The sequence below is a fragment of the Leucopleurus acutus genome, assembly GCF_964270905.1.
Source record: "Leucopleurus acutus genome assembly, chromosome: 4".
NCBI lineage: Eukaryota > Metazoa > Chordata > Mammalia > Artiodactyla > Delphinidae > Leucopleurus > Leucopleurus acutus.
The window spans coordinates 47103309-47680024 of record NC_139146.1 but is presented as its reverse complement, the minus strand read 5'-3'; the positions used below and the strand labels follow the sequence as shown (position 1 = coordinate 47680024).

The 576716-nt window shown below is 37.5% G+C and overlaps 3 protein-coding genes and 1 pseudogene across 11 annotated transcripts in view; 1 reads left to right on the top strand and 3 right to left on the bottom strand.

The window, feature by feature from the left end:
- KCNIP4 (potassium voltage-gated channel interacting protein 4) overlaps positions 1-65676 on the top strand; it is a gene marked incomplete at both ends in the record, with an annotated part of 1207446 nt that extends 1141770 nt beyond the window's left edge. For all 6 annotated transcript variants that reach the window (XM_082837584.1, XM_082837580.1, XM_082837583.1 and 3 more), the window contains 6 exons: positions 32347-32416; positions 40301-40371; positions 60866-60973; positions 63084-63188; positions 63825-63887; positions 65629-65676. In XM_082837584.1, coding sequence (XP_082693710.1) covers positions 32347-32416; positions 40301-40371; positions 60866-60973; positions 63084-63188; positions 63825-63887; positions 65629-65676 — 465 coding nt within the window. The remainder of the gene's footprint in view (positions 1-32346; positions 32417-40300; positions 40372-60865; positions 60974-63083; positions 63189-63824; positions 63888-65628) is intronic.
- Positions 65677-67607: 1931 nt separating this feature from the next.
- On the bottom strand, positions 67608-82992 carry PACRGL (parkin coregulated like; the record flags this gene model as incomplete). The annotated part of the gene is made up of 9 exons (XM_082837864.1): positions 67608-67676; positions 68442-68539; positions 71387-71467; positions 75024-75131; positions 75606-75740; positions 78482-78572; positions 80245-80312; positions 82676-82824; positions 82941-82992. The coding sequence occupies 8 exons, from the start codon at positions 82990-82992 to the stop codon at positions 68483-68485; spliced, it is 741 nt and encodes a 246-aa protein (XP_082693990.1). The 3' UTR covers positions 67608-67676; positions 68442-68482.
- Positions 82993-141229: 58237 nt separating this feature from the next.
- Positions 141230-522695, bottom strand: SLIT2 (slit guidance ligand 2; the record flags this gene model as incomplete). 3 transcript variants are annotated; one of them, XM_082837578.1, is made up of 38 exons in its annotated part: positions 141230-141471; positions 142563-142774; positions 142985-143276; positions 148424-148578; positions 160573-160703; positions 162286-162526; positions 162636-162773; positions 167504-167597; positions 179461-179487; positions 183680-183819; positions 185078-185175; positions 185310-185434; positions 202925-203088; positions 205832-205903; positions 208661-208732; positions 209436-209507; positions 212153-212221; positions 215358-215490; positions 216395-216561; positions 218116-218259; positions 222233-222376; positions 223958-224032; positions 226940-227090; positions 230616-230639; positions 231606-231769; positions 231882-232025; positions 235815-235886; positions 243659-243730; positions 244227-244298; positions 262748-262886; positions 264887-265050; positions 267574-267645; positions 273215-273286; positions 285196-285267; positions 507760-507831; positions 518482-518553; positions 519718-519789; positions 522517-522695. In XM_082837578.1, the coding sequence occupies 38 exons, from the start codon at positions 522693-522695 to the stop codon at positions 141230-141232; spliced, it is 4620 nt and encodes a 1539-aa protein (XP_082693704.1). The 3 variants fall into 3 exon arrangements, with proteins under 3 accessions (XP_082693704.1, XP_082693702.1, XP_082693703.1); XM_082837576.1 differs by lacking the exon at positions 179461-179487; XM_082837577.1 differs by lacking the exons at positions 179461-179487; positions 230616-230639.
- On the bottom strand, positions 367828-368589 carry LOC309960716 (POU domain, class 5, transcription factor 1-like; annotated as a pseudogene). Its single transcript has one exon. The product of its transcript is annotated as a POU domain, class 5, transcription factor 1-like (transcript).
- Positions 522696-576716: the final 54021 nt, after the last annotated feature.

Sequence of the window (576716 nt, the reverse complement as noted above, 5' to 3'; positions counted from 1 at the left end):
CACAGTCATTGCTCTCCATTCTTTATGTGGAACCAGGTTTCTATTGATACCAATTTTCTTCTGCTTGATTGACTTCCTTCAACAGTTCCTACAGTACAGGTATGCTGTTGCTGAAATCTTTCTTCTCTTAATGTCTAACAATGTCTTTATTTTGCCTTTTGAATTGAAAGAGACTTTCACTGGATAAAGAATCCTAAGTTGACATTTTTTTTTTCTTCCAGGATTTTAAAGATTTTGCTCTATTGTCTTCTAACTGGCATTGTTTATGATGAGAAATCTCTGCCATCATCACAGTCATTCCTGTGTATATAACATGCCTTTTTTCCTCTGGCCCCCAAGCGTAAGAATTTTTACAAACAGAAGAATTGAGAATGAGGTAGATTTAGTTTCCAACCCAGTAAGTTCTGGTCTCTCCTTTTCCTCCCTAAATTCTGTTTGCAAAATAAACCATCTTATTTGACTGATCTCTCTCTTTCCTTCCTCCACCTTAGCCAGCTAAAAAGGAATCTGAATGGCACTTGCAATATTTTTCCTATAAACCCACTTGCCAAGTTCCATATGTTCCTTAGAGGCATTCTCTCTCCTCCATTGTTACTGCAGGTGACATTTTTCTTATTTCTCTATCAGCTAAAGCAGGTTGTTATTGCTTTTTCAGCTTCTATTAATAGTTTGTTCACCATTTTTCCACAGTCTGCTGTTTCTTCACTGCTTTTCCACCTTCCACCTGCTGCCTGGTCCAAAAGCAAATGTCACATATTTTACGTCTTGTTACAGCAGCACCCCACCTCTAGGTGCCAATTTCTACATGTCAGCTGTTGCTGTGTAACAAACCACCCTAATGTTAGGAGCTAACCACAGCATGCATTTATTTAGCTCATGATTTTGTGAGTCACCTGAGCAATGCTGCTCTTAATGGCTCAGCTGACATCTGCATTGCTCATTCATGCATATATGTCAGCTGGAACCTGGAAGATCTAGGATGGTGTCTCATAAATGTCCAATGGTTGGCAGGCTTTCAGCCAAGAAAACTAGCCTGTACTTCTTCACTTGACAGTAGTAGCAGATGTCCCGAGAGTAGCAGAAGAGGGCAAAGCTCAGTGCACTAGCACTTCTCAAGCATGTACTTACAGCAGCTTTGTGATTGGCCACAGAAAGTCACATGACAGAGCCAGCATAGTTGTGAAAGGGACTCCTGAAGGTCATGGGTTTAGGAAGAAGAGGAATTTCTGGCCAGTTTTTGCAATCTAGTACTTATGGTTAGTGCTACTTTGAAGTCATAAATTTGTTTTTCTACATCATCTTTAAAAAGTTTATTTTGCCTTCACCTGTCTTTCTTTAATCTGTGGTGTTCATTCCCTTGTTTCTTTTATATTTGTTATCTAAGACAGATTTTAAATATATGAATTCTGGCTCTGTTAGAAATTTTTTAGATTATAGAAATGGTACAAACCTAACAAAATACTGGCAATATTTACGGACTATTGTGATTCTTGAGCTACTGTAGTAGTGTTTTAGCAAACGAGTTTTATTTTTTATTCACATAATGTTGGTTTATAACATTACATTTTTATGCGTACAACATTATATTTCTAGTTCTGCATACACTACAGTGTGCTCACCACCAAAAATTTAGTTTCTATCCATCACTGTACAGATAATCCCTTTACCTGTTTTACCCTCCGCCCTCCTCTCCTTCCCCTCTGGTAACCACTACTCTATTCTCTGCATCTACATGTTTTTATTTGGTTTAGTTTGCTCATTTTTTTTGTTTGATTGTTTGTTTGTTATATTCCACATATAAGTGAAGACATACGGCACTTGTCTTTCTCTGAATAACTTTGTGTGGAATAAATGATTGTGTAACAAAAGAATCAAAGAAAGAAGGGAAGAAAGTAGGAAAAATAAAGGGGAGAAGGAAGGGAAAAGAAAAGGAAGGAGGAATTTTTCCTTAATAATTCAAAGTACTTCTAGAGTGAGAGTTCCAATCTTATAGAATAAGTCATCCTAAATTTGACCACTCAAGTCAATAATAATAATATAACTACAGACTTAAAGAATATTATTTCCCATCACCACATGTACAACTGAAGAAGAAGAGAATTTTAAACCTGACAATCTTGTATTTCTTCGATTTTTGTCTTTTATAGACATGCGTGGTTTAGTGGAACACATTTGGGCTGAGAGTGATATTATGAGCATTTTATTCCTGCTCTGTCAAAATATGACCTTGAACAGATCACTTGGCATCCCTTGCCTCAGGTTGCTCAGATTAAAAATGAGACACTTGAGCACAATGAGCCTTTCTAACTCAAGCAAACTAATGTTCTGGGAATAATGATCAGTTATTTAGTTATCGAATTGCACAGGAATTAAGGATTCTATTTTGGGGTGACTAAAATAAAAATAATGAAACCATTTAAGAGAGAGAGACCTTTGTACTGTTTTACGACACTAGTGTTTGAATGTGAGTTTTATCACCTACTAAATGTAAAGAGTGAAATGATAATTACTATGATAATGATGCCTTGGAGTGTCCCCTGATATGTACTACAGGGCGAGGAACAAGAGCTGGACCTGTCTTTCTCACAGTTGTATTCCCCCAGTACCCAGCTCAGTGCCAGATAAATGGTAGGGACTCAAAAACAGTGTTAATGACATAGATCCTTTGTGGTTTCCAAATAATAGCACTCGGACTCTTTTAATTATCAGATAATGTAAGGAATTGAGGTATCTGAATTGCAATTATTACGGAATCTTATTGTCATAAAATCATCAATATTTACTCATATTGACATTCTGTATTTCTCTCTGCCTAATTCATGGTAGACCTAGAGCTTCTAGTTCAGTGTTCTACCACACTTTACTTCTCAAAGAAGTTCATCATATAATGTAATTATTAGGCCACAACAAGATGTCAATTCAAATTGTTCACCTATTCATTTATATGTGCCTGGTTTACAGTAGGGGTTTAATAGAGATTTGTTGAATAGATTTGATTTGAATAAGAACAGCTGTGATATTGTTATTTCTTAAAATTTCAAATGTTCTTGTAGATTAATTTGTTTTGTTTCACTGTTTTGTTTTTGTTTTCGTTTGCATTGTCTCGGCATCCTGCTGGGTTTTGAAATAATTCTCTGAAGCTAAAACCCTCTGTTAGTGAAAATAACGTTCATAAAATAAACTAATATATCATTTCTTGTGCCTGGGGTTAGAGATTGAAACAATAACTAAGAAAAATATGAACTCTCCCTCACTCATTTGATTGTTATCTCCTGAAGCACCAAAACACACCAACAAGAGAAACAAGGGACTACATTTATCCCTTTGTAACCATCCTACAAAGAACAAAAAGCAGGGAGAAAATACCATTGTGGTATAGATGAGGATATTTTGGAGTATGTGTAATAAAAACTAATTCTAGGTAATTTTTTAAGACCATATTTTTTAGAGCAGTTTAAGGTTCACAACAAAATTGAAAGGAAGTTACGGAGATTCGCTATATATCCCAACCCCACACATGCAGAGCCTCCTCCATTATCAGCATCACTCACAAGAATGGTACATTTCTTCCCAAGGATAAACCTAAAGTGACACATGGTAATCACTCAAAGTCCATTGTTTATTTTAGGGTTCACTTTGGCATTATACACTGTATGGGTTTGGACTACTGTAGAATAACATATCCATCATTGTAATATCATATAGGGTATTTTCACTGCCCTAAAAATTCTCTGTGCTCTGCCTATTAATCCACCCCCCCACCTTCACCTTTAGCAATAGCTGATTGTTTTACTGTCTCCATAGTTTTTGCCTTTTTCAAAATGTCATATAGTTCAAGTCATACAATATATAGCCTTCTCAGTTGGCTTCTTTCACTTAGTAATATGCATTTAAGATTCCTCCATGTCTTTTCATGGCTTGACAGATCATTTATTTTTAGCATTGAATGATATTCCATTGTCTGGATGTACCACAGTTTATTTATCTATTCACCTACTGAAGAGTATCTTCGTGGCTTCCAAGTTTTGGCAATTATGGATAAGGCATCTGTGTGCAGATTTTTGTGTGGATGTAACAATTCAACTCCTTCAGGTATATACCAAGAAGCATGATTGCTGGATGGTATGGTAAGAGTATGTTTACTTTTGTCTTCCAAAATGACTGTACCATTTTGCATTCTCACTAGCAGTGAATGAACATTGTTATTGCTCCACCGGCATTTGGTGTTGTCAGTGCTCCAGATTGTGTTCATATTAATAGGTATATAGCGATATCCCATTGCCATTTTAATTTGCATTTCCCTGGTGACACATAATGTAAGCCCGTTTTCATCTGTTTATTTGCCATCTGTATATCTTCTTTGATGAAGTGTCTGTGAGGTCTTTGGCCCACTTTTTAATCAGATTCTTTTCTTATCGTTGAGCTTTAAGGATTTTTTTTTTTGTATATTTTAGGTAACAGTTCTTTTACAGATGTAACTTTTGCAATTTTTTCTCCCAGTCTTTGGATTGTCTTCTAATTCTTTTGACATTGTCATTTGCAGAAGTTTTTAATTTTAATGAGGTCCAGCTTACCAAATATTTATTGTATGGATTGTGTCTTTGGCGTTGTATCTAAAAAGACGTCACCATACCCAAGATCATCTATGGGTTTTTGCCTATGTTTTTCTGGGAGTTTTACATTTTTGTGTTTCAGTTTTGGGACTATGATCCATTTTGAGTTAGTTTTTGTGAGAGTGTAAGGTCTGTGTCTAGATTCTTTTTTTTTTTTTTTTTTGCATGTGTATGTCCAGTTTTTACAGTACCATTTTTTAAAGTGACTGTATCTGCTCCAGTGTATTGCCTTTGCTCCTGTCAAAGAGCAGTTGATTCTATTTATGTGGGCCTATTTTGGGGCTCACTATTCTGTTCCGTTGGTCTATTTGTCTGTTCTTTCACCAATACAGCCCTGTTTTGATTACTGTAGCTCCATACTAAGTCTTGAGGTAGGGTGGCATCAGTCTTCTAACTTTGTTCTTTTCCTTCCTGTTGGCTATTCTGGGTCCTTTTCCTTCCCATATAAACTTTAGGATCAGTTTGTCGATATTCATAAAATAACTTTGCTGGGATTTTGATTGGGATTGCTTTCAATCTATGGATACAGGTGGCAAGAACTGACATCTTGACAATATTGAATTATCCTTTCCATGAACAAGGAATGTTTCTCCATTTGTTTAGTTATTTTTTGATTTCATTCATCAGAGTTTTATATTTTTCCTCATTTAGAACTTGTACATATTTTGCTAGATTTATACCTAAATATTTCATTTTGGGGGTGCCAATGTAAATGATATGTTTTTAATTTCAATTTTCACTTTTTCATCATTGGTATATAGAAAAGCAATTGACTTTCGTATATTAATCTTGCATCCTGCAACCTTGGAACTAATCGCTTATTAGTTCCAAGAATTTTTTGGTTGATTCTTTCAGTTTTTGTACATGATCATGTCATCTGAGAACAAAGATAGTTTTATGCCTTCTTTTCCACTCTGTTTCCTTTTCTTGCCTTATTGAACAATTTCTCATCCTTATGGCACAATTCAAAGTATCTTAAATTAAAATTTTAGAAGTTTTATGGGCTCACATAACTGGGGTAGAGAAATAATTAGAGCATCAGGCACAACTGGATCAGGGCTCTAATAATATCATTAGGATTATCTTTTCTGTTCTCTCTTTGTCAGTCCTGATAGCTCTAGCAAGGAAGGATCTGGCTTTAGTCACATGACATACCTGAACTAATCACTGTGGCCTGGGAGATGGAGAATTGTTCTTAGATAAGCTTGCAACAGTGAGTTAGCCCGGTGGCCAGGGGATATGGTAGGTACTGAGACTGAGAGCCCCAGCAGTATCATGTGTTATGGGGGACTGACCCTTCCTAAAGCAAGGAAGAGAGGAGAATAAAACAGCCACAGGAAGCTAAAGTCGGTGTATCTCATGCTGTCACTTTCAGAATCACTATATCATACTCATTTAAGACTTTGATCCCTGAATTTAAAATCTTCTTGATTCACTGGCCTGCAAGCAATATCCATGAAGCTGACCTCACAGGCACCCACCTGTCCTAACAGGCACCCACCTCCAGTGATTTTTGACTTTTTAAATGCCATTATTTTCTTCTCCACTCAACTTTTCACTTCGATGGGCATAACTTGAACCTTATCTTTACCTGACAATGTGCAACTCCTGAAGTCTTCAATTAGTTTCACCTTTTTGACCACAACTTTCCATCTGTTCCATTGTCTTGGGTCCTATCTCCTACTATATCCTGCTCATTGACTTTACAAACCAGAGCTTTACTACCACCAGCCCTTCCTTTGTCTCCCCAGGTTCATATTCCTCTGGGCTTGTATACCTTGGATCACTCAATACACCTCTTGAGCATCCCTACTCCCTTACTCTTGTTGTATGATCATACTTGTATCAATTTCCTAGGGCTGCTGTAACAAAATACCACAAAATGCATAGCTAACAACAGACATTTTTCTCTCACAGTCTGAGGCCAGCAGTTTGAAATCAGTAACACTGAGCCAAAATCGTGGTGTTGGCAGGGCTATGCTCTCTCCAGAGGCTCTGGGAGAAGATTTAATGCTTGCCTCTTCCAGTTCCTGGTGGGTGCCAGCCTACCTCGGCTTGGGACTGCATCACCCGATTTTTAAGACCAGCATCTTCAACGTTCTCTCAGCTTCATCTTCACATTGCCGCCTCCTCTACATGTGTGTCAAATCTCTCTGCCTCTCTTTTTACAAGGACACTTGTAATGGCATTTAGGGCCCACCTGGATAATCTCTCTATCTCAAGAGCCTTAAATTAACCACACCTGCAAAATATAAGGTAATATTCACAGTTTCCAGGGATTAGGGTGTGAATGTCTTTGGGGGGGGCATTTTTTTGCCTATCACAATACCCACGTGGCAAAAATCCAACTCAGCCAACAGTCTTCTCTCTTCACTCTTCTACTACTTGCCTAACCGTCACTATTTATTTACAATGTTCACACGCAAGCTGACAGTCTCATTACTTTTCCATGATCAAATATCTCTTCCTCTACGCTTCACTTCAGTTAGAACTATACATCCTGCAAAGCTCTCCTGATTCCATCAGTAAATGCATATGCAGAAACATCTTTGCTCCCACAGAGAGTTATGAACAGAGGGATTTTGTCTCTCTTCATCAGTCGCCACCACATCCTCAGTTCCCAGATCAAGGTCTAAAGCGTAGTTGGCACTTGATTTAGGTTTATTTACTGATTTATTCTTTCCAGTGTAAAACAAAAGGTTGGTCAATTTCCCCTGTGTTCTTAATCCCATTCCCTCTGATATCTTGCTCCCTCTTTACCTATAGCTGTAATTTCTCCCCATCCTCTCTCTCCTGGCTGCTTCCCTATATCCTCTAAACCTATTCAAGTCTCTTTCACCCTTAAAAAATGCAGAAGATTTCTGGAATATTTTCAGAAGATTGTATAGGGACCAAACAATTCAAGACTCCTCATCTCCCAACAAAAATAACAAAAACAGAGAAAACATGAGGCAAAGCTACCATCATTAACTCCAAACATTAATCTCTTTCTGGGAAGCACTAAGATTAACAGCAGATGAACCAGAGAATGAAAATATCTGTGAAATACTGAGGAAAACATGCATTGCTTTTCCTTCAGTATGTGGCAAGAACATAAAGCCTGTAGCTTTATGCCTCACTAAAGAGAGTACAAATTATCACAAACTTATATAGCATGAATTTTGAAGAGGATCTCTTGCTGATGGGAATAATGCCTTCACCATACTTACAAATAAATTTCTTGAATATCTATGAGCTCTAAAAATGAAAAAGTGCAGATATAAATGAAGAGTAAAAGTAGTAGAGTTTTGTGATTTGATGATTCTTTTCTATGCCTGGAATATTTTTGAGAAGTCAAGATTTTTATGTGTTAAATAAATAAATATGCACTATGTAATATATTACAACAGATAAGCAGAGAAGAATACGAGTTAGAGTACTTCGGTTTTAGGGTAAACATATCCACACAGGCATTAGCTACATCTAATAGCTTGCCAGTCTTCTAACCCTCCAGTGCCTCAGATGCTAGTGCCTCAGGTAATATCATGGAGGTCTTATTAGCCCTTTCAACAGTATAGAGATCCAGCCTAATCCACTGCACCATGTACGGGTATGCACTGTAGAAATTAGCATCGTCATTATTATTAATCATTAGCTAAAGCAAAGAAAGATGCAGAAGGAACGCCTACTTACAAATTATATAATCCTGAGTTATTTACATTGTAATCCACAGTAATGTGAATTTGTTCTGTGTGTTTGGTTTTTTTCTGTATTGGGAGATGGGAGCAGGAGACTTCATGTCTCAGCTATGCTGAAACTCTTGTTCAGCTGAAATAAATTTACACAAGGCAAAGAACCTAATAGCTGATCAGTGGAAAGATTGATCAAGGCAAGGGCAAGACCATGTCTCTTTTGCCCCTTCTGTCTGTTCAGCTTGCAGCGAAGAGCCTGGTACAGAGTAGATGCTAAATAATTATGTGTTGAAAAAATACTATATCAGAGTTAGAAATTCAGCCCTGGTAGGACAAAAAGAAAACGGCCATATTGATTATGTATAATATGATTGGGACTTTTGCTGGGCACTTTAGGTAAATTATGTTAATTCTCTCCAGAGCCCTGTAAGGCACGTATATTATCCCCATCATATGACTGGTAAAGACCTAGATCCTTAACCCATCTAGCAGGCCTTGAACTAACTTTTTCTGAGACTATCACTTCTGGCACATTTGTCATCTCTTTAGTCCTTGAACAAATCCCAGGCTATGTACGGGCCCTTGGCTTCTACCCCGGCTCTTGCTAACTTCTACTCATCCTTCAGGTCTCTGTGTGAAAGTCATTTAAGTGGGACTTCCTCAGGTAGGTCTCCTGTACTTCCTTTGTAGCATTTATCACAACCCTAAATGATTATCTGTGCAGCTCTTCGTTTTATGTGTACCTTCTCTGATAAGCCTCTAAGCTCCCCATGGGGGGGCTTCATCTGTCTTGTTGATTATTTTATCCCCAGCACTTATTACAGTCTCTGACATATACTATATTTTCAAAAATATGTGATGAATAAATGAATGATGGGAAAAGTCAGGATCACAGAAGTTAAGTCATTTATTCAAAGTCCCACAACTAGTAAGTAATACGAGTGGATTTTAAGCCAGGGACATCAAATTCCAAAAGCTATATCCTAGAGCAACTAAGAAAATGGAAGATTGGCTTGGGATTATAAAAAACCCTTTGAGATGAATAAGCAGATGGCATTCAATAAAGATAAATTTAATATCCTTGATAAAGGTGAAAAAAACAACAAAACCTAAAAAGATTCGTAATGAATATCCCCACCATTATACAAATAATCCCTGTCATAGTTAATGCCAAGTATCACACTAAACACTATATATGGGTTATCCTTTTTTAAGCCTTATAATAACCCCAAGATAGGTATTATCATTATTTCTGTTTTACGGAGGATTTAAAACTTTCCCCAATAAATAACCGAACAAGCAGAGCCCCCATGTACTTAAAAGCAAATTTATAAGATTTTCATACTCAAACTTTAGAATTTTTGTGGCTGTCTTGTTTGTTTACTTGTTTCCTTAGGCCTACAACCTACAGATTTTTGGTGACTAAAATTAAGGGCCGCCCAACTGCCTAAAAAGAGATGGCAGTTTTAGGCTGACTTACTCCAACTATAATATCCAGAAAGGAGACAGTCTCTGGGTCCCTTTCCCTGAAATAGTTAATTTTGTTTCTACCTAATTTGGGAACAAGAGCTCTCCTGCCACGTTTCATAAAGAGAAAACATCTTTCTGGAGAGAAATCTACTCCAACTTGCCCCAAGCTTAGGGAAAGAACTGCCGAAGTGTATGAACTAGAAATGGAATTTCTAGCGATCGTGGGGGACACTGCTGCCCCCTTGTGCCTCAACACTGTAATGAAACACTCGGAGAATGAGGCCGCGCGTCCCGCGGGTCCCCCAAGCTCCAGAGGGCCATGTGATGTGCTCTACGACTGACAGTTAACAGGCCGAGGTCTTTGGGGCCACTCCGCCGCCTTGGGAGCCTGGAAACAGTACAGGTCGAGACACACTGTCCTCTCAGGCAGCTTTTGTGACCCTGGCTAATTGCCCCCCCACTTTTAAAAATTTTTTTATTTTATATTGGAGTATCGTTGATTAACAATCTTGTGTTGGTTTCTGGTGTACAGCAAAGTGCTTCAGTTATACATACACATGTATCTATTTAGGTTATTACAGAATATTGAGCGGAGTTTCCTGTGCTAGGACAAGGACAGTAGGCCCTTGTTGGTATCTTTTTTTTTTTTTATTTTTTTTATGTTCCCATATGTCTTCCCTCTTGCGTCTCCGTCCCTCCCACCCTCCCTATCCCACCCCTCCAGGCTGTCACAAAGCACCGAGCCAATATCCCTGTGCCGTGCGGCTGCTTCCCACTAGCTATCTACCTTACTACGTTTGTTAGTGTGTATATGCCCATGACTCTCTCTCGCCCTGTCTCAGCTCACCCTTCCCCCTCCCCATATCCTCAAGTCCGTTCTCTAGGAGGTCTGCGTCTTTATTCTTGCCTTACCCCTAGGTTCTTCATGACATTTTTTTCCTTAAATTCCATATATATGTGTTAGCATACGGTATTTGTCTTTTTCTTTCTGACTTACTTCACTCTGTATGACAGACTCTAGGTCTATCCACCTCATTACAAATAGCTCAATTTCGTTTCTTTTTATGGCTGAGTAATATTCCATTGTATATATGTGCCACATCTTCTTTATCCATTCATCCGATGATGGGCACTTAGGTTGTTTCCATCTCCGGGCTATTGTAAATAGAGCTGCAATGAACATTTTGGTACATGACTCTTTGAATTTTGGGTTTCTCAGGGTATATGCCCAGTAGTGGGATTGCTGGGTCATATGGTAGTTCTATTTGTAGTTTTTTAAGGAACCTCCATACTGTTCTCCATAGTGGCTGAACCAATTCACATTCCCACCAGCAGTGCAAGAGTGTTCCCTTTTCTCCACACCCTCTCCAGCATTTATTGTTTCTAGATTTTTTCATGATGGCCATTCTGACTGGTGTGAGATGATATCTCATTGTAGTTTTGATTTGCATTTCTTTAGTGATTAATGATGTTGAGCATTCTTTCATGTGTTTGTTGGCAGTCTGTATATCTTCTTTGGAGAAATGTCTATTTAGGTCTTCTGCCCATTTTTGGATTGGGTTGTTTGTTTTCTTGTTATTGAGCTGCATGAGCTGCTTGTAAATTTTGGAGATTAATCCTTTGTCAGTTGCTTCATTTGCAAATATTTTCTCCCATTCTGAGGGTTGTCTTTTGGTCTTGTTTATGGTTTCCTTTGCTGTGCAAAAGCTTTGAAGTTTCATTAGGTCCCATTTGTCTATTTTTGTTTTTATTTCCATTACTCTAGGAGGTGGGTCAGAAAGGATCTTGCTGTGATTTATGTCATAGAGTGTTCTGCCTATGTTTTCCTCTAAGAGTTTGATAGTTTCTGGCCTTACATTTAGGTCTTTAATCCATTTTGAGCTTATTTTTGTGTATGGTGTTAGGGAGTGATCTAATCTCACACTTTTACATGTACCTGTCCAGTTTTCCCAGCACCACTTATTGAAGAGGCTGTCCTTTCTCCACTGTACATTACTGCTACCTTTATCAAAGATAAGGTGTCCATATGTGCATGGGTTTATCTCTGGGCTTTCTATCCTGTTCCATTGATCTATCTTTCTGTTTTTGTGCCAGTACCATACCGTCTTGATAACTGTAGCTTTGTAGTATAGTCTGAAGTCAGGGAGCCTGATTCCTCCAGTTCCTTTTTTCGTTCTCAAGATTGCTTTGGCTATTCGGGGTCTTTTGTGTTTCCATACAAATTGCAAAATTTTTTGTTCTAGTTCTGTGAAAAATGCCAGTGGTAGTTTGATAGGGATTGCATTGAATCTATAGATTGCTTTGGGTAGTAGAGTCATTTTCACGATATTGATTCTTCCAATCCAAGAACATGGTATATCTCTCCATCTATTTGTATCATCTTTAATTTCTTTCATCAGTGTCTTATAATTTTCTGCATACAGGTCTTTTGTCTCCTTAGGTAGGTTTATTCCTAGATATTTTATTCTTTTTGTTGCAGTGGTAAATGGGAGTGTTTTCTCGATTTCACTTTCAGATTTTTCATCATTAGTATAGAGGAATGCCAGAGATTTCTGTGCATTAATTTTGTATCCTGCCACTTTACCCAATTCATTGATTAGCTCTAGTAGTTTTCTGGTAGCATCTTTAGGGTTCTCTATGTATAGGATCATGTCATCTGCAAACAGTGACAGCTTTATTTCTTCTTTTCCGATTTGGATTCCTTTTATTTCCTTTTCTTCTCTGATTGCTGTGGCTAAAACTTCCAAAACTATGTTGAATAAGAGTGGTGAGAGTGGGCAACCTTGTCTTGTTCCTGATCTTAGTGGAAATGCTTTCAGTTTTTCACTATTGAGGATGATGTTTGCTGTGGGCTTGTCATATATGGCCTTTATTATGTTGAGGAAAGTTCCTCTATGCCTACTTTCTGCAGGGTTTTTATCATAAATGGGTGTTGAATTTTGTCAAAAGCTTTCTCTGCATCTATTGAGATGATCATATGGTTTTTCTCCTTCAATTTGTTAATATGGCTTATCACATTGATAGATTTGCGTATATTGAAGAATCCTTGCATTCCTGGAATAAACCCCACTTGATCATGGTGTATGATCCTTTTAATGTGCTGTTGGATTCTGTTTGCTAGTATTTTGTTGAGGAGTTTTGCATCTATGTTCATCAGTGATATTGGCCTGTAGTTTTCTTTCTTTGTGACATCCTTGTCTGGTTTTGGTATCAAGGTGATGGTGGCCTCGTAGAAGGAGTTTGGGAGTGTTCCTCCCTCTGCTATATTTTGGAAGAGTTTGAGAAGGATAGGTGTTAGCTCTTCTCTAAATGTTTGATAGAATTCGCCTGGGAAGCCATCTGGTCCTGGGCTTTTGTTTGTTGGAAGATGTTTAATTACAGTTTCAATTTCAGTGCTTGTGATTGGTCTGTTCATATTTTCTATTTCTTCCTGATTCAGTCTTGGCAGGTTGTGCATTTCTAAGAATTTGTCCATTTCTTCCAGATTGTCCATTTTATTGGCATAGAGTTGCTTGTAGTAATCTCTCATGATCTCTTTTATTTCTGCAGTGTCAGTTGTTACCTCTCCTTTTTCATTTCTAATTCTATTGATTTGAGTCTTCTCCCTTTTTTTCTTGATGAGTCTGGCTAGTGGTTTATCTATTTTGTTTATCTTCTCAAAGAACCAGCTTTTAGTTTTATTGATCTTTGCTATTGTTTCCTTCATTTCTTTTTCATTTATTTCTGATCTGATTTTTATGATTTCTTTCCTTCTGCTAGCTTTGGGGTTTTTTTGTTCTTCTTTCTCTAATTGCTTGAGGTGCAAGGTTAGGTTGTTTCTTCGAGATGTTTCCTGCTTCTTAAGGTGGGCTTGTATTGCTATAAACTTCCCCCTTAGAACTGCTTTTGCTGCATCCCACAGGTTTTGGGTCGTTGTGTCTCCATTGTCATTTGTTTCTAGGTATTTTTTGATTTCCTCTTTGATTTCTTCAGTGATCACTTCATTATTAAGTAGTGTATTGTTTAGCCTCCATGTGTTTGTATTTTTTACAGATGTTTTCCTGTAATTGATATCTAGTCTCATGGCGTTGTGGTCAGAAAAGATACTTGATACAATTTCAATTTTCTTAAATTTACCAAGGCTTGATTTGTGACCTAAGATATGATCTATCCTGGAGAATGTTCCATGAGCACTTGAGAAAAATGTGTACTCTGTTGTTTTTGGATGGAGTGTCCTATAAATATCAATTAAGTCCATCTTGTTTAATGTATCATTTAAAGCTTGTGTTTCCTTATTTATTTTCATTTTGGATGATCTGTCCATGGGTGAAAGTGGGGTGTTTAAGTCCCCTACTATGAATGTGTTACTGTCGATTTCCCCTTTTATGGCTGTTAGTATTTGCCTTATGTATTGAGGTGCTCCTATGTTGGGTGCATAAATATTTACAATTGTTATATCTTCTTCTTGGATCGATCCCTTGATCATTATGTAGTGTCCTTCTTTGTCTCTTTTAATACTCCTTATTTTAAAGTCTATTTTGTCTGATATGAGAATTGCTACTCCAGCTTTCTTTTGGTTTCCATTTGCATGGAATATCTTTTTCCATCCCCTTACTTTCAGTCTGTATGTGTCTCTAGGTCTGAAGTGGGTCTCTTGTAGACAGCATATATAAGGGTCTTGTTTTTGTATCCATTCAGCTAATCTGTGTCTTTTGGTGGGAGCATTTAGTCCATTTACATTTAAGGTAATTATCGATATGTATGTTCCTATTCCCATTTTCTAAATTGTTTTGGGTTCGTTATTATAGGTCTTTTCCTTCTCTTGTGTTTCTTGCCTAGAGAAGATCCTTTAGCATTTGTTGTAAAGCTGGTTTGGTGGTGCTGAACTCTCTCAGCTTTTGCTTGTCTGTAAAGGTTTTAATTTCTCCATCAAATCTGAATGAGATCCTTGCTGGGTAGAGTAGTCTTGGCTGCAGGTTTTTCTCCTTCATCACTTTCAGTATGTCCTGCCACTCCCTTCTGGCTTGTAGGGTTTCTGCTGAGAGATCAGCTGTTAACCTTATGGGGATTCCCTTATGTGTTATTTGTTGTTTTTTCCTTGCTGCTTTTAATATGCTTTCTTTGTATTTAATTTTTGACAGTTTGATTAATATGTGTCTTGGCGTATTTCTCCTTGGATTTATCCTGTATGGGACTCTCTGTGCTTCCTGGACTTGATTAACTATTTCCTTTCCCATATTAGGGAAGTTTTCAACTATAATCTCTTCAAATATTTTCTCAGTCCCTTTCTTTTTCTCTTCTTCTTCTGGAACCCCTATAATTCGAATGTTGGTGCATTTAATGTTGTCCCAGAGGTCTCTGAGACTGTCCTCAGTTCTTTTCATTCTTTTTTCTTTATTCTGCTCTGCAGTAGTTATTTCCACTATTTTATCTTCCAGGTCACTTATCCGTTCTTCTGCCTCAGTTATTCTGCTATTGATCCCATCTAGAGTACTTTTAATTTCATTTATTGTGTTGTTCATCGTTGCTTGTTTCATCTTTAGTTCTTCTAGGTCCTTGTTAATTGATTCTTGCATTTTGTCCATTCTATTGTCCATTCTATCTCCAAGATTTCGGATCAACCTTACTATCATTATTCTGAATTCTCTTTCAGGTAGACTGCCTATTTCCTCTTCATTTGTTAGGTCTGGTGCATTTTTATCTTGCTCCTTTATCTGCTGTGTGTTTTTCTGTCTTCTCATTTTGCTTATCTTACTGTGTTTGGGGTCTCCTTTTTGCAGGCTGCAGGTTCGTAGTTCCTCCTGTTTTTGATGTCTGTCTCCAGTGGCTAAGGTTGGTTCAGTGGGTTGTGTAGGCTTCCTGGTGGAGGGGACTAGTGCCTGTGTTGTGGTGGATGAGGCTGGATCTTGTCTCTCTAGTGGGCAGGTTCACGTCTGGTGGTGTGTTTTGGGGTGTCTGTGGCCTTATTATGATTTTAGGCAGCCTCTCTGCTCATGGGTGGGGTTGTGTTCCTGTTTTGCTAGTTGTTTGGCATAGGTTTTCCAGCACTGTGGCTTGCTGGTCGTTGAGTGAAGCTGGGTGCTGGTGTTAAGATGGAGGTCTCTGGGAGATTTTCGCCATTTGATATTATGTGGAGCTGGGAGGTCTCTTGTTGACCAGTGTCCTGAAGTTGGCTCTCCTACCTCAGAGGCAGAGCCCTGCCTCCTGGCTGGAGCACCAAGAGCTTTTCATCCACACGGCTCAGGATAAAAGGGAGAAAAAGTAGAGGGAATTAGTAGAAGTATGAGGAAAGAAAGAAGGAAAGGAGGGTAGGAAGGAAGGAAGAAAGAAAGAAAGAAGCAAAGAAGGAAAGAAGGCAAGAAGGAAAGAAAGGAGGGAGGGAGGGAGGAAGGAAGGAAGGAGGGAAAGAAGGAAAAAAGACGGAAAGAAAGAAGATACAGTAAAAATAAAATAAAGTATAATAAAGTTATTGAATTAAAAAATTCTTATTTAGAAAAAAAAAAGGGACGGATAGAACCTTAGGACAAATGTTGGAAGCAAAGCTATACAGACAAAATCTTACACAGAAGCATACACATACACCCTCACTAAAAGAGGTAAATGGGGAAAAATCATAAATCTTGCTGTCAGAGACCACCTCCTCAATTTGGGATGATTCGTTGTCTAAAGGAGGGAAGGAAGGACGGAAAGAAAGAAAGAAAGAAAGAAATAAAGAAAGAAAGAAAGAAAGAAAGAAAGAAAGAAAGAAAGAAAAGTATAATAACGTTATTAAAATTAATTATTAAGAAAAAAAATTTTTTAAAAAACATGGACGGATAGAACCCTAGGACAAATGGTGGAAGCAAGACTATACAGACAAGATCTCACACAGAAGCATACACATACACATTCACAAAAAGAGGAAAGGGGAAAAAATCATAGATCTTGCTCCTAAAGTCCACTTCCTTAATTTGGGATGATTGGTTGTCTATTCAGGTATTCCATAGATGCAGGGTACATCAAGTTGATTGTGGAGCTTTAATCCGTTGCTTCTGAGGCTGCTGGGAGAGATTTCCCTTTCTCTTCTTTGTTCTCACAGCTCCCAGGGCTAAGCTTTGGATTTGGCCCTGCCACTGCGTGTAGATCGCTGGAGGGCGTCTGTTTTTTGCTCAGACAGGATGGGGTTAAAAGAGCCGCTGACTGGGGGCTCTGGCGCACTCAGGCCGGCGGGGACGGAGGGGCACAGAGTGCGGGGCGGGCCTGCGGTGGCAAAGGCCGGCGTGACTTTGCACCAGCCTGAGGCGCGCTGTGCGCTGTCCCGGGGAAGTTGTCCCTGGATCCCGGGAACCTGGCAGTGGCGGGCTGCACAGGCTCCGCGGAAGAGGGGTGTGGAGAGTGACCTGTGCTCGCACACAGGCCCCTTGGTGGCGGCAGCAGCAGCCTTAACGTCTCCCGCCTGCCTCTGGGGTCCGTGCTTTTAGCCGCGGTTTGCGCGCGTCTCTGGATTCCGCGCTTTCAGCCGCGGCTCGCGCCCGTCTCTGGATTCCGCGCTTTCAGCCGCGGCTCGCGCCCGTCTCTGGGGTCCGCGCTTTCAGCTGCGGCTCGCGCCCGTCTCTGGGGTTCGCGCTTTTAGCCGCGGCTCGCGCCCGTCTCTGGAGTTCCTTTAAGCAGCGTTCTTAAACCCCTCTCCTCACGCCCCAGGAAACAAAGAGGGAAGGAAAAGAGTCCTGCCTCTTCGGCAGGTGCAGACTTTTCCCCGGACTCCCTCCCGGCTAGCTGTGGTGCACCAACCCCTTCAGGCTATGTTCAAGCCGCCAACCCCAGTCCTCTCCCTGCGCTCCGGCCTCAGCTCGCAGCCCCGCCCACCCCGGCGGGTGAGCAGACAAGCCTCTCGGGCTGGTGAGTGCCGGTCGGCACCGATCCTCTGTGCGGGAATCTCCCCGCTTTGCCCTCCGCACCCGTTGCTGTGCACTCCTCCGCGGCTTCGAAGCTCCCCCCTCCCGGTATCTATTTTAAAGATAGCAGTATGTATGCATCAGTCCCAAACTCCCAATCTATCTTTCCCCCCAGGGGGTCACCCCTCCTCACTGGTGACCATGAATTTTTTCGCTAAGTCTGTGAGCCTGTTTCTGTTTCGTAAATAAGTTCATTTATATCATTTTTTTTAGATTCCGCATATAAGCAATATCATGATATCTGTCTTTCTCTGTCTGACTTACTTCACTTAGTATGATAATCTCCAGGTCCATCCATGTTGCTGAAAATGGCATTATTTCATTCTTTTTTTATGGCTGAGTAGTATTCCATTATATATATGTACCACGTCTTCTTTATCCATTAATCCGTCAATGGACATTAACCTTGCTTTCATGTCTGGCTGTTGTTGTCCCCTTTAGAGAAGAACATCTGAAGAATCACCAGAAGGCAGTGGGTAGAAACTTCTCTAGTATTTGCAACAAAGGGAAGTTCATTAAAGAGAATAAACATTCCTTTGACTTACAGCTAAGCTTCAGAGACTCAGGGCTGCTCCTGAAATTGTAACTTGATGAGAGGCAACTATGTGAGAAAGGGACAGAGCATTCCTTTCTCAGAACTGATAATAAGAAAGTAGAGGTAAATAAATCTGTAATAAAATGTGTTTAGAGCTGGACTGACCATGTCTTCCCCCTCCCTCACGAAAGCCAATGACCAGAGGACTTGAACTGCTACCCTACATCTCACCTGTGACATTTGAATTCGTTTATGAAAAGCAGTTTGATTTTTCATGCTGCTTTGCCCCCATGGGTTTTAATATGATATGTATTTGTGTGAATATTTGAATAATACCCTTCTCCCTGATGGACTGTAAACTCCAAATGGATGGGGACTGTGCTTGGTGGTTTAGGAATCTTTGTTGAATCATTGATTAATGATTTTTTGGTGAATTAATAGGGATGAAAAATATTGGGATAATTAGTTCTCTATTCGTTTATTTTTCTTTTCTATAGTTACACTTGCTTTTCAGAGATGGCAGGTTTGTAAGGTATAAAGGCTTTATAGTCAAACTCAGGTTCAGATCTCTCCTGCTGCCTAATATCTGTCTGATCTTGGGGAAGTTTCTTAAACTCCTCTGAGCTCATTTGTTATATACCATGTGAGAAAATATCTACCTCCTCTACTTGTTATGAGAATTTAATGATTACATGTATCTCCTACACCATCAGGCTCAGTGTCCAGCAGACCACAGGTGAACATTAAACATTACTTCTGTTAATCCTCCAACCTCTACACTCCTTCACAGCTTCTTTGGATATACCTTAGAATGGGTTTTTCAAATATCTGGACCTAGGCAAATCAAATCAACCCCGTACATGCACATATCACTGTAATCTCTAGCTTATTCTTCTGGGTCTGGTAGAACTTCCACTAAATTTGTCAGCAACCAATAAAGAGAACTCATTTTCATTTCCCCGTTCTGTAGAGAGATGTAATAAAATGACAAAAGGTTATTGCTTATGTTAAAGTGTCTTTGACTGCAAAGAACTGAAAACCAATAAATAAAAACAGCTTACAGAATGAGGAAAATGTATATTCTCACATAAGAAGTCAAGAGACAACAGACACAATGAAGTCATCAAAGAGCCAGAATCCAGCCAATTTGGTAGGTGGGGAAAATTAGACTGAAAGAGTATATGGTTATTGCAAAGCTTCAGAAAATAGATTCTCTTACAATTGTGTTTATGTCTGTACACGTACATGAATAGCATCTTAGTGTTTTATTCTTTGATTGAAAAATTACGTTTTTTTTTGTTTGTTTGTTTTTTTGTGGTACACGGGCCTGTCACTGCCGTGGCCTCTCCTACTGCGGAGCACAGGCTCTGGACGCGCAGGCTCAGCGGCCATGGCTCACGGGCCCAGCCGCTCCGCGGCATGTGGGATCTTCCTGGACCAGGGCACAAACCGGTGTCCCCTGCATCGGCAGGCAGACTCTCAACCACTGCGCCACCAGGGAAGCCCATGATTTTTTAAGTAGATTTTTTGTTGAGGTTTTTTGTTTTTTCCAATATCATTAGGCTGATGGCATGCCAATTTGAAAGTGATCTAATCAATTCATAAAATCTGCCTAATGACCTTGGTGATATAGAGCAGAAATAAATAAGGACAGGGCACACCTCAGCATATGGAATACTGTTCATAGCATTCATTAAAAAAATATTCAGTTTTGCAGTCTCAGCTGGTCTTGTACACGGCTGAGCACAGCCTCGGCAGGATATATTCCTTCCAAATCTGGTTAAACTAGGACTGCAAGTAGTATAGTTGCTAGTTGTGGTGAAAATAGTACAGTATTTGTACAAGTCTGAAGAGTTTCTATTGTTTGATATACTGTAAATGTAACTATAGAAAAGACTGTTAAACAGAAACTGCTATGAAAACCAAAGTCAGCCCATACTGAGACAAAGCAGATGTGGTAGGCAGATAGCTAAGATGACCCACCCAAGACTCCTGTCTCCCGGTTATTCAGCTAAACATTAATCCAGGTATTGCTGTGGAGAAATTTTGCAGATGTAATTGAAGTCCCAAATCAGTTGAACTTAAAGTGGAGAGACCCTTATTAGTCTGATCTATTCACATGAGCCCTTTAAATGATAAGGGAAGTAGAATGAATCAGTGGGTAAGAGGGACTCAATACACCTTTGCTGATTTGAAGATGGAGGAACTTATGTGAAAAGAATGCTGACAGAGGCCACTGGCTAATAGCCTGCAAGGTAACAGGGACCTCAGTCCTACAACCAAAAGGAACTGAATTCTGCCAAAGATCTGAATGAGCTTGGAAGAGGTTTACAAAGTCCAGGTGAGAACCAGAGTCAGCCAACATTTTGTGTGTGAGCCCCTGAGTGGAGAACACAGCCAAGCCATGACAGACTCTTTCCCCTCAGAACTGTGAGGTAATAAGCTTGTGTTGTTTTAAGTCACCAAGTTTGTGGTATTGTTTGTTGTACAGCAATTGAAAACTGTACACAGACCAGCTCTCTGGGCACTTCTGTCTTTTATTTCCTCAAACGATTTTTTGAGTACCTGTAGAATTTACTCATGTTGGAAGCAACACAATGAGTCGACCAATTGAACCCTTTTTTTGTATAAAGTTGGGAAAATCCTTTTTTGAATACTCTTTGAATCAAATAACTCTACATGCATTCCAATAAAGGCTCAGGACTTGGACCAGATCCTGGGAAGCCTTTTCCTGCAAAATATGGGCAATTTCATTTTGCAGAATCAACGTGACTTGAAAAGAGAATGTTAAAAGAAATCAACATTTGTCTAATTCTTAGAATAGTCCTAGGATCTTTATATACATAATGTCAATGAGTTACCATTTCTTCACTATAAAATGCTGTTACTTTTCACATTTTATAGACTGAGACTCAGAAACCTGGGACATTTCAATGACTTCTTTGTTAGTACAGCTGAAACCGGAGCCTATTTTTTGGTGTTTTGGGTTTTTTGTTTCGGCTGTAAATCTCACATAATATTTCCCTCTTCCACACAGTTAGAGAGTAGAGCTGGAGATGAGGAGAAAATGTGCCTTGTGCCTTAGATTTCTTCTTCATCCTGGGTGACGGTGGGGCCTCGTGGGGCTGAGGATGTGCCTGCATCTCCACGCTTTAGCAGCTGAGTCGAATCTTGATTATCACCCAGCACTCATCTCTTTTCCAATATTAAGTAGGAAAGTCTTTCTCCCCCTTTTTTTTCCAATCTGAAATTCATATTTAACCACTTTGGCCTCATTTTGGCCCCAAGGAGTATATTCAGGGAATACAGAAGGTTCTTAATGCAAATTTTGGAAGCAGCAAAATATCTAATGTGTTGGTTGTATCCAGTTTTTTTTTTCTTTTTCATTATCTATTTTAATTTTCATTTGTTTTATTTCCCTGTGATGTCAGTATTTCTTAGAGGTTATTTTACAGATGAGGAAACAGACTAAGAGAGAATAAATGACTTGCTAAGAGTTCAAACACCTGGGAATATTGGAACAAAAATTTAAAGCTAGTTTTAGTTCTTAGTGATCAGGTTGTATGCTCTGAAAACTGAAGGGCTAATCTTATCATTCTGAAATGAGTTTTTAACAGCCTAAATGTTGAATACGGTAAGGTTTTTAAAATTTGTGTTGAACTAATAAGTGTTTTCTCTTGACCCTGGTGGTCTCCCCTTAATTTTTGTGATTATATTTATGATAAGCAGTCATGAGGTTTGGGAAGTGGAACCAAGATTTTGACCTCAAAAGTCCAGGGACAGAGAGGTATTTAAGACAAAGTGGTGACCTTGAATAATACAGCACAAGGCATCAAAAATTTTCCCTCAGCACAACTGGATAGAAGAGAACAGAAGAATTACAGAGAAAAAAAATTGTTTTGGAGTGCAAGGAGTTCTAAAAACTTGCACACAAGTTTTAAAGGAAACTGCCAGATCGAGTTTATTTTCTAGTTTCTTAAAAGCTAAGCATTGTTTCTGTATTTATTCATTCAAGATAAACATTTTTAATACTCTGTTGTGAACCCTGCTGGGCTCTATAAAAATCAGTCCCTGCCTTCAAGGTATTTACCAAGTCTAAAGGGAGAAGTGGAGTCCACAAACAGAATCTAGTGATGAGAGCAGTACAGTTCATGGCATTGCACCATGTAAATTTTGAAAATTCTCCTCCAACTGTAGAATACCAAGTCATCTTTAAATTGTCATGCTACTAGGAGAGTGACTTTCCAGAGCAGCCCCAGTTTCAAACGAGGGAAGTGGAGAATGGAAATTTAATTTAAAAGAATCTATGCTTTTCCAATTGGATTACATATTAAACAGGGTGGAATAATATGTGAAGACAGTCATACTTCCCAATGATACGTCTCTGAGAATGAAAGTCTCCATCCATCATCTTTATTGTATCAGTGAATTCACTTCATCTACCTTTCGAAAGTCATCCTTGCTGGAGGTGGTGGGGTGTTTTGTTTTCACAATTTAATCAACTAAGTAATGGGAAATATTTTTTTAAATCTCAAAGGATAAAAAGTTGTCTTGCCTATGAAATAATTATATTATAACTCAGCTTGATATGTTCACATCTTGAAAACTAAGCAAATAAAAGCCACTTTCTCAAATGTTAAATATATACAAACAATTATGATACATCTGTAGCATAAAACACAGTCAGACAAAAATACAACTTGTTTAATCATCCTCCCATAAAGAGACCTTTTATCTGATCTGGGGGCACTCCAGACACCAGAATCTTAACTATAATAATTAGATGGAGTCCATGTGGTAATTTGAAAGTAGTTTTAAGTTATGACTTTGTAAAGTAGTAAGTAATTAATAGACAGTTGGATTCATACTCAAAATGAGAACTTAATAGCTTATGATTAAATTCACTTAAGTATAAACAAATATATACATATATTACATAAACAGTTGAGTTCTCAGATGAATTTCAAATATGTCTTCGAGCATGCCACTCTCTGCAACTCTCAATGTGTTCACAAACCCCAAAACTCTCTGAACTTGTCCTTTGGGGGTTTGGGAGGTTTCATGGCATAAACATGGTTGATTAAATCATTAGCCATTGGTGATTGAATTCAATCTCCAGACCCTTTCCCCTTCCTGGAGGTCAGGGGGTGGGACTGAAAGTTCCAACGCTCTAATCACCTGGTTGGCTCCTCTGGCAACCAGCCCCCATCCTTGAGTGGGGTCCAAAAGTCACCTCATCAACATAAAAAGAGATAACTTTATCTCTCTCATGGTTTTAGGAGCTCTGTGCTAGAAATGGGGACTCAGACCAAACATATATTTCTTATTATAAATCACAATATTACAGTGTCACTTCTACTTCCCATTCATTGGGCAGTTTGACACATGGTTCCAGCAAACCATTAAGGACCCATGAAACACAATCTTCCCATGGGTTTGGAAGCAGGAAGAATTTGTTGATAAAAAATCCTAAAGACACACACCTGAAATCCTCTTCTTGTCCAATTCATCAGGTTCCCTTTCGGTGTATCTCATGGGTTATTGCTGCATGTTCTTCTAAGTGTCCAAGATGCTTTCTGGTCTCTGCTTATGAACTCGTACCCAGCTCGCTTTAAGTGTGGTCTGTAACAATTGTACTGCTTAAGAAGGTAACTTCCTCTAAGATGGCCAACTTACCTGCCATCTATTTTTGCCAGAAGAATGGATGCTCTTCTTATTTGGGGAGTGATGTGAGTCTCCCTCGTTTTCTTCTCTGGTCTGAGTGCCCAGTGTCCAGTCTTTGTGTTCCCTTTTTGTTCCGCCCACAGTCTGCTGTGCTACTTATCAAAGATGTCAGTCTACTTCCTTTGTCAGAAAGAATAACTGAAAAAACAGTCTCTGGATGAAACATGGATGTCATTACATTTCTGTGGGTAGAAACCTTAGGTTTTCAACTTAAGCACCTCACAACCATTGTCATGTATGCCTTCCTTGGCAGCAGGAGTAGGTGTGAGAGTTGATGAAAAACATAGATGCTTAAAAGATGTGACATTTTAGATATCATAAAAGGGTTCCCAAGGAGTTATTTATTTCACAAGGACTTTTACTTTTTCCCCATGATATTTTTGTACCATAATTCCGTTGATTCCTGAAGAGGTATCTCTAAATGTTTAATAATTGTTCTGAACCTGAGGAGATGGTATACACCGAACAGAATCATTTATGGGAAGAGGAGATTTCAGCCAGTGGAGTAGTGGACAAATATTAGCATGAAAATACATCTGTAACCATTTCTAGAGCATATCACTGTAACCATTTCTAGAGCATTCCACCAGAGTTCTGACAACTTTCAAGGAAATGCTGAAAGGCTTTCTTAAGAGGTAAAAGTATAGGAACTCACAGTGCACCTCAGAAAATAATTTCTGTAGCAATTTGCTATGCATACGTGGATCTCCCTTCAAAGCACCATTCCCAACACTTTTCATGGACTACTTTATTTCTAATGTACTCATCTAAGCATTAGTAGGGAAAACTTTTCCTTAAATTAATGAATAAAAAGTCTCCTGGGTTTCTACTGACATTTATTTCCAGTATGGTAGCCTTTATTCTTCTCAGCTGTCATTTACAACTGCAGTATTCCCCTGCCTTTGAGGGTAAACTCTGATGATATTAGAGAGAGCAGATTCAATTTATAAAACTAGAGGAGGAGGCATAACTCATATCTGTTTTATAGGCTCATTGCATTATATCAGACCGGTACTCTACTGGGTTCAACTGCTTTGATGAATACCATTTAACCTTGGTATAGCCATGTTGAGGTTACAGCAACTCTCTGTATCATGGAGTTCTGCTTACCAAATTCTAGATTATTAACATTATACTAACAGCTCATATTTAATGAGCAAATACGGTGCACAAAGAAGAGGACTAAGATAATAACATAACGTGCATTATCTTACTAATTCTCATAACACACCTCTGGTGTCAATAGTTATCCCCGTGTTACAGAGGAGAACAATAGGACTTAGATGAAACAATTTGAAGCTATGCAGCTTTTAAGCAGAGGTTCAATGCAGTCCTTCTACTTCACTCCAGAGCCCAGGAGCATAAGCATTTCACTAAATTATTCTAAATGCTTCCTGGCAGAATGATACCAGCTATTGTATGGACATGAGGGTGTTTGCAATGTCCACACATCAGCCTAGACATCAGGAAACACAGACACAAGGTAAGGCTCAGCAGCCCACTGTGTGGTTTATGGCAATTCCTGTAACCTCAACCTCAGTCTCCTTGTTTTTAAAATGAAGCCATTGGACTGGATTACAGGTATTCCCCGCTTTTCAAAAGTTCTCTTTATGAAAGACCTGTATTAGTACCTGTTTTCCCTAATCAAAAGAAGTCTGAAGAGGATTTTTCACTTTTATATAAAAAGGAGAAAAGTGAAAATAACATTCAGCGTTCATTTTGCAGCTAACTGATATAGAGGCTGCACACCTCAATCATAAAGGAACACCACCAATCTCCTTCCCTAAGAAGAACTACACTTTGCATCTCAGCATTGAGCCTCCATGGTTGTTTTTTTAAAATAGATCTTTACTGGAATATAATTGCTTCACAATACTGTGTCATTTTCTGTTGCACAACAAAGCAAATCAGCCATATGCATACATATATCTCCATATCCCCTCCCTCTTGAGTCTCCCTCTCACTCCCTATCTCGCCCCTCTAGGTCGTTACAAAGCACGGAGCAGATCTCCTTGTGCTATGCAGCTGCTTCCCACCAGCCAACTATTTTACATTCAGTAGTGTGTATATGTCGATGCTTCCCTCACTTTTCCCCAGCTTCCCCCTCCCACCCCATGTCCTCAAGTCCATTCTCTATGTCTACCTCTTTATTCCTGCCCTGCAACTAGGTTCATCAGTATCTTTTTTTTTTTTCGATTCCATATATATGTGTTAGCATACAGTATTTGTTTTTCTCTTTCTGACTTACTTGACTCTGTATGACAGACTCTAGGTCCATTTACCTCACTACAAATAACTTAATTTCATTTCTTTTTATGGCTGAGTAATATCCCACTGTCTGTCTGTGAGCATCTCTGCTTTATCTCAACTTATTTTCTGCACACATTAGCAAGGTGTGTCCTAGGTAATTGCTTCTGTGTTTTCTGCCATTTCAGCTTACAGAAGGTTTCATAGGAGCACTCTGCTTTTGGAGAGCAGGGGAAACCTGTATCTCTAAGGTTGCTTAAACACTCAAGTTTCCTGACTCTGTGATCAATAGACTAGGCTCTGCCATTTTATAATTATGAGAACGTGGGTAGTTTCTCCCTAACAGTTTGCTTATGTAAAATGGAGGTAATGCTAGCATCTGTCCATTCACATGAGAAAATCCATGTAAAGCATTTAACACAATGTATTAACTTATCATCATCATCATCATCATCATGCTAATTATTATTATAAAAATCTCTTTTATTAATACTGATATTAGTAGCAGCAAAGTAATCATAGAACATTTACAACTGATCTTGTAAAGATCATAACCCTACCTAAGGGAGCTGAGAAGAACACATCTACAAGGCCCCAAAGGGCAAGCGTCTCTTCACCACTTGACAAAAGTATGGCAGTTACGTGCTGAGAAAATCTCATTCCACATTCATTGCATCCTGATCATATCATTGCAAAGGGTTTAAGAAGCACTAAAGGAAACTCGCTGGTCATAACAGATACATTTTTTTTTAAGTTTTAAAATTTTTTTCTTAATCAATATCCCCAGTTTGGGTTGAAAAGTCTTCCTTTTGCACATGGCTCTCTCCAACACAGCCATGATGGGTGGCTTTGGAGGCAAACAATGTTGTGCACCAGAAGGCCACTTTCTCAGTCCTGATGGAGAAAAAGATGATAATCCAGAAGGCTAACATTGCAATGAATGGAGTCAGGGAGGTCGATTCCACTAATCTTTAAATTCCATAAAAGCAAAAATAAAATTAAAAAAAAATCCACTTCTGTTTCTTTGTTGCCCAGAACAGTGCTCGATGCACAGAAGGCACTATATAACTATTTGTTCAAAGAATAAACACATGTATGCCTCTGAAAACAATGTGATGCCAACAGGTTTCTTCATTTTAATCTCTGCAAGCTTCATTTTCCTCACCTCAGGGTTAGTGAAAATGTTAGAAGAGATGATGTATGTAAGAAGGCATTGAATGTACACTCATTAAACAGCTATGGTGATGTGGTCCAGCAGCCTGCCATCAAAGCATCCTTGTCTGCATGAAAAACTTGCACATCTGGAGGGATCTGGGCAAATGCCTTGATGTCCTCTGATAATTTTCAGAATGATGATTAGATTCATGAGGAAAGCAAATTACTGTTGCTTGTTCATGGGATTTGGTGAGTGTCAAATTACCATGTGACTCTGGTCAGCAGCCCCTCTCAATGTGAAACTTTCTCATAAACAAGTGGTGGTAGCACATATGGGTACAGCCTTTCTGGAAATCAATGTGACTGTGCATTATGAAGAGCCTAACAGAGTTTAAGCCCTTTGGTCTTGTGAGTCTCCTTCTGGGATTAGTTATAAAGAAAGAACCACAGGTGCAATCACAGATACATGCACTAGAATGTTAACTACATTGTTATTCCTATGTAGTTCAAAAATATGCTGAAGTCCCCTAAATATCCAACAATATGACAAGTGCAATGGACACATTCTTATGCAGCCATTAATAATGATGACATGGAAAATGCTCAGGATATTTTGTTACAGAAAGAAAAAAGAAGATGCAATACTATATTCTTACATTATTCTAATTTTATTTGTACAGCATATTAATACATGCTTAGAGAGAAGACTAAAATAGTTTTACAGTAGCATAATTAAGGGTAATCTTTATTTATTTTTTTCTATAGACAACATATATTCATGAAATGATCACTTGCTAATAATCAGATGAAATGTCATTAGAAAATATAATATAGAAGACATAAAACTTATAGAAGGTTATAGTAACTTCTCAAAGTATATACGAGTGAAGCTTTCCCCACTCTCTCTAAAGCTGGGAATTCTACTGCTTCTTGGGTTCTTCCTCTTAGAGTAAAGAAATCCTAATTAACAAATTCATACTTAGATATCTAGGCCTTACTGCACTTGTTTATTTGAAAATGTCATCCTTTAAAAATGACTCCAGGGGAAATGAAAAGAATTTATATGGCTAAGTGATGTGATGATGGTTCTATTAAAGCATCAGTGGGAGAACTATTTCAGAGCACAGACATTTGGAGCATTTTCAAATAAGGCTCTGAGACAGACACTGCTAACGGTTCACCAAGTTTGTGTTCTTATCTTCTTCCTGGGCGCATGAGCCTTCTCTTGTGGTTTGGGGTGGACATATTAAGTGATTTCTCACCAAAAATATAAGAGTGGAAAGGATATGTACCACCTTAAGACCTGGTCCATAAACACCTTTAATGCTCACTCTTCAATGTCTTTTTCTCCTTCAGATTAAATGATCACATAGACGCCACATGACGATGGCCAAGCTTTCACTAGCCTCTGTCCCTTAAGAACTCTGATCTGTTCCCCACCCTCCAAGACTGTTGGATAAGCAAGAAATATACTACATTCTTTTAAATTTATATATATTTAAGTTATATATTTGGGAGCATGTTTGTTACAGCAGCAAGAGTTAACCTAACACAGCCACATCTTTTATGGTATACACTTAGCTGTACGCAGGGCCTCGTCAAATTCATTCTTAATGGAGAGGTGGAGATACCGCTTTTGTGCAGAAATGACTTCACAAAACTGGTGAGGGAAGAGTTAGAGAATAGATCATTCATACCATTTTGTAAATCACTAGAGTCTTAAAAAATCGGATTAATTTTTTTTTACCTGAAGGTAGTAAAATGAATTGCTTTCCCATAAGAACTCTTTAGAATAAATAAAAGATCACCATTCTATGGACTGTTATTTTTGTGTGTTCTTTTACGTTGCTTCTGACCTTTCTTGTTCTATTTGGATGTAGGTCCATGACGGCACAACATTTAACTTGTTTATTGCTGCTGCCTTGTTTCCCAGAAAAGTTCTTAGAATAATAAACATACAGTATGCATGGGTTAAAGATGTAAGTTAATGTAATAAATATAAGACGGATAAAGACAGATTCACTTGATGAGACTTACCACCCTAAAACTTGACCAGAAATTTTTGTCTTTTTAATTTTAAAAAAATATTTGTATTTATTTATTTATTTATTTTTAGGGCTGCGTTGGGCCTTAGTTGTGGCATCCAGGATCTTTCATTGCGTGCGCGGGCTCTTTGTTGTGGTGCACAGGTTCCAGAGCACATGGGCTCTGTAGTTATAGCATGCAGGCTCTTTAGTTGAGGTGCGAGAGCTCAGTAGTTGTGGCGCATGGGCTTAGTTGCTCCACAGCATGTGGGATCTTAGTTCTCCAACCAGGGATCAAACCCACGTCCCCTATATTGGAAGGCAGATTCTTTACCACTGGACCACCAGGGAAGTCCCTGACCAGGAGTTTTTAGTTGGCAGAGAATGGATTTCATTTGACACAGACATGTGATTAAACATAAAGCAAACATATGAGGCCATCAATTTCTGAATTTCATTTCACATTATAAGATATATCTATCAAATACATCTAGAGATTAGAGACAACTGACAAGTTTCCTGGCTGCAGGTGTCCGTTCATTTCCCATCTTTGTCTCTGGCTAGAATCATTTGAACTCCAAGGCAAGTTTCCAGCTTTGACCTTGCACAAATTCACCACCTGATGGCAGACAGCCATCTATTTGTTCTCGCCTTCCTATCCCCAGCAGATGGCTCAGAGATAAATAGCCAATAAATCACAATTTCCATGCATGAGAGGGTCCAACTACAAAGTGCTTATTTGCTTTTAAAATTGGTTCTGTTGCTGCCAACTAGACAGAGTCATTTAGTCAAAACTTTTGAGTGATGAGCTATCTACATGCCATCTTCTTTCCTTTTGGAGTTGTAGCTGTTGATTGTTCATTTGCTTATGTATTAGTCAGGATTTGCCAGAGAAATAAAAACCAATAGATGTGTATATATACAGAAAGTAATTTGTTTTAAGCAATTGGCTCACATGATTGTGAAGACTTAAAATCTGATGGAGGAGAGAGACAGACTGGAGACTCAGGAACTCAGGAAGGAATTGCAGTTCAAGTCCAAAGGCAGTCTGCTGTAGAACCAAGAAGAACCAATGTTGCATGTTAGCTCCCAAGGCAATGTGCTGGAGAATTCCCTTTTGCTCTGGAGAGATTAGCATTTTGTTCTAGTTAGGTCTTCAACTGATTGGGTGAGGCCCACCCATATTATGGAGGGTAATCTCTTTTACTCAAAATCCACCAACTTAAATGTAAATCTCATTCAAAAACACCCTATAGAAAGATCCAGAATAATGTTTGACCAAATAATTGGGCATTGTGGCCCAGAGAAGTTGACATGTAAAATTAACCATCATAATTTGCTTGCTTGCTTTTTTCCTAATTTGTTGTTGGCTGTCATTTTTTGCTCCAGTCCTCTTAGGTCCTTGGGGTCATTATTTCCACAGGGCTTATTTCATTCAAAACCTTGTGATGATCTGGAAAGTTCCAAGCTCACATTCTAGCTCTCCCACTGGCTAGCTGAGTAACAAGGCACTTTACCACATAGCCTAGTTCTTCCTCAGTGAATAGAGATTCCTAAGTCATAGGTTTATTATAATGATCAAATGGGGAAAATCCACATTGATGAGCTCTGTAAACACAAGTTCACATTGAAACTACTATTCGAAACTGTGTTTATATATCAAAGGTACTACCTTTCAAACCAACAAAGGAAAAAACAGAAAATTCCTCATGTGAAGCACATTATAGTTGTGAATAACTGGCTCATTAGAATAAAGAAAGATCAAATTAATACATCAAGTTTATTCATGAAGGGACAATGATTTTAAGAGTTAAGAAAAGCTTTAAAGACCACAAATGATTTTTGAAGATCCCAGTAACAGTGTCAAATTTAAAGTATACAGAATATTCATGTCTAAAGGCAGGGAAATGGGGTCCTGTGAGAACTGAAGCAAGGGAGCTCAGGTAAGATGCACCTGTTCACAAGAAGCTACTCAGAAGAAATGGATAGAACTTATCACTTCCCTACTTTCAGTGTACGATTAACGTCCCACATGTGGTTTGATGTTGGATTATTTTGTGATTGTCAGTCTCCACTGCTCAAGGAGTGTCTCCAGTTCAGAATCCTGACCAGATTGTTCTTGCAACTCCAAAGAGTGAAAGCGTTTTTGCGCTTACCTCAGTCTCAAGTCCACTTACTTAGTCCTGATTTCGGCATCAAGGCAGACCTTTTCTAACATTTTAGATTGCAGCTCCTTTTACAGAAAATGCCCAGTCTCAGAGGGGTACCTTTACCCTCTGGTCCCACCAAGTCAGTAGTCCAACATTAGTGGAGTTCCCAAGGTCAATATCCTTTAGTCTTAAATAACTCCAACCATGGGACAAAGGTGGGAATTCATTATGTTCAGGCCTGTTTCTTTTCAAACCTTCCTCTCCAGAAATTCAACAGATCTTCAGGTCCTGCCTTACTCAGAGTTACTTATTACTAACAATGTTATCATTCAGTCCTACAATCTGTTAACAGAAATTAGTAACTATTTCTGTTTGAGACTTGTTGGGCCACCTTATACCCAAAGGGAGCACAGCATTTTCTCATTGAACTAAAGATTATGGGGGTCCAGCACATCTCCAGAGGATACAGCACCAAGACCCAGCAAAGACCACATCAGAAGCATCTTGCAATGTCCTTGATATATGAAAAACAAAGTAATGTTTTCCTACCTCGTTGATAATATACATACATGTTCTTAAAAACAGCAGTGTGTTTTTTTTAACGTGTCAGACCAGCTTTGATGCTGATACTAGGCAAAGATTTTTACAACAGCAACTTTTTTTTCAGTCTGTGAGAACTGGAACAAAGCGAAGTTTATAGTGTGCTTTTTTTCTTTTTGTGATAATGGGTGGATGGGGAACTTTCCTGCTGCAGCTTTGCACGGTAGGCAGTTCTATTTCAAATGGGCAAAAAATCAGTTTTATGAACACTTTGCTCATATTGCCTCTCTACCACTTTCTCTAGGAATGCCCCAGCGGGGTTGTTAACGAAGACACCTTCAAAGAGATTTACTCGCAGTTCTTTCCACAGGGAGGTAAGTACAAATGTGGACCAGTGAATTCTACTCTCAGTTAGAATTATGCTTGCAATCTTGAGTTTGGTTTAATCTTTCATGGCATGACTCTACATTTTTCATCTTTATGTCAGAGAATTAATACACAGTGTGCAGTGCATACGATTCTCAATACATCATAAAAGTGAGCTACTTACAGATTATCAAATACCCTAGCGTTCGCTCTTTAGCTTAATGCAAGCAGTATTACTGTGTGCTTGATACCACATCTCTCAAAGGCGCGGTGCTTTCTAACTATGATGGGTGAGTCCTGGATATGCCACAGAGCTTTCACATGCATTATACGTCTCATTCTCCCAACTCTCAAAATTAGGACAAATGGAATTATCCTCAATTTTCGGATCTGAAATCCAGGGCTTAGAGAAGCTAAATGTTTTGCTCAGAGTCACACATCCACTAAGTGGCAGATCTAGGTTAGAACCCAGATTTTTCTGTAACCTCATCTAATATTCTTTCTGCTCTTCCTCTCTCAGGAACTCTCCACTATCACCCCTACCCCTGCATCTAAGAAAATTAATACCACCCTAGACATTATTTTAATTGGAAAGAAAACAAGGAACGCATAATGATAATACATACCTGTTAGAGATGAGTGAGAGAGATATTTGCCACTGGACCTTATAGTCTCTCCTTCAATCACTCAGCAGGATGCCCAGCTCAAACTTGTCCTGCAGCCGGCTCTGTGTCCAGCTGTGTATTAGGTGCTGATGATGTAAGAGGGGTGAGATGTGGTACCTGCCCCAAAGAATGTTAGAGTCTAGAGTAGCAGATGAACAATGTCAACATAAAAAAATAAATGTGAGGATAGGGGTTAAAAATATAGTATTATAAAAGCACAAGGTAGGCACAATTAGACAAGCTGAACAACAGGGAGGAAATAAAAAAAGTCTATCCAGATAAATTGAGCCTGAGCTGAAGTAGCCACCTTTCATCACGTATCTAATACGTGTCTGGCCTTGGCATGTGTTACCCATCACCTCCCAACAACCCGAGTTATGGTTCTCCCTTTCTAATGAATGTGGAAACTAAGGTGCAGAGAAATTCATCCATTTCTTTGCCATCATCTTTTCACTTCAATTCCACTTAAAAGATCCACCATTATCTGATGCCAAAATAACTGCTGTGGTCTCTGAACTAAGTCTCCCTGATTCCACCCCTCTTCTCCACTCCCCAGCCATGCTGTATTTTCAACATGAGCCAGAGTAATCCTGGCAAAATGTAAGCCAGGTCGTCTCACTGCTCTGCACAGAATCTTCCATCCACTCAGAGCATAAGGCAAGGTCACCGTCTCCTGTTCTATCTCTGCCTCGGCCTTCACTGACCCTCCCCTTCACTCACCTCATTCCAGAGGTCCTGGCCTCTTGCCCTTCCTCCAGCACAGCAGTCCTGCTGCTGCCTCTGGGCCTTTGTTTTTTTATTTTATTTTTTTATTTTTTATTTTTGGCCGTGCAGCATGTGGGATCTTAGTTCCCCACCCAGGGATTGAACCCACACACCCTGCAGTGGAAGCTTGTAGTCTTACCACTGGACCACCAGGGAAGTCCTATCTCTGGGCCTTTGAATTCACTCGTTATTCTCTCTGCCTGGAATTCTTTTCTCCCGAATATCCATCTCAATATCTCACCACCTCTGCTTTTATTCAAATGCCACCTTCGCAGTGAGGCTTCCTCTGGCCACCCTGGCTTAAATGACAACCCCTACATATCCCCCAGGCCTTTTCTGTATGTTTCTCTTTAGCTCTCAAGAGCATCTAATAATATATATTTCATTTGTTTGTGTTGTTGCTTACTGTCTCTTTTTCCACTAGAATGTCATCTCCAAGGGAACGGAAGTTTTTGTCTGCTTTGCTCACTGCTGTGTCCACAGGTCGTGGAACAGTGAGTGACAAGGAGTTGCTCTAGATACTCACTGCAAAACAGGGTGAATGCATGGATGAACGAATGACATCCACCTCACCATGGGATAATATCTGTAAAAGGCACTTTGAATGTATACAACACTTAAATATTAATTATTTCATACAAAAATTAGATTCACTTTTGGCTTTAGATATTTAATAGGTTGAATTTGAAGTTGAAATTGAAAATTTCAATTTTGGGCATGGATTATCAAACTAGAAAGTTTCACTTAAGATGGACTTTTCAAAGAATTAAATTAGAATTCGGAGAAAACACAGGGTGACCCACTGTTACATGAATTTGGATACATCATAGGTGACAACTTCCCCAACCCCATCTCATTAATAACAGCCCACAGACAGGTATTGGTCATAGGGTCTGATGCCAGGATTGTAAGGATCCTTTGTCTGAATTGATAAGGAATTTAGAATATCATTTGTTTAACACATATTTCTAAATTATTAAAAACCATGGAATTTTTTAAAAGAATGTTTACTATAAACTAAGTGTCTGACAATATATTGATAGGCATTAATATCAAAGCACTTAGCACAAATGGAGGGTGCAGTGGTTAAGAATCCGCCTGCCAATGCAGGGGACATGGGTTCAAGCCCTGGTCCGGGAAGATCCCACATGCCGCAGAGCAGCTAAGCCCGTGCACCACAACTACTGAGCCTGCGCTCTAGAGCCCGTGCTCTGCAACAAGAGAAGACACCGCAATGAGAAGCCCACACACCGTGAGGAAGAGTAGCCCCGGCTCGCCGCAACTAGAGAAAGCCCGCACACAGCAACGAAAACCCAACAGAGCCAAAAATAAATAAGTAAATAAATAAAAATTAAAAAAAAAAAAACACTTAGCACAAATGGAAATCTTTTATTTTTTGATTATCTCAAATGAAAGTTATTACATGCTACAAATTGGATACAACTTCACATTAAAATTTTATCCTCATCTGAAAAATAACATTTCAACATTAGAGAACATCTACTTAAGCACAATCCTTTGCAAGGGATTCTTGTTACAAAGTCCAAAGGGATTTGTGGAAAGATCACTTTTGCACTCTTAAAACTTCATTGATTATTCCTGTTAATTGAATGCATAAATCTAAAAGCAGCCAGCATTACTGAAGGAAATGAAATATTTTTAAAAATGATGACTTGCAATTTTAAAAATTAATATCACGCATGCAAATTGTATCTTGCAGTGCCGCTAGAAAAGGGAAAATGTCCTAAGGAGGAATGTATTCTCCGATGGCAGGCAAATCCATGTTATGGCCATCCTCACATTTCTGTGTAGTCATTTATTTAGGTTGATGGCCTGAAAGCAACAGATGTCTCTCATTATGAGTCGTAACAATGATGGGTCCATAAATCACAATGTCTCACAGTTTCCTCCAGGAAGGTTCTTTGTCTTATTGCCAGAACCTTCTGCAATTTGTACTGTGTCAGGCTCTTTAGTTTTCTCTATTTCTTAGCAAGATGGTTTACCAAGCACGACTTGTTTGGAGTTCTGGATGTCAGCACAGCTGGACTGAACAGAATCTTCCTGTTTGTAAGGGATAAAGTATGTCTCCTATAAAACAAGCCGAGAGGAAATGGCTTGTTTGTGCCATTACCTGTATCATTACAGCAATGCTTTTCTTTTTTTTTTTTTTCTTCGGTACGCGGGCCTCTCACTGTTGTGGCCTCTACCGTGGCGGAGCACAGGCTCCAGACGCGCAGGCTCAGCGGCCATGGCTCACGGGCCCAGCCGCTCCGCGGCATGTGGGATCTTCCCAGACCGGGGCACGAACCCGTGTCTCCTGCATCGGCAGGCGGACTCTCAACCACTGCGCCACCAGGGAAGCCCAGCAATGCTTTTCAGTGCCACGTACAGGGGAAACCTTAGCTTAGAAACTCTTAGCTCACCAGGCATTTTTAAAGCTCATGAAAATTCCAATTTCCTGGGCTACTCCTGCTTCTGTTGTAGGAATTTTGCATTTGCTTTGACTATACAAGGCACCTGATAAACAGCTACTGAAGGAACGAATCAATGAGCTTCAGTCAGAAGAATCTAAGTCAACAAATATTTATCGAACAATCACTGCGTTCAAGACACTTGAGGCACTTAGATGAGCTCTATGGACATAAAGGTTTAAATTTTTTTTCCAAATAACTCCACCCACTGAATATCCTTCTCATGCGCAGACAATATTTCTAGGAATTTTCAGGGTGATTTAGAGAGAACATAAACAGAGACTACCACTCATGTATGTGAACCTGCCTTACTGTAGTAACATTGCCATGAATTGTATATTCAAATACATTAATCTAAGTCTGTACCTTTTGCCTGAATTCAGGTGGGAGTAGGGGATTTGTGGTGGAAGAAAGAAATCAACCAGACTGATTTCAACCACAGACCTGGAACATGATAATCAAGTGTATTTGTTTAAATATTCTGAAATGCATGTGTATCAATGGCCTTTTCAACCAAGGGATTAGTTGGTATCATCACTGTGTCATAATTGGGTTAAAGACACTGAACTAAGTCAAGAGTCCTGAGTTAACAGATAGACTCTCTGCCCCCACGAAAATGTGTGACTCAAATAGCTTATTTCTCTGGGCCTCAGGTTGTTCCTTCACCAGATGTGGAACAGAAGAATCCTCATGTTTTCCTTCTGTTCTAACATCCTTTATTTCTAAGAGTTAGTGTTGGAATGTCTTGATTTCATTACCAACTCTACCGTTAACTAACTAGGTGACCATAACGACATCCCTAACATTACCTACACCCACTTCCCGCCTTTGTTAAATGTAGATAAATAGCTAAATGGTATCCAAGATCACTTCCTGTCTTAAGACTCCACAAATGTTGTCCCCTAACTGTAAAATTTCAACACTTAATTTTCAGCTTCACAAGTAAAATTACAGGAAACTGAGCAAAGTCATCAATATGATACTCAGTAACTGTTTTTGTTATATGGAAGGAATTATGGTCAAAGAAGACTGTCAGCTCATATGGGAAGAGCAGAAACCATTGCCATTTCTTTTGAGCCCTGAACTGTACTGAAATCTAGAATCCAGGATGCCAGTTATTCATCCTTTTAGCAAATATTTACTGAGTATTTAAGAAGAGCACAGTCAGATGAAATCAGACCAAGATGGTTTTGTGGACAGTTTCCTTTTTCTCTACAGAATCCACCTCTGTGCCCAGTCAGACACTTCCAACGCCTTATCTCCTTTCTCTCACCCCATCAAAGCTAGTAGCATCATTCCCCTTCTTTAAAATCTTTCACTGTCTCCAGATGTCTACTGAAGAAATCCAAACTCTGTCAGAAACTCAGTACCATTCATGATATAATTGTACTGGTTTGCACTGAGCATGAAGTTCCATTAGGTTAGAACTTCAGTCACTTAGATACACAATTGAGAGTTCACAAAATATAGAAATGTTTTCAGGTGAACTGTATTAATCTGTAAAAAAATATTTGATCACATTTATTTAATAATGATAGCTAATAATTAGTGAACATTTAATATTTGCCTAGGACTGTTCTAAGAACTTTGGGTATAGTACCTCATTTAATCTCCTTATGATGACTCTCTGAAGTACATATTGTTATGATTTTGTAGCTGAAGAAACTGAGTCACAGAGAGGTTAAACAACACACCCAAGGTCACACGGTTAATAGTTGGTAGAGCTGAGATTCAAATTCGGGCAATCTGACTCCACTACTGTATTAGCAACCTCTCTCCGCCTGGTATATGTAGGTTAGAAAACTGGCTTCACTTCCAGGAAACTTGCCAAGGTACATTTAGAGGAAAAAGACGTCCTCTGAACCACATTAGGGAAAACCTTGAGAGTGTGTGTCCCCTGTGTCAAGCTTTAAACTAGAACAACCTCATCTGAGAAGGATGGTAATTATTGTATGCCTACATTATCTTGTGTTTTAAGTTTTTAAAAGTTGCCAACATCGTTTGTTCTGAGCCATTATTCACGGTGAGTTCTGCTTGCTAAGGCAAAGGCACTTACTCTTACTGTATAAATAAAGTAACAAGAGACCTGCTTAATGAAGCTCATTTTAAAATATGCAAAATCCCTTATTTTTTCTTCCCTGAAAATAAGTTTAGCATACCATCTGTCAGCTTATTTCTCCATAGGGCACTAAATAGTTCAAGAAGTCTATGTAAAAGTACTGTTGAGAGCAAAACAACTTTGCAAAGAGAAATAGACTGACAATTCTTGATAAATCTATATGGAACTTCCCAACAATCTCACTAAATTGATTGTAGTCAAAACCCTGGTTTCATACCCAAAAGGGCTTCTTCCTGTGACCAATAAACACAAGATAGACATCCACTCTACAAACAACAGTTTTACGTACCGTTAAGGCCCGATTGTGGTGCCTGTTTGGCTCATTGTAAACAGTGTTATTAATTCATACGTTTAAAAATAAGTGGTTCCTCACATCATATTTCAAGATAAGAGGTGAAAGAAAGTACCACCACCATTTTGAGAAACTGAGTATACAATTTACCTTGTGAAATATATGGCCTGCAACACAGTTAACCATTGGGGTGAGGCATTCAGGGAAGACAGTCCATACATAGGCCATGGATGCTTGAGAGCTAGGAGAGAAGTTTGCATGACCTCTGACCTCTCTCTTATTTGGGGAGAGCTATTCTCTACTCCTGCTTCTATGACTTACTTTCTTGACAGTCTTCAAAAAGCAATTCATAAAGTAAAAGGCGAACAGAAGTTTTGCTAAATCCCAGTAAAAATAAAGGTTAAAAGATAAAATAGAAATAGATGAGGTTTTAAAAAGAAGATATAAGGCTAGAGCCAATGAGCTAAAAGGTTATAATTTTTTAATATAAAAAAGGTTACAATAAAAGGCTAAAACCCATGAGATGAAACATTTAAAAGAATCACGTCAATTTGATCAAGGGTCAAGCACAGAAGCACTTAAAAATGAAAACTGTGCACTAAGAAAAGAAAACAATAAGAAAAATACATATACTTTAAAAATATAAAGGCAGAAATTTCAGAGATTAGGGAGACAAAGGAGAAAAATGGAAGGAAAGAAAAATTAGAGGGAAATAACCTACTTGAAGCAAACTCAGAGGAAGTGTTAGATTTCAGAGAACTTCAGTGTCATTAGGTACCATCGTGTGGCACTGGGACAAGAGAGCTGTCCAAAGCTGTCTACCATTGCCCAGAGCCTCTAATCCCATCCAGGACCCAGGCAAAGCAGGAGCTCCTCACTGCTTTCAACTGGGAACCTTTAGGACCACACAATCCACTTTCAACATGGCCTCAGAAACTTCCCAAATCACCCTGGTTTCCACTTCATCAGGCAGCCTTACTGGCTATGGGCTAGCTTAGCTTTTTGGTCAGAAAGACCTAAGTTATATTCCACTCTACTCCTTATGGACTGTGTGACTTTGGGCAAATTTCTCAACTTCTCTGAGTCCGTTTCTCAACTTCTCTGAGTCCTGATATCCTTATCTGGGTTGTAAAATGATGAACAAACTAATAATAACAACACCAATAATAGCAATTCATCTGTGCCTCATTATTAGTATTTTTATTATGTTACTTCTTCTAGAGATAGTCCCTGCCAAGCACTATGCGATTTCCAGATGCATCTTGTTAATCCTCACACCCACCTATGGTAACATTACTCATCCCAGGGTCAGTAACATCACCTAAGTCTCCCATGTGTTCAGAGCATTTCCAGCCAGAAACTTAGAGAGCTTCTGTCACCAATGGCCTCTGTAGGTAACTCACACCTATGAATCTCAAATTACAATCCTCTATGGAGAGAAGGTGGGCAGCTGAGAAGAAAGCACAAGTCAAAGGAGGTAGAGTAGATTTTCCTAGATAGAAAGAGGCTTGGGACATGCTATACAAATCCTTTGTAGGATAATGAAATGCTAACTTATTATTTTATTTTCAACATTTCAGACTCTACCACATACGCACATTTTCTGTTCAATGCATTTGATACGGACCACAATGGAGCTGTAAGTTTTGAGGTAAGTCTTAGATTTTTTTTTTTTTTTTTAATATGCTTTGACTTTAGACACATTGAAAGGGATTTAGTGCTTCTAAGGTGAAAATTTGAGTTTGGTGGTGTAATTTTTTTTTTTTTTTTTTTTTGCTTTTTGAGCCTTTTATTCCTTTATTATTATTATTATTATTATTGTAATAAGAACATTCAACAAGAGTAGGCATCCTTGCCCTGCTCCTAATCCTAGAAGGAAAGGTTTCTAGTTTTCTCCATTGAAAGGTTTCTGTTTTTCTCCACTGTGATGTTAGCTATGGACTTTTCATGTATGGCCTTTATTATGTAGAGATGCTTTCCTTCTTTTCCTAGTTGACAGTATATATCATGAAAGGGTATTGAATTTGTCAATAGATGCTTTTTCTGCATCTATTGAGATGATCATATGATTTGTACCCTTAATTCTGTCAGTGTGGTGTATCACATTAATTGATTTTCATATGTTGATTCAGCTTTCCATCCCAGGGATAAATTCTGCTTGGTCATGGTGCATGATCTTTTTAATGTGCTGTTGGATTTGGTTTACTAGTGTTTCGTTGAGGATTTTTGCATCTATGTTTATCAGGAATATTGGCCTGTAGTTTTCTTGTGATGTCTTTGTCTGGCTTTGGCACCAGGGTAATGCTGACCTCATTTGGAAGTATTCCTTCCACATGAATTCTTTGAAAGAGTTTGAAAAGCATTGGTGTTAGTTCTTTAAATGTTTGGGAGAATTCACCAGTGAAGACATCTGCTGCTGGGCTTTTCTTTGTTGGGAGGTTTTTGATTACTGAGTCAATCTCCTAGTTATAGGTCTGTTCAGACTTTCTGTTTCTTCATGATTCAATCTTGGTAAGTTGTGTGTGTGTATCTAGGAATTTATCCACTTTTTCTTTAGGTTATCCAATCTGTGGGCACAGAATTTTTCATAGTAGTCTCTTATGATTCTTTTTATTTCTGTAACATGAGTTACAATATTTCCTCTTTCAGTTCTGATTTATTTATTTATTTGAGTCTTCTCTCTTTTTTTCTTAGTCCAGCTAAGGGTTTGTCAATTTTGTCTATCTTTTCAAAACACTGACTCTTGGTTTCATTGATTTTTTTTCTATTCTCTATTTTATTTATTTCTGCTCTAATTTTTGTTATTTCCTCTTTCTAATTTAAGCTTAGTTTGTGCTTTCTCTGTCTCTTTGAGGGATAAAGTTACATTGCTTATTTGAGACATCTCTCCTTTTTTTAATGTAGGCATCTATTGTTATAAACTTCTCTCTTAGTACTGCCTGATAATTTTTGAGGAGAGGAAAGAAAAAGCCTAAGAACAGTTACTTTCCCTCATTGTATTGTCAAGAAGCTGCTCTTATCTTTCAAAATAAGTGCGAATGACAGCACACATTGAGTTTGCTTTCTAGTACTTTCTATGTGTTTATACAAGAAAAGTGCATTTTCCCAACTGCATGACAGCAAACCCAGAAAGCAAACAATTTAATTAGTATTTACTGGCATCCACTGTGGGCCTGTTACTGTGGTAGGCCTTGGAAATACAAAGCTGATAAAAACCCTGCTCTCGAAGGTCCGTAAGTGAGAGATAGAAGAAAGAAATTAAATATAACAAAATGCTACATTCACCACACTGACAATTTTATAAGGAAATCCCTTTTCAAATTATGTACTTCAAGTGATTTGTATTTAATTTTGTTCATAAAATACTACATGTAAGCATCAGTAAGATGAAATATGTCTCGAGTATTCACATAGCTAAATACATTATTTATTTATAATAGAATAATAATAAATAAAATATATTTTATTTATATTTATATATTTATTACATTTACTTATATATTATGTATTGTTTTGTTTTATTATGTATATTTTATTTATATTACATGGGTAGAATGTGTAAATCATCTATTTGCTTATATTCTGAATGGCTGTGCTTTGTCTCCAGGGGGTAGAATTATTATCACTCTTTAATATATGTGTGGTATTGTGATTTATAATAAGAAATATATATCCAAGAAAAGAAATATATATTTGGTCTTAGTCCCCAGTTTCTGACAAAGAACTCCTAACACATTGGGTTTTAAGTGAGGAGAACAACAAAGATGTCTTTTGTTATGTTAATGAGGTGAATTTTGAACCTCAGCTGGAGGTGGGGGCTGGTTGCCAGGAGAACCAACCACTTGATTATAGAGAGTTGGAACTTTCAGTCCCTCCGTCCTGTCCTCCTGAGAGGGGAGAGGAGCTAGAGACTGAGTTCAATCACCAATGGCCGATGATTTAATTAATCATGCCTCTGTAATGAAGCCTCCTTAAAAACCCAAAAGGACAGGATTCAGAGAGCTTCCCAGTTGGTGAACACCTGGAGATTCAGGGAGAGCTGGGGGCTCTGAGAGGGCATGGAAGCTCAAGCCCTTTCCCCATGCCTTGCCCTGTGCATCTCTTCCACTTGGATGTTCCTGAGATATATCCTCTTACAAAAAACAAGTAATCTAGTAAGTAAATGTTTCCCTGAGTTCTGTGAGCTGCTCTAGCAAAGTCATTGAACCCTAGAAAAGGTTTGTTGGAACCTCCATTGGTCAGAAGCACAGGTGACAACCTATACTTGCAAGTAGCATCTGAAGCTGGGGGCTGGGAGGGGGCAATGATGTATCTGGCTCTGTCTCCAGGTAGAAAAAGTATCAGCGTTAAGTTCAATTATAAGACACACATCTGGTGTTGGAGATAACTTGATGGTGTGAGGAAATCCCCACTCACACACTGGAATTGGGGGCAGAATTGTCACTGTTTATAATGGGAACCAGATAACTTAGAGGGTATGCATATTTAGGATTGGGAAGGGTGCATCTTACACATGAGCAGAAATTTCAGTGAGTGCCAGGATAAAGGAAAGCAGATGATGGTGTGGAATCAACAAGGAAGGGCACTGGTGGGGCTGTATCAGGGAAGCCTGTCCATGGACTTGATGAACTAGGTCTGAAGGACAAGCTGGAGATGCTCAAGAGAATAATGGCTCAGGATGGGAAGCAGTGGGAGTGAGGCAGAGGCCTGGGAATGAAGAGAAAGCATTTGTAAACCACCTAGAAGGTGGAATACAAAAGAGGAGGGTGACAGGAAAGCTGTGTAAGGAGGAGGAGGACAGATCCTCACACATCTGAGGCAGGATGCTAAGGAGGCTGAATTATCTTGCAGGAGGTGAGGCGCCCTTGGAGAATTTTCAGCGGGGAAGTTAAGGTATCAGGGCTGTGTTCCTAGAAACAAGTCCATTTAGCAGCTATTTATCCAAGAGTCCAGACAGGAGCTGATGTCAGCCCGAACTACAGTTAAGGCATTGGAGAGGAGGAGACAAGTTCAAGAGATATTAAAATTAAATTGGTAGACTTACATTTCAACACTTTGTGGAGTCAGGATGACAAAAGGGAGGTGCAGCCTGCTGAGAGGTCATTCAGTTTGGCCCTGGGGCAGAGTGACCAGGGCAGCAAAGTGCTTCCTCACACATACTAGATGCTCATAGAGATTGAGCGCTACTAAAATGAAGATTCTGGGCCAGGAAACTCAATGTGTCATCTCACAACTTAACCGAGAAATATCACCGGGAAAATAGGAGGAGAAGCTGGCAGTGGTCAAGGCGAGGGCAGTTGGGTCGACTCCGATGTGGCAGCAGCAGTTAGTGGGGAAGACGTGAGATTGTCATAGGTACCAGTCCCCTGTAATGTTTCTTCCGATTTGGCAGCCTATGAACAATATCGTATTAGTGTCTGCTGCACTTTACCAACAAGATTAATTCCAGCACCGGTCTTAGTTTAGCCATAACATAAAAGTCAAACATTCCAGTTCACCTAATACAATCTTTCATAGCTAGTTTGAGTAAGACAAAGACTGCTAGTGATTTCATTACTTGAACTTCCTTAATGTATCAGAAACGTTCCATCAATTACTTGTAGCACATTGTATCCAATTTCACATGTAAATTTATTCTGGTGTTAATGATATGGAACCATGCATAATGTTGCTATTGTAATACGTAACATTCGTCACAGTAATTGTGATGAATGCTGGTTAAAATTTGGGAAATTAGTTATAATGGCTATATACTATAAGCATGTTGGTAAAAAAACTGTTTTCTTTAAAGACAAACCAATGGTTAAATTAATAAATGTTAAATCAAAATTAAAACTAAGTTATTGTAGTTATGTTTCTAAATTGATTACCTACCTGAAAAGTCTCTAGAAAACAGAGATGATTAGGCAGTGAACATATTTGGGGTAACAATAGCATCTTGAGAGGCACAGCAGAGACCATCCGGATTCTGAGATAAAGGGAAATGGAAGTTTCCTACTTAATTTGCTTAATTCCAAAGGGTAGAGTGAGTAAGACAGGAGGGGCCCTGGATCCAGATATTACTGGATCTAAAACCCCTTCACCACCAAGTGGCTGTGAGACCCTGGGCTGAGTAGTTCAACCCTCTGGGCTTAGTGTTCATCTCTGCGAATCATCAGCAAGCAAAGCTACTTCATAGGGTAAAGGAAGGATGACAAAGTGATGTCAGTTAGGGGCTTGGCTGAGTACCCAGCACCAAATATGTCCTCAGTATTTATTAGATGTTAACCACAGTGGTTTCTACAAGGGAGATATATATATATATTTTTTAACATCTTTATTTGGGTATAATTGCTTTACAATGGTGTGTTAGTTTCTGCTTTATAACAAAGTGAATCAGTTATACATATACATATGTTCCCATATCTCTTCCCTCTTGCGTCTCCCTCCCTCCCACCCTCCTTCTCCCACCCCTCCAGGCGGTCACAAAGCACTGAGCCAATATCCCTGTGCCATGTGGCTGCTTCCCACTAGCTATCTACCTTACGTTTGTTAGTGTATATATGTCCATGCCTCTCTCTCGCCCTGTCACAGCTCACCCTTCCCCCTCCCCATATCCTCAAGTCCGTTCTCCAGTAGGTCTGTGTCTTTATTCCTGTCTTACCCCTAGGTTCTTCATGACATTTTTTTTTCTTAAATTTCATATATATGTGTTAGCATACGGTATTTGTCTTTTTCTTTCTGACTTACTTCACTCTGTATGACAGACTCTAGGTCTATCCACCTCATTACAAATAGCTCAACTTCGCTTCTTTTTATAGCTGAGTAATATTCCATTGTATATATGTGCCACGTCTTCTTTATCCATTCATCTTATGATGGGCACTTAGCTTGTTTCCATCTCCGGGCTATTGTAAATAGAGCTGCAATGAACATTTTGGTACATGACTCTTTGAATTTTGGGTTTCTCAGGGTATATGCCCAGTAGTGGGATTGCTGGGTCATATGGTAGTTCTATTTGTAGTTTTTTAAGGAACCTCCATACTGTTCTCCATAGTGGCTGAACCAATTCACATTCCCACCAGCAGTGCAAGAGTGTTCCCTTTTCTCCACACCCTCTCCAGCATTTATTGTTTCTAGATTTTTTGATGATGGCCATTCTGACTGGTGTGAGATGATATCTCATCGTAGTTTTGATTTGCATTTTTCTAATGATTAATGATGTTGAGCATTCTTTCATGTGTTTGTTGGCAGTCTGTATATCTTCTTTGGAGAAATGTCTATTTAGGTCTTCTGCCCATTTTTGGATTGGGTTGTTTGTTTTCTTGTTATTGAGCTGCATGAGCTGCTTGTAAATTTTGGAGATTAATCCTTTGTCAGTTGCTTCATTTGCAAATATTTTCTCCAATTCTGAGGGTTGTCTTTTGGTCTTGTTTATGGTTTCCTTTGCTGTGCAAAAGCTTTGAAGTTTCATTAGGTCCCATTTGATTATTTTTGTTTTTATTTCCATTTCTCTAGGAGGTGGGTCAGAAAGGATCTTGCTGTGATTTATGTCATAGAGTGTTCTGCCTGTTTTCCTCTAAGAGTTTGATAGTTTCTGGCCTTACATTTAGGTCTTTAATCCATTTTGAGCTTATTTTTGTGTATGGTGTTAGGGAGTGACCTAATCTCATAATTTTACATGTATCTGTCCAGTTTTCCCAGCACCACTTATTGAAGAGGCTGTCCTTTCTCCACTGTATATTCCTGCCACCTTTATCAAAGATAAGGTGTCCATATGTGCGTGGGTTTATCTCTGGGCTTTCTATCCTGTTCCATTGATCTTTCTGTTTTTGTGCCAGTGCCATACGGTCTTGATTACTGTAGCCTTTGTAGTATAGCCTGAAGTCAGGGAGCCTGCTTCCTCCAACTCCATTTTTCGTTCTCAATATTGCTTTGGCTATTCGGGGTCTTTTGTGTTTCCATACAAATTGCGAAATTTTTTCTTCTAGTTCTGTGAAAAATGCCAGTGGTAGTTTGATAGGGATTGCATTGAATCTATAGATTGCTTTGGGTAGTAGAGTCATTTTCTCAATGTTGATTCTTCCAATCCAAGAACATTGTATATCTCTCCATCTATTTGTATCATCTTTAATTTCTTTCATCAGTGTCTTATAATTTTCTGCATACAGGTCTTTTGTCTCCTTAGGTAGGTTTATTCCTAGATAGTTTATTCTTTTTGTTGCAATGGTAAATGGGAGTGTTTTCTTGATTTTACTTTCAGATTTTTCATCATTAGTATATAGGAATGCCAGAGATTTCTGTGCATTAATTTTGTATCCTGCCACTTTACCCAATTCATTGATTAGCTCTAGTAGTTTTCTGGTAGCATCTTTAGGATTCTCTATGTATAGTATCATATCATCTGCAAACAGTGACAGCTTTACTTCTTCTTTTCCAATTTGGATTCCTTTTATTTCCTTTTCTTCTCTGATTGCTGTGGCTAAAACTTCCAAAACTATGTTGAATAAGAGTGGTGAGAGTGGGCAACCTTGTCTTATTCCTGATCTTAGTGGAAATGCTTGCAGTTTTTCACCATTGAGGATGATGTTTGCTGTGGGCTTGTCATATATGGCCTTTATTATGTTGAGGAAAGTTCCCTCTATGCCTACTTTCTGCAGGGTTTTTATCATAAATGGGTGTTGAATTTTGTCAAAAGCTTTCTCTGCATCTATTGAGATGATCATATGGTTTTTCTCCTTCAGTTTGTTAATATGATTTATCACATTGATAGATTTGAAGAATCCTTGCATTCCTGGAATAAACCCCACTTGATCATGGTGTATGATCCTTTTAATGTGCTGTTGGATTCTGTTTGCTAGTATTTTGTTGAGGAGTTTTGCATCTATGTTCATCAGTGATATTGGCCTGTAGTTTTCTTTCTTTGTGACATCCTTGTCTGGTTTTGGTATCAAGGTGATGGTGGCCTTGTAGAAGGAGTTTGGGAGTGTTCCTCCCTCTGCTATATTTTGGAAGAGTTTGAGCAGGATAGGTGTTAGCTCTTCTCTAAATGTTTGATAGAATTCGCCTGTGAAGCCATCTGGTCCTGGGCTTTTGTTTGTTGGAAGATTTTTAATCACAGTTTCAATTTCAGTGCTCGTGATTTGTCTGTTCATAATTTCTATTTCTTCCTGATTCAGTCTTGGCAGGTTGTGCATTTCTAAGAATTTGTCCATTTCTTCCAGATTGTCCATTTTATTGGCATAGAGTTGCTTGTAATAATCTCTCATGATCTTTTTTATTTCTGCAGTGTCAGTTGTTACTTCTCCTTTTTCATTTCTAATCCTATTGATTTGAGTCTTCTCCCCTTTTTTGTTGATGAGTCTGGCTAGTGGTTTATCTATTTTGTTTATCTTCTCAAAGAACCAGCTTCTAGTTTTATTGATCTTTGCTATTGTTTCCTTCATTTCTTTTTCATTTATTTCTGATCTGATTTTTATGATTTCTTTCCTTCTGCTAGCTTTGGGGTTTTTTTGTTCTTCTTTCTCTAATTGCTTGAGGTGCAAGGTTAGGTTGTTTATTCGAGATGTTTCCTGCTTCTTAAGGTAGGCTTGTATTGCTATAAACTTCCCCCTACAAGGGAGATTTTTCTAATGAAGCCAGTTAAGAATGACATTGGTCATCTTATTACATAGTGATCTTATAACACTGATAACATTCAAGCACAGGCCAGATGATTGCTCTGTGATGCTGTGAAAGATTGCTCTGCATCTGATTATAAAACAAGCACTTAATGTGTGTCAATCACTGTACTAAGTGTGTAAAAATAACATTAACAATAGTAATAGCTACACACAATAATACCAGCTGACCCTTGTTTAGCACTCATTATGAGTCAGGCATTGGGCTGAATGAATTACGTATAGTAACTTGTCATTTTAGCAGATGAGGAAAGAGATTCACAGAGAAGTTAAGCAACCTGCCCAAGGTCACACAGCTAGAAAGTAGGAGAGCCAGGATTCAAACCCAAGCAGTCTGGCCCAGAATGCATCTCTTAGCAACTGTGCTATCCTGCCTGTGAGGAATATGTAAGTCCCCAGTCCCTCATCTGAAATCCTTGGAGTCAGCTGAGTTTCATTCAGAGTCTTGCAGATTTTACAAACGTAATGCTGTGCCTATACTCTGTATTATTTAATGTCTCCTGCAGGGTCTGCAGTATGCTATCATCAAGGGTGTAACATTTGTTCAGTAAAACTATGATAAACAATAAATATGGCAGAGAGCACTACTGATCCAATGTCCACGTGCTCTGCTCTATGATCACATGATTAGGCCGTATTCCCAGCCTCTCCTGCAGCTAGGTGGCACCAGGACTGAGTTTTGACCACTGGGAGATTAGTGGAAGTGACCACATCTCCTTCCTCTGTCTTCCCATCTATGGAGACTGTGAGGTTACATATTTCAGTTTGCCTTCCAGCAAAGTAGGAAGAGGCTGGATCTCTGCATGACTACATGGAATGGAACCCCATCCCCACTCGTATTTCACTGTGTGTGAGTGGTAAATAAGCTTATACTGTGTCAAGCTACTACGATTTGGAAGTATTAAAATAGCTTTTAATGTCTTCTGATTAATGTGATCGATGGATAGATAATGGATAGTAGATGATAAAGGATAGAGATGATAGATATAGATAGATAGATGATAGATAGATAGATATTAGAATACTTTCATGCCATTTCAGTTCAGGTTTTGGCATCAAATGAGTTTTGGCACCAAAATTCACCACTTCCCCTGTCTTCCTGGTAAAGGTTTTTCTTTTTCAGTTTACAAAAGCATTTTTGGATGGGGGTGGTAAGTTGCAGATAAAAAATAAAGGACCTGTATTACTTGCCACGTATTAGAGATGAGGAATTACAAACTTAGGTTAAGTGACTTGTCCAAAGTCATATAGTTAGTGAATGGCAGAACTAGGATTGAACCCCAGCTCTACCTAAGTCTCTAAAACCTATTGGTTTTAACCAGGGGTCATCAAACTTTTCTGTAAAGGACCAAACTGTAAATATTTTTGGCTTTGCAGGCCATATAGTCTTCATTCTACCAACTCAGTTCTGCTGTTGTAGACAAAAGCAACCACAGACAAATCCGAAATAAGTGACCATGGCTGTGTTTCAATAAAGCTTTATTAACAAAAACACATGGTGGGCCGTATTTGAGCCCTGGACCATAGTTTTCCAACCCCCACTCCTAACCCTCACAATAGATTGCCTCCTGCAGAGGGAGATACTGAAGCACTATGTTTGCTGGAAGACATCTGAGATGGTCTTCTATGATTTGATTACTGAGTATTATCACCAATGGTTACAATTACCACTCAGTAATTCATCCCACGCAGTGATTACTGAATGACCCAATTGCTGACTGCAAAAGCAACCCTGAACTTTTAGCACCAATAGTTACCTTTTCTAGAATATTACCATCAGAGCAGTGCACTCCTCTGAGTACATCCCTAATGGCAAGTTTACTTGAACTGTTGAGTCTGAAAATGTATTCTTCCTTTGGAACAATTCTGGAATAGCTATCCCTGCTTACTACAGGTAACTGATGATTGACAGCAGGACTGCCGCAGTCCAGAGCTTTAAGAAAACACCATTCACTGACAATTCAATTATGACAGAATGAAATGTGAGTGGTACCCTGGGAGGCATTATAAACCCCCCAAAATAATCCCTTTGTCATTCACAGTGATGAGAAAAAATGGTTTTTTTCTCCCCAAATATCAATTATGGTTACAGGAAAACTTTCCTTCTAGGATGAGTCATTTCTGTCAAGTAAAATAGCTATTTTCTTTTCAGATGTCAGGCATCAAGGGGAATTATTTAGGCAATGTTACCAATAGGTATAGAATTCCATTTTGTTAGATTAAATCATTAAGTTTTATTATATCTCTCAACACACACACACACACACACACACACACACACACTTACACATCCTGTCCACATAATTCTCCTCTTCTTTTCTTGTGCCCATTCCAGGAGCTTTGCCCTTTGGCAAAGTAAAGGGAAAGGTAGCTGAGATGTCCTTTCATTTCGTTCCTTCATTTAACAAATATTTTTTGGACTTCCCTGGCGGGCCAGTGGTTAAGAAAACGTGCTTCCACTGCGGGGGTGCGGTTTCGATCCCTGGTCTGGGAACTAAGATCCCATATGCAGCACAGGGTGGCAAAAAATAAATTAAAAAAATATATATATATATATATTCAAGGTGCTGGGGATACAACAGTGAACAAAAGACACAAATTTTTGTCCTTATGGAGCTGACATTCCCCCATTTTCATGACTAATTTTTGTAGAATCCAACAATTCTTGCCATAAAGGTTCTTTAACCTGGGCCTCACCCATGCATTTCTATTGATTCCCAAGGACTGTGGCCATGCTGCATGTGTCCTAGTTTTTGCTTGTCACCCTGTCCTTCTGGCCTGCTCCGTCCTTATAGTCTTTGTGGGGTATCCAGCTCCTCCAGCCATGGCTGCCCTTGTCCACATTCCTGTGGCCCCCAAGGGCAAGTTCTTTGAATCCCTCTTATCATACACTGAAATGTTTAATGAAAGTTGGGGTAGCAGAAGATTATTACAAGAGGGACAAGAGAAAAAGCATCCAATAAATATCTCTATCTGCTTCAAAAGTCTGAAGGTCAGGTCCCTCTTTTTATAAATCATCTTTTAAATAAACTTTTTATTTTAGACCAGTTTTACATTTACAGAAAAACTGCAAAGACAGTACAGAGAGTTCCCATACACCTCACACCCAGTTTCCTGTTATTCACATCACGCATTAATATGGTAAACTTGTTACAATTAATGGACTAATGTTGATACACTATTATTAACTAAAGTCCATGCTTTATTCCGATTTTCTTAGTTTTTACCAAAAGCCTTTCTTCTGTTCCAGAATTCTATTAGGATCTTACATTACCTTCACTCACCATGTCCCCTTAAGCTCCTTTTGGCTGTGACAGTTTCTCAAATTGTCCTTGTTTTGATAACCTTGACAGTTTTGAGGAGTTTTGGTCAGGTGTTTTGCAGAATGTCCCTCAGTTGGGATTTGTTTGATGTTTTTTCTCATGATTGGAATAGGGATATGTGTTTTGAGGAGGAAGACCACAGAGGTAAGGTGCTTTTACTATTACATAACAAGAGTCCATAGTATCAACATGATTTATGACCGTTTGACGTAAAACTTGATCACCTGGTTGAAGTAGTGCTGGTAATTTCTTTACTGTAAAGTTATGCTTTTATCCCTCTTTCCAAACCATACTCTTTGGAAGGAAGTTATGCACAGATCACACTTACAGATTGGGAGTTATGCTCCGACTCCTTAAGGGTAGAGTATACACATAGTTGATTTGGAATTCTTCTCTTCCAAAGAAGAGAAGGATTTGTCTCTTCTCCTCCATTTATGAATGTATTCCAGCAGTGATTCATATCAGTGTGGACTAATGGACATATATTTTATACTTGAGTTATAGTTCAATATTTTATCTTTTTGCTTAAATTGTTCCAGCTGGGCCACTGGAAGCTCTTTCAGTTGGCTTCAACATGGCCCCATCATTGTGGTTGTTTATTTTTTTGTTTTGTTTTGTTTCTTTCTTTGCTCATTCCTTACTTTTGGACACTACAAGATGCTCCAGCCTCATCTTCTGTTTTTTCTGACCTGGTCCTAGAATTTTTCAGTCTCCTCTTTTAACACTCCAATCTCCAAGGAGGTGCCAGAAATCTCTTCTCATCTGAAAGAGCACATGCTTGTGAGTCAGAAGGCTCGATCCAAACTCTACCATTTCTAGCTGGGATACCTGGGGCAGGTTCCTCAATCTCTCTGGGCTTGAATTTCCTCAATGTAAAATGGAAATAATAAGGATAGATATCTCACAAGCTCGTTGTCAGATTAAATGATGAATCTAAAGAGTTTAGAAAATGGTCTGGCACAATTAATATGCTCAGTAATGTTAGTGATCCTGTATAACAACTGGTCAGTCTCTCTCAGAGAACTGGTATCAATTTCTCTCTGTCTCTGTCTCTCTTGCTCACTCTATTTTCTTCTGTTTCCTGGGCATCTAACTGTTGGGATTCTTCTTCAGCTGATCTTATCTTCTTATTCTGTTCCTAGTCACACATGTATTCACATACTGACTCACTTTCCCTTTTTAAAAGCTAAGGCCATTTTCTAATTCATTTATGCATGTCATTTCATGGCAAGAATTATGAATTCCTGGTACCTCCAAATGTTCTGCAAATGTTATTAGTAAAATTGCAATCACCGTGAGTCACTGTTTCATATCACCATACAATTATGTCCTATAGTATCAGAAAAAAGAGATGTAGCATTTGTTTATATCATACTTTTCTGTGTAACCACAGCCCATTGCTTCAGTTCTAGACAAAATGAGAGCCTGGGCTTTGAGTCAGAGTTCTGGGTTCAGTTTCCAGCTCTAATTCTCATTGGCTGCATCCCTTGCCTCAGTCACGTATTTTCTCTGAGCCTCCATCTTTAATATAAGGACGACAATACCTATTCGCTATGGTTATGTGAGGCTGACATAAAGTAATGCATAGAAATTGCCTAATACCAAGCCCCACACACTTATCGATAAACTGTCCTCATTACTACTAATAAATTTCAGTGTTCCCAGAGCCCTTTAACCCAGGAATTCCACATCTTTCCTTAGGAAATAAGTCAGAATGATGGGAAATAGTTGGAGAAAAGTATTTACTATAGCGTCATGTACAATAAAGAAAAATTTAAATTAATACACATATATACATTTATTTAACCATTAAATAAATTAGATATAATTTAAATAAATTAGAATATATTCATAAGACAAAGCAGTGTTTCACACTCGAGATTGCAGTGATTACCAGGTGGTAAAATTGATTTAGACATTAATGACAAGAGTATTAAAAAATTAATAGAAGAGAAATGGAAATAGACTAATAACTTTAGTTTCTGGTGTATGATTTTGTGTGTGTGTGTGTGTGTGTGTATGTGTGCGTGCTTGCTTAAGTACTAGGCTGCCATTTAAATTGTAATTCTTATTGTGGTTTGGGGTCCAAAGTGTCCAAAATTCATTGTGCTAGTATTATTAGATTAGACCATATGAAACTATCGTATGAAATTCTTGGCAAACATGATAAAAAATATGGGCAATTTCATACAGTTAAACCTACTTTGTAGTTATTTAAATGATGTCACAGTGAATTGTCAGTGATATTGGAAAATGCTTGTAATTTAAGTGAAATAAATATAATTTTATATATAATATATGGCTTGTACTATAAGTATATGCCAAAGTATGCATTAAAAAAGAGTGGGAATATTCAATGTGAACAGGTGATAGGATTATGTGTGATTGCAACTTTCTTCTATAGTTTTCTGTATTTTTTACCTACATCAAGCATGATATTTACATATACATTTATTATATATTTGTGATTTTTGTTTAAAATTTATTTAATTTTTAATGGCCTTCAGGGAGATCAAACCACTTTCCTCTAGCTTAATGTGGCTGGTTTCATCTTTTAAGATATTAAATTACTTAACTAGAATTGTATATCAATCAAGGTAAGTATTTTATCTCTTTCACCTGATAAAATTAGGCTACAAATCTTGGGAAATATACATTTTTCCTTTTTAGACATGTTGATATCTTTTATTAGTTCCAAACAAAAATGCAAACTTTAGGTAGTACCTGAAATTGTATCCTTCAACCACTATGGAAGTTTAACTCCAGTCAAGGGAGGTCATATCAGAGAAAATAAACAACTTTAAAAATTTTCCTAAAAATGTAAAAGCAAGCATAAAGTAAGAAATATACTAAACACATGTATGACTTTCCAGGCCTTACCTGGGTCCAGTCATGTATACCATCTAGATGGTCTCAATAACACATACTCTCTCAAGGCTGGGTCTTTGATGCAGCTCCTAGTGTGGGAATGGTGGGCAGAATGTATGTAACCAGCACTAAGGCACCAATTAAAGGTTTGGTCGATAAACAGAGCTAACTATAGAACAAGACTAGGTTATTATAGGGTCATTTCTCTATGCCTTTTTCCTTCTATTGCCTTTATCATAAGATATTAGAAACCAGAATTCAGTACCAATCCCCATCTATCAGTTTTGTACATTAGGGAACAGATGTAACCTTTCACAGACAAAAGTAAGGTGATTGTGAAAAGTACTCTTGAGAGTTGTTTGGTTTTTTTTTAGCCTTGTAACTCCTGCTTGACAGATTTCAATTACCATTCAGAAAAGCATGGAGCAAGAACAGTACAAGATACCTTGAGTCTTTCATTTTCCTTTTGCACAAATAGTTATTTCCTGTTCTGAAATAACTGTTTATTGATATCATCCTGCAAGATGGTATATTAAAAGAGAGAGGGGTGTTCAAGGTTCATAGCTATCTTTCAATGTATGCAGTTTCAGGATACATAGTATTTAAGAGAAAGATGGGAATTAGATGTCAGCTTGTGAATCAGGGTACTTTTGTTCACAAATAATAGAAAATCATACACTAACAAAACGATATGACTGTATTGGCGATTAAGAAGTCCAGGGGCTTCCCTGGTGGTGCAGTGGTTAAGAATCTGCCTGCCAATGCAGGGGACACGGGTTCGATCCCTGGTCCGGGAAGATCCCACATGCCGCGGAGCAACTAAGCCCGCAAGCCTGCACTTGAGCCTGCACTCTAGAGCCTGCGAGCCACAACTACTGAGCCCACGTGCTACAACTACTGAAGCCTGTGCGCCTAGAGCCCGTGCTCCACAACAAGAGAAGCCACCACAATAAGAAGCCCGTGCACCGCAATGAAGAGTAGCCCCCACTCACCGCAACTACAGAAAGCCCGCACGCAGCAACAAAGACACAACGCAGCCAAAAAGAAATAAATAAAATAAATAAATTTAAAAAAAAAAAGAAAAAAAAGAATAAGAAGTCCAGAGATAGGTCTGGCTGCAACCTAAGAGTGGGCTCCCTCGTGGTTACAAGAAGATGCCAGCAGCTCCTGAGCTCCAGGCTTGATTTTTCCCCAGGCAGGAAAGAAAAAGCATCTCTGTCATACCCCTTCCTAGCAGAAGTCCTGAAAAATCACTCATGTAGACTGGGTTCAGTTGCAGGCCAACCACAGATCCAATTGCCTTGACCAAAGGAATAAAAGGTGCTTCCTGATTTTGCCCAGGGCATGGCTCCATCACTAGAGCCACAGATGGAGTGCGCTTCCACAGAATTGGATGGAGCACCAAATGGAAATAGGGGCCAACTAGGGAGGCAAACAACAAAAGTCCACACATGACTTCAAATCTCCCATTGTTGCTCTGGCCTATTCTGCTTGGTGATGGGGCCAATGCCAGTGGTGGTTCTTGCAGGCCAGTGGTTCTCGAAGTGTGATCCCTGGACCAGCAGTATCGGCATCTCCTTGGAATTTATTAGAAATGTAAATTCTTGAGCCACACCCAGACCTAATGAATCAGGAACTCTGGGGTGGGACCCAGCAAGCTGTTTTAGCAAGCCCTCCAGGTGATTCTGCAGCAATCTACATCGTGAAAACCAATGCTCTAAGCATATCTTCATGGATGTTGTGTCCAGCCTCTCTTTTCAGCTAAAGCCATATAACTATTACTTTGTGATTTGAAGTGACAGGTAAGGATTATATTGATAACCATCCACCTCATCTGGCTTTTCAAAATTGTCCAGCAATCCTTCTCTGGTAAGCCTACCTTCCCATGCTCTGCAGTGACTATTTTATACCTTCCAAAAAAGCCAAAGCTTATATAGTTTGCAAGTTGTATACTACACAACTCCAAGGAGGGTCATTACCTCTTATATACAGTATATTATATACTACAGGTTTAAATATGTTACAACAATTTTCCAGCAGATGGCAGAAAAATACTTTGAGGGAGCTGCAGCTTCCCGTAATTTGCACAAGTCACCTTATTGTCCAGGAGCAGAGCTGCCTCCTTCTCTCTCCTCAAACCTTCAGTTCTTATCCTTTCCACCATGTCCTTCACTCCCAAGCAGACAACACCCATTAAAGGTCTCAGATGAGGACTCGTTCATCTTCCCACCGCTTCTCAGCTGTGGGCATCTGCATGGTGTTCTCCTTCTTCCTTCTGTATTAGCTGAGGAAATGTGCCTCCTCCCTTCCCAGGGCAGACCACCTCCATCTCTCCCACCATCGCAGGAGTAGTCCATTTCTCTCTCTCTCTCTGCCTTTTTCTCTCTCACACACACACATCTTTAGTATTTTCCTCTTTTTAGATTCGTCCCTTCAGTGTTCAAAGTGCTTATCTTCAAAACTCTCTTCTGTGATCCTGTCCTCCTCTTCAGATATAGCCCTGTCCCTCTGTCTTCACATGCAGCCATGGTTGGTGAATTTTCTAACAGTCTCTATCACTCTTTGCTCCCTCCCCTCCACTGAAGCTTCTCCCTTTAGTCACTGGTGACCTCCATGTTGCTGACTCAGTAAGCTCTTTTCATTCCCCAGCAGATTGGTATCAAGATGAACCATCCTTTCCTAGTGAAATGCTTTCTTCTCTTGACCTCTCTTACCTCCTGAGAAACTTATTTTCAAGATTTGTTGCCTGCGTCTCTTCTTTTCTCTGCCTACTAAGGAATTCTTGTGGCCTCCTTTATAACAGCAACGGAAGGATTAAAATACCTAGAAATAAATATAACTAAGAAATGTGAAAGAACAACTTGGAAAAAACAAAAGGCCTTAAAATGTATTAGAGTTTGGTGTGCTGAATAAAGACCCACCAAAAATGTCCACATCTTAATGTCCGGACGTAGGATGTGTTATCTTTCATGGTAAAGGAGGTTTTCTGCAGGTGTGATTAAGGATCTTGAGATGGGGAGGTCACCTTGGATTATCTGGATGGGCCCAATGTAATCCCAAGGGTCCCTGTAAGAGGGAGGCAGGAAGATCAGGGTAGCAAAGAGGAGATACTACAATAGGAGGTTGGAGTACTGTGTTTTGAAAATGGAGGAAAGGGCCACAAGCCAATCAATGCAAGTGGCCTCTAGAAGCTGAAAAAAGCAAGAGAACAAATTCTATCCCTAGATCCACTGGGGAGACTGCAGCTCTGCCTCCAACTTGATTTCAGCCCAGTAAAACCCATTTCAGACTTCTGATTTACAGATCTGGAGGATAATAAACAAGTATTATTTTAATCCTCCAAATCTGTGGTAGTTTGTTATAGCAGCAAGAGGAAACTAACATACTCAATGACAAAAATGACCTGGACAAGGGAAAGGTTTCTTATTGTCTTGAATAGGAAGACTCATCAACAGGTAGTTGTCAGTTCTGCCCAAGTTGATCTGTAAATTTACCTCCAGCTCAATAAACATCCCAATAGGGGTCAGGTGGAATACTTAAATAAGGAAAAATGGAAAGAAAATAGCTGAAAAAGAAGGGTTAAGAGGAAATAGCTCTTACAGCTATTAAAATTACTAAAATGTTTTAATAATTAAAACAATGTAGTAGAGGTGCTTAGATAAACAGATATACTATGAAATAAAACATAAGTTCCAGAAATATAAATACATAAAAGAATTAAGGATATGATAAATCTTGCATCTCAAATCAGTGGGTAACAAATAATATTGTGAAACCAGACAGCTATCTAAAAACAATGGGTAAATTCCAAATGGAATAAAGATTTAAATGTAACAACGTAAACCTTAAAAGTACTAGAACAAAAACATGAGAGTATCCTTTTATAACTTCAGAATGGGAGAGGTCTTTTCAATATGACAGAAACCAAAAAATATAAAGTAAAAGGCTGACAAAATCTAGAATATAAAGATAAAAAGATGCCTACTTTACAAAAATCAACATAATAAAAATTGAAAGAAATGATAAACTGGGAAACAATACTTGAAGATATATCCCAGACAAGGGCTAATTTCACTAATATGTGAAGAGTTTCTATAAATCAAGACATTTGGAAAAAATGCTCAAATTTATTCATAATAAATACAAATTTTAAGTAATCTGAGAAAGAAATATTAACCTTTAAGATTGAAAAAGATAAAAAATTTGATGGCATATAGTATTGACAAGCTATACTATTCTCATATACAGATTTTGAGAGGGAAATTTGGGGCAAAATTTGAAAATAACTATAAAATTTACCAATGTTCAAATCCTTTGACCCAGCAATTCCACTTCTAGGAACTCATCCTACAGATATACTTGTTCAAAATGTAAGTTATGTATGTATAAGGTCACTCTTTGTGGCTTTGTTTTTAATAAGATTGGAAATCTTTAAATATTCATCAATGGGAGATTAGTTAAATAAACTATGATATATTCATACATATGCAACAGTGAAAAAGATTGGAGTTATCTCCAAGATTTATTGCTAAGTTAAAAATAAAATAAAGTACAGAACAGCCTGTTAGACTATCATTTGTGTAAATAAATATGCCTTACACTTGTATATGCACAAAAATTCTTTGGAAGTGAATACAAGAAGCTACTAACGCCAGTTGTCTAGGGGAAAGAAATAGGGTGACTAGGGTCCAAGAATGGGAGGCATACTTTTTATCAGTAATCTTATATATTTAAAATTTTTGAACTACATGAATGTCACCCATTAAAAAAAAAAAAGCATTTAAAGAAATTAAGACAGGAAAACAATTATAAAATGTTGGAATGTAAAAATGTAGAGAGAATACAAATTCACCCAGAGGCCACTTCTGCATTTCCCTTTGTTACAGGGAAGAACAAAATCTGACTACATGTTGGATCTGTTTCTTTTACTTTAGCCTTTGCTTCCCCGTTGCTTTTGTTCACTAAAAGGATACTGTCCATACATAATGGCCTGCCTCGGTGAACACTGCCCCTCTGCCTGAATGGTAAACCAAAGTGCCTTTGTTCAGGGAAGCATCCTGACCCTGTCCACCTGTGAATGGCTTCAAGAAAAGAAGAAATTAACACATCCCCTCCCTGAGGCTGGCCATTCCAGGAGATAGTTGCAAGACTCATGGCCTTTTTACTTTACTTCCTCACTTCCTCCCTCTCTCTGTTCTATAAAAGAAACTGGCATCCAGACCCTGATAAGATGGTCTTTCTGAGACACTAGTCTGCCATCTTCTCGGTCTGCTGGCTTTCCGAATAAAGTCATATTCCTTGCCTCAACACCTCGTCTCAAGATTTACTGTCCTGTCCTGCGGGGAGCAGAGAAAGCTTGGACTTGGTAACACCTTCTGCTCTTTCATTCCTACCTAACTACAGATTGTCAGTTCTATGTGAGATCAGAATTCACCATATTGTAATGTTAACCCTGCCTACAGAACAACAAATATATATGAATTTGATCAAGTTAATCTGGTTTGCCTGCCGTTCAGTCATATCAGCCTAACAGTGATACTGACTGAGGTTTCCATTTACTTGGACAAACACATAGCCGATGCCCTTGCCAGACACTGTTATAAACAGCTTAACTCTTTTAATCCTCATAAAAAATTTAAGAAGTAGATACTAACATATCCCTTCTACAGATATGAAAATAGAGGCAAAAGGATGGTAAGTTGTCTGAGGACAGAGCTATCAGATGAAACAGCTGGAATTTGAATTCAGGCAGCCTGGCTTTCAGCTCCATTCTCTTAACTTCTGCCCCCATGCATATTATAACTTGATTTCTAAATAAAGCCTTCAATTGGCCTATATCTTAAGGACAGCCCATATTTCTTGTTAGCAGATCTTGTTCATGGGAACTGTGTTATGTATGTGCTTGTATTTTTAAAGTTACAATGTTATTAGATTATTTTCAGTAAAAGAATTGTGTGCACTTGTAGTGGAAAGTAATACCACTTATACACATGCGTCTTGTTGTTTGGGTGTCTGTTCTGACACAATTTCCAGTTCCAAGGTTGATTTAAGTCACAGTTTCCAATTAGAAAGTAAGAATATTAAACCTAAGGAGTGGTTTATGCCCACAAAAAATCTCTGGAAAAAAAGATAATCAGGAACACATGGACCATTTTGCTATAAATAAATGGTTCAAAATCCAGAGGGTTGTAACCCTTGCTTCCATCATTTGACAGAGAATTATATTAGAGTTTGTGTTTTACTTTTCTTTTTTAGAAATGTCATATCAAATTATATTCTTATTTTTATTTTTTAGGATTTCATCAAGGGTCTTTCCATTTTGCTCCGGGGGACAGTACAAGAAAAACTCAACTGGGCATTTAATTTGTATGACATAAATAAAGATGGCTACATCACTAAAGAAGTAAGAAATGCCTCACCAACACAGCTAGCTTTCAGACCATTTTCATTTTTTCACTTCAAAATGTTAAACAATCGCAATTATTATTTTAGAACCACTTTTTCAGGAAGTCTAAAATATTTTCTGTAGTGCTGGGGAAATATTCTGATGAAAAATTTGGAATGCTAGAAATAGTTTATGGTTAATCTTCAAAGTAAATACAAAACATAGAAGGAGGGCTTCCCTGGTGGCACAGTGGTTGAGAGTCCACCTGCCGATGCAGGGGACAAGAGTTCGTGCCCCGGTCTGGGAAGATCCCACATGCTGTGGAGTGGCTAGGCCCGTGAGCCATGGCCGCTGAGCCTGCGCGTCCAGAGCCTGTGCTCCGCAACGGGAGAGGCCACAACAGTGAGAGGCCCGCGTACCACAGAAAAAAAAAAAAAACAAAAAAACATAGAAGGATTACATCCTGATTTCCTAATAGCATTTTAATGAATACTGTACATGGAATAAAGATAGTAGTTGGAATCAAATAGGAAGAAAATATATCCACACGTTAGAATACTTGGCCTGTAACCTTTTTTCTATCATATAATGTGGTCCATATGGAAACAGATGCAATTTTAAAATCGTGTGGATTATGTAGTGACTTGTACTGTGTGGGAAATGACCTGATGTGATAGTGGAGCCCCAAATAAACTCCCACGTGGGCTATCTAAAAAAGAAGCCTCACAGACCAAATCCAGATGCTCATATCAAGTGGTTTAATAAATTAATTTAAAACACAGCAAGAAGCAAGGGGGGGCGGGATGGGGTAAGATAACAAATTTAGGATGGAGTGGAGGTAGGGTTGAAAGACCACATTACCTGAAGCCTGGATGTGGTTCAATGTCCATATGTCCTCTTTCTCTCACTAGCTTTCCCCCGAGTTGAGTTTTGAGCATTGGGCTCTTCAAATAGAAGGTATCTTGGGTCAATGACATCAACTTGCTCTATTGAAGACACAGGGACAAGTTCACCTGACCACAGTTACAATGTGACAATTAACCTGATCAATGGCCATGGGTTTTATTTGTTGAGCAGAAGACACATGGGGCCAGATGGGTCTCACAAATGGGTGGCTGAATTAAGACCTCATGAGTATTAAGTATTCAGGTATATCGAGCATATCTCCTGGATACTTAGTGTCTCTTGTATATTTAGTACACAATAAACATTTAGTACTCAGGTGCCTCCAGGATATTAGGTATCTCTTGGTCCTTTGATCCCTTTCTATCCCTTTCTATGTTTAACATAAACATGCTGTTCTTACCATTTACACCCAACACATCACATGAATTCTATGTCAAACAAACTTCTATGCTCAAAACATCTTAAAGGCCTTCACGTAAAATTTACAAACTACAAACTGCTTTATCATTTAAAATGGAATTGAATACTCTCAGAAGTAAATATATATTACGTCCATATTATCGACTTAATCCATACTCTTCTGTGGAAACTTCGATATGAAGGAAACAAGTGTAAACAATAAGTCTGAATGTCTAGGTTAACTAGATATTATTTTCACTAAGATTGAAAATTACAAATCAAAAACTAGATTTTAATTTAAAAAATTAAAATTTCGAAGTGTTTCCATGGTCATATTTTGACTAATCTACATGTGTGACTTTAGTTAAAGCCACAGTAGGAAAAACACAATGAAAACCCTAATGAGCTTTGAGACTTATCAGTTTTAGTATAATTCTCATGATATGGAGTTTATTTTATTCTCAATAAACAGAAATTGATAATCAACATATAAAATATATAATAACTCAATAAAGCAAAGATAGCCAATGTGAAGTCTAGAGAAGTCCAAACATTAAACCAGAATGTTTCCTTCCTGATCATGTTAGATACATGGGAATTTCATTCATTTTGAAACCAAGATTCGACTTGATTCTTACATTGATTCTGCTGCTTTTAAGGCATAAGGCCATTGGCTTTTCCTCTGGGACAGCCAAGACATTTAATGAAGAATCAAAGAAAAATAAAAAATTTGAAATTGAGTAGGGATAATCTGTCAAGGCTTCTCGGAGTGGTTTATTTTCACATTGCATGAGGCTTCATGTGACTGCCTTTTCCTTTTCAGGAAATGCTTGATATAATGAAAGCGATATACGATATGATGGGTAAATGCACATATCCTGTCCTCAAAGAAGATGCTCCCAGACAACACGTTGAAACATTTTTCCAGGTAGGAATGCAATAGAAGTCAGAGAGGAAGTGAAATTAAGAGCAAATTTCCTGATGTTTGCAAAGCATCATGATGATTCAAAAGAAGGTAAAGGAAAATAATTTTTACTGAAAGAGACAAAACTATAGAATATTTACCATCATACTAATTTAGTAATTTTGGTTTTGAATTTATAATATTGATAACTCCACTTATTGAACACTCACCATATCCTGGATAGAACACCAAGCAATTGCCATGTCTCATATGTTTTGGGGTGTTTGTTTTCATTCATTTCTCACAAGCCCCTATGAGGTTATTTATAAATCCTCATTAGCCCCATCTCACAGATGAGAAAACCAAGGCTCTGAAAGTTTCACCAAGTTGCCTGAAGTCTGTCATAGCTGGAGGGCAGGATTTTACTAGAACAGAGTGACTCTAGATCTATACCACATTCTATTGAAAAGGCAACAGCCTAAAATCAGTCAGCCACGACTCTTATCACTAAGAAGCTACTAGTTTGTGCTCTGAAGCAGTTCCTCCCCATAAAATAAGCAGCTGGGCTTTCTTTTCATCAGCTTCAGCTTGTTCAGTTCAGGGTGAGGGTATCAAGGGGTAAGTCTGAGCAAATTTTTTCGTTCTTTTCTTCCTGAACAGAAAATGGACAAAAATAAAGATGGAGTCGTTACCATAGATGAATTCATCGAAAGTTGCCAAAAAGTAAGTAACGATAGTAAAGGAACTATCCCTTTTGCTTCCTTAACAGCTGAACTTGGTCCTGCCAGCCAGCCACCATGAACTGAGCAAAGTATAAAGATCATATGCCTAAGATCACCACTTCTACATAGCTGAGATGAATAAGCCTACCACTGTGAAAACAATCACCAATTTGCACATTCAGTTCATCAGCATTCATTGTCTATCCCAAGGCAGGCTATGAGGGAAGCCCTGGAGAGATGAAGGCTGCACATGTGTGTTTTTGCTCTTCAGATCCTTTAGAATATTCATCACTGAGGATAAAACATATGTGAGACTTGAATTGTTCTTTCCCCAGAACTAGCATATAACATGTAACTTGTCTACCATATCCTCCATAGATTTAGAATTCCAGTACAGCCAAGAGTGTATCACTGGCCAAACTTATATCCGATTTCTAAAAGAAACATCATTGCTTCAATGTATGTGGACAACAGATGTCTTTGGCTGAACCAGTAATGGTCTTCAGTCACAAAATTAAACAGCAGAAAATTCTCCCTGAGGAAAAGTCCATGTGGTTCTCCACCATTTGGTGGCAGACCAGTATTAGCATACCTAGAGTTATTTGACTTGACGTGGGTAGAATCACGATTAAGAATTTTTAAAATAATTATGGAGACAGGACTTCCCTGGTGGCGCAGTTGTTGAGAGTCCGCCTGCCGATGCAGGGGACACGGGTTCGTGCCCCGGTCTGGGAAGATCCCAGTGCTGCGGAGCGGCTGGGCCCGTGAGCCATGGCCACTGAGCCTGCGCGTCCGGAGCCTGTGCTCCGCAACAGGAGAGGCCACAACAGTGAGAGGCCCGTGTGCCGCAAAAAAAAAAAGAAAAAAAAAATTATGGAGACAAAGAAGTTTGCTGGTGCTTTAGTTTTTCTCATTATTTTCAATTTGATATACTTTCCCTTTCCTGATGCCTGCCTTTTTCTCAACTCACATTTCAATGTGACGGTCTTTGAATGAACTTAGTGATATCAGCCTACTTAATGGTGGTATTGTTACTTGGCATCTAGTAGTGGAAGTCATCATTAGTTCTGCTACTATTTTCCACTGCTATAAACAGTCACAATCTCCCAAGTGCCCCTATCCTGCCCTAAGTCTGTCCCCCTAAGTTTCTAAGGAACATGCTAAACTGCAGACACTGGGCAATGGTTTCTCACAAACAATCCTTTCTCTGGCATTGAGAGACCATTCATTTTTAAAGGTTCCCAAAGTCCACACAGATTTAGCCCTAACAGACTCAGAAAGAGAGGTGTAATTACTGCAAACCTGTCTCCTAAACCCCAACCTCCAATCTTTATGAAGTTGGCTCTTAGCTCACACACAAACCCTGTATCCTTCCATGTGTACAAGTCTCTGTGATTTGGCGGGCGGTTACCTAAAATGCCACAGTTTGCATTGCTCGCTTTGATTATGCTCTGCGCCTCTCCAGTTTCCATGCTGGCATTCTATTAATAATTTGAGAAATAGCCCCTCTTTAACACCGAGTCAGAGTTAAATAAAGTGTTTAAAGCCTAGCAGACTCAACAAAATGGGCTCTCCATACTTATCTGTGTGGAAAATGGGTAGAAGAGTATTTACATTTGCAGACCCCTAGTATCTGAACATTTGGCATAGGCATTGGTGGAGGGTGGCAGTACTTAGAGGCAAAACAGTGCACTTTCCTTTGCCGATATGGTGAACTTAATTCCACGTTTCCTCCCTTACAGGATGAAAACATCATGCGCTCCATGCAGCTCTTTGAAAATGTGATCTAACTTGTCGAATGCGTCCTCAATCAGACAAATGTGAACGATTCTATCACACAAAGCTGGAGCTACCACTTTTAGCATAGATTGCTCAGCTTTACACTGAGGCATATTATGCAAACAAGCTTTGTTTAATATAAAGCAATCCCCAAAAGATTTGAGTTTTCCATTTATAAATCTGCATCCTTCTCATAATGCCACTGAGTTCATGGGATGTTCTAAGTCAGTTCATACCTGTGAATATTCAAAAGTAACAGGATCTGGCATATAGTTTTATTGATTCTTTAGCCACGGGATTATTGAGGCTTTCACAGTATCGGTGATTTTAAAATATCTGTGTTTTTTGCTATTCATTTGTATGTATTCAGCCCCAGGATTTTAAATGGTTTTCTGACATACTGGCATCTGCACTTAATTTCCAGATATTAGTTTTCATATTTGTATGCTGTAATTCCATTTATACTTTAAGTAAACAAAACAAGGTTACTACAATTGGAAAAAAACAAACAAACACACAGTCCCAGTTTCTCTGGATTTGCTTCCTTCTGTTAAAGACATTCATTTACCTGGCATTTTTTTATAACATGAAACGAGTCAGTTTATCACCAGATGTCAGCATATGCCTAATAAAGCTTATTTAATAAGCATTTCTTAATTTTTCATAATACATATTACAGCCAAGGTCTACATGATGTATGTAATTTTGGATTTGTTCAGTCCTACAGGTTGACTGTTATGTCACTAAGTGGAAGTCCAAGAAGGTGTGAAACAAAGCGAGGATGTCCACAGGCTTAGCAAAGGGTCAGGACATCTGTCATCCAGTATGTGGCAATGCTTAGCAACAAGTAATCCTTAACTGCATTCAAGGCCTATTCCATCCTCTTTCCTGACTCCCTCATGGCACCTTTACATTAGATGCCATTTAGGGACAAACAAACCTTTGCTACCCTAATGCCTACCAAGAACAAACAGCAAGCAGAATTCACTTTGAAAGCACCAGTGATTCCATTATATCGAGAACTATAATATCAAAATTTAATAGAAAAGGAATATAAGTGCTAAGCAACTCATCTGGATTGTATTATGATTTAGCTCATCATAAAACTCCAATAATTCAGATTATTTTTAATGATCTTCTTAAGCCAAAATTGTAAAGTTGCCACAATATTACTAAAGATACACACACCTTCCCTGTTTGTTTTGCAGAAATATCACAAAGACCAAGAGGCTAGAGTAGGAGGAAATTTGCAACTGTCTTTGCAACAATAAATCAGGTATCTATTCTGGTGTAGAGATAGGATGTTGAAAGCTGCCCTGCTATCACCAGTGTAGAAATTAAGAGTAGTACAATACATGTACACTGAACTTGGCCATCACGTGTTTGTGTAAATTCAATGTGCACATTTTGTATTTCAAAAAGAAAAAATAAAAGAAAATAAAATGTTTATAACTCTACTGTCTATGTTACAGGTCTTTATTGCAATAAATTTTATAATTACTAGATTAAAAACGTTACATTTTTCTTATGGCATTTTTCTAAAAGGTAGAGATCTTGGTCTTTGGGTGGAGCTAAGTGCAAGGATAGAGGAGTCAGGGCAAGGCCAGTGGGCAGGCAGGCCTGTGAGCAGATGCGACCTGAGGATGTGACTAGACACTTGAGGACAGAGTGTGCCAGCCAGGGGACCAGGAATGATAGGAGCTCTGAGGGAGGAGGAGCATTTCTGCTGTTAACACTCTTCAGAAACTCCTCCTATTTTAAGTTACATCCGTGAGACTGGATCTGAAATGAGAATTACAAAGAGATCACTCTTGGTACCTGAGGATGGAGCAAAGAAAGGGTGTTCTCCGAGGCTTCTGGGACAGAATATTGCTGCCCCTAATCTCCAGCCCTTCAGAAGTCTGTTAGCCTTGGATTTGGTGTGGCCAGCCGGGTCCCTAACGGCGCTCTTCCTGCCCAGATGTTTCTCTCCCTCTACTCCTTTCCCTGTAGAATGATCCAGAATCAGCTTCTGTAACATCAACATTCAGAGCTACACTTGTAACTTACGTTTTAAAAGCTTTTTCAACTGAATTAATTGTTAAACATAAGCAAGCACAACAAAATCACTGAATACATGTAAGACTTTTAAGATTTTAATTTCTGAGTATCTTCATGTACTGAATATCAGTATTTTCAGACTATGAATTACAAAAATAACATTTACTTAAATTAATACCTAAAGTTTAGGTAGTTTTAATGATTTGTAATAAACAACCATACTTATAAGAGAACTTACACATTAAAAAGTTTTTTCTTAAAACTAGAATACTCAAAATTATTTCCAAGCATTCTACATTATAAAATACATATTTACAAACAATAATTAACAGTGAATTCACAAATGTTTGTCCACTATTTGAAATTTTCATAGACTTGATAAATATAAAACCCGGAAATGGCAAAATGTCTAAAAGTAAGTGCATAGCTACACACGAACTGTATAAATGTTATATATAAAAGGCACTAGAAAATATATACAAACACATCCATTGTAAACCAAATAACTTGCTCACACAAACCATAAAAAATATGAAAAAATAAACCCCACGAGATTGTACTATTATAGAACTTATTTTTTAATAGTTTTCCATCAACCACTCTTTTTTTTTAATGAATAACTTGTACTATGATTCAGTGGAATTGTGTATACTCATCTAAAGCCAGGAATAATGAAGGGTGGTTGTGATTTACAAAAGAATAAAGTGAAGTGAATCTGAAAAGGTTCCGTGCATACCCGTGGTCAGCGTTTAACACCTGTCACCAGGGCTAGTTTCTTCAGCAGTATATGGAGCAATAGGTTGGAATTTTAGATTTGATGATGATAAGGCTTCCCTGTCAACAGAAAAAAATTTAGCCTCATTAGTATCATGCAGGGTTCCCCTAAGAGGTACTACATTTGCAGGAGCATGCCTAAAAAAGTATTCAAAACTCCAAACACAAAATGGGATAGGAGCAGAATGATGGAAACAGAACTTTTTTTATGAGTTAAATAAAATATACGTTGTCTCTTTTTGTGGTTTAAAAATATTTAACTAGAAAAATAGTTAGGAACCAGACTACCAGTGCTTGAATCCAGCTTCTGCCAGTCACTTCACTGGCAAATCTGGGGCTAATTACTTCTCTGCATCTCAGTTTCTAGCTCTTTACGGGGGGGATAACAACAAAAATCCACCTCTGAGGGATGTAGCGAAGATTAAATGAGTTTAATGTCTAAAATATACTCAGTAGAGTACCTCTCATGTAGTAAGTTCTTACTTGCTCGATAAAGATCAGGATGTATATATGTATGTATTTTTTTCAAGACTAATGTGTATATTGTTTAAAAAGAAAATTAGGGCTTCCCTGGTGGCGCAGTGGTTGAGAGTCTGCCTGCTGATGCAGGGGACACGGGTTCGTGCCCCGGTCCGGGAAGATCCCACATGCCGCGGAGCGGCTGGGCCCGGGAGCCATGGCCGCTGAGCCTGTGCATCCAGAGCCTGTGCTACACAACGGGAGAGGCCACAACAGTGAGAGGCCCGCGTACCGCCAAAAAAAAAAGAAAATTAAATCAGGCTGAGAATGAACCAATTTCAGTTTAAGGCAGATAGCAAACTGATTAGTTCTAAAAAATGACACTGGCTGTCTGTAACTGATATTTTAGTTTCTCTAGAAGTTGAGTCTTTTCATCATTGTGATACACATGAGCCTTAAGAAATGAGAAACTATAATATTGAGAAGAATCTCTCATAAAGACTCATCTCCAATATTTAAAGAAAGAGAAAGATGTAAACATTTAAGTTTTTAGAAAGGAAAGAACATCATTAATTTCATGATGGATTATAAAGTACCTAAAGCAAGCACAATAATAATTAAGCCAAGGGGAAGTCTTTGATATGTGATTGAAACTTCCTGTTGCAATTACATTAATTATTACTAAAATATTATGTAGGACATTAGAAGGGGGAACAAGAAGAGCAAAAGTATGAGGGAATAAACAACACTTAATAGTCCTTATAACTTCAAAATCTTTTTAAATTCTGTATTAGCATGATTAAAAACTAATGAGATTGAGTGGCAATAAGAGAACTTCCTTGCTAGCTATCACTGGGACCCTTGGATTGGTCACCTACATCCTCAGTATTCCCCCTCCAAATCCTAGTGTGCTATTTCTAACCTGTATTTACTCAAAAACTATCCCCTCCTCCACACACACCCCCAAGAAATCTAACCTGCTGGGCCCACCCCTTTCTAATCGCCCATGTCCCATACCTGCACAGGACGTGTGAAAACCATCTGGGGAGAGTTTCAGATTGAAAAGCCTTGCCATGTTATTTAGCATGTGTTTATTTGCATTTCACAGAGAGGAAAGGGCGAATTATTTCACATTCCAATTCTCAGAACAACACATCTGTAAGCAAGAAGAATCTCCTTTCTGCTGGGAAGGGACACTGGATTGACTGCGGGATGATTCTGTGCATCTCAACAAGGTGTCAGAAGGCTAACCCTCCGCCTAGACCCACACACAACAAAGAAATTCATCATCTAGTAGCCCAGGGACTGACTTCCTCCTCATAAACTTTATTCTAGGCATTCATCACGAAAAGAATATAATCAGTTTTAAAAGTCACTGAAATTGGTCAAATTAAGTAATTTAGGCAATGCTTAAACTCAAACATCTGCCGTTTTAAGATTGTATCGATCACGCAAATTTTCTTTATAATCAAATACCTAGAGTGTAACTCAGTTCTACAATGTTAAGATAATCACATGCAACTCTATCATTAAGATCTGATTAAATGTAATCTCCAAAACATGGTGGAATTACTGCATTATGGAAATATTTCCAAGACTAGATTATTTGAACACTTCTTTCAAGTGATGAAAATTCAATTAACCCAGTTATTTCACAACACACAGACAGTAATGCAATCCCCCACGGCTCTGCACCTTCTTGCAAGTTAGACTAGTCAGCTGAATCATTCCTCTGTGTGCATGTGAGCATGTTCGAGCGAGCACACATGCCTTCCAGAGAGAACAACGCAGCCACCTGGGAACCTCATTTCAATCTTCGATTATGGGCAGATTGTAAATTTTTCAGACAGAGAAGATGGCAAATGAAAGGAAAAATAACACTTTTTCTTCAACGAGTTAAGTTAATCCTTTTGTTTTCTTAATTTCCCAAGGGTCAAAGCAAAAACATACAAAATACAACCAAAATTTAAAAAAACGTACAGCTGTACTACACAGAGTGTGGTACAGTAAGCACGGTGCAGTGCACAGGCCCTATGTTAACCTGGGTCTGAATCCTCGTGCTTATAAACTGTGTGACCTACTGTATAGCACAGGGAACTACACTCAATATTTTATAATAACCTATAAGGGAAAAGCACCTGAAAAAGAATATGTACACACACACACACACACACACACGCACACACATATATGTATAACTGAATCACTGTGCTGTACACCTGAAACTAACACAACATTGTAAATCAACTATACTTCAATTAAGAAAGACAAAACAAAACTGTGTAACCTCGGCAAGACAGAAACTCTGAGCTCTAAAATGAGAATAATAATATCAACTCCATGTGGTTACTTGAGCCTGAAGTGAGACAATATATGTTATTCAGTCAATTTCATAGTACAACTGAAATGTTTAAAAAGTATGATTTATGGGGAATAATGCTCACTTACACTTCCACCATGCTGCTCCAGCTTCTGTAATGCAGTGGTGATTGGTTCTTTGAATTTCTTATCCCTTAGTCTCCTGGAAAGCTTTTCAAATAAGATTAAGGGAATGAAATGATTTGAAAACGTAACACTATTCACTATAAACATAAGTAAAACTTCACTAATAGGCTAACTAGAAATAATACCATTGAGTCTTTACTGTATAGTAAGTACATAAACCCCGCTTAATTTGTTTTAGATTTCAAGGCCTCTTTTAGGAAACATCTCATTTAAATTTACATATAATAGACACCACTGTATTTGTTTAAAAAAATGGATTTCTATTATCTGAAACAATACCAACCCTACAAAATCTACTACAGTACTAGCATACTGTAAGTTTTCCAGAGTAAGTTTTCTAAGAAATTGTATACATTCCCATTCTGTAATTTGCAAGAGCATCTGCAGGACTACGATGGAAAGCTAAGCTTCTAAAACACACGTGTTTCCTACAGTTAAAAAAGGAAGAGACCACAGAACAGAGCATTTACATGAATAACTCAGTTAACAGTGGCAGGCAAAAGAATCAGACTAAAAACCACAAGACCACCTATCACTCCCAGCTATGTCCTGAAGGGGCCTCCTTGGACAGGTGGAGCTCTGGCTAAGAAGGGAGAGAGCACAGGTGAGCGAGAACAAGAGCAAAGAGGGAAACGGCGCAATTCAGGCCCTCAGGCACAACTCATAACTGTGTTCTCCCACCAAGTGTCTGCAACACTCACCCAAAGACCTAAACATTTCAGCTACAGCAGGACTTGCTCACGGCTCCACCTTTTGGGGATAAAAATGGAGCCCAGGCAAGAATTCCTCATTGATCAAACACATAAAGCCCCTGTCCTAGAGTAGGTTTCTGGTTCTTCCTCTTCCCAGATCTGTGAGTAACCCCGGCATACTTCCCACCACTGAGCACTGAGGAATGGGTCCTTTCAGCAGGTCATCAAAGGTTAGGGAGGGTCAGAAGAGACACCCAGAAAGATTAAAAATGTGAGAAAAGCAACTCTAAAAGAGAGGACAGGCTGGGCTTATCAACATCCTGGGGATGAGCAGAAAAGGCACCTCTTATAGATCTTAAGTTTGCTTTCTTCGAGACCATGTTCTCAGGCATGGGAGTGCAGGACAAACAATGAACCACCACCATCAGAACCACCACAGATGCCCATTTACAAAGTACAGATTCTTGGTCCCACCCCATAAATTGCTGTATCAGAATCGCAGGACAAAGGCCCAGGTTCTGCACTTTTAGCAAGATTCCCAGGTGATTTCTTTCTTTCTTCCTTCAAGTTTGAGGATCACTGTCCTAGGGTCAGTGGACAGTCTCTCAGAGTTGAAGCTCAGAAAGGATATGACTTATTTCACATATGAAGAAAATCAGTTGTATATAGGTTCAGTAACTTGTTTTGAAATTCTTTTTCTGGAAGACGAGTCCTTTCTTAAAATAAACACCTAACGTAGAAGTTTATGAGACATGAAAGTGGAGCCTTTCTGGCTGAAGGGGGTGGTGGATGAGGGGAGGGGAGGGAGCATCTAGCGCCTCAGTGGTCCTCATGGTATGTAGCTAACAGACCAGGGACAAACCTCCACATGTCCTGTTTCCAAGGATCTCTCCTCTGTGGAATCCCACTGGGGTGTGAAGCCCAGTGTGGTAGCTAGGTCTCCCCAAAGTGTTGCCGCCCCATGAAGGGAAGAGGTCCTTTCAGTCAGTCCTTGTCTTAGGAAAAGCAGAGCTGTGAGGAGGAATGTGACTGACCAAAGATTAATGCTACCGTCCCTTAAAAAAAAAAGAAAATAGTTTAACTGTTGATCTGGTCTTCTCCCTCCGCCAACACTGGGCAGGAATGGGAGGCTGTTTAGGAAGCTCAACTTCCAGTTGGGGGAAGGATCCTTTTATCTCCATGTCACTTCCTCTTCACCTCATCCTAATTCTCTCAGAGGACGTCCTTGCTACTTATTTCTCCCCCAAACAAAAACCAACCTCCACAAGGACAGGGGGCATATCTGGTTTTGTTCAGCATTATATTCCCTGTGCCTCACATGATACCTGACACAAAATGGGAAGGCAGAGAACAGCAGATTTATGTTGAACTGCTGAATGTTTGAACGAAGCAATCAATCTACAATGAGTCATTCTACATATTACTGTGAAATTCCTGTAGCTAGTCAGCCACAACCCAACCTGCTGACCTGAGGGTGATAAGCAAGGATCTGCCAGGATTCTCCTCCTTCTGTCCTGAGACTCCCCATATGTTAACATTTGAGAGTCTGGTCTCACTCTGTCTTCTCCCCACCAGACCCATGGTGGGACTTTATCTCCTACCATTTCTAACCACAGCACCCCTACTTGCACCACCACCCCTTCTTTCCATAGGCTTAGCCAGGTGGCTCCTGGGGTGTATTAGTCTATCTGCAGAATAAGAAGTTAAAAATACACTTCTAGGATCTCTCAGGTGGATGGGTCCAAGAAAAAAGTGGAACTATGATCAACATAGATGTCTCTGCTCTGAACTACAGAAGGATGCATGCAGAGAAATTCTAGCTACAGCTTATCCCAGCCAGGACTTTAATCTTTCTTTCAGTGTGTGCAGTAAAGGATTAACTCTGCATAAAGAAAGGCTTGGTCCTTGCCCCTGGCTCCTGGATGGAAACCTTGAAGCTCTTGGAAGGTCCTTCCAGATAAGAATGTCTTTGTTTACCTGGGGCCTTGGGCCACACCAGATAGTCAATGCTAACAACAGTGATTTAAGTGGGGGCCCCGGGCCACAAAGTATCAGCTCAACTTCTAGAGGCTGGAGACCAAGGTCAACCAGGCAGGCAGGCGGTGATGCCATGTGACAAACTTCTAATGAGAACCCTGGACACCCAGGCTCAGGTGAGCTTCCCGTGCTGGCAATACTCCATGCATCATGCCAGACGTCACTGCTGGAAAATGCAAGCACTGGCCACACAGCTCCACTGGGAGAGGACAACTGAAGCTCCACACCTGGTCTCTCTCAGCCCTGCTCCATGCACCTCCTCCCTTGGCCGACTTCAATCTGTATCCTTTCACTGTAATAAACTGCAACACTGAATAACAGCTTCTCTGAGTTCCATGAGTCCTTTCAGCAAGTTGTTCAACCTAAGGGTGGTCTTGGGGACCACTTGAACTGCAGAGTGCCCCAATATAAGTTTGTGATATGGTTAAACTACTCCTAACAGGAAAATGTCTCATCCTGAATGCTACAGACCCACTAAAAAACTTACAATGTGAAACAAAGAAAAAGATGAAGAACATCACTTTGACAATATCCAATTCCACAAGAATACGTATAAGCTCTGCTTATAATTCATAGCCAGTCCACATAGCCATGAAGTCCTCACACTTCATTAATTTTTGTCCATTCAACTTCTGCTTACTTTGATTACAACTCTAAATTTGCTCATGTGGCTGCTTTCCATGTCCACTAGTAAAAATATTTTATGAACAACTAGGTCTGACGTCTATATTTTTTGGTTAGGATGATAAGGTTTTCTTAATGTTTTGAATCATTTTAATGATTAATTTGAAGCCATTACATCAGGAAGAGATACATATACACAATCCCTACCTAATCTTTTCAGTACTTACACTTGTAAGCAGATGTTTCAGATGGTCATTTAGAGAAGGGCCAACAACGACACTTAACTGTACCAGAGCATTCAATCCTCTTTCAAACACTTCATCATCCAAGTGGACCTGGGGAGGGTTGGGTGGTTAGGGGGGCACAGGCAAGGACAGAAAGAGGGGAGAAGGCAGGATGGGTGAGGAGAAAGGGCAAGCAGGTAGAGAAAAAGAGATTGAACATTCAGTCCTAGAAGATAGTCAACCAAACCCAGAATTTAAAACATAACCTTTAGTACAGGACATCCAGAAGCAAAATCCAAATTTGGCTTGACTGAAACATTAATTAAAATATGTTGTAGCCTACAGAAAGACTGATTTGAGGTTCATTATTTTCTCTAATTACTCAAGATGTCCCTTTTTACCTTTAGTACATCCTCCCAAGGTGTCTTCCAGGAAGTAATCATCTGGCCCTGAATAACAGTGGCCTAATTCTGCACACACATCAAAATCACAGGTAAAGAACAAATTTGCATATAATTTGAAAGAAAAAAAGACATGAAATATTCTAAATGTACCACAGAAAGTCTAAAGGAATAAAGGACATACCAGAGCTGCCTTCAGCACAGGAATCAGTCTAGGAAGCAAAGGCACAGCTTTTTCAAGAGCACCTGTGACCAAAAGTAATTCTCTAAAACCCTCCTTTGACACAAAGGTGTATGGATGTTTAGTCTCCCTCAGACCCTGCCAAAACAAAGACAAAAACATGATTTACTACCCATTTAGTGATGCTAATACCAAAAAAATTAATCCTTACTTGTGTAAGTAAAAATCAAGTTTTATTATTCCTATTTGTGAAATATAATTTCAGTAATTACAATTTCAATTAAACTAAGAAATCGTGGAACACAGGACATACATGAGGCAGGAGGGATCTCTAACCAAGAAAAGAAGGAAAGGAAAAGAAAAAGAATAAGAAAAAAATAAAAGGAACAGGAAAAATCAAAGGAGAAGCAAGGAAAAGTAAAAGAAATAAAGAAAAGAAAACAGAAAAAAGAGAAAGGAGAACAGGTGGGAGAGGAAAGAAATAAAAAGAAATAAAGAGAAGGAAAAAAAACCTCACTAGAGACTAAAAACATGTTGTATATACTCCCAAACACTGCCTGAAATCAGAGCAAATTAGTCTAAAATGTATGTTAATAAACTCTACCTTATGAATGCAAAATTACTGGACCCTTATCTTAAAGGTGATTTTGCAACTTGTTTAATGACTTTCTAAAATATTATATTTCCTTCATATTTAAATACTAAGACAAACCTTATACTATGTCTAAAATGCATTGTAAGATATCAAATGCCATTTTTAACATCAGAATGTCAAACAAAAATATGAAAAAAAACCCACTGTAAATCATTTCTTACTATGCCTTTCACCCCAAATGCATTAGGAACAATTAGACAGTAGTCTTTTGATGTAACTGATCACTTTGAGTCAGGATAAAATAGGTACCTTTTTTGAAAAGATAAAACAAAGAAAGAAATCTAGAGGGGTGGGATAGGGAGGGTGGGAGGGATACGCAAGAGAGAGGAGATATGGGGATATATGTTTATGTATAACTGATTCGCTTTGTTATACAGCAGAAACTAACACACCACTGTAAAGCAATTATACTCCAATAAAGATGTTAAAAAAAAAAAGAAAGAAAGCAATGGCAACATTCCCTCAGTTTGACTAATTATTATTTGGAATAACTATAACCAGCTGCAGGGTCAGGCCTAAAAATACTAATTTTCAAACAATTTGTCCTTGAGACCAAACTATCTGCTTCCAAACGGTGATGAAGCACTTCTCCTAGATGCTGTCATGCTTTTGAAAACTATGATGCCAATCACACCAGCACCATTTTGGAACACAGGTTCTATGGTGTTAGGAGCACCCCTATCCTTTTCATTTTAGAGATGAGGAATCTCAGGTCAAGAGGTGAAATGGATTTAAATAGTGCTGGTTCTGTCACTATTTCCTCATTATTAAATGAGTGGAGTTTACCCAGTACACAAATAAAAGCATTGGTGTTTGGAAAACGGGTATTTAAAAGACTGACTTTATGAGGTCTAAACTAAACTCAGAGTCCCTTTGGGGACTCCCCAAGTTAAAGCACTCCCCGTTCCTTGTGATTAGCTACAGTATGTTTGTAAAGGTATCACTATAGTTTTGATTCATCTAAAATATTGTTTGCTACCATATATAAAAAGTTTAAAAAAGAACTAATGAAATATTAGAACATCTTTAGTTTTCAATACCAAGTTTAAGAGACTAATTAAAATTTAATTTCAAAATAGGCTACCCATAAAAATATACTGCTTATTACACCAAAATACCTTCGGCAAGTTGAGGTACAAATTAAGAAAAGCTGAGACCTAAGAAAATTCGGCAGTCTTCAGTAGTAACTGTTATGTCCATTTAAAAGAGTAAGTATACTTGGAAAACTAAAGGAGGAACTAGAAATTCTAAGGATTCACTATAATTAAGAAATCTCAATCAGCACAATTATCTACTTTTCTGTTTTGGCACCACCTGGCCCTCCCTACTAGTTTTATAGGAAAAGCAAATGTTTCTTTAAATGAAGAAAAAAAGCTTGAGTTTTTTCTGTGTTGTATTTTATTTAGATTACTTATTACTGTATGACTTATCCTAGAGGCACTGCCTATTCAGATTAATACCATCGAAGCTCTTGCTGTCGTTCTTAACATCAACAACAACAAAAATGATCCTTAACTCTTAAAGAAGACAAGTATCTCAAAGGTTAAGTACAACTGGTTAATTCACTTCTCAACTTCTGACTCTAACTCTATACATTTATAAATAATAAAATTCACAGGAGATATCACTGACTCTCTTCAAGCTAATACTATGCCAACTGTTTTCCTGACACAGATGTTAAATAATATAAAGGAACCTATCAGCAGTTTTTCTAAAATCCTCTACAAAAACCATCTCCATGATATTCTACTTAAAATGTACCAGTAGGCAAAAGCCCAGAGAATTCTCCCAAAGAACATTAGGTAGGTAATATCAGTTCCCTAAGAAACATATCATATTAAAGGTGCCTGCTTCTATAAAGAAAGACCAATCAGTAATTGTTATCTGATGCAATATAAGTTCAAATCAGTGATATTCTTCTGATTTGACTAATTCAATTTGATTCCAAGAACTTTTTTTTAAATTAAATATGAATATTTTATCCACTTATCTATAAATACCTGTGCAGATTTCATGTTTCATGTTTAATTTCATGTTTATAAAGCTGTTTAAACAGTTTAATAAACATATACCAATCATAATTAGTTCCTAAGGGAACGTGGTGCTTTAATACTGTTGTTTGGCTTTTATTTCAAAAGTATTTACTGATGAGTTACAAAATAACATTTAACACAATTTAAAAAATTTGTTTTCCATAAACATTTAGGAAGGATAGAGTATTTACCTCAGCTAAAGTAATAAGAAGAGGATCAAATGGAAGCTTTTCAGGAGGACACTCCCACTGTAACCTGTGTTTTACTGAACCATGGACCAATCTAAAATATAAAAGGCAGTGCATGTAACAAGGACAACATATATTAAGCAGTGATTATCTAACATATACATATTCTTTCTAGAACATAATCATATTAGAATTATTTTGTAACATGTAGGAATACTATGACCTTAAATGATGTTACAAAGGCATCTTATAAAGCAATAATTATATATTTATAATCCTACAAATTCCTACTCTTTTAGCAAAATTGTTTGGTGGCAAAACTAAACTCCACATTTGTTTAGCCTACAATTCTGGAGTTCCAGCATGTTGCTATTTGTGTCTTAATGCAAATGTTACAGTTGATATGTTTCAGTTATAATTATAACCAAATAATATAGACAAAACTATAGCAAACCTACCACAAAACATGCAAACAAAATGTGATAATTAGAAACAATGATTTTTTAATAAGTAACATTATTTTTCAGATGTAAATCATTTAACCCTAACATGAATAATCTAAAGGCAAGCCAGGTTTTATCCCTGTTAAAGAGAAGAAAACTGAGGCCAGGAAGGTGCAATGGCCCATGCAGGGTAACAAAGAGGCAGCCCCTTGAATTAAAGTCACTGCTGCTGCTGCTTTTTTTCTTTTTAACAGCCTTTATTGAGACATAACCAACACATAATAAAATGGACACTGTTATACAGTATAGAATTTGGTAAGTTTTGATGTATGAATACACCCATGGAACCATCATCACACTCATGACCGTGAACTTATTCAACACACTCAACTGTTACTTCACGCTCCTTTTGTAATGTTCTCAACTTGACACCTTCTTTTCATAATAGCAAGAAGCCTCGGCAAGACTGTTTTTATATTTTTAGCAATAATAAGTTCTCAGAGTGGGGAGGGGGTATAAGACCCTTAAAATAGAGTTTCAATTCAGAATGCAAATACAAAATAATAACAACAATAAATTAAAGAATGCTTCCTGAGCTTATTTTTCACTCCTAGCCCTCCAAATCTGAAAATACCACTAAAAACTACATTTCTTTAACTTTAGAACAACAAAAAGAATGTTTTGATTATTCTTTCCACAATGAAAACAAAATTTTCTATCATCTATAACAGGCTAAAACTGGTTATACTTAGAAGAAATTAATGTTTCTCAATAGTGAAATCTTAAAATGATATCACTCTATTAGTAACCTGCATCGTCTGCTTTAAAATAGTTTTGATCTCTATCCAAGAGGGCTACAAGAACTGCATCAAAAGTAAACAAAAACAGCTATATTACTCATTAATAAGTATAATTTCAATAAATACAATTGTAAATCTTTGATTTTTGAAGTATAATTAAAAAAATAATGAAACAATTTCATTAAATTGTCAACTTCCAGTTCACGAACAAAAAAGGATTATTTATTTGAAATTCGCCCAAGCCTATGAATGCTTAAATTGTTTTAGAAACTGGTTCATTCAATTTCTTAAATTATTTGGTGGTTTACTGTACATCTATCAGTAATTCTATTTTGGAATTAAAATGATTTTCTTCAACAATGTCCCAGGATCTATACCACTCCAACAGCCAAAGTATGAATAAGTCACCATTATTTCAACCTCCCTAGTAAATAAATTTTTCAAAACTTTAAACTGAAAACTGTATTGATTTTACTCAATTATTTTGAATAATATAGTCAATTATAACTTGTACTGATTTTACCTGCAAGGAACACCTCCCTTAGAGTAAATAGCTGCAAATGCAGAAGGGGCTCGTGACTGTTCACCAAACTGAAATAAAAAATGACAAGAATACAATAAATATTACTATCACCTCCACTTTGTGATACCTAATCAACTTCAATCCTGTTGCGGTCAGAGGCAGATGGACACCCTGACTTCCAAGCCACCACGCTCATATCAAGTACAACATCATTCTACTCAGAAAAATGGCTAAGAAAAATGATCAATCCTCTCAATACTGAAACCACAACCACAAACGCATTTTGTATATTTCCTTTTACCCTTAACTTGTTTCAGAAGGTTTGAAGGTAGCTGAAACCATATATAAAATAAATATACTATAGATAAATATTTTTAAATATAAATACTATAAACAAATACAATAAAGATAATAACATCTTTCCACCCCTTCTGCACTGTGACCTTTCAAAGTGAGGACTAAATGGAGAAAAGGTGTACAGGGAAAGTATAATGTGTTTTCAACCTCCCACACATCTCCTACTTCTCCTCCACTCAAATATGCACGGTCTTGGATGGTCAGAGAACCTGTAATTTCTCCAATCTGGTTTTGTGCTTCAATAAAAATCAGTCTTAGGATGAACAGGAGTGACAGAGTTGAAGACAGAGCAAGACTCTCACAAACACATGCCCAGATGTGTCTGCTTAGATATATAACTTCACAACTTTCAGTTTTTCTATATAATTATTTTATGACTAAATTAATTCTATATGCACTCTCAAAGATAATTTAAAAGATGATCAATCACAACAGTTAAACAATCGCAGCATACGTAATTTCAATGTAAGTGATCAGAGGCTTAAGAATTTAGGCACAGAAAGTAAATATTTTACCACATGGTACTTTGAACATAATCAAATGAAACACAGCTGTCTAAATTACAAAATATAAACTTACTAATCTATTTGAAAGATACAACTAGCTAAAAAAACTTTTTAAAGTCACATTCAGTAATTTTAAAATGTACATAAAAGTCTAAGTTTAGAACGAACCCTTTTTCCTCTGGAAAAACACATATGTTTTAAGTAAAAATACATAAATGACATTTCATTAAAATATAATATTATAATAAAAGATTAATTTACAAAGCTCAACCTATGTTCTGTGTGACAATTCACAGCAATACTAACATTTCATTTATCTAATTATAATTCCTGCTAAGAAAAATGTAAGTCTTAAAAACTGTGTATAGATCAGTGAGTTCTCAAAAAGTGAATATACCTGTGTACCAACACTCAGGCGGAAAACCTGAATGTTACCGGTGCCTCTTTCCAACCCCTTCCCACCTTTTCTCCCAAAGGTAACCACTATCCCGACTTCCAACTGATTTGCTTTGGATCAGGAGTTTTTACATATCTTAGACACGGTCTTTTCTAATATACCCTATTCTCAAGTCAAATCGTTAAATTATTTCCCAAAGCTTTTCTTAATTTTTAATAAAATTTAGACTAGGGCCACTAACTATTACTAAAGTTTTTCTTTAAAGAAAGGGAGAAAATTGAAGTGTCACCATAAACTCCCTCAACGAAACATGAGAAAAGGAAGCAAGAGCACAGAGATATCAGGGCATTTTTCACGTGTTTGATTTCCTTGACACTGCAAATTACAGAAAGAAGTGAAGGAACATAGAAGCTTAAACTATTTTCCATTTTCCTTTCATAAAGTCAGAAAATCTCCCTCTTCCCTTGGATAGTTCATTGTATCCTTACTTAAGTATCTGCCATATTTTACCTGCCATCAAAGTCCATGTCTCAGCCACTCTCATAATCCCCTTTAAAGGCTGAAACCATTATCATCTTACCCTATGTAAGGCTGGGCCAGACACCATCTGGTGTTGGAGCACAAATGTGTTCACTTTTTGGATAAACTGATCTAGAAACTTACAATTACCCACGTTTATGTACATGAATCTTATGTTTGCTAAATGTGATTAAATTGCTGTGAGAAGGCAAAAGAAAACTAGGGCTGTAGTTAAGAATTCTAGTGGAGCTCATTTATAGATGATAGACAAATGGTCAGAGACTTTATGCAACTATAGAAGCATGTAATTCATCCTATGGCAATTGAATACAAGTTTACTCATTGATATTAGGAAGTACAATAACCATAGTAAAGTAAAAAAAAAAGAAAGCTGATAATGCAATTTATTTTATACTCTACAATACTCATCCATGAATGTGGTAGGATATACCAAAGCTGGTTTTTACTTTACACTGTCTCACTTCCACACTCACATCATTATCTCCATTCTTCATCATGATTACCATATGCCTTCCTTCACCACTAGCTTAAAACTAACAAAGAAAAGAACTTGGGATAACATTCAGAATGGCTCAATAAAATGTCTACTACTTCGGAAATCTACTGAGTCAGGAATCTCTTTGGTACCTACAGGGTTAATTGTTTTAGGGTTAAGTTTATCACTTGGTCGAGGATGTCTTGCAGATTCTGGAGAACTGGCTGACGAGGAGGATTTCCTTTGTTGAACTGTAGTCCTATGTTTTATTTGTGCACTTGATGATGTCCTTTGATCACAGTTATCTGGAAGAAACAGAATGTCAACAAGGAAGAGGTGAAAGCTCATCCTGCATCCATCAGTATAACAGAATGTGTCATTAACAAAATTTACCTCTTCATTTAAAAGCAACATTCTGTACCTGTCACTCTGTTTCTTAACTGTACGCCTCTATGGCACTCGGATTTCTGCATTGCTTCTCTTTTGCTCCTGCAGTCAAATGAAACTTGATTTCAACTTTTTTGGGGAGAAGGATTCATTAACAATATAAAGACCAAACAGAACAGAGTAGGAAATGCAGTAAAAGAGCCACAAAATAGGTATGGTATGGAACAAAATACCTGAAAGACCAATAAGAACATATGAAATTATATCAACTTCAATATCGATAACAGTAAACTAAAAACCATCTGTAAGAAAGTAAGATGTATAAAAATATGCATTTTTCCATTCAAACAGTCAAAATATACGTTTAGAAACTCAATTGTAATCCTCTGGCTATATTCAGAAAATGCAGACCAGATTTCTGGAAAAAGTGGCTGGCATGTCCCATATTGTCTTCACCTTCTCTGGCCTCCATATTTCCAAAGTTCCAAATGTTAACATCTGCATAACAAGTCCTACTTTTCCAGTGACAAAATGAACTCTCCTACTAAATGTACCATAAGTTCCCTAAATTGAACGTAACGAAAACTGAAGTTATCACACTGAAGTTATGAACCTCTTGTTAATTCAAGGTACAACCAGTTTTCTGGTCCCTCAGGCTGAAAAATTTAGGATCTCTGTTGTCTCCTTTTCTTCCGTTTCCTACACTCAACCCTACAGATGTGATCAGTGTGGTGTGACAAGGTAGGAGCTTTGGGCTCAGATCTGAGTCTGCATCTCATCTCTACCAATTATATGTTTAAGAATTTAAGCAGATTATTTAATCTCTCTGAGCCTTGACTTCTTGACCTATGAAAATGGGGGAAATAATACAAACCTATCAAGGCTGCTATTGAAGGTTAAATAAGGTAATATATAAAGTTGCTTATCCAGTGAATGGTAGTTCACTTCTCCCTCTTTCACAATTCCCTCTTTTCTGCTAATGGGAGAGCTCTCATTCATAGCCCTTGATTTCCTGCCTAATCAAATTATTTCAAGGACTCTTCCACCACAACACTCAGACTCACACACTCAACTGCCTGCTGGTATTTCTAGGTCTAGCTCCAATCCCAAGTGCCATGTAGCCTTTCCTGATCTTCTGTTTCTCAAATGTCCACATCCACAGCACTCTGATTTATGCACTGCTTCCTTCTTCTTATTTCTATCCGATTACTCCATTCCCCCATATATATGACACTGCAATTATTCTTCCATTAGAGCACTTCCCACTTTAAGTCTTTAATTATTTTTCTAAAAGATCTGTAAGATCTTCTCTTAAGGCAACACAGGTGAAGTCTTCTTCCACTTCCAAATGACAGCTTTTCAAATATTTGAAGACATGGGTCATAACTCCTTAGTTTTCTCTTCTTCAGGATAAATGCTGATGCCTTCTTAAATGAGTACTAACATGAGATTATTTTAATTCACTTGACAAATTAGAAATCTTCACAAGGACAAAGCTCCATGTAGTAACATTCAGCCCCCAAATATTTCAAATACGATGTGACCAAAGTACCTTGTAAAGATAAACTAAATGTTAAGATTATTTCTGTACACAGAATAATTTTAAATTTCAACGTTCTTGATTTAATACACTGATCTAATTTTCTCATCCTACTACCAGCAGATGAGTTACTTCCCAATATTACACTTCACATTCATCCCCAAGGCATTTTCTAGAAATATGGTAATTAGTTCATTAAATTTGTCAGATAATATTCTAAGATAAGCTAAGGCAGGCTTTAATTACGTCAACCTAATACTGCACTTCAGTGATTATTCAACAAGTATTTACTGTTGCACCTGGTCTCTGTTTTGAGAACTCCTGATGGGGAACAATATGATCTAAGTTTCTGTTTAATAAAAAAAAAAATCTGTGTCAAGGAAACTTGAGTTTCCTCAAGTCTATAACTGGGGATAATTACAGTAACTAGCTACTCTAAAAGTAGATGAAGACTTTAGAAAAGTGGTTGGCACATAGTAAATACTATATGAGTTTAGCTATTGTCATTTTCTTTATAATGGTACAAAATGTTTTTAGTATTACTAATAATAGTGGGGGTCAATGTAACTAAATTATGTCTTCTCCTTTTTGAAAAAATTGGTTTAATACTTGTGCTATCAATTTGAAGACCTGATTTAAATTCAGTTTTTTTTTTCTGGTTGTAAATTGTAATAGCTGTCATATCTGAAAAAGATGCATCACAAAGATACCTACTTACAAACAGAAAAATAGCATTGTTCACCACGTCAAATCATGATGCACATTTTTCAATATTACCTTCCAATTCTGCAAAAGTTGTTGTTAGAATGACTCAATTTCTATCTATCTCCTTTTATGTCACATAGCTGCTTCTGTAAGGCACTAACACGAAAGTGCTACGTTATATTTTGAATACATTCAAAAAGCCACTGAAACTCTTCACTTGAAAAACATGTTAGAAAGTTGAGCTTCCAAAGGTTTTAAGTATACAGGACAGTTTTTATGTGTAATACAATTATGTAATTTTCAGCAACAGTATCAAAACATACACACACACACTGATGCAAATATTTCTCTGTCCACTTCCAAAACACCCTGTTAGCTTCTTTCCAAAACACCCTGTTAGCTTCTTTCCAAAACAATTAGTTTTTCAGTTACTGTTAACAGTATCACCCTTTACTTTACAGACAAATGAAGTGCACTCAATTTTTAAAAATAATATCCACCTCGCAGCATATCACTGACAGCAAACCCAGAGCATAAGTTGTTTGTAAAGGAAAAAAAGCTTAATTCATCTTACGCTAAATTTTGAGTGCTTTTTGGTTAAATAACATGTGGGGGGGTGATATAAAGGGTTAATGGTGGGAGGAAGTGAAAAAGTAAGAACTATTTTGTGTTCTAAATATTGCAACAGACACCCCTCAATCTTTTACAAAACAATATATAAATCCTAAATAGACACTAAAATCCATAAATCCACTTAACCCCATCACCTAAACTATGTCACAGTATCAGAGAGCAAACAAACCAAGGAGGGCCCCCACTGTGGACCCCTCATTTTTACCTTAGGTTTCCTTAGATGCTGCAGGTCATCTACAAGGGATTATAGGCATCTGGGTCAATGCCAGGAAAGCGTACTCTTTTTTCATTGTTTTGGACAGTTCATATAACCTATTTCTTTTCCCACATGCATCTTCTTCTCGCACTTGGCTTTGAGACCACTACACTAAACTATCTGGCAAATTCTCAGAGGCAGAGGCCACTTTTTTTTTCCCTACTCTCTAATCTGGTGTTTGGGAAGTACCAAAAGTGTAATAGGAGCCCCACAAAAGAAGATGAGCTCCATCTCTAAAACTCCTTCAAATTCCAAAGAACAGCGACACAGCCCAATATTCACCTATCCCAATCCTTTTCACCATAAAGTACTATAAATCCAAAGAGCCAGTATTAAGGGTCTTAATATCTTTCCATTTTCCTAGCCTCTCCGCCTCCAACACCACACATTTCCAAATACCTAAGACCAGTTCAGAGCCGGGATGTTGTCAAAGTTAGAAAATGAGAAGGACATGGAGAGGAAAAAATGGAGAGAAAGCTGGGGTTTTTTTTGTTTTTTTAAGAAGGTCGGGGAGAGTGGGAGAAAGGCGGCCAGTTTCAAATAAGGCCGACAAGGCAACTCTCGGTCAAAGCCCGACCAGGAAGGGCGAGCTCTTGGCGCTCAACATCTCCAGGCTCCTTAGCAACGTGGTTCGGCGGCCATAGCAACAGGCCAGAGAGGACGTCTCCTGTTCCGAGAGAATGCGGGCGGCACCACGGATTCCCGCACCTGCGCCGGTCACGGCTCCAAAGACCCGTTCCTACCGCGCCTCTCTCTCGCCGCGGTCTGTACACCAGCCGCCACCCCACGTGGGGCTTTTGCCCAGCGCCCGCCGGGCCAACAGCTACAGATCCCGCCACCAGCCGCTGGGGACCCGGAAATGAGGTTTCGCAGCATTCCCGGATCTCGCGGCGCCGTGCAGTGACATCAGACGCACGCCGCGTCCGCTAAGCCAATAGCAGGGAGATCGCAGAGGCTCGCCAGGCGGGAAAGGGTTGCTTTGGCAACGAGGCGCTGGGTGTTGAAAGGGAAGCTCGCGAGTTAGGAGCTCTGTCTCCGGGGACAAAGGGGCTCCTGGTGGAGGGTATTTTAGGAACAATAGAGCCAAGGAGCAGAGGAGAGCACAGGTTCCTTGTACCTGCGCCGCACCCACTCCGCAGTCCGTGTATTTAACTCGTACGTTTTTCTCGCACACTCTTAACTCGATGTTCTCCAAGTATCTTGCCCTAAACCCTCTGAGAGCTGAGGACCACCGTGAACTCCCGCCCCAGACTCTTCTGCGGAGAGAGCCCTCTGCCTGCCCATCTGTGGAATTTCCTTCCTGTCATATCTTACTATATGCTGTTGCAGTCAACTACATAATACATCCATATATTTTTTTAAAGTGTGTTTTTGTACTCCAGATTATTTTTAATAAAACGGATACTGCAGGAAAATGCGTGTACCCTGGCAATTGCAACCAAAAGCAGTAAAAAACCCAAGCCCTTTCAGACCTGTCCACTGTGTTCCTTTCTAGTGTCCTCTTCTGTTGTCAAGCTATGGTCTTAACTTTTCGCTCAGGTAATAGCTAACTAGACAGTTGGCATCGTCTGAACACTGCAGGCAGTGTAATCCTTCCCTGCCCTTGTAGCGCCATTCTTTGTACCTGAATTGCTGCCTCAGAAGCATCTTCACTAGGCTGTGAGTTTCTTCAGGACAAGGACTGTACCTTTTTCCATTTTGTTTCTCCAGCTTCTAGCACAGAGTGCGGACTCAGGAAATACTCTTTAAATAAATGCAATGAACGAATGAATTCCATGTGTATCTAATTTCTCTAATGTTCTGTGAACCTTGCATACAAGTCTATCTTAACTTCTAAATTTTATTATATTGTATTTACCTATCTTCTCCACTAGACTGAAATTGTTTCCATTACTTTTCTATCTCCAATATCTAGCCCAATGCATGTTTAAGTAATTTTTTAAGAAAAAAAATCCTATTTCTTAGCTATTATCACCTTATAATCTCTCTTCTCCAGTTTCTCCAAGACTTATTGTATCACCTTCTCCCCTTCTTCACTCCTAGCCTCTACAATGGCAGACTTGGCAGCACCTAGCTCATGACCTTTTAGCCCCTCTGCCTGGAGAGTAAGAATAATCCGTGTTCAATACTACAGAGAAGTGAAGAGCACATGTTCTGAAGTTAGGCTGTGTAGGTTGGAAACCCAGCTCCTTTGCTTCTCAGCTGTGAGGTCTTCTGCAAGTCATTTAACCCCTCTTAGCCTTAATTTCCTCATCATAACAGGGTTCTTGTAAGACTTTCTACTTCATTTTAGAAAAATTAAAAAAACAACAACAGAAAAAACAGGTCCACTGGCTTTGTGACTTGGTCTGGATATTATGCAGTAAATGGTGGATACTTTCTTGGACATAGTAATTTGAGAAGGCTGTGAGACATCCAGGTGTAGTTGCCCAGAAGGCAGATATGCCCATCTAGAGTGGAGGGGCAAGAGCTGGGTGAGCTGTGGATTTTAAAGTCATCAGCACATATGTTACAGACCAGGGTTCTTGGCCTCCTTAATCAATAGAAATTGATAAGAGGCCAGACAAGAAATTCACACAAGTCTTTGCTGGGGTTCCTGCTGCAGCAGGAGGGAGCGAGAACATGTAACAGTTTCCCTTGCTCACTCCCTGAGGGGAGTGAACTTGTTCCTTACACAGGGTGAGGGTAAGGGGTGGGTCTGATGGGGCAGGGGTAGTTTAGATGGCCTGTCCATCCCCCTTGGTTGGTGCTGTGTGGGTTTTTGGTCTTTTTGTATCTCGTTGTCCATAATTTGCCCCAACTGTGCACACATGCAGTTATTTTTAGTCCCTTACAGTTTCTCTGTATTTTGTTGCTGGAGGAGACATTTGTCCAGGTGCAAGCACTGCAGCAAAGGGTCCCAGGCGCCAGGTCCCAGCCTGTCTCATATACACAGTAAGTGAGGCTATAGGAGTAGATGAGGTGCTCCAGGGAGAGCGTGCAGTGTGTGAGAAACAGAGAGCTGGTAGTGAACTTCTGTCTCCTAATTCTGTCCTGGTTCCAAGGTTTAATTTTTCAAGGTTCTTTTTTTGGAGAGAGAGAGGGAGAAGGGGAGGAAGGCTGACCTATGTGTTCAGCAATATGGCAAATAATATAAAAAGACAGAATGTGCCATATATATCTCCCCTGTGTCCCTACAGATTTACTCTATACCCTTCTCCACCCTGCTGTATACTCTGGAAAGCTGATCTGTGTGGCCTGGCATCAGCAAAGCCCCCATGCCCTGTGGGTTGCATTTGGGACCATTCGGAGGGTGGGGAGGGCAAGTAATGATTGGGGATGATTAGTTGGTCTGTAATTTGTACAAAAAGGAACAGAGTTTCTTTAAAGTAATTAAGACAAGCCAATAATACCTCTGATATTTTCTTTAAAATGCTTGGTGACTAAATACATGTAGTTAAGAAAAATTCACAAGCGAAATATGAATCAAAAGACACTGTCTCTTTGCACTCAGATCTGGACCTTGACTCTGAATTATGACTTATTTTTCCAAATCTTCCAAATAATGACTGATCATTGAACTTGGTTTTGGAAACTTCAAAGCCAAAAATTTGACTTTTGTCAGTTTCTTTTTATGATGACATCCCCCTTCCTGAGGCAATAAGCATAAAATACTATAGCTGAAGATATTACATTTTTTATTATATTAGTTTATAACCCATTTTGGGATCTTTTATAGGATATTTTTTGTTCCAAGGTGCAAGTCAGGATAATATACCATGTAAAGAGTTTTTCATCCCACTTAGTTCAAATATAGCCTATTAAATTGAAGGCTAGAGATAGACAGGAAAGGAATGGGTTTCTCATATGTCTGTTAGAAAGTAGAAAATTAACCACAATTAAATCAGTTCATTAAGTCCTAGGTAATTAAATCTTGTTCTGCTGATCTTGGGTTAATGATTCTTCTTTCATAAAATCATTTGCAACAGGGCTAAAAGAAATGGAAAGCCTTAGCTTTCTCTACCCTCTGACAGGTGTCCGTGGTGATGATGTCAGGTTATAATGGAAAACCTGTTCACACCACTTCATTCTCTATAACGTCAATGGTTAAGACTATCTGGTACAGTCTTTTGCTGAGGCAATTGTTTTGTTTGTTTGGTTTGGACTTTTGACTTAATTTCTGATCCGTGGCTTGTGGAGGTATCTTTATGTTCTTGCTACTCATGGTGTGGTTCTCAGGTCATCATCATCATCATCATCATCATCATCATCATCATCTAGGCGCTCGTGAGAAATAAAGAATCTCAGGCCCCACCCCAGGTCTACTGAATCAGACTTTGCATTTCACCAAGATTCCCCAGATGAGGAAATGTACTTTACAGCTTAAAAAGCATTGATTTAGGCACGGGTGAGGGAGAAGCAGAAACTGCCTCTTGATGATATTAAAAGTGTTTCCTCTTAAAGTATTATAAAACCCACAACACTGGAGTGAAGGAGAATGGAAATCTTCACTGAGGTACAATGCATAATAATTTTATAGTGATTTAGTCAAATATTACACTGAGGGTAAGAACATATTATGAACATTCAGGCTGTTATAGGTTGAATTTTATCCCGTCAAAATGTATATGTTGAAATACTAACCCCCAGTACCTCAGAATGTGATCATATTTGGAAATAGGGTTGTTGAAGATGTAATTATTTGAGAGGAGGTCAGACTGGAGTAAGGTGGGCCCCTAATCCAATATGTCTGGTGTCCTTATAAAAAGAGGAAATTTGGACACAGATATACACACAAGGAGAACACCACGTGAAGATGAAGGTAGAGACTGGGTGGTTCAGCAGAAGCCAAGAAACACCAAAGATTTCTAGCAAACTACTAGAAGCTAGGAGAGAGGCATGGAACAGATTCTCCCTCAAGGCCTCAGAAAGACCCACCCTGCTGACACCTTGATTTCACACTTAGAGCCTCCAGAGCCATGAGACAATAAATTCCTATTGCTTTGAGCTAGCGAGTTTGCTATGGCAGTCCTCCCAAGCTAATACAAGAGCATAGAAGAATCCTCAGAGCCCTCCAGTTCATTCTATAATGTGTATATGATTGTCTTCTGCCGAAGAGTTATATTAAACCTGGAAACAAAATATTTCTTTTGGAAAAAACAAATCAATTTGTTGACAAGTATGCCAGTCTTTGCACATATGAACTTAAGTTGGCTTCTATGCAGACTGAGAGTAACACAATTGCTGAAAGATGTTTATATTGACAACATTTTGGAATTATATGTGTATAATTAACCCAGAAGGAGTTGAGACTCTCTTTTTGTTTTGTTAATTTTTTTTTGTACTCTGGTGTTGACCTAATTAAAAATCTGGAGATGCTAACTTTTTTCTTGTATCTTCCTTACTAACATGAGAAAGCAAACACTTGGTGTTGCCCAAAGCTGTCAAGAAAACCCCCAAATAGTTTAGGTATAAAAGACATACTAACAGTTATATTTTGTCTGTGGGACCTGAATTCAGCAAAGATTTTTTTGTTTGTTTGTTTGTTTTTGCGGTACACGGGCCTCTCACTGTTGTGGCCTCTCCCATTGCGAGCACAGGCTCCGGACGCGCAGGCTCAGCGGCCATGGCTCACGGGCCCAGCCGCTCCGCGGCATGTGGGATCTTCCCGGACCGGGGCACGAACCGGTGTCCCCTGCATTGGCAGGCAGACTCTCAACCACTGCGCCACCAGGGAAGCTGGAGCAAAGGAGATTTTTAAAAGAATTGTCAAAAGAGGCAAGATGAGAATAAAATTTATAAGAATGTAAATATAAAAAGTGACTGTAGGCTTGGATCAGAGTGATAACATTTAAAATCAACACAGCAGCAAATAATAATTAAGAAGTCTAAACTTTTCAAAAGTAAACCTTTACTGAAATAGATTACAGATCATGAAAAAAAATGCACGAAAGACAACAGGCTCTTGAGTGAAAATATTATGTGATATAAAAATGTTATTATCCAGACAAAGCACACAGAAGGCACAGAATAAATTATGCTGTTTCTTCCTAAAAGCAGACTGTATGATCAAAGTGCACATTTATCTACCCAATAAATAATTGTTGGATTAAGTAACTAATAGTTTCATTGGGAAAGAAAATAAAAACACTGCTCACTTAACTGTAGGGCTGTTTCTTGAATCTGGTTGTAGTTTGAGGGGCCAGAAAAGGCTCTATTTGGTTGGTTGGTTGAAACATGCGCCAAAAAGTGGCCTACAGTAGATGCAGTTGAAATGCCAGAATGGCCTTGTTATACTGCAGCAGAAAGTATCCAAAGGCTTAGGGATATTGGAACATTAGAGTGAATTTACCATGGGAGACCTGCTCACCTGGCCTTAAGAGGGTGGTGGAAGCCACTAGGCCAGGTGGAAGGTAGTTTTCTCCATAACTTAGAGAAATAAATTTGTGAGGAGAGCCCAGCATCCTTGAAGAGTTCTGTGGTCACTCTTTGTAGGTCAGAAATTAGAGTGGAAACTGCTGCCACTAAAGTTGGGTCCCTAAATATAATGGGGATAAAATGGAGCTCAGGGTGGCAGAGACTATGTGTCCACATTTAATCACCAAAGATAAGGTGGGTGTGGTTGCCATGTGGACATTAGAGTCAAAGCAGTAATGAGAATAGTCTGACTCACAGAGACCTATGGCACTGGCTGTTGATGATGGTGCTCCTAGCAGAACATATTCTTACAGCTCTGTATAAGTGGACGTGTCTATAGGTCAAGTGAACAGAAACTTAACTTGAATCACCAGTACCGAGAGAGTAACAGCCCCTCGACAAATTCCCAAGCTTGAGGAAGTTTCCAGACGCAGAACCCCTCGGATGAAAGGGTGGATGAATCCTCTTGCAAAGATCTAAACTGTTAGTCTCTCTCCAAGTCTTCTCCCAAAGAGACCTGTGGCCTTTTACCAGGGTGACTGAAAAGTCACTGGGGAAAAAGAAATAATCATACTTCTCAAAGAATACTGGATGCTGGCTCTGAACTGAATTGATTCCAGGAGAGCCAAATGTCACTGTGTTCCACCAGGTCAGAGTAAGGGCTTATAGAGGTCAGGTGATCAATGCAGTTTTAGCTCGGATCTGCCCATGGTGGCCCCAATGAATCTCCCAAACCATTATTGCTTATTTCTCCAATACGGGAATGCATGATTAGAATAGACATACTCAGACACTGACAGAATTTTCACACTCATTCTCTGACCTGTGGAGAGAAGGCTATTATAGTAGAAAAGGCCAAGTAGAAGCCACTAGAACAGCCTCTACCTAGGAAAATAGTAAAGCATAATCAGTACCACATTCCTGGAGGAATGGCAGAGATTAATGCCACCATCGAGGACTTAAATTATGTAGCGGTGATGGTTCTCACCACATCCTCATTCAATTCACCTATGTGGCCTGTGCGGAAAACAGATGGATCTTGGAGAAAGTGGGTTATCATATACTTAACCAGGTGGTGATTCCTATTGTCCTATTGTAGTTGCTAGGCCAGAAATAGTTTCATTGCTTGAGGACATAAACACATCCCGGGGTTTGCAGCTTTTGATCTGGCAAATGCTCTTTTCTCCACATCTGTCCATAGGCCCGCCAGAAGCAGTTTGCTTTTAGCTGGCCAAGTCAGCAATACACCTTCACTGTCGTATACCAGGGATATATCAACTCTCCAGCCCTCTGTCATAATTTAGTCTACAAGAACCTTGATCACCTTTCCCTTCCACAAGGTATCACACTGATCTATTACACTGATATCATTATACTGATTGGACCTAATGAACAAAAAGTAGCAAACTACTTTAAGCTTATTGGGAAGGCATTTGCTTGTCAGAGTGCAGGAAATTAACCTAAATAAAATGCACGGGCCTTCTACGTCTGTGAAATTTCTAGGGATTCAGTAGCATGGGACATGTCGAGATATTCCTTCTAAGGTAAAGAGTAAGTTGTATCTAACCCCTCTTACAACCCCAAAATAGGCACAATGCCCACTGGGCCTCTTTGCATTTTGAAGGCAGCTTATTTGTCATTTGCATGTGTTACTCTAAACCATTTACTGAGTGAACTGAAAAGCTGCGAGTTTTGAGTGGGGCCCAGAACAAGAGAAGGCTCTGCAACTGGTCCAGGCTGCCTTGTAGGCCATTCTGCTACTTGGGCCACATGATCTCACAGATCCAATGTGCTTGAAGTGTTGGTGCCAAATAAAGGTGCTGTTTAGAACCTCTGACCTAAAGCAATCATTCGATTGATGTGAATAATAAGCAGGTTTTAAAACTTTTCCAAATTCTCCCTTATTCTTTATTTTTCCCTCTGCACACTTCACCTGATGCGATGGTTCATCTTGTCTCTCTACTTGGCTGGGCCACAATATCTATGTGTATGGCCAACCAGTATTCTGGGTGTTTCTGTAAAGATGATTTTGGATGAGATTAACATTTATATTAGTGGACTTTGAGTAAAGCAGATTGCTCTCTATAATGTGGGTGGGCCTCGTCCAATCAGTTGAAGGCCCCAGTAGAATAGAAGAATGACCTCCCCTGAGCAAGAGGAAATTCTGTGGTCAACAGTCTTTGGACTTGAACTGCAACATGGATCTCTCCAGCCTGCTAGTCCACCCAGCAGATTTTAATCTTGCTAGTCTCCAAAACTGCGTCAGCCAAGTTCTTAAAATAAATATTTCTATATATTAACACATCCTGTGCGTTCTGTCTCTTTGGAGAATAATACAGTAGATTTCTCCATGCTGTGGAGTAATTTCTAGTTGCCCAACAGAGCAGCTTTGAAAAGCATTACCAAAGATCTGTAAAATAGTTACTCTGTGATCCAAATCTCTAGCTCTCAACTCCACAAACTCAAAAATACTTGCTGTGTGTTGAGAGGCACTGGTCGAATATCATCCCTAGATCCCACATTGGTTTAAAGAAAGAGATCAGTGCTGGAATAAATTGAGTAAGTTCAAAGAACAGAGTGAAGACAAATAACCAAGTTAGCTTCATCAGTGATGTCTATATATTTTCTAATTAACGTCAAATACATTTAGGATGAAACTTTCTTGAATAGCTGTCTTGGCTGAGAAGATAACCAGATAATTGATAAATCTTGGGTCTACTGTTTGCTCCACATAATCTTACCTGACTTGCTATGGTTGAGCTATGAATAGTGGAGTTAAAATAAATTTAAATTTAATGTGTTTATTATACATTAGAACTTTTATTCAAATTTTTTAAAGAATGAAAATATTTTAAAATACTAGATGGTGGGATGAATTGGGAGATTGGGATTGACATATATACACTAATATGTATAAAATGGATAACTAATAAGAACCTGCTGTATAAAAAGTAAATAAAATTTTTAAAAATTTAAAAAATAAAATAAAATACTAGATAAAATACCACCAGCATTTATTCATTTCTCTAGTATGCTGCAGGGAAAGGAAGATCCAAAAACGCTGATTAAATTTTAACTTTTAGACACTAGATGGTGCTGACTAACCATCTCTCTCTTTCTCTCTCTCATTTTTTTGCCTTCATAGCCTTCAACCCCAGTTAATGTTTTCTATTGTCAGCTGGCAAACTGAAGAGAGGAAGAAATATAAAGGCTATTTACTGAAAATGTTGAACAAGATAGAGGTTTATTAATGGAGAACCAAACACATATTGTAATTCAGTTGCTGGCAAAATTATTTTCTTTATTGTCATATATCTGTATGGTTAAAAGCAGGAAATAAGACCAGCACTGAAAGGTGGACAAAAAATATGGTCTGGCTAAGTGCAATCAGCATTGACTGGCAGTGCTTATCTTGACCAAATAATGTGGAGGGAAATGACTGTAACATAATACATCCGCGGAGCAGCTTTGAAAAACTGTTTTTGACCACACATAATAGACCATTTGCCTTTTCATCATTCCTGCACCCAAGAACACTAGTAGGGCTTGCAAATGTTAGAAAAGATTCTTTCTCTGGAGAACTTAACCTGAAAGTAAAGAGAAAAGGTCCCTGTAAGAAATTTTCTTGGAGGCTCAGTATTTGACTTGTATCACTGCTTGGCCCTTTGGATTCTATTTACCACTAGTCTTGTCTAGCCTGTATAAATCATTCAGTGTGGTTTATAATGTTCTTTCAGTGATGGTCTGATTACAAAGTAGAGCTAAGATTAGAAATCAAGTGAGACATGAATAATACTACCTACTAGTTTTAAAAACATTTTCAGAGGCAAAATTCTGAAGTTAAAATGCTCCAAGATCTTTGATAAGATACATGGTGAAGACTTGCAGAATATCAATAATGAAGCAATCCAAAGAACATTGTAGGCCTTCCTCCCTGAAAGCCTAGACTAGGGAATATTAAAAATCACAAATGTTGAGCAAGGTATTTTTGGGCCTTAAAAACATGTTGAAGCAGCAAGGGAAGAAAGTATTAACGTTCAATAGAGTGCTTCTCCAAAGGGAAAGAGGCAATAAACAAGGTTAAATTTAACAGCATCTGAAGTATTTATCAGCAATTTTAGAGACAGGCTAAGGAAGATCACCTTTAACAGCCAAAGTTAGCATAATGGTCCTAATCAGGGCAGCCCCCAGCCCTTCAGCCTTCTTCCTGCTTCCTTTCAGGGCTGGAGTCAATCTATTACCAAGGTTGTTGCTCCAGAATCAAACCCATGTGCCTCCCTCAAACAGAAACCAACTACTCTTAGCAAAGTTTCGGGAGGAAGTTGCAAAGAGAAAAAACAAGAACATGTTAGAACCAGCTGGGCCCAAGATGGCAGGAGATTCCACTTCCAGTAGATCCTGAGCCTCACTATACACTCATTGTAATACATTAGCATATGCTAAATGACACACCCACCAGCACCATGACAGTTGACAATTGCCATGACAACAACCGGTACAGCCCATCCTAGGACTGAAAAAGAGAGCTGCAACTATTCCAGGTCCAAACCATGCCCCAGTACTCAGATAACTCATGAATATTCTTCCCATTCTTTCCAAATCCCTCCCTTTTACTTCTACCCTCTTCTATATTTGCTGTCTCCTCTCAAATTGGGTTGAGAAGTTGATTTGCAAACTAGGTTCCAGCTCCTCCATTCTTTGGCCATTGAATAGAGCTCATGCTGTTCCAGTCTCAGTATCGGTTTCCTTATTGGCTGTGTAAGTTGGAAAAAGAACCTCCCTGGCTGAGACAGGGGGGTCTTGGGACGGGCTAGGACCCTGGCACAGGTCTGGTCGACCAGTTTGGTAACAAATACTCAGGATATCTGGGGAGCCAAACTTTCAAAATATGTTAGGGGACTGTAATCCTCCAGGGCACAGCCCCATCCTATTTTTATTTATGAATAAGCATTTCTGAGGCTTCCTTCTCTTCAGAGTGATGAACTCACAGCCCTCTTTGAGGTCACGATGAAGGATATAAGTATATACACATTGGGTGCTGTTCTCCAGATGCCAAGTCTCTCTCCAGGTAGTAATTAGGAAGGAGTTTTACAGAACATTTACTAATGGTGCCCTGGGAGTCTGAAAGAGTTAATTTCTCTCTTTAGACAAGTACTACCAAAGGGTTACTTCTGGGAGGAAATCTATTTTATTCTGTTCATAAAAGAGACGGAGCTGCAAGCTGAAGTGCGGTGGGGGCAGACGTGCATTGTTAATAGCTTTAAAAACAGAAAAGAAGAGGATTCAAGGGACCTCAATAAATCAAAGAAAAGACCTTTTAAAAATAGTGATAAGCGCCAGATGGCACACATAGAAATCAATACTCTGAGTCCTTTAGGGACTGGTTTAATTGTTTCAGGTCCCATGTAGCATCTGACACAGAGATTTGCACTTAGTGGGTGCCTAGTTAATATTTTCTGAATTAGATTGAATTGGGCACAAGTACACACACACACACACACACACACACACATACACACACACACACACACACATACACAGGGCTGGTAATCAGAAGAACACAAGCTGAAAACTTTGCTAATGCTACAATCTTATCTGATGTGGACAAGTAATATTCCAGCTATAGTTACTTAATTTCCAGGACATTTGTATTCAATTTTAAACATAACAATTTAAAACTTGAGTCTGGGATTAAATGAAGTAATTCAGAAAAATAACAATAGCATTATGTTAAAGGCATCATTGTATTCATTCATTCATTCACTTCATAAACATTTTGTGTTGAGACAGGTAACAGGCTGCCTCTGACTTGGAGAAGTTTACATTAGCACAGTGAATGATTCTTCTGAAGCACATCCATGTACAAGGCATTCTCTGAAGCGGGCTGGAGTAGGCTCCAAGGACCTCCAATGTAAAATAATAGCCTTCCTACGCGGGTTCCGTGGCTCTGACTCAACTTCAAACTTCCCTTCCACACCCTCCTGTGTAATGCTGGAGCTGGGCCTCTGCGGACTACATTTTCCCTGCGCCCCCTGGCTCCCTGTTAAAGTCTGCCAATAGAGGACGCTAGAGAGCAGCAGCGGTAAAGAGGAGACTCGCCCCTTTTGCTTGGTTTGCTGTTCATGTCAGTGTCAGGCCAGCTCAGCAGCTGGTTTCAGTGAACAGACTGCTTCCATATTTTCAGAAGCAGCCTCACCACATCCCTCAGAGACACTGTCCCCAGTGAGCCAGTCACCCCCAGCTCCCCCCAGACTTAATCCCAGCCCCTTAGGCACCAACAGCAGCCAGTGGTCCACCTCCTCAGTGGCCTGGATCCCACCTCCACTGGCCTCTTTTCTAAGTTTCCCGGTTCTAGTCACTCCATCCTGTTCCCTTTGCTCCCCCAGCCCGGGGGTAGCAGCAGCTTCCTAAAGTTCTATCCCTATGTGACCTCAGTATCCTCTCTTCATTTTTATAGGCTTTGTTGTTCTCCTACACTCTGTCAACCCATTCTCTGTATGACATTTTCGCTGTTAAAATTGCTGGTGTGTTTTCTGTTTTCCTAACCAGACCCAGACTAACATCCTCTTCTGATCATTTGTTAACACCTGATACATTAGTGATCTTCTTATTCATTGTCCCCTACATTCCATTTGAATATAAGTTCCTTCAGAGAAGAGAATTTGTATTTGCTTTCCTACTGAATCCCCAGCTCTTCTACTTAGTAAGCCCTCAATACACATTTGTTGAATGAACAAATAAATGGATGAAGAATGCTGAATCCATGAATGCATGCGTGAATGAATGAAACAGCGATGGCTATTACCAGTCTACTGCTTTCATCCCCCTACTCTCCACTACCTTATCCCATTCCCATCCATGTCACTCTGTTACCTTTCCTAGACTAAATTCAGCTTTTACTGCCACCCCCCATGCTAGTTGGTCCAGAATAAAACTATCAATATTGGATAATTTAGGTCAGTGTTTCTCAACTGACCTCCCCAAGGGACATTTGGCAGTGTCTGGAGAGGTTTTAGGTCGTCATGACTGGGAGATGAGGGCCTTTTGGCATCTAATGGGTAGAGGCCAGGGATGCTGCTACACATTGAACAAGACAGCCCTCCCCCCCAACAAAGAATTATCTGGGCCAAAATCTCATGAATACTGCTATTTAGAACCCCTGGTTTAGCATTAACCTGTTTAGAAGCAAGGGATTCTTCAGATAATCTTTTTAGGCACCTTTTGATATTGTGAATTTATTTCTTCATCTATACAAGGCCAAGTGTTCTCAATGAAAAAAGATACAGCTGGCTTGATCATGGTCAAAGACCCAGATTGTTTGTTTGTTTGTTTGTTTTTAATGACATCTGGAATTCTGTAGACAGAATATCCAGGTGACTGGCTCTTTGGCTGGACTCTTTTTAGAGCTATAGAGACTGAACCTACAATTAAAAGGGGGTAGTGATGTGATAGCTGGGGAGGGGGGCAGCAGGTTGTTTATGAAAGTGCATAAGAAATGTTTAAAAGAATAGAGTGTCGGGCTTCCCTGGTGGCGCAGTGGTTGAGAGTCCGCCTGCCGGTGCAGGGGACACGGGTTTGTGCCCCGGTCCGGGAAGATCCCACATGCCACGGAGCAGCTAGGCCCGTGAGCCACGGCCGCTGAGCCTGCACGTCCGGAGCCTGTGCTCCGCAACGGGAGAGGCCGCAACAGTGAGAGGCCCGCGTACCGCAAAGAAAAAAAAAAAAAAAAAAAGAATAGTGTCTTATTTACATTAATTCAAATCCCATAATGATAATAATTATAAAAACCAGCTGTTTTTTCCCAAATGATCCAGAGAGTAGCCATTAACTGGAGACACAGAGTTTAAAAGTGACATAAATCACTTGGGTATTTGCATTTTGAAGGTCATTTCGGATAAACCAGGTGGTTTCCTCCTGGACTTCAATTATCAAAATCTATTTTCTTAAAAAAAAATTGACCCACTTGGGTAATTGCTATTCTGATGAACTCCAACCCTAAGCTTCTTCCTCGACTCCCACAGTTCCCTGAGCAATTTCACTCTATCATCTTAGCTACCAAAATATCCAAGAGGCATATTTCTCTTCTCCATGTATGGCAGTAATCCCATCTAATACATCAAATGGAATACAAAGTACTATGTGACTATCATAAATTTTCCCAGCACAATTCCCAGAGTCATTACTTAGTGTCATCCTCTTTCCAAACTAGACTTACTAACTTTTTAGTAAACACATTTGAGACTTCATCCTTATTTAACATCCTTAAATTATAACTCCACTAATCAGATAATTAAATATGGTCATTAAAAGGACATTTAGTTGGGTTCACATACATGCTGCTAAAATTGCAGTTGTTTAAAGCCATTAAAGATAGCATATGCCAGAGTACCTGTGAAGCCTGCCAGATAAAATAGAGTTGTCCAGTTAAATATCAGATAAACAACACCTTTTTCCAATATAAGTATGTCCCACGCAATATGTGAGACTTACTTGTACTAAAAATTTTGTGGTTTATATGAAATGCAAGGTTAACTGGGTGTCCTATATTTTAGTTTGCTAATCTGACAATCCTAGTGCTTGTTTGCCAAGGGTTTACATCTCTGTAAGTGCCTGTAATACAGAATTCATTCTAAGTGATATTAGTAAGAATACTTTCTTTTTATGTGATTCATGGACACTTCTTCTAATGAGGGGATACTCATAAATCCATAGGAATGTTTATGTCACTGAAAATAATGCAGTCATAAATTCTAGTTTCAAATTATGGAACCACAATATCCTGAAAACAGGATCTGTGATACCAACCATTTGCAAAGAACATATTTGCTGTTTCCTTTATGCTTGATTGCAACTAAACTCGGTCCTCCTCTCCCTCCTTAATCACAATTCCATGGAGAAAACCCAGTGATTCCCCTTTTGCTTGATGATCAGTGGACATGGCATGTGAAGAAAATAACTCCTTAGCCATGTCACATATGGTCATCAAACAAGACTCAGGCTCAGCTGACCTGATTACCTGAGTTTTCTCCTGATTAATTCTGAATGACATAGAGAAATCAATCATGAAGACAGCCAAAATAATCATCAAGTCAGTTGATTCAGTTATATAAACTTGACCTTAACCTCCTCCTCTCAACCTATGCTCATTTCCAAGAGATTTCAACAGATTTGAGAAAAAAATAAAAGTTATGGAGGTAATGTTTTTCTCAGAACATGCCATCTGACAAACGATAATTTTAACTGATTCCATTAAACACAATTTACTAGCTTTAGGAATCCTTTTGTTTTACCTTTTCCTTTCCTTTACACTAAGTGAGAACACACACTATAAAATCTTAATCATATAAGACGTCTGCTCTGAATTGAATACTATACACTAGGTAATGCAGCCCCAAATTTTCAACCCAAAATAAAAAGAATTACTTCTGACAATATACTGGTGATTTCTATTAGTGAAAAAAATATATTATTAAAAAAATAAAGTTAAATGGTTTGCCTTCCTAAATCTCAGGGCACGCTGATAATAGAAGGTTCTTCTCTCCTAGGTGAAAATTCTGCCAGTCCTTCCTAATATAGACGTAAATATCTTCTTACTTTAAAATTTCAAAGGTTAAATTCCTAACTACCACATATTCATTAACTACTACATAATGATTGAAAGCCTTTTGTGTAAAAGATATTGTTACAGGACATGAGGTTGTCGACACTAAAATGAGGGGAAAGAAAAGGAAGAAGCCAAGTTCTACTGTAAAAACCAAATGCATCAATAACCATAGTAAGGAAGTTTAAAAGAAAAGCCAAAGGGAAGATTTAAATAATTATATCTAAGAGTCAAAGAAGTCTCCTGGAAGTACTGTATAATGTAAGTTTTGAAGGACAAATATCAGCTTGTCACCTGAACCAAGAGAACAAGTATATACCCATGACAAAGAAAAAAAAACAAAACAGAAAACGAAGACAAAACAAGAAACAGCATCTGCATCATAGAGGAAGTGATGCATTGGGAAAGTCCAGGTATTTTAAGAGGTTTGAGCACCAAGGTGAAGAAAAGAGTATGAGTGAAGCTACAGAAGTGAGAAAGGTGGTGACACTTCCCTTTGAAATGATGGATCATCTAAGAGAATCCAGGGACTGAGCTGTCAAAGGGAGCAGATTGGCTCATTGGAGTCCATGGAATGGTCCCCAACTGTTGTGAAAGTGAAAGGAGAACTAGAAGCATCTACAGAGAGGAACAAAGAACCCAGAGCATTCCAGGGGGATCAGAAACTTTGAAAGATAGGACGTTTGCTCTGTGACATTGGGACATCATTCATTCATTCACCCACCATTTATTAAGTAGCTGCTATGTGCCAGCACTGGGCTCAGTGTTCAAAGTGGAAGACAATTAAAATGCTTCTCCTATTATTTGTTTCCTATTGATGCTTTAACAAATTACCACGAACGTTGACTTAAAGCAACATAAATATATTAACTCACAGTTCTGGAGGTTGGAAGTCCATATGTGTCCCATAGGACTATAATCAAGGTGTTGGCAGGCTGCATTTCTCTCTGAAGGCTTGAAGGAAAAATACTTTCTTGCTTTTTCCATCTTCTAGAGGCCAACTTCTTTCCTTGGCTTCTGGTTTCCATATTCATCTTCAAAGCCAACAATGGCCAGTCAGATTTCTCTCATGTTACATCACTTTAAACAGAGAATCCTGCCTCCTTCTTTCATTTTTAAGGACCCCTGTAATTTCACTGGGCCCACCTGGATAATCCAGACTCCTCTTCCCATTTCAATGTCAGCTGATTAGCAAATTTAATTTTATCTGCAACCTTAATGCCCCCTTGCAATAAAACATAACATATTCACAGATTCCAGGAATTAGGACGTGAACATCTTTGAATGGGGAGGCATTATTCTGCTTACCACGCTCATCTTGGAAGTTTATGGTCTAACACCAAAAGACTGTGGTGAGATGTACCACCAACAGAAGCCACAAGGCAGGCTTGGGGAAAGGAAAACACATTTTCCATCACCTGGTCTGTGATCAGGGCAGAATGCAAAGCCCAATCAACTCAAGGTCAAATGAGGTCAAAGCCAAGCACCGACACCTTGTAGATTTACTGGAATTGAGAAGCAGACATTTTGTTTTATTTAGGATATCCCCTGTTGGAGATGGAATAGCCTGGTAAAACTACAGGAGAATATTCATCATTAAATAGAATAGGAATAAAAGACCAAGCAAGTGTGATGATCTTTTCCAGGTGGTATAAACAGTGAACTCTCAGTGGACAATGTTTTCCTGTTGCTAGGCCGACTAGCTGTGGTGGCCGAGTTGTTTATCTTTAAGAAAACATACCTATATCTTTTTTCTTGACAACTACAATATAATCTGTCTGGGAGTTGTTCATCATTTAAGAAAGGGTAAAAAAAGTCCTCTCCCAGAAAGTGTTCGAATCCATGAGCCGAAATGATGATAACATCATGAGAGGTATCATAATTTATCTGGAGCATGTAAATCACCAGGGGCCCCCTCTGAGTATACTCACTAAAATGATGAATAGCTCTGTGAGCTGTAAGATCAACCCTGAGGAATTCACCAGCCAGCATTTGACAGGAGAGCTGCCTCCCAGTCTCTCCCTGTTGGGAAGAAGAAATGACTTAACAGATTCGAAAATCCAGTTTCTTAACCACTTGTTAAAATGTTCAATTTAAGATTTTACCCACAAAGGCAAAGTTTGGAAAGGGGTGAACAATTATCCCAGGACACTGACCAAAATTTAAGATGGTATGGGTATTGCTGGCTTGCCAAACGTTTTTTTTCAACTGATATTATTCTGATATGTCTCAGCTGGCTCTCACTTTGCCAGTGTAACTAGTCTTATAGCCAAAAGATCCTGCATTTTCCAAAACAGGAGGCTTCTAATGTGTTTTCTACTGCCGTTGCTGCCTCTGATGCAAAGTAGAAGTGAAAATGTTGGAAAAAGGGAAATATCGTTTTGTGTGTTAGAAAACCTAACATTTATAGTAAAACATCAATAGATAATAGTATATTGAAGTTTTCACTGTGTTACTCTGTATACATGTAGATGATATAATTCTTTTTAGTTTTGGCAGCTCTTATGGGCTGCATGTTTGTGTCTCTCTAAATTCCTATGTTGAAGCTCTAACCCTCAATGTGATGATATTTGCAGTAGAACACTTGGGCTATAATTAGGATTAGACGAGGTCATGAGGATGGGGCCCTCATGATGGGATTAGTGCCCTTATAAAAACAGAAAGAAAGAGAAATATCTGTCTCTTTCTCTTAACACAAATGCACAGAGGAATGGCCATGTGAACACACAGCAAGAAGGTGGCTGTCTACAAGCCAGAAAATGAGCCCTCACCATGAACCAGATCTTCTGACACTTTGATCTTGGACTTTCTCAGTTCCAGAACAGTGAGAAATAAATGTCTGTTGTTTAAGCCACCCAGTCTATGGTATTTTTGTTATAGTAGTCCAAGCTGGCCAAGACAGTAATTTAAGAGTAAGAAATATTAATTTTCACAATGCATGTATCATCTGTCAGAGTTCTTTGAATATTGAGAGCACTGAATATTATTAAAAATAATGAATGATAATGGTGATAATAAGATACATGGTCTGGGTGCTTATTCTGTGTCAGGTACCAGGTTAAATACATTACATATTTTATCTCATTTAATTCTTACAGAAACCATGTGTGGTAGGTATTATTATCTATCCACATTATAGCTAAGGAATTAAAGTTTGAAGAATTGAAATTGACTTGTTCAAAGTCTCTCAGCTAGGAAACTGCAGACCTGGGATGTGAACCCTCATGTGCTTGACTCCACAGTGAGAATCTTAATCTGTGCTAACCTAACTGTATTAGTTTCCTAGGGTTTCCATAACAAATTATCTCAAACTGGTAGCTTAAAACAAGAGAAAGTTATTTTGCCACAGTTCTGGAGACTAGAACCAAGGTGTCAGGAGGGCCACACTCCCTCTGAATGCTCTAAGGAAGAATATCTCTTTGCCTCTTTTTACCTTCTGGTGGGTCCCATCAACCCTTGGCTCTCCTTTTCTTGTAGACCGATGAGTCAATCTATGCCTCCATCTTCACATCGCCTACTTCCATGCATCTTTCTGTTTGTCCCCTCCTGTTTACATAAGGACACCACTCATTGGATTAAAGGCCCACCCTAGTCTAGTATGATCTTATCTTAACTAATTAAGTCTGCAAAGACTCTATTTCTTAATAAGGTTACATTCTGAGGTCTGGGTAGACATGAATTTGGGGGAGAATACTATTCAATCTGCTACACTATTTTTTTCATCTCATCTTCTTCCACTCCCTGACCTGAGCATCCTCCTTTCTTGACAGGACTGTTAGTGATCTTCCTTACTCACTATGCACATTTCTCTTCTTACCCTTTATTCACACTATTATCCCTGCTAAAATTGTGCCTTCTGCTCATTCATACAGACGTACCTTCAAGCAGCAGCTTTAAATCTAACCCTATCATGAGATGCTTTTTTCTTATCTATGTCACTTAGTTGGTCCAAATCCTAAGTTGCTTCTAGAGATTTATGTATCTGATATTTTATTGCTGTTGAAGCCTCACATTGCTATTTAGAATTTCAAGTCTCTACCATGGGCTTGTTTGCTTCTTGGGATCTATGCCTGTTGGACATCACTCCTTGGTGTTTACCCTGTTCCTTAGCATGGTACCCAATTGAGCCAATAGTACATGTACAATGAACATTTGTTGGATGGCTAGATAGAGGGATGGGTGGATGGTTCTTGTGACCTCTCATCAATAGTACACCATCTCCAAGTTGCTTTTCTATTAACAAAGAAGAGTGAGTCACATGCATTAGGTTGGGCCCAGCATGTAAGAGGCATTGCAGACATGTGCATTCCCTTCCTTGGTAGGTTCTGGGACTATAAAGAAGAAAACAGCCTGCTAGGATGGAGTGCAAAATTCAAATGTTCTGGTTTGGGTGACCAAGGAAAGAGAGCTGAGTGAGAAAGAACAGTGTCTGAAGAGCCATGCCATGACTTCACTCATATATTTACTGACCATATATCTAATGACAGCCCTTAGTTAGCTGACAGCTTGCTCTCTCCTAAGACAACTCTTCAGAGCTTGTAACTCTTATCTTTAAGAACAGGGTCACCTTTATTAAGACAAAACACAAGACTCTATAGCTTTTAGAAAAGTGGGACAAGTTAGGTTATGGTTGTTGAAAAAGCAAGCCCAGGATGTATGCTTTTGTGGGGGGACTCCTTATAGTCACCCTCCATAAGGAGGACCCTGGTCCTTGTATAGAACTCTGGATGTGACATCAGCACAGCTCCTGGCCACGGTTTATCTTTGCAAAAGTAAAGGAGGCTGGCGTTTTCAACACTGTGTTCACTAAATTCTAAGGGATATAAGCAAGACAGAAATTTAAGGGAAAGGGGGAGGGATGAGGAAAGTAGAAAGAAGGTGGGGCAATGAGGAAAAGGAAAGGGAAGAAGAAGGGATAAGCTGCTTAAAAGTTTCTACAACTGCAGCGCACTGCAGGTGGGGCCGCGTGGTAGGTGCCCCACAGGCTTTTGGGATGGGTCTGCCAGAATGCTGGGCTCTGCCATCCCCTCTACCTAGGCTCTGTCCACTGGACCAGGTCTTTTGCAGCCACCTTGCCTTATTTCTCCCTCACAGCTCCCTTTCTGCCCACATCCTGTGCATGCCATCTTTGTTTCTACTCCCTGGGAGTCAAGTATCTGCATCAGCTCAAAATTCCTTCCAACAAGTTCAAAAGGCCACAGGCTCTTTAATTTTTGAACGTGGGCTGCTCCTTTTTGTTTCTGTTCCTAACTCCAGGAATCTCACCTGGAGCTTACTGACAGCACCATGGTACCTGTCAAGGTAATTGTGGTGGAGGGTGACCTCATTCAGGTGTGTCTGGCCTCATTCAGGTGTGAATGAATCAGTGGCTTCACTGATTCATTCAACTATCCCGAATAAAGGCTTTTTCTTGGTCTTGACAACATAAAGTCAAATAAGATGAATTTGGGATCTCAAGGTATTTACAGTGTAGGACGCAGAGTTAAGTTAGTAATTATAGGGAAGAGTGTAAATTTTGAGAAGAAGGCATGCACTAGGCGTTCAAGTACCAAAAAAGGGATTGATCTAAATTATTCTGGAGACATGGGGTTATGGAACACTTCTCAAAGGATGTGAACTCCTTATCCAGAACCTTCCATACTATGATCAGAACTTCCCTATATAAGAACCAATATTCTGGGGTGGAGGACCTTCAAGATGGCGTGGGAGTAAGATGTGGAGATCACCTTCCTCCCCATAAATACATCTACATGTGGAACAACTCCTACAGAACACCTACTGAACTCTGGCAGAAGACCTCCAACTTCCCAAAGGCAAGAAACTCCCCATGCACCTGGGTAGGGCAAAAGAAAAAGGAAAAAACAGAGACAAAAGAATAGGGACGGGATCTGCACCAGTGGGAGGGAGCTGTGGAGGAGGAAATGTTTCCACACACTAGAAAGCCCCTTCACTGGTGGAGACGGGGGGTGGGCAGGGGGAAAGCTTCAGGGACACGGAGGAGAGCACAGCAATAGGGGTGCAGAGGGCAAAGCGGAGAGATTCCCACACAGAGGATCGGCGCCAACCAGCACTCACCAGCCTGAGAGGCTTGTCTGCTCACCCACCAGGGTGGGTGGGGGCTGGGAGCTGAGGCTTGGGCTTCTGAGGTCAGATCCCAAGGAGAGGACTGGGGTTGGCTGCATGAACACAGCCTGAAGGGGGCTAGTGTGCCACAGCTAGCCGGAGAGAGTCCAGGAGAAAGTCTGGAACTGCCTAAGAGGCAAGAGACCATTGTTTCAGGATGCGCAAGGAGAGGGGATTCAGAGCACCACCTAAATGAGCTCCAGAGACGGGTGCAAGCCGTGGCTATCAGTGTGGGCACAGAGATGGTCATGAAACGCTAAGGCTGCTGCTGCAGCCACCAAGAAGCCTGTGTGCAAGCATAGGTCACTATCCACACCTCCCCTCCCGGGAACCTTGCAGCCAGCCACTGCCAGGGTCCCGTGATCTAGGGACAACTTCCCTGGGAGAACACACGGCGCACCTCAGGCTGTTGCAATGTCACAACAGCCTCTGCCACCACAGGCTCGCCCCGCATTCCATACCTTTACCTCTCCTCTGGCCTGAGTGAGCCAGAGCCCCCTAATCAGTCACTCCTTTAACCCCTTCCTGTCTGGGTGATGAAAAGACACCAGAGGGCAACCTACAAGAATAGGTGGGGCCACATCCAAAGCTGAACCCCAGGAGCTGTGCGAACACAGAAGAGAAAGGGAAATTTCTCCCAGAAGCCTCAGGAGCAGCAGATTAAATTCCACAATCAACTTGATGTACCCTGAATCTGTGGAATAACTGAATAGACAACAAATCATCCCAAAATTGAGGCGGTGGGCTTTGGGAGCAACTGTAGACTTAGGGTTTGCTTTCTGCATCTTATTTATTTCTGGTGTTGTGTTTATCTCAGTTTAGTATTTAGAGCTTATTATCATTGGTAGATTTGTTTGTTGATTTGGTTGCTCTCTTCCTTTTATATATATATATTTTTTTCCTTTTTCTCTTTTTGTGAGTGAATATGTGTATGTTTCTTTGTGTGATTTTTGTCTGTATAGGTTTGCTTTTACCATTTACTCAAGGGTTCTGTCTGTCTGTTTTTTGTTTTGTTTTGTTTTTTAGCACAGTTTTTAGTTCTGGTTATCATTAGTGGATTTGTTTTTTGGTTTGCTTTCTCTCTTCTTTCTTTTTCTTTATTACTTTTTAATTTTTTTATTTTAATAATTTTTTATTTCAATAACATACTTTTCTTTTCTTTCTTTCTTTCTTTTTTAAAAAATTTTTCCCTTCTATTCTGAGCCACGTGGCTGACAGGACCTTGGTGCTCTGGCCAGGTGTCAGGCCTGAGCCTCTGAGGTGGGAGAGCCAAATTCAGGACACTGGTCCACCAGAGACCTCCCGACCCCACGTAACATCAATGGGCAAGAGCTCTCCCAGAGATCTCCATCTCAATGCTAAAACCCAGCTCCACTCAATGACCAGCAAGCTCCAGTGCTGGAACCCCATGCCAAACAACTAGCAAGACAGGAACACATGCCACCCATTAGCAGAGAGGCTGCCTAAAATCATAATGAGTTCACAGACACCCTGAAACATACCAATGGACATGGTCCTGCCAGGCAGAAAGACAAGATCCAGCCTTGTCCACTAGAACACAGGCATCAGTCCCCTCTACCAGGAAGCTTACACAACCCATTGAACCAACATTACCCACTGGGGGCAGACACCAAAAACAATGGAAATTATGAACCTGCAGCCTGTGAAAAGGAGAACCCAAAAACAGCAAGTTAAGCAAAATGAGAAGACAGAGAAATACACAACAGATGAAGGAGCAAGGTAAAAACCCAAGAGATCAAACAAATGAAGAGGAAATAGGCAGTCTACCTGAAAAAGAATTCAGAGTAATGATAGTAAAGATGATTCAAAATCTTGGAAATAGAATGGAGAAAATACAAGAAACATTTAACAAGGAACTAGAAGAACTAAAGAGAAAACAAACAATGATGAACAACACAATAAATAAAATTAAAAATTCTCTAGAAGGAATCAATAGCAGGATAACTGTGGCACAAGAATGGATAAGTGACCTGGAAGATAAAATAATGGAAATAACTATTGCAGAGCAGAATAAAGAAAATAGAATGAAAAGAATTGAGGACAGCATCAGAGACCACTGGGACAACATTAAATGCACCAACATTCGAATTATAGGGGTCACAGGAAAATAAGAGGAAAAGAAAGGGACTGAGAAAATATTTGAAGAGATTATAGTTGAAAATTTCCCTAATATGGGAAAGGAAATAGTCAATCAAGTCCAGGAAACACAGAGAGTCCCATACAGGATAAATCCAAGAGAAACATGCCAAGACATATATTAATCAAACTATCAAAAATTAAATACAAAGAAAAAATATTAAAAGCAGCAAGGGAAAAGCAACAAACAACATACAAGGGAATCCCCATAAGGTTAACAGCTGACCTTTCAGCAGAAACTCTGCAAGCCAGAAGGCTATGGCAGGACATATTTAGAGTGATGAAAAGGAAAAACCTACAACCATGATTACTCTACCCAGCAAGGATCTCATTCAGATTCGACACAGAAATTAAAACCTTTACAGACAAACAAAAGCTAAGAGAATTTAGCACCACAAAACCAGCTTTACAACAAATGCTAAAGGAATTTCTCTAGGCAGGAAACACAAGAGAAGGAAAAGCTGGTACAATAAAAAACCCCAAACAATTAAGATAATGGTAACAGGAACATACATATCAATAACTACCTTAAATGTAAATGGATTAAATGCTCCAACCAAAAGACATAGACTGGCTGAATGGATACAAAAACAAGACCTGTATATATGCTATTTACAAGAGACCCACTTGAGACCTAGGGACACATACAGTCTGAAAGTGAGGGGATAGGAAAATATATTCCATGCAAATGGAAATCAAAAGAAAGCTAGAGTAGTAACCCTCATATCAGACAAAATAGACTTTAAAAGAAAGACTATTACAAGAGACAATGAAGGACACTACATAATGATCAAGGGATCAATCCAAGAAGAAGATATAACAACTGTAAATATTTATGCACCCAACAGAGGAGCACCTCAATACATAAGGCAAATACTAACAGCCATAAAAGGGGAAATCGACAGTAACACATTCATAGTAGGGGACTTTAACACCCCACTTTCACCAATGGACAGATCATCTAAAATGAAAATAAATAAGGAAACACAGACTTTAAATATTACAATAAACAAGATGGACTTCATTGATATTTATAGGACATTCCATCCACAAAGAACAGAATACACATTCTTCTCAAGTGCTCATGGAACATTCTCCAGGATAGATCATATCTTGGGTCACAAATCAAGCTTTGGTAAGTTTAAGAAAATTGAAATCATATCAAGTATCTTTTCTAACCACAACACTATGAGATTAGATATCAATTACAGAAAAAAATCTGTAAAAAATACAAACACATAGAGGCTAAACAATACACTACTAAATAACCAAGAGATCACTGAAGAAATCAAAGAGGAAATCAAAAAATACCTAGAAACAAATGACAATTAAAACAGGACGATGCAAAAACTTTGGGATGCAGCAAAAGTGGTTCTAAGAGGGAAGTTTACAGCAATAGACTCCTACCTCAAGAAACAAGAAAAATCTCAAATAAATAACCAAACCTTAAACCTAAAGCTATTAGAGAAAGAAGAACAAAAAAACCCCAAACTTAGCAGAAGGAAAGAAATCATAAAGATCAGATCAGAAATAAATGAAAAAGAAATGAAGGAGGGGCTTCCCTGGTGGCGCAGTGGTTGGGAGTCTGCGTGCCGATGCAGGGGACACAGGTTCGTGCCCCAGTCCGGGAGGATCCCATGTGCTGCGGAGCAGCTGGGCCCGTGAGCCATGGCTGCTGAGCCTGTGCGTCCGGAGCCTGTGCTCCGCAGTGGGAGAGGCCGCAGTGGTGAGAGGCCCATGTACCGCAAAAAGAAAAAAAAAAAAGAGAGAAACTGAGCTGGAGGAATCAGGGTCCCTGACTTCAGACTATACTACAAAGCTACAGTAATCAAGACAGTATGGTACTGGCACAAAAACAGAAATATAAATCAATGGAACAGGATAGAAATACCAGAGATAAACCCACACATATATGGTCACCTTATCCTTGGTAAAGGAGGCAAGAATATACAATGGAGAAAAGACAGCCTCCTCAATAAGTGGTGCTGGGAAAACGGGACAGCTACATATAAAAGAATGAAACTAGAACACTTCCTAACACCATACACAAAAATAAACTCAAAATGGATTAAACACCCAAATATAAGTCCAGACACTGTAAAATTCTTAGAGGAAAACATAGGCAGAACACTCTATGACATAAATCAGAGCAAGGTCCTTATTGACCCATCTCCTAGAGAAATGGAAATAAAAACAAAAATAAACAAATGGGACCTAATGAAACTTAAAAGCTTTTGCACAGCAAAGGAAACATAAACAAGGCGAAAAGACAACCTTCAGAATGGGAGAAAATATTTGCAAACGAAGCAACTGACAAAGGATTAATCTCCAAAATATACAAGCAGCTCATGCAGCTCAATATCAAAAAAACAAACAACTCAATCCAAATCGACATTTCTCCAAAGAAGATATAAAGATTTCCAACAAACACATGAAAGGATGTTCAACATCAGTAATCATTAGAGAAATGAAAATGAAAACTACAATGAGGTATGACCTCACATCAGTCAGAATAGCTATCATCAAAAATTCTACAAACAGGGCTTCCCTGGTGGCGCAGTGGTTGAGAGTCCGCCTGCCGATGCAGGGGACACAGGTTCGTGCCCCGGTCCGGGAGGATCCCACGTGCCGCGGAGCGGCTGGGCCCTTGAGCCATGGCCGCTGGGCCTGCGCGTCTGGAGCCTGTGCTCCGCAACGGGAGAGGCCACAACAGTGAGAGGCCCGCGTTCCGCAAAAAAATAAATAAATAAATAAATTCTACAAACAATAAATGCTGGAGAGGGTGTGGAGAAAAGGGTACCCTCTTACACTGTTGGTGGGAATCTAAATTGATACAGCCACTATGGAGAACAGTATGGACGTTCCTTAAAGAATTAAAAATAGAACTACCATACCACCCAGCAATCTCTCTACTGGGCATATACTCTGAGAAAAACAGAATTCAAAAAAGTCATGTACCACAATGTTCATTGCAGCTCTATTTACAATAGCCAGGACATGGAAGCAACCTAAATGTCCATCGACAGATGAATGGATAAAGAAGATATGGCGCATATATACAATGGAGTATTACTCAGCCATGAAAGAAATGAAATTGAGTTATTTGTAGTGAGGTGGATGGACCTAGTGTTTGTCATACAGAGTGAAGTAAGTCAGAAAGAGAAAAACAAATACTGTATGCTAACACATATATATGGAATGTAAAAAAAAAAAAGTGGATAGCTAGTGGGGAGCAGCCACATAGCACATGGAGATCAGCTCAGTGCTCTGTGACCACCTAGAGGGGTGGGAGGGAGATGCCAAAGGGAGGGGATATGAGGATATGTATACGTATCGCGGATTCACTTTGTTATAGAGCAGAAACTAACACACCATTGTAAAGCAATTATACTCCCATAAAGAGTTAAAAAAAAGAACCAGTATTCTTTCAGCAGAAATTATACTCAAGCACCTTAAAAAGCAACTTTTTGATAAGTTCATTGTATGTGTCTCACACAGAGTAAGTTAGAGGGATGTGTCTCTAGCACCTGAGTCCCTGGGTTGTTTCTTTGGGAAATCAGACAAACTCTAGGAATATCTATTAATTTACCAGACTGCCATAACAAAGTATCTCAGACTGGGTGGCTTAAACAACAGCAATGTATTTTTTCACAGTTCTACAGGAGGCTGAAAATCCAAGATCAAGGGGTCAACAGGGTCGGTTTCTTCTGAGGCCTCTCTCCTTGGCTTGAAGATGGCCATCTTCTCCTGGTGTCTTCACATGGTCTTCCCTCTGTAACAGTCTGTGTCCAAATTTCCCCTTTATATAATGAAACCAGCCATATTCGTTTAGGTCCCACCCAAATGAATTCATGTTAACTTATTGACCCCTTTAAAGGCCCTATCCCTTAGGACAGTCACATTCTGAGGCTAGGACTTCACCATGTGAATATCGCATGGTGGACACAATTCACCCCAACACAGGGTGATTGAGGAGGTGTGGACTTCAGAGCCAGATCAACATGGGTTCAAATCTCAGCTCAAACTGTGTGATCTCAGGGAGTCACCTCCACACTCTGGCCTCCACAATGTCCATTAGGAAGGAGAATGAAAGACTTTGCAAGGGGTGAGTTGCACTTTGAGCTGGTGCCTGGCAAAGAGCAGCTCCTTGATAAATGGTAGCTATTCCATTGTTAAGGCTCCATGTCACCCAAGATAGTTGATGATGCTTCTCTGGACAGCAGATCCTTCTTCCTCCCCTGCTAAGTTTCCTGTAACTGGAGGACCTTGAGAAAAATGTCTGCCCAGCAGATTCCCACCCCTCCTACAAGGACAGTTGGGACAATGGGAAATTTTCTGGTTTCTCTTTTGTCTTAGGTCCAGAGACTGACCCTGGACTTTGTGAACCTCTCCTTGACTCTCACTGGAAATAAGAAAAAAAGCGAGAGAAGACTGTGGTCTTTTCCTTCCCGTAATATAATGGAGTCTGTTTCCTTGGGGTTTGGCAGAAAGAAGTGCTGGTGGCAACATGACAGGGTCATGCCCTCTTGCCCATGGTTGCTGTTCCAATGAAAGCCCCCCTTAAACACAGACTGGGGCCGTGGGGAGCCCACAATACAACCTGTCACCAGGCAGTCCTGGGAAACACAAATCACGTTTTAGAATAAAACAAACAAACACCAGCCTTTGAATACTTTCACGCCCAAGGTCATCTGTGTCACCCACATGGCCTGCAGGACCCCAGAGAAATATAAAACCAGACATCAGCCCTTTGATCTTGCACCTTCTATGGAACGTTTTAATCATTTAACCATGAAGTCCCTCCACTTCACTTATGCAGGCCTATATATAAAATGACTTTGGTCTGGCTGACACTTTACTGCCTCCGAGATCAAAGATTGAAGCAAATACCAAATTCAGCCAGGATAATTCTTAGGCTTTCCCCCAGCACATTCCTCCTCCACCTCTTAGAAGCACTTTTCTCTCAAGGACAGAAAGGGGAGAATTGGGATGCTGGTGGACACAAAAAAAGGCTTCATGAGGCTTTAAGGAGCCCATTAGGATGAGAGGCAAAGTGGTGGCCAGTGGAGGATGCCGGGATCGACATCTAGAACAGAATCCAATTTAAAAGTTAAAAATGTGGGTGGGAGGAAAAAAGAAAGAAATATGTTTTCAAAGGAATTTTGAGAGAGGCCTCCTGTTTAAGAAATCAGGACATAGCTGTGAGATTAATTAGATCTATGGGAGCCAGCACTGAATCTCCTAGACTCAGGCTTGCTGTCTAACCTAATCACCTGCTACTCGTATGATATACGAGGCTGTCATTCTCAGGAATAAATGCACACATTCCCAAGCATGTGTGCATTGGTGAGTGGATACGGGGATAAAACGGTGGTTCCCAGTGTTTTACCATAAAGGAAGAGTTGAAAATGATCATTTGTGGGGAGTCTACTGTGTCTCGGGCCAGTGCTAGGCATTTTACATATTATCTCAATTTTCATCATCACTAACCCTGGGGAAGGCACAGGATATTATGAGCATTCTCAGAGGATGAACCCAAACCTCAGAGCCATTCAAAAGCTTGCTTATGGTCAGACAGAGACTCCAAAACCCCAGCTCTTTAATAGCACCCACTTGTCATGGCTCACTTGTGTAATTTTTCACCCTTGGGCTTCATTGCGTGAGAGATTTGCTCCACTCTACACCCACAAATAATTTATTTTCCTGATTTCAAATACAGACGTTTATAACTGCTGATCATAGCTTTTGGTCAGCATGAGCTAACCAGTGTCAGGACACTGAGCTCATAAATTCCCAATCAAAAGGGAAGAAAGTGCAGACTCATTGCCAGAAAATAAATTGTACTGTCCTGAAAGATTGAAAATAATCATAACTCTTTATTAAGTACTTTTTATATGCCAGTCGTGCTGCTGGGCATCTTATTTATCTTATCATTAATTTTTTCCAGGTCCTGTGACATAGACATTTTTATCTCCATTCTGCAGATTCAGAACCAAAGACTCAAAAAGGGGAAAAAAAAACTTCCTCAGTCTTCCTCAGCTGGTAACTTGGATTTGAATCTCAAATCCCTTTCACACAGTTTCTGGATCTTTATTAATTATCTTGTTAGGATATTGGTGTTTGAGAATCCAGACTGGGAAGAGTTTGATGTAGGAAATACTATTAGAGCATTAAAGAAAAAGTCATATTTTTAAAAGGTCTTCCAAAACTTGCCAGATAAAGAGACCTCTCTGAATACTGTGGTCTTGACCTGAATGTGTACGTCCAGTGGATTTCCGACTTGGGAGGCTCTAATGAAGCCAGCAGCAACACACTTAATGGGCTGTTAGGTTTAATTCTTATTTCATCTTGAAAGTATTTCCTAATGCTGGTCCCAATAGAAAAAGACAATGGGTTACTTAGAAGCTTTTAAAAATAACTGGCTCTAAATACTGTCAAACTAAGCGAAAGAAAAATTACAGAAGAGCAAAGTAAAATAGGCTTTCAATCCAATTCTGAGATGGGTCGAGAAACTGAAGATACATGTAGAGTCCAAATGGGCAGGGTTGAGCCACCATCATCATGTGAAGCAAAGTGGAAAGTTTGAGGTGAGGTCTGGAAAGGAAGAGACCGTGTCTGTGTGGCTTGGGGATTGTGGTCCAAAGAGCTGGAGAGAGGAAGAATACCCCCTGCACCATGTCATCCTTGATAGCACATGTGGCTGGCACTAGGATTAAAAGTACTGAATGGACTAAAAGATGATGTCTATGCGGTCAGTGGGACAACTTATTTGACCAGGAATTCTGAAAAATAGGATGATGGTTTAGGGTTATGATTCAGGAGGAAACCAGTGAGCAGAGGTGGTTCCAATACAGTAACCAAAGCATTAGGTGAGGATGCTCTCACATGTTCCGATTGGGTTTGGAATCTCCCTTCTGAGTAGCTATCTCCAAAAAAATATTCGCTTTCAGCATAAACACCCCACAAAGGGAATGAGAGAGAATCACTGATAATAATAGTTAATATTTATTGAATGTTTAGTAAGTGCTTACTTTAAGTACTCCATACAGTGTAAGTCATTTTACCCTTGAAACAATGGTTAAAGGTGGGTGCTCTTCACAAGTGAGGCACTAGGGGTTGATTTGACTTGCCCAAGGTCGCACAGTGGATGTATGCAGGAGCTGGGGTTTTGAAAATCAGACACCGGACATCAGAGGTTACCCACCAACTGCCATATTACAATGGCTCCCACTGCATATTAAAGCAGTGATGTATTCAGATTGCTTCTGTTCAATTGCATTCCCTCCAACAGATGGGGGCATTTCACTCCAGGGTGAGGAAGGGAATTAAATATTCCCTTATCATAATGTTTAATTTTTCCCTGGTGTGGAGTCTCTTTTCTAAAACAAAAACTTCAGAGATATTAGCATAGTCCCAATATCATGACTACGTGATTGCCTTAAAGGAATAATGTTAGCTAAATTTGAGCAAACATTTGATCTCTCTGGCGAGAAGCTGCCCCAGGGATAAATAAACTGGAGGCACAGCAGCCGGGACAAAGCAGTTGAGCCTTTAAGGAGAACCCTTAAGGAGAAGCAAGTAACCTTCTGAGAGCACCTACTGTGCACAAGCACTCAGATTGGGCTACTACCCACATTAATAGAGATGCCATCTACTCCATCCATCCACCCCCTGAGGAAAACAGAACTGGGACGGCATCATCGTTCCCTATAACTCAGCTGTATTTGACCCTGGTGGTATTTGAACATGAACACTGTAATTTACTCAATTATTGGCATCCTTTCCACTTATCATAGTGCCTCCCAAAGGCAAGGGAAACTTGGAAAATGAAAACCTTACAGGCTCTGGTCAGAGTATATAACCTTGGTAGCCTGCCCTGCAATTCTCATCAAAAGATGAACTGTGACAAAAAATAAATTCAGTATTCATGGATGATTAACTAAAACAGAGGATTTTTTATCATTTAAGTTAAAAAACATTTTGAGCCTATTTGACCAATATAGGTATATTCATTTATTAATAGATGATATGCATGTAGTACTAGGAAAATATATACTTTGTGAAACAAATAGAAACAGAATAGGATGGGTAAAAATAAATGTAGATGAAAGTTGCAATATTTTCTTCCCTTGCCCCTTGGATTGTTTTTGCACACATCCTGGGGCGTTTGTACCCCCTTTGGGTGAACAAAGACATTAAGGATGTGTTCACTCATCCTGTGGATCTTTGAATGTTGTTCCCGGGTCAAGTTAAATAATTAGAATACTGCTTACTTGGATTTTATTTTGTTGATCCTGATGGAATTGGGTATTTTGGCTTTTTTTCCCCCAAATTTGGTTTTGGTAGTATGCCCCTGAGGGAAATTATGTCAATAAGAGATGGTTCTAGAATATTTGTTATTCATTTGAGGTCTTTGGTTGAGAATGTGACCCACTTCCTAAACCATTGTCCTTTCCCTAAAATATCTCTCAATCTTCAGTGTCAGGAAATTCTGGGTTTCTCCAGACAGCTGATTCATGTTCTGCACATGGGCTGTTATTATGTTTCCCATTATTTTGGCCACTAATTTTCTCAGAATTTAATGTGCCAGCCTCTAATTACCATTTTTCAAAGCTTTAAGACAGTCACGTATTAAATACTTTGACTTTCTCTTGTTAGCCAAACCTCATCTCACCGTACTCTCCTTTATTTTTCTTATTAGGAAAATCACATCAGACGAGCTACTATTCATTGAGCTCGTACTATTTACCAGGCGTATTTGGGGCGGGGGAGGGTGCTTTATGTGCATTATGTATCTGTAATAATTACCCAGTAAAGCAAATACTATTCTACACAGTTTACAGATAAGGAAAACCAGATTTATTTGCTCCAAAACTAGTATTCTCTTCCCACTTTTGTCCTAGGTATAATTAGGTAAACTACCTCGAGTCCATTTTTGAAACGGAGGCTTATAAACCAACAAGTCAATGAGGATAAGCTGAACAGCTCCCAAATGCTAAACGTGTGTGTATAAACAGTCGTGGGGGATCTAGATAAACAAAAAAAATCTCTTTTCAAATCCCTCTTCTGATATTCTTAGATCAATTGCAGTGTCAATTGCCTGATGTTGGAGAGACTGGCAACCTGTTTCACAAACTCATTTCTTCTTTTTTTCAGGAAACAGCGAGTCCTTTTCCCAGACCCATTGAAGTCAGGTGTGGCCACGATCTTTGTTCTGGTCAATGGGAGGCCATCAGAAGTGACAGGCAGTGCTTCCAAAGCAGGCACTTAAAACTCTCCCTGACAACGTTCGCTTCCCTCCTCCCAGGGAGATACAGATTATCACCACAGTCTCGTTGACCGTGGCAGAGCCACAGGGTGGAAGGGATCTGGGTCCTTGACTGTCACTTGGAGGAGAACTCCATGCCCACGAAGAACACCCTTTTTCATTTTATTTGAGTGAGAAATTAACTTCTATTTTTGAAAGCTTTTGAGATTTGGGGTTATTTGTTATAGTTGCCAATTTCCTTTTCTATAAATTGGGGTATCAATAATATTTCTTCCGCAAGGTTATTGTAGAGACTAAATGAGACAATGCATGTAAACATGATATCTGGGATATAGCAGGTGTTCCATTAGTTACTGTAATTATTGGGATGATTATCATGTAACCCAAGTGATGTCAAGTTATGGAGCCTTCTGAATAGCCCTCCTCTTTTCAAGAATTCTAGCCTCCTCTCAAGATTGCTAAGTGTCCCTAGGGGAAATACGGTTTCCTGATAATTGTCTGTCGTAGATTTCTTCCTGATTACTTCCGGCCACACCCTTACTTCACTCTCTGGTGCCTTAGCCTCCTTAGTTTGCCTTGTTCCACATTTATTCAGAAGTCAGTGCTAACACGGAGCTGATGGGTACTGCTGGAAACCTGAGGACAGAGTAAGTAAAGGGATCACAACACAAGAAAGCAAATTTAAGTTGGCTGCTGGACTTCATTTCTCTGCAAGTTTCTCAGCCAGGTTCCATCTCACAGGTTTCCTTTGGGCCATTTATATCTCTAGAACCCTGTGAGCAGCCCACTCAAATCAGAGTCACCTCTCCTTCCAGTTCCTTCCCAGACCTCCACAGCAAAGTCTAGAAGTATCTTAATAATAATCACAAATCTCTCAGAACAGAAAAGTCCACAACAACCAGAACCACTACTTCCCTGGTCCACCCTCCCAGCCTCTCAGATGATTCAATAATTAACACTGTCATTTGTAGTATTTGCATAACAGTTTATCATCAAAGTGCAGGGTGAGACACTAGACCCCTGAGGTACATGAGCATGACAGAAGGATTTGCCAAACTGACCCCTTCTAGGAAAAAAGGAAAGAAAAACTTGGCTTCTACTCTTAGAGTCATAAGCAAATTCCATGTACCTTCAGAATCTTCCTTTTGTCCTTCTGTCCAGCCTTCCTTGCATTCCTCCAGCTCTTCTGTTCTGCTTGACTCAGAACTTTGGCACAAACTATCAGCCTAAACAGTTCATCAGATTTTAACAGAACTCTTTGTCTTTCAAACCAAAGGCTGCTTCCTCCCTTAAGAAACCCAAAACAGCTTTCTCAATCTGTCCAGGTTCTGGGAATCCTCTATAGTTACCAGCCTGTTATTCACAGAATTTACCATTACCTAGACCAGTGCTCTCCTATAGGATTTTCCATAATGGTGGGGATGTTCTTCATCTGCACTGTCCAATATGGTAGCCACAAGTCACATGTGGCTGTGAAGCACTTGAAACATGCAGTTTTTAATATCCTATATATTCCCTCATTAACTAATATGTTAAGTAAAATCTTTGTCACATGTTCATTTTATATTTATATGAAAGATTTGCATTTACCTTTTTGAAAATTATACTGTAGCTGTAATGAACGGTCTACAGTGAATTCATCAAAAATGCTCCTCCTTGGAAACTCATGTCACCCTTAAATCTGGACCATTGTAACAAATGCTTATAACATTCTGAAGTCAACACAGACAGCAATGGAGACTTGAAGTGAATCCCAGGTATCACATTATCTAATTGAGCCAGCACTTGAATAGACAAGGAGTGATAGTTATCATTCTTTCTTTTTTCTTTTTAAGCAAAAGACTTCTATATGTATACGAAGCCCCAATAAAGGGATATAGAAGGAAACAAAAGTGAGACTTCCCTCACTAAAGTTTCAAGGGTGGGGTGGTGTGTTGGAGGCCTACTTTTTCAGCCTCTTTCACATTCCACCTCCACCCCCTTTGCCACCTTAAAGATTCTAACAGCCAATTCCATTGTGTGGGTATGGGCAGGGGCTGGGACAAAGAAGGGGGATGGTGGGGGGGAGAAGGATACCACACCACCAAGCAATTCTGCAACCTCAGCTGGGTGTCCAACAATTCAACTCAATTCTGACACTATCTATGTAGAAATAGCATCAGACCCCATGGGCTAAGGGCTCAGTCTCACAAGACTGCCCCCACCCACCCACCCTGCTTCAGATGTCAGTTGCAAGTCCAGATTGTCACTGGTGATCAAATGGCTGTGAATCAGAGGTTCCCATGAGCCCCTCCTTGAGTTTGATTAACTTGCTAGAATGGCTCACAGAACTCAGGAAACCTATTTATTCACCAGATTACTGGTTTATTACAAAGGATATTAAAGGATGCAATCAACAGTCAGATGAAAAGAAGCAAAGGAGAAGGTATGGGGAAAGGGCACGTGTCTTCTACTCCCTCTCCCAGCTTGCCATTCTCTCCAGTCTCCACATATTCACCAACCCAGAAACTCTCCAAATGCCACCCCTGTGGGTTTTATGGAGGCTGCATTACATAAGCATGATTGATTCAATCACTGGCCTTGGCAATTGATTCAACCTCCAGCCCCTCTCCCCTCCCTGGATATCAGGGGGTGGGATTGAAAGTTGGACTTTCAGATCACATGGTTGGTTTTCCTGGGAACCAGCCTCCATCCTTAGGTGGGCTTCTAAAATGACATCATTAACATAACAAAAGACACCTTTATGGCTCTCACCACTTAGGAAATTCCAAGGGTTTTAGGAGCTCTATGCTAGGAATAAATATGTATACATATTCACAATCACAGGCTCACACACCGCCATAGCCACAGTTTAAAAACTACTGACCTGTATTAACCTGTGGGTCCCTACTCAGTATCTCCTACCCACACTCCTAAACTTCTTTTACTTTTCCTTGTGTTCTCAAATCAGCCCAGATATTGTTATTGCCACTTCCCTCATTTATCACACACCTTTGAAAGTCTACCATACGTAAAGCACTGAGCTAAATAGTTTTGGCAATATAAACAGAAATCAGATGTAAAACCTGGCTTTACTACATTGATCCTCTAGAATGGGGGATGACGTTGTACATTAATAAGAGCACAGGAAAGAAGAAAGTGGTTGAAGTTGCTGGGAAATGACACATTATCCTTGTATTTCTCTTCTATATTTTTGGTTTCTGTGGAAGCTTTCTAGGCTAGGAACAGAAGAGTGATGGCAAGGGCATGTTGGAGGCTCTGTGTCTCTGATCTGGGAAAGTACAAGCATCTTAAATATAATCATAAAATAAAAGCCAACACTTGAAGAAAACTTGCTTGGGTGCCAGGAACTGTTCTAAGCACTTCAGGTGTTTTAATCAGTAATCTCACAATGACCCGCCGGGATGGCAGCTGATCTTTTTCTTCAGTTTACAAATGAGAAAACTGAAGTGCAGAGAGCTTGACACGTGCCCAAGGTCACAATTTCAGCATGGGAAGGCCTGGGATTTGAACCCTGGCTGGGTAGCTTTTGACCTGCTTCACAGTTCCATTTCTTACTATGGAAATGATCCTCTGATTAAATTTCTATTTTTTATCAAATACGTTGATTATCACAATTGACAAATATTTTTATCACTTACCCCATGCCAGACATTGAGCATATCACAGAGAAAAAAATACCCTTGGCTCTCACAGAACTGGTCTGAAAAGGAGAAAGACAAACTTTCAGCTCTAATTAACTAATGCAGTATTACAAGTACTACAGTAAGAGTACATGAGAATTATGAGAAATAGCTAATTTTTATATCCATAGTGATTAAGTAGTTTACAAAGCTCTTTCACATGCTAGATCCCTTTCAATATTTATATGGAAGAAAACAGCAATGAGGTAGGAAGGGCATGGATTAATATTCCTATATAATGAGATAAAGAATCATTTATTCAACAGAATTCATCTTTTGAAGGACATTGGATTTTGGGAAGGAAAGAGACTGATTTAGAAGATGAGTCAAAGAAAGGGCCTGGATATGGGGGGAAACAGTTTTGCTTCAAAGAAGCATTTGCATTCTCTTCTGGGGATGGAGCAAGAGAGGGAGAGGGAGGTAGGGAGGAAGAAGAGAAAATGGGTGGGAAATGCTGGGGGGAGTGGAGAGGGAGATCACTAAAGGCCAGTTCTGTAATGTAACCTTCTCTTTCGAGCCCTGGTATCCATGGCAAAGTGTCCTTCAAACAGAGTTTCCAACTACAGACTCCAGTTCATATACTATTAACCCTTATTTTGAATTATAAAACTATAAACAGTCAGTGAACAAAATATGGAAAATGCATGCTGGTATAAAATAGGTCCATTAGCCAAATGATCACTTTTTACATTTTACTGTTTTTTCTTCCTACGTTTATCTTCTCATGTTATAGTTCAAAATTAGGGTAATACTGCTTATGTTATTCTGTTGCCTGATTTTTTCACTTAAGATGTTGTGAACTTTTCCCTAAATGTCTCAATATCATCTGAATATTTGTTTTCCTCCAGAGTAAATCTTCCCTTTGTATACCTTGGCCTTTCACAAAGCATCCTCACTTTGTTTCCTCACTGAGCTTCAGGACAACCTCTTTGACTTGGGAGGGGCAGCTATTCTCCCCTAGCCTAAATGATGAAGAAATCTAGACTGTGGCTGAGAGGTTAGCTCAGTACTCCATGGTATTGCTGTCTGGCCAAGCCAGCTTCGGGGGGCCTTACGCTGACACTAGCCACCCCACGCAAGTGCATGCCCTAGATAGCAGCCCACAGAGTCACAAGCAAATCAAAGTTCCTGATGTGACTTCTCCAACAGCCCTTGTGAGCAAGTCTTCCCCTTGTCCATCCCTTAGATGGAACCCCCCCCCGTGGAGTTTAACAAAATTTGTTCTTTTTGGTTTGAATCAACCAATCTGGCCTTAGCCCTGGAACCCCAGTGCACTTTACCCATGGACCCTAATAAAGGTATGTGCCCCAGGTCCTGCCCCTCTCTGCCTGCACCCTGCTTTGGCCATGTACCTTGTGGACACTCGTAGCATGCTGTATTCTTCCTCCTGGACCTGTGAGTAATAAATTTCTCTCTTTCAGTTTCTCTTGTGATCTGTTGTTGAATGCAGAAAACATCTGCCACCCTGTGCCCCACTTAGCAAATGTTAATTTAACAAAGTCATTACATCTGTTCAGGTTGAACACTTGCCTAAGGGTAATAGAAGGTCAATAAGAGAAAACAAGCAAGCTGGGGTATCTCCTCAAGTTGTTTGAAAACTTGTGTATGAGTGTGTCCATCTAGGATACATATCTAGATAGTTTATACAGAATCCACAGCTCAGTATGGTGGCACACAGCACACAGAAATTTCCAGCCCTACTTGCTGGAAAAGGCTGTAAAAGAAAAATTTTGCCTGGACATTTGTTAAAAATGGCAAGGAAGACTTTATTCAAGACTATTGCAATAGGGGAGAGAGATAGAATGCAACTCCAGATATAACAGGAGCAAGCGGGGATTTATAGCCAATGGACAGAGTGAGGAATTGAATGGAAAATTACCAAGAGGAAATTTGTTAGTATTAGTGGAGGTGATGGTGGTGGTAAGAGGGACCTAATTAGAGATCAAGGATTTGGGACGAGGAGCTTAACTGACTATTAAGGGTGGGGGATTCTTTTTTTTAGGACTTACCTTGGAATTTATTTATTAATATGTTAATATTTTATTTTTTATAATTTCTATTGGAGTGTAGTTGATTTACAATGCTGTGTTAGTTTCAGCAAAGTGAATCAGTTATACGTATACATATATCAACTCTTTTTAAGATTCTTTTTGCATATAGGCCATTACAGAGTATTGAGTAGAGTTCCCTTTGCTATACATTCCTAATTCATTATCTATTTTATGTATAGTAGTGTGTATACGTCAATCCCAATCTCCCAATTTATCCCTCCCCAATCCCTTTCCCACCTGGTGACCATAAGTTTGTTTTCTACATCTGTGATTCTATTTCTGTTTTGTGAATAAGTTCATTTGTACCATTTTTTAGATTCCACATATAAGTGATAGCATATGATATTTGTCTTTCTCTGTCTGACTTACTTCACTGAGTATGACAATTTCTAGGCCCATCCGTGTTGCTGCAAATGGCATTATTTCGTTCTTTTTTGTGGCTGAGTAATATCCCATTGTATATACGTGCCACATCTTCTTTATCCATTCATCTGTCGATGGACATTTAGGTTGCTTCCATGTGTTGGCTATTGTAAACAGTGCTTCAGTGAACATTGGGGTGCATGTATTTTTTCGAATTATGGTTTTTTTCCAGATATTTGCCCAGGAGTGGGATTGCTGGTAGCTCTATTTTTAGATTTTTAAAGAACCTCCACAGTGTTCTCCATAGTGGCTGTACCAATTAACATTCCCACCAACAGTGTAGGAGGGTTCCCTTTTCTCCACACCCTCTCCATCATTTATTGTTTGTAGATTTTTTGATAATGGCCATTCTGACCAAGGGGGAGGTGGGGGTGGGACTCTTGATAAACTGGCTTTGCAGGATTCTTTGCTAAAACTGAGATCAGCTCAAAAAGGAAGGGACCTAGCTAAGGAGAAGACTCAGAGGAGCCTGACTGAAGGTTGGCCAAAGAAGGAGTCTTTATTATGGCCATTGCCATGAGGTCCTAATGGCTCCTGGACTCTCCTTGCTTTTCTCCACCTGAGATTGTGGCTTTTCTCCGTTTCCACATGCCTTTCTCTTGGAAACAGAGAAGTCTGCAACCTGGAATGATCACTTCCCTGCTGGCTGTTCCATTTGTCCTGGGCTGGTTGAAGGCCAGAGGAAAGAGGATTAGCAGAAGGAGAGTGGGTCTGCAGATGGTTGATGGTGGTCAGGGAGAGGGGAAGATTAACTGGAAATTTACTCATATGGTATAAATTTTTTCTGAGAAAATACTTCCTGAGTTCTAAATATCAGGGAATTTACTCCACAGAGTTCAGAGCTGCCTTCCTGCTCCCAGGATATCTCCTTAGTGAAAATGCAGAGTCTGTGCAGTGATTCTGTGAACCTTTTTCCATGCAAAGTCCTATTATGTTTGCATGAATATTTATACAAAGTCATAGCCCAGGAGAGAAAACTGTTAATGTCCTGTAGGTCTAGACACTTTGTGTAGGTAATGGTAAAAATCAGTATTCTGGTCTCATTTGGGGACCATTACCATGACGTTAAAATTCAAGATATATCAATTTCCCAGCAGCCTGAGTGTAGACACAAAGTCTTTGGGTGATTAATGATTAGGATCCCTTAAGAGTGAGCTGTGAAGGCGCCAGACAAAATAGAATTAAAATGTTGCATGTTACCTAACCTTCCCTCAGGTGGCTCAGAAACTCCCTGAACACTTGTCATTTGTTGCATCCTCTTAAAAGTCCGTTGCATTTTCAAATATCTGAAGGCTTAGTGAGAATCTTGATTGAGGTAGAGTTTGTTTTATTTCTTTTTCCCAAATGATGATTGCCTTTTAGATGATGCGCCATTATTTCCACGGGTTTTTGTTTCCCAACAGGAAAATATGGGTACAAATACTTATACCATAAGAATGCTGTAAGAATGAATAAAATTATATGAACCTCCTAGTAAAGAGCCTAGCATATAGTAGACCCTCCATAATGGTAGACGTTGTAGTCGTTATTATGTGTGAGGGACATTTATTTTGGTCTATCCAGAACCTAGTTCCTATAATTGGAGCCAGTTCCTGTAGTTCTTACAACGTCTCTAATTTTCTTTGGGGTTCCATTCCTCCCCAACTCTGAGTTTAAGTGGTTCAGATCATGCCGAGAAGATCATACCTTAGCAAACAGAAATGATAATGACTATTCATTATTCACAAGAACTCTACTAGGTGCCAGTCACTGTTCTAAGCACTGTCATGGATTGTCTCATTTACTATCTGCAACCACCGCACGAAGGAATGCATGATGAAGACAAGGTGCTATTACCTAGGACCCCAGAATATTGTGGCTTAAAAGACACAGAAGCTGATTTTTCTCTCTCCTGTAATAGTTCTGATTAATGGGTCCAGGCTGGCTGGGTCAGCTCTGCTCTATGTGGCCATTCAGAGACCCAGTTCCTTCCATCTGTATTTCTCAGTCATTCTCAGTGCACTCTTCTCATCTGCGTGGTCAAAGCTGGATGTCTGCCATGTTTGTATTTCAGCTGTCTAGATGGGAATAAAGAGCATGGAGAGGATATGCCCAATACCTTAATTCCCAGGTCTGAAAGAGGCTCACATCCTCTCACTACATTCCGTTAGTCAGAACTTCTTCACATGGACATAGTTAAAACCAAGGGAAGCTGGGAAATGCAGTCTAGCTGGGAGCAAGTCACTTCTATGAGTGAATAAAAGAGTTGACTTCAACAGGCACTAGGTATTATAAGCATTAGAGGAAATATAGATAATACAGGTAAATGGTTATTCACTCAGTTTTATGGGGTGGGACAGGCTAAGAGAGATTATATCACCACAGGGCATTCTGTCTGTATATCCACAGACATAAATCTACTCGACAGTTCCTGTACCACTTTCCTGGAATCTCTGAGAGAGATTTCCAGCCATGGGAATAGAGTTGGATAGCTCATAGAGTCAAAGGTCCCAGAGTGAGCATCAATCAATTAGGGGCAAGGGTTAGTGGTTACCCAATACTCTCTATCCCTCCATGGCACTGTTCTGAGATGTGGTCCACAGAGTCAGAGGGACTCCAGTGTGACTTTCAATTGTCCACAGCAGTAACCTGTGATGAACACATCCTTTATCATCTTTCTGGCATTCTTTCTCTCACTCCTCTCTTTTCTCATATGCTTCATGGGATTACCTCCTAAATAAACTGCTTGCATCTAAGTTTCTTCTCAACTTCTATGTTTGGGCACTGAAACTAAGAAATTCACACAGTTAATAAATGGGGAACCAGATGTGAACTTGGCTGGCTCTATCCAGACCTGCCCTCTTAACGACCTCTCAAAACTTTCCCAAAATCCTGAGCAGGAGACCTGTATCTCACTCATCGTTTTATCTCCTGACAGTGGGTACAATGCCTGATATATACAGGGGCAGGGAAAGGAAGACAGATGGTTCAGCCCGGAATGTGAGCTTTCTGTGTGACAGGCATGGTGCTAGTTACTTTACCCACCTTATTTCATTTAATCTTTTTATTATTATTATTATTTCATTTCATCTTGCTTTGTATCCACAGGTACATCTTTGGATCTCCAGAACTCAGCATAGTGCTTGGCCCAAAGTATATGCTCAGCAAATGAGCAGTGAAGGACTACATTGAATGGATTAATTAATTACTCCTAATGAAAAAAGTGCTATTATTACCTCAATTTTTTCAGATAAAGAAACTTACATTTAAAAAAATTAATAGCATTTCAAAATGACACCTAGAAAGGAGCACGTGGAGGAATAAATTGTGATGCTTTTTGTGTATTTGTTGTAAACTTGACTCTATGTTAAGAGTTTCACTTACACTAACTTAGTTAATCCTCACACTGATTCTGTGATGGAGGATGTAAGTGTATTTTCCAGATGAGGAATTGCGGGTCAGAGAGCCTAAACAACAAACACAAGATCACTCAGCTAATAAGAGATAAAGCTTCAATTTGAAGCCAGATCTGTTCATCTCCAACTTCTCTGTCTTTTCCACTATAATAATCATAAGTAATAACTGCAAACATTTAATTACTTACTAATTAAATAATTATTTCACTGTGCTAAGTGCCTTCATTTTTTTCTCATACTCCTCCTAGTGGTCATGTGTTAAACCTCTAATGATTGTTAACTTTTTTTTTTTAACATCTTTATTGGAGTATAATTGCTTTGCAATGGTGTGTTAGTTTCTGCTTTGTAAAAAAGTGAATCAGTTATACATACACATGTTCCCATATCTCTTCCCTCTTGCGTCTCCCTCCCTCCCACCCTCCCTATCCCACCCTTCTAGGTGGTCACAAAGCACCGAGCTGATCTCCCTGTGCTATGCAGCTGCTTCCCACTAGCTATCTATTTTACGTTTGGTAGTGTATACATGTCCATGCCTCTCACTTTGTCCCAGCTTGCCCTTCCCCCTCCCCGTATCCTCAAGTCCATTCTCTAGTAGGTCTGTGTCTTTATTCCTGTCTTACCCCTAGGTTTTCATGACTTTTTTTTTTTTCTTAGATTCCATATATATGTGTTAGCATACGGTATTTGTTTTTCTCTTTCTGACTTACTTCACTCTGTATGACAGACTCTAGGTCCATCCACCTCACTACAAATAACTCAATTAATTTTCTTTTTATGGCTGAGTAATATTCCATTATATATATGTGCTACATCTTCTTTATCCATTCATCTGTTGATGGACACTTAGGTTGCTTCCATGTCCTGGCTATTGTAAATAGAGCTGCAATGAACATTTTGGTACATGACTCTTTTTGAATTATGGTTTTCTCAGGGTATATGCCCAGTAGTGATATCATTGGGATGATATCTCATTGTAGTTTTGATTTGCATTTCTCTAGTGATTAATGATGTTGAGCATTCTTTCATGTGTTTGTTGGCAATCTGTATATCTTCTTTGGAGAAATGTCTATTTAGGTCTTCTGCCCATTTTTGGATTGGGTTTTTTGTTTTTTTGTTATTGAGCTGCATGAGCTGCTTGTAAATTTTGGAGATTAATCCTTTGTCAGTTGCTTCATTTGCAAATATTTTCTCCCATTCTGAGGGTTGTCTTTTCGTCTTGTTTATGTTTTCCTTTGCTGTGCAAAAGCTTTTAAGTTTCATTAAGTCCCATTTGTTTATTATTGTTTTTATTTCCATTTCTCTAGGAGGTGGGTCAGAAAGGATCTTGCTGTGATTTATGTCATAGTGTGTTCTGCCTATGTTTTCCTCTAAGAGTTTGATAGTGTCCGGCCTTACATTTAGGTCTTTAATCCATTTTTAGTTTATTTTTGTGTATGGTGTTAGGGAGTGTTCTAATTTCATACTTGTACATGTACCTGTCCAGTTTTCCCAGCACCAGCTAAGTGCCCTTTTCATGCCTAACTCATTCAGTCCTTGTAACAATCCTACGAGGTAGGTACTATAATTACCCCCAATTTTCCATTGAGCCAACACACTACCTCTAGTTTACTAACGTTGAACTGAACAATCTCACCCCTTGGAGGATTCATTACCACTGTCTTCTAACTTCCACTGCTGTCAATGAGAAGTATGCTTTCAATAAAATTGTGAATAATTAAGTACCTTGTAGATAATCTGTTTTCCTCTGGCTCACTGCCTTTAGGATCTTATTATCTTTGGTGTTCTGCAGTTTGGTTGTAATTATTAAGTTAATTTCTGTTTATTTATCTTGCCTCAGCTTTGCTGCATTTCCTGAATCAAAGGAATCATATTTTTGATCCATTCTGGAAAATCCTTAAACATTATCTCTTTTAATATTTGCTCTCATCAATTCATTCTATTTTATTTTTCCTGAAAACTTGAGTAGATATGTTAAACTTTCTCATACTATCATCATTTTATCATTACCTCCCCCCCCCTTCCCCATATTTCCATCTCTTTGTCCCTTTATACTGCATTATAGGAATTTTCTTCAAATCTATTTTCTGGTTCATCGATTCTCTTTTCAATTGTATCTGTTATGTTGTTTAATTCATATTGGTGCTTAATTTCAACAGCTATCTTTTTCATACTTCTTTGGTTCTTTCTAAAACCTACCTTGTCTTATTCCTGGCACATATTTTAATTTCTGATTATTTCTTTAAATATTTTAGATATGCTTTTCCTATATTTTATATATGATAATTCAAATATATGAATACTAAGTGGATTTAATTCTCCTGATTCTTGTTCCTGTTAACCCTATCTATGGTGGCTTACTTCCTCTAGTGTTTTATATTCTATCACTCTGGGTTTTCAGCTAATGTTTAAGTTGCTGGTATTCATCTTATAAAGATTAATTGTGTTTGTTTCTGTCAGGTCCCCTGAGAACTAGGAACTTTGTTATACAACAGTTGATAACTAAAATACCATTCCTTCTTGTGACGCTCTGGTTGGCCAGAGTGATAGGCATACAGCATCTTCTTCATTTCTTGCTCTACTTGTGGCCAACAAAAGCGATTGTAGGCTGCACCAGGCCAGAGAGAACTTGACTGACACCTAGATCTTGGACTTTGCAACCTCCAGAAATAAATTTCTGTTCCTTAAGCCATCCAGTCTTCGGTATTTTGTTATAACAACCTGAGCTGACTAGGACACCAGATAATTCCGTTTTTGCTCCTGGAAGAGTGAAACATCCTGAGTTATAGGAGGCTTTTGGGTAGCCAAGGTCAAGACCTTTGAGGAGATGAAGCTCTATTCTCCAATGAGGAGGCAGAAATCATTTTTTTTATGTTTGAGAGGCTGAATGAGGAGACTGCATGTTCTTGAAGGAAGGCCATGAAAGGGGAAGTATTGGGGTTCTGAGCCTGTAAGACAGCAACCTGGACCCTTTTTTGACGATTAAGTGTGAAACCTGTGGCAAAGGTACAGAACAGGTGAGAAGGAACTTTCTGCCAGTTGCTAGGGCACTAACCATGTGGGGGCTCAGACAGTAATGACTGGCTCACTCAAGCAGGCTGCCACTCTGCCATCGAATCTCATTTTAGAAATGTCACATGTTACCTCCCTGATTTCCCTGAGGTGGCAGTTTGCCACTTTCTGTGCCTCAATGCTCATCTCGCTGCTGCACTACATCTTCCTGTTCACCATCTGACTTGGAGACAGGTGTAGTCCAGGTTGCGTTCCCCAGGAAGCTGGCAGTGCACACATAAGGCTTATGAGGGAGTGTTTGTAGAATCACCACCCATGGAAAGGAAGGGAAGGAAGCAGGCTTGGGCAGAGGGAGAAGTGGTATTGTGATGCAGTCTTAAAGGTTTTGGCTAATCCCATGGGGAGTTCTGAAGCTGGAGTGGCCCTTCATCAACATCTCACATTGAAGAGAGGGGATTAGGCATTTATATGCTCTCATCCTCTAGTCACTGCATGTAGAAATGCACACACTCTGGAAAGAGTGTGGGACCCTGGAAAAGAGCTTTCTCTTAAGCTAAACAAGTCCAAAGTGGTCTGATAGCTAAAGGCTGTCCAATAGCAGTGAGTCCAGCAGCTGGCAGGGTAAGTGCTTTGGTCCTGAAGTGTTTCTGGCAGATATGTCATGGTGTCCACATGAGATGGACTAAGGCATGCTGGTATATCCCGACAACAAGGGTTGGATACACACTTCCATTAACCTGGAATGTGAAAGGAGGAAGATCCAAGCTGAGGTGAGGAAAAGGAACTTGCAAAAGTAACCCCTTGATATTCTTAGGGCAAGGATGTCTTTCCAGATGTGCTTTTCTTACTATGAGCTCACCGGTCAGTTTCATATTGTACCATGACAGCCACAACTGAAATTTCTTTGTGTATAGAGATTCTGCTCTTAAAAAGAATAGGATTCAGGTAAAGAACATGTGAGTATGCAAAGCTGCAACTATTATTCTTTTAGATCTGGATCTCAGGCAATTCTGTGAGTAACTTAATTTTTTCTCATGTGAGGGAAGATTAGATTTCTAGAATCCTGTTGATCTCTCTCAGCCGATGAGCTCACACGGTCTCTGAGTTGGGCGCTCCAAAATTTCTGTAAATGTAGGTCCTTTAGTTGGGGCTAAAAGCTCAGGTGACCAGATCTCATGGGGTTTTCCTTAATTTATTCTGACTTTGGAATTAGTGAGTTTATAGGTGAAATTTTGTTCTAGGAAACCACATGGTGTGTGTGTGTGTGTGTGTGTGTGTGTGTGTGTGTGTGTGTGTGTGTGTGTGTGTGTGTGTGTGTGTGAGCATGTGTACCGTGTCAGGGCCAAGAAGGAGCCACTCTAGGTCTGACCAAATTGAACTGCCAGGGCCTCTTCCCTCTTTGTACGCTTGGCCTTTCAGTGTGTAGTGTTGTGATCACAGCTGTGATGAGAATCACTACACTCCCACTCTTCATTCTCAGACTGTCCTTCCTAATGGTAAAGTCCTGTGTTAATGTTCTAAAATATGAAACCATTTAGAAGAAAGAGGGCAAAAGGAAAATCAGATTATATGAGACAGAATAGGGACTTCCACTTCATTCTCTGAGCTGTGAGACCACCATGCTTTTTTTGCCAAATGATAAGAGATTTATTTCCTAATCAAACGGAGTATTGTGCGTGTCATTCAGAAATGTGTTCCTGTTCATTTCACAGCTCCAAAAAGGAGTGGACAGGCATCAGAAGGGAAGAATTGTAGCTAACGTAGGAATAATAGGAATGAAAAAAATCAATGTAGAGATGTAATTGAAAGTAAGAACTGGTGGTCGAGGCAATTGAATGGTGATATTGTGAGCAGAAACCAAACAGGATCAAGTAACTGCAAGATCAGGCAATTCACAGATGTGCATCTTTCTCCTTTCTGGGATAATGCAGGTCTTTGAAATTGTGAACAGGGATGTTATCAGACATGCCTATTCAAAGAGAAGTTTCTCTCTAGTTCTTTTTCATGTCTTTTTTTTTCTTTTCTTACAGAGAATGCCTGAGACCTGGAATGTGTCCAAGCCTGCAACTTTGTGGCTGATATAACTGGACTAGGGCATGTCCCATTCTGTCCTTGAGACTATCTTAGCAACAGAATTCAATTGCTCCCGGCTGGCTCCCTCAATCAAGGCACACCTGAGTGGAAGGATGACCAGGAATCCTTCAGCAGCCACATAAAACTCATTCCATCTCTCTGGGCTCAGTTTCTGAAAGAAAATTCCTGTAAAAAAGCATTATTTATTTTTCTTTACCAAATGAGAGATATAAAGAAGATTTTAATGTGTTTTTATTGGGCAAGCGAGTGCTATTCCTGGACATTTTTTAACAAAAAAAAACAAGATAATTCCCCTTGAGAAACACTCATTTCTCTGGTATTACCTTATGAGGACATTCACAGACTTTGCCCATCAATTCCAATAAAATCAATATCGCATTATGGTTGGAGTCAGGAAATCTGGACTGTGTGACCTTGGGCAAGTTACTTAATCTCTCTGCCACAATCTTATGAACAAACTGAAAATAATTCTAGCCATTTCAAGGAGGGAGAGTAAGATTAATGACAGCAAGTATTTTGGATGATTGTCTCTGTGGCTCTTTCTCCCACTGTCTCATTTTGTGTGTGTGCTTTTTTTACATTTGATTTTCTTTGGAATCCAAATTCAGCCACCTACATACTGACACAAAGGCAAAGGTAGTTTCAAATGCAAGATGGCAACGCCTCCACTGGGCTGAATTTTGTGTCTCTGGACACAGTTAGCACTTGCAATGTCCTCTATTTCCCTTCTGTGGGAGGAAGAGGCAACTGAGAAGTCCATTTGGAAAAGAACTGTTGCATATATATATATATATATATATATATATGCAATATATATATATATATATTACTCTCTCGACTCTGTTTCAATAATTTTGTGGCTTCTTGCTTTCAGGAATCCTGTTTCTTCAGCCCCAGTAAAACCTTCCAATGTTCAACTCGCTCATGTAAGAGATGAGCTGGTGTGGTCTTGCTCCTTCAGCTTAGACCTCTGTATTCCCTCCAGTATCTACCTCAAGTGTTTGCCCCACACCTTCACAAGCTGTCACTGCAGGGGATAAACCAGTCCTTACTGACCCACTGAATGAGTGCCGCGTGACCTCACCAACTCTTCCAGTTGTCATCCCGATTCACCTCTTCTTTTGCTATCAGACTTATTGAGAGGGAAGTCTATTACTCATAACTTCTGTTCCTCTCCATGGCTATCCAGCTACTACTCCATCATTCTATTAAAACTGCTCTTTCTTCATCTCCATTCTGGGACCACTCCATTCCAGAAATGTGAGCATTATCTAAAGTTGGGTCCTATTCTTCTGTTCAAGTTCATTCTATTGAGTATCTAAATTAGCTCATCCATTTTCTTGGCTTCAGCGACCACTTCTATGTGGATGAATCTTATCCCTATGGTTTTAGACATCTCAGCTCATAATCTGTTTTAAAATATCCTTTCCTACAATTTGTCAATCTAAGAGCATAAGTTACAGGCTTGGGGAGGTCACTTTGTGACGAATCTGGAATACCACACTAAAGAGTTATCCTACAAAGGAGTTCAGTAAAGACATTTAATTAAAGGTAGTAAAGACATGATATAGAAAAATGCATTATTTTCATTCAGTGGAGTGGAAGACGGGTTGAGAGCATAAGGGTGGGGCTTCCCAGGTCAGCAACTCTGATCCTCAAGTTCTTTCCAGCCCCATGCAGTCACTATGCTGCAGCGAAACCCACATTTCAATTCTTGTGCTTTAAGGAAAAGCAGAAACAAACAGACAAGCTCAAAAGAAGTCATACCTGATTTCCCCTTCTTCCCTGACAAACACCCAATTCATCATGAATTATTAATTCTCCCACTGTAACAATACACTCTATAGAGTCTCTTCTAATTCATTTGCCATTTTCCCCCCTTTTTAATTCCTGGCTCTTACCTTTTTATATACTTAAGAAATAGCTACCTGATCAATTGATATTACATTCTGCTACCCATCTAAAATTCCCATATTTCAGGTCTTGACAAATCATTCTCTTACTCAGACAATCTCAGTAAACTTCTATTGCCAACAAGAATTCTGAACTTCTTAGCTCTCACCCCCATATATGGCCTGTAATTTCCACCACCATGTTTTTGCTCAAACCATATTACTTTGCTTAATAGTGAGCCATATAATGCAATTGTTCTCTGAACTGATGAAGTACTTCTCTCTCCCATCATTCTAAGCATGCATTGCTACCATGGCTCTTCTAGGCTCAATCCATATCTACAATGGTTTATTATAGAGACATCTCTCAAGATTCAGTGTAACACTGTATAGTAGTTTTTGTACTCTTTTGGTTTCTTTAATGAGAATTGGAGCATCCTAGCAGATGAAGAACAATTTTACCTCACTGGCTGGAGGAACAGCCCTTGGCACCCTCACAAAACGGTGCCCTTAATGCACAGGTATTTTTGTTTTTTCAGTTGACCCCTTTCCTGAGTCTCTGTCTTAGTGTCCAGAGCAAAGAATGCTCATGAGTTTCAAAGCATGGGTTGGCCAGCAGTTGTTTCTTTTAATCCAGCCTCATCAGCTTCTGAGTTCATGAAAATGCCTTTGAGATTCCAGAAATACTATTGTTAATCTTCAGTGCTATTGTAAGTGTTGATATTTTCTGTGTCTTCAGAGGTATTTCATTTGGAACTGCGTTAAACACTACTAACTAGTTGCTATTTTACAATGAAAATCCATTTTTGTTGGCACTTTAAAAGCTTACCGTAAACAGACGCTCAAAAAAATAGATGAAGCGAGTTAATAAAGCCAGAAAATCGTCATTGTTGTATTACACACATGAAATAAATATATGCCTCACTCTGACCACACTGACTTCTTTTGTTCCCTTGACTACGCAAGAGTCTTTCCCTCCTCAGGCCTATAAACAGGCTGTTCCCCCTGCACGGACTCCACCCCACTTGACCCTCACATACATTTCCATCTGTTTCCATTGCACATCCTACTTTATCCTTCACAACTTAGCTTCAGCGTCACTTCCTCACAGAGGCATTCTCTAACTCCCAGTATGTATTTGATTGGATCCCTCTGCTCTACGTTTTTCTAGTACCTCATAATTTCTTGCAGGGAGATTATCACAATCTGAAATTACATATTAGTTCAGTCATTTGTATATTACCTATCACCCATTTTAACCTCAACTCCAAAGGCATGGAGTGTGTGCTCTAAAACGGCAGAAGCAATATCTGTTTCGTTTGAAACTATATATCAGAAGTTTGGCATAGCTCCTTGCACATAACAGGAGATAGGAAATAAAAATTTAAGTCACTTTTGAGTACCCAAGAGAGGATTAAGAATGAAAAATAGCTTATGTATTTTATATAGCTTTATATACTTTATATAAAGCTTCATATACCTTTATAGCTTAAATACTTTTACAGCTTATATACTTTTACAGCTTATATACCTTTACAAACATGACTTTTGAAATAATGGTCACTCTATGAGGCAGATGACACCATGACACTCAGGATCTTTAAGTCCTGAATCGATTTCCACAGTCTTTCAATCATTTCTCCAGAAAGAATTGCTGCTGACAAAGCAAGCCATCCAAAAAGAAAATGCTCAGAGCAATTCTAAACCCAGGGTTAGTCTATTAGTGCTTAGAAATAATTTCAGGAAATCTGTGGTGAACACAAATTCTGAAGATGGAGAGAGTTATTATTCAATGAACACATCTTAAATTGAACACATGTCAAATCTCCATGGCATGTCCTTGGCGGTACCGCCTTACTCATGTGAGACTTTAAACACATTAGGGATGTTTAATTACTTTATCTTTTCAGATTAAAACTATACATTACTGGGCTTCCCTGGTGGCACAGTGGTTGAGAGTCCGCCTGCCGATGCAGGGGACACAGGTTCATGCCCCGGTCCAGGAGGATCCCACATGCCACGGAGCGGCTGGGCCTGTGAGCCATGGCCGCTGAGCCTGTGCGTCCGGAGCCTGTGCTCCGCAATGGGAGAGGCCACAACAGTGAGAGGCCTGCGTACTGCAAAAAAAACCCAAAAAAACTGTACATTACTCTGTGAAGCAGCCTTGACTCTGAGATATGCAAAATGCTTTTTGTTTTAATATATTGAATCTGTTGGAAATACTCCAAAATAGTTTCCTATTTAAAGAAATCCTATGGTCTAGGCTTTGTAAGTAGGCAGCCTTTTGTAACATGAATAATGTCCTTGTCTCATTTACTAGTAATTATTTGACTACTGAATTTTCTCAAAGAAGGACTCTTGCAGAATGTAGCCCCATTACGAAGCAAATAATCCCCTAGGAAACTTGCTAAATCAGCCCAAATTCCAGGCAAACATAATTCTATTTTGTGTCTTTATAAGCAGGAAGGAGAAAGAATAACATTCTGTAAACTACTATATTTCACTTTTTTCCCCTTAAAAAACAAAAACAAAATAAAGTCTCTAATGTAGATTACTTAAATTGACATGATCAATAGAGAATAATTGTGCTGTGGAAATGAGTGCCAAGGCTTAAAAGTCCCTTAGTAGAGGGTAGTAATTACTGAGCTTCGGCCTTTACCTCTTGAACATAGACCACGTGATCTGAGGGGCCTGAGCTGGAATTCAGCTCCTCTCTTTTCGAGCTGTTTACGCCTGTGGAAAACAAGCAGCATAAAAATCCCACAGGTTTGTAGAGGGAGATGAATATTTCATATAAAGCCCATGGCATAGCACCTGCCATATAATAAGCCCTCGAAAAGCAATGACTATTAAGATAATGCAAACCCTTGAAGAAAAGAAGCAACCAATGGGAATAAATAAATGGTTTACAATGACTGCATAATATTTATATTATTAAAATGTAGACATTTTAAACAAGAGTGAATAAATGATTGGACATTTGTGTCTGTGAAACAGCAGTATGTGTGTGTGTGCACGTGCGCTTGCGTGGGTGTGCATGTGCACACGCGTGTCCATGTGAGTTCACGCACACATGATTTTCTTACAGGGAAATAAATGAAAAACTCTTAGCTGGTGGGTGAGGATTAATATCCCACCCAGTCAGTGTTATTTTCCTGTTCTGGATAGTATATCTAGATATTACCAACCCTTGCCTGACAGTACCTTTGGAGAAAAGTTCTCTTTTTCTTGTGTTATTTTCCATCTGGATCTAATTGAGGGGAAAAGAACAGCATAAAGGAAAATACCATTTTGGTTGAGTTAGATTTCATCTTATAATATTTTTTGGGGAAAAATTAATTGAATATGCACTGTTTTTCTTAGCCAAGCATATGTTCTTTTCTCCATCTCTTTCATGTGGCCATCCCAAAGTACCCAGATGTGACAGTATGCTGATCGCAAACCAATTTCTGGCAACAAAAAGGTATAGGTTTCCCTCCCTGTTCTTTTGGTATCACCTTGATTAAGAAATTCTTAAGGAGGAGACTCTAAATACTGTGCAGTTTCTAAGAAAACCAACAAGCTGTTAATGAAGTAAATATCTGTTTAATTTACAAACATCAGTAGTGTAACTGATATTAGTCTGGAGAAAGACAAAGCACACTGAATTATACATGTACGTCTAGTTTTCTTTGTAAAAATGTTTTTGGAAAGAAACATCTGCATCTTTACAGGGTACCCTGGGATTTTAATGAGGGAAGAGCACAGTCCACTATAAATCCTTATCAATTCTACATTGTAATTTAGCAGCAAACATGTTAACATGGGAACATTAAGGTAATAAAGGAGCTTTATTGTTTGGGGAAAAAAAAAATCACAGTTCTTGACATTACAGCCTTTTCTCTCCCCGCCCCACCCTCGGTAAAAGGGCAAAAAAAGTCGAGGAAATAATTAACTTGTAAAAGATCTACTTTTCTAGTGTCGATTGCTACACACCATTTCTGTTCTGTGAGGACACGCTGCAGAGGGGCGCTTCTTTCTGTACAATGACCGCCTCACGCATAGACTTTACATACCCTCTGCAGGTGTCCTGAATGAGGCCAGTAGGTCAGTGACACCAGTGGTCAGATGTCAAGGTAAACAAACAGATCAACACATATTTATCCCAAGATAACACCCTATGTTAGTACTATTGCCAAAAAAACCACAAAAGAATCCTGATTTTTAAGTTTGAAAATGTACAAAAATATCAGGACAATTATAAATTAATATATATTAAAGCATTGAGAAACAGCAAAAGGATGGCCTAGAATGTTAAGTACAATGTACTTTGATACAATAAATATTTCTCATTGAAACCGAATACTGTATAGGGCTGTTTAGAACTCATAGAAACAAAAATTCATATTATTACTAATTTATTTATCAATAATCTATTGGTTCTTTATCATCTCCTTTGTCATTTATATTACAAAAAATTAATACTGGAAAACGGTAGATAAACACTTTTGTGTGCTTCTCCTGCTAACATGCTGACGTTTAAAAAGAAGATAAAATTTATTTTAGCACTCTCGTCTCCTCTGATGAATGGAACCCAGGTCTTCAGGATACTTTATGTTCTGCACAAAATATTTCTCATCCGTTCATTCTGGCTGTGAATGCTGGAGTTCCATTCATCTGCCTTGCACCCTCACTCACACACATGTGCTTGGTCTGTCCTCATGAACTGCGTAGATGCAAACCAGGGCACAGGAGATTATGCTCTGGGCAACTTCACATCAGCAGAGAGAACCTCGTCTCTCCCCTGGGTATGTGCTTCTGCTGGTCTCCAGCAAGTTACGAAGATGAATCCAAGTTACCATGGTTTCCATCATTGCTCTAATGCCTTCAGGTGTATCATTCTTTATACTTCTCCAGTGTTGGGGAAGCTTTAGTTCAAGCATTTCTTTTTTTTTTTTTCTAAATGCAGAAAAAAAGTCTTCATTCTCATAATAAAAATAAGTCTGTTCTGTATTTTACAATATATTTCAATTATTTCCACTATGAAGCATTCGTGAGTCCAACAGGGTCAAGAAGTATACAACATTTTCCAAAGACCAAAGCTGCCAGGGACGTGGTTTAGGAGGCGCAGTGGGTACAGCCACACTTCACCACCTTCTCAACCTCGTCCACAAACGATGACCCATCAGTGCATTCGAAAGTGTATTTCCGTCGCTTGCTCCTCAGAGGTCCGCAGCACTGCCCGCCTGCACACCCCCCTCTGCATTCCAACCGGGAGACCTTCTTAGTTGTTTGGCAAGCGGCATAGCCCTGCTGCTTTTGGTAATAATCTCTTATCCGTTCCCCTCGACAAGAGATTTCTAGAAAAGAACAAAAAGCACAAGCAGTATAAGGGCAGTCGCTGTCAGTCATGCGAAGTGGCCGTGAATCTACAACTCAGTTCAGGAGACACTGCTTTCGCTTCCTGTTTGTAACGGCTATTTTCAGCGTTATGCTATTCCACATTACGGCCTGGTGGCACAGCCTTCAGTTCTTTGAAAAACACTTCTTTTCGGCCTTTATTTTGAGCAAAGTGAATACTTTATACGTGGACTGTAAATACTATGCTTTCGGGCTGACAAGAAAATTGGATTCCTAAATCTTTTCTTTTATAGCAAAAATATACATCTTCTGTTTTTACACTACTAACAGCTGGTTTTGTTTACCGAGGGCGCCGTTTCAGAGAGTATGCAATTTAATTTATTAGACCTGGAGTTTAATATCGTTCAATCTGTTACTTAATACAAGTAACATTCCACTAACTTCATAAATTACCCAAGTATGAACTAGTTCAAAAAGAGACATCTGCTAAAAGCCTCCATGGGCACGTTCCTCTCGTCTCATCCCTCCGATACACACAACAAAATCCCTGCCAGCTGGAGGCAAAGCACATTCTGATCACGCAGACACAGGAGAAGGAAATAGGTGGGCTGAAACGTCAGCCTGTTTCCATCCCTCTCACCTGTATAATTTACTGTGATAAATCAGTTGATTCTAAGGTCAAAGGCGATTTTGTCCTAAAACTAGAGCAGAATTATTAGTACCGTCTTCTCTGTGCCAGAAGATGAATCAATAATCTGTACAGATGAGAACAGCAGGTAAAGGTAAGAAAGAAGGAAAGTAAATGTGCTCCCGCCTAAGGGAAAAGTAGTATTTCATAGCAAATCAAGTGTGAGAAGACTTGTGAAGGGTGTATAATATCTTGCAACGGAGGTTTAGGACATTTCACATCTGTGCCTTCCTGTAACACTGTTAAGTAAATCAACAGCAGCAACTACAAATAGTGCAAAGACCTGGCGTTCCTCATATCACTCCCCTCTGTGTGTCTTCCTTTCTCTCTCTCTCTGTTCAAAGATGGGGGCCCCTCATGCTTTGCCAAGATAGAGGTCGGTGCCCACCTGGGTTGGCTTACCTCGATCACAGCTGTCCCCAGTGTATCCACTGCTGCATTCACAGTAGGGCTGTCCCAGTCCTGAGAGCCTGCATTTCCCATGCTTACACTTGATCGCCTGGCAGGGGTTAAACAGATCCTCCTCTTCATCACAGAGGACGCCCCCATGGCCCTCCAGGCACTTGCAGCTGTAGGAGAACGCGTTGATGGGCAGACAGGTGCCATGGACGCATCTACAGTGGAGGACCGCAGAGATGGAAATGGGTCAGGCAGAGAGGATAAGAATGGAGGAGGGAGGATGATGGATGGAATATAAGGGAGACAATGCTAATGAACTGACTTCTTTCTCTCCCTTCCCCCTCCCCCTTTCCTTCTTTCCTCTCTGGGGTTTTGCTTTGAAGGTTGGAGTGTGTGGGTTTAACTACCAAGCAGCCCAGACTCACTTATTTCCAAGACAGGGGTCATTGGTCCTCTGGTCACAGAGGGGCCCCGTCCATCCTTCCTGGCACTCGCAGGTGAAGCCGGACTGGGTGCTAGGCTGGCACGTGCCGTGGGCACACACCTTCTTGTGGCACGGCTCACAGCCGGGCAGGATGCCGGTCTGCATGGGCACCTTCCGGAAGTCCTGCAGCTCGCTGTTGATGTAAAGGTTCCGGATGCAGCCGTGGAAGCTTGTGCCGTTCTGCCCGGGGGCCTGGCGCAGAGCTGCGGCCACGTTGTTCTTCCCGGGCATGCCTGCGGGGGAGCACCAAGTCAGAGGTCACGCCCTTCCGTGGCTCCCTAGCCAGTGGCCACCCGGACCCTCTTAGCTCTTCCCGCGGGGCAGGAGTCTGCGTGACTCTTCTTCAGGAGAACCAGGCAGCACAAGCATCCCGTCCTGCGCTTCTCAACGGGGCTGCACATCAGAATCACACTGGATCTTTGAAGAAATACTGATGCTTGGGACCTCAGCCCAGACGGATTTGATCAGATTAACTGGGTGAAGTGGGGGAGGGAGAAGGGATGTGTGTTTCTTCGTTTTTGTTTTTTGGAAGATGCTCCAGGCAATTCTAATGCACAACTAGAATAAAGAACCTAGTTCACTGGCGGTCAATCTTTAGTTTCTAACATCTGTTTTGTTTTTGGTTTTTGTTTTTTTAAATAAAAAAACCCTTATATGGAGGCATGAATCTATAAAACCTAAAATCAGGGCCACTGTATTTAAAAGCAAGGTTGGGAATGGGGGAGGGATTCGTACTGCCTTCTACCTCCACACCCACCCCCTAACCTGGACACACAGCCCAGAAGCCTAGAGCCAGACTGATTCCCTGACCAATCCTGCCCTTTAAAGATGAAGGGGGCCCAGGGCCCAGAGAGCTCGGCGACATGCTCGGTGTCACCAGTAAGACTGGGTTAGAATTAAGCCGATGACACAGACTTCCCCAATCTCAGGTCATGGGTCAGTCCCCTGATTTTCAGAGAGTGAGAGCAGAGCTGGGGTTCACAGGGACCATTCACCCCAGTCCTGCCAAATTCTAAGCTGGCAGCTAGTCCAGCTCACCACTGGCAATGTCCCAAACTCAGCCGTGGATGCCAGTGTCTGAAAAACTCACCCTGCTTCCAATCAGGACAGCACTTCATTCACATCCTTTTTTTTCCCTTGCTAATTGAGAGTGAAACCTTCATATTCCAAGAAATCAGGACTATAAAAGAAATTCCTCCAAAACCAGAATTCGCAATCTTTGTATATATATATATATATATATATATATATATATATATATATATATATACACACACACACACATATATATATATATTCCACCAGTGACGGTCATCTGGTAACCCTTATCTGGCAAAACTGAGGAATCTTTCCATGGCCTAAGCCAGACCCTGAAATAGTTCCTGGATGGGCTCCTACACGAGGCAACCATCCAGGTTGCTGTGGGGGAGGGGAGGGAGCCAAGGCCTTTAGAGCAGCTGACCTTCCCCCCAGTGCTCACACCATCCCTACACCTGGACTCTGAGCTACTGGTTGGAGGGTCGAGGCTGGAAAAGACCAGGGCTGTCACTCTCTAGAGGGTTTGTTGGTTATAAAGACCACGAGCCACAGTACTCTACTCTCTGGGCGCTGCCTTGTGGCAGCATCTCCTTTCCCATTTGAAGGAGCTCCATTCGAGGTCTAGCAGGCACCAAAGTCAGATAACCGCTTATACAAAACCACTAGGCTAGAGGTCAAAGTCTGTATTTTTGGCCTGTGTGCACTTGGGCCAGTCATTTCCCCTCTCTGGTGCTTAGTTTCCTCATCTGTAACATGAGTGGATGGACCAGACCCGTTGTTTCCAAGCCCGTCATACATAAGAGCCACCAGAGGGGCGCTGTTGAGAAGGCAGCTTCCCAGGCCCCCATCTCTCCTCACCTGAGATTCTAGCCCAGAATGAAGGTGTGGGCATAGAAATCGCAATGTAAACATGCAAGCTCAGGTGACTCTGGTGCAGGTGGTCCTGGTCACATTTTGACAGGTACTGAATTAGTGTCTAGGATTTGAAGGTCATGAGTTCAAGTTTTTAGTCTGTGTGTGTCTGGCCTTGGGAACTGGGTTGCTTTGTAGAGTGGGGTCAAAAGGATGGAATGTTCCATTTCCAGGAGAGGACTAGTGACTGGGAATTCCTTGTTTGGGGGTAAGTTCTTCTACATAGTCATATCCATCCATCCAAAACATGTGGACTTTTTTTTTGTGGCCTCTCCCGTTGTGGAGCACAGGCTCCGGATGCGCAAGCTAAGCGGCCATGGCTCATGGGCCCAGCCGCTCCACGGCATGTGGGATCTTCCCGGACCGGGGCACGAACCCGTGTCCCCTGCATCGGCAGGCGGACTCTCAACCACTGCACCACCAAGGAAGCCCAAACATGTGGACTTTAATGTCCACACATTTATGGTCCTTTCTTCAGAGGTTAAAAAAGAACTTCTTCCAAGACTATTTTCAATTAGTCACGCAACACACATATGTGCACATGTCAAGACTAACTACAGACCCATGAAGTTCCACAGCAGGGAGAAGCAATTAGTAAATGTGTTCCTTCTATTCCCAAACTAACAATGATAAAGGTCTAGCTTTGATTGTAGTAATTTTTAAATGAAAATGTTGATACATCACACATATAGTTACTTTCAGTAGGATATCATGAAGTCAAGAACTATCTTAACTCAACCTTTTCAGGTGCTCGGTAGACTTCTGACCAGGGAACTAAGTCTTAACTGAAAAACAGAAGTAGATCCATGTTTGTTTTCCTTTAGCCTTTCCTCTATGCCATGGACCATAGCTGGAATTCAATCTATCAAACAATAGGTAACTTAGTGGACGGTTTTTAGCCTTAACAAGCTCTACATATTTCAAAATGACAATAAACAGACCAAGTGTCAACACTGATGTCTTCTGTACAATGGGGACATTAGGAGAAGATTTGTGATGCACGGAGGGGTCTCTATGTGCAGGTCTTTACTTTTTTTAAAAAAAAACCCCTTTAAGTAATGTATGTTCTGGTTGGACAATTATACAGAAAAACATAAAGATTACATTGCTTTGCATCAAGTAAAGCCTATATCATGGGTAGTTGAAAACCCAAAGGTAGGGAAACCTGCCTCCCTGTTTTCCTAGAAAATACTCCTGCAAGGGCCTAAGGCATGGAATGCATCACCTTTGGGCCATCTTCCTTGGGGAGTGTTCCTGTTTGCAGACTTTGAGAAAAAGGAGAGCTTGTTTACCTTGCTCTCCTTTGCTAATTCAGGTTCTCCTGCCTTTACCATAAAGAATTCAGGGCTGCAGTCTTAGGACTGCATTGTATTTTTAAAATCCGAATTACCCTGAGTGGGAAGGAAATGAGCCCAGTGTGTTCTCTGGCAGTGAGGCTGGTTGGAAGTGGAAAGAGGCACCATCTGGATTCTTCCAGGCCCTCTACCCTTAGAAGGATTAGCACTTCTCAGTACTAATTTAAAACATTTTTTCCCCCTTTTTGTAAAAATGTTCTGGCCCAAGCACTCCCATTCTGTACTTATTATTTTCCCCACATTCTAAAGGGGTCTTAAAAGATTTAATGAAATGATTTCTAATGAAAACATAATAAAATCAAGTGAAGGACAAGTCCAGAAATAAATGAAAAGCCACAGAACTTAGACTGCTTCCTTTTCTGCTCCATGTTAAGAAGGTGAGTGGCAATGCAGGTGGCTTTGGGGTTAGACAGACCTGAACTCAAACGAGGTCTCTATCAACTTGGACATATTCCATGAAGTCCCTTAGGGATTATAAAACAAAAAATCATACCTACTTCCTAAAGTCTCTGAGGGTTAAGACTGTAAAAGCAGCATTGCATTGAGCACACAGCATGTGCTTAGTAAATATAATTTCTTTTCTCTCCAACCACAGGTAACATCTGTGACTTCACCCATGCCAAAGCAACTGCCGTTCATGGTAATGCAGGCAAGAATGGACGGCCTTTGCCTGTTAATGAGTCCCACAGTGTGATTCCCAGGAAGCAAATAGATCAGTCAACTTGCTGCACGGACTTAATATGAGATACTTTTATTACAAATGTATTATGGCTTCATGAAGATGTGACTGCCTTCCCCACTCCCCTGGCACAGAAGGGATATTTCTTTTTCAGTTTTGTATTCTTCATGCACCTATTAATTTAGTTCTCAGCTTATGGGAGGTGCTCAATAAATATTTACAGAAATGAACCAAAGACTTTTAACTGCTTTAAAAAAAATCAAAAGTCTATCAGTGTTCAGATTTTCTACTGCTGAAATTATTAAAAACAGAAGTGCTCTGCAATTTCAGGAAATTTCCCAAAATGCTTTTAGGGAAGGCTTTGAGGGGTTAAGAAACTTATGCAGCATCCCAAGGTCGTTACTGTGAAAATAATGATGTGAAGTTCATGAAAATACCTGTCATGGTGAAGAAATTGGTTACATTGACCTGTTCAGAAACTTTAGCTTATTTATCTGTAAAATTAGTTAATTTTATCAGTCAATTCAATGTAATTTAATTCAGTGCAACTCAATTCAAAATCATATGCTTTCTTGGTCCTTTGCCTGAAAGTTGAAATTCTGTCTCCAGTATATATTTACTCCTCCAGATAGAGGTAAAAGTACAAGCTCTCTCCATCACAGGTCTTCTCCTCGGAGCTCCTTCAGAAATTTGCTCAGACTCTATCCCTCATCTATTTACTCATCTACCTTCATGCAGCTTAAAAATAAAGTCGAGTCTTCACTCTGTCATTCCAGGCCCTAATCCACCTTTCTGACCGTCTCCCTTGTCCATTCACCATAAGGTCTTAGCTAAGGAGAAGTACTTCCTGCTGCCCCAATACAAGTTGTACGTTTAATTTGTTCATTCATTCATTTGATTTCATTAATAATTATCCTATCCTGTACATGAGTTCGCAGCTGACAGTAGAGGCATTCCAGCATAGCGACATTTAACTGAAGCTGGTAGTGTTCGCCTCCTTAATAGTGCTGGGGTGGGTCATGCGCTCCTCAGTTTGCATCACACTTGACTCCCCATCTTCTTCATTGTCTGTATTTGACCTCTAACCAGCTTTCTTTTTCCTATACACCAGAACAGTAAGATTAGATTATATGATGTTTAAATCACCTAGTATGTGACAGACACAAAAGAAACATGAATGTCCTTCTCCACTCCAACCACACATTTTGTTAGACCCAGAGCCAGGGTTACAACATGGTCTCTTATCACCCATTTAGGGCTCTTTCTTTTCTATCCTTGCTGTCCATCTTTCAATGACTGATCAATGACCATGGCACCAGGCATCAACAACTTCAGGATCAGTCTGTGATGAGCATCACAGGGTTTGGGAATCCACGGAATTTGGAAAAGCACTTACCTCCGACGTAGAGTGGGGAGTCAAAATTCAAAGTGGACTGCTTTGACAAGTTGGTGATGATTTTGGGGCTCCCTCCATCCACAGAGAGGGAGAGACTTTGATCCAGGGCGAGTAGTTCCACAATGTGAAAATTTCCATCATTGATTGTCTCCACGCTATTAAAAAAAAAAGATAACTTAACTGATCCTCCAATTTTATATTTATTAAAGAAAAGGAGTTACAATTCAAACTCCAATAAGCTCTTTTTGGGAAAAGATACTCCTATTTAACATTAATAAAGATAAAGGCCAGTAGTTGATTTTAAAATAAAAGATATTTTTAAGGAGATATAATCATTTTTTATTTCTTGGGTAATACAAAATACAAAATAAGTTTGTTCTCCCATTGGGAGAAGTGGAAATGAATACATTTTATCATTATCCAATCACATTCTCCCAGTATGTAGAAATTCCAAAGCATAATTTGTGCATTTGATTTTAAATGTCACTAAAGTTTCATTTGTTCAGATACTGTTACTCCAAATTGCATTCAAAAGACAACTAACTGATACCTGTGCCAAATATACTTTTTAGACATTGATCTTAGGGGATCATTGGTCTCTGCACTCTTAAGCACTACACAGTAATACTTATTAGAATCAAACATACATATAAATGCAGGAAGAACCAACTTGGCAGGATCACTGCACTTTTTGAAATTTGTTAATTGATAATATACTCTCATTTTCTTTGCATTTTTCAGAAGGATGTCCATCAAATGATATTACTGTGAAGATGATTACGCTCAGTGGAGAGGTGGGAATAATGGATTAAATAGAATGCTTAACATAGTCATGTCTAGGGAGTCTAGTGATGACAATGATTCTTCAATTTCTCTTCTATAACTTTAAAGGGACAGGTCCAACAATCATTACATCCGCCTTCTTAACAATTTGAGAGGGCTTATGGAAATTCATAAAATTGACAAAAACAAAGAGATTAAGAAACAGGTAAACGGAAAACGACAATTGAAAATGAAGTTGGGTGCAATTAGCAGGTAGGTGCTATAAGGTTTGAAAGGGTGTCTGTCAACCTAACACAAGTGTTACATCAGGCAAAGATGCAAATAGGACAAATTGAAACAGGAGCAACAAAGAAAACAGGATCAATAGTGAATATTAAAGAACTAATATACTGAGATGTTGACTCGAAAGATTGGAAAAAGGGCTCAAAAAGGGAAATATGGGAACATACTATAAGGAAGATCGTGAATACCTAATAGTCCCTATGCAAGAAGATTGCTTAAATTTCCAGGCACTGATATTTAAATTTGCAAATACGTCAAGCCTGGAAAATAACAGAAAAATGTATAGATATTTCTTCATGGTTCTCACCACAAGAGTCTAATCTTATTCCATTGTTTGCCGACATGGAATAAAATGTTTTTGTGATTTGACAACAATATAAACCATTCTGCAGAGCTGTGAAAACACCTGAAGTTCTCTGGTGTTAAGTAGTTAAAAGTGTCCACGTGTGCAGGAATTTTTAATAACCTGTTTCAGATATCATCTTAAAAAAAATAAATGTTAGATGTGCCAATCAATATTTTTGCGTTTTACACATTTAATTATCCCAATACTTGATACCACTAAAATCAACAGAGGAAACAATATACAAGGAAAATACTTTCTAAATAAAGTTGCATACCAGATGTTAGTGGTCTTAAATAATACCAACTACTGGTTACACATACATATTTTAGAATCAGATAAGCCTGGATTTGAATGCTGGTCTTGTATTTATTAAATGTTTGACCTTAGATAAGTAACTTAATTGCTAATAAACTTCAATCTTCTCTTCAGTAAATGCTAACAAATATTCCCCCCTCTTATGGTTAATTTGAGGTCTATCCCTATGAAATGATTTTTTTAAATGCAGAACAAAACATCTAGCCTATAGAAAGTGCAAAGTTAAACGCTAGATATTAGTATCATCACCGTCATCATCATTACCACCACCACCACTGTCATCATATAAATAATCCAATACTACTTCAGAATCTTCTTCAAGAAGAAATTAGTCAGGCTTTATTTTTAATATTAATTGTAAGATAATGCTAAAGACCGGCAGAAATATAATAACTTCTTTGGGGACATATCCAAATTATTAGAAGTTTTAAGTAAAACATTAATATAAAGATATACATAGAGAAGGTGGTAGTCAATTGCTTTTTCCTTTGTCATCGTATACAACTCTTTAAGTGGTTTTATATGAATGCTCTGTGAACAATGACCTTATTTAATTTATAAATATTAATAATGGGCCTCCCTTTTCCCTTTACAGTTGCAAAGAAAAGACTCATTTGTACTAGGGAACTGGCTCTTGGTCACACATCAGTCTTAGGCAATTGATCTAGGTATGTCATTGTTGATGATGTTTGGTGCAGTGTAACTGAAAGGTTTAATACCTTTAAAGTTCTGCACACTCTAAAGCAGTGTTTCAGCTGGGAAGCTGGAGGTAGGTAGCTTCATTATTAACTCATTTTACTTCTTACTCCTTTATTCCTTTCTTTTCTTTTTTCTTTCTTCCTTTTTTTTTTTTTTTGTTTCCTGAGTACATGTCTTTAACTCCCACTAATTGTAAGCTCCTTTAAATCAGGGGCCCTGTATCATTTATTTCTTCCTTAATGTATCCCGTAGTGTCTGATAAATAGTAGATGCTCAATAAATGTATGTTAAGTAAATTAAAGATAGGGGAGTTGTATTAAGAATAACATATAGGGCTTCCCTGGTGGCGCAGTGGTTGAGAGTTCGCTTGCTGATGCAGCGAACACGAGTTCGTGCCCCAGTCTGGGAAGATCCCACATGCCACAGAGTGGCTGGGCCCGTGAGCCATGGCCGCTGAGCCTGCGTGTCCGGAGTCTGTGCTCCGCAATGGGCAATGGGAGAGGCCACAACAGTGAGAGGCCCGCATACCGCAAAAAAAAAAAAAAAAAAAAGAATAACATATAGAGTTTATTTAGTAATACTAGTTGGATTACAGTTATAGATAGTCAAGATCCTCCAGGCATACTTAGGACAGGACATCCAAAAGATGCATTTTATTAAAAAATTTGGAATTTTCAGTGGTGATATCCTGAAAGATAATGTTGGGAGGTAAGTCTTGCTCAGCTTATCCTAGCTCCTGTTAGATGTGTGACACTGAGTTACTGTGACTTCAGGTAATTTTTCTCTGCTTTCTTTTCCTCACTAGGGAAATGCAAGTAATAAGATCAAAGAATTGCACAGCACCTACTATGGGGCAACTTCACATGCATTAACTCATTTAAGACTCACAACTCTAAATTTGGGCACTTAGGGTACCCAAGATGGCACAGCCAGTGGCTAAACAGATTTGAAGCCAGGTTGTCTGGTTCTAGAGTACGTGCTTTTAACTATTACCATCACTTTTTTTTTTTTTTTTTTTTGGCGGTACACCGGCCTCTCACTGTTGTGGCCTCTCCTGTTACGGAGCACAGGCTCCGGACGCACAGGCTCAGCGGCCATGGCTCACGGGCCCAGCCGCTCCGCAGCATGTGGGATCTTCCTGGACCGGGGCACGAACCCGTGTCTCCTGCATCGGCAGGCGGACTCTCAACCACTGCTCCACCAGGGAAGCCCTATCCATCACTTTTAAAATAAAAAACCTGAAGAGTATCTAGTACTGTACAAATGGCATGTGTTTGTTCTCACCAGTAGCCAGCCTTTAATAGATGATTTCTCTCCCAAACAGCCCAGGAATAAAGTTCTATGGAAAAAAATCTTATATGATGGTTGCACAACTTGGTACATTTACTAAAAATCATTGAACGCATATGAGATATACAGATTTGAAAGTTGTTTTTGGCTTCTCTTTTCCCAATTATAAGTGAAGTTCAGACTGACTACACTTTTCTCCTCCCAAAAGCTTTCAATGTCTAATCTGATGATTCCAGAACTTGGTAGGAGTTACCACTGAGCTTAATTCGGTTTATATGTCTCAGAATTAAGTGAGGCTTTGCCCAGGCTTTTAACAGATAAGTATTGTGAAATTAATATTTTTAGATTCTTTGGTTTTAAGATGGTATTGTGTGTATGGGGCCTGAAGAGAATATGGCAGAGCTAAGAGTATTCTAAATTGGTGTTTCATGCTGTCTCCTAAAGCCAGAGATCTGGGGGATGCCCAGGAGTCCTTTGTTTATATACCCTTTCAAAATAGAAGCAGTGATTGACACACCAGTTGTTGCAGAATAAAACTAAGACATCATCGATTTTACAGTCTATCACGGTCATCTCCTACCTATCCACCTGCAATGTGTGACATCCTTCTGGGTCCTGACAAGTACTGACAAACACTCACTACTCCCTAGGGAACTATATACTCCATGACTCACAAAAGTCGCAAGTGAACCACTTAACAGTGAGCCTTTCCACTAGGAAGATAAATTGCATTTACTACCTTTATTATGTAATTCAGTTTTACTACACTCATCTATTACCTGAGATTTTGTTTTCTTGGATTTCTAAATGGATGTGTGAAAACAAAGCCGTTACTCAATTGTCTCTTGGTTTGCTATAGAAAAAGAGTTTAAAAACTTGGGGCTTAAAAGAAGAGTGGCTCTAAATTGTCTTTGATTGTCTTTATGTCTTCAGGACTCATTAACAATGATATTGTTATATTTCTATCTCAATTGTAAATCTTAAGGTATTTCAGTGGAGTAAAGATAAATAGTTCACTTTGCTTATGTGAACTCCTGCTTTTTGGCCAAGTATTTGTTGGCATATTCTGTGCAATAGAATAGGAATAAAAAACTAGACAAATTCAACTGGCCACCTCATTTTGATATGTCTGGTCTAAAGATGCTTCATTTGTGAAGTGTGGATGCTAATAAAAAATTTCCCTGCCCACTTCTTTGAGTGCAAGGAATGGGAAGCCAAGTGGGATTAAAGGTATTTATGTATTAGCATAAGAGTTTTCAGAAGAACATTTTATAAAATAATTTATCAAGTAAAGTTGTATTTTGAAGCAAATTACAGATCTTCCTGAACTTACAATGGGCTTAAGTTCCAATTAACCCATTGTAAATTGAAAATATGATAAGTCAAAAATGCACTTAAAAGAAATGCACTTAATACACTTAATCTACTGAACATAATAGCTTTGCCTAGCCTGCCTTAAGCATGCTCAGAACACTTACACTGGCTTACAGTTTGCCAAAATCATCTAACACAAAGCCTATTCTATAACGAAGTGTTGACTATCTCATGTAATTTATTGAATACTGGATGGAAAGTGAAAAGCAGAATGGTTGTCTGGGTGCAAAATGGTTGTAAGAGTATGGGGTGCTTACCCTTGTGATCGTGTGGCTGACTGGGACCTGTGGCTACTACTGCCCAGCATCATGAGAGAGCATCCTACTGCATATAGCTAGCCCGGGAAAAAAAATCAAAGTTCAAAATTCTAAGTATAGTTTCTACTGAACGCATATTGCTTTTGTACCATCATAACGTTGAAAAATCGTAAGTGGAAACATCGTAAGTTGGGGACCTTATGTATGTAATTTAAATAAAAATGCACTAAAATAGAAAGAGACTTCACATTTGAACATATGGTAAGAGTCACATGTAGGGCAACAGTATTTGCACTTGGGTATTTATTCTTCAGTATCTGGGTATCCAAGCATGAAGAGTCTCCTTAAACCCCAGCATTACCAATTATTATACTCTGTGCCCAGTACTCGACTAGGCACTTTACATTAGCTGCTTCCAAGTCTCCCCGTGAAATGGAAGCATAAAGGGTGAGGTAAATTGCTCAAAGTCGTGAAGCTGATAAAAAGTGGTGCCTTCTCATACAGCATAGTCAAGAATGGCTGAGTGTTTATCATGGAAACGGTCTGTCTTTCCAATGAGACTAATTCTTTTTTTTTTTTTTCCCTAACATAAGCTTGTAAGTTGCATAACCCAGAGACTGTGTAGCCAACCAACCTAACAGTCTGCGGGGGAAAGTCCCCTGAAGTTGTGCAGGTTCCCTGAATACTGAAACTGAGGAAGGCATGGTACAGTACTGTACCTTTGTAACGTGTGCACCTGATTTCTTAATTTTTAAATAGTAGTCGACTATGTTTCCAAAGAAACTATCTGGTTTGGAAAATGACATTAATTTGAACCTAAAGAAAGAAGCATACAATTGTCATTAACGATTTTTAAAAAAGTTTCTGCCCATCTAGATGAAAAGAAAGTCATTTTGAAGGGCAATCAATGAACAGCTTAATTGAGAAAATAATGTGTTACTCTATGCCTGTCTGAGGGACTACCGCTGATGTTGGCTTCAAGTTTGGGCTGTCATTCATTCATTCATGGCACTACTACCACGTCCCTCTTTATGCTATTCTCCAAGCACTGTAACAATGAGGCATGTGTGCCGTATTCTACATTCATTCACTTGTTGGGCTGCTAACGTTGTCTTTGTCTGCTGATTAGATCTCTTAGCAGGGTTCAGGCAAATGTTTAACAACTGGCTCTCTGTAAAAAGAATGAGTCTGGATTTGTAGCATTTGCTGATTACTATGGCAGAAATTACTCTCAACAGGCCGCATCAAACAGAGGTCTTAGAACTTGGATGTGAGAAGTGATGCACACCATTAGCTCTCAGAGCACAGCTCAAATATATTCCTTTTCCATAAATGGTTCTCATATTGTGGTCCCTGGATCAGAGCATCACCTGGAAACTTGTAGAAATGAACATTTGGGGCTTATCTGAATCACAAACTAGAGGTGCAGCCCAGTACTCTGTATTTTAACACACCTTTCAGGTGAATCTGGTGCTAGCTCTACACCACTGCCTGTATGCCTGGCCTTGTTAGCAGTATACATGGCTACAGGAAAGCACGATCTTCTCTCAAATGTAAGAAGTAAAATGAGACAATGTGCACTCCGCTTTAGTTCTACTGGAAAATAAACAATTACTACATTTGGGTTTTCTTAAACGCACATCTTTGTTAACTACTACCTCTAAACATAATTCCATGAAATAATAGTTCTCATATCAATTGGTTTGAGACAATAATTGACATCTAAGGTCAAACACTTTATTTTTTAATTTTTTTTTCCTTCTCTTTTTGGTTTTGAGGCTCTGAAATTTAGATGTGGTACAGTGGGAAAGAACATCTTTGTTCCCAGGGTCTAGGGGCTCAGCCAGGACCACTCAAATGGCTGGGACCTGGAACAGCTGGGAGCTGGTAGGGCATAAGATCAAACATTTTAAACCCAAAAATATACTACAATAGAAACAATAATAATGGATGACAGTTTCCCCTAATTTAACAGATTTCATTTTACTAAAATAAACAAAATCCTGGACATATATACACTACCAAAGGTAAGGTAGATAGCTAGTGGGAAGCAGCCGCATAGCACAGGGAGATCAGCTCGGTGCTTTGTGACCACCTGGAGGGGTGGGATAGGGAGGGTGGGAGGGAGGGAGATGCAAGAGGGAAGAGATATGGGAACATATGTATATGTATAACTGATTCACTTTGTTATAAAGCAGAAACTAACACACCATTGTAAAGCAATTATACTCCAATAAAGATGTAAAAAAAAAAAAAAACCCAAAAAACCCACAAAATCCATTTCCATCAGTGTTGAAAATTAACCAGGCAATTGAAACGAGGCACCTGATATATGACATTACTCCCATACGTGATGCTCCAATAGCACATTAGATACTGCATAATTTGGGAAACAAAGTTTTACCAAGGTAAATCTTATATAACATAAAATCATGCAATTAACTGAACTCAAATTCTCTTATGTAAGGATATGTAAAAATATCCCCTTTTAAAAACATCAGTGTGATTTTTTTTGGCCACATCATGTGGCTTGTGGGATCTTAGTTTCCTGACCAGGGATTGAACCCAGGCCCTCGGCAGTGAAAGCACTGAGTCCTAACCACTGGACAACCAGGGAATTCCCTAGTGTGATGCGTTTTTAATAAAGTTATATAAAGTGGAAACACAACAAGATTTGAAAATTTAATTCAACCAAACAAAATATTTATTAAGCTACTTATGGGAAATCTGATGGCAACAATATTATTGATGGATTTTGTTGTAATGATGGAGAAGTAGTACTTTTCATTAGAGTACATATTCTAATAAGGCCTGAGCAAGGATAGAGGCATTTAGATGAATGCCAGAAAATTAGTAAGAGCAGAATTAAGACTTGGACAAACTTCAAATTGAAGGTGAAAGAAAAAGGTTAAGAGTAACTTCATTTCACCTAAGATGACCAAGAAGATGGTGATACCTCTCAATGAAATTAGGAATGCAACAGGGTGAAGCAAAGGAAATGAACTTAGTTTTGGACATTCTGAATTTATGATCCCAACAGCTAGTAGTACTGCTTACTATTTGGTATGCCTTATTCTAAATACTCCACATGCATCAAATCATAACATTCTTACCACAATCCTGCAAAGATGGAACTATGATTTATTATTTCCATTTACCAGGTGAGGACCAGAGAGCTTATGCAATCTGCCCAAGACACACAGTTAATAGATGGCAGAACTGGGACTTGAATCAAGGCAGACTGTCTTTAGAGCACCTGCTCTTTTCTATTACTTCAATTTTAGTATTGAGTTGTAATGACATTCAAATGGTTCAAAAATCAGAATGATACGAAATGGTATTTATACACAAGTTGTGCCTCAGCCCCACTCTTTCCTCTCTATCCCAAGTTTTTTCCTTATGCAAGTACATGGAAATAAAAACACATATACCTATTTACCCACCTTTGACACTGTTCTGCCTTACTTTTTTTTTTATATATACTGAGCAATAGACCTTGGAAATCTTTCAATATCATAGATAGAGAACTTTCTTGTTCCCTCTTTCCCTCTCTCACTCCCTCTTTCTTTTTAACAGCACATTCCATTGTGTGGCTGCCCCGGAGTTATTTAGTTAGAAACTTGGGTTGTTTCCTAACTTTTGTTTTTACAACCTCTGTCACAGTGAATTACCTTGTGCCTATGTCACTTCTATGTCACAGGTATAACTTTAGGGTAAGTTCCCAGTAGTGGGAAAGATGTTTCCAAATTGCTCTCCATAGAAATTGTAAACAACATGTACTTCCAGTGTCAATGTATGAGAAGAGAGGATTCACTTCCAACTCTTGCTACACTCCAGAAAGAGACACCAAAAAGATTTTCCTCTATTGCTAGAAGGGAGATGGGAATGAAGACAAAGTGAGGAGTGAGGACAGAGCTGAGTGTAGAATTAAATCCTTGTAATGAATTGATGGGGCAGGTGTTACATTATTATTTACAGATATGGATTCTGAAACACATAAAAATTAAAGACCTTGCTAAAGTTTATATATAGTAATTGCTAAGCCTAGATTTGCACATACATCTCAGCCACTATGATTATTACTTGTTAAAAACTAGATTCTCCTGGTGTGTTGAAATAATTTAATGTTCTCAGTAGCCTCTATTTCACAAAAGCATTTAAAAATATCAATTGGAATACTACTATATTCATATATTATATATATACATATATATATATATAGTATCCATATATTATATCCACATCAATCAATTAATCAATTATCTCTCTATCTGAATTCTCGGTGATTGTTGCTACTTTTCTTTAACTTAAAAATAATGCACTGGGACTTCCCTGGTGGCACAGTGATTAAGAATCTGCCTGCCAATGCAGGGGACACGGGTTTGATCCCTGCTCTGGGAAGATCCCACATGCCGCGGAGCAACTAAGCCCGTGAGCCACAACTACTGAGCCTGCGAACCACAACTACTGAGCCCACGTGCCACGACTACTGAAGCCCACGTGCCTAGAGCCCGTGCTCCGCAACAAGAGAAGCCACTACAATGAGAAGCCCGCGCACCGCAACGAAGAGTAGCACCCACTCACCGCAACTAGAGAAAGCCCATGTGCAGTAACGACCCAACGCAGCCAAAAATAAATAAATTTCTTTAAAAAAATAAAAATAATACACTAACTTTTGTTGATTGTTGGCCATAAACTAAAAAGCAATAAATAAATAAAAGTTATGTTTGCTCCGGACCTTATAACAGATGTCTCCATTAGATGGTCTGCAAGCAGAAACATCTATTTCTGGTTCATAACAAAAACTGTGTGATGTGATATTATCCTTTTTTTATAGATGTTACAGGGTATACTCTATTGTTAGGCAAAAATGGTGATGAACATAAACTCAAAATAAGCTCTTTAGAGTAAATCCTCATTTGGATATAATCACTTGGGTTTTTACAACTTATCTAGAAATATTTTAAGTACATTTTATGTGAACACTAGCTTTAGTAAGTCAACTCCAAGAACTTTCACTATGGTTCCTGACAGTTCTATGCTGTTTCATTGCATAAAACAAAACAAACACACAAAATACCAAAAATGAACCATAAGATCAATATTCTGAAATCTTTTCATGAGCTGAAACAAATTGAGGCTATAACATTTAAGGCCTAGCAACATTTAAAATATTGGCACTAATTCATCACCATTTAGAGATGAAGTAACTATTGTATTCTGCTTGGAAACCAATAATTATGTGTTTGTTTCCATGCTCTAAATATTCCCAAGTGGGTTAGCTTACCACCAAAAGGACTTACTGAATTCCATTCATGGCTACAATGGGCATCCAATTTCCCAGAACCGCTATGAATGATTAAATAACATGTGAAGCACACTGAAAATATATAAGTATAATATCAAGACCATAAAGGCCAGTATCTCCATTTTATGTCTCCATCAATGGCCACAAACTTTTACCCAGCATGTTTGGGCTACAAACGTGTTTTGTTTGCCACATATGGTATTTAAAAAAAATGTGAATCCATACTGAAGGGAAAACTTTATATTTAAAAAAGCCAAATTTTTGTCTTTTCTTGAAAAATCACAAGTTCTGGCAAAACCTGGGCCCACATTTTCACATGGCAGCATTCAGGGAGACCTGAGCAGATGTAGTCTAGTCCTGTTTTGACAAAGATTTGCTTTTAGTTCACTCCGGGCATAACCACTCCTATTATATTGCCAACACCAAGGCTATCTGTAACAGGGGAGTGCTTCTCTAAAAGCTTAAAATCTTTTCAAGAATAAAAGGATGAGAGAATATTCTTTTCTTGCAATTAGCCAGTTCAGTTCATTTAAGATATCTGCCTGGAAAAACGGACTGCCTATGACTTTGTGACCTTTCTCTAAATGGTAGCAGTTATTTGTACATGTGAAGAAATCAACTAGGTAACGTCTGCAGGGACTGGTGTTGAGATGCAACAGAGGGGCTCTGAAGGTTAGTCTTATGCAAAAAGCACACTTTCAGGAAAATCCCACCCCGTGAATCCCACCCCATTCATGTCTTCAATATATCATCAATACCATAATATTATTATAAAACTTCCAACAGAATGATCAGATAATACACATCTTGTAGCTGCCCATTGGCTTATTACATGTAAGCTTCCTAAGGGCAGGAGCTCTGTTGCTGAAAGCTTAGAACAGTGCCTGGCGCATAGTAGGTGCTCGATAAATATGTGTTGCATGAATAGTAACTTTAAATTTGTCCCTGTGCTGGGTATCCTGCAGCTGTTTCTCTAGGGCTACTCTCCACCTGTCTTCAGCCTGTTCTGAGCCCTGGGAGGCTCATGTGTGAGCTATATTACTGAGATCAGTGGGTTCCTTGTTTTCTGGCATCTGATTTGGCCAGAGGGAAGCAGGGGTACAGGAGATTTTTGGGATCATGTATTTAAAACCCTGGTTCCTTCCCTGAGCTCCTGTCACGCAGTCCTCTCCACAATTCCTTTTCTGAGCATCGATTTCCATAACTGCTGCCTCCCCTCTCTCTTTCAAGCCCATGGACACTAGCAGTATACCTAGTTACTAGCTCCAGATTACTATACTGTCCCAACCAATCTTTGTACAGTCCTCTTATAAATCTCTCCTTAATTATCCAACTTGAGTATGCTGTCTGCTACTGCCAGGCCTCTAACACACCTATCATAAAGTCTGCTGTAGCCAAATTATTCCCTCCCCTCCCCATGACACAATAAGTGAGGAGAGGCAGTTCTGCATTAAGCAATTATTTTCACCTTTACCAGTAACTGACAGATCTTCACCTGTAAATGGCAGAAGCTGGGTGGGAGCCGGTGTCATAGCTGGCACGGACACGTCCCCGGTAGAGCTCTACGGCAATATGGTCTTTGTCACCCTTATACAAGAGGATTCCACTATCTTCATCTGTGGCAATCTAGTGGGAAGTAACCTTGACATTAGTAGGACAAACAGTCATCCAGACATATTTCATTAAGAAGAAACAAGACTTCTTAGTAATGAGTTTTTTACTATGGTTTATTTCTTCTTTATGGCTCTGATAAAATACTAATGCACATTGAAATGATTACTTGAAAGATGACCTATTCCTGGATTACTCTGTTGCAAATAAATTCATAAAGAACTTCAAAAAGCTCTTTTTACATTCATGAACTTATATATTTATTCTCTTTCTGCATATTGGCAATGATAAAGCTTAAAGATTCATGTCCTATGAAATATGCAAAAACAAGGACATCACATAATTTATACTTCAGCAAATTAAAATTGAAAGATATTTTCCATATCATTAGAGTCCACAGTGTTTAAAGTAAATCAAGCTTTCCCCCTTAGATATCAAACTATATTGTCTAAGCAGAGAATGATAAAATCTAATCAGGAACAAAATGATCACATTTCCGTTCTGTTAAAAAGAACAATAAGAGGTACTTAAGTTAACATCACTGAACGTGCTTAGAATTTCCTTTGCTGGAGATTTTCACTTACCTGCTTTTTGCTCCTGTTATGGGCTTTATTTATGGCATATGTGAAATGTGACTGCATTGAGCAAGATGGATTTTCATATTACATGTTAAATTATGGTGTGACCAGGGAAAAATCTCTGTTTTTATCCTTCTTTCTGACTTTTCCGGGCTTTTGCAGGACCAGCTCAGTAAAAATTAGGACTTAAGCCTGAACACCACTGGGTACTTCTCATAACAAGACGGATGGCAAACGTTGGAAGTTAGGGGGCCAGGCTTTTTTAAAGAAGGCTGGTCTGCCTTCCAGGGTCCCATTCCTCACGACTTCTCAAGAAGCCCCTGCCCCTCACTGAAGTGCTAGGGTAAACCAAATACGGAACGGGTTTTATAGGAAATTGGTTACATTTCTTTGAATTCAAAACAAAACAAATACGCAGCCCCAATTTGCCCCAGGTACCCTAAATTTATCACCCTAATCTAGCGTAATCTTGTCTATAGGGGTTTGAATAACTTGCTCAAAGGTACACGGTGACTTGGTGGAAAGACTTATGATAATACTTGAGTTTGTTAATTTCATGTCGAAGTTAAAAGACACCTGCTGACACTTCTGCCAAGGTATGTTCTGTCTCACCTGTGCTGTTCTCAGGTGCAGGTTTCCTAACGAAAGCTCCCCCAGAGCCCGCCCCCCGCTACCGTGCAGAACCTGAACTGCAGAGCCATAAAAATAAATGAATAAAATGCCATTACCTGAGCGCAAAACAAAGAGAGAGATTTTGTTGCTTTGTCTCTGTGTGTGTGTTTTGTATGATCAAGTAGTGAATAAAAATACCTAGTGCCCATTTAGTTTTGAAAGACACAAATGTTAGAGAGAAGAATAATAGAAGCTTTCATACAAGTAGCATTTTCTGTCATTGTGTTATGCAGTATGTAACTGTCTATTTAAGAAATAATATCACTCACAAACCACCACGTATGTTTATATTTGGCAGCTGAATTGTTTTAAAATGAGATTAGCTCTTGGTAGTGGGGGAATCTTACCTGAAGAGTGATGTTTGTTTGAGGCCGAACCTTGGCAGAAGGGATCTGAAGATAAGACTCTTTGTTTACAAAGTTCACACTGACCAATTTTTCACACTTCTCTCCCTGGTAGCCAGGCAAACACTGGCATATTGGCTCATTTATCCTGATGATGCACTGAGCTCCATTCTGACAATCAAAATTATCACAGGGGCTGGTACGAGGGAGAACCATGGGTGGAGAAAACTCACAAAACAAGCCACTGAAGAATAAACAGAGAAAATACTCAATTAGATGTTACTTAATTGCCAATATGAATTAAGCCCTGTTAGCACCTAGCTCTAAATACAAATGTGTACTTGCACTTTTACCTGTAACCTTCGGGGCAGATGCATGTATAACTGTTCACTGCATCAGTGCAGTGGGCTCCGTTTTTACACTTGTTATCTTGGCAGTCATCAAAGTCAATGTCACAGTGTTCGCCTATGTATCCTGGCGTGCAGTCACATCTGTTTGAACAAGCAGGTACATAGTTTCAAACCCAACTGAGCCAAAATAAGTAAAAGAGTTGCATTTCATCTAGGAAACAACTGGTGCTGTCTTTGCAAAAACATATTTAGAACAGGCTCATAAAGTTTAAAAATTAACAGATGCCTAGAAAATAGTACTGATCTGCAAAGTATGCCATGGTTTCTCACTGTGATCTCTCCGAGGAACAGCAATCTTCCCTCTCTGATGACAGTGAGCATCCACAATCCAAGTAAGAATAGACTAATCACACCAGGGTGTGTCCCTCCCTTCTTCCCCCACTTTATCTGCCCGTGGTGTCCTCTGTTTTCAGCTGTCTAATTCATTTGAGCTGCTGACACGGTAAAAGTGCTGTGTTGTAAAATTTATTAAGAATATTAAGCATATCTTAAGAACAATTAACATTTTAAATTTTCCAACAGAGACTGGGTGCATTACAGTAAGGGATAATTTTATGAAAAGCAAATATGTTAGCATTGGATACCCTAATTCACCATGAATCCAGATTATCGTTATGGCAGAATGGGGGCTGACCTAACTGGGTGGGGCAGGGGAACTGATACAAAATTCCTGGGGCCCATCCCCGGACAGCTTTTCAGCCTGTTCACTCTGGTGGTGTGGGACAGAAGGGGTCTCGGCTGCACTGATGGTGAAGAACCAGGGATAATAATACAGCTGATGTTCTTTGAGCACTTTGTTTCAGGCCCTGTTCTAATCATTTTGCATCATGGACTCATTGAATTCTCTCCACAGCCCTGTGATATCAGTGATACCATGACTCCACTCTACAGGTGAGGAAACAAGGCACAGATTGGTTAAATGTCTTGCCCAAGGACATCTAGCTTGTACACAGCCAGGAACTGAACCCAAGCAATCTGACAAGAAAGCCTGAATATCTAACCACTGCTCTGTACCGTTAGATAATTGATTACTCAGGGTTCCCTTTAAAATCTCTTTCACCAGTGCTGACCATTGGAATGTCTAGCTCTGACACCAAGGATGTGGGATTTTAAGGGTGCCCAAGGAAAAGCAATATGGCACATGCAGTGGTTATTAAACTATGCTTTGTGGAGCAATAGGGGACCATGGAACCCCCAAAGATATGGCCATAGCTGGGGAGGGGGCCTCTGTCAGCTTCCCTCTGCACTGCCCCCCACAAACAATACTCTCCTGCTGTGATTCATTAGTTTTACACATTGGGCTTCCATAAGTGTTTCTGTTTGAGGTTTAAGAAAGGGTTCACTGACTTTAAAAAAAACAAATAAACCAGGAAATTATGTTTTAGCCTTATAGAATTTGCACTTTGCAATTAGGCAGAAGAACTGTGTTCATATTCTGGTTTCATCCTTAAGTGTATGTAATCTTGGCTACATTACTTCATCTCTCTAAGTGTTCCTTTCCTCATCTATAATATGTATATAATAATTTCCATCTCACAGGTTTGTTAAAAGATTAAATAAAAACACTATCTGTAAAATAATTACTATAGTAGTTAATACATAATGCATGATCAATAAATGGTAGGTTTAAAAATTAATTCTGTGTAAGTTTTTATAATTCTAAAAAAGTATTTATGGTTTAGACTGTACTAATTATTCAGTTTTCTATTTCAAAGCCATTAGGATTTAAGTGAATGAGGATAATTAAAAACACCCTAGTGAATGTGGATATTACTGAATGCCAAGGGTTTTGCCTAAAAATGCAAAATCAGGATTTAAGAGTTACTGGAGAAATGATGAATTAATAAGATAAATGGGAGTATATACCCTCTAAGGGTAACACAGACTTTTAGCTCTGTGTGTATGACTTAAGAAATAAAATGAGCTCACTGCATCAGCATGCTTGCTCTAGAGCCAGTGGTTTTCATGCTAAATCGTAACTAAGCAAACAAGTCTGAAGTTAAATGGATTCTAAGTGGCCATAGACATTCTCAAAAAGATGGACGGGGCCTGAGAAAAGGGCTTCCATCAATGTTAATTTGACCAGAGCTGCTCAAGTACAGAGCATTAAAAGAAAGAAGAAATGCTTTGAAACACTCTGAATTATTTACCTGAGAAAAGAAATCAAAGTAAAAGATAAGAGAACCACGTATTCACCATAGTGGCTGTTTAAGAGCTATTTTATATATTTTTTTCTCTACAGATACTGTTTTACGAGCCCATTAGGACTTGGAGTCACATTATGAGACCAACATTTTCGTCTTTCTTTGGCTCCTTAGACCGAGTTTCAAAACAGGAAGAAAATATTTAATTAAGAATTCCTTAAAGCTTGTATTATCAATAAAAGGTATCACATTCCCCGAACTCTGGCAAGGAGTGAGGAAGAAAGCAAAGAATATAAAATATACTGTTCAGAAGCGCCAAAGCTGACTAAGTAAGATGCATGCTTGAAAATACTGCTTATGGCATATCATGGTCTAAAAATATCTCAAAACAATTTAGGAGATTGATGAGGTATATAATAAAGCAAGAAGAGTAAAACCAGCTCTGTTAGCTTAGTAGTAAGAAAATGTAGCTGAAGTTAACAGTACCTCTTGTCCAAACAATATTTGTCAGTAGAAATTTTCTTTAGCAGCTTCATATAGTCTTGGTTTTTAAGTCCATTTATTTTTTGCAACTCCCTTTGTCACAGTGTGTGATTATTTATAATATGGGAGTAATAGCAAATGCTATGACTTAACCTGTTTTCTGCTAAACTACATAAAACTCACAAATTACTGCTGAAAACAATGGGTTTCCAAATCAGCTAATCCTTAATCCAGTAAGATGCGCTATAAAAAGTGTGCAATTTAACTGATAGTAATAGAAGATACTGAATTAATCGTTAGTCTTTTTGAAGATGAACTACTCAGTTTTTAATGGTTTCCGGTAAGTGTTACTAATACTTTATCTTGTCATTACAATGCACAAAGCTTATCCAGCAGATAGGCAGTTCTGGAAAACCATCTGCTTTACTGGCCAATTTCTCTAAGAAATGATAACAGTTGTTACCTAAATGACTGACGTTCAATTTGCCAAATTCATTGTGTGCAGATCAAAGACAATATGAATTAAAATAATTTACATACAGTATTTGGATGAACAAAATGCAATACAGGATTTTGTATAAAATAAAGATTTCAATAAGACTTTTGTTTTTTCCACAGAGGGTTGTAAACTAAAATATAATGAAAAATAGAATCAAATGTATTCTTTTCTTTCCCAAAAAGGTATCAAATGGAATCAGCAGGTGCTGCAACTGAATCTGTATATTCTAAAATAATGAATTTAAATCAAATTGAATCAAAAACTGTTCTCTAAATAAAACTTGAGAATAAATATTTTATTCTGATTGGTCTTTGAAATCCAGGTATGGTCAGGTGATACTGACCAGTAAGAATGTCTGATAATCTGTTGACAAGTATTAATATGTTAGAGTCCCATGGGAAAAGAATTTGAAAAAGAATAGATACATCTATATGTATAACTGAATCACTTTGCTGTATACCTGAAACTAACAAAACATTGTTCATCAACTACACTCCAATATAAAATAAAATTTAAAAAAATGTTAGAGTCCCAGCTCTAATCCCATCTACTCTTAGAAAACTGTTCCTGACTGGAGTAATTTTTAATTCTCTGAATCCTATGGCAACTAAGCCTGAGTCATTTCACTGAGAAGATAAAGAATGGGAGAGTGAGTAGCTGTAAAGTGCCACAGAAACACAAGATGGTAACATTACTCGTGCCCTGACCCATGGCAGGTGCTCAATAAATATTGGGTAAAGAAACCAGTAAAGCTATTTGCTAGTTGTCTCTTGTAGGCACAACTCAACCTGAACACTACAGTGTCATTTCTGAGAACGCAGCTCACCTTCTGTAACAAACCAATAGTAATGGTCATAAAGTATAAAGCTTCTTAGAGATAACCTGCACTAGAACAATCACCCAACTGGGAAGTATAAAACCCAGCTCCAGCTCTGCCAGTGAATAACACTGAGACCTCTGGACTGCCACCAACCTCTCTTGGTTGTGGTTTCCTCATGTTTAAAGTGAAGAATTTGGACCAGATGATTTCTAATCTATGGCCTAAGAAGAGAAGTTGCTGTTGATAGACCCTTAAAATATTTCAGAATTGTGGCAAAGGAATAATTTCATTTGATACCAAACGTACTTCAGGAAGATTGCTACCTGGTGTGACTGTGTGTTTTATCATCCCACATAACACACACGTGTGTGAAGGAGACACTATTAATAGTTACAGTGAGACAACAGGCATAAACGGATATTGTACTGAGGCAACCTGGGACATATGGTCACTCTGTCTTCCTCCTCTTGGGTAAAGTATTGTTGCATAAGAAAACATTTTCAGTTACATTAAATGAAACTCCCTATTTTACCACAGACTTCCATTCAGATAATAAAGTTCCTAGTAGATATTATGAATTTATTTGGCCTCCAAATAAATTTAATTAAAAATAGCCAAAGGCTATTTTATTTCATACATGACTTCCCAGGAAAAGTCACAAAACAAAAGGAAACATTTTCTTTTCTTTGGTGTACTAAAAAAGGCCCATGCTGTAGATAAACATTTATAAAAATTCCATTGACACTGGAGAGTATGTCCTCTAAGTCCTGAGCAAAGGTGTGAAGCTAGGTCCTGAAAGAAGAGGGTTCCTTAAAGAAAGGCCCTCCTCCCCCGTTTGTGAGCCCCAAAGCAGCCTCGGACTTACTTGAATCCCTTTGGCGTCAGGATGCACTTGGAGTCGTGTTGGCAGGGGTTCAGGTCCTGTGCACAGAAGTCCAGCTTCTCCTCACACAACTCACCTGTTAACATGGCAAACGGTGTTAGGTCATAGACAAAGGTTAACAGGTTTCCTGCCAGCAGGCTGTGTCATGGGTCTGAGAGGTAAGCATAGCTTGTGATTGGAGAAAATAAAAAATCACAAGACATGGAAGCAGAAGATCTGAAATGCTGGTTCTGCTGCTAAATAGTCTTATGATTTGGGACAACACAGCTATTGTTATCTGTAACTAATAGGAGTCCCTTTAGAATGTACTGTTGGAGAAGGAAATCTGAATGCTTTTCGTTTTTATTCTTTTATTATTATTATTTTAAAATTTTGGACTTTTTACTGAGGTATAACATATATCCATAAGATAAATGAATAGCTAATAAATAGTCACAAACTGAACTCACTCATGTAACCAGCATCCATTTCCAAAAACACACCATTGACCATCACTCCAGAGGCCCAACCCCAAGGGTAAGTAACCACTACCCTGACAGGACCACAGATTATTTGCCCCTGTTTTTGAACTTGACATAAATAGAATCATTTGGTATGTACACCTTTATGTCTGGCTTACTCTGTTGTTTTATGTTTGAAAAAATAATCCTCAAATCTTCACAGTCTCCAAGGTTCTACAAGTCTAGAGAAAAAAGACTTTGTTTCCCTTTTATGACTTATTGCAACAGCTCAACAGTATACTCCTCAGCTACATCCGTCACGACAGAAAAAAGCAAAAGGAGAATCAATCTACATAAAGAGCGTACACTTCTTTCTATCAGCTAGCTTATAAAGAATAATTGTCATCCATAAATGAGAGCTACAAGCATAACCATGAAGATTCGAGACACACTTTGTTGAATTGCATGTCCAATTATCTGTTAGGAAATTTCTTCATTTATAAATAACATGGTTATATTTTATTTTCAGGTACATTAGGCCAAATATGATTTTCGGTGAGAACACTTTCCCAATCATTGTGTGAGATTTTAAGGTGACTGGAAAGATGTAAAATTAAAAAGTTCTCTCCTTTTCTACCTTACCTTTAAATTAGTTTTTAATTATTTTATATGTAATAAATGAATGAATAAAGTGATACATCTATATGCAGCTGTTGTTCATTTCCAAGAAACTATTAGAACTTTGTTCAAAGTGTGTGCATTTAAAGCAACAGAGGTTAAAACATCAGGAGTCTGCAGCAAATCTCTTTGTTATAAGACTGTCCTTTTAAGGTAATACTTTGCTAACTGGTAGAAATAGTTGCTTAACAACTAAATGTGGCAAATCATTTACACTTCAAGGATCTTTTTCAGTGACTTAAATATATAAATGTACTAAGCTAGGTATTACATCAATATAGTGTATGATAAGTTAGGGTTTTTTCTGTCTCTTAAAGAGAACTAATTGTACTAAAAGTCTCATATATTTCTTTTATAAGAAGCATTTCTGTGTCTGTAAATCTGTGATATAAAAAGTATTTATCAAGATATACCTATACCTAATGAGCTATTTTTAAACAGGGTTTACTTAAAGCATCTTACATTCAATTATTATTACTTTAAGTAATACATCTTGATAGAATGTATTCATTATAATTTCTCAGCCTATCATGATGAAATCACTTTCAGTTTTCTAATCAAATCTACCTGGTTGGATAAAGGCTGTTTATAGTAGTCTATATGCAAGGCAGTTTAAATATCATTCTATGTATTCTTCACTTTATACCCAAATAAGAAATCATTTTAAAAATGATATGAAAGGGGGGGATGCTTTACTTCTTATTCATTTTGATCTAATCCAATCCAATCCAATCCAATTAAGACAATCTAAACCATAGTTCATAAGGATTTACTATATGATGAGAGCAGTATGCTTAGAATATTTGTCTTTATATCTCTGTAGAGTATGGTATGGTGACATACTAAAATAATAGTTGCTGAAAGAAAAATTTATGCTTTTTAAGGCAAAAACTCCTTCTTGTTGACCTATATTCAACTTGTTTCATATTCGCCTCCTGAAATGATAAAGCGTGTGATGTGACAGGATGGACGGAAAGATGGAAATGTTCTTTATTCTATTACACATAGCGCTGTACTCTATTACCTTATAAGCAGGTATTTATATTTCTCATATGGCATCAGGAAAGGTAAGTCAGCCCATTGGAGTGGTTAAGGGCAATGTGGTTGAATACAGGTTAAACTTCAGCGCCCATGAGCCCCTCAAGAGATGGGAGTCTAGACAAACATTGGCTTCATAATTTGGCTCCAACCCACTCCACAAAATCACAGGAAATCCTACTCATTTGCTTTCAGCCTGGACCCTTAAAAGTCCCCAATGATAAAGCAATAGCTTGGAACACAATGTTTGCCTGGCATTTGAGATTTCACTTTTGATCAGACAAGCAAATTAATTTTCCTTGTGCTTCTAGTTTTCAGCTTTTTTTGTTGATGAGAAGTTAAAGGTAGGGGTGTGTGTGTGTGTGTGTGTGTGTGTTGGTTGTTTCTGTTTTGGAGAAGAATTAGAGGGGTCAGCCAGGGAGCATACTGTTACCTCTTTAGGATAACAAGTTAGTGAATGATCGACTACAACTTGTGAAGAAAAAACACATGTCCTAAACAGAGGCATCTTTTTTTTTTTTTTTTTTTTGTAAGGAAGTGATGTTTAGTTTTTAGATCACCTTTTCCTGATTGTGTCTGTCAGGTAAGTATGGCATAGAGTGGGATAGAAATGGACAAGTTCTACAGTTACACTAGTAAGAGCTGTGAGGGAGTAAGGCAGGAGTGATGCTCTCTTCCCTGAAAGGGCATGATTCCTCGGAGTCCAGAAGATGTAATTCATTGCTTACTGAACATCTGTAAATGTGGTCTTTCTGAAGAATCTGATGTAGTGGTAATATGACCATACATCCTGGCTGGCTCAGGTATATACTTGCCATCCCAGGGTAATTTTCAATAGTGTCCCCACACACTCACACAGATGCCCTGATTTGGATGACAAATGCTAAGGTCACCTTGTGGGTGGGGCAGTAAAAGCTGGATCAACAGAGTTCATGCTCTCTTTGGAGTGAACCAGCATAAAGAGATCCTAGGGAGAAACTACTAATTGGGTGAAATGACATTTGGGTTGCTGAGTTACTGCTTGGGATGGCCTTCCGCAACTTATTCAATATAAAACAGTGGACTGGTTGCAGAAAAATTAACTATTTTATTGTTCTGGTCCCCAATTCTTCATGAGTAAAATGAGGTTCTGGAATTGAAGTTGTGCAAGGTCAACTGTGGCTATAAAAACCTTTTTTTTTAAAAAAAAAAAAGGCAAAATGCTTCTGAATAGATGAATAATGCAGATAAGCAAGTTAGTAGAGAGAGCATTATGCTTTAACTGGACAGAACATCATTATTGTATTCAGTAAAACAGCGTCAGCATGTGCCCCAATCCCACTGAGGTACCAATACTGTGAATATTATTGCAATGAGGAAGAAATCTCAGTGCACTTGATGGTTCTTATGGGAAACAGTACCTGGAGTTGGCCTTGCTTCCTGCTTCATTTTAGATCCGTGCACCTAACTTTAATTTTCTTTCCTTATTATACATAAGGGGTCCTTCCTTAATCTTCATTTGTACTTCTGGTATCTAAAATTGTCTTTTTTTGTTTGCATTCCTTATTACTGCACTTACTGAAATCGTTTTAGAACTATTCCACAAGCTTCTTCCCTGATACCCACGGCGCGATCTGCCTATGGATGTTTTCAAATAATTCTGGTAGCAAACCACCAGATTTTTAACATTGCCATATATTTTGAGAGCAAACTGTGTAAAAGGACTTATGTTAACGCTAGGAGTATAATGGTGAATAACAAAAAACGATATCCCTGTTCTCATGGAGCTTATACATGAGGGGAGGAGGAGAAAGATATCGATCCATTAATTTCACAAGTAACTGTAAAATTGCCTGAGTGATGAATGCTAAAAAATGTCCTGATGCTCTAGAAGGAGGACTGATGGTGAGGGAATTTTTTTCTGAAGAAGTAGGACTTGGATTGCAGGTGAAGGGGGGCGATAAAGAGCATTGGCAGTGGCCCTGTGCAGGAGGTGACAGGGCAAATATGAGCTCTGAGAGACCGGGAGTGAGCCCAGGAGAGCGTGGTGACAGAGAAGGCCACAGAGGTTGGCAGGGGCCACATGGCAGAATGCAGGCAGCAGTAGGTACCACTGAAGGGTTTTAGGATAGAGGATGGCCAGATGACATGCACACTTTGAAAAGAGCATTTGGGCTCTAGAGGAGGATGGATAGCACCGAGACAAATACAAATGGATATGAGCCATGACTTAGCTTGTACTCAGGTGGTGGTAGAGGAGATATGGATGGCCTGATGTTTAGAAGCAAAATAAATGGGAATTTGTCATGGATTGGGTTAGGGGAGGGGAGAGAGAAAGCTGTCTGGGACTTCTAGGTTTCTGGTATGAATATTTGGAAGTACCTTTCAGTGACATAGAGAACACTGAAAAGACCAGGTTTTCTGGGGCAAAAATCAAGAGTTTGTAAAATAAGGATGTGGTGTCATGGGTTGAACTGTGTCTCCCCACGCACCCCGCCCCCTTCAAAAAATATGTTGTAGCCCTCCAGTACCTCAGAATGTGACCTTATTTGGAGATAGGGTTTTTATAGAAGTAATCAAGTTAAAAGTCCTTAGGGTGGGCCCTAATCTGGTATGGCTAATGTTCTCACAGGACGAGGAAATCTGGCATAGAGGGCAGCCCACGTGAAGAGACAGAGAGGGCAGATGACCACCAACGGGCCAGCTAGAGAAGTCTGCAACAGGTCCTTCTCTCACAGTCCTCAAAAGGAGCTAACACCACTGACACCTTGATTTTGGACTTCTAACCTCCAGAACTGTGAGACGATACATTTCTGTTATTTAAGCCACCCTGTTTGTGGTACTGGGTTATAATAACACTAGCGAACCCATACAGGTGGTAAATTCTAAATTATTGGAGGTTTATAGTGGGGAATAAAACTTTCAAATTATGCTACTATTTCTTTTCTTCTCTCTCTCTCTCTTTTTCTCCTTCCTTCTTTCCCTCCCTCCTTCCCTCTCTTCCTTCGGTCTCTTTCCTTTCCTACTTCATTCCACGCGGCTGTCCTCACCCATGCCTGAAATTTTCTTTAAGCTTCTCCAACAGAGTCTTTAATAAGCGATGCACGAGGAGAGGAAGTGGCCCCTAACCATGACCTTTGCACTTCAAAAGAGTCAAGGCTTGAACAGAGCATATCAGCATAGTTTAGCCCTACATTTGCTGCCAGGGCTGGATGCCTCTCTGCAAAGCACTGTGAGTCTTGGTTGACTTGGACCAATCAGCCCTTGGCCCTCTCTCCAAGAGGCATTGGTGTTAACAGGTAAGGTTTGCAGGACAGGCTGCCCAAACAGTAACGAAGACCCTCCTCCTCTTATGGCATTGAAGGTGACAAAGGCAAGAGAATCACAAACTACTGTGTCTTGTAGAGGGGGAGAAAAGTGAGTCCAATGTCTGTTTCATCTACTTTACAATAAATCTGGAGACTGACTTGAACTTTGAATGATAGATAGCTGCAAGTAAAAATAACTACCAACATCTCTATTATCACTAATTATAAAGTAATAATCTTGAAAGTGATTAATTTAAATTATGTCAAAGACATTCAAAGCTCATGGTAAGTGGATGACACCTGAGTTGTCTTGTCACTAAAAATGATATACATTTTCTAAACAGACACTGAAATTTTTCAAACATGATTTTCCTTAAAATATACTGGTTTAACTTATGGCGTTGTTGAAAATTCTTAGCTATAGTGATTCTTTGACAAATCAATGAATAATGAAGATATTATATAATCCACGAGCTAATATTAAATGTTTCCTGAAACTAATAAGAATAGTGTAAGAGGAAATTAACCACATATAGTAGGATTAATTTACATGTACTCTGGAGTGAGACATTTTAATTTGACCAAAATTCAAACCTGCTTTAGTTTCATAATTTTCATTAAAAAATGTTGGGGGGGAAGATATTTTGAGCTAGACCCAGCAAATGATAAAAGGATGTTCATGACGAAATCCTTACTCTGGAGAAGTTAAAATGTGGAAAAATTAGAGACATAAGATAGATGCTTAATTTTCCAGTATCCCTTAAGTTTCATTTAGTGACTGGAATATGGACAGCATCGTGGCCTACAAACTGGCTGAATGATATTTACTGTTATTTTATTTATTATTGAAAACTAGACTACACAGATGCAAAGTTCATTATTACCCTTAAAGAGACTTCTTCTCTTGGCAAGGTAAACTGTGCTATTTAGAGAGAAGACATTTTTGAAGAGTTATTGGATGGACAACTAGTTGTTTTCTATCTACCAAGAAATTTGGGCAACAGCATGTCTTGCTGAGGCTTATTCAGTTCTCAAAGCCTGCTCAGCAGAGAAAAGGTTGGTCATCTTGTCCCTAGATCAGGATTTCAGGAATTTTCCAACTCAAACTACTCTTTAAAATATTCACCTTTTTCACTAATAGAGCAATAAGAAAGGGTGGGTTTGAATTAATAAGTATCTCATTTATATTTTTCCCAAAGTTAGCCCTGTAAATTCAGGTTGGCCATATTTACAAACACAAACAATTTTAGATATAGGTTCATGGCATTGTTGGAACACTTAACTCTCACTAGATTTTGCTAATGTAACCAGATTAGTTTCTTTTTTCTCTGAAACAGAAATAATCTCAGAGTCCATTCCGGGGACCACGGATGTATGAAGGAGGTGGGGAGGATTCCAGGGCTGACACTGCAGCCTGTTCTTGTTCCTATTCATAAACTGTTTGTTCCTGTTCATAAACTAGTTTCTTTTTTAATATGAAAGGATCATTACTATTGATAATAATGGAAAGGGAACTCATGACAGCAATCTGAATAACTGAACCAGCATTCTAGTGTTATATTTAAACTGTTATGACATTTTCAAATATACTTATAACAAGGGAGGAAGTCTGGTTGAATTCCTGACAGCATCCTCAGGATACAGAGTTTTGGAGGGTCAAATGCATCATTCTTCAAATATTTGCATTTTGAGCTCTTGCTTCGCTCAAGAAAAACCTAGAAAAATGGTACTAATTTTACTCTATTTGAATTGGCACAGAGAGGGAAGGTACCAAAAAAAGCAACCTATTGGAAATAAATTGAGATTTAATTTCTTAAAAGTACACTACTTGAGGGCAAGGGATAGATACCTTTATTTATAGTTTTGTATCTCTTCATTGCCCTTGCATTTGCTAGCAAATTATCCGGCACAAATTAGATACTCGATGGCTGTTGAAAAATGTGAAAACACTTATTTGATTGCTTTTCAAAGGAAAATACTTTACAAATTGTTAATGAAGGAGACCCAGATGGCATAAGGGGTAATTTAAGGAGGAAGAGAGAATAAGGAATACTGGTAGCAGATTTGTGTTTTGAGATCCCACCTCACGTATGGCCTTGTAGGCCGAACTTGAGGGGTAGCCTATCGACTCAGATATCTTGACAATCTTGTCTGCCAAATGATGACTATCCCCATCAGAAACAGAGAGGATGAACTCGGGAATCAAGAGGAAGTGTGAGTGTAAATGGCTTGTCTGAGAAAGATTAAGATAAATGGACCTGAATGTTTCTCATTACATAATTTGAAAAATTCCATACATACAATTTCTAAAAATAATTGTACATTTGCCATTTGTTCTTTATTCATGTAAAGAATAGCATTCTCTCTCCTCTCACAGACCTTGCAATGTAGCAGGGAGATGGATGAACTGTATTAGAGGGGGGACACAGCTGATGGGATTATGGGAGTCATTCCAGAACAGGTTAACTGAATTGGACCTGAAGGAAAAATATTTCTGTTTTCTCCTCTTTTGCTGAACCAGGCTAGCCCTATCTGTTGCCTACTCTGCTCAATATTATCATCCCAGGCACCAGAGCACATCAACGTGAGCAGAAGCCCATTCTCCAATCTGAATATTTAGTATCCTTATCAGTAGTGATAGTAATAGTTGAATTTATTTCATCAGTAAGTAAAGGATTACTTATGAACAGTGTGTTTCTGCTTCTTATTTTTATAAAAGAGCTAACTCTTCCTAAAGGCTCCTTTTAATAATAATCTGATGTTTTCTTATTTGTGTTTATTATCCTGAAACTTGTTCTATCAATTAGCAATAGTTAATTGTTTCATAATATGATCAATAAACTATCCAGATAATACCCACTTCTCTAAGCTTAATTAAATCCAATTGTTAGTAGAGAAATATCGGGACTTGATCTTGAGGAGCCATGAACTTTTGAAGATATATTAGCCACTGATAAATGTCCTCTGGTGCAAAGGGTGTGCAAAATGGGACACAAGCATAAGCGGACAAAGCCAAAGTATAACCTCATGAGATAAAGTTTATCATAATTCAAAACAGGAAGGCTCAAGGAAATATGCTATAAATGTGGATATTGATGTTTCAGAAAAGAAAATCATTTTATAATCTCACTTTTGTTCTACATGACATGAAATGGGTTGCTCCATAATGCTTGTCTGCCTGAAAGTTTGATTAGTCTTTGTGTTCAGAAACAATTCTTTCTCTTTATTTAAAAACTAGTCAAGTAGCTACACTTTGCTGTTAACTTTCTTGGAATATGAGAAGTGATGGCTTTGTACTGGTGAAATAACTGACCTAATCTGAACTTGCAATGAAGAATCAAACCAAAGAGTCTGCCTGGTAGACAAGGGTAATGTTTTATGTATTTTCATATCACTTTCAATTCTGAGCATAGTATTCTGAATAAGGTATTTTCTCAATAAATATCTTTTGAATTTTTAAAATGGAAAAACTTACCTCTCCAAATAAATAAACAAAAAAGGAAGTGTTTTTCAGTACTTCCTCATTGGAACATTATGGCTAAATAATGTAGCCAATTCCAACAGCTACTGAAACTATAAAAATATTTAACTTCGTTTCAAAATAAATAAATCCAAATTAGATTGAATAAGTCTTGGTTAAGCTAAATGGTTGTTCTGAACTCAATGGGCCCTGCCTATTAACTAAAGAGCAAACAGGATCTTTAAAATGTTTTCTGAGATTCAAATGCATTTAAGAAGGCTTTGAGAGGTTGGAACATGAATGCAAACCACAAAATATAATTAGGCTGCCAAAGTCCTCTCTCTAGTTAAAAACGACTGCAAGTATGAGTGCAGCTATATTGACTTTGACAAAAAAGACCTTACACAGCTTGAGGCACAATTAATGAGAGAAGGAGTCACTGTTATTAAGAGATCATGACAATCCAAAAATATACAAAAAACCTAAAAAAATACAGCCAAATTCAAGAGTTCTTCAGTATTCAGTATTTCCTTACACTTCAATGTAGAATAAGAGGGTAAAGAGAACCAAAGACTTATTCTCAAATAAAGCCTTTCCATTGGAAGTGAGCATGGCAAATAAAATGACAAAATAATAATTTTTAAAAAGACAGTAAAACTGTCTTTTTACTGAAAAAAGACTGAAGACCATGAGGGGGAGGAATTTCCTTCACACATATAACTTACTTTAGGTAGAATTTTCTTTATCAAAATTCCGTAAGAATTCTTCCGTCATTAGGAATGACATCAAACCATCTACACCATGTCACTGTAGTGATGATGGTTGGAACTAAATGATCCAAAACTTAAATTTGTCCTCTCTGACAGCCCTTGATACTTCTGGAGTATAGACATATAACATTTTCAAGTGTTTTCTTATACATTCTTCCATGTTATTCTCAAACAAGTAAAGGAGGTGGGACAGATGTCATTAGACTGTGACAGGCCCCACAGTTGATAAATTTTAGTGCCAAGAGAGAAATTTTAGCTTTTCCCGTTAGCTTCATAAATTCATCAGTATCCCACCTGCCCTATGTGATGGAAGGTAGGCTAGTCATCAGGGGAATTAATTAATTAATTGTACAGACACCGATTAGGCACTTTCTTTTTTTCACGTGTAGACAAAGTAGACTGCCTGTCTGCACCTGAATTTTGTTTTCTTTACAAATACACCTAAGGGTCAATTACTTACAGCCAGCTGAAGAGACAGCAGAAGAAAAGCTTATTTGGCACAAAGGATTAGTCAGAGCCACTGTGGATGTGAAAGGATGCCAAGTCTGGAAGATGGCAGCAAATAAGAAGGGACTGGTTCCAGGGGAAGGTCTCCAAATTACAGCACAGGCCTTGGGGCCAGTTAGACACTGGTTTGCCTCTAGATCCTACTTACAAGGTATGTATCCTTGGGTAAGTACTTTGTCACTGTTTTACACAAGGTATTGCTCAAGTCCTTATTGCTCATATCTACAGAGTTCTTTTTAAATTAACAATATGTCAGCTAATAACAGAGTTTCTTTTTATTTAAGAAAATTATGCTGGGTGCTGTAAAGAAGTTGAAATTTCATTTCTAGTTATGTTTTGGATTCAAATAATAGAAAATGGTTTGACTGCTTTTTAAAGCAAATTCAGTCAGCAGCAGATTATTGAAAATAAGAGACTTCTTTTATAAAGATAAGCATGAGGTTTAGTCAACACATGAAACCATGTGGTGATGTAAAACAATATCATACTGCCAAGCTTGCTCCCGAGAGTATATATAACTATTTAAGGACACCTTCCTGTGACAGAATAATTGCCATTGTGTTTTCTGAGATAGAATCGGACCTTAGACATCTCTGCCCCAGACTACCAACTGTTTTAGTACTTGTAAAAGAGAAAAGATGACATTTTACCAAGGATGGTATTGGATGCATTAATCCACAGAGAATGTACAGGCTATATTTTTTACATTCCCAAATAGGAAACAACTTTTTTTTCATGTTTTTTAACTTAACTCTGCACATAGTAAGTGTGAGTGACTAAACACAGTAAATCATCTGAACAATGCAACAGAAAAAAAAAAAAATGAAGTCCTTAGCAAGAGGAGACAGAGCTGCTATACAATATAGTCCATGTTAGCCCTATAATCATACTGCTAATGCCTTACATACAACTGCAACTGTCAAGACAAGCACCCTTTTAGGATGCTGTGCCTGTACTTGGCACTTAAAGACTCTTGGTAAGCTGAGTGAAAATACAATGTTATTAGGTATAATTCTGAATCTTTAAGATGAAAATTTAACAAAGATTTCATGATGATTCTCCAGACCTGCTGATCACCCTGAGCACTACAGGACTTCCTTTCCTGGGCCTTGATGTATTTGGAAAGCCAAGCAGACCGTAAAGTGTCAATGGTTAGATATGGCTCTTTTTATGCTTTAAAAACACTGCCTAGTACTCGTGACATTCTATGAGTTTGACAATGTCATTTTATAAATCAACCTCTTGGGCTTTGTAATTTTTATTTTATAAAATGTTTTAATAAATGTATATATCTTTTAACACTTTTCATGTTTCAACTTACTAAAGATATTAATTTAAAGTTATGGGAAAATTCTCACTATTTAAAATTTTTTCTAGCAACAGCCTATGTACTGTACTAAATGACATGTTTTTCATGATAAAAATAATACATGTTTGGGATACCTTTAAAAAAGGAAAAGCATACAGACAAGTAGAAACTAGAAAGCATTAGCCTTGATTTTTAGCCACTTCTTCTGCCCACTCAGAGAATTTCTTTCACAGTCTTCCAGAAATTGGTAAAGTGCATTTCAGATACCCTCTTTATACTGTTTGGCATAGCTATCTACGTATCAAGGACCTGAATGACTGATTTGACATATTGATCTCAGATTTCATTTTTGTCAACATTCCTTTTACCATGTCCACACCATGAAATCTATGTAGCTCTGAAAGAAAGAGGGAAACTAAAATCAAATAATAGACTTAAAAGGCAACTAACCTTTTTCCACCTCATTCAGATTAGCAGCTGGCAGCAACAAAGACAGAAGAGACAAAAGACGTTTTACATTGCAGTACACAGCGGAGCACAGGAAGCCAAAGCACAGCATTAACAACAGAGAAGCCCAGGGTGAGAGAGCAAACTGAAGCAAGGCTTAGATTTCTTACCTACAGCCGGGCCAAACGCACAAACAAGGAGAAAATGAGGTAAAAGGCAGATGCCATCACAGGCAGCAAGAGATCTGTGGCTAAACCGGTGATTTAACAACAGGCAACTTTACTTTGTAAGATGTGTACATAATGGTTTGTGTGTGGGCATTGGAGATTTGGAAAACAGAGAGATAATGGTACAAAATGGAAAAATTAAAATGTTCTGAAATTTTTTTCCACAAAATACATTCTAAGCCTTTACACACCCAACTTGTATGGAAACTTTCATTTACTGAATGTATGCCATCCCATTAAGCAATACCCCATGGTTAAAATGTGATCAATTTTGTATCATCTTTGAATGTGGTCCTGTGAGAAGAGGGTTAATTAAGAAACATAGTCTTGACACAGCAGATCCAGGGTTCTGGCTCTTAGGAAACATTCAAAACCACATTTTTCGATGCAATACCTGAATTCATACCAGAGCTTAAGAAAAGGTGTCAAGTTTTTCAACATCGCAGGGGTGCCACACTTACAACGTTCACTTTTGTAAGTTCTGGGCTAGTGCAATTTGAGGAAGTTTTTAAAACTTTACTTTCAAGAAATGCCTTATTTTTAGAAAGGATATAATATTGATTTTAAAAGAATGACCAACCATCACCAAAAACACAATCTCTCAAGCTACTATTAAAACGCTGGAGTGAATTTTTAAATTATTTGGTTAGCAATTTCAGTGTCTTATTAATCCTTAGCACAGTGATTTTAATTTAGAATCATAGTGAGTTAAACTTCTCAAAAATTAATCTTGTCTGAAGAATACTAGCAATCAACAGTCATATGTTATACATAGGTCAGAAGATGGATTGAATTAGGTAGAAAATAACAGTTTGGATGCTTTCGGTGGGGAGGGGATAGTAACGGTTACATAACAGAAAAACAATACTGACCCTTAAAATTTATGTTGTCAATCCCTGCAGCAGGAAAGGACAGAGTTTTGTCCTATAATAAATCAATAACTATTTACTGTGAAGTTCTGGTTACATGGGCTTAAATAAATTTAATAAATTTCTCAACAGTGGTTCATTTTATTTTGAACACATGTAGCCATGTTTTACAGCCTGCCCGTCATATCATGACCTCTCTGTCAGACTGATTTCAGATCTTTGAATTTTCTCTATTAACATATCATATCCATTCTGACTCTTAACGTGGGTGCCAAATGTAAAAACTTTCACCATATTAATTTACAAGTTTTTCCTATGAAGTCTTATTTGTTCCTACTAGAGAGTTCATTTTCTCACTGAATGCCTCAGAGATACAGAGTAAAAAAAAAATCTCCAAACAGAAAAGCAACTTATAACTTGAATGATTTTTAAGCAGTGACAACATTATTATATTCTCTGAGCACAGTAGGGGTTCTGTTCCAAGATCTCATGCTCATTAATCAGATTCCAAACTTAAATCAAAAACAATACAGCCACGATATAAGAAAATGTCTCCCTGACTGCAGACTTGGATGAAGCAGGATATAAAGCTCTGGAGTACAATTTATAACCTCCTATAATTAAAGGCCATTTATGTGCCACTGATTTCAAAATCTGCAGATGGTTGTTTGATATTTTGTAAATGAGTTCACTTCACATATGGACAAAAATGTTACAGCTAATAGATGATTTACAAATATGTCTGATTTAGGTATCTGCTCTAATGCCAATTTGCAAAACTCTTCACTTCCCACAAAACCCAACCCAAAGTTATAGTGATAGTATCTTCATGTTTTGTATGCTATGAACTTTCTATAGAGTGCAATGTTTATCCTTAGCCTGAATTAAGGCAAACTGATACCTGCAATAGATATGACTGAAAAAACCAGAGGAGTCTCAATTCTTGTTGAGCACAAAACGGCCCTTGTCAAATAGTCATGGCAGGTTCCCACATGATAGCTTTTATAGATGTCACGTTTTGGCTCTAAAGTGGTTGTGCTAATAAGCTTTGGAGTTTTTTGGATGTGTTTCAAAGAAAGAGATCTGACACAGGGAAATGAAGCTTCGTAATACTTTTCAGAGGAAGTTGCACTGAACTGAATCATTTTAGGATGCAGAAAACATGTTTAAGAAGATCAGGTGTAGGAAGGGATCTTGGAAAACAAAGGGAGAGAAGGTAAAACAAAGACTCAAAGAGATGGATAAGGAATGAAGTAGAGCACATCTAAAGCCAAAGGCAGACCCAACCAAACCAACTCAGAAGAGACTGCCACTTTATGTAAATTATCATGGAAAAGGTATTAAGCATCTGAATACAGCAGTGCTGTCAGGTCTAGGTTTTCATTGGTAAGGGGATATAGAAAAATTCCTGGTTTCTGTGCTCAGGAACACATTGGCTAACCAAACTGTGCTGGAAATACTCGGATCCAATTTGTCCTGGTCAGAGTAGGTTAGTTTAAAGAGGTCTCTGACATTAAGTGAATTAAGTTCTTCCTATAATGATCAGAACAATGACAGGATAGAGAACTGTCTCTAAGAAGGTACTAGCTACAGATTTTGATGCAAGCATTGGGCTGCTTGTGTAAGTCTAAATTAGCCCATCCAGAAAAACTCAGATTCTCGGGGTAGCTCCAAGGGCTCGAGAATCAGTGCACTCAGGCTAATGGCATGTATGTGAGGTGTGACACAAGTAAAACTCGTGTGAATGTCAAAGCTACGCAACACCTAAACTCTTCCTAGCTATGTTAGAATGGGTGCATATTAGACATACTTGCTATCCTTAATTAATGCAAAATAACAAAGAATTCAAATTCTGGCCACTAAGGAGTCCAAGTGCTATATATATATAATAGAGTAACTGGTGATACATGCTAAAATTTCTACTGGAAACTCAGTATATTACTTCGTATGGCATCAGGTACTTCACTGGTGTGAAAAAAAAATCATACCATAGAAAAGGCAGCTGCAGAATCTCTCAAACAGACGCGGGATATCAGAACAAAACTCATTATTCTATTTAGCATCTTCCCATCAAGAAAGTACCTCTTAAAATGCAAAGTTTGAGTATTCCATAAAAGCTTAAATTTCAGTGCTTTTCTAACAAATCCCTGGGAAAATTAATCATACAGATGTGCTTCCATTTTTCATGTCTAGAGATGTTAACCTCAGTCATCCAAGTAGCTATTTTACCCTCTGATATTCTTAACTATGTATATGGAAATAAATACAATTAATGAAAAATACCCAGCCGAATGAAATGGTAACTTTGAATAGAGTGACAGAATGTACTTCTCCATTTTTTCTTACAAATAAAATATGTAACATTCTCCTTTTCTCTACCAATTTTAAAACTAAATGGTTTATTAAGAATGTAACTATGAAGTTTCTTATTCATAGCCACAAAAATTGATCAAAATAGATATTCTGACATAATAAGTAAGTTGTAAACTTGATGTTGACTTTATAGCAAATTGGTTTATCCAGGGCAGAAGTTTAGCAGTTTGGATAGTCTCATGAGAGTTACCACCTTTATTCCTGACATTTTGTATCAAGATAGAAAAAAAAAAGGTGGGGTGGGGGGAGAATGTCTGATAAGATTACCCAAAGCGATCAGTATCTTCCTAATGCGATCTATTTTGAAGGACATGAGTTGCTACATGCAAACACTCACTGATGAATAAACAAGTATGGACACGAAGAATCTCAAATGCTTGGTTATTTTTTGCCTATGTAAAGAAATGCTCCCTTTTCACATATGTATCGGTGGGTTGGTCTGCATAGGAAAAGTGCTTTGCATGAAAATGTCATTCAGTTGTGGGACTAAAAGCTTCAGTATGATAACTTCCTTTGTGCTGGAAAGTATTACTTTATGATGGATGCTTATGTTCTAACTGAGCTCCCCAGGACTTTTATTTGGTTGGCTGAAACCATCTTTAACTCCGTCTATTATTACATTACAGCTAATTTCCAAAACACCTATCAGTTATTGAATAATACAATGGTCTACTAAACACATGCAGCATAGTGCCAGTGGTGCTTTCAAACAGATACACAGATTGATGGAATAGCATTTCCTAGTCTTCCTACCTGTGTACTCAGGTGGGCAAAGGCATGTGTAGTTATTAATTCCATCGACGCATGTAGAGTTATTTTCACAGTCATTATCTTCACAGTCATCAACATTGATTTCACAATTTTCTCCTTCAAATCCATCAGCACAAATACACCTGAACGCCAGGGGAAGAAAAGACAAAAGACACCTTCCTATATTTCCAAACCATATGGTCTAAATATTGAAAAAAACTAAATACACTCATCAATTACAGAGCTTTTAACGACAAGAAATTGATTTTTTAAATGCTTTTAAATGACACATTGTAAACGTCAATTTAAGTTAATATCCCCCAAATCAGAAACAATTTGAGAAAGAAAATTTATGCTGGCTGCAAGATGGCAAATGGCCCCATGGTCCTATAAGTCAATAAATCCAATACATTTGCAGGTTTAAAAAATGAGAAAAGTTTACTCTACAGCCCTAGATATCTTAATCTCTAGTTGTGTTCTAATAAAATAATTCATGCTTATTTGCTCATCAATGAGGAGGAATGATTCTGATTTTTTAAAAATTACACTTACTAACTTATGTGTAATGTTCTTGATGTGTCAAAGCAAAATAGAAATCTAAAAATAAAACTTTGTCTTCCTTGCAATTATAAAATATGAATATTCTCTTTAACTCTCAACAAATACAATTTTTCACTGGCATAATACATTGTACCTTTCATCTTGCTAGGCATCAGAATAATCTTTGAGTAAAGGCTTGATGAAAGAGACAACTTCATAACAGAAGGCAGAAATGAAGTATATGTATTATAAAAAGTGGTATTTCTAACAAGTTTTAGTAGTAGATTAGCATTCTTATGCGAAGTTATTAGTTTTCATTGTAAGAACTCTGTTTCATGATTCATGAAGTAGATCTGAAGTAACTGTACTGTATGATTAAATAACTCCTGATTAAAAATGTTCACAGCATGTTTGTCTACACATATTGTGGCTTGGAAATGAGTCATTACTTTTCTGTTTCAATGGGATCCACATCTTATCATTACACACAGTCTGTTAAAGCAACACACAAAACAACAGATGGATATATGCCTTGCAGTAGGGGACTATTTGACTATTAATTAGCTTAACAGAGCCACTAATTTGTCTTGACCTAATCTGACTTGATTAGTTCCAATGTACGCATGTGCGTGTTTTTAAATTGCTTGGCTTTGTAGCATCCTGAGCTGAGAATACTGTAATGTCTCAATTTGTTTTTATATCGAAGTATCTCTGCAAGGGACTAATACATACTTTCCTTATGAACAGAATTTCTGGTACTCTTTTCAAAACAAAGCCCTTGGATTTAAAAAGGAAAAATGAATCTTTGCTTATTCTTGCTCCAATACGTCAGACACAGAAAATCACAGACCAATGACCTACCAGAAGCCATCTTTTTCTCCTTCTTTTAAGTGGCAAGTTCCTCCATGTTTACATGGGTTACTGATGCATGCATGAATTGGAACATCACAGTCCTGCCCCTGGACAAGGAATGGTCAAGTTGAGTGTAAATAAAGTAGTTCTCAGAACATAGAGAAAGCACAACAGAATAATAAAGACCCACCAAGGAAAGCTACGTTTTCAGATCTTGGTTCCCACAACAGCTTCTACTTACCTTGAAACCATATGGACAGGTGCAGCGATAAAAGTCAACGGGATCATTGTTACAGGTGCCATCATTTTTACATGGATTTGATAAGCAGGGATTACATTTAGCTAGAATATTGACATCTACAGGACCTAAAAATTGATTGAAAAATATGAGAAGTGGATGCTTTCTGTTTTCAGTTCACTTAAAATTATTTCAATGCCTTAATGTAACAGTACATTTTGTATAAAATTATTATTGGTCACATATCCATATGTGTTTCTCTTCCATGACAAAACCAGAAATCAGCATCATCATAATTATCTTTAAGAACGCAACAGGAGGCCATCTCATTGGGAGTTAATAGTGAAACTCTCTCATGTCAGAGTAGGGCTCTGAGTTGTGAGCTTAGGTAGTTAAGATCTGACATTAGGGATGCCAGCATCAAAGGGTCAGTCCCCTCATTAGCTGACTAGCTAATGCGGATGCTTTCCATGGCCAGTGCCTGCAACTTAACTCAGGCGGCTGGTATGGAAAGCCATGGATCCCAAAGAGGACTGTGGGTGTGTGTGCTAGGGGATGGGTGGGCAAGGTTTTGAATAAGTACAAACTCAGGAGACCTTCAAGATGGTGGAGGAGTAAGACGTGGAGCTCACCTTCCTCCCCACAAATACATCAGAAATACATCTACATGTGGAACAACTCCTACAAAACCTACTGAATGCTGGCAGAAGACCTCAGACTTCCCAAAAGATATATATATATATTTTCTTCCTTTTTACTTTTTGTGAGTGTGTATGTGTATGCTTCTTTGTGTGATTAAGTTTGTATAGCTTTGCTTTTACCATTTGTCCTAGTGTTCTGTCTGTCCATTTTTTTTTTTTTAGTATAGCTTATAGTGCTTGTTACCATTGGTGGATTTGTTATTTGGTTTGGTTGCTCTCTTCTTTCTTTCTTTCTTTTATTACTTTTAATTTTTTTAATTTTTAATAATTTTTCATTTTTTATTTTAATAATTATTTCCTCCCTCCCTCCGTTCCTTCCTTCCTTCCATCCATCCATCCATCCATCCATCCATCCATCCCTCTTTTTTTCTCCCTTATCCTCTGAGCCATGTGGCTGACAGGGTCTTGGTGCTCCAGGCAGGTGTCAGCCTTGTGCCTCTGAGGTGGGAGAGCCAAGTTCAGGACACTGGTCCACCAGAGACCTCCTGGCTCCATGTAATATCAAATGGTGAAAGCTCTCCCAGAGATGTCCATCTCAGTGGAAAGACCCAGTTCCACTCAATGACCAGCAAGCTACAGTGCTGGACACCCCATGCCAAACAACTAGCAAGACAGGGACACAGCCCCACCCATTACCAGAGAGGCTGCCTAAAATAATAATAAGGTCACAGACACCACAAAACACACCACTGGATGCAGTCCTGCCCACCAGAAAGACAAGATCCAGCCTCCTCCACCAGAACACAGGCACGAGTCCCCTCCACCAGGAAGCCTACACAACCCACTGAACCAACCTTAGCCACTGGGGGGCACACACCAAAAATAATGAGACTATGAATCTGCACCCTGCGAAAAGGAGACCCCAAACACAGTAAGTTAAGCAAAATAAGAAGATAGAGAAACACACAGCAGATGAAAGAGCAAGGTTAAAACCTACCAGTCCAAACAAATGAAGGGGAAATAGGCAGTCTATCTGAAAAAGAATTCAGAGTAATGATACTAAAGATAATCCAAAATCTTGGAAATAGAAGGAAAAAATACAAGAAACATTTAACAAGGACAGAGAAGAACTAGAGGGCAAAAAACAATGATGAACAACACAATAAATGAAATTAAAAATTCTCTAGAAGGAATCAATGGCAGAATAACTGAGGCAGAAGAACAGAAAACTGACCTGGAAGATAAAATAGGGGATATAACTACCACAGAGCAGAATAAAGAAAAAAGAATGAAAAGAATTGAGGACAGTCTCAGAGATATCTGGGGCAAAATTAAAAACACCAACATTCGAATTATAGGGGTCCCAGAAGAAGAAGAGAAAAAGAAAAGGACTGAGAAAATATTTGAAGAGATTATACTTAAAAACTTCCCTAATATGGGAAAGGAAATACTCAATCAAGTCCAGGAAGGGCAGAGAGTCTCATACAGGATAAATCCAAGGAGAAACACACAAAGACACATATTAATCAAACAATTAAAAATTAAATACAAAGAAAAAATATTAAAAGCAGCAAGGGAAAAGCAACAAATAACATACAAGGGAATCCACATAAGGTTAACAGCTGAACTTTCAGCAGAAACTCTGCAAGCCAGAAGGGTATGGCAGGACATATTTAAAGCGATGAAAGGGAAAAACCCACAACCAAGATTACTCTATACCAGCAAGGCTGTCATTCAGATTCAATGGAGAAATTAAAACCTTTACAGACAAGCAAAAGGTAAGAGAATTCAGCACCACAAAACCAGCTTTACAACAAATGGAACTTCTCTAGACAGGAAAGAGAAGGGAAGGAAAAGACCTACAATAACAAACCCAAAACAATTAAGAAAATGATAATAGGAACATACATATCGATAACTACCTTAAATGTAAATGGATTAAATGCTCCAACCAAAAGACATAGACTGGCTAAATGGATACAAAAACAAGACCCATATACAGGCTGTCTACAAGACACCCACTTGAGACCTAGGAACACATACAGACTGAAAGTGAGGGGATAGAAAAAGATATTTCATGCAAATGGAAATCAAAAGAAGCTGGAGTAGCAATTCTCATATCAGACAAAGTAGACTTTAAAATAAAGACTATTACAAGAGACAATGAAGGACACTACATAGCGATCAAGGGATCAATCCAAGAAGAAAATATAACAATTGTAAATATACATGCACCCAACATAGGAACACCTCAATACTTAAGGCAAATGCTAACAGCTATAAAACAGGAAATCGACAGTAACACAATAATAGTGGGGGACTTTAACACCTCACTTACACCAAGGCACAGATCATCCAAAATGAAAATAAATAAGGAAACACAAGCTTTAAATAACACAATAGACCAGATAGATTTAATTGACATTTATAGGACATTCCGTCCCAAAAAACAGAATACACTTTCTTCTCAAGTGCTCATGGAACATTCTCTAGGGTAGATCATATCTTGGGTCACAAATCAAGCCTTGGTAAATTTAAGAAAATTGAAATTGTATCAAGTATCTGTTCTGACCACAACACTATGAGACTAGATATCAATTACAGGAAAAAAAATCTGTAAAAAATACAAACACATGGAGGCTAAACAATACACTACTAAATAATCAAGAGATCATTGAAGAAATCAAAGAGGAAATCCAAAAATACCTAGAAACAAATGACAATGAAAACACGACGACCCAAAACCTGTGGGATGCAACAAAAGCAGTTCTATGAGGGAAGTTTATAGCAATGCAATCCTACCTCAAGAAACAAGAAACATCTCAAATAAACAACCTAACCTTACCCCTAAAGCAATTAGAGAAAGAAGAACAGAAAAACTCCAGAGTTAGCAGAAGGAAAGAAATCATAAAGATCAGATCAGAAATAAATGAAAAAGAAATGAAGGAAATGATAGTAAAGATCAATAGAACTAAAAGCTGGTTCTTTGAGAAGATAAACAAAATTGATAAACCATTAGCCACTTTCATCAAGAAAAAAAGGGAGAAAACTCAAATTAATAGAGTTACAAATGAAAAAGGAGAAGTAACAACTGACACTGCAGAAATACAAAGGATCATGAGAGAGTATTGCAAGCAACTATATGCCAATAAAATGGACAACCTAGAATAAATGGACAAATTCTTAGAAAAACACAACCTTGCGAGACTGAACCAGGAAGAAATAGAAAATATAAACAGACCAATCACAAGCACTGAAATTGAGACTGGGATTAAAAATCTTTCAACAAACAAAAGCCCAGGACCAGATGGCTTCACAGGAGAATTCTATCAAATATTTAGAGAAGAGCTAACAGCTACCCTTCTCAAACTCTTCCAAAATATAGCAGAGGGAGGAAAACTCCAAAACTCATTCTACAAGGCCACCATCACCCTGATACCAAAACCAGACAAGGATGTCACAAAGAAAGAAAACTACAGGCCAATATCACTGATTAACAGTGATGCAAAAATCCTCAACAAAATACTAGCAAACAGAATTCAACAGCACATTAAAAGGCTCATACACCATGATCAAGTGGGGTTTATCACAGGAATGCAAGGATTCTTCAATCTACGCAAATCAATCAACGTGATACACCATGTTAACAAATTGAAGGAGAAAAACCATATGATCATCTCAATAGATGCAGAAAAAGCTTTTGACATATTCAACACCCATTTATGATAAAAACCCTCCAGAAAGTAGGCATAGAGGGAACTTATCTCAACATAATAAAGGCCATATATGACAAACCCACAGCCAACATCATTCTCAAGGGTGAAAAACTGAAACCATTTCCTGTAAGATCAGGAACTCTTGTTCCACTCTCACTACTATTATTGGTTGTCCATGCTCACCACTATTATTCAACATAGTTTTGGAAGTTTTAGCCACAGCAATCAGAGAAGAAAAAGAAATAAAAGGAATCCAAATTGGAAAAGAGGAAGTAAAACTGTCACTTTGTAGATGACATGATACTATACATAGAGAATCCTAAAGATGCTACCAGAAAACTACTAGAGCTAATCAATGAATTTGATAAAGTAGCAGGATACAACATTAATGTACAGAAATCTCTTGCTTTCCTACACACTAATGATGGAAAATCTGAAAGAGAAATTAGGGGAACACTCCCAGTTACCATTGCCACGAAAAGAATAAGTTACCTAGGAATAAACATACCTAAGGAAACAAAAGACCTGTATGCAGAAAACTATAAGACACTGATAAAAGAAATTAAAGATGATAAAAACAGATGGAGAGATATACCATGCTCTTGGATTGGAAGAATCAACATTGTGAAAATGACTCTACTATCCAAAGCAATTTACATATTCAGTGCAATCCCTATCAAACTACCAATGGCATTTTTCACAGAACTAGAACAAAAAATTTCACAATGTACATGGAAACACAAAGACCCTAATAGCCAATGCAATCTTGAGAAAGAAAAATGGAGCTAGAGGAATAAGGCTCCCTGACTTCAGGCTATATTACAAAGCTACAGTAATCAAGACAGTATGGTATTGACACAAAAACAGAAATATAGATCAATGGAACAGGATAGAAAGCCCAGAGATAAACCCACACACCTATGGTCACCTTATCTTTGATAAAGGAGGCAAGAATATACAATGGAGAAAAGAATGCCTCTTCAGTAAGTGGTGCTGGGAAAACAGGACAGCTACATGTAAAAGAATGAAATTAGAACACTCCTAACACTATACACAAAAATAAACTCAAATGGATGAAATACCTAAATGTAAGGCCAGACACTATTAAACTCTTAGAGGAAAACATAGGCAGAACACTCTACGACATAAATCAGAGCAAGATCTTTTTTGATCCATCTCCTAGAGAAATGGAAATAAAAACAAAAATAAGCAAATGGGACCTAATGAAACTTAAAAGCTTTTGCACAGCAAAAGAAAAAATAAACAAGACAAAAAGACAACCTTCAGAATGGGAGAAAATATTTGCAAATGAAGCAACTGACCAAGGATTAATCTCCAAAATTTACAAGCGGCACATGTAGCTCAATATCAAAAAAACAAACAACCCAATCCAAAAACAGGCAGAAGACCTAAACAGACATTTCTCCAAAGAAGATATACAGATTGCCAACAAACACATGAAAGAATGCTCAACATCACTAATCATTAGACAAATGCAAATCAAAACTACAATGAGGTATCACCTCATACCAGTCAGAATGGCCATCATCAAAAAATCTACAAACAATAAATGCTGGAGAGGGTGTGGAGAAAAGGGAACCCTCTTGCATGGTTGGTTGGAATGTAAATTGATACAGGCACTATGGAGAACAGTATGGAGGTTCCTTAAAAAACTAAAAATAGAACTACCATATGATCCAGCAATCTCACTACTGGGCTTATACTCTGAGAAAACCATAATTCAAAAAGAGTCATGTACCACAATGTTCATTGCAGTTCTATTTACAATAGCCAGGAAATGGAAGCAACCTAAGTGTCCATCGACAGATGAATGGATAAAGAAGATGTGACACATATATACGATGGAATATCACTCAGCCATAAAAAGAAATGAAATTGATTTATTTGTAGTGAGGTGGATGGACATAGAGACTGTCATACAGAGTGAAGCAAGTTAGAAAGAGAAAAACAAATACCGTATGCTAACACATAGATGTGGAATCTTAAAAAAAAAAAAGGTTCTGAAGAACCTAGTGGCAGGACAGGAATAAAGACGCAGACATAGAGAATAGACTTGAGGACACGGGAAGGGTAAGGGTAAGCCGGGACAAAGTGAGACAGTGGCATGGACATATATACACTACCAAATGTAAAACAGATAGCCAGTGGGAAGCAGCCACATAGCATAGGGAGATCAGCTCAGTGCTTTTTGACCACTTAGAGGGGTGGGATAGGGAGGGTGGGAGGGAGGGAGATGCAAGAGGGAGGAGATATGGGAATATATGTATATATATAGCTGATTCACTTTGATATAAAGCAGAAACTAACTCAGCATTGTAAAGCAATTATACTCCAATAAAGATGTTAAAAAAATATAAAACAAATAAATAAAAAAAAGAAAAAAAATTTATCAGTGCAAATAAAAATGCAATAATGTGCACCTGCCCTGATAATATTAGTCCAGTACTGTTATTTTCATACAGGAGATACAAAACACTGCCACTTTTATGCTTAGGACAAGAAACCGAAAATGAAATCTTCATTATATCCTCCCTCATGTCCCTTCAGTTCAATTTGTTAGCACATTAGCACAGGCACAAGATGAGTGAGATTTCTGTGTCTTCCTCGTCGAGAAGAAAATACTGCTGAAGCGGTCTCTACTTGCAATCTCACCTTTTGGGATACACATTAAAAAAATGTCATAATCCATGAAAGGTCTAGATTAAATGCAGATTCAGTTGAAGATACATTCCTTTGGCCACACATATTTGTTCCACAAGTGGCTGAAAATGTAGATATTGTACCATCCTCAATAAAATTATGTTCCATTGATGCTACTTTTTGCACTTTGTGAGAGTGCACTAGACTGCCTTTTGGCAACTGTTTGATGAGTACACTCTGTCAGAGTGACACTTCTATATTTAAAATACAAATATTTTATAACGTAAACATTAATTATATTTTTGCTTTCACCATCAATCTCTCTGTAGTTCTTTATCCTCACTGGAATTAGCAGTGATAATTCTAAGTGTATGTCTCACCACACATAATTTCTAGCAAGGTTATCTGAGGCAGCTGTATAGCATCCCTCCCCTGCCCCTACTCTTCTACCACTGCTCTAAGCTTCAAGGTACCTCCACCCAAAAAGCTGTATGACTTCTGCTAATATAAACTTTCTTTAATCAAAATTTTCTACAGATGAGAGACCAACAGTAAGCTGTTGGTCTACTTACAGAAACTCATATATAAAAGAAAATGTGAAGTAACATGGTGGCCATTAAAACTCTTCATACCTAAACATTCCCTTACCCTAGGAAATACATATTCATATAATGGTTTTGGAGTACAATCCAAAAAAGGACAGCGTTCTATACTGTTCAGTTTTCCTATTAACAAAAACCCTGAAATATGTTTACATAGAGATTCCTGTTTCTTTTTCAACTATTTGGAAATAAATGACAGTTCTGGGGATCACTATTAATGGGAAGGGTTGGTGTTTGCTCCCAGTGACACCTCAATCACTAGGGGAGGCCTTGCCTGTATCTCCTCTGCTTTTTCTTGGTACCAGAAAAACGAAGGCAGTTGTTGTATCAAATTACAGTTGGGAAATTGCTGGGATTAATACTGAAGTGAGCCATGTAGAAATTTAATTTCTCACTCTCCTCCAATGTATTTATCAAATAAATTTAGCTATTCAGTACATTGGGGAAGTAAATGTAGCAGTTAATTAGAGCAGTATGTTAAATTAATGTCATACCCCACAATAAATGGCTTTGTGTTTGCTAAAATGATCACACTTAGAATCAGCACTAGGAAAGGAAATATCTAAATGGTAATGGATTCCTGAGCTAGGCTAGAAGAAAGAAGACTCTTAGAACAAAGGCATAGGGTGAAGCAGCTAAGAATGTACGCCAGCAAAACAGCACGTCAGCAAATGCAAGGACTGTAAACATTCATCTGGCTACTTCCCAAGACCTTGAGGAAAATTGTCTTTTAGTCTAATTCTGTGCTTTCAACCTCAAAAGACTGTAGTTTGAATGGAGGGGTTCAGGGTTGGCAGTTTCTAAATTTATTCTGTGGAATGTGACATTTTTCAAAAATTATGTTTGATTATTTAGATGAGAAGCTCGAGATTGTTTTAGAAAAAAAACTGGGTATGTTTTGAAGAATTATTTTAATAGAGTATGCAGATAATGAAATTGCCAGGCTGAAGCAGCCTCTGTCCAGTTTTTAGCACAGTCGAGATTTATTGAATAAATATCCACTGAACCATATTTGATTAATAAGCACTATCTAATTTCTCCACTTTTTTTTTCCAGGACCAAGTTTCATTTTTAATATAGCACGTCTGCTCAACTATTTTCAGTATCTGCAATTTCTTATGGGTATATGAAGGGAGATTGTTGCTCTCCCATACATATTCAGTTTAGCTACAAGAATCAAAATAACAAGATTTCTCATGTGCACAGGCTTCTTCTGATAATTTCCTAAACCCACAAACTGTTCTGGCGGCATCAGGTTGAGAAATATATAAAATATTGAATTCTAATTTCTTCAGCTTGGTAAAGTTGACTACTAATAGCTACCATTCTATTTGCTTCTCCTTTTTTCAAATCCCTCTTTTAAAATCAATTTTTCAAAGATAATTTATTATTTCTAGCACTTGAGTTTGAGTGAAAGGTAATTCAAAAGATGTTTCTGAATTACAGAAATTCCAAATAGCAGCGTCCTCCGATATGTCCAAATGTCTTAAAATGGTATGATTCCTTTTCCTATTTAGATTATAATTCCACCTAACTAAATGTTCTTCTTATAATGTGATTTTTACATCCACTTGGTTTATCTAAATCCATTTATTTTTACATTCTAACCCCTTGGAACTATATCCTTTGTATCTGGTTCTCTTCTCTCATTCATCTTCCCATCCATATTTTGCTTCTCTTCTAAGTCTACCTTCTATCTTGTCTTTGCCTTCAATCTGTGGTTCATTTTCCATCCGGGACAACTTCTCTGAGACCCTTTCTTGCAAAGTTCTTATTCAAGGGTAATCACATCTTTAATCTGTTTCTATAACAAGGAGATAATATCAGAGCCAAAGGGATATGCTAAAGTCAAAATAAAATGGTAGAAGGGTTAGCATAGTTCTCTAAGAGCAAACCAACACGTAGAATCTTGCACACTTGATTGGTCCCAGATGAAAAGAAGATGTCCAGGAACAAGAAATAGACAAGCTCTTATCATAATGCGTAGTAATCTTAGGAAGAGAATCAGAAGTCAACCAGGCCAAGTTAGTGATCTAGATGTGTTACTTAACTGTATGGAATTAGGAGAGTAATGGCAGTCATCTCAATGGGTTGCTTTAAGCCTTAAATGAGATGCTAATGAATTCTGAGCGCAGAATATAGTGAGAACAAGCACAGAAGCCACAGAAAGTTCTGACACTCTTTAAAGCCTAGACATCCAAAGAAGGCAGGGGCTGGGAGGGACATAAGTGGTTTACTTAAAAGGAGAAAAGAGAGTAAGTCTTCCTCTGTATGTTTGTTCAAATTTTAGCACAAAGGCAAATGAGAGCTTGCTGTTTATTCATTCATTGCAAGTTCACTGAGTACCTTCGGTCTATGCCAGGAGCTTTTGAAATCTGGAAAAACTGTAGGGGCTATTATTAACAAAAACAAGGGAGAGTGGAAATGGGCACCGAGAGATAATTTCCCATTGGGTAACGACACCTAGAGTTAATGATTTTATGTTTTTAAGGACTGCAACTGTGATTTGTAAATCTGGCGTGGACAGCCACGAGGAATAACAGCACACAATTAAGAAGGAGAGGTTCTTTTTGTTCCTGCAGTGATGCTTGGCAAGGAACTAGAACTTGCTTGCTGATACAACTTCACCAATCTTCAAACTTTCTTTCTTCCAAAAGCCGGTTCCAAGAAGTGTTAAATTATTGCCAAGACATTAGCCCTCAGAAGATGTGTGCCACAGAGGAGAAAGATGTCGCAGAGGAGAAAACAAATCTAGCTTCCTGAATACAAATATCTACTAATGTCACTGAAATGAAGGCCGGTCTAGGATATCTAGATTGATTTAAGATTAGGTCTTGACTTAAGAGAGTTCTCTAGCATCAGCTATATGGAGTGGAGTTGTGTTTAGCTTAATAATTCAAAGGGAAAACGAGCAGAAAGTTTGGTTAACAATTTGTCTTTGTCAGTTACTTTAACTTTGATGGAAGAACTGCTGGACTGCAAATCCATTAAAGCTTGTAGGCTGACTTGCTTACTTGACTCAAATCACTAGTTATGCACCTGACACTAATATTGCCACCCACTGAGAATTGTATCTCACTTTGACTTATGACTAAAAGCTCCAAACACAAATTTCTAACTATATCCCAGAGTCTGCCTTCATTCTGGTGTCCCTTGGACACATGAGTCAAATAGTAGAACCCTCTAGTACTGCCCTTGTATAAAGTCAGAGGTACATCAAAGACAACTCAGAAAAAACAAAGGGGGATATTTGATATTGGGCATAACTAACTAATAGTTCAGTAATAGAGACATCTATGGATCAACTACAGGACAGTTGCAAGAGAATGTGGAAAATGGGAAAGCATATTTTGGAATATGTGTTTTAAGTTTCTGCAAGCCAGCAAGGAGGAGAAATTCACTAGGTGAATGGAAATATGAATCTGAAGTTCATAAGAAAAGTCATGGCTAGATACTTGAAGCCACAGGACCAAAATCAATTAAATTAACAGGGCTAAGGAGAGAACCCCACATATGTCAATATTAAAAAGTGGGTAAGAAAGAGATGTCAGCAAAGGAATGAAGAGGCAATGGGAATGTACAAGAGGGAGCAGTGGCCACTACTGTCTAAGATGAAAAGAGGGCAAATAAAGAAGCTAAAAAGAAGCTATTGAAATGGGCAAGAGAGAAGTCACTGGTATCCCTATAGTTTCAGTGGAGGGGTAGAGATGGTCCCTAGGTGATAGGGAGGTTAAAATCCTACAAATTTGCATTTTTATAAATGGTTAAACAAAAACACGAAGATGGGTATTACACCTCTGGGATTCCCTGGCTTGGCCATTTGCTACACACACATATGATCTTAAGCCAGTAAATAAACTTCTTGAAGCACACTTAAAAGAAAAAGAGCAATAATTACTTCATGGAATTATTGTACCAGAGATGATATAGATGTATGATATTTAAGAATGGAATACAAATCATTAATTCTCATCACCTATTAAAATAAATGTCTGTTAAAAATTGCCCAGTGTTTTAAGTTTTTTAAAAAGTATAATGAAGGGCTTCCCTGATAGCGCAGTGGTTAAGAATCCGCCTGCCAATGCAGGAGACACGGGTTCAAGCCGTGGTCTGGGAAGATCCCACATGCCGCGGAGCAACGAAGCCCGTGCGCCACAACTACTGAGCCTGTGCTTTAGAGCCCACGAGCCACAACTACTGAGCCTGCGCGCCTAGAGCGCGTGCTCCACAACAAAAGAAGCCACTGCAATGAGAAGCCTGCGTACCACAACGAAGAGTAGCCCCAGTAGCCCCCACTCGCTGCAACTAGAGAAAGCCAGCGCGCAGCAAGGAAGACCCGACACAGCCAATACATACATACATACATATGTACATAAATAAATACAATTTATTTTAAAAAAAAAAGTATAATGAAAAACAGCCCTTGTTTGTTTTTCAAAGATGGTGCTTTTGGCAAATAACTATGTAGAAACCTGAATATTTTCTTTAGTCAGCGAGCAAATCTTAATCCCCCAAAGCTAAGGTTATTTCAAATTTATAACTATGTTCTAGTGATACTAAATCTGAAAATGTAAAAAGGATTTGACCAAGTTTTAAATACTATTTCAAAACAGATCTAACTAGTAAATTTTTCATTTTTTTAGGTTAAATTATTTAATCACCTTCATACTTTAATTAAATGATTAAGGAAAATATTAACTAATAATTTTGAGAAAAAAAAAACAAAAGACTTTGAACTTGTCAAGAACACCCCCCAAAAGGAAATGATCTCACTGGGAAAAAAAACTGACAATATTACAATGTTATTATTGAGAGATGTGGAATTTTCCCCAGAAATTCCAGAATTTAGAGGATTCTTCACCTATAAAAATAGCAGAAGAGATCAACCATGTGGTGGTGGAATGCTGATCATTCTGGGATATGAAAAGGTCCCAGGTTTCCCAACCCCTTAGCTGATCTTTACAGATAACTAATGAGGTATGTTGAGCACCATACCCCTGCCTCTTCATTGGGTTCCTGGCTACCAGACACCTGACCACTGGGGCTGCTTTCCCTGATTTGTGCTCCATTCTCATTTCCACTTGACTCACTATAAGAGTCTCCTGATGCCCTGATGGACCTGGTGGTATTGGTTACAATTCCACAATTGTTTGGTTTGGATATACATTATTAATATTGTATATATATTTCTATCACCAAACTTCCATATCGTTTTGCAATTATCCATTTAAATGTTATCTATCAGTAGAATACAAGCTCCATAAAGGCAGGGGTTTTTCTGTCCTATTTATTATTGTATTCTTAATACCTTGGATCTGTGCCTGGTGCATAACAGGAACTCACATAATATTTGTTGAATGAAACAGGCAATATACCACTTGTTTCCTTTAGACTGTTCACTCCTTAGCACATTTAAGTGTTTAATAAATGTCTGTAAAATTAAAAGTGAACAATTTAGTAGCCTGCATAGCTAAAGCTTCCTGAACCAAGAGCAATAAAGGGAATATTAGAAATTAACAATATTCTACATTCCATGCTGACGTTTTCAATGAAAACCTGGAGAGGGAAAAACCCTTCATTTTCTACTTGAGCATTCTAATATCATCTGATATTTAAAAGATGAAGACAGGACATTTGGGTTATAAGAACAAGTCATGACCATCTGCTTCCCATTCAAGAATGCCCTAATCTGGGTATTAATTAAATATGCTCTGATAATCTATTTCATTCAGTTCATTTATTTCTGTTGTGCGCTGAAACTATGAGATTATACTACAAAGAAAATACTCTGAAAAATGTAAGATAAAAATTGTATTGAAAGAATTAATTACTCAAAATAATATTATTGTCTTTTCTAGCAGAGAAAATATTTAAGTTATATTTAAATATAGCTACATAAACATGTTTTCAAATAAAGAATATTCATCTTCCTGCTGTAATTTGAAATTACATATTTACAAACTTTAATATTAGGAGTATGTACTTACATGATTTTCATGAATAAATAAAACACATTAAAACTGGCACAGAAGTTAAAATATAAAAACCTCAAATTATAAAATATTTAAAGAAGTGTAATTTTACTGCTTTCAAGCTCATAAAGCGTGTAAACTCAAAAACACAGTACCCGGTAGATTTCCCAGAGTTAATTATTTTAATGAATGGATTAGAATACTTTGTCTTTACCAATCCATTTTTTATGAGTAAATATTTCTAGCAAAGAATATGAGAGTGGTTCACAATATTCTGACAAATATCGAGAAATGCTGGCAAAGAACATTATGAGTTTCAATGTTTGCTATCTCTCTAAAATTATGTTAAGTTATAGAGGAACTGAGTAAATCTTAAAGTTTGCTAAGTGCACTTACACTAAATTTGTTGAGTTCTGAATGTCTACACTTCTTGTCAACTGGCCTACACCTATGCTGTCTGCTATGTAGTTTAGGATGTACCTTGAAATATGTGTGATTTGTTAATTCGATGAGTCAGTGAATATTAAATAAACTGTCACAGTTCCAGCATTTTACTATATCACAGCTGGGCTCCTGCAGTTCCACCCACCTGTAGCTCAAGTCCTCACACTTGCCTGCTTATCCAAACAACTGGCTTAGACACTCTTGTAAGAAACCTTTCACAGCCGCTCTCTGACAGGATTTCTTCATCTGAGTCCTGTAGCAACAGCACTATGCAATATGGTAGCCACTAGCTACATATGACTATTTAAGTTTAAATTTAAATACAATTTAAAAAATCATTTCCGCAGTTGCCTTAGCTACATTTCAACAACCACATGTGGCTAGTGGCTACCATATTGGATAGCACAGGTATGGAACATTTCTATCACTGCAGAAAGGTCTATCAGGCTACACTGATCCAGACCAAAGCATATTTCCATTCATGCTATACTAAGAACAAAAGATACTATTAATGAAGAAAAGGTCAAATCAATTAGACAAATCTTGAGTTAAACAGACATTTATGCGTGTATGTATGTTTGTATTCACTGGCCTTCTGGGAACATTTAACAAATTAATGTGGGGACTTCCCTGGTAGCACAGTGGTTAAGAATCCACCTGCCAATTCAGGGGACATGGGTTCAAGCCCTGGTCCAGGGAGATCCCACATGCCGCAGAGCAACTAAGCTTGTGCGCCACAACTACTGAGCCTGTGCTCTAGAGCCTGCGAGCCACAACTACTGAGCCCATGTGCCACAACTACTGAAGCCTGTGCACCTAGAGTCCGTGCTCCACAACAAGAGAAGCCACCGCAGTGAGAAGCCCACGCACTGCACCTAAGAGTAGCCCCCGCTCGCCGCAACTAGAGAAAAGCCCGTTCGCAGCAACGAAGACCCAACACGGCCCAAAATAAATAAATAAATTAATTAACTTTAAAAAATTAAAAAAAAAAAGAAATATCTTCATGGAGCTCTAAGATTTAAGAATTGAAGATAAACACCAGCATTTTTCAAAGTGGAGTGTGAGTATCCCTGGGTACAGAGAGTGTAACAGAATCAGTCTGCAGTTGCTCAACTTGTCTATATACTCTTTCTAGAATCAATCTGCCCAATAATACGCCTACAAGTAAGTTTTTATGCCAGTTGCTCCTCCCCTATCTCCCCTTTGACAATCATCTCCACCTTACAAAAAAATGATATACTTCTCAGCCCACCAGAAATTTACCATGGGGCACTGCCCCAAGGAAGCATCTGAGGTTACAAAAGAATAATTTAAAACACTGGTTATTTGCAAAGTCTCTTGCAATCAATGCACATAATCCCAGAGAGGCATTTCCAATAAAATTTTAATTTCAATTTTGAATATAAATATTAGCATATTGATAAATAATTATGCTGTTGCAATCAGTGTTGCATTAAGCATTATTGACAATTAATTCTAATAAAAATTTAAAAATTCATAGATCTTTAGTGGTAGGAAATTTTAAATATTCAAATTATATACATATTTTTGGCAGTGAAGAATGATACAGTTCTCTGAGGTACTGGAAATAGAAATTCAAGGAGAAAAATCGAAGTTCGAGGAAAAAGAGCAACATAAAATATTGAGGATCTTGTTTTTGTTTCTTTTAAAATTGGCTGTGATATTTAGATTCCACAAAATACATTTAAAAGAATAATGGAAGAGTGTTGTTTTAAGATATCAATATTTACAATGCACTGTGAATTACATCTCCTGTTACCATTTATAACTATGAAATAACATCAGATGACCACTTAAAAATGTTTGGAGGAGGGAATACAGTTTTTGAAAATTCCTTCTTTCACCAACAGAACATAGCATGCCATTCCGCATCATATTTTTGCTGGTGTTTTGAAATGTTATAATAATAAAAATGGCAGCTAACCTATACTGAGAGCTATTGTGCGTAAGCATGTTTTATATATATTAAATAAATGAATCCTTTTCCCCCAACTTTATTGAAAAATATTTTACAGATATAATTGTATGTACTTAAAATGTATAACCTGATGATTTGATATACATATACACTGTGTAGTGATTAACAAGAGCAAGATAATATAATCCATCACCTCACATAGTTAACTTTTGTGTGTGTGTGGGGAGAATGCTTAAGATTTACTCTCAGAAACTTTTAAGCATCCAATACCATATTATTAACTATTGTCACCATGCTGTACATTAGATCCTCAGAACTTATTGTCCTTATAACTGAAAGTTTGTACCCTTTCACCAACATCTCCCCATTTTCCCTCTCCCCCGGCCCCTGGAAACTACCCTGCTATTCTCTGTTTCTGTGAAAACGACATTTTCTTTTCTTTTTTTTTTTTTTCTTTAAGATTCCACTTATAATATCTCATCTAATCTTAAAAAACCCTTTCTGGTATGTATTATCATCACCTCTGCCTACAGATGAGGAATCTGAGCCACAGGCTGGTTAAGCTAGTAAACTAAAGTTACATAGCTATTGAAAATTGAAGCTGGGATTTAGCCCAGGTGAAACCAGGCTGGTCTTCATTCTGTGATTCACTGCACACTATTACCTACTTAGATATGTTTTCCCACCTACATGATCAAGTGTTGAAAGCTCATCTTTTCAGGTAGGTCTGCAACTTTCTCTATGCTCCACAATACCCAAGGTTTAGTTTTACCAATAAAACAAGTTTAATAAGCATTTGCTGCTTACACATTTAGAATTTTTAAGAATTTCTCTCCTCCATCTAATAATTAAAAGTGGCCCTCTTGAAACATCGAAAATTAAGGATTATAGTGACCATCTACCCTATTTTTGGTAAGAAACTTAAATCCATATATTTGACTAGAAAAAGTGGAAAGGTATACAAAACAAGTTTAATAGTGATTATCTTTTGGTATTGTCATTAACTGTTAGATTTAGATCTTTAGTTTCTTATCGTTTACACTTTCCTATTCTTTAGATTTTCTATGTTGGGCATAGATTACTTTTGTAATAAGAGAAGAAAATATTTGTTACTAAGCCACTGTATAGAATTCACAAGTACATAAAACAAAGGGAAAAGAAAAGGATCCAAACAAGCAAGAAACAGCACCATCAACATAGGAAGAGTGAAGCACAGGAGGTGAGTCGGAAGGTCTGGCCTGAACACTGGGGAGGGCTCATTTCTCCTTACCTGGAATCAGGAAGCCACAGGGCCCTGGCAGCCCTAGGAGCAGGGTACACATTCAGACAAAGCAAAAGCAAAATATTTCACTTGTTAGAGGCTATGAGAGGAATTTCCAGAAATTGTGTACTCTTCATTTCTCCATACATTTTAAAGAAAACTTAGTCACTTCCAATGGGTTATTTCTGTGATTTATTTCAAAATAAATTCTTTCCTTGGGCTCCTCATATAACTGCTCTGTCTTCAACAAGTATGGGAAGAAACAGTAATTATTTACTGGAGTTTTTCAGCTATACCCATGAAATCTAGCAGCCCATGGTTTTCTTTTAAATTAATACGATGAAGTTTTATTTACAGAAGTACAACTGGTTAAGAACTATACCTTGACATGTAAATTTTTTGGAGGGAGTTGTGAGTAATAGTTTATCTGCCATTTCTCCAGGACCAGCACAGCGAGCAATTCCTGGTTCTTTGTATTCCGACTTTACCCAGTCGGATAACCACTGCATGTTACAATCACAGTAAAGAGGGTTGGCTCCAATTGCTCTGTAAAACAACACAACAAAAGCACACACAAGTATGGAAGCACCGTTATTATTTCCTAAGGGACCATAATTTATGGTAATGCTCAGTAGAAAATCCCTATAGATTTATTGATAAAAAGTTAGAAGAAAATGGAGGCATTGGGGATTCCCCATTTTCCTGAATTATGTGCAACTGCGATTTAGTGAGTTGTCACCAGTGTTAACACTTACCTGGCTTTACAAAGTCTCCTTGTATTTTCAGACAGGTTTATACTGTGTGCAAGCACATGCCAAATGCACATTAACACTTCCTTCATTCACCAATGATTTACTTAGAACCCAATCATTATGCCAGGTTCTGGGGACCCAAATATGAATAATATATTATTTTTAACCCCCAAAAACGCCTTCTGCAAAGGAGATTAACATAGACTCATACATACAAGTAATTTTCATTAGAAGTGGTATAGCAGAAGAATTTACAAGATAACTATGAACAGAGGGTGACTCTTCTGGGAGACTGGTGGTTTAAGAAGTCTGAGCTTTTAGATATTTAGTTTCAAGTATGTGGAAAAGGTTGGAAAGGATGTTTCAGGGTAAAGGACCAGTAAAACGCAAGAAGATAAGGAAGGGCATAAAATAATAAAGACGCATAAAGCTACTTCCCCAGAGCTGATTTGGAATTCCATTGGATGTTTGTCCCTTTAAAGTTTTTCATTTTAGAACTTTGGTTCCTACTCACATAAGCAGTTGTAGTGATAGGAAAAGTAATCAAGATAATGCTTGATTATAAACGCTAGCTATTTATTGTATCATTATGATATACAGGAATTGTGCTAAGCCATTTATATGAATTACCTCATTTTATCCTAAATAGAAACTCCATGAGATCAACATTATTAACAACCCATTTTACAGATTAAAAAACTGAGGCCAGAGACGTTAACCAATGGATTCACAAATTTGCCAAGCTTGGGCACGAGTAGTGTGTGCATAAAGTAGCATTTAAAAACTGATTAATGCTGACTTATAATTAACTTCAGATTAGTAATGTTTCTAGGTATATAGTCTAAGCAAAATTATTCTTCTATGAAGAGACTTTCAAAATATACTTACAAAACCGTAATACTTTATATTGCAGCTGTTTTAATGCCAAACTCTAGCCAAGAATTGAAGTAAATGTTATGCTCATATGTATGTCAGATTCAAACTTTTCTTTTAAATTAAAAATGAGGAAAATGATGTTTTTGAGTCATTTGATCTCATCTCTACTGACATTTGCTAAGTCCTTACTATGCCAGGAGAAACAGTAAAAACTGTGAATGGAGCATAGCTCTCTCTGGTCTGGGCTGTAAAAGACAATTGCATAAAATGAAATACATGACAAATAGGATGCATGACAAAGAAGATTCAAATTGCTCTCCCTGTTGGGGAGGAGGGTCACATAAAGGACAATCCTACTTAGCTCAAGCAGCACCTTTCCCGTAGCCTTTTCTGATTCATCACCCTAACACTAGCTGAACAGCCACTGCCTTCTCTAGGCGGCATTCCCTGCCGCAGTGCCGCAGTCCTGCACCCCTGAGCCAGGGGTCTCATTTACATGGGATCTCAGGCAAGTGACTTCCATGGAGTTTGCAGAGAAGTGGCCCTGATGTCAACTTTGAGGTCGGAGCAGGGACTCACACATGAAAAAATGGAGGTCTTGCCTCCAGGGACCTAGTAGTTTAATGTAATGGAAGGGATATTGACAGCAGCAGTCCCATTGACAAAAACCTACACTGATAACACAGCCCCTATAAGGGAAATTCAGATGTAGCATGATTGACTAATGGCTCCTATTCTCTGCCCATCCCCTTCTCTCAATTTTCTAAACTTCTTATCTTCTTGGGGTTTGGTAGACTTTGAAGAGGAGGGCAAATCAAGAAAAAATATGGCAAGTAACCTCTTCTGGAGAACCAAGGGCCAACTGATATTGATATTTAAGCTGAAGCAGATAACTGTCACCAGGTGATGCCAAACTCAGCCTGACCTAAGAAGGCTTTGGATTCTAGGGCTGTTCTCTGAACTTCCTTCCAATTTGCCAAGGCCTTAACACTACAGCTAAAAATAATGGAACAATGGAATTTAACCCAGTTGTGTGCTTTGGACCTCATTATTAAATTGTTTTATTGTACTTCCAAGAAATATGGAGGTACAAACAGCCTGCTATGAGAGAGGATGCAAAGGAAACAAATTTCAGCCAATATGAGGATTTGGCTGTTTCCCTCTCCCACACCATAATGTCTTAAATTTTGTCTAATTTATTTCTGCATGGTGCCACAGTCAGTGCTGAGTAATATTTGCTAAATAAATGAATCCAGTTTGAGCAAATCAGGATAGGCTTCCTTGAGGAGGTGATATTTGGGATATGACTTGGAAAAGCAGGGTTTGGGCAGACTGAATTGAAGGGGAGCTGATATTTAGAATCAGAGAACATTAAAGAAAAGGCATAGGCTAGGAAGTTGGGGAGCCATGTCTGTAAGAAGAGACATTTTTGAAAGCAAAGAGAGCTCAACTAATGGGGAGTTAGGGCCAAAAGGATAAATTAAGGCTATTTTGTAGAAGGCACCATATCTAGATTGAAAATCTTTACATCTTCTTTAAAGATGGAACCAATCACATTTTATGATGTGACAATAAAAATGGTGGCAGAGGACCATTTGTTCCAAACTCACTTGCCAGGGAGAGTTTGACCCTAAACCCACATTCATGAACTAGATACTCACAGGTGTGATAATGCAGAAAGATCGTTGAAAGCACCTTCAGGCACAACTGAAATGTCATTTCCATGTAAAGAACTAAAAGCAAGAAAAAGCAAAATTAAATTTCCTATTATTTCAGGGAGTTCAGAAAAATCCCCATGCATATATGAGACTTTAGTTTATAACAAGCTTTTAAAATTAGTGTAGAAAAGATGGTATATTCAATAAATAGTCTTTACACAACTGGGTATATATTTGGGGATGCAGAATGTTAGTTCCTTCTTCACATCATATGCATAAAGTAAATTCTAGATCGAAGAGTTAAATGTAAAAATAAAACTGAAAGTGTATTAAAATATAGACGAGCTCCTTTTTATAAACATGGGATATGGAAGGCTTTTTAAAGCCCTATATTCTAAAACTCAGAAATCATAATGGAAAAGAGTGATAAATTTTTGACAATATAAAATATATCCATAATATAAAAGATTACAAAACAATAAGGTCCTACTGCATAGCACAGGGAACTATATTCAATAGCTTGTAATAAACTATAAGGGAAAAGAGTATGAAAAAATATATACATATATATGTGTGTGTGTACATATATATATATACACATACACACATATATAACCAAATCACTTTGCTGCAACCAGAAACTAACACAACATTGTAAATCAACTATATTTCAATTAAGAAAAAGATTACATATAAAAAACAGAATGGGAAATATCTGCAACATATGTAAGCTATAAGGATTAACTCCTTTGTAAAAAGACCTGCAAACTTAGAGTCAAGTGCATAAAGGCAGGTATGTTAATAAGGAAAAGACAAAGTAACCACAGAAAATGGGAACTGGTACAATCAGGCTCATAGAATAAGAAATACAAATGCTCAATAAACAAAATATACTCAAATATTCTAGTAATTGGAATTGCAAATTAAAAGAGGAATGGAAAATAATGTTCCATCTGTCATATGACAAAAATGAAAGGATTAATAATACTCAATATTTACAAGAGTGCTTTGAAATAGGTACTCTGTTAAAATAGCATTGGTGGAAAATAGATTTGTAAATTGTTTGGGGGACAACAAGGTGACTACTTTTGGTATTCTCCTAATATGCTTGACAGTAAGATGGATGTATAGGATGTTCATTCCAGCACTGTATAGAATAACGAAAATTTGGAATCAAACCAAATGATAGTAAAGATGAGGATGCTTAAATAATTTATGGTCCCTTCATTCTATGGAACCCTCTTTACCAGTTAAACAGTTGAGGAATATTACATATGATGGAATGGAAAGTCTAAAGTCTAAAGCATATTGTTAAATAAAAATAGTCAATGACAGGCTAAGAAAAACCCTATTTATGGTTTTTAAGTTATACAGCTGTAGGCATACATATATAAATACATAAAAACAAACATAAAAAAGGACCAGAAGAGAACACTGAACTGTTTAAGTGTCAATTCTGGGGAGAGGATTGGGATTGAGGACCACATTTTATTTCATGTACTTTAAGAGAAATTTTGTATCGTAAAAATATGTTGTGTTGCATTATATAACTTTTAATGAAATTAAAATTTGCCAACAAACACATGAAAGAATGCTCAACATCACTAATCATGAGAGAAATGCAAATCAAAACTACAATGAGATATCATCTCACACCAGTCAGAATGGCCATCATCAAAAAATCTAGAAACAATAAATGCTGGAGAGGGTGTGGAGAAAAGGGAACCCTCTTACACTGTTGGTGGGAATGTAAATTGATACAGCCACTGTGGAGAACAGTATGGAGGTTCCTTAAAAAGCTACAAATAGAACTACCATATGACCCAGCAATCCCACTACTGGGCATATACCCTGAGAAAACCATAATTCAAAAAGAGTCATGTACCAAAATGTTCATTGCAGCTCTATTTACAATAGCCCAGAGATGGAAACAACCTAAGTGTCCATCATCGGATGAATGGATAAAGAAGATGTGGCACATATATACAATGGAATATTACTCAGCCATAAAAAGAGACGAAATTGAGCTATTTGTAATGAGGTGGATAGACCTAGAGTCTGTCATACAGAGTGAAGTAAGTCAGAAAGAGAGAGACAAATACCGTATGCTAGCACATATATATGGAATTTAAAAAAAAAAAAATGTCATGAAAAACCTAGGGGTGAAACAGGAATAAAGACACAGACTTACTAGAGAATGGACTTGAGGCTATGGGGAGGGGTAAGGGTAAACGGTGACAAAGCGATAAAGAGACATGGACATATATACACTACCAAACGTAAGGTACATAGCTAGTGGGAAGCAGCCGCATAGCACAGGGAGATCAGCTCGGTGCTTTGTGACCGCCTGGAGGGGTGGGATAGGGAGGGTGGGAGGGAGGGAGACGCAAGCGGGAAGAGATATGGGAATATATGTATATATATAACTGATTCATTTTGTTGTGAAGCTGAAACTAACATACCATTGTAAAGCAATTATACTCCAATAAAGATGTTAAAAAAAAAATTAAAAAAATAAAATAAAATAAAATTTCCTATATTTCTTGCAAAATTAGTTAGATCTATATAAAACTACATCTTAATATCATATATTATCAAATAAGTCACCCCAGCAACAACATGTTACAAAAGAGAAAATTATGTTGTCCAAGTAAAAGCTGTTGAGAATTGATACCGTAAGATAGAATTTTCCCATTTCCAAATTTTTAGTAAATCCGAATTTATATAACCCAAAATACCCCAAAATAAACAAAGCAGTTAAATCATTAAAAAGACAACCCAAAACCCAGATGCCTGAGAAAAGAAGTATTTTGTTAAACATAAGATGCTTACAGTAATCGAAGAGACTTCAATCCATCGAAGGTTCGAGGAGGAATGCATCTCAAACGGTTGTAACTAAGAATTCTGAAAGCACACGTAAGCCAATTTGTTTTACTCAAGTATCCCCAAATGGCCAAATGTCATTTTTAAAAATAAAGCAATTAAGAAAAGGGTTACTTTAGCATCTTATAAATTGAGAATATTGACGCATAATATCCTTTCAATCTTTGTGCTGTTTTGCCAATACAACGTATTTATTTCTAAAATACAGTCTAGAATGCTTCCTACCACTGCGGTTGCTGTTGCCTCAACTGTGTCCTTCCTAAGGTGACTTCCTCTGAAAGTCTGTCTTAAGGATCTCTCCCAAACCTGCCACAAATGCAAATTATTCTTTGTTTCTTTTATAGAACCCAACACTTTTTTTTTTTTTTTTTTTGCGGTACGCGGGCCTCTCACTGTTGTGGCCTCTCCCGTGGCGGAGCACAGGTTCCGGACGCGCAGGCTTAGCAGCCATGGCTCACGGGCCCAGCCGCTCCGCGGCATGTGGGATCTTCCCGGACCGGGGCACGAACCTGCATCCCCTGCATCGGCAGGTGGACTCTCAACCACTGCGCCACCAGGGAAGCCCCCCAACACTTTTTATACTATCTGTATTTGTTTACTGAGGTTTTTATTTGTCTGTTTCTCCCAACAGTATTAACATTCCTTGAGGGCAGAAACTCTGTCTTGTTTACCAGGAATGTCCAGTGAATTAAGGAATTAACTTAGTACCATACTTCCTACTCACAAGGTGAGGAGCTGGGTCATGTTGCTGAAGCTCTGATTAGAAAGGGTGCTTATTCGGTTGTTACTTAAGTCTCTAAAAGAGAAAAAGAAAGAAATGGAGTCTACTGTTACCATAGAAATTGACGTATTAGTGATTCTTAGAAAGAAAAAGTTCTTCTTGCTCACAGTTATAGCAGCATTGTTAGGACTCAGCTTTTATCTGAAAATAACAAAACATTGGGTAATCCTCTGGGGTAGACTGTAATGTTATTCATAACTATTCATGCCCAAGCCTGCTGAAATTAGAAGTGACCATGTGCCTTGCTTTGGCCAGTGAAGTGTGGGCACCAGCGCTGGTTTCACTTCAGAGCAGAAGCTTTAGAGCTGAGACTCTTCTCATATCCCTTTGCTCCCACCTCTGCAAGGCTCCTATGTTCCACAGAGAGGCCGTACCCATTGCCTGGTCCCAGGGCAAAGACACGTGGAGGCCATTCACAACAGACACATTTGATAGGTGAGAAATAAACCTTTGTTCTTGCAAGTTCCATCAGTTACACATACTTTAGCTTCACTGTCACATACAAATATTCAAACTGGATAACTGAAAGAATCCCTCATTTAGTTACATTACAATGTCATCATTAAAAACAACACCATAATTAAAAACTTTGCCTGGCAAAGTCACTGGCCCCTAGATGGTCCTTAGTAAATGTCTGTTTAATAAATGATAAGTAAATGAGAGAGATGTGGAGTTTTTATCAATGTTAAATGGGTATTTATAAGTGTAATTTGTACTACAGGTTGTAATTTATATTCAGTGAACTTGATCTTATTTTTATTATATATAATATATACATGATATATATAATATAATGACATATAATACATATTATAAATATAATATTATAATGTATAATGTATTTTAATAACATCTATATAATGACATATTATATATGTTTAGCATTTTGCTTTAGAAAAAATTAGTAAATATATACATACATTCACTCACATATATATGACAATGGGATACACATATTAGTGAATATTCACTAATTTTTATCTAAAGCAAAATGCCAAATATATGACTAAAGGAAGATTCATGAATAAATGGAAGATTATGGGTCATAATTTATGTTCATCTATGTCTCTGTGTGTATTTATGTTCACTATATTTTTCTGAAGCAAAACATGTGAAGAAATGCAAGGTTCAGAAAAGCTGCTGAAGATTATCCACATTCCCTTATTAAAATACCAAAGTATCAGTAAAATGGACGAATGAAATTGTGAAAATGGTAGGAATGTTATAGGAGCTTTATAATCCATCTTCTTAGTTGCTGAAGTACTATGGCTAAATTTAAAAAAATAAATAAATACATCGATACTAGCAGAAGTTACTTGCCTAGAGTTGTATAATGAGTCACTGGTAAAACCATTTCTGGATCTATAAATTCTCATTTTTCATTTCCAAACTGGTTTTAAATAATCGCATGCTGTCTCACAAATGACCCAATTCTGCTGAAGTGACCCTTTGGAAGTTGCAGCAATTTAATGGTTTATTTAACAGAACAAATGTATGTAATCAGTTCTTGCTGCTATTAAATAAATAACTAGAGGCAGAACAAGATATCTTAGAGGATGTTCTTTTTGCTTAATTTAATCATTTGTCATTTAAGCAGTTCTATACACTTCCTACGAAGTGTTTGGTTTTCACATACATTTAAGGAAAGCTGAAAAGGATCAACAGCCTCCACGTGCTTAGGGTAAACTTCACAATGAGAAACATAACATTTTCTGCTACCTAGGTTTCTAGAATTCACTAATTAGGAACAAATCCCGTTTTTTTCTAGGAACACTGGAAATATAAGACAGCATATTTACTCTAAAATCAGATAGATGTAAAAAAGTATTTCCCTTTATATCCATTATCGTTGCTGATTTTTTTGTTTTGTGACGTTTTATCAATTACCAACAAAGCTACTCTAAGTGTGACATTATATATAGTAAGATTATATCTTTTTAAAAATATAGTGTGCATAACTAGATTGAAATGAAATGTTTGTATGTTTACATATAATCTTGTATTTACAACTTAAAGATTGTAAAAAATTGTTTACATAATGAAAGAGAGATGCTACTTTAGGAGGACATCAAACCAAACTGGTAAAAACAATTCAATGTTTTGACGTTTATACTCAGAATGTCAGTATCTTTGTCAAGTTTACTTAAATACTATATGAGTAAATATGGATTTTATAAAATAAATTTTAATACTGGAAGCCCATATGTTAATTCATAGTGTATTAAATAAGAAAATCAAGCCTAATAAACTATATTTATAATATATTCTCAGTAAAGCTATTACTATCTACTCTGTTTTATTTAAGTCGAGAATAAAAACATTGTTTTCCAGTTTTCTCTCCTTGGATTGTCATAAAATAGCTCATATTCATCTTCAATAGAAGTATGCAACTTACTGCCTTTCTGTAATTCTCTGATACTTAGACTTCATTGTATTTGTACTTTGAATAGAGGAGGACCTTTTTCTAAGACGCACCATTGCCTGATTGATATTCAATGAAAATGTGGCTAGTGATCCAGAACCACAGTGAGCAAGAAGGGAAGCATCTAACTGAAGATGATTTATATAATCTGAAAGGTTCACTAAATCTTCTGCCCCTTGTTATCCCCATTTTCATGAAATAAAATAAGAAGTCAAAGACAGAAAAATACATTACTCACATAAGTGTTAAATGCTTGTAGTTAGAGAGTTCCTTAGGAACCAGTGTAAACTGGTTTCCATCCAGATACCTGAAAACAAAGAAACAATATTATTTTTTGAAGAAGTAACAATAGTGAATCCTCAAATAGTTGAACAATATTTCACTCTCAGTTGAAGCAAGGAAACACTTGGAAATTTCAGCTTTAAGATGTCATGTTCCCAGCTAGGACTGCTATTTAAGAGAAGTAAAAAACCACAGTTGTCCAATCCAGCAGAATTCTTTTGTGGATTACTTAGGCTAAATTATAAAACCAAGGAGAGACTGGTGAGTCCGATTCCTTGTGGTTTATCTAAGAAGGAAAGGCATGTATCCAACCATTTGTGTGTCAGCAAGAAGGGTCATTCAATCGCCTATATTTTAAGTCAGTCTTCAGTTCACTTGTGTTTATGTGGAAACACCACCATGAAATGCATTCACTACTGGCAGGAAGTTGCTACCACCAGCAAGACCAATCTTTGCTGCCTTACTTTGTATTAACACACTTAGTAAATAACAACGGATGATTCAAAGGATATATTTGGGAATTTGAATGTAATTAGATTTCAGTTAAAAAAAAATCTTAGAAACAGTTCTACCCTTGTACATCTGCTTGGTGATATTAATTTTAGAAGGTTTCATAGAATATCACAACATTTATCAAGTGCACAAGTACAGCACAGTAACGATACAGTAATAAGAAAATAACCACATGTAAGTCAAATTTCCCTTTCTGATTAGAGTCAGAAGAATGATCAGAAAATAAACAGTCTTTGGGCTAACAGTCAAGACACAGAAGTAAATGAATGCTTAAAGGTATATCCATGATGTCACAAAAAGAAAAATAATTTCATCTCCTCCCAAGGCTGTTCTTTCCCAGAATGTAGACGGTGATGGGTAAAAATGTCTTTCAGCAACTTGGGCCATCTGGTTATAGATGTGCCCACAAACAATTCTGCCACATTGGGCATGTTGCCCACCCTGCCCCAGGGCTGTGGCCTATCTCCAGATCCAAGGTTGAGGTTCGTATTTTTGCTGGATATAGAAGTAGCTGAGAAACTGCCTAAGATAGCTATCTATTTCAAATACTTAAAAATGAAAAAAGTTATATAAAAGGCACAAGTTATCAAAATATGTAATGAACATGTGATTAAGAGTCAGGCTTTTTATGACTTCTTATGCCTATTCAAATTTTCTGACTTCATGTTTCAACTTCTCTCCCCTCTTTCTTTTCTCTAGCTAAGCGTTTCTTGGTACCACTAGAGGGAAGCATAATCCCATGTACTTCAGCACTTTTCCTTTACTCTAAAAAGCATCCTAACACAAAGCTAAAAAGGTTCAGAATGTGCACTATGAATGCTTACAAGTAAAACAATCTAAGAGGGAAACTATATGGAACTGATTAAAAATAATGGATACCATTTGTTCAAAACTGTCCACCCCTACATACTTATATTTGCCAAATTCTTTAATAATTTAATATAATATGCACATGGAAATTTTCTAATACATGCATATATGTTACTGGAGAGAGGGATCCTGCTGACTTGGTATGCTTCTAAGAATAAGCTCTTGGGGAGGTAAAGCTAGAATTCACAGGAGATGAGTTAATGTCTTCCTCATCTCTAAAACGTATTTTCTTTAAAAAAAGAATTACTTTTTAATAATTTGTAGAGGAATAGATTGAAGACTCAACTATCTGACAGAAGAAACACATAGATGGCATAGACAAATGAATCAAGCAGGTTCTCAGAAGTAATTTAACAAGGAAATTAAAAGACATTTAAAATTATTTGATGGGAATCAGGTAAAAGGACAAAGGCATGGGTCAGTTAAAATGGTAGAAGGAGGGATTTAGCATCAAAGGTGATCTAAATGTTATGCTGGGTATTATGTCCTTGGTTGGGGTGTTGTTATAATCAGTATTTTGCATATAGAATACTCTATAGGCATCTATCTTCCCAACACTGGATGGAGGGTAATCTTCTGAAATAAATACATATCAAAATAAGAATTAAATCACACACACACATGAAGCAGTGCTTACAGTTAACTAACAACTGTGATTGGTAATAAAAGAGAGAAACTGAGCCCTTTACAACAGTTCAGCTTCAAGAAGGAAGGTCACACACTTTTTCTCAAAGTATCAATTCAGGACCAAATCAGAATTCATAGAACTGCACATGATTTGAATATAAGTTCCTTGATAACTGAAGTGGCATCTTCTTGAACCTCATTGCCTATGTTCCAGGTTGCCAAAAGTTTATCAAATCTGCTCCTTTGCAATACTTGTACATTTGTGCATGAATTACAGGTAAACATCTGCCTGAATTACATTTTTGATACATGGTTTCACACAGAAAAAAATAAACAGAGGCAAAATGACTCAATCGCATATCAAGCATTTGTCCATGGTTCTTCGTATACAGATAAAGGAATGAAATGGAGCCTGCATGCACCATTGTTAAGCAGCTAATGCTTAGGCTTATTCCATTCCACATATAAAGCATAAGGCAGCTAAGGAAGTGTGCGTGGTGCTTAGCATCTTTATATGTCTATATTGGCTATGTAATTTGTAAATATCAGTTCTGAAAATATTAGGGATAATTGGCCCCATGCCCTTTATGATCTAAGGGACTCTGATTCAAGTCCAAAGGGCAGTATCTCCTTTTAAGGGTAAAGATTATGTCAGCTCCTTCCACACCCCACGTATTTATGTATCCCTTGTGTGAGATATTCTCCAAGGGGACACACGGTAAAGAATAATCAATCATATGAAACATCCCAGCCACCATAGATAAACTAAATACATAGCATTTCTTAAGGTGCATTTGATGGAACATGAGCATTGCAAGATACTCCATGAGAAAAGGGCTATGGAGACAACAAGTATGGGAACTAGCTTAGAGTTTACATCCTCTCTCGGAGCTCACACTGCACACTAGCATAATAAAGGCTCTGAGAAATCCTACAGTGAGAAACAAAGAGAAACACACAACCAGCCTTTCCCAAGGGGACCTGAACTAGCTTTTATATTATTTGCTTAGGGTTTTCCATGATACTAATGAATGGCCCACAAAATGAATGTTATTTGCAAACAAGACTCAAAAGATTTTTGTTTGGTCTCCATTTCCCTTGGTGTGTGAAATATTAATCCTTCAGGAAAGGGAAAGACAAGCTCTACTTACAATTCAGTGACATCTCTTGGAATACCTTTGGGCAAGACCTTCAAGGCTTTGTTGCTACATCGGACCACCGTGTCCAAGCAGGTACACTCCGTAGGACAGCGAGAGAGTGGGGAACAACTATTGTCATCATTTCCTAAATTGCCAAAAGAAATACAGGAAAACCCAGATTTGTGGCTTTGAAGAAGCTAGAAGGGATTTTATGCCTTTAGCTTAACAAACACAAGAGTCTTCAGCCATATGATGACTTATGTATAGGATATTAAGTATTTACAAATCGACACCATACATTCTGTGCAGGTCTCTTTTCAGACTGCCTAGGGCAGAATTCCAGAAAACAATTCACAGTTTGTATTATCAATACGATTATAATGTGTTCTTTGTTCAGTTGTTTATACAAATTATACTTTTAATCAGAATATGTAAACTGAATTATGGAGAGATTGAAAAGAGACAGACATGAAGAGACATAAAGGGACAGATTAGTTTTACATGGTTAGCAAAAAGTATATGGGCCCCTCATTTGAAACTATACGGCTCAAATGAGCTCTTCATTTATTGCCAACAATTATAGAACCTATGTTCTACCTACATTACAGGGCTATTATGAGAATTAAATGTGATGATATACAGAGAGTACTAAAAAGTGAAAACTATTATTCTTGTTAGGTTTACTAGAATTTCTATTTTATGAGTCAATTGCTTTTATCATTGGTAGTTAAATGGCAATTACTAAAAGAGATGCTTAGAATAGTAAAGAAAAACAAAAATGAAGCTATTTAAATAGTATCAACCACAAGCTGGAAATTAGAAAATCTTCTAAAACATTCAGAAACACAAACCAAATAGAGCTAGATGTGAGAGTACAGTCTGAGCAAGTAAGTGCCCTGTTGCTAAAACAAAACAGCAAAAACAAAGCAAAAAATGCATAATAACTATTCATTGCCTGAACTATGATGTACTGTCTAATTATGCCCCACAGCATCAGAACAATCACCAGAGAGTATCTGGTGGTCACAGACCTGGCCAGGTTTTCTTACCATCATCACAAGTGAAGTCTTGAATGGCAACATCCTGGATGGGGATTTCTTTGAGGAAGTAGGGTTTCTGACATCGAGGATTTCCCGTTACAATTCTTTTCTTCCTGAGCCATTCTCCCAACCAAGCCAGGTAGCAGTTACAATTAAAAGGATTGGCCAAGAGGTTTCTAAGCGCCACAAGCAAACAATGCAGAGCTCAGTTTAGAGGTTCGCTTTCTGACTTCTCAAAACCCCATGCTACCATTTTCCCGTACTGTATCTGTTGGAATGATTCCTTCTTAGTCTTTGTATTCATCCCACCCCCAATTCATGCTCAGTCACACACAACATATGGGATGCGTTCTTTGACTGAAATATCTATGTTTGGAACTTAAAAAATAAGAACAATATTTTCATATAAGAATTCTTCAAATCATTTCATATGAAAAATAAAGTGAAGGTGGCAATTCAGGGTTTAGGCAGTGAATCCTGATAGATATCTCATTTAGAGATAATTTAGACTTGTCAGAGATCTGACTTACTGTCAAACTTCCCTACACTGATAATGCAGTAATTTAATATAAAGATGAAGGCTGATTACCTTATATTATTGAGTTTAACCTGACAACAGCTATTTCATTAATTTGTCATTTCAAGATTTCCATCTCTTATTTGCTCCAGAGAATAGGTTTCCCATCTGAACTGACAGCTGAGTTGATTAAATGCCAGTTATAAAAATGAACTTACTTCTACAAATCTCAATACTTTTGGCATCTCACCACTTCAGCACAAACCTATTGACAATCCCATTATTTATAAACATGCCATCTTTAATATGCACAAATTAGTCACTTGATGGAAAATGTCACATTTTATGTGGAAAGAGGATTAAGTACCTTACTGATGGATGGATGCTTCCCTCAAATTATTTCTTCAGGGACTTGAGCTACGTTGAACATGATTTTTTTCCTTCTAACTACCTTTTCAGTTAAATTAGTATTTTTAGATGCCACCATTACCAGGAAGCCATATCAGTTATAAGGTTTATCATTTCAAACACTGCTTTTTAAATACTGACATACAAGGGGCCTGAAACACTTGGAAAGTTTGTTTGTTTTCTGACACTTTCTGAGTTCTATCTGTAGACCTACAAATATTCTTTATTCTCCAACCGTCTACATAAAATGTGCTCCTGGATAGGCTCAGCCTATTTCTTTAATACCTTCTTAATATCACAGTAAATGCCCTCTGGTGAGCTTTTATTGTTGGTCTGGTCATCCTAAGATATCTCCTGTCATTGTGAATGATCCTTTTGAGTACAGTTTGTTGGCAATAACCCTATCAACTCTGTTTTTATAATACTTATATTGTGAAGACTCCAATGTGAGAGCACTGGGAAAAACAAATCTACATTTCTTTTATTTGTAAAAGAATAAAATAATTCTCAATCAAATTATAAGAGTATCATTTATAAATTAAGCCACATCACATTGTTATAAAAACAAATGACTGAAAAATACCATGATTTTTGTTAAATTTTAATATAGGATAGTAGGCAGTGTTTTTAGAAAAATTAAAATAAGTTTAACATGAACAAATTTGTCCTTTTTAAGAAAAGTCTAAGTCTTTGATCTCATTTTTATGAAATGCTTAGTAATACATTAAAATCTTATCAATAAAAGTAATAAATATAATACACTGGCTCAATTAATACATAAATGAAGACTATTTTTCATACTTACAGAGTAGATAAAGAATGGAGAGTATCAAAAGCCCCTGGTGCGATTGTAGTAATTTGATTATCATATAAAGAAAGCAAACGCACAGAACTGAGTCCTGTGAAACTGTCGTTCCCTACGCAGCTTATACGATTACTTCTCAACATCCTGAGGGAAAAAAATACAACATCATTAAGGAGATAAAATATCAGGCAATCGATTTTGCCTATCTTAAGACCGAAACAACCCCTCTTTGCAAATGTGTAGCATTCATTCCTGCTTTCTGAATGTTCTCCTGTCACTAGGAATTGCTGTAGATATGTACAAGTCATCCATTGGTATCCCTGGGAGATTCATTTCAGGACCTCCTGCGTATACCAAAATCTGTGGCCCTCCATATCCACGGGTTCTGCATTAACCGCGGATGCTTGAATCTGCAGATGCAGAACACGTGGATATGGAGAGCCGACTGTATTAAGAACCTTGTGCTAGAATAAAGTGCTTAGAGTTGTCAGTGATAACATTCAGTTACAAAAACCCATGAGCCTCAGCACCAGCTTACAACCCCATCTAGTGAGGGCAGAATGTTTTCCTTTAATGATACAATTATGTTTGCACTATTACATAATGTCCTAATTCACCTACAGCTCTCTAAGCCCTTGAAGCCCCATGATTTATATATTCTAAGAAGCATTATATTTGCTGCTGAAGAGAAAGGAGGCAAAAAAGAATCAATAGCCACAGAATTGGAAGAATGGCTATAGAAGAATTGAGGGCATCTCAGGGACTCACAGCCAAGTCAATGTCAACACGGGCTGGAGGAGGCAAACCTGACTGAGCTTCCACAAAGCCTGAACAAATTATTTGTTTTGACTTTAGACTTAAAAGGAGGCAATACTTAAGAGATCCCAGTTGTTCACAATAAAATTCCTCTTGAAAAAAATTCTGACCATTTTTTCTTTAGTCATTGCCATTAACAGGATTAACACTTTTGTCATTTCTTCATCACTGCTAAAATTTTAGCTGTTTCTCGATTCTTTTCCCAAAATGTTTATTTGTGGGGCTTAGAAAAGGAATGAAAAGCTTCTTAAACTCCCATGTAAAGATGAACAGTCGCCATAAACTTTATTCAGAATTTCTGAAAAGTTAATATTTTCCTTAATGCTTCTAGACATGGGTTGATCACCCTGATAGAAGACTGCAAAAAGAACAACAAAGCATTCCTTTAAAATTCTAGATTGTCCTGTAATAAATAAGAAATATCAGCTGTTGCATTCTGCTAAGTCGCAGACAACGAGAAAGGATAATGCCCTCCTTATCAAGGCATCGTTTTATGTTAGGAAACAAATGCACAACAGAAAAGTAGTCCTATCAGTACTATCCTTTGTCATAAATAGTAAAGAACATTTGGTCTTAATCTTGTTGGAGTCACGGACTCCTGGGAAAAGTCGAAAAAAGCTTTGCTTTCCGTCACTGGAAAAATCCACAAGCACACATATGTACCACATTTTGCCTGCAACGTCGGGGGTTCAAAGACCCACTGAAATATGTACATGTACGAACTAAGAGGTTTACTAGTCCTAAAGGGTTGAGAAGTCTACAGGCTGTGAGGAGGGTCTTGTCAAAATCTTTATAGCTCCAAGCTGAAAGAGACCACTTAAAGCAATAGCTATGTCCCAATAAACCCACAGAAGAACTGTTAATACTCCTAGCTTGGTCTAAATGATCTGTTTTGCTGCTTGAGGTACAGTGGGACTAAGTAGAGAGTCAGTGGGTGTCTGTCTCAGGTGCCAAAACACAAGAGGCACAAAAACATTGCTAGAAATATAACAAAGGAGAAGGCTGAATTTAGAGAACTTGTCTCACAGAGAGTCCTGTGACCGGACCTAGCCAGAAAAGAATACTTGGATAAACTCTTTGGAGTGGTGCTATGGACAGAACTGTGTCCCCCTAAAATTCATAGCCTTAAGCCCTAACCCCCAGTATGACTGTATTTGGAGACAGGGCCTTTAGGAAGGTAGTTAAGGTGAAATGAGGCCCTAAGGGTGGGGCCCTAATCTGATAGGACTGGTGTCCTTAGAGGAAGGGGCACCAGAGCTCTCTTTTCCCACACAGAGAGGAAAGGCCACGCAAGGACACAGAGAGAAGGTAGCCATCTACAAGCCAAGAAAAGAGTCCTCACCAGAAACCAACCCTCTCAGCACCTTGATCTTGGACTTCCAGCCTCCAGAACAATGACAAAACAAATTCCTGTTGCTTCAGTCACTTATCTTGTTACAGCAGCCCAAGGCTATCTAATGTAGGTAGTTACAGGCTCACCCCTCATCCTCCCCTTCCCATCCCGACTCACACGGCCCCCTTAAGGAGAAGGTTCTAGTTACAACAGTCACTTGGCGACTATTTAAGAAGGGAGACTTTTGCCTGCTGCAGGATTTATGTTTTGCTGAGTTACCTGAGGCAGCTTGGGGGAGGGGAATAGGGGCAGGAGTAGATATAACCCCTACTTATAGTATATAAGTATATCTTCTCTGTCCGTGTTCTACACTCCCAGGATCTCCTCCATAAAAAGACCAAAGGGATATTTGCATTACATTTTGCATTTCGAAGGGACTCCTAGTTAGCCCATGGGAGCGGTCAGCAGGTGGCAGGTTGGCTGTGTTGGATGGTTCGGCTCCAGGCTACCCCAGGAAGCTCTCCTTTCATGGGCAGGGGCTTTTTTGAGTAGGATATGAATTGGGGATGCTGCTGGCTGGGGAAATGCCTTCTCCCTCTAAATCTGTTAAAGGGCAGGCAATGAACTTCCTTGGCTCTCAGTTACCCTGGGCACGAGGGCTCTTGGTGGCTGCATGGGGCAGGGTGAGGGTTTGGGGGAGACAGTAGAGCTTGCAATTCCCAAGGGCATGTCTTGGTTACAAATAATTTCCTTCGTGTCTTCCAAAGGCTTCAGAGTTTCGTTGGCGTCTCTTCCAATGTTTAGGCCGCCACTTTTGTCAAACGTAATTTTATGCTTTAGAGATTATGAAAAATACGCATACACACAGAAGAAAATTCAAGTAACTCAAAGTGTTGTCCTTACTCGTCAATTCAAGCCCCATCTTCCTTGGCCAACAACCTTCTGGAAACACATAGGATTTCTTTTTCCCAACCTCCCTACCACTGGGTAAGTAGACATACACTTAGCATGTTTTCTTTGAAATAGACAGTAAAAGATATACCACCAGCCAGTTTCTCTCTTTTTCACTAAGACCTTGCAGGGGCAGATGAAGGCAGTCTCCAGCTAGGCTTATTCTGCTGCAGGTGTTGGAGTGGGTTCTGAAGCTAGCGACCTTGGGCCAAGAGAGAGTATTAGGTGGAGGTATTTGAGGAAAAGGAAAGAGAATGATTGTTCTAAGGAAGAACAGAGGAGCCAGATCTGTACAAGCACTGGAGCAAAGATAATCTTTTTTGTTGAAGATTCAACAGCCAGGAGAGGTTCTTTTGATCATTTGCAAGCGGCATACTGAAGTCAGAGGTATCAGAGTCAAGGACTGTTTTTCTTTTTAATAAATTAATTTATTTTATTTATTTATTTTTGGCTGCGTTGGGTCTTTGTAGCTGCGTGGGCTTTCTCTGGCTGCAGTGAGCAGGGCCTACTCTTGGTTGCAGTGTGCAGTCTTCTCATTGCGGTGGCTTCTCTTGTTGCAGAGCTTGTGCTCTAGGCATGTGGGCTTCTGTAGTTGTGGCACGCAGGCTCAGTAGTTGTGGCGCACGGGCTTAGTTGCTCCATGCACAGCCTGTGCAATCTTCCCGGACCAGGGCTCAAATCCATGTCCCCTGCATTGGTAGGCGGATTCTTAACCACTGTGCCACCAGGGAAGCCCCAGGGACGTTTGCCTCTACAAAATGTGCGTGTGCATATGTGTGTGTGTGTGTGGGTGTGTGTGTGTGTGTGTGTGTGTGTGTGTGATAGAGAGAAAGAGAGAGAGAGAGAGATACAGACAGAGAGAGAGACAGATACAGAGACAGATATAGAGAGACAGAGACAGAGCAGACATGGGGGGGGATGAGGAAAAGCAGGAGCTATTCCCCCTCCCAGGAATATAATGACCTGGGAATTACAATCCTGTGGTAGAAAAATCACAATGCAAATAAGAATACTTACAAAGTTTTGAGGCTTTCCAATCCCTTGAACATCTTATGCTGAACATTTTCCAAACGGTTACTCGTGAGAAGTATTTCGTTTACACCAGCTGCGCCTTCAAATGCTCCCTCTTCAATGTCTGTGATCTTATTGTTGCTAAAATTTCTAAATAAAAATGGTTGAAACCAATATTTGAAACAATTTCTTTCTAACAACGAGGGCACTGAGACAACACGTCTGATCATTTTCTTCTACTGAATGAACGTCTTCCACAAAAACTCTAAGCTCTTCACTGCCTGGCATTCCCAAGGCTCTGAAAAGTCACCACTTCCTGATTCCATCAAGCCAAAGTGATAATAATACAAAGGAGAAATATCTATGCTGAAAAGTACCAGCCTGATCAATGATCTGCCAGGGCCCCCAGGGATATAAAACTCTTGAAGTCAGGTACTGAGTTGTGTAAACTTTTATGTTTGCCGCCACACTTACTAAGAAACTTTTCAAAGAAGTGCCCGATTAAAACTGTTGAATGAATTAATGACTCAAAGAAGACAACTGGATAGAGAAAAGAAGGAAAGACTATGTTTGCATTTAGATAGCATCAGAAATGTATCTGAATCTGAGATTGTTCCCAGTTAAACTTCTCATGTAATAATATGTCAAAACAACCAACTTAACTGCCAGTATTTTGTATCATACAAAATACTAAGGCTTGCCCAGAGGGCAAGAACATCCAGTTGAGGTAACATCTTCCTATAGGTTCTCTCTCTTTCTCAAGGCTCACTCCAATACCAGGGATGCCCACAGAACAAGGATCATTTTTAGGTACCGTTTTATTCCTTTCAGAACGCTGCACATAGCAGCTGCTGAATAAATATGTATTGAATTGAAAAGCATCTTAGAGCTAAAAAGAAAAAGCAGTTAACGTCAGTGAAAAAGGAGGACAGTTAAGAACTTAGAAACTCTTTGGGAGGCAGTGTAATATGTGGGTCAAGTGCACAGGAAATGCTTTCAGTCTGCTCTGCCACTTACAGCCTATGTGACTGTGGACCAGTTACATATATGAAAGCACAGATATCACAGAACTATGTTTCTTTCCTTCTCCTGATGTTTCCTGTTATGTGGAGGGTACTCCATGGACCCTCATTCTTGGCCTCTGTCCTGTCCCTCTTTCCATCCAACTTGGGTGGGGGAGGGTTACTGTCAGAGTGTTGCTGAAACTGCTGAGCTTATAAACTTATTTTAAAATATGAGTTGCGGACATGTAGTAACACAAATGAGCTATCAAGTCAGTTTACCAATCATTAATTTTGACTTTCTTCTAATGTAAGTTTAATGAAGCAAAAAGTCAAACAGTTGACATGAACGTGCTGAAAGAGAAATAACAGCATGGTTTGGGGAACAGTAAAGGAAGTTACAAAACATTACTGAACTCATCTCTAATGCACTTAGTTTGCTGGATTCCTGCTGTGGCTACATAACAAACTAGCTGTCTGAGTTAAGGTAAGATGCTAGGGTTCTGCTACAGAAAACATGGTAGCCATCACTGGAAAACATAGGAAAGAGCCAATTACTTAGGTTCCTCTCAGAGTTTACCCTAAATTCATGTCACAGGTAGTCACTGTATAGACATGTCTCTGAATCTTTTGTATTTTCCAATTTCCTACGAAATCTAAATAAAACTGCAAAGGTATAAGAAAACACAGCACTACAGATATTTAAAAAGATGGTTAATATACGGCTTACATTTTACGTAATTGAGGAAGTTTCTTGAAGATGCCTGTAGCTTCCAACACTGTAAATTCATTATTATTGAGGCGTCTAGGGAAAACAGAAACAGAAAAGTTTCATTCCCAACAGTCAAGAAGAGATTAAATTTTATTTCTCGTACAGAATTATAACATTATTTAATGAATATCCTAAAGCAAAATATAGGACACATATCACAGAAAATTTGTGGGAAGTACAGATCTTTTCCAATTTATCCCATATTTTAATGACCAAAATAAAACATATTAAGAAGCACGTAGTGAAGAAAACCAATCATCGAAATTCAAAACCAACTCTCATTCAGTAATCTGTAGAACAAAGTTTCTCAAACTTTTTTTTTTCACTATTACCCCTGCCTCCAAAAGCACTTTAGGATATTTTATTTCTAGTCACTTCTCCATAAATATGTATCAATCAGCTTTACTGATATACAGTTTACACACCACACAATGTACCCTTTTAAAGTGTACAATTCGGTGGTTTTTAAAATATTCACCAGCTTGTGCAACCGTCTTTGCTTCCTAATTCCAGAACATACTCATCGTCCAAAAAAGAAACCCCATACCCATTAGCGGTCATTCTCAGTCTGCTGCCCCCCACTGCCTCAATCCCTGGCAACCACTAATTTACCTGCTGTCTCTGTGGATTTTCCTATTCTGAATATTTCTTATAAATGGGATCACACAAAATGTGGCCTTTTGTGTCTGTTTTTTTCACGTGGCATAATATTTACAAGGTTCTTCCATGTGTAGCACAGGTTAGTACTTCATTCTGTTTTATGGCCAAATTACATTCCATTGTGTGGACATACCACATGTGTTTATCCATTCATCAGCTGATGGATATTTGAGTTGCTTTCACTTCTTAATCATTATAAATAATGCCACTAGGACACCGGCATACAAGATTTTGTATGGCTGTATGTTTGCAATTCTCTTGGTTATGTACATTGATGTGAAATTGCTGTGTCACGTGGCAAATCTACGTTTAACTCCTTGAGGAAGAGCCCAACTCAAAAGTTTCTCAAAAGTGCTGCATCGTTTTACCTTCCCACCAGCAATGTATGAGGGGCCCAATTTCTCTCACCTATTACTGTCTTTTTAAAAAGCCATTCCACTGGATGTGAAGTGCTTTCTCATTATGTTTTTTTGTTTTTCCTCATTACGGTTTTGATTTGCGTTTTCTTCATGCCTAATGATACTGAGTATTTTTTTTTTTTTTTTTTTGGTACGCGGGCCTCTCACTGTTGTGGCCCCTCCCGCTGCGGAGCACAGGCTTTGGACGTACAGGCTCAGCGGCCATGGCTCACGGGCCCAGCCGCTCCGCGGTGCAGCATGTGGGATCTTCCTAGACCGGGGCACGAACCCACGTCCCCTGAGTTGGCAGGCGGACTCTCAACCACTGCGCCGCCAGGGAAGCCCGATACTGGGTATTTTTTCATGTGCTTATTGCTCATTTGTATATCTCTTTGGAGAAATGTCCATACAAATAATTTGACCACTTTTTAACTGGGTAAGGTACATTTTAATTGTTGGGTTGTAAGAGCTCCTTATGTATTCTGGATATGAGTCCCTGAGCAGCTATTTAGATATATTTAGATATTTATATATTTAGCCGATATTTAGATATATGTTTTACAAATATTTTCTTCCCAGTACTGATTTTTAAAGGTATAATTAAAAAAAAATCTTAATTTCTTAAAACACACACAACTTTTGCTGAAAGATGAATTAGATATGAATTTCTAAATTCTTGAGTGACAAGTAAACTTATTTAAAGTGTTATCATGCTGGAAGATAAAATTTGAATTATTGTTTGTGGTATTATTGGAAATAAATGTAACTCCCTACATGATAGTAAATAGAGAGTTCATGGCTTTTACTGCATGGTCTCCATGCATTTCTAAAGTCCTGGACCTATGAAATAGCTTCATGAACTAACAGAAATTTTAAAAAGCATCATTATAACCACTAGGTAGTGAGTTTCTGCCATCTTTTTGAAAGCATTATATTATTTTTAATTATTCAAATTGCTTAAAATTCATTAAGTAACAGGCATGAGTATAGGCACTGTGGGAGATAAACTATAAAACACAATCTCTGTCATCAAGGGGCTATAATCTAGTTGAAGACAAGAGAATTATACATGCACAAAAAGACAACCAACTTTGCAAAGCAGTTAATGAAAAATACCATATGGTGCTAGACATAAACATTGCTAAGATGTTCTAAAAATGATGAGGTTTCACTAGGTTTTTCTTGGATTTTTAGAAACACTAACATTAAATGTCATACTTTTATAAATAAAGTCAGTGAAGGCCAACATACATGGGCACAGAATCTATAAATGATTCAAACATATTTTAGACCCTCGTATGTGTTAGGCCCTATGTTAGTGTTATAAATATAGATCTGATTACACTCTGTCTTTTTAGCTTTTCCTGCTATGATATCCATTGTTCAGAAAAAAACCATCCTTTGTGCTTCATACTTGGTAAACATTGAATCCTTCCACTTGTGAGTCAGTGAAGTAGCACAGCTGATAAAAAAATGACTCTGATTGAATTCATAATTAACACAGATTCAAAATGGTGACTCCAAACTATTTTATTTGGTTGCTGAAAAGACTACATTAAAAATCTATTAAGTGCTTAGAAATGGGTTTGGACATAAGTAATATCCAAGAAATAAATATCAAATGAATGTATGATTATTAGCACTACTAAGTGCTAACTGAATTTTTGAGAGGTGAGTTAATTTCTGTAGTTGTATCTTGGGCCAGAAAGATGAAGTAAGAAAACCTCTAATACATATACTTGTACAAAGAAGAGTTATGCCAATGTGTGTCAATTAAAATTAATGTAATTATTGAGAATGAAAGGGCAAGACAAAAATCCCAATGCTTTGATGCTTTCATTCCTTCCCTCCCAAATAGGATTTTGTTGGGAGATGAACTTACAGCTCTGCGGTGTACTGGGGAATGTGGTCTGGGATTTTGGCGAGTTTTTGATTGGAGCAATCTACTGTGGTCCCTTCACAGCGGCACTTTTCAGGGCAAGCCAGATCGGCAAAGCAGTCCCCACTTAATTTTGATCGATAATCTTCTGTACCTATTGAGGATTCAAGCCAGAAAAGAAGATACTGAGTCTGAAGGTTAGAATATTTGTTTATTTGTAGGAAGAAAAAAGTAAGATAACTATAGATTATGCAGCAGGGAGACAACTTGGGGAATTTTGGTCAATGGATGTCAGGAGAGGGTTAAAACAAGGGCTTGGAATTTGCTGGAAAAAAGAGTAACCAGATTCACAGGACAGGAAAACATTAACAGAGTTGAGCTTTTCACAGCTGTACTTTCTGCTGATCCAGTTATGAGCCATTCTAGACTATTTGACAGCTAATCACACAATGGCTACTAGTCGTGAAAAAGTTTATTTTTTCTCTGAGTCAAGAATTTAAAATGTATCCAGTAATAAACATATGCCTAGATATCATTTTCAATTAGGGCTTTCAAGGCAAATAGATGGACTCAGGTTTTTAAATTTTCTATGGTCTTTTATTATTCTCTCCCTCTCACATAATCTTCAGAAATGCTTAAAAAGCCCTCTTTTGTTCATTTTGATTTTATAAAAAGAAACAAGTAAATCCTGATTTAAGCCTCAGCAGCTTGTCATGCTGTAGAAAGCTGCGTGACGTTCCATGGTGCTTGACGGAACCATGTTTTACTCATACCTGGCAACCACATGGTTAGATCAAGCACAACAGAAAATCTCGCTACATAACCACTACACCATCCACTAGGCCAAAGGTAAGACCAAGAGGAAAGATGAAGGGAAGCAGGAGAAAAGCTACAGACGTTCTGGAAACGTAATACTGTTTACATGACATGCATTCTCCCCGCAGAATGTTTATGACCATAGTAAGAGTATTACTACCGAAGATTCCCTGGAAACACAAAGAAGGGGCTATACTGAAAGGTGCCTCCAACGTTCCTCAGAACTGCAGAATGGAAACAACAGCTTTCGGGAAAAAACATCCAGGAAGAAGTTGAAGGTGCGCTACAAGGACAACAGAGAGGCTCAAAAGATCTGTGGTTTCTTCTTGGGAAAAAAAAAAAAGGGTGCAAAAGAGTGAGACTAAAAGAAGATACATCAGGATTGAAAAGGGAGGATATCATGTTTCAGATCAGACACTTTTACTTACAGCCAAAATGGTGAATTCCTGCAAAAGTAAAGATCACCGAGAAGGAAAGAAAGACAGTAAACCCAGTTAAGATTCACATACACGTATATAAAACTCACTCAGGTCTCTTCCTTCCTCCCTTACTGTGGCAATTATCGGGGAATGGCCTGGTGTGACAAGAATCGTCATGCTTTGTAAACTTTCATAATCATTTTTTGAAGCACAGCAGTACAGGAAAAGCAATGGCATACAAGATGCACCGCACAAATTAAGTTCTTGTCAATTCCTCTAAAAAAATGAAGTCTCCACAAGATAAATTTTCTTTGAGTGCTCACTGTAATCTCTAGATGCTATCCAGAATGGTGGTAGGCAAGTAGACATGTAAAATGAAGTGAAAAACTAATCGTGAGATCTTCAAGGACTATCACCGGAACACTTGGATTAAACCTTAGGTTGTGGCTTACATGCTTCATAATGATCTTTCCAACTTATAAATAATGTCACTTAATTGAAATGGAATCAGGATCTCGGAAGAAGTTTGCAAAGCTGAATATAACAGTTTCATTACATTTGCCAATTAATGTTGTGGCATTTACTGAGGATCTCTTGTATTGTAGTTTAAGCTTTCATTTAAAAAGTGAAATAAGGAAATACAGGGAACAAAGTCTAAGTGACAGATACACGAGATATTTTACATTGAAAATAATCTGCATTCAATGCAATGGTAATGCTTATTTTATGGTTGCTCTTTAGGCAAGCTCATATTTTAATTAAAATCTGGAAAAAAAAAGGGAGGAGAGGCCCAAAGAATTCTTCTGAGTCCTGACTTCTATAATTATTTGTTTAAATCATGTAAATTGAATGACCAGAAACTGACAATTAAGCCATGATATCTGACATAAAAGTTTTGGGTTTTTTTTTTTTTTTTCCCCAAACCTATTTTGGCTGCTGTTAATAAGAGGACAAAACTGTATCAGAATTTATGAAAACAACCTGACTTTTGTTCCTTATTTGGTGTATTTGAAATATTAATTTCTAAATTATTGATAAAGCATATTTAAATGTGACAGATTGAATAATTTGATAATTATATTCACTTCTCTAATTTGGGGATTTAAGTAATATCGATGTTTTATCCTATAGGGGTTCTGTTTTTCAAAATGGCTTTTTCTGGGTAATAGCTATCAGATGACTTTCTACTTAATAATTGGGTAAAAACACTGAATTTTAAAGATTGCCAATGAAGGCCAATCAACTGTTCTTTTCAACATGTTACTTCTTATGCAGCCAGTGTAATATATATATTACTGATCATTCAAGTCAAAATGTGTAATGATACAAAATCTGTTAAATGCATACAATTATTCATATTATAATTCAACAATGGCAAGCAACGCATATTTCCTTAAAATAGAGACCAAACCCAGAGTTCTTCTTAAGAAAATAAGTACGTTTTTTCATACTAACACCATATAAATATTTTTTAAATTTATAACTATTAAGATATATTATAGTCTAGAATATACCCAGGATATTGTAAATGTAGCCAATGAACTACTAACATGTATTTTTATATAATGGTTTAAAACAAACAAGTCAAGAGGCATTTTACACAATTGGCAGGCAAGGAAAAAATAAGTAAAGAAACATATTTCAAAGAGCTAGTTCTAGAATCATCAGCCTTGATAGTGTTAAGACTGCAGTGGTAAAACATTTCAATTATTTTTCTAAGAAACATTCCATTCATCTGCCTAAGTTATCCAAGGCACTTGGTGCCCATGAACTTCTGATGCTTTCAGGATGGATGTCAATATTGTTTTCGTGGAGTTATACTGTGACTCCAGGGATGTAAGAATTTTAAATCACAAGCAAAGTCCAACTGCACATAAATCAGCAGGAAGTTGCTGCTTTGGTATAAAAAGTGAAGCAACAGCAAGCAAAGTAAAGCAAAAAGTAAGGGATACTTTTTTAGTATAAAAAATCTCTATAAAAAAGTAAATCTCATGATGGAAAACACAGTTCTGTGTGTTTGAGACTGATTTCATGTAGAACTAGTTCTTTGACAACAGAAAGGTCTCTGTCTTTAAAACCAGCTTAAGATGCTATATTTTAAAAACAGGTTGAAAGGGCAGATATACAACATAAGGAGAGAAAATTATTTAAGTAGAAAGCCATAGATTGAAACATTTTAGCTACTGTGAGAAATTTCAGATAATGTGCCAAAGTGAGAGAGAGAGAAAAAGGTGGGAGTTTAATAGTAATATGTTTAACATCAGAAGCTGCATGCAAAGGTCAGGTTTTCAGGAAACAGCTACAAGTGATCTATGCAGAAGGAAATATAGCTACAGAGTACCCACTGGATTTTCCAAAGCATGCATATCAAAGTTTTAGAAGCTACATTTTATAAGGTGAGGAAAAGGTGTCTGAAGTTAGTCCTACTACCGAGCAAAACCTACCTGGAATGAAATACTGTTCTTTAGCTAAATAAAAAAAGAGAAAAAAAATAGAAGATGCACCTGAATGTCAGCAAGCAGAGATATGAGTTATATTAGATTAAGAATGGACTAAAGTTACTATAGATAATTAAGTGAAAATGTATATTCACAGCAGTGGCTGAAGTATAATCATGTACAGTGAGTAGGAAATGCATCTGGAACCATGGACAATAAAGGGCTTTGTTTTGATATTAGCTTCTTAGTATAAATTAACTGCCGAATGTGAAATAACTCCTGGAATGGTTAGGTAGCATACTACCCAAAACATATAGAATGCACTTTATTATGAGAAATTAGAAAAGATTATACCTAAGCAAACAGTAAATTTCAACGAAGTAAGTTTTCCCTTTAATATTAATAAAATGCATCTATATTTCACTTTTTATAAGTAAATGTAATATTCCCAAAGTGTTAAAAGATGGCCTTTTGGAAAAAGAATGTACCCTCACAGTCCTATTCAAAATGTGAGAATGCAAAACAAGAAAACAGCATTCAGTGTGAGAAGCAAGGAATCCAGAGCTTTTTTTCCCCCTACTTCTGAGCCTGAGCAAATCAAGTAACCAAATCTCAGTTCACTTTCTTAAAGAAATGGAAACATGATTAATTACTTTACTCTTGCTCAGTGAAAAACAATACAACAAACTTGAGACTTACAGACTTTTAAAGGCACTGAGTTAGATAAAAGGCCCCTGTTAAATTCAAACCCTGGGATTATAGTATGAAGTATCCAGGCGTCTTTTTTTCTTTATTTCTTCTGCTGGATATTGTGTTAAAAAGGTTACATGTAGGAGTGCTACATGAATGGTGACTACAGTTCTTTTCCTTCATGGGCAGAAGAAAAAGAAATACGATTCTGCAATGTTTGGTAATTCAGCTCAAGGCCAGCTGTCTGTACATCTCACTACTGTTTTGGGTAACGCTGTGGAAATGTTACACAAAGTAAGAACTTACCTGAACAACGGAATTTCTTGCTTTTGATCTGTCCGATTCTTTTATTTGCCAGACGCCGGGGGCTGGTGCAGCGGGCACCACTGGTCTCGATTGGGTTGGTATGAAGATAATCCGCCAGCCACTTGAGATGGCAGTCACAAATAAAGGGGTTCTGGGCCAAATGCCTTTCAGAAACACATACAGAACACTTTTACACATGACTTGCAATGAACTCAACTCTCCAATTCAGAGTGAATACAATGGTCATCACGTTTGATCCAAATCCTATATACATACATGGTTTGAATGGCACGGAGAGGTGAAAAGGTCCCCTTGGCGATGGTCTGAAGCTTGTTGTCATATAAGGAGAGGAGGTTCAGGTTGTGCAGATCCTGAAAAGCATCTACCCGAAGGCAGTTTATCTTGTTGGCATTCAATAATCTGTTTGATTAAATAGTCGTAGAATTAAAGTGTAGTATCTCATTAACCCATCTTCAAGACTCTGTTGTTCTTGAGAAAACCCAATCAAGAAATCCATTTCTTTTACCCTTAACATTAAGTAATCATTGAGGTATCACAGGCTGAAGATTTGGGGTCATGGCAGATAAAGCATGGGTCATGTCTAATGATTGGATTGACTAAATCTAGTGGTACTTATACATTTATTCAACAAAAATTATTAAATATATTCTCTGGAATGTGTAGAAGTACAGCAATAGACAAAGGTGGGTGAGAGCCAGTTTCTCTGTCAAGGGCACCATAAAGTTCTTATAAAACATTAGTCCCTGGAGCTGCTCTGTGAAAAAGAAGTTCAGTCCATTCTCAAAACGGTAGCCAGAGTGAGACTTCTAAACATAGACCAGAATACATCACTCCTCTCTCAAAACCATGCAACAACTCCCAGTTTGCTCTGAATAAAACCTAAGACTTGACAATAGCCCATAATGCCCAATGGGATCTTTGGTTCCTTTTTTGAACTTTACAACCTCCAAGTTTTCTATTCCTGGCTGTTTCAGCTCCAGCCACACAGGTCTCCTTGCCAGACTCTCTTCTCTGCTTGGAAGGCTCTTCTCCCAGATGTCTGCCTGGTTAACTGTGTTGCTTCTTCGAGTCGGCTGCAATGTCACCTTTTCCATTCAACCTCCCCCCGCCACTCCCTCCAATACCATCAGCCTGTCTTTGCCCCTCCCCTATCCTTAGCATCTCAATTCCTTTACTTTAATCTACTTTTTCTATTTTCTTAAATACACATTTCTTTCTGTTACGTGTGATTTGCTTATTTATTATGTTCTTGCTGACTGCCATCTGCATGAACCCTCTCCCAAGGGTATAAGGTCCAGACAACAGGGATATTAGTCTATTTTGTTCTCTGTTGTTTCCCACATGCCTGGCATGTGCTAGGTGCTCAATAAATATTTGTTGTTGGACGACTACTTTATAACCCTCTTGGAGAGTGGCATTATCACACGAAGACCCTCATTCTGCATTATACATATCCATTTCACTTGGTTTAACATAATATCCCACAAACTTGTTTTTTCTCATATATACCAGTGGTATTCTGCATCAATATTCTGTGGAACTGTGGTTTACAGATCACACTTGGGCAAACATCATTCTTGTAGGTTATATGTCCCTGTGTCTGCCTGACTCTCCACCTGCCTCAACCTTCTGGCCTATCAAGGTCTCACAGAAGGTCCACCTTCTCCAGAACAAGACTTTTCCAGAATACAACTGCCACCCAACTAATGTATTCCTTCCTCTAGGAAGTCAGTCAGTGCTACCTAGTCTTGTCAACTATTTTATAGAGGCCCTCATGTTTGCCCAAAGACAGTTTAGCCCTTCAGGGGCAGAGAATTTTCTTTGATACTTCTTTTTCTCTGTCACCATTCAGTTCAGAGCTTTGATACTTCGGACTTTAACAAATATTTAGTAGCTCAAAAAATATGTGCCATGTGGTTTGGGTATGATGCTTTCTTATCTAACACACTGAAAACTGTTTTCCCATTTGCCCACCAGAATCTCTGTAATTCAGGGTATTCCAGTTTTACTTGCCTTTTTAAGACCTCAATTCCCTGCACATGCAAAGCCAGGACTTTCTAGTGGTGGTTCTCCCTGCTGTACTCTTTTTTTATCTTCCTTCAGAAACTGCAGTTTTGGTTTTCTCTGTGATCTATATAATACTTTCTTAAGAGCTTAGAGGCATGGTTTGAGGTGTGGACTGATTAATCCTATACTTCCCCACTTGGGGCCACAACACACGGCCCACTGGCCATGTTCCCTAACTAGTGAGCTAAGAAAGGAGCTGGAAAGCACAATGCTAAGGACAAGGAAAAGATGCGGAGCCTGGAAGACACAACTAACAAAAGTGCCGTTCTGAGCACTTTGTACTTAGTTTACATTTCAGGTGGTCCAGAAATTAGGGGGACAGTACTGAACACTACTTTCTTTTGTTCCTTCCATTTACCTACTTCTCCTCAATATCTCATCTGTTCAAGCAGATCTAAGATGTTTAACCTAACCAAATTCTCAACTAACCATAAAGAGTCTATTGTGCCACATTAGCTCTGGCAGGCTTGGTCTAGAGATAGAACTTAGGGCAGAGGGAGAAAGCTGGCTTTTTTAGTAAGGTTTATCTACATACAGATTCCCAGTGTTTATCAACCCACTTGTTACAACAACTACCAATAAGTGTGTGTGGAAAGAAAAAGGTGCCATTTTTAGTGTTGGTACCAGGCAGGACAGTGGTAGCAAGAGAATGTAAGTGAATGGTGAGGAGAATAATGCTAAGAAGATGTGAAAGAATGACACAAAAGTAAATAACAAATAGGCAACACTTGGCTATAGTACCTAGCTATACCTATAATGTGTATAGAGTCATCCTATTCAAGATCAGAAACAATATTTGCTAACTTCACTGCAAATGAAGGGTTAAAAAATAATTTGATGCCCAAATAAAGTCACTAGGTGACAAAGGTCAGTATTTATCATGACGGATTGGTCTGTTGTAAAATCAATTTATTGAGTTATGTAGCATTAAGAAGAGAGAGAGAATGGAACAGAATTGACAGTACTATACATAGTGAGGTTAAACAGTTTTGTTAATGATTTGCTTCATTTGTGTGTCTGTATGAACAGACACACACGTGTATATGTGTACACACATGTATATGTGTACATATATGTATATGTATGACACACATGTGTATATGTATGAGCTGTGTTGTGATATAAAATATGTTTCTGCATAATAATGAAAGGTTTAAAATGTGGATAATAGGATGTAATTATAAACATACATTTATCAAGTAAGGAAAAAAAATCAACCTTTGGGCTGTTTGTGAGACCAGGAATAAATTTTTACCAAGTAAGTGGTTCAAACCCCAACTCCAACAAATACACACATCCAAAAGAGAAAATAGCATTCTAAACTTGAGAATTTTAAAGTAGACTGACTGTGGGCTAGTTGAGAGAAAAAATTATATCATACTCATCTTTCTATCCACAGTAGCTAAGTCAGTGTGTACCCCAAATGAGATACCCTATGTGTTTGGTGATTTGAATAGACTTTGATGGTCCAAAACTAACAATCTTAGTATTATCATATTTTTTCAATCTCATTTTCGTATGAGCATTAATTAAGACACCTGGGGTCAAGTCTTATTCTTATAAATATGTATCATAAATACTTCTTTCGAGACAAATAAGTTGTAGCTATTCTCTAAGCAGAGTGGTCTTTATAGACAAAATCCAGGAAATTGACAGATAATTCTCTCACTAAAGATTAGTTTGAGTGTTACCACTCTGTCCTAGGCTACTAAACACCATCTTTGTGTTGGGGGATGTTATTCTAGTATTGTCACTGTTGCAGATTCTTTGGACAAAGGTGGATAAACATATTACCATGTCTTTCTCCTTTCCAATTATTGGTAAATCAAACCAGAGAAATTTCATAAAGGGCAAGGATTCCACAAACTATAAATGACAGAACAGCCAGGATGCCCACATTTATGACAATGTGGAAAGAAAGGTTTGGGAACAATTTCAAAGTGTTGTGTCTTCAAATAAATAACCACCATCAATGTTAGCTTCACTAGACTAATCTTTTCCATTTCATTAAGCTATGTCATTTTGGGTCAAATTTTTCTGAAGCCTCCATGAAATACGAGATGGTACACTGGCTAAAATATATATTTGGGTTCAACAGATCAGAAACAATCAAATACTTACAGTAGCTGTAAGGAAAACAGTCCTTCAAATAAACTTTTTGGGAGTTCTGTGATTTTATTTCCATAGAGGACACTGGAAAAACATGATTTGAACAAACAAAAAAATTAGACATCAACCAGCAAAACAAATTCAGCCAAACATATGTATTCAGGCATATAGGAGGTTAGTAAGCTCCATACGTCATAAAAGCCATAGTTGAGTAAACAAACTTCAATTTGCAAATGTTTTTTCCCTGATTATAGATTAGACGTAGCTTATGGTAGAAAGTTTGGAAAACATAGAAAAACAAAAAAATTAACATAATTTATAATTTTATTCCCCTTTCATAGAAATGTCCACTGTTAAATTGTCATGTGTTTCTACACACACACACACACACACACACACACACACACGCACACACAGTTCATATGTAATGAGAGCACACAGTATATAACAAAGGAGAACAGCAAATGTGGAACCTACTGTTCTTTAAAGGGATGAGGTTTAGGATTATCATAATGGAAAACAGTGAAAGGAATCCACATAAGTGTAAAATTTTCGTTTTAAACATATAATGTATATGCATAAGAAATGTAAGATTTGTGAAGACAGTGATCATTAATATTGATACAGGAGAATTTTTTAAATGTATGTTCCCCAAAGAAATATGAATAGGAATGTATTGTCATGTCCCTACCTCTGATTAGCCACTAAGTGTAGCCACAAAGTGCAGGGACCATGACTTAATTACTTCAGCATACCTGGTGCCTAGGTTTTGACACACAGTGATGTTCTAACATTGGATTGATGAGTGAATATTGTTTGAAGAGTAAAATGAGTAATAAATTAGCACAGGAACAAATTAAGGAATAAATTAATGTATTCACAGAAAGGGTGAGATGAGGGGATTTCAACAGCAAATAAATGAAAATGATTGACTCATCATGTTGGCTATTGACCACAGATCTGCAATGATGCCCCTCTATTCTCAGGCCTCAAAAGCAGAGGACCACAATTATGTGTAGGAAAAGACAGAAATTATATTTTTAGAGGAACAATTTGACAACATGTATCAAGAGTCATAAAGATGTTTATATAAATTTTAACTTAGTTGTTTCTCTCAAGAGTTTAAGAAAAAAATCGGAGACAAACACAATATTTTATCTGTCAAATGTTGTTCATGGAATAATTTATAACAGTGAAAAATTAAATACAAATAAAATGTATCCAAGTTCCAAAGAAGGGGATTGGCTAAATATATATTTCACATTGATAAAAATCATGTTCTGAAGAATATTTAGTGAAATGAAAGTATTCATGATACAACACTAAGTTTAAAACAGCATAATACAAAAGAATATATTATAGTATAATTTTAACTTTGTTTAGAAGAATATATACATATATACATAGAAAAAAAGTGGAAAATCTCTAGATGGTAAGTGACTTACTGTCCGGAGGTCATTTGAATTTGAATCTATATATACTGTCTTTATTTTTAAAATATTCTCTAGGATGGGCATAAATTACTTTAAAAAGTCAGAAGTATTCTTTTGGAAGAGAAATAAATGATGTCATAAAATGTGGAGGAGAGTGGGAGGGAGGGAGACGCAAGAGGGAAGAGATATGGGAACATATGTATATGTATAACTGATTCACTTTGTTATAAAGCAGAAACTAACACACCATTGTAAAGCAATTATACTCCAATAAAGATGTAAAACAAAAATGTGGAGGAAAAAGCCAAAATGAGAATCAAAATAATTAATATGTTTGGCAGCTGTACATGATTACTGTTTGGAAAGGAGGAAAATAATGCAAGAGAGATGAATCAGAGTGAGGAAAAAGCTGTTGCCTTTTAAGATGTCAGTGAGAGGTGGGATATATTACAAAATATGAAGAGAATTCTTAAGGGAACAAATAAAGCTGGGTGCTATGCTGTACAATGTGACATTTCATTTGTATAGATTCCAGTGGTATAGTTATACAGTATAACATAAAAATTCATTTGTGTAGAATATAGATTTTTTAAAAAACTTAACACAATTAGAGAAGAAACAATTTTAAAAATACAAGAACAAAAGAGAGAATTCTACATTGTCAGGCTCAAGGAGGTAAGGGTGTTAAGAAAGGGTAGAGCAATAATAATATATATCTTAAGGTCAAGAATAAGAGAACAGAGGGCTTTAGGGAACAAATGATTAGATCAAGGTGGCACCAATTCGGGATATTCAACGGAATATCATTCAAGTAATGCACTCAGCAATAGGTATCGTACACTCATTATGTGCCAGGAACTTTGCCAGGTTCTAGGCTTCGTGCCCAATTAAACTGAATCCAGCTGTTACTTGTTCAATGTTCACCATTGGCCCGTGTGCCAGCCGCTGATACAACTGAGATGAATAAAAGGTATGGCTTCGAAGAGACACCCAAAAGGGCTATTTTGAATATTGAAGGAGTTTCACATTTTGAACCCATCGAGATCTAAAAAGGAAACAGGATGTGTAAGAACTGTGGGGAACCCACATCAGAATCAAAGGGTGAGTAATTTAGTAGGTTGTTCACTTGGGTCTTTTGTTTCAAAGGTTGGTTCAAATAGCACAAAAGGAGGACTAGCTAGACAGTGTGACATACTTACACTGTGAACATTTTCTTTTCCAACAAATCATTCTGTTTTCTTTAAGATCATGATAAGAAAATAGATGTTTACTATGAATGAGACAATTTGGGTACAGGGGAGAAAAAGACGAAAATCACAAAAGAATGTAGGAAATCTGTAAGTGTAGGTATAATTGGGTATATGGACTATCATAAAAATATTATAATAAATACTTGATATGATGGGGATGAGATTTCTCTACAAAACGGTATAGCAATACTAGGGCTGAATAGTTTTTTTACACACAGTGAGATCGAAATGGTAGGAAGGAAAAAGGGATTTAAAAATATCAAAAGTCCAAAGACCAGGACAGAACAATTGGATGGCAGCCAAGAAAATAGGGCCAAAGTCTATAAAAATGAGGGAAAGGAGTATCATCACATAAAGATACAAACTGCAAGAGGGCCAATGAGAATCTTGCTAAACTCATAAGAGGGAAGGAAAATTTTTAAAAATCAAGATAAAAATAATTCAGGTGAAAAGAAAATAAATACATGAGTAATACGCACAATTTCCAAATACCAAGAATGACAAATTGGGTAGCTTTTCTACAGTTTTCTTATACATGGCTTATATTTGCCATTCTATATACAGTACATTATGCTGATAGAGAATTTTTTATAGTCGTTTGAAACAACAGGGAAATCTTATGGCAGCTTTTGTACCTGCTACAAGAAGGAAGGCTAAGAATACTAAACCGAGTTTCACTCTGGTGTTTCAATACTGGGACAGTAAGATACAGCAACCACTGCTGGCCAGTCTTTGACTTCTCCTGCCCTTGCTGAAAGCAGAAGACAGAACTCCTACTAAAGAGAAAAAATGTCCAAAATAGAAACCTACATGATGGCTACCATGAAAAAGGTGCAATGGGCAGACTTACTATCCAAATAAATGTTAAAGAGCTATACTTACTTATAAATGAAAAACCACGTGTACTTGAGAATTAAAACACTAAGCAAATTTAAAGAGAGTACAGTAAAGAGAAAGCAGAGGTCGCTACATTTTCAATGAAAACCAGTGGTAAATGCAAGGTACTGTGCTGGACAATTAACATCAGTCCAAGAAAAGCCTGTAGGAAATGCAAATACAGCAATCAAGCCTTACACTATAGACCCCTGTGGAATTTGTGAGCTGGTTAGTGAAAGAGAGGAAATAAGAATTAGTGAACTACAATAGTTTGTAAAAGGTTAATGAAAAAGTAAGAAGAGAGGAAAATCATATTCTGAGGATCTTGGGCATAAAAATTCCCTGGGATAATTAAAATCCAAAATCATACACATTGATAAGTATCAGGAGAAGAATTTGCCATGGTCTTATTGTAATATCTCTTGAAAGTTTACTCTGTGTTTCTAACAAAGCCAGGAGAGGAATACTCTCATCCCCATCTTAGAGATGAGATAACTGAAGAACAGCGAAATTAGTAACTAGCTCTGTGTACCAGTGAGTTAGAGCCAGTATTCGAATACAAGCCATCCAGCATTCTAAAGGAGATATGCTTAGCCACTAAGCTGCACTGCTATAACACTTAATATAAAGTTATTTTGTTAATATAAATATATATAATTATAATATAATATAAATCCAACCAGTAAATGAAAAATAAAAAATGTTTAGAGGCAATGCTAAATGTACTTGTATGCCAAGTTCTTAAGAAATGATTATTAAATATTATAGAAATTTTGTTGATGTCACAGTGAAAGTAATAAAAAGCCCTGAGGATAAAATGATTTCATAGATGCATGTATTTTGAATGATATTTTGTTAATAATACGTAATACATTGTTATATAATAAAATATGTTAATATATAATAGTGGTATATAATATATATAATAGTGATATATAATAATATGTAACAAAATAAATGTTAATAAAAATAAATAAATGTTAATGAATTTAATAGGAGGGACCTTAAAAAACACTCAACAGATGAAATCCAGTTTTCTCTAAGATATACTATTTTGGTAATTGAATAAAAAATCAATTTATTAAATAAAATGCATTAGAGGTATTTGGCAACATGCCACCTTTAAATATTTCGCTTCTTTAGCAAATGTAGTGATTAAATTAAGCTGGCTATATAATTGAGTACAGCTGCAGTAAGACATATAAAAGCAACTTGTACAAGTAAACACTTCATTTAAACAAAGAAATGTGGCCTATTTGCATCCCTCTTGCAGTTAATCTACATACACCTAAGTCACTTCACCCCTTTCTGGAAGACTTAAACTCCTGGCTCACTATTTCAGTCTCCAACATGACTCTTTTCCAGCAACCTGTCTTTCACCATATTTATCCCTCTATCCTTGTGGCTGCACCCGAGACCTTGCCATTACCAACAACTGCAACCTTTTCATTATTTTAATTTCAAGCATCTGCTCCCCTCAAGTCATACTGACTTTTTCTTGCTCTGTCTTGAAACACTCCGCACACTCCTACCTCAGAGCCTCAGTATTTAGCTGTTCCCTCTGTTTTTTTAATAATTTTATTTTATTTATTTATTTATTTATGGCTGCGTTGGGTCTTCGTTGCTGCATGCAGGGCTTTCTCTAGCTGCGGCGAGCGGGGGCTACTCTTCGTCGCGGTGCACGGGCTTCTCATTGCAGTGGCTTCTCTTGTTGCAGAGCACAGGCTCTAGGAGCACGGGCTTCAGTAGTTGTGGCATGTGGGCTCCGCAGTTGTGGCTCACGGGCTCTAGAGCACAGGCTCAGCAGTTGTGGTGCACAGGCTTAGTTGCTCCGCAGCATGTGGGATCTTCCCGTACCAGGACTCGAACCCGGGTCCCCTGCATTGGCAGGTGGATTCTCAACCACTGCTTCACCAGGGAAGCCCTGTTCCCTCTGTCTTGAATGCTCTTTCTCCATATCTCTGTAGAGCTCACTCCTACAATCCCAATCTTCAGATCTTTGCCCAATATCACTTTCCTGGGGGGCCTTTGTTAATTGTTCTATTTAAAATTTTAGCTCTCCCCTCCTCTAGCATTCCTTATCCCCTTTCCTTTCTTAGTTTTCCTTCATAGCACCTGTATCATCAGATATACTATAGTTTCTGTCCATAGTTTACTTTATCATTGGTCACCTCCATGAGGGAGGGATTTTGGTGTTTCGTTCACTCACGTGGGGACTAGTACACAAGAGGGGCCCAAATACATTTCTGTTGAATTTATGATTGTGTTTAAATGAAGAAAAGGGTGATTGCAAATCCGGGTAGTTATATATTTTATGGAGGGGGTAAATAATTTAATCTTTGGAAGGCCAATTCAGAACATGAACACAAAGAGGAAAATGATATTAGTTATAATATATGGACTTCCTCTGTGATATCATAGCTATTTGATTTTTTCCTAGCTTTTCTGTTTTATAATGTTATAAGGCATTATGTGGGTATTCCACTTCTGGAAAAAGGTTCCTACTTTTCCATGTACTGCTATGATTTGAACTAGAAATTCCTCAGTGACTTAGCGTCCTGACTGAAATGCAGTTCTACAAGGAAAGATAATGCTTTTCTATAGCTTTCCAAAAGAACTATGTACATGAGAGCTATGATCTTGAAGACTAAGATCCCAATTCAGGAAGCAAGTTCTTTTACATGTGTTGTCATTTCTTTTCCAATTTGCCATTAGTTCATTATATATGTAGATTAGTACATAAGTTATAATCATTAATTATAATAAATATATATTTAATAAATATAATATAATTTACTGTGAATGATTAACAAAATTAAAATGATTACTCTTTTATTTATCTTATTATTTCTTTTTACCATTTAATTCTCACAACCACAAGTGTCAACATCATTAAGGCAGTAGAACTTAACAGTAAACTCTGCAAGCAAGCAGATATAAATCAGAATTCTCCATCCATTTCTCTCTTTTTTTGACATTTAATGGTTATCTTTGAGGCACAGATACTTGAAGGACCAAGACTTTGTACACTGACTTGACTTTTGTTCTGTCCTTTTGTATGGCTGGGAGGTTGGCTGTGTTTACTTTGGATAGTATTACTGTCCAGGATGGTATGTACTTTACGGACAATTTGGGTGATTTAATAGAGTTTTGCATTGCGCTTTGCGATTTTAGAATCTGACAGCCCACCCTGAGAACAGCGCATGACTGTACTTTACACTTTCTGCCAATAGTTCTTTCCCTGGTCTTGGACTTCATCTATTAAAATAAAAATCCAAAACAAAAACCAAACAGAAATGAACCTAGGCAGACACTGCAGGTGAAGTGATAGTTTTCCATTATTTTCTTCAAAGAAAACTGCAGTTTTCTGAGCAGACCAGCATAGCAACTTGAACATCCATGTGCCCAGAAGAGCTGGTCCATCTCCTCCCCTTGGTATGAGTGTAAACTGTTACATAAACCAAAGGTGTTTATCTGAGTATCACACATGTGTATCCTGAAATTCTCACTGGCTACCATTGACTTCTGAAGTTTCTAAGTGCCCTGCAGTAATTTACAACAATAAGAACCCTTCTCTAAGCATCACCTCTTAAAAAATACCAGATTTCATTTCCAAACTTTAAAATTAAAATTTGAAATAAAAGCTAACTCTACTCGGTGGACTTCTGAAGATTTTGTACAAGTTTGAAGGAATAACGGCCTTTATACATTCACTTCAGAACCACTTTAATTTACATAGCTATCTCCCTGGAAGTCCTTTTGACATTAAAAAGCTCTCATACTTTCTTATCTTTGTTCTTTGAGAGATTAAAGCTGGTCTGTCAGGGAAGTCTTTAGGTGATGAAGCAGGGGTTGGGGGGCCCTCTCAATGGTCGTCTTCCACTGTTCTCTGCAAGACTTCGCCCAACATCATTTGAAAGGGGACTGTAATTGTCCCCAGAGACAGCGGCTATGGGCTTAAGGATTATCAACACAACACTGACCAGAGCACTCCAAAATAAACATTTTCCCTTTACTTCAGGAAGAAAACATTGTCAAAAAAGGGGCTCATACTCTTGCTCTCTAAACAGCAGAACTGTCAAACCTTAAAATATATACCCCTAAAACTTGGCTAATTTTAGTGGCAGGTAGCAGTTCTCCATAAAAATGATGAAATTCACTAAAGATTCATACTAATTATTATTAATAATTCATAATAAAAAAACTGAAAGAGTATATCCCTTAAATCCAAATTTAAAACTAGAGCCACTATTCCTTGTGCATTCTGCTTTCCTTCAGTGATGTGGTCAATACTTACAGTGAATTCAGAGAGCGTAGTCCTTGGAAAGCATCTGGTGCTAGCTCAGAGATCTGATTATTGCTCAGGTCGCTAAGATTAAAAATAGGTTAGGTTAAACTAAATAGAATATCAGTGAGATTTACTGCAGGAGAAAGCTATTTATTGCCTTTGCATGTCAGTTTTGCACCTATCAATACATATATAAAATTTGCAACATGAAACATCTGAAGCATCCTAAATTAAAAAAAAATCACACTTTTAAATCAATTATTGGCTATTTTCCTAAATTATTATTAAAGATGGCATGTGTTATTTTTGAAAATAGAATATTTAAGAATTTGATTGCATAATATATTGACCACGTACACTCACACTACTGTGAATTAATATGCTAAATTACAGAGAACTTTAAAAATTAATAGTTCAGCTTTTAACATTACAATATTATAGAACTAGCAACAGATAGTCACATCATTTAATATTTAATCTGTCGAGTACTTATTCATACTTAAATGGATGTCTTCGCATGGTCATGACTTGTATAATTTTTAAAAATTACACTGATTTCAGAATATTATTCACTCACATTCTTCTAAGCTTTTTATATGGTGAGAAAGCTCCAGGAGGAATGACCTTGATTGAGTTCTGTTCCAAACGTCTGCAATGAAAAAAAAATTAAGTTTTAAATAGAAATGTGAGCTCCCAGATATGTTTAATTCAAGCCATGTCAAGAAGCAAAGGTGATATGCTTTATAAGTGATATTTTCTTTTTTTTCTCAAAAAAGACTACTAAAATTAATTGTGCTCTGCCCTAAATGTGGTACAAGATTGGGAATAAAAACAAAGTAACTCTAAAAACAATAAAAATATTCTGATTTTTTAGGCATTACAAGTTCATTAATATTTAAATCTGGAGTTTGTATAAAAGAAAGAACACCTGTAAGAAGCTAAGTTGGGAGTACGTTTTGCTAACTTCAATATCAGGAAGAAATATGTTGTAACATTGAAAAGACGTAGAACATGTTTTATAGATAACTATAACTCTTCCACAAAAGACATTATGGTTGAATACTAAATTTTATAAACCATTTCCTCTACAGAAAGCATATTATAGCTTGAAAGAATTGTTATATGCAGAAAATTAATTTTGAAGCTTCTTCTGAGGCAAAAATCCTACATTCTAAATTTATAAGTGCTACAGATATTTTCAGTAAAACTGTCTGGACTCTGTCAAACCATTATGTGAATATTTCATGTGAAAACCACTGCAGCAAAGTGCATTTAAACACAACTGCCGTGGTTTTATGATGCACTAAAATCTGAGAGGTGAAAATAACCCTCTAACATTATCTATTCCATGGTTCTGCTATCAAAGAAAGACAAGATTTTACCCATCTAGTTATGAAAGACACAAAACAGTATATCTCACAGGGTGTTTTGGTAAATATTTTAGTCCATCAAAAAATGTTGTCTCTCAGCCTCATTTCTACCCATATAAATATGCTAATACACATTTCCCATCCCTTCTCCTCGCTTCTGCTCTGTATCCCAGAGAGCTGACTCCTGTGAACTATTTAGTCCAGGCTCAGTTGCCTGGACTTCATCAGTGAGAGGCACTGGTGGGAGACCCAAGGTGGGACGAAGGGAGAAGCCAGGGTATTCTCCCCTTTTCTGCCTCAGGATATGTCCTCAGCAGTGGTCTCATCTCTTCCTTAATTTTAGCTCCTGCTAAGGGCCAGATCCTAACTTTGTATATCATCAACTTCTTAGTTCTCTGTAGCCCTGGGGGTGGAAGCAGCTTTCTAATCTGTGTCACTTTCTAGAGCTGTTTAACTCATTTGTCGTATTAAATCCCTCTGTTGAAATACCTGGCATGAGCTCCATTTTCTTGCCCAAATTAAAAAAATATATATAAAAAATACACATATATGTATATACATTTATATTGGTATATTTATGTATAAATATTATATATAGAGAGAGGCCATATATAGGCTATATATGTGTCATATACAGTGATTCATTTTTATTGAATGTTGGTAATACTTTGACATTATATGTATTACAAGCATTTAATGGACATCAGATCAACATAAATAAAATATCACTAGGAGGTAAAGTCAAATTGCTTAAATTACGGTCTTTTCTGATTCAAAGGCCTTATATTACAATATCATGTTTTCTTCAACAGTCTCGGTGTTCACCCTCTGACCTCCTTGTCTCTAAAGGTAATGGGTTTCCCCAGTCTTCACTGCTCTTGAACTCACTGTAGCATATGATATTGTGAACAATCCTTCCTCCCTTGGATGTGACTCTATATGTTCCTGATTCTCGCTCTGCTTTTCTCTTTCTATTTATGGCTTCATTTTCTAGTCCTCCAAGTTGAGTTATTCCCCAAGTTTCTGTACCTTGCTCTCTCACAAAAAGGTAAAATCTTTTCTGTAACTTGCAATATTAGTCCAGAAAGCAGAAGTTATTATGTTCACATTAAAGAAAAACTTAAACTTAAGCTATTTACGAAATATGTTAAGGAAGCAAATTAAAATCACTCATATTATAGTACTCAGATCCGTGAATCTTACTTTAGTTTTTCTGCACGCATATTTACTTTATATAATTAAAATCTTACTGTACAGAGAATTTTGACTTGACTCCTTTACACTCAACATCATATCATTCATGTTTTCCTATATCATTAAAATTTTTGGAAGACATTATTTTTAATGTTTTCATGACAATTCAATTGTCAAAATGTGCCATATTTCCTTAATCATTCCTTATTGTTAGCCATTGAAGTTAATAATTTCACATCAATATTAATAATATTGTTTAGTTATTTTAAGATGACTAGAGCACAGCCTCCTTTTGAAGCTTTCCTTTACTTTCTTAGGTATGGTTAATTGTATATTTCTCTCTGCTCAAGGGCATTTTCTTCTAAACTCCTCTGCTCTTATCTGACTTCATTCTATTTATTTTTCACATATCCTTCCTCCACCGGATTGTTGGCCCCTAAGGGGCAGATTTACCCTAGAAGACAAGAAATAAATCTCATGAAGCAAATATGAATTTCCTTCATATGGATTATTTATCTAGGTCTTAAGAAAGGGTTACTTTTTTCAAAAGCTCTAAGTATAGCAAAGGATATTTTAATCATTTCACTGTTACATTATTGATTAGAACATTATGAATTGATGGTTTAGAGACACACTTTTTTTGCTGTGATCCATTCTTGTAGTTGGATTTTAAGAAGTTTAAAATGTAATCGACGAAAATATACTAAAAACAAGTTATAGGTGGAATACTCTTGATTAAAGGACTTTCTTCAAATCCAGGCCAATGAAACATCATTTCATTTTGTTAAAGATTTTCTCAAAATAATATAATGCGATATGAGAAAAAATAAAAATTCTTAGTGTCTAGCAGGTTTCTTTCAACAGTCATGCAAAACTAGATCATACAATTACTTTTCGTAAATATAATTTCAGTTTCTTGAAAATAAGGAATCAGCAATTATTCATTCATTCATTCAATCTGCAAATATTTAATGACGGCCCTGTGCAACATATTGTATTACATAATTGGAATTCAATGGTGATCAAAAGCAGATATGTTTATACCCTCATGGATGTTTTATTGATAAAGTGTCCAGTTTTACAGTTACATTTCCAACTAATTTGTTCAATATAAGTTTTTTTAAAAATGAGATATTCAGTACTGAGACTTCTGAAATGTCAATAACATTAACTTACAAATGTGGTCAAACTAATTCTATCGCTTAATATAATTAAAAAACTTCTTTAGAAATTTTAAAATTCATTTATTATTTTAAAGTCTCAGAACCTAGAATACTTATAATGATCACTAATTGTTCTAACGGCTTTTAAATATATATATATATATATATATATATATATATATATATATATATATATATATATATATATATATATATATATATATATTTTATGGTACGCAGGCCTCTCCCTGTTGTGGCCTCTCCCATTGTGGAGCACAGGCTCTGGATGCGCAGGCTCAGCGGCCATGGCTCACGGGTCTAGCCGCTCCGCGGCATGTGGGATCTTCCCGGACCGGGGCATGAACCTGTGTCCCCTAGCATTGGCAGGCGGACTCTCAACCACTGCGCTACCAGGGAAGCCCTTAAATATATTTTATTGTAACTTAGTTTGTGCTGAATCTGCAGTTAATTTCATTGATAACTATTCCTGCTAAAGCAAACAAAACAAAAAGATATAAGTGGGCCATCTATTTTTTTAGAAAATGCATGTTCAAAAAGTTACAAAACAAAGAGAATTCATGATGAAAACATATTTAATTTTATATGCAAAAATAACAAACATAATATAGCAATACTGCAGGTATTATTCCTTATTGCAATGTCCCATGACTTAATCTACATATGGCAAACCATATCATTTACAACATATGCAACAGAAAGCTGAACAATGACATGTACAATGGATTTGCTTGCTTTTCTTTATTTATCTATTTACTTCCAACCTTGTTCCAAAAAAAGAATATTTGAAACGAAGCTTATATGGTTATTTACATTGACTCAGCAGCTAATTGGTTTTTATGGCACTGTCTAGCAGTCCATTAAGGCACAACATAATTGCCTCCTTCATTCAAAGAGACAGATTCTCATGCAGGGAAATATTCTACCACTGATAGATGTCAAACCATAAGTTTTAAAACGTTTAAAAATGTCCATTTTCTTGTTTTCAGTGGACAAACAATAAACTAATGTGTACTTCCTGTAAAGTTCTAGGTCTCTAGGATAAATAATTTCTGTGTTTCATTACAAGAACCTCATAATGTATTTGACAAACTACAAACAACACACATCTCAAATGTTGCCCTTCCTCCTAAAACAAGAGGGGGGACTATTAAAACCAGATTATAAAAAATACAGAGGAAAATTAGAGTTTTCAGTTGAAGGTTAAAAAAAAAGGAAGGGTAAGCTGGACAAAGTGAGAGAGTAGCATTGACATATATACGCTACCAAATGTAAAACAGATAGCAAATGGGAAGCAGCCGCATAGCACAGGGAGATCAGCTCGGTGCTTTGTGACCACCTAGAGGGGTGGGATAGGGAGGGTGGGAGGGAGATGCAAGAGGGAGGGGATATGGGGATATATGTATACGTATAGCTGATTCACTTTGTTATACAGCAGAAACTAACACACCACTGTAAAGCAATTATACTCCAATAAAGATGTTAAAAAAATTATATACCTAATAACACAGCTTCAAAATATAAGAAGCAAACATTGGAAAAAAAGTATAAGAAACAGACATCCACAATCATAAAAAAAACAAAAACAAACAAACAAAAAATTTCAGGGTTACAAAAAGAGATAGTGTAATGGCTGAGATATATTTGCTTGCTGTAGATAAAATCCACCATAATTAAGAGCCTTCCAAATGCTAGCCCTTCATAAAAAAAAAAAAATTAGTATTTTAAATTTCAAAGTAAAAATAGATTTAGAAAACTGAGTAAGAGAGGGAGAAAATTTTATAAACCCCATATGATAAAGGAAGACTTTTTCATATAAAAGGAGCCAGAACTTTTTCTCCACGGAATGTATGTGAACAATTCCAAAACATTTCATCGCTGTATGTACGTATATCTCAAAGCAATCTGCTGCTACACTTCATCAAAACAAGAAGGAAATTTTAGTTAGAAGTTCAATTTTAGTTAGAAGACAGTTTTCTAACTGTTCCAATCAAAAAATTCACAAGTATGTTTAACCAATAAAAAGAACTTTTTCCTCCCACTCCCATATATCTTTTTCTCTTGTTCTCTACTTCTTTTTTTTTTAAAAGAAATATATGTCTTCACACTTTTAGAGTTCCTAAAGAATGAATAGCTACCAATATACATCACTTTTCTGGTGCCTATTTCAAAGATGGTAGAAAATGGGAAATTATCAGTAAATCTCTCTGCTGTAATACTGTGGACACTTAAAACCTGGAAATTATGTGCAGGTATAGCTGGGCTCTGTGGCATATAAATACTTTACCATGGTTATCAATTAGCAGATCTTACATCAGGAAAGTATACAACATACAGTGTAATTGGGTAGTTAAATATTCCAACTAGTTCTGAAGATATTTACACTATATTAAACAACATTAGTTTATTTTAAATGACACTTTCGACTCACTAAGCTTTCAATACTCAGGCATTCGTTTCAATATTTTTCAAATTAAATTATCTTGATAAACTATAAAAAAATAACATCCACATGCCAAAGCTGAAATAGCTCTCCCAAGAGGTATTTATGTTTTGCATATGTATCGACATAAAGATAAAAAGTGGAGTTTAGTGATTAAAAGTATGAGCTTTATACAGACTTGGATTAAATTCAGAATCTGCCACTGATTAGCTCTGTGGACCTTGCAAAAGTTACTGTTTGTTTCTCTGTCTCAGTTTCTCTTTCTGAAAAATGAGAAAATAAAACCTACTATAAATGTTTTGGTAAAAATTATGAGATGTAAAGAAACATATATGGTATGTTTTTTCCTGCTCAAAAAATAGTGGAAAAAATTAAAATGAGGCTATATATGTGTATATATGTAACATATAATATATGGCATTATATAATATAATGTCTATAGCATGTATTAGTCACACATATACACACAGATTATAGAAAGGAATAAATCTGACACATGACTTGATCTCTAATGTGAAATAAACATTTATGGTTCCAAAACACATTTTAAAACAAATTAGCAAAACAGTTTTGCAGATAACTCCCAACTGTCTATTAAACACATACACTCAAGCATCATTCACATACATGGAGGCTGAAAAAAAAATACAAATGGTTGCTATTTCCATGATCAACATGATTAAAATAGAGCCCTTACTCTAATCTGAAAACTGAGAAACTCAAAAAAAGTTTTTACACCACCAGTAAAGTATGAGTTTGGAGTGAGTGTTCCTGTAACATACAGCCCAGATGCTGATTATACATGGCAATAAAACTGACAGTTCTTTGCATTTTCCCCATCTGCTTTTAACGTAAATGGCAAAAACAGCTGCCAAAGAACAGAACAGATTTAATGGGGTGAAGGCTGGAGCTGCAGAATGACTTTAGTTTTTGAGTCATGGACTGCTGAGTGTAGCCAAATATTCTCATCATAGGTAACACCAGTTCTGCATTTGTAAAGGAGGAAGCAGCGATATTACTTTGACATCAGGGATCCTCTTGCCTATTACATAATAATTCTAAAGTAAGTACTTTATATTTTTGGAATATTACTTCTAACTTGAGCAGTAAATGCATGCCATTGAAATCCTTCAGATGTCTCTACATAAAATGACCCAAGATTATCTTAGACTAGAATATTACTGCTGTTATGTAATTGCGATTTCCAGGACTTTTTAAGTTTAACAAATATTTTTAACAGCTGAGTGAATATTGGCCTCTAGAGAGACATACTTTGCATATAGCTAGCATTTTTGCCTTAAGACTCTGTCCATCCTAATTGATTATCAGCGATCCCTATGTTGGGATGACTTGTTCCTGAAAATTGTCCACTTCCTTTATCTTATTTTATTTCTTGTGATGTCATTCTGGGGACATTTCCCTCAGTGCAAATTCAATTGATGTTTTCATAATAAAAATAATTCTTTTTCCATTTGGTCTTTAAGCATTTAAAGCAAAACAAAAATGTGTGTGTGTGAGTTCCTATTGACCTCATATTTCAGGCAATGAACTTCTGAATGTTAAAATTTTTATGTATATATTTATATGGACACACTCAAATGCAAAAAAAAAAGTACATTCAATACACAGAATCACATAATTTAGATTTAGAGGGAAAAATGGGCTAAGACACATGGCTCGCCGATTTCAGGGGCACAGAGTACAGATTCATAATGTCAGTAACACTCAGTTTTCATAATTTTTCTTTTGCAATCCAAGAAAGACAAATGCAAGTTTTGCTGCTTTGTTTTTCATTATAACTAAAACCTCTTGGACGCTTAATATGAGTTAGGCACTGAGCTAAGTCCCCCATTTGGTAATAATTTTAGTTTTAAAAACATTATGCAAATTACCTTTATACATCATTTGTTTAACAGTATTACTCAGTGAATAGATAGCAACTAGCCTTCTCCCCGATGCCTGTACTGAGTTATTGTCCAAGTCATCCGTCATTTTCCCCCTAAAGTTCAGATAACACTGTGATCACTAGTAGAATTTGAACCAAACAAATTTTCAACTTACTCTTTCTGGCTGATTTTACAACCATAAATCAATAACTTAATTCTTTAAAAAAGTGACAATTTCATTCACCTGAGAATGAATACTACTTTGTGCCCCAGCTGTTTTCATTTCTATGTTAAAGTCTACATAGGTCTTATTTACATCTGATGGGTCTCCATTTCTTTCCTGTAGAAGTTTTTAGTGACTCAACCACAACAGCACTTGGGTCATTTCTTGGAATAACTTCTCACTAGTATCTGCTGCTAAGCCTGTCTTTATCATGCCTTATGTAACTGTTTGTATCACAAGTGGATTCTCTACTCCATGTTAGAGTGATTTTTCTAACTAACAAATCAAATCATACTACTACACTGCTCAAAATTTCCCCTTGTATCCTGTTAACATCAGGACAGTGATTCTTCAAGATAAGGCTTGTACTTTATGTTCTAACAACTAAAACTGTTTTAATTTCTCAAAGACACATGACTCTTTCACTTTTCTCGGGCTTTGCACATACTCTTTCCACTGTCTAGAAAGCCCACAATTTCTCTGCCTTCAAAACACATCCTCATACCCCAAGATTCTTTTAGTCTCCCAGGGAAATCAAGATATTCCCTTCTCTGTGCATATGTATTTCTCCATGCATATGTATTTTATTACTTATCATATAGCTTTTAAAATTTCTGTGTGTGTAAAGCTTCAATTCTCTGCATTGTAAACATTTTGAAAGCTGGAACTGTGACCTCTCATCCATAATGCCTGATGCAGAGTAGGCACTCAAAAATACTTGTTGACTATGTAGTACATGAAAAAAATGTTACTTTTCCACATGCCATTGTCTGCTGCAATAATGTTCCTCAGACTCCTTGGGATTTTTAAGAGAAACCAGTTGGAGCATCTGCTTTGCCTTACCACTCTAGTCATTTTAAGATTTCTTTTTCACCAATTTATTTGTAATTTTACCATACTTATTTTCACATCTCAACTAATAGTACAAAAGTTTGATTCATTCTTCTATACGTTTCTCTTATGAAAGACACTGTGGTTTCCTTCTGAAATGATCAAACAACAACAACAAAAGCATATAAAGAGTGTGTGTGTGTATACGTATATATAACATACATATTATACATATAAATTTTTGTGAAATTAGGTACAAATAAGAAAAAAAATCAATATATTGAAAAGGCAACCAAGAGAATGGGAGAAAATATTTGCAAATCATATATCTGATAGAGGGTTAATAACCTAAATATGTAGAGAATTCATACAACTCAATAGCAAAAAAGCAAATAATCAAAATAATAAATGAAGAAAGGAACTAAATAGATATTTTCCCAAAGAAAACATACAAATCAAGAGTAGGTACATGAAGAGGTGCTCGACATCACTAATCATCGGAGAAATGCAAATGAAGAACACAATGAGATATCACACCAATCAGGATGGTTATTATCAAAAAGATAAGAGATAAATGCTGGCAAATATGTGGAGAAAAGGGACTCTTTATACACTGTTGGCAGGAATGTAAATTGGTACAACCATTATGGAAAACAGTATGTGGTTCCAATAAAACTGATATTGAACTACCATATGCTCTAGCAATCCCACTCCTGGGTTTATACCTGAAGGAATTGAAATCACTATCTTGAAGAGATATTTGAATCTCTGTGTTTACTGCAGCTTTATTCACAATAGTCAAGATATGGAAACAACCTAGATGTCCTACAACAGATGAATGGATAAAGAAATTGTGGTATACAATGGAATATTACACAGCCATAAAAGTAAGGAAATCCTGTCATTTGTGACAACATGGATGAACCTGGAAGGCATATGCTAAGTGAAATAAGCCAAACAGGTAAATACAAATAATGTATGCTATCATTTACATGCAGAATTGAAAAAAAAAATCTGATTTCATAAAAACAGAATAGAATAGTGGTCGCAGAGGTTGGTGGCTGGGAAGATGAAGGTCAAAAGGTATAAATTTTTAGTTATAAGAAGAATAAGTTCTGAGGGTCAAATGTACGGCACAGTGACTACAGTTAATAATATATTTCAAATATTATATACTTGAAAATTGTGGAGAGTAGAACTTAAGCATTCTTACCACACACAAAAAAAGAATTAACTATTTGAGGTGATGAATGTGTTAATTATCTTGATCTTGGTAATCATTTCACAATGAGTAAGTATATCAAATCATCATGTTGTAGCCTTTAAATATATACAACTGTATTTGTCAATTATTCCTCAGTAAAATTGGAAAAAAGGAAGTAAATTGAGGGAAATAAGAGCAAATAATTTTCTTTTCATGAACCCACACTCTTTAATAAAAATGAATTCTCTTTACAAAGATGATTATCCTACTATTTCATTCAATAGGAATTAAAGATTGTTCAAGATATGCATATAAAATTGAGAATTTTGCCAAAATAAAGATGAAAACACTCCAATGATTATTAGTGAACTCAATAATGGTCTACGGAAATACAGGTTTAGTTTAGTTTTAAATGTATTTTGCCTAATTTATCTTATACTATTTTGCTGTGGAACTATCAAAATTGCTGTAGGGATTACACTAAGCATGGCTACTGATGACTAAGAATTAAGTGAGATGTTTGTTGTGAGGAAACTCAGTGGTGATCTTAGTTTGTATACTGAACAATGAATTGGCTTTCTGCATTCTGTAAGAAGCTAAATTATTATGTCTTTTTCTAAACTCCTAACTTATGATGAAATCATGATGTGAAAACTTCAGAGATATTTTATCGATATTGTCTAAATAGTAAAGTCAAGGTAATTTACATGTGCTATAAAAATTAGTCAAACTGTTATATTTATTTTTAAAATTTATTTTCAAAATTTGGGCATAATTAAAAGAAAATGAACCAATTACACAGCATGACAGCTGTGCTATTAGCTGAGATATTCCTGAGTGCATGTTAAATAGTCAAAAAGTCATGCTTGATATCATGAGTACCTGTAACTTTCCTAATAAGCTAGTATAGAATAGGTTATTTAACAACAAGTTGATCAAATCGAATTTACATATCCCTACCAACAGAAACTTTGAAATATGCAGATTCAAAATTTGGCAAGTATTATTTAATAGAAATAAGGATGCCCCTTTTGGAAGGGGCAAATGCAGAAATAGCATGCAAAAGGGTTAAACACAGGAAGAGTGCCTAAACAGAAATGGAGGACAAAGATGTATTTTTAAAATTATATTCAGTATCATAAATGCAGTTTGTAATCAGAGCATTCAAGAATCATTCTCACTTTCATTTCTTTATAATTATGCATGCAAATGATCCAGAGTAAACAAAAGGGAAAAAAATGTACTCCTAACTTCATATCCAACCTCTAATACTGTGAATCTCTTTGAAATAGGCTTCTTTACTACTAGCAGAGTAAAAGCAGTCCAATAAATTTGTACAACAAAGTGAGTTCCCTTTCCATTTTACCTATTTGAATAGTACATCCAAAACAAATACTATAACTTCTGAAAATTTGCAATACATCTTAGAAAACAGAGACAGCCCTCATAAGACCCGGCCTAAGAACTTTGCTACCATACTTTCCTTTCCCGAAATTTGAACGCTTCCTTATCTTCTCTCAGACAAATAAAAGGAAGAATTGTATGGCTCCCAGCTTTGGAGCCCTGAAAAACGCAACCAAGATTAAAAGCAGTAAGACCTAAGAGTGAACAAGACATACTAAATTGTTCAACCTATGTTTTTACTAACTGTTCTCCGCGATTTATGGAATTTCTGTATAATGGTTTGGACAGGTGCTATGTCACAGAAAATCTATAACTGGATTGAAGAGAACTAAATGTCTACTTTACAGCAATCTATCACGTCACATTCAAAGTATTACACCTCAAGACAAGATTTAAGAAATTAATTCTGAGGATTTGATATATAGAGAATCAATTTGCTATTAATGATTTTGTTGCCATGGGTCAGGCCTTGTATAGACTTGCTTGAGGCATTCCATGTGTATGAAAACAAGGTACCCAACCAACAGTGTTCAAAGCAGCCAAGTGCTGGAAAGATTCCAGGGCAGCAACAACTTCTTTCTTCTAAACCTAATTTTACCTGATATTACACATTCTATTTCCCCCCATCTATCTTCATTAGTCCATACTCCTTTGTCACATTTTCTTTTACTAGGAAGAATGGAGGCTTGGAGGCTCTCCTGATTGTATGTCCCAGACCCCCCACCCCAGTACTGTTCTTCTCCCCACCCACACTGTGCTAAGTTTTGGGACAAAAATGGTGAGGAAAAAAGACATGATCCTGCCCTCATTAAGCTTGCAGTCTAATAGGGTAGTTTGACATTAACCAGAATATCAAATTAAGCTGTGATAACTTCTATGTAGACAAAATCTAGGGAGATATGAAATTACTTAATAGAGACTAGGAAAGAAGACAACAGTTGTAGATATAAAGTCATACGAAACAGTTCTTAGTTTTGTAAACATTCCTATACCTTCATGCCTTGTCTTTCTCTATGCTCCTTCTATGTTCCCTTCACATGTAAGTTTCTTAAAGTGTCCTGTTTTCTGATATCTACCTCTCTTCATTTTTTTCAATCATCCCTTTTATAATATCCCAACAAGCTAAGCCACATCTATCTTTCTTTTGCAGCTGGATGGAGGATGGAAAACAGGCTTTGGAGTCAAATAAATCTAAGACTGAGGCCAGTTTAGTCACTTCATAATTGAAGAGTTGTTTTTTTACAAGATTTCTTAACTTTTTTGAGCCTGGTCTTTCTTTAAATAGCAAAATGAAGTTGTCAACTTTTGAGGGATTTGAGGTAAACGTCTATAGGCTTTGTTACAGAGAAAATGTGACCTTAGAGAAAGATGTCTAAGATGTCTGTAAAAAGATTGAATTAATTATTACATCTAAAGAAGGAGGGTACCTATTAGATACTGGCTTGGTCAACCTAGAGCAGAAAAAAGTTGCTCTCAGATGCATGTAGAGAGTAGAATCCAAGCCAGGACAGGAAGCAGGGAATTTAACAAAGGAATTTTTAGTTAGCCCATTTTAGCTCATTTCATTAAGCATTCTATTCATAACTTTTTTTCATTAAAATTTCTCTTATTGATTTTATGCTTAAAAAGCATCATTTCATTTTTCTATGGGAAGAGAATGGACTGCTCCTTCAGATTTTTTTTTTAATCGTGCTTAATAGAACTCCACCCTTTCAGAGATAAATCTGCTTTAAATGTTTAATTTTTACATTATTCATTCATTCAATAAATATTTATCTTATATTTATCAAGGGCCTACTATGTGCCAGGAACTAGATTTGTTGCTGGGTGTTCAGTGGTGATTAGAACAGAAGCAGTTCCTGTCTTCATAGAGCTGCTTTAGTAGTGAAGACAAACACACAACACAATATATATATATATATATATATATATATATATATATATATATATATATATATACACAAATATACATATATGGATATATAGTTACAAAATGTAATAATTAAGTGCAGTCAAAATCAGATTCCTAGTCTGCAAATGGGAGGACAGATCCTGGACCATGGTAAAATCATCAGGATAATGAGGCCTCTTGGAGAAATAAAACCAACCTTTATCTAACACATGCCTCTGCATTAGTTTTCCTATTTTATTTAAATTGCACAAATACACCCATCAGAGGTCAATGAGAAGATCAAATGCTACAATATGTGCATAGTATCCCACACTGCAGGCATTAGATAAATGCTAGTCTCTTTTCTATTCCTTCTTCTCCAATTATTTCAATTCTGACTTTAAAGGAATAGTTCCCTTCTATATCTTAACAAATTTAAGCACATACCACAGTGTGAAGTTATAGTTGCAAGCACAAATCAGATAAAAGGAAAGGGTGAGGCAAGTTTTTCTACCCAGATTTACAGGCAGTTGATCACTGCTACATATCACACACACATACTTTCTTTTTGTCACAATATGAGATAGTTACAGGAATAAAGACACACTAAACAGTAGGAAGTCAACTCAACATTACTGAATGAAATGTTTGATAATTTTCAATAAAGAAATTCTACTAATAATTTACTGGTAAAATCCAATTTTAAAACATTATATGAAAAATATGAAGGGAGTTTATAATGTTCAGTTCATCATGTATTAAAAATATAGAATGTGTAAAAAAATTTTTAAAGATGTTGCTAACTTTATTTCTACACTTTATGAATCTTACTGCTTCTTTTTTTTTTTTTTTTTTTTTTTGCGATATGCGGGCCTCTCACTGCTGTGGCCTCTCCTGTTGTAGAGCACAGGCTCCGGACGCGCAGGCCCAGAAGCCATGGCTCACGGGCCCAGCTGCTCCGTGGCATGTGGGATCCTCCCGGACTGGGGCACAAACCCATGTCCCCTGCATCGGCAGGCAGACTCTCAACCACTGCGCCACCAGGGAAGCCCCTTACTGATTCTTTAATAAAAAAGTAAATGAGTAATAAAAGACGTGAGTCACTAAGCTAGTAAGTTGTGCCACTATAATGAATGGTAATGGGTGTATTTTGTTGGAGTTGAAGATCAATATGATTTATTACCAGATGCTCTCCTGATAAAGCTGATAATGTAATAATCAGAGAAGTAAAATTCACCTAGAGCTTCACATATGTTTTCATCTCTACTTATGAATTTATTATAGCTTTGCCTGATAAACCACCACCTCAACACAGACAAACTCATTGGGACATATTAGTTAGTCTAACTTTTATGCTACTAAATTCCACCATCATACAAAATCTATAGAGCATACAAAATGTAAGAAAAGCTCTGTGACAAAAAATAAAATAGACTACATGAGATAAACCATTTGAAATGTTTCATATTCCTTTCAGTCTGTTATGCCTACAACTCACTCCTCTTTTGTCAACCAGCAACAACATTTTTGTCTCCTTTTCTATCATCAGGATTTGATCAATCCCCTCCTGGGCCCAGAACAATCTTGCTTCCACATATATCTTATCTAACTCTCACACTCTCATGTCTCTCTAAACCTATTCTTCTTCTCTGACTTTCTAATGACTGCAGGTTTCTGCACCTTAAAATAAACCCATTTGTCCTTTATCATTGCAATTGTCTTCTTTAAAAAATCCTTTCTCAGCTAAACTCTTCAAATACTCCGTATCTGCTCTCTCCAATATTCATCACCTCTGACCTTTCTTAACACTCTGAAGAGCGGCTTACTTACCTATCACTCTATCTTGAATCCTTCAAGAACAATATGCTGGTCAAATTGTAAGACCTGTTCTCAGATCTCCTCTTGGTTCATCGCCGGAGTTATCTGACTCGGAGGATCATTTTTCCCAGAAGCTCCTTCCTCCCTTACCTATTGTGGCCCTCTGCTGTTTTTGTTTAGTTCCCTCGGGTTTCTCTTCTGTTTTTCTCCTTTCCATTGGCCATCTGATGGCGTTAACCATCTACTTGTTTTTTTTTTTTTTTTTATAATATTAATTACTCCAAAATCTTTGCCTCAAATCCTGTCTTGTTCCAAATTATGATAGTCTGTATTATTTTAGTGTCTCTAAATATCTTACTGGAATTTCAGTATCTCACAAATTTTGCTCACCATCATCTTCCTTCCTAGTTTTGGTCCTGTTCCTCAGCTTCTTATATACAATGCCATAACCACCATCTCCCCAGCCCTCATACTTGAAATTTTGGCATCATCTTTGAGTCCTTTTTCTCATCTCATCAAAGGCAAAATCCTATTAATTCTGCTTCTGTATTAGCTATCATAGCTGCTTCCACATCATCATTCCTACTATTACGTACTAGCTCCTGCTCTCATGACATCTCCCCTCGACCAACATAATAGTCTCCTAAGAAGCCTTAAGCCTGGTTTTCTCTCCTTTTGCCAAACCACTGGTGCACAGCTGTCAGCTTAATTCTTCTTAGAGATTCAAACTCCTGTGTTCAAACGCATTCCAAAGAAAGATTTAGATCCTTATACTCTCAAAGTCCTCCATGAATTAGCTCCAACCTACCTTTCCAACTTTGTTTCCTTAACTCTCTCAGGTACCAAATACCAATCAAATTGAGTTCCTGTGTGGCAGTATCTTGGATTTCTATTCTTATCGCCTATGCTGATAAGGTTCATTACTTCTGAAAGCTCTTTTCTCATCTTTGCAGTTCCATTCACTAATTATCCTTCAAGGCCTACCGCACACGTTACCTCCTACATGAAGGCTTGAGATCGAGGTATCATTCAATGAGTACTATCGTCTAAGCACATGAAGCTCTACGTGTGTTAATTCTTTCACTACAAACTGACAACACTTAGTTCAGATGAGGAGATAATCCCATAGAGGATAAGTAACTTGCATACGGTCTCACAGTTAGTAAATGATAGGTAGACCTCGGGTTCTAACTAAAGCTTTCTGACTCTAGTTAGCCACTGTAACTTGTTCTCCACTTTACGCCCTCTGTAATAAATACCCTGAACTTACATTTAGGTCTTTAATCCATTTTGAGTTTATTTTTGTGTCTGGTGTTAAGGAGTGTTCTAATTTCATTCTTTTACATGTAGCTGTCCAGTTTTCCCAGCACCACTTATTGAAGAGACCGTCTTTTCTCCATTGTATATTCTTGCTTTCTTTGTCACAGATTAGGAGACCATAGGTGCGTGGGTTTATCTCCGGGCTTTCTATCCTGTTCCATTGATTTATATTTCTGTTTTTGTGCCAGTACCATACTGTCTTGGTTACTGTAGCTTTGTAGTATAGTCTGAAGTCAGGGAGCCTGATTCCTCCAGCTCTGTTTTTCTTTCTCAAGACTGCTTTGGCTATTTGGGGTCTTTTGTGTTTCCATAAAAATTGTAAAATTTTTTGTTCAAACTCTGTAAAAACTGCCATTGGTAATTTGATAGGCAAAGCAGAAATAGAGTCACTGATGCAGAGAACAAACTTACAGTTACCAAGGGGGGAAAGGGGGATGGGATGAATTGGGAGATTGGGATTGACATATATACACTACTATGTATAACTAATGAGAACCTACAGTTTAGCACAGGGAACCCTACTCAATGATCTGTGGTGACCTAAATGGGAAGGAAATCTAAAAAAGAGTGGATATATGTATATGTATTACTGATTCACTTTGCTGTACAGCAGAAACTAACACCACATTGTAAAGCAGCTATACTCCAATAAATATTAATGAAAAAAATAAAAACCTTGAACTTTATTTTTTCCTCTCTTACGACATGTATTACTTTGTACCTCATTTTATAGCTTTTAACTTGCATGTCACTTGATGGAGATCTGTGGAGAATTCATGCTGCCTTTATGTAATAATAAGTGTTTACTTAATAAATGCTTGTGCCTGGAGAGATGGATATACTATTTCTCTGTGGGAACAGTTACTATGTCTTTCTACTATCTACTCCATCATATATTACATCTTCTAAGATGAGAGGCCTTATGTAATCTGTGGCTTTAGAATTAGATGGAGATGTCGTTTTTGAAGCATTATTTTCCATGATGCCTCAACATGCACCTCTTACTCTAATTAGACTCAACTGTGCAATCCCTAAAACAAAATGCTCACTGCCACCGCTGCCCTTTGTCCCCAATGTTTCTCTGTCGCAGAATGTCTCTTGCCTCTTTCCAAGTCATATATTGTTCTTCTTTCAAGGTTCAGCTAAAAAATACAAATGTCTTTTATGGCCAAGGTAGTGTTTCATCAATTAAAAATTTGATGAGAATAATATCATTATGTGCATACATATATTCTTTGTCTGTGTCAAGTACTGCATCTCTCTAAGTACACTTTTAAGCACATATTAAATACTTTAAAATAATGTTAGTGGGTCTTATGAATTAAGATTATTCTCACATAAGATAAATTAGGGCAGTTAACAGTTGAAAAAAATAATGAATAGTTCTTGAAAATAACTTAATTTTTTTGGTGCCTACTATGAAGATCTAAAGAAGTTGATCCTACTTTATTATTTCAACCAAATATGTCCCAAAATATTTATTTAATTCAAATTTAGAATTAACTTCTAAAACAGTATATGGTAGGCTGGGTGGTTAAGAGGTGCTTTCTTAGTTAATAGATATTAAGGTAAAGATTCTTCCTAATGCTTACTTCCCAAGATGGTAAAAGTAGTCCTCTTTACATCTTATGTGACCTTGTTTTAGCCACATGACTTATATTTGGCTAGGACACAGAAATGAATCCAGCAGCTGCATACAAAATAGGTATGAAATATTTTGTTGAGAGAATTTAATTTTTGATGGAGGTAGCCATTGGCTCAAATAAGCTAAAATGCTCACTAATTTAAAAATCTTATACATTTTGACTTGATAATATTATCTTTTTTATCCTTTGTGGTGGACTATACAACGGTTCAAACAAAACAGTGAAACTGCATTTTAAAACGTGTTGTCTTGAGAAGGCAGACATCACCTAGTTATCTTGTTTCTATGATTTATTACCCCAGCTTGGTTTTTCTTTTATTTTTCACCACTCCAAGCTAGAAATGGGCAGAAGCAGATCTCCAGAACCAATTGGATAAATGAGGTACTCATACTCTTATTTTTCCTAAAGCGCCTAATAACACCTTCTAAAGAAAACGGAAAGTATTATTTTTCCTTGAAATGCATTCCTTTTAATTCTACCTGTGTCGAAAAAAAAAGAAAGAAAAATCCTAGCCACTTCAATAAGATATTTAATTAAACAGAGCCAAGGTCAATACAATTCTGAAAGAAACATTTGTCTAAGCTAATGGATCAGTTTGGCCTTTGATAAACCCAGAATCTCCTAAAGAAAGTCATGGCTTGGGTTATTGGGGAGGTGGGGGGATATGAGGGAATTCAGGGAACATACATTTCCGTGATAGTCTCTGGCAGATTTGTGGGGATCTCAGTGAGACCTTTCCCACGGCAGTCTACGATATTGTTGCTACAGGTACAAGCAGCTGGACAATGCAAAACACTGCAAGATGGCGCCATAAATGATTGGTGACCTGAAAAAGAAACAAACGGAAGTTATAGTTTTTCCTCCTCAATCTCATCATTGTGAAACACACAAACTTAGCTAAAATAACAAAGCACGTTATTAAACAGAAATGCATTTCTCTAAATACCTGATTATAAAATGATACTATATTTCTATAATATATTTTAGGAAGCATGCATGTATGTTTTGGGGTCAGTACCGATAAAGCAAATGAGATTTTTAAAACTAATTACAAAAATGATAATTTTTAAAATTTGAAAGATTTGTGAGAGAGGTTAAATTCTGATTTGAAACTAGAATTCTATTCAAATTTATTATGAGTTCCAAAAAAAGCAGCAACTTCAGACTAATCTATATTTCATTTCTAATAAGCTTAGATAGAGTGTGGTCTTTATTGAATTTAAGTAGTTTAACTTACTTTAACTCAAAGAAGGAAAGGAAAACAGTAAAACTTCCCTCTTGGTAGACATAACTGTCTAAATAAGTAATCATGTGCCAATAAGTGTGGGGGAAATAGATGATGCTAAGTTTGATTTCTGGGTAGGTTCAAAATTACCGCTTTTTTTGAAGTTGTAATAATTTGTATCAGGTCATTCTGTTAGTTGTAATCTAGATGATTCCTTTTTTGACTTTGTATGGCTTAAAATTTTAGGCTAAGTAGTTACCGAGAGGTATATATTTTACTACTCAGTATTGAAATTTTACTGTTCAAATGGTGAACAACAGGCTGTCAGGCATTTTGTACCAAATAGGCATCTGCAAATGCTGGGTTTGTCCCTGCAGCAGGGCCAGACCTCTCTGCCCTGCAGAGAAAGGGCCCGAGTGGTGGTGATACCCGGGGAGGAAGCTACAGGCTAATTACTAACCAGGTCCCTCTCAACAAGTTCTCACACTTTACAAAAATAGTCTCAGTCTAAACAAGAAACATGAACTTGCCTTCTTCCTCATCTAGAAAACAGGAAGGAAAAAAGTGAAAAGAGAAAAAAGTGGTTAGTAACGAATTGTTAGTCATTTCCTTACTTAATTTTTTATAAAGCAATCAGACCTACTGAGCACATTCCATGACATTATAAGAAAATTTTGTTTGGGTTACAAAAAGCATGAGAAAATACATAAAAAGGTCTAAAGGATAGCAATAAAACAGAATCCTGAACTAGTATGTCTTCTCACTCTTCCTTTAGGAAACTGCTATTTATGATGCATTACAAATATTTAAAATTTTTGTTTTATTGTTATTTTGAACAGACACTTCTGAAGCAGAAATAATTTATATGGATTGGGAATCAGACTGCCTAGGTTGAGATCCTTGGACTTAACTCTACAACCTTCGACAAGGTTACTTACCATTTCTTTTTCTCAGCATTTTAAACTTTAATGTAATGTTACATTTCTCGACAGATGTTATGAGGGAGGTAAAAATGAGGTAAATATTTGTGAAATACTTAGACTGATGCTTAAGCACATAGAAAGAACTAACTGAATGTCACCTATTGATACTTTACATAACCGGTGTCTTATTTTTGTTTTCAGATTTTTGTTACTAAAGTTAGTCATTTATCTCTTTTAGGTAGGACTGCATCACATGAAAAGTATTTTGTCACTTTGCAACTACAGTTCTGTTACTTTTTCAATTTCCCAGCTGGGATCCAAGATTAGTTCATCATTTTTGCAATTGTTAACATCAAAATAGAAATAAATTCTTACTTAAAGGTAAAATCATGAGTAGCAAACAGAACTGTAATTTAGGAATTTCTTATCTTTCCCTTGGACTGAAAACCGAAAAATCCTTCATCATAACTTAGGTGAAAGTAATCAGTAATTGCCAACCATGCACGAATGGCTTAGAGCCTATGACATCATCCCTAACACAGAGGATTTCCACAGAGTGATTGGTGCATAACTGCACATTAGTGAGGAACAGTGAAACCTCTGAAGCATGCACCTTACACAGTTCCTTACATCATAGCATACGGGAATATGAAAACAGAAAGGTTCTTTCTCCCTTACCACTGCAGACAAATTCTCGTTTTTGAACCTCAGCTACGTTATGGCCCCTTAGGTGGGATGGCCCCATACACTGAGTGTAGAGGCCCACCCGAGGCCTTTGGCGTAGCCAGTCCGAGAGCCAGGCCAGGTGGCAGTCACAATACAGGTTGTTCGAATGGAGTCGACTAAATGAGAGCCAAGAAGTTTAAAGCAAGAAAACAGAAAAGAGTCATTTCAAAACTTGGAAAATTCATTCATAATAACATGTAACTTCGTCTCTACCTATAAATAGGTTAAAGCTTAATAAATGCCAATCTAATTATTTTCCTAAAAATTAAACTGGTTTATAACCACAGACTCAAGTCCCTCTTCATCTACCTCTGAGCTAAGCAAGTATACAGAAGCTTGAACATGACCATGAAAATCTTTTGCCTGCGTCTATTCAAAGGGACAAAGAGACACAAAGAAGTCCAAGGCAAATTGCTCTGCAGTCCCAACATACTGGCAGCCAGTGGGGGTGGGGTGGAGGAATGGGGAGGTCTGGGCTCAGGCAGGGGTAGGAGGCATGTTAAGAAAAGTTGTGGCTCCCAGTTTGAAATACCAGTTAGTCTTGTCATTATTAGTCTCTGTGGCAACTGCTGGCAAAACTTTTTTAGCAGGTCACTTTCATTTTTTGCTGAACCCGACAGAATAATAATTCAATATAAACCACTTCTTTTCACATCCCTATTCTGATTTCCTTCTTTTTGTTTAATCGCAGTAAAAGGGATTAGCTGCTTTTGGCTCTTGGGGACATAGCCTCAAAGAGCAGGAACTGAAATTAAAAGACATAAATGGCTGGGAGTGAAGTAATTATGCCAGCCCCCTCTACGCTGGCAGGGGTCCACACCAGATCATGGATCCCTTCCAAGTGGTAAATAGCACTTCTCCATTAATAAAATATCAGACAAATGTATCCACTAAATTAGGTAAATGACTTCAAACTGGCTTTTATGTTTTTTCAAACTAAAGAAAAGGACATCCAAAGCTATAAATCAAAGCATCATTCCCAGAATCATCTATGCCATGGTAATACCATTTTAGCCCTTTTTAGCTGATGTGCTCGATTATAACCCAATAACAGTAATGGATATTAAAACATGGAACTCAGTCCAGAAAGCTAATTGGACCATAAAAATGGAATTTTTAAGTAGCAATGATAATACAGAATAATGAAACAACCAAAGCAAGGGAATTTAAAGTCAGATGACTGTTTTACATTCTCCTTGAGCCTGCAGGTATGGAATAAACTGTCTTGCATCCAAACTAGACAGCATGCCACAGGACAGAAAGGCACATTTTGGGAAGGCTGGGTGCCCTCTGGTGAAGTTTGCTTGGAGGTCAAAGTGGCATCTTTTGGAAGCCACAAGGCACATTCCACATCATTGCTCTCTAAATATTTCCATTGAAACCAAGTACATTACGATGATTCAATTAGATGTGCACACATTTGAAATGAGAAAAGAATATAAAAATTTAAAAACCTGATTAGTAAGACAAACTGTAGTGGATTTCCACAAGAAAATAAGACTCACTGTACTCACTATACTATTTAATTTGTTTTTAAAAACTTAGCTAAAACTAATGAGAAACCAACTTCATTAAATATAGTTTGAGTGAACTGGGCTCTTCATTTTGCCAGTTAGTCTCAATCTGATAGCCCCAAGAAAACAAAACTTAGTTATGCCTGCTTACTTTTAGAATGATTTTATTTTGCTAAATTATATTCCAAGGAAATTACATCCCATGAAGAGCTCAGTTTTAGTGAGGAAAAAATGACATTAGTATTGGTATTATCTAATTCATTAAAAAGTGGCAATTCAACTGATTTTTGATTAAAGAGAGAAAATAAATGTAATGTTTTCAGTTATAAATTATTGTAAAACAAAAATATTTTGAAAACCCTATCAAAATATATTTACTCTACTTAAAAACGCATATTTTTTCAAAAAGTCCAATGCTTGGTTTTGTTTCTCACCATTTCTCACATGTTGTATATAATATATATTTTTAGGTCAAGGTGATTCTGAAACCCAGTTCAAATGCTATTTATCTCTGAAAATGCTTTAACTAAATACCCCACCCTGGGCTTTGAGGATTAATTTTTCTCTAAGAGAAAAAAAAAGCTGTATCAAACACTTTTATTAGAGAATCATTTTTATCCATCTAAAATATTTTAATGTCCATCTGTACCTCCTGAAAAGATATTTTAAAATATAAATGCTGACACAACCTTGATTACAGAAGCACTAAAGGGTGATGCTGTAATTTTACGTCACAAAGAATGCTGGAGAGCCAGTTTAGCTTTATTAGGATTGCTTGCCATACAGTAATAAAATCATAAAGATTTATCATTTATCATTTCTGACAGCCAATCAAGGCGTCTTCCATTTCTTAATGAAATGTGATCTCCACAATAGCTCAAAGTAAATGTTTTTCTCCCTCCCCCAAACGTCCCATAACACACATCATTTAAAAGGAAGCTTTCAAGTTTTCAGAATAATAGTTCATTTATTCAAATATCATATCCAGAACTTTTTAAAAAGTGGTGTTTCCCTTGTCTACCCCATGATGATCTAGTGGTCATATTCTTTACTTACTAAAAACAGTACTTAAGGGGAATCATTAATTGATTAAATTGACTTTATACATATATTGTGGCTACTTACAAAGTCCTAAGTTTAGGCATATGGTTGAAACTTGCCACAGAAAGTCTAGTAATGTTGTTATTGTTGAGAGTGCTGTAGAATAAAAAAAGGTTAGAAATTTTAGATATGAAAATTTATTGATCACTCCATATGTTAACACAGAAAAAACCTCTTGTGATTATGTTTATGCAGAACGATTACCTGGTAAAGATGGCATCAAGAATGAACTGTATTATACGCAAGACGATAAATAAATTTCATACTTTAACATATTACTATGCATTCATCAAATATTTATTACTGATTTGTGACTTGAGTCATAGTATCTTTGACCATGTAGCTTTATGCACTGTGTACATACATGTCGATTTACAATACTGGTTAAGAAATGAACGTGAGATAGTCACAGTTGGAAAAATTAAACAGTTATATTTCCTTTAAGGGTATTATGTATAATTAGTGTCCACGAGTAAATGAACCCATTTGAATTCTCCAATTGAAATCTCATAGCAATGGCACAGAATCAGTACTTTCAGGTCCTGGAACAGAGTCCTGTTAATTGTTCTTTACTGTGGACAGCAGCCGCTGTTGAAATTTGAGTAGGAAGAACAATATCTATATTTGGTACTTGCATTGGGTAGGAAAGAAGTGACATGCTGTAGCAATATAGTAAAAGCTTAATATATTCTAGCGGTTTTTAGTTGCAGCCACATATCCGGTTCTTTGTTTAGTGCTGTGTAGTGATCATGGTTTCTTGAAGCTAGGGTCAAGAAGATGGGTGGTCAAGGGAGATACGGTGAAAATAAGTATACTTCTCACTTGGTTCAAATTTTTCCTAATTTCCCTCTAACACAAGCATTGTTAGTTGTATTATTACTACTATTTCTACTACAACTACTACTCATTCATTCATCAAATACGTCCTGAATTGCTCTTATTTTTATGGTAACATGGAATTTCTAAAAATAAGTCAGGCATAAATCTTGTCCTAAAATAGCATACAGCCCAACTGCAGAGATGAATTATACAAAAACTTAGAGTTAGTAAGATTTAGAAGAGAGATATCTTTTTGTCTCCATTTGGAGAAGTCTGATTGTGACAAGACAGTGAAAAAGACCGTTATCCCAGGAATGGGTGAGCAGAGTGTGGAGATGACAAATGATTCCAGTATACAGAAGATACAGTAGGGTGATGACTAAACAGGGCAGTTGCTGAAGAAGGCAGGAAAGATGGATCTTGGTACAGGTGGATGATGTTTGATATTCAAGAAGGGTTTGAATTAGAGGTTGCACATTCACTTGCCTACAGAGGCCATGCAGCAAACATACATGAGAGAAGCAGGCTGCTTGTAAAGAAATAAAATGGGGAAGAGAGACGGGGAAGAGCAGACCGATCCCTGGGGACAAAGAGCACCTTGGTGATAGTGATGATATTCTCTGTTGTAGCAACTAATATTCAGCTCTGATGGACTGCTGCTCTGCTGTAATGGAGAGCTGCCAAACAATCTGATTTTCTCAAGAGAAACTAAAAACGGAAGTTTTTAGATCAATCTTCCTAATATTTAAATACTGGCAACTAACTCAAATATTTCAGAGTCCACGGGCCACGTCTGTTTGGGCTAAGCGAGATACATTGAGGCCACTTTAGGCCAGCCGGTGGCTATGGTTATCAATGGTGGGATATGGGGTGTTCAGGGGTAGAGGGATTTACTTAAACTTCTCAGTAAAGCAGGGCACGACAGCTACAGATCTAGAACATGCACTGACTCTCTTTACTATCCAGTTTAGCAATGTATTGAATGATATAAGAACTAATGCAAATGATCTGAACTAAGTCGTATAGAAAAAACCCCACTGAATGAAGGATCTATAAAGCACTGAATTGGTCGGCTCATGTTATCTGAAAGCCTCTAGTATTTTCCTGTACTCGAGTGAAATGAGACTTTTTTTCAAGCACCATTAAAACATATCCTGATGTCTGAACTAAAAGGTTTCACTTCTCAAAGGGATTTGCTTTAAATGACCCCTTTTCCTACCCTCAAAATTTATGCTGATTTTATATGGCTTAAATCTTCAGAGTATACAGCATACTGAAATGTGATTTTGGGGACAACTTTTCTTTTAAGCAATTCACACTGGGCAGACATGCGTTAATTTTGAACTATAGTTTCTTATAATTCCACACAAAAGAGCTATCATTGCATGCCGAAGCCAGTGGCTATCAATTTGAAGACTTTTCTCAAAATGTTAATTTGTTTAACGCAACTAAAAAAATAAATTATCTCATTATTTTTATTCAGTATTGATGCTGGCAAAGCAATATTGATATTAATACCTGGTAACTGAACAATATGTGGAACCAATGAAATTAAGTTATTTTGAAATTAACAATAAATATAATTTTTGATTAGGTATGATGACATGTATGTGTTATGGCCATGATCAATTCCTATTATGAAACAATGTGAAGTTATATGCTGTACTTCTTTATTTGTGAACACTTTTTCCTGCATGGAAGTCTATTTCTATGTTCAACCTCAAGATTTTCTCTATGTAATGAGAATATATTCTTGTACAAAGGACATCCTGGTGTGTAAATAAGAAATGTTAGCCTTGGTAATCATGTAGGCCCTCTTGGACTTAGATCTTGATTTATTCTTTCTTATTTGCTAGTGCTAAGCATAGGATTTGGCAGAAAGTCTGATATTGAATGGATTTGAACCACTATGTTTCAATTCAATTCAATTATGTCCCTTCTATAGAAAAGAAAAATAAACCATATAAAACTGGCAACTCAAGCAATGTATTTCATTTCTGAATCTAGTGTCCAAAGAAAAAGAAAATATTTATCTACATTTAGTTTCCAATGCTATTTTTGAGACATCATCTTCTTATTAAGAAAATAAAGTTAATTCTAAACCCTATCAATGAGAATTCCACAGAAAGTCAGTTCGTTTTACATGCAAGCGATAAACTGCCTCCTTGCTTTCATCTACCTTGGCTTTTCCTTCTTGAACTTTATTCATTCTCTCCCTTAATATATATTTTAATCTAACAAATTTCCATCAATGGTTCAGTATGATTACCCCCATCTTCTCCTGTTTGGCCTCAGTATACTCATATATTCACACATGATTCACAGAATCAAAAGTTTAACATATCTAAAACATTAGAAATCCAAAATTTAAGGTGATGTGCAAATTAATGCTCTTTCATTATTTCCTCATAATAAAAAGATATATCTTAAAGAGTCATGGATGATAAAAATAAGCAAAACAGGTAAATTTCTTTCTGGAACTCTATATAAAAAATGGTAACTCTATATTAAAAAAGCCCCAGACCAGACATTTATAATGGGTAAACCTTTGATCTACTTGACAGGAGATTATGGCTTAACAAAGTCAGTCTTTCCAGTGTTCTAGCCAATTTAGCCTTAAATTCTTCATTAATTAATTTCTCTAATGGCTGCATAAATTATGAGCATTAAAAGATTAATATATATTAAAAGAATGTCTGCTTGACTTTATATTTAATATAAAATATTAAAATTATTTGGAAAAAATTCACATTTTCTTGTATTGTGCTAATTTTAATTCTTTTCTTTAGCAAACAAACTCTGTCCATTAGATACTCTTTGAGACCTATCTATTAAGGTCCTCAAAAGAGTTCCCAACATTTTAGATTTTGATTTTAATTCCATGAACCACGAGATGTTTATCACACTTTGGTGTGTTTCATGATAGTGGGTCTTGCAAAAGTCACCTTTTAGATATGTTGCTAACCTGACAAAATATAGGAGGTGACTGTGTTTTCTTGAACTTCCTGCTTCTAAAAACAATGATACTAGTTTAGAACTAAAAAAGCAAATGAATAGTTATTGTATTTGTGGGTAAAGTGTTTTCAATGCCTAGCACAGAGCTTGACACATAGCAGGAACTTTCTCTCTCTTCCTCTCTCTCTCTCAATATATATGGAGCACTCAATACCTCCTCAGTATATTAAACATATATTAGTTATTCTATAGCTAATAAGTATTTAAGTTCTTTTACTTAATAATAAAGTACTTTATGGGATTTAATTCATTCAAAACATTTAGCAGTTTTTTCATTAAATGTTTGGTATCATTCATATTCTCAGTTAGGTGCACTGACTTAATAACAAATTCTTTGACTTATTCTGCTCTGCTCAACTAAGTAACACTTGTGGTAGTCTCCTCACATATAAAGTTTAGTGACATTGACTATGGTTTTGACGTCAGACCACTATCATGAAATCATACTTGTATCGCAATTATTCTCACTCTGAAATAGCATTAGTGAGCTTCCTATATTAAAAATGGCTCTGGAACACAATTTTAAAAGTGGCCTTACAACTACAATGTGTACAACAAGCACTTTGATTTTTTTTTCCTTTAGAATAAGTTAGATTGTTATCAACAGAAACAAAGGTGATCTCTCAAGTGGTTAGAGAACAGTATATACTCTCAGAGCAATTTACCTCAATCAACTCATTCTTACATAATTCTTTAAAAATAATTAATAACTTAGCAGCACATGACACACTGAGAAATTCGATTCATTTACTTGCAAATAAAACCAAAATCATATAGAAAATATTGGAAAAATAAGCCATTCTAGTTGAAACAATCAACTTTTTTCAGAATTACATTCTGCTCTTCAAACTCAATTTATAAAGCAATGGGATCTTTTTCTCAGGAGGATTTCTGGATAACATTTAACACATGGACTGAAAATTCAAAACCTCTTCACATTTAATTCAGTTTCATATTTCTGAACAAACTGAGTCAGGGGAGAATTATAGCATAGAAATATATTTTATTGGGGGAAGAAATCTGTAAGTATACTTAAAAAGTTAGAAAGGTGAATCTTTGGGGAAATTTTTCAGAAATGTACAGGTGGCTTAAGCAGCTTGAGTAACTCTAGTTTTCATTAAAATTATTTTTCATTATAATTAACAATGCCATTAAAATTATTTTACAGTGTCAAAGGTCTGTAGAGATTACTCAGTTACCTCTAACCAATTTTGTCAGCCATGTCTGTCCAGCAAGGAAAGACAGAAAATGTCAATTATAATTCAAATCTGTGTGTAGTGCTTTACAAAGTCAGTAGTGAAGACTTTAAAATGGACCTAGTGGGCGGCTTATTAAATTTAGACAGTACATTTCAAAGTAACCTTACAGAGATGGTAAGTTATCTAGTTAAAATGACATTTTAAAATGAGAAAATGTCTTTCCATTGCACAGCAACTAAAACATACCAACATATCAGCTATTAAGGTTTATTTTTTGTTGTAATGTCTCCTATGCAACTGATGTTATCTTAATATATAGCAATTCTGGGAATTCTCACAAATCCTGTGTATGAGACTATTTAATCATAAGGAGAAACACTTAAAAGACAATACGTTTGAACATTTGAGTGTCGTTCCTAAATCAGACAATTTTACCTAAGCATATAGATATGCTACGCAAGGTTTTGCACACACACATTTCAACTCTTCTCTGTATTCGCTGTGAGTTATTTAAGGGCTCTCTTTGGGAAACCATTTTGACACAAGGTTTCAAGCTAACAGATAAGCATCCACCTTAGCACTCCCCAGACACAAAGCTCCCGTTAAAAGAGTAAGAAATAAGCGGTACTTACAGCACCTCCAGGTCCCGGAGAGCCCTAAATGCCCCATCTTCAATACAGCTGATCTGGTTGTAATCCAGTTGCCTGTTAAACAGATTAGAAGAATATATGTAAGAGATTGGACACTAGCAGGGTTAGGTGAAAGGGAGTCTCCTGAAGGGTCTCTGAAGCCTTGGCTGCACTAACTGAAATGCTCTCACAAATACACTCATCTGCTTAAGAATGTCACAAGCCATTCTGGTGTCGGTGCCGTCACTGAAACCTCTTTTTGTTCTGAACTGTGTGTGCAAATAGCAGCCCTTGGAAAGCGCCAGTAAATAATAACTGCACCTTATATTAAATGCCATAGGAATGCAATTTCATTACATCAAGAAAAGCTATCCATTAAGAGCTTTCAGCGTCATCTTGCTGAAACAATTTCATTAAGGTAAAGGACTGTAAATCACTTAATGTCACATGCACCCCCTCAGTGACCTAACAGAATCCATTTATCAGAGACACCCAGCTGCATGTTAATTTCACTATCCTTGGCAAGAAAGAGCAAGAATACTTTTAGGTTTTCTTCTTTTAAAAGCAGTTTTCTTTCAAGAACTCCAAATCAGGAAAGAGAAATGACGTCCCACCTATCTCCTTGCTATTCCCAACTAGACATACACCTTACAAAAGCTACCAGTTGTTTTATATTAAGCTTCGCTATATGCAAGCATTGTTATCATTAAATGCGACTTCTTGGCACTGTAAATATTAGACTTTTCAGTTAAGGAACTTCCCAAATTACACCACTCTCCAGAAAACAAGTTTTTTAAAAGTATTAAGAAATTTTTAAAAATTTGCTTTTCTCAAAGCTGCTAATTTCGGCCCAAAACACTATGAAACACATATAGCAGCAAGATTGTTAAAATACCACACATCTCTACAGTCAAACATTTAAAAGCTGTATCAGCTCATTCTAAATAATACAGAATTCAAATAAATGAATGTTCGCCAGAAGTTTAAGTACTCATTTGCTAAAATTCAAAGATTGAAAAAAATGGCTGCTCCAAACTTATTTGCTTTTTCCTGCCGCTTGTCTGGGGAATTAAAATTTCCTTCTTCACACTAAGAAATTTACTTGGTTGAAATGGACAACTAAGTACTAAATCCCACAGCACTCTCCTTTTTGTTTAACAAATAAGCAGTTTTTATTTAAATCTAGTAGCTTGATGCTTAGCAATATTATTATTCCTGTAAAGAAAAAGTATTTTAATGCTTCACTTGAGATAGAAACAAAATGTTTAATGAAATAGTCAGGTGAGTTGTCAGCTCTGCATGCGTTGGGAAGGGAGGTACATGTACAGGGTAAGACTATGATCCTAATACAAATGAATCTTGTCCTTGTTTCAAGTGCAGAATTCACCAAAAGGGCTAATTCAAATCTGAGGTCAGTTTTTAAGGGAAATGTTGCAATAGCTGTTTCTCTCACAAGACGACTGAATAAAGGTGAAGTGATTTAAACCAGTGACTTTCAGAGGGGCCTATTTCAAAGTCCTTACTTTAGAAATTATTTACATAGAGAATGTCTCATGAAATATACATCTCATTTTTAAGAAGGTCTCTGGAGGACATAATCATATAAGAGGCTACCTTGATGCCGTGCAAATGGTGCGTACTAAGATGTGCAATATAAAAAACATGAGCCCTTGAGAAGATACAATTTTATTGCTTGTATAAACTAAGGCTTTCCCCAAACAACAGCTACCACTCATGCTACTGTAACAGCTGAAAGCATTTCTGCTTATTAGGAAGTATGCAGAGGTATAATTTTATTTTCTAAGAAGACTTTTTAAAGACTCATGATGTAATATGGTTGCTGCAGTTCCAAGAAAACACTTAACATTCTTGAGCACTTTTGATTTTTACAGATTAAATTCATTTAACAATTAAGTTAATAGCCGTTTTTTATTTTTCAAGTGCTAAATATATATCTACACTACTATTCTCTAACCTCTTGAACAATTTATCAAAGCCATTTAAATTAGCACAATGGCATGAAGTGTTACCCTTGACACACTACAAAAGAGAAATTGTTTCCAGACAAATTGGCAAAATCATTTAATGCTATCAAATTTGCCTAATGCAGTCTCCAGGTTAATCTGTAAAAGGGTGAGCTGTATGTTTGCCCATATCTTATTATCCTTAGCTGTCAATGTATAAATCAGTGCTGACACAGCTTCTTTTAAATCATGCATACTATACACAAAGGGGAAGCCCTAGTTTGCCAGAAAGCACTCAAGCAAATCTTGTCTTACAAGTACTGAAAGACAGATTACTTTTTGTATACCACTAGAAGTTGAGACGCTGCTGGAAACTTTTCTAATTTTACCCCTCTTTAACGTTGCTCATGGTTATATGCTTCTTCTGATTCTTAACAGAAATCTAAGCCCTTACTGGCACTAAACCATTAAGAATATTCAGCTCTCATAGGACCAAAGTCATCCCTAAAAGTTTCCTGAATGCCATCATATCTCAGTTCAAATATCTTCTGAGAAGGAAGGTATTTTGTGAAAACACTACTCATTTGAAAGGACAATGAAAATCGAAGTAAATAATATTTTCATCAGTGGGTAGATTTTGTAGTATTCAAAGGTATGTTTATGGAAAGTGTTGTACCCGCATGACTGCTCATGGGAAAATCTCTCTGCACAAACCTCTGTTTGTTTGCATATGGTTCAAGATAAACAGTGTCAAAACTACGCAAAAGCGTAATTTATTTCAGAGTTTCTGGCCTAATTTTCTTCACCTTGTTTCCTCTCATGCTACTCACTTCCTTCTCTACCACCTCGCAAACCCTGGGCACTCCTGCTTTCTGTAAACAGGAAAGGATCTGTTCAGCCAAGAGTTTAGTGACATGTTTAGATGTGATTATAAATTGTGCCGTAAAATTGTTCCGAATTAAGGAATTAGTAAGAGGAGACTTTTTTTCACTTCTCCAAAAAGTAATGTTACAGCTCTTTACCCAGACATAAGGTAAATGTGTTGATCTTTAGATGATAAGAGCACTAGGTGCGTCAGAGACGGCTTGAGGATCCTTTCCTGACACAGGAGCTACTTCCCAGGGGGAAGCAAGCCAGTGCTTTTCTTATTTTCCCAGGAGAAAGAACGGTATGGATAGTACCACTGGTGGTTTCTTTCAAACATCTAGCCTACATGTTCTTGCCCAGACTGCTGTGTCTTTTCCTCATTTCCTACCCCCAGCCCTCCTCTCTTGTTTCTGTTCACATTCCGACCCATCCTCTCTGATCCTCCACTGTCCTAGTTTGTAAGAGTGTGACTTGAAGCAACTGCTTTATCTTTAATTTCATGAAAATAATGTTGTTAAAAAATATATTCTCTTTAAGATTTCTTAAAGAAATCTTAGCATTAAGCTAATGCTTAACATTAACATTCTATGATTCTCTTTTCAGTGGCAGGTGCTCCTCTTCTGATGCTCTAGAATAACTCTAGACTGCCTATTTTATTTTTTCCTAACACTGGTAAATTTAGTCTTAGAGAATGCAGTATGTTTTTATTAAGAGAGATCACTCTGTGCCTCACTCACATAAAATTTCGAAAGCTGATCTGATTGTCTTTAAGACTAAAAATAATGTAGCCTAGCTTCAGATTTTGATTAATTCTCAGAATGAGAGACAATATATAACATTGCTAAGTATAAATTTTACAAAAGAGGTATATTAAATGACAAAAACGGTTGGACATTTGCTTACTTGGCATCCTGAAATATAACTGGAGACACTGCACTCTGTTACTTTTTTTTTTAACATCTTTACTGGAGTATAATTGCTTTGCAATGTTGTGTTAGTTTCTGCTGTATAACAAAGTGAATCAGCTATCTGTATACATATATCCCCATATCCCCTCCCCATTCTGTTACTTTTAAGTAAGACTTTTTCAGGATTTCCTGTTGTCATTTTTAAAAATCTAGATACCATACTGTTTGAATTACATACAAAACATACCTTCCTGCATTAACTTTAGTTGGTTTTGTCCTTACTCATAGAAAATTCATATTTCAGTGCAGTGTCCAAGTAATAAAGTCTTATTACTAATTTTCTTTTTATAAAAATTAGAACACCATAAAATATACTTAACTCTGAAACAATAGTGAACATAAAAATTCTTTAATAATTTCTAAGCCAGGCAGAGTTTCTCAATGTCTCAACAAAATTATTATCACTATGCTCCACTTTCCCAGGGTTTTTTAGGTATGAGAAATAGAAGTTTCGTTCATATTTATCTCACCACTGTAAGATGACAAACTCCAAGAATCTAGTTGACTTAAAACACATCAAAGTGACTACAGTCAGTATGAGGGAAAAACAACATTTCACTATTTTATAAGCAACCTGATAAAACATAAATATAATGGGAGAAAAAGAAAAAAAAATGCTGGTAAGGATATGGGCAGGATCTGTTCTATTTCTTCCCTGTGTGTATAAAATTCAGGTGAATATGAGTGCCTAAATATACAAATCTTATGCTAATAATGATTGTTTAAGAAGCAGTTCAAGATTTAAATTATAATACATAGAGGGAATAAAAAAATTTAAATTAATCCATATAAATGAACATCCTAGAGAGAAGTATCAGCAAACATTATTTACCTTGGCATGAAAGCTCATCTGTTAGCCTGGACATTAATGAAGGAAATAACCAAGGAAAGGACTCTTCTTAGGAACCCAAAATAATTTATGTTATTTGAGAATTTAACCCTTTTGCAATCTTTCAAGTAACATTATGTTTTTCTCATAGGAATAAAGAATCTCAGTTTTTATTGGAATAAGCTGTGGTATAAAGTTATATCCATTTGATAATTTATTAGAAGGAAGCTAAAGGTAGTTCTAACAGAGATGGTAATAGACACTGGAGGAAAGACAACTAAGTTGACCTTCACGTTCTGGTAAGTCTAAGTAGACTAATCAAGGGAGGTAGAAATTGAAACTGACAATGATAATTGCTAGCATTTATTGAATGCATAGCAAATGGCAGGGTCTGTAGATATACCCATCTCATTATTTCTCACAATTACTTGAAAAGGTAGGTATTATCATTATTCTGATTTTATAGATAAGAAAATGAGGCTCACAGAAGTTCAATGAATTATGCAAAATAGGTAGTAAATATTTAGTGAAACCTTGATTCAAATTTAAATCTATGTATTGCTGAAGCCCTCACTAGATACACAGGTGGCTAGGAAAAGAGATTCAGGAGCTATTCATTCTGCAAATGGAGGTTTCTGCTGAATTTCTAATGGCCAAGTGTCAAGGAAGAAGCCAGTAGACGAAGAATGTTACAGAATTTCAGAAAAGGAAGAGATTACCCTAGGCGAAAATAATTGTGTGAGGAAGAGAAAAAAAATCCCCCGATCCCTAAAAGATGGATAGAATCCAGTAAGACAGAAATAAAAGTGAGCATTCCCTATAGAGGAGACTGGTTCAAAGAACACTTGTGAGCAGAGGTTCTACACTGTTCACAGTAAATGTCTGCAAGAGAGGGGCCATTCTGATGTGAGCGAAGAACTTGTGTGCAGATTTGGGGGGAGAGAGGGCTGGGAGCCTGCATGGGTGTCAGAACATTGGGACTAGTCAGAATATCTAAAGAGACTAGATGGCATGCCATTTGATAAAAGTCGCTGCTCTCTCAGGGAAGAGCCTATATTCCTACAGACCCTGCAGAACTTCTGTAGACAATACTCTGCTAAATCCCCAAGGCTCTGCCATAATGCCTATAGCAAAATGTTTTTGTTTTTAATAAGTTGCATGATTTTGAACCAGGTAGTGATGGGATGAAAAACAATGCTTTATGAAAACAAATGGCTGCAATGTTACAACTATCTAATGAGAATATAAATTGGAGATCAAAACTCAATTAGCAGGTTATTGTAATTGCTCAGAGGTAGAAAAGAGTGGCTCTCCAGGGTTGGGGAAGTAAGAAACCTAAAGATCTGTTCTGTCTCAAGGACAACACACAGCCACAGAAAGATCATGACAATTACTATTTTATACTGATACATATGTGAATTAGATTCCCAACTATTCAATCAAAACATCTTGTTTTTTTTCTTTTTAGTTTTTTTGTTTTGGAAAATGTTGATGAAGATACGTTATTTAGACTCATTTTTACATGAGAGAAAGCTATCAGTAATAAAGAGTGCTAAGGCACCCAGGAGAAACAGCAAAATGAGATGCTGGAGAGGTTATTGGTAGCAAACTTGGCCATAGTTGTTGCGGATTATCACAATTCAGTGTGGTTTTTTAGACTGAGTTTAAACCAGGCAAATTCTAGGACCATGGACAGTTCCCATGGTACTGACTGTGGCAACTGCTGAGTTCCTAATACATTTTACATCTAAGAACCCAAACAACTGCTGATTGCTGGTTGTCCCCTATGTCCACAGGCAGCATTCTGGATGTTAAGAGACGCCCTGGTCCTTATACCATAAAACTCAACTTCATTTGCTATTTATCTAAATGAAGAGCCATTGTTACAGGTTTGTTCAGAAGGTTCTACCTCCCCCTAAAGACCTGTATGCGGTATTTAATCTAACGCTAAAGATAGCAAGCCCCTTGAGTGAGAAACCAACCTCCCCTTCGAAGTCTCTTCAGCCTCAGGCTTACTGAAAACACTTTTGGGAGGAGTTAGGGGCCCTAAAAGTTACAATTTCAATTTGATATACATGGATTTTATTTTTATGATAATTATGTAAAAAGTATGTAATTAAGTATGACAAGAAATGTAGTAAACTAAACATGAAAAGTAGCTGATTACGGTAGTCATTCTGTAAATATGACTTAATTTATAGGACAAAGCTAAAGTAAGTCTTGCATTTGAATGGTTAAATATATAATACACTCTTCTGGTTGTCACATATTTATTCTATATTATGTGAGCAACCTTGTTCCCTTATCATCATGAAGAATGCAGATGATAGAGGAAAAGAAACCAGTAGATTGATATTTTAAAATAGAGAAGTGTGAAAAAATAGCAAAATATATGTCTTTCTGTGTACCTAGCATAGAACTGTGAATTTTCCTCCTATGGGTTTTAATTGATCCATTAATAAAATAAATTGAAGATGACAGAGTTCCAGAAAAAAATTAAATTTCTAAATAACATAAATAGCTGTGTAGCAACATACAGATTAACCTTCTCTTTCCTATTTGCCAAATCTTATCACCAAGAATCAGTGCATCCCAAATTGGGTTATCTGTTTCCTAAGAAGTCATGGCCATGCATTCTTGTTTCCCAAATGATACCATGCCTTACTCAAAGAGGACCAAGCTAAATCATCTTATAACTTAAATCATCTTATAACCCTTGTCTGTAAACTAATGTATGTTATAAAAGAATGAATATAAATATTTTCCTTAACCTATTTGTTAACAACAGGTAGTTTTATTGGAAAAGGAGGGTAAGATTCATAACAGATGAAAATTTAATGGAATTGGTGTAATGCAAGCAAATAGTAAAGGAATGTATCTATTAATGAACAGTAAATAGTAAAGTTTGGAACATAGAGTACATTTTGAGGATATACCGCAACATGAAAGAAGAATAAAAACCAGGTATGACGTACTTTAAAAAGTCTACCTAAAATAATGCTTGTTGGAATTTAGTTATTTTAAGTATTCAGGTTCAACTCATTAAAGAAACTAATGCAAGGTATGTTAGAGTTTGCTTTTGTAGTGTGAGTAACTATTGGCAATCCATTTGATTTTTAAGTTCATATATTTGCACTTCTTTGCTTAAATCCTAAGATAACATGACTAGAAATGATTTCTCATAAAAACAAGAGACTCTTGGAAAAATTTTATATTCATAAAATACCTACTTAGAGAATAATCTTGCAAGTCTCAGCAATAAGGCAAGATTTATTATAATTTGAATATTCTCTTAAATTATTCAATTAAATAGAAATGCCTCATACATACTTGTAAACAAAACTGGCACAATGTAACATGTCTTTGTTCAGAAACTGATCAGGAGGCAGCCAAGGCTTTATTAGTCAGTGTTAAATATATTAAATATATATACAAAGTTTATCAAGGAAAATCATATAAACATTGATTATCATTTCGGTGAGGCATCATTTGGTAATGATATGGTATCAGTACTTGAATTCATACTTGGAGAGTTCAAACACACAGATGTAAATCTTGTGTAAAAGTGCTGCCAGTGACTTTTATAAACACTATTATTTAGTTGATATTTTAATACGATCTTGTTATTCTCAGATCTCACTGTGTACAATGCCAGAAAAAAGAAACTGGTTTAAGTAGCAGGTGGAGAAGATTGGGTAACAAAATAAAATATAAAGGGTTTTAATCCAGTTTGGAAATTAATAGAGGTAAGCAAAAAAGTTATGGGAAGTTCTCCCTGGAGATGTTTAACAGCAAGATAAATGTCCAGCTGTCTAGAATAGTTTTACTGTGGCTTGCCTGGAGGAAGAGGAATAAAATCTGCTAATTTGCAAAATTTCCACAGCATCAATTTCATATTGTCAGGATACTGCCTCAAGCATATTTAGCCAATCCACAAGATTAAAGCAAGTGCTTCCAGTGAAAATCTTCTGATAACTGGAATTTGTTCTGAATAAGGCCTGAATAAGTGGTAAATCCAATAAACTCGGTACAGTGCATTAGACTAGTCTTTTAGACAGTGCTATACAAAATATCGGCTTGATGCAACTAAAGCACGTATTCCTTCTGTGCAGCCTTACTTCTTCTCTTTTACTCCCTGAATGACTCGAAACACTAGCCATTATGGCACCATGCAGGGTTGTCCAAACTGTAAACGTACACACTGGAATAATAAATAAGACAAAGCACTATGCCTCTCCTTCCCACACTGAATGTTAATAATATCAATAATGTCAATATTTATGGACTTTTACTGAGTCCTTACTTGATGACATACAGTTACCATTTTAACAATAATGCAAATTAAAATTTACTCTCAGTTCTAACATATTTTACCAAGTATCCTTCTTAATTTTTAATAAAACTGAACTTCACACAAAGTCCCATGAAATTGAAATTTTTTTGAATAATGTAGTTTGAACTATTTTTTAATTATAGCAAAATGCTTTTTAAATGTGAAATTTTAGAAAATTGTAACTATGATCTTATTTAATTAAATAAACCTGTAAATGCATTGTGGTGTCTCAGTGTTCTCATGGTCTTTCTCACTGTTACATGGAAGGCATTGAGAGGAGCAGGAATAAATTGTTCTTTTGATCATCACATCATCATTTAGCACTCACATAGTTTCTTAAGCCCCCTTTCCTCCATAAGAACAGAAACCTCCAAAGTTAAAATCATTTGGATGCCACTCTACTTGGCTTCCTCCATATGCAGATTGCTCTGCTTCTTACCACTGCTGCTATTCCGAATTAGTATTGGTTCGCCTTGAAACAAAGGTAATATTCCTTACATCATACACACACACACACACACACACACACACACACACACACACACACACACACATTCCACTGCACTTTCATTTTAATCCTCCAAACCAATCGAAACCCAGAAATCAGGCCTTGCATGGGTCTTAATAAATTCTTACTTTCTCAGTCTGCTTTCGCCGGCCACTACTCACCAGTATACAGTATGAGCCAACCTCCTTGAAGATTCCTTTATATTTTCTTTCAGTAACTCTTTTCTAAAGTATTCCCTGATAACTTCAAGCAATATCAATACTTTTATCTCTTTCTTTCCTCAGTACCTGTTGCATTTAATTTGTTTATAAATCAGGGTCTTGTGTATATTCATTTAGTACTTTCTGATAGATTTTTTTCCCCATCATTGCAGCTCCATGTCTAATTGACCCATGATAGACATGGGTCTATCTGATTGATTACTAATATTGCAAATTAGTGTATGATCTCCTTTCCTCTCTCCTTAGTATAAAATTTTCAGTGCTAAATTTTAGCAGTTGCTGAATGAACTTGCTGAATGAATACTGTACTATATTTTGTAGCATATTACTGTTTTAAGGTTTTTCACATATGGTTTTTCTCTAATAACCATAGCAAATGTAAGAAATTATTATACTGATTTCATAAAAGTAAAAATTAAGGCTCCATGAAGTTTACTGATTTGTTACGTTTACAAAACAAAAAAATGGCAAGAGATTCTGAGATAGTCCTAAACTCATCTCACAGTATACATAATAACTGCCTTTAAAATGGTAGAGAGGGGGGATGATGTTGTGGGGAGAAATATTTCAAAAATCCTGCTAAGTCAATATTGCTTTCTTCAAAGTACAAGGGCTAGCATTTTACTTTTCTTTTTATCTCTAAACTTTTAAAATCACATTTTTAAAGAATAAATGAAGAGGAATTAAGGAAGAATCCCACTATGACCGGTATCTCACTCCTAAATGCATCCTTAAATATGGGAGAAGGATTACTTAATAGACTTGGATTCACTAAATATCTTTGCTAAGATTAAAAGCCACCTGTTTTAAGGCTTTAGAAAAAATACTATTGTAAGATTGCAAGTGGCATTCTCAAAGGGTGGTCAACTTTGGCTATTACTGTCCTTTTACAGAGCCATATAGGCAACTCGGGTAGGTGCTACATTGGGATCTTTATGTTGTTCTGATCAGATGTAATATACAGAGGCAGTTCTGAACACCCTACATCTCTGAATCTATCTGAAGGCTTCCCTAAGTCTTCATTAGAGATGAAAAACAAAGCAAATAAAATCTCTTTAACAAGTAAACGCTCATAAAAACCTAGGGCCAGGATTTTGACGGCTCTACACATTTATACCTAGAAGTCTATATTTTTCTGTCTTTACCTATACACTTTAAAAAAGTACAAATTAAAGTACAAATTTTAAAAAAGTACAAATTAAAAAAAAATTTACATTGAGGAGAGGATGTAGAGGCCATAAATTGTAGCTTTATAAACAGTCCTCTTTGACGAAGGAAAACATCTGTCTCACTTTCGCTACTGGAGAAATATTGTTGGATCCCACCATGGAGAATTCGGAATATAAGATAATTCTTAAAGTGCCTGCCCTGTTTATTACTAGCTAAGAAATACTGAATTCCTGATAGTTAATCTCAGCACACAGGGGCCTTTTCCCCCCACATTCCAAACTAATGGAAAAGCTACAGAAAATGTTTTACGTTTTAGATTCACGGTGAGTGAAAAACCATCATTTTAAAGGGCTAACAACGTATTTTTAAATTCATTAAGATATATATCAATGATATTAGGATTGCCACTGTGATCTTAAACCTGGTATGTAAAGAGCTATCCACACTTACAAAAAACACATCTACACAAGACACTAGATTAAAGATTTATCAAGGGATAATACAGAAACATAGTTTTCTTTTTCTTTCTTTTTTTTTGCTTTTTAAAGAAGCCTATACATATATTCTTTCACAAAGATATAAGAGGGAAAAGATGCAAGAAAAGTATTCACACAAAGGGAAAGACAATTTTCTCATTCTCACACTGTTGGCATTTAATGAAAATGGTGATCTAAAAGCTATTTTAAAAAGCTGTAGCTCTAGGCCACAGGTATCTCTAAGAAGAAAATATTATCTACTCTTTCCAGAAAAAAAATATTCTGTATTTCCAATAAACACCGATAACAAGTGAAAAAGGAGCTATTGAAATTAGCTCACAGTAAGGGGAAGAAAATACATTGTAAATACCTTATAATCAAATAATTTCTTTAAATTTCACAAGATTAATCACAAGGTTTGAAGAATGAATTTGATAACAACTTCAGTTTCAAGACATCTTCTAAACGAGAATCTCTTCAGATAGCTTGTGAAAACAATTTAAAACTTACTGTTACAAGCTCTCCTAAGGAAGCATAAGATGTATATAGGCTTGCACCATTTTTTTCTGACACTTTATTTAATATAAATTAAAGTTGGAAAAATGGGTAATTTAAAAAAAAACAGTATCAATTAGGAAAAATACTTACAGATTTTTAATATCAACTGCCCCACGGAAAGCTTTCCTTGGAACTGCCTGAATTTGGTTTTCACTGAGGTCACTAAAAATAACAAAAAAAGAAAAAAGATCAAGTTATAAATGTTATTTAAGAATTATTTTAATCAATGTGTTTGAAAAGTGATAGGACACTTCCAAAAAAAAAAAAAGAAAGCTAAAATAATACTAAAGGATCATAATTAAATCCATAGCATTAGATGCAATTTCTAATACAAATATTTTATATATCTAATATAAATTAAAAAGTTGGACTAAATGGTTTCTTGAAGTAATTTTTCAGATATTTAATTTCATAATAAATTATTAAATATGGTTCTCTTAAATTTAAGAGCTGATTCACTTCTGTGTAATAAAATATATTTTTTAAAACAAATAGTAAATTGTTCATAACTCAATTTCAAGGGGTTCTAAAGTTTTAGTACTTCATATTTCTCCAATATCACTAACATAACTTAAGACGTATATAGGAAAGCAGTCCCTTTTAATATCCTAGAGAAGACTGGGCAAAAACTGATAAAACCTGGGCAGTGTGATTAAGTTTTCATAGCACTTTAAGTAATCTTGAAAATGGAACACGGCAGTACTGGCCCAACAATAAAACCCACAGTTCTTGCATGAAATATTAGCAGCAGGTTGATTTAGAACCTTCTTTAAATAATTCTATTATAACCATAAACACAGACTGTCTATATTTGCATTTTAATTTAATCGAGAAATACATTTTAATCAAGGGAATAAAAGCACTCTTTGAGTTGAAATGAGAGTTTGTAAAAATCACTCATCTCGTGAAATGGATCATTATTTTTCCTTCAGAGTTCAGATGCAATTCTATAAGCTCACATAGTATTACTAGCTTTAACAAGTAGGATATAAATACACATGCAAGAAATGTCACTGAAAAGAAGAAACTTTAAATAACACTACCACATAGCAGAAAGCTGAAATATCAAATAAAGTATTAAAGTAACAATGAAGGTACTAAAATTATCTTTAAATTCAAGATAACTGACGCTCACAAAGAAAGATGAAGCTACTGACCACGGGTACATGCCTGCCAAAACGGAGTCATTTTCCAATTTTGTGGAGGCATATTGGACGAATTCACCAGCATTCTCTCCCCCAATGCTTCTTATGACCAGAGCTGGTTGCTCACACACTTCTCGTCACACAATAGAGATAACTGGCAGATACAGAGATTTACTGTGTGGTTTTGACCTCATTAGCACTAAGTTTTAAACAAGTGAGATTTGCATTTATATCTCAATATCTGCAATGTTCAAATAAAAAAAAGTTTGCTAAGCAATTTGTAGAGAAATAATGTTAGTCTAAAGAGTAAAGGTCTTTAGCAAAAAAGCAAAGAAAAACACATACATATTTTATTCCAAACAGTAAGTTTGTAATATGTGCTTACGTAGGAGTTAAGGCAGCCATTCATGTCCTAAGTGAACTGTTATCAATAGCTTCAGTATATCCCTAAGAGTAAGAAAACTTCATTTCCTTAAAAATTGCTTATTTCTCCAGCTTGTCGTTGATCTCAGACTGACTTCCCTCCTTTGTTTAATTACATCGAGTTAAGAAATGTTTAATTGCATATATTTAAAAGCTTAATGTCAGAAACAGTGCTCAAAAGAGGCTACTGAGCTAGGAGAAGGTAAAGAGAGATACTGGAGAAAGAAAATTCAGAAAGTAGTAAGAAACGAGGAGGGAAAAAACTGGATTCAAGCAAATTTAATGCTAGAGCACTCCGTGAAAACATATAGTGTTTTAATTGTTGTGCCCCTGTCAGTTCAATGTTTTCTCACCACTTATTTTTTTTTCCCACTTCTCCTAGAACAAAGACTGCTTTAGAGACTGTGTAGGTGAATAAAAATGGCAGAGATGTTGGCTTCAGACCTTGCCTGCTTCCCAGGCTCTGCAGTCTTCCCCTCCCACCAGCTGGGGCCATTTCATGCGCCACCTCGGGCACAGTTTTTCTGGGGTCATGGTCTCAAAGAGGGTGAGGGTGTGGTGGGAGGCTAGTCAGGAGGATGACTTCAGGTGGCTCATAGAGACATGGCTGAAGAGCACTGAAACACAGTCAGAACACCATTCCTTCTGAATGTGATTTTAGTCCTTTTGACTGCCTCAGGCAGAAGTCTAGGGCATTAGAAGGGTTTTATTCTGCTCACACCTACCATCTTATCTTTTATAGAAGGGTGAGGGACAGTCAGGCTCAGAGCCTCCCTACGGTCAGTGGCTTATGCGTCGCTGCCCCCCTGAGTAGACTATTCTATGGGGTCTCTGCTCTTGTGCTCCGCTTACTCTGGCAGCCAAATTCAGTTGTGGATCTCAGGTCCCTTCAGTTAAGTGGGCAATAATATTCACCCATGACAGGAGGAAGAAACTTAACAAGTTTTCAGTACCTGCTATGTGCAATGCTTAAATTTTTAGAGATAATATAATATCAAATTTATGTTTTTTAACCCACATGGCCATCTGGTGAAGTAGATATTATTATTATCATTATTATTACTATTTGTTATGATTAAAGAAACCAAGCTTCAACGATATCAGGTGCTAAACAATGACAGAAAGTGTTGAAGTATCAAAAGATGTAGAGGAAATCCAGATAAATACTGAGTCAGGATGTGGGGATTTCTAAAGATGACACTGAGGGCTCCTGAATCCATCTCAATATGTCCTTCCTGTGGCCTAAAACTTAGGAGATTTTTTCTTAACTCATCCTAGCCTCTGACTTATGTCATTTGCATTTTTGTGTGAAATACATAGCACAAGCGAGAGTATGGAGGTAGAAAAATAGAACTTCTATGGGAGTAGCTTTTGGTCTGGTTTGCTTAGAAGGTCTAACAGGCAGTGCAGTAATAGGAGATGAGGTTGGAAGGAAAAGTGAGGGGTGTGAGGAGTAGACATTCTGATACCGATTGAAGAGTGAGTTCTTATTTCGGCAGACAGTGGTAGCGAGGGAAGAGTGATGTATGGGAGCAGGACAGATACTCTTCCTTAGATTAAACTGGCAGTAGAATTTAGGAGAATACCAGGGGTCAAAGACTCAAATCTGGATAACCAGATACAAGATTTTTATGATAGTTAGGGAAAAGGTAATGAGAATTATGAAGCAACGTAATAACCATCAATACATTGCTTGTTTACCCTGGCCTTGTTAATGGATGGGCTCCCACCCTTTAGACAGAAAAGGTACAAGAGATTAAGAGTGGTATCAGGGATGCATGAAGAACCAAAACTTAGAAGTGAATTGTATGTGGATATGGATTAGGCAAAGAAGAGAGAGAAGATAGAAGTCATTTTGAACTTTGATAGAGGAACCATTAACAAAATTGGGAAATCAAAATTTACAGTGTCTATTATGAGTTTGGTTGTGGAAATTTTTCAGTCTCGTTGGAGAGATGTGATTTATATCTCACAGTTGGATGATAATAAAGGTAGTATAGAATAAGTAAAGCATGAGTGGAATCTTAGAAAAGTGATCCAGGAGATCAGAGAAGTAACAGTCATTGGAGGCTTGGTTGATTCAGGCCACTTTCAAAATAGAAAGGGAATTTTTTGAAATTTGATGAAAATTACTGAGCTCAATATTTCTCATCTTCCAGTGTTGGTATGGGTGAGTAGGAGAAATGCAAGGAGAGAGGAGGTATGCCAGAGGAATTAAGAGCATAGGCTGCAGACTGAGAAGTGAAGTAGGTATTATTATTATCATTATTATTACTGTTTGTTACTATTAAAGAAACCAAGCTTCAGCGATATCAGGTATCAGTGCTAAACATTTATTAACTATGTGACCTTGCGAAAATTGCTTACATTTTCTGTATGTCAGTTTCTTCATCTGTAAAATGAAACAATAACAGTGTCTATATCACAGGACTGTTAAGTGGATTCAATGAAATACTCTTTAAAGTGCTCACAAAGTGACTGGCGCACAGTAACTACTGTAGAGGCATTGGTTACGTACATATTACAATTATGCTACTAGGAGAATTTGCTCTGTGCCCCTAAGTATATCTGCTCTGTTCCTTGAAGACCATTGTAGGCAATGTGATACATTACTGATGGGAGTGCATTGTTCTGTGAACTATGTGTATGAGAAAAATGAGTCAGAACTACTGAGCTAGCAGGATAGTGCTGCCAAGGGAAGAGTCTGTAATTATATCACTAGGCAATAGAGTGTAAAAATGTGCTTCCGAGTAGGAAAACGGCTTGATTGGAGTTGATTTTTAGGAAGATTGATCTGGAAATTGAAATTCGGAGCAGGCAAGGACAATGGGCAGAGAGTGGCACTGGGCAGTAGTGTGGAGAAATGGTGGGTCTCCAGTGAACTAGGTAATTCTTTTTGGAGAGCATTAAATAATAAAGTTGAGAGTTGGAGTTAGGTCCAAATATAAGGTCTTTGATGCAAGTTAAGGTGCTTGTCATCTTGGGGAAAGTTTGGAACCACTCAATTTTTCTGAGGAATGGAATAGCAAAATGCAAAAAGCGTTTGGGGAAAACAAGTGTGATAATTGGGGAGCTGGGATGGAAGACAAGGAGACTAAATTAGCTTTGTAAACTTTTGGACACAAATAAATGGAAAGATATTACATGCTTATGGACCGGAAGAACTAATAACATTAAAATGTTCAAAGTCATCTACAGATTCAGTGCAATCCTTATCAAAATTCCAATGGCATTTTTCACAGAAATAAACAAACAACCCTAAAATTTATTTGGTCCCACAAAAGAACCTGAAGAGCCAAAGCAATCTTAAGAAAGAATAACAAAGCTGGTGGTATCACATGTCTTGATTTCAAGCTATGCTACAAAGTATAGTAATAAAAACAGCATGGTATTGGCAGAAAAACAGAGAGATCAATGGAATAGAGTTGAGAGCCCAGAAATAAATCCAGACATATATGGAAACTTAATTTATGACAAAGGAGTGAAGAATGTACAATGGAGAAAGGACAGTCTCTTCAGTAAATGGTTTTGGAAAAACTGGACTTCCACATGCAAAAGAATGGAACTGAACCACTGTATAACATCATACATAGACACTCAAATTGAATTAAAGACTTCGATATAAGACCTGAACCATAAAACTCCTAGAAGAATATGTAGGCGGTAAGCACCTTGACACTGGTCTTAGCAATGACTGTTTTATACCTGTTACCAAAAGCAAAGGCAACAAAAGCAAAATTAAACAAGTGGGACTATCTCAAACTAAAAGCTCCTACATAGCAAAGAAAACCATCAAAAAATGAAAAGGCAGCCTATAGAACCGAGAAAATATTTGCAAAATATTTATCTGATAAGGGATTAATATCTATAATGTGCAAAGAACTCATGCAACTAAACATCAAAATTCAAACAACCCAATTAAATGGGCAGAGGATTTGAATAGATGTTTTCCAAAGAATACATATAGATGCATGAAAAGATTCTCAACATCACTAATCATTAGAAAAATGCAAATCAAAACCACAATGAGATATCACCTCACACCTGTCAGAATGGCCATCATCAAAAAGACAACACATAACAAGTGTTGGCAAGGATGTGGAGAAAAGGGAATACTTTTGCATTGTTGATGGGAATGTAAAATGGTGCAACCACTATGGAAAACAGTATAGCAGGTCTTCAAAAGATTAAAAATGGAACTACCATACGATCCAGCAATCCTACTCCTGAGTATATATGCAGAGAAACAAAATCACTCTCTTATAAGAATATCTGCACCCCTATGCAGCATTATGTACAATAGCCAAGACATAGAAACAACCTAAGTCTCCATCAGCAGATGAATGGATAAAGAAGATGTTATATATATATGTGTGTATATATACATGCATATATATATATATACACACACATACATGCACAATGGAATATTATTCAGTCATGATAAAGAAGGAAATCCTGCTATTTGCCACAACATGGATAGACCCTAAGGGCACATGCTAAGTGCAGTAAGTCAAGCACAGAAAGACAAATACTGCATGATCTCTCTTACATGTGGAATCAAATAAAAGTGGAACTCATAGAAAGAGAGAAAAGATTGGTGGTTGTCGGAGAAGGAAGATGGAGGATGGGAGAAATGGGTGAAGGTGGTCAAAAAGTACAAACTTCCAGTTGTAAGATTAATATGTTCTGGGGATGTAATGTACAGCAAGGTGACCGTACTTAACAATAATGCATTGTATATTTGAAGATGCTAAGATGGTAAATCTGAATAGTTCTTATCACAAAAGAACTTCTAACTATGTGAGGTAATGAATGTTAACAAAACTTATTGCAGTGATCATTTTGTAGTATAGCAAATATAATGTTATATGTCAATCAACCTGGAAAAATACAAACAAAAAGTTACTGCAAATGCTCAGGCATAATTTGGAATTTTCCATATGAATTAAAATATTGAACATCTTAAATCTGAAAGCCTGGTTTATTCATTTTCTGAAATGACAAGGAAGTGAGAAGAGCTGGAAAGACTGTCCCATTCTGAAGCTAATCTTGATATGAAGGATATGAACGAGGGTGAATATAAGTGGTTTCAAACAGGAAAGGTTCTACGTTCTTGGTATTTGCACAACTGGAAAGATATAGGCCTCCCAGAGCTAGGCCTGAGAAGTGACCCTAGTGGTCATCACCCTGGAGTTTCCCATTTTAGATCCTTCTCCTTCTACTACATACAAGCCATTCACAAAACCACTTCAGCAGTGTCTTCAACCAAGCCTCTTCCTCCCATTCTCTATTGCCATGGTCCCTGTTAGAATATCATCACCATTTCACACATGACTGAGATTCCAAACCGATATAGTTGCCTCAACTTATGATCCCTTCCAAGGCATCCACCATATTGGCACCACAGCTATATTTCCAAAATTGACATCATGTCAAATAACCGCCTCCTGAATTCTTCTCCATCTCAGTTAAGAGGACACCATTCTTACACTTGTTCAGACCAAAAACTCTGGAGTCCTCATTGACATCTCATATTCTTCTACACCCAACATCCAACCCACCAGCTAATTCCCCTGATTCTTCAAAATATATTCAGAATTTGATTTACCTACACCTCTGCTCCCCTGACAAAGCCACCACCCCCCCTTCTGTGGATTGTCTTAATAACTTCCCAACTCTCTCTCTGCTCCTCCCTTTGCCTTCCTATAATCATATCTTGCCACAACTCCAATCAAAATTCTTCATTGGACTTATAAATTCTACCAAATGTAAAACAGACAGCTAGTGGGAAGCATCCGCATAGCACAGGGAGATCAGCTCGGTGCTTTGTGACCTAGAGGGGTGGGATAGGGAGGGTGGGAGGGAGACACAAGAGGGAGGAGATATGGGGATATATATATATATATATATATATGTATGGCTGATTCACTCTGTTATACAGCAGAAACTAACACACCACTGTAAAGCAATTATACTCCAATAAAGATGTTAAAAAAAAATTCTTCACTGATGTCCCATATCATAAGGAGGGAAAAACTCAAAGCATTATAAGGTCTACAAGTCCCCCAAATCAACTGATTGACACCCTTGACCTCATCTCTTTCTCCTCCCCACCTCGCACACTCTTCTCCAGTTACACTGGTTTTCTTGGCATTTCTTGAAACCTTCAGATTGTGTCTCACTTGGGGGTCTTTTTTGATACTTTCTGTGCTTGTATTTCCACCTCAGATACTTTCTGTGCCTTCTATTTCATTCATTAATTATATTCTCTTAATTCACCTTTTATAAAATCATTCTTCCAAATCTTCAGATTATCCACATTTTATTTTGTCTTAAGCACCTAGTTCCTATCGCCATGAAATGCAGGGTTAAATATTGTTCAAGACACAGAGCAAATAGTACCTCCTTCAGCATAGTTCTTCTCCAATCCCCCAGCTGAGCCACGTGCTAAGATCTCTGTAACCTATTAGTAGCTATGTTATGCTGTGCAAGTCACCTACCCTCTTTCTCCATTTGTTCATCTGTAAAATAGCTAAGATAAATGGCTCTTAGGGCCATTTTGCCTGGTCCAAACAACAATATTATTCGTAATGTAAATTAATATTCAAATAACTAAATATCAATAAAATTATTACATAATTACAAATTAATTATAAAACATTCTTATTGATTATTGGGAAGTCAGTTGTTCCCATTTTCTGTGCTCTTAAGGCGACCTGCACACATATTTACTGTAACACTCCAAAATTTTTAGTTGAATTCTTTTCTTAGATAACTGTCTCTCCTGTTAGACAATATGATAAATGAAGTTAAGAGATTTTAGTTTATTTTGTTTGTTTAGAATTCCTGGCATATGAAAGGCCTTTAATAAGCAAAGTTTTATGGAAAGGAGGTAGGGAAAGAAAAAGAAATTCTGAAGAAAAATCTTACAAAACATGAGAACACGCTGGATGAGTGTGAATAAGGAAGAGAGGCGATAAATATAAGCCTGTGGTTGGAGCCCTGATAAGCAGCAAAATCCAGTATGATAGACACAACGAGGCAACACAGGAGAGCTAAGTGTCACTGTTTCACAAAACCTTGGAGATATTAAGCTAGAGCTCAGTAAAGAGATTAGAGGGAGAAATACAGACTAATGAGTCTTTGTACCACAGTGAGAATCGAGCTCTGCACGGTACATATAAATCTCCTTTCAGATGATGTGCATTGATGAATTTCACATTTGCAGGTTAGTGTCCCCAAGAACCAAGATTTAGTGCCCTCAAGATTTCAATCCCTGAAGGTGGGAAAGTCAGCTGTGTTCTTTTCTCTCTCCCACTTCTATTCTCTCATTCATGCATTCAAAAGCATTTATTAACAGCATAAAATCTGATGCAATCATTGCTTTGTGATAATTCTGTTTCTTTTATGACACATTTTTAACCAACAACTTGACCGCCGATTCTTCATAAATAGGGTTGTCTCTTCTACACATATCCTTTCTCTTCCACATCTTAAACATAATCTTATGTAGAGTAGTTTTCTTTTTAAATCATTCTTTGTCAGATGTATGAATGGTCTCTTTTTTAGAGGTTGTCAGTGCTGTTCGTCCACTGAAAACTGTTTTGTCACTCAGGACCTCAGCAACTTCTCATACTCAGCAACCAAAGCTTTATTGAACATAGTAGTAATAATACACATCTATTTTTCCTCTAATCTCTAATATGCGTTGATAACAGTGCTTTCTTGCACTTAATAAAAAGTTTTAATCGAAGTTTTTACACAACTTACGACACTTGTAAGACCCCATAGATACTTAAATGTAAAAATGTGTTCATTTTAGAATTTATGAAATAAGACAATACTCAAAACTACCTTGTATTGGGCAATTAACTGTCAGGCAATACACTTGGATTTATTTAATTGTTTCTATAACCATATCAGAATGTACTCTTCTATTCCCATTTGGAGGCAAGGAACTGGCATTTACAGAGGTTTCATAATTTAGCTGCAGTCATACAGCTAGTAAGCGGTGGGGCAGGGATTTGAACTTGGCTCTGTTGTTCTCCAAACCTCATATGCTTGACCACTGCTGCCCTGCCTCACACAGGAGGTGGCTTCTGTAGAGGTCTGGCTCTCTGGTATTGTAGTTCGATGACCCAGGAGCTGTGGTTTTAAAGTGCTGTTCTAGGATCAGCCATAAGAGTCCTCTGGGGAGGCCATTTAAAAAACAGACCTCTGGGGCTTCCCTGGTGGCGCAGTGGTTGAGAGTCCGCCTGCCGATGCAGGGGACATGGGTTCGTGCCCCGGTCCGGCAGGATCCCGCATGCCGCGGAGCGGCTGGGCCCGTGAGCTATGGCCGCTGAGCCTGCACGTCTGGAGCCTGTGCTCCGCGACGGGAGGGGTCGCAGCGGTGAGAGGCCCGCGTACCGCAAAAACAGACCTTTGAGTTCCATCAGAGATGCCAGGCAGAATCTCTCGGGGAGGTCCAGGATACCTGTGTTTTAAACAAGTCTGCTAGGGAACTGTTATTCCCATTGTCTTTGAACCCCACATTAGTAGCCCTTTGGTACATCTCCAATAAATGGTATCTTCTAGCTTTTGTTCGGTTTATAAGCCTGGCATTCATTTACATGCATCCAGTTGGAAGTTGTGAATGCCAATAGGAAATAAAAAATGGGAAGCACCAAAAAATATATACAGTTCTCTGACCAAAGAAAAAGGCTGGATAAGAGGCCAATTTTTTGCATTGTGGTGAAATATACATAGCATAACATTTACCACTTTATGTTTATAGTTCATTGGCATTAAGTACATTCACACATGTTGTGTAACCATCACCACCATCTACCTCCAGAATGTTTTGAGAGGCCATTTTAAAGACTTTTTTGCATAATGTAAAATCTTACAACCAGGACACTAATCTTGAAATAATAAATGATTTACAGTGTAGATAATGTTTATCCTTTCTCTTTCTTCTCTTCAAAATAGTATCATAACATCACCTCACATTAACACTGATCTTTCCAAGTAATATTTTAGTCACCATTTGGTTACCTATAAGCACTTCAATTAAGTGCATTCAAGGAAGACATACCTAATTGGGTAGAGCCGTCAGGTAATGAGAGATTCTAAAAATAGTGCATGACAACAAATTTTAAAAATAACCTTGTGTACAGTTTATAAGGGCCACTGAGCTAATAACCCATGTTTTATGATAACCCATGTGAGGTTATTTTTTTGACACATCCAAAGACACAGATAATCACAACAGTCGGAAAACACCCCCAGATGCCTGCAGTGGTATCCTGGAGGGTTGTGCACTGAGACAGGACAGGAATCAGGTTTTGGATAGCAATACTTGGTTCCACTCCATAAAAATATGTGACCGTGTGACCTTGGTCAAGTTACTAATATTCACTGAATCATGCTCTATTTTCTTTAACTCTAGAAAAAATATCAAGCATTGCTATGTCAGAGTTACTGCAAAGATTGAACGATCTGATGCATTCTATGCAAACATGTGAAGTGCCTTGCCCAGTCTTAACACACAAAGGCACTCACACATGTTACCTTCCTGCACTTCAATTAGTCCAGTTCAGTTCACTTCAAGAGTTATATACTGAGGAAGTGTGTGCTGAATACACTGCTAGTTCTTAGAAATAAAATATATAAGTAACATGGGTCTGCTCTCAAGAAGCTCAGTTTCCGAAAGAGAAAGCAAGCAGGTAAGGTGATCATTATACTGCTGAACTGATAAAAATACCAGTTTCCTGAAGGAGGAAATACTTAATTTTGTTGTTGATTGGAAATACTTCATTTTGTCATTTTAATCATTGATTGGAGTGTTGGGGATGGTAGATAATAGTAAACAAACAAACAAGACAACAAAATAAAAAGAAAACTTTGCTATGGAGTTTCTTTTCTAATTTTTTATTGTGATATAATTGACATATAACATTATATTAGATTTAGGTATATGACAGTGATTCAATATATGTGTATATTGTGAAATGATGGAGTTTCTTATGTTTACATATGGACTCATGGAATATACAGTTAACCCTTGAACAACATGGGTATGAACGGCACGGGTCCACTTATATTCAGATTTTTTTCAGTAAATATACAGTCAGCCCTCCATATCCATGGACGTGGAACCTGTGGTTACAGAGGGCTGACTGTAACACACTCACAATGTAATATGCATGCATGTATTCCTGTCAAGTCTTTGTATATCCATTTCCCTCTGCCTGGAATATTCACAAGTAGTCCTTCACTTGGTTAATCCTCCCACTCAACCTTTGGAGCAGAATTTAAATAGTCTCTCTTCTAAAAATTGTCTCAGAAATATCCTAATACTGGAGTAGGCTCTCTTCCTCATGCTCCTGTAACATGTCATACTTAACTGATATACTGGATTATAATTGCTAGTTTACTTGTTGACACATCCCACGAGAGCCAAAAGTTCCCGAGAACAGGTACTGAATAATTCATCATTGTGTCCCCAATGCCGAATACAGTGCCTGGCTGTGGTCAATAAAGTGTAAATAAAAATGTCCAGAACTGATTAGCAAATTAGTAGTATACTTATTGACATTTAGGTTCTCAAGCAGATTACTGATTTAATAGGTACTCGACGTCTTTCTTAGGATATATTACATGAAAATGTCATCATCTACTCTGGTATATTAAGATCATGATATACTTATTATTTTCTTCCCAAAGATATGGTAAAAAATATTCTTTTTGTGATCCAAATATTTTTACTGAGATCAGTAAGATAAAGGTAACAGCAAAGTTAGAATGATGGTGTTAGTACAAATGTCACATATTTCAAGTGGAAAACCGTCATTGAAAACCATTATTCAGCCTAAACAACAGTATCAGTTTCAGCTGATGGAAATAAAAACTCTAATTTTCTCAATATTAGGCTCAGGGATATATGTGACTTTCATAATTTAGTCAATAAAACATGGATGCCAACCAAGAAATAACAGTTTCCTGAATATAACTCCATGTATTTGTGTCAGGAATTGCACTATTCACGTATCGAGACATATCAAAGATGTGATGCTATTTTTTCATCAAAAAATTGTAATATAGCCAGCAAGACCAGGCATATATATATGAATAAAGAGCAAACACACACTCATGGTAACATGCATGAGAAAATTAAATAGTGAGAGATAACAGAATGATGTGACATATAAATCAAGAGATGCTTTTGCAAGGGGAAGGCATTTGTGTCTTAGGAAAAGCAATGGGGATAGTTTGTTAAGAAGAAATGGGAAGTTGTTTCTAAAGAGACCAGTATAGGAAGACCAGAGACATACAGGTATATTAAGGGTGACATATTTGGGGAGTGAATGGTAAGAAGACAGAATTTTGTTGCATTTAACAATTAATTAGAAGGAAAGAGAGTTTGTATTGGGATTCCAGAACATTCAAATAAGATGACTATGGAGTTTCCAGTTAATCTTATTAGCAGTAAGAAACAAGATGAGTAAGTAATAAAATAAGACAAAACAAAAGTTTCAGAAATCTTCATGCAAGAATGACTAGAGAACAACACTTCACTACTTCAGAACAGAAAGTTTTGTTGTTTTCTCTTCCTCAATTGTTCTTAAAGGTACACTTGTTAATGAAGAGCCTTCATCAATATGTATACTCAGTTCTGACTTTATAAAAACTCCTGGTCTATAAAGATAGCCAATCATCAGGCTTTCCTTCCAGAATTTACAGATTTCAACTAAAAAGTGATTCTTGATAATTATGAAAACATGTTCAGTGGAAGACAAGCTTCAGTTGAAAAAAACTCTAAATCAATGATTAATAAATAAAATTGGCAAACATCAAATCTCAACAAATTATGACCCTCACCAACAGAAAACTTTTGCAAATAGACTTTACTGAGATAAAACTTACATACCTACAAGTCTATTAGTTTATATTACACAATTTAATGGTTTTTAGATTATTTAGAGTCGTGTAACAATCATAACAATCTAAATTTAAAACATTTTCATTACTCCTGAAAGAAACTTTGGACTTATGAACAGTCACTTCCCTTTCCCTCCCCCATGTTGTAGTGTGTATCCACAGTTCATTTTTATTGTCAAATAATATTCCATTGTATGGATATAGCACACTTGTTTATCTACTCTTCAGTTGATACATGCAATAGGCTTTGTAAGGCAATTTAAAAATCAATAACTGGGCTTCTCTGGTGGCACAGTGGTTGAGAGTCCGCCTGCCGATGCAGGGGACACGGGTTCGTGCCCTAGTCCGGGAAGATCCCACATGCTGCAGAGCGGCTGGGCCCGTGAGCCATGGCCGCTGAGCCTGCGATTCTGGAGCCTGTGCTCCGCAATGGGAGAGGCCACAACAGTGAGAGGCCTGCGTATGGCAAAAAATTAAAAAAAAAAAACAATAACTACTTGTGCTGGGGACAAGTCTATTTAATATGCTCTTTGAATTCTTTGTGATAGTTTTGTACTGGTTTAATATTCTTTTTAATATAACAGAAGCCCAATTATTGAGCTATGGTCATCAAGGAGTGGTCATTACTTTAGACCAGCTTGAACCCATTTTACATATCATCCTCTCTTAGAAGGTCTGTTTGTTTCTGTTCAACTCTGTACACTGAGCTATAGTCTTCTTCCCCTAATTTTACCTCCATATACCCACAACAGCTCTACAATATATGATATATTCTTTTGATCACGCTCACAGAATTTGTATAGGCTATAAAAACAGCTCTTGATGTGTTTCATTTTGAATTTGGGATAAAACTGTATTCAAAATGGGAATAGATGTATTTTCCTATCCCTGCTTTTTATCTACATATGCATATCCATACTGATATTGATATGAATATTAAATTATGTATATATACGTGTTTTTTCTAAATCTATGTACATGTGTGTACAGACAAAGACACAAGAAAGAGAAAGAAATACTGGAGAAAAAAGAAAGATACAGAGAGATAAAAACTCACTGTGAAAATATGGGTATATGGAGAGATATATATTAGTTATGTAGATATCTTATTAATATATCTCACTATCTGTAATTTAGGTAGAAAAAATGTAAAACATTATGACATAAGGACGTTTTTCTGTCCAGAGTTAAACAGATCTCAATCATTTTCAATTTTTTTGACAGTTTAAAAAAAATTTTTTTTTCATTTATTTTTGGCTGCATTGGTTCTTCATTGCTGCCTGCAGGCTTTCTCTAGTTGCAGCAAGCAGGGGCTACTCTTCGTTGCGGTGCGCGGGCTTCTCATTGCGGTGCCTTCTCTTGCTGTGGAGCGTGGGCTCTAGGCACGCGGGCTTCAGTAGTTGTTGTACACAGGCTCAGTAGTTGTGGCTCACGGGCTCTAGAGCGCAGCCTCAGTAGTTGTGGTGCACGGGCTTAGCTGCTCCATGACATGTGGGATCTTCCCAGACCAGGGCTCGAACCCATGTCCCCTGCATTGGCAGGCGGATTCTTAACCTCTGCGCCACAAGGGATATCCCTCATTTTTGATTTAAAACAATCCTATATTATAACTCCTGATGATAATTTTAGAAACCTCACTTGAAGCATTCTCTGGAATATTCTCCAGAAAATTTATTTTCAATAGGAGGTAGAATGAAAACAACTGGCAAATAACATTTATCCTAAGCACTCTTTACAGATCCTCATTTAATCCTTCCGTTCCTAAAAAATAAAAGCAACTTTCAAGAATATGTTCTTTTTAATCAGCATATCTCTCTTACTTGTTCTAAAGATTTTTAAAAGGTAGAATATAATCTAATTGTGCTGAAATACTGCATCAGCTTTTAACAAAAGAGCCAATACTGCAATGCTGCTATTTTATTGCTCACGACGTATGGTTTGCAGTTGGGTATCCCATTAACCTCAGAGTGCAATGATATCATTTTAATTATATAAATTGAAACAGCAGTGTATAATACTTATATCATGTGAAAATGGATCCGCTTTATGTGAAAGTGTCTAAACTATCTTTCACTATGAAGCCATAAATTTGCTTTAGATGGCAAACTTGCTGGTAAATTTAATTACTGGTAATTTTATTTTCCTCCACAGTTTAACCTCTCTTAGAGTCTGACCGGGAATATCATAAATTTGTACTTCCATGGACTACTTTGGAAACTACTGAGTAATGATAACTTAGTATTTGCTCAGATTTTAACTTAGAAAAGCAAATAAATATAAATGTAGGTAGAAAATAAGTATGCCAACCTGTAAAAGTCATCGCATCCTAAATTCCTAATTTGTTAAAAAGTACGGTTTATTTAGTGAAACTTTAAAGTTATAATATATAATCAAATAATACATTGCACAGAAGATGACTATTTTTATGCATCTGAAGATCTAAATAGCTGTGAGTGGATAAGAAAAAAAATGAGTTTCACGTAAGAGAGAGATGTTTGCATTAGTTGAAAAGAAAGACTGTATGTAGTAAAGTCTCATATTACATACTCATAGAATTATCTGGTATCATTAGAGTATTTCAGGGGTCACATCCCAAGGAACTCTTGCAAGTTTGGGGAGAGGATGGGGGTGCAAGAGAAGTGTTCCCCGTCAATGTTTCTCTCCTTCCTCAGAATTCCCCACAGGGTAGCTATCCTAATGGGAGAAGAAAGGAAGCTTGGTTGTAATGGGCCAAAGTTAGTACATTTCAACCTTAATTAAAGGTGACACACACCAGGTGAGAACAATCCTGTCTTCCTGTGAACAGAGAGAAGAGTACAGCACGTGTTCAAGAGCCCCATCACTCAAACCAGAGGGTTTGGACCCACATCTGGGCTCTGCCACTTACTGGCTTTGTTACATGGGCAAGCTATTCCACCTCTCTAAACCTTCACCCCCTCATCTGTAAAATGGGGATAATAAAACCACCTACTTCATAAGGTTATTGTTTGGAAGAGCTGGGATAAAGCTTGTGCAATGCTTAGTGGGGTGCTCAGCACAGAGCAAGCACCGGATAATGGTAGATTTGCCACAGCTGCATACAAGTTTCTGTCTGTTCCCTCCCCTTCAGGGTGAACTTGAGGGCTTGGTCTCCACCTTAATCATCTAAAAGTTTCATCCTGGATGTGCCAGATATGCCCTTCATTAGCTCTATGACCTTGCGCCAGTTTTTTTTTTTAACTTCTCCAAGCTTTCATTTCCTAATCTTTACATTAAGACTAACATTTAGAACACATTTCATAGGGTTGTTGGGAAGATTATATGAAATATTTAACACAGGACCTCACAAGTATTAACGATATTCAGTAAATGTTATATATGATCATTTTAACGTGGAAATATATACCAATAAACAGGATTTGGGAAGACGTCCTATAATTTAGGTAGAATTTTAGCTTACCAATTTTATCTATAAAAGTACAATTTAGCAGAAGACAGAAAAGCCTTTTTCACAGTTAAACATAGTATAGTATCTGTGAATTATATCGCTGTCATTATCAATAAATACTTAAAACAATCCCAGTAAGCTCCTAGCTATTCTAAGATACATTTTAAATTCAGGGAATTTAAATTCATCATATACAGTTGCTGGATTACAAGGAAGGATAAGAGTATACGGGTTATGTTGTAATGTTCTGAACGTAACAAAGCCATTTTATAATTTTTCAAAGGCAATCTTAAACTAATGTTTCCACTCAATGCAGAATCCACTCTTGATTATGCAGCTAACAGACATTTTAAGGAGATCCAAAGCCCACATTTTCTGATACCATGATTTCTGAACTATATCTAAAAAAGAACTAACTACAGATATAAAATCTGAAAAGCAACTTCTGGTTCTGAATTTAGTGGGCTACCCTGGGTGGGGCCTCCTAGGTGGAGGAAGTGGGGGTGAGCATCTCCATCACCAGGTATCTGGTCACCTGCTCTGCCAGGAGAAAGGCTTCGATTCAGGAGCAGCAGGCAGGTGCTTCTCACCGTAAGCCGTCTGCTTTCCCAAGCGAACCATGTTGATGGGGCAGAAAGGAAACTGCCATAGTGCAGAGAATTAAACAAGATTTGGAAAATCAAAGAAACAACTCAGAGCTGTGTTGAAGTAAGAAAGAGGGAGAAAAGAAAGGGGCAGAGAGAGAGAAGGGGTGCAAAATAAGAGAGGATGAGATTAAGAGGAAAAAACAATGAATGGTGTTAAGGCGATACAAATAGCAAGACAACAGCAACTAGTGCAACAGAAAAATCAGGGCTGAATAGTTTAAACTGCACAGTTCATTCCTTTTATATGCTTCGTAGAAATGCATTTCTACTCAGCCATCATCCTATTGTTTTAAACATATCCGCATTTAATATCCACAAACCTAAGAAGCGGGTATTCGTATCACCCACACATAGACGAGGAAACGGAGCCTGAGAAATTACAGGAACTTACCCTCAGCATTTAAGAGGTATTGGGGGAATTTAGAAGTGAATAGAAAGGTCCTGCCCTCAGGAAGCTAAACCTAAAATGACCCAGGATGGATTTGTTCTGGGTTTGGAAATATGTCAGGAGAAAGTACAAAGGCATCCTCCACATATATCCACTTTGTAACGTTGTTTCTTTATCTTGTGGTGCAGGGTTTTGCAGTTAGAACAACTCAACAATTCTACTTTGACCATGTCAGATTATACCTTTACAAGGAGATAAATTAGATAAAATTTACTTTAAAATGTCTAATGCAACTCAAATATTTTGTTTTGTCGTTGCCAGCTGTCAATGGGTATTGTAACCCATGGTACTTTACTGACTCTCTTTTAATAACAAGTGTCACAGCATTTCACAGACTAAGTTGACGGAGAACTTACTCTATAGCACTACTGACCGTTCCATTTGCTTAAAACACTATTTAAACGCCAGAATCAATCCAGCCACAATTGTGCTGCATAAGTCAATCTAGCGGCCACAGAATCAATTCTGCCCAACAACTGTTCCAAAAGGGCACTTAAATCAATTTGCCACAAAAGTACTGCATAAAATGGTATATGCACAACTCTACTTAGTTATTATACATAGAAAATTAGCTGCAGCAGATTCAGGGCTCACATTTAAGTGCAGTTCTTAGCCTCAGTATATCTGTGTGAGGAATATTCACTGATAAAATAATTCCAACACACATATCATTTGTGTGTGTATTAGTAGGAAATTAACCTACCAAGTAGAAGTAGTTTTCTATTTATAAGATCTTAGAAATTTTATACGTCTTAATAAAATTTGATATATCCTTTTCTAATTGTAGTATTTCTTTCTTTTTGCTGTTTAGGGAACAAAGGGACCATTTACAAAGGAAGCATTGTCTGCACTACCTAAGATTTTTTTTTTTTTTTACATCTTTATTGGAATATAATTGCTTTACAATGGTGTGTTAGTTTCTGCTTTATAACAAAGTTAATCAGTTATACATATACCTCCATATCTCTTCCCTCTTGTGTCTCCCTCACTCCCACCCCTCTAGGTGGTCACAAAGCACTGAGCTGATCTCCCTGTGCTATGTGGCTGCTTCCCACTAGCTACCTATTTTACATTTGGTAGTTTATATATGTCCATGCCACTCTCTCACTTTGTCACAGCTTACCCTTCCCCTTCCCCATGTCATCAAGTCCATTCTCTAGTAGGTCTGCATCTTTATTCCCATCCTGCCCCTGGGTTCTTTATGACCATTTTGTTTTCTTTTGTTTTTTAGATTCCATATATATGTGTTAGCATATGGTATTTGTTTTTCTCTTTCTGACTTACTTCACTCTGTATAACGGACTCTAGGTCCATCCACCTCACTACAAATAACTCAGTTTCGTTTCTTTTTATGGCTGAGTAATATTCCACTATATATATGTGCCACATCTTCTTTATCCATTCATCTGTTGATGGTTACTTACGTTGCTTCCACATCCTGGTTATTGTAAATAGAGCTGCAATGAACATTATGGTACATGACTCTTTTTGAATTATGGTTTTCTTGGGGTATATGCCCAATAGTGGGATTGCTGGGTCGTATGATAGTTCTATTTTTAGTTTTTTAAGGAACCTCCATACTGTTCTCCATAGTAGCTGTATCAATTTACGTTCCTACCAATAGTGCAAGAGGGTTCCCTTTTGTCCACACCCTCTCCAGCATTTATGTTTGTAGACTTTTTGATGATGGCCATTCTGACCGGTGTGAGATGATATCTCATTGTAGTTTTGATTTGCATAAGATTTTTTTTAATGGATTAATTCCAAAGAAATCATAATCTTAACATTGAGGGAGAAATGTGAGGTTTGTTTTATCCCACACAGAAAAAATCATATCAGAAAGTGGGACTGAGTGACAGCTCCTGACAGCGCATTGAACTTCAGGACTGTAAGGGAGGTGCACGGCCTCCAGGACTGGTAAGTGAGCAGAAAACCTGGGAATGTGACCTATGGCGCACCAGTGACCTACGTCCAGGCTAAGGCTGCTGGGTGACTTAGAATTGAAGAAAAAAAACTTCTGTGGAGGTTTAAAAAATATGTGTATTTGTAAACACACCCACAAACTTGCATTCTTTTAATACTCTTTTCTTGGAAGTATAGTTGATTTACACTATATTAGTTTCAGGTGTACAGCATAATGATTCATTATTACTACAGATTATACTCCATTTAAAGTTATTACAAGATAATGGCTATAATTCCCTGTGCTATACAATATATCCTCCTTGCTAATCTATTTTATATACAGTAGTTTGCATCTCTTAATCCCACACCCCTAAGTTTTTCCTCTCCCCTTCGGTAACCACTAGTTTCTTTTCTATGTCTGTGAGTCTGTTTCTGTTTTGCATATACACTCATTTGTATTAATTTTTAGATTCCACATATAAGTGATATTATACAGTATTTTTTTCTCTGTCTGACTTACTTCACTAAGCATAATATTCTCTAGGTCTATCCACATTGCTGTAAATGGCAGAATTCCATTCTTTTTTATGGCTGAGTAATATTTTAACATTTTAACATTCTTATTCTTCTGTTTTGGCTGAATTTGTATATTTTACTTTTTTGTAAGCATAGATTATTCTGACACAAATACTGGGGTCGCTCTTTTTCTTTTTCTTTGGTTACTCAAGTTACTTCACCCCAAATATGGATTCAGGTGCTGTAGTTGACTTGGTCATAATTTGTGAAATACACAACATAACTTTCACTGTTGTATAGGAAGGAGTATAATTCCAAATGAAATATTAGATTTAGAATATGGCTTTTCCAAATATACTTAATGAGCATGTATCTTAGTGGAATTCTTCATAACATTTTGACTCAGCAGAGGAGGTTGCTAAAATTGGAAGAGAGTAAAAAAAAATCCTATTTGTAGTATTTGCATAATTAATAAAATCATCAAACCTAGCTGGATCAAAGTTTTCCTTCTTCGGTAATATAGGTGTATGTTTTTCTGTAGAGCAGATCTTTGAAAATAGGATATGGTCTCCTCTATCTGGAGTGATTTACATGTTCTCTGACAGTAAGTGAGGGGATGGGATGAAGTGACACTTCCAGATTCCTTCTATTGTAATACTTATCATTTTTCTTTCTAATTAATTAGAGTGATGTACCATAAGAAATTCAGATAGGATAAAATGGAATAGAACTGTAAATATCTAAAATGTGGCTTAAAATATAAAATTCCAATATAAAATTAATAAAATTAATTTGTGATGCTGTTTTTAATATCCCTTTGAATGAAATGTAGCCCAACACTATAGAGTATCCACATGGCTCAGTGAATTTGATGGGATTTTATATTCATTCTTGTAGCATCACCTAGAGAAGGAAAGTGATATTGCTTTCATTTTATGTATGGAGAGACTGAAGTGGCATGATTCTCTAATGGTCTGCTAGAGTTAAAAGAAGTAGCATCAACATATGATGAAGATTCAGTTGCCCAATTCTAATTTGATCAAGTTCAGAATTTATCAAAAGTACTTTTCCTCAACCAAGGAAACTAAAGTTGATGACTCTGAAAAAAAGGTTACAGGTTCTCAGTTACTGACTATACTCTTGACAGGTTAGACATTTCAAATCATATTTTCAGGAATTCAGACACAAACACTGAGCTGTCAATCCTGAAATAAATCATAGCACTGGGTTCCAGATCGTATTTTAATTTTTTAGCATTAGTTATTAATTAAATAGCTTCAGTAATTTTATTTTTAAATTTAAATGTTCTGTCATACCTCTTTTGTTTTTCCTTATATTTCTAGTTTTTAATTATCAGTCATTTTTAATTCCTTATAGTCTAGCTAATACTTGTATTATTGATGTTCTGTTTTCTTCTTTTTAAGCACATAGAAATAAAAAAATAGGTTTCCTCTCTGTAAACTAGAAAACAGTGCAACAGACTGAAATTTATACATTGTCTCTACTTTTCAAATGATTTGACTGAATGAAAATATTTAACAATTCCCCATGGACAAAGTTTCCCCATAAGTAAAAAATAGTACAAGTAAGTCAAAAACTAAGCTGTTTCCAAATGCTCCTACCTAGATTTCTTCCAGTCCCTGAGTATATAGACTATCACTATTTTCATAGTTACTAATAATAACAATTAAAAACAATTGAAGTAATTTTCAAGAAAAGCAATGAATCTTTCACAGTTCAAACCGAAAGCCCTTCTAGGGATGACTGGAATATTCTTTTCCTGTTCCTCTCAAAGAAAAAGTAATTCTTAAAAATCATACTCTGGGTTGCTTAAACAACAATGGCCATTGGATCATATAAAAGTGCAGACTATTAGATACACAATCAGGATATTTAGCACTGTTAAACTAGTGCGTTACCAGCACATCGATATCAGTGAATATTCATGAAAGGTTAGGAAATACACAGATTTCTTAAGTCTCTCGGAAAGACAATACATGTCAAGTTAGGTAGATAGACATAGATTTACTCATGTTACTTTCTGGGCTCCAAATGTGACTGTCTGGGTATAGGCTTGGTAAAATTCCAGCCTATCAAATTTCCATTGGCTTTTGACCAGTCATTTCTCTTTCTTCAAATTATTCTGAACATCTTTTCATTGAGAAAGATCTGTGGACTCTTCTAATACTATTTCCCATTCTCTTCTTTTATCTAGTGAGTCAAGTGGCCAAAAAATGCAATGATTCTCACTTTAGTGCTATTGTGAACTAGTTGCTTCTGAATTCACTCCCTGCTTTATTTATCGTGAGTATGTGAGAGAGAGAGAGTGTGTGCGTGTGTGAGAGAGACAGAGGTGTTTTTAGGTTTTACTCTTTTCTGAAGAACTGTTTCTTTCCAACTAGCCATGGCTTGGCAAACAAAGATGCTCATCCTTCCTCTGTATCCCCCCTCCCACAGAAAGGGCACATACTTGTTGGCTTTCATAGCAGTTTGCAACCCACTTCTTTCCATGACACACAGGATATGGCATTCTCCCATGAGAATGTCTTACCAATTAGCTCCATCTTTTCTCCCCAAATCAAGAAAGGATGTTGGGATTCAAATGAGAGCCATGTTATAATATGGATAACCTTGAACAGACTTTAAAAATGGAATCATTTGAATTAAAGTTACTTCAGCTGCTTTAACTCATGTTATGCACGATGCACCTCACAACTGGTCACCACAGCACCCAGCGCAAACCTCTGGCTCTTTCTTGGACAGTTGCACTGGCCTGGCCCCTTCTCCCTTGCTCACCAGATGCGCAGATCTCTCACTGTAGGCTCTGGCTCCTCATAGGAAGTGCTGCCTTTCCATCTGACAAGTCAAACTGCTGGGCTTAAAAGTTGTCGCCAAGAAACCTAAGGGTTTTTATTAATATGCATAGGAAGTCAGAATCTTACAGATAATGTGTGACTAACAGGAAAGGAGAATCAATATTGTGTGTCCAATGGATGGCCTTCTGAAGAATATCATTTCCTTCTGCAAAGCTACCTCCTTAAAACAAGCATTCATCAGGGCCACCTCTGTTTCTGTCCTGCTCCCAATTCCCATATATCAGGGACTCCTAGGTTCTGCCTCGAAGTTTTCTCCTGCTTTTGTTCTAGGAAAAATATTAGCAACAAATCAGACCAAAAACTAAAAACGTATAAGATATTTTCATCTTTCTCATTTGACACAATAAAGAGGAACTGGGTGTATATTGGATTTTCTGAACATCACTTATTTGATGGAGTTACCTATTCACTCTCTGTACCTACAGTTTTAATAATATGAATAGCTGGTCTTAAGTTCAGGATTGTAATATTTTGCATCTAGAATTCAGTTAACTATTTGAATAGATAAACATGTCGAGGGGGCTTTTTGAGGCAGTGATTCATTTATATAATGCATATTTTCTTTTATATGGTCTTAATTTGAAATTGTAAAGTCCTTGCTTTTAAAAGCTGCCTGATTCATTTCTGACAGTAAGGAAAGAGATATTTGAACGGTTCGTTTTGCATACTGACTTTTGGCTTTTCTTGGCTCCAGACTGGCTGGAAATCCTGGAAACAATTTCAAACACTTTTTCCAGACTTCTCCCACTATTGCTGCTTCATTCTTTCTTCTTCATTACCCATCCCTTAAGAAGTAGCACTTCCTCACACTCACTTCCCATTTCTAGGCAGAAGTGGTGTTCAGGGCTGATGGGAACCATGTAACAACCTATTGGGTTGATCACTCCTTTACTGATAAACAGAGACAATCAGGGCAGAAACACAAGAAACCAAGCCCACACTCGGCTCTGCTGTTAACAATACCTGCTTCCCCCTTCAAGCGCTCGCCTCCAGAGACATACTGCCTTAAGTGGGCAAACCACTGAGAAAATTCCCATCTAACAACTGGCTTCGAAGAAGGGTCAAAGGAATTAACCTGTGGTTAAGGAGGCAAGGGTTGGCTTAAGTACTTTAAGCACACAGACAGTTGTCGTGCACAAAGACTGGAGCAGCTGGATTCTATCTCTGATGATGAATGAATCAGAGCAACATTACAGTGGGAATGATGACTTTTAGACAAGAAGGACGAAGTCTCTATTGCATTTAGGAAGCAACCACTGTGGGCTAGGGCTTTGCATATTTTGTTTCATTTAGCCCACTTGACATCTTCAGGGAACTCTAAAGGAAACCAAGGTTAGAGAGTCGCTTATTTCCTTCAAGGCTGCAAAACAAGTTCAGTGGTAGAACTTGTGTTTGAAGCTAATTTTATAGAAGTGAGAAGTCCTTTCCACTATAGCAGTGATTCTTATATTTATGAGGGAAAAGGGAACTTAGAACTCTTGGAAACTCTCACAAAATCGGTGGACCTGACCCTGGAAAAATACACATGGACACACCCACAGGTCATACACATGTTTGTAGCTGGTGCATGAAAACCAGACCCCAATAAATGCTCTGTGGTAAAGTGTGCTGCTGCTAACAGAATAACAGCAAAAACCGGGCCCAGTTACAGGATGAAAACAATAACTTGGAGAAGAAATGGCAATATCGAAAAGAAAGGAGATGGCGTAAGCCCCTTTCAGTCTTCTGATTCTATGTAAATCCTTCTCAATATGTTCAACAAACATCCCTACAATTCTTACCTGTGGAAAATTCACTTAATTTTAAGACATTCTCTAAAATATCGTTTTTTAAAGGATCCAAATTAATGATAGAAATAAAGGATAAATTCTTGAAAATATGATGTTCAGGTAAGAAATATCACCTTTTAAAGTAACACATTCATATAAAAGCAAGACTCTGGAAAGAGTAGTCTTCAAGCACGTTGAATTACTGAAGCAGAAACCAATTTATCATTTTAATAGCAGATAATTTAATAACAGTGTTAGGTGCAGAGCTCTCTAACAGAGAGCTGGAGAAGGGCAAGGAGAATGGAGGAAACTGACACGGCACTTAGTAGGCTGGGGCTCACAGGTACGGCCAGCGCTCTACTGAATCACCCCTCCGCAGCTCCCTTTGATGTACTGGATACAGAGAGGACACTTATGTTGTGCCCATGTAACAGGGCTGACACTATTGCAAAGGTAAAGAAAGTATGGGTTAAGATATCTGGACAGAATGCAATTAAATCTTAAAGAATGTTACAGAGACACAGGCATTAGGAAGCAAGTGCAGAGATGAGTGGCCCTACAGTATCAGAGAAAGCTTCACGGAAGAGGTGGACTTTACAATTAAAAAGGTTCGGTGCTTTGTGACCACCTAGAGGGGTGGGATAGGGAGGGTGGGAGGGAGACGCAAGAGGGAGGAGATATGGGGATATATGTATATGTATATGTATAGCTGATTCACTTTGTTATAAAGCAGAAACTAACACACCATTGTAAAGCAATTATACTCCAATAAAGATGTTAAAAAAATGTTAATAAATAAATAAAAGGTGTTGAATGCAGTAGAAGGCAGACATAGAACTGAGAACCTGGCAGGCTATGAGACTTTAAAGAAGTTTTCTCTTAAAAAAGAAATTAATAAGCAAGTTCTATGTTATTAAAAGATAGTGATAAAAATGACAATGGCAATAGTAAACGTTTATCACACTCACTCTGTACTGGGCTATCCACTGTTACATTATTGCTAATTCTAAAAAAAAAATAGACAGTGATTCTGTGTATAAAAATGTTCTCCATTTATAGCTGATGAAGGCTCCTGAGTTACAGCTTATGCCAGGATTCTAACATAGCTGTGTCTGATCCAGAGCCTAGAGACAAGGAACCCCCCTATGAGAAAGGCTACCACAACTGCAGTAAAACCTACACGACAGTTACATTTAAATATCAGTTGAGTTGAATTTTTTTCTGAAGGCAACTTTTAGGGAAAACAGTAGAATAAAAATAAAACAAGATAATAATATTATTGCACATTTATGGTTCTCACTTTCAGTGGGCCCCCCACCGTCCTCCTGACTTGAGCCCATCTTGTTCTTTTCCATTTGCCACAATGGCAGCTGGTGAGAGCGGATCACTTGATCATTCTCTTCAAGTTTCCCACCCTAGGCTTAGCCTCCTGAGTCTAGGAAAATAAGTATGTCTTCTAATTCACTGAGAACATGGAAGCCCTCTGGAGAATGTTCTTTTCCTTCCCTTTCTACACTGATCCAGGGACCTGTAACCATGGTGGCCCCTGCCCACTTTGAGGCTAACATCCTGTGTCTCACATCAACACAGACCTCTCTCAGCAAGTGTTAAACTAGTATTCCTTTTATGCTCGAGAGTCAAATGGTGTTGTCACTGACAAACCAACAGATGCTTCAGCCCAGCATCTGCCACTTTGGACTTCTTTGTCTTCCTTTGTCTTTGTCTCCTGGTTCTTTTCTTGCCACACTGAGTACCCCATATCTCAATCTCACGTTTTATTCCTCTTCTCCAGGAAAACCATTACATAATGATGATCTGCATGGGTTATTAAGCCACCTACCTTCAAGGCTTCAGCTATCCTCAAATATTTCAGGATGACTTCTAGAATGAAATACTTCCACCACCAAGTCTGCCTAGTGCATAGCAAGTGTTCAACAGATACTTGGTAATCATGGTTACAAAGCCATTCGTGGTCTAGTTCCAAAATACATTTTTAATTTCTTTTTTAGGCTATTCTACTCCAATAGCTGATATTTTAGCCATGGTTCAATCAACTTGTGAGGAATGAATGAGTGACTGATCCCTGCAAGCGCCTTGAGCTAAAAGTTGTCTGCTTGGGCCAAAATGCATTTAAACTTTATGAGAAAATGTATCATTTCCATGTCTTCTCCCCTGAGGCACTGGTCTCTTGAAACTTTAGTCTTCCAGGATCTGTCCTTGAGAAATATTTTAGGCCTTTTCCGAGAAGGCAGCTATGTCTCATGAGGAAAGAAATTAAATCCCATCTGTTTGTGTCTGCACACAGTAAAATGTAAGTCAAAATTTCAATAGTCCTTTTAAAAAGACCAAAGTGAATCCTCTGTGCCCTACTGGATACTTCCTCTTTTAATAAAAGACTTTCTAATCACTAAAGCTGTGTGTGCATGCACAAATAATGTGAACAGTATACAGGAAAAATGTCACTGCATTCCCTGATATATTGCTATAAAGAACTTGGAGATTTCCCAGGCACGATATGACCTATGAGAAATAGAATTCTATTCAATTCTAATACTCTTATTCATGTGACTTATTCTAGTCATTTCTAAACTACTGGAGCAAGGAAAAGTAGCCTTTTTCTAATTTTAAATACATTATTAGCAAAATTTTCATTTTCATTTATTTTCCTCAGTCTTCTTTCACATCTCAAAAAGTCTTCATCTGTAACCTGTTTAAGCATTCCCTAGAAAAGTATTAAGCAGACATGAAACTTTTAGCCATCATTTCAATTGAAGGGAAAATTCCATGGAGTTCTCTGGCAATACAGCAAAGCCTCCTAATATTTCTTCTTCACTCTCAAGATAAATCTCACAGTGAACATAAAGACCCTGTTTCCGGCCTATGCCCTCTCCCATTTAGCCTCCAGAGCTCTGAGGAACTTTTTAAAACACAAATATAGTCACCTCTTCCTACCCTGCCGAGCTTTCGAAGTTTGTAAGGTGTGATTTTGCTGCTTTTCCAGTTTCACACTGTAGCCTCATCCGCGTTCCATACCCTTCACGAAACTGGTCCCCTTTCCTAACACACACCGCCTCCCCCGACTTGGCTGGGTGCTCTGTACAGACCACCTGTCTACCTGCCCCTCACCCCGCATGCACCTCCCTTCTCCACTGAGGAGCCTGAGCTCAGTAAGACCCCCATCTAAACCCAGTTTGCCTTTCCCCGAACATTCTCCTCCCCACTCACAACTATCACGTCTGTATTTTTCTAAGTTCTCACACAGTGATGTGTGCACACCTTGATGGAACCATTTGCATGGTTGTAAGATTATTATATTCTTACTTTATTAAAATGACCTTAAAAATATGAGTTGGGTTCTCTGACTAGGCTAAATTATGACTGGGACATAATAATCACACAGAAAATGTTTTTCTGGATAAAGTACTTTAAGGTCCTTATAGCACAGAAATAAACGGGTTAACAAGTAAAGTTCTCAGCTGAGGCACAGTAGGCAGAATGCTTGTAGATGCTCTACAGAGGAATGATCAGAGTCAGCGACACATGGGCAGGCAAGACACACTTTTAAGAAGCTTTTCTTGCACCTTGGAAGTTATGCTCTTCTAAACAACCCTCAAGGGCTATAACATCTTTAACTCAGAGAGACATAAAGGACACAGATTATGGGTATGTGTGTGCATATTGTGTATTTGTGCGAGTGCCCGTTTGTGAGTGTGAGAGAGAAAGGGGAAGAGAAAGAGAAGGAGAGAATGAATGAATGAATATGTTTGGATGAGGAAGCATGGTCCTCAGTTACCAGTACCTCTATTATTTTGCAGCAAATGCATATAGGAAGCAAGCAAAATAACCTAGACATGCTGTTGACTATATTAAAACTGCATTTGAGCCAAATTTAAATGAAAGATTGGAAATTTTTTGCAAGAATTATAAAGACCTGATGTAAAGAAATGGTCACCTGTGCATGGGGCACACAACGTGTCAGTGAAAAGGGCATCAGTGAATGATGTTAAATCTAGGTTGTAAAAGAAGAGGGTCGGGCTTCCCTGGTGGCACAGTGGTTGAGAATCTGCCTGCTAATGCAGGGGACACGGGTTCGAGCCCTGGTCTGGGAGGATCCCACATGCCACGGAGCAACTAAGCCCGCAAGCCACAACTACTGAGCCTGCGTGTCTGGAGCCTGTGCTCCGCGACAAGAGAGGCCACGATAGTGAGAGGCCCGCGCACCGCGATGAAGACTGGCCCCTGCTTGCCACAACTAGAGAAAGCCCTCGCACAGAAACAACGACCAAACACAGCAAAAATAAATTAATTAATAAACTCCTACCCCCAACATCTTCTTTAAAAAAAAACAAAACAGAAGACAGTCTACGCTGGACCAGAACACAGTCGCCCCCCTTTGCCACACTGACCACCATAGGTTTTCATCAGTTCCTCGTGGACAGGGGATTTAAAGTCCATATTAACATCACATTGTCTAAACATTTGTTGTTTAGGAAGAGAATATTTTTTCATATGGAAGCTTTGCCATTTCCAATTAATGCTGTTGTGGCCCTAGGTAAAAAGTCTTATTAACCCAAAGTTAGATATTGCAGTCAGGGGTAGAGTACAATTTTAATTCTACAGGGAAAAATCTGTACTCAGAAGTGCAGAGAAACTAAAATGCTTGGTAAGGGCCTAGTTTCACAGGGTCATTCTAACTCCTTCACTGGTGAATTTGCTAATAATTATGCCTACCCACTTTCCCAAACATTAGAGTACAATTAAATGCATTTTAGTTGGACTGTGAAGAAACTAAAGATATCTAAATATAGGCGTACATTACTTTACAAATATATCCAATTCATTCCAAATAATAAGGGCCACAAAAAACTTCTGGAATTTAAAAGTCACAAAGATTCTGCATCAATCTGAGAAAACGGTAAGTTCAAGTTCAGTGGTAATATTATTTAAAGGGCGTCGTTAAACAGATGAGATCATTTCAGTGAATTTTGTGCAGTCCCTGGTTTATTCTTTGTGTTGCTTTCTATTGCCCCATATTTCAGCGTTCTCTTAGGCTGTCCACATCAGCTGAAGTTCACAATATACTATGCTATTTACAAACCTGCAGCAGTCAACATCTGTAGAAAGGTCTCAGAAGTTTATTTAAAGACTGCAATCTAAGCATATCCAATCCTAATAGTACACAAGACTATATATCTTCTTTGGGAGACTGACACATGGTTCGCACTCTAACTAGTGCTAATGCATCTTTGCCAAGCCCAGAAGTAGTTTCAACTCCAAGGAGATGCAACCTAATGATGGATCGGTATAAACCAATCATGCTAACATTTGTATTTGGAAACCCTACAGTGTAGTACTGACAATATCTTTTTTATTTCCCCTACCATGTTTCTTCAAGTATATCAAGATGTTCTGCCAGGATGACAAGCATATGATTGAATTTAATGGTATATAAAGATAGGCCAGACTGCTTTCCAAAGCGAAATTTCAGAGTTGGAACTTGTATCAATTAATTGCACTTCTGGCAACCCCACTGAAAATTAAATTAAATGGTGGAACAATTTCATTAGAAGGCTTTGGCAAAATAAACCTAATAGATGGAAAGCTCTACATAATTAAAAATGGCAGGTGAGTTGCTTTCCGGATGCTTTTAAGTCATAGGTCTTAACTTTATGTCTTTCTTTCCTGCTTCGTAGTGAGTTCCTCAAGGGCAATGGCTGAACTATCTATAGTTGCCTAGCAGAGTCCATAGCACAAAGTCGGCACTTAATAAATATTACTAAATTCTCAAAGATGGATGCAAATATTAGTACACTGTGAGCTTTGTAATCCAAGTTTGAATCAAAGCCCCTCTACTAATGAAATGAATGGCTGTTATGGGTTGAATTGTGTTCCCCTCAAATTCTTATCTGAATTCTTAACCCCCAGTACCTCATAATGTGACCTTATTTGGAGATAGGGTTTTTTTAGAGGTGATCAACTTAAAATGAGGTCATTATGATGGGACCTAATCCAACATGGTTGGCATCCTTATAAAAAGGGTAAATTTGGACAGCAAGATAGATGCACATGAAGGGAGAATGTCACATGGAGAGGGCATGACTCTTCTATAAGCTAGAGAACATTAGGGATTGCCAGCACCAGAAACTAGGATGAGAGCCATGGAACTGATTCTTCTTCATGGCCCTCAGAAGAAACCAGCCATGATGACACCTATGACTTCAGGCCTCCAGAACTGGAATACAATACATTTCTGTGGTTTAAGTCACCCAGTTTGTCACCCTTTGTCATAGCAGTTCTAGCAAACTAAAACACTGGCTTCAAAAAAGTCATTTTAGCCTCTGTGAGCCTCATTCATAAGATGGAAATAATACCTCAGCACTGTGCCTGACACGTGGTTAGTACACAGTAAATGGTAGGCTTGAAAATGATGAGGAAAATAATAATCCGTCCAACAAATACACAGTAGGCACCTTTTATGTGCAGAGACCTGATTTACTCTCTGGGTAATAGCTGTTAATAAGACTTAACGCTCACGGAGCTAACATCCTAATGAAAGAAGACAAATAGCAGATAAGTAAACTATACAGTATGTCAGATGATAAGAAACTCTAGAGAAAAACAGAGCAGGGAAGGAGAATATGAAGTAAAGGGTTGAAGGAATAAAATTTTATATAGTCTTGCCTGCATTGATAAAAATCTGAAGAAAAGATTTATAAAGGATATGAAGGAGGTAACAAGCTGTGTGGTGAACTGGGGGAAGAACACACCAGGCAGAGAAAGCAGCAAATGCAAAGTCCCCGAGGTGGAAATATTCCTGACATACTGTGGTAACAACAAGGTGGCAAGCGTTGCTGAGCAGAGCAGAGCAGAGAGAGCAGGGTGAGAGCTGTCGGAGATGAGGTCTCGGAGGGAGTGTGGGAGTCAAGATAAGCCTGGGACTAGTAGACCTAGGACAAAGCCACTAGGCTTCTTGGAGGCCACTGCAGCACTGACCACTGCAGAGGAGATGACACAGTCTAACTTATATTTTAACAAGATCACTCAGCCTGCAGGAAAGGTGTTAAAGTGGAAGCTGAAAAACCAGTTAAGAGGTTATTCTGATAACTGAGTGCGTGTTGTAGGCAGCTTGGACTAAGTAGTGGAGATGATGGGAAGTGGTAAGATGCTGGATATATTCTGAAGGCAGAGCTAACAGGATTTGCTTTAGGACTGAATGTGGAGTATGTGCTCAAGAGGGAAGTCAAGGATGACCCTAGTTGTTTGACTTGAGCAGGTAGAAGATGCCATTAATGAGAAGAGAAAATAGGCAGGAGAAGCTGGTTTGGGAAGCAGGACCAGGAGCTCAGTTTTGCACAAGATAAGATGGAGATTTTGCCGATCAGACATCCAAATGGAGATGGAGGATAGGCTGTGGGATACAAGTCTGGATTTTGCAGATCAGACACTGGCTAGAGATGTAAATTTGGGACTCCTTAGAGGATTTAAGTTCAAGAAACTGCATGAGATCACTAAGTAAATTCGACAAAAAACGCTAACGTTTATTAAGTGCTTACAGCATTCCTGACGATTTTCTAAATGTTTTACATATGTTATCTCATTAATCCTTGTAGCTAACCCTAAGGTGATTCAATAGCTTGCATTTTACATTCTAATTTTTCGACTTTGCCCACTTTTACAGAGAAAGCTGTTTTTCATCATTTTAAGTATTGCTGATCACAGCAACAGAGAGCAACACAATCATTTTGCATCTAAATCAAGGGTCAGCAAACTTCTTCCGTAAAGGGCCAGATAGTAAATATTTTAGGCTGTGCAAGCCATATGGTCCCTGTTACAATTCTATGATTGCAGTGAGAAAGCAGCCATAGACTATACATAACACGGTGGGCGTGGCTGTGGGCCAATGAAATTTTATTTATAAAACCTGGCAAAGGGCAGGATTTGTCTTGTAGGCTATAGTTTGCAGATCCCTGATCTAAACAAATGACTTGAATTAATTTGACTTCGTGTTGATAACATCAGAAAACAAATATTCAGAAAAGGAGGGCAAAATATCCCAGTGGGCAAGGCACTCTCAATATTAAATTAGACGCTTTCAGATTTCATATTATGTTGCTCTTAAGATTCGGAGTATCCCAGAATCCACGAAATTCCATTAAAAAATGTGACTTGGTGGGCCTCACCTGAGAGGACTCCAGGGTTCTAGAGATGGAAATATGATGGAAGGAAGAAGGACAGGTACATGTATTGAGGTATCGATTGCCTTAGCAATCACACAGTTGTTACCTAGATTGTTTAAGAGGCGGTATGACTTTGTGGAAGCTAATGGACATTTCGTGCAGGGAGATCATTTTGTGTATTGGAGTACTTAATCCTTTACTCTGGAAAATGGTTGTTTCCTAGTAGGAAGTCTCACAACTTCAGAAGGACTTTTATAATTTGAATGCTTAATATGAGATGATATATATGACAGGATATATAAATTATAGCTCATACTATCAGACAATAATTAAAGTTAACAAGTCCAAGGATAATTAATAATATAAAGATATGTTCATTTTGCTATGGTAAGTGAATATGTAGGAGACAATATTCCATATGCAATAAGTTCTCAATTTTTATAATTTAGGGAACTTCAAAATATTAATGCATATATGTGGAATCTAGAAAAATGGTACAGATGAACCTATTTGCAGGGCAGGAATAGAGACGCAGATGTAGAGAATGGACAAGTGGACATGGGCGGCAGGGGGAAGGGAAGGGTGGGATGAATTGGGAGATTAGGTTTGATATATATACACTAGCATGTGTAAAATAGCTAAGGCAACCTGCTGTATAGCACAGGGAGCTCAGCTCAGCGCTCTGTGATGACCTAGATGGGTAGGATTGGTGGGGGGCGGTGGGACGGAGGTCCAAGCGGGAGGGGATATATGTATACATATAGATGATGCACTTCATTGTACAGCAGAAACTAACACAACATTGCAAAGCAATTATACTCCAATAAAAAAAAATGTTCCTTGCATCTGTAATCTTCTTTCCATTTCTACACTCTTGATCAGGCCTTATCATTTTTCACCTAAACTGTAATATTAGCTTCCTAAACAAGCTTTTACATACCAACTTACTCCTTTAAATCTCTAGCCCTCAGCCCCCCAATCAAAACGTCTAATAGATGTACCATCACTTTTTTTTTTAATGTGCACCTCATAATAATCACTTCTTTCTCCAAATCTGTTAAATGGTTCTTTAATGCAAATAGAGTAACATCCTGATGATAAAGTTCCTGCTCTAACTATTCCATCCTACCTTTTCACTTACATCCGTGATCCAGTCCAATCATTTATTGAACACGCTTTCCCCCTTCCCACCCCTCAACATTTCCCAAGGTTCCTGGTTCCTACTCATCCACCCTAAACTGCAAGTCTCTTTTCTTATTTTAGTGGTGAAGTCCAATGATCTGAAATCCCACCTCTTACAAGAACAATTCCTTCCCCCATTTTCCCACTCCACTTCCTCCCATCTCTCTACTTGCATCCCAGTCTGCTCCGTGCTATTCTTTTTGAGAGTCAGTATCTGCCTCTTCCAGATGGCCATCCTCTGGAGTTCAGGAACGCTGTTATTTTTCATATTGGTATCTCTCCAAGTCTAAAACACAGAGCAGTATACTACAAGAGAGTCTGTAACTCTTTTAATTTAATTTAAAATTTAGAAAGGTATTTGATATCCTTACTAAGCGATGTTTAAGAGAACTTTTGTCTGAAACTATCTGGTAATATAATGATTTTTGGTTAGAATTAGTTATTCAAGGAACTTTACCCTCCAAACATATGCATCACTCACAGAAATTAACGATGAGCACTAGGGCTTCCCTGGTGGCACAGTGGTTGAGAGTCCGCCTGCCGATGCAGGGGACACAGGTTCGTGCCCCGGTGCGGGAAGATCCCACATGCCGCGGAGCGGCTGGGCCCGTGAGCCATGGCCGCTGAGCCTGCGCATCCGGAGCCTGTGCTCCGCAACGGGAGAGGACACAACAGTGAGAGGCCCGCGTACCGCAAAAAAAAAAAAAAAAAAAAAAAAAAGATGAGCACTAATCATTTAAAATCCATCATAGTGTACAAAGCATCTTTGAATAAATTAGAATGACGCAGATAAATTATAAATTATCACGAAGGCACTCCTTCTTCCAGGAAAGCGAGAGTTAAAAACCCACTAGCCAGTTGGGTATCCTTGTTCAGAGAGAAACTTGCCCAACCATACAAAATGGCCCTGCATTACTACTCTCTTTTTCTAGGAGATTAATTTCACATTGCATCCTAAAACTAAACTACGAACTGAGGATACAATGGCTAAAACAGTTTCATATACTGAGGCAGGGCGGGGGCGACATGACAGTTTTATTGTGACATGAAAAGAATATACAATGTATTTTATCTAAACAGGAGGAGAAAGGAACATAAACAAACCAGTCTCTGGGAATATAAAAACACACATTTGGGCTTCTTTATTTAAGTTAATTATGCCATATTTTAACAAGGTGTCATTAGGGGGATTTAATTGGTTTTCCTTGTCCAATAAGTTCTTTTGTCAATTAGCCTTCTTTCACCTCTGGATAGATAATGTAAGCTCCACTTCTATGGAGCCACTGGGCACTTCATTCAACAGAAACGCCTGCTGTTTCCTCTTCTGGTCTTAAGTCAAGGCTATGCCAAAAGGCTTTAAGCCAGGCCAAAAGGCTTTCTAACAACTACTGATGGTTTTGACCTGGTTGGTGGTTGCTGTATGATTCAGAAGTTAACTTAATAAAGTACATGGTGTCCACATACATAGATACTCTGAAGACTTTTTTTCCTAGTATTATTTTGGAAGTATTCTTTAATTCACAGACAATAATAGTACAGTTGATAACAGGTTTTTTTTTTTTTTTTTTTTTTGGCGGTACGTGGGCCTCTCACTGCTGTGGCCTCTCCCGTTGCAGAGCACAGGCTCCGGACGCGCAGGCTCAGCGGCCATGGCTCACGGGCCCATCCGCTCTGCGACATGTGGGATCATCTCAGACCGGGGCACGAACCCGTGTCCCCTGCATTGGCAGGCGGACTCTCAACCACTGCGCCACCAGGGAAGCCCGATAACAGGTTTTTAAGAGGATGGGGAGGAGATGAGAGGATACAATGTGGTTAAAAAGATAAAAATTTACTTTTTGTAATTTAAAAAGAAATTCAAATGGTTCTCTTCTTAAGTGTATTTTAATCACAGTGAAAACTGTCCATATTAAAGCACAAATACTTAAATAAGTACTTTAAGCATAGAACACGCCCCCTCACATTTCTGTTTGCAACATTTTTCTTTGCAATAATTAATCTATTCAAGAACATCAGGGATTTTTTTTAACGAGTTCTCCTAACTGCATAATTTTTTCCAGCTTGTAAAACGCCTGGTAAGAGCTCTTCAGATTTTCCAAAACATACCCTTTATATCACGTTGTGAGAAATCCTTTGAAGGCAGCATTTATGCACTTACAACAGAATACTCTGGGTCCAGGAACAACAGCAGTTAACTCTAACATTGAGTAAGTCACTATTCTTCACACCTCTGGTGGCCCAAGTTGAGAAAAAAAAAAAAAAGGCAAACAGTCTACAGCAATGAATGAAGGCTCTGGAGTCCTTTCATAACATTCAAGTTGATCAGGGTCCTCGTTGAGGGTCTTACCTCATTTCCCACACATTTTTCTGACCTATTTTGTCTGCCTTTTCTCAGAAGGATTTTGCTTGTTCCACTGTCAACTAAGCGGTAAACTAATTATCTTGTTCAAATCCCTTTGTAACGCCCCTAATCCTATTAGTTATAAGAATGTCTGAATACTGATTGCAAACCTTTTTTTTCCCCCTTTCTTTTTAGAGAGAGCGAAAGGTCCATGGGTTTGGTCCTGGAGAATGGGAGTCTAGCCAGTTGATTGGACCGAGGCAAAGACAATTCTGGCCATCCAAAATCCCAGGCCACTGAAGCATACAGAAAAAACACTCTCCTGTACTCATTCATTCCTTCCTATTCTGTCTTTTACACACACACGCACACACACACACACACACACACACTGGATTTAGTAATCATCTTCTGAACACTCCTACTCACACAGTAGAGCATGGTGAACGCCGGGCCCAGCTAGGTGCTCAACTTCACTTTCCTTCTTTTAACTGGAACATTTTAATGAAGAGGGTGACGCTATTACAGGAAGTCAAAGCAGCCATACGAAACAGAGGAAATGAACAAATGTTACGACAGACCTCTACCAGCCCTGGGAGTCTTAACTTCTTTTCTTCAAAGCACTCTCACAAGTCTTGTTAAAGGACTCTCTCTGCCTCTGTAGAAGATGCCAAGACCACTGCCTCCTGCTATCTATTACTGAGGGAACTTTAATCACTTTTCCTTTTTTGTTCCCACTGGGGAAGGAGCCAGACTGCTGTGAAAGGCCTGCAGTCAGAAGCAAGGTTAAGGAGCATGAAATTTATCTGACTTCCACAAAAGATGTGTTCTGCCCTTCCCATTCTGCTTTTGCCAGGCAGGCTGTTCTGGGTTGGCTACATTGTCTTAGAAAAAGCAAACATTTGCTTTAAACATAGAGGCACGATGCTACCTGTGAGGATCCGGTCTTCCTAGGCCACCTCTTCTCTACCTACAAAGGATATCTCTGTCCTTGGCACAGAAAGTCAACTTTTTTACTTTAATAAAATAGCATCTCACCCCACGCGTTATTTTTTCTTGGTAGCACAGGAAAGGGTTGTTTAAGAAATGACCTTGAAGACATTACGGTATGTGTTAGAGGAGAGTCCCCTCTTTAACATCTTTCTGGCGTCTGAGAAAAATATTACAAATAAGAGAAAAGTGCAGATTCCTCAGGTAAGAAGACAAGACTGCCAACTTAACAAATTTCAAGTACTAAGCGCTTATATTTGATTTATCATCACCTTCAGTGGCCAACAGAGTCTGTTAACACAGAGAAGGCTGGATTTCTCCTGGACAGACTCCTGGCATACAAGAAAGAGTTAGTGTGTGTCAGTGTGTGTGCCCATGGTGGGTGCGTGTGGATGTCAGTGTACAGAGAAGGAGGTGCAGGCTGTGATGAAAGGCAGGGGCATACACTCCTAGCCATGGCCTGCTGCTCTAGGGAAATTCAAGCCCTAATGAAAGTGCTAAGTACCTGTTAGCAGCAGTTTGAAAATAGTGAGAATACAGGCCTGGGGGTGGTGGAGAGAGTGGTGCGCAATTTTATGGTATCTATGTATTCTATTATCTGATGCAGAAAGGATTCTGGGCAGTTTACAGAAATGTGTTTGATGCAAGAAGATGCAGAAATAGATAAGTAACTTCTGATGAAGGGTAAGTTAAGAGTTGTTCACTCATGGAAACCCTTGTCCCAAGTAAGAAGCAGACTTAGTTCTGTGTTCCTGGCAAGAGCAAAGACACCCTATGTTCGAGATTAAAAGCATTCCAGCTCTCCAGGAAAAGCACATTTACTTTCCCTGATGCTGCAGCAGGGAGCACACCTACCTGAGAGGTCACATGATGAGATGGTGCATAATGTCCTTAAAAACATTTCTACATAAATACAAGAGTAAATATAGCAGCAGCTTCTCATAATATCCCTCAAGAAAGTCAGGGGCATAATAGCAAGTACGTGTGCTGGGACCAAATACAACTAAGCATAAGAATGTGAGCTGGCAGCAGTTTAGCTTGTGAGATACCATCTAAATCTCGAAAACTGAGTAGGTGTCAGTAAATAAAAAGTGAAAGAAACAAGAAAAAAAAAAGAGCTTTGAGAAATTGGAAACTAATCTGAAAACAATAATTCTTACATTGTGTTTCCTCAGTTGTTTGGTTTGTATCTGCTTCATTGTGATATAACCAACATCCTACATCCTATACAATTTTAAAAACTCATAAATCTCCCATTGATTTTAGTTTTTCTTAAAAAAAAATCTACATGCAAATGTAATTTGTTATCAACCATTTCCAGCGATGGCCACTGTCTACAGAATAAAATCCACACATGGCCCAAAGGGACTGGACCTGGCCCCTCTTCACTGCCCTACTTCATTCTTACTACTCTCTTCTTCTCTCACTGATCACCTTTCTGTTTCTCAGATGCATTGAAAAACATTTATGCTGCTCGGATTCTGCATTTTTTGGTCTCTCTGTCTCAAATGCTGTCCAGTTCTTGATTCACTCTGCATTGACAGCTAAGCTCAAAGATCCTATTCTAAGAGAGGCGTTCCCTGACTCTTTCATCTAAAGTAACTCTTCTCTCTTCCAAGCATTCTCCAACCAAAGAACCTCTTTTCTTTTCTTCATATTTCTTGCTGTCATCTGAAATTACCTCATTTATTTTTTAAATTTATTCACTTATTTAATCATTCCTTCCAGTTCTTTGCTATAGAACATCTGTCATGAAAATAGGAACCTTTTCACCTTATTTATGCCAAGAATTTTGGCATATACTTGTTCCCTCCATAAATATTGGCTTAATATGTGAATAAACCAAATTTTCCACTAGAAAAGACTGTCAAAATATAGATAGTGATTTAAATTAGTGTCCATTTTTTCAAGCTTTAGAAAATTTAGGGTTGCTTATGGGACTTCATGGAGAAACATGAAAAAAGAATTTCTGCCTTGATTATGAAACAGAGGAACCAATAAATTCCCACCAAGGTTAAGTCTTAAGAACATTCTTAACTTATCATCTTTTCTTTACTAAAAGTATCTCCCCACGCCTAGTAAATGCCCACAAATTCGTGTGTTCAGTCGCAGGCTGCTCCCCATGAAGCACCTTCAAAAATCAAAAGTCCACCTATGCCATTAAGCGACCTGACAGCTCAGAACAAAAACACAGGAAACGGACCTGTTTCTAAGTCATGAACGCCATGAACAGGAAGGAGAAGCGAGGCATATCTGAGCACCAGCAGGTCTGCGGTCACAGCTCCCACCTAGTCCCAAACTGATAGGACTGCAGTGATGAGGGCTAATGGGGAGTCCCAAGGGGGGAGCAGGACAGACGGCCACCTCCGCTGTCAGCGATTTCCCACTTAATATTAACGCTGCACAAATGCCCTCTGTAAGCAGTCAAATTAAAGTACCTGGAGACCTCGTTTAACAAAAAGAGGACGAAGAACACAGGAGAAGCATTGCCAGGAACCCAAAGGAAAGTCTATAGCTGTTAGTTGGCAGGATAGTCTCTTGAGTTGTCAAATGCTGTATTTTCTGTTATGGCCACTTAGGGGCGCTGGAAGCCTGAGAAATGGCCGCCTGAGCCCAAATTTCAAGACTCCTGTGAGAAAGGCAAACAATGCAACAGAGGCATATTCCTGCTTACCTTCCTACTGCATAGCTGTGCTCCTCACCTGGATATGACTGTGTTTTCTTGGGTAATGATAACGAAAGAACTTCTGAAAAGGTTTCGAGGAAAAGAAAAGCAAGGAAGTGATTACCATGAATTAGAATAGTATTTTCTCTAGGTGGGCAAGAGGCAGGTGTGAGAGGAAAAGACAGGAGGGGACACGACACGTGTGGTGTGATGGCAAGGTTTCTTCTCTGCTCTGAGTGGCAGGTATTTAGGCACTTGCTTTAAAGTTTTCTGTGTGTTTCTGTATGATCCTCTGTGTGTGCATGTGTGTGTGTGTGTTTCACAAGACACTGTTTGCTTCTGGTAACAGTCACCTTTCACAATAGAACTGCACAAATACATACTAAAAGTGAATTTGAATACAAGAGTCTTTAAGGACAGAGATAAGAAGCACGGCATTAGGTGCCAAACATCGGTTTCGATCTCTCTCCCTTACTCCCTGTGAGACTCTGCACAATTCATTTCATTTTTCTAGCTTTGGTTTTATTTTCAGTGTAAGTAGGTATAAAAATACCAACTTCGCAGGGCTGTGGTGTGGACAGATGAGTGTGAAGGCAATTAGCACAGTAGGGACCATGAAAGGGCCTCAAAACGGTTTTCTTCCCTTCTCCCCCCACCCTCGCACTGCCTTCTTTAACCCCTTCAAGTTAGTAATTGCAGTCAGAAGCCTTAGAAATGAATGGAAACGAGGTTAAAAATGGTAGAGAACACGTGTTTCAGGGAAGTGATTTTAGATAACATTCTACATTTAGATACATTCTACATGTGGCTGGGGGGTGGGGAAGACCTGGAGAGAAAAAGCAACAATAATCTGCTGATCATATCTAATCATTATTGGTAAATTTTTAGAGGCCACTGTTACTACCTGACATTGTTGTAAGGCTTCATTTAAAAAGAAGAATGCAGGCTTCCCTGGTGGTGCAGTGGTTGAGCGTCCGCCCGCCGATACAGGGGACATAGGTTCGTGCCCCGGTCTGGGAAGATCCCACATGCGGCGGAGCGGCTGGGCCCGTGAGCCATGGCCGCTGAGCCTGCGCTTCTAGAGCCTGTGCTCCGCAGCGGGGGAGGCCACAGCAGTGAGAGGCCTGCGTACCGCAAAAAAAACAAAAAGAATGCAAAATCATAGTTTTCCCCACACAGCTTCGCTTCACTTGTTCAAAGACATCAGCAGTATTGAAACACACCAGCAGCTTGTAGAAGAACTCTGGCCTGCAGCTGTTATTAACTAACTCAGGACACAAATACCACACTCAAAAGTACCTTATGTAGACAAGTTTTTAAAATGCAGCCGTATGCTTTCAACCTTAATTTTATTTATTTATTTATTTAATTTATTTTTAACATCTTTATTGGAGTATAACTGCTTTACAATGGTGTGTTAGTTTCTGCTTTATAACAAAGTGAATCAGCTGTACATATACATACATCCCCATATCTCTTGCGTCTCCCCCCCTCGCACCCTCCCTATCCCACCTCTCTAGGTGGTCACAAAGCACTGAGCTGATCTCCCTGCGCTATGCAGCTGCTTCCCACTAGCTATCTATTTTACATTTGGTAGGGTATATATGTCCATGCCACTCTCTCACTTTGTCCTTTAGAATCCACGATGATAAAGCGTTCACAAAATACCTTTTGCTTCTCTAAATGTACAGACCCATTCTGTAAGAATACAGCTTTCCCTATGACCTTTGGCCTTGGTGAAATGGTATCCAACAGGTTCTAGCATAAGTACGTGTGCGTACAGACACAAGACACTTACTATATTATAATAAAAATATGGACTTGAAGACTTTTTCTCTAATGGAGCAACCCTCTGTGGAGGAAGAGTGGTTTAGTGGAAACTGTGGTGTTATTAGAACTAAAAGCTATTGGTTTAGGTTTGACCACTACTATTCACAGGCTGTACAGACCTGGGCACCTCTCTCAGCTTCCCTTTAAGCCTGTTTCTTTGCCTTTCATTTGAGGATGGTAACACCTTCTTGCTTATCTTGTAGATTTTCCAAGGATCAAATGAGATAAAATAAACATAGTTCTTAAACCCTGGACAGCTATATCACAACCGTTGCATAGAGTTTGGCTAAAACTTAGACTACAGCGTAGAAAGTGAAACGTTCTAAATGGGTTCCATTCCCAACTCTAAAGTTACTAGGTTTGGGGACCCTGGGCAAGTCACCTGCCTCTCAGTCACTATTGACTTCTTTGGGGATAACAATGAAATCTTCCCCAGATGGTTGTTCTGAGGTTTAAATGAAATAATGAAAGCCTGGCCCCTGCTACACACTATTTCCAATTATATATATATAAATTAATATATAAATTATTATCATTGTTACACACCAGGTAATTTTTTTATTCTGCACCAGTGGCTTTTCAGCCAAGTCTCATGTCCTGCTTTCTAAGCTCAGTTCTTCTTTCTTAAGTTATGTTTTAAGATTATCCCTTTTTTTTTCCTTTGCAATACATCTGCAAAAATTAAAGCTACGATATGTATCTATTCCTATCTATCACCAGCATACAAATAACCCTACCTGTCAAACTCTGGAGTCCTTCCCATTAATAAAATATTCAAAATGAATTTTCTCCATGTCATCTCTGATGAGATAATCCACTGTCAAATCAAGTGAAATACGATTATTTAGAAAACTATTTTTCTTCTACCACCTTTCCTTATGCTGAACTCCTTATTCTCTGAAGAATCTGATTCCCTGTCTCCATGTTTCATTCTTTTCCTAGCTTCAACTTTCTGTCCATATATAGCATTCTACTAATTTTCCCCTTCTATTCAGCTTCCCACACAGTGAACGTTTTAGTTAATGAATGCTCATCTTTTAGTCAATAAATGCCGTGCTCCATCTGTCAACAGTTCTGGTGATGTCCTTTCTTCCGTATCACCTCCGCATTCCAGGCTCAGAGCTCCTTCATCCAATGCAGGTGTTGGTTGAGCGGCAGTCAGCTGGCATGAGTTAGTTACCACATTAGGCACTGAGAATGCAATGATGAAGCCGGCAGCATCCCTGCCCTCAAGAAGCTCACAGTCTGGAAAGGAGCACTGACCAAGAATACTCATTCACACATTAATGTGAGAGGGAAAAATTCACAGCAACAAAGGTGACATCAAAGCTCAACTGAGGGTTCGGGGATGTTACAGAAGAGTGCTGAAAAACACATGTTGGTGAAAAAGACTGAGGTCTGAGGGAACGGCAGGCAAAGGAAGCTATGTATGAAAAAGTGTGGAAGCCAGCTGGGGAATGCAAATAGCTTAATGAAGCTGGAAATCAACCCAAACTTGAGTTTTCTCCATGTACAACTTTAAGCTTTCCACTAAAGAGCTACCTTCCAACATGAAGTATCCATTATTATCTTTTCTGATTTTTTAAAGACTCTATGCATTTCCTAGGAACTTAAAATTGAACTTACTAAAGGAATTTCTACTGCTTGAAAGTGGCTTTTTTTTTCTGTCAAACTGATTTATGTACAGGTAGATTTAGAAAACATATCTTTAGAAAACAAAACAATTTTTGGTAAGTTTTGATTGTAGCTAATTTTTAAATGGGAACTTAGTCTCTACAATAGATATATACCCCCCCCCCACACACACACACATTTATGGACTTTTTCCCCCCTGAGACTATTTCATTTATACAAATAAAAGCCATCAGAAGCTTGGGCAATATTTATTAAAAAAAAGAAAAGAAAAAAAACTTGAAAGTTCAGAAACAAATGAGCCACAGGTTTTAAAAAAATGACATTAAAGAAACCTCAAAGCAATAATAAAAAACCTTCAAAAATACAATAAAATGAACAAAGCACAAAACTTTGTGACAAAATAAAAAATCCTTTTCCATAAAAAGAAAAGCCATCTATTAAAAACAAAGTTTTCCCAAGTCATAAAGTCTGAAGGTCAAAAACAATCTAGAAATAACTAGAGCTAAAACAAAACTTCATGGAACACTTACAATGAACTTCAAACAGTGTTTAAAATGCACAGAAAATTCAGGGAAAATAAACAGTACAATTTCTTAGGAAATGGACAAAGGTTTTCCTAAGTCAAATCACGCCTTATTGATCAACTAAAGTACTGGGCAAGAACAAAGAAGTATGCAAACAAAGGAAATACACAGACCTAATTTATTTGAACTCACAAATCTGATGTTAGTTAAGTCTCACTCACTGTTACTTTAAAATTGGAGTTACTGTGGAATTGGGGCAAATGAGGGCTGATGGATATGAAACTAATGGCTAAGGGATCGGAGATGGGAAACAAAGAGCAATGCCCACCTGGTAAATCTCTCAAAGCAGGAGGGCATCTCACAGCATCCTAACCAATGTTTCTATGACTATTTATAAAAACATAAAAAATGCTCAGAAAGGGGATGTATACATTAACTTCAAATGTTCCTTAGTGACAAATACTGCATTAAAACCACGTCAACTAGAAAACTGAGTTCTACAGAATCGTATTGGGCTACTGTATTTTTGTTGCTAATCCTAAGTATTTTAATAAATTTAACCAATAACATGAAATGAAGTTTGAAATAGGAAACTGTTATAAAATATTAAACATTGTTATTTAAATTATTTGGATATTTTAAATACTGAAATACACTGTATGAAACTGCAATAATAAAATGTACAAATCTTTAAGTAGAACAAAGCATGCCACTGATAATTTTAAAATATCAATTTATAACATAACATACACGTGGATAGTAGCTAACTTTTCAAGCTTTATTTGTGAAAAATGGTCACTACAGTATTTGAAAAAATGCATATATGTGAAATTTTATTACATAAGATGCTATAATGTGGTTGGTATTTTTAAAGCTATGACAAATTTCTTGGGCCTTTTGCATCTTTTTAACTTCATGACTTACTTTCTCAAATTATTTTTCAGTATTTTTCTTTACTAGAATTTTATTCTGGAATTCCATAGATATCATAATGGGTAAGTAATCTAATTCAAAAGCAAGAACTGTCAGAGAACAATGAGACTTTGTCATTTTCGTGAAGTTAAGGTACTCTGAAATTGATAAGCAGATAAAAATGTTTCATGGATAGTTTTTGTACTTTCTTTTTTTTTTTTTTTTTTGTTTTTTGCGGTACATGGGCCTCTCACTGTTGTGGCCTCTCCAGTTGCAGAGCACAGGCTCTGGATGCACAGGTTCAGTGGCCATGGCTCACGGGCCTAGCAGCTCTGCGGCATGTGGGATCTTCCCGGACCGGGGCACGAACCCATGTCCCCTGCGTCGGCAGGCAGACTCTCAACCACTGCGCCACCAGGGAAGACCCAGTTTGTACTTTCTTGATTCAATTTAACATTCCTGGAAAGTGTCAGTAGTCAATGGAAAAAGTGCCAATAAAAACATTAGTCTCATGCATCTTACTTCTATGTGAACTATGGGTAACTTGGCAATAAGCAAATTGTTTCATTTGTACATTTAATTTACAAACTCTATGAAACAATGCGAAATATTACCTTTGCCTGATAAATCAATCTAAAAAGGTAACCAATAAAGAGAGAGACAGATCCTTTAACCATACAAGGGGTATGATAAAATGATCACATGAGCCAAGATTACATTCCTTTAAGAAAAGACATGTAATGGAAATCTAGACTTAAAACTCAAATATTTAAATGAACACATAATCACTATTTGTTAGTGGTGTAAATAAATACATATCAGACTTACCACTTTCCTTACTTATGAAAATAATGTTAACACATAGCATGATGACTAAACATTTATTTTGTATTATGTTTATACATTATATTTTCCCTATTTCATTCTTTTATTTAGTAAACACATGTTTACTGTACGTACATTAAATGCCAACCACAGTACTAAAGCCTTAAAAGAGACGTCCTCTGTGAAATTGTAAGCAGTGAGAATTAAATACAGACTCCTGGGCAAGTGAGAATTCTACATTAACCATTTATAATCAGAAAAATGCTCTCTTTTTCTACCTTGAAATACAGTTTAAATTCCAACTCTGTATAAACATGTTAAACACTGTATTTATCAAATTCTGGTTTAGTCACACTAAAATAATAAATTTTAAAACATCTAGTTTGTAGGTTCTTTGCTTTGGCAAATAGTCGGGTATTGCAAAAAATGCAGAGAATGAGCACTTGTGGTATGTTCACTAAAGGTGTTTATAATCTTTCCATTGCCTCAAGCCTTTTTTCTTGGTTTTTAAATATCCCTCCACCATTCCAATTAAGTTGGTTTTGGGGGAAATTTAACGAAATAAAGATCCCACCAATCTCAATGTGTCCTATTATGTCTACATGTGAATGTACTTTGGATGTACTTAAAAAATTTGGTTGTACCTATATGGGAAAAGAATCTAAAAAAGAGTGGATATATGTATATCTATAACAGATTCACTTTGCTGTACAGCAGAAACTGACACAACATTGTAAATCAACTATACTCCAATAAAAATTAATTTAAAAAATTTAAAAACATAAAAAATTTGGTTGTTTTATATGCAAATTGTGAGTCACTCCTATGATGGAGCCTGGGGGGTGGGAGAGACACAAAAGGAATACAGGGTAAACTAAACGGCTGAGCAGTGGTAAAGAATGGTTAATAATATCTTAGAAAGCATAAGGAAACTTAAGGGAAAGGAAACAAAAGCAAGGTGAGTAGGTTATATACACATTATCTAAAGTCCTCCAAATAATTTTAAACAGAATTGCTGGAGTTAATAGTTCCAAATGATAACAAAAAAAGGTATTGAATATTCTGTACACCCACTTTACTCTGAAGTTTCTTACAGCTGATTATTTGTAATTCACAATGGAAACAAAGCATCCAATTTGTGAGATCTTTGTGTGATATAGATATATTGATATATAAATTTAGGCCATCTCAGTAAAATGACAATTCAAAATGTACTAGGGGCTATGAAGTAGGATAAGGTAGATAAAAAAATGAGCCAAGGGACTTCTCTGGTGGTGCAGTGGTTAAGAATCCACCTGTCAATGCAGGGGACACGGGTTTGATCCCTGGTCCAGGAAGATCCCACATGTCATGGAAAAACTAAGCCCGTGCACCACAACTACTGAGGCTGCGCTCTAGAGCCCGTGAGCCACAACTACTAAGCCCGTGTGCCACAACTACTGAAGCCCATGTGCTTAGAGCCCGTGCCCTGAAACAAGAGAAGCCACTGCAGTGAGAAGCACACGCATTGCAACGAAGGGTAGCCCCCGCTCGCTGCAACTAGAGAAAGGCCGCGTGCAACAACGAAGACCCAACGCAGCCAAAAAAGAAAGAAAAAAAACAGCTGGAAGAAGTCTTCAAAACAGAAGGATGAGCCAAGAAATGACCTTTGAAATATGACTATCTCCTCATGACAAAGTGCAGGGGCAGCAGAAACACATTGTGATGTTATTCCATCCATGTATCCATTAGTACCATTCTGAAATAATTTCTGTAGATCTCTGATAAGTGTAGGCTGAATAATCTAACAAAAATGAACGTGAAAGCAAAGCACAGATGTGCCAAATATCTTGCATGGGCGTGCGTTAAGTACTGTCAAATGGAGAACACGGAGGAGGAAGGCAAAGGAAACATTCCGTCAGGAATTATAAAATGCTTACAGCCTCTTGACATCGAGCTGGATTTGATAGGCTGTGTATTACTGAAACATAAGACTCTTATCAGCTTCTCACAGGATCCCCCTCCTCTCATTACATTGTAGAAGTAAATCTATTTACGATACTTTTCTTAGCCTTTTGGGGAAAAGGGAATATTGAGACTTCCAATACAATAAGCTTCTGCAAAATATGAACAAAATGGTTCACAATACATTTTAAATGGATTTATAAGAAAATGTGACCCATGCTTTTAAAAAAGTTCATCATTAAATTCAAAGCATTCATGCTAACTCCTTAATACATGTTTCTCCTTTTAATGTCAACAGGAAATCAACACTAAGGAGGAGACATATGGTGAAGGGAAGGACAGAGGAACTCATCATGAATCAGCTTTCTTCACTGAAGGAGAAAATAAGATGTTTATATTTTTAAATGTTACTACAAAATGTTCCACCAGCAAGACTGGGAATTCTAAGTGGCATGTAACCATCAGACTTAACTCGCTTTCAAAACATACTCTGGATTTGAAAGTTATGCACGACTTCTTGGAAAAGGCAAAATGACTATTTCCGTATAATGGCATTCATCAGATTCTTTATCAAATTTAGGGAACTGATCTCCATTTTAATATCTGAACTAAGCTCTGGCGATGCTGATTAATATTTAATTTCCTCTATTCTAGTTCCAAGGACTAGTTCCAGAAGAGCAAAAATAGTGTCCTAATCTACTTGGACTGCCATAATAAAATACCATAGAATGGGTGGCTTAAAAACAGAAAAATTTCCTCTCTCACTTCTAGAGCTGAGAAGTCCAAGATCAAGGTGTCAGCATGGTTGGTTTCCAGTGAGAGCTCTATTTCTGACTTGCAAACAACCACCTTCTCACTGTGTCTTCACATGCCAGAGAGAGAAGGAAAGCTAGATTTCTGGTGTCTGTTCTAATCCCATCCTAAGGGTCTCACCCTTACGACCTCGTCTAAACCTAATTACCCTCAAGACCCCATCTCCAAATCTGTCACCTTGGGTGTTAGGGCTTCAATACATGAATTTAGGGGGAGGGGCACAATTCAGTCCATAGCAAATGTAGAAAGACTGAATGAAACAATGAAGATCATACATTTTAGGAAAGAAAAAAGTGAAAAAAGGACAGTACAAAATAAAGATATGGTACGGTTTGTGGAAAACACACCTTAAGTTCACTCCTGGTTGGTTGAGAAAAGTTACTGCTAAATCTAAGTGCTGACATTGCTACTGAGTGATTGGTTTCTAGCTGAATCTTGGCTTTTGTCAATTGCCTAATGGAGGTGGACCATCAGAGTCGAAGCTAAAAACTCTTAGTTAACATTCTCCTTCTCATCAACAATCAAAATATATAGATTTCTCTAGCAGGCTTGAACCTCCTGGTAAAACAAAATTTGTCTAGTACCTGAAGAGTTACATAAATGACACCAAATGTTTTGGGAGAGGGGATACTGGTAAAGAATCAGATCTTATCCCATTTACTATATATGCAACATAACAAACAGTATCTATTCTATGATCATTAATGTGTAATGCTGATAATCATAATTATTGTGACTAAGCATTTTCAAACTGTCTACACCTGTCTTTCATTTGTAAGTCTGTGTAAGTTGCTGGACAAGGAAGGACATTTTTCTGGGTTTAATTTGTGACTCAGATGTCATCCAGCAATATAAGTACTTTGTCTCAGGAATGAGGGTAAGGTTTCATGTTTTCTCCTACTTATAGAGTTGTTCAGGAAGGAAATATGCATGCAAGTATTCTAGATACTATACATATCTAAAGGATCTCTATGATTCATATTTTTAGTTACTAATACAAAACCTTGGAATGACATACTTTAAGCACTGGAAGAATATATAATGAGGTAGGAATACAAACAGCATCACAAAAGTTGCCAAAGTCAGTTTTTAACAAGGTAAATGCAACAGCAATGGACTGCTTAGTACTTTCCAGCATTTCTTCTTCAACTTAGACATAAATTGCCACTCCTTCTGTAGCAGAAGCTATTAGTGCTCTGCCATGTCTCCTTGGATGGATTCCTTTCCTATTTTTGTTTATGCCAGTCCTCAATATGATTTCACCCTCCATAACTGACAGGCTCATTTCCAGCAGGGTACTCTTAAGAATGCCAGAACGTGTTTCACCTGTGCACACAGTGAACAGGAAGGACCTGGGAACTGGTTCCCCTGACCCCTAAACAGCTGGCCTTTAACCAACGACCGTCTTGGAGCTGCAACTCCCTAGTTCCTGATCAGAACAAGTCTTGGTTTGAACTATGATTTCCTCAGCACTTGCTCATCTTTGGAATTGAACTAATGTGATCCTCTGCTAAACTTTGCTTGACATCTCATCCTTTCTGTTCCCAGTTCCTCCTCCCCTCTTAGAAACACTTCCTGCAAATTATTTCACATAAATCTTTGTGTCAGAGCCTGCTTCTGAGGAACCCAATCTAAAACGTCCCTGCGACCTTCATATCTCAACACGTAACCTCTAAGCTGGTCCTGGCATCTGGCCATTCTTTATAATAGCAAATGGTGATTCTTTGAAACAGTGACTCAGCAACAAATGGTGACCTGTTCAGCAGCTTTCTGCTTTAACTGACATTATCCTCAACCTCGAACAATGCTGCGTTATTTCCTTTTTGTCTTTGTCCAGTGAGTGGCCACCTTGCTCCTCCCTAGGGCTAAATAAAATCTTTATGCTAATGCTATTCTAGCCTGGAATCTCATTCAACTTGGTGTCTGTTGGTCAAGCATATTTTAAATATCTGGCTTGCACATATAGGAATTTAATTATAGCATTATATAATATATAAATGTATGATAACCAATACTTTGAAATGTCTGAATACATTTATGAATGACAAAGATTGTTACTGTGTTCCAGCAAGATTTTTTAAGAGAAACAATAAAATAAACCACCGTTAGAAGATAAAAAAAAGAAAATAATAATAATGGTTAACCTTCTTATAATACTAACCATGTGCTGTACTAAGCAAATTACTTTTTGCTCATCACAACCCTCAGAGGTATATCCTATTATATTGCCTATATTCCAGATAAAGAAACTGAGGAATAGTGCCTTTCAGTAACTTGCTGAAGGTCACGTGGTTAGCAAATGCACAGCTGGGCTCCATACACAGGGAGTTTGGCATTAGACTCCATACTGTAAACCACTCTGCTATATAGACTCTGCAAAAAAGCAAAGAAAATAGCAACTCATGCAAAACATTCAACTCAGGATGAAGAGGGAAAAGGGATCTTCTTAGATTTATGATTTTCAATGTTTGTTCAAGATATAATTACTATTTGCACTGCTCTTAAAACTTTACTTAAGTGTTACCCCAATAGACAGACCTATTAATATGGTTAGGCTCTAAGAATTCAGATTTACAAGTAGTCCAGAGCATAAAGATAATCTGATGAAGGCATTCACTTTATAAATAACACCAACAAAAACACCAAGAACAAGAATGAAGCGGCTTCCGTCGGAGCTCAGGGAGAGGACTGGCGGGGTGAACACAGCCTGAAGGGGTTAGTGCACCACGGCTAGCCAGGAGGGAGTCCGGGAAAAAGTCTGGAGCTGCCGAAGAGGCAAGAGACTTTTTCTTCCCTCTTTGTTTCCTGGTGCACGAGGAGAGGGCATTAAGAGCACTGCTTAAAGGAGCTCCAGGGACAGGCGCGAGCCGTGGCTAACAGCACGGACCCCAGAGACGGGCATGAGACGCTAAGGCTGCTGCTGCCACCACCAAGAAACCTGTGTGCGAGCACAGGTCACTGTCCACACCTCCCTTCCGGGAGCCTGTGCAGCCCGCCACTGCCAGGGTCCCGGGATCCAGGGACAACTTCCCCGGGAGAACGCACGGCGCGCCTCAGGCTGGTGCACTGTCACGCTGGCCTCTGCTGCCGCAGGCCCGCCCTGCACTCCGTACCTCTCCCTCCCCAAGACCTGAGTGAGATGGAGCCCCTGAATCAGCGGCTACTTTAACCCCGTCCTGTCTGAGCGAAGAACAGACACACTCCTGTGACCTACACGCAGAGGCGGGGCCAAATCCAAAGCTGAACCCCGGGAGCTGTGCGAGCAAACAAGAGAAAGGGAAGTCTCTCCCAGCAGCCTCAGGAGCAGCGGATTAAATCTCCACAATCAACTTGATGTATCCTGCATCTGTGGAATACCTGAATAGATAATGAATCATCCCAAATTGAGGAGGTGGACTTTGAGAGCAAGATTTATTATTTTTTCCCCTTTTCCGCTTATTGTGAGTGTGTATGTGTATGCTTCTGTGTGAGATTCTGTCTGTATAGCTTTGCTTTCACCATTTGTCCTAGGGTTCTATCCATCCTTTTTTTTTTTTTTTTTTTGCGGTAGGTGGGACTCTCACTGTTGTGGCCTCACGCTGTGGAGCACAGGCTCCGGACACGCAGGCCCAGCGGCCATGGCTAACGGGCCCAGCCGCTTCACGGCACGTGGGATCCTCCTGGACCGGGGCAAGAACCCACGTCCCCTGCACCAGCAGGTGGACTCTGAACCACTGCGCCACCAGGGAAGCCCTTTTTTTTATTTTTTAAAAAATTTTATTTTAATAATTATTTTTTTATTTTAATTATTTTATTTTACCTTTATTTTATTTTATTTTCTCCTCTTTCTTTCTACTTTTTCTCCCTTTTATTCTGAGCTGTGTGGATGAAAGGCTCTTGGTGCTGCAGCCAGGAGTCAGTGCTGTGCCTCTGAGGTGGGTGAGCCAACTTCAGGACACTGGCCCACAAGGGACCTCCCAGCTCCATGTAATATCAAATGGGGAAAATCTCCCAGAGATCTCCATCTCAACACCAACACCCAGCTTCACTCAACGACCAGCAAGCTACAGTGCTGGACACCCTATGCCAAACAACTAGCAAGACACGAACACAACCCCACCCATTAGCAGAGAGGCTGCCTAAAATCATAATAAGTCAACAGACACCCCAAAACACACCACCCGATGTGGACCTGCCCATCAGAAAGACAAGATCCAGCCTCATCCACCAGAACACAGGCACTTCCACCAGGAAGCCTACACAACCCACTGAACCAACTTTAGCCACTGGGGACAGACACCAAAAACAATGGGAACAACGAACCTGCAGCCTGCAAAAAGGAAACCCCAAACAAAGTAAGATAAGCAAAATGAGAAGACAGAAAAACACACAGCAGATAAAGGAGCAAGACAAAAACCCAGCAGACCTAACAAATGAAGAGGAAATAGGCAGTCTACCTGAAAAAGAATTCAGAATAATGATAGTAAAGACGTTCCAAAATCTTGGAAATACAATAGAGAAAATGCAAGAAAATTTTAACAAGGACCTAGAAGAACTAAAGATGAAACAAGCAACGATGAAGAACAAAATAAATGAAATTAAAAATACTCTAGAAGGGATCAATAGCAGAATAACTGAAGCAGAAGAACGGATAAGTGTCCTGGAAGATAAAGTAGTGGAAATAACTACTGCAGAGCAGAATAACGAGAAAAGAATGAAAAGAAGTGAGGACAGTCTCAGAGACCTCTGGGACAACATTAAATGCACAAACATTCGAATTATATGGGTTCCAGAAGAAGAAGAGAAGAAGAAAGGGACTGAGAAAATATTTGAAGAGATTATAGTTGAAAACTTCCCTAATATGGGAAAGGAAATAGTTAATCAAGTCCAGGAAGCACAGAGAGTCCCATACAGGACAAATCCAAGAGAAACATGCCAAGACACATATTAATCAAACTATTAAAACTTAAATACAAAGAAAAAATATTAAAAGCAGCAAGGGATAAACAACAAATAACACATAAGGGAATCCCCATAAGGTTAGCAGCTGATCTTTCAGCAGAAACTCGGCAAGCCAGAAGCGACGGCAGGACATATTTAAAGTGATGAAGGAGAAAACCTACAACCAAGACTACTCTACCCAGCAAGGATCTCATTCAGATTCGATGGATAAATTAAAACCTTCACAGACAAGCAAAAGCTAAGAGAGTTCAGCACCACCAAACCAGCTTTACAACAAATGCTAAAGGATCTTCTCTAGGCAAGAAACACAAGAGAAGGAAAAGACCTATAATAACAAACCCAAAACAATTAAGAAAATGGGAGTAGGAACATGCATATCGATAATTACCTTAAATGTAAATGGATTAAATGCTCCCACCAAAAGACACAGACTGGCTGAATGGATACAAAAACAAGACCCATACATATGCTGTCTACAAGAGACCCATTCAGACCTAGAGACACATACACACTGAAAGTGAGGGGATGAAAAAAGATATTCCATGCAAATGGAAACCAAAAGAAAGCTGGAGTAGCAATTCTCATATCAGATAAAATAGACTTTAAAATAAAGACTATTAGAAGAGACAAAGAAGGACACTACATAATGATCAAGGAATCGATCCAGGAAGAAGATATAACAATTGTAAATATTTATACACCCAACATAGGAGCACCTCGATACATAAGGCAAATACTAACAGCCATAAAAGGGGAAATCTACAGTAACACATTCATAGTAGAGGACTTTAACACCTCACTTTCACCAATGGACAGATCATCCAAAATGAAAATAAATAAGGAAACACAAGCTTTAAATGATACATTAAACAAGATGGACTTAATTGATATTTATAGGACATTCCATCCAAAAACAACAGAATACACATTTTTCTCAAGTGCTCATGGAACATTCTCCAGGATAGATCATATCTTGGATCACAAATCAAGCCTTGGTAAATTTAAGAAAATTGAAATTGTATCAAGTATCTTTTCCAACCTCAATGCTATGAGACTAGATATCAATTACAGGAAAAGATCTGTAAAAAATACAACACATGGAGCCTAAAAAATACATTACTTAATAACGAAGTGATCAGTGAAGTAATCAAAGAGGAAATCAAAAAATACCTAGAAACAAATGACAATGGAGACACGATGACCCAAAACCTATGGGATGCAGCAAAAGCAGTTCTAAGAGGGAAGTTTATAGCAATACAATCCTACCTTAAAGAACAGGAAACATCTCGAATAAACAACCTAACCTTGCACCTAAAGCAATTAGAGAAAGAAGAACAAAAAAACCCCAAAGTTAGCAGAAGGAAATTATAAAGATCAGATCAGAAATAAATGAAAAAGAAATGAAGGAAACGATCACAAAGATCAATAAAACTAAAAGCTGGTTCTTTGAGAAGATAAACAAAATTGATAAACCATTAGCCAGCCTCATCAAGAAAAAAAAGGAGAAGACTCAAATCAATAGAATTAGAAATGAGAAAGGAGAAGTAACAATTGACAGTGCAGACATACAAAAGATCATGAGAGATTACTACAAGCAACTCTATGCCAACAAAACAGACAACCTGGAAGAAATGGACAAATTCTTAGAAATGTACAACCTGGCAAGACTGAATCAGGAAGAAATAGAAAATATGAACAGACAAATCACAAGCACTGATATTGAAAGTGTGATTAAAAATCTTCCAACAAACAAAAGCCCAGGACCAGATGGCTTCACAGGTGAATTCTTTCAAACATTTAGAGAAGAGCTAACACCTATCCTTCTCAAACTCTTCCAAAATATAGCAGAGGGAGGAACACTCCCAAACTCATTCTATGAGACCACCATCAACTTGATACCAAAACCACACAAGGATGTCACAAAGAAAGAAAACTACAGGCCAATATCACTGATGAATATAGATGCAAAAATCCTCAACAAAATACTAGCAAACAGAATCCCACAGCACATTAAAAGGATCATACACCATGATCAAGTGGGGTTTATTTCAGGAATGCAAGGATTCTTCAATATACGCAAATCAATCAATGTGATACACCATATTAACAAACTGAAGGAGAAAAACCATATGGTCATCTCAATAGATGCAGAGAAAGCTTTCGACAAAATTCAACACCCATTTATGATAAAAACCCTCCAGAAAGTAGGCATAGAGGGAACTTTCCTCAACATAATAAAGGCGATAAATGACAAACCCACAGCCAACATTGTCCTCAATGGTGAAAAGCTGAAACCATTTCCACTGAGATCAGGAACAAGACAAGGTTGCCCACTCTCACCACTCTTATTCAACATAGTTTTGGAAGTTTTAGCCACAGCAATCAGAGAAAAAAAAAAAAATAAAAGGAATCCAAATCGGAAAAGAAGAAGTAAAGCTGTCACTGTTTGCAGATGACATGATACTATACATAGAGAATCCTAAAGATGCTACCAGAAAACTACTAGAGTTAATCAATGAATTTGATAAAGTAGCAGGATACAAAATTAATGCACAGAAATCTTTGGCATTCCTATACACTAATGATGAAAAATCTTACAGTGAAATCAAGAAAACACTCCCATTTATCATTGCAACAAAAAGAATAAAATATCTAGGAATAAACCTACCTAAGGAGACAAAAGACCTGTATGCAGAAAATTATAAGACACTGATGAAAGAAATTAAAGATGATACAAATAGATGGAGAGATATACCTTGTTCTTGGATTGGAAGAATCCACATTGTGAAAATAAATATACTACCCAAAGCAATCTACAGATTTAATGCAATCCCTATCAAACTACCACTGGCATTTTTCACAGAACTAGAACAAAAAATTTCACAATTTGTATGGAAACACAAAAGACCCCTAATAGCCAAAGCAATCTTGAGAACGAAAAACAGAGCTGGAGTAATCAGGCTACCTGACTTCAGACTATACTACAAAGCTACAGTAATCAAGACAGTATGGTACTGGCACAAAAACAGAAATATAGATCAATGGAACAGGATAGAAAGGCCAGAGATAAACCCATGCACATATGGTCACCTTATTTTTGATAAAGGAGACAAGAATATACAATGGAGAAATGACAGTATCTTCAAAAAGTTGTGCTGGGAAAACTGGACAGGTAAATGTAAAAGTATGAGATTAGATCACTCCCTAACACCATACACAAAATTAAGCTCAAAATGGAATAAAGACCTAAATATAAGGCCAGAAACTATCAAACTCTTAGAGGAAAATATAGGCAGAACACTCTATGGTATAAATCACAGCAAGATCCATTTTGACCCACCTCCTAGAGAAATGGAAATAAAAAAAAAATAAACAAATGGGACCTAATGAAACTTCAAAGCTTCTGCACAGCAAAGGAAACCATAAACAAGACCAAAAGACAACCCTTAGAATGGCAGAAAATATTTTCAAATAAAGCAAGTGACAAAGGATTAATCTCCAAAATTTACAAGCAGCTCATGCAGCTCAATAAAAAAAAAATAAACAACCCAATCCAAAAATGGGCAGAAAACCTAAATAGACATTTCTCCAAAGAAGAAATACAGACTTCCAAGAAACACATGAAAGAATGCTCAACATCATTAATCACTAGAGAAGTGCAAATCAAAGCTACAATGATATCATCTCACACCAGTCTGAATGGCCATCATCAAAAAATCTAGAAACAATAAATGCTGGAGAGGGTGTGGAGAAAAAGGAATACTCTTGCACTGCTGGTGGGAATGTGAATTGGTGCAGCCACTATGGAGAACAGTATGGAGGTTCCTTAAAAAACTACAAATAGAACTACCATATGACCCAGCAATCCCACTACTGGGCATATACCTTGAGAAAACCATAATTCAAAAAGAGTCATGTACTAAAATGTTCATTGCAGCTCTATTTACAATAGCCCGGAGATGGAAACAACCTAAGTGTCCATCATCGGATGAATGGATAAAGAAGATGTGGCACATATATACAATGGAATATTACTCAGCCATAAAAAGAAACGAAATTGAGCTATTTGTAGTGAGGTGGATGGACCTAGAGTCTGTCATACAGAGTGAATCAAGTCAGAAAGAGAAAGACAAATACCATATGCTAACACATATATATGGAATTTAAGGGGAAAAAATGTCAAGAAGAACCTAGGGGTAAGACAGGAATAAAGACACAGACCTACTAGAGAATGGACTTGAGGATATGGGGAGGGGGAAGGGTAAGCTGTGACAAAGTGAGAGACGGGCATGGACATATATACACTGCCAAATGTAAAAGAGATAGCCAGTGGGAAGCAGCCGCATAGCACAGGGAGATCAGCTCGGTGCTTTATGACCACCTAGAAGGGTGGGATATGGACGGTGGGAGGGAGGGAGATGCAAGAGAGAAGAGATATGGGAACATATGTATATGTATAACTGATTCACTTTGTTATAAAGCGGAAACTAACACACCATTGTAAAGCAATTATACTCCAATAAAGATGTAGAAGAAAAAAAGAACAATATAATTACTTTAGTGACTATACTATAAAAAAAAAAGAGAAAAAAGAATGAAGCTATTTATGGAGCAATTACCATGAATCAAATATAGAACCAACAAAAACCTACTGTATAGCACAGGGAACTCTGGTCAATATCTTGTAATAACCTAAACGGGAAAAGAGCTTGAAAAAGAATAGATACATGTATTTGTATAACTGAATAACTTTGCTCTACACCTGAAACTAACACAACATTTTTAATCAACTATACTTCAATATAAAGTAAAAATTAAAACAAAACAAACAAAAAACTTTACCATGATTCAGGTACTATGTTACAGCAGTACTTAGATTATTCTATGAAAACTTCACAAACATTCCGTGAAGTAAAACTTTTATTTACCCCATTGTACAGATGAGGAAACTGAGGCCCTGGGAGTTTAAGATTTGTTTGTAGTCAAATAAAGTTAAATATATAATCTGATATATTATCCAGTAAGGAGTTGGGCAGTAATACTAGTAAATAAATGGCCTTCACATATTTATAGGGTCATATTTTGTCAATGCTAAGTATTTACTTATTTTATGATTTATGATTGCCTGGTAAGTCTCATGGAGTAGCCACTAGATGGAAGCCATGCAGCGTGGTTAGAGGTCAGAATCAGAGCTCAGGTTTAGAATGTGCTGGTGAGATCTGCTAAGTGCCAAAGATGGACAGTAAATCAAGAAGTTTCACGGTAATTGTCTTTTATCACAGTTTTCTTGACCATCATTTCATAACTTCCCAAAAATGCCCTACTGAAATTCATAAATATATACATTAAAAATGACAACTATCTACAGATACGAAGCTTTTTCTTTTTCTTTCCTTAAAAGCTATTCAGAAATTTCTTTCTTCTTGAAATTCAGATTCATCAGAACAGTTAGAAGAGCCAACGTATTTATTAAAGTAGTTATCTAATACAAGGACTCCAGCTAAGCAACAAACAAACAAACAAACAAAAAACCCCTGAAAATTCATAGTTAACTTGAGAAATTCAGTGACTTTTCCAAATCTTATTTAATGCTGTCTCACCTTCAAGCCAAAAAAACCTTAAACTTGAAATGTTGAGAATTATTTTGGCTGATTAAAAATGAGGTACTCTCATTAGGTTACAACTTCTGACAGTTGTTTACAAATGTAACTGTAAAATAACTTGGCTGTCCTCCCTTCCTTCCTTCCTCCCTTCCTTCCTCCCTCCCTTCCTCCCTTCCTTCCTTCCTTCTTTCCTTCCTTCCTTCCTTCCTTCCCTCCCTCCCTCCGTCCCTCCCTTCTTTCTCTTGCTCTCTGTCTTTCTTTCTTTGTCTTTCTTTCTTTATGCATTTGCTCATTGATCCCTATTCACTACTTCATCCTAACCGCAAGGGGACAAAAATTACTTTCAAAACCTCTTGTAACTTTCCCAACCACATGCAAGCCTATATATTTAATAAACTTGGCTCAGTTATGCCTTTGTGGCTATCTATGTATGCACATAGTGTAACATATTGAATCATTATTTAATATAGCTTTATCCTTCCTACCTAACATTAGAAGGCCTCTCTTGCCAGCACCTGGCAGTGCACCCAGGCATGCAGGGCATTCAGCTTTGGAGTCAGAGGAGCCTCTACTGGAATGGTAGTTCTGCTACTTACTCTTTTGTATTTTACTTCCCCTTCCTCCTTCCCTCTCTCCCTCCCTCTCTTCCTTTCTCCTTTCTTCCTTCATTTTTTGGGTAACCTTCTTATCCTCTACATCTTAGTTTCCAATTCTGTAATCTATGACCCTTCGTTCACAGTGTTCTACAAGGATGAAATTAGGCAATGTTTGTAAAACACTTGACACCTAGGATGTGTTCAGTAAATGATGGACATTATTTTTAGACAAACTTGAAGGACCACAAGGGCAAACATAGTGCCTGATGTAGTAACTGGCATACTAAGTGCTCCATCAATATTTGTTGAATGAATTAATGAATAAAAGACTGGTCATTTGGAGAGAGGAATATACGAGAGCTTCCAGAAGCACAGTGTGGTTCCCAAAGGCCACTCAGAACTACATATCTGCCTTAACCCTATGGGGCCAAGTTAGAATTCAGGTTAGTCATCTGCCCACAGTTTTTGCAGCACATGGACAGAGAAACCCTCACCAAAGCCTGTTGCTAAACCGACATGAATGGGATGGGGAGAAGTGGGGTTTTGTCTTGGGTAATTATTTAGGGAGATGGTGCAATGAATTGTGAGCCTGGTGGAGAAAGATGGGCAGTAATGACTTGGACATTAGAGGCAGTGGTTATTGCTTATTGTTGGAATGATCTGTTCAAAGTGCCTGGGCTGGCTCTATTTTATTCAAAGGATCCATACAGACCCTTAACAGAACCTCCATGAGCCATGTTTATGTGTTATATTGAGTTACTTTAAAGCTTTGGAGTTTACCAGGACTAAAAATTTTAAAAAGCAGAGACACAGCCCAGAGGAAGTCCCTGAAAGCTTGTACTTATTCTAAGATGGAGAAAACTGTGTGAGGTCATAAAACATAATCAATCTCCTGCTTTTAGTACTTAACTTCAATACAGGTAGTATAGTAATGCAACTGCATGTATACATTGGTGGTATATATACATATATGTGTGTATATACACGCATGTATATAAAAATATGTATCTTATATTTATACACACATACACAAACACACACAACAAATCTTGTTTAATCCTTATCCTTACAGTAACACTGCCAGGTAGGGCCATCTTTCTCATTTTGAAGACAGGAAAACTGAGCCTCGAGAGGTTATGTTAACTGCTTTAGGTTATACAGGTAGAAAGGAGAAGAGCTGGGGTTGGTGACCAGTGACTTAGGATCTGGAATCACTATCCCCCATCCCTTTCTCATAGGAACAACTGAAGCCCATGGGAATTTCCAGTTTCTCTGAGTAACTCGCCAAAATATATCCAGATAGTAATAATTAGCAAGAGTAGGAAGTAAATAATATACGTAAATAGGTACAAATAGTGAGTTAATAACTAACTGGGAAGGTACTGAAATCCACTGATGTTTATTTGACACCAGTCCTTTTCTTTAACCACTATGCTCTATCGTCTCAAAGTCACAGAGAATTTACCAGATCACAGATTAAAATGTCATTATGGATTACCCAGACAACCTAACAATCATTAAAATACCGTTCCTAGGGCTTCCCTGGTGGCGCAGTGGTTGAGAATCTGCCTGCCAATGCAGGGGACACGGGTTTGAGCCCTGGTCTGGGAAGATCCCACATGCTGCGGAGCATCTGGGCCCGTGAGCCATAATTACTGAGCCTGCGTGTCTGGAGCCTGTGCTCTGCAACAACAGAGGCTGCGATAGTGAGAGGCCCGTGCACCGCGATGAAGAGTGGCCCGTGCTTGCCACAACTACAGAAAGCCCACGTACAGAAACAAAGACCCAACACAGACATAAATAAATAAATAAGTAAATAAAATTTTTTTTAAAAAATACCGTTCCTAGAGAAAAATGTGTTCCCAATTTTACATAGGCAACTTGCACATAAATCTTTAAGACACAAATGTGGGAATTGCTTTTTAGTTACTAGCAAAGTTAGATTGGATATTACTCTGGGAATTGAGAGCATGGAAAACCAAATATAAATTCTGGTAGCTGTTAGAGATTCATAGATTTGTACATCTAGAAGCCTCCTTTAGCCTAGGTAATGCACACAGGTAGAAGTCCAGCTGTCTAGATATACAGTGTTACTTTTAGTGACCCTCATATTCTTGCCCCACTCATGGATATAGTATGTGCAGAAAATGGGCAAGAATGTGAGGGGTTAACAGAAATCCTCGTGAAAGGTTTCAGAATTTTTAAGAGGAGAGAGAGATTAAATATGCATATGTGTCTGTGTTTGTATTCACATTCTTTATAAAAATAATTTCAATAGTTTAAATTTAAAATTACAAAAATCATTAGATACAAAAAGTTATATATACACGGTGGGAGTTCTTATGACATTTATTGGTTTCAACAGTTGACTTATTTTCTAGATATTGTAGGAGTATTTGTTTTCTAAGGCAACTGCAAGTGTTACTATATCTCACTATTTACAGATGCTTTGAAATTGCAAGTGTTTCATGACACTTCCTTATCAAGATGGAGCAACACTGAGTCTCAATGGTGCCATCTACTGGGAAGCTACTGAACTGTGAAAATAGACATAGTACCCTTGTATGCATTTAATGGAAACAGAAAGTAATCTGATATTCTTTTAATGAAGAAATGCCATGAGTTAGTATTTTTTTTAATTTTGGGGGGCATTAATGGGTATAGTTAGTGTCCTGGGAAGCAGAAAGTTCCCACCACAGTTCTCTCACACTTGTTTTCTCCCTTTTAATTTGATGTAATTCCTGTGTGTGTATGTGTATGTGTGTGTGTGTGTGTGTGTGTGTGTGAGAGAGAGAGAGAGAGAGAGGGAGAGAGAGAGAGAGGAGAGAGAGCCAGAAACAAGAGAAAGTGACTTCTCAATTAATATTTAATTGCTAATGTTTAATAGTGAATAAATTAACAATTAAACACAAATTTCAGTATGTGACAAGTTAGAGGAGTTGTTCTTAAGGCTAATATGCAGTTACTTCTCCCAGGAATTTCACTGGTATTTAAAAAGTCTTTGATGTCCTCGTTTGTGCAACAGATAATATCAGGTTTGAGTCAGTGAAATCACCCTCAAGCTTTCACTACTGCTTGTCAAAGGATCATCTGACTCTTGTATTGAAAGGAAACTAAATATTCAGTATATCCCATGGCAGATCTAATTGTTACCCTGAACCTATAACTAGACTTTTGGAATGAAAATGACACCAATATGCTGCATTATCAAATTTTCAGCAAAACATAACAGAGAAAAATATTTTGTTACACGAATATATCCATAAGGTGGCAGATAACAAGTCTTAACTAACCATGTGTGTTTTACATACATTGTAAATTTACAACAATACATCTTGATTCCTTGTCTCAGTTTCCATCATCACTTGGAACTTTTTTGGACCACTTTATCTACCATGTGTGACTTCAGAGAATTACATCTAATAACAACCCAAGGGATAAAATATGCTGCTAAGTCAGATAAAAGATGTTTAAATTGTTATTTACTTAGTTTTAATGTGTAGATTCTTCTATTCGTATATAATTCAATAGATATTTATTGTCAAACTCTCATATGATCAGAATATTGAGTTAAGACAGAAAATGTCTCTGTCCCTCCCAGTCATATATTCTAGTGTAGAAGACAGCCAGCAAACACTTAAGATCATTTCATATAGTGAAAAGTGCTGGAAACTTAACAAGGTGAAGGATAAAGAGTTAATATGTCTAGGGCTGGAGGTTGAAGGAAGGTATGTGTTCTTTTTTTAAAAATTTTTATTGTTTTTTTTTTTTTTTTTTTTTGTGGCTGCATTGGGTCTTCATTGCTGTGTGTGGGCTTTCTCTAGCTGCGGCGAGTGGGGGCTACTCTTCATTGTGGTGCACGGGCTTCTCATTGTTGTGGCTTCTCTTGTGGAGCATGGGCTCTAGGCACACAGGCTTCAGTAGTTGTGGCTCACGGGATCAGTAGCTGTGGCTCACGGGCTCTAGAGAGCAGGTTCAGTAGTTGTGGTGCACAGGCTTAGTTGGTCCGTGGCATGTGGGATCTTCTCGGACCAGGGCTCGAACCCGGGTCCCCCGCATTGGCAGGTGGATTCTTAACCACTGCACCACCAGGGAAGTCCATGTGTTCTTAGAACAAGTGAATCTAAGGCCACTAGAAGAGTAGTTTTTGTGCAGGCCAAAGGGATAAGAAGGCCGCTCTGTAAAAAGCTGGAGCAACAAGAGTCAAAATAGAAGGAAAAGCACATACAGTCTTGAAGTGGGAGTGAGCTGGGCAGGAAAGAAGACAGCTCTCATGTTATTAACAGAGGATGAGAGTGGTAGGAAATAAGTTAGAAGAGGAAGCGGGAGCCTAGCTCCAAAGCAGGAGGACAAAGATATAAATAGATCAACAAATAAGAACATAGTGAGTAGGTATGAAGGGAATTAGGATGAGTCCAGCAATGCAACAGGATCTCATAAATGTCATCTTTTTTTAATCTCCACATTCACCACTTGTGGTGGATATTACTATCTTGATTCCAAAGCCAAGGCAGTGAAGGACGAGATGAAGTAATTTGTTCAAGGTTCACTGATCAGTATAAAGGAAAGCCCAGATTTGAACCCAAGGCTTCATTCTGTTTCCACTTGCTCATGTAGCTATATTCAAACTTATCACACTTGAGTGAAGAAAAGATTCTATAAAAGCTTAATGATAGGCAGGAGGAAGCTTCTGTGGCTGCAGGAACATTGAAGGCAAGTCAGATACATTTAAGATCAGACTTAACTTGTTTAACTGAACAAAGAAAGTTTTCCAAACAAGTCTTATGTAAACCAAATGAAGAGCTGAATGGAAAACATACTGAGCGGAAATCATATTTTTCTAATTGTTTTCAGAATAATTTGCTCATTCTAAAATTTCTCAGTTGCTTTAACGCTTGTGTTCAACTCAATTAACGGGATTTATAGTCTTTTAAAACACATGCCAGAATAAGCATTATTAAAACAAATAACACATTAATATTAATTTTAACTTTAAAAGTTAAATGGGGAAGGGAGGTGATATGATTTTTTTCTCCATTTGTAGATATTTTCAAAAAACATTTTCCTCAGTATCTAGAATCATTATGTAAGAGAAAGTATTATACACTGAATTGTGCAACCCTCCATTCATATGTTGAAGCTCTAACTCTCATTTGACTATATTTGGTGATAAGGCCTTTAAGGAAGTAACTGAAGTTAAATGAAGTCATAGGGTGTGGCCCTAATCCTATAGGACTGTTTTTTTATGAGAAGTGTCTTCCATGAGAGAGATGTCTCTCTCTCTCTCTCCCCTGCCCCCCATGGATGCATAGAGGAAAGGCTATATGAGGATACAGTGAGAAGGTGGCTGTCTGCAAGTCAAGGAGAGAGACCTTATAAGAAACCAACCGCTGCTGACATCGTTATCCTGGACTTCCAGCCTCCAGAACAGTGAGAAAGTAAGTTTGTGTTTTTTCAGCCACCCCAGTCTGTGGTATTCTGTTATGGTAGCCTTGGCAGACTAATACAGAGAAATGACAACAATACATTCAAGACTTACATTTTTAATACATAAACCATCATGTTTCTTTCTTTTCTAATGATTTAGAAATATAAAGTGAGAACTCAGAGAACACATGCCTAAACAACAGGTCCTGGATAGAATAAAAAGTTGACTGATTTTAATACTATATCTTCCTTAACTGAGTGTCTACTATGTTTCTATAATGGAAAAAAAGAATTGAATAAGTAAGACCACTGGTGACAAAGTATAATCAACCCTTCTTGAACTTAATTTCAACTATCTTTGATATATACAAATATAACAAAAGATAGTGTTGAGTAAAGTGGTTAATCTCTTTGAGTTTCAGTTTGCTCATCTGTAAAATGGAAATAAAGAATCATTCTACATATGAACTACAGAGGTTCAAAATTTCCATACTTCATGGGAAGAGTGCATGGACCCTGCTCTCCACCAAGAGGTAGGGACAGCTGTAACTATAATAAAGTTAACTTGGGACTTTCAGATAAATAGGCTTAAATTGCTTTAGAGATTTTAACCTATTCTTAAAGCTTCTATAATTATATTATGTAAATTATTAAATGTGGTAATATTTGAAAAAGACTAAAGCTTAGTAAGTGATCAAAAAATGATACCTGCTACTATTATAATAGCTGAAACACTCCTAGAATCAAATACTTCTTCCAGTCAGTTGCACTTCCTAGCACTTTAAATATTTACAGACTTTTCATGTGCTCAAATGAGATATCTCGTTCTCTCACAGCATACTTGTAGACATTCCTTCCCTGAAAGTATCCAAACTTTATTTTATCTTTATTATCATAATTACACAAAATATGAGAATACTTAAATAGAATGTTACGTCTCATCTAGGTCATCAAGAAGAGATTCTTCAGATGCCATAAATATGTTAGTTGTTCAAAGACAAAAACATCTAGTCAAAATTAATCAGTCTCTGCAACCTGTGGAATACCACTAATGTACTAAAATCTGCATTAAGGGATTACAATAGGTAGAGGAGAGAAAAAGAGGGGGCAGAAAGAATATTTAAAGAAATAATGGCTGATAATTCCAAAATTTTATGAAAACATGATACACACACAAGAAGCTCCAACAAACTCCAGGTGAGATAAAATCAAAGAGGTCCAAAATACATGGGAAAAAAAGAAACAGACAAAATTGAAGGGAGAAAGACAATTCATAAATAATAGTTGAAGACTTCAATACCTAATTTTCAATTATGGATAGAAAACTTAAACAGAAGATCAGTAAAGAAATAAAGACTCAACAACACTATAAACTGACTAGATATTACAGACATGTATGGAATATTCCACCTAGCTATATAGTAGAGTACACATTCATTTTATATGCACCTGGAACATTCTCCAGGATAGACTATATGTTACTCCTTAAAACACGTCTCAGTACATTTAAAAGCATTGAAATCATACATAAGTATGTTCTCTTACCAAAAAAGAATGAGATTAGAAATCAATAACAAAAGAAAATTTGGGAAATTCCCAAATATGTGTTAATTAAACAACATACTCCTAAATAGCAATGGCTCAAAGGAAAAATACTAAGGGGAATTACAAAATATTTTAGGGTGAATGGAAATGAAATAACAACACAGTAAAGAAAATTTATTTGATGCAACTAAAGCAGCACTTAGAAGGAAATAAATAAATGAGAAAAATATCCCATGTTCATGGATTGGAAGATACTCTCCAAATTGACCTATAGTTTCAAAACAATTGCTATTGAAATACTAGCTGGATTTTTTTGTTTGTTTTGCAGCAATCGATAAGCTGCTACTAAAACTCATACATAAATTCAAGGGACGCAGAATTATAAAAAAAAAATCTTGAAAATAAAGAACAAAATTGGAGGACTCACACTTCCCAATTTCAAAACTTACTACCAAACTACAGTAATCACTGTGTATTATCGACATAGGCATAGACATAGATCAGAGGAGCATAAATAATTGTATAGAAATAAGCCCTTACATTCATTGTCAATTGGTTTTCAACAAGCTCTCAAGACAATTAAAAACTATAGTCTTTTCAACCAATGTTGCCAGGACAACTGAATATCCACATGCAAGAGAATGAAACTGCACCTCTACCTCAAACCATATACATAAAAAAAATTAGCTCAAATGAAGTCAGACCTGAATGTAAGACCTAAAACTAAAGAAATCCTAGAATAAAAGACTTTGTGACCTTGCATTAGGCAGTGTGCTTTAGATATGACACCAAAAGCACAACTGACAAAAGCTAAACAAACTGGACTTCGACAGTATTAAAAATGTGTCATGCTTCAAAAGACACCTTCAAAAATGTGAAAAGGCAACTTATGGAATGGGAGAACATATTTGCTAATCAAATATCTAATAAGGAGCTTGTAGCAAGAGTATATAAAGAACTCTTACAACTCAGCAATTAAAAGACAAATAACCCACTTTAAAAGCTAAACATAGAGTTACCATATGACCCAGCAATTTCACTCTTGAGTATACAACCAAGAGAATTGAAAACATATCTCCACATAAAATTTGTTCATAAATCTTCATAGCAAGGTTATTAAAAAATAGCTAAAAACTGGAAACAATTCAAATGCCCATTAACTAAAAAATAAATAAATGTGGTAAGTACATATAATGGAATATTATTTGGACACAAAAAGGAATAAGTACTGATACATGCTACAACATGGCTAAACATTGAACATCATGCTCAGTGAAAGAAGGCAGACACAAAAGGCCACACTTTGTATGATTCCATTTATATGAAATGTCCAGAACACGCAAATTCACATGCAGAAAGTAGATTAGCAGTTGCTAGGGGCAAACACAATTAAGGTGAGGGAAGCAAGAATGGGGAGTGAGTGGTAATGGGTCCAAGGTTTCTTTTTGGGGTGATAAAACTGTTCTAAAGTTAGATAGTGGTGATGACTGCACAACTCTAAGAATAAAGCAAAAAACACTGAATTGTATGCATTAAAAGCATGAATTTTACATTATGTGAATTCTGTCTCTAAAAAAGCATTTATTTAAAAAAAAAATCATTTGTAATAAAGCAACTTACCAGATCTCGTCTGTGAAATAAAATGATTCTTGCAAGCCAAAAAGTATTTGTTTATTTACTCTTATAGTTTACAGCATAAATGTAAAAGATTTCATCATGGCATGGGAAAGAATTAATTTGGATTTTCTTTCATATTAAGTTAATAGCTCTGATACAAGCTGAGGCTAATAATAACAATAATATGCAGGGAAATACTGTTAAAAGTTTTTCTCTATATAAAATGATTAATTTATATTAAATTACATCTAATGGGCTAAGAGCATAAATTAATCCTATATTAATTGTGTTTTATTCAGCCGTAGAAAAAATCTAACGTACAGTAGAAGACTCAAAGTGAGTAAATTTGTTTTGCATAAACTTTTTTAAACATAAAATGTGCATTTATTAATTTTTATTAACCAAGGAATCTAAGTTGAATAATGATCACCTTTGAAGAGTTAAATATAAATGAATATATATGCATATATAAATACATACGTGTGTGTATACAAATATTTTACCATGAGAAAAATAATTGAACCTGAGTCAAAATAACTCTGAAAATATTATCTTCCCAAGCTCACATCCAAAATAATATAAAATGAGAGATCATTAATGACGGCTTTTCATAACTCTCATTTTGAAGTAGGGTAGCTCTGCCCTCTCATGCTCTCCTCTTTGGCTCTGCCCTACCTTCCCAACTTTCTTGCACAAATTTACAAGTCCACATATTAAAGAACTTTCTAATTCTTTGTCTCAACACTATATACAAAAACCAAACAGCTTAAAACACAGTGGCTCAAACAACCCTGCAGTGGCTCAAACAACCCTACGGTGGCTCAAACAACCCTACATTGGCATTTTCCCATCTTTGCCCTTTCCCCTGAAAGGACCTACCATGTGCCAGATGCTTTGAAGTCAGGTGTCGTGTAAAGGCCATGGTTTTTGGAGTAAGATCCATCTGGGTTCATATGCAAGACCTACCACAAACTAATAGGTAAATGACCTAAAATAATTTATTCTACCATGCTGCACTTAAGTTTCTTGGACTATAAAATGGGTATAAGCATTCTTACTTCCTGGTAAGACGCTGAGATGATGTAATGCACCAAGATTCTAGAGAATCAGATCCATGGGATCCTAGGAATTACATACAAACATGTATGAGCACAGGTGCATTTGAAAGGTGGGAATGGAAGAGGGTCAACATATTTCATCTGATTTTTCCAATGCGACACAGACCAAATTTAAGAAGCCCCAGGAGCTCAAAGTTTAAAAGTGGATATTCTTTCTTCATTAGGTATTGTGTAGGACACAAAAAACTATATAAGAAAACTGTCACTTAGAACAATGCCATGAGCTACAGTGACACAAGTTGTTTCTTCCCCATGTTTCTGTGGTTCTACCAGGTAGATTGCATCATCATGTCCCCTAGGCTTCTCAGACTAAGGCTCACTTACTATTGACTCAATGAGTATAAATTAAGTTCCAGAGTCAGAAGTTGGGTTTCCACACTGAATGAAATAGGAATGGCCTTGCTCCTAAAGGAATTTATAATCTGGTAGGAGTAGAAAGATGGTAAAAGTCAAGTGCAATATCATGAACAAAAGGGAGGTTGGCTGAGCACAGAGCAGGGTCAGCAAACTGAAATTTTACCCTGTAGGGGAAAAGGGAATCAGGGTCAGCTTTGGGGCAAAGTGATGCTTAAGCTACGATATGAGCATAAACAGTAGAGAAGGGAGCTGGTCTCACACATTCTGCCCTAGAATAAAAAACTGGATGTATAAAAGTCCTGAAGTTCAAACAGAGGAAGTAATACAAAATTGAGGCCTGAAAAGGGTTTCTGTCATGCATGAGCTTGGAGTTGGGGATTACATTCTCCTGGTGGATTTACTCTATTTTTGTATATTTCTTTTTATTACATTATAGTGTAGTAACTTGTTTCTATCCAACTTATTTCTCCTATAATTTGTCTGTGAGCCCCTTGAGCTAGGTGCCATGTCATATGAATACTGCATCCCAAGCTAATCACTGAGATTGAAAAGCTGTTTAACAAGCCTTTGTTGAACAAATGAGTTTTAAAAAAAACGCTAACATCACAGACTGTTTTGATGCAGGTGGAGATAAGGAACAATTGCTGATCACCACCATTCTCAGATTTCCTCTGCTTTTCTTTATCTGTAGCCCCATCTCAGCATCTGTCTGAAAAGACTTGTCCATCATAAGCACTGCCAATCAAAGTGCTTTGTTTTGCTTTTGCTTCTGACCACAGAACAGGCCTTTCACAGTGCAGTAGATATAATCTTTGGTGTTTGGCTCTTCTCCACTATGCTAATTTTCCATTAGATATGGAGGAGCTTGAACTTTGCAAAGAAATATTTAGTTTTTCCCAGCTATGTCCATATACAGAACTCAGTCAAAAGCTCGAGAATAAGGAGCACCTCATATTCTGCTGAAATCATGCTCATTGAGCTTTGCTCAAATAAGGTGGACAAACAGAAGTTTCACGTGACATCACTTGGCCTTCTGAAGATACTTTCATGCTTCTGCCAACTGAGAGTCCTAATGTTTTGCTGGCTTGTTTGGGACTAAGCTGTTGAGACTGTGAAGTCAAGTTCTCCACTACTGCCTGCCAACTAGGAATGCTGAATTAGAATAGTTGAGGGGATGGCAGGGCCAGTGAAAGGGTAGACATTATTTGGTTAAAACTGAAAAGAAATAACAAGAGGCAGACATTTCTAGATAGTTTTTAGTCCAGTTTTGTTATTCACAACTTGAAAAACATATTTTGACCCAGATTACACTACTGGCGATTTTGTTACCATGTTTAAGTATGTATGTCCATTGATTTTTTTCCATACCGGTCCCTTCATTTGTTTTCCCTAAAGACAAAACTCTAACCTAAAATAACTATTAAAGGGGAAGAGCAGGCACTGGGGAATTAAATTTCAGTATCTGGAAGACAGTCTAACAGCCTGTGCTTAAAAATCTTTTCTCATCACAAAACAAGCTGCTAGCATTTTTGTAATACGTTGCATCCCTTTGAAAATCTCAGGGCAGCAATCCTATATGTTTAGAGACAGCGGCATCCTGGGAATATGAGCAGTGCACATGTGGACCAAAGTTAGACTGCACAAAAGTCTAACTTTAAAGGTAATAAGATTTGGCTGATTTGAAAGGAGAGGAGATGTTCCTAGTGTAATTATCAATGTAGCTTTTTTGTAATAAGTTGCTTACAGATTCAGCATTGAATTTTTTAGCAATATAACATATATAACTAAAAGTGCACAAGTCCTAAGAACACAGCTTGATGAAGTTTAACAAAATAAACACACCCATGTAAGAACAGCAAGGAAACAAAACACTACCAGTAAATCCCTTCCCCATGACTCAGAATTCTCATTTAGTTCCCCAAAGGAAAGCACAATTCTGATTCTTACTATAGCAGATTAGTTTTGTCTATTTTTAGACTTATTTATAAATAAGATTTATGGACAAGAAATCATGCAGTCTGGACCTTATTCACCTGGCATTTTTTTCTCAACATTATGTTTGTAAGAGTCTATGTTGTTGCATGTAGCCATAGTTTATTTTCATCGCATACTGTATTCATACCCAAAGTTTGAATATTCTCCAATTTATTTTTTATGTCCCATTGTTGATGAAAATTTAGGTTGTTTCCACTGGAGGTTTTAATAATATTGCTGTTATGAATATTCTGGAACACATCTTTTAAAGCACAAATCTACATATTTCTGTTGAGCATCTACCTAGAAGTGGAATCATTAGACCATAAGGAATGAGTAAGTAATTGTTGTACCATAAGGAATGAGTAAGTTCAGTTTTAGAGGATATTACAAAACAGTTTTCTAAACAGGTTATGCCAATTTACACCCCAAATGGCAATTTTTGAGAGTTTCAGTAGGTCTATAGTCCTTGTCAGCCCTCGGTGTTATCAGTTTTTTGGCTTTTGTTTCTAATGGTTGTATTAATGGGTAAGTAATGGTGTCTTACTGTGGCTTTAATTAGCATTGTCCTAATAAATAATGATGTTGAACATCTTTTAATGTGTTTATTGTCCATTTGCATATTCTCATTTTGAAGCGCCTGTCCAAGACTTTTGTCCCCCTTTCTTTTTTTAAATTTTTATTTTCTATTGAAGTATAGTTGATTAACAATGTTGTGTTAGTTTCAGGTGTACAGCAAAGTGATTCAGTTATACATATACATGTATATATTCTTTTTCCCATTTAGGTTATTAAAGAATTTTGAGCAGAGGTCCCTGTGCTATACAGTAGGTCCTTGTTGGTTTTCTATTTAAAATATAGCAGTGTGTACATGTCAATCCCAGCCTCCCAATCTATCCCTCCCTCCACCCTTCCCCCCTGGTAACCATAAAGTCGTTCTCTAAGTCTGTGAGTCTGTTTCTGTTTTGTAAGTAAGTTCACTTGTATTATTTTTTTTTTTTAGATTCCGCATATAAGCGATAATAATATGATATTTGTCTGAATCTCTTTCATTTGTTTTCTTGGGCTATCTGCTCTTTCTTATTGATTTATAGAAGTTTAAAATATAATTTGTATAAGAATCCTTTTGTGGTTACATTTACATATATTACAAATACTCCTCTATTCTTATTTATGAAGTGGTGTCGCTGATAAAAGTTTTTAAAATTTTAATAGAGTTTAAATTCTCATTCTTTTCATTTAAGGTTTGTGCTTTATGTGTCTCATTTTTTTAAAATGTGCCTAACCAAAGATTTTGAGCATATTCTATGACATTTTCAAGAAATATTATTGTTGGGAATTTCCTATTTCAATCTTCAATCTACCTGAAATTAATGTCTGTGTATATCTGAGATAAGATGCAGTTGTTTTTCTTTGTAAATCCAGTTAACCTAGGACTATTTATTGAAAAGACTCATTTCCTTACGGTAAGTGAAGAAAGACTACACTATCACACAAGGGCTGAGTCAATCCAGAAGCGACACACATCACATGCTATTGTCCAGATCTAGTCACATGGTCCAACTAGCCGCAAGAGCACCAAGAACAGAAAATGAAGTATCTGAATATTATTGTTGTTGTAATATTTGCCAAGATAATCACACTTCTATCATATGAAAACGTACTTTCTGAATTATTTTACTATTCATGCACTGGAGAGAGTAAACAATAACATATTCCGTTATAACAGAGAGCCCAAATGGAGACCAATTTTTAAGAATCAACTAAAGGCAGGAATTAACTTGCTAAATTGTTGTTTTCCAAATGGAAATCACATGGAAAGTTTGATTACGGCCACCACGTATTACTTAGTACATCAATACCATCTTCCATTTGTGCTGAATTTAGTAACAGTAGTCTCAATGTTTTCTTGTTGATAATCACAGATTAATTAAAAAAGAGTGAAGAAAGCCCACACAGACAGATAGACAAGTACAATGAAAATAATATGCCAGGCATGCTGCTTTGCATTCCCACACATGGGAACAATCATGGGGGAGAAAAACCCTCCAACACTACCATAAATTACTGTGATTGCAAAATAAAAGTACATACATCATTAACAATGATGTCTCTATCTTACTCATATTTCTTAGTATAGTACAAAATAACTAACTCCCATAATGAAAATTTTATATTTTCACCTTTTTCCTAGACCAGAACTTTCTGAGAGTTCTAAAAAATGATTAAGATGATTCCCTTACTTCAGCAGTTCCCCATAAATCTGTTTCAAAGGGAAGCAGAACATTCTTAGTAGTGGAAGGAAACTTCCTTATTTTCTTAAACTCCTAGGACACAGACTTGGAGTAATAATACTTTATTTAGAGCAATGATACTGTATTACTTTATTAGTAATAAAGTAATTATTACTTTATTAGTAATAATTACTTTATTACTAAGTACTTGAATTTATACGTATATATGTGTGTATAATATATATATACTACCTATTACATATATCTTATGTATATAAAATAATAGTATATATACAAATATATATAATTCGATTTATTATGTGTTACAACTATCTACACAAGTAGATTAATTACACCTTCCTTAGGAGTAGGAACAATGACTTATTTTTGTTTCATTTTTGAATATTCATCATATCTGGCAAAGAACATGAGGAACTCAGTCCATGAAGTGACTCCCCCAGTCCCCTCCCCTTACCTGTACAATTCAGACATCAGGGAACCGTATACAAACAAGCTCTTCTTCTTAAGGGTTATAAGGCATATTTTTTTTAAATCTTTGCAAGTTTTTCACAGTATTTTATTAAGATGAATTTTTAAATTCTATTTCTAGTCATCCAGACTCATAGAATGTTACAAATTAATGTTCAAAATTTTGAGAGACTATATATATATAGTAATGGCTTAGGGATAATAAGGATCTATTATCTAAATATAGATTTTAAGTTCTTCTGAGCCTCTCCCACATTTGGCTGTAATTTTATAACTACAGAGAAATGTGCTGTTTTGTTTAAAAGTATAGGGCAGAGACGGATTTATAATGATTCTAAGTTTTATGGACAACACTTCCTCTTGTCCATTCACTCATTAAATAATGCATTTATGAATTCTTTATTGCACACATGACTGGCACCAGGTTTGTGCTGGATTATCAAGAAATATATAAAATAACTGCTAACACCCACTGAGCAATTCTTATGTGGTAGGCAGTCTGCCAAGAGCTCTTCGAAGAGCTCGCCTTGTATTAACTCTCACCATCCCTATTAAGTTAACCTTATGCGATTCAGGGAATTCAGTTGTTTGCCCAGGGTCACAAAGCTAGTGAGCAACAGAGCAGTGACTGGGATCAAGGCTGTCTTGTTCTAGAGCCAGAGTATCTCTAATCATTACATTATTCTGCCTCTACTCTCAGGATAAGCAGTTATTAAACTGGCGTTCTAGAAAACATCTGAGGTTTTAATTTAGAGGATATTTAAATCACATCTTAGGAAATTTCCTTATTACACTTAAGAGTTTGATAAGGTACAGTAGAAACTAGTCCTCAATTCTAAAAGAAAAAGATGTAAAATATATTATCTGACTTTGTTCTTCATGATGTTTAGGTCTCATAAACTCTGTTTTTGCCTGAGAGTGGATACAGCATTAAATAATGATGCAACTGACAAATTGTGAAGGTTTTAAAACTTAAGGATACACTGTTCAAGCCCACATTTGGACACTGTTATGGACCAACAATATTTATTGGAGAAAAATTAAAGTTTGTGTGGTCCAAAGAATAAATCTTCTAAACTTCACAACTGTGTGTTTTTTTTTTTTTTTTTTAAAGAACATCATTGACTTGTCTTCAACTTCTGCATTGGATGACTAACACTTACCAAAATGGCAAACAGCTCTAGCACTGCAAATTAAAATTTCACATAAGCTTTGTACCTGCAAAACACCCTGACTTTGAGAAGGCTCTGTGAATCAAACGCTTTGCTAACAGCACCTATCTGTATCAAAACCACAGCACTCTCTTACCTAATAAAGTCCTTCTTTCTTTGCTAATTAAGACAGTACCAAAGAAATAAATAGATAAATAAAGTTACTTATTCAGTCAAGAGTACTGAATGTTCCCAGTAGGCAGTCTTTTCACAATTCAATTTCCCCAGTGGGACTAGAAGAGGAAATGAAACAACAAATTGTACTCCTGATGAACTAAGCAGAAGCCGCTATTCTAAAGGGAGTCCTGCTAGGCCAATTAGCTCATCATGTTAACAGAGGAGCAATCCAGAAACCAATGCCCCAACAGCAAAGGTTCAAAAACGCAAAGCTCAATGGCCTCTTGGAACACTGTCTCCAGTGGACACTCCTGGGAATTGTTGAGTGGTTTGCCAATGGTATTTTAATATATGATACAAAGCAAAGATTCATGTTAAGTCAAAATAGGAGCATTATTACATCATTGCATATCTACATTAATATACTTAACCATTTATACATATTTTTCATTAAGTGGCACTTACTTGTATTTCCTGAGTCAACTTAAGCAAAAATGGCACAGAATAGCAATATTTTAAATTACTGTGGTTTCCCCAGTTTTCCAGGTGTATATTGTTTAACTCCCAAAGATAAAATATAGCTAGCCTTCAATTTAACAAGTTCACCTATCTAAAAAATGTATATGTGTACAAAAGCATATTTTAGAATTAAATGGAATTTAGTGTGAACAATTATTAAATACATCATTATAATTAAAATAACATAGATGCATCTCTTAAGAAATTTGGGAATTTTATATGAATGGTTTTGTAATATCAATATCATCTTACATTTATAGACTACAGCTTATAGAGTACTTCTACTTGTATTACCTTTTTCAGTATCTCAATATTTTGTTGTTTTAAAACTAAAAAAAAGGACCTCTAAGTCAAATCCTTCACCACTTTATGTTCTCTTACAATTTTTCCACATGTAAATCTTTATTTAAAAAACATACTAACATCTTTTCATGCAGGCGTTTAATTTTTTTTTATCAAGACTGTGAAAATGGATCAGTGCTACTGTCCTTATTTTACCTAAAGGAACTGAGGAACTGTGATGAGAAATGGTATTTATTGACGATCGGCAAAGCCTGACAAACCTTCAACCTCTCAGTTCCAGAATCCTAATTGCACTTGAGGTATATTAACCCAGTAATGGATAAACCAGCATGTGCTGAATGGATACTCAAGATGAAGTGTGTAGAGTAGAAAGTATGGAAGTATGAGGTGAAAGTAATCAGGTGGGAAATGAATTTGCTAAAACTAACAACCACATTATTAATTGTAAACAGTTTTTTCCTCAGTATAACAATAATGCTAACTTACTTTTATTTCTTTATTAGATATGTAGTACATACTCAGTGTATAAACTGAATACCAATAACTAAAAACGTACTATATAACAACAATAAAAACCAATGAATAAATATGAAATATTTCAGTATGAGTTTTTAAATGAGAAACAGAATTAGTATTGTTTTCATATCCTTGGTCTTTATTTTATTTATTTATTTTTTTATTTTTTTTGCGGTACGCGGGCCTCTCACTGTTGTGGCCTCTCCCGTTGTGGAGCACAGGCTCCGGACGCGCAGGCCCAGCGGCCATGGCTCACGGGCCCAGCCGCTCTGCGGCACGTGGGATCTTCCCAGACTGGGGCACGAACCCGCGTCCCCTGCATCGGCAAGCGGACTCTCAACCACTGCGCCACCAGGGAAGCCCCATATCTTTGCTCTTATTCCAACTAACAAATATAGCTAGTTATATTGTGATACATTACATATACAACAAATAATTCAAGTTTTACACAGATAATTTAACTCTAGTTTTCACTTCTGACTTAAGCAATAACTGTTACTCAGTTTTCTTAGGTGCAGTGCAAACAACTTGGTAATAGTGTTGGGGGCAGATTTAAGCCTTGGGAGCCTTATGAGTCTCTGATTTGAATTTTAGGTTCCACATCTTCCCAGCCATGTGAGTCTAAGCATTTTATTTATTTATGGTACCCGTCCTTCAAGGCCCACCTTCCTGTTTCTCCCTTTTATCCTCTCAGTTACCTCCAGGAGCTCTGCTGTTTCTCTGTCGTTCAGGACTCAGTGTTCCCCAGCTTCCCACTTCTCCCTCTTTCCCTCCAGAGTAAAAATGAGGTACATACTCTAAGATCACCAATCAAATGAGAAAAGAGTAAAACATTATAAAATAAAAAAATTTTTAAGTTAAAATAAATCTAAGCACATTCTGGACAGAGAGATACACATGTAACCGAGCAAGAAGTCATGTGCCCGTGGTGCAGAAAGCCGAACTCTGACAGCAGGCATTTGCGGCAAAGTAAGGATGCATTTGCAGGGCATCAAGCAAAGGAGTGGGAGACAAGTCTCACATACACTTCATCTTGGTCTTTGAGTTAGGAATGTTTTAAGGGGGAAGAACAAAGGAACTAGAATTAATCATTGCCTCGTGACATTTCTTCATCATGGTTTCAGGAATCAGGATGTCTCCTTTTTATAATTCTCTGTCCAGGTAGTCCATGGCTTGGGGATCTGTGGGCTCATCTTGCCCTGGAGAAACACCTGAGTTTGTAAGTTAATGATGATGTAGTACAACGTAATGATGATGTAGCAATTTTAATACATTGATGATGTTATCAACAATAGCCGACTCTGGTTGATAAGTGTTCAGTTAGTTAGCATAGGATTGAGGTCAGAGGGGACAAGAAAGGGATTGAGGTCAGAGGAGACAAGCAAGGGAATAAAGTTTTGGATAGAGAGATTAATCATAAACTCAGTAAGGGAACTCGGTTTTAGGGGAACTTGGTTTCACACATAAACAAACACATAAATAAATGACGTGTGACAGACCTGGGAGCAAGTGTGACCTTCCCGGGGAACAGGCCAAAAGTTAGAAATAGGGGTAGGACAGGCCCAGCAGAACCTGGACAGTGGGGAGTGGGGGGAGACTGTGCCCTGGAGGGCCCCTGCACTTGAGCTAATGGCAGGTTATAAGACCGACTTCATACCCATTCAACTGAGCAAGTGCAGGCCATGCAACAGGCGCCAGGCCCTAGCGGGCCACATAGCTTCCAGTAATGGACCCGTGACTCCTTGGTCCTCATGCCAGAGAAACCCACATCCTCACCGAGGTCCAGGTCCAACACAGAGGTAGACTGGAAGTCCCCCTCCACTGGAAAAGAAAGATCCACGTCCAATCTCAGAATATCCTGTTGGCTCTACCCTCAAAATATATCCAGAACAACACCACTTCTCACCATCTTCACTGCTGTCACTCTGGCTCAGTTCACCATCATCTCTTGCCTGGATTTTTGCAGTAGCCTCCAGTGGTAGTCGGAATATTGGCCCTCCAAAAATGTCCACATTCTATAGAATGTCACCTTAAGTGGCAAAATGGGCTTTGCAAAAGAATTAAATTAAGAATCTTGAGATGGGGAGATTATCCTGGTGGGCCCAATGTAATCACAAGAAGAAAGCAGGAGAGTCAGGAGAGTCAGAGTCAGAGAGAGACTGGAAGATGCTACCTTTCTGGCTTTGAAGCCAGAAAGGGGCCACAAGCCAAGGAATGCAGGTGGCTTCTAGAAACTGGAAAAGGCGTGGGAATGGATTCTCCCCAAGAGCCTCCAAAAGGAACATACCCTGCCAACAACTTGATCTCAGTCCACTGAGAACCATACCAGACCCCTGACCTCCAACACTGAAAGGTAATAAACTTGTGTTGTTTTAATACAAAAAAAAAACCCAAAACTAATCACCTTCTAAAATAACATTAAGACCCCACTGGTAACTTAATAATTCATTTTTAAAAACTAATATTTATTAAGTATGATACTTTAGGTATTGGATAAGTGTTTTACATGCATTAACTTGTTCGGTCTTCATTACCAACCTGTGAGATGGGTATTATTAGTGTTCCACTTTTAGATGAAAATTCGGGAGCTTAAATAACCTGGTCAAAGACCCACAGTTAGAGATCAAATGCAGACAACAAAACTCCATTCATAACCTCTCCATTATACCAGATGGGAGAACAAAGTTTAGGCTTGAGGCTAAAAGGGATCTTTTGCCTTCCACTCTAATCTAGATCTTGGAACAGCACCCCCAGGTACGCCTGCAGAGATATCACAGAGCTGGCTGTGAAGGGAACCCACACCTCCAGCCGCATGGATGAGGGCGCAGGTCTGCTGGATGGAATGGGTTAGAGTCAGCAGGCAGAGAGAAAGTCTTCCTAGCTGACGTGCTTTCCCCTTCAGCTCTGCCCTTCCCCCAGAAACATGATGTGTGAGAGCGTTCACCCAACAGGAGGGCAAGCAAATGGAGGAGAAAGCCAGAAAGCGGGCGGTCACAAAGGAATCAGCCAGATTGGCTCTGGCTTTTGAGGTACAAAGTTCTGGCTTGCCAGCAAAACTTGTTCCAACAAATGTCTAGCTCTGACCACCACGATTAACTAGAGTTCTTCCCAAGAACTGGATGGAGAGACGACGTTCTTTCAACACAGTGTCTTTGTGGTGATAGAGGCATGATGAGATGGGAGAATCCTTCATCCGTTACCAACCACTCTGTCTACTTTCTTCCTTTTTTTCAGGCATTTCTGACTTCAATTCCATCCTTATTCAGAAGATGATAATGGATGAAGATAATGATGACAAAGATGAAGCCCATCCAGCTTCATCTTTGTCATCATTCAGTGGTTCATCTTTGCAGCCATATCCTCACCAGTAACGTAAGCTCAGTTGTGTTTTGGGGCTTTTATTGCAACTGCCCTAAGATCCCCAACCCTGAATGAATCCAACTGCCCATCTTCTCTGTACATGCATCTTCGTTGCTGAGTGCTCATGGAACAATCTCAGAGTTGGCTAACATCCATATAAAATATATGGTCACCACCTTTGAGAAGAATTTACCAGCACATGGCAATCCACGTGTTTGGTCAGCTCTCATTCTCTCATGCTCCTGTTCTGAAAATCTCAACTGTTCTCCAACCCCTGGTCCCCACTCTACTGGCCTTCCTCACACTTTATGGAAGCTACTGCCTTCTATTCACCAAGGAAATGGAGAGGTGTTAAACAGAAACTCCTTTGATGTCCAACATCTGAATGTATGAACCAACCTGCTTCTGCATGGCACCTTTTCCTTTCCTTCTGTGTTCTGCATCCCTCTTACCTTCCCAGGACCCTGGAGATGTCTATTACAAACTTTCTTCCCCATCTTTAGTCATTCTCGCCATACTGACTCCTGCCCTAAGTGGGCAAATCTTACTTCCCTTCTTACAACAAAAACAAAAACAAATAAATGCTCTCTCAATTCCATTTCCTCTTCTGGACAATCACATTTGCTCTTTTTTTCCAAACTCAAATATCCAACAAGACATTTACTCTTTATTTCCTCACTTCCTGCTTATTCTCATATTTCTTCCACTCTCACTACTGTACCTAATGTGTTCACACTACAGTTGTTTTGGCCTCAATATCCACTTTACTAAACCTAATGAAACACTCTTAGCTCTCATTTTATTTAACCTAACATTATTCTACCCTGCGGGACCATTCCCTCCTTTTTCAAAACTCTCTTTCCTAGATATCTAATGTACCACATTCCCATTTTTTTCTCTAGCTTCCTTTCATAAGTAGTTCCTCCTTCTTTAACTGATCATTAAATGCTGGCTTTTTTTCAGGCTCTAGTTGCTCCAAGGTGCTCCTCTTTGTTATTCTATATTCTTTCCTCCATTATAACATGATTTACTTTCATAGCTTCAATTTCCATCTCTATGTCTATGACTTGTAGATTTATATTGCAATTGAGAGCTTTCTTCTGCACTCCAGACCATATACTCATCTCAACATTGCATTTGCTCCACAGTAGTCCAGACCTAATTCGAAAAGAAAAAAATACTACTTTAATGCTAAACTTATAAACTTCCCCATATCCAAACCTGTACCTCGTCCTATATTCCACACCTCATACACTCAAACCAGAAATATGGGAACCATAGTACACTCATCTCTTTTCCTATCCATCAACTGCCAAGTTTTACAAATTGTCTCTTCTAAAGATTCTAAAATTATCCACTTTTCTTCATTCCAAGAGCCATCCTTCCAGGCCGAGATGTAATAATCTCTCTCCTGCATTACTAAATTGCCTCCTATCTGCTCTCTCCACATCTTCCATTCAAATAATCTTCCCATAGTAGTCAGAGTCATCATCAAAATAAGATTTATAGGTATGCTTATTAAATCAAATGCATACAGTTCAAAGGTACAGAACATTAAAGTGAACCCCTTCATTAAAAATATAACCTTAGTAATTTCACGTTCATGCTAGTAAGGAAACAAAAACACAAACAAAAAGACTTAGGGTCCATCAAGTCACTATCTTTTTTCTTTTTTTCTAGGTCCCAGGCTTCTTTATTTAAGAACAAAGTGATGAGTGACGCAGGGATTAAAATCAAGAGCATCACTGAACTTCACCTTCCCTCCAACCAGTTCCCCCAAACTCCCTGCCCCCACACCCTGTGTGCCCCCAATTCCTTTCTAAGTGAATGAAGAACCTAATCCCAAAGCCCTGGTACGAATCCCTGGGTTTTCTCCCTAGCTGTCGCCCTTCCTCTGTCCCCATTCCTGGGAAGGGCTGACACCTCCGTTGGAATGCATGGGGGAGCCCCAGAGTGGTGACAGACACCGAGGGAAAGGCCTCAGCCTCAGGAAATGGGACCGAGGAGTACAGTGTAGTGAAATGAGGACCCCCATAGCCTGGGGTACCAAAATGGGCCCTGGCACCAGAGGAAAGGATACTGGTCCCCCTGAGAAAGGAGATCCAGCAGCCTCAAAATCCTCTCGCTGCGCAAAGTCACTGCTTGATCATTTGCCCTTCTGGCGACGGTTGCAGAATCACACTCGGACCACATCCTTCTCAAGCCCGAGCTGCTGAGCCATGTGGCTAATCTGCTGCAGGATGGGCTTTGGGCACTGCAGGAACATGCTCTCCAGGTCGCCTCTCACTTGGTTCTCAATACTGGTCTGCTTTCTCTTCCGGGCCTGCATGACGGTCTCTGCCTTGCATATCCCCTGCAGATTCTCGTTGTTGTCAGCTTCATCCACCCACTTCTGCAGCAGGGTCTGCAGCTTACACATGTTCTTGAAACTGAGCTGCAAAGCCTCAAAACGGCAGAGGGTTGCTTGGCCGAACACCTTCCCAAAGAGAACCCCCAGGGTGAGCCCCACATCGGCCTGGGTATACCCCAGGGGGATCCTCTTCTGCTTTAGGAGCTTGGCAAATTGTTCGAGGTCTTTCTGAAGAGCTTTGATGGCCTGGGACTCCTCGGGGGTCGGCCAAGTCACTATTTTTTTTTTTTTTTTTTGCGGTACGTGGGCCTCTCACTGTTGTGGCCTCTCCCGTTGCAGAGCACAGGCTCCGGACGCACAGGCTCAGCGTCCATGGCTCACGGGCCCAGCCGCTCCGCAGCATGTGGGATCTTCCCAGACCGGGGCACGAACCCGCGTCCCCTGCATCGGCAGGTGGACTCTCAACCACTGCGCCACCAGGGAAGCCCCAAGTCACTATCTTTAACAGGAACTCTTAGTTCTAGGAGTTCTGGCTTCTCTTTCAGTCCCCTGAAAGAGAATACATCACACCTGTATTTCTCTACAGTCAGTACACATGTCCTGTAAACTCCCATACCCCATGCTTCCTACTTGGTACTTTTCCTCCTCAGGTAGCTAAAGTTTTCATTCTTTGATCTCAGGTTATTATAGCACTTCAGTTAGGGTGGCTTTTGCACCCAGCACCAGGAGAGATGCCCTCTTTTAGTATAATATTACTATAACTTTTTCTTTGTAGTACCAATACTTACTTGTTTGATGTAACTCTTGCCCTCCAGTGTATAAGCTGCCTCAAGGCAATAACTGCACCTGTCTTAAGCATTAAAATCATAGTATAGGGACTTCCCTGGTGGCGCAGTGGTTAAGAATCTGCCTGCCAATGCAGGGGACATGGGTTCGATCCGCGGTCCAGGAAGACCCCACATGCCGCGGAGCAACTAAGTCCATGTGCCACAACTACTGAGCCTGCACTCTAGAGCCCACGAGCCACAACTACTGAGCCCATGTGCCACAACTACTGAAGGCCGTGTGCCTAGAGCCCATGCTCCATAACAAGAGAAGCCAACGCAATGAGATGTCCATGCACCACAACAAAGAGTAGCCCCAGCTCGCCGCAACTAAGAGAAAGCCTGAGCCCAGCAACAAAGACCCAACGCAGGGAAGAATAAATTAATTAACTAATTATTTTTAAAAATCACAGTATAATATTTGATACATATTAGATACTCAAGGAACACTGATTAACTGAGTCCCTAGAAAGAAGAGTAGGGAAAAGATTAAATTCAAGTAATGGTAACTGTCAACATACTGTGTGAGACACATTTCGTATAGGTTTTAAATAGGATCTAATCTACCCTTAACTCTATCATCAATTTAACTATTTCATTTGGTAGAACAGTTCTATCATCTACACCTAAGTCTGAGCTACCTATCATGAGAATAGTACTATGTAAGGATAAAGTGTCATTCCCAGTGATATCCATATAATTGCATGCACACTGAAAAGAGCTGTGTATAGATGCAAATGAATTATGATGCTAGCAAACAATTGCAGGACACTTAATATGTTCAATTACTGTTCTGATCATTTTACATATATTAATCTAATCAAAACTCACAACTTCCTGTGATGTACATACCACTATTAACCCCTTTTATAGATGCAAAAATTGAGGGTCAGAGAGTTTAGTAATTTGCCTAGGGTCACTCAGTTCTTAAATGGCAAAACCAGGATTTAAACTCAGACTGTCCTATCAGGCTTCAGATTTAAAGACTATGGTGTGGGCACCCTCATTATAATATTAAAAGATTAATATTACTCTATAATTTGAAGAGAATATTTTTCTTAAACCAAATAGTATAGTATTGAAAACTTATATTCTGCTACTGACTTCTGTACTTTTAAAATTCAGCCACAGTATAAAAAGAATAGTTTAACTTCCCCATTAATGAAACACTGGATATACAGAACACATTTCTTTTAATTTTTTACCATGCTGAATATTTTTCATGCTAGTCAGCTTAACATTAAGCTGCTTATTATTTTTTACAAGATTGTACATATGCCAGAAAGTATATTTGTGTTATCCCAAAATTAATCTTTAATTTAATAGTATATATTTTGATTCAATGATAATCTTATGTATTTACCATGGGTAACATTTTCAATTAATTTAAAATATAGCTAAATCAATTTATAATAACATTAGCCAAAGGATGGATATTACTGATTGAGCTAAATATAAATAGAATTGAAATATATCCCAGATGTTATACTGAATATAATGAAATATACTTGGTTTCAGGATTTCTGGAAATAATAACTGATAATTGACAAAGGAATCCACAGACTACCAGAATGGAATATATGTATAAACAGCAAAACTGAAATCTAAAATCAATATACAAATGAATAGCATGTTATTTATATTAGGAACTGAAAAACAAAGAAACAGTACATGCTTGGATAAAACAAAATCAGAGAATATTGTATGGCAACAACATAATAAAGTCCCCTGCGGAACAGATGATAAAAGGTGGCCCAACTTAAAGTACACAAAGCACCTCCAAAAATTCTGGCCATAATGCTACTTCTACCTCCTTGATTCTCCATGGCATTTTCAAATACTGAATTCTCTGTTCTCCTTTTCAAACCCCAAATTCTGGAACCATTTGTACATACCATCTGCCTCTCCTTCTTTATGTCCCATAACTCTTTTTTTTTAACATCTTTATTGGGGTATAATTGCTTTACAATGTTATGTTAGTTTCTGCTATATAACAAAGTGAATCAGCTATACGTATACATATATCCCCATATCCCCTCCCCCTTGCATCTCCCTCCCATCCTCCCTATCCCACCCCTCTAGGTGGTCACAAAGCACCAAGCTGATCTCCCTGTGCTATGCAGCTGCTTCCCACTAGCTATCTATTTTACATTTGGTAGTGTATATATGTCCATGCCACTCTCCTACTTCATCCAAGCTTACCCCTCCCCCTCCTTGTGTGCTCAAGTCCATTCTCTACGTCTGCGTTTTTATTCCTCTCCTGCCCCTAGATTCTTCAGAACCATTTATATATATTTTTAAGATTCCATATATGCGTTAGCATACGGTATTTGTTTTTTTTCTTTCTGACATACTTCACTCTTGTATGACAGACTCTAGGTCCATCCCCCTCACTACAAAAAACTCAATTTTGTTTCTTTATATGGCTGAGTAATATGCCATTGTATATATGTGCCATGTCTTCTTTATCCATTCAACTGTTGATGGACACTTATGTTGCTTCCATGTCCTGGCTACTGTAAATAGTGCTGCAATTAACATTGTGGTACATGACTCTTTGAATTATGGTTTTCTCAGGGTTTATGCGCAGTAGCAGGATTGCTGGGTCGTATGGTGGTTCTATTTTTAGTTTTTTAAGGAACCTCCATACTCTTCTCCATAGTGGCTGTACCAATTTACATTCCCACCAATAGTGCAAGAGGGTTCCCTTTGCTCCAAACACTCTCCAGCATTTATTGTTTGTAGATTTGTTAATGTTATATGATTTTTTATATTAATACAACTGTACTACATTTATGTTTAATAACTGTTTATCTCAGTTATTTAATACATTTTTTAAACAACTTTATTGGAGTATAATTGCTTTACAATGGTGTGTTACTTTCTGCTTTATAACAAAGTGAATAAGCCATACATACACATATATCCCCATATCTACATCCTCTCGTGACTCCCTTTCACCCTCTCTATCCCACCCCTCTAGGTGGTCACAAAGCACTGAGCTGATCTCTCTGTGCTATGCGGCTGCTTCCCACTAGCTATCTATTTTACATTTGGTACTGTACATAAGTCCATGACACTCTCTCACTTTGTCCCAGCTTACCCTTCCCCCTCCCCATGTCAAGTCCATTCTCTACGCCTGCGTCTTTACTCCTGTCCTGCCCTTAGGTTCTTCAGACCTTTTTTTTTTTCAGATTCCATATATATGTGTTAGCATACAGCATCTCTTTCTGACTTACTTCACTCTGTATGACAGACTCTAGGTCCATCCACCTCACTACAAATAACTCAATTTCATTTATTTTTATGGCTGAGTAATATCCCATTGTATATATGTGCCACATCTTCTTTATCCATTCTTCTGTTGATGAACACTTAGATTGATTCCATGTTCTGGCTATTGTAAATACAGCTGCAATGAACATTGTTGTTCATGACTTTTTTGAATTATGGTTTTCTCAGGGTATATCCCAGTAGTGGGATTGCTGGGTCATATGGTAGTTCTATTTGTAGTTTTTTAAGGAACGTCCATACTGTTCTTCAGAGTGGCTGTACCAATTTACATTCCCACCAACAGTGCAAGAGGGTTCCCTTTTGTCCACACCCTCTCCAGCATTTATTTTTTCTAGATTTTTTGATGATGGCCATTCTGACTGGTGTGAGGTGATACCTCATTGTAGTTATGATTTGCATTTGTCTAATGATTAGTGATGTTGAGCATTCTTTCATGTGTTTGTTGGCAACCTATATATCTTCTTTGGAGGAATGTTGCTTTAGGTCTTCTGCCCATTTTTGGATTGGGTTTTTTCTTTTTTTGATACTGAGCTGCATGAGCTGCTTGTAAATTTTGGAGATAAATCCTTTGTCAGTTGCTTCATTTGCAAATATTTTCTCCCATTCTAAGGGTTGTCTTTTCATCTTGTTTATGGTTTCCTTTGCTGCGCAAAAGCTTTGAAGTTTCATTAGGTCCCATTTGTTTATTATTGTTTTTATTTCCATTTCTCTAGGAGGTGGGTCAAAATGGATCTTGCTGTGATTTATGTCATAGAGGGTTCTGCCTATGTTTTCCTCTAAGTGTTTTATAGTGTCTGGCCGTACATTTAGGTCTTTAATTCATTTTTAGTTTATTTTTGTGTATGGTGTTAGGGAGTGTTCTAATTTAATTCTTTTATATGTAGTTGTCTAGTTTTCCCAGCACAACTTTTTGAAGATGCTGTCTTTTCTCCATTGTATATTCTTGTCTCCTTTATCAAAAATAAGGTGACCATATGTGCGTGGGTTTATCTCTGGCCTTTCTATCCTGTTCCATTGATCTATATTTCTGTTTCTGTGCCAGTACCATACTGTCTTGATTACTGTAGCTTTGTAGCTTTGTAGTATAGTCTGAAGTCAGGGAGTCTGATTCCTCCAGTTCTGCTTCTCTTTCTCAAGACTGCTTTGGCTCTTCAGAGTCTTTTGTATTTCCATACAAATTGTGAAATTTTTTGTTCTAGTTCTGTGAAAAATGCCATTGGTAGTTTGCTAGGGATTGCATTGAATCTGGAAATTGCTCTGGGTAGTATATTCATTTTCACAATATTGATTCTTCCAATCCAAGATCATGGTAGATCTCTCCATCTGTTTGTATCATCTTTAATTTCTTTCATCAGTGTCTTATAGTTTTCTGCATCCAGGCCTTTTGTCTCCTTAGGTAGGTTTATTCCTAGGTATTTTATTCTTTTTTTGCAATGCTGAATGGGAGTGTTTCCTTAATTTCTCTTTCAGATTTTTCATCATCAGTGTATAGGAATGCAAGAGATTTCTATGCATTAATTTTGTATCCTGCTACTTTACTAAATTCACTGATTAGCTCCAGTAGTTTTCTGGTAGCATCTTTAGGATTCTCTATGTATACTATCATGTCATCTGCAAACAATGACAGCTTTACTTCTTCTTTTCCAATTTGGATGATTTTTATCTCTTTTACTTCTCTGACTGCTGTGGCTAAAACTTCGAAAACTATGTTGAATAATAGTGGTGAGAGTGAGCAACCTTGTCTCTTTCCTGATCTTAGTGGAAATGTTTTCAGTTTTTCATCATTGAGGACGATGTTGGCTGTGGGTTTGTCATATATGGCCTTTATTCTGTTGAGGTAATCCCCTCTATGCCTATTTTCTGGAGGGTTTTTATCATAAATGGGTGTTGAATTTTGTCGAAAGCTTTTTCTGCATCTATTAAGATGATCATATAGTTTTTCTCCTTCAATTTGTTAATATGGTGTATCACATTGATCGATTTGCTTAGATTGAAGAATCCTTGCATTCCTGGAATAAACCCCACTTGATCATGGTGTATGATCCTTTTAATGTGCTGTTGGATTCTGTTTGCTAGTATTTTGTTGAGGATTTTTGCATCTATATTCATCAATGATATTGGCCTGTAGTTTTCTTTCTTTGTGACATCTTTGTCTGGTTTTGTTATCAGAGTGACGGTGGCCTCGTAGAATTAGTTTGGGAGTATTCCTCCCTCTGCTATATTTTGGAAGAGTTTGAGAAGGATAGGTGTTAGCTCTTTTCTAAATGTTTGATATAATTCGTGTGTGAAGCCATATGGTCCTGGGCTTTTGTTTGTTGGAAGGTGTTTAATCACAGTTTCAATTTCAGTGCTTGTGATTGATCTGTTCATATTTTCTATTTCTTCCTGGTTCAGTCTCGGAAGGTTGTGCATTTCTAAGAATTTGTCCATTTCTTCCAGTTTGTCCATTTTATTGGCATGTAGTTGCTTGTAGCAATCTCTCATGATCCTTTGTATTTCTTCAGTGTCAGTTCTTACTTCTACTTTCTCATTTCTAATTCTATTGATTTGAGTCTTCTCCCTTTTTTTCTTGATGAGTCTGGCTAATGGTTTATTAATTTTGTTTATCTTCACAAAGAACCAGCTTTTGATTTTACTGATCTTTGCTATTGCTTCCTTCATTTCTTTTTCATTTATTTCTGATCTGATCTTTATGATTTCTTTCCTTCTGCTAATTTTGGGGGTTTTCTCTTCTTCTTTCTCTAATTGCTTTAGGTGTAAGGTTAGGCTGTTTATTTGAGCTGTTTTCTTGTTTCTTGAGGTAGGATTGTATTGCTATACCCTTCTCTCGTAGAACTGCTTTTGCTGCATTCCATAGGTTTTGGGTTGTAGGGCTTTCATTGTCATTTGTTTCTAGGTATTTTTTGATTTCCTCTTTGATTTCTTCAGTGATCTCTTGGTTATTTAGTAGGGAATTGTTTAGCCTCCATGTGTTTGTATGTTTTACAGATTTTTTTCCTGTAATTGATATCTAGTCTAGGCATTGTGGTCATAAAAGATACTTGATATGATTTCAATTTTCTTAAATTTACCAAGGCTCGATTTGTGACCCAAGGTATGATCTACCCTGGAGAATGTTCCATGAGCTATTGAGAAGAAAGTGTATTCTGTTGTTTTTGGATGGAATGTGCTTTAAATATCAATTAATTCCATCTTCTTTTATGTATCAATGAAAGCTTGTGTTTCCTTATTTATTTTCGTTTTGGATGATCTGTCCATTAGTGAAAGTGGGGTGTTAAAGTCCCCTACTATGATTGTGTTAATGTTGATTTCCCCTTTTATGGCTGTTAGCATTTGCCTTATGTATTGAGGTGCTCCTATGTTGGGTGCATAAATATTTACAATTGCTATATCTTCTTCTTAGATTGATCCCTTGATCATCATGAGGTGTCCTTCTTTTTTTCTTGTAATAGTCTTTATTTTAAAGTCTATTTTGTCTGATATGAGAATTGCTACTCCAGCTTTCTTTTGATTTCCATTTGAATGGAATATCCTTTTCCATCCCCTCACTTTCAGTCTGCATGTGTCCCTAGGTCTGACGTAGGTCTCTTGTAGACAGCATATATATGGGTCTTTTTTTTTTTTTATCCATTTAGCCAGTCTGTGTCTTTTGGTTGGAGCATTTAATCCATTTAGATTTAAGGTAATTATTGATATGTATGTTCCTATTACCATTTTCTTAATTGTTTTGGGTTTGTTTTTGTAGGTCTCTTGTGTTTCCTGCTTGGAGAAGTTCCTTTAGTATTTGTTGTAAAGCTGATTTGGTGGTGCTGAATTCTCTTAACTTTTGCTTGTCTGTAAAGGTTTTAATTTCTCCATCGAATCTGAATGAGATCCTTGCTTGGTAGAGTAATCTTGGGTGTAGGTTTTTCCCTTTCATCACTTTAAATATGTCCTGCCCCTCCCTTCTGGCTTGCAGAATATTTTTTCTTTGTATTTAATATTTGATAGTTTGATTTATATGTGTCTTGATGTGTTTCTCCTTGGATTTGTCCTGTATGGGACGCTCTGTACTTTCTGGACTTGCTTGAGTATTTCCTTTCCCACATTAGGGAAGTTTTCAACTATAATCTCTTCAAATATTTTCTCAGTCCCTTTCTTTTTCTTTTCTTCTTCTGGGACCCCTATAATTCGAATGTTGGTGTATTTAATGCTGTCCGAGAAGTCTCTGAGACTGTCCTCAATTCTTTTCATTCTCTTTTCTTTATTCTGCTCTGAGGTAGTTATTTCCACTATTTTATCTTCCAGGTCACTTATCTGTTCTTCTGCCTCAGTTATTCTGCTATTGATTCCTTCTAGAGAATTTTTAATTCCATTTAAAATTGGAATTAAATGGAATTTAATGTTCATCAATTTAATGTTCATCATTAAATTGTTCATCATTGTTGTTTGCTCTTCAGTTCTTCTTGGTCCTTGTTAAACATTTCTTGTATTTTCTCCATTTTATTTCTAGGATTTTGGATCATCTTTACTATGACTACTCTTAATTCTTTTTCAGGTAGACTGCCTATTTTCTCTTCATTTGTTTGGTCTCGTGGGTTTTTATCTTGCTCCTTCATCTGCTGTGTGTTTCTCTGTCTTTTCATTTTCCTTAACTTACTGTGTTTGGGGTCTCCTTTTTGCAGGTTGCAGGTTCATAGTTCCCATTGTTTTTGGTGTCTGCCACCAGTGGTTACGGTTGGTACAGTGGGTTGTGTACGCTTCCTGGTGGAGGGGACTAGTGCCTGTGTTCTGGTGGAGGAGGCTGGATCTTTCTGGTGGGCAGGACCACATCCAGTGGTGTGTTTTGGGGTGTCTGTGACCTTATTATGATTTTAGGCAGCCTCTCTACTAATGGGTGGGGTTGTGTTCCTGCCTTGCTAGTTGTTTGGCATAGGGTGTCCAACACTGTACCTTGCTGGTCATTTAGTGGAGCTGGGTCTTAGTGTTGAGATGGAGATCTCTGGGAGTGCTTTTGCCATTTGATGTTATGCGGAGCCGGGAGGTCTCTGGTGGACCAATGTCCTGAAGGCGGCTCTCCCACCTCAGAGGCACAGGCCAGACACCCAAGTGGAGCACTAAGACCCTACCAGCCAAACGGCTCAGAAGAAAAGGGACAAAAAAGAAAAAAGAAAGAAAAGAGTAAAATAAAATAAACTTATTAAAATAAAAAATAATTATTAAAAATAAAAAAATTAAAAAGTAGTAAAAAATCGAAGAAAATAAAAAGAAGAGAGGAACCAAACCAAAAAACATATCTACCAATGATAACAAGAGCTAAAAACTGTACTAAAAAAACCCCAACAAAAACAAACAAAAAAAAACGGACAGACAGAACCCTAGCACAAATGATAAAAGCAAAGCTTTATGGAGAAGATCACACAAAGAAGCATACACCTACACACTCAGAAAAAGGAAAAAAATATATATATCATTGCTCCCAATGTCCACCACCTCAATTTTGGGACGATTCATTGTCTATTCAGGTATTCCAGAGATGCAGGGTACATGACGTTGATTGTGGAGATTTAATCCACTGCTCCTGAGGCTGCTGGGAGAAAGTTCCCTTTCTCTTCTTTGTTCACACAGCTCCTGGGGTTCAGCTTTGGATTTGACCCCGTCTCTGTGTGTAGGTCTCCTGAGGATATCTCTTGTTCACTCAGACAGGATGGCGTTAAAGTAGCAGTTGATTAGGGAGCTCTGGCTCACTCAGGCTAGGGGGAGGGAGGGATATGGAATGCGGGGCGAGCCTCCGGCAACAGAGGCAAGTGTAACGCTGCAACAGGCTGAGGTGCACCACGTGTTCTCCAGGGTAATTTGTCCCTGGATCACGGGACCCTGGCAGTGGCGGGCTGCACAGGCTCCCAGTTGGGGAGCTGTGGATAGTGACCTGTGCTTGCACACAGGATTCTTGGTGGCTGCAGCAGCAGCCTTAGCATCTCATGCCCGTCTCTGGTGTCTATGCTGATAGACGCAGCTCACGCACATCTCTGGAGCTTGTTTAGGTGGTGCTCTGAATCCCCTCTCCTGGCACACCCCGAAACATTTGTCTCTTGCCTCTTAGGCAGGTCCAGACTTTTTCCCGGACTACCTCCTGGCTAGCTGTGGTGCACTAGCCCCCTTCAGGCTGTGTTCACGCAGCCAACACCAGTCCTCTCCTTGGGATCTGAACTCCGAAGCCCGAGCCTCAGCTCCCAGCCCCCACCGGCCCCAGTGAGTGAGCACACAAGCCTCTCGGGCTGGTGAGTGCTGGTCAGCACCGATCCCCTGTGCAGAAATCTCTCCGCTTTGCCCTCTGCACCCCTGTTGCTGTGCTCTCCTCCGTGGCTCCGAAGCTTCCCCCTCACCACCCCTAGTCTCTGCCCACAAAGGGTCTTCCTAGTGTGTGGAAACTTTTCCGCTTTCACAGCTCCCTCCCCAAGGTGCAGGTCCCGTCCCTATTCTTTTGCGTCTGTTTTTTCTTTTTTCTTTTGCCCTACCCAGGTACGTGGGGACTTTTTTTTTGCCTTTTGGAAGTCTGAGGTCTTCTGCCAGTGTTCAGTAGGTGTTCTGTAGGAGTTGTTCCACATGTAGATGTATTTCTGATGTATTTGTGGGGAGGAAGTTGACCTTCACGTCTTAACTCTTCCACCATCTTGAAGGTCTCTCTGTAGATTTTTTGATGATGGCCATTCTGACCAGTGTAAGGTGATACCTCATTGTAGTTTTGATTTGCATTTCTCTAATAATTAGTGACGTTAAGCATCTTTTCATGTGTTTGTTGGCAATCTGTACCTCTTCATTGGAGAAATGTCTATTCAGGTGTTCTGCCCATTTTTGGATTGGGGTGTTTGTTTTTTTGATATTGAGCTGCATGAGCTGCTTGTAAATTTTGGAGATTAATCCTTTATCAGTGCTTCGTTGGCAAATATTTTCTCCCATTCTGAGGGTTGTCTTTTTGTCTTGTTTATGGTTTCCTTTGCTGCGCAAAAGCTTTTAAGTTTCATTAGGTCCCATTTGTTTATTTTTGTTTTTATTTCCATCTTGGAAAAGGAGAAAAAGGACCTTGCTGTGATTTATGTCATAGAGTGTTCTGCCTACGTTTTCCTCTAAGTTTTATAGTGTCTGGCCTTACCTTTAGATCTTTAATCCAATTTGAGTTTATTTTTGTGTATGGTGTTAGAGAGTGTTCTAATTTCATTATTTTACATGTAGCTCTCCAGTTTTCCCAGCGCCACTTATTAAAGAGGCTGTCTTTTCTCCATTGTATATTCTTGCTTCCTTTATCAAAGTTAAAGTGACCACAGGTGCATGGGTTTATCTCTGGGCTTTCTATCCTGTTCCATTGATCTATATCTCTATTTTTGTGCCAGTACCATACTCTCTTGATTCCTATAGCTTTGTAGTATATGTCCTGTAACCTTTTTTTTTTTTTTTTTTTTTTTTTTGCGGTACGTGGGCCTCTCACTGTTGTGGCCTCTCCTGTTGCTGAGCACAGGCTCCGGTCGCACAGGCTCAGCAGCCATGGCTCATAGGCCTAGCCACTCCTCAGAATGTGGGATCTTCCCGGACTGGGGCACGAACCCGTGTCCCTTGCATCGGCAGGCAGACTCTCAACCACTGCGCCACCAGGGAAGCCCTCCTGTAACTCTTGAACCCACTTTTGACTGAGCTGTGAAAACTCAGCTGAATCTACTGAAGCCAACACAGCCAAACCAAACGCAAAAACCCTTTAACTCATGTGACTTCTCTGCAAGAAAACAACAAGAGCAACAAAAATCTGGTTTTTCTTGAAACATTCACCTCCTCAATTGTTCTTTCAGTCTTTCCTAGGTCCTCTACTAGCTCCTCTTTGTTCTTCCTCTTCACCACATTCATTCTGGGGTGTAAGCTAGTTTCATGCTGTCCCTTTTCACAACAGCTTTTCCCCCAGAGCTCCATCATCTCAACCCAGGTGTCTCATGGAAACGTCTACATGGGTATTTTACAGATGTCCCCAACATAATATGTCAAAAACTGAAATCATCCTGTACCGTCTCAACTCTGCTCTTTTTTCCCCAGAGATCTATATGAGTAATGATTGCATCACCCATTCAGTTATACAAGTCAGAAATTTGGGTGCCACATTTGAGTCCTCTCCCTCCCTAGACTCCATGTAAACTGAAGTTCTTGATCACATCTGGAATAATGTGTCCAATTTTGACAACCGCATAGGATAGAAAAATCAAACTTAAAACTGTGTAAGGGAGGAGAGTGTATATATGGAAACTCTCTGAATTTTCTACTCAATGTCTTAAACACCTAAAATTACTCTGAAAAATTAAAATCTACTAATTAAAAAAAAACACTTGGCGGTATATAGAGGAGCATGGCAATGGCAAGAGATTTAAAACTGTTTCATATAAAAATTTTAAAAGATATGCACACTTGAAATATTCATCTTCACGAAGAAAATTAAGAAAAGTCATGATAGCTATCTTACAAAATTGTAGAGGAAAAAGGAAGATATGTTCATTTGACTCCATGAAAACAAAGGTATATCCTCTAGGAGAAACTATAGAGAAGTGGTTTTCAGATTCTTACAAAAGAACAAACTATTTAGTAAACAAAACACTTCGAGAAGCAGTGAGCTACTAAATCATTTGTTCAACACAGTGCTTTTGGATTTAGGAAGTGCTTTTTATTATCTGTTACCCTATTTAATTACCATCCCAACTCTGTTTCTAGGTAGGAGGACAAATATTATTATCCTCATTTTATCAGTAGAAAATGAAGACAAAGAGCCTTAGATTATTGGCGTGATTTGGCCAAAGTTAGTGAAGTAGATCCTTGCATACAGCACTTAAATATTTATTACTACACAGTGGGGTCTTACCTAATAGATTCTCTATTCCTGGGGTCACTCACCAGCATACAAAAAGTGTTCAGAAAATATGATTTGAAAAAAGAAATTAGTTGATCATTTAATGAATAAATCAATCCAAATTTTAACTCTAGGCCTTTTAAGTCTTAACAGGGATTGAAGTATAATTAAATGACTAGTAATATGGAAAACAAACAACAGAAATATATATAAAGGGTTTAGAAGAGAGAGATAACAAGGGGTAATTTGGCCAGATATATGATATTAAAATCAGCCTTATAGGATGTGTAGAGAGGAGAAAAAAGCAAAATCTATTTTGGAAGCAGTCTGATAAAGAGCACCTTTAGAGGGCTGGTCTTCTTCTGGCCCTGTCTCTCCCCTGGATAGAAGAAATGTAAAAGGAATAAAGAAGACAAAAACAGATGGGAAGATAACTCATGTTTGTATTATCAGAAGATCTAATATTATTAAAATGTTCATACCCAAAGTAATCTACAGGTTCAATGTAATCCTTATCAAAATCCTAATAGCAATTTTATAGAAATAAAAAAAAAATTCAATAATTCATATGGAACCACAAAAGACCATGAATAGCCAAATAATCTTGAGAAAGAAAAACAAAGCAGGAGATATCACAACTCCTGACTTCAAAATATATTACAAAGCTACAGTAATCAAAACAGTATTGTACTGGCAAAAAGAAAGACGTATAGACCAATAGAACAGATAGCCCAGAAATAAAACTATTATGTGTATAGTCAATCGTGCTAAAAATACAAAATCAATAAAGGATAGTCTCTTCAACAAATGGTGTTGGGAAAACTAGATATTCACATGCAAAAGAATAAAATTGAACTTCTATCTTATACCATATATAAAATCAATTCAAAATGGATTTTTGAACATAAGACCTGAAACCATAAAACTCCTAGAAGAAAACATAGGAGAAAGGCTTCATGACACTGGTTTTGGCAACAATTTTATGCATGTGACACCAAAAACACAGGCAACAAGAACAACAACAACTAAAGTGGGACTACATCAAACTAAAAAGCTTCTACCCAGCAAAGGAAACAATCATCATAATGAAAAGGCAACTTATGCAATGGGAGAAAACATTTGCAAACCATATGTGACAAGAGGTTAATCCCCCAAATACATGAAGAACTACAAATCAATAGCAAAACCACTAAAAACCCTATTAAAATAACTATAATCCAATGGGCTAAGGAATCGAACAGACATTTCTCAAAAAACAGACATACAAAAGGCAAACAAGTATATGAAAAAATGATCATCATCACTAATCAGCAAGTTAACTGCAAATCAAAACCACACTGACATATCACATTACACCTGTCAGGATGGCTATTATCAAAAAACAAAGATAAGTTTTGGGGAGGATGTGGAGAAATCAGAACCCTTGTACACTGTTGCTGAGAATACAAAATGGTGCAGTTGCTATGGAAAACATTAGGGACGTTCCTCAAAATATTAGAAACAGAACTACTTTATGATCCAGCAACCAATTTCACTCTGGGTATTTATTCAAAAGAACTGAAATCAGGATCTCAAAGGACCATTAGCCCTCCCAAGTTCACTTCAGCATTATTCATAATAGCCAAGATGTAGAAACAACCTGAGTGTCAATTGACAGGTGAATGGATAAAGAAAATGTGATATATATATATATATATGATGGAATATTATATAATATAATATATATAATGGAATATTATTCAGCCTTAAAAAGAAGGAAATCCTGACTTTTGTAGCAACATGGATGAACCCTGAAGACATTATGCTAAGTGAAATACATCAGCTACAGAAAGATGAATACTACATGATTCCACTTATATGAGGTACCTAAAATAGTCAAATTCATAGAATCAAAGAGTGGAATGGTGTTTGCCAGGGGCTAGGAGGAGGAGGACATGGGGAGTTACTAATCAACAGGCATAAAGTTTCAGTTCAGCAAGAGTTAAGTTCTAGAGATCTGCTGTACAACATTGCATCTATTATTAACAATACAGTATTGGATAATTAAAAATTTGTTAAAGAGTAGATCTTATGTTGTGCTCTTACCACAATAAAAATTTAAAATAAGAAAGATAAAAAGATTAGGTTTCAGAAGAAAAAGTTCCTTCTCTTATCTCTGCTTCTTTTATATTTACCTCTCTGGTAATAACATCAGGCCCAGGATTGTTATGAAGATCACATGATATGCATGTGAAAAGAACCAAATGTAAAACACTTCGCCCACTTTTATAACTAGGTGAGGAGTCCATACACAGCATGGCAATAGAGTGCTCAATCTCTCAAGAATGGGGAAAAATATTTGAGCTTTGATATCTTCTTATCCATTAATTTATTTTTTAATTAAATTAGTTAACAACTTTAAAACTGCTGGGAACAGTATCTTGCACATAATTAGACCTACATGGTATTTGTTAATATATACATAAAATAGACATTTATTAAATACCTACTATATTCAAGGTCAGGGATCTAAAGACAAAACAAAGTCATGATCCACTTTTGTTTTTATTATTATATGCTCTAGGCCAGATTATTTAAAAGGTGTGCAGGTGGATAAGAATAATAAAATGCAGTTTGGGAGTACTTTTAAATATTTATTACAGATAGTTCATTGCTAGGATTCATCTTTCAAAAATATTATTTTACTTATGTTAATTAATTATATCATGATGGTTAATATTAAAAAATCAAAACAATTCTTGTCTAGTCTGTTTTGAAAATTCCAGCATCATAAAATAAATTGCTTTAAAATGTATGGGGTTTTGCTGTGACTAGCTTTCTTCTAAAAAGTTTTTATAATTGGGTTTTAAGGAAGGTATAAGACCAGGGTTTAACTTTCATATTTTCAACAAAGTTTGGTCTGTATGAGAGGAGTTAACTGGTTAAAATTTTTAAAATGTAATGCTCTATGCCAAAAGCTAGCATGCAGCTATTTACAAAGGGAACATATGCATTTTTATGTGCAATCTGACCAATGAGGCTATGGTTATTTAAACCAGCCAAGCAACAGAATAAAATAATGGCTCAACTTTATATTGTTGCTGTAATGCTCTGCCTAATAGGCAAATTTGGATCACATCACTTATCTCCTGAAAAAAATCCCCCAAAGGCCCCTAATCCCTGCAAAATAAAATCTAAAATTTTTTGGTTCAGGCCCTTTGTCAGGTCCCTGCTTATGTATCTTTACCTTCAGAAACACTGCCCACTACAGGCACCTGCCAAAATAGCCCATCTGAAATATTGATATGTTGCATTTCCCCATGTTCTGCCCATCCTCCAAATCTGTGTGTGTGTGTGTGTGTGTGTGTGTGTGTGTATGTGTGTGTCTCCTTATGCTGGGATGGGCCAACAAATTTCTATTCGTACTTCAAGTCTCAGCTCAGGAATTACATTCTAATTATGTTATCTAGCAAAATACCCACTCATAAATGTTTAATGTTTACAGAATATAGAGAAATTGTAATTATGTAATATAAATGACAGCATGGTTATAAATTTAAGGTAAATAGATTTCCATATTGTTTATCTTAGAGTAAAAAATGTTCGGGACAGTTAGACAGGTGGTTATGCAAATAATAAACAACAGTTTTTACCAGAAAGTCTCTGAGCCATTATGGTTTTACTGTACAAATATCCAGCCGCTACCAATAGTAATGAAGCCTTAAGATCATTATTTCAAGACCGGCTGTGAACTATTAAGATATACAAAGAAAAAGAAATTGCTCTGTCCAAGATTATTGCCATCAGCTACTACAGTTTAGACCTCAGTGCTTTATTTACAGAACTCCCTATTGACAAATGACAGAATTGCATAATGAGTATACAAATGCCTTTTCAAGAATAGATCTTGAAGGCTGTTTTTATAAAAATGCCTTCTGGCTGAATTATCAAAATGCAGTGTGCTGACAGGAGGGACAGCAATACACATGGGCTTTGTTGGCTTCTAATGGATTCCATTTCTAGAGCATGAAAAAGATGGAAACTAAAGTACTTTCGTAGGATTTGGATCTCTCTCTCCATGTGCTCCTACAATTTGAAGAATAGCAGGATATGGACAGTAGTTTTCTGTTTAAAAGGGAACACAGTTCTTTAAAAAATTCCCATCTAATAGACAAGATTAGTAGGTTGCTTGGAGAGATGTAATGCTACAGAACATACCTATGGGGGTAAAACCTTGTTATTTTGAAATAGTAACCCAACAAAGACTCTAAACAGGGAGTTTTTAGAATTTCAAATTTCTTTAGGGAAATTTTTAAATAAAGTTGTGCTATTTCTAAGGGAAGACGGAGAGACATACTTAAAAAAATAAAATAAGATGTTTTCTTAAAATGGGGTTTATCCTGTAAAAATAGTCAATGTTTTATTTCCCTCAATAGTTATGTATTTTCAAATTTATTTTTATTGAAAACCCTTTACACCTGCCTGACTTTAAACCATCGGAAGGAGTCAGATGATGGCAGGTCTCACACTTTCTATGCGGTTGCCAAGAATTATTTTATTGTGCAGTTGAGGCTGATGCTAATGCAACCAAAAAAAATCATCATAGTTATAATAAAATAATACCACGACGACCGACCATTTTTCACTAAGTCATGCTGTGCAAAGGCAAGCTGCATACAGATGCAAGCACAACAGGATGTGATTGATTTGCTCCTGCTGGCTGTCCCAAGAAAGCGTGCTGCCCTCAGTCCCTGTGATCACCAGTACAGCCAACCAATGTTAATGCACGGGGCTTGCAAGGCAAACAGCTAACACTGGTTCATCCTGGCAAGCCATGAATCGTCAGTAATGAGCATAAGCCGTCAAAGCATAAAAAATGATGACAGCTTCATCCTCTTACGAAGAAACCTCTTGCAGAAAGAAAAGTATTAAAGGAGGAGCAGCACAATGAAAGCACTCAAGCCTAAACTGTAGTGTCTAGAAACCTCGTAACTCAAATGGCTCAGTCATTTACTTCACATTCCTGGGGACACATGCACACATGCCAGTTACCTGGAGTAGATTCAGGGGGCTCCTCTCAATCAACCAAGAAGGTACAGATGTAATTAAAAATCAAATAGTCAAGGTTTTAAAGATTTTCAAGATACCAGAGCAGGAAAATAACCTATGGGAAGACACTTGCTAACTGCAGGTAATACAGTAAGTCCCCTACATACGAACCTTCAAGTTTCGAACTTTCAAAGATGCAAACATGCATCTGGTTCCAGCAAGGAACCAGAACCTGTGCCGTCAACGTCAGGCGTGAGTGAAATTGCCGCTTGCCCTACGTCTCCTATTGCTGACGATCCTTCAGCTCTACCATCTCTCACCTCCTCTCCCTCCTCCAGTCAGTAACTCTTCTTGCCTGTTCACTCGATGCCAGCCCTGTACGCCAGCTGTTGTCCTGTACTACTGTACTTTTCAAGGTACTGCGCTGTAAGATTAAAAATGTTGGGCTTCCCTGGTGGCGCAGTGGTTGAGAATCTGCCTGCCAATGCAGGCGACACAGGTTCGAGCCCTGGTCTGCGAAGGTCCCACATGCCATGGAGCAACTAGGCCCGTGAGCCATACTACTGAGCCTGCGCGTCTGGAGCTTGTGCTCTGCAACAAGAGAGGCCGCGACAGTGAGAGGCCCGCGCACTGCGACGAAGAGTGGCCCCCACTCGCCGCAACTAGAGAAAGCCCTCGCACAGAAACGAAGACCCAACACAGCCAAAAATTAATTAATTAATTAAATTTTAAAAAAAAGTTTTCTTTATTTTTTGTGTTTGTTTTTATGTATTATTTGTGTGAAAAGTATTATAAACCTATTATAATACAATACTATATAGCCGATTGTTAGTCGGGTACCTAGGCTAACTTCCTTGTACTTACGAACAAAACTGGACTTACGAATGCACTCTCAGAACGGAACTCGTTCATATGTAAGGGACTTACTGTAATGCCAACACTCTGCTTGCCAGAAGATGACTATACCCATATATCTGCTTAATGCTTCTCACTCAGAACTCATTCCCAAGGGTCAGGATACTGAGGGGACCAGAAGGCAAGAAATCTAATCAGGCTTCTATCTCCTCAGTAGACTCTCAAAATGGAAGAAATCAGAAGAAATTCAAATAGTATGAACAAGGAAGCACTTCTGTATGTTTCTTAAATATTAGATATAAACATCTCTCATGCTGACAATTGGCATACTGTCAATTGCACCTGAAGAACACAGGTTTATAATCACCATTGGACTGATTGGTGATAGCTGGTATCCATTATAACAGGGGTCCCCAACCCCCGGGGGTTGCCTGTTAGGAACCGGGCCGCACAGCAAGAGGTGAGTGGTGGGCAAGCGAAGCGTCATCTGCCGCTCCCCATTGCTCACATTACCGCCTGAACCATCCCCCCACCACCACCCCTGGCCATGGAAAAACTGTCTTCCATGAAACCAGTCCCTGGCACCAAAAAGGTTGGGGACCGCTGCCTTACAGATCTTGCCTTCCTATCTTAATTCAGTACCCTATTTCTTCCTGTAGCGGTCAGCACGCTAGGGCTGTCAATGATAACCTGTTTCGAAAATATTTTTATAAGTAGAATTAAGTTGTCTTCAAATAGAAAGAAAAGGAGTACAAAGATGCCAAGAAATCTTTACTGAGCCTACCTTTTAAAATAACTACATCCATGGGCTTCCCTGGTGGCGCAGTGGTTGAGAGTCAGCCTGCCGATGCAGGGTACGTGGGTTCGTGCCCCGGTCCGGGAAGACCCCACATGCCGCGGAGCGGCTGGGCCCGTGAGCCGTGGCCGCTGAGCCTGCGCGTCCGGAGCTTGTGCTCCGCAACGGGAGAGGCCAGAACAGTGAGAGGCCCACGTACCGCAAAACAAAACAAAAACAAAAACAAAACAAAACAAAAAAACACACCCAGAAACCTCTCCTGACAACAGGAGTCAGTTTAGGAGTTAGCAAAACCCACAATTCAAAAAGATAACCAACTCACTAATCATTGATTCAAATATTCTGTCATCAGTACTATGCAGTTGATAAATCAGATGTCACGTTGAAACATATTTTTAACCATGTACTTTAAAGTATTGAGATTTTTCAACAATATAGTTTCAATAAATGAATTGTTTCATAAAAATTCCAGCTTCAGTCTAATGCATCAGCCATAAAAGCGATATATCTGCTGAACAATGCGGTCAGCTTCTCTAAAGAATGTACTTTCTATGCCAAATAAGGTTTTTTCCACAGTTAAACAAACACTTGGTGCAATGAAATTACTAGCAGTTCTCTTAGTGGCCTCTGATCATGTGTATTTTCCTGCCTGTTACATCTCCATCTGACACACTTTGCCTATTGTTCAAAAGAGTCATTTCACGCATCAGGAATACTATGATCCTTCTGAGATGGGTTATGTGCATTCTGGCTGATGCACTTTAGAAAACTACCAGATCATCACCAACAAGAGAAGCCTGGAGAATCACATGCATGCTTTTATAACAAGTTCTGTGGTTTAATTTATATAGAAAAAAAAATTGCACCAACAACTCAAACTAATAGTTTTTACAAAAAAGCTTTTTGGTCTTTAGAACCAAACAGATATTTGTGATAAAAGCAACTTGCCTGGATACTCCCTGAGGCACAGTGTATTTTCCATCCTTAAATGGATTATTTATGGGTACTGTAAAATTACAATTCTGGAAACAAAATTATGGAAGATTATGTATTCTGGGAATGTGGGGTTTTGTTTCAATTCACTTGAAAATTAGCTTGAAAGCAATCAGGTACTGTTGTAGGAATATACTTAAGTAATGAGTTTCAGTAATTTTCAATGAAATAGCAAAAACAAAAGCACAGTTTTAAGGTGTTTTAGGAATAGTCTAATTAACTCAGCAATTTCTAAAAGCATAAAAGATCTTTTTCAAAATGTTCAAGAATTATGAGTTTGAAAATAAGCTGATATTTTCAAAGTTGTTTTAATTATGCTTCATTTTAATAAATTTTAATTTTAAAATGTCAATTCAAGGGGCACAACTTCTAGATGGAGAATAGGACAAAAACCTACACTAGTTCATTCTTCAATGCAGAAGTAGGCCTGCAGTGCCATAGTAAGTTTGTGATGGTTTTTTTTTTTTTGCGGTACGCGGGCCTCTCACCGCTGTGGCCTCTCCCGTTGCGGAGCACAGGCTCACGACGCGCAGGCTCAGAGGCCATGGCTCACGGGCCCAGCCGCTCCGCGGCATGTGGGGTCTTCCCGGACCGGGGCACGAACCCGTGTCCCCTGCATCGGCAGGCGGACTCTCAACCACTGCACCACCAAGGAAGCCCTGTGATGTATTTTTCAAAATACTTTTCAACTCAACCTGCTAGGTGGTTTTAGGAAGTCAATCCGTGCCCTGGAACCCCTCTGTTAGAAGATATCAAAGCCTATACAGCTTGCACCCTAATACTATCTCTATATGATTTTTCCTATAGTCCACGGCAAACCATCAGCCTAGAAAACTCTGTGATAGTATTTTCCAACACCACGTTATTATTTTATATTTAAAGATGCTTATTGGTGAATATAAGATCAATAGGGCCAATTATTCAATGAATTGCTGCTTTCCTCTTCAAATATTACTTACCTAGAAAATTTTGCATTTCAATAAGACAGCTGACTTTGTATTTAATTAGAATAGTGAGGTTAAATTTTGGAATAATGAATTCTGATCAAGCAAGATTTACCTGGTCTATAAAAGTGATCTAAGTTTCTGGCAGGGAGATATATTGGGGTTATAGGCTCACATTTTTTCCTGATGTGGAATATGATCAAAGAAGTTTGGAGACACCCCTAAAGAGCAAAACCTCACTTACCTGACTGTACAAAGCTAGATGGTGTTCTTATAGGCAAAGAATAGAGCTCTGGGTAATTTAAGCAGGGAGGAAAGTTACCGGAAGACTGGAGAACCAAGTTTATAAGCAGGGAAGAAGATATTCAGTTCTGTCAAACAAAGTCAGACACCCATTTGTCTGTCAATAGCTGAACAATGAGGAGTGAACAAGGCTGCAGGTACCAGCGGTTTTGCTGCTACTGGTCTCTGCCAGCTTCTCACTGGAATAAACTCTTATCTGTACCTCTTCCTTAACATCTGTTCTAGACTCAAAACACCAGATAGGAATATTGAATAGGCTGCAAATAAGGTTTGTGCTCACTCCTCTGGTTGCTAGAGCTTCAACAAAGTGAGTATCTGGACCTTTTCACTTCAGTTTGGAAAAGTGTAATAATTAGGATGAGCTATATTGTGCTATAGCAACAAAACCTCAAAATCTCAGTGGCTAAAAGAAAAACCACTTTATTTCTCACATTCTTTACAATCCCCATTGTTCATCAGCTGAGGACACTGCTACATGCTGTATTCACCCAAATGAAGACAGTCACTTGATCTAGTCGCCATGTCTGAGAAAAGGAGTCACAGAATGATGATTATCAAGTGGAGTCCAGGGATTCCTGGGAATTTGCAAGTTCAAAACGATTTTCATAATAATATTAAGATGTTATCTGCCTATTTTTTGTTTCCTTTTGATGATATATAGCAACTCATCTTTAATAATAATAATTATAATAATATATTGACAATACCCCATAATAATAATTAAAATATATTACTGATGGCAATAACCTCTCTTACGGCAATTTACAGTTACAAATTACACTCACAGAAATGATCTCATTTGATTATCATATTCTTTAAAGATACATACATGTACACATAAACTTTAAAGATAAGGAGAACAAGAAAAGATATTTTAAAGCTCAAGCTATAACAAACGAACATTACTTAAAACTCATTTTGTTCAGATCTCCACAATATTTTTTAAAATTCTTTATTAATTTTTATTGGAGTATAGTTGCTTTACAATGTTGTGTTAGTTTCTGCTGTACAGCAAAGTGAATCAGCTATACATATACATATCTCCTCTCTTTTTTGGATTTCCTTCCCATTTAGGTCACACAGAGCACTGAGTAGAGCTCCCTGTGCTATACAGTAGGTTCTCATTAGTTACCTATTTTATACATAGTAGTGTATATATGTCAATCCCAATCTCCCAATTCATCCCATCCCCCCCACCTGGTATCCATATGTCTGTTCTCTATGTTTGTGTCTCTATTTCTGCTTTGCAAATAAGTACATCTGTATCATTTTTCTAGATTCCACATATAAGCAATATTATATTGATATTTGTTTTTCTCTTTTTGACTTACTTCACTCTGTATGATAGTTTCTAGGTCCATCCACATCTCTGCAAATTGAGCAATTTTGTTCCTTTTTATGGCTGAGGAATATTCCATTGTATATATGTACCACATCTTCTTTATCCATTCTTCTGTTGATGGACATTTAGGTGACTTCCATGTCCTGGCTATTGTAAATCGTGCTGCAATGAACACCGGGGTGCATGTATCTTTTTGAATTATGGTTTTCTCTGGGTATATTCCCAGGAGTGGGATTGCTGGGTCATATGGTAGTTCTATTTTTAGCTTTTATATATTTTTTTTATTTTTGCGGTACGCGGGCCTCTCACCGTTGTGGCCTCTCCTGTTGTGGAGCACAGGCTCCGGACGCGCAGGCTCAGTGGCCATGGCTCACGGGCCTAGCCGCTCCGCGGCATGTGGGATCTTCCTGGACCGGGGCATGAACCCATGTCCCCTGCATCGGCAGGCGGACTCTCAACCACTGAGCCACCAGGGAAGCCCCCTATATTTAGCTTTTTAAGGAACCTCCATATTGTTCTCCATAGTGGCTGTATCATTTATAATCCCACCAACAGCATAAGAGGGTTCCCTTTTCTTCACACCCTTTCCAGCATTTATTGCTTGATGATGGCCATTCTGACTGGTGTGAGGTGATACCTCATTGCAGTCTTGATTTGCATTTCTCTAATAATTAGTGATGTTGAGCATCTTTTCATGTGCCTCTTGGTCATCTGTATGTCTTCTTTGGACAAATGTCTATTTAGGTCTTCTGCCTAAATAGAAGTCTTTATGGGTCTAAATGGGTCTTCTTCCCATTTTTTGATTAGGTTATTTGTTGTTTTGATATTGAGCTGCATGAGCTGTTTGTATATTTTGGAGATTAATTCCTTGTCAGTTGCTTCATTTGCAAATATCTTCTCCCATTCTGAGGATTGTCATTTCATCTTGTTTATGGATTCCTTCACCGTGCAAAAACTTTTAAGTTTCATTAGGTCCCATTTGTTTATTTTTGTTTTTATTTCCATTACTCTAGGAGGTGGGTCAAAAAAGATCTTGCTGTGATTTATGTCAAAGAGTGTTCCGCCTATGTTTTTCTCTAAGAGTTTTATAGTGTCAGGTCTTACATTTCGGTCTTTAATCCATTTCGAGTTTATATTTGTGTATGGTGTTAGGGAGTGTTCTAATTTCATTCTTTTACATGTAGCTGTCGAGTTTTCCCAGCACCACTCCATTGTATATTCTTGCCTCCTTTGTCATAAATTAGGTGACCATAGGTATGTCTCCATAATATTTTTAATGCTGCTCCTCTGTCTAGGAATTCACTTCTCTCTTTTCAGCCTGTTTTTTCTGTCTATGACCTAAATGTATTTTAAATTGCCTTTTATTGGGTAATTTGTTTTCTTAGTTTTGAGTTTTGTGAATTCTTCATACATTCTGGATACAATTTTATTATCAGATATAAGATTTGCAAATATGTTCTCCTAGTTTGTGGCTTGTCTTTTCATTCTCTAACAGTGCCATTCAAAGACCAGAAGTTTTACATTTTAATAAAGTCCAATGTTTCAATTTGGTCTTTTAGGACTGTGCTTTTGGTATCATATCTGAGAAATGTTTGTGTTCAGTCTTTGGGCAGGAAGTATGATGCTCTACACGGATTTTTCATAGGTTCCATGTATCAGCTTGAGGAAATTCCCGTTACTTCTTAGTTTCATGAAGAATTTTATCAGGAAAGGATTTTAGATTTTGTCAAGTGCTTTTTCTATGAGTATAGAGATGAACATATGGTCTTTCTGTTTTTAGTTTGTTACTATGACGAATTACATTCTTTGATTTGCGGGGCGATGGTGACTTAAAACAACAGAAGCTTTCAAGTCCAGTGAACTGCAAGTCTCTCAGGGTCAAAATCAAGGTGTCAGCAGAGCTGAATTCCATTCTGTTGGCACGAAGGGAGAATGCACTTGCAGGCTTATTCAGGTTGCTGGCAGAATTCACTTACATGTGGTGCTAGGACTGAGGTTTCACTTCCTTGCTGTGTCAGCTGGGGGTCATCCTTGGCTCCTAGAGGGCTCTCTCTGGACCTTGCAGATGGGGCCCTAAATCTCAGAACCAGCAATGGCACATGGATTCCTTCTCATGCTGCCACATTTCATCTGCCTTCTCTTTGTCTGCTGTGCCTAGCATTTTCCTTTTGCACTGTTATTTTCTTACTAATTAACATACAGTGGAATTTTCCAGAGGCTACATGATACTGCGATATTTCAACAGGTTGAATACAGAAGCTGATATGAGCATCTAGGCTGTCTTCTTTTGAGACAGAAAAATAAGATTTGCAAAAATGTAAAACAATGCTACTCTTTTCACTTTTTAGTGTGTATATATATATACTATATGTACTATATATAGACATATATATACTGTGTATATTATATACACTATCTGTACACATAATATATACTGTGACAATATGTAATGGGTTTGTTTTGCTATTTTAAATGATTTAATACACGTTTTAAAAATTTCTGTTTCAAGTTCTAATACAGTAAATATAGATATATAGGTATAAAAATAACACATAGATAATGTATAGCTATATAATCAACATAAACCAAATCTTTTACAAGCTTCAAAAATTTCTAAGACTGTAAAGGGGCCTTGAAACAAACAAAAAAATTAAGGTTTAAGAATGGCTCCAGCGAGTCTCACACCAGCAATGAGATGATCTGACTCAGAAGACCCCCTCACTGTTGCTCACACCTGACTGGCCAGAAGTAGAAATGGACCCATCCTACAGGAAGGCAGCCAGGAAATTCTATCCTGTAGGGCAGAGAGCTGGAAATAAGGAGAAAACGCTGATGACTACCAAAAAAGGCACACCCTACCTCCACTAAGACACTTCTTTCCCCCAAAGGAAAAGCATACAAGAGGCTGGGAAGCTAAAACTATAACAAAAGCCCACCACGTACTCTGTGGGTTTATCTAAATGGGCTTCAATGTTCAGAACATGCTACTTTTCAGTACCTCCAATTGGAACAAAGGACTTAAATCTGTCTACATACAAGAGATGTCACGACGTATCATTTGCACAGTCTGATATCTCACTGTTATTTTGGTCCTTGTTGGTGATAAGTCCCAGATTATCCTCTTCAACATTTATATTTTTACATTTCCAGATTATGCCTGGTATCAAACTATCCCAATATCTGTTAAGGAGAGAGATGATTGTCTGATACATATAAATAGTTCTCGCTAAATCAGTGTCTGAGAACTCAAGAACAGATTTTTGATATTATGTTTAAAAATGGAAAAATGAGGTTTGCACACTCTACTTCTAGTTTTTTTCTATTGCAGGCTCATCATTATCCATATTTCAGTAAGTTTAATTCAATTTGTAAAACTTCAAATGTTGCTTAATGAAATGCTTTCTGAGTTATTTATGTTGGGGATGTTTTGTAAAGATACATGTTTCTTAACACAAACACAACCCTTTATCAAAGAAATAGGTTTAGCATAAATGATATTTACATCTCAGATGAAGCCATATACCTTGTATTATTGAGATTAATGAAGAGTACAGCCTGTGAAAAATTAATTCCTACTGTTGTCAGTTTTCTTGCCTTCTTTTAATTGGCTACATTCAATCAGCTCTGGGTGGGAAAATCCGAAAATTCACCTTAAGAGAATTATATTCAAAAAGGGTCAATAAGCTGTGAGTACATTTCAAATTATTCTCCTATGAGTCAAATGTGTGAGCTTTTATACACTTATACATACTTCATACATATTATGGCATTTATTTGGAGGAAGGTCAAAGTACTCTATGGTTAGCTCCTGTTTTTTTTTTTAATTCCTCGATTTTGGCCATGTTATAAAGAGCTGAAATTAAGTGAAGAGTAGTTTCCAGATAAATTAGATTCTACTAAATTTGAGAAGATATGTTATCTAACTGGGACCAAAAACTCACAAAAGGACACGCAAAAAGATACACAGTAATAAGCAGAACTTGCAGAAGGAAGATAAAGAAACGACACGGATTTATTTCTACTAAGATGAAAACTGTGTTCCTTTTGTTCCTTTATTCTACAAAAAGAACGTTTATTTCACAAGGATGATGGAATGACAAGAATCAAAGAAATTATGATCAGAGATCCTGAATTTTAATTGGTAGTTCCTAAGTGCCTGGCATGTGCTGTCACGTCTGCAAACATTTTCCTACTTGATGCTTCTTAAGACCCGGAAAAGGTAAGTGCAATCGTTACCTTGATTTCACACATGAAAAAGCTGAGGCTAAGCAGGTTAAGGTCCAGAGCTGAGTGCAAAGCCTGCAAAATTAATTGCGCACTGTATTCTACTGCTTTCCTTTAATGTGTGCCAGGCCCTGTGCCCTTGGCCAAGATATATAACTTCTATGAACATCACTGATTTATTCATCTCTGCATCAATCCATTTATTAATTTCTTCACAATATCCTTCAACAAATATTTACTGAGTGCCTACTAAGAGCTGCTCACTGGACAAGGAACTGAAAAGACTAATCTGTAAAATGAAGAGTTTAAAATGACTGTCATAGGGATCTGATGAAATGATATACTAAAGAGGTTTTATATTTTAAAATACCAGTCAGGCCACAAGTACTTCTGACAAAAATTGCCATGGGTATAGTGCCGTAATTGTGCTGGTGCCATATGATTTCATCATACCCATCCAGAGCAGGGCTAACTGCTGTCCTCAAAACAACCCCTTACCCTGGGCAATGAATTGATCTGATCCAAAAAAGTCTTCTCGGTGGGCATCCACCATCTTGGAAAATGACTCAGTCAAATCAAATCCTATCTCAGAGAGTTGGAATGTGGGATGTCCAAAATGAGATCCTCAGAAAGTAAGAACAGCAGAGGCAGACAGATGAGCAGAATGGCTGTAAAGACTTGGGAAGTTATTTTGCATTCTGAACAGCATTCTAATTTTTGGTGATGCCTATTTATACCCATGAACATATTTTCTTGCTCTCATGGCCAGAACATGTCTCAGGCCTTAAGATCTTTCAGGTAATACAGCAATGGATTCTAAATTGCTTTCAAAACTGTAAAGCATATACATATGAAATTTGCCACCACCATTATAATTACTAACAAGTGCCGCAGCTTGGTCCAGGTTCATTAAATAATGGAAGATTTGAACTTTTGGCTAGGATTTACTGATCTCCTTACGTGGCTATATTCCAGCATTATTTTCCAATGGTTGCTTTCTAAAATACTATTAAGCTCTTTTTTGGGGGTTTGCTTTCATCCACTTATCAGCCCACAACTCTGAACCAATTACTGAAAAATATCCTTGGTGACACTGTCAGTATAACTATTAAGAGCTATCTGAAGATAGAGTCTTATGTCTTATTTTAAGTCAGCTTTACAGAAGTGTAATTTATGAGAAATAAAATTGATTTTAAATATACAATTCAAACAGTTTTAACAAATGTATGCAGTCCTGTAACCATTAAACCCATCATGATACAGAATTATTCCATCACTCCGAAAAGTTCCTTCATGACCCTTTGTTGTCAATCCCTCCCTGGGCCCTTGACCACTGGCAACCACTGTTCTATTTCTATTTACTATAATTTTGCCTCTCCTAGAATATCATATAAATTATATCGCAGCGTAGAGTCTTTTAGGTCTAGCTTCTTTCACTTGGCATAAGGCTTTTGAGAGTTGTTATAGGTGCCAATAGCTCAGTCCTTTTTTCTTGCTGAGTAGTAGTATTCCATTGTGTATGGATACCACTATGTTTGTTAAACCACAGTAATAGCTGATAAACAATGAGCTCTTTTCTGCTGTTTGACTATTATTTCAAAAGCTACACTGAATATTTGCATGGGTGGGTTTTTTGATGAATCCTCAAGATGTTCTACAAAATACCGTGATGTTAGAGAGTTCCGCTTCTTCCTTATGAAGCTGTATAATTTTTCTTCAGACTTCTTGGACTGGCTAGGATATTCTATACAATGTCAAGTAGGATTGGTCAGAGTGGACATACTTGCTTTGCTTCTGAACTGAGAGGAAAAGTATTTTACCATACTTGGAGGATGTTAACTATACGGTTTTTCAATGATGCCCTTTATCAGTTTGTAGATGTTCCCTTCTATTTCTAGTTTGCTAAGAGTTTTCATCATGAATGAGTGCTAAATGTTGTTGTTTTCTCTTTTCAAAAAATTTGTTAATATGTCAAATTGCAATGACTGATTTTTCAAAATTTAAAGCAACCTTGTATTCCTGGGATAAAACCCACTTGGTCATAATGTATTACTTTTTATTTATCACTATATTAATTAAATTTTTTGAAAAGGAATTTTGCATATATGTTCATGAGTGATATTGGGTTGCAGTTCTTTTTTAATGGAATTGTCTGATTTTATTATCATATGATGTTTCAGGAAAAAGTCTCTCCTTTACTATTTTCTGGAAAGGTCTATGTAGACTTGACATTATTTCTCCAATAAAAGTTGGTAGAATTTGCCAGTGAAGACATCTGGCTTTGGAGTTTTTTCTCTGATTTTGTCTGGTGGAGAGCTTTTCTTTTTTTCTTTTAATAGACTTTAGAACAGTTTTAGGTTCACAGCAAAACTGGACAGAAAGTACAGAGATTTCCCATATACTCCTTGCCTCACACACACAAGCACAGCCTTTAGTGTCACCTCATTCTATAAAACTCAAAAAAACATGAAAATCACACACTGATTTCATTTGTCTGACACACTCTTTTCCTTTGCTCTCAATCTAAGGTTCACCTCGAGGGCCTTAGTGACCATGGATTGGTTTCTGCTCCCAATTCATTTATTCTCTGATGTAGAATACAGATACCTTGGCTATTGTTCTCAAAGGGGAGAAATGGTGTCTACAGACATTGAAGCAATCAAGCTTGCATGGATCCCTACATGCTGTCAGCAATGTGTTGGAGATCTGGTCTTCCTTCTTGGACTTAAAACCCTCGGCAGTGAGGAACTCACTACCTCACAAGCAGCTGTTACATTTAAAGTGTTCCCACTGTTAGATCATTCTTCTGTGGGAGGACATGTAAGTTCAGAGAGGCTGAATAAGCAGTTTATGATCAGATTGCTATGTGCAATCAGCATCAAAATCCAGGTGATCTGATTCCAAGTGGCATGGGAGTTCTTTTATGGATCTCTTTTTATGGATCCCTTATTACAACTCTGCCTGATAGGAGAATAGGGCTCATGATTAGTTTATAATACTACAAATACCTCTTGCTTAATACATATAGCAGTAAATATTTCCATCCTTTTAGGCAAGTACATAACACTTGTACAGTGTTAGAGGTTTTCTTCACTCCATTTAAAATTTCTGAATAGACACATTCACTTTCAGTGGACTTCTTCATATGATCTAGACATTTGAAGAACTAATTTCCTCAAGCAAAGACTTGGCATTTTATTCAAGGTTTGTTAATATGTTCTTTTGTTCCTTCCTATCTTTTTTTCTTTATTCAGGTATTTAATGTATATTTTTTGAGCAAGCAAGTACATCAGACACATTATTGAATACTCCCTCCCCTTATGGAGCTTATGGTCAAGTGAAGAATAAAAATTTGTGAACATATAAGGTCTCTTAAATTGGCTAAAAGGGAAGAAAATTATTTGGAGAGCATCTCACTCATGTTTTTAACTGTCATAAACATAGGCAGTAGAAAAACCTGATGCACAGGAAAGAGATTTTCAACGTATAAAAATCAAATGAAAAGTTTGAAAATTGAATGATACACAAAAATTCCAAATTTTGGAGTCACACTTCCTACAACAAAATTATCTCACATTAAAAATTTTAGAATAGTAGTTCTCAAAGAGCATTCCAGGGACCTCTGGAGGTCACTGAGATACTTCTCAGTGGGTCTCTTGAGGTCAAAACTATTGTCATAAAAATACTAAGAATTCTTGGCTTTTGCATTCTCAATCTTTCATGAGTGTACAGTGGAGTTTCCGCAAGGCTACCTGTTGTCTGATATCACAACAGTTTGAATACAGAAGTAGATAGAAGAATCCAGGTGTATTCTAACAAGCCAGGCACTAAAGAGATTTACAAAAATTGAAAACAATGATGTTCTTCTCACTATTTTTTGTTTTGAAAAATACGTTCTTTTATAAATAAATGTTATTTATGTTAATACATAATGGTTTTATTAGTTTTTAAAAATTTACAAAATAAACCTCTTAACATTTTCCATATTAATTTATATTATATGTATGTGTGTGTGTATATATATATAAATATATATTCCACATGATCATAAGCTCTTTGTGGTCCTCAATAAGTTCTAACAGTTTATAGGGACCCTGAGACCTTGAAGTTGGAAACAGTGATACAGAATACAAAAAAAACAACATATCTGACCTTTTAATCCTTGTCAATTTCATATTTCTTCCTCAGAAATCTACAAAGTATAAAATGAAACTCTAAAATTAGACCCTTTTCAGGGTTAATATGCAGATGTTATTGTAATGACCAGGTCATTAAGAATATGAAAAATAAACTAAATCAACATATTAAAATATTTTTAAAGTATAAATATATTTTCAGGTCTCTATATACCAGGAAAAAGAAAACTGTTAAAAAATTTTAGGCAAAGCTGTTGTACACGTTGATTGTCATAGAATCTGCCTAGTTTAATTGTTCATCAATCTTTGGACGTTCTCTACCATCACATACAATGTGAGGCACCAGAACTTGAAGAACAAATCTCTTCTAAAGAACTGATGATGCCACTCTTGCTTCAACAATTATACAATGCCTGGATGTGTGTTCTACTATTAATCCACCTAAAATCTGAATGGAAAAAACATGATAAGCAACATAAAAATGCCACTTCTGACAGGGTCTGCCTCGGTTTCATGCCTCCTGAGCTAGTATGGTTAAGCAGAAGCAATCGAATACAAAGGTTAAAGTAAAAGAAACTGATCCAGTATGGAGTCAGATTTGTTCTTCCCGATTACACACTGAGTTTCTACAGTGGACTGGGCATTGTAATAGGCACTAGAGAAACAAGGATATGCCCTGTCCTCAAGGATCTTCCCTTGCGGTTTGCGAGGAAATGCCGTGTGACTGACAGAATCGTGGTGATCCGGCCAGGTGTCAGGCCTGAGCTTCTGAGGTGGGAGAGCTGAGTTCAGGACATTGGACCCCCAGAGACCTCCTGGCCCCACGTAATATCAACTGGCGAGAGCTCTCCCAGAGATCTCCGACTCAACACTAAGACCCAGCTCCACTCAAGGACCACCAGCCTCCACTGCTGGAAACCCCATGCCAAACAACTAGCCAGACAGGAACACAACCCCACCCACTAGCAGAAAGGATGCCTAAAATCATAATAAGGTCACAACACCCCAAAACACACCACCGAACATGGTCCTGCCCACCAGAAAGACAAGATCCAGCCTCATCCACCAGAACACAGGCACCAGTCCCCTCCACCAGGAAGCTCACAAAACCCACTGAATCAACCTTACCCACTGGGGTCAGACACCAAAAATAACAGGAACTACGAACCTGAAGCTTGTGAAAAGGAGACCCAAAACACAGTAAGTTAAGCAAAGTGAGAAGACAGAGAAATACACAGCAGTTGAAGGAGCAAGGTAAAAATCCAACAGACCAAACAAATGAAGAGGAAATAGGCAGTCTATCTGAAAAAGATTTCAAAGTAATGATAGTAAAGATGATCCAAAATCATGGAAATAGAATGGAGAAAATACAAGAAATGTTTAAGAAGATGCTATGAGGTTAGATATCAATTACAGGAAAAAAACTGTAAAAAATACAAACACATGGAGGGTAAACAATATGCTACTAAATAACCAAGAGATCACTGAAGAATTCAAAGAGGGAATCAAAAAATACCTAGAAACAAATGACAATGAACACACCATGACCCAAAGCCTATGGGATGCAGCAAAAGCAGTTCTAAGAGGGAAGTATATAGCAATACAATACTACCTCAAGAAACAAGAAACATCTCAAATAAACAACCTAACCTTACACCTACATCAATTAGAGAAAAAAGAACAAAAAATAAAACCCAAAGCTGGCAGAAGGAAAGAAATCATAAAGATCAGATCAGAAATAAATGAAAAAGAAATGAAAACAACAGCAACTATCAATGAAACTAAAAGCTGGTTCTTTGAGAAGATAAACAAAATTGAAAAACCATTAGCCAGACTCATCAAGAAAAAAGGGAGAAGACTCAAATCAACAGAATTAGAAATTCAAAAGAAGTAACAAATGACACTGCAGAAATAGAAAGGATCATGAGAGATTACTACAAGCAACTATATGCCAATAAAATGGACAACCTGGAAGAAATGGACAAATTTTTACAGAAGCATAACCTTCCGAGACTGAACCAGAAAGAAATAGAAAATTTAAACAGACCAATCACAAGCACTGATATTGAGACTGTGATTAAAAATCTTCCAACAAACAAAAGCCCAGGATCAGATGGCTTCACAGGCAAATTCCAGCAAACATTTAGAGAAGAGCTAACACCTATCCTTCTCAAACTCTTCCAAAATATAGCACAGGGAGGAACACTCCCAAACTCATTCTACAAGGCCACCATCACCTGGATACCAAAACTAGAAAAAGATGTCACGAAAAAAGAAAACTACAGGTCAATACCACTGATTAACATAGATGCAAAAATCCTCAACAAAATACAAGCAAACAGAATCTAACAGCACATTAAATGGATCACACACCATGACCAAGTGGGGTTTAATCCCAGGAATGCAAGGATTCTTCAATATACACAAATCAATAAATGTGATACAGCATAAGCATATTAACAAACTGGAGGAGAAAAAACATATGATAATCTCAACAGATGCAGAAAAAGCTTTTGACAAAATTCAACACCCATTTATGATAAAAACCCTCCAGAAAGTAGGCATAGAAGGAACTTACCTCATCATAAAAAAGGCCATATATGACAAACCCACAGCCAACATCGTCCTCAATGTTGAAAAACTGAAACCATTTTCACTAAGATCAGGAACGAGACAAGGTTGTCCACTCTTACCACTATTATCCAACATAGTTTTGGAGGTTTTAGCCACAGCAATCAGAGAAGAAAAAGAAATAAAAGGAATACAAATGGGAAAAGAAGGAAAGCTGTCACTGTTTTCAGATGACATGATACTATACATACAGAATCCTAAACATGCTACCAGAAAACTAGAGCTAACCAATGAATTTGGTAAAGTAGCAGGACACAAAATTAATGCACAGAAGTCTCTTGCATTCCTATACACTAATGATGAAAAATCCAAAAGAGAAATTAAGGAAACACTCCCATTTACCATTGCAACTAAAAATACCTAGGAATAAACCTACCTAAGGGGACAAAAGACCTGTATGCAGAAAACTATAAGACACTGATGAAAGAAATTAAAGATAATACAAACACATGGAGAGATATACCATGTTCTTGGATTGGAAGAATCAACATTGTGAAAATGATTATCCTACCCAAAGCAATCTACAGATTCAGTGCAATCCATATCAAATTACCAATCGCATTTTTCAAAGAACTAGAACAAAAAAGTTTACAATTTGTACTGAAACACAAAAGACCCCGAATAGCCAAAGCAATCTTGCGAAAGAAAAACGGAGCTGGAAGAATCAGGCTCCCGGACTTCAGACTATACTACAAAGCTGAAGTAATCAAGCCAGTATGGTAGTGGCACAACAGAAATATAGATCAATGGAACAGGAAAGAAAGCCCAGAGATAAACCCACACACATATGGTCACCTTATCTTTGATAAAGGAGGCAAGAATATACAATGGAGGAAAGACAGCATCTTCAATAAGTGGTGCTGGGAAAACTGGACAGCTACATGTAAAAGAATGAAATTAGAACACTCCCTAACACCATACACAAAAATAAACACAAAATGGTTTAAAGACCTAAATGTAAGGCCAGACACTGTAAAACTCTTAAGATGAAAACACAGGCAGTACAATCTATGACATAAATCACAGCAAGATCCTTTCTGAAATGGAAATAAAAACAAAAGTAAACAAATGGGACCTAATGAAACGTAAAAGCTTTTACACAGCAAAGGAAACCATAAACAAGATGAAAAGACAACTCTCAGAATGGGGGAAAATATTTTCAAATGAAGCAACTGACAAAGGATTAATCTCTAAAATTTACAAGCAGCTCATGCAGCTCAATATCAAAAAAACAAACAACCCAATGCAAAAATGGGCAGAAGACCTAAATAGACATTTCTCCAAAGAAGATATACAGATTGCCAGCAAACACATGAAAGGATGCTCAACGTCATTAATCATTAGAGAAATGCAAATCAAAACTACAATGAGGTATCATCTCACACCAGTCAGAATGGCCATCATCAAAAAATCTAGAAACAATAAATGCTGGAGAGGATGTGGAGAAAAGGGAACATTCTTGCACTGTTGGTGGGAATGTAAATTGATACAGCCACTATGGAGAGCAGTATGGAGGTTCCTTAAAAACCTAAAAATAGAACTACCATATGACCCAGCAATCCCACTACTGGGCATATACCCTGAGAAAACAATAATTCAGAAAGAGTCATGTACCAAAATGTTCACTGCAGCTCTATTTACAATAGCCAGGACACGGAAACAACCTAAGTGTCCATCACCAGATGAATGGATAAAGAATATGTGGCACATATATACAATGGAATATTACTCAGCCATAAAAAGAAACGAAATTGAGTTATTTGTAGTGAGGGGGATGGACCTAGAGTCTGTTATACAAAGTGAAGTAAGTCAGAAAGAGAAAAACAAATACCGCATGCTAACACATATATATGGAATCTAAGAAAAAAAAAAAAAAAAAAAGAAAGGTCATGAAGAACCTAGGGGTAAGATGGGAATAAAGACACAGACCTACTAGAGAATGGACTTGAGGATATGGGGAGGGGGGAGGGTAAGCTGTGACAAAGTGAGAGAGTGGCATGGACATATATACACTACCAAACGTAAAATAGATAGCGAGTGGGAAACAGCCGCATAGCACAGGGAGATCAGCTCAGTGGTTTGTGACCACCTAGAGGGGTGGGATAGGGAGGGTGGGAGGGAGGGAGACACAAGAGGGAAGAGATTATGGGAACATATGTATATGTATAACTGATTCACTTTGTTATAAAGCAGAAAGTAACACACCATTGTAAAGCAATTATACTCTAATAAAGATGTTAAAAAAAATGCCAGCTGCCCAAGCTAAAATTTTTAGAAATCACACTAATTTTATCTAATTGTTTAATACCCACTTATACACATACACATTAGCCCTGTAATGACTGTTTCTCCATGCTTCATCACTCCATTCTCCCTTACTAGAACATCAATGATGCTGTAAGAAAAAAAAAAAGAGCAATAGAAAAAAAATGCTAAATCTCACATTTGACAACACCATATTGATGTCTGAAATGTTAGCAGATTTCAACTCCGTGGCTTACTGACACTTAGGATATTTAGAGTTGGCAGAAAAGTCATCAATGTAGGGAGTAAACATAAACTCTGAGTTTATACTGTCACAGCTAGGAAACCATAAACAGTATCTTCCAAGGTACTAATATATGAAGATTCAGTAACAATTGAAGTTATGTTTCCTATTTACTGTCTGTAGAAGGAACAGGAAAATAAGGGATGGAGATGCAAAGGACAAGGGGGAGGGGAAGAAAGGGAAGGAAAGGGAGAGAGGAGAGAGGGGGAAAGAGTAAAGAATGAAACAGTGGAAGGCAGGGCAGGAAGGGAGCCATAGGGATGGAAGAGGAGTCCTCAGTTAGCAAAAGACTCCATTTATCAGCTGGAGGGGCAGCAGGAAATGACTGATTCTTAGGTAAGAAAAAGGACTGAACTGCTTAAGAAGAGGCTACTTCAGTGCTAAAGCACAGAGAAATGGCAACGCAGATAAAAAGTCCAATTACAATGAGTAGTTAGGGTAAAATTGAAAGCAACAGATTAAAGCACAATTTTACCCGTTTCTTCTGTAAGTAATTTTTCTCTTCACACAGATTATAAGCAAGTTAGGAAAGTAAATGTTGCTGAAGGCAACTGAGTGTCTGTGAGGCACAAGTAAGGTATGTGTCACTGATGTCCTCTTACCTCAAGGGGCTTAGTGGCCAGAGGGGAAGATAGTCAGGGCCATGAGGGTGGTAATAAAGGCTTCTTTAGCCACTTTCCTGTACCTCTCCTCTCCAAGTGAGATGGCTGGAATTGTTGATCTCTAAGTTCTATCATAGCTCAGAAATATATAACTATGATTTTCAGTAAGAGGCAACCAAAAGTGGAACTTTAGCTTCAATTTAAGAAGTGAAAACATTAACTAGCACAGAATGAAAACATGGACTTTGGCATTTTTCTCATAAGTATCAAAAGTATGCCAGAACAGACCTTTGCAGTGCTGAGCAATGACTGTTACCTTCCAAAGGGGCAGCTGCTTCCATTCAAATTTCCTCCTTCTTCTCACCTGTCTTGTCCAAACATTTACCTTTTTTTGCAAGAAAACATGAGCACTTTTTAAAAACTGGGCACTGTTATGAGTTGAATTGTGCCCTACTCCAATTCATTTGTTGAAGTCTAACGCTCAGTACTTCAGAATGTGACCTTATTTGGAAATAGGGTTGTCATAGATGTAATTAGTTAAGATGAGGTCATTAGAGCGGGCCCTAATCCAACATGACTAGTGTCCTTGTACAAAGGGGAAATTTGGACACATAGACATGCATAGAGGGAAGACAATACACGAAGAGATTCAGGGAGAAAACTGGCCATCTGTAAGCCAAGGAGAGAGGCCAGGAACAGATCCTTCTCTCACAGTACCCAGAAAGAACCAACTCTGCAGGCACCTTGGTCTCGGACTTCTGGTCTCCAGAACTGTGAGGTAATAAATTTCTCTTGTTTAATCCACTCAGTTTGTGGTACTCTGATACTCAGCCCTAACAAACCAACAGAAGTACTTTCAAAGTACTTGCTGCCCATTATTCTAAGCACCCTGTCTATATCACTATATATAATCCCCACTGTACCTTCACAAGGTGCACATTTTAAAACCCGCTTTTAAAATGCGGAAGCTGAGACACACAGAAGTGATGCTAAGAACTCACATTCCATAAGTGTCAGAGCCAAGATCCAAACTGAGGCAGCTTGCCTCTGGGTGCACAAGTTTAACCACCGTATCTACTGTTTCTCATAGAGGAGAGCAGTTCCTAGGAGACAAACTCTGCCAGGTTTTGCTAATACTTCTTTCTTCTACTCGCTGCTCACTGTTTCCCCTGCCAAAAACCCTCTTGCCCCAGGTGGTTCTAGCAGATCATTCCTTATCTCATAACCTTTCCTGGAATGGGCTGTGCATCTTCTATGTGTTACTCCAGAGAAACATTTACTATACGGTTTTATAAATTGCTATTCAAATGCTTGTTTCTCCCAGTAGATTTTGAGCCCCTGGAGGAACTGAATGCGGTCCCCCTTGGTTAGTTTCATATCTGCGGCTCTTAGAATCAAACCTAGCACATCGAAAGAATTCAATACATATTTGTCAAATGAGTGAATTACCGTTAAAGGAAGCCCTAAGGAATTCTGTCAGAGCTAACTTTATTATACTCACACACATATACCCATGTGTATTACACACACATACATATTAGCTATTTTAAAGGATAGACAAGATTTTAGAATGAATGACACCAAGACTTTAATACTGGTTATTATTAAACTTATATTTGAAAAGGCAAGCACTTTAAAACTTTCCTTCAAAGAAATGGAACAGACTATTTATGAAACACTGCATACATTAATGAGTTAGGCATTTCAAACATGGGGGTTCATGTTACACATATTGGTAAACTGAAATCCAGGAGAGCTGATCCAATAGAAGTCAACAACAGAGTTAAACTCAATGGCAAAAAGTTTCTTGAGTGTGATAATAAAGTTTTCTTGAGTGTGATAATAAAGGCAGAATAAGTTGATGTTTTTCTTCCAGCAAGGAACATTTGTTTGTATCTTTCAGAAAGCTGTCAAACTAATTTTTTTTTGCGGTACGCAGGCCTCTCACTGTTGTGGCCTCTCCCATTGTGGAGCACAGGCTCTGGACGCGCAGGTTCAGCAGCCATGGCTCAGGGGCCCAGCCGCTCCGCGGTATGTGGGATCTTCCCAGACCAGGGCACGAACCCGTGTCCCCTGCATTGTCAGGCGGACTCTCAACCACTGCGCCACCAGGGAAGCCCTGTCAAACTAATTTTGATTATAAATTCCCTAGCAACTCTAAAATGCCACAGGGAGAGAGGTCAAAGACAGATGTGTTAGTTGAAAGAACTGACTTAAGATTAGAAATGCTGCTTAACATATAAATATAATGACATTTAGCATCCAACACCTATTACTTACAAGGAACTGAGTAGGAAATGGGGGAAAATAATATTTATATATGTAAACACACTCCTACAATACATCCATCCATCTCTGGTGGTTTCTTTAAAGGCCACTTGTCCTCTCTTTTAGGTTTATAAAATATTTATCCCATTGTAGACACATTTAAAACAAAATGGTGTTTCATAATAAAAGAGATATAATCTAATAGATCTTTTCAAACTCTAGAGATAAATACTACTCAACATCAATATGCTTGCCTTCAATTTTGGTATTATAATGCTTGAATCTGTGAATGGCCTTAAATGTCTCCTTGTCTATGGTTTGTTTTATCCTATCCAGTATTTGCAGATGTGTAAAATTGAGAGAGCAAATATACCAGCAAGGATCATAAAAGTGGAAAGTATTCTTCCCCAGTGTGAAAGTCAAAATTTAGCAGGATCCATGCTATAGGACAGAGTAAAATATAAAAATTAGCAAAGACCGTTTACACTTACCAATAGAACAATGTTAACTTTGCAAGTTAGAGAATTCATATATAAATACAAATATATTTGTATATTTTATAGGTAATAAAAACAATTTCTTTAGGAGTCTAAAAAATGGTTATATTAAACTGTATTTCACCCTTTCCTCTTTGGGTTCCTTTTCCACTCTAATTTTTACAAAATTTAATGAGGTCTAAAAAGCATGTCCAGTAATCATTATAAAAATCACAAACTCTGAAAGCAGATAAACCCGAGTTTGAGGCCAAGTTCTGCCCTTTATGCGCCCTTTGACATCAAGGAAATTCCTCTCAAAATGTATTTCCCCTGTGTGTAGAATGGGAATAAGAATCACCTCATCCCCAGAACTGGTCTGAAGACTAAATGAAATTAGGCTTCAAAAGTATCTGGCATAGTGGGTGGTACATATAAACAGTTCCCCAAGGGTGTTAGATATTAAAAGACTCTAAATGTGGCTTAAGAACAAGACAGCCAGAACGCTTTAGCCCACTCAAAGGGACAGAGTGATGAGAACAGTGACTGAGAACTGGAATTTCTGTTTTTGCTAAAAATGTATGACACAGGATAGTTATTAATGAAACCTAAGAAGTGGTTAGGTATGTTTTATCAAGTTCTTCCTCATAATTAAAATAAGTAAATATGTAATCACCAGGCAATTTAAGAAAAAGACGGGCAAGTTAAGAAACCCTTACAATATTTCTGTGACTGAATCCATATATACGGAAAGTGGCCCCCAAACAACATTCACTGCCCATTGGTGGATGAAAAATGAAAAAATAATTTACTACACATCTCCTTTTGGTCAGGTACAAGGTGGGGTACCAATGAGAGTCTCACAGGATTTTGCAACCTCAGGTGAGTGTCAGGACAATAAACAACGATGCATGTCTGAGAAGGCATAAAGTGCCATGGGAGACGGTCCAGGGAACCTGAAGGGGTTGGGGGCATCTTACAGAATCATTCTGGAAGCTCTTGAAGAAAATATGAGAGAGGACAGCAGAGATTCCCTTATGACACCTCCATGTGGATTACAGAAAAGTGTTACTTTCTCAATACAGTCACAGAAATGTATATTCTGCTGAAAAAAAATGCTTTGCTCTTTTTTCATAATAAGTATACAAATGTGCGTGTGAATGTGAATGGGTGTGAGTGGGTGTGTGTGGCAGGTGATCTGAGTTCATGTGTGTACGTGTGTGTGTTTGAATGTCTACGTCAGTGTGTGTGGTGTGCGTGTGGCTATGTGATAGTGTGTATGTGGATGAGTATGAGTATGTGTGAAAGGGAGGTCTCACTGACCTTGGAATGGTCCCCCTCAGATGGGTGCCTTGTGTGTTCTAGACCCTGCAAAACCATAAGTGGCAGCTCCAAGAGGTGAGTCAAAGAGAGGTGGGAAGAACAAACAAGAAACCACGTCATCCCCAAAATAACTGAAGATGGTCTTTGCTAGCGGTAGTGATTTGTTGAAAGGAAAGCAATATTACTTGAAAGGTATTTATGGAAGTGCTGCCTAGTGACTTGGTCACTAAGAGGATATTAAGGAGGTGGCGAGTTTAGGATAATAAATACCATTTATCAGGCATATGTTTTCACCAAATCTCCAAAATTTACCTGTGGGAATTGGGACTTCCTCCATGTTACAGGAAAATGTAGAAAGGTCGGTTGTCCAAGGTCACAACACTAATAAAACAAATGCTCATAATCACTGTCCCAGAGCTATTCACCAAGGCTGAGAATTCAGGAAATGGAGGGTAGTTTGAGGGGAAAGAAAAGTAATGACCTCTCCCTCCTGCCAAGTCTGAAATGCCCATGGCAGGTTTAAATGAAATTCTCTGGGTAAGCTGAAGATTTCAATCTTGGACACTCAGAGCCTAGAGTTAAAACTCCTGACTCAGCAAATCATGTTGCTGGTCCCAGGTATGTACACTATCATATAGATAAATTTGTGTCATGAATGCATAGAAGAGAAGTATTCAGGAAAACTGTACCCTAATAAGATGCTTATTTCTTCCCGTGTGTGTAACCTTATTTAATTAGAGTCATTGAGTACCTCAGGAATAATGAGAATTATTCGACCAGAAATGCAAGGAGAAAAAGGAATCTGTTTTAATTTTCAAAACAGAATTTTTGAGTCTACTCCAGCCTATTTTTGTGGAAAGAGAAAGGAGTTTTCTACATTTTGAAAGCTCTCTGTCACATACCAAGAATGAAACCTGGTCAACACAGATCATCTAGTTTTAGTTGCAGTTATGATATAAAGCCGTGGTTCTCAAACTTTGGCAAACATCACAATCACCAGGAGGGCTTGCTAAAACACAGCTTGCCGGGTCCCTCCCCTAGATGTTCTGATTCAGGTTGGGGTCGGGGCTGGAGAATTTTCATTCCTAGCAATTTGTCATATGATGTGGTATTGCTAGTACACAGTACTCTGAGAATCATTCATGTAAGGAAAGTCCTCTCCCTCCCGGCCCCAGCCAATACAAAGTAGAAAGCCTTTCTTGGAAAGAAGAAGAACAGAGATTTGGAAGGGACATAACAAAGTTGAAAATGATACATGAGTCTGTAAGAAAATACCAAAGTTCTTCAGCCAAGAGAGTGGAATCTTAAAATACAGTCACTTCCAATATCCCCAGTTATGATGAGCAATAGGGACAGGCTGAGATTGGACTGGTGCTTTGCTTCCTTTTTACATCCAGCGTGATACAAAAGCAGTGAAGCAGGAGAGGGAGAGGGACAGGGAGGTCTCTACACAGATGCATCTGACATAGCTCCCTGATCTGGGTTTGCTGTGCATGAAACCCAATCATTCCTGTGTGCCTGGAAAAGATGAAATATGTCAAGAAGAAGGACAAGCAAAGAAGTGGTCAACCCCAAAATTCTAGAAATCAGGGGTTGGCACTTTTTTTAAATTGAGGTAAGTTTGGTTTATAACATTACACGTTTCATGTGTACAACATTATATTTCAACTTCTGTATACCCTGCAGTGTGCTCACCATCAAAGGTTTAATTTCCATCTGTCACCGTATAGTGGACCTCCTTCACCGATATCACCCTCCCCCTCAAGCCTGTTTCTCCTTTGGTAACCACTAATCTTTTCTCTGTATCTATGTGTTTGTTTTTGTTTTGTGTTGTTTGTTTTATTTTATAGTTCACACGAGTAAAATCATATGGTATTTGTCTTTCTCATCTGAGTCATTTCACTTAATACCCACAAGATCCATCCATGTTGTCACAAATGGCAGGATTTATCTTTTTTATGACTGAGTAGTATTCCATTGTGTGTATATGTATATATACATATACCACATCTTCTTTATCTATTCCTCTGTAGATACACATTTAGGTTGTTTCCATATCTTGGCTATTGTAAATAATGTTGGAAAGAACATAAACATAGAGGTGCATGTATCTTTTTGAATTAGTGATTTCATATTTTTCAAATAAATACCCAGAAGTGGAATATCTGGATCATATGGTAGTTCTATTCTTAATTTCTTTTTGAGAAATTGCCATACTGTTTTCCATAATGGTTACACCAATGTCCATTACCACCAGCAGTGTATAAGGGTTCTTTTTCTTCCACACCTTCTCCAACACTTCTTCTTGCCTTTTTGATAATAGTCATTATAAAGGGCATGAGGTGATAGATATCTCATTGTCATTTTGATTTGCATTTCCCCAATAATTACTGATGTTGAACATCCTTCCATGTGCCACACTGGCCATCTGATGCCTTCTTTGGAAAATGTCTATTCAAGTTCCAAGCCAATTTTTCAATTGAGTTGTTTGCTTTGTCATTGTTGAGTTGTATGAGTTCTTTATATTTTTTGGATATTAACCCCTTATTGGATATATGACTTGCAAATATCTTCACTGATTTGGTAGGCTGGCTTTTCATTTTGTTTTTCTGGGAAAGGCCTTATTTTTTCTTAGTACCTGAAGGATAACTTTGCTGGGTAGAGCTTTCTTGGCTGATAGCTTTTATCTTTCAGTATTTTGAGTATGTCATTCCACCCTCTCTTGGCCTATAGAGTTTCTGTTGAAAAATATGCGATAGCTTAATGGGGGCTCCTTGATAGGTCACTGTTTTTATTTCCTGTTTGCCTTTAAAATTCTTTCTTTGTCATTGACTTTTGACAATTTTAATATTATGTGTCTTGGAGAAGGTCTTTTTGCACTGAGGTAATTAGGTGCTCTCTTAGCTTCATGGACTTGTATAATCCAGTTCCTTCCTCAGGTTTGGGAAGTTCTCAGCTGTTATTTCTTTAAACAAACTCTCTGCTTCCTTCTCACTCTCTTCTCATGCTGGGATACCCGTTATCCTTATGTTGCCTTTCCTGAGGGAGTCACATAGTTCTCATAAAATTTCTTCATTAAAAAAAAAACCTCAGTTCTCTCTCCTCTTCTACCTGAATCATTTCCATATTTCTATCTTCAAGATCATTAATTCTCTCTTCCATATGATCTGCTCTATTTACAATGCTTTCTAATGCATTCTTCATCTCATTTATTGAACTCTTCAGCTCCAAACTTCTGTTTTGTTCTTTTTTAGAGTTCCAATCTTTTTGGTAGAATATTACTTCTGTTCATCAATTTTATTCCTGCACTCACTGAACTTCCTCTTTGTTTTCTTGTAGCTTGGTGAGTTTCTTCATGACAGCTAGTTTGAATTCTCTATCAGACTGCAATATTCCATGACTTTAAATGAGTTTGGTTCCTGGAGAATTGTCCTTATCACTTTGTGATACCATGTTATTGTGGTTTTTCATGAAGCTCGATGAGTTGGTCCTCTGCCGGCATATTTCAAGTAGCAAACAACTTTCTTATTTAGGTAAAGCTTCTTTTACTTTGATTCTAACTATTCAATAGGTGGTTAATTTGAGGCCCTTCTTTTGTTTTTCAGTAGGTGGCACTATAGCACAAGTTTCTGAGCAGCCTCTGGTATATTTGAGAATCAGCATTTTCCACCCTCTACTACCTCTTACAGACATTTTGACAGTGCCTGGCTTGTCACTACTCATGCCTTTAGGGTCACAAGTGCCTTGCTGTTGCCTACTGCCAATGTCACCACCGTCACTGGCATTGATGCTGGGCCCACTGGGTGCCTCCACCACAACAGCGGGTGGGGTAGGACGTGGGGAGCATCAGGACTGCAGGTGCTTCGTGGTTGCTGGGTTTGTGGGTGCTGTTGCCCCAGGCAGGGGGACCAGTGTTATGGATGTTGCTGCAGCTGGAGGAACTGGGGTCACAGGCCCCGCCATCACTGATGTCTAGTTCCTTTATGCCATTGATGCTGCTGAGGCTGGGAAGTCAGAATCGTGTGCACTGGCTCCCCTGCTACTACTGGATTCTCTGGGGTTGCAGGTCAACCAGGGCTGGAGGGTCAGAACCATAGGCACCATCTCAGCTGTTCCCTCAGTTCTGCCTCCTCTCAGTGTTCCAGTCTACCCACCTTCAGATGTACAGATGCGAGGATCTCTCCAGCATTCTGGTGTATTGAGCAGAGGAGGCTTGGTTGAGATACGGATGTTTTATTAGTTGTAGACTGAGAGGGAGAGACAAAGAGAGCATCTCCTACTGGCATGATGCTGACCTTTCTCTAGGCAAACTTTTTCTGAAAAGGGCCAGTTAGTAAATGTTTTAGGCTTTGTGGGCCATGCAGTCTTTGTAGAAGCTACTAACCTACACTGTTGTAGAACTAAAACAGACATAGACAATGCATAAATGGATCGGCGTGGCTGGATTTGGCCCTCAGGCAGCTGGATTTTGTCTGCCTGCCATAGTTTGCCAACCCTTGCTATAAACTACGGGGCTCTCAAAACCCAATAGCAACAGAACCTCCTTTCACAGCCTATATAAGCATTAACAACCCCAAATGGCTGGCCCTTGGTGGACAAGAACACAAGATATTTGGGGACAATACAAGGCATTGTATCTAGACAATACCAGACAATACCTCTGACCCCAGAGGAAATCAATGACAACAAAGCACACAGATCAGAAGCATCTTGCTCTCTTATTATGGGACATGGGGATTTAGCCCTTCTCTCAGCGCCATTTTGGGAAGAATACAGAAGGAGTGTGGACTCATTGAGAGAAGACACCTTCCTGACATGGAATAGGAACTTCAAATTGACTGAGGATTTAGTCAATTGCAATTGAATTCATCTGAAAGAGACCAATATAAACCAAAGATGGCTAAAATAACTTTGTTTAGCAAAGTTACTTTCTCTCTCCATCATTGTGGGCAGGATGTATTTATTGACAAATAAAATAGAACACCGGTTTTTTATATCTGAGTGTGATGTGTAAATATCCACTCCATTATAGAAGGAAAAAAGTCATTTCTGCCATCCTATAGGTTCACAGGGGACCTCCTAAAACTGGAGTCAGGATATAAAGTACTTCCTTAGAGCATATGATGTCAAAAGTAATTCCTTATATTTACTGCTCTCAAAGCCCCTGTCAAATTTTATCATGAGCATTTTTCACTTTTTTATATTCCTATCACTAGATCAAATGCATCAATTATAAGAATTACTTAAAAGGAGTTTTCCAGATCCTCAAAAAGACTCTGGGTACAGAGTAGGTGATTAAATTTTATGTTGAATTTATTTGAATTGATTTTTACTTGACTAGAATTGCTGTGAAACATCCTCATTAACTTGTTCTAGTGGCATATTTTGAGCACGACACTACAGAGAGATTGCTGTGGTTTACCACAAACACATATAATTATTTTCAATTAACTTTAAAAAAGCCAAAAATTGTGTTTAGAAATTTCTCTTTCCAGAAAGCTATTGAGAACTTTAATCTTAGTCTGTTAAGACTAGTTTTAGAAATTCTCTTGCATCTCTCCCTTCACACCACCCGTTGCCCCCTCTATCTTTTTCTATCTCATCATGCCATTTCAAAAATCAGAAAAATTGCCCTACAGAGCTGGATTATATAAGTGATTTCAGCTTAGCTAGAGTCCCATTAAAAGTTCCTCAGCTCCAAGAATCAGGTTTAGAGAACTACATAAAGCATGGACACAAAATCTATCAAGTAAGACTTCTTATTGCATACAACTATCAAGCTTTCAAGAATGGAAAAAAAGAGAAAAAGTGAGAAAAAAGAGTAGCACTTTCAGTCTTTCTTTGTAAACCAATCAGTCTTCAAAAGAAAACCAAGAGGAATGCTGTTCCAGGGCAGGCCCACTGAAATAATTTCCAAGCCTTATTACCCCTGTAAGAATGGGCTGAAAGGATCCAGCCTTAGGAAGCTTTGCCTGACAGATTCAGCCTGCTTTCTGGAGAGATAATGACTAGGTGCAGCAGTGACAAAGAGGCAACCATGCTTCAAGTTCATCCTTTCCTCATCCCAAACACTGATGGCAAAAGATAGGGGGCAATGGCAATGAACTTCTCAGAAGTCTTTCATGAACTGAGTTATTCGAGGCAAATAGAAAAAATCAGGAGAAATAAATGCTACAATCTTTCACCCCAGAACAACTCTGAATCAAGTAACAGAGAAATAAAATGTGTAAATATAAACTTATTTTATTTGGAGTTATATGCTTATGTTTAGGATGTTTTTTGAGAGACCTAAAAATGTATCAAATGCCTCTTTGTTTGGTTTAAAATAAATAGGGCTAAATATCTGAATTCATTTCCTTAAGTTTCTTATTTCCATAAACTAGAGTTGAATACACCACTATACCATTTTATAAGAAGCTTTAAGGAAGTAAATGGTTCCCTGAATATATTTTACTTGCTACCTATGTCATCACCTGTTATTTTCTCTATCAGATTAACATTTTCATTAAGTATAGAGGAAAAACATTTCAATTACCTTCACCAAAAGAATAAAACACTTTCCACTTTGTGCCTTAGCATAGAGTAGGCACTCAATAAATATTTGCTGAAAGAGCAATTGGTAAGATAACATATTTTTGGATGTGATTTTGGGTTAAAATTTCTTGTTTTTAAAAAAATTTGAATGACTTATCTACTAGGAATTCATCTGAATTCAAAATGTAAAATGGCATTGCATGATCTAAATACAGCTTGTGAAACGCTACCTGGTTTTCTCCTCTGCGTACAGGTCAGCTCAGTTCTTCTCTTATCCTATTTTTCCATTCTCCTTTTCAAATACTTACTGAGCTCCTATTTACTTTGTCAGGCGCATATACATGGAGTGGAAAATGATAGGAAAATTAACAGATGTTATTTTGCTTGCACAGCATTTTCCCCCAACTTCACATATGGCTGTGGTAGGACCATCAATTATAGTCCTCTCCACCCCTGGGCCACCAGAATGGTCACATGACCTAGACTTAACCGATCTTAACATTCTATTCTCCGCTGCAGCTATGGGTTAAAGGGTAGAAATGTGGCCAAACAAGGCTAATCACATTTCTTCCAGGAACATTTGATAAGTGCATGTGGGAGCAGGAGAGGCTCCCTGACTCTGTCATAATGAAAAATCAAGTAAGAGCCACAAATAGCTATCTTTTACACAATGTGTTGAGAACCTAGTTCAGAATGGAGCAAAACAGAGGAAAGTAGAATAAAGAATGAGAGAAAGACAGGAGAGGGAAGAAGAACAGAAGAGGAGAGAGGGGAAGGGAGGGAGGATGGACAAGTCTGCGAGTGAGACTAGATACAGAGGATAACAATACGCGCATCATTTTAGCCTTTGTATCCAGACATGCCTGAAGCCAGCAAATCCCTGGACTTCCATGTTAAATGAATCAATGAATTATGGAATAAACTAGTTTAACTAATTTTTTGACACTTAAAACTCAGTGATACAGTCTTCAACCTCAAGATTAAGACACAGCTGCACATAGCTAGTTACAGGTATTTTGCCTTGTATTATAAAGGTTAAAATGTGATATTCCACAGGAAAATATAACCAACAGCTGATAGGCCCTCAGTCTGAAATGGGACAAAAGCTGCGGATGAAAGGCACGGGAGAGATGACAGAAAGAGCATTCCAAGTGGAGGGATAAATGTGAGCAAAAGGCATTGTGGTAGAGTGCTCATTCAATGACCCAATCCTCACTTGCATTTCCTCCTCCTTAGCCATCTTCCAGGAAGAGGCAGCCACGACACAGTGTTGTCTGATGAAATGTGAGTCAAGGACTACTGGGTAGGGTTTCTACTTTACTTAAAAAAACAAAACAAAATAAAACAAAACAAAACACCATGAACTGGCACAGCCCTTTAACTATTGCTCCTTTACACTTAACGATTTTCCTTGCTGGAATATGGATGAAAAGTTGGAGGTACAGCAGCCACATTATGCATATGAGGTGATAATCATAAGGACAAAAGCCAACATACTAAAGATGGTACAGCAGAGAGGCAGAAAGAGCCTGGGTTCCTTAGTCACTGCTGAGGATTTACACTAGCCCTGAACTGCCTACCTCTAGACTTTTCTTATATAAATACCAACAGTTGAAGATTCAGCAGTTGTATGCTGTGTTACATGAATCATTCTTAACTGAAATAGGGATGTCAGAAATTACAGAACATATATGAGAAAAAATTAGAGCTGATATCCAGCAGTTAAACACTTATAGGATGTACAAATGTACGTTCTGAATAGTTGGTAACTATGCTGAACCTGTTGTTAAATAATTTGAGAATCACCACTCAGAATAACAAAAAATTTAGTCAACTGAGGGGTATGAAGCAGTGAGAATTCAAGTTGGAAACTTCACTAGGACTAGGACTTCACTTGGAGTAGATTGTGGAGAATGTGAAATATAATGCTAAGGAGGACAATTTTATTTAGTAGAGAACATATAAAATTATATATATATATATGTAAATGAAACATGCTATATTGATGAGTTAAATTAAGTGCAATATTGAGAACACCTCTCAGAAATTCTCTAAAGTTAGCATGTAAACCTGGAGGAATATCACAATATACTGCAATTAACAGTTTGATATCATGACCTCGTAGTACCTCAATTCACTGCCTGAAAGTTTATTTTAAAACTTTAGAGTATTTGGGTTATAAAATTCATAGTCTGGAATTAATTATTAAATCACTGAAAACACCTGGGTTCTCATAGAAGCTAGTTGCTTACACTGGCTAATTTACATATGAGTGAGAGAAAATGAAGTTCTAGCTTTTCTCAAAATAACCTTCAGAATAGGAAAATGCCTTACACGAAACAATTTTAATATAATTACATAAAGTGGCAGTTATGATATTAAGCATAAAATTTTTGTGCTTAAAGAAAAATGGAAACGAAGTCAAATTTTAATAAGATGGATACTGTCTGAATTTTAGATTTTCTTATTCTTAATTATCTGCTAACATCATAAACTAGACAGTTAAGCTTTCTTTTCCTCTTTGTAGTGGAAAGCTAGTGGGTGAGTAGTCCAGCTATCCTGAAATGCAGCCCCTTTATGTTCCAATTATTTGAATCATTATTGAAAATGAACACTTAAGCTTGCGTAAGTGCAGGCAGGCAGGATACATGAAGCTGGCTTCCCTGATGCATTACTGCATTTGCAAACACTCCATGGGGCACTAATACTCCATTCTGGAATTCCTCTAAGTGTAAAGTCTGCTTTTCAGAATAAATCATTTGCGTACAAACTGACTGGCATAACACTCTGATGGAGGAGAGCAAAGACCAACTTTCCCTTCCCTGTCCCTTTCAAGTTGAAAAATCGATGGAAGATGGCCTTTCTGGTCTGATTTTTTTTGACACATACACAAATCTGATCTTTTTCCCTATTGCTAACTTAAAATATAAATGGGGAAATACAAACTCAAAATACTTTTGCAAATTTTCAAGCAAAAACAGTTTTTCCTCTGCCTTCTCCAATTCACAGCAATCTTTCCAAAGACAGAAATATTTCCAACTTCTTAAAAACATTACTCTATAATAATCTGTTCTCTTATAATTTGTTGTAGGAAAATACATGCTACCTAGATTCTGTCTATCAGGATTTACGTTTAAGTATTCCCTTCCTGGATCCTTATGGAAGTGAGCTGATTTCCTTATTCATAAAGCTTTTAAGTCGGCACAGGAAGTTTGTGTCTGTTCATAGATTTCTTTTTTTTTTCTTTTGAGGGGTGCAGCCTTTCTGGAAGACCTTTCATTTTATTGACTTCAGCTTTATATTATTATTATTGTTCTCATTAACTTACCTCAGATTTCCAGAAGAACTCTGATTAGGAATATACTTCTGTGCTCTATTTACCCAAACTGAAAGCCCAGTGGAAAACAGGTGGTCCTACTTTTACATATTACCATGGGACAGAAGTGAAACCCAAGGACAGAAACAAAATTAAGCAAAAGTAAATGCAAATTCTCTCCAAGTTATTCTTCTTGTCTACAGAAATAATTATAGTAAGGAAGACAAAGTACTATCGTTTAAATTATTACTGCAGATTAATGGAATATATCTTTGTTTTCTTTTGTTTTCAAAATGGCATTCAAAATGGCTTAATTGTATTTTTATTTTTTGCTGTATATGTTAAAGATCATACACATGCTTCAAATTAAGAAAATGACATTAATACCAAATATTTCTATTCTCTTGTTTTAATGTCATGATTATTCACTCTATTTTTTCTTGCGACTCATTGTAATTTACTCACTTAACATATTTTTAATCAGACATCTGAAGCAGAATCTAGTTCTAGTATTTATTTTTATTTTATTGATTTTATTATCAGGGTTTAATCAACCATAAGTACTATTATTTTTTCAGTATTTGAAGGTGTACTTAACCTACAGACCAAGTCCGAAAGCAATCTGTAAACATTAAAACCTCTCTTTTGAATATTTTCATTCCTCTTGGACAATGAATTTTTAAAGGAAACATTTTAATATTTAAGTTCTGTAACAAAGTGTGTGGTTAAAATAAATTAATTTATAAAAATTAAGCAGAAAAGCCAAACCTTCAGGATTAAGTTTCAGGAAAAATATGTTTGTGCATATGTATTCGAGAGATAGTTTTAGATATAAAAGTACCTATTTTTAAGAGAATGTATGCATTGCTGGGGACTTAAAAAATATACAAAAGTTTACAAAACAAAATACAAAGATTTAAAACATAGCTTTCTCAGAATATAAAAATTAATTTAACTGAAATGTATATAAGCCACATCAAAATTAGGACAATCTGTAAATCTGCTGAGAAAATTAAACCATGAAAAACAAGCTGTTCCTCTTTTTACCCCCAAATCCTCAGAATCCAGTAAAAGTATCTAATCAGCCCGCCATTTCTCAAGCACTCAATACCCTTATTTCATCCCCTTGAGATTTTGTAAGTGTCCTTGTTACTCTCCCCTCTGCCTTCACCCGCACGCCAAGCCTGAACTTCAGGCCCCAACACAAGTTTTAAGTCAGGTGAATAGAACCAACTTTAATAAGATGGTTTAAATCTTCAATAGAAATGAAGATTCTATTTCTGGCTTTATAATCTCTCTGAGTGTAGTTCCAGTCTCTCTCACCTACCTCAGGGAAGCTGTCCTCTAGTATGGGAGAGGAGACAGGGAGAGACAGAGGGGGAAGCATATTTTAATTAGGCTGCCCCTGAGAAAGCATTTTTAATCAGGAGAAACCAGCCTTTTAGTCAATATTTCTTTCTTAATGTAGTATGGCAGAACTGTAAAGGAAAAGAGACAAAAAAGAAAACACAAAAAAATCACGATAGTGTATTTTGAGCCAAGATTGAAAATCACTTTAAAGTTTCTGAATACACTTATTAAGAAAAAAGATTTAGAGATAATCTAACATTTCATAATCAAAAATGTTTTTCTGCTGTCCAATCTTTAAAGGTACATATGATCTACTTTAAAATTAAGTATTGCATTTTAATGTGCTATACATTTAATCAGGAAAGACCAAAGTTTTTAATGTACTGATACTTAGTAGCTAACATATTTGCTCATAAATTTGGATTTAATAATATTGCTGACATTAATGAAGTGATTTGCACAAGCTCTAGAAAGATCCTGAAATCTAAAATTTTAAATGCCCTGTTCTCCAATTGGAGTTTTATTGTTTTTAATACTACATACTTTAAATATTTAAGGGGAAAAATATAGTTAATTGATTTTATTTTCCTTTCCAGAAACAATCTGTTTTTCCATTCTGAACAATGGCCTACTACCACATGTCAATTCAGATAGATTAGCGTGAGCTCAGATCATGTCAATCAAACCATCAAGGCCGGATGTCTGTAAAAACTTCACCCTTCTTGGCTTGAAGTTCATAAAAAATTAAAAAGGGAAATAATCATTTCCTATACAGGAAACTGCATCTGCATTCCCATAGCCAAGGTCTACATAACTCCTCAAAGCTGGACACAACTTCCATCTCTCCCTCTTAAGAGAGAACATCTTTGATTCTAATAAAAAGGATAACATATAATATATAAATAATATTTTTCCAAAATATTTAATATGTGAAATTAAACAAAATTGTGTTTTAAATTCACTCTCTGTGATACGTATTGATTGGTTGGTTGGTCGGTTGGTTGACTGGTTGGTTGATTGGATGTTTGTACAGATAGATAAATGGAGGGAGGGAGGGAAGGAGGGAGGGAGGGAGGGATGGATGGATGGATGGATGGATAAATGGATGGATAAAAAGAAGGAGGGTGGGAGGAAAAATGGAAGGATAAAGGAAGGAAGGAAAGAAGGAAGGGGAGGGCTCTAATAATGAAACCTAATATATAAAACAGATATACCTGGAGTGAATATGAATGAAAAGGATGTGATGTTCTTCATGAAATTCCTGGGGATCCTTGGGGCACAGTTTGAAAACTACTCACCTAAGAAGGCTTCATATTAATGATTCTATCATAGGTTAAAATAAATAATAATCTGTAAAAATTAAGAACAGCCTCCTAAAGTAAATAAAATGTCAAATATTGAACATGTTGATCGTCATTTGTTAATCAGCTCTGGTTAGCAATTATTCAGATCTTTGGTTGATACAAAGTGAGAATATAGATTCATTTTTACATAATAAGTAACAGCTGTTTAATGTTGGGCAAGTTTCTTAAACTCTCTATCCCTCAATTTCTTTGTTTATAAAATGGGGATAATAGCTCACAGGGTGATGGTAAAAATGAGAATTCATACATGTAATCTGTTTACAACAGTGACTAAGACCTAGTAAGCACTCAATAAATGGTACCTATTAAAAAAAAAAAAAGACATTATCCCTTACAACTATGATTGCTTCTAAGGGCATAGTATGTACCAGGCACAGTTCTTAGTAAATTGTATGAAAAAATCTAACTTATCTACTCTACAAATCCTGACTTTAACTTATCACATATACTTTTATCTAATTTACACAATTTTTACCACTTCGTTGACTTCTTCTACTACTTTGAGACACTATGTTTCTTATAAAGTAGATGACAAAGAAGTATAAGTTATTGCCCTTAAGGATTCACTGTATAAAGGAAACCCATTTTCTAAGAACATTAAAATTTACAAAGTATTTTCACACTGAACACTTCACACTGAGTAGAAAAAGCCTATTTCACAACATAGGAATAAAATCATTGTCCCTATGTTATAAAAAAGAGGGCCCTGAGGTACTGAGAGTTTAAACAAGCTACCGAAGGTCATAGAACATTCAAAATTCTAGGATCTACTTTCATTGAGGGTACATTAACCAAAAAAAGAAATTTTATGCCATTCAATTATTCCTTTTTTGTTTCCTTCATTCTTTCTTTCTTTCTCTTCTTTCCTCTCTCTTTCCTTTTCAAAAAATAACTTGTCAAAAGGATGGCTTATATCCATAATTTGGAGTCCTGAGGCTCTCCTGCTCTCCTCTCCTGGCTATTAAAGCCCTCCTGCATTTGTCTGGGATGAAATGAGGGGATGAAACCGTTTAGAAGTTCCAAGGGGGAAGATAGAGCCCAAATGTGAAATGTCTTCTCTCCCACTTTCAGACACATCTAATACTCTCACTAATGTGTGATGGGTCCTCTGTTCAGCTCAATGGAGGAGGACTACAATAACAGCTATTTAATTAATATCTGTTGTTCTTCTTTTTAGTTGAAGACCTTAATGCAGAGAGAAAGCGAGGAGTTAATACAATTTTCCTTTCAGTGGAGCTTCACTTAAGTGAAGATAGGGAATGAGCAGAGCACTGTCTGAGGACCAGAGCTAGAGGAGAAAATGAAGAATCTTTCATTCCTTTTCATGCCTAAGTATCACACCTTTCCTCCACTATGTCGCTCACTGAATACTCTTTTCTCTCACAGATTACCTCATCTTCACATCCTCTCTAAAGCGCAGTCCCACTCTTGGGAAGAGCCATCCCATTTCACTTACTCATTCCATCAAGCCATCTCCATCCTACCATGTTAAATCTACTTCCTGCTTGAAGTCTTTGTAGGTCTGTTACACATGAGGATAGCTAACTGCCAGGCATGTCACAGCTGACTTTTCCTTACTGTCTCCACCAATGCACATTCATTCATTAAAAAACAAAATAAAATAAAATAAAAGCTGAATGCCTTATGTAGTAAATACAGGGTTCCCAAGATTTTTTTTTTTTTTTGAGAGAAACATGTGTGTATTTTATTAGTGCCAGAAAGTCCTCTCTCATTTCCTCATTATGAAAGCTAATGAGTTTGGACTTTTGTCAAAGTGTTAAACGCAGAGTTACCATATGATCCATCAATTCCATTCCTAGGCACATATCCAAAAGAATTAAAAGCAAGGCATGGAGATGAGTTTTAAATACTTAAATGACATTGATTCAAGGTTTCTGAGTCTCTCTTCTTTGGTCTTATTCATATTCTTGGTTCAAGCCCTGAGCATTGGTTCCCTAGAGCCTAAGATCTTTAGACTGAACGTAATATCCTTACTGATGTTACTGTAATCCCTTTTCCTTTACCATATCCTCTTGAGTACCACAAATGCAATCTTTCCAACGTATGAATCTGCACATTTTTGCCTATAATTAATGATTTATAGATCTCCTCTTTATCCAATAAGGTGGCATGTAAATTCCTTAGCGTGTCATTTAAGGGACTTTGTGATACTGGCTCCATGGACTTAACCAGAAGCTTCTCCTGACTCAACAAAACACATTCTTTTTTTGTTTTTTTTTTTTGCGGTACGTGGGCCTCTCACTGTTGTGGCCTCTCCCGTTGCGGAGCACAGGCTCCGCATGCTTAGGCTCAGCGGCCATGGCTCACGGGCCCAGCCGCTCCGCGGCATGTGGGATCTTCCCGGACCGGGGCACGAACCCGTGTCCCCTGCATCGGCAGGCAGACTCTCAACCACTGCGCCACCAGGCAAGCCCAAAACACATTCTTTATGGGTCACGTGGAGCTGCTCACCAAGCCATCCTCACCTCTGCGCCAGCATGAAATCCCCCTCCCTTCCTCCCTCCTCCACGAACACGTCCTTCCAGACCCTGAATGTCACTCCTCAGTGACACCTTCCATTTGCCCATAGCACATTATACTATGCCTTCACAATCACCACAGTTGATTATAATGACTTTCTATAGTTGTGATTTTCATGGGTAGGAGTTCCATGGGGGCAGAGACCATTTCTTAACTTATTTTTACATCTCTTACTGTGGGCTTGGCACATAATGGTCCTCAAAGGTCCAGAGTATTTTTCCTGGTTTCTATGGAAATATCAGAATACCTATTAATCCTTATCTATTTCTGTTAAAAGCTCAAAATGCATGGCCCAATTTTACAGAAACTTTAATGGTGCTCTACTTGTGGTGATGGCTGTTTTTCACATACTGAATACATTATTCTTAGTACACTATTGATGTGAACAATTCAAATCCCTGGCAGTTATGCTTCTCTATCCTTAAGGTGATTACTTTTTATGCCACCAGAGATATCATCTGTTCCCACATTAGTGAGGAAGTTAGAGGTGTAGTAGGAAAGTATATCTGCTGGAATTAAAAATGACTGGAAGAAATCAGATTTTAATTAACCTCAAAAAGCTTGAGTTTCTCAATTTGTAAAATGGGAATAAAACTATGCAAGTCATAGGGTCTTTCCCAGGATGGAGAGAGGTAAGATATGTAAAGCACCTTGGAGACAGATTGTCTCACACAGAGTAAATACTTGAACGCTTTCTCTCATCTTTTCCTTGATAATTATTTCAGAATCACCATGATAAGCTTGTTTTGATATTCTCCCTGCCTTAACAATTTAAATTCACATGAAAATCAGACTCCCACCCTGATGGCAATGAGAACACCAGACTTCTAAGTCACTGCAGCAAACTGTGGCCCACAACTAATTGTTCTGCATTAATGATAGAGTGGATATGTGCTTAAACAGGTAGCAATATGCCTCTGCTTCATTCTTCTGCCTTGCTCCCAGTACTCTATGTAAATCAAACCAATCTCATCACTTTGTGGTATCTGAGATATAACATAACATAACTAAACAATTTCGTTAGCAATTGACAAGCAGATCCAACACTTTATCCTAAGAGACACTTTGGCTTATGAGACAGAAGGAAAGAGGATGGGAAGGAATGTATTTGATTTTCTTGACCAATGATTTAAATTCTTAACTTCATAACTTCTTAACAACATAATGAGTGAATCTAAATCAGTAAAACAACCAAGGGTCATATAGGCATTTAAAACTAATTAACATTATGAGTAACCTTAAAATGAATTTCTGCAGCAACTACAGTTCAGGCATCAGTAGAAACAATTATTTAAATTAAAAGGATAGAGAAAAGTATTCAAAGAAATTTGAATACATGATATGATAGAGAAGTTTTAATATTTAGTAACCAATTTAACCTACGTAATCTACCAATAGGGAGTTGTTGGCAATATTTATATCATACAATTAGAATCTGAGTTTGAAACTAAACTGAGAAAAAAGAAAACTGTCAGGAGAGCAAAGTCTAACAAACTTTAAATGTAGGTGAGACACATCTGATGACTGTATACCTTTCAAACACCACAGAGCACATATTTACTTTCTTGTCCTAGATCACAAACCAATAATTCTTCCTACTTAAAACAAAAGGACCAAAACCCACCTGGTGCTACTTTTAAAAAGAATCTTAAATCGTAATGGTATATGGATATTATGGAGTGGCATATATTTAACTCATGCATGATGATATAATACTCCCCCTTTACACTTCAAAATTAGGAATTTCTGCTAATGGTGGAAAAATTATATCAAAGATATTTTCAATTCTTAATTTGCAGCTAAAGTGACTGAGTTATACTTTAAAGAGAAAATGACTTAATAGCAAAGTCAAGTAAGACCAGTTGAATCAGTATTATTAAACATCACACCAATTTTATATTCCAGAAAACCTCTCAAGGTTAACTCAGACCAAGGAAAAAAGCAAATAATGATCACAACCTGCTACCTAATAACGTTACTTATTTTAAAATGTAATAAAAGCATAAAAATTCCAAATCAAGGTGTCTGACTTTCAAAGTTTTCCAATTTAAAGGGGTCATGGGAATACGATGCAACCTTGATGGGAAAAGGACCAAATTTGTAGACTGAGAAACTGTGGTAGATGTTAATTTTAAATATTTCCAAGTAATATTACACATTACAAAATACTGGTTTAACAAAACTTTATATCAAGTTCACTTAGAAGAGAATTTTCAATTTGTTTTAACTTGTAACAATTTTAAAATTTTTTGAAAGTTTTTTGTTTTGTTTTAAACATGCATGCCCCATAGGCTGTGAAGCTGTTTTCCTATTTTCTACATTTACAAGATGATTATTTTACTAAGGAGATTTTGAAAAGAAACACCAGTGGCTGGATTTCCTGAATCTTTAAGCCCTGGACTGGGAGGTATGGAAAGTGGCTGGAGAGCTTTGCACTGAAGAAGGAGCGTTTCCAGGCAACCTTGCACAATCGAGCAGCCACAAGCAACTGAAACAATGGCTAACACAGGCAGAGATCCATTGAAGGGGAGTCTACAGAAATACACTGAGCGTGTGTGTGTTTACCCTTTCTTTTAAAAAAAAATTAACACAGCTTAAATATGAGCTAGAGTAAATAATAAAGAGAGAAATAGTGGAGAAACCAATCTAGAGAAAACCAGTATATTCTCCACGTTCTTGTAACAGTTTTCAATGCCATGGACACTACTTCAGGAATGTTAACCTATTTGTGTGAATAAAGGATTCACCTTTTTCTTAGTTTCAGTTCATATTATGAATACAGCCTGTTAGGCTACATTTTACGATGCACCAACACATAAGTAGGAGATCTGATCTTATACCACTGGTAACCTCAACTTTAGTTTGAAATGAAAGCACACAAATTAAAATTGATGAGACTTAAATGATATGTATTGTGGGATATTTGGCTGGGGATGGAGAGGGAGAAATAGAGTAGACATATATAGCCTTTCTCTAATCTTTTGGAGAATCATCTGTCTGGGAAATCCAAGTGTCTAGAAGTTTTAAATATATCTTCTCATGCTAGCTTTTGTTCTAACACAGATTAACTCATGTTTGTTTCATTTAATGATCTCAAGTTACCGAATGTCAATCCAGAATAAAATGGCCATTAAAACAAAGAATGAATATTGAAAAGATCCATATAACTTTGTAATCATTTAGCTGGATTCCCATTTAACAATATTATTTACGGCATGACCTAATCTGTGTATTTTAAACAAAGACAGATTTCTTATAACGCTAGTTCCTAAAAAGCCTCACTTCCATCAGTCAAATATGTATATTGGGTCTATAAATTAAATGATAATGGATGATCAAAAAATAATAATAGTAATAATAATAAAAATAAATTGTTATCTCTTTCATGAGATATTTAAGGAAGATTTTGGGTTTTATAACAATCAGAGATATACAAAAGATAATATTTGATAGATAATTATTCACTCTCTTGCCTATTTACAGGTGGGAGTCAGTCTGAAAGGATCACCTAGAATATTAGAAACAATGTAAAATTGAGACTGCACTAAATATCATGGATTATATTGTCTTCTTAGAGTTGATTTGTATTAGAGGATGATATTTATGTTTTAATTCAAAGGTTTCATTTCATATGTGCTTCATACAAAGACCACCTGAATTTGTTAGGAACAGCGGCACTTAAAACACAAGGTGTCTTAAGAAAATGAATTTTTTTAAAAAAATCTCATCTGTCATGAACACGTACCTTGCAACCAAAAACTATAGCAGTGTATTCTTTTTGGAGAGAATTCTATGAAAGAAAATGTGAGTAGTAATTAAACACATCACTTTTTTTTTCATTAAATGAAATGAAACTAGCTTTCTGTCAAGCTCTAACAAATTCAGAAAACCCTGAAAGGCACAAATTACCCCATTCAATGGCTTTGTAGTAAAAGAAATCTATAGAAGCAGGATCGATTTACAGGCCATGGCCGCAGCTTTATCTGTTTACTAGCAGAGAAGGTGTTAGGCAGTATGATTTAATATTCATTCAGCCAGAAAAAATGCGTTACACATTGAAGCTATGTGCAATGCTGATAATTGCACACCTGTTGCCATGGTAATTTTGGAAGCTGCCATGGATATAATTAAAATTCCAAACTATAAAATCACCTTACCAAAACCTGATAACCTGATTTGAGTTAATCAACTCAAAAATTAGGAAAAAGTCTTTCCGATTATTTTAAACAATAATTGACAAAATGAGGAAAGTAAAAAAGAACATACAAGATGCTCTTCTTTCTTGCTCTTGCTATTCTCTATCTTTCTCTCTCTCTCTCTCTCTCTCTCTCTCTCACACACACACACACACACACACACACACACACACAAACGCTACACGTGCGATTTTTTTCAAAAGTTTTTTTCCTTTGAAATTCTGACAGTAATTGTATTAATTCTGTTATCATATTTCAGCAGATGGTGACAATATATAATTAGATTTGGTAGGCTGCTCACCGAGATCAATTTCTATAGTTTCCTCTACCATTTAACCATTTAGATTGTTTGCAAACCCTACTTAATAAAGAGTAAAGACATTTATAGCATGCTGTGCTCATTCACGCAAAAATATCCCCAGGTTTTTTTTTAAGCTATACAAGGCACCTCCATGAGCCTTTCCAAGCGTAGGCCAGGAAGAAAAGGTTTATATATTTTTGTTTAAAACAGTCATCAGAACTTTGGAATAATTTTAGTGCCCTTAAAAATGTGCACGGTGATTGCACAGTTGGATGAGAATTTTGTGCCCTTGGTCATCCAATCAGTTCGGGACCCAGATTAGGACTGTCAAGTTGTGTCAGGACTTTGAGTGCTCACTGGAGTGCCTTTAATCCTCCAAGGTTTTCTCAAATGTCACAGCCATCTGGAGGAAAAGGAGCTTCCCTGCTGGGCTCCACTGACCACAAATTACTTTCTAAAGAGAAAGACAACAATAGAAAGCAGTTAATAAATATTTGATTTTTTTTCCAGAAAGGGAAGGTAAAACACTACCTTGCCATCTTAATTTAGCATTAAATGCTTTTATACAATATACAAAAATGAGAAAATAATGCTTTCCTGGTATTTTATTTGAAGACAAATGCAAAAATTCATTACAAAATTAAAGAAACATTTGAGAGGATATTTGAGTAACTGCTAATGTAGTGCTCATTTTTCTTTGCAGTTTCTTCTGGTTTTAGAACCATTTAATCCTATGCAAGGAACAGGATTATTTTTAAGTTACAAAAAGTACACATTATTCTGTGGTCCCATCTACTTCCGAAGTTGAATGTGCAGAGTTACCAAAATTTTAGTAACTCAAGTTCAGAATAAACTAAAATTCAGTGCAATGTTTCTTCAGAATCCCCACTGCAAGTTCTAAAAAGAAATCTGGCTCTAGTTTCCTTATTTGAGGATATGACTGTAATCCTCTTCTCTAAGGAAAGTCACTTCCTTGTCTGGCACAAAAAAGACTGGGAAACCAGCTGCACTCTCTTTTAAGGGACACTACTTGCAGCTGCATTCAGGATCCATAAGGTTCTGATGGCCTTACCTGTGCTGCTCTCCAAGGCAAGAAAAAATGTCAATAATAAAGGGTTGTAAAATATTTTGTATACAGCGTAGTAAATGATGTACGTGTCTGCTCTCAGTAAAAATGCTTTTTGTTATTGTTAAATGTTATGCGTTATTTGCATTGGCTCCTGCCTTTGTGGCTTATGCAATTTGTGAAACAAATTACAATATGTCTAGATATATTAAAAGCCTTATTATATCACAAGCTTAATTGTATTGTCATTATACTTGGTTTTTTAAGATGCCTTTTGAAAGTATCGTCTTTAAGTTCAAAATAAAACAACTGAGTTACGCATTAATTCCACAATTTCATCATGTTTTAAAACAAAGAGGCTTTTTCTATAAAGTTAAAACTTTAATTTTCACGAAGGCCTAAAGTTTTACCTTGGCCAGGTGTTAATTCTCTGTCAGAAGGCATATAAATTTACACCTGTTACGCACCTCAAATCTGAGTCAATAAAAACCTATTTTTCCTTCTATAACACCTCTAGTCAAAAACAGGCTCTAATTTAGAACAAAGGCAAGATGTGAGAGAACTCATCTGATGCTTCTCCCTGCTCCACTTCTACATTCAAATGGCATCTCCTGATTATACAACAGCAAATTTCATAAAGGTATTTACAACATAATATTTTTTCTGTATTACTGTAAATTTATTTATCTAATCAGATATTTCTTAAAAGGCAAAATTCGGATAGTTTGCTCTGAAATTAACATGCTTTGAGACTTAGTAAATTTGAAGATCCAAAATAATTTTTCCCTTCCAACAGCCAAAATATTAAGTAATGCTCACCCAGTCTGACATGCTTATAAGACTGAAATCTCTAGCCCTGGTGATTAATATTTAATATGCATTAACAAAGTGTTCAACTTTTTAGCTTGTATTGATATTAATCTGGGTCAGGAAATATCTTAACTCCTAATAACAAATACCAGAGATACACAAAATGCCAGTCAAAATATGAGCATAACATATAAGAAAAAATAAAAGGCGAGAAGTGGCTTCTATTCTGCACAATCAGCAGGAGTGACAGGATGGCTGACCGAGAGTAGAGTTATGCAGTGAGCTATGGTGATGATTTCAAGTTCAGTAAGTGACAGGTTAAGTACTGCTATCACACAGTCGTTCAAACAATCATTGGAATACTAAGAGAAAAATGACTGTACGAAAGAAAAATCACATACATTGAGACATACGGCACTGACATTTTGCAAGCCTAGAGCAAGAGTCTATTCAACAAGCAACAGATGCACTGTCATTCTCCTTCTGTAAAAGACATTTGAATATCTGCATGATAAAAAAAAACACAAATGAAACCCAGGAATGTGACGGTCACATGTCAATCATGAATAAATAAGTACTGAGACAAGAACTAAGAAAAGCTATTAAGGGCCCCCACTGGGAAGACAATCCTCACAACACAAACTGCATTATCATTTAGGGAACTCTGTTGATATTTAGGATCACAAACAAACTCAGATGCCTAGGCAGAAGTACTACTGTTCCAACACCTCATCCAAGCACTCTTCTTTATGTGATGTGATAAGGACTTGCAGATGCTCACTACTAACACTTTTCCTAAAATATCCTGGAGTCAAAAATGCATGTCATAGCAAAGCAATGTTTATGCCATTTAAGAAACAAACTACACCAAACCTCAAAAAATAAACATGTACGAGGATGTTGTGTTTCAAAGTCTACTGCTATAAATAAACAATTACAATGCTGTGCTAATACTTTTCAAGTATTTCATTTGCAGTATGAAAAGATATTAAAAGGAGAACCTATACAACATTGTAAATCAACTACACTTCAATTAAAAAAATGTAAAAGTAAAGGAAAAATAAAAAGTAAAAGGAGAATCTAACAGAGAAAAAAATAAGTAGTCTAACATTATGTTGTTTTTATAAATAAAAGTCAAAATTATTTGGATATTCAAAGAGAAAAAACTTAACACAGTATTTCTGTAGAAACTGAATACCTGTTAGTAGCTTTTGCTTTTTAGTTAAAAAAATTAAATATTCACATAACAGTGGTGTACCTGATATTTTAAATACATTTTATTTTCTGGACTATGGGACGAGATTGAAATAGAAGTTATTCTACACAATCAGTAGGAGTGACAGTTTCATGAGAAAGAGAGTAATGTTATAAGATGAGCTGCAGTGATGTAATGACGATAGAATGATGACCCATTGTATCTCATACATGAACTAGGGACATACAAAGATTACTGACTCTAGCAAAATAAAACTTGCATATACTTTGGGAAACCTACTGCTCCAGATTACATTTAAGTTATTTAAAAAATCAGCTCAGCTTGGTGCTCTGTGACGACCTGGATGGGCGGGATGGGGGTGGGGGGAGGTGGGAGGGAGGTCCAAGAGGGAGGGGATATATGTATACATATAACTGATTCACTTCGTTGTACAGCAGAAACTAACACAACATGGTAAAGCAATTATACTCCAGTAAAAAAAAAAATTAAAAAAATAGAAAATCAGTTTGTAAGATACAGACTCTACACCATTAAAACAACAAACAAGCTAGGAGAAAAGCCTAATCAATGAGAAAATACTCTATCAACTACTCTAAGGAAAAAAAAATCAGTTCAAGATCAAAAGCATGCTCTGCTCATTCCTTATTAATTAAGCCACGTTACACATGATTAAGTTTAAAGGAACAAAGTCAAAAACTTCAGAGGGTTTACAACCTGAATAAAAAATACATGCTGCCCACCTCCAGTTATTTAAGCCAATATGTGAACAATCCAGAGCTTAGAAGACAAAAGCATCATTAATGGTGCAGTTTATTTTAAATACAAATGTAAGATAAAATGCAAATACTGAGATGAGCTACTCCATGGAAGACATCAATTAGATTCAGGACTCATAAGATCAAAGAATAACATAATGTACCGTGAAGCTGTGTGGTAGCTGAGTAGACATATGTCATTTTACTCTTGAGGAGAAGGGAGAGATGTGCAGCACCATCTTAGAGCTCTTTGGGTCAAAATGCAGAAGGAATCGGATCTCTATGCTGAGAGTGTCCACCAGTCCAGACTTCTTACCTAAACTCAACCCAAACAGTCAACATTTGATTCTCCATCTCTACACAGATGTCTAATAGGAAATTCAAATATAAAATTTCTAAGACCATGGTTCCCAAACTGTGCACCAAGGCAACTTGGGGAATTCACAGGGGTTGTTATTATATTTTATTTCTAGAGTAACACAGTGATACTTAACATCTTTGGCAATCACACCAAAAATTAGCTTAAGATAGTTCACAGTTCCAAGAAATATGTGTTCATAATACATTCCTTTTGATGACATCATCTATTTGTAAAGCAGAGATTTAGGACCTGCTATTAGAAAAAAAGGGATTGATTGCACAAAAATCATTGTAGAACAGGAAATGAGGGGGCAGTATCCAGTCGTAACCTGAGGTCAAGAAATTGTGTGGATATAGCACAGGGAGATCAGCTCGGTGCTTTGTGACCACCTAGAGGAGTGGGATAGGGAGGGTGAGAGGGAGACGCAAGAGGGAGGAGATATGGGGATATATGTATATGTATATCTGATTCACTTTGTTATACAGCAGAAACTAACACACCATTGTAAAGCAGTTATACTCCAATAAAGATGTTAAAAAAAAAAAAAAGAAATTGTGTGGAGCCCAACAGGTGCACACATCCCCTTAGAAAGGGATTGAGGTCACTTAAGAATGAAACAAAAATATCATTTTTCTTTTAATTATACGCAATATTTTATCAAGCAGCTACTTAATGGTTAGGACAAAAATCTTATTAAGTTATTTGGACTTAACTACTTAATAAACATAACTCTAGTAAGTTGTTAGAATATAAATCCTTATTAAGTTATTACGACCTAACTACCAAATAAATTGTTAGGTATTTCTTTTGGACTCGAGTTCCAGGAAAAAATTCCTAAAAAATCAAGAACATTTGGAAACCCCTGGTATACATTCACTCACCATATATAGGAGAAATCTAATCACCTTTTCAGTTCAGTATCCTGATTTTTCCTTGGGAATGACACACTTTCCCCATTATCAGTCCAAGCACTTCAGATGGAGTTGACTCTACTACTGATTCCAGGAATGGACAAACTCAGGCCAGGCTAATTGGAACATCACAATCCTCCTGACCCAGTGATTTGTTCAGAAGTAGACACATGACTTAACTGGAGCCAATGCAATACCATGAAACTTTTCACTGGGACTGCTGGCAAATAGGTGAGTAATTTATTTCTACCAAACTTGAACCTGGGAGGATGAGCTCCCAGAGCTGCAGAAGGATACTACGGGAAGCCAGAAAGTGAACCCAACATAGTAAGGTCAAAGCTGGAGGGGAAGGCAAACCCAACATAGTAAGGTCAAAGCTGGAGGGGAAGTGAACCCAACATAGTAAGGTCAAAGCTGGAGGGGTAAGGTCAAAGCTGGAGGGGAAGCCGCATGCTCAACACTACCTGCCATTACTTTATTCTTCCAGTATCCAGCACAGAGGATGTTATTTAGAACCTCGCTACCCACAACACTGTCTATGAACTAGAAGCACTGGCACCATCTGGAAGCTTATAACGAATGTAGAATCTTAGGCTTCATCTAAACCTAATGCATGAGAATCTACATTTACCAGATGATTTGGATGCACATTAAAGTTTGAGAAGTTGTGAATTAGAAAAAAAATTTTAAATGTAGATGAATAAATAAAAGTCACCACTGGCACTATTTTAGTCCAGGACCTCAATTTTATTGATTGGATTATACCAACAGCATCTTCTTTTTCTTTTAACTTTATTATTTTTTAATACAGCAGTTCTTATTAGCTACCTATTTTATACATATTAGTGTATACATGTCAATCCCAATCTCCCAATTCATCCCACCACCACCACTGCCCCCCTCTCCCCCTACTTTCCCCCCTTGGTGTCCATATGTTTGTTCTCTACATCTGTGACTCTATTTCTGCCTTGCAAACTGGTTCATCTGTACCATTTTTCTAGATTCCACATATATGCATTAATATACGACATTTATTTTTCTCCTTCTGACTTACTTCACTTTGTATGACAGTCTCTAGGTCCATCCACATCTCTACAAATGACCCAATTTCGTTCCTTTTTTATGGCTGCATAATATTCCATTGTATATATGTACCACATCTTCTTTATCCATTCGTCTGTCGATGAGCATTTAGGTTGCTTCCATGACCTGGCTATTGTAAACAGTGCTGCAATGAACATTGTGGTGCATGACTCTTTCTGAATTGTGGTTTTCTCTGGGTATAAGCCCAGTAGTGGGATTGCTGGGTCATATGGTAATTCAATTTTCAGTTTTTTAAGGAACTTCCATTCTGTTCTCCATAGTGGCTGTATCGATTTACATTCCCACCAACAGTGCAAGTGGGTTCCCTTTTCTCCCCACCCTCTCCAGCATTTGTTGTTCGTATATTTTCTGATGATGCGCATTCTAACCGGTGTGAGTTGATACCTCATTGTTGTTTTGATTTGCATTTCTCTAATAATTAGTGATGTTGAGCAGCTTTTCATGTGCTTCTTGGCCATCTGTATGTCTTCTTTGGAGAGATGTCTATTTAGATCTTCTGTCCATTTTTTGATTGGGTTGTTTGTTTTTTTTAATATTGAGCTGCATGAGCTGTTTATATACTTTGGAGATTAATCCATTTTCTGTTGATTCATTTGCAAATATTTTCTCCCATCTGAGGGTTGTCTTTTCATCTTGTTTATAGTCTCCTTTGCTGTGCAAAAGCTTTTAAGTTTCATTAGGTCCCATTTGTTTACTTTTGTTTTTATTTCCATTACTTTAGGAGGTGGGTCAAAAAAGATCTTGCTGTGATTTATGTCAAAGAGTGTTCTTCCTATGTTTTCTTCTAAGAGTTTTATAGTGTCCGGTCTTACATTTAGGTCTTTAATCCGTTTTGGGTTTATTTTTGTGTATGGTGTTAGGGAGTGTTCTAATTTCATTCTTTTACACTGTAGCTGTCCAGTTTTCCCAGCACCACTTATTGAAGAGACTGTCTTTTCTCCACTGTATATCCTTGCCTCCTTTGTCATAGATTAGTTGACCATAGGTGCGTGGTTTTATCTCTGGGCTTTCTATCCTGTTCCATTGATCTATATTTCTGTTTTTGTGCCAGTACCGTATTGTAGCTTTGTAGTATAGTCTGAAGTCAGGACGTCTGATTACTCCAGCTCTGTTTTTTCCCCTCAAGACTGCTTTGGCTATGCTGGGTCTTTTGTGTCTCCATACAAATTTTAAGATTTTTTTGTTCCAGTTCTGTAAAAAATGCCATTGGTAATTTGATAGGGATTGCACTGAATCTGTACATTGCTTTGGGTAGTATAGTCATTTTCACAATATTGATTCTTCTAATTCAAGAACACGGTGTATCTCTTCATCGGTTTGTGTCATCTTTGATTTCTTTCATCAGTGACTTATAAATTTCTAAGTACAGGTCTTTTACCTCCTTAGGTAGGTTTATTCCCAGGTATTTTGTTCTTTTTACCAACAGCATCTTAACTCTTTTCTTTCAGAGACTTTTCCCCACTCATCTCCAATGTTCATATTATAACAGCAATAGTTATTTTTTTCCCCTGAAACACAGATCTGTTCATGAAATGCTACTGCTTGAAATTCTTCAATGGCTCCCTAATGGCTTAAAGAATAAATTCAGAGGAGCATAAAAAGACCTCACCACAAATACCCAACTATCTACAGATTCATTCCCCTTCATTCATACTTTGCATTTGCTGCATCTGCCTTATTACAAACTTGCAGTTAAACACTGCTTCATCTTTATATGCGCTTCTTCCTCTTTAGAAGCTCTCCACTCCCACCTTTGCTCACTCAATTCTCTCACATTCTATTTAGTTGCCTTACTTGTCCTAAAAGAACCAGAGTCTAGCAAAATAGTAAACAGCATGGGCTTTGAGTTAATCATGATGTTTCTTCTGCAGACAGTCTACAAAAGTCATAACCTTTAAGAACTCTAGATACGTCTGCTACTCAAATTTGAATGAGCTGATGGGCATTTCACATTTTGACTCATTTTTTGGTGAAATATGTTTATACCTGTAATCTAGTGCCCAATACAAAATGGCACATTACAAAGTAAAGCGAAGAATGCAGTCTTCTTAAGTATGCACTAAAATATTTGGCAAAGTAAACAACATAGCTGGATTAGTATATGGTATCATGAAAAGTACTTGAAATCTGAGGTTGGATGGATGTGGGCTTGAAACCTGCCTCTTCTGCCTGATAAATAAGCAGTCCTGAGAAACAGTTTCTTAGTGTTCAGTAAAATGTGAATAACATCTTGCTGACACATAAGTGCCATTCCCCTTCCTTTTTCATTATCATCCCCCACTTGGCTACTAATCCAACTAATTTTCTCATTTTTTCTAAAGGAGAATTAATATCTCCTGACTATATATTTGTGACTGTATAATTTATATAGAGTTTTTCATATCTCAGTAAGTTTGAATTGTAACAGTGACTCATAATCAAAGGTGATTTTGTCTCCCCAGGGGATATTTGGCAGTGTGTGGAGATGTTTTTGACTGTCACAAGTGGGAGATGCTTCTGGCATCTGTTTGGTAGAGGCCAGCGATGCTAAACCTCCTACAGTAATCAGAACAGCCACTCACAGCAAAGAATTATCTGGTCCAAAATGTCAATAGTGTTGAGGTTGAGAAACCTCAGTTACAGGAGCAAATGCAAAATTTGCAGACTTCTTGCTACTAGGTTTGTCTTTTTCCAGGAAGCTGGTTCCACCAAGCTAGGAGAAACAGGATAAAGAGCAGCCACATAGGAAGAAGAATTTATTCCAGATGAGGAAAGGGCCAAAGGTCCTTAAAGCACCCATAGGGAGTAGCAGGACCTCTGCGGGGAAAAGGTCCAAGTATGTAAAAGGATGCTGGCCCAGGGCACTCAAGATCTCAGCGTTGGCGAAAGTTCCTGTGCCTAATTAAGGCACAGAGCCAAAGAGTCACAGGTTTTCAAGGACCCATGGAGATTTTGGAAGAAAATATATCAGCACTGACCAAGATGAACTAAAGAGAGAGGTTCTGTCATTATTTGCTGGGTAGTACCTAATACCCTCAATTCTTATAGGATCCTGAAGGATGCCATTCATGACTGAGATTTAAGTTCCCACCCACCTTGTGGACTATGGATTTGAAATCAAATTTAATTTGATTTAAAAGATATTGTTAATTCTTACAAAGATTAGTGAAATAATATCTATATCCGTCACGCATTCCACAAGCAATAACTAATGGTGCGTACCACCAATATAAATCCTCCCCAAAAGAATCTGCATGTATTTATAGAGCATCTATTATATTCTTGGCAAGGTAGGCATTACAGGAAGTAAAATTAACCATGTTTCCTTGCCTTCCAAAAATGTATTATAGCAGAGAAGAAAAATAGCTCTTGTGTTTAAAGAAAAGAAAAGATATATGAAAGATACTGTCCTAAGAGAGAAAAGGATTTTAGGAAGCTAGGGGTTATCAGTAGTGCTTCCTACCCCACAGGTTAACCAGGATTAGTAAGATTAAACATTCTTCCCTTTGGTTAGATGGAGGTCAAGGGCGACCATTCAGAAAATGGGTCACTAGAATGAATGGAATTAAAACCCCCAGGGTGTCAAGGAGGGAAACAAGGGAAGGATACAAACCATGTGCAGGGAGTTTGGCAGGAAAAGGAAAAGAAAGAGGAAATGGATCCACTCTGCCTGAAACAGATGATTATTCTATTCATTTAAGCCCTCATATGCCCAGGTAAAGTCAAATTTTTTACTAGTAATATTGCAATGTAGGAGTGTGGGAAGGAGAATATTATCAAAATATTGAAGACAAGGAAAAGGTGGATAATATTTAAGAAAATTTCTCTAAGAATTCTTCCCAGATCATCCCAATGAGAATGAATTTTCTGTCCCTCCAATCCCATAGCAGGTTGTTTATTTTCTCTGTATAGCACTTATATCACCGTCACCTTGATCAGAGGGGTGTCCCTGTGTGTCTGTCTACTCTGCCTGCTAGACTGTAAGCTATGATGGCAAAAAGACGGTATGTTTCTATCTTTGTGGTTTTGACTGTATTTTTAAAAAGATATTTTACACAGACTAGGTTCTAAACAAACAAAAGAAGATTACCGAATGAATGGCCATGAAAAATTGTAGAAAAAGCTTTATGGTTCTGAAGGTCAAGATCATTATCAGAAATAGAGGGTTGATTGGTATCCTAACAGAAACATTTAAGCTTCTAATCATTAATCACTCTTTCTATAGCTAGACGGGCATGTGGTTGATAGTGCCTGTATATCCAGCGCCTGGAACAGTGACTACTACTCAATAAAGGTTCAAAAAGAAACAAATAGATAAATTAAATCAATGGTTTCATCTTAAAGCAGCGTATTTAAATTTAGATTCTGGTCCTAGGTTTATTAGGCTTGTGCTAAGTGTTCTAGTCTTGGTAAAACTTTGTTATGAAATATAGCTCAGATTTAGATATAGCATAGGTCAAACTCCACCCCCCCTTAATTCTAAAGCCATACAGAGAATCTCTGAAGGGAAAATGATGTGGTACATCCCTGTTAACATGTGTGATGGGTCTTGATTATTCCTGATATCAACACTGAAGTAAACAGCACTGTAACTCTTCATTTTGTTGTGTTAGCATGCGTTGTGGATTTTGAAATACTGTAAAATTTACCTTAATTTCCATTGTTTTTAATACATTTCTACTAATCAGAAAAAGGTGCTTATGCAATCTACATTATTAACCATAGACTTTGGCACACAGTGTTAAGCAGATGTTCATATAATTTAAAAGCATCGTGGGATGAAAACTTAAGGGAAAATACTAATTTCCTAAATGTGATTAATCATTAGTAATCACAAATTGTACACATTTCTAAAAATCATGTTCCAATCTGTCCATTTATACAAAGAAATCTAGGAACTGAATTCAACCCATTGAACACAAAATATGTTCTATGGCCTTTCTAACCTAATATAATTACTAATAAATTTATCTTTGATTACGACTCCCAAAAACAAGCTCTGTGAAGTAAACCATCTGGACAAAAATGCAATTTTACACAAAAAATTTACAACAACCTATTTGACAAATATTAGGCAAAATACAATCTAAAATCAGTACCTTCAAAGAAGATTTAAAAATTCGGAGTAAAGGCACACATTAGAGAATCTACTTTACACCAAAGGAAGCTACAACTATTTCAAATCCTTAGTGTGGGCATGCACTGTAATTACTGAATAGTAATTAATCTCTTAGAAATGTATCTGTCAGTAAAGAGTTAATTACTGACTGGAGTGAATTTTTTGTTGATGTTGTTATTTTTCCAACTCACACAATTTTAAAAGGGCACGGTGTTTACGGTAAAGGGAAGGCCTGAGCACGTTCCCTTGCTCTAATTACTTCTGTCAAATGAGCGTGCTCAGTGGTGTTCCACTAGATTAACTTGCAGATGGATTTATCCACTCACTCCTGCACCACTGCTCCAGGTTCGTGTGGAATAAGGAATGACAAATGCCTCAAGGAAAGTTTCTTTCCCTCTATTCGAAAACAAGTTGAATAAAATGCACATGAAATTGTGGTATGAAACACTGAAAGTTACAGTAAACAAAACAAGAGGTGGAGCTGTGTAAGCAGCTCTAGCAGCTAGTTTACTGTCAGCGTGAGGGAATGGAAATTGTTGAGGTTCAAACACAGACTCGGTATAATGTCTCATCCAATTCTTTTGTACCCAACAGAGGACACATTCTCTATGGGCGTCCAAGGGGAAAGCAATTCCTTTACTTTCCCTTTGCTAAACTCTATGCCTCTGAGAAGGGCAATGTCTTCCTTGCTCTTTATTTCAATACTCTGCGAACACATCTTCAAGGTGCAAGACCTTCACCACCTGGGGTCCTATGGGTGACCCTCCATAAGGCCTCTGCACTGGCTGGCTTCTTTGTTCACCCTCAGGTATCTATACAGCAACCTCCCTCTACACCTTAAAGTGTCTGTCCTTATCTCACCTTCTAAGTAGGGGTATCCAGCCACTCTATTTGAAATTGAAAACAACCATTCCAATCCTCCTTATCCTTTCTTTCTTTCCATAGAACTTAAGTTCTAATATATTATACAACTTACTTATTAATTATGTATTGCTTATTTTCTATCTTCTCTGGCCAGAAAGTATGTTCTATGAGTTTGGGCATTTTTTTGTTCTTCTGTTCATTATTATACCCTAAGCACCCAGAAGAGAAGCAGCACTGGAAATTTTTCAGTAAATATTTAATGAACAAGACACAGATACTCCCTTGGCTTAAGAGAGATAATAACAGATGAATGAATAACTATGAGACACAACTGAATGTGTCAAGGGATTTTGGGTTTTGTGGTTATTCTTTCCTCCCATTCTCTCAGGATTGGAGGACTATGAAAGAAAGAAAGTAGCAAGAAAGGGACAAACTTAGATTAAGAGAGAGAGGATAAAGAAGAAAAGTTTTTGGAGGAGGCAAGATTGGAGGGTATTCGGAAAACAGGTATAATTATAATGAGCTTAGATTCATTTGACAATGTGTCAGCAATCACTGGGGCCCTAGAAGGATACATAAACAGGATCCTAGAAAGATACTGGGGCCCTAGAAAGACACATAACGATGATATACATTGTGGTAAGAACCAGAATGGTATTTCTGAATCTCAATTAGGTATTTTTACACTGACTGCTAAGTTTTCCAATGACTTAGGACCCTTCAGGATAAAAACCCAAGACCCTGGTGGCGCATACAAGCCATTTTAGGATAGTGCCCTGGTCTGTCATCAGACTAGTGGTTCAGATCACGTCACTGCCTTCAAAACAATCTGTGCTCCAGCCACACCTAATCCCTTACGGTACCGAAAAAGGATAATGACATTTCATGCCTCTTTAATTATGTACTTGTTGTGGCTCCTTCTTAGAATGTCCTTTGCCCCAGAGTCCATATGAAAAATGCATATAAATTCACTTGCTAAGACTCCTTTTAAACAACCTTTTCTCTGAAGATTCCTTCAAACAGTCCAAGGATAATTAGGAACATCCATCCCCCTTTTCCTCCTGAAATCCTTGTTTGTGTGCCTGTCTCGATATTAAATTTTAAATTCTGAGCCACTAGAAAGCAGGGAGTGTGTTCAATTATTATTTACAGCCCTGGTACTAAGATTCTTTCTAGCATACAATGGCTTTTAACAAATATTTCTTGAATGAGTAAGCAAGTAGACGTCTGAGAAAAAAATCCTTAACTGCCTTGTCAGAAAACACCTTCCCCCACCAAAATAAAAAAAAAAGTAAATCAGGTTCAGTTGCATTATCATGTTAAAGAGTTGGTTATTATTTTTTTCAGTATTATAAACATTTGCAATCCATATGGAATATATAATGTATGTCACTTTGTCAAAATATTCAATTAACCACAATAGTCCCTTTATTGACCAAGGGAACAAAAGATTATTGCTTATTTGTTTTCATAGAAAGGGATTATATAAATAACAGAGGACCCCCTCCCCGATGTCTTCTAATAATACATTCTTTTTTTTTTTTTCTGGAAAATGTTCAGACAGTGGGCTCATGAGCCCAATCTTCCTGAACATATGTAGCCATTATCCCAAAATAAGCTTCACTGTGTGTGTCAGGAAATAATGTGAATTTGCCTTGATGCAGGGCTCCTTGCCCAATTCTATTATTTACCACAAGACTCCACAGGAGTGAGATATGTAAATCACATTAACATATACCCTCCATATTTCTGACTAAATGTGATGCTGGGCCTATCTTGCCCCAAAGCTGCCATCGAAGGATCATGTTCTGAATCTTTTAGGGACAGATTGCAGCACCACCTTAATTCACTCTGATAATATGCAAGTAATTTTTGCCATCAGAAAGGGAGTCACTGGGACCAACAATGTATTGATGGGAGTAAAATGGACCATTGTAGGCTGGATAGCACCTGCCCCTCTTGAGCAATAGATACTTAAAAATACTTTCATCCTCTGTAAGTTTAACAGAAAGGAAGAAAATTTCTTAGGAGCAACCCTGTCAAGCTGTGACAATGTGAATGAGAAAATTTTTTTAATTTATAAGAGACAAAAGATGAATCATTTAAATACAAATAATCCTTACTTGTGAGTGATATCCTTGAAAAATTACCTAATTATTTATCCAAAATGAGTAACCCTTTTCAAACGAGTGGCATTTGGAAGGTTTTCTTGTATTTCCCTTGGATTAACAACTATTTATTAAGCAAGCTTTCAAGAAATTACTCTGAACTTAAAGTTTTTGATCCACTGAAAAACCTGGCATATTAAGTGGCATCATTTTTTTCTTTTAAAATATAATTGACTGGTACCTTTACAGTTTTTAGTTCTTTTTAACCCAGGAGAAGCAAAGAGGAAAAGATCAAAGTTTGATCAGTTGAGAAAAGAATATGGAAGCCACTTGTTGCCTGAGATCAGCCTCTTTGCTTCTTATCCACTCATGTATAGATTAGCCTAAAAATACTTGTACAGCAGTCCAATTCTGACTTGTTTAGGTGAGGTATCATTATCATCTTTTAACATTAAGCTCTAGAGAAATAACTGAAATTAATGTCAAGTTGTCTAAGTTTCAGTCCTGACTCCACAACTACCCAGTTGATCTAGTGGCTATTACTTAAAAGCTTTGCTAGCTAACCTGCCCTTTGTTTAAAAGTGATGATAATACCTATACATCCTATTGTAGCAGCTTATTGAAAGAACTGTAATAAAACACTTCAAAACTCTTATGAGAGAATTAGGGAAGCAATTAGACCCCCGAAAAAAATTGTGCATAATTCTAAACTGCTTTACCAGGAGTCAACCACAAACAAATATTTATAAAGCACTAATTTTTTTAAGAAGAAAATAACGTGGAAGCCCTATATGATAGCAACATCTCTGATGGTGTGGATGTTGATCAAATAACTGCAGTAATTTGTGGGGAGGGGCAGCAAGTAGTTGAAAGGTTAATGAGATGCAGGTAGCCCTTTTCCAACTCTGTGAAAACTGTTCTTCAACTGTGCTTATAACTGCTACAGATAAGTCCACATCTTCACATTTTAAAGGAGAAATGAATTTCAGCTCGTTGGCAGATGGAACTGGGGGCTAAAGAGACAATAAAAAAAACTGCATTATGCTGGTGAACGTGCCTGAGCTAAGTGCAAACTTTGACATGCCTAAATGTCACCATGGGATGAGATGTTATACACTATCACCCTATGCACTTGCATTATAACTGGATGGACCTTTGACATGATAGTCTCCATCGTAGATATATCGCAAAGGACAGGCTGTTAGCTAACCTCAGTCTTCTATCTCTTTCTCCATCTGTCAGTTATTAGGGGCATGACGTCTACGTAGCAGAACAGTTCTGGCCCTATCTTGAAGGATGAGCAGAGAAAGTAAGCAAACCCTACATTAAGTAAGGCCTTTGCATTTTCTGTTCACCCTCACTCAAACGTTCTTTCCCCTGACAGTCACACTTTCTCTTCTCAAATATTACTTCTTGAGAAGGTGATTGCCTGCCTAGAAAAGCATCGATCCGCCTAAAACAGCATCTCCAATGAGTCTGTCTTCTTCCCTGTTTTCTTTTTCTTAATAGCACATACCACACCCTGACAATTGTTTTATATTTGTTTACTTTTTACTGTCTGACCCCTCTACATAACAGCAAGAAATTTTCTGCTTGGGACATCCTGTATCTAATGTGCCCAGAGCTTCAGTCCTTAGCGCATACCAGGGGATGAATCAATACTGGGATTAATTAATGAATTCCAAAATCTAATCATAGGCAACACAGTTTCTCAAGATTATAAACACAATCTAGCATATCAGTTACAGCGTGACCACCTACAATGGATCAGTAACTGTAGAGGTGTTAAGTTGACAAGTAGGATTTGACACTAAAAGTGAAATAAGTCAACAGGGAAAAGAGGAAGCTGATAGCTCCCTGGACTGCAAGAGGTGGAAGGAGGTACAGCACATCTGGGAGAACATGGGAGAACACAATATACAAAGACGAAGCACGGCAGCCTTATCAACATCCATTTATTAACTGTATGGTTGTGGAGAAGTTACTTAACTATTCGGAGCCTCAGATTCCTAATCTATGAAATGGGGGGAAATGATATAATTTCTTTTCCAGATTGGATAGACAACTGGATCGAAAATTACATAACTAAATTATACAGTGTCTAGCATCATGGCTGGTATGTTGTGAGCCCTCCATAAATGATAGTTATTACTAATTTTGTTACCATACTACTACTACTACTACCGAGTAGTCCTGAGACAATAACATTTTTTGATTTTCCCATCTGCTGATTTATCTCAGTCTACAGGTCCAAATCAATTTTGCCTTGAGACTAGAAGTTTTTAAGCAGTTTTGAGGTCCCTCTCTGGTATACTTAGCCACAAATAATCCATAATCTTCTTCTAACCTGAAATTTGGTGAGCCAATGCTGATTCTTGGACTCCTGAATTTTGTTTTAACTCGCAGTTTTTCTTCCTTGTGCTCCAACTTGAGAACATTTTGGTGGGATGGGGCACAGCAAATACACTAATATGTCAACTCATATTTATTTCTTTACTCACTCTGTTTCAAAAGAAAATCTCAATAACCACTACAATATCCTTTTATACACGACATCAGAAAGCTAATCCATGATATAGTATTGTCACATTTCACACATTCATTAAACAATAAACCATGTCATTTTATCTTTATACTGATTCAACTTCTGCTGTTAAAATAAAGAGTATGGGCACTGACTATGCACACTGGTGATACTTTCTGTCCTCTTCCCTCAGCTCCATTCTCCTAATTTGTGCACTATGGGTCTGACTCTTGAGAAGAAATCACTCAAGCTCCCAAATCATTTCTTTTCCTGTTTGGTCCATCCAATGGGAGGTACTGCTAGGTCTTGGCTGTGTCTTTGCCTAGGTTCCATTCTGACAGTAGTGCTGCCTCTCCTACAGCACTGACTCTCCCTGGGTTTTGGTAACACTGTTCTCTCTCAGTCCTTTGAGCCGAGCCCTCTAGTCCTTTGGCTTTTGGCTGTTGCTAGTCCCTAAGTATGTCACTGTTCCCTGCTGTTTCTTTTCGCTGCCCAATTAAACATTTCAATCTTCCATTTCATGACCGTTGGGAACTTGATTAATATAATGCCATTATACATATTATACAGAACATATATTTGAAACATAATTAAGGTAGGATCACTTATTCATATATTCAACCTGGTACATAATAGATATACAATAAATGCTTTGATTATTTCATAGTCCCTCATTTTGATTTCTTTGACTCCAGACTCCTAAAAATGTTCTTAAAGCATTCTAACATCTCTAATTGCTAAAAATAGAACACAGTGTATATGTAATTTGATTAGGTATGATTGGTTAATTGTCACCAAATTCAATGGTATTTTTCCAGTGTTTACCCTCCCTAACTCTGTTTTCTGGAACACACTGTTCCTGGATCCTCTCTTTTTTCCTTCTTGCTATGGATTTCCCTGTTTTTTTTTTATTCTCCAAATGTAGGTAGTCCCTGAAAACAAGCCTTAAGCTTGTTCTCATTAGTCATTCAACTGGAACTTTCATGCAAATTAATGGCTTGATAGTAATACTTCTTCTATATGAATATACCTACTGTGGGTGTACCTTCAGCCTTGGCCTCTCTCTGCATTTTCAGCACAACTCTTTTTTGTTTGTTTCAGAACCACTCTTAGATATCCAGAAATGAATGCTAAAGCATTTTTAACGGCTTCAGATTAAAAACTGAACTTAACATTTCCCATCCTAAATATGCTTCTCTTATTTCCATTAATGGAAACTGAATCTTCCTGGATACTGAGAATCAAACCTCATGGTCATCACCAGTGACTGAACTCTCTCTCCCTTTCCCCACCCAAAATTAGCAGCCACCTCCATGGGCCTTTATCCATTTCACTTTCTGGTTCCATTCCTTCTTCTCTATTTTCACTGCCACTGGCCTAAACTAGGACTCTCACCTGAACTATTATAATAACCTAAAATGGTTCTCCCAGATTTTACCTCTTTGATCCATTTCACACATTACTACCAGGTATATCTTCCTAAATAACTAACTAAACATGTTACTTTCCCAGTTAAAAACTTTCAGTGTTTCCCATTTGCCATATAATAATGCATAAATCCTTTAACTTGATATTCAAGGAATTTCATTAAATTATCTCAACAAAATAGTCCATTCTTAATACCAGTGATTTTGTTTTATGATTCTAAGTTAATATACACTAGTCAAGTCAAAATAAACTAGTCAACATAAACCAGTACTTCATACACATTCATTCTTCTCCTAACTCTATGCTTTTGTTCCATCTTTAACTTCTGCTTGAAGCCCTACCCACCCCATCCCCCCATCTTCACATGTCTAAATTCTATCCATCTTAAGGGACCACCTCAAAAGCCAGCTTCTTTATAAATTCTTCCCTTTACCCACAATTCTTTTCAAGTCCTATGTTCCTGTAGTTAAACCTCTCTAGATAAACTTTTAGCTGTCTACATAGAAATACAGAAAACTTCTAGATTCTATGTGGCCTTTCCGAAGGCTGGACACCATTTTAATGGATTTCATCTGCACCTTTCAAAACAAATACGAAATAAAATCAAAATTATATTTTGTAATCATCTACCAAAATGGTTAAATTTCCTACATTTGCATATATAGTGGACCCTTGAACAACACATTGGTCAGGGGCCCTGATTCTTTACACAGTTGAAAAATCCAAGTATAACTTATAGCTGGCCCACTGTATCCATGGTTCCTCCATATCAGAAGATTCAACCAACCAACCATGGATCATGTAGTACTATAGTATTTGCTATTGAAAAAAATGTGCATATAAATGAACCCATGTACTTTTTTTTTCCTATATGAGCTGTTTTAGAACACCTATGTCTTTTGCAGACTTTTTGGTAAATGTAAACCTACTAATCCAGACTCTCCCATTTCTGTCAACACCTGGAGAGAAAGGAATCCCAGGACCCTGTGAGATTAGTCTTTTGTGTGCTCATTCTAACTGGTCATATTAATTCTACTAGGATCAGAAACAGAGAAGTCTCCTAGGCCCTTTGATACTGGCTCTTTCTTTCTTCCTTGTTTGCCGTAGTGATTAATCTGAAGAGAATGGAGGCTGTTATTGTCTGGATATTGCGGGAACAAGAGAACATAAACCACTTTTTTTTTTTCATAAACCACTTTTGATATTTCATGGCTTAATTCCTTCTTCTCACCCTTCTATCTCAAAAGGTACTTTGGAAGGGCAACAATAAAGAATAAAATAAAACTAAATTTAAAATTGTTTAGGAGAGATATCTGACCTTAACTTAGTTGTTTCTGTTCTAATTGGCACAAGCTCTGAGTTAAGAGAAAGTACATAATCCTTCCCTAGGCACTAAATCACTTCTGCTTTATCCACCAAATGTCATCTTCCTTGAATTCATTGAAAATTCTTGAGGAAAAGGTCTATGTCGAATTCATCTTTGTGGTCCTGTTCACTCTTCTTCTTTGTATGAGTTGTATCCAGTGAATGAGACTGCCTGGGTTTGAATCCTGAAAAATGTAGCAAGTCAATTAAATCTCTAGGAGCCTCAGTTTCCTCATGTGTAAAATTAGGATAATAAAACCTCACAGGGTGGTTGGGAAGATTAAATGAACTAATATATGTGATGTATTGGCATAAAATCTAGCACACTGAAGCAACACTTTTTTAAACAAAGTAGTAAGTGTCTTTTAGGAAATGAATAAAAAAATTCAGAATCCTCTGATGGAAACATTAGTTATACAAATTGAATGTTAAGTTAGCAATTTTCAGCTGAGATATATGCTATGGTTTTTCTCCTGTCAACTCCTGATCTTTCTTGCAAAAGTATTTTAAAATAATCACTTTTGCCAAGATTTTTTTCCTGATTCTCTTTGTCTCAAAATGAGCTTCACTTCGGTGACTGTGTGTGTCAGTTGCACTGTAATGGGTAAGTTTTTGAGGGAAGGGGTCATGTTTTACTCCATTTTCTCTCTCATGCTTAGAACATGTCTGGTACTGGTAAGCTTTTGATAAACTGAAGATTATATTAAAATGGCTGACTGCTTTTGCTTGTGATTATGTACTTATAAATGTAACTAGATACCAGATGTGAATATACCATCAATGGTTATCCAGGGTTGCTGTATGATAGTGATGCACTAGGTACAACCATTCTCATCGGCAATATCCTAAGTCTAATATAGAGGTGCCCATGTCATACTAGTTGAACACCAAGTTGCTTTTTCTTTTAATTTGAAAATATCCAATAGATACTCTGATTCTGAGAATTCAGAACATCTATTTTTTTGTATACAAATTTCCTAATCATTGCTGATTCTATTGCATTTTATATAAAAGCTAAGCATTTTTTGCTTCTTGTATTATCAAACAAGAATTAAAAAAAATTAAAACCTAACAAATTTCTCACACAATATTTTTAAGGTACCAATATTTTGATAGCACTATAAAATAAAATAAATGGAATATAATTGGGGACAGGTAAAATCAGAAAGAGGACTGGCAGTTTCTTAAGATTAATTTCAATAACCATTATAAAATTTTGCACAAAATACATCTTTTTTTTTTTTTTGTGGTACTCAGGCCTCACACTGTTGTGGCCTCTCCCGTTGCAGAGCACAGGCTCCAGACGCACAGGCTCAGCGGCCATGGCTCACGCGCCCAGCCGCTCCGCGGCATGTGGGATCTTCCCAGACCGGGGAACGAACCCGTGTCCCCTGCCTCAGCAGGCGGACTCTCAACCACTGCGCCACCAGGGAAGGGAAGCCCTGCACAAAATACATCTTTAATTGAACTTAGCAACTCTGGGTACAGGAGAGCTTCTCAACGTGTGTTTGTATGTACACATACAGACACACACACATGATATTACCTCTATTCTAACTCTGGAATATTTGTGAATTAAAAAAAAAAGCGTCAGTAGAAGTGACATAAACAAACTTTAGAATTCAGGTAAAGTCTGGATGAGGTTAAATAAAAAAGTTTTTATAGATGGTTTTACATAAAGATAATATAGGGCATGCACACTCAATGGGGGTAATGTCACCCACAAGAGGGCAATAATTGAGTTTGGGGGGCTGCAGAAGTCTTGGACTCTACAAAGCTTTGTGCCTCTCCTAAGCTCAATGCAAATGCAACGAAATATTTTACCTTAGTATGTAATTTCTCTAGCAAGGTAGAATTATATTTAATATAATTTTTCTCCCTGGTCAGAGGTGATAATGAAAAACTATAGATGCGTAGAAAACGTTATCATTATAACACCTAAGCATAAGGAGTTTTGCCTATTTTCCAGCGAAATGAAATAAACTGCTTTTAATTTTAAAGCACTTTAGCAAGTCTTTGACTATAAACAATTAACTCACTAATTACAAATAATGCTTGCCAAATCATTAAGAAACAGAAGAAAAACAAGTATTAAATGTTCCTTCCAGTCTTAAATGTTGTAAATAACAGCAATAAAGCTACATTTACTCATTTTTTAAATAAATTTTTTCAAAAGTCTTGTTTATTTATTTATAGGAATTTACTCAGCCTAGCTATTGATATTATATGACCAAAGTCATTTATACTGAGTTATGAGGTTTCATTTTATAACCAAACTAAATTAGTTTCCTGGAAAATAAATAAGCAGTTAAAGGAAAAGGTATCATTCCCAATTAGCTAGATTTCTGCTGGTCCATGTTTAATGTCATAATACAATAAAATAATCTGGCAAATGTTGCTGTTTAGGAACTAGCTTCATTATGAAAGTCAGGAAAAAGCTGTAGCTCTGCATGTCCTTAGCATATACTTGATAATTAAAGCCATATGCCTCCATCAGTCTGGAAAGAATATGAATAAAGGGGGAGAAACAAAGAAACTAGCTTAGGAACCTGTTTGAAATGGATGAATGTACAACTATGTCAAAAACTGTGCTGCACTTCTCTAAGTTTAAATTTAAATTTCCTGGAAATGATTATCATCTTAACTCCTGATAAAACGTTTGTTAAGACAAACATCATCAATATTGTGTGTTTTAACCTGAGCGACTAAGAACCAACATCATTTAACGAACATTCCTTCATCCCATAGAACATTGAACTATGTAGTTCAGGGATAATATAAAAAAGGGAAAGAAGATACAGTCTGAGAAACAATTAGCAAATTTTCTAAGTGGAGAGCCAGAACTCATTCTTGTACTTTAAAAAGGGCTTCAGAACACTTTCAACATGTCATACAAATAAGGGCAAATTAACAGAGTAAAAACTGAGTAGATAATCCCAAGGAGACATGGAAAAAGAGTCACTTGGAGTTCATTAAGTAAATCTTACCAAAAGAGGTTATACCTAAGCCAGGTTTTGAAAGACAAGACAAGTGGAACGGTTGAAAAGCAAACAGAAAAAAAAAGAAAAGAAAAAGAAAAAGCATGCAAATGCAAAGAAATCCAGAGAGAACAAAAGTTTACAAAGGTAAATAAGCAAGATGGGCAGCTATGCTTTCTGGGGGAGAGAAATCCATAGTGGGATTGGTACAATTAAGAAAATTAGGGCCTATGAGAGGACTCAAGAGAGTCAAATGCCCTTCAACACATCAGTTTGATAAAATTAGCCAAACTGAGTCATTGTGCATTTTTGGGTAGAGGGAGAAATGTTTTGATGGGAAGAAAAACAACAAAACAAGAAACATTAGCATCTTAGAAAAGTTTTGTGATGATCAAAATGATTCTAAAATATATTTAGACATATATCCAATAACTTTACTTGCAGACTGAATCATCCTTAACATGGAATTATCCTTACAACTGTAAATGTCAGAATATGCAGTTTATTTTTTTATGCTATTTATACGCCAGCTACTTCCAAAACAGATTTTTGAAGGGCACAGAGTAAAATCATAAAAGAACATTAAAATAGTAAATGAGGGTGAGCAAGAATATAGCAGGAACACTTAACTAAGAAAAGCTACAGCCATTAAACACAAAACTGAGCACTAAATTCCTGGTAGCCAAAGCAAAAGCTAAATAAGATGAATTCTCTCATTCCTTTATTTCATCATGAAGCAAATATTTATTGATAACATAACATGTATAAAATTATGGTCAAATATTTTAAAGAAACCCAGTTCATCAGCAGCTAATTTTTTTTCTAGTTTTTAATTCAAAAAGGAATTTTTTGTTTTGATAATTAAATGAGAGATACCAATTAGCATAAGGAAGGAATGGCATTCCCTTTTGTCAAAATTACAAAAACTGCAAATGTTCTACTTAGGTCTATTTCTTAAAACAAACGCTGATGAAACTGAGGGCAAAATACTTGTAAATATCATGTAAAGGCAAGGCTTTAAACAATGCAGATATACTCCATTTTAGTAATCTGATATAGGAATTAGGAAGAATGAATGGTGCCCTTTCTAGCAAAATTACAACAGTAAATGTTCTTCTACCTAGGGGTAATAACAAACCCTGATCAAGCTGTGGACAAAATATTTGGTTATATATACATAAAGGCAAATAATGTAGGTAAGCTCTGTTTTGGCAATTTGACGTACTAATTTGGAAGAATGACTGGTGTAGCAGGATACTTGCTGAGTCAAAATTGATGTTTCCTTCTCTTTTTTCTTCTTTTCCTTCCCCTTCTTCTCCTTTTTTTTAATGTCTCACCTTACCCCTACCTTCTCCAACATATAGGGGTGGGTTTGGACTTCATGACCGTGTGCCGTTGGCCACAGTTAATTGGATCAGAGTTGGAAAGCAGACTAAAGATGTCTTGTAAGATTCTTTTTTACCACAACATTGTTCTGAAATACTTTTACTGAGTTTAAGCCATTCCTCTAAACAGAAGGGAGATAAACCAGAGAGCAGTTAAAAGCCATCTTCTACTACTGCTTCTCTTTGGATTTGGTGAAAGATAAGGTGGAGGAAGAGGGGAAGAAAGGGGCAGAGGAGTGAGGGAAGTAGGAGGGAAAAAGAGCTTAGGAAGAGGAGAAGGAAAGGAGGAGAGAGAGAGGAGGAAGAAACACTAGAGAGAGAGACAGACACAGAGACAGAGGTGGGCTGCCTGCTTTCCTTCCAATGGGTTTTCATTACTTGATTCTATTTTCAGAGCTTATTGAGGACTTTTTTTTTTTGCCCTTTTTACGTCTTTCACTATTTTAAAGGAGCTTTTAAAAAGAATATCTTCATAATCACTGCCTCTGCTTTAACACCACTGGAAGAAGAGCAGGGAATGCCTGATCAGGGTAAGCAGCATTTCACCAACACAGTATTCTAGTTCATCCAAATTGCTGCGATCCACTGGGAACATGAAGATGGCAAAACCAGCACTGTCATGCCTAGATGGTGTCCTGGTCTTCTACTCCAGGGGTCTCAAATGCCACATGGTTTGGCCTCAGATTGCTTTGCTTGTGCCGTGATGACTGGCCAACCTTAGATATTTTTAGCAATCTCTATTTTGCTACCCTTGTGCTTCTGACTTGCTTTCCGTTTTTTTCCTCACTACTGCTCACATCTTATTATTTCTTTCCCTCTCTTTCAAAATTTAGTTATCATTAACCCAAAGTTGTCCAAAGTGCCTAAGGGTCATGGTATGAACTTACAAATTAAATATATTGTTTAAGGTATATAGTAAACGATTCAGTAGATACAAATTGAATACACGCTATATACAATATAATGTACAAGACACATGGGAAGAATTAAAGAGGAAACATCAACAACACACTGTTTATGGTAATTCTTCAAGTGACACGATAACTGAATTTAGCTTATAGCAGTTTCTGTCTACCTGCTTTTCCTAGGACAATTTTGACTCTGCCCAACCAGATTTTTTTTCTAGAACCGGCAGGGTTCTCGAGCTAACGGAATTGGAATATTCCTTTTCCATGGAATATTAAGGGCAAGTTCCAGTTTGGCTAACTCTGGTATCTACATATATACTGGATTATTTCCCTCTTCTGCTTCTGTTGCAGAAAAATTCAGAATAAAAACTAAGACTTAGATGTATCTCTGTTGCGTATTTGCCATAATGTACAAAAAATGTTTTTAATCTTGTTTATTCAGTGTATACAGCTAAAGCTATTACTTTATGTTAATTTTAAACATGAATGTGTGTACATATAAACATTTATTCTGAAAACTGTTTCTAATCCTTTAAATGTTAATGCCTTCATTCAAAGACAGAATCCATTCTCTCCTCCATCTACGCTACTCTCTTCAACTACATTTGACTGAAAAGGTTAGGTTACTCTTGCCTGGAAAGCAAGACATCAGAGTCTTGATATGAGTAAATACTCTAGAAATCCAAGGTCACAATATATTTTTCAGCTGAAATCTTCTACAGAGAAAATTAAATTATTAGTATCTTTGCCTGTGTGAGAGATTCCCGCTCTGATCTCCACAGTCTTTCACGTGGAGAGTACTGCTCTCAAACACAAAGATATTTATTTAGTCCTTTTATCTGCAAAATGGAGATAATAAAAGTACTTATATCACAGAATTTTTATGAGGATCTAGTGACATGTTTCTATGAAAGTACTCTTCAAGCTCTGAAGTATATTTTAAATGGTACTTATTTACCTAATGCAGTGATGTAGAAGATCTGTCTAACACAGTGTTCCTAAGAGAAGTGGTTAGAAGGTGACATCATACTGATGAGGGGTAATAAAGTGCTCAGAGTGTTCAATAACATTAGTGTGTGTAGTCCTGAAAGTTCATCATCAAAGACTATAAGGAAGCCCCAAGCTAAACACTATGGGGAATTAAAATGGGTCTTGGACATTGACTTTATTTTCCTAGAGCTTATTTTCGGGCATAAGGCATGAAATACAATGATTAAAGAGAATAATGCATGATCACTCTTAAAGAAATAGCATCACTACTGAAATAAACACCTCAAGATTTCATTTCAGAGGAGTTTCGTGGAAGTGAGACATAAACCTAGACTGTGAGGAAATGGTTGGCTTAAACAAACAGAAAAAAATGTGATGAACAATATGAAAGGCACAGAGGGCCCTGTAATCATAAAGGGCTAAGCTGTGAAGGAGAGGTTTGTGGGGAGAAGAAAGCAGAAAACATAAAGCTGGAATCTGATTGGCCTGTACAGAGGAGGATGCTCCTGGGTACTTCATGCTTTGTGACTCTTCCCTCATGAGTCCAACCCAGCAAATGGACAAGTGTTAAACAGTATTTTTCGTGGATTCTCTCAGAAAAGTATCTCATCTCTTGCAGCTAATTGGGCCCTAGAGTGAGGGAAAAATCTCTGTGTGTTAAGGTCTCTTGGCCACTGGATCAGAAGCCAGTCATTGAGAGCCAATACCTTGAATGACTGCTGAAGGCATTTGGATTTTGTGGCTTCTCATTTTCTACAAAGGCTAGAAATGGTATGGCCAGGGAGGAATTTCCTGCTACTAGAAGAGGTAAGAGGTAGTAAAAGCCAGGCACAGAGAAGGCAAGGGATGTGGCAGGTCTGAAGGACAGAGATGGAGAAAAAATCAGTAGAATTCTGGCAAGTGATTGGTTATCAAATGTCTCAGTGATTTGTAGCCTGGGCATCTAAGGAGAATTGGGGGATCATTAACAGAAAGAGGAAAAACACAAGGAGAGGCTAGTTTAGAGGAAAGGTGATAAGTTGGGTTTTTAGCTGGTTGATTGGAGTTGCCTGGGAGTGTCTAGCCAGCAGTCAGAGATAAAAGGCCTATGAGATATAGGCTGACGTGGAATATACAGATCTATACATCATGTACAGAATGTAATATCTAACATAAGGCCTACATGTTAGTGGAAGGGTGGGGAGTGATAAGAAGCTCAAACAGAAGGAGAAAATGCTTTCATTAGCTTTCAAAAACAGGGATGAGGAAAAGGGAGCAGGGAGAGAGAAGAAAGGTAAGTGATTAGAGAGACCATCAGATTTAGTGATAAGAACACACAACAAGTGAATTTTCAGAACACAGTCTCAGACAGGAAGCAGGGAGGAGAGCGAGTGTGTGTTGAGTGAATGGAAGACAAGTAGATCAAGGGAATCTTGAGGGCAAAAGAGAGAAAACAGCAAAAAGGAGAAAAAAGATGGAGACTATGCAAAGATTGGAGGAGCAACTGACAGAAGATGGAGGGTAAGATGCAGTCACTGATCTCAAATGTTATAGAAACTCTTTGTGTTCTGAAACAGAAGGGGAGGAGAAAGGTCGAGAGGAAAACAGAAGAAATTTTGAGGAAAACAGAAGAAATGTTTCAGGAAATTAAGTCAGATGCTCACCAAAGTAGAAAGTAAGACCATTGCTGAGGGGTAAGAAGTCAAGGCTTAAGTGGAAAATCATTAGGGTTCATCTGGCTCAGAAGGGCAGGAATGAACTAGAACAGGAAGAACAGGCAGAAGAGACAGAGTCATAACAAGCGTAAGGAACAGGTGAGTGAGCACGAGGAATCGGGCAGGGTGGATGCTGCAGTCCAAACTGGGCCAACTCCCTACTTCCTAAGCTTTACATTTACACTGCTGGCAGATCAGAATGATAACTGCTTATAAAATTGCCTTGAAATATCAATAGTTTGTATTTTAAATTAAAATAATGTGTATATGTGCAACTGACTTTTTGATATGTGTACGTGACAATGACACTATATGGTAAATAGATTATTATCCATAATAATGGTAATAGTATTAATAATAACAAAGTAGTACGCTCAAAGTACATAGCTTAGACTAATTTTCAGCCAAATTCTAAGAGCTCAGTGCCATTATTACCCCCATTTTACATCTAAAGAGCCCAGAGCTTAGAAAAGTTGACTTGATTTAGATTATACGGAGAGTAAATGGCAGGCCAGAGATGCAAACCCAGGGCCAGAGGATCCCACTGTGATATCAAGGACCCTCATTTCTGCTCACTGAGAGAATAGATACATCTTGCAATTGAGAATTGATGTGTACTATGCGAACTCAGGAGGGAGCTGAGTGAAGGTGCTGGAGCTGGGGATGCAGCAGTTGGTGTGAAACAGTCATAATATACAGGATAAATACATAAACAGGCCAACTTATATATTCTTCTCTATGTTTATCTGTACATTTTTCCTAATACCAGCCTGACTCACAATAGACTTAAGAGAAACTGTGTGTGTCCACAAAACAGATCAATAAGCCGACCGCTGTATATGGTAACTACCTCCCTTGAAACCAGACATCCGGTGTGAAAGGGTCCTTTGATCACTGGTGGGGATCGCAACAGCCCTGAGGACTCTCACAGCCCTGGACGATCTGCTGGATCGTCATGCCTGAGCCTTGCTGAGAGACAAGAAACATCTTTATCAATCAGAGGAAGTCATTCCAAACCAGGGCTCTTTAAAGAGATTTGCAGAAAATTATTTCAGATTTTCTTGTTGTTGTTGTTTGTTTGCTTTTGTTTTTTTTTTTTTTTAGTGCCTGGCCCAAAGCCAGTACAGCACCGACTCCTCAGTCTCTAAAATCAGAAAAGAGAGTCATGAGAAAATGATGGCTTACGTGCAATTCCATTTGCAAACCCATTTTATTCATCCCTTCAACAATTTTTAGTGAGTGGCTAATACTTGCAAAGCCCTGGGCTAGACAGTGTGATGCTGGCTGTCATGGAATTTCAGACTGCAATTAGCTAAAAATCACACACAAAAAATTAATTATTAATTAAATTTAAAATAAATATAAAAAGCACACAAATAAATGTAACTCCAAACTTAGTTACGTAAATCAGTGGCGTTATTACTCTTAAATAGCATTTTTTTTCCAAAGTAAAAATCAAAAGGATACATCCCTCCTTTTCTAGATGTAATACCTCTCTCCTGCTTCCCATTTCAAGTTAGATCTAATAATGATTGTTAAAGGAAAAGACCTGAAAAAAACGTGCGATTTTATAGTCTAAGAATCACATCTCATTTTACCACCTGTCTTTGACAGCCTTCATAGTTTTAAATAACAATTGCAAGTACAGTTATATTTCTGCACTGGTACAATGGACTGTGTAACAAATTTGAAAACACAGGAACTACTTAAGAGAAATATTTAGATTGTGTCTAATTTAAATAGATAGTCCATTGGGCAAGGACTGTGTCTAATTCTATATTAGGTTCAGCACATTGCAAAATGTTGGCACTCAATAAACGTAAGATAATAACAGTCTTTTCCCCTTTAAAGTATATAATTACATCTACCCCCTACCGTGCACCAAGCTCACTGACAGATCTTTTGTTTATTAAATCCACAGCCCTGAAGGCATACAGTACTGCAGCTTCAATACAAATTGCAGTAAAGTCCTCTCTCCTTTAGGTAAAACTTTAAATATCTACAAATCCCTGAAGAACATCTTAATTTAGCCGTCCACCAACTATTTTACTTAACCAAGTGCAGGAAACCTTTTCAAAGTCCCCAAAGTGGAATCCAAACACTAAGTGGAAATGTGTTCTCAAAGTTAGTTTGGAAATATGTCATGGAATAAAATTACTTTTAGCTAATTTGCCATTTCTCTCTCCTAAAGAAACATGTCAAGCTGCTGAGCCAAGCTCTAAGCTTTATGCAGGAAACATTCAATAGGTTCCCATGCTTGTGTTCAAAGTGTGCTATTATCCAAGTAGCCTGAACTGAGGAGAAAAAAAAAAAAATGACTCATGTACAGCTTTATTCGAGACATTTGCACTACAATGAACTAAGCAAAGCAACAGGTCAAGTTAAAAAATATTGCAAAAAGCAACAGCGGCCGAAGCCCCTTCAAGGGGAATTTTGGACTGGAAAGCCCTTTTGCTTCATTTCATCATTATTTTCTTCTAGTTTCCCGTGTTTGTATTTGAATGCTTGCACTTGAACATTAGTTTCACAATCACCTATTCTACATTTGGTATTGATGAAGTTCAACATATGCTCAGCAATTCACTGCTACTAAAATAAGAAATGCAAATTCAGCTAAGTGCGCTCCAAGTCTAATGTTAAGCTGGGCCCGGGTTCCTTTGTAGTTTTTGTAGAGTATTATCATTAGTAGAGAAGGGTTAATGGCAAAGGCGAATGATTGTTTAAAAATTCACATTACCAAAGTGGATTACATTGCATCTACTGAGGGGATCAACAATGTAAGCCTACACTAAGCCATTATTGCAGAAACAAAGCTTTCATTTTAAGCCTTTGGAAACAAGCATAAAATGGACAAAAGAAAAAATTCTTCTGATGTAAGAACAAGGCAAGCACTACATGCTTTTCATCCTTACTCACTTTTAGAGCCATGATGAATGTGCAAAAAGTGGACCATCTCCCCAAAGAACACATCATTAAATTATAACATATCGGCATTTCAGAAAATGCTTCTTCTCTATAGTTAGAAATCCAACAGAAATCCTTTATGTAAACGTCTTTTTCCTTTTGTTGAGAATCAGTCACAACATGGAGAAGTACATTTTTTTAGGACTGTCTCACCATTTGTTCTTTTATCTTCTAATGAGAAGGAAAAGAATGATTCTGAAAAATACATTCCCACAGCCAGTGTCATGGTTTACTCTTTGCAGTAGTAATTCATTACAAACAATATTGGTATGTGGTAACTGAATGCTAAAGCACCAGTTACTAACAGGAACAGGGGTCTGGTTGGAGGCTACATGTACTTGATAAGTATTATTTTCCACAACAAATTCAGAAGTGCATTACTGATATCACCTTACAGATGTAGAAACTGAGGCTCAGAGTGTAATAATGCTACCCAAAAATATTCACAAGAATTAAAAATGCATGGATACCAATAGGTAAAAAATATGCATAGTAGTTCTAGTAGATTTACTAGAATATATAACAAGATACACATGTAAACATAAAAATAATATATCTTATTGTTATATTAAATAAATATTTTATGTTATGTAATAATATATATGTGTATATTTTGTTAAAGATATATTATATATATTTGATTATATATTAAATAATATATTAAAGATAAACACATGAAAACATGACTATAATAAAAGTCAATGTTTTCACAACGAGAATCCTAGGAATAAAAGTATCTACTAGAACACTTTTTTCTGCTTAGAATTCTGGGCTTAAAGAATGGAAGTTTTATTAGATGGAAGTTTTTTTAGTAGGTAAGTGTAACTGAGCCTAGTTAAACTAGAATGTTTAGTCCAGCAAGTATAATGCCCATGGTAGCCATTTTTATAGTATGTCTAAACTGTCCTCTATAGCTTACTGTTTTTTTATACATAAGAAACATCATGCATAAACATATTTAAAAAAACACCTTCAGGGTTTCCCTGGTGGCGCAGTGGTTGAGAGTCCGCCTGCCGATGCAGGGGACACGGGTTCGTGCCCCGGTCTGGGAAGATCCCACATGCCGCAGAGCGGCTAGGCCCGGGAGCCATGGCCGCTGAGCCTGCGCGTCCGGAGCCTGTGCTCCGCAACGGGAGAGGCCACAACAGTGAGAGGCCCGCGGACCGCAAAAAAAAAAACAACAAAAAAAAACAAAAAAAAAAACCACCTTCATTGGTCCTTCTGTAAAATCACACCCTTGCTTCACCTCCTTACACTAAGTATATATTTAAGGGTTAGGAACGGAGGGGTTTTGATTTGGGGGTAAAAGTTGATAATAAGTATGTAATAAAACCATAATCTATGCTGAAAAGATAAAAATCAAGTGACATGGAATTGATGACATGTTTATAACCTGCAGAACGGTAAACTCCTTATAGGCAAAAGACCCATGAATAAATCGTTGTTTCCCCCATAAGGCTTAACAAGCAATAAACCTTGGAATAACTGAGTGAATGAATGCATAAAGTTCATTATGCCTTGCCCAGCTCACATTTTTGGAGACTGGGAGGAAGCTAGAGGGAGATGACTTTATTATGGGCTCTGTTACTATCTACGCTTGGTTCATTCCCATTACCAAAAAAACAGAAGTCCACGCTAAGCAGGAAGGTCATTTCAAGACAAAAGTACCTTCTATGCAAGAGCTCTCAAACGTATTTTTATGTATAAATGTATCATAAATAATAAGTAAATATTGTATATACATATGGAGAGAGAGAAAGAGGGAGACACACATACATATAGGTAGGTGTTAAAAGTCCTCAGTACATTTTACTTAATGAATTATTGAAATATTTACTAAACACCTACTATAATGCAAAGCATTGCAGTAGATTCTGTAACTAACCTCCACACTGATAAGGGATATACCAATTAAACCCTAAATAGACCATTTCTAATAGCTTGAAATTCTAATTTTTCTATTTTGTTTCTTTATTACAACATTATACATGATAATTGTAACAAGTCAAACAATCAGAGAGAAGAAAGTCAAGTGCTGTGACTTTCCATCTCCCATCAACAACCCTCACAGAGGTAAGTTTCATATACATTCTTCCCTATCTTTCTCTATGTTCACAAAACATCTTCAAATTTGAAATAACCATGTATATAGAAGTATTAAAACAAAAATGTGATCATAAGTTCATTACAAGCCTCTTGCTTTTCTCACTTAATAATATATCATAGACACCCACCGAGGTCAATGCTGATAGCTCCTATTCATCGTTTTGAATATCTACATAATGCTGCATACTTTGGGTTCACCACACTTCATTGAACTACTCCATTATTAATGAAAATTCATGATTTTTTCCAGATTTTTGTTCTCACAAACATTGATGAATAGTTTTGAAGACATATTTCAAATATTAGTATATTAGTGTTGAAATGTCCCTTTATTGAGAGACTTGATTTTTTTCTTAGCTTTTTGTTTTTACACATAGTAATGTAGTACAGTGTTGAAAACAGTTTTACATATTTGTACCTTTACTTCTCCAAGACAGATTACTAAAAGTGAAACAGCTGAATCAGGGGTAACAGCTGAATCAGGGGTAAATGATCACATTTGTTTTTATTTTATTAGGTAATACAGATCGCTTTCCAAAAAAAAAAATTACAGTTCACATCCCTTTGTAGAAATTTGCTTGTTTTCCCCATACCTTCACATACCAACACTGGATAATATCAATATTTCTCCCTTTTGCCACTTTTGTGAACAAAATACCAGATATCCTTTTATTTGCATTTCCCATGTTACTGGGGAGTTTGAGCAGCTTTCCATGAATTTATTAGCCATCTGCATTTCTTCTTTTGTGAATTACCTACTAATATCATTTACTCACTTTCCCATATATCCTTTGTCTTTTCGAATCAATTCATAAGACCTCTTCTCACATGAGAAATTTTCTTCTCTCCATTATTTCATGGAAATATGAATATAGTGAGAACCAAGAAAACACATAGCCTAAATCGCTGGACTGGTTTAAAATAAACATTAGTGACACTGAAAGAAAGTTTGCAATATTCACTTTCTAAATTATTACGCTGCACAAGGACTGGGGCCTTTGTTTTGTTAAATCACGTATCTCAAGAATCTAGAACAGAGCCTGGCAAAAAGTAGAAACTCATATACATATCTACATATACATGTATTTAATATACAATTTTTAAAATAAATGTGCATGTACATGTACTAACCTCTAAAACTGTAAAATATTTGTGGGAAGGAAGGTTGTTTGTACTTTGTCATTATGTAGTGTTTCTAATCCTTAGCACATCTTAACATTCATTTAATCCTCAGAGGCACATATTGTTACTTCTGTATTAAGGATGAAAGACTGAGAAAGTTGTCCAAGATAACACAGCCGATAAATAGAGAGCTGGAATACAAATCCAGGCTTTTCTGACGTGGGAGGTGGATATTTTCCACTATGTCATCCTGCCCATCAGAATGTAATCTGACCTGGGGTTGGCAGAAATATGCTTATCATCTAATTTTCAGCTTTAACTGCCCCAGGACTGAGAAACAACCTAACTAAGATCTACAAACCAAGAACAACATTCTACTTGCAGTCATAATACATAAAATATTTATTTTTGTGACACTAAAAATAGCTGTAAAAACATGGACTCTAAGATACTTAAGCAGTGATGTGGATAAACTTAAAAAGAAAAAACTAGGAGGCAGAAAGCAATAAGAAGGCTACTTTCTACAAAAAGCCAAATATTGTGCCAAGAAACTACAGGAGAATGTGATTAAAGCAGTGCGGTTTACAAACAGTATCTTACAAGTAGGTCTAGAAGCACCTATACCAATCATAGAACTGAAGAAGCTCTTAATTATGTCAAATTCTAACACAATCACACAGAGATTGTCAAAGACATATGTTTAACAATAAAAGCATAAAAGTATTTCAGGCTACAAAATAAATTTATAATAACTTGAAATAAGAAAGATGTGAACTTTATTAACCAAGTTTGTGTGTGTGTTTACACATGAGCATGAGTATGTAAATTAAATCTCATTTCTTTGAAGGAACAACTGTAGATATATATAGATAGATAGATAGATAGATAGATATATATATATATATATATATAGAGAGAGAGAGAGAGAGAGAGAGAGAGAGATACATATATATAAAGCTCCAAGCTGTTAAATGACAATTGAGTAACCTGTACTGAATAACATATGATTATCATTGACTGGACTATTTTCTGTAACTCTAGAATGTTCTTTTTCATGCAGTGGCATCATTACATTTTTTTTCTTCTTTTATTTTTTTAAATGCTATTTCTCATAATGATTGCCAGGGATTATCAGTAATTGGTTACCACAAGTTCACCTAGCAGATATGATTTAAAAAAATTCCTCAGGCAAAAATGTTGGCTTTTTTTTTTACATTCAGACTCAGCACAGTCTGTTTTTACTGTAAGTGAGATGAAAACAGAAATCTCTCAGCTAAGAATTTGATAAAGGCGAACAAACACACAAACAATAAACTATTAGCTAAAATACCAATGATTACCATGTTTGGGGTCTGACAGATACAATCACTGCTAGAATGTAATATTGCCATGGAATCACTTGGCTAATAGTATTGAATGAAAACCCTCCTACCGAAAATCCACACAGTATGCTATGGCAATCCAAAACCTTTGGTATTATTATTCTTTGTTAGGGTTAGAGTTCTCTCCTTTTCTGTCAATTTTCTATGTGAAAGAACATTCTTAGAAGACAAGAAAGCTTAGATTAAAGGTTAACATTGACCCAATACATTTTATTTTATTTTATTTTATTTTATTTTTGCGGTACGCGGGCCTCTCACTGCCGCGGCCCCTCCCGTTGCGGAGCACAGGCTCCGGACGTGCAGGCTCAGGGGCCATGGCTCACGGGCCCAGCCGCTCCGCGGCACGTGGGATCCTCCCGGACCGGGGCACGAACCCGTGTCCCCTGCATCGGCAGGCGGACTCTCAACCACTGCGCCACCAGGGAAGTCCCGACCCAATACGTTTTTAATAGCTAAATAATAACAACCCCTCTACTGAAAATTAAACATCAAAAATTATAGCCAATTTATAATCAATTTCAGAGTCCCATGAAAATTATTAGAATGACAGTTAATTATTAAAACAAAAAAAAACTTTGTAAATTTGTCATTTGAAGAGAGATGAAAATATTAATTATAAGTTCTACTCTAAATAATATTTTGGAATTTTTTTCCTTCAATATGTATTTTAATTTTATCTAAAACTATAGCATATAATTTCTATAACATCCTATAAATCTAATCACTCATAAAAATGTTTGGAGAATGTTAATTTAAAATGAAAATCTAAAACAATTTGTATTTCTCTGAGATATACACATTTCTATTTTTCAAAAGATATAACATATATCCACAAAATTTATATAACTTTCAATGTAAATTTATGAAGTCTATAGGAGACAAGGAAAAGGCAATTGACCTTTTGTTCGATGCGGTACTCATAGTATGATTTAATCATGAAAAGAAATGCTTACCTGGTACTATAAAATAAACAATTCCTTATAAATTCATTCCAATGTTTTACCACAATGACAGTTATTTAATTTTCATGAAATAGTATCAATCCAATAAGCCACCAAAATGACTTAGATCTTAGTTAGTTCTTAGTTACTAGAACTGTAACATTCTTTCCTAGGAGATGTTTCTAGGAGTTTTAAGAATGTTTTTTATACAAGTTCTTTGTTTCTTTCTCTATATTCTTAAAAGATCTTCACAACAACAAAGACATTTATTTGACAGACTTCAAGAATTTAAATGGAGCCAAAGATGCCATGTCTAAAATCCAATCATGATAGGAAACATCAAACTTTGCTCCCGTGGACCTTAGTTTTCTTTTTGCTGCTGAAGTCCTGTTGCCTCAGAGAAGAGAAGGTCCCAGTCTTGCCTCTGGTCCAGCCACCCCAGAACGGCCCCCCTCCTCTCCCATCCCCCTCCAACCTTCTGACCCTGCTGCCCACAGAGCAAACTGTGTGTGGTGAGGGCAGAAGGGAAAGGCGTGAGGATGGCAAGAAACAAAAGCCCCCAGGACGCTCCGACAGAGATGAAATAATAAAATTCTTAGTATTCCGCTAAAGAATAAATTTGCCATCCCACCATCCTATCTGTATGACAGTTTTCAATTATAATTATTAAACTCTTCTTGGTTCACATTAAAATGCCTAAATAAGTGAGTAACCTAAATTTTCCATACCGTAACTTAAAACCAGATATTTAACACAGTTAGTGGAAACCCAATATCTGATCCTATAAGAAAGAGTTTCATTTTCTTTAAAATAACACGCTGAAAAACTGTTCTGAAAATACAAACTTCTCGTGTTGCACACCTAAACTGTCATGGTTATAAAATGAGACTAAATTCTTTAGCTAATCTTATTCGTGAAATATTTCACGTGCTTTTAGAAAATACCACATTGCGGTTAAACACCATTATTCCATTATGCCTGAAAATAACCAGTGGCTTACAGCAGTAAACAATTCAAATTGCATTCCTTATACTGGAAAGCTAAAATGCTTACAGAAATAGAACTGATATTAAAAGCCCTAAGAAACTCAATATGTTTTCATCTGAATACTAATTCATTGAATAACTTACTGGATACACATTTATAGTGGCTTAACAAAGTGTATTTCAAATAAGATTACATTAATTTTGCAAGCAATCAAGCCTCAATATTCTGTATAATTTACTAAATATTCCACAAAAAATAGTCCATTTCAATTATAATAGTAAAACACAACAAAGAAAACCTTCCAGTCAAACTAGTACTATTCACTGCCAGTAACAGCACGTAATATAAGTTGGAGAAAAATTTAGTAAAAATGTTTTAATTTTATAAATTGGTTTCCATATTAACTTATATTTAAAATACAATCAGAATGCCCATCTACAATGCACCAAGTCCTACCTCATTTTTATTTTATAACACTGCCATCTTAATACAATATAAAGATATTCAAAATCATTTCATCACATTTTAAAAAAGTTAATGTTATATTTACCTGAAAACATAAACATCTGAGGGATATCTTGTTATAACAACATGGTATTAAAACGGGATGTAGAGTTTAAACTTAAAAAATGTTTTCTAATTTCCCAATTTTCCTATACATTATTTTTTTAATTAAAATTATTTTAGTATAAAATATTGAGTTCAGTTCATAGGGATTTATGGACTACCTTTCCTGTGATAGGTTCTTGAGAATACAGATAATAATAAACACATTCCCTTCTTTTGAGGATTTATAAATGAAAGCTATTTGAAATTAAGTTAGAGAATGGGTCCGAGTAGCATTAAAGAGATTTCAGTATAATTACATGGGGAGACTTAGGTTTGGGACAGAGTACCCTGCAGTAATTGGGGCAAGTTCATTGATGGGAAGAAGCAGGTCTCCAGCCAGCAAGACCATTTTAGACTAATGTAATAATCTAGGGTAATAGTAAACAGGATAGGAAAGGAAGAGAAAGATTCAAGAAATACTTAGGAGTCAAAATCGTCAGGGATTAAGGTTTACGGGATGTGAGATGAGAGGAACATCTGAGTCTGACACCAGGTTTGTGTCCTAGGTGACTCAGGGAAGGATGGTGCTGGGGACTGCAAAAGAAAACGGAGGGAATGGAACACATTCTTGACTGGGGTGAAGGAGGAGGAGATCAGCATAGAGAGAGAAAGAGACATTTTTGTGCTGGGTAAGTCTGAGTTACTAGTTTTTCACCCAAGTTTATATGGGCAGCAAATATTTTCTTGTGTGAATCTGAAGTTCTGGGATGAAGATCTAGATCTTAGGGATGTTAGTTGGTGGTACAGTTTAAAACTGGAAATTGGTGAGCTTGTCCAGGAAACATGTATAGAATAAGAACAAAAAAAGAATGGGAAAGATATTTGAGGAAATGTTCATGCGTGAAGAGAGAGGATGGTGCTAAATTCTGTCCAATGTAGCAGATGAAGATTAAGACTGGATCACTGGATTTGGGAAGAGGAGATTCAGAGGATTAACAATAATTTTAGTAAAAGGAGCTTTAGAGGTGTGGCAAAGGGTAGAGGTTATCACAGTGGATTGAGGAATTAATGACAAATTAGGTAGCAAATAGATAACTATACCAAGATGTCTAGCTGTTTAGAGGAAAGCCATAGAATTTCAACAAGTAGAGAAACACTGAACAAGAGGAGATTTACTTGTTGCTTCCTTTTTTTGCTAAGGACATCAGAACCTTGACCATATTTAAAGGCAGAGGAAAAGAGCTAACAAAAAGCAATAAGCTAAAAATATAGGAGAAATGGAAATGACTGGTGAAAAGTAAACCAGAGGGGATCAAGAAAAAAATTAAAAGATTAATTAATAGACAAAAAGAGGGTTCAGTGCCTTATTCAAAGACTGAAAGTAGGGATGTGAATGGGTCAAGAAGTTTCTAGCCCAGGGAATTCAACTTGACTTCCTTCATACTTTGCTTGGTGTTCTTACTGAAAAACTTTTCATTGTTGTTTCTGAAATACTTGAGAGTAACTTTATTGTAAATAGAATACTTACTCTTTTAACTTAAAAATACCTAGAATAGGACTTCTGGCAAACATAATTTCCGTTAAAAGTAGAGCACTAGGGCTTCCCTGGTGGCACAGTGGTTGGGAGTCCGCCTGCCGATGCAGGGGACGCGGGTTCGTGCCCCGGTCTGGGAGGATCCCGCGTGCCGCGGAGCGGCTGGGCCCGTGAGCCATGGCCGCTGGGCCTGAGCGTCCGGAGCCTGTGCTCTGCAACGGGAGAGGCCGCAGCAGTGAGAGGCCGGCGTACCGGAAAAAAAAAAAAAAAAGTACAGCACTATTGTTAACTGCCCATACTTGAAAACCAAGGAAACTGGTTTATAAACCAGAAGAAGCATATAACTTATAATTCTGAATTAATAATGATGTTAGGAGCCTAAAGTGTCATAGGAATGGCACAAAATTAGACTTATTCTCAAAACTCCCCAAAATAAGACTCAATGACGAATGACAAAATCATTTTTATTTCATGCTAGTAAATGCAAGAAAATGGAAAGCATGCCCTCATAGCATCAGGATTTCTCTATATTACATAAATACATGTTTGTATTTATGTACTTATGTATGCGTGCCTTTATGTATATAATTAGAATCCTGAATCTACTTCATACAATATATAAAAATACATAGTCTTAGAAACTGTGCTTTATCAACATTTTTATAAGTATACCCATATGCAGAGAAGTGAAGCCTATAGACAAGCTTGTGTTTACTAAATACCACTACTGTCTATTAGGTGCTGTATCCGTTCTCTAATCTGCACCACTAGTCTTTGAGGGAGTTAATATCCCCATTTTACAGAGGCAATGACCGAAGCTCAAAGAAGTCAGGTCAATATCACATAGCTAAAGTGTCAGAGCTGGGACTACAAGCTTCTTCTATTTGACTTCAAAGCCCATGTTGCTTTACCATGCTGCTTCTTCTCATATATTTCCTATCTGACCTTATAGATTCAGTAGAACCTCTGCTTTCCTATCTAATCCATAAACCTCTATCTACTCTATCATATCTAGTCTATAAACCTCTGCATTCTTGTGATTTAACACATCAGGTTACCTCTTGGTAACTTGGAGGGCTACAGAGGCCCTACAATGAGATGACAGCATCCTCCATTCTCTTCTGGCCTCTTACACAAAGTTCAAAGTCCACTCCCTCCCAATGAAGTGACATATTTGGATTCTGCCTTCCTGTTTCTTGACCTTACACTCCTTCCTCTGCCCGAGGAGCCTATCTTCTCCACCTGGTGAATTGCTAATCCTCCAAGGCCCCGTCACCTCTCAAATCTGATCTGCAACTTTCCACGAGGTGCAACTCTTTCTAGGCAGCTGATGGTCCCCTCCCCGCAGGCCCATAGGACATGTTTCAAGCACTTATCACTCAGAATCATAATAATAACTTTAATCTCTCCCCTGCTGGAATGTGAGCCTTTCAGAGACAGGGATAGTATTTTATTCAATGTAGAATCAATAGTCCATAAAGCAGTATGTGGCAGATAGTAGATACTAAATAAGTATTTGCTGTGTGGTAAAAACACCGTGGGCTTTGAGGGTTGTGTGGGGAGATGAGCAGCGTCTCAAATCCCACTTCTGTCTCACACCATCTATGTGAGCTTGGGCAAGTCACAGCCTGTGAGCTCATGTTCACATCTGCATGGACATATTACCCACCTTAAAGAGTGAGAACTGACACTGACAAAATTAGAGTCCCTGCACACATTTAAGCACTTAATAAATGTTAGTTTCCTGTCTTTTCACCCCTACCTCCTGAATGCCTGAATGCAGTATAGGTAAGATTTAACAAGGATAAGTGCATTTATTGACTGAACAAATACTGCTCAAATGTGTAACAAGAGTAAGAAACTATTGTAGGTGCTGTGTGTATGTCAGAGAGAGAAATTTTTGCACTCAAAGAGTTGAGGATCTCATGAGGAAAACACAAATTTTATGCAAATGATGATTTTTTTTAATAAGGTAGAAAACCACGTACTATTAGTGCATGAATACCGCTAGAGAAAATGCATGGAGGGTGCAGCTATTTTGGTTGGGAAATACTGGAAGTGGTCACCAATAATCTGGAATCTAAAATAAGTTTTGAAGATTGATTGTAAGCTGGAGTCATGAATATACAGGAAACCTAAGTAAAAAGTTCAGTATGAGCAAAGGAACAGAGGCAGGAGAGCAAAGAATTTCTCTAGGAATAAAGACTGGTTTGCTTGACTTGCTAGAATACAAGAAGCATGAGAAAGTATAGTGGGATAAAGACCTCAAACTCCAGCAAAAAGAATGCTGCATATCTACTGAAAAATTAAACACAATTCATCATCTGGTTTATAATTCTCATGCTTCCTAATTTGAGTCCCTTTACTTATTAGGACTTTTAAAAGTTATACACAAGAGGAAAAGGGAATTAAAACACAAATTGGTATTACATATTGTGCATAGAAGCAAATTCTATTGACTGATTTAGTTGAGAAAGGAGCAAAAGTTATTTTTTTCTAAAGTAGTGGTTTCATTTACTATTAATGTTGGACTATATCTGACTATTCATCCCCATCTTGCAGGATGGTGAGAACAGGAAATATGAGTAATGATTAAAAAGAGTCTTGGGTATAAAATTTTTAAAAATAAAAAATAACACTTCCTGAGAGACACCAATGTCCTCCTCCACTGACCAGTCCTCCTTTCCCTCTGTTCCATACTCAAATGTTCTACTGCCCCCTGCTGCTTTAAGCTTCAGAAGCAAAACAAAAAAAAATTATTGTCATCATCTTCCACTGATTTAACTGATTCCACCATTTTTCTTTTCTTCCAGGATAACCAAAATTCTAGGGCTTATTTCTTGGCCAAATGAAATTTTGATAGCAATGAAGGTATAAGAATTATGCAAAACTCTGTAGGAGGAAATCACAGCTTTGAAAATCTACACACTCAAGCAATCCTATTAGACCTCACAGCTCATTTAGGATTTCTAAACTGTACATTTTCATCAGGAAGTAGTAACCAATCCCTAAACACATCATTTGCCTCTCATTCAGATGGAACCCCAAACTTTCAAACCCAAGTATACAAACTTGTGTATAATTAGAGGTTTACCATGCAAGGTATTCTTCATATATTAGATTAAATGTAATACAACAGATAAGCCTGGCTTATCCTATGTTACTGAAATTTTTTCATTAACTTCAGATTTCTTTTTTAAATTTTATTTATTTTTTATTTATTTCTGGCTGTGTTGGGTCTTTGTTGCTGCGCTCGGGCTTTCTCTAGTTGCAGAGAGCAGGGGCTACTCTTCCTTGTGGTGCACAGGCTTCTTATTGCGGGGGCTTCTCTTTTTGCGGAGCACAGGCTCTAGGTGCACGGGCTTCAGTAGCTGTAGCAAGCGAGCTCAGTAGTTGTGGCTCGCAGGCTCTAGAGCACAGGCTCAGTAGTTGTGGCACACGGGCTTAGCTGCTCCACGGCATGTGGGATCTTCCCAGACCAGGGCTTGAACCTGTGTCCCCTGCATTGGCAGGAGGATTCTTAACCACTGCGCCACCAGAGAAGCCCGACTTCAGTTTTTTTTAACATATGTTGTAGACCTTAAATTTATTTCCCATGTGTTTTGATCTAAGCTGTTCCAGTTGAAAGAATATTGTGCCTTCCTTTTTGGTGTGTGTGTGTGTGTGTGTGTGTGTGTGTGTGTGTGTGTGTGTTTCCACCTCCTATTACCATTCAGAATGTTAGGTCACAGGGTTCTATGATAACCAAAAGCAACAATAAAAAAGAAAGCTATTTGGAAAGTTCTCTATGTAACATTGATCAAATGTCACATCGATATCCTAAGTATGACTTTCTTTCAATATTGCATTCAGCAAACAGTTTTGAGTAGCTTTTATGAGCTAAAATGCAGTAAAAAAATATTTAATCCTCTTTTCAGGAGTTCAGTCTAGTGTGCTCGCAAGGGGCTACTCTGCTTGCATTTCTGATTTTAGCTAAATGAAGGTATCACAATCCACCAACTAATTCAGCCCAGATATATGAAAGTTATTCTTGATTTCCATTTGAGTTATACACTGCTATGTAACAAAGCACCCTCAAACTTAGTCACTTAAGAGGACAATCAATGATTATCTCAAAATGCTGTGGTTTAAGCAGGCAGTTTTCATCCTTCATATGGTAAATAAAGCCAGGGTGCTGAGAGGGCTAGAAGCTGCAAAATGCCCTGACAGTTGGGATTGGCTGGGAGCAAAGATGGGACTGTTGGCTGGGGTCTCAGTTTCACTCCACATGGACCTTTCTACATCACTTCTTGGGCTTCCTCATGGCATGGTAGCTGTTCTAAGAAGGTGCACTCTAACTGCAAGCATTCCAAGAGGACAATCCCCAATGTGACAACATTTATCAAACCTCTGCTTGCATCTCACTAATGTCTCATTAACCAATGCCAGTCACAAGGCCAAACCTGTACTCAACCAAAGGGGCTATAGAAGGCCATGAGTACTGGGAGGTGTTTCTCAGGAGGGCCAATGTAATACAGTCTGCCACAATTCCTCTTCTTCCTTCACAAACAAGTACCTTTGAAATGTTCCCCAAATACATTTATATTATCCATTTTCATTGCCTTAATTCAATTTTTAGTTCTCTTTCACTTTCTTTTTCTTTTTTTTTTTTTTTGGTAAATATCTAGCTGGGCTTTTTAATTAAGGGTAGGGGGAGTAATAGTGACATTCATTCAGTGAATAAACACGTATTGAGTAGTAGTAAGGAATACACTGCAGTTAGAACTGTGTGTGACACATGACTGAACAAGGTACTTCCTCTGCCTTCATAGCTAAAACTCTGCAGGGGAAAATAAATAAAAATATGCCCCTAGTCCCTCAAACCTGCACTCCTAATTGTAATGATTTTTCTAACATACAGATTTCAATATGTCACAACTCTACTTAAACAATTTCAGTGTTTGCCCCAAACAACTAGATGAGATCCAAACTCTGTAGCACCTCATTTAAGGGAACTCAAACCAGCCTTTCCATATTCATCTCCTACGGCTTCCCCTCAACTTAACTCTCATTCTCTTTCATAGGTCTGTGTCTTTATTCCTGCCATTGCATCTAGCTGGAATGCTCTTTCAGCTCCAGGAACATGTAATTTTCTTTTTAGAGCCACACTCAAAATACTTTTCTATAAGACCTCCAGAAAGACAAAGAATGAATCAGACATATGCCTCCACAGACTGCAATGATCGCTCTAGCTCAGTATTGATGCTGTTCCACTGCTCTTCGCATGTTTGTCCTTTCAATGGACGCTAGGCTCCCAGTGGGCACCTTGTTCACGGTTACACAACTTGGCATTTTCAACACCTAATACAGCTTGGTACACAGGAGGAAATAGAGGAGGCGGCATCTCATATAATTTCTTTCATTTCTATGAAATGTGCTGTCTTGCATGCACTACATCTGAAATAAAAATATCATCACAGTTGTAATTAAATATTGAATTTATGACGTCAGAGCTTCTCCAAGATAAAATGTGCTCTAATGAGAAATGAGGGCTAATAAAGAAATTTCTTTTCTGTGAAAAATAAATAAGTGAAATGTAAATATAAAGAGCCAGTACACTTTGGTTCAAGCCTTGTTTCAATGCCTTGGAATAAGCAAAATGTCTGCCTTCCAAGGGTGCTGATAAGATAAGGCTATATCTTGCAAATCAGGCCACTGAATGTCTTTGAATGAAATTCTGCATTCTTATGAATACAAGCCAAAGAGTGAAACTGTATTAAAAGTAAGTCTTGCACAATATAAAATTAAAGTATTCCATATAACACTACTTCCATTTAAAATTCATCATGAGGATATATCCACTGAATTTTTCACAAGTATAATATTTGAATTAATGATAAAATATGTCTCACGTTAAACTTTAATTGTAGTTATAAGACTTCCAAAAGTGAATGGATTTTTAACATAGTCATATAGATCATGACAGGATGTAAATTTATATCATGCAAACTCCGATCACATGCAGTCAGATACGAACAGTTGTGTAATTCAATAAGCCGTTGAATTCACGGTAATAGACATTATTGGATGATAAATGTTTGCTTTCAAAACTCAAGGCCTTCTAGAGTCAGGCCCCATTTAACATTCCACCTTATACCGCATCACTTATTCTTCTCTCTTGCTCTCTCATCACACTGGATTACACAAGTCATTTCCCTTAGTGGATGTTGTACCCCCAACTTAACCTCCCTCCACAAAATGGGCCCCTTCTGGAAGTGAACATGGTATGCATGACATCACGCAGCAGTTTTGATTTCAATACTCTGAAGGTTGGCCACTGCTTTGTATAGATGTGCCCTTCCATCCCTCCAACAGGGACTGTGTTCTACTGAACTTGAACATTCCACATTGCCTAGCAGGTAGTAGGCACTGGATAAATGTCTGATGACTGATACAACAAATGAATGCACAAAATGAAATTTGAATCATGTCTTTTAATGCGAATAGTCATTTACTTCAATCTTGAACACTCAATAAAAAGACTGACATTTGTATTGGATATTTTCATTTGAGCTAAGTCTTCATTCATGAACTTCAGAATAAAATATTTCAAATTGAAAAGATACGAATTCTAGGATATAAAAAAATAGATTACAACCTGAGTAAAAGCACAATTCTGAAATGTGCCATGTGCTTCCGCACCCTTTAGCAAAACGATGAAAAGAAAAAAACTATTCCACATTTCTTTAGTTCTAATTTTGCCACTTGTTAGACATGAAATCTTCTTAAGGTCAATAATATCTCCTTTTCTTACCTCACAGAATACTAATATAAATATGCATATGAAAAACTTCTCCTTAAGCTGAACTGTAAAGCTTTAGTATTGTTGAGCCCAAAAGTTGATATCCAGTGTATTTTTTTGCACTAGAAATCATTGAGCCTGATGAACATTTAGCCCAATCACTGTCATGCATACTGAGGGAGAATTTTCCTTTGAGAAATAAAATATTCATCACTTCTAATTATAAATGGTACTGTTGTCAAGACAACTTTTCTCAAGAGGGATAGGAGTATTCTAAAATAGGCTTCTTTAACAATTTTTTAAATCTCAGCACTTATTTACAAATGAAAATACGTCACCCCTACTAATATCTCATTAATCAAAATACTCTCATCAATTAAAAAAATGTTATTTGGGAAATGTTTCAATAGAATCCTCTTCCTTAGCTCTACTAAGGAATTAGAATTCATGACATGAGAATTTAACTACGTAGCACTTCAATTAAAAGCAGGGAGTCTGGAACTAATGTTACGTAAGTAGCAGGCACAATAGAGTTAGCATGCCCCATTAATGTCTTGCTATTGGGGCAAAATGACATTCTGAGGCATGAAGAACAAAAGGGTAATTGGATATAACAGGAATCTCATTTTGACAAACATGAATCTACTTGGCCATACCTATAAGCATGATTCACTGCAACACTGCAAAATAAGAGACATTCTTATATTGAAACTTTCTTAAGATTATAATAAGGATATATCTCAGATAGTCAATATTATAAATTATAAAAGTGTAGTGTTAATCATTATTCATAAGTTCATAATTATAAAATGTTTATAATTTTTAAGGTTCTTCCATACCTCATCTGATTCTCTCAACAACCTTGTGAAAAAACAGGGCAGTAAGCATGTAATTTTATACATGAGAAAGTAGATATATACACTCTTCAAGGTCTTATAGCCAGTAAGAATTCACCCCCTCATTCATTCATTCATTTATCCACATTTTTACAAAGTCCCCACCATGTATCTTTTACAAAGATACAAAGTATCTACCCTGTTGAAAACACTGTACTGTATGTTAGGGAATACAAAGACTGAGATTAATCTTTAATTAGAAAATTATATATAGCAGATCCAATTTTTGTTTAAACTGCAAATTCACTAAATGCTATTACATTTTAGGCTCCTACTAGCATATCGATATTCCAATGAAGCTCTAGGTATCACAGAAGCTAAGTTCAAAGAAAAAATAAGAGTTTCACAGAAGAAAAATATATGTAAATTTTCTCTTTTGCTAAAATCAATCAATAAGCTGGAGATTTATCTCTCCTGAAATTTAAGATAAGCAATTAATCATTAATTAGTTATTTAGTACATAATATACATCCATCACTATGTTAGTCACTGAATATATAGGAAAATGAAGACCAAAGTTTTGTTATAATTGAGAACACAAAGGATGTATATTTGTGTGTTGTGTGTGTGTGTTTTCTTGCAGGTGCCTAAATGTGAGACAACCCAAATACATTCATCATATATTATAACCTAGGAGATACATGTATATATATATTTGTAGCTAGCTAATGAATGAAGATTTCAAAATAAAATTATTGCAGAGAATATTATGAAATAATATGTATTCTAAACTGTGAAAACAATGTCCTTGCACAATATAATTCCATGCCTTTTGTCAAGATAGATGTAAATATCAGACTGAAAAGTTTTCTAATCTTTGAGAATGTCTTATGACAAAGTATAGCCTATAGCAATATAAATAAGTAAAACCATTCCACTTTCTTCCTTGAGAATAGAACACAGAACGAAACAATTATGAAAATTCAATACCACCCTAAATGATTCATTGTGGTAGACCCTGAACTTAGTCAAAAATCTTTATTTTAAGGAAAGCAAGGTATGCGGTTTTAAAAAAATCCGTATAATAGAGTCATATGATTTTAATTATTTTATAAATTTGATTAGTTTAAAAATCAGAAAATATATTTTCCATCTTTATTAACTTAATCATAATATACTATATCTAAATGATTTTTATGAGCATTAAAATGTTCTATATTTTGCATGTTGATTTTTATTGTGAAAAGATTATAAGATTACCTTTACCTTGACTAAAAATATACACTTGAAAATAATGAGCTTTATTTCAGACTTTTCTAGGCATGACCATAATAGATTAATAAATTTAGTATTACAGACTAAAAGATAATTAGTATAAAACACTGCATCATTTTTTAATGATTACCTGTTATGGGGCCCTCTAAATGGCCAAGGTGAGACAAAGAAAGTATTTTTTTGGCTTTGACAAATAGATAACAAATTACAGCAGTAATGCCAAGCAACCTCAATAGAGTATGGAATTGGCTCCCCCTGTTGGGCCTGAAAAGTCCACATTTTTGAGAATCACATAACAAATCTTAAAAAAAAAAAAAAGCAAAGGAATGAAAAAGCCAAGATTTACACAGGTATATAATTTTTGTCTGTTTTTATAAACAAAACTGAAGACCTACAAGCACATTGGAAATCTATGTTTTTTAATAGATTTTATTTTATTTTTATATATATATTTTTCTGGATAAAAAGAAGTCATGAAAATCAGCATATATTCAATAGTTACTTAAGAAAACTGGAATTAATTTTCAATTTAATGAAATAGACAAAACGGCCAAATGAAGTGTATAATGTCTAAAAAGCATGTCATCCTTTGAACTAAACACAGAAAATAAAACATTTATTCCTCACTAAAAATATTATCTCAAATAATATTTTGGTAATAAAATTTGCTTTTACCCTTGTTGGTATGTAAATGCATTAGAAAGAACAGTTTTTTAAGTGTGCATGTTCTTATTCTTCAGAGCAATGCAGAGGTTTATATCTCTTAAGAAACACCTACATCTCTTGAATGGCTCTTATGATTCAGCTGTTGGGTGGGTTGTCTTTAACCTGTTTGCCCCAGGAGGTCTGTCTGAGAACATTTCAAATCCAGTGGCAAGAGTGGGAATTAGTACAGAGCAAAGAAAACAAAAAAGCAATAAAATCCCTACTCACTCAGAATGTAGGACAGTGGGGAAAGCACAGTCCACAAAGCCAATGAAATAAATGTAAAATTACAACTATGAATAATAGCAAGTTTACATAATTGAAAAATAATGTAATAAATTACAATCCCTTTTTGCACACTAAGAATTCATTATCAACCTCCCCATGACACTGCCTCACCTCAACAAAGGCTCTGAGGGTTACTGTAAAAAAATTACAAAGTTTTGGGCTTCCCTGATGGTGCAGTGGTTGAGAGTCCGCCTGCCAATGCAGGGGACACGGGTTCATGCCCCGGTCCGGGAAGATCCCACATGCCGCGAAGTGGCTGGGCCCGTGGGCCATGGCCGCTGAGCCTGTGCGTCCGGAGCCTGTGCTCCGCAACGGGAGAGGCCACAACAATGAGAGGTCCACGTACCGCAGAAAAAAAAAAAAAAAAAAAAAACTACAAAGTTTTGATAGAAATGAGACATTTGAAGGGGGACAAAGTGGAAAGCAATTAAAAATCACAACTAAGCCCTAAAGACTTTAAATATCTAGCAACACATCAAGATGTTTCTGTCAAACCCTAACTGTCTTTTTTCATACTTCATATTTTTTTAACTTTATCTTGTTATTTTTCTTAAAATTTGGTCATTTAGAAAGTTGAGGTTAATGAGCCTTCTCAAAAAGTCCAGAACAATAAAAGGGTCAAAATGCCATTACCTACAGTGAATATGTTGAAGATGATTGCTTTCCTTTTCAAGGTCAGGTGAGATAACAACCTGTGGTCCCTGCCTTGACTGTAAGTTCATAGGAGGCCTCTGGGACACGAATAAGCAGAGCAAAAGGAACAAGTATCAAAAATAGTTCCTTCGGAAAATTCCTATGGGACCATTTTCTTTCCGGAAAATTGAGAGAAAATACTCATCAATGCACTCTTTCCTGCACATATGCTTTTAGGACCCAGAACTCAGGCAAACATTGATACTGTATCTTAGATACATATGGATTAAATAGGCTATATGTACTGGCCTGGGAACTGAACCAATATTTACAACATTGTTTCTATGGGAAACATGTTCCAAGTTCTAAATAACTTACAAACGTTTGGAATATACTGACATAAAACGTTATGAGATATATTAGGAAGACAGGATATAGATTACAGTTGACTTGGAGTCAATTCATGTTGACCTCCTTTTCCTTCTTTTTTTTTTTTTTACCTCCCACTTTTCCTTCAGTCTGGCAAAGAAATGAAAATGCCAAGATTTACAGAGGTATATAATTTTTGTTTGCAAAAACCCTATGCGACTTTTAAAATTAGCAACAAGAATACACACTAGATCTCTAGCAACCTTAAAATTCTACCATATTCACCCTACCCTATTTCAGTTAGTCCTATTGACATTTATTAGATTGACAATTTTGCCTGAGGAATCTCAAAAATGCGATTTTCCAGATTTTGTTGGTTAGCAAACACAGATCATACTATACTTCTTTTCTCTTTTATCTGGAATGAATTGTCATCTGCTGGCAAATAGCTCATTTAAAACTTCCAAGTTCTTAGCATTCAAGTTTAAGAGGAAAACAAATTACGAATATTTTGTCTCCAAACTCTGAGGCAATCATTTGAACATTTTAGAAATACAAAATGGTAAGAAACAGAAGAATTTCTTTCAAACTTTAAAAATCAGGAAAACAAAGTTTTACTTCAGATCAATCCTTTACTTTTGAATTTACTAGAAAAAAAATGTGGTTATGATTTAAAAGAATCATAACTTATAGCAGCACTCATCTATTTTTATTACTTATTTCAAAATATTTTATCAAAGCAGGCTGTAATAAAGATTTTTTAGAAAGAAATGAGACCTAAGAAGTACAGTAAGAAATGCATATGAATTAAGAAAACTACATGTAAAGAAGCAGGAAAAGCAAGTCTTGGTCCAAGAGAGAAAAAAATGACACTCTGAAAATCAAGATATATTAACAGTAGACTGCTTTCAAGGACAATTACAAGAGCTTCTGATTGCACATAACATAATGCTGTGTGTACATGCTGAGCTGTCACCTTTGCATTATCAGAGAAGAAAAGGGCAATTTCACTCAGACTCTGGTAAGTCATAAACAGAAAATTTCAAGTTGGAAATGCTGTCCCTTTCATTCACATTTACATGGTTTCGATCTGTTTGATGAAATCTGCACTTTGCTTTCCTTTCCAGAGTTTAAATTCAGTTAAACATACTAAAGGAAAGTTTCCGTTTGTTCACTGTTGCATCTATCCCACCACACTGAGGAAGGATGGTATAGCAGCTCCAAAGAAAGCGGCTTATTTAGGCAGCTAATGAACAATATTGTTTACATCCATGAAGCCAAGCATTTAATAAAAATTGGATGGTGGTAACTTCCTGAGGCTTACTTAGTATCTATAGTCTAGCGTCACAGAATGGAATATAAGGGCACAGTGAGGTTGTTTACATGTCAATCACTTGTCAGCTTCATGAGTTCTCTACAAATACCCCTTGTACTTGGAAATTTCTTTACCAATGTTGTAACTAGAATTTTTAAACACAGCAATAGACACTTTTTTTCTAAAACTACTAAATTAAATCACCAGCAGAAACAAAAGGAAAGGTAATGCCATGGTAACTTCTGTGTAACTGAAAAATTACATTTTTTAACTTGTTTCCAGCTTGGGTCACTCGTTTATTTTTGGTTTTATTCTCTTTGTTCCACACAAAATTCCACTCTCCACATCTTTTTTTAACATTTGATATTATTATAAGTAGGTGGAGTAATAAAATAAGCAATAAGTTAACTAATATATCTGCATTCAAAGCGAGAGAATATGAATTGTTTTACCAGTCTGCTCTCATAAGCATAACAAGAGGTAATTAATGAACAGTTGTTTGCTTTGCTAGTATTTCTAGCATGTCTACAGTATGCAAAAGGTCAGTGGACAACAATCAGTAGAAAACTTGTTTGAACATACTACTGTTTCCTAGACATTTTCTTGGATGAAATAGATTTCAAGTATGACACAGATCATCATATAAATAAAGTGAAAACGTAGTTTACACAAGAGCTTTCTGTATCAAAGAACATAATAATCTGAGCATGTAACTCTACTATTTAATAATATCTGTCCTTCCTTATTCTCCATTCTTTGTTTCTAAAAGTGGTCTGTTAAGAAAAAATCAAGCCTATAAATTTAAGCAGATTTACTTATAATTATGCTTTCTCAATTGCGCATAGATTTTTAGAAGAAAAGATCACTGTGTTCAGAAAAAAATGTCTGAAGATACCTCCTTAAAATCCTGAAAATAATATAAGATTTTTTTTGTTCTACTTCATTTCATTGGGTTAAATAGCTTCTCAGGCAGCTCAAATACCTTTCAAGAGGGCTTGGGGGAGGACTGGATTTAATTGGCAATAAATTAATTGAGTTGGATCTTCTAGCTATGAAGATACTGATATGTCTTCGGCCCAAGTACAAACCTGTGTGAGAATCTTCCCCAACACTCATGTACAAATCAGGAGTCAGATGCACAAACTGACCTTGCTCTAAATTGAAGCTAAATTAACATCTTTCCATTGAAATGGAAATTGGAAATTATTTACCGAAGGGATTTTCAAATTAAGATTACTGCATACACAGTGTTTCAGAGAGGGCCCTCAGGGAGCTTCCCAGAGTAGGGGACGCCTTATCATCCTTGATTCAGAGAAATTATGGTTAACAATATATACGTCATTTTGTATCAGATTCACTTTTAAATGGAATTCAGCGACAGAAGAATTAGAAACATTTAAGACACATTCTTGTGCAATCTTCCAACTATGGGGTAGTACCAAATATCTGTCCCCAAGCCCTCTGCAAAGACTTTTGAGGCAAACAGTTCCATTGCCAAATTACTCTGGTCCCTTTGAGCTATCTAGTGTTTAAAACTTCTTTGAGATGATAATACGTCAGATGTTTTAGAAAGTCTGATTAAGTAGCACCCAGATTAGCTATCTCTTTCTTCTAAACCTCTCAAGTTTCTTCAACTGATTCTCATATGATATTCCATTCAGGCCTTTTAACATCCTTAGCGTTTTTCTCTGAGTGTCTTTCAGTTTGCCAATGTCAATATTAGGATGTCACTTCTCAATAGGTCTATTTTATGGACCTAAGAAGATATGAAATCCAATCATGGCTTTACCTTTTATAAGCGAGTCTAGACAATTTTCAGCTTTTTCATCTGTAAACTAATGTAAGGTATATAAACTAATAGCTCTTCTAGAAAGAACGTTAACATGTATAAATTAAAAATACACCTATAGATTCTTGCAAAAGAAAAGCAGCCTGTGAATTTCCTTTCCATCTTCCTTAGAACCAAAACTATTAGCCAGAATTAAAAACAAAACAAAGCAAAAAACCATCTTAGTAAGAATGGAGAATTTAGGAGAAAACTGCTACTTAAACATTTACTCATACACTGGGATATAAACCCCAGTGTATGAAATATGAGACACAGTGGGAGCTAAGGCCTTTGTATATTTATCTGGCTTTAAACAGAGCCTAGCATAGCACCCTTAACATGTGGGTACTTTCTAAAGACAGTAATAATAATAAACATCATGTATATTCTATGAATTTCAGGGAAGTGCCTTTAAATAACAAATGCAAACAGTGCGAAATGGTAATAAAAAGAAGGAAAAAGGACCTGGGTTCCTGGAGCAGGTATAGACTGGGCAGCACAGAGTCTTAGGAGGATCTGTACGTGAGGAGCCTGGTTCCCTGAGCCACAGTGAAGGCTCCTCCACAGGCTGGGCAACGTTGGGCAGGTCACATAACATCTCTGGCACCTAGTTCTTCACCTAAGTTTCTAAGGTCCTTTCCAGCATGGGAGTATACATTCTTTTATTCTAACACGAAAACTGAAGGTCACATCAATACAGCTAAGCCTCTACTTCTTCAAACAACAGAAAAAGGGAACCTGGGCATATGTGTCAGGAAAAAAGAAGTGATTCCAAACCCTGAAATAAAAGTAGTGCTTTTCCTTGCAGGATCCTATTTCACACTACTATAGTTTAAGAACTTCACTTGATAATCATTAGTACCTTAATTAATCAAAACACTTTCAGAATTGGCTTTCTTTGTTGTTTATATAGGCTTTGCTTACAATTTTAAAATCCTGTTCTCTACCTAAACCCATCATGCTACACAACACCTATGCAATTTCACCACAAATATAGTCCTCCTCTTTTCCTAACAGTATCACCCTGAATTTAGGACTCTGGATCATGGCATTATTTCTGTGACTGATCTCCAGGCTTCAAGTCTTTCTTCACTTCAATTTACAGTCATTATCTTCCCAGAGAACTACCTTGATCAGATGACCCCTGCCTGCCAAATAAAATCTGAATGAAGTCCTTAGCCTAGCATTTCCAAGCCTTTAAAATGGTCTGTTTACATTTCTTCTTAATCCAATACCACGAACATATGACATTTTTCTTTGTCAATAAACATACTTTTTAACCATTTCAAATAATGTTATTCTCTCTGTATGGATGCTTTTATTTTTCCCTCTCTTATGGTTTTGGAGATTACAGAAATCCACTTAACATGGATTTTTTGTGTTGCCTTTAGATACTGCAGTGAGAAGTGACTTTTACTCCTCTAGAGCCCTGTAGCACCTATATGACTCAACAATATTCAGGGCACTGATGGAAGCTCCATCACTGTCTCATTACTCAGCCCTGTAGTATGGCTGCTTAGAGTAGACAAAAAAAAAAAAAAAGAAAGAAAAGGCTAGGAGATTGTCATTTCCTCAGAAAACAGATTAATCCATAAGCCAATTATCTAACCATACAGTCACATTTTAACTAGTTTAATACAGAGAAGGAGCAAACTTTTATCTTAAAGCAACCATCACATCAGACCTCACAGGCAAGAAACTGTGATTTTAGTGCTGCTAATAAATATGAAAAAGGATTCTGCAGTTAGCATGCTCAAAACTCAAAAATTCTATAAACTGTCTATTTCATACTATGCCAGCCACTTTCACATATGCTTATTTACTTCTTTCAACAAATCTGTGAATTAATTATTATTTTCATCCTACAGAAAAAGAAACAGAAGCTCAGAGAGGTTAATTCCTTGTCCAAATCACACATTAGGAAAGTGGCTGGGCCATGATTTCAGGTAAGATATTCTGAATCCAAGCATATTTGTCTATTTTGTGATCAGAAACCTACCATTCATTCATTAGTATCATAACCCAGAGGCAGAGAAGAAATGAAATACTTGCTTTATACCTAAAGAGTAAGAGTAAGCCAATAATGGGGAAACAAGGCTCATCATATACTGCTCATCTGCAAGGGGAACTGGCTCAATAATCTTGAAATGAGGGTATATGCTTTCCCAAAAAGGAAGGCATTGGGATGGATCTGAACAAAGGCTACAGACAACCTTAGCCACAGTTCATCCATTCTCTTCTTCAGCACAAGCACAAGCACAACAGGCAGACATAAAATTCACATGTACACACGTGCTGTGGTACACGGGTTGTCCAGGATGTCATTACCCTAACACACCTTTCTTAACACATCTGAAAATGACATCAATAAGAAGCTGTAAATCAACTTGGAAACTCCCATGACGTTGGAATTATATGTTAAATCAAAGTTCTCCATGACTGTTTTCATCGAGTACCAACATTAGTACAGTTTTTTGAGCATATGTCCCCACCATTTATAATTTATTCACGGATTTATAAATTAATATTACAGTACCACTATACCATGGAGAATTCTAAACATAGACAAAAGTAGAGAGTTTTCAAAGTTGAGAGAAAAATGTAAATAGAAATTTAAATAGAAAATTCTAACATTTTCTTCCTATATCTAGGGCCACTCTACCACACACAGCATCTCTGTGAAAAAATTTTAAAGGCAGCCTCTCAGTGGCAGAAATAGCCTAATAAGCAAAGGCCAAGCTGGATTTCCTTTCCCATTCTCCTCCCCAGCCAGGCACTCGTATGCAGCATCCAATATGCACTGCAATTTTTAAGACCACTAAAAAGTAGATTATTGTAAGCAATCTTTGAAGGATGCATATGCCACACTGAAGACACTGAATTAAATTATAATTACTGAATGTTTTTTCTGGGAATGATTGTCATACCTGGGGAATATCATACAAGTGCAGGACATGCATTCAGTCATTGGGGAAAATATCTCTCGTGTGTACCATGCCAGGTATTGTGCTGAGCGAGGGGCAAATATCTTAGACTAGATTCAGTCTACTTTTTAGCTCAAAAGAGAGACAGATGAGAAGAACAGATACATGATAACTACATTAATGGTGGGGAGGGGTGATCAGGTCACCCAGACAAGAGACACATCATCTAGCCTTGAGTGAAGTGAAGCCCAGTGAAGGTAAATTCTAAGCTGAGCCCTAAAATAAGAGAAGGAAGTAAAGATACAGATTTGAGGCAGGGAAGCAGTGGCTGATCCTGAAGACTTTACAATTTTCCAGTATTTAGGTTATTGTCAGAAAAGATACATAAAAAAAAATGAGGGACTAGGGGGCTTCCCTGGTGGCGCAGTGGTTGAGAGTCCGCCTGCCGATGCAGGGGACACAGGTTCATGCCCCGGTCCGGGAAGATCCCACATGCGGCGGAGCGGCTGGGCCCGTGAGCCATGGCCGCTGAGCCTGCGCGTCCAGAACCTGTGCTCCTCAACGGGAGAGGCCACAATAGTGAGAGGCCCGCGTATCGCAAAAAAAAAAAAAAGAGGGACTAATACAAAACACTAACCTTTCTTCTGCAAACTGTAAATATAATTTATGAGTAACACATGAAAATAGGCTGACAAGACAAAGTTTGGTGACATTCACTTAACACATGTTTATTGAGCACCTAGGATATGTCAGATACTCGTCAGGCTTTAGGGAACCAATAATGAGTAAAAACCCATGCTGTTTTCAGAAGCTCTAGTGAAGAAAGCATTCATAAAAATAGCCATACAAATACACAAGCATTTAAAAACTATATCCTGGGGCTTCCCTGGCGGTACAGTGGTTAAGAATCTACCTGCCAATGCAGGGGACACAGGTTCGAGCCCTGGTCTGGGAAGATCCCACATGCCACGGAGCAACTAAGCCTGTGCGCCACAGCTACTGAGCCTGTGCTCTAGAGCCCGCGAGCCACAACTACTGAGCCCACGTGCCACAACTACTGAAGCCCGCGTGCCTAAAGCCTGTGTTCCGCAACAAGAGAAGCCACCTCAATGAGAAGCCCACGCACTGCAATGAAGAGTAGCCCCCGCTCGCCACAACTAGAGAAAGCCCACACGCAGCAGCGAAGACCCAACACAGCCAAAAATAAATAAATAAAATAGATTAAAAAAAGTTTTTAAGTATATCCTTATAGTATGGGGATGTGTAAAGAGAAGGTGAGTTCATCTGAAGGAGCAAGGAAGGCTTTTCCAGAGGAAGTCGTGTTTGAACTGGAACATGAAGGCTCTAGAGTAAACTAGGGATATTATGGGACAATGACCGGGTATAGGAAGGCAGCAGGGGGCTGAGTAGGTAGAGCCACTGGCCTGGGAATCTGTATACGCGAAGGCCCTATGGAAGTGAAAAACATGGATTATCTTGGGAACTGCATGTGCTCATGCAGCTGAGCACAGAGAGAAAAAAGGAGGGTGAAGAAAGCAGGATGAAGCTAAAGAGTGAGGGGTGGGTGTACAGGTCTCAGACCCACAAAGAATGGGGATTCATATCTTCAGTGCAAAGTCATGAACTGAGAGAGTCCTTTACTCTCAGGAGCTCACATTGAACTCCTCCCTGCCTCACTCTCTCCTTTCCTTCAACAAACACTGATTGAGCATCTACCAGTCTGCCATCGTGATGTGCTACTTTGGATGCTGAGGATACCACCATGGAGAAAACAGACTGAGTCTCTGTCCTCGGGAAACTCATATTTTCGAGGAGGAGGCAAGTAAAGAGATCTGCAAAATAGCATAAATGATATCTACATCACAGGCTGCTGTGAGGATCACAGGAGATTGAATGATTACACAGTTTATAAAAGGTCAACTGTTTTGTTAAAGAAAGAACTTGATGAGTTTTCTTCTTGGGTGTATAAACTTAGATGTGACAATCAGGCACCCGTGAGGATTCATAATGTAAATATTTGGAATGGAAAACTGGAATACAGATGAGACAAAGATGAAATAAAGAAATTCTGACCAAGAAAATACAAGTGCAACTACTTAAAGCAAGTCCGTATCATGTGCTGGGCCTTACACACACTTCATTTTTAATCATCTCAAAAACCTGAAAGGTAAGTTTTATTATCCCTACATGTGAAAATGAAGCACAAAAAAATCAACAAATCTAAGAGGTTCAGTTTTATGCGCCGAGACTAAAAGTTGCTATAATAGCAACTTTTCTAAATTCCTACAGTAAAATCAAATGAACAATTGAAAAATTTTAAGTTCTTAACTGTAGCAGACACTGTTGATTATTTCCTCACATCAATCAGTGCCCCTTCCTCTTTCCTGATAGAATCCTAATCTGATTCACTTACCCATCCATCCAAAAGTCCAGAGAGATACCTTAACTAGTCTAAATCAATCACTACCTGCCATTTCTTTGGCAACCTTTGTTCCAAAGTTATACATTTTACCTAAATTGTTTCAGTGGATTGAAAGAAGGGATTCAGAATCCACTGGGCAGGAGGAAATATCGCCTCCCGTCTGTCTTTCCTTTTCTTCTTTTTCTCTCTCGCTTCTTTTTTCCTCTTTCTCCCACTGCAATATGAACCAGTGGGATTCCAACATGAAGGCCTAAACGATGGCCATTTTGAGACCAGGAGCAAAGCCTTAGGATAAGCTGCCCTCGAGGATGGAAAAGTGAAGAGAGAGGAACAAATGAAACGCTACCTCTAAGTTTCTTGCTCTGCGTGATCATAATTTTCCTTATTATTGAAGCCAGATTCAGACAGGTGTCATTCATTTGCAACTGAACCCATATAACTAATCCACCAACCACAACCACCTATTTTACATCTCACTGAGGAATTCAACAAGACTTTAAAATGGAAGAGCTTTTCCAAAAGCAACCACAATAAGCTGGCTGACCTGAAATATTATCCTGGGTAGAGAGCATTTCAGAAAATAAAGTGAAATATTCTCATTTTCAAGCACATGTGTAGAGTACGTGAATTCAGTGAAGTGTCAGTGTTTCTAATAACTAGTGATATTTATGGAGAATTTATTAAGTTCAAGCACTTTGCTGACACCACAAACTAAATCTTCACAGCGACCCAGTAACATATGTAGTATATTACCTTCACCTAACAGGTAATGAAACCAGGTCAGAGACTGTTTCCCACCCAGCACACTGCTAAAACTAGAGTTTGAACTCCATCCCACAAAATCTTGGCTCTCTCTACCATAGCATGCTGACTCACTTGCCATTTTTTAAATTCTAAAATAAATTAACAACATAACGTTCCCATAATAAACACGATGGAATACAACAACTGCAGGGCTTTTTGTCTGGACACTGATTTAGCAATCTGCATAAACATGCTCTGGTTCTGTCAAACATGAACTGTTTAAAAATCAGATACAATATTACTGATTAAAAAAAATTTTTTTTTTCAGACACGAGTTTTCTGTTTCAACGATAGAAATGTGACTTGGAGGAAAAGAATGTAAAGTCCTTACTAAATGTATTTAATAAGCATTTATCAAGCCCCTACTACATGCTCAGTGATATGGTAGGTGCTTTGGAAGGCATATAAGTGAAAAAGACTTAGAACCTGCCACCAGAAGCTTGGATTCTAGAAGGAGAGAGAGAAGAAAAAATTAACTATGATAAAAGGAAACTGTTACATAAAACTAACAGAGGCCTAAGAAAAACTATGAGGCAGGGCTGCAAAGGGAGCAGGCTCAGATTAAGCGCTCCAAAAAAAGCCTCAGAGAAGAATTCATTTGAATTCATTATCAAAGTCTTCATGTAAGCTCGTTTAGTCAACAAAGTAGTCCCAACTTTGGGCCAGGACCTAAGGTGACTGAGATAACTAACGTATGACCTCTGCTGTAACAGCCTCTTGAGACATAAGGCATACTGTTATCAAAAAAGGGGGTGAGCAGTATTCTGTCAGGTAGTAAAGGAGAAGGAAGAGGGATAATCTGTGTGAGGCTGCTGTGACCTCTAAATGGAGAGTACTGTTTGCCTGAGGCATTGAGTTAATGGGGTCACATTTTCCTGGGTGAAATCAAGGAGGCCTTCACTGTGGAAGAGGCATGATCTGGATCTCAGAGGGTGAATAGAAGCTTGCCTGATGAAGAAGGCAGAGGAAATACCAGAGGCAAAAGTCCACAGGCTCAACAGTAGCTGACTTAACATGTGTAACTCTTCAAGTACATGGTATAATAAGAGAACATCAGGAAACAAGAATGATAAATTGGGACCACTGAGGAAACCTGAAAGCCAAGGTAGGAGTTTAGACTACAGACCCTGGTGTTAGTAAAGGTTTAGAGAAAAGTAACTGTTCTATTATTTACCAGCCTTATTACAGTGGGCTAGTAATTCAGTTAACCACTGTAGGCTACAGTTATTTCATCTGTACAATTGAAGCAATGATATGTATTTATCTGAGTTCCTGTGACTGTCATGGGACAATGTTTTGCTAAATCTAAACTGCTATGCTTAGAGACTAAATGATTTTGACTGGGGAAAGGACCTAATCCAAGCTGTACTTTAAGAAGATACCTCTGGGGGCTTCTCTGGTGGCGCAGTGGTTGAGAGTCTGCCTGCCGATGCAGGGGACACGGGTTCGTGCCCTGGTCCGGGAAGATCCCACATGCCGCGGAGCACCTGGGCCCGTGAGCCATGGCCGCTGAGCCTGCGCGTCTGGAGCCTGTGCTCCGCAACGGGAGAGGCCACAACAGTGAGAGGACCGCATACCGCAAAAAAAAAAAAAGATACCTCTGGATGAAGAAATCCTGGAGCAGGGGACCCTAGTTAGGAAGTAAAAAGACAGGGAAAGGAGAGGATGGATGGGTGTGGTTGTCAGGAGCTAGAATCAACAGAACTTGAGAGTCTGGATAAAGGAAGAGGAAATGAGTCAAGGTGACACGAAGCTTCAGGTTTGGATCTGTGATGGGACGAGGAGAAGACAGAGGAGAACAAGCTCTCTATAAGCACCTATGAAGAGTTAACAATGCATCAAACACCGTGAAGATTTTAAATAGATTATAAGGATCATGGCTTTTGTAGCATTTTTACCTAATTAACGGAAACTCTTGACCCCCGTCCAGTCAAAACATGTGGTAACGAGCACTGCACTGTAATCAAATGCCAGCCTGCCACTTGGGCAAATTACATGATCTCTTTGGGTCTCAGTTTTCCCATCTGTAATTTGGATCCCCTTCATATTGCTGAAGATCCAGTGAGTAACTATTAATACGAATAAACCTCTGAGAAGAGCTCCTGGGTCATGTGCTGAATCCATGAGAGTGACACAGCTGACCTCAACATTTCCACCCTCATCACCACCACTTCCTTCAATCAGAAAATATTTCTTTGTGGAATGAAGGCTGTATTAGAGTAAAGCACCGAAGTTTCTACAGACTTGTTCTACAGCCTGCCTCTGGCCATACACACGAAATATCAGTGTGTTTATCCCGTGAAAATAAAAAAAGAAATAAAGGTGCTTTGATTTGGGGCAAGAAGAATAACAGTGTAATATGGTCTCCTGAGTTGTTTGTACAAGCTACAACTAAATCAAGACTATAGGCAGAGCACACTCCCTGGGTGCAAACTTCAGTCTGTCTGCTAAACGGTCTATCAGGCCAAGATCGGCAGAGGGATGCTAACCTTTGCTGCTGCTGATGGACTCACCACCACCCCAGTCATAGGCTTCATCAATGACTCACACTCAGTATCTCACCCTCCTTGGTACACTTCCCTTCCCAGCTTCCCAGCTGAGCTGTCATGATGCACTGTCTCTATAGGGCTGGATTTGCTAAGATAAGATAATGGCCTTTTATGTGCAGGCGCTGTGAATTCCTCTCCATCCCTTGTACAGGGAAGACAATTTAAGTGGAAAGGAATAAATTGCTCAATTTAATACAGTGACCAAACACAAAAGCCTAATCAAAATGTCAGAAGTACTTGCTCTAGAATGGCAAAGAATTGTGGAAGCACACTAAATGTGTGAGCTGTGCCTTAGCAACCCAAGCAAGGATACAAAATGATGAGATGAAACTAGCCGCCTCAATTGCTTCCTATTATTTTAGCAATTTCAATTTCGTAGTTAATTCGGTAGCACTATTGCTTTATTTGCAAATTACACAAAATCACACACACACAAACACACACACAAATGTGTAAAATATTAGGAAAAAATTTATAAATGCTATCAAAGATGCTGGAGAATAGCCTTTTCTAGACACTCAATATCACAGTGAGGAAATTGGTACAAAAAGCCACCTATGTTTAAGTGCATATCTTACATTGACATAAGATATGTTGATTGAACAAGTTTACTAATTGCTACTCTTTTTAAATTTAAACACTATCAAGGGAGAATAAATGCAAAGATACTAAAAAGTTAAAACTTCAGATGCTTTTGGTAGCTCATTTGGCATGCAAGATGACTGTGGATCCTTGTACTGCCTGCACTTTTATTTCAGCTTACAAATATTTACATGTCCACTATCTGTGAAAACTGCTCTATGGTGATAGAGATGAAAGTGCCCAAACCCTGGAGGGGTGTACAACCTACAGAGGGGATTTTGTTAACAAACTAATAAGGATAATATAAAAATTAAACTATTTCTATAATATACTAGACTTAGTCAAATATCTTTAACTCCCTAGGCTAGAGGTGTATGGATTAATCATGGTAAAAAGTCAGTAAAAACACCTGCATATTGGCAGGTATCTACTGTTTGGTATTGCACAGCCACACAAAGGAAGGACCCCTCTCCCCAGGCGGGTGGTGGCACCCTCTGAATGGCAGCAGTCTCTGTAGACAGGAAGTAAAGCAGTGCCTGGTTAGTAGCAAAGCCAGGCAGGACTTTCAACATTCCAGAAGCAGGACTGCAAAGGTAGAGAACGCCATGAAAATGGAGAACTCATGAAACAGATGAGAAGAAAGAAGGAGAGAACAAGCAGCTTGTGATGTGTCTCTGAACAGTTAGGCTTCCCATTCTAGTGCAGAGGGGCTTGGGGGGAAGGGCAGACTCAGTCAAAAATCAAAAAGCAATAACAAATAATTTTAATAGATAATGGTAAATGTTTGGTTATTTGCCCTTAACCCATTCAAGAGTTGTTTTTGTGAAAAATATTTAACATCAATTAAACTCTGGCAGATAGGTTACATATTTTAATCCTCTCAGTGACTCCGTGACATTGATGCTCTAATTATTTCCACCTAAGGAAGAGGATGTTGAGGTGGAGAGGTTAAGTAACGTCCAAGTCACACAGTTAGGAAGCTTGGAAGCTAGGCTTCAAATCCTGGCAGTCTGCTGCAAAAACTGTATTCATTCATTCAACTGTTATTTCTTGCGCACCTACTACTATGCTCTGCCTTCATGAAACTTGCGTTTTAATTGGGAGGGAAAGACAACCAGATAAGTAAAACACACAATATGATAGATGGCGACAGAGCATAAAAGAAAAACAGGGAAGTGGGAAGACAGGGTTGGGGTACTCGGTTTCCTCACACAGAAGGAACCCAAACTATGACGCAATGGATTATTTTGATGCTTATAATAAAATCTGAAGAATGTGCTTGTAAATGCTGAATAATTTGAAGTGATTATTTCGATTAAACCCATTTCATCGGGCTCTGAAGTAGTTATGTTTTAGCCATAACCTGGTGTTTTCTTTGATATCTTTTCCCTATTTAATATAAATAAGAATTGGCATTCAAGCAACATGCTAGGTGAACTAACAGAAAGGACAACAATTTTCTGTAATGACCAGTATAAGTATCCTGTTGAGAGGTACCTATGAGGTACAAAACTGTCTTAGGAGATTTCAATACTATTAATTTTTTTTCTTTTTTCTTTCTTTCCTGTCTTTAACCTAATCTAATCTAAATTATTTTGTCCTTTAGTCCTTGGAGACATGGGTTTTGGTCGAAAATACTGAACATATGAAACTCTATGTTGATTTCAAAGTCCCTTAACCAACTACAAATTGTATATAAAATACTTTTAGCTTCAACACTCTGTGGAGTGAGAAAGACTCCTGCAGCTTCACACCCAGCTGAGAGGATGCAGACTTCCCTGTGTTGCTAAAGAATGCTGTGCACAGCGGGCTTCAGGTGTTACAATGACAAAATCAGGGAAAAGAGAAAGAGTTAAGTGATAAAATGTTCTCAGTCATTAAAACAGAGTTCAGTGGCGCTGTGTGTGTGATAGACAAATTTAGATCCTTGCATAAGAATTTCAATACCTTAGCACTGGTATCTGCTTATACGTGTGTGTGTGTGTGTATACATATAACAAATGGTTTTATATATGACACACACACACACATAAGCAAATACCAGTGCTAAGATATCAAAATTCTTACCCAAGGATCTAAGTTTCTCCATCCCTAGAGTTAACAAATGAATACCAAGTTTACTTTCAAAGGTGGGCTGAAAAGAACAGATTTATTAGATCAATGCACTATAAAGAGTTGTTTACCTGACCATGTTGGTACAAGAAAAATAATATTAAATTTCAACAATCCATGACTAAAAGTTTTTATTTTTAAAAACTCTCAATGAGAGTGAATGAAAAGTAGTTATTTTTTGGAACAGCTAAAGGCTGCTCTTGCTATTTGGATTAACTGGTATTAGTGGGGGAAGCAGGGAAAAGGGGGGCCTGTATAGTCAAATAACTTTGAGAAACAAATTTTTTAAGTTAAACAGATTTCTTCATTGCAAGATGCCTTGGAGATTAACACACAAGTGTCCACTGCAGTCACCACAGGGGATACGACTTTCATTATTTCCCAAAACATCTGACCACAGAATACTTTGCTCTTGGATCATTGGAGAGCACATTTTAGGAATCACTGCTTTGAAATATAATACATATAAAATAATCAGCATAGCAACAAATACAAGGCACTAAAATAACATATGCTTGAGAACTGGGGAGAAGACCTATACCTAAAATAAAAATCTAAATCTGAATCATCTTATAAAAATACAACGAAAGTAAGTACACCTTGTAAGTACACATGACACTGATGATGTGGATATAACATTTATTTGGAAATAGCTAAACCTCTAGCAAAACGTGTTTACCTATACTTTAATAGTGTTATTCAACTTGGTCACTTAATTTAGAAAATAAAGCAATATCTGGACTGTATTATTGTTGATTTATATCATTCTTCTCTCTTTAAATTAGCATATGGTTTTTGAATGGGAAAGAGTTAAAAGAATAACATTTGTCCATTTTAATAACATTCCTTTATAAGTATGATTCTTTTTTGCCCCTCTGTCATATTGAGGTCAAGTTCTTCATCTGATTTTGATGTAGTATCCCATCTTAGGCAACAGAATGATATCTGATAACTCAGAAAAGAACAAAAAAAATGTTGATAACAGTGGTACTGCCCATTGTGTAATTCTTTGCTATAAGATTAACAAGAATAGAAGAAAAATTATTTCAAGACCCCCTCAGGTGAAAACTCTTGCCCTGAAATACTCTGAATAAGACACTTTGTGATTTTTAATGTAATTACTGTAGCTACAAGTGTTATTCTTGCTTGTCCAACTTAGCTTTTCCAAACAGGCTATTTGCTGCAGTAATTTCTCACGCTGCAGTAATTTCCCGCGCTGCAGTAATTTCCCGAGTCAACTAAATTCCAGAGGATTACATGGTGGGTGGGGATAGGAAAAAAGGTATTTCCTTTTATCAAATGTAACTATGTTGCCTTCTCATTCCATCAGTTCCTCTGTAATAAAAGAATCCAGGGTGGTCACTTGGAGTACCTGATTAACAACTTTTCTTGAAACTACTCATTATGTGCGGAATTCATTCTCCTTAAAGAGAGGGAAAGAAAACCACACCAACTCTGAGAGCGAGCCTGTCTTTTAGAAACAGACTACAGATTTCAGTTGCCTTCAGAGTATTTGGGTTCTATACATTCTGTTATCCTCAAAAAGTCAGGAAAATTAATTGTCCAGGGTGCACAGTCCATTTAGTAGGGTGAATTACAGAAAATGACGGCCCCTGCTCACAAACCTGTTAAAATCAAAAGATAACACAAGTATGAACATAAACACCTGCGTCAACCATTATTCTCCCTTGATTTGCCTTGTTTGATTTTTAACTCATTTCTTCATGCTATCATTAGTGATGTTTGAGAGGCAGGTGATTATTGAAATTACTTCAATTACACACCACTTATGTCATATTGAGGGATTATCAAGTATCAGGATAACCACTTAATACTTCATAACCATCAAATCTCCCAAATCTCCTTCAATTGTTTTTTTTTTTAACCTAAGTCTTCAAACAATTTACATTTAATAGCAAAGCCATGCAAAATGTAAGCAGGTTATATTTATCTCATACAGAAACTGCTTTTATTTTTTAAACTGCGAATAGGAAAGAGAACAAAATCATTCATTCACAATCTCATCATCTTATTCCTGGTTTATCACCATGAATAATTCCACCATTATAGTTCTTGCAAGTCCCGTGAAGAGTTCCCTATACATTTTTGAAAAAGAGCTAGAGCAAATCTTTGATATATTTTTATTTCCTCTTCTTCCCTCAGTTACGTTTGCACATTCCCTAAAGACCAGGAGGCGTTATGCTGAATTCTTGTCCCTCTCTTATATGAACTACCGAATACTTTTATAAGCCAAGAAACTGGTTCTCAAATCAAGTACCTTTACTTTGCATCTGCAGCTAGTGACCAGCAGAGTTAGGAATACAACTAGTATGTCTTTTGACTTCTGATCCACATGACATATATTTCATTCCGAATTCAAACTATTGTTAGTGTCTTTTTCAGGCGGAGTTCCATCAAGCATTCAGTTGGAAAGTATTTATTAATCAGCCTGCACTAGGCTAGATGCTGTATGTAAAACAAAGACAAATGTAAGACAGGAGTCTTGGCAAAGTTAACACATGTTTTGAATAGAAAATAATACCTAACAGCACATTGTATGAGACAGATAATAATCATGGTAGCCTATATAATAAAAAACAAAAAATACTTAGCACTTACTATTGTCAAGCATCACGCTAAGCTTTGTTCATTTAGTGAATAATTTATTCTACACAACACCTCCATGAGGTAAGTTCTAACTATCATCCTTGTTTTACAAGAAGGAAAACTGGGGCACAGGGCAGGAAATTGAGTGACATTCCCAAGTTTACCCATTAAGTGATTCAAATTTTGGCAGTCTGAGTCAACAGTCTGTACTCAGAACCACTACATTATAATTAGTGATCATTTGGAGGTAACGAAAGCAGTTGAGAAAGGTTTGATAGAGGAGGTGAGGCTTACATGAGGATGGCAGACTAGGCTACTCCAAATTGGAAGCAAGGAAGGAGTCCAGAAATGTGCTGGGAATTTCCAATCAGTAACAGGAAAATGTGCTCGCCTGGAACATAGCATATATGCTGTGACAGCCATGAGAAAGTTAAAGTCTAAAGCAGAACTAGATTGTCGTGGGGATTGAAAGTCAGGCAAAAGAGTTTTACGCAAAAGGGAAGTTAATTTTAACTACCTAATCCCCGCAGAGTGGACTAGAGTATTTCTAGATATTATATCTCCCAATCTCTTATAAGCAGTGGTTTTAATAGAATAACTATCAAACATATTTGTTACAGTGTAATTGTTTGTATTTAGAATAGTTATTACTATTTTTAAGAGGCAAACCTGGAGACTTTATCTAAAATAAATCCTGAAATCTTTCCCCTTGGTTTCTACTTAGAGATTCCAAATAATTAATGCATAAAATTTTAACACTGACTTTTTCTCATATAAGAGCATATCGTTGCTTTCTTAGTGTAAAAGCAACAATTTGTTAAATGAAATTTCCTATAATTTCCCTACCTATTTATTCTTCAAACATTTTTGAACATTCACAAAATATTTGTTTCCCTAGCTCTCAGTATCCCCATCTCCAACTATACACACACACACACACACACACACACACACACACACACATACACATCTGCACACAGCACCTAGTTGGCTTGGAATTTCAATTGGTATAAAGAACTACATCGTTTAGAATATACTAGTTATCCAGTATGTTAAGTAACCAGATATCGTCACTCCTCTCTCTCTTTCATACCTTTTAACTTTTGAGCATTTTGTGTCTTATAACTACCTCAATCAAAATGTGGGTATGTGTGTAAAGGAGATAACATTTAAAGCAATATTCCTACTTGGGGGTTTTGTTACTAGACTCTGGATGGAGAAACAGCTTTGGGAAGAAAAAAAATCACGTGGGTTAAGAAAAAAAGAGAAAAGTTTTAGAGAAATGCTGAAACTTGATAGAACTAAGGAGAACATATAACGTTGTACAAAGTGGCTATGTAATGCTGAGTAGTATTTTGTGAATGAGAATATAATTCTTGGTTCAAAGCAGGGCAAGAGACTTTTTTTTTAACATCTTAATTGGAGTATAATTGCTTTACAATGGTGTGTTAGTTTCTGCTGTATAACAAAGTGAATCAGCTATACATATACATATGTTCCCATATCTCCTCCCTCTTGCGTCTCCCTCCCACCCTCCCTATCCCACACAAAGCACCGAGCTGATCTCCCTGTGCTATGTGGCTGTTTCCCACTAGCTATCTATTTTACATTTGGTAGTGTTCTATTAAGAGATTTTAATAACATTCAAGCCTCCTTGCACTCTTTTACCATGAATAATAGAGAAAGCAGGTTTTATGCTGAGGCATTTGAATTTAAACTTAAAAAAAAATGGGAATAAACATGTTTAGTTGCAATATGAATAAAAATAGTGTACTTACAAAAACTACACTATAATGGTATAATCATTTCTGGAAAAATTAAGAAAGATTTTACTTTAACAGCAAGTAACAACAAATATTTTTTAACATTTCATATATTAAAATATGAAGTTGCATACCTAGATAAAATGAGAAGAGTAACATATAAATTTTTTAATAATTCTTTTAGAAAAAGACAGTGTTACTGAGTATGCGGCTACCCTTGGCAGTACATATTATATTTTCCAAATATTATCAATTTGTCTCAAGACCACTCTATCTTAGGGAATTGTTTTTACAAAAGATCAGGAATAAGTGAAGGCATTTGATAGCATCAAATCTTTTAGCAATTAATGAAGTAAATCTGAATTTTCATATTAATGGCATCATTCTTCCTATTGTCTATGTATAAACTTCTTGCATCATATGAGAATAATGATCTCTCATTACATAATGATGATGATAATATAATAACAATGTACCTCAACCCCCGACCCCCGCCCCTAGAATCATTTGACAATGTTTACCTATTTTGACCCTTATTCTTAAAACAATGTAACTATAGTGGTAGTTTAAAAGATGTAAAATTCATATAGTTAATACTGTAAATATATTACACCTAAGGTAAATTAATTGGTAATTTCAAATGTTTTACAGCAGAAAGTTTAGAATGTAAATTAAATAATATTTAAATGCCAGATGTTTACATAGAAATAGTGTTTAATTAAGACATACTTTTGAGATACGAATCTAGAAACCTTTTAAATAAGCACACCAGATTTAAAATGTAATTTAAATTAATATTTTAGGAAAAAAAGGGTCAAGGTTAAACTGTTTGTCTTCCTTAAAAAGTGTATAATGTCTTTTGTGTCTCTACTAACAAAAAGAAATCTCAATGAAACTCGGATATTAAAACCTCCCAGGAAACCAACAGTAAAAGCTGCTAAGAATTTCACAACTTTTTTTTCCTTAGGTGTTAATTAAATGATCATTTAACACTGCAATGTAAACACAACATTTTCATCTCCTGACAGCACAGCCTATTATAAATCCTGGGTAATAAAAGTCTTGGTGTTAATGCTCTGAACCAAGTTCCCACCACACTCTAAGATGCCTTGTCGTGTCTAAGGTTAAGCATCTAGACACAAAACAAAGCTTGCGCCTACTCTACTTCCAGTGCAATTTTCCCATCGCCCAGTGACCTAGGTAACACTTTGAGCAATAAAGAATAAATTTAATTTCTCCAGCATTTTGTGAGGATTAGGAACAATTGTTGGCTTGCAATGACTTTTTATCCTTGGATTCTTTTCCTCCAGAGCATTCCTCTGGTCCTAAAAGAGAATTCTGATGGTTTAAGACATAGAACAAACAAAACTTTAGGCTTTTTTCAATCAGTTGGAACTGTTGGAGGGGAAGCAATCAACCTTTCTCTGTGCTATTCTCAGCTATTCACATACTTCAAGCTTTAATCTTTCACTAGTAGAAGAAACCTATCATGAGGGGGCAAAGCTATCTTTTTCCATTCTGTTTCCAGACTTATTTATTTCTCTTTTCTTTACATCTTTTTTATAAAACACTTAAATCAAGTTGCCATACTTAGCTGTTCACATTCATTTGGGGGACATTTCAAGAGGCACAGATGTTCTCTTAATAACATTTCACACAGCCATGTTGTACCCTAGACCATGGGTATTGCCAAAGACTGGACTTTTTACTCTTCATTGCTTCCTTCTCTAGAGTTTAGGCTTTCTTAAACTCTTGCCCTAAGTTTCTTATATCACAATTTATCAAATGTTTTAAGGTTAACCCTCTATAAATAATTCCTTGATAGCAAATAACTTGGTTGTGGGTAACAGGTAATGAAGAGGACATATACACATTCATCTGACTGCAAAGCTTATGTACATATAAAAAGTATTGGAGTTATGATAAAAACAGACAAAATAAAAATAACTTCAGGCTCAAAGCTATTTCATTATCAATCATTGTTTAAATCCAAAGTGCTAAACAGTTTGCAATTTGAACTGCATTTTGACAAAATGTTTAGTCTAAAAATGCACTGAAAATCACACATGCAGCTTATGTAAAGGTGGCAGGATGTTCCACAGATCAAATCATATTTGTATATTATAAGTTCAATGAACTAATTCTTTTATATTGTTTTTAAAACTGAAATCTTAGTAATAAAAATGTTCTTTAGCAACACAACGTAAATCTTCTGAATAACTTTCAATATAGTTTACCTATACCTTAAGGAGTTTACTCAGCATTTTCTAACTAATTCATATTTTTCCTTCATTTTGTTATTCAAGACAACACATCATTAAAACGACAATTTAATATGTGGACTAACATAAATAGTTCCTGAATCACAGCCTCTTTTTCTATCCTTGATTCATTTTATATAAGAGTTTTAAAATTATATGAATCATCAACTGGGAGTGGGTAAGAGATCTCATTAAAAACATTCTGGCCTTAATGTAACTTGTGTTGCCAAGTAAGGAGAATTGGAATGATGCAAATGCACATTTTATGCTAATTTGCAGTGTTAAAAAATTAATGTGGTTATGCTTATGTATGTGTTATTACACTGAGAATAAATGTAAGAGAGACGTGAAAGAGAACTGGGAGATTTGCTGACTGTGGGCAACTTGCAAGGACATCTGTGACTATTATTTCATGCTATTTTGCAATGAGAGGATGATAATCCTACAAGCATCATTTCTATCATACTGGAAAGTTGACAATGTTCTTTTGAATACAGAATTTATCTTGTGAATTGAAATATTCCCAGGAGGTAAATATCATCCCCATTTTACAGATAAGGAACCTTATCTCCAGAGGTATCCATTGATTGACAAAGATAGCAAAGCTACTAATACCTGAGTAGGCATTTAAACACTAGTATTTTATGCAACCTCTCATAAAATAAATTGATTTCAGTGTCTTAAAACATAATGTAAACACATTAAGATTAGTTCATTAGAACTAACACACTATGGACACTTGTTCCTAGAATTAATATTTATATAAACTTCAGTCCCCAAATTGTAATCTTGAGATGGTAGTGGCAATTTTATGATTTATAGTCAAATTTTAAAATAGTCCCTGATGATGTGTATGGAATAATATCTTTTTGACATGAGAACCATATACTTAAATTCATCTTTCAAAAAAAACACAGTCTCCATGAACATTGTAGGCTTTAATTTACATATTACAGGTCAGATGTTAGCAATGGTTGAGGTCAACAAATGTCCCATATTACAGAGGGCCACACACCATGCCAGTTTTTCTCCCCTGCACCTATCACAGGATTCGCCAAATTCAAGTTGGCTAACCATGAGTATTTGCTGGTGGAAATAGAAACATTTACATTTGGGAAAGCAACTATTTAAACTAGTACACTTGAGTGGGAAAGACCTTTCCGCACTTGACTTTCCTCTGCCAGGAACTATGCTGTGGATTTCACACTCAAAAAGTCTAGTTGGTGGCTTGGCAGTAGTAGAAACTTGCCAATTTCTGACGTTCTCCAGTAACAAGTCTTTTATTAGTGATCCCTTTAAAGTAAAAACTACCCACAGGAGGCCTGGCAAAAATCTCAAATACAGTCTTAATCTTCACTGCTTCTATAACTTCTAAATCATACGACTGCATGTTGATTTATAAACAAAAGTCCTATTCAATGGCTTGCCTAATTTTTTTTCGTGGCAAGTGGTAATGGCTACTCTGAAGTGTGTCCAGATATCAGTCTATGAAGTGTTTTGTCTACCTATTTAAAAACAAACCTTCGGTTATATAACAGTAATCTCTTTCAATGAAATACTCCTCATATATCTGTTTTTTAAGTGGCAAGATCAGAGTCCCTTGGGCTCAGTAATAATAAGTAATTAATAAGTTACTTAATAAATAATAAGGGACTTGAGGTTTTAATCACTGACAGTTAACACCTTCCTAAGTGTTATCTCTCATATGAAGTCTTTGCTTTCAAAGATAAAGAGTCAATCTGTTCCCCTTAGCAAGGTATCAGTATTAACAATACAAATAGTGTATCCTTGCATCAAATGATGACACAGACAAACCACCTCCGAACAACTTTTCTTCTCCGCACCTGAAGCTCTCTAGCAGTCTTGGCAACAGAGATCAGCGGCAGCTATCATGGCAGCTCCCTGGATGATTAATGATGTCGATCTGGTGGGACCACAGTAACCTTGGCAACTATAACCTGCAATTCCTGCACTACCACTGTCGGATTTACTGTGGCAGGGGCCAAACAGACCAAGAGTAAAATGAAGCAGGAAACTGCACACCTGACACCTCTAAGGAGCCCACACTTTAATCAGAGCTGGCAGAAATTAATTCAAGAGGAATTCTGACACAGGCACCACGGCTCTCTTCTGCTTTTATCCTTGAATCCAAGAATCCTGACACTTAATTGGCATCAGAGAACTGGGGGGGGGGGGGAGGTTAGTTTTATATAAGTGCAGTATTAAGGTATATTTTGCTTAGGTGGAAAATGGATCATTTTGATTTTTCAGTGTCTACCGATACCCTTCAATGTTTAGAAAACCTAAGGGGACAAACGTTTAATTAGCCAAGGTACCCTTTAAATTTAATTTGGTTCCCCATTATTCATACTACCTTCCCAGTGTTACTATTTGCTCATTCAAGTTACAAACCCTGAGCCCAATGGAGATTTAATTCAATACATCAAACACTGAGAGCTTTCTAAAGGTCAAGCCTTATACTAAACCCTGGGGATACTAAAAAAAATGTTTTTGTAATGCATGTATACCAGCATTTATAGCATAATTAAAAGAAAAAGAAAACTAATCTACTAATAATTGTCAAGTATACTAGCGGTTATATCTGAATGGTGAGATCATGAATAATTTCTATCCCCACTTACTTTTCTCTTTTTCTGAACTGTCTAAACCTTTTTTTTTTTTTTTTTTCTTGGCCACGAGGCATGTGGGATCTTAGCTCACCAACCAGGGATCGAACCTGAGTCCCCTGCAGTGGAAGTGCAGAGGCTTAACCACTGGACTGCCAGGGAAGTCCCCTAAACCTTTTTAATATAAGCATGTGTTACCCTTGTAACTATTAAAAAGCAAAATCAAAAGCTAAGGCTCCTTCTATGAGAAAGGGAAATAAGGACAGCTTCACTGTATATTTGTTATGTTTCACAAATCAATTTTTACCTTAATAGAAATTAAGTTTTCCTCTTAAATATTCCCAATAATTATTATCAAAGAGTATCTGGAGAATCTGAGATCCTATCCAACAGCAAAGGAATTGTGATCTGAACAATTGAATTAAGCGCTCAAAATTTATTTGTCTCAGGTAAGGAGTCACTAGGCCATAAAAAGAGTCCTTGGCTTTAAAAATACTACTTATAATGTTAGATAATTTAGTGGCTCCAAAGGTCTCTAGGGAAACACCACTTGTTAACCAGAAATAAAGAGTTTTTATTTAAAGAAGTAAAAAAAATGAATCACTGGGACCTATGTATTTGTTTGTTAGTTTTGCTTTGTTTCAGTAGATACAAGTGAAAAATGAGTTTCTGCACCGTGGTTTGGCTACTTTAGCTTATGTTAGAAGTCTGGGTAAATATATAATACTCAAAGAAATAAACTGAAAACCACAAAACAAATATTTGTAACAGAATGCTTAACCACAGTACTAGCAATGAAATTCCTCTCTAATGAGCCCAGATGAGTGGCTGCAAACTCTAGCTGGTAAGTCACCTTTAAGGTTATGTTTTTCAGGAACATCTGTATAAGCTACTCATAAATTTCAATCATAATCGACCATTTCAAAAGTCACTGAAATTTCTGTCCGTTAACCAGCTCCTAATTGTTCTGAAAATCATGTTCTCCACTCTTAAACTGATAATAAAAGTGCAACCTCAGTTTTGGAGGAGGAGCAAAGGGGGAGGACAGAGTATCTACATAAGCTAAGAAAACTATGTGCTGTCTCTTAACCTCCAACCTATGGCCCTTTACTTTTCTTTTTTCTTTACTTACACTTTCCATCTGTCAACAAGCGCTTGTAATTTTATTACACTGTCCTGTAGTTTATGCAGAGTTGGTATTATTTTACAGAGTTCTGTTAATGGACTGGATAAATGGTAATGCTATTTAAACTAGTCTCCTGCTCCAACAAACACAGCTGCAACTGTACTACTATTTCTGAGCAAACATCTTGACCTGAACATGGAGTGCTCTCTCAACCCGTCCAAAGAGAAATTGGAGCAGACAGCAAAGGAAAAGCATATTTGGCCGCTAGCAGCAACCAACCGTGTCGAATCATAATTCATATACAGTGTACCCTCTTTTTCTTTTATACTGCATTTAGAGTTTTTTTTAAAAAGCATGTGTGCTTCTTCACCTGGCATCTCATTTTCAGCCAAGAGTCAAATGGCGATTATTCATTACAGAGGCACAAAGAAAATCTGTATAATGTCCAGTTTGCTTAGATTTAATCTAAGCAAACAATGATAAAAGTCAAACATCAGTGTATGAACTATATAGTAAAACAAGTAAACTTTTTCATTGATTATGTATCAGGAAACAATATTATTAAGTAAGGGTAAAAGATAAAATAAGTTAGGAAAAGAACCAGAGGTACGAATTAGCATTATGCATCAATTTATGAAGAGAAAATAGATCTAAATATGTTTCTTTCATGAATTCTAGATGTGTATGGCTCTACTGAATTATACAGTAGGGCAACTGTAGATCATTTGATATGCAAATACAGCTACCAGTCGACTTTTCCCTGTCTCAACATATTGTCCTGTTGTTTGTCCAAAATTCTGTATCTTTTGTTTGGTCACTTATCCTTCTTGTGAAAGAAAAGTTCATTTTTAAATGAACATTTTAAAGGACATTTTTGTATGTAGATTTGTGCATATTTTTCCATCTGTTAGAACAGTTGTTTCCGGTTAGCTACTAGGCACCTGTATCATATGAAGAATACTTGAACTTGCATCCTTCCTCTTGGAAATTAAACTAGACAGGCAGCTAGCTTCACAAGCTTTTGTTCCTTTATTTATTAAATACTCTTAATGGTGGTTGTTTAATCAGTTAGTGATCACCGTCATAAAAAACTGGTTACATGTAGCTTATAACTTTCCTCTTAAGAGAAAGATCATTGCTAACAATCCACTAGGTCTAATTCAGGTGAGAGAACAGTGCCTCAACTCAAAAGAAGATTCCTTTTTCCTGATGGAGAAAAAAATTACACCTCTATGTTTCCATGTGTATCCAGTGTCTATGTCAGGTGTCAAGTCACAATCAGTACTGAACACTAAGCCATCAAGCTCTAACTTCAGGAAATCAAAGCTTTCAAGTCCCTCTTGCAACTAGTCCCACATCAGAAACAAAATTTTATCTTCCATTACTCCCCAGGGGAAATCCTTTGAGCCAAACAGGCACAACATGACTCTGAACACATTTTCTAGCTGCCTATGGCCCCACTTGTTAACATGCTTTTAATTAACTAGAAAATGTTGCCTTATAGTTTTATGGGTTCTGTTTCTTTAACTCACATAAGGATTCCGAGTCATCTTCTTTCATACAGCAGCTTCATAAAGTTATAAAATCATAACAAAACATAAGGGAAAATCCCTTGGTCCATTATATGACATTGTAAAAGGGGGCAAAATATTGAACAGAATATAATTTGCTGATAAGTGATTCTGCACTAGGTTATACCACCTGAATCCCTCTAAGAAAATTAATCCAAGTACTTCCAGACTAAAAATCAAACATTCTAGTTTCTCAGAGACAGTGTTAAAGTTACTTCCTATATTTTCCTCTCTTCAGCTTAATAATTTTAATTCTAGCTATAACAGTCATTCCATTTAAATTATATTTTCACAGCTACATAGGAAACAAAATTTTCTAGACAACGTGGATTGTTTTTATATGCATATTGTGAGCAAAGTAGTAATTTAATAGCACTCAATGTATACTAGCTTTGAAATCAATTCTACAAAATCCCCTCAATCAAAAAAGTTAAAGCAGAAAGTAGAATCTATTAAAACCATCTCTGTAGCCCTTCTTGCAAACTAAGCACAAATAATTAAATACAAGTATCAATTTATATTCATACATATAATTTTCATAACAGCCTACATCTAGTTTCCTTGGTAAAAATAGTCCTTAGAGAATTCTTGTTAAAAAGGCGGTCTCAAGGTTTCTTTATTTGATTCTTTTAAATTTACTTAAATTGGGTCAATTAACCAGCAGGGAACACAACGCAGAGGAGAAATACTGCTAGGTGACTTTGGCTATCCTTAGAGCAACAGAATCAGGAAAGTCAAACTCTAGAGAGAAGACCTGGTATGTAGCTGGCTCCACCTTCACCTGCTGAGAAAATTCTCTCTATAGTCAGCTAAGGTTCAGGAGGACCTAACACAGAGCCTAACTGAGATACAATGTCGGGGGAGGGCTGTGGGAAGAGGGCCTTCCTACTTCTGGAATTCATAACAACAATATTGAACTAGTAGGCTACCACGAAGCCGTGGCTACAAAGTCAAGTTCAGAAAAAGCAATCTCTTCACTTACCCACAAGCATGACCATATGGGACTTTCCCCACCATCCAGGTGGGAGCCAGGCTGAGCAATTTATTCTATATATCCCAACGATTTTTCACAACATCCACAAACATCAATAATCATTGTTATTTATTTTTCCAAAACTTTGTAGCTTACCTCCCATCTGCACAAAATCATTCATGGGGCTGAAAATCTAATTTTAAAAGCTTTCAAAAGTATATTTTCACTATGCACATTAGGTCAGTGAACAAGCATTCCAGGGAAGAAAAACTGATTCTGCCTAAAACTCACATTACGCTCCTTCCAAAGTACTTCTGTTAACAGTCAATGACGTATTTGATATGAAACCCTTACAGTCGTTCATATTGCACAGTTTGGAATTCTGGCTTTAAAAGGAACATTTAAGAGGAAATTTACAGTCCTCTTTAAATACCTTATAATAATATTTCCAGACTAATAAACACTATGTGAATACAGAAACAATATCAAAAAAGCTGACATTAAAAACCTCAACTTTACAAGAAAACACTGCCAACTTCCTCTGAAGAGGAAGTGCAGTGGCAATCTTTCCCTTCAGAACTTAGTCAAAAGTTTCCATAAAGAAGTTAGGTAAATCTCCCCATCAGGACCAAAAAAGAATAATACAATTACAATAACATATACACGAATCAGTAAATGCTAACCAAATAAAAGAACTGGAACTACTGGAAAACCAATCATAAATTTCCAAAAAAACAAAAAAGAAAAGAGAGAGAAAAGAAGAAAAGAAAGAAAGGCAAACTTTTAATCCATTAATCTACGGATGAATAGATGAATAGATTCCAGGAAAGCACAAGGAAACAGATCCAAAATACATTTAATAAAACGCGAGGTACTACCCAAAGCAACAATAACTATTTCTGTCTACTTACAGTCTGTATAGCTTCGAAGTCCCAAGAAACAGCAACTCAGGAAACAGCTGAAGGTGATTTCTGTTTAAACGCCTTTTGAGAAAAAACAAAAACAAAGCATATGTTACATAGAAAGTACCCAACAATGAGACTGTGATTGGGTAGTGTCATGCCTCATCCTGTATTTCAGGAAAGAATGAAACGACATTCAAGAGAATTCAAGCATTGAAAATCAGAAGTTGGTTACACCTTTTGTTACATGACTCTTTAAAGCAATTTTCCATTGTGCTTACTCAGATGATGATTACTGGGGCCTAAACTCTAAATTCACATCCCCTGCAACATCAGTCAACCAGCACAGATGCAATGAAACAGGATTTCTGGACTCAGACTCTGGTGTCTAGGTTAGGCAAGTTCAACATACAGCAGAAATACCATATTAAATGGTGCCCTAAAATAATTCATACGCTGTCCCAAATGACCTAAATTTTCAGCCAAGGTACTGAGGGGAGGTAGAAATTTCATTTTTTTTAGCTTTTCATTTAGTTTCAGAAAAATGTATAAGAAAGTGTCAGCATGGTTTCTACCTCCAGGCAAAATCACAAGAAAACCTCAATCCACAGTTCTTGACTCTTAACTGAATAAGGCTGAGTTATAACTAACAATGAGGGCAAAAATGTTTAAGTAATGTTTTCTTAATGTTTAAGTGATATTGGGATGTTTTAAATATTTTAGAAAAGAACTTGATTGCAACTCTAACTCAATTTAAGCCCCGGTACTACATAACTAAGCTCTTTTGGACTATGCACACTAACTAAAGAGTGGCAAAATCTGGCCTTCATGTACTCATATCCCAATCTCATTCGTTTTAAGTGTACAATTTAACATTTCAGTAAAAATAAATATCTATCCTGTCTACTTTTCCCAAATTTAAATAAAATGATGACAAGCTAATGTAAAATGCACACTTAAATGATTTATAAGCTGCTATAGCTCTAGAGGAGAGTAAGGACGTCCAGAAACTAACATCACACTGAAGAAACTTGAGGTGTTTCTTGTGGTAAAGATAAATGTTAAGGTGGCAGGAAAAGAGGGCATATCAATCTTGCCCCCTTTTAAATATGATGACATATTTAAACGGTCATCAGATGGGAGCAGAATCACAGTTATTTAGTCTCTAGAGGGCAGGAATAGCACTAGTAATTATAACTCAAGAAAGTAAATCATAAGGAAGACCTTTCTAAGTATAAAAGATATTAAGAAATGGGATGATCGGCTTTAGGAAGCTCTCAACTCCTTACTCCACATATATTCAAGCAGAGGCTATGCATTTTTTTCCCTGCAACGGATGTAATAAAAAGAAATTCTGCATTAAGTGAAAAGTTGGACAAGGTGAACTTCAGAACTTCTTCCAACTCGAAAACGCCATGAGGCAATGATAGCTATGCTTACCATCTTTTGCTACATAACTCATATTATTAAAAAGTTGGTCATCTATAGAAATACTCTCAGCACTTAATAAAATGTTTGCTCATAAAAATGTATGTTGAGACAATCAGAGGGAATAATAGTAAAATCAGTAGGGAAAGGGTGGACTTACTTTTCACCTACACTAATTTTGATGAATAAAGCACTTAACAAGGTTAACTGTAAAGTGAAACCAAAAGCTTTTTTTTTTTCTTTGCCAGGCATGGTTCTGAGGAAAGAGTACTTCCAGAGTCTACTATTAAACATTTTCAATAAAATATAACTTAATGATGACCTTGTTATATTTTGTCTGAAAAAATAGATTACAAGTATTCACAACAGGGCTAATGAGAATTTGTCTAGGGAAGACTCCCCATTGTCCAAAGAGGCAATTGCAATTTTTGAAATGACAGAGACGTGCTTTCATAATCTGATCCAAACCACTGGACTAACAAACATCGTCCATGATTCTCCAGCCAAAACAAGCACGCTCCTTCAGGTCCCCAGCCCCTGCACAGGCAACTCTCTGTACAGAGCTTTCCCTTTTCTCCAAATGGTACTTTCTTACATCCTCTGTGTAATTCCCCTGATTCTCCTAAAGTTGATCCCTTCCTTGCCTGTGTCTCCATATGCCCATAGTATTTGATAAATAAGAGTCCCTCACACTATATTATATTTATTCACACACTGGTCTGATTCCCACTACACTATAAACTATTCAAGTGTAAAGGCCATATCTGTGTATTTCCTTCCTTCTTCCCGGGCACTTATTAGGTCCTTAGGAAAAACTGCTCTTTGCATTTTGATATAGTTCAGCAAAATCCTAGCATGTGCATTTTATGTTCAGGCAACTTTCTCCAGGCATGTTCCCTAAGGTACCCGCCTTAGGTTTTATGCCACCCTCCAGATAACCTAAGACCCGCCACCAAACCTGCTTTCATGTGCTCTATACAGCAATTGCCTCCTTTCCCTTCCTTCAACCTCCCCCAGCCATGCCATTCTCAACATCATCTAGAAATTGGAAGGAATTCAATATGGTGAAACAAATTCAGATACCCAAGTGACTGAGGGCTGCTACTAGATTTCTTGTTAATGGGTCTACATTCGTCTCATTTCAGATATTGTAAGAAAGTAGATAATTCAGATACGGTGCAAGCAGTGTCTTTTCTCAATTTTTTTTCAAATTCTTAGTGGTTCTTAATTCATTCCCAAAGTAATAGCTAACATATATTAAGCTTACTAGGTGATAGTCGCTGTTCTGAGAAGTTTACATGAATTATCACATTCATTCTACCCCATGAGTAGGTCCTACTGTCACTGCTGTTTTGGATGAAGGTACACAGCTCATAGAAAGTAGAGCTAGAACCTGAATTCAGGTGGGCTGACTCCAGAACATACCCTCTGAATCACTCCTTTCAAAGAGTCAGTCTAAACATTCCTCAAAATAATGTAATCCTCAACTTTCCTTTTCACCAATCTTTTTTTGGGAAAAATGTAGTTTTACATAGCCCACTTCCTAAATATCTATGAATGAATCACCTAAAAATAAAACAACAAGTTTTATTAAAAAAAAAAAGCTAGCTGTATAGGCAGTTCACTATTTTAATGATCTATTTAAAATACCTAAAGTTGAGAGCAAAACAAAAATACGTATAAAATATTTTTCTCAGAATTCAAGTAATTTATCACTATTCCATGAAAATTATTATGAATGATCTTAATGTGTCTAAGCCTACCATGTGTATAAGACACAGTAGTATACAAAAAAAGGCAGATAATAGGTGACATGGTAACATGCATAGAAAAATAGTATGATTCCACTTTTTTTCTTTAAAAGATTATCAATACACTTTTGCTTCCTGTTCTGTTTCCTCTTCCATTAGAACTAAGAATAAATTGAAATACAAACATTAAAATAAAAAGTGAAACCCTTCCAAAATATCCAATAAAGGAAAAAAATTTAAGCAGAATTTCTAATACAATGACCAGAAATTAAGTTTTTAAACTAAAGAGGATTTTTTAAAATCCAGAATTAAGTTAGACTATCAAGGTGCACAACAATTTCTAAACACAGCTCGAGAAAAAGTAACCTAGCTTCTTCTAATACCACAGAATACTTCTTGGTAGCTTGAAGATGAGTGTGTCATAATAATAACTCTAATGTAAATGTGTTAAAGAAGTTAAAATCTGATAGTCCAAGAACAGATAAACAGCATGTAGTGAATTAAGGGCATCTCAGAGGAGGATTTATGGGAACCAACATGAATTTGCTGCATTAAGCAGACCAGGTGGGTCAATTACCAATTGTTCCCAGCAAGGATACTCAATTGTGTCAAAGGACAGATAAGAGATTCAGTGATATTCAGCTCCTGTGTCATCACCAGCTAGATGGAATCTGCCCACAAGATCTCAGGAGACTGACTGAAAATTCGCTGGATAGAAATTCATGGTTTCAGAAAGGTGTGTAATGTGTGTCTCTGAGACACATATTTTTAGGGTAAAGATAAGAAAGATCTCAGCAACTGTTTCCTCTGTGCTATGGGCTATTTTTTCAGTGTGACCTTCAGCAGGGTGAATGATCTTTCTGGGTCACACTAAAGATCACTGGCCTCTGAAATGCAGGTTCTTAACAACCTCAACTTGAAGGGCAGCATAAGCATTACTGACAAGCATTGTTTCAAATTATTATCTGCCAGCTGCTCCTGTGACTTGTCCATTACTAGAGGTTGGAGGTCTCTTATTGTTTCAACTTTCACCTCAATTCAATTAACATTTGCAAAGTTCACCCCAATCCAAAATGTAAAATGAAAACGATTTTACCAAAGCTAGTAAAAAATGCAAGTCTCATATTTACCTGTCATTGTAAATGTAAGGTATTTACAATGTGCCTGATCTGTAACGAGTATTTGATAAATGCTGCCTTAAAAAGTCTATCTTTTACAATCTTCTATTTCTCAAACATAAATGCCTTCTTCTCAGGTAAATTACCATTCGCCTTTTATGCTAACATTTTTAAAGCAAAGATTTTTAACATTTAGCTAGTATTAAAGTTTATACTTTCAGCAGTGATATCAGTATTTTCACCCTTTATATTCTGTGGTAGGGAGATCAAAACTTATTAATAAAAATGTTGCTTCCTATTCATTCCCGTTACTTCTTGATAGTCTCTATACATTCAGAGATTTTGATAAATACTCTGAAAAAAATTTGGAGAAGGTTTTGTACTTTCTTCACATCTCGTCTATTGATTATATGCTATAAGAAAATCAGAAGGAAAATGATGGTAAATATGGATATTTAAAAGTCAAATTTATTATAGACACATTTTATTAGCTCAATAAGATAAAATAATTCAGAAACTCAGTTTCTGAAAAACAGGAAGGGAGATGATGAAATGTATAATAATAATAGTTCCTTACGTGCTGTGTGTCAAGCATTTTGTGAAACTCTGTGCATTATCTTACTAAAATCGTGTACCAATACTATGAGATATGATAATTGTTTCTGTTTTAATGATGATAAAACTGCAGTTTTAAAAGACAAAGCAATGTGATCAAGATCTTACAGTGGAATTGAAACCAAGGGTTTTTTGATGCCACTCCTATCTAATGTTTTAAAAGTAGGTAGAAGAGTTTGTATCTGTTTAGAAAGATAATCAACAGCACAACCAATGAGTGTCTGCCAATATTCATAGGACACCAGGCAATAGCATATAAAATTACAAGGTGCCTACACTGAGGGGAGTCTAGGTTATCTACACTGAGTAGGGCAGCAGCAGAGAGATGAAGCCCCACCTTCATCCAGGGCGGACAGACACTGCCAAGATGACAATCAAACAAATTTTTGTTAATATTATCTTAAAGCAAGATTCCAATTGCCTTAAAACCAAATCAGTGCTATTGTTACCAAACTTTCATTCTGAAAGTGTTTTCACCAATATTCCTCCCAGTCCAGCAGATATAAATTGCTTTGAAAACAGATAAGAGCAATATATACAAAGTCCATACAGAAAAGTCTCTCCTTCCATGTAAAGTTGTGGAATTCGGTCTAGAAGGCATAATTCAGGCAGAAAGGTATCCAACAGGAATGAAAGACAGAGTTCAATGTAAAATATTTGACATTCGCTGCTTCCACAAATACATTGTAACAGTGCAAACTAAACTACTCATTTCAGGGGAGGTATAAAGGACACAGCATCCAGCAAACACTATCACAAAGGATGAGCCCAAAACAGATGTGGGAAAAATAAACAGCCTTGCTGTTTCAGAATTTATAAAACGGTCCACAAAGAGCAAACAGGCCTTCTCACCACCGTTCAACTTCAAGGCCCATAAAAAAAACCGCTGCATGAGAAACCCTCTCAGACAGATTGAATGTTCTGCAAAACTTCTAACAGTGCACTTGCATTAAAGCCTTCTAAGACCATAGTCAGTAAATGTAATTTAAAATCGTTCAATATTGCTTACAAACAGGTGAAAATAATTTGATATTTGGCTATCACAGATAGTGATACACTCTTCAACATCTAGGTGCATGATTTATCTCATACAATGTACATACTGAGCCTCTTTGCTGAGTTTGAGATGTTCTTTAAAGAGCCTTTCCCAAGAAAATAACTGCCGTGATTTTAAACTTGGGTATAAAGGTGCCAGAGAACAATTCTTTTAAGATGAGCTTGCATTCTTTTCCAAGGAGATTAGCACTGTTAGTTTGCCCTTACTTCAAGAAAAAGGACGTTATGTGTTGCCTATAAACTTGCAGGATGAGTCAGAAGAGGGATTCTCCACCTTCATGAACAGGGGATAAGGGGAGCCTTCCTTCAGACCTGTTCCACAACATATTCTCTATCTGAACTCATGTATAGCGACCTACAACAAAAATTCTAGAGTGCCGTAGTTCCTCAGCCTCACATTGGCTATCTCATGCCTATGCATGGTGTGCACACCCAGGGAGAAATAACTCAGCACCACCTTCAAAAAATACATATGCCTTTTAGATATCCTTTTGAGAGGATAGTGTCTAGTCAAATTTAGGCTCTATTGTAAAGACATTTCTAAATTAAAATGAGTATTTTCTTTGTATTTACTTGATAGAAACTTTAAAATAGCTAAGTGAACAGGCTTTGCATGGCTTCATTATAATAATATTTTCAGGACTCTTTTTTTCAAGTAAAAATGAGTATCAAATGACAACGTTAGTAGAAAAAAGGTAATCTCAAATCCAAAGATACCAAAATTTGGAATGTTTAAAGCAATATTGTCTTATAGGAATGCCTTTACAACGTATTGGTAGGAAAAAAAGTGCAGTCCAAGCCTTTGCCTTTATCACTTCTGCAATTTCCTTATTGCAAGGGTATGACTGTGAAGTTAATGAAATATCTAATATCCAAGGTTTTCAATGGTATGCTATTGGTTCTCATTAATGTAACCTAGGCATATACACATTTTATTTTGCATTGAGTGTTTCGTTGTATTTCAGACAAAATACCCTAATTTCTTTTGGACAACCTTTAAAAAATTTCAAAACCTTTCTCATACTCTTGCATTTGTATTATCCAACAACTTACAAAAGCAGATGATTTGCAGTAGTGAAATACTGAAGTGGCCATAAAATAGAACTTTAATGACTGCAGCATAATTCCATAAGGCATAAGTGAACAACATAACTTTACACCAGCATAGAAAAGTCAGGGGTCCCAATGTGATTTTTTTAGCCTTCTAACATATTATACACTAACCAAGAAATACCTTGAATTAATAATTTTGCCTGGAGACTTTATTGCAAGTATACACAGGCATCTTCCGTGAAATATAAAGAAGTATAATTCTTAAATGTTTCTTTACTGTAGCTTATTTGTAGTTTGTTTTTCCTTAATTAATTTCCATTGACTATCTAGTCACTTAACTATATTAGATTTCATTTGAACATTTGATTAAACAATGAGACCTGTTAATGCAATCTACATGAGGCACATTCTCAAGGCTTCATTCTCATCTCAGATAAGCAGGTACTAACGGCAACACAGAGCATCCATGGGAATCCACCAGTGCACATGTTAGGTCTGGGCATAAAGTAGGAAACTGTCAAAACAGGAAGTACTGTGTGCTCATAGTGTGTAGGCATGATTAAAACTTATTCCTTTTACAATGATTCATAACCACATTCTGATCATCATATCATCTGCTGTTGTTCTCTATACAATACAAAGAAGGAAGTGAAGGGAAAGGAGGCAGTGAGACAGAAAAGGGAGGAAGGGAGGGAGGATTTCAATACCCATCTACTACTTGACATTTTGACTGATAACCCTGTATTTCAAATTAAAATCCAACCTAATCACATGACCCTGTTTCTTAGAGATTAAAAGTTGGATTTCTAAAAGGCACAGCTCTTATCTTCTGTTCTCAGATGTCTTCTTTCTGATCAAGTTAAAACTCTAGCAACATAAAATAAAAAGAAAAAAACTTATAATTTTGAAATACTCACAAAATATTTGGAATTGTTCTGATTTTATCATTTTAAAATGAAAAAATAACTTAGAACCATAAATTGCATATGAATAAAGTTAATGTTTTTAGTTTTTGTTCTTCACACAAAGAAAGAAAATTAACTTGCTATATTATATATACAGTATAAATGGCATTCACAAGATAAACCTGCATTTATACACCTTTTCATAATTTGGAGTTTGAATTTAAAACTCACATTTAAATTGCTAAAAAAACATATAAACTCACACAAGGTATAATTATTTATAAGTTAATTCACTGATTACTTCCTGTTTATTACATTGTCCCTTGCAACTTTCGGGGGAAAAAAAGGCAATTTGTGTGATGTTAATGACATCACCTACTACAATAAGAATATATACCATAATAATATTATTATAAGGCCACAGTAATTTGATTATAGAACTCTCTGGGTAGCTTTTTAAAATTTTTTTTAATTAATATACTGAAAAAAATTTAAAATAGTTTGTTCCACAATAACCTGAATGCATTCTTTAGCAAAACTGCTTGCCATTTAATGTATTTAAAGAAATAAATATTTGAAAAGTGTATCCACAATGCTCCTAAGAAATGGTTTTGAATTCCAGAGTCCCAAGGAGATGAATTGGCTGTCAGATAACAATGTGCTTCCATCAGATGGACTTGGCAGTTGTAAACAAAAGGAATTTTCTCAGCTTTTCCTCACAAATATGAAATATTTGCTCTCGGCCAACAGCTGGGGTGATTTAAAGAAGTCCTGCATATATATTAGTTTTCATTCAAAATTACAAATCCTCCTCCCACTCTGCAACATCTGACTGCATCTCCGTAGAACAGAAAATTGTTCTGAGATGAAGTGACATTCCCGGGGAAGTAGAAGTCAAAAAATAGTACCTACTTACAACTTTAATCGAATTTCAGATCATAAGGTATCTGGTTAATAATTTTTAGGAAAAGTTCATTTATTCAAGATGAAGGTTCAAATGGTACTCCAAAGTGGCTTGAAAAATAATGAGAAAGTTTGTTTTATTCCATTGTTTCTGAAAATATTTAAAATTACAATATAAACAAAATACAGACTTCATGAAAAGCCACTGAGAATCCTTCAATGATATCGAAGTTGTTTAAGAAAAAAATATACATACACATACATATATATCTCTCTCTCTCTCACATGGAAAAATGTATATATGTGACTACTAAACACATATATATGAATAAATAAAAGTTACTCATGGAAAAAACTGTTAATGCTTAAATGATAATTTTAAATTATCTATTCATCTTACTAAACATTTAAATTATATTAATGCTTAGTTTTTAATGGATGGATTAAAAATACTTTTGCCAAGTTCTCACTAGAGATTAGCTATTCATAAAAGATATCAAAGAATAAATACTTTCAGAGTATTTTTATATATTAAGAAACAGCTTACGAACTTATAAACTTTGTTATAAACTTAACCAAATATTTAACTTATTTTTATTTCCTCCCCAAAACTAACTCTAAGTAGTGGTTTTAAATTTATTTTGAATTCCACAATTATATCGCTATATTGTAATATTATTCATGAACAAAATTTTATAGCAAAATAAATTAGATATCTCTGTTTAATTTTACTTTAGGTTATAAAAATGTAGCCTATATTTACAAATACCTTAGAAATTGACAAGCCACTTTTATACTTACAGTTACACAGAATTAACTTTTGCCCTTGGGCCCAGTGAATCTGAGCACGTGCTATGCCCTAAATGAACATCATATTTCACTATTTTAAATAAATAAATTTATTTAAATAAATAAATTTTATTTTAAATAAAATTTTTATTTTTACCTAAAGTGCCTCTTAAAGCAGGCATGGAAACATTAAAATAATTGTTGCTACTTTTAAGAGAGCTGATATTTGCCCTTAGAAATGCAAAGCTACTAAACTTGAATTATCAAGACATATGGAGATATATTATTCATATTTCAAATGACAAACTGTGTATTTTATCTAATTATTTCAGCAGAGGTTTTTGTCTTTTGTATATATACACTATAGGCATTAAATAATAATGGTCCTCCAGTAATATATAACAATCCATAAAATTTTGTGTCTGAAAAAATAAAAATGTATTTTAAATCCTGAAGTTCACATTTGATCTTCTTGGAAAAAAACAATCAATGTTAAACGATGGGCTTTGATAACATAACTCTTACTTCCATTTCTACTAAATTCTTTTTCCAGCAAAAAAAAATTTAGAAAGCTACTATAAAATAATGAAATAAAACTGTGAATAGCAGTTATTAATAATATTCACCACAAGTGTTAAATATCAGAAAGCAAATCTTTATCACTAAGAACTTTAAATATTTCCTCAAATGTCACTAATGACACACATAGCAATAGCATGGGAACTAAAATAACTATCAGCAAAACTCTTCTTTTCCATAATGTACCATAAATGCAAATAAAATTACCACCTTTCTTCCTACATAAGCAAATAAAACAAACTAGATGAAAAATAAGAAAAAATGTACATCTCTAAGTACCAAAGCAATGGTTACCAAGGAAGTAAATGTCTCAGGAAAGTAAGTCTGTATTTTTGAACTAGTACAAGTTAGTACTATTTATGTAAAAATTCTATTATTTCTAATTGTAAATTAGTTTGAAAATCACTTTATCAACTTCTTGTTTCCGTAAACTTACAAAGACTAAGACATGAAATTGAAGACATGGTCCTTGAAATGCAACTATTTTTTAAAATATAGTTATGTCGTCATAAGTTTGGAATTGAAAATACTTACAGTCTCTCCAGTTCTTTAAGATCCTGGAATGCTCCTCTTTCAATGGTGCTAATCTTATTCTCCATAAGCTGACTGAAATGCAAAGTATAACAGGAGTCTTAATGTTACCACTCACCATCTGAAAAAGTGTCAGTTCAGCAACTGAAAACGTGTCCCTTTATGAAGTTAAATACTGCACTGGTTTGAGATTCAATATCAAATCTAACAATGTTATATCTGAGAAAAATCAGGGAAGGAAAATAGCATCCTCATCACGAAACTTTCATAAAAAATACTAATTCAGTTTCTCACAAAATTTCGTCAGAATCCTGAACCTTAAACTATAGTATATCCCGAAAAGTAACCCATGACACTACAACTCTGATGGCTGTTTTTCAAGTGAGTTCTTAACTGAAAGAAACAACATACAATAATTAATTCATCATACACATACTTCAATTCACTGATGGATATATGTCAGAAATTGGAAGAATTCATAAAGGCCAAAAATGTGTTTTTCAAAAGTGAACAATGAACACGCATGATCAAAAGTATATGTGCACTGCAATGTAAACATTTATAAATCTATAGGTAAAAACAATTTTACATTACACTGAATCTCAAATGATTGTTTATTCACAACTAACTTAACACATTAATTAAAAAAGTAATCATACTGCAACAATTTTATAAGAGTTGCAAAGCTTTAAAATACAAGAAATGATTCAAAATATGACCAACATATTTTTATAGAGAAACAGTTCCCACTAAAAACTCTGCGAAAACCTGGATTGTTTGATTTTAATGTTACAAAATATAGGTACATGTTGCTTGCTAGAAAAGTCTGAACATTTTTATATTAGCAATAATAAAATGCAGGCCCACTTAAATTCTTTATAGTTAATCTCAAATCCTAAAAGTATATCAAATGTCTCACATTACTCATTCATATTGTAAAAGCAACTACTCTACATTTTTATATGCATAAGGCACTTACGGTATGGTATAGCAAAACATTTGAAGTCATTTCCATTATACTGTTTCTATGGCTTGCATCCAACCTTAAAATAAAGGCCTACATTTTTATTAAAATTGAAGTACACTGATAAACAAAAAAAAAAAAGGAAACTAAGGCCTTTTAAAATTTTATGTTTCTGTCATTGAGGCAGTTATTAAAACTGAGATCAGTAACAATTCAAAATACACAACCTTAAAAAACAAAAGAGAATTCTCCAAAACACAGAAGAACATACTTACAGAACTCTTAGGTGTCGAAGACCAGCAAAATCTGTCTTAGTAATCCGTGTGATGTTATTTCCATTCAAATCCCTAAGAGAAAACAAGTAAGAAAATGAAAGTTCTGTTTAATTTCTACCACTATCTAGTTAAACAAAGACAAATATAAACAAAATAAGAGCTTTGAGATAAAGGATCAGTTCCAATTACTAAAGTAGTTTGCAAAGTAAAAGAGAGAGAAAGAAAAGGAAGTCATCTCTGAAAGAAAATTTTTAAAATGATTAAGTTTACAGAGTCCATGCTTGCTGTCATACGACAAGAGAATGAAGTGATTCTGTTATCAAGAGATGTTCTCTTTTGTGTGTATATGGGATGCTTTCAATTTTTGCTTTTATAAGGAGGTGTATATTAATTTCACAGGTATTCTACTATTTACTATTATTGTTAGTAATGTTCCCAAAAAGTTACCTTCAGGAAGTTAAAGGAACACTTTTCTAATACTATTCAGGAAGAAAATTTTAAAAATTCAGAACCCTATCCTTAGGTGGCACCATGGCTAAACTTCCTAAGGCAAAGAATAAAGTTTGAGTGCCATCAAAAGAACTGCACTTCAAAGACTCGCATTTATAAGCATTTACCTTCCAACAATTCTATGTTTGTATGAAAACGAAACTCTTCGTTTGCAGCTCGGGGACACCCGCTGTGACTGTAAACTGAAAACTACTAGCAAGGGCAATAGTGGAAATAGTATTCAGGCCCTGACATTTTTGTTCAGATTTCAGCACCACGTTTCCCTCAAGAGTCACAAACCCCTTTTCTGGCATCTTAGGTCAAGATCTAAACTTGCCCTGGTTCCAATCATTTCAAATAAAACCAGGCTTTGCTGCGGTTTGAATGTTCTCCTTCACGGAAGTAAACCCTACCTTGACTTTGAAAACATCATGTGTATTTAATGTGTTTATGTTGTCAATGACATAATTTTATAAGCCAGCACTGAGTAAACTATTTTCTGAAACTTCTTTATAGATCCCTCATAGGGGTAAATTTTTTTTCAAGGACCTTAAAACTCAATTGCTATTTTTTCCCCGAACCGTTCCCTTTTTGCTGAATAAGACATGTTAGTGCTTAAACTTTAAACTGTTCTGAATAGCATGAAATGACAAGGGCTAAAAGAGAGTTCTGCACTGCTTTCTCCCCAACCCATTTTCCGTGCTGAGCAAAGTGCCATCGAATTGTTCCTACAGTGGTTGGGGTCTTTCTTTATCCGGGCTACTTGCCATAAGCTGAGTCCCAACCGCCACCGCCAGCCCCCCAGTCCCAGACAAACTTGGGAGATCATATTCTGACAAGATACCCTGGGTAGGGACTCAACCTGCACAGCGCTGCGGGCCAGGGAAGGAGGGCAGAGACGGAGTAGCGGGCGGCCCAGTGGGGCTCGGGATGGGGCAGCCACTGGCAAGGGAAGGAATGGCTCAACTCTGGCCTTTAAACTGAGGGCGAGGAAAATGGGTTGGATAAGAAGATCGACTCGACGCGCTGCGGGCCGCGCTGGTGGAAACCTGCGAATCCAAGGCGTCCCCTCAGCCGTCCGCCCCCCTCGCAGCCTGGGGGCGCAGGGGCCCGGGGAGCGCAGCCTGAGAGCGCTGCCCCGGCCGCCCTCGCCCCGCCGGGCCCAAGCTCAGCGGAGAGGGGAGCGCGCCCCGGGCGCCCGGGAAGCGCGGGGCGGCGGCCTCTGCGTTCACAAAGAGAACGGCCTCCACGCTCCACTTCCCTGAACTCGGAACGCGCCCCACAAGCGGCGCGTGGGCCGTCAACACCCGCGTTGCGATTACTTCTTCATTAGAGGCTCACAGAGACAGGGAGGCGGGGATGTCTGCGGGCAGCAGAGCGCGAAGAGAGGAAGGAAGGGGAGAGGCTGCCACGAGCAGGGACGCAGAAACTGCCAGAAAGGTGGAAAGGGGGCACTAGGGCTCAGCAGGAAGGGCCGAAGGGGGCAGCCGAGGGCCGCGGGGTCACCAAATTGGTCAGACCCGACTTGGCCGGCTCCGCTTAGAGAACCAGCCCTAACTTCGCCTAGCCGACGGGACGTGGTCCGCCTCCGGAGCCTCCCCCCTCGGACAGGTCCTTGGGGCTCGCCGCCGCCGCCGCCTCCTCCCAGGGGAAATGAAAGGCGGGTGAAGAGTCGCGGGGGGCTGCGCGCGGCCACCGCGAAAGCTGCTGCCGTCCTGGGGCATCCTTCCTTCCGCGGCCTGTAGAAGCGCCCCTGGGCGGGCTCAGCCGCCCCACGACCCCGTCTCCTCTCCCTCAGTCCCCAGGAGGGCGACACAAAGCCGGGGAGCGGAAGTTTCTCTCTTTTGAGTACCCCCCCTCCCGCGTCAACCCCCCTTCTTCGCGCCACCCCGCGATGACAAGAGCCGGGATTCGGCCCTGAACCGACCCGCGACAGTTCCCAACCGCAAGGTGACTCCGTTTGCAGAGTCCGAGGAACAAAGTCGCGTCTCCCTTGCCCCAGGCATCCGCGACTATTCGTCCCCCATCTCCCCGTCTCCCCAACCTCACAGAACTCGCCCGCAAAGGGCTGCGAGTGGCGGGACTGGAGCCGGAGGAAGGGACCAAGCGCAGCAGCCAGCGGGCCCGCCCCTCCTTGGGCAGTGGCCCCTCCCCGGGCAGCGCCCTCCCAGAGAGTTCAAGACCAGGATGCGCCTTCGGGAAAGCTAGTGAGGACTGACCCAGGCACAGTTCTCTGTGCCGCGCAGTCCCTCCAGTCTCGACGCAGGGGCTGCGCGACCCCGATGGTGGGGAGGAAGAGCCCATACTCACAGTCTCTCAGTGCTGCGGGGGATGTTCCTGGGCACACTGCGCAGCGCCAGCCCGTGACAGTCCACTGTGCTCCCGGAGCAGGAGCACTGCGCCGGACACGCTTGCGGCGCCACCTTGTTCAGGATCGCCAGCACTAACCCCAGCGACAGGGACAGCGTCTGCCAGCCCACGCCGCGCATCTTCCCCCGCCGCCTCCTAGCTCGCCGGCGCCAGGGGTTTTCTCTTTAGCTTGCTGCTCTGTTGGAACTGCGCTGTGCCTGAGGCCCAGTGCCTGGCGCGAGTCTAGCAACCCAGAGTGTCCGGATAACGTGCACAAGATAATATAGAAGTAACAGTAATATTCAAGGCAGTAAAGCTAACACAGATACACGCCTCTCAGCTCCCCTCACCCTCCTCCTGAAAGGCAGGCGCTCCTTGGGCAACTTTAGGTCCTGAAGATCAGTTGGCCCGGCCAAGGCTACAGGGAGACCCCAAAGCAGCGGGGAGGAGATCACGCGTCGTCTGCCTCACAAATATCAACTTGGAGGTAAAAGACCTGGAGCTCCCAACCGCGGTGAAGATCGTGAAGATGCAGGGGCCAGTTGCGCGTGGAACAGGGGTGATCCGGTTCCACCGACCCCCTCTGCAAATCCAATTCCAGGGAGGACGGTAGGAGACAGAAGAAGGAGGCTGAGTAGGAATGGTGGCCTCGGTCAAAGTGGGCTCTCCGAAACTAGAAGGCGCAGGAGCCCCGCGGGCCGGGAGCGGAGCGCGCTGAACGACCGGACATGGCGCGCGGGGGCGCACCGGGCTGACGCGCAGCCTAGGAGGCGCGGGACCGCGCTGCGGGGCTCCTGGCGAGGCTCACTCACGCGGCCTGCCCCACCGGCCTGCTGCTCCTCCGCAGCCCGGGCCGGTCCTCGTCGTCTACCGACAGCGGAGGACGATTTGCAAACACACATGCACTTCGCTGAAGGATGTCTGGGCAATTCCGCCTCCCGCCCCGGCGTCCTTGGAGACGCTCCGCACGAGGGCCTTCCACGGGGTCACGCAGAAAAGACAAAAGGGCAATCGAGCCGCCCAGCAGGCAGGAATATCCACTAGTCACGACCCCGGGAGAGGAAATCCAAGAGGCCAAGTTGAGGATGAGAGCTCCTGCTAAGGCAGACTAGGGAATGGCTGACCGGCCGGCCAGAAAGAGTGCAAAGGCCAAGCTGGAGGTGTCCGCTTCCCGGGTCCTCCCGGGGCGTTCCGGACGGTGGAGAGATGGCAGCTGGGTCTGTGGTATCTGCTAATCCGAGGAGACCCCAGGAGGCAGCTGAACGGCAGTCCTATGTGCGTGCGTGTGTCAGCCCCTCTCGTCTCCCGGATACGCCGCAGCTCCGCAGCAGACACCTGATGGCAAAGTGGAAGAAATAAGAGCAGGCTCCTGGGCCGGGGCAGCCCCTCGGTCTCCCCCCGACAGCCCACAAGTGGGTTCTCCTTCTCAAAGTGCAGGAACTTTTCCCAGGGTTTGAATCCAGTCCCCACAGCCACGGTGGGAGTCGTACCGCCGACGTCGCGACGCCGCCCGACTCTGGGCGCTGCACCTGACTCGGCGGCCGCAGTCCGGAGCAGCTTGTCTCCTTGCAGGCTCTTCCCCCTCTCCAGGTGGCTTTCTGCGCCCCTTTCTTGGGGGAGGGAAGTGGGGAAGAGAGAAAGCGGCGACAGGGAGCGGGGACTCGGTGGCTCTGCTGACTCCCGAGCTCCTGGCAAGTGTCTAAACAATAGGACGGACGCAGCAGCCCTAGTCTCGCTCGGCTGCGGGAAGGTGGGTTGTTGTTGTAACTGGAGTTGTTGGCTCGGGCTGCCTGGCGCTCAGCGCAGCCGAACAAAAACCCAGCCCGCGCCTGTGGAGCCGGGCGCGAGACCCCGGACGCTCCCCTTTCTCCTCAGCGCTCCCGCCTTGCCCGGAAAGCTCGGTAGCTCCCGCCTGCGCCCGGGAGCCACGGCGCTCCCATCACTCGCCGCCGCCGCCTTTTTTTAACCACCGTCTGCGGCAGCCACCACCGCCGCCGCCGCCGCCAGCCTCCGCCAGCCTCCGCCGTCCGCGAACTCCCCAAATAAATAACCCCAAGTCAGAAGTTAAGCCGGCGCCGGCTTTATATACCCGGCGGAGCCCCCACCCCCTCGGCTCCGCCCCGCGCGGCCCGGCACCGCCCACTGGCTGAGCGCTGGGAGCCCGCACCTCGCAGCTGAGAGGTGAGGCCCCCGGCTGCCAGCGCCGGGCGGAGGCGGCGGTCGGCGGCGCGTTCCCGCGCACCGCGGCTCGCGCCCTCGCTCCCACGCCCGGGCAAAGTTTGGCGGAGGAAGGAGGTTCCCGGGCTCCCGCCCCCAACTCCAGGGCCCCAGAGATGACCCAGACTCGAAGACGGTAGTTCGCAGCGGGGGAAGGACGAGAGGGTGGCTTTGAGCGCGGCTCGTAAATAGCGCTGCCGGTGCCTCTGCTGCAGCTTTTGCCAAGCGATCCTAAGGGGGCTGCTCGGTGTTTGAAGCACAGAGAGAGAGAGATTACGATTTTAATTTTTTTTAATTCTACCGAAATAGATCTGCCTGAGCTCACAGACACACACATGTGTATTTTTGGGTGCTTAAAAGTTCAGAGTTTTTGCAAGTTGGAAAATGGTGTTTTTGAACCTTCTCGCCAGCCTTCCCATCTCCGACCCACCCCCTTCCGTTTAACCCTTTCTTTATAGTCACGCACTTAACACCATGCTCAGTTGACGTCCTGAATACACAATATGCTCACAAAACTCTAAGGGCTTGAATGTGTCTGCGTGATTTTACTCTCTTAGGAAAGGAGGAAAAAAATAAATCCCTAGCAACGCACGTTGTAGCCAGAAGGCTTCCTTTATTTCAGGGAAGTTCTGGATATTTTTTCCTCACTGTTTTGGAAGAGAATTTCCTTGTTTCTTCTTGTCTTTTTAGTGTGATGTGTGTCCGACAACTGCTACCACTCTCCTGCCTTCCACCCCACGCCCCGCCGCCCCCAGCAAAAACCAAAGTCACTATTGTTTGAAATGGCATCTAAATGAGTCAACAATTTAGCTTGAATTTAAAACGCCTCACCTCGTTCTTCCTGCTTCCATTCCACCTTTCACTGCTTTCACAGGAATTTGTGCAAGTCCCCAGCCTAATACCAGTCTCACAGTGTGATAATTATTTGTGTAATTATCTGTCACCCCCTTGAAGGCAAGAGGACCCATCCAATTCATTTTTCTATTCCCAGCATCTAACAATACGCCCGACACACAGGAGGTGCTCTGAAAATTGACCGATTTCTTTACCACAAGAATATCCTCAATCTGAAATTTCTCCCACATCCCCAATAACTTTTTTCCTACTTACATTTTTCGAAATATCTTTGCAAAATGGCTACCTCTACCTATGTCATTTTGCCTGCCCTGGAAAACTTAAAGCCACTGTGAAGGCATCTCCAAAGACGGGGTACCCATTAGATAAATGAATTGGAGCTCTGAGGAGTACTCATTTTAATGCCACAGATTTAATAGTCCTCTGTTCTTTTAAATACTTCAAAAGCATTTAACATTCATTAACTCATTTGTCCTTCTAGATTTTAGCTTAAAGGTTTGTTACATAACTTCCTTAAGAAAGAAAAAGTGGAAGCCAGAGTCACATTTTTCCTGTAAGGAAAATGAGACGAAGAACAAGTACCTATCACTGATGAAGGGTTCTTCCATCGCTCCCCACCGCACACACCCCTAGGGAATTTTCTTTAGTCTGTACTAGTGAATTATGTGGTTGAAATATGTTTACCCCTACACTAATTAACCTAATTCCACAACTTTGATACCCTGTCAGCAACAAGATATGAGTATTTATGTTCAACTTCATCCAACACATAGAATCATGGTTCTGTATTTTACTTGCAAAAACATATCTTGCATTCCAAATATTCACAAGTCATGCTATTTATAGCATTGCACAATGCAAGTCATAGACGTGAGTTCAAGTTTGATTCCTTCTCTGGCTCCCTTTCCGTTCTGTGTAAAACCAAGAAAAGAGCCAAAAATAACATTCACAGCCTACAGAAACATATTTTTTAATTTGATAACAAATTTGAATGAGAAGATATGTCCAGTGGATTTCATTAAGAAAGGAAAACTACAACTAATTCCTGAGAGACATGACGTATTAATTTCTTTGTGTCATCAACTTTTCAGTTAATAAAGGGAAATTTATACATGAGTGACCAGATTTCTCATTCAAAAAAAATAATTATATTATTCCTTCAGTATTATTTCAGGATGTTTTTGGAGGCTTCACATGCTTCAGGACCATTAACTTCTAGGTCTTAGTTCTTTCTAGATTATGTTGTTCCCAAATGAGTTCTGAATTTCTCTTTGACTCTGTTACGCCCATTCTGAAGAAAGTCTTCTGTGGTCCCTTTTGTCACCACTGAGCTCTCCATAAATCCCGACCTAGATTAAACAGAAGTAGAATCCACTAGAGTCAACATTCAAGTCCCCTATTACCTTGAGAAAATAAATCCAGTTGCTAGAATGATTGAGAAAACAATTTAAACATTTAAACACTCATACAGTAAAAAAACAAAATGAAACAAAAATGAGAAGGCATTCTCTCAATTTGCATTTTCTATGGAGGAAAATTTGGTGAAATTGGGATACATGGGGAAAAGGAATAAGAAAGGAGAATTGATGAAAAGTAGGTAAATATGAGTAAAAACAGATTTAGATAACAGTAATAGCATTGATTGAATTCATGAAACTTACAGAATAATTCTGTGGATTTTACTTTCATGTTACTATTTACCATTGTTTCAAAATGTTTTCATGTTAATTACATAATTTTTCTTATAATATTTTTATATTGGAAATGTAAATATGGAACCATAACATCATGGAGATGAAGATTTAATTAAAATTTGTTTCATGCCTCCTAGGTTCCAAGCTATTTGATAGAGTTAAAACCACAGTGTAGTTCTAGATGGTGGCTACTTTATTTGTGTTCAGGTGAGGACGTTGGTCTTCAGCCAGGTCTGATTACATGACACAGTTGAAACCAGAACCTGAGTTCTCTGACCTCATACCTCAACTGGTTCTCCTACACCCACCCTATAGAGTCTCTGGAATTCCCAGAGATCAAGGAATCTATAGTTCATCAGGAAGTGTCACCCTTCATACAGATGTCCACATCTCTCTGCACACACTGTTTACATCATCTAAAGGGAGCAGGGGAGAACTAGTATTGACAGTAGCTGTGCCCAATTACTGAAACCGGACCAGCTTCTGGAGCTAGCTTAAACTTTGAGATGATTCTCCAGGGCAGTGGTTTTCAGAGTGTGGTCCCTGGACCAGCAGCATCAGAAACACCAGGGATTATGGTTAGAAATGCACATTTTCAGGCCCCACCTCAGCACACTCAGTCAGAAACTCTGGGGCTGGAGTCCATAAACCTGAGTTCTAATAAGCTGCCAGGTGGTTTTGATACTCACTGAAGCTGGAGAATCACAGCTCTCTAGAGTTCCTCTGTGGTTGTATCTAAGTTTGGAGACTCAGGCAGCAATGAATGATAGGTAGCACCTGCTGAATTGACTTCAGCTTCCCATTTCCTGGCATTTGACAAGTGTACATTCCTGATAACCTCTAGGGGGCACCAAAATGTTTTCATGGGCAGCCCCACAGAGGTAACAAGAATTTAGGCTCATTTTCCAAAGAAATGGCCTTGAGAAATGGAAGGAGCTTCCATCTCAGCACGCTGTTCTAATTGTTATGTCTCAGCCAGGTACCAAATTCATTACACAAGTTTTTTCCAGTTTAGTATTTCATATGTATGGGAATAAAAATGCCTACTTTTCATGATTATCAGGAAGATTAAGATCATATCTGTCAAACTAACAGCACAATACCTCTATGCTAGTATAGAGGTATTGTGCTGTTAGGTATTTATTTATTAAATAAAGGGCAGTATAATTATTTTCATCATTACTACTACTACTCAGAGGTGAACATTTCTAAAATATTTTATTTGTATTGTGAGAATAGATTAGATATTTCAATTAACTATTACAGTGATCAAGTAGCTCCTGTGCTGAGCCCTGGGAAACCCTGGGAAAGGTATTTTAAGAGTAGAGGAGGGCTTCCCTGGTGGCGCAGTGGTTGAGAGTCCGCCTGCCGATGCAGGTGACGCGGGTTCGTGCCCCAGTCCGGGAGGATCCCACATGCCGTGGCCACGGGGCGGCTGGGCCAGTGAGCCATGGCCACTGGGCCTGCGCGTCCGGAGCCTGTGCTCCGCAACGGGAGAGGCCACAACAATGAGAGGCCCGCGTACCGCAAAAAAAAAAAAAAAAAAAAAAAGAGTAGAGGAAAGATCAAGAACAAAAGAGGGAAGATGGATACAATTAGTTTCATGATAATTATGTCCCATAATACTCTTTTGAAGAGGTGGAGTTGGTTTTCCAGTGACATAATAAAATATCCTGTTGATGGTTTAGTGAAATGAAAATGAAAATCTGAAATTTGGATATGCTGCTAAGTGGGAATGCTTGGGAAGCTTTGGATATATCACTTAGATTTTCTGGGCTTAGTTTTTCTCAATTATATAATGTTGGGATTAGACCAGTTGAACTATAGATCCTTCCCAGTTCTCAGTAATAATGTAACTATATTTATTAAGTAATATCTGGTTCCAGACCCTGAGCTCCTCACCATGTATGTCTCAGCTCCTTTAATTCTGAGACATTAAAGAGGTCTCAGTGATGCAGGTTAAAAAACACATTAACATTTAAAAGCCCAAGGGAAAATAAACAGCAAAAATGTTAATAGTTTTATGAGGTTAAAATAAATTTACAAGAAATTAACCTTTGAGGAAAAGGAAATTCAGTTGTAAAAGTAGTTTTAAATTGCCTAATCTTTTGACTTACTAAATTTAAAATGCCTCCTGGATTTTCACAGAAGAAAAATATCTTTCCGTGTTATTTGGGAAAGAGGGGGCAGGGACCCCTCACAACATCTGCAGGCTCATTCTGCTAATTTCAAAAAGGTTGACTGTTCTCATACAGGGTCACAACATCATGCTAAAATTACAAAGAAATTTGCTGTCATCTAACATAAACTCAAAATAAATATTTTCAAATCCCAAGGCTAAATATTATATATTTTAGATAAAAATCAAATCTGATTAACAGAGGCAATTCATAACCACTATTGGAAAAATATAGTTCAAAGTGTATACCTGCCTGATGGTCAAAAAGCCATTTACTCATGCAAAATAGTCACATTAATGTCTTAGACCAAGAGTTAGCAAACTTTTTCTGTTAAGAACCAGAGAGTACTTTAGGTCTTGAAGGCCAATAGGCAAAATCAGGGATATTATGAAGACACTTAACATAATAAAGAAAGCAAACAAATTTCCACAACTGCTTTGCTGGTGTAATTAAAAATGTAACTATTGATTACAAATTTTTGTAATACAGATCTACTAATGAGAATTATGGAATTCTTTTGGGGGGGATAACATTCATTTAATTGGGGTCCAAAATAAGTGTTTTCTATCAGCAAATCACTTGCTAAGTTTATTATATAAAAATCGGTTTTAGCTCACTGGTGATATAAAAAAGGGTGGCATGTCCAGTTTGGCCTTAGTCCAAAGAGGTGGTTGTTCAATGGAGGAGGTCATAGTTTCCTCAAGGGTTATGTTAGAATTCAGAGGGAAGTTGTAAAGATAAGAGCTCTGAGCTCCAAAGTGACTGCCCTGTGACTAGCAGTAAATGTCTTTCTCTGTATTATCTATGCTCTACTTCTTGAGCTCTGAAATGCAACTCCGCAAAAGCATTTAAAGAAAATTTAAATTCATTTCATTTTAATGTAAAATAAATTAGTATAAGATATGCTGCATATCCATTTCTTGCAGGTGCTTATCTGTTGAACCAGATGGTCCTCATGTATAAAATGGAGATAACAATAAGTAACATTTATTAAGTATTTACTATGTGCAGGCATTATTCCAAGTGTTTTACTTCATTTCCTCATTTAATCCTCCTGGAAAACTGTATCATCTTAGAGATGAGGAAGTTAAGGAACAAAATGGTTGAGTAATTTGCTCATGTTACCTTAGGGATGAGGAAAATGAAGCCAAGAAAGGTTAAGTAACCTGTCCAAGGTCATTCAGCTAGAAAAGGGTAGAGCTAGGATTTTAACCCCAGCAACCAGGGTCCAAAGCTCTAGGCCTCTCACTAATTCATGAATCATAGGAAATTCATGTTAATGAAATGCAAACTATGAATCTGAAAGAACTATATACACTGTAAAATAATGCATTATTGTTCTTATTCGCATTATGGCTATTATTTTTAATGGAAGATGGTAAATGCGAAAACAACATACAAACATTTAGTAGAGAATCACTGGGGTGAATATAATCTGACTTGAGCCAACCCTTTTTATCTCCTTCTTTTCATATTAATAGGATTATTTCATTTCTCTTTCATGACTTGGGCTACACTCTCCTTAGTTACATAAGACAAAAGGAATATTTTTCCCACCAAAACAACATGGAAATTCTACAGCAGATGAGACATGAATGATAAACAAGTCTGTGTAAATTTAGGAAAAACCATAATACAAAGAAGAATCTCTAAGTATAAACAAAGAAGTTTATTCAATAAATACAATGTTGTGTCTGAAAACCCAGAAACGTTACTTTAGTACTTTCTGACTACTTGTATCTTGTTGTGTAAGAAATATCAACTCAGGGACTTGCCTGGTGGCGCAGTGGTTGAGAACCTGCCTGCCAATGCAGGGGACACGGGTTCGAGCCCTGGTCCGGGAAGATCCCACATGCCACGGAGCAACTAAGCCCATGTGCCACGACTACTGAGCCCACATGCCACAACTACTGAAGCCTGCGCACCTAGAGCCCATGCTCCGCAAAAAGAGAAGCCACTGCAATGAGAAGCCCGTACGCCTCCACAAAGAGTAGTCCCCCGCTCACTGCAACTAGAGAAAGCCAGCGCAGTAACAAAGACCCAATGCAGCCAAAAATAAATAAATAAATTTATATATAAAAAAAGAAATATCAACTCATAAAGCTGTGTGCTGTTCATTGTGATTATGAGATAACACAACAGAAAAATATCTCCATGTATGGTTTCCCAAACAATGTAATGAAAAATTATGAAAAATAAAATGTGAATCATAATGCTGTTCAAAATAGTATATAAAAATAACTTCTAAAAACTTGTTCATGCATTCTAAGTTGCTTTATTTTGTGATTAAAGTAGGCACTATAGCTTTAAATCTATTCAAGATCATAGCTATAACTATGTGCGCATGTGTGCATGCATGAGTACACAAAAATATATGTGTATATATTTCACTTATATATTCTTCTTCCTTGGTGTCTTTGGCAGGATCTTATTAATTTTCATTTTTCTTCCTTAACCTACCATATGTGGAAAATAAGAGATTATATATTACCCTACTTCAAAGAAGTTGTGAAGATTAAATAAGTTAATACATAAAAGCACTTAGAGACTTCCAGTTCTGGAACAAGATACTATAGGCTAATGTATACCCACTCCTTCCTCTAAGTACAACTAAATGCCCTGGAAATAATTCAACAGACAATGATAAAAGGATTTAAAGAGGTGGAAAGAAAAAGGTGGACTGGCAAGGGGACTCAGGACCTGAGGAATGACAACACTGTGAGTTTCCTAGGTTTTCCTTCTAACTCAAATGGTGCCGAGAAAGGGCAAGTCCAAGACCTGGCTTCCCGAGGGGAAGTCCCAGCACCTGCTCCATAGCTAGGGCACCAGCTGGCTGAACCCTACCTGAAGCAGCAGCTTCAAAGCCCCCAAAGCCCAACCCACCACTGCTGCACAAAGGCACCCTAGCAGATAAGCTGACGCACAGCTTATCTCGAGGCAGTGTCATTGGAGCCCAGCTTTTCCTGCCCTCCACACAGTGGCATAAGAAACCCAGGCCCAGCATCTTCTGGCTCTCATCCACCCCCTGGCAGAAGATGAGCCAAGATATTACTTCAGCACCAGTAGGAATTGAGCAGGAGACCCAGCAGCACCAGGATAGCAAAACAGGCCAGAATTGCATTGCAAATCTTACGAAAACTAAACTGTCATTAGAGCTAAAACCCACAGAAGTAGGCCAGAAACTATATACTAAATCTGAACAGGGTGACTACAAGCTAAAATAGAGGATTTAAATAGCATCAAGAGTCTCCTAACAAACAAAATGTCCAGGATACAATAGGAAACTCACTCATCATACCAAAACCCAGGAAAACCACAGTTTGAATGAGAAAGGCAATAGTTGATATCCATCAGATGGCAGAGGAGGACATCAAGACATCCCAGATGAAAGAATACTAAGAGAGTTTGTCTTGCCAGTTGACCTACCCTAACCGAATAGCTAAAGGAAGTTCTCTAAGACAAAAGGAAATGATGAAAGAAGGAAACTTGTAACATCGGGAAGGAAGAAAAAACAAAGGAGGGAGAAAAATATGGATAAAGACAATACATTTTCCTTCTCTTGTGCTTTCTAAATCCTGTTTGATTGTAGAAGCAAAATCACAGCACTGTGTTATGTGATTTTCAATGTATGTAGATGAAATATTGAAGACAATTCTATTATAAATAAGTGAGAGAATTACCATTTCCACATTATAAGATTATTTGACTTAGCTCAGAAAAAAATGTGTATTGGGCCTTTTAAACTGCTTGATACTGATCTAGATGCCAGAGAAATAAAGATAGAAAAGACATAAATCTTTCTGTTGGGGAGCTTGTTGGCTAGCAGGTAGATGATGTAAAAATAAGATTAACAATCACTCTGATGCATGTGATGAGAAATATATATATATATATATATATATATATATATATATATATATATATATATAGCAGTGTAACAAAAGCTAGAAGGATAATGCTGTCCTATGATACCAGGAAAAACCCAAGGAAGACAGGACAAAAACTAGAGTTTGAAGAAATGAAAGGAGCTTTCTTGGTGCACAATTTGAATGATTACAGATGGGAACGCACAAAAAACATGATCCAAATGCTTTAGTCTATAAGAAAATATATTATCTCACATCACAATAAACCCAGAGGCAGAATGGCCCCAGAGTTTATAGACTGGGTAGTGTATGTAAGTGTTAACAGAAGGCTGAAAAACTCTTACAGAAAACCCATGATAATAATGTTTATATCTCATTCATGCTTCATGTCTATACTAGGTCTGTTGTGCTCCATTTCATGTCATTGGCACTGTTTTTCCACATCATCTTCATTCCAAGAACCAGACTCACTGAGCATCCTGGCCTTAAAACATTTGTGATCACCATAGGAGAGGAAAGACAATAGGAAGATTCACCCTTTGGCTTTTGCATGATATACACATGACATACATAACTTCTCACCTTTTCTTGGCCACATAAAGTCACATGACTATATATATATATATATGTATATATATATATATGCACACAAAATAAATGTACATATGATGTACATATGTATATATAAAGATATATTTAAAAATCTTTATACATACATGAGTAAAATTATATATGTGTATATACATATATTTTATAAGGTATTTACTATAAGGAATTGGCTTATACAATTATGGAAGCTGCCACATCCCAAGATCTGCAGTCAGCAAGCTGAATACCCAGGAGATCTGATGGTATAAATTCCAATCTGAAGGTCAGAAGATTCAAGATCAAGGACGAACAAATGTTTCAGTTCAAGTCTGAAGGCAGGTAAAAACAAACAAAGAAACAGTGTTCCAACTCAAAGCGGTCAGGCAGGAGGAATTCCCACTTGTGCAGGGGAGGGTAAGCCTTTTTATTCTATTCAGGCCTTCAGCTGATTGGGTAAGGCCCATTCATATTAGGGAGGACAGTATGTTTTGCTCAGTCTATCAATTTACATGCTAACCTCACTTAAAAACACCCTCACAGAAACACCCAGAATAATGCTTGATCAAATATCTGGGCAGCTCATGTCCCAGTTAAATTGACACATGAAATTAATTCTCACACTCTCCAAAGTATTTACACTTGCTGGATTCAGGGTGTGCTTGGGCATCAGAATTTTTTAAGGCTCCCACATGATCTAAGGTGCAGAGTTTAAGAACCACTATGCAAGAGGGTGATGTGCCTTATAGGAGACCGGGGAGTGTGGGATTAACCCTCCCTACTCAGGTAAGTAATGTGGAAAAGTATTCACAGTGTTTAAAAACCTTAAACATAAAAAATACCCATAAAACTCCACGTTAATCACATATGAGATGGATTCATAAATTGAAACCTGCTTAACTGGCAATTAAAAGCTGTAGGACAATGTTGTCTTTCTGTATTTTCAGAATTAAGTTCCAGCTGTTTTGAGAAAGCAACCAGAAGATTGAGAGAAACTGCCAAGTACCCTGGGGAGAAGCTGGGAGTAAACAGCCACATTAACTTCTGTTATTCTAAAGTCATTGTACCACAAGCAGTGACTGTTAATACTGGAAGTGGAATAAAAGATACCAAATTCAGAACTTCACCTGCTTTTCACAGGGAAAAGCATTGTACTTTTCTGGGTCTGAACTTCATCGCAGGACCAACAAATTTCAAAAACAAATTTGAGGCAATAGGCGTGATTCATAAGGTTTCCTCACCAGTTTAACCATTAAATGTTTAACTATTTAATTTGGAGAAGACTTCATTTTCATTAAAGAAGCCCGTGTGTTTAATGTCACTATAGCCATCGGGAAAGTCTACCTTATAATGTAGTAAACAACTCCCATCTCTGTATGACTCATAACAACACAAGTTATTTCTCACTCATGCACCTGACTGTTGGGTATTGGCTGTGAGCTTTGTTTCATGGTTTACCCTCTCCGGACTCAGGTTGATGGAGCAGCTACTATCTCAAACATTGCTGGTCATCACATCCCACTTCCAGGGTAACCCACTGCTTGATTTGGTCACATGCTCTACTCAACAACAAATGGGACAGGATGTATAATCCTCTACATGCCCAGGAGACTGCAAGCTGGACATATATGGTGAACAGCATTACGGACTATCACTTTCTGCCCTTCGGGTCACCAAAATATTCAACTCACTCTACTTCTCACAGGCAAAATATACTCAGTCCTTCCCAGAGAAGTCAACCCCAAAGTCCCATTTTGCCATGATATCAAATTCAAAGCCTAGGCTCCTTGGGAATGATGCAGAAGATTCCACATCAAATCTGAGTGTGATTTCTCTTGCTCTGGACACTCACGAATAAAAAGATAAGTTACTTTTCCATGCTCTCCAAATATACAATAGTAGAACACGGACAGAGTAACTGTATTAAACACTTCCCTTTGGAAAGAAGAATAGAAAATCCATGGCAGACACTAATCTGATATACAACTATTCTGAAATCTTACCAGGCAGAGGTGGTGAGGACCTTCTACTTTAGAAAGCGAGTATGGGATGGAAATGTTCCTGGATTAGACCCTGATTTTGCTTCCCACCAGAGAAGTCTCAAGCCCATTACTTTTCTCCGTGATCTTTGGCTGTGCCCTATTTGTCCCACCTGTGGTGGGTATTCGTTAGGAATATGTTTTCCTTATGTTCTGAGTGGCTTTCTCCCTCTGCTGCATGCCTACCAAAGGAAGGGAACCAAGGGTCATTTTAAGTCTCTTACAGTCTCAGATATTTATCATTTGGGTATATATTTTCTCTGTACAATTTTCTTAATAATGTTCTAGGGCTTTTAATCTATTTGCTTCAGTTGGCAGTATTTGGTGATAGCTGCCCACACTTCTTTTCCAGATAGGCTTTTTAGATTGGTGGTAATTTTTTGAAAAATTTTGCTCTGCTGAGGCAGTAGTAACTGAAATTGCCAACAAATTTTGTAAAGCAATATTTAAATTCAGAAACAAACTATGGATTTTTTTAAACATATCATGTTCAAACAATATAAGGGGGTCCATAGGTAAATTATCAAATCATAGAAAATATTTATAATACTTTGATTTTATGTATTGAATTGTTATCATATCTATTATCTTTTCACCATCTTTTTAAAGTGATATTTAGATCCATCTAAATGGATCTGTAATACAGATCCATCTGTATTACATATTTTGTTCTTTCAAATTTTTTAAAGTTGCATGTTATAGGCAAACCAAAAAGAGCAGTATTTTTTCAATTTTATCAAATTTCTATTCTATCAGGACTATAATTTAATTGCTGTAGTTTAAGGGTACAAACTTTCAATGAGTAGTAAATACATCATAAAGATCTAATGCACACGGGCTTCCCTGGTGGCGCAGTGGTTGAGAGTCCGCCTGCCGATGCAGGGGACACAGGTTCGTGCCCCGGTCCGGGAGGATCCCACGTGCCGCGGAGCGGCTGGGCCCATGAGACACGGCCGCTGAGCCTGCGCAACCGGAGCCTGTGCTCCGCAACAGAAGAGGCCACAGCAGTGAGAGGCCTGCATACCGCAAACAACAACAACAAAAAAAGTCTAATGAACAGTATAATGAATATAGACAACAATACTGTAATTACATAGTGGCATAAATATTGCTACAAATGCAATCATATTACAATATGTAAATGTATCAATGTAACACATTGTACACCTTAAATTTATACAGCTTATATGTCAAATTTATTCAATAAAAATATGACTATATTTTAATCTTAAAGTGACAAGAAATACAAATCAACAATACAAAGATTTTAAAAAGTCTAATTATGAAGTGGCATAGGATTTGAATAAACATTTCTCCTAAGAAACTCTACTAATTGCCAATAAGCACATGAAAAGATGCTCAACATCATTAGCCATTAAGGAAATGCAAATCTAAACCACTATTTCATACCACTCGGCACACACTAAGATGGCTATAATCAAAAAGACAGATAATAAAAAGACAGATAATAGCAAGTGTTAACAAGGATATGGAGAAATTAGAACCCTCATGTATTGTTTGTGGGGATGTAAAATGGTGCCACTAATTTAAAAACTAGTTTGGCAGTTCCCCAGAAAGTTAAAATAGAGTTATCATGACTCAGTAATCCACTCCTAGGTGTATATCCAAGACCACTGAAAACATATGCCCACACAAAAACACGTACACAAGTGTTCATAATAGCATTACTTATAATAGCTGAAACGTGGAAACAACCCAAATGTCCATCAACTGTTAAATGGTTAAATAAAATGTGGTACATCTATACATGTGAATATTATTGGGTCATAAAAAGGAATGAAGTTCTGATATATGCTACAAGGTGGATGTAACTTGAAAACATTATGTTTAGTGAAGGAAGACAAACATAAAAGGCCATATTTTTATTTATATGAGATATCCAGAAAAGATATATACACAGAGGCAGAAAGTAGATTAGTGTTTTTCAGGAGTGGAGAAAAGTTGCTTTTGGGCAAGGGAGAAAGGAGAAATGACTAGTGCCTGGTGACTAGTGACCAGCGATTGGTAAGGGGTTTCTTTGCAGAATATGGAAATGTCCTGGAATTAGATGGTGGTCATGGTTACACAACTCTGAATATACTAAAAACTACTCAATTGTTCACTTTAAAAAGGTGAATATTACTGTATGTGAATTATATCAATAAATTTGTGATTAAAAATATGACAAAATTAGATTATGGTGATGGTTGCACAACTCTGTGAATATACTAAAAACCATTGAACTGATCACTTTAAATGGGTGAATTTTATGGTATGTGAAATTATCTCAATAAGTCTGCAAAAAAAAAAAAAAAAAAAAGACCAGGAAACAGTTTCTGTAGAAATTGGTGATTATTGCAATATTCTTTCTCCTTTATAGGCTTAAAACATTTTTGTTTCCTTATTCTAAACTCTTATATTTTGTTGCAATGTCATTTTTGCTGCATATTTCATGTGTAGTTTCTACTGATTTAAAAACACATATAAACAGTTTTTTTTTATATAAGCAGTTTTTAATACGTATTTTTTTAACTTTTAAAAAGTGTCGCAGCCAAATTTAGATTTTTTTTTTTTGGTACACTTCTGTTAACCTTTTTACTAACAAGCAACAGTTCGTAGTATATAACTTAATAGCACATATTCACTATTAATTTAAATCTTCACCTAAGGTCACGTTTCACTCTTTAAGAGTCTTCTGTTAGTTTATCTCTAGTCTTCTAAAACATCTCATATCTTGCCTAATCAAATCCAATTGCTTTAATAATATTTAGTTAACATTATCATCATGTTTCCATGTGTATTTATGAGGTCAATATTTTATATTTGTTTTATCAAGTTATTTGTTCCATCTTTGGACAGATAAAAAAACTGTATGTAATCTCTAAATTTTTCTAAGGAATGTCATTGCTATTAGTAAGTCATGGCCATGTCTCCTAGCAACAAAATCTAACTATATACTGTACATGTTCCTGGGTTTTTGGCCTAGATTCTAATTTGTATACATTTTAAATTATTAATTATGCTAACACTGTTATCATAGCTATAGAAAATCTTTTAAACCAATGCTGAAAATTGTTTCTTAGTTCTTAAGTCAGAATGCATACTTGATACATTAGGTGTAAAACCAATGAATTCAACTCTATTATTTTCTTTTGGGAATTCAAAAATAATTATAATAAATACTAGTTGTTCAACATAACTTTTGTCCTTGCTACAATCAAATTGAATTGAATAGTATTTACTTTTTATTTATTTATAATTTCTTATTTTATTACTCATTAAACTAGTAATCTAATATTTATTTCTCCATCCCAGATAGTAAAACTCATTATTTTTAATTTTAACTCTATTTTACATGATCAGTTTTGCTTGCAACAAATTTGGAAATAATTTCTAATAAACTGAGCTTTTTCCTTTCCTTTCTGTAAGTATTGTTCTTTTTGTGCCATAAAAAGCATTCTATGCTCAGCTAATATTAAACATGTGATATTATTATTTTCTATACTGGCAGTAATATGTTGGCATTTACTTACCTTTGTTGAATGTTATTTATTTATATTTACTCAGACTTTTGAATACTAGTAATTGCATTTTTGAATTATTTTTATTTTTTCAATTGGAAAGTGGTATTTTGCGTTTCTCTAATAAGAAACTTGTGTATCCAGTTATGGATATCTTCATTAGTCAAGGCTGGACTTGAAGATTAGTTGGGAAACATATAACTATAGTAGCAATTCTTTGCCATTGATTTAGAATACAAATGCCAATGTCTACAATTTTTCTCCATTTAAAATAATTTTTATGTAAAATTAAATACTAAATGTTCATCCGTGTGTATCCAGTAAAATTATATAATCATTAATTTGAGTGAGATTGTGCTTTACTAAAAACACTCTCATGCTGTCAGAAGGATGTGACAGCCATTTTCTAGGATCATAATCTGAAAAACACAGTAATTTTTGTCTTTTTCTTTCAATTTGCCTATTTTATAAATGTAGTTTTCTTCATCCTTTAATAGGGAGACCATTAAAGAGTGTACTTGTTTCTTCTGAGCTGTGAATTTGATGTGGATAATTCTCTTTTTCATTCTCATTGTTTTGGGCTGATATTTACCTTTTCAGTTATTAAAGAAAATGAGGTTGCTGGGATTTCATCTGACCTGTTGTTTATTTTTATGTTTTAACTGGTAAATCTTCATTAAATAAAGAAAATATAGTGCCTTACTTGTAAATTTTACACAGAGCATATTAAAGAAAAGTACGCTCACTTCCATTGTTTCTAGATTTTAAAAATTTTAAGCAAACAGCTCTTCTGAAGATTTTCCATTTCTTTCCTGATCTGCACTTTTCTGTTATCTATTCCTATTATAATCTCAAATTGTACATTCTAAAGGACTAAAAATCACACATCACTTGTTATTCAAAATGCACAAAATGTTATATTTCATCCAAAAGCATAACTAAAAGAAAATGAAAAACATTGAAAGTTACAATTGTTTTCAAGAAGTTACTTTTCTAAAACATTCAAACTTATGTATTAAGTTAAAAAGAAAGATACACTATTTTTCTACAAATATGATATACATTTTAAAATAAAAATTTTAAGTCAAAATTATTTAAAGCAAAATTAAATGTAATTCTAGCATCAGTGCCCATCTGGTGGCCAGCATAAAAATATCAGTACCATGTTTTCCATGTTAGGTATGTATGTTTGTATGTAACAGTACCCAAACATACATACATAATACATCTCTCTCTCTATATATATAAATCTGTATTTTTAAATTAATATGAAATTTTTAATATTGGGAAATGTTACGCTATGAGCAACTCAGACATATATACTTATGCATGGTTTATTCACTGTTATCCTTTATGCCCCTATACCAATATATAGATTTGTACTAGAATTGTATATCTGGTATTTTTTGTAGTATCTTTTGTAGTACATTAGTTGCATAAATCTCTGAATGAAGATTTCAGGAAATTCCAAACTTATGGTGCTATTTGCTATGTATAGTGACATTGGTTTATTGCTTCTTTGCATCTGTTCTTCTTGCACCCTTCGTAAATATACTCAGATATTCATTTGGTTGTTTTCTTCCCCTATGCAGTGTATAGGAGTAGAGAAAAGATGACTATTATCACCAGCAATAAGTACAGTCTTTACGTCCTATAAATCATCATCTTCTAATTCTATGGTCTCACAACCATTCAGAATTAATTTCAGACTCATGCCTAGAATGGTAGGATAAAAGTATTCTCTCTCTCACTAGCTATAAACAGCTGAGATCTAATTACCTACGTAACTCCTAACAAAGCTGACTGTCAGTCCTACAAACTCCAGTGTCACCCTCCTTAAAATGAAGCTGACACTCCATCTTGGATGGCAGATAGGAAAGACAAAATAAAAATGAGTCACTGTTTGCATCACCACTTCCTGATGGCCAAGCAAAGGAGCAGGTACATGAACGAACCACGGCTCAACAGATGTGCTCTTCTTGGAATTTTAAACTTGATTGGAGTGACACAAAGAGCAAAAATCGTTGGTGTTCATACACCTGGGGAACAGTACCTACAGAGACTATCTTTTGGTTCCTCCTACATAGACCCCTGGATCCATTCTCTTTCCTTTACAAGCCTGATTCTTCAGGTCTTCCTTTGCTCCTTTGAGCTATGCTGTATCTTTGCAATAAATTGATCTTTGGCTTAAGTTAGTCAGAGTCTTTCAAGTTTAGATTATTGTTTAGCAAACATCCTCTTTATTTTTCCTTCCACTGGGCACAATATATTTCCTCTTTCTATTGATATTGAGCTTGGCTATGTGGCTTGCTTTGGCCAATGGAACTAAGCCTTGTCAAGGCCCCTATAGGTCAGCCAGTGCTCTGCTGATCTATAGTTGTGTGAGCATGGATGAATAATGGTTGTTTTAAGCTACAAATTTTGGGATGATTTGATAAAATTTATTATTGTAGTAATATATGACTGTTACAGTTTGTTACTTGCAAATATCTGACGTTACTTTCTTTTGCAAAACCAACATTGCAGAGGGATGAAGGAAAAGTAAAGTTAAAAGTCTCACTGGCAGATTCAGCTCCAGCTCCTGCTGTGAGACAGGCCTATATCCAAATCATACTTTCTGTGTGACCAAGACAGCTAGCTAAAATCCAGTAAATCAGTTATCTGGTACTTCTTCTTGAGCAACAGCTTCATATAACATATCTGTCAAGAAGTATTGTTACTATAACATGAAAAAGTAATAGGAATGTAAGAGTAATGCCACTCTTAGAGAGTTCTTCACTAAAAGCACATTTAGACCTGTCTGTTTAAGTAGAACATGATACTCTACGGTACCTTTAAAATAGTCAACTTGGCAAAAGCAGCTAGAAAAAAACTTCAAAAATGTTTTTAAAACATGTTTATAGAAGCATTTGGAGGAGGTAATCAGATGCTGTTTTTACCACTACACACTTAGTGGATTGATAGTTAAGCTATTTGCAGTGTTTAGATATTTCTCAACCTCTAAACTATTAAAATTTCAAACCAAAGCTGTAGTGCATATTTAAGGAATGAAGTTTGGTGATTTATTAAAGATATCTATAGATTTGCATAGATAGAGCAATGCTAGGGCTGTCCAAGAGGAAATTCATCCCTCCACCTGATATTTACTCCATCACTGTTACCAAGATTATGCCCGATAACTTTAGACAGAGTGTAGCATTTTATGATCTTCTACTGGAATAAGTTAACAATATTCCACTTCCACTTCTTGTTTATGAACTATAAGGGAAATATATTATAATAACTCTATTATTCCATTTGAGGAGGTACTAAAAGGCATGGGTAAAGCAATTCAATTAATAATTGTTTGTGTTTGGCTTTAGAATTCATGTAGTTGGACAAACGTGTTCAGGAACAGATACGGATGTGGGCTCTCAACACTGCTGTTTCAGTCCGTATGTATTGAAGGCAGCAGTGTGAGTGCTGATATCGTTCTGAGTAACCAGAGATGATTCAATAAATGTTTATTAACTCACAATGCCATATTTCTCTACTTATGCGTTTACCACAGTTGAAGAATCAAAGTATAAAATTAGATCTGATAGTCTCTCCCAGAGCTTCCCATACAAAGCGGATCATTTCTGAACTCAGAGGTGGGTTCAGAGTGGCCTTCAAATGGTTCTCTGTGTCCAGTAGGTCCAAAGAAGATCCTCACTGCTGGCTATTTTCATATATGCCTGTCATGACTGTTCTCAATTTTTTAAGGATTGCAGTACCCTAAGTAGGACTTAAGTATTAGTTTCCTGTTGCTGTTGTAACAAGTCACCATAAACTTGGTCACTTAAAAGAACACAGATGATTATCTTATGATTCTGGAGGTCAGAAGTCCTACAACCAAATTGTAGGTGGGGCTGCATTTTTTCTGCAGGCTCTAGGAGACTATTTCCTTGACTTTTCCGGCTTCTAGAAGCCACTTGAATTCAGTGGCTTGTGATTTCTCCAAGCAAGCAGTGTAGCAGCGGCTTCAAATCTCTCACTGACTTTTTTTCTCATTGTCACATCTCCTTCTCTGACTTTAGTTCTCCTTCCTCCTTTTTCCACTTATAAGGTTTTTGTGGTTACACTGGACACACCAGATAATCCAGGATAATAACTCCATATCAAAACCCTTATTTTAATCACATTTGCAAAGTCCCTTTTGACATGGAAGGTACGACGGTCACATGTTCTGGTGATTAGGATGTGTACATCTTTGGGGGGACATTATTCTGTCTATCATAAGGACCAAGACTCCAAGGATTATAAAACCCCATTATATTCCAACTGTTAACTGAGAAAAAAATTTTTGGAGAGGAAATACTTGTCTCTGCAGAAAACTTGCTGCTAGCAACACATAAATAGCTTATTATTTACTTGAGAGAAAATAATTGAAATAGTATACATAATTCCTATATTATTAATAATATGCTCTAAATTTAAAAATTGCCCACTGTTTTAACCACTACTTATCTTGATAATATGTTGCAGGATTTTTCGAGTAGTATTCAGTGTGAGGTAGCATATTACCAAGAAAAAGTCAAGTTACAAGGAATTCATGGGAAAAGCTACATTAGTGACAAAAAAATATGAATAATTTATATTTAAATTTCAGTGCATACAATTCTGAAGGTTTAGTTATTGGAAAAGTATAATCCCCAAACATAAATATGTGTTGCTATATACTATAGAACCGGTTCAACATTTGCAACAAAACTGATATTGATAAAGCCAAATCAATATAAATTTTTACAAGAACAGCTGAGGAAAACCACCACCAAATCCAGTAACACTATGGTGCACTGATAGAAAAGCATCTTTTCTGAATGTTTTAGAAATATTCTATCAATGTAAACATGAAATAGAAGCTCAAGCATTTCCTGGAGCCAGATTTCTTAGTAAAATGCTAAATTAGAGTATTTCAGTATTTAGCTCTTTCAGTATTTCAGTAATTAGCTCTTTGAAATGAGCTAATTCTAATACAAGACTCCAAAATACATTGACACTTAATAACTCACTCAGTAGATTACTAGTAAGTAGCCCTTAGTTGTATGTAAATCAGGACAGTTCTGAAATATGTTCCAAGAATTTTTTGCCTTTTTCAGAACAGGCTCAGGAGGATTCTTGTGCCTTCCAGGGTTGTTATTTTAAGAATCCTTACTTTAGATATCACTCTTCTCTCCTGGAATCCCCTTCCTACTCCCATCAAACATCCTACATTTTGCTAATTCCTTCTCATCCATAAGAAAGCAGCCTCAGGCACTGTTGGGTTATTAGGTGTATATTTCCACATGATCTCAGAGCACCTTATTCAGTTTCCTCTCTTAGTATTTGCATATTGTGAGTTTATTGGAACCTGTGTTATTCATCTTTGTAACCCAGTATATCTCATAGTACACCAGAACATGGTCAAAGTGTGGCAAACATTTAAAGAAGGAAAGGTGTTAAGAAAGGATTTTAATAGTTTTAATAGACAACCTTTGTAGAAGATGTACTAGATGCTAAGCATTCTTCCAAGTATACTTTACATATACCTTACAATCAAAATACAAAAATAGTTTATCTTTACAACAATATAATGAGGTGTGTTCTACTTAAAAGTTAAGGAAATTGAGGCACAGAGAGATTAAGTAATTTGTTCAAGTCCATTTAGAAGTGAAACAAAAAAAGAAGGCAATAAATAAATAAGGGAGGCAGGAAAAGGGGAAGGGAAAGGGAGATTTCAGCAATATTTTGATCCCACTGGAACCTTCATTGGTTCTATGAGCTGTTCACTGTTTTTCGCCTTCCTCATGCCATCATCTTTCTTGTTACTTACACTGAGTTCAGGAATATGATTTAATCACTCACTCACAACTTTCTCATTGTATCCTACTTGCTAAGCAAGGTCTAACATTGATCAAATACAGTACTTTGCTTATTGCACATCTGTATCTGTAGTTGGAGAAAAAAAGTGAACATAGCTGAAGATGGCTAAGGAAAAAACAACAAAAAACCCTGTGTTTACTGACACATCACTTTGAATTCATGATCACTAACTTCAAGTGACCCTATACATGCCCTTACTCTAGTCTCTCATGCTTCTAGATGATTCTTTCACAGCTTCTATTCTCTCTTCAACCCCCAACAATTCTTCCCCATTTCTCACTCTAAGATGACAATCTTGTTCCAATCACACTGAAAAAAATAACAGCACTCAGAAAGAACTGCCACACAACCCTCAAAACACATCCACCCAACTTCCAGCACTATGTGTATAATCTGCCTTCCCTGTTTTCACTATGAAAGAGCTACTTTCAAGTAAAACCAAACCCTCCACTTATACTCCAGATACCATCTCCTCTCACCTGCTCAAGAATAATGCTCCAGTAATCCCTCCCTCTTCCCAGCATTGTCAATTTTTTCCCTTTTACCACCAGCATACAAACAGGTGGTAATTTCTCTCATCTAAACAAACAAAAAAGACTAAAAAAAATCGATTTGACCTCACATTGCCTTCCAGCTGTACCCCGCTAAAGCAAATCTCCTTGAAAGTTTAGTCCATGCTTACTGCACCAAGTTCCTCTCCCCAATTTTCTCTTGAACACACTTCAGTTAGGCTTTTGGCCCACAACTCTCCCAGCCAAGGTCACCTATGACCACTAACTGGCAAATCCAGTGGTGAATTCTCTGTCCTCATTTTAGCTAAAGTTTCAGCAGTGTTGTATTGGTCAGAGCTGATCCTGTCTCCCTGGTAGAAACATTATTTCCAGAGATCATTGCTCTCCTAGTTTTCCTTTTGTCCTCTTGGCAGTTCAACCTCAGGATGCTTTGCTGTATTTCCTTACACCCCTGACCTCTAAACCAGTGGTCTTCAAACTTTTTTATTCGTGCATCTCCTGGACCATTCCTTTTTTTATTTGACGTCTAGATATTTTCATCTTAAGTTTACATAGTTGCAAAAGTTATGTGCCCACATATTTTAAATAGGACCATTTTGCATAGAACTATGACACCATGCTTACAAATGTAGCCAGTGAAATAATAATACTATAGCAATTTGATATACACCTTTATCTATTTTAAAGCACATGAACATGGCTTTCTTTAGCAGTAGGAAATTATACACCATTCTCTTTTCTCCTCAGACTATTATTTCCATTGCAGTCCCATCACAGAATTTTATCCTAGTGTAATTTTAAGCCATTTTATTGTGAATTACACCTTTAGAAGAATTCACAAAATGAAGATGTACAGTTCAATAATTTATCACAATGCAGACTCACGTAACCACCATCCACGAGATAAATAGAGCATTTACACAACGTAGAAGCACCCCCCCTTCCCAATCATGACTTTTTCCTCCCTCTCCGATATAATCACTTGCATTTCTTAATGCTTTGTATGGAGCTTTCTCTTTTATTAGCTCATGTATGTGTCAGTGAATATTACTCTGCTCCACATCTATTCCTCTTTTTCATTGTTGCATGTGTGCTCCCTGAGGAACACAGTTCAGGTAGATGGAGATAAGAGATGTCTCCTTCTAAAAATATCACTTAGTTCTTCAACTACCTTTCAAACTCTATGCTCCCAAATTAAATGATCCATCATCACAAATTACTTTTAATAATATTTTAGGTAATATTTGTATTAGAGCCCCTCCAATTTCATGGCAATAGAAAAACTGGAAACAACCTGACGTGTATAAAAATGTGTTGTCAATCATTAGAGTCCAATTAGACACTAATATGTTCAAATTTGTCCCCGTTTGGAGTCCAAAGGTATTAACACCTGGGGCAATGCAACATAGGAAGATTCATAATCTGTGAAAAGTATATCATACGTAAAGAGCATAAAGGTAAAATATATATATATATTTTGGCCATGCTGTGTGGCTTGCGGGATCTTAGTTCCCTGACCAGGGATTGAACCTGGGCCATAGCAGTGAAAGCGCCGAGTCCTAACCACTGGATTGCCAGGGAACTCCCAGGGTAAAATATTTTGAAAAGAAAGATGGGAAATAAAAACATACAGGTTACTCAACTGAAGCATCTCAGGTCAATCAATTCTAGTCATGATTACTTATCTCAATGTTGAGGGCAAGGAAAATGATTTCCCCCAAAGTATCCCAGCCTGAATATTCCTTTGAAAACCTTATGTGTATTCCCAGGATACACATAATCCAGTTAGAAATCCCCAATTTACACATTAGAATTTTCAGGATTTTTTCCTTGGATCATTTCTCTTTCTTATATACTCACGTATTCAATCTCATGGTATGACTTTAAATATCACACACACACACACACACACACACACACACACACACACACACACACACACTGTGGTCTCCCAAATCTATATCTACAGCCCAGACATCTCCCATAACCTCACATGGATATACACAACTTGATATTTGATATCTCCATTTGGATGTCTACTTGACATATCAAAATGGGTACTTCCAAACCTGAAATTCTGATGCCCATCCCCCCCCCAAACCCTGCCCTCCTTTAGTCTTGCCTCTCTTAGTAAATCGAAAATTCATCCTTCAAGTTACTCAGACTAAATATGTCTTGCTGTTATTGCTTCTGATTCTTTGTATTTGTTTCGTGGGTATAGAACCTTCTTCCCCCAGAGGCCTCCATGCCCTGTTTCTTCACTTCTTTCCAGCCTTTGCTCAAATATCACCATATTTCTGATGCTTTCTCTAATCATTCTCAATACTACAAGCCTCGTCTCACCTACCTACTGCACACTCTCTCCCTTCCTGGTTTTATTTTTCTCTAGAGTGCTTATCATCTGACCTCCTATAAATTTTACTTAATTGTTTATTGTATATCTCTTCCCACTAGAATGTAAGATTCATGACTGCTGGACCTCTGTGGGTTTGTTTTTTTTTTCATTTTATTCTGTATTCCTAAAATCTAGAAGAGTGCCTTGAATATGGTAGCCACTTAATAACTATTTACTGAGTTGAAGAATGAATAAATTAATCATGGGGTAGAAGTCAACAAAATAACTCAAGCTCTCTGCCACAAGCTTATGGGATGATTTGAAGGTCAAGCCAAGCATGATGCTGATGAAAAGAATATAAGTAGTGAAACAGAAACGGAACTTATCTTACAAGAACTACCTGTCAAAAAGAAAGACTGATATATAGCAGCATTGAAAGAAATGAACGTCTAATCCATTTGAGTTACTACTGAGAAAATGTAAATATTCATTGAACAGTGGCAGCAGAATTTTCACAGCTGACTACTTCCAAGGGAACCACAGTGGGTCCACAATACTGAAGGTGTAAATTCTTACACAATGACTTTTAAAACTCCCATCATTTTTAATAACATCTCATATATGAGCAATCAAATCAGAAAAAGTTCACTGGTAGCAATGTTGAAAAATAAATGTCTCTCTCTCTATTTGTTTTTCAAATTTCATGATCAATTCTGGTTTACTGAATATGATCAACAATGCAAAGTTTTGTAAGAAAAAAAGGAGTACTGGAGATGAAATATCAATCCTTCTATCGGAAAAAGAACTGGCATCATAAATTTATTCTGAATGTGGAAATTAGACTGTCTGAACTTTTAGAGTAAAAGCCCTTTCAGATAAATTACCTTATTGCATTGCAAACTTTTGCTTCATTCCTCATGTCAACTAAGTTGGCATTTGAATATTTGATCAGTAAGAGAACTTGGTACATTTTGGAATCAAGCATTTTCTTCAACTTATGTAGTTTCTTGGTGCAGGGTTTGAAGCACTGGAATTTTTCTTTGTGTGTGTTTGGATCATTGTGACAACCTTCTTTTATCTAGTTTCAGTGGTGCATTACAGGGCTTTGACTTAAAATCTGAATTCTCCTCCCATCAGGATACAGGCATAAAATCAATGTGTAAATGGTGACTCACTCCCATTAGTGGGGCAGGATTTCATAATTTTACAAAGATTTCCCTAGAAAATCACTCATGCTTTATTGTATATATATCCAATTGCTATGAAATTGGCACAGCACATCCATCCCTCCCCCTGGCTGCCTGGTACTGTATATCTGAATTCTGGAAGTGCTCCATGCTGTTAAACATGAAAGTAATTTGTAGCATGTTCTTCATGCTACTACCTATCTAAAAGGTTAATAAGTAGATTCACCTACTTAAAACTGATTATCACAGTGATCTGCATGCAATGGGTCCTCAAAACACATTGGTTCACTTTCGGTAAATATGGGAGCTAGACATTTATTAACATTTTCAGAAATCAGAATTTCCTAATTTTTTGTTTAAGGTCAGAATTTCAGATTCTATGCAGACAGATAGAGTAGATAATTTTAGTGCCATGATCCATTTATGGACGAAGTCAATCCTATATATTAGGAGGAATGATTTTTTGCAGCACCAAAAAAAAAAAATCATTGAAAACATTATTGTATAATGTCTCTCAAAGTTTTCTGCCGAAAAATTTACTCTTGAAAAATATGTTCTCACCTCTATTTAAAGGTAGGTATTCTGAGGATCTAACTTAGAAAATCTACAGTTTTCTTCTTCACATAAAGATTCTTTTTGGAAAATAACATTATAAATGAAGTGAGATATAAATAATACTTGCTTAAAATTGTGTTTACTAAGCCAAAATGGCTTTGGTAAATTATGTTTAATTTAAGCTTAGGGAAAACTTACATAATATCCATGAAATTGGTTTAGCTTTTTTTGTTGAGATTTGCTTATCTCGATTATGAAAAAATTTAAAAATAACTCTTCCACCTATCATTAAACAAATAAATCTCTGCCACTACTGACCATTCAAACAAGAGAAATAGTTCGTTTGATAATCACCTTTCAAATTGAGGTCTTGTTACTTTTTAAGAGTTCCCTGGAAATTACTGTTTTTTGTATCTTCACGGTCCTACTTTTAATTAGCACAACCTATTTCAACAAATTGGATGAAAATTCATCTAGTCTTTTTGTAGGTGTGTATGCACTAGCAGTATCAAATATAAAACAAAACAATTTTTTCAAATGTATAGATATCTATCTTTACTTTAAAATATTTTATTAATTAATTGGTTAGTTAAAAATCTACTGTCATACTGAGATATTCATTGGGTTGAATTCTCCTGGAATTTAAATTAATTTTTGAAATTAAGCATCAAGAGCTTCCCTGGTGGCGCAGTGGTTGAGAGTCCGCCTGCCGATGCAGGGGACATGGGTTCGTGCCCTGGTCCAGGAAGATCCCACATGCCACGGAGCGGGTGGGCCCGTGAGCCATGGCCACTGAGCCTGCGCGTCCGGAGCCTGTGCTTCTCAATGGGAGAGGCCACAACGGTGAGAGGCCCGCATACTGCAAAAAAAAAAAAAAAAAGCATCAAATTCTCATCCTAGCAATATAGTAAGTGAAATGTTTTAAATTCTCCTGCAAATACAAAACACTTAACGATACACTGTTTAAAGAAGAAACACTTAAAGATGCATGGATAATCTATTAAGAAAGTAATGGAAAATCTGGAAAGGAGGAAAGGATATAACATAAGAAAACAAAAGCAAACTAAAAACTGGTCCAGTAATCCAGATCAGTGAGTATTTGAGTGTTGAAACAAGCAGGATTTCTGAAACCTCAGTAAAAGAGTTATTTGGCTGGGATTGATGGGAAGGCATTCTTCAAAGATGAAAAACTGACAACTGAAGTGTCTCTGGGTTGGCAGGGTAGGAGTATCCCTTGAGACTCTCCCTCGAGACATCCCTCTCTAGCCAGTTTAAGAGTCATATCTCCACTACCCAAGATGAGAACTGAATTTAAAGAGCTTTGGGTTTCATTCATGGGGAAATGCATCTCCAAACCTGTACTCAAGAAATTATCACATACAATGTTCCTCAGAAGTGAGCTTAAGACATAAACACAAAACACATAAGCACATAAGGAAATAAGATACCATGAATGAGAGTCAACAGAAACAATAAAAGGCACAATCAGATTCAGAAAAACCTATGCTGTTAGAATTATTATATACAGAATTCATTGAATGGGTTAAAAAATCTGATGGAACTGAAATTAAGATGAATGTGAAGAATTACTCAGAGAAGATCAAGGAGGCAAAAAGAAGAACTATTAAAAAGAGCTTTAGGGATTTGAACTATAGAGCTACACATTCTAAGAAATGACTGATCAGATTTTCAGAAAGTGAAAATAAACAGAATAGTAATAAAAATAATACTTATTATATTATAAATGACATGTTATAAATACATTTATTATAGCCCAGGGAGTATTCTAACCCTATCAGGTGGGTATTAATCATTGTCATCATCATCATCATATAATTATTATTATTAATACTTTCTATAGGTAAGGAAAATGAGGCAGAAATTGACTAAATAACTTCACCAAGATACAGTAACTGTTAAGTGGCAGAACCAAGAGTCAAATTTAGGCAGTCTAGCAGCAGAGACTGTGCTTTTAATTATTAACATTTAAAAGACAATGAGTACAGACCAGTCCCTCCCATCAGGAAACTTCCACAAGCCTCTTAGATAGCCTCATCCACCAGAGGGCAGACAGCAGATGCAAGAAGAACTACAATCCTGCAGCCTGTGGAACAAAATCCACATTCACAGAAAAATAGACAAGATGAAAGGGCAGAGGGCTATGTACCAGATGAAGGAACAAGATAAAATCCCAGAAAAACAACTAAATGAAGTGGAGATAGGCAACCTTCCAGAAAAAGAATTCAGAGTAATGATAGTGAAGATGATCCAGGACATCAGAAAAGAATGGAGGCAAAGATAGAGAAGATGCAAGAAATGTTTAACAAACACCTAGAAGAATTAAAGAACAAACAAACAAGGATGAAAAATACAATAACTGAAATGCAAAACACACTGGAAGGAATCAATAACAGAATAACTGAGGCAGAAGAACGGATAAGTGACCTGGAAGACAGAATGGTGGAATTCACTGCCACAGAACAGAATAAAGAAAAAAGAATGAAAAGAAATGAAGACAGCATAAGAGACCTCTGGGACAACATTAAATGCAACAACATTCACATTATAGGTGTCCCAGAAGGAGAAGAAAGAGAGAAAGGACCCGAGAAAAAATTTGAAGAGATTATAATCGAGAACTTCCCTAACATAGGACAGGAAATAGCCACCCAAGTCCAGGAAGTGCAGAGAGTCCCATACAGGATAAATCCAAGGAGAAACACGCTGAGACACATAATAATCAAATTGGCAAAAATTAAAGACAAAGAAAAATTATTAAAAACAGCAAGGGAAAAATGACAAATAACAAACAAGGGAACTCCCATAAGGTTAACAGCTGATTTCTCAGCAGAAACTCTACAAGCCAGAAGGGAGTGGCAGGACATATTTAAAGTGATGAAAGTGAAGAACCTACAACCAAGATTACTCTACCTGGCAAGGATCTCATTCAGATTCGATGGAGAAATCAAAAGCTTTGCAGACAATCAAAAGCTAAGAGAATTCAGCACCAGCAAACCAGCTCTACAACAAATGCTAAAGGAAATTCTCTAGGCAGGAAATGCAAGAGAAGGAAAAGAACAAGAACAAACCCAAAACAATTAAGAAAATGGTAATAGGAACATACATATCGATAACTACCTTAAACGTAGAATGGATTAAATACTCCCACCAAGAGACGTATACTGGCTGAATGGATACAAAAACAGCACCAGTATATAAGCTGTCTACAAGAGACCCACTTCAGACTTAGGGACACACACAGACAAAGTGAGGGGATGGAAAAAGATATTCTATGCAAATGGAAATCAAAAGAAAGCTGGAGTAGCAATTCTCATATCAGACAAAATAGACTTTAAAATAAAGACTATTACAAGAGACAAAGAAGGACACTATATAATGACCAAAGGATCAAACCAAGAAGAAGGTATAACAATTGTAAATATTTATGCACCCAACATAGGAGCACCTCAATACATAAGGCAACTGCTAACAGCTATAGAAGAGGAAATTGACAGTAACACAATAATAGTGGGAGACTGTAACACCTACTTACACCAATGGACAGATCATCCAAACAGAAAAGTAATAAGGAAACACAAGCTTTAAATGACACAACATATAGATTTAATTGATATTTATAGGACAGTCCATCCAAAAACAGCAGATGACACTTTCTTCTCAAGTGTGTATGGAACATTCTCCAGGATAGATCACATCTTGGGTCGCAAATCAAGCCTCAGTAAATTTAAGAAAATTGAAATCATATCAAGCATCTTTTCTGACCACAACACTATGAGATTAGAAATCAATTACAGGGAGAAAAACATAAAAAACACAAACACATGGAGGCTAAACAATACGTTATTAAATACACAAGAGATTACTGAAGAAATCAAAGAGGAAATTAAAAAATACCTAGAGACAAATGACAATGCAAACATGAGGATCCAAAACCTATGGGATGCAGCAAAAGCAGTTCTAAGAGGGAAGTTTATAGCAATACAAGTCTACTCAAGAAACAAGAAAAATATCAAATAAACAATCTAACCTTACACTAAAGGAACTAGAGAAAGAAGAACAAACAAAACCCAAAGTTAGCAGAAGGAAAGAAATCATAAAGATCAGAGCAGAAATAAATGAAATAGAAACAAAACAATAGCAAAGATCAATAAAACTAAAAGCTGGATCTTTGAGAAGATAAACAAAATTGATAAACCATTAGCCAGATTCATCAAGAAAAAGAGAGAGAGGATTCAAATCAGTAAAATTAGAAATGAAAAAGGAGAAGTTACAACAGATACAGCAGAAATACAAAGCATCCTAAGAGACTACTACAAGCAACTCTATGCCAAAAAAATGGACAACCTGGAAGAAATGGACAAATTCTTAGAAAGTTATAACCTTCCAAGACTGAATCAGGAAGAAATAAAAAATATGAACAGACCAATCACAAGTAATGAAATTGAAACTGTAATTAAAAATCTTCCAACAAACACAAGTCCAGGACCAGATGGCTTCACAGGCAAATTCTATCAAACATTTAGAGAAGAGCTAACATCCATCCTTCTCAAATTCTTCCAAAAAATTGCGGAGGAAAGAACAGTCCCAATGTCATGCTATGAGGCCACCATCACCCTAATACCAAAACCAGACAAAGATACTACAAAAAAAGAAAATTAGAGACCAATATCACTGATGAATATAGATGCAAAAATCCTCAACAAAATACTAGCAAACAGAATCCAACAACACAGTAAAAGGATCACACACCATGATCAAGTGGGATTTATCCCAGGGATGCAAGGATTCTTCAATATATGCAAATCAATCAATGTGATACACCATATTAACAAATTGAAGAAGAAAAACCATATGATCATCTCAATAAATGCAGAAAAAGCTTTTGACAAAATTCAACACCCATTTATGATAAAAACTCTCCAGAAAGTGGGCATAGAGGGAACCTACCTCAACATAATAAAGGCCATATACAACAAACCCACAGCAAACATCATTCTCAATGGTGAAAAACTGAAAGCATTTCGTCTAAGATCAGGAACAAGACAAGGATGTCCACTCTCACCACTATTATTCAACATAGCTTTGGAAGTCCTAGCCACAGCAATCAGAGAAGAAAAGGAAATAAGAGGAATCCAAATTGGAAAAGAAGAAGTAAAACTGTCATTGTTTGCAGATGACATGATACTATACATAGAGAATCCTAAAGATGCCACCAGAAAACTACTAGAGATAATCAATTAATTTGGTAAAGTTGCAGGATACAAAATTAATGCACAGAAATCTCTTGCATTCCTATACACTAATGATGCAAAATCTGAAAGAGAAATTAAGGAAGCACTCCCATTTACCACTGCAACAAAAAGAATGAAATACCTAGGAATAAACCTACCTAAGGAGACAAAAGACCTGTATGGAGAAAACTATAAGACACTGATGAAAGTAATTAAAGATGATGCAAACAGATTGGGAGATAGACCATATTCTTGGATTGGAAGAATCAATATTGTGAAAATGACTATCCTACCCAAAGCAATCTACAGATTCAATGCAATCCCTGTCAAATTACCAATGGCATTTTTTTACAGAACTAGAACAAAAAATCTTACAATTTTTATGGAGACACAAAAGACCCCGAATAGCCAAAGCAGTTTTTAGGGAAAAAAAAGGAGCTGCAGGAATCAGACCCCCTGACTTCAGACTATACTACAAAGCTACAGTAATCAAGAAAATATTGTACTGGCACAAAAACAGAAATATAGATCAATGGAACAGGATAGAAATCCCAGAGATAAACCCATGCACCTATGGTCAACTAATCTATGACAAAGGAGGCAAGGATATACAGTGGAGAAAAGACAGTCTCTTCAATAAGTGGTGCTGGGAAAACTGGACAGCTACAATGTAAAAGAATGAAATTAGAACACTCCCTAACACCATACACAAAAATAAACCCAAAACGGGTTAAAGACCTAAATATAAGACTGGACACTATAAAACTCTTAGAGGAAAACATAGGAAGAACACTCTTTGACATAAATCACAGCAAGATCTTTTTTGACCCACCTCCTAAAGTAATGGAAATAAAAACAAAAGTAAACAAATGGGACCTAATGAAACTTAAAAGCTTTTGCACAACAAAGGAGAGTATAAACAAGATGAAAAGACAACCCTCAGATGGGAGAATATATTTGCAAATGAATCAACAGAAAAAGGATTAATCTCCAAAGTCTATAAACAGCTCATGCAGCTCAATATTAAAAAAAAAAAACCTAATCAAAAATGGACAGAAGACCTAAATAGACATTTCTCCAAAAAAGACATAACAGATGGCCAATAGGCATATGAAACCTGCTCAACATCACTAATTACTAGAGAAATGCAAATCAAAACTACAATGAAGTATCACCTCACACCGGTTAGAATGCGCATCATCAGAAAATATACGAACAACAAATGCTGGAGAAGTTGTGGAGGAAAGGGAACCCTCTTGTACTGTTGGTGGGAGTGTAAATTGATACAGTCACTATGGAGAACAGTATGGAAGTTCCTTAAAAAACTGAAAATTGAATTACCATATGACCCAGCAATCCCACTACTGGACATATACCCAGAGAAAACCATAATTCAGAAAGAGTCATGCACCACAATGTTCATTGCAGCACTATTTACAATAGCCAGGTTATGGAAGCAACCTAAATGCTCATCGACAGACGAATGGATAAAGAAGATGTGGTACATATATACAATGGAATATTATGCAGCCATAAAAAGGAACAAAATTGGGTCATTTGTAGAGATGTGGATGGACCTAGAGACTGTCATACAGAGTGAAGTAAGTCAGAAAGAGAAAAACAAATATTGTATATTAATGCATATACGTGGAACCTAGAAAAATGGTACAGATGAACTCATTTGCAGGGCAGAAATAGAGACACAGATGTTGAGAACAAACCTATGGACACCAATTGGGGAAAGTGGTGGGGGAGGGGTGGTGGTGGTGGGATGAATTGGGAGATAGGAATTGACATATATACACTAATATGTATAAAATGGATAAGTAATAAGAACCTACTGTATAAAAACATAAATAAAATAAAATTCCAAAAAAAAAGATGAGTACCAATTTTCTAAAAACTGACAAAAGGCAAAAAACATGAATCTTTAGATTTGGAAAGTTCAATATATCCAAGAAGGATAAAAAAAAAAAAATCACAGTGAAACTACTAAACACCAAAGACGGAAATACAGAAATTTGACAAAAGAGTGTGAAGAAACAATATATGTAAAATATTGAGGAATAATAATCATTTACCTAGGACTATATAAGCCTACAAAAAATATTTCAAGAGCAAGGGCCACAGAAGACATTTTCAGACAAATAAAAGTAAATTATTAAAGAAATGGAGACATTTCAGGAAGAAGAAAAATGATTCCAAAAGAAAGGCATGATTTTCTTAAAAAGTTGGTGAGCAAAGGAAATTGTAAACGTGTTATAATAACATTTACATTGAAGAGATTAGAAAAAACAAGATGGGGATTTTGTGTGCATGCACACGTGTACATGTATATGTGTGACTGATTAGAGTTTGAACACTAATGCCTTTGAACTGCTTTTAAAAAGAGTAAATACATTGATTTATTTAGTCTTTGTTAAGTAAAATATGAAAGTTAAAAAATGTAACCATTTAAAGATGAGAAGAGTTTGGAGTATATAACTTCCAAACTGCTAACAGAAAAAAGCCAGAAAAAGAAAAATTAATAAATGCAAGAGAAGAAAAAAAAGGAGAAGAACAAAAAGGAGCACAGCAAACAAGGAACAGAACAGAAACTAAGATGATAAAAATAAATCCATTTATATCAGTAATTACAAAAAATGCAACAGATAAATACCACTCTTGCCAGAGGTGGAAAAATTTTATCAAACTTTCAACAGAATTACCATTTAGCTTTGTTGACCTTCTTCAACGTTTCTCATGCAACATGATACTGTTTACAATGTGTGCATCTTTAATCATAGGTATAAGAATAGCTGTAAGAGAAAGGGTACAAAATGATATATTAAACAAATTTTAATCAGATAAAGCTTGTGTGGCCAGATAATGATTAAAGGATCAAATCACCAGAAAAATACAATAATTCTAAACTTATATACATTGGACATCATAGGTTCAAAATTCATTAGAGCAAACTTTTCCACAATTACAAGAAGAAACAGATGGTACAGATGGTACAACAACAAAATTGGATATTTAAATATACTATTATTAGTATTGGATAGCTCAAGTAGATAAGCAATAGATAAGCTTAGATGTACGGAGGATACAATAAATAAGTTTGATCCAATACAGAACAATAGAAAGTATTTATTTTTTTCAAGCTCACATGAACTTTTATGAATTTAATCAATGTCATAAAGCCATAGGCCATAGAGCAAGACTTAACAAATTTCAGAGAACTGGTATCATTTAGACCACATTCTCTGTTCATAATGGATAGATAGATAGATAATACACATATAAACTATATATAAACTATATGTATATAAACTAAAAGAAGGCATACATTTCCTATACATTTGGAAGTTAAAAACTCACTCTTGAAACAAAGGTACAAACAGTCATTTCACAAAATATGAGAATTTCAATAAACATAAGAAAGACTCAGCATCATTAAAACTATGAAATGCAAATGAAATCGTCAGTGAGATGCATTTTTAGTCCCAACAGATTGGCGTATTTTTAAAAGTCTGACAATACCAAGTGTTGAGGGGAAAGTAAACCTTTCCACACACACTGTAGGTGGGAATATATATTGCTACAAGCATTTTGGAAACAAGTTGGCATTATGTGGTCAAGTTGAGGATTTGCAAACTTTTCAACCCTGTGATTGAACTCCTGAATATATACCCTTCAGAATTTCTTGCACATATGCACGGGGAGACATGCATAAGAAAGTCCTCAACCACACTGTTTGTAATACCAAAATAGCTGGATACAACCCATGTGTCCATTAACAAGACATGGATAAATTATAGTATCAGTATGAATGAATCGCACATTATTTTGAGCAAATAAAACAGTAATAAAAAATACTTGGAGTCTTTGTTTGCTTTCCTATTGGAGTGGTTGACTTTTTACTGATTTGCATGTTTCCTTTGGTCATATCTGGAGGCAGGAATTCATTCCTTTCCTTCTGGCTACTTTGTACCAGGGGACTCATTAATGTAAGAGTTTAAAACCTAGGTGTGTGGACACCTACCCAGCTCTGGGGTTTTCAGCTTCTCCAGGCTCTAGCTAGGGAGCACAGCAAGGTCTCCTTTTCTTTGAGTTCCCAACCTTACGTGAAGTTCTCCTCTGACTGCAGGGTGGGCAAACCCCTCTTCCCAGAACCCGCCAGTGGCAGCATTCTCATCACACTGTGAACATTACAGCACCTCTCCCCCTGCCCAGGCCCCTGCCCAGCCCAAGGGAATCTTTCTTATTTTAAGGAGAAGGAAGAAATCTCTCTTCTGAGAGTCCTCTCTGGTTTCCTAAAGACATTAGCTTTTGAATAACAAGCAAAGAACAAGCCCTCTTTTCTCTGTTTTAACCTGCTATATCCCATTGTTTTCTTTACCCAGGTGTTGTGAAAATGCACCTGTAAAAACAGAATCTGGAGGCCAGAAGTCAGGTCCAAAGTTTGGGCTTGCCTCTGTGTGTGTTTGTATGTGTGTGTGGGTCAGGTATGTGTGTTCCTTTTCTTCCTATGAAGCTGTTGTCACTTTTGTACTAGGGTCCAGCTCTGGGCATCTGATTTTCAGTTTTCTGTATTTCTGTTATAGGAAAGCAGGAAACTAGGCCTCTACTCCTTTCTGTAGTTTTTGCATTTTGAGTTTGAGTAAGCCTCTTTGAAATATATTTAAAAGACTATCGTGTTGGGGATGAAAAATCAGGCTAGAAAAAAGCATCCCTCCAGCCTGTAGATCTCCTTTTTGGCATGGTCATGAGTATCTTCCTTGGATTCTTGGTCTGTAGTGGCTAAAGGTTCCAAGCATCTTCTGTAATGGCTGCTTTGGGGACCAGCCAGGACTCCTGTTAGGATTGAAGGTACTTGTGTCCCAGCTGGTGGATGCATTGCTTGTTGCCTGCTCACTGCAGAGGCCTCCCCTAGGAATTGCCCTGCCCCAAAGTAGCTACTTCTCCCATAGGTAGGCTCCTCTCCAAGGACAGCCACTAACCAGTGTCTGGTCTGTGATTTCTGAAGGATAATCCCAGTATCAAATCTTCACATGGCATAGGCTGAAACCTTTGTCACAGCTGCATTGAATTTCCACTGCTTCTTCTACCCAGTCCTACTGGTCTCATTTCCATACAGGATAATCCCTAATGTAGGCAAATTTCCATATCAGAGTCTGTTTCCTGAAGTGCCCTACCTAAGACGCTATCTCTCTAATGGACCACCACACCTTCAAAATTCACCCTTCCAGATTTTTAGTTATGTTTGTAATAATCTTCAAGACCTAGTGAGATATTCCTGTGTTTGAGTTTACTTAGCATTACCTTATTTTGTTTTCACAACTCAGTGAGGTAGGCACTATTATTCTTCCCACTTTACAGATGAGTAAATGGAGACTTACAGAGAATGAATAACTTGTCCATTTTCACATACTACATCCAGGCTAGTCTTCTATTAAGAGATGAGTAAAGAGACAAGAAATGCACCCCCAGACATTCTTTCCTCAAATATCTCAAAAGGACCATAAGATGCTGCATCTGATTATGTTTCATCCAAATAAAAGAACCCCAAGTAGAGATACTCATTACCCATGCAGGAAACTCTTGACTATAAACCTTGCCTCTGAATAAGGATGACTCTGATGTTATGCCAGAAGTTTTTAATACTTCCTGCCATTCTGCATTATTTTCTTGGACAGAATAGTATGAGTCTGTCTTTCAATCTGTCTCCATCTGTAATATACTAGTCAAAATTCCTTGACATTTGTGTCTGATGCTGTTCCTTCATTTCACTGCTGATTAAAATGTCCTATACCTTTACATTCTTTGATCCTTTTGTTTGGTCTCTTGAGAGGGTAACATAGGGTTTGAAGCTGGCATTTGAGCTTTCATATTTTATAAGTTTCCTGGCTTTTATTGTGCAATGATATTTTGCATGTTCCCCTGTCATTAGCTGTTGTTTAAAAATCAAATCACTAGACTAACTAATTAATCTCCCTCTATTGATGGACCAAGTGCTGTGACTTTTTTTTTTTTTACTATTTTAATGATATGTTGTACATACTTAGATATACTTAATTGGCATCTCTTTAATTTTTAATTAGGTTAGGTTCCTAGAAATGGGATTAGTACATCAAAAGTTAAGAATCTTTTAACATTCTTTACAAATAGTGTTACATTTCTTTTCATAGTTTGTTTTTCATTTTTGCCAATTTAAATTTATTTCTACCATCAATATATGCAAACAGCTTTGCTAGGAAAAATATGTCAAGTTGATGTATTCAAATGTTATGTTTTAGAATTTCTAGTCAGTGTTTGATTTTCCTTATTGTCATTTTAGGGCTTTTATGTATTAAGAATATTTACCTTTTATGTGTCATTCTTGTATCCAGTGTCTTTCCTGCTTTGCAGTTTGCCTTTGGTGTGGATTTTGATGAGCATCTCTATGTCTGTTTTCTTTCACTGATCCAGATTCAGTTCTTGTGCAGTGCTATACTTTTTGGACCACTATAACTTTAGAGGGCGTTTTAATATCTGGGAGATAAATTGCTACTCATCTTCCTCATCAAATTATTCACAATAATTCTCCACAGTTTAAACTTCCAGATATGCTTCAAATTATTATTACTATTTTTCAAATTATAAAACCACCAAGTTGGGATTTAAATGCTAATATAGATATGTGCACCATATCATTAATATAATAAAAATGGAATGGGCACAATCCTGTGTTCATTCATAAGAAAAAATTAACTCAATGGGAGGTAATTAATTAATACATGAAGGAATTTTTAAAAGAGGTTCACTAAAAGTAATGAGTATAAGGTGTTTTAAGTCAGTGAAGAGACAATGTTATTAGGGCAGTTGACTTATATTCGAAGAGGATAAGGGATTAGACTGGGAGGGTAAGAATTGATTATGGCCTCCTCTGAAAGACAGAAAAGAAGTTTAGTTTCATTTGAAGATTATGGGACACCATGAAAGACTTTGAACAAGTGACTAATTTGTTGAAATTAACATTTAATAATGATAAGAACTAACATTGATTGTGTCCTTGTTATATGCCAGGAACTCTTCCAACTACTTTATAATCCATTCAACCCTTGTGAAAACTCCATGCACTTGTTATTACTCTCATCCCACTCTACATATGGTGAAAAGGAAATACAGTGGAATCAAGTAACTTTTTCAAGGTTGCACAGCTGAAAAGTGGCAATATGGCTTCAGACTTCACACTTTTCGCTGTTCATTTATATTTGCAATAGTGCAGACTCATTCTCTTCTTTTCTATCTCTCCCTACCAACACCAAATAAGAAAAACAAAAACCCAACAAACAAATCTGCTGTAAGATTTTTTTCAATACCATTTTCCCCTCTAAGAATTTCCACAGAGTAAAGCCTAAAATACTAAGGTTCATTGGAGAAATCATCAAAATCATAGCTATGCATAAAGGAAAAACAGAAAAAAACCAAAAACCAACCCATATTGTCTGATTATGCATGATGCAGAGAAGGGATTTCTGAAAATGTACCCAGTGCTCAAGTAAACTCATTTCATGTGTCTCTAAGTGGTTATTCTTGTTTCTTAGAAAATATGTGTGTACTTATAAATAAAGCTCTAAGAACATACTTCATAGAATCTTTTTAAGTGGTGCTGAAAAGTTTAGCTTTGTCAAGACTGTTTCTTAGAAAGGCTCTATTTTTAATATTCTATATAATTTATACTATTATTTAAATATGCTGATGGTTTGTCTTAGTGAAATCTCCCAAAAAACAAATAATGCTTTGAAAATGTGTTGACTAAAAGAAATTCCCAGGAAAATAGTTGTTACCGTCAAAAGCATCATAAAACTGCTAATAATTGGTGGGCGGGGGCAAGTTTAACATTACAGCAATTGACTTCTAAATCTGTATTCTGCATAACTAGTGCCCCAAGTTCTGTTTCAAGTAGAAATCAGTAATAAAAGGAAATTGCTGAAATTTCAATGATCAGTAAAAAGCTAGCTGTCATAATATAGCACAAATGAGGTCTACTCAAGACAGCCATACTATACTATGCATCAGTCCAATAATAAGGTGTAAAAAATAGTATGTTTCAGAGGGATTTACAAATTAGGGTAGGTATTTCTATTCGTGGAAGGGGATGAGGTGAGAAAACTTTGTGGAACTCATCTGGAGAATATAATGGACAAAATATTTGAAATTGAGGGGTCCCACAGCATTTACAAAAGGCTCTCAGCATTACTCTCCCAATTCCATAGGTCATGCTCTTAGAATGGCTGTCAACTTCTCTTTCAATTCTGACCTTGACACATCAGCCATCACCTGTCTCGTTTTCTCACTGTCTTGAAGATGCACTCCTCAGATCTTCTTCCATTACCAATCTCACCCATGAGCAAAACACCTGATTGCCACTGCAACTCTATGGGTAGCCGTTTTTCCTACTCTTTCTTCTTTCAAGTACTCAAAAAACAACTGCTTACATCAGCTCATTTGCCTATTCAGGTATCTGTCCATCCATCCATTTGACAAGTATATAAAGGCAGCTATTACATCCAGAACACAGGCTTGGAAGTCAGGTTGCTTAGGTCTGTCTCCTTTTTCTATCACTTTTTATTCTTATAAGCTTGAAGAATCTATTTAACCTTTCTTCAGTGTCCTCGTCAATAGAATGTAAAAATAATTAAACTACTTTCACGGAGTTTTGATAATTAAAGGGGATAATTTGTAGCAATGGTATTAAGTGCTTCAAAGGAGAGGTAAATGGTGCCATGAGAGCTTAAAACAGGAATTTGACCTAGTCAGGGAAGTCAGGGGAGGATGCCATGGGATGTGCTATTTAAGAACAAAGCCAAAGAATGAGTTCATATGAACTTGGTCAAAAAGGAGAGAACATTGAAAACACAGGTCATGTGTCTGAGAGAAATCAAGATGAGTACAAATAGAGATGGAAGATCAGTGAGTCTGGTACAAAGAGAACAAGTTGAGGCTGGAGAGATAGATGGAGGACAGTTGATAAAGGGCTTCACAGGGCAATTTGTGGAAGTTGTGAGCAGCTGGCTACGTTATCAGTTTTAATGCGATGAGATACTGGATTGCAGAGGGACCTGACTGGCTGATAGTAGACACATTAGGCTATTTTAATAAAATAATTCAGAAGAAAGACAATGGGAGCTTGTGTTAGGATGGTGGTGATAGAGATGGAGAGAAGCAAATGAATTTAAGAGATGTCTAGGAAGTAAAGTTGCCAGAACTTGGAATAAATTGTATTGGGAGAGGGAGGGTGAGGAAGAGAGGAAGTTAAGGATGACTCAAGTCCCAGGTTTGTGAAACTTGTGACTTAAAAGATAGAAGGTCAAGTGTTTGGGACGTTTTGCATTTCAGGCACCCAAAAGGCGAAACTCCTAAGGAGTCTTTTCATTCATTAACTATTTTTGACGACTTCATGATCAAATTTAGACGTTGAACTCTAGAATTCAATGATTTTTACCAGTTCCAAATGTTTCCACTCTTTCCCTCTCTAAGCTGTCCCCCACAAGCTAAGCACATCACTGTCCTTGAACATTTATCCTACCCCCCTCTCCTTTTCTCCCCACACATTCTTATTTTCTGTCTTTTTTTAAAAAATAAATTTATTTACTTTTGGCTGCGGTGGGCCTTTGCTGCCGTGCGCGGGCTTTCTCTAGTTGCAGCTACTCTTTGTCACAGAGCACGGGCTCTAGGCGCGGGCTCAGTAGTTGTGGCACATGGGCTTAGTTGTCCCTCAGCCTGTGGGGTCTTCCCAGACCAGGGCTTATACCTGTGTCCCCTGAATTGGCAGGTGGATTCTTAACAACTGCACCACCAGGGAAGTCCTTTATCTTTTTGAAATTTGTTAAAAGTAACCTCCTTCAGGTAGCCTTTCATAAGTAGTCTGTCTGATTATGAGAAAAGTTTGCTTCCACTTCCATCTCTATGCCCAGCACTGTAGTGTCTATTTGCATGTTAATTTGCACTTACTAATCCATGGCTTTATAAAGATCATTTTTTCCTTATTTTATGTGTGTAGTTTCTTCCTATGTATATTGTATATTGCCTCAGATCAGGAATCAAATGTTCTATTTCTTTTCTATCTGTCCTTTTTTCCTAGGACAATCTGCAGAATTACTGGAACAAACAAAAAATAAATTTTTTCTCTGACCAAATTTTCCAAGATGGGTGGGAGGGGGTAGGAAAATGAGTGACTAATGCATGGTTTGTTCATTGTCTCCAAGCCACAGAAATCTTTCATAATGTTCCATTTCCAATTTTTTTCCCTCATACCCCTCTCAGTGGATTGAATTCTTTCAGAAATGTCAAAAAATAACAAATCAATGTGGGGTAGTAGAACAAGCATGATTGTTGGGCCCAGACAGCAGGTTAACTGTGTGACCTTGGACATATCACTTAATCTCTCTGAGTCTGAATCTCCTTATTTTAAAAATGGAAATATTAATATCTAACCTACATACTCATTCAGAGTCCCATTTGTCGCTTCAGATCCTAGCCTCATTATATTTCCATTTATAAGGTAGTAACCTGCATAAATACATTCACAATCTAAATATGTAGTTCCATTTGAACTTGATGCTGTCTCCTTGTATTAGTATTTGCAGAAAGCAAAATTCTAAACCAAATTTACATTGAAGATATTGAAAAATAACATTAAAACACAATAACTCTTTCAAAAACTTCTATAATGGTCAAATAGACACTCTCAATGCCAAAATATTCTGGAACTGGAAAGTGACAAATATATTAGAACACCCATAGAGAAACCTGTTTTCACTTTGGAGTAAATATTTTTTTTTCTCATGAAAAGATTGCTGCACTGAATGGTAGAAAACTGCCAAAATTTAGAGGAAGTTAAGCAATGTCAGTATGCAATTAAAAATAAATTAGTCATAGCTGTGATCAAGGGGATTTCCAAAATGCATTTGCGATCACAAAAATTAACATTAAACTGTCATTGAAAAGCAAAATATTACTTAAATCATTTTAAGTAAGAATTTAAAAATTCAGTGAAGATATGGGGTGATGTTCACTAGTTTTTAATCTGTTTCTTCAACCTATACCAAATTAACCAATTTGGACTTTTCTCTAATAACCAGTGAAGCAGTTTCTGTCTTTATTATGGAGACAGAAGTTGATGAAAAGTTGGCAGGCACCCTAATCCCATAGTTATCAGGAATGCTGGCTAAGCTTGCGCTTCTTGGCTGCCAGACTCCTCCAAAGCCACATCACCTCAGTGTGTGTTCTGGGAAGGTAAATCCTTGCATTTCTAGTGCTGCCCCAGCCCTTCAAGGCAGTGGATTTGACTGCCAGATTCAGCTCATTCTGAATCCAATATAGTTGATTTACTACGTTGTAAATGTGTTAGTTGCTGCATGTGGAATCTAAAAAAGAATACAAATGAGTCTATATACAAAACAGAAACAGACTGACAGACATAGAAACAAATTTATGGTTACTGAAGGGGAAAGGGAGGGATAGGAATAAATTAGGAGTTTGGGATTAACAGATACAAACTACTCTACATAAAATAGAGAAGCAATAAGGATGTACTGTATAACACAGGGAATAATATTCAACATCTTGTAATAACCTATAATGGAAAATAATCTGTAAAAAAAATGTATCTATAGCTGAATCAGCTCAATTTTTCTCCGAACCTCTCAACCGTGTAGTGCTGCCTGTGCTCTTCCCAGGAAGGAGCTGTCTATTGGCTGCTGTTGGAGACACTGGGGTCGCTGTCAAGAACTAAGGGTTGGGCTTCCCTGGTGGCGCAGTGGTTGAGAATCTGCCTGCTAATGCAGCGGACACGGGTTCGAGCCCCGGTCTGGGAGGATCCCACATGCTGCGGAGCAACTAGGCCCGTGAGCCACAACTACTGAGCCTGCGCGTCTGGAGCCTGTGCTCCGGAACAAGAGAGGCCGCAATAGTGAGAGGCCCACGCACCATGATGAAGAGTGGTCCCCGCTTGCCACAACTAGAGAAAGCCCTCGCACAGAAACGAAGACCCAACACAGCAACAATAAATAAATTCATTAATAAACTCCTACCCCCAACAACTTCTTTAAAAAAAAAAAAAGAACTAAGGGTTGATGTATGATTTTGCACTTATGTGGAATATTATAAAACTAATAAACAAACACACAAAGTAAAAGAACAAAACAAACAAAAACAAACACACAGCTACAGCATAGTGTTTACCATAGGGGGAGGAGCAGGGCAAGAGGGTGAATGGGTAAAGGAGATCAACTGTGGTGACAGATGAAAACTAAATTTTCAGTGGTGAGCACATTGTAGCATATACAGAAGTAGAAATAATGTACACATGATAACATAGTGTTATAAACAAATGTTATCTCAGTAAAAAATAAATTATAATAAAGTACTGCAAGGTGGTCTTAATTTCTTGTTGTCTTGCTGTGTATCTGAAAATAGAGGATGAATGCCTTTAGTTATTATGCCGGGTGTGGAGAGTCGTGTCATAGTTATGAGGAGTATTTGAAGAAGGAAAGAAGAGAGAAGAGCTGAAAGCTGGAGAAATCATTGAAAGAGGAGGGCTGCCTCCTCCTCCTCTTCCATCCTTAATGGGAATCACTGAGTGTCCTTTTCATGCTGACAGATAATCCAGCAGAGACAGAGAACTTAAAAATACAAGAAGTAAGGGGAAAGGGACTTCCCTGGTGGTACAATGGTTAAGAATCCAACTGCCAATGCAGGGGACACAGGTTCGAGCCCTGGTCCGGGAAGATCCCACATGCCGTGGAGCAACTTTAAGCCCCCTGTGCTACAACTACTGAGCCTGCGTTCTAGAGTCCACGAGCCACAACTACTGAAGCTCTCATGCCTAGAGCCCGTGCTCAGCAACAAGAGAAGCCACCACAATGAGAAGCCCAGGCACCGCAATGAAGAGTAGCCCCCACTCGCCACATCTAGAGAAAGCCCGCGCACAGCAATGAAGGCCCTATGCAGCCAAAAATAAATTAATTAATTAAAAAATATATTTATAAAAAAAAGAAAAAAATGACGCAAGGGGATAACCAAAGAGATTAAAACCTTGGAGGAGACAACAGAAAACTTGATGGAAACCTAAGCATTTGATAGATTAATTTTTGAAAGATGGGACATTTTCTTCACTGAAATCAGAGGAAGAAGGAAAAGTGGGAGTGGAGAAAGTCAAGGAGGGTTTAGATGATCCTTGGGAGGACTTTCCTTCTGATTGCTTCTGTTTTCACAAAAGGTATGAGAGGAAGTTTTCAGCTTCAGGAGGGGTACTGAGAAGATGAGGTGGGAGATTCTAAGGGAAAGAAAAAGATATGAAATATTGTGAGTAACTGGAGAAAACGAGTACCAGAGGAACGTAATGGGCTGCAGGGCAGATTTGAGGACTCCATTTAAACATTGGTGAATTTCTTAGCATTAGATTCACATACCTAGAAAATTTAAAGTTGGCTGTTCTCTAATTTCACTGGTAATTATATCTATTTAAGCATAAATCTCAAGCTTTTTACTGAAACTTGCAATCCATATTTTTTTAGCAGATCAAGTCAATGGGAAAAGAGAAAGAAAGGAGTATATTAACATCACTTTTATAGAGATTTCAGGTCTCATCCAGGGTAAGAGTTTCTTGGTATTTGTAAGATGTCTGAACATTTTTGAGTTAAAATATTAAACTTTTCAATGTCTAAAACAAACAAAAAATTGGGAATATGAATTTGAAATGAACTTATCTCTCTGGCCTGGAAGAAGCTGGAATCATGTACAAAACTTTCTCCATGGCTATAGATGCAGGCCAAGAAGAGGAAATCTTTACCCCAGAATTAAGTTATTCACTAGCAACTACTGTGGGTATTTTGCAGTGATCCAAGACAGTTGCACCTACAGGGCAAACACAATAAGAGCAGCTAAGGCCACATCCACTGATCTCTCTCTCTCTCTCTTTCAGCCCTACCCTAGTTCAGGATCACAAGATCTTTCACCCACATTATTACATAGGTTTTCTGATTTCAAAGCTAAATGTTTACAACCCAGCCTACTTAACAGGATTCAGTGGATTTCTATTGCACTCAAAATAAAATGAACATCCATGCCACTGCCTTAAGGTCCTGAATATCTGGCTTCTGCTGTCCTCTCCAGGCTCAACCACTCACACTTCACTCTACCACAGTACCCTTTTCTCAGAGCCTAGAACAAGCTGTGCTCTCTGGTGGTCCTGGGGCCTTTGCCCAGTTGTATTAGCCAGAGTTCTCCCCAGAGGACAGACCAATAGGAGAGATGTAGATATATCTATATATATATAGTAAGTCTATAATCTGCAGGGCATGACAGCAGGCTCCAGACCTAGGCAAGAGTTGATATTACAGCCTCCAGTCCAAAGGCCTTTTGGAGGCTGAAATCCTTCCCCAAGGAGACCTCAGTCTTTTCTCTCAAGCCTTTAAAGCATTAAATGAGGCTCATTTACATTATGAAAGATAATCTATTTTACTCAAAGTCCACTGACTTAAATGTTAGTGTCATCTAAAAAATACCTTCACAACAACATCTAGACTGGTGTTTGACCCAAAACCAAGGACCATGACCTAGCCAAGCTAACACATGCAATTAACTACCACACCTATGCTGTCACCTCTGCCCACAAAGCTCTCTTTCTCTCTTCTTCCTCTTGACTAAAGTGTTACTTCTCTGACCTTCTTGGTAATCTCCTACCAAGACTAGGTCATATCCTTCCTTTATGTTCCCAGTCAGCCCTGTATTTCTCCATCAAAATCATGATTTAATTCACAATCACGTGTTTGTCTCTTTCTTCTCATGAGGACAGAAGCCATATCTAATTGTTCACTACTGTGATCACTAGTCCTAGGCACTGTCTTGCACAAAGTGGATGGTCAATCGAAACCAATGAATTAATGAACATCCTTAATTATAATTAATGACTACATAATTAATGAATACAAGAAATCTCCATATATCTACTGTGCTATTTGTAATGTATTTATAACCATCAAGCCCCTGTTTCAAATGTTTCATCTGTAATAATTGTAAATAATAGATGAATAACATTTGCTGGTGCTTCCAATATGACAAACATGTTTCTAAGAAGGCACTCAATATTAACTTACTCTATCAGACACCTCTTTTATACCATTTCAGATCCTCTCAACCTCACTGTGTCCAAGGCTCTTGGCCACACCTTCTGCTCCATCCGTGGTACCTGCAAAACCAATTTCTCTGGAACACACTGAGCTACCCCTTGTCTCAAGCCTCCCTGTTACATCTCCCCCCTCCAGCCCCTTGACGCTGGATGTGGCAATGAGAAAGCAGGCACACCTATTGCCCAAGGAAGCTCATATCCCTGTGGAAGAGACAGAGAAGCTACACATAAAAACCTGCTGTATTATATAATGGCAGGTGTGAGGAAACTTAGACAGGTGAAAGCAGGGTGGGGTTATGGAGGTGACAGAAAGTGCTTCTTTGGAAGAGTGTCATGTGGAGCTTATCTGGAGAGTTGATATTTGAGCAGAGACCTGACGACAGTGAAGGAGGGAGTAATGAGAACAGCTTGGGGGTGAGGATGGGAGTCATTCCAGGCAGAGGTAACAGAAAATGCAGGGGTCTGAGTGAGAATTTCTTTGGCCTCTTTAAAGCAAATCAGGAGCTGCAGAGGAGTGAGCAAGGGAGAACGAACCGAGAGGCCCAGGGGTAGGAATGGCTTTAGCAAAGACTTGGTTCAGGGATTAAGTTCAAATTTGGTGTTGCTCAAACTTGTTTTCTCTTCCTCTGTCTCTTGGCTCTACTTCCCCTCTTCTGGTTCTATGCTCATGCAAGCTTCCTCCTCATGGTGTCCAGATATTTCCACAGCTCCAGGCATCTTGGATTCATTGGAGAGAGAGTCACCCTTCTCCTGGTCACTCTCGCAAACCCCCTAGATTCTCTGTAATTTGACCAACATATATCCATGCTCATCCCTACAAAATCACAGGACCAACAATTGGTTCTGTGACCTGGTCTTTGGCCATGCAACTTGTTCTATCAGGGACTAGGAAGTGGAGTAAGAACAAGAAAGTGGGGCTTCCCTGGTGGCGCAGTGGTTGAGAGTCCGCCTGCCGATGCAGGGGACACGAGTTCGTGCCCCAGTCTGGGAAGATCCCACATGCCGTGGAGTGACTGGGCCCGTGAGCCATGGCCGCTGAGCCTGTGCGTCCAGAGCCTGTGCTCCGCAACGGGAGAGGCCACAATAGTGAGAGGCCCGCGTACCGCAAAAAAAAAAAAAAAAAAAAGAACAAGAAAGGGGTGCCCAAGAATATTAGGGCAGTGTTACTCAAAGAAAAAAATCCAGAGCTGTTAATGGACATAGGGTGATGAATGCTGGATGGGACAAAAGTCTACTACACAGGGGGGACCATAATAACTTCTATCATCATCACCATCATCACCACTAAAGCTATTACCAATGTTGGGAGAAAGGCATTGTAATGAAGATTGTAGATCACCTCCTTTTGTGTTTAATTTTACTTTAGGTTAACAATTTAGTTAACTTTATCTATGCAGTTCTTTTAAAATATGAGTTCAGTTCTTCACAATGAATCTTTTTTAAAAAAATAATTTTTAATCTTTTTAAAGTTCCTGATTAAAGAATCCTATCCTTTATTGCTCACTAGAACCAGATGGGTCCATCCGAGAGCAGATAGGATTCTGATGACCAAATTTGGGAGATTTCAGCAGCTCTTACTGACTATAATGGGGACAGCCAGGCTGACCTTACCTCTGTAAGCACGTGTGACTTAATATAGTGGCCTGTGATAGAAGATTGTGAGCATGGAATTAATATATTTCTGTGTGTGTGAAAAAAGGGAAAAACATTATGATATGGTCAATAAAGTTAATGAGATAAAAGTAGTTTTAATCTGTCAAGTAGGTATTACCAACATTTAATTAAAGATCACAATTGGCCTCACAGGTCTTAAAGTTTGGCAGAACATTGACAATTTTAGTTGCCTCTTTAGGTACACTATGGGAAAAATACCAACCACACAATTCTGTTATATTAGACTGAAATATTAGACTTGTGTCCTGTTTATCAATTTAGTACTTAAAATGCACTAGGCCTGGTTTTTAGATAGTTAAAATATTTTCAGCTTTATAATATTCCTGTATGTATAGGTTTACCAACATTAAAAAATAAAACAAGTTTATTTCTCTGAAAATAATTAAAATGTTTTACCCCACACAGCACATACTGTAAGCAGTGGAAACATTTTAAACCATATTTGTAGTTTGGAAAATTGTCCTTTATGTTGTGGTTTGGCTCAAAAACCAGATTTTCAGATTTAAGTTTCAAAATAGATATTTGTGCCCATGCATTTACTTCTTCTCCCTCCTCCCAAATTATTGAAATTACGCAAGGGGTCTAAAGATAAAAATATATCTATGTGGCATTGGAAACACAGGATTTCCATCAAGGATCAAGAATCTTTGAGAAATTTTTGGAAAATATGAAGCAGATGGAGTCAAAGGAGCTGTCCTGCCTATTAGGTAGGTGGGTAGCTTTTGTCCCTACAACTGGGAAAATAGAAAGCTAAGCTTGGAATAATAAGGACCGGAGGTGAGAGTTAGCTAGCTAGACAATTTGGACGTGAGTACTATATGTTAACGTTCTTTGTACTTAAGTGACCAGCCACAGCAGATTTCCTCAACCTCTCCTGATACACAACAAACCTGGGGAAAAAAACCCACCAGTTGTAATAGTAAGAGATTTTCCTTAAGCCTTAGCTTTACAGTAACTTTTACCTTTCCATTTGAAAATGCAATTCAGAATTAATTCTTGGCCACCTTACAGGCTAGAATGGGCCAGAAATCAGTCACCTGCTTTAGCGGTTGGACAGAACCTGCTAGAAAAGATGAAACACATCCTTCCCTATGTCTTGTGGCCATCTGGATCCCCAGGCCAGCAGAATCAAACCACAGAAAATGTAAACATTCTCTTCCTCTTTCATAGGGGATGAAAATTTAAACACAACCTCTGAAAAATAAACCACAAATCACATTACCGGCAAATATAGACCTCTTGTTTAAGAATATGCAGACAGAGAAAAATTACCAGGTGGATGAAAAGACTCAGTAGTCCAAAAGATGGTAGTGCTGAAGAATCAGTACAGATGCATTTCTGTGAAATGGTCTTACTACATGAAACAGGGAAGAAGAGAAATCAAAAGTTCCTCTATCTTTTATTCACAACAAAATTTGAGAAACAAGATTAGGAACTGTTATTCCTAAGGAAAAACATTACTAAATTTTTAACAGTAAACTTCAGACAAATAAGGAAATGTATGGTAAGTCAATTAGTGACTTAGAAAATAAGGTAAAGAAATTCTCCAGAAGTAAATAAAAATATAAGGGAGGGATGATAATTTACTGAGGATAGAGCTCTAAGAAAACCAATGTATTTATAGTACAAATGTCAGAGTAAAAGCAGAATAAATGGAAGAGAAACAAAAATCAAAGTAATAGAAAGAAACTTTCTGAGAGGAAGAAAGACTATAATCTTAAAATTAAAAAGGATTATTGAATTCAAAAAAAAGTAATGAAGAAAAGTATATATGCACATGTTTGAATTTTTCTCTATAATTCCAGAGATAAATATCAAGTTCAGAAAATGCATGTTGAGAAGAGAAAAAGGAGATATTACTTACAAAAGTGAAAAATCTGGATAATTACTTTTCGTTTAAGACAGGTATAATTAAGCAATATTGATGGAGATTTTAGAAACAAAGTTTGTGACCCCCAAATTTTATTTATTCATAAAAAGTAATGCTCAGTTATGTAGCCAGAACTTGTGTGTACTTTCAAATTTCCATTCTCTCCTTCAATTTTAGTCAGGCACATTTCTTAATTTTCCTTGCAATTACATGCGTTGATTTGACAATTTTCTTCCTATTGGTTCAATGAGATATAACTGGAAGTGTGTAAACTTCCACGAATTCTCCTTAAAAGGAGGGAGTAACTTTATTTTCTCATCTCTCTGTTCCTCGATTCTTCTGCCTGGAAAGGGCTTGTGATGACTGGCACTTCAGCAACCACCTTGGACCATAAGAATGCTGTGAACTCCAGGGATGGCAAAGTATAAAGCCTGGATCACTAACAAAATTCATGAAACTACCAGATCAGGTCTGGACTTCGTATGCCCAGGCTTCATTTATGTGAGAGAGAAATAAATGTTAACCTATTTTAAGCAATTTTTCATTTAGGATTTTCTCTTAGATGTAGCCAAACTTGTTCCTAAACAATATGACATACAAAAAGGAAAAAAAAAGTCATAGGCTTGTAAGCATTAATAAAATAAAGAATCTGAATATCTTTCCTAAAAAAAATATTTAGAAAATTACCCTTTTCATCTGATAAATGAAAAAAAAAATGATCTGAAATATGGGCAAACTGGTTGTAAGAGAAGTGGCCATAGGCAGAGTAAAACTTGATAATTGATTGTCAAACAAGTGTTAAAATGGATATAATACAGCTGTTTTAAATGTGTAATGTAACAATTAAGTTAATACTAATAATCGGGTTGTAAAAAGCTAGATTATTCTCCATAATGTGATAATTGTCAGTTATGGAGGAGAGGAAATACAGCATGCAAGCTCCTCATCCAAAGAGGCAGGATAAATAATTTATTTTAAAATGATTGTAACATTGGAGGAAAAATAGAGGCTCACATTTAAAAATATATATGCATTCGCTACTACAATGAAAATAAAGTTTTATACCATTGGAGACAAAATAAAGCAATAGGAACATTGGAGGTATAGCAAAAGATAGGATAAGAAAAAACAAAACAGTCAGGCAGTATAAATAGCCAGAAGTATATTATAAGGTGATAGAACTCATTAATCAGAACTATCTGAAATGCAAGTGGGACTAATTTGACTTCAAGTTCAGAAACACAGTTAAGAGTTATTTAAGCAAAAGTATAGAATTTGTTGCTTCGTTCTTCTGAAAAGCCCAGGAGTCAAAAGCCCTGGTGCCCATTCTCAAATGAGGAATCTCTTACCCTTCATCCTTTCTGTCCTTTCTGGAATTTATAAACTTCCCTAACAAAAGCTAAAGAGTCTGGACTGGTTCAAAAAATAACATTCAAATGTTTACTATGTATATAACAAATGCACTAAAATAATTAAACAATATTTAAAAAGGATTGGGCAGGTATATATTGGATAAATTCAAATAAAAAGAAACAAGGAGTAGTACTTAAATAATAAATAAATAATGATAAAATAATAGAACTATGTTACTACAATAATACACCTGATAAAGTGTGATGCTTAATTTTATATATTAACTTGACTGAGCTGTAGGGTGCCCAGATATTTGGTTAAACATTATTTCTAGGTGAGTCTGTGAGGATGTTTCTGGATGAGATTAACATTTGAATTCGTGAACTGAGTAATGTAGATTGTCCTTCCCAGTGTGGATGGACCTCATCCAATCAGCTGAAGCACTGAATAGAATAAAAGGCTGAGTAAGAAAGAATTCTTTCTCTCTGCCTGAGGGTTTTTGAGCGGGTACATTGGATTTCTCCTGCATTTGGACTCAGATTTGTACTGGAACTATACCACTGGCTCTCCTGGACCTAGACTTCTCAGCTTCCATGATCATGAGAGCCTATTCCTTTCAAGAAGTCATATATATATATATATATATGTATATATAGGTATGCATATATAAAATTCAAGAAGTCATATATATATAATTATAGTATACATTGGCTCTGCTTCTCTAAAAAACCCTGACTAAAACATAAAATAATGTTTATTTCATGACGGCAAAAATGTTGGGACAATAACTAAATTCCTTCTGTAGTCCCTCCTCTGATACCTACGATTGCCCTTCTCTGTTTTTTTTAAACATGAGCAAGAACGAGTGACCCAGTGAAATGTGAGTGGAAGTGACATGTGTTACTTAGGGGCAGAAACTTTAAAACCAGTCTGATTTTCCAGGTTCTCTTCCTGCTTCTCTGATGATTGTGGCAGCTGTTAAGGGGAAGTCTTTGTCAACCTGAATTCCTAAGCTTTTACATGGTGTCCCTTGGCGCCCCCAAGTAAGCCTCTCATATGAGCGAGAAAAACTTTTCTTGTGTTACTCTAACAGGATTTGTGGTTGTTTTCTTACTGAAAATATAAGAGCCTAGACTCTCCTGCCTGGTACTATTAATAATAATCCAACATTTTATCTGACCAAATAAAAATCGTATGATGCTTTCTAAAAATACTGATAAAAGTATTAGAAAAATTCAACACCAATACCTGATAAGACCTTACAGTAAAATATGAATAGAAGGATACTTCTATAGTATGATAAAGAAATTGACTAAAGCTAACAGCACATATATACATAAGGTGAAGTACTTGTTAAAGCTAATTAGTGTTTTCCTAAGGCTATTTAATATTGTTCTGAAAATACTGGATAAAATAGATAAAATAA